The 576,716-nt window shown below is 39.2% G+C and overlaps 2 protein-coding genes and 1 pseudogene across 9 annotated transcripts; all 3 read right to left on the bottom strand.

Moving 5' to 3' along the window:
* Positions 1 to 13,349: 13,349 nt before the first annotated feature.
* On the bottom strand, positions 13,350 to 364,712 carry Ntng1 (netrin G1). Of its 8 annotated transcripts, XM_015998106.3 has the most exons (9): positions 363,679 to 364,711; positions 356,106 to 356,874; positions 165,793 to 166,433; positions 100,526 to 100,698; positions 86,699 to 86,725; positions 76,440 to 76,505; positions 73,874 to 73,933; positions 62,216 to 62,350; positions 13,350 to 15,182 (listed from the first exon to the last, which is right to left on the bottom strand). In XM_015998106.3, exons 2-9 carry the CDS (start codon positions 356,349 to 356,351, stop codon positions 14,953 to 14,955), a joined length of 1,578 nt encoding a protein of 525 aa, XP_015853592.1. In that variant the 5' UTR covers positions 356,352 to 356,874; positions 363,679 to 364,711; the 3' UTR covers positions 13,350 to 14,952. The 8 variants fall into 8 exon arrangements, with proteins under 8 accessions (XP_015853592.1, XP_015853591.1, XP_015853593.1 ...); XM_015998105.3 differs by lacking the exons at positions 73,874 to 73,933; positions 76,440 to 76,505 and adding an exon at positions 67,061 to 67,228 and having other exon boundaries at positions 363,679 to 364,712; XM_015998107.3 differs by lacking the exon at positions 73,874 to 73,933 and having other exon boundaries at positions 363,679 to 364,710.
* LOC121830679 (5S ribosomal RNA) lies at positions 312,922 to 313,040 on the bottom strand (annotated as a pseudogene).
* A 90,490-nt stretch (positions 364,713 to 455,202) lies between the features above and the next one.
* Prmt6 (protein arginine methyltransferase 6) lies at positions 455,203 to 459,732 on the bottom strand. The gene is made up of 2 exons (XM_006979439.4): positions 457,679 to 459,732; positions 455,203 to 455,720 (listed from the first exon to the last, which is right to left on the bottom strand). Exon 1 carries the CDS (start codon positions 458,960 to 458,962, stop codon positions 457,835 to 457,837), a length of 1,128 nt encoding a protein of 375 aa, XP_006979501.1. The 5' UTR covers positions 458,963 to 459,732; the 3' UTR covers positions 455,203 to 455,720; positions 457,679 to 457,834.
* Between the last annotated feature and the right edge of the window lie 116,984 nt (positions 459,733 to 576,716).

Genomic DNA, 576,716 nt, shown 5'->3' on the forward strand with positions numbered 1-576,716 from the left:
ATAAAATTACCCAACAACTGCAGCATTGTAAATGAGAGCTCTCGGTAAGCCAGCATTGTTTAGTGACGTGTCTGAATGGGTTCTTTTTCTTCCACCTGTTCCTGACACACAATAACTTTTGTCTCTGCTATGCTGTGACCAAAACTTAGTGTTCAGTATCTGCACAGTACTGAAACAGAGAGGCTGCCAAAAATAAGTTTATGTAGCCAATACTCACTCTTGCTAGTGGATATCAGAAAATGGTAAGGCATATGGATTTCATTAAATATTAAAATGGCTATCTCCAAAGGTCTTCCTAAAGGGGCAGGATCGGCATTCTCAGAGGATATATCCTACAGCTTCCCTGGCAGCAGGGGGAAGTGGTTAGGGAAATGCAGAGGCAGGAATTTGCAGCAGTTCAGGTGGTATGTAAAGAAGGTCTGACTTGAGTGAAATGGGGGAAGTAAGGATAAAGGAGAGGAAGTCTAAAGGAAAATATCCAGTGGAGATCATACCACGGGAATGTGCTGATCGAAAGTGCCTGGGCAGCTAACTGAGAGGGGTGGATATAGGCACTACTAGTCTTGGAATCCCTGTGCCCAAGAATGAACCAATTCCATTTTGTCACCCCCTCTGCCTCCTTTCTCCTTTCATGGTTCCCTATTATTTCACACTTACTTAGCTCATGAACTTCTTGCTTTTTAAATTGTATTTGGTATTGTCTCATATTTAAACCCAAAAGTGAAAATTTCAGAGAAACGTTGATTATTTGATTATGTATACTTACTCTTTGCCTATTTGTGCTCCAGATTATCAGAATTAGTTTTCTTGACCTGATTCCTGTAGAGCCATGGTCTCTGGCTCCTAATCAAATCTATCATTCCTGGCACCTCTCAGGAATAGGTTAAATAGACTAGAGAGATGGAAGAGTTGGCTGTGGAAGTAGAATTTAAAACAGGAGATGTAGGGACAGGAAAGATGGCTCAGAGATTAAGAATGTTTACTCCTTTTGTAGAGGACCTGGGTTCGGTTTCCATAACCCATAAGGCAGCTCATAACTGTCTGCCACTCCCATTTCAAGCGTTTAATGCCTTCTTTGGGCTTCTTAGTTCTCCAGGAATGCATGGGGTATAAAGACATACATGTAGACAAAAATACCCATACATACGAAACAAAAATTAAAAGATAGCAATATAAGTATATGTAGCCACTAAAGGAAGTTAATAGTAACAGCAACACTAATTAGAATGTCCAATATTTATTAAGTGCTTCTTCAGTGACATGTTCAATTCTTTTAAACAGTGGGAGTTAGATATTAATTAATTCATTTCACTATAAAGAAACAGAGGCACATTAAAGATAACTTAATACCAAGATCATATACCTGTAAGTAGAGAAACTGGGCCACAAAACCAGTGAGTTGGACCTTAATAACGTACATTCCCAACTACTTCTTAGGCAAGAAAAGAGGCTTGGGATCTTGATGGGTAGTGGAGGCCTACTGGAAGAGGGAAGGCCACTAAGTCATTTCCCAGCATGTTCTTTCTCTGAGCTCATCAATATCACGGCTCAGGTATACCCTGTGTAGTATATCTGGATAGAAAAAGAATTGGAAACATTAGAAGATGGAGATGAGTTCTACACTGGTCTTGCCATTGTGCTGTGGGCCATAGGAACAACACCAATCCTGAAATTCAACACCTAGCTTCTTGCTCCTTCAGCCACAGTTCTCTGCAAAGTGGGGTGGGCTGGGGACAGACGGGAATGAGGTGTGCAAATGTACCCAGCTCTGTGCCAGCTGCATAGCTGGTCCTGCATTCCTAGGGTAATGCTGGGACAGTCAGCCATTGTCCTGGACTTCCTCACAGTGATGATGTACACAGTGGGCCCCCTCTGAGAGTAGAAATCAGAGTGTGAAGGAAACTTCTTGCACTTGATATGCTCTATGATATATTATTACCTTTTATTCCTCTCATGTAATGTGCTGGTAATTTCATTGCATAAGTTGGTATTTCCAACCAGTGTAATTACATTTAGAAACTGTTGTAAGAGGCCATTACTAAAGAAATCAAATGTTTCTCCTCTTTATGTAAAGTGAGGATAATAATTCCTCCTAATGCCTACTTGGGGCCCTGAGAACCTTGGCTGAAAGAGGTTTTGCAAACACAGAGCTGGGTCCCTGTCCTCCCTGGTCTTTATTTAGTACTTATCCCATCAGTGCCATTGGAGCATGAGGCTCTTGGGACCTATCAGACTATCATGTCACCTGAATGACTGAGTGTTAATGTTAGAAGACAGCAAATGTCAATTGTAAATTAAGGGCTCTTGTCACAAGCATAAGCAAGACCACTACTTCCTCCAAGAGTCCTGTGTACAGGACAGTACAGGACAACATCTCCCCTCTCCCTGTAGTGAGGGAGAGATGCCAAGCCAGAATGAGTAGCCATATCCCCGTAGGTTATCCTGCTGGAGGAGATTGGGGTGGGGGCTCCTCTGGTGTAGCTAGTTAATGCTGAGACATTTCTTACCTTTCCTTCCAAACCCACAGAGGAACCACACAAGAGAGAGGTGAGAACAAGGAATATATTGGATGGAAATACTTCCAGAATTGACTCTAGTTACTATGCTGATGGCTAACTTCATACACCACAAGTCCCACAGCCTTTTCTACTTTTAAACTTTTCTACTGAGAACAGGCTGAGCAAAGACTTGCCATAGGGTAATTTGTCCCAGACTTTTATTAAGTCTTCAACTAAGGGCTCTGAAAATGCTCTCTATTATAAAAACAACGAAAACAAAAGCTTCCATAGTTTTGTCCAAAGATGGCATGCTGCTTTTATTTTCTCTGTTGTGATCGGCGATGGCCACTGGAACACGTCTCACACCAGCCTCAAGCGGACTCTCTTTCAGGTTCTGTAGGCAATTGCACTATCATCAATGTCTCCTGAGGCACCAGTTCATTTACTAATTCCACAACTATTTATTTTGTGTCTTCTATAACGCCGGATGCCATCCCAGGTGCTTGGAGCCCTTCTAGTGGAAAAGACAGACAATAAACAAACAAATACTATAATGTCAGCGGGGAGAAGGTGGCAGAGAAACAAAACAAAAGAAAAGAGCAAGACAAAGAAGGAGAAGGTGAGTGGTGGGGGAGACAGGCCTGTCTGATGAAGTGACATTTGAACGAATTCCTAAATGAATTAAGGAAATTGTCTAGAGACAAAGATTCCAGGAAACAAATGCACTGCTCTAATGCAGAGCGCGCTGGAGGAAAAGGCAGGGAATGTGTCTGGAGCCAGTGCCTGACGGCCAGTTCAGTAGCAGGATGCCCTGGGATATAGTGGAGGGCTATTCAAGGGCTCTTTGGACTCCACCTGTGAGGAGAAGGCCACTGGCACGTTGGAGAAGAGGAGAACGCAAGGCTTTCACACTTAAAAGGAAGAGTGAGTGAGTGGAGAAGAGATTGGAAGAAAGGAAGCTGGTCGGGCAGCTGCTCCAGCAGGTCCTGTGGGAGATGTAACTTCTAAGACTGGATATGTGCCAGCAGATTTCAAACCCGGGGCTGTGGCAAACAGGGGAATAGGAAGCCGTGACTTGGGATGGGAACAGAGGGAGGGAGGTTGGGGGAGCAGGCCCATGGTTTTGGTGTTAAACATACCTTCATTACTTTTATTGGCCTATAGGTAAATGTCACAGAGGCCTTCACACAAAAGAGACTGTATTCTACAGAAAGGTCAAATGAAGCCAGGGGAGGTCCAGGGAGACTGCCAGTGACTCTCACAGCCCTGGTGAAGGCTTGGGGTTCTATTTCATGAACATGTACACATTTCCTCAGACTTCTTTTTTTTTTTTTTTTTTTGAGACAGAGTTTCTCTGTGTAGCATTGTGCCTTTCCTGGAACTCACTCTGTAACCCAGGCTGGCCTTGAACTCACAGAGATCCTCTTGACTCTCCCTCCTGAGTGCTGGGTTTAAAGGCGTGCACCACGACCGTGCGGCCATTCCTCAGACATTTCTATGATTTGTATCGTCTCCTTTAATTTTGGAATAATATTTATTGGCCATGTTTTCTCAATCAAATCCTGGTATAGGTTGATAGATACCTATTATTTACAATGAGATGGCTCTGGGCAGAGTATCTGGACACAACTGTTGAGCAGTTGGCTTGTTCATGCATTAGTGAGTTCAATCACTCTAGAAACATTTATTGAACACTTGACTACTTTTAGCATAATGTGACACAGAAACAAGACTACAGAAGACAGACTCTTGTAAAGGGGTCACTGTACTCATTTTTCCCAGAAACCTTCACTGTAATATGTACATAAATTCCCATACCACTGAAAGGATGATGTGAACTCCTACTATGTCTCCCCAATTTGCTGGTCTTTCCTTTGTTCATCCCCTTCGGCTACATATCCTTCATGCTCTTCCTAAAGCACATTCTTGCATTCTGAATCCCGTCTTTGCTGTACCTTCCAACTGTGATGGTCCCCACCCCCACCAGATATTGGTAATACCAATATCTTCATACAATTTGTATGCCCTCTGAAATGCCATTTGTCACCAAATAATCTCAACTCCATCTCAGGTGGCATCATTACCCCCTCTCACCAGATTCCATGTCACTTTCCACCTGTTGTTTCAGTGCTGTGTCCATGTTGGCCACTCACAGGTGTGCTTGAGCTATGAACTCCAGAAAAGGAGCCTTTCATTGTCTTTTGTTGGGTCTTGGCACTAGGTTCTAGATCATACTGAACATATAAGTCCTCCCCTAGTTGGAAGGGGCTTTGGATAAAGGAATGCACAGTGCCAGGAGATAAGAGAGTCTTTCATTCCTTGCAATGGACCTCATCAACCTTATAGTTCAATGTATGCGAATCCAAACCAGATGCTGTCCCCATGCTTCCTGTTGACTTTTTTATCCTCTGATGACTTCTGAATGAAATGATTGTTGGGCAATGCTCAAGATGCTGTCTGCATTATGGAAACTATAAAAGCTCTTTGGTTTCTATGTCACTGACCACAGACATTCAACTTCAGTTCATTACAATCAGGAGAATAAGCAGATAGTCTACCCATGTATAATATATTTGTCCCCCAAAGAAAGAAAGGTATTGCCCTGCTGTCTAGAGGACAGATATGATTGCCCTATCATATATGTGTGCACATGTGCACAAGTGTGTGTGCATATGTGTTCATGGGTGTGTGGTATGTGGTGAGTGTGTGTGTATATGTGTGCATGTGTGTGTACCTCTGTATGTGTGATACGGTGTGTGTGTGTGTGTGTGTGTGTGTGTGTGTGTGTGTGTGTGTGTGTGTGTGTTGGGGGCTTGTGGACTCCAGAAGACAACTTTAAACATCATTTCTCATGTGCTATCTACCTATTTTCATTGGGATAGAGTCTCTCACTGGTCTGGAGCTCACTAAGTAATCTAGGCTGTCTGGCCAGCCAAGCATCAGGGATCTGCCAGTTTCTTTGTCCTTAGACCTGAGGTTACAAGCTCACATCACCATGATTCTGGGGCACATCCGACTTGGGCTTTCGAGCTTTCAAGGCAGGCCCTTTACTGACTGAGTTATTCTCCTAGCCCCACATTAGTTTTCCTAAGCTTACCATTTCCTTTCACTTCTTACAAGAACAAAAGCCCTTTCCCTCCCTGGGAAAGAGGGCTCCAATTCCGAGTTCTTGTTGAGGTGATTTTAGAACCACCGTGCTCAGTGCCACAGGATATTGTAGTAACTTTTCACAACACTCTTAAAGGCTCACTTCCTAAAATTGTCATGTCTGGAGAGCCCTAGATAAGTCAGCAAGGACAGAGACATGATCACTTTCTCCTGCCCCTACTATTCCAGGCAGCTATCAATTCTAGCTTATTTAGGCTGATCTATTCCCAGTACCCAAATCCATTTCCATATTATTACACCAAACTGGAAATTACAGAGGCTGTGTATTTCTCTGAAAAGTCTCCAATTTGGGCTTGTGACTTAGCACTGGGTTATTAGTGACATGCATCATTATTCTCAAGATACATTCTTGCAGTAGAATTTTGTCCTCAGATCCTCTGGAAGGCCACAGCTCTGCACATCAGCCTCTCCACAAGGCAGGATGTTCAGTTCATGTTAATGTGCCTTTACGACAGGCTTAAAATTAATTTTTGATCATTGATTCCTTGCATTAGCAGCCCCCTGAGCCTTTCTAGTGGGTAGAGAAACTTCACAGGGTGAGGCCACAGAGTGAGTCAGTGGGCAAGCTGGAGTTAGAATGAACCAGGCTTTAATTAAGTAGGATCTCACAGGGCCTCAGAGAATCTGTGTTGAAGCTACAGCCATGAGCTGACAGGAAAAATGAGAATTTGATTTCTTTTTTTCTTCCCCCCCTCTCTGATATAGTTTGTTTCAGTCAAATAATTCAATTTAGGAAAAGTCAAAAATTCAAGTTGGGGAATGATACATGAAACCTGTTCAATTTTTTTGATTGCTTTATTGAATCAAAAAAGTAAACAAAAAGACTTGACTATTTACCTATTCCAAAACATGAAACTTCTCCCTCCAGGAACTCTCTAAGGCTTTGGCCAAGTGTATCATTCTATTCATTGCTTTGCCACTGAATATAGTTGAAAATTTAGAGACTGGAATTCCTAACAGGGAGCTGGAATTGCCTGAGTGGGAGACTCCAAGAGCAATGAATGGTGTAGCCACTTAGGACTGAATGGACCTTGTCTGATTGTACTGATATTTCCCAAATGTGAAAATTGGATTGGGGAGTTTCATGTAAATTATCCCAATTTAATTGTTACCTTTTCCTGTGGGGTAAGAATTGTGATACCCATTTTAATCCCAGGCAACTGAGCTGGGGGTTGGGGGGGTTGCATTAAATTGCAGTGAGGTTTTTAATTGGCTTATATTTCAGAGTTTTATTCTACATTTTCATATTCTAACAAGTTATCAACCTGAGGTCTCACTACAGTGTCTGAAGGCACCCACAGGAGTATGTATGTGAGCAATGTTTTTAAAGTTGTGAATGATACAGGTGGCTTGGACATGAAACTCATATTAGTATCTGTGACTGATTCCACAAAGAAAAGTGGCAATGATACAAAAAAATAATAACAGAAAAAGCAAAGACACAACTAATGTTAACTTAGGTCTTAGGATGTGTGCTATGTCAAGTATTCCCCCACTATACAATTCACCAAGTGTTCAGGTTTGTTACCTCATTATTGTTTTCATATCAATTCGGGAGAATGAATGCTATAATCTCATTTTACAGTTGGGAAAATTTGATGTTTAGAGCAATGATGTTCAAGAGAAATATAACGTTAGCCACTTGTATAATTTAAAAGCCCCTAGGATCCACATTGGAGAAGGAGATAGGAAAAATTAAAATCAATTATGATAATGCATTTTATTCAATCCAGTGTATCCAAAATATTATTACTCTAACATGAGATCGATATAAAAATTATTTTTTAAATGATTCACAAAATTCCTTGTATGTTTCGTACTAAGACTCTGAAATCTGATGTTCTTACGGGACTAGCCGGCTTGGACTAATCACGTTCAGGGGCTCAGTAGCTGTAGATAGGTAGCTCTCACTGATGGTTCGTGCAGGTCTAGAGACTCCAGTGTGAATTAAGAGCCCTGTAGACTCAGAGCGCTGTCCACACGCAGGGAAGCATCAAGATAATTAGGGAGACCTTTGCTCCTAATCTTACACGTGTGAGCTAGACTAACAATACAAATGGGACAAATAGGTGGACGAGAAAATGGCTTTGTGCCGTTCCATCCAAGTGTGCTCGTGCATTTTATTTTATTTTTCATACATTTTATGTGCAAGGTGGAAAAGGTATTGTTGAAGATCTTGCTAGTAAAATGTCTGGAATGGAGAAACCAGAGCAGGTTGTGATTCTTAGAGCCCCAAGAACTGAATTTGAACACACATTATTTCAGAACTTTTTTGAGCCTGTTGACATTTCCAGTGTCAAATTATGACCTAGAGAAAGGTTGTTAAGTCTGCATAGTATGTTAGCATTCATTAAGATAAGCTGAATGTTGTCTGCCTTTCAATAGAGGTAACCCTTAACACACATATGTACATATGCCATATGCATTAAGGTGAGGATTTAACATGGACATACACTTCTATTTTGATTGCCTCAAGAATCTGATCACTAGTATTTCATTATAGTAAGAGATATGAGGGTTAGTATAGATTGTCAACCTCACAGACTCTGCAGTTACCTAGGAGACACAGCTCTAGAAATACTTGTGAGGGATCACTTAGATTAAGTGAGCGTTGGACAAACCTGTAAGGGATTATTTTAAGTAGTACAATTGAGGTGTGAAGACGTACTTTAAGGGAGGGTGGCATCATTCCTTGGGTCTGGATCCTGGACTGTGTGCAAGGACAAATCTGTCTGAACATGGGCATTCATTGTTTCCTATCCTGGCAGCAGAAGTCATGTGACCATCTCCTTCAGGTTCCTGCCACCGGACTCCCCTGCTCTGATGGCCTCTATCATTGAACTGTGATCCAAAACAGCTTTTCTCTTCTAAGTTGCTTTTGTTATTTTATAACAGTAACAGGAAATGTAACTAAGACAAGTGGCGTGAGGACTTTGTGACCAAAATGTTAATGAGATAGAGCATCTCCTCAGAGCTTTATCTGAGACCTCTTGCTGGAACACAGGCCATTCAAAAGCAGGAAGGAGGTTGTTAAAGGGAACCAGAGGATGGCCTTCTCCATGGCCCCTCCATGTTCCTGTGAAAAGTGTAGATAGCAAAGCTGTCAAGTTATTAAGATAGTGTGGTTAGTTGGCCTCATATTACAGTCCTTACCTAGGGCATTTTTCATTTTTAATTTATGTGAAATAAATATAAATACATGTGAAAGGGAGCTGAGCAGAGGTAATCTGAAATGAAAGTTGTTGTTGGACAGTAGGTTTTCATACATCTGTGTGCCTTTATCGTGCTCCCATGACAACCATGTATTATTTGATGATACTTTCAAAAGTTGGGATAAATGGTAGCTCTCATGCCAGTCCTAGTTACATTTTATAAAATTTTTCATGTTTAAAGAAGTATACTGTTTTTCATGTCCAGAAAAAAAGATCATCGTATTTACATACAATCTAATTCACAATTTAAAACATTTCACTGTTAAGCTTCCTCTCTCACCCTTCTTGAATTGATTTGGATTTTGTTTTAAAAAACACTCACTGTGTTATGTTGTGCTGGGTCTGTCCGGCAGCCTGAGAACCATTGATCAGAATGTGTTTAGATTTGACGGCTTTCCCAATTATGAATTGTAATTATACAGGATGTAAACACAAGTTTAAGTGGTTGTAAAACTGCTCCAATATTTGTTACACTATTAATTTAATAAACTGAATATTTTAGTGGGTCTTCATAATTACATATCAGTGAACAGAAATGTTTTTCACAAACCTTGTCACACTAGATTGGAAGGGACCCCCTACCCCCACCCCAACACCTTTCTAAAGGGAGAGAAAAAGAGATGGAGAGTGGTGACACTAATCTCTTTGCCTCTAGGTGTTTATCACACCAAGAAAGCCAAAACAATTACTCAGGGCTTCATGGGGTAAATAGCAGGATGCTATTTCCTTGGAGGATACTTTCCTGCAGTCTTTCTCACAGGCAGAGGGAAGCTGGTTCCCCAACAGGAGCAGCCCTCCTTAGGAGTGCAAATACAAACAAATAAAAATGACATTATATTGCCTGCCTGGGGGCAAAAAAAAATCACCTACACTTAACAGGTCTTCAGACTTGTGCTTCTCTGTCATTTTCTTTTATTCGAGTATGGTGGCTGCCTTGTGTAACAGACAGGTAGAGAAACAGACTATGTTAGCTCTACCATAGTACTGTCAGCAAGGAATCAGAGTACAACTTTGGCATGTGATGTCTTTAAGGGACTTGACACATGCTTGCCATACAGAAATTTCCATTTCTATTCACAGAGAGGTAAGATATGTAATAATTATTTTTTACTCTCTCCAGTGAGTTTTTTTTCCAATGTGGAATTTCTAATTCTAATTAAATAATAGTTAAAATGACACCTCTGGAAAAAAAATGGGACTATGTTAAGAAAATGGGGGTTATTTTTACTTAGAATCCTCTGCAGTTTGCCTCAGCCAGCTGAGCTAAATCTTTAGTGCTAACATAATTGGGTTTTGTAGAATCATAATGACCCATTTTAGCAGGTATCATTTTTGGTTAATGAAAACATCATATAATTTTAAATGTTACTACTCCATTTTAATTCATCAATCAATTAAAGGCAGCTTTTGGGTGATGGGAACAGACTGAAGGGAGTGGGATTCCAGCAGTTACTAAAGGCTCACGTGCTTTAAAACAGCCTTTAAAATTATTTAAATCTTCTTGTAGAATTATTTCAGAACTCTCTCCAAAAATGTAGTAAGGGCACTGTTTTTTTTTTTTTTGTTTGTTTGTTTGTTTTTTCTGTAATAGAGCTTAAGTAACTGCATATTAGTCAATATTAACTTGTTTTTCCCAGATGTTATTTTTCCATTTCTAGTTAAATGCAATAGTGTGGTTTATGCAAGGGCCAAGCCTGTGTCTTCTTTCCTGGTTCTGCAGAAGCATAATGAAGATGGTCGTCTGTGAGTCACACCACACCAGGTGTTGAGAAGAGAAGAATTTCTCTGTGTTCCCAAGACTGTTCGGGGAAAATTCAAAATATGGAAGTTGGCATGCTTATTTTTCTTTTCTGACATCATCTTGTGTTTGTGTGCAGTTTATGTGAGGAGTTTGTTGGCATCCATTTTAGATAACTGAAGGGGATAAAACAGCTGCTTATAATGTAAGAAAGTAAAACTATAATTTAAATAAAAAACATTCTATATGGAAATTCCTCAAATGAGTGTTTGATGTTGCCTAAAAATATCAGTGAGAGGCTGAAGAGCATTGATTACTTTTGCAGAGGACCTGGGTTCAATTCCCAGCATCATAACTATCTCTAACTCTGGTTCTAGGGGATCGAATTCCCTCTCCTGATCTCTGAGGCACCAGTGCGCATGTGCACAGACACAGGCAAGCAAAACATCCATATATAAGAAACAAATCAACAAATAACATTAATTACAATAAGTGCTGATTTCCTGAGACAAAAAGAATTGTTCATAGTTAGACTTGTGTCAAAATCCCTGGGGTGTCACTTATTTGCTTTTTATTCTCATATATAATAAAAACTCTGGTTGGGGTTTCTTTGAAAAGCCTTCCTTTTTTAAACCTGGTTGCTCATGTTGTTCCAGTTCACGGGTAAGTGGATATCAAACCCTCCTTATCAGGCTGGGAGTCAAAGTGGTAAGGAAAAAACTCACTTTCAGATTTCTGAAGCTGAAATTTTAAATCATACTGACTGTCAAATACACACAGACAGTTTAATATGTTATGATAACACCATGTAACCCCAGGCTCCCTAGTGTCCTGTTCAATCCTATGAGCACTGAAACTGTTAAATAGATATTTTGCCTAGAAATATACTATAGGTGAAGTACAAAAGACCATTTCAACACAACATCACCCTTCATAATATAGGGTTTTTATAGTCCCATATTACTGGATTATTCATGGTGGGAGTATGTGTGAAGGAAATGAAAGTAAAGACTTGACTTCAGGGTTTCTATCTAAAGACTCTTAAGACTCCGGTGAAGTCACAGGTCCAGGAAAGGGTGAATGAGACACACCAGAAACTCCCCAACTGTGGAGTCCATGTGTTCTTCCAACCCTGTGCTCAAGGGTGTGCACTACCTTTGTGCTGCCTGCCTCCAGGAGTTCACACCATCCCGTGGGGACATCCAACTAGACTGGATCGGTGGGGCAAACCCAAGGGAGGTGAAAGTGGCCCTTAGGCTGGGTGATAAGTCAACCCCACTTCACAGTAGGTAAGACAGATGACTGAACCTGCTGTGAACAGCAACATTTCTGTATAGTTGCCATTTTGCCTCTGCCAGCCCTTTTGAGTTTTATACACATCGATAGTGGGAAGAATGATGTTCCTACTTTGTCGACAGTGGACAGGTGAACTCATGGAATAGCTGGTTACCCCACTCTAAGGAACCTTCCGGGAAACAAAGCAAGAGCTGGGTCCTCAAATGTGGGCATGACTTCGGACCCCCCGTTTGCTTCAGCCCTGTCTCAGGACAGAATATTACAACTTGGAAGAATTCTAGAAAGCAGAGAAAATCCCATAGGCTGACATTTCTTTAAAAAAAATTGACTTTTTAAAGAACTCAAGAATCCAGATTAAAAAGAACATTTCATTTACGTCTGTTATATACCTAAAAGTGAATTTTTATTAAAAGTAGATCACATCACTCCAAGAAATTCAGAGAACTATATCTAAATACACTGAATGCAAGATATTCCTCATCAATTTAGATTCTTATAGCCTTATAAAGATAAAATGCAGATGAATTGATTTAAATCAGGCCTTCATTAAATTTCAGAATTAGCTTTTGGAATCCCATGGATTGAATTGTGCAGCTTCTGATTCCTGATCACTGTGACAAAGCTGTGAGTGCATAATGATAAAGTGCACCGTCGCCAGAAACCACACAGTCTGCCTTTGGTTTGTGCTAATAAACTATAAGACAACTTAAACTCCATCTTAATATAAGAAATCCATCTCATTAGAAGTAATCTCACACTCTGTATGCTATCAGAATTTTCATGTGTATTCTTTGGTGAGCTGGAAATATAATTTTCTATTTATGCTTCTAATGTAAATCTGCCATTTCTGGTTGGCCACTCTGGCACGAAGCCAAAGTGCTAATTTATTTCCATCTTTCCCTATTTCTTATATCAAAAGAGGCTGTTGGTTTGAATAACAAACATTCAATCGACTTGGACGTGGGGTGGCAGGCAGAACAGGCATTACCTGCTTACCTTTTATTGCCTTCTTTGAATTGGCTTTTCTGGGAACAAAACCAATAAGACATGCTGTTCCTTCATCTAGTTTTGACTCGGGTTATTTATCAGGAGACATTTCCTCCCCCTCGGTTCAGCACAGACTGGCAGTAGGGTGAAGAATTCAGCCTGGAACGAGGCTTCTGACCTAATACTGTCATAGGTTACTGTCCCGCCCAGGCACGTAGGACTTCATTGTCCTTAAGCTTCTGGCTCGGCCTCATAATTGTTTCTGATTCTGAGAGATGCTGCTGCTGACACATTCCTCACCTGTGGGGTGGCAGATGCTGGGGTAGAACATACTGTTTCAGCCCCTCCCCAGCTTTGTGGTGTTTCTCTCCCGCCCAGCTCCCTTTGCTGTCTTGTACAGTAATTGGCCTAATAAAAGGCAGAAACAAGAATTTATTACACCTTGGGCAGTACTTGAAACAGACTTTATTCTCAGGAGCAGCAGTTATGTCTACTTGCTGCTGTATATTTTGATATTTCATTTAAATACTTAGAATATATTCAAAGTCAAATTGCTAATCACTCAATTTCCCTGCTGCTGTCCTGGTTCCCCAGGTGGCCTCTTATGATACTCCATGTAAACACTGTATTTGGAAGGATACATAGATCAGCATCCCTAGAGTCACATGATCACCATAAATCTGTGAAAATAGCATGACTTAAAAATAAAAGTCTCTTAGTACTCCGCCAACAGGCTTTGGCATAATCTTGGCAATCACTTAGATATTTCTTTCTGTTCTTGCAGTTATAATTTTTTCCCAGGTGGAAAATAGTCTCATGTTTTGCAGACGTTGTCCAAGCTAGTGACCATCAATCCATCTTCCTGGGCTACTAGAGACGTCAGCTGACTGTGTTCCGTCCACACAACATCAGTGAAGCGAGTGTGAAACTATTGGAAGGTTGCTCCTTTCATCTAAGAAACGGCAATACAAATTCCTGATACCATTTATGCGGGAATTTTTATTCTTGAAATCTTCCATGTTAAAGCAACAAGAAAACATTTAGAATGTCCTTTGGTGGAATCTTATTACACTTGCTATATATGTAAACTGATATTCTTTGATGCCAGCACGCTCGTTGCCCATACAGAGAAATCTCTGCACAATGAAACAAAACCAAAACCAAAGAGGACACAAATCAAATGTCAGTCTTTGCTGATTCGAATTAGATACATCAACAGATTGTCTGGTAACATAAATTGGCAATAATACAAAAAATCTACATCTTACAGTATTTCAAGAAAAATAACTTCATTTGAATACAAAAGGATAGATACACTTTCTCTTTCCTCTAACCACTCTTGTGAAGTGGGTGTGAGCTGGCACTGGGGGTCTCAGTGCTGCTAAAATGTACAGGGGTATGACTGGCTTGCGCTTTGGGAGGGGGTCTGTTACACATGTGTATCACTAACATCAGACAAAGAAATCTTTCAACCAACAAGGGTTACAGAGCAACTTTCACTAAAGCACAGGTTGGAAGGGATTCAGGGTGGGGTCTGGGGTGGGGGCTGAAGCAGGCCAATATGGCAGCTTGTAACAGATTTCCTTATACCCACAATGCACCTGACAGCAAAGAATGCTTCTATTTGGTTGGTCCACACACTGGGCAGAGCGGTACTAGGGTGCACCACGGTAGAGTAGCGAATGTTTTTTTGTTTGTTTGTTTGTTTTTTTGTTTTCTTTTTTTGTTTTTTAGGTTGGTTGATCAGTTTGTTTTTGTCTTTCCTTTCTGGGGGCGCTCTCACAGCCTTCCCAATCCGCAATCGGCTCTGCAGCTGGCAATGAGATTTGCAGTGACAGTAGCAACAGCTGCCAGTTCCTCTGGAGTCAGTGATGAACAGTCTTGACTCCGATGTGCTGTCCAGGTCTGAGAGATATGGCTTACTTCAGTTAGGCCCTCTTCGTTTGTACACTGTGTTGGAGTGGGCGTGCGTGTTTTCTATGTTAGTAGCAATCGCTTGGGTGGACTTTGCTTCCCCTACAGCACAGGCCTGTTGGAGGGCTGGTGTGACCCCCTAGAACACCAGGGGACTGGCTGTCCCCAGCAGCGCGGTCAGCAGCAGCAGAGCTGGGGAGCCCCGCGGGGGGACTCCCTGGCCGGAGTCGGAGCCACAGCTGCCTGCCTCTTCGCACCGCAGCTTCTCACAGAGGATGCCAGTGTAGGCGGCCGGACACAGGCAGCGCACGTTGTTGTGACAGGTCCCTCCATTCTGGCAGTGCAAGAGCTCATTGTCGCAGACATTAGCTGCAGAACGAGGGGAGGGAGGGGGAGGGGAGGAAAAGCAGAATCAATTTAAGTTCATCTGGAACATCATGTTTTCAGCTTTAAAAAAGAAATTCTCTATCGATCTTGTGTTCCCCCCTTCCCTCCACAAACTAAGCATGTGACTCCAATTTCCAAACAAATGTAGTTGGCTGCCTTTGTTTTCATCATATTAGGCCTTTTCATATAGTTTTTTTTCCCCCCCTGCAATCTTGGTGATTCTCCAGTTCAGGCTATCTAATACTGAGTAATGCAATGCTCCTGGTTTGGAAATTCTTATGTACCTGGGACCTTTTGTGACCTCCTAGTTTTTAAAGGACGAGTGCCTGATACAAGAATGCAGAACCTTGAAGTCAGATGAGTGCTCTTTAAAATGCAAAGCAGTGTTGCTAAAATGACCAACAACCTCTAAGGTCAGGACATCCATCGCCCCTGCACCAATTCCAGTCTTTTCGTGCATGCAAAGAGGCCACAGGGAAGCAAGGGAATGCAGGGCTGGGATGTGAAAAAAGTAGCATGCTCCGCAGGCGACAGCCAGATGGGGAGAGGGAAAGCTTGTTTCATGGGAGGCATGTGAGGAAGAGCAGTCACATTCGTCCCTGACAGCCCATTAGGATTTTTATTGCTTTGTAAATATGGGAAGTAGAGCCCAAGGTTACCTTGATTTGGGAACAGTAATAAATGCAACGGTGAAACCCTGATTACCAAAATTTCATTACATCCATCAAGGAACAGAATCAGGCTGGAAAATCAAGCTGCAGCTCCTGACTAAAATTCATTCACAGCCTCTGTCACACAACTTTCACCTCTAATAATTTCTCATACCTTCAAAATTCCCGTTATCCTCATTAATTCAATGTCTTGTATTCTCTTAGATAATCAAGGTTTCACTGATTTAGCAGAATGTTAAATAGAACCCAGGGAAATTAACACAACAACAAAGAGTAAGAGAGCCAAGAGCAGAGCGAACGGTTTCCAGCAACATATGCTGCTTAAGCACTTAACACATAGACCACTCTGGACAGAGGGCGGGACACAGAGCAGAAAAAGGAGGTCTTTTTGTAAAGGATAGCAGATTTCATTCAAAGAAAATGTCATGGCCCAGTTTCTCCAAGGATGTCACATGGATTCACACACACACACACACACACACACACACACACACACACACACACACACCACAATGGTGCTATTAAATATAAACCATTTTTACCAAATAATTTCCTCCTTCCAAATAGTAACTCAGTAGATAGCAATTGCTTTGTCCATTAATCATACTCAGTACTCACATAGTCTTCAAGAGGGGCTTCGTCCACATACATAAACATATGAATGCTCTTGTGTATGAATGGGTTGAGGAAAGGTGGTTCTGGGCATCCACAGAGCTAATAATAAGGTGCCTAAACAGGGTCCAGTGTGACTACATTCCTCAACATTCCAGGGAGATGTAGAAGACAGGTGCATAATACATTGGTATAAATAGCACTAGTAAATTATTCATGTTTGAAATACTGATACACGAGGCAGTGTCGCATGGATTATAAGCATCAAGCATACAAGTTGCCCCTCAGTGGGTGGCTTAGATTGAACCCAAATTGTGGTATTTTGTCAGTCATTTTTTTTTTTTTTTGACATGTCAAGATCTGTACCTATGAACCTATGGTTCTCAAGCACAGGATGATTAGCTGCTTGGACAAAACAGATAAAAGTCTTGTTTTATTTTTTTTCCATTTGGAAAGTATACAGAGGTACTTGGGGTTTCATTTTGCTTACACATCAAGAAATATCTGTTTAATTGGGCAACATGGAATAAACAGATCCAAGTAACCATTTCCATTTAAAGTTAAAGATTCTGATCATTTCCTGTTCTAGGCAGCAGATTGCAGAATGGGATATTTCCTTTCATTTGGGCACTAGACATAGGGAAATATCTGTTCCATCAATATCGATAATTGCTTGCCTTGAATAATTGAGAAGAAATCAATAGTTAATTAAATATCACTCCCCTCTTTTTTGTGAAGCTATTTTTCTTCCTCTTGGACTTGAATGTAAAGCAGCTGTTGAGCAGAGGCTTTTTTTTTTGTCTGAGAAGCCAATGATTAAGTTAAAATTCAATACCTTCCCTACATGTAAATAATCTGCTAGTTGTTTTGGATGGTTGTAAGAAATTTAATAAATACACAAGGAACAGATGTAGCCCAGGATTAGCCATCTCATGGACTGGGGGAATGTATCTTGGGTAATATATAAACAGGGGAAAAAATGGAACCTAGCATACATTTGATTATTTTAGAATTCACTATAAAGCACGTTACATTTGGGTTCTTGATGGTGCCTATCCTATTAAAATTCAACAAGAACAGGATTTTACTGTGCATACAGTACCATCTCATGGCTGGAATCACATGCTAGAAATATGCTTAAATCTAACTACAGTTCTTACCTGATGCTTATAACCTCATGCTCCATCTTCATGTCATTTAGTACCCAAATTCTGTTGGTTAATGAACAAACTAGATGGTTAAGTATCAATGAGCTCTTCTTCAGCACGTAAAACCTTGTACTAAACACCATGGAGACAATAAAAACAAATACAAAGCAAGGTCTTTGTTCTCATAGAGTTCTAATTTACTTAGGGAGATGAAATACATTCTAGAAGTGATCTAGCATTGATTTCATTAAAACGTCCTTATTAGTTGCATCCACCGAAGTCATTTGCCAGTGCCTAGCATCCTGTCATGTTTTATGGGTATTACTCTAACTGCCATAAAAGAGTTCACAATTAGGTGGAAAATCAACAAACACAATCAGAGATATAGAAAAAGACCACAAAGTAAGTATTTGCAAAGTGTTAGGTGAACACAAACGATGGTGTCCATGTTTTGTAGATTAGAAAAAAAAATTATAGAAAAGGAGTTGTATTTGAACAAAGATTTACACAAGGCAGATATTGGTAAAAAAACCACCATGGATGGGGAGACTTCATGAGTTAAAGCAAAGAGAGGCAAAGGGGCCATGTAGGTTATTAAACTATTTTTGATCACTGATTCCCCTTCTGGTTTTACAATAAAAACCCTACAGGTTGTCTGCTAGATTCCACCAACAATGGACCCCAGAGGGAACAGAGAAGGAAGGAGGGTGTGTGTGAAGCTATTTCCCTCTTCCCACTTAAGGGTTTGTTATAACAGTACTGCCCAGGAATGGCTCTTCATCTCAGCTTTGACATTTGGTTCCCATTCTATCTTTACTCAGAACCAGATTCTCACTGAGCCTTGGAGATTCTTGCACCATCCTGGTAGCATCCCTCCAAGGGACTACTACAGGTGTAGGCAGACATCATCTCCCTTCAGAGATGTAGTACTAAAGTGTATGAAGTCTCCTATTTACACTATCAATTTCTGGAAAGTACTCTTCTTTTCTTGTAATTTCCCAATCCCTTAATGATAGCTACTACCTGTATGAGCAGTTGCTTTCCACGAGTTACTTTGGTGCCACGTTCTCATTTTTTAGTCTTCAAATACTTATTGTCCCATTTCCTTTAATAATGTTTCTCTGTTGAAATACCTAGAATAGCTTGTTTTCTGACAGTAACTAGACTAAGAGACACAAAGATTATCTCACTGAATGATGAGTGGGCTGCACTTGGAAGAGGCTGGATGCATATAGAAGAAAGGAGATTAGGAGATTAGAAGGAGATTAGAATGCTAGGGGCATTCTGGCTGATATATATATATATATATATATATATATATATATATATATATATATATATATATATTGAAGCTGTCAAAGGCAAATGAGTCATCTAGAGTTTTGAAAGAAAGAGAAAGATGGAATTAGACAAAGATAGACTGGTGAAAAGGAGACCAGACACTCAAAAGAATGGGCTTGGGCTAGGTTGGAGCAATGGAGAGAAGGAAGGGTGCATCTGAAGGCAGTTTGCATAGCAAGTGTGACTGATGTTAAGGTCTCATTTCAGTATGTGGATAAGTCACAAAGAAATTTATTAAGAAAGGCCACTAAGAAAGGAGTTTAGTTAGAGAAGCCAATGAATATTTTTGAACTTCTCGACTTTGAGGAGTCTGTAAATTCTTCTAAAATATTTTGTTATTACTTGGAAAAAACGACTTGGAGGTTCAGGAGACAGTTCATTATGGAGATGGAGATGAGAACATGGGTGGTGAAGGTCATTGTCATCAAACACAAAGTACACGATCTCATGGCGGGAGGATATTAATCATGTCAAAAAGAGGAGTGTCAGAGTCTCAGCCATATGCAGAGAAAGCAGCACCATGAAGAATGGTTGGGAGAAAAATGTCAACAAAACGCAGTGGTCACATGACTATGAGAATAATCATAAAAAATACTTTCCTGTTATGGAAGACCATCTATGAATTAACATGTGAAGTGGAAGAGTAGGAGAAGTAGGGCACTTTGAGTTGGGCAGAGCAAATGTGTAATGTATGTCTCAACTGATTAAATCAGCCAGAAAAGGTTTGGGGATGAGTAGAAAAAGTACAGGGAAAATTGGAGGAAATAACTAATTATGGAAGTTTTTGTACATCAGCTGCCAGGAGTAGGTCTCAATATTTTGGAGATTATGACTCCAAGAGGATCTTGGGAAGTGACTAGAGTTTACATATTTACTTATTTTTTATTGTCACAACTGGATACAGATAGCATGCCATGGATGGGCAGAGGCATGGATGCTACTAAATGTCATGTCCTGTAATGGCTAGGGCAGCTTCTTCTTCCACCAACAAGGAATTATTCCTCAATTAATGCAAAGGGTAAAATAAAGATGTTCTGGGTCAGAGTACAGTCATATCAACGAAATTAAACAGCTGTCCTTGATGTACACTGGGAAGAAGAGCAGGAAGCAGGCTTGTTAGTTCTAGATCAAAACAACATCGAGTTTTCAGAGCACAGCCATTAGAATTAAAGGAATTGCAAGTGGGTAGGTCAGAAATGCTAGTGTGGATTGCCTTCTTAACACTGTATAGAGTGAAAGGAAAAGAGGACCCACAGGCATACTTGTCATGTGATTTGTTCTTTATTCCCATTGAAGCAATTATATCAGCACTCATGGCCACTTTGCAAACCATCTAGACAATATCTAGATGAGGAGACTCTATCAGTTTAAGGTAGAGCTTGAATGACAATCCTTGCAAATTGCATGTCATATGGAATGGAAGATTCGGGAGAAACACAGTGAATGGTTTCAGACAGCGCAGTAGTTTGTACTCATAAACATGGCTGATTCCAGGTCTAGGAGTTATGGAATCACTCCTTAGATGATAAATGTCACACTACATCTCCTCGCTATTGTAGTTGCAGACCACACTGATGGGGCAGAGGTATCTGTTAATCGCATTTCTGAATTGCTCCGACTGACATAATGAGTTCTACTGACACAATGGAAGTCTAGATTCAAATCATCTCAGAAAAACAAAAGTAGAAATGCCAAAGGTCTAGGCTGAGAGCGAGAGACTTGTTGACATCTAGAGTGCCAACTTTGTCTTCCCAAGCATAGGAGACCGCTATGGTTTCAAAGTTTGGCTCCTTCAAAATTCATTTTAGTTGACATTGTAACATTCTTAAGAAGTGGGACCCTTTAGAAGTAGTATCATCAGTGAACTAAAGCCCACGTGACGGGATAAAGGGGCATCTTTCTTTCTACCGTGTGATGCCTCCCAGCATGTTATGAGAAAATACTAGAACTTTATGATAAAAAACAGAATGTTAGATATTAAATAGTTGTTATTATAAATTAGTCTGTGACATTCTGTTATGGTAACATAAAATGAACTAAAATGAAATGTTGCTATTTAATCATGGCACTCTTTTTCACTGAACTCTAGAATTCTTTTTATCACAAAGTTCTAAGCATCCATCAACTTGTGGAGCTAGCATGAGAATGAAGACCCCAGTACCGTGTTCATGTTCTTTCTATTCTGTACTGCATGAAGTTGTTAAAGAGATAATAGGAGAATTTCACCTAACATGTACCATTTCATTATAGCTCTATTTGGTGTTCTTCTATATGGATCAACTTCAAACTGAATTTAGTTGGTGACATTTATTTTAAGTTTATCTAAACTTTTTTTATTGTTATTGACTGTAAAGGGGTGTCTAATCTCAGTAAACAGGAGGCTTCATTTTTAAATCCCTCATATAACTTTTGACCTAGGATTGATGTGAATAGTTAGTTGATATATACAATTCCTTTTGTTATGGTAAATTCTGAGTCAGATACAGAAAAAGCTGATACTCTTTTGGTAATAGCCTGACTTTTTTTTTAGGGTTCCCTTTTACTATATTTTCCTTTTACTATTGATAAGAATAATTTATTTATGGAATGACCAATCATAATGCCACGTAACCTGATACCTTCTGATGCTCCAGTATTGGGGATGCTTTCAAAATTGTGCCCAAGAGAATCAGAGGACATTGGCAGCTAAGGTTGTATTAATGTGAGACTGAAACAGAGTTGTGTGGCCAGTTGAAGTGTGGAGTCTTGGTGGAAAGGCTGAAGCCGTCAGGATATTAGGATAGCTCTGCTCACAGCATTGGTCAGCAAGCCACAAAGGAGATAAGCAAGCTCTCAGAATTGCCATGATTTATAAATCCATTCTGAATTTAATAGGGAGAAAGTAGGAGTGAACGCTACTTTTTCTGTTACTCCTGTTTTTCCTGTATCTTGGATGAGGAAAGCCAGAAGGATGTCATTAAATTATTCAAAGCTTCAAGTTTTTTTTCTTATTTTTGTGGGGAAGTTTTGGTGTGTGTGTGAGAAAGGCATGTAGTTATACATTGTGTGTGAGTGTATGTGTGTGCAAGTGTGTGTGTATGTGAATGTGTAAGAGCATGTGATGTGTCTGTGTGTGCATATGTATGTGTGTATAAGTGCATGTGATATGTGTCTATGTGTGCACATGTATGCATATATAAGTATGTGTATGTGTGTGTCTATATATATATATATATATATATATATATATATATACAGGCATTTATGTATATAGGTATGTGGGGTTCTTGAACATTTTATACAACTGTTCTTTCCAAACAGCAAACTATCTTCAAAATATGAATTACAAAATCTTGATTTCTTTCCCTTCTGTTGGTCTTTCTAGAACGTGTCAAAAAGCAGACCTAGAAATTGCTCCTGTACATTGTTCAAAGAGGGCAGCGGCAAGGACTTAGTGTCATTCCTTGTTCTATTCATTTTTCCTTTAGAAACTGAAAGGGTCACTTATTCCCTTATGGTCACAATGATCCATCGCATTACTAAAGAGACATTTTCTTTCTCTGTTTGTGTTTGGTTCAAAGCTATACGTTTAGGCTGGCCCTGTCCGTGAGCTGCCGCTATGCTTGAGCAATGCTGGGTCTGTATTTATAGACTTGAAAGTGTCTCTTTTTGGCTTTGCCTCCTGTACTTCAAGGAATCGATGCAATGCGTTGCCATGACAGCTTTCCTTGATGGCTGTATTAATAAAGTGACCTCTACCTTCACCACCTGAACCGAGCCCAGGATCGCTGAGGGAAAGATGTTCCAAATTGTTCCCATCCTTTGCAAAGAAACGTCAAAGAGTGAATAACCTCCACCAAACGGGGTAATAACAAAGGCATGCGTACTGCACTGAGGACTCATTCAGGCAGCGGGGAGCTGAAGAGCTGTGATTATGACCCATTTACACAGCCTTTGTGGCTGTTTTACTAAATTGTGAGCAAGACATAAAATAGAACACGCAGGTTAGATCCCGAGGCATGGAAGAAACTTTAGAGACTGCAGTGGAGTTTGGGGGCAAGTTCTAGGCACAGCAGCTCTATTCCCCATCTTTTACTCACATGTGTCCACAAGAGGTGGTGTATCATGGTAGGAAAACTGGCTAGGGACCATTAATCCTGAATTCTCTTTTTGAGTAGTCACACTCTACTTGGAAACATTGACCCTATCATGGACTGGCCAGTGACATCTGTCCAACTATTTTTAACCAGATACTTTTCTGGTATTGAACATATAGTGGGCCAGACCAACATGCTGATATGTATGTATGCATGTGGCTTGTCATTTTGATTACAACTATAACATTAGGGAAAATTAGCTTTTCCGAACTCTCTTGGGTTTTATTTGCATGATTAATTTTTAGGTGTGTGTGTGTGTGTGTGTGTGTGTGTGTGTGTGTGTGTACACGCACATGTGTGTAGAGGCCAGAGGACAATCATGGGTGTTGTGACTCAGGCATTATTCACTGCTGTGGGATGTTCTGTATGTTAAATGTGTTGCTCTGATTGGTTAATAAATAAAACACTGATTGGCCAGTAGCCAGGCAGGAACTATAGGTGGGACAAGGAGAGAGGAGAATTCTGGGAAGTGGAAGGCTGAGGCAGAGAGACGCTGCCAGCCTCCGCCATAAGGCGATGTTAAGATACTGGTAAGCCACGAGCCATGTGGCAAGGTATGGATTTATAGAAATGGGTTAATTTAAGAGATAAGAACTAGATAACAAGAAGCCTGCTACAGCCATATAGTTTGTAAGCAATATAAGTCTCTGTGTGTTTACTCGGTTGGGTCTAAGCAGCTGCAGGACTGGTGGGTGAGAGAGATTTGTCCTGACTGTGGGCCAGGCAGGACTGGAGAAAACTCCAGCTACAACCCACCTTTCTTTTTGTGAGACATATTTTCTCACTCTCCTGGAACTTTCCAAGTATGCACTGCTAACTGGCCAGGTAACTCAGGGTTCTGCTTGACTCTGCCTCCCCAGCAGAGGATTAATAAGCATATACCACCATGCCTGGCTTTTTTTGGGGGGGCGGGTTGATTTGGGGGTGGACTCTGGGGGTCAAGTTCAGGTCATCAGGCTTACAAAGCAAGTGCTCTGTTAACATATCTGTCTCCCTAGCCCTGCATGACTATTATTAATAGGAAGCGAAGCCTATCACTACAAAAGAATACAATTAGGAATTTCTCCCCCATTTCATGAGATGTCTGAGGACAGCTAGACTTGTGTAATTATGTGTGTTTTGATGATAGATTTGGTGTCTACCTTCATTTAATTTGTTTTGCCTGTCAGTCTAAGTTGGCATCCCATGGGAATAAGATAGTGTTTGTCTCTCACATGTACTAACAGGATAAGGTAGGTGAGGAAAATTAAATGCTGGATTCAAGTCTCATCTCTGTGGTTAATGTGGTGGGTGAACTTGTGGAAATCACTTAACCTCTGGGTGCTCTCTCTCCTCACTTCTAAAGCAGAGATAATAGCACTTGTCCTATTTCCCCATCCCAAGTTGTTGGGAAGCTGGAGATGGATTATATAGAAGTGTTCTACAAAGAACAAAGGATAACCCAAGTCGGCTTTGTTAGTGCTCAGTTCCCTTTCCAGCCTCCCTAATGCAAGAAATTCAGGGTAGATGAGCAAAGTGCTAATTCTTCAGGGTGATGAATTTCTCACATCTCCAATCCAAGAAACCTGAAGCGAGAAGGATAGAGAATGGCCTCCCTCAAAGCAGCATCTGCACATGTTGTGTGGATATGAATCTTGAGAGAGCCTGGAGTCCAAGCATGTGGTTGGTAAACATTTGTATTCAATTGCTGTGTACTCCACAGTCTTGCAAGGTCACTTTGGAATGGCAGTGCCCATTCTCTCAGATGTGAAATTTATACTCATTTAATGTGTGTTCACCTGTGTCAGTCAGTATACAGAAATGTGGTCTGTTTCCTGAGGAGTAAGGTTGTGTGGGGGTGGGGTGGGGGGGTGAGTAGAGAACCCAACCTGCTTCTCCCGCTCCCCAGCTCACCTTTGCCTGTTTAATGATGAAGGTTAGAAAGAATCAGGCACAGACTCAAATAACAGACTGAAATCTGGAAGCCATCATGGGCAAAGACCCCTTATCGCTTGCTTTCCACCTGTGTTTCTGTCTGTGTCTGTACCCTTCACGAACATAGGTGGTGCAAGCATGGCCCTTATGTGACAGCATCCAGTCTGCTTGATTTCCAAGCAACAAACCCAAGGAACAGGGCTCAAGGGTCTGTCAGGAACAGCGTGGAGGCTGTCAGCTCAGTGGTCAGATATGCCTCATCTTCTTAATCAGGGACAGCAGGTTCTGACCTGAGGGAGCAGCCATCCTATTGTTGTTCATCTATTATCAGAGCACTTGTTAGAGGAGTGATGTTTTCTCTTGTTCAGCCAAGGAAAACACTGCTTACAACATCATAAAAAAGCCCCATTTATTTTAAAGAAGACATATCTGCAGGCTGTAGTATCCCAGTAGGTGTGAAAGGGATGACAAGTAACTCCAATTCGGGAGGAAGAAGCACCATCTAAATACCTTAAAGGCTTTGGCTTTATACCATGCAAAAAGCCCCAATTGATGTCGAGAAAGAATTAATTCACTGCAAATCCTACAAACCTAAGGCTGGGCACCTTTCCAAAAGTGATCTTTAATGATGTATTGAAATCCTATTTAGGTCAACACCTTCAGACACAGATATAGGCAAGGTGCTCATGAAGACAGTACTGAGAAATCACAGATTTTCTCCTTTGGTATCAGAAAGATACTTTTCTCATTTAATGAAAAGGTGCAACCTCTAGTCTGGGCTCAAGGTGAAAGATGGCTGTTATGGGAAGCATATTCACACACAAGGGCAACACACATCCAGGAATAGATCATCTTTCCCAGGGACAAGTCATTATGTCAGGAGAAAAGCAGATGCAGGCTGTTTATTCTTGATGAGATGTTCATCCATGGTCTGCTCTGTAAATGCAGATCTGCACCTTCCACGTCTTATATAATGAAAGCCCTAGCTAAGAATTTGGGAAAACTTATAACCAAATATGACCCACATTTATCTGTGGCTGTGGAGAGTGGAATTGATTTTTATCAGTTTAAATTCTATCTTCATACTATTTTATTCTGTCCAAATTTCCCAGAAGATATATACAGTATTTTGAACATATAAAGGTACATATATCTATACATACATATGTGTGTTTCTTACCTCTTTACATATCTGAAAGAATTTACTGTTTTTGAGAAATGTATAATTTACTGAAAAGATAAAAAGCAACTCAGAAGTGAATCCTGATATCACATTCTACAAAATTTAGAATTTGTGTTATCAATACATATTTCTAGTAATGTTGTCAATTATCTTAAATGTCTCAAAATATCTTAGAAAATGAATGAGTTCCTACATGATCCAATACTCATAGCAAGTGTCCTGGCTCCTTCTTTTACCAAGGATTCCAGAGTCCCTGGCAAGAGGGCAACCAGCAGAACTTCCTGAAGCCAATGGCATCTGAGGACAGACATCCATTTTTATTAGTGACTAGTGATGATGGCAGCAAATGGTTAGACATGGTTGATTTTGAAGACCGAGCCACAGAAACCACTGAGATGGAATGTCCTATCCCTTTTCCAGGTAGAAGAAGTCATAGTTGAATTTAAAGCAACCTGAAGAAAACAAACCTCTTTTACAAAGCTTGAGTTTTGAAGACTTTGATGTTCTACCTTTATAAATGTCTTTATCACAGGCACTCTCTTCTTCTTACATTTCCTGTTCACTGGCTATACCACGACACAGAGTTGTCTCAGGCACTAACTCAGGCTCAATAAATATTTATTGGGTAAATACATAAATCTGCTCTAGCTTTTCCTCTACCCCTTTATGAATGGCTCATGCCTATCTGTTACTGGTAAGCAGACAGCATGCTAGCTAACTCTTAGGACAGACAAGCAAGGAAGTGGACAGACAGAGCTTCCTGGATATGGAAAGCTTAAAGGTCAGAGGGCAAGAAATGGAACGAAGTTTTCCTTGATGACTTCATTTCAGTCCCCTGGGGTAGGAGCTGGGTGATTGCAAAAGCAAGAGTGGGAAGGCAGTCACGGGTGGTGTTTGGAAGGGAGGGGCAAGGGGAGGATTGGCAGAGGATGGGAGAAGCAAACCAGGAACACATGGGAAAGTCACTTGGAGGTGTCTATCACTCCAACTCAGGCTGCATACCATGATGTGTTAAAGGTTGCCATGTTTGTTTTTGTTTGTTTGTTTGTGCATCAACAATAGGGGGACAGGCATGTGTATTAAGGTTTCTTCCTTTGAAGATCCAAAATATACCTGGGAATGGGGTGGAGGTGAGGAGAATCAGCAAGGGTGGTCAGTGTTTGGAGATGTGGGACAACAGGCCTTCCTTTCACGTTCCATTAAGCAACACACATTAGTTTCTATTATGCTTAGAGCACTCAGAGCATTGTGAGTAAGATGATGGGGGGGGGGGGAGAGGTGTCTCTGAGGCCTTGAAAGAACTTGGCAACTTTTTTTTTGCTTGTTTGTTTTCCAACTGGGAAAGAGGTTAGTTAAATTTTGAGCTCCGGCTGAAAGTCTGTATAGAGCTGGGTTATGTTAGGGTAGGAGAGAGGTATGGACCTGTTATGGGGGCATTGCAAACACGGGCAAGAAGATTTTGTATTGAAACAATGTAGGAATTATGATGAATAATCTATATAGACCCATGCTGTGCTGATACAAGTTTGTAAGTTATTGTACATCCTGAGAAGGAGGCAGAGGACCTACCATGAGCCTTGGATATGCAGCATTAGAAAACACAAGTGTCTAGGGCTGAAAGGAGATAATTGTGTCATTAGTTCTCATGTGTGTGTGTGTGTGTGTGTGTGAGAGAGAGAGAGAGAGAGAGAGAGAGAGAGAGAGAGAGAGAGAGAGAGAGAAAGAGAGACAGAGAGACAGACAGAGAGAGACCATGTGTGTATGTGGTGTTGTTGTGTTTTAAAGACAGAATTTCAGTGCCTTGGAGTATTTTATAAATATAATTTGAGGTTCCTTTTTGTCAAGCTATAGTCAAATGTCTCCTTAGAGACTCAATTTTTCCAATGTATACTTGGCAAGAGAGTTCTAAATATGGTCTAAGCCCTCTTAGGATTTTTAAACAGCAGGGATATTTAAGCATGAAAAATAACTACAGAAATCACACAGCAGTAACTTTTCTTAATGATTTTTTTCCTCTAGGAATCACTGTAATTCACTCTTGTCTGCTGCGGCCTCCCCATCACCATAACCACCTCCCGACAATGTCAAACTAAGTCTTGAGAGGTGATTTCATAATGTCGGGATGAAACAAAGCCATTTCCTTGTTAATGCCAATGTCAAAGCAAAATGAATTGGTGTCAATAAATTCAAGGTGAGGAAAACAGCATTATGGAATCAAGAAAATGTATGTGCAAAATGATGACAGCACTCATTTAGGGATGCCTGACTCTGAGTGAAAATGATCATTAATTTTCAAAAATGCATTTGCTACTGCACTGGAGCCCAAACATTTAATTTTTCTAAAATACGTTACCGAGGTTAAAAAAAGGACAAAGAGGTGACAATTATGAACAAGTTGTGTGCAAATCTTTCCAGTAAAGTTAGTGTTGATCTCATCAACTCATATCGTCCTTTCACATCTGTAAATTCCAGAGAGATTCAAAATTTGAAACATAATACTTAATTGCTTATGGTGGTGGCATCCAAAGATATAGGTTTAAATGTGGACATCATTACTTGGGACTCTCCATTTGGGATTACTGCCATTTTGTATGGCTGTTGTGAACAGGAAGAATTACTTAAATTGTGATTATCTTAAATTGCTTTGTAACTGCCAGGCATCATTGGAAGTCCTACAATAAAAAGAGAGACCCTGCTGGGCAGTGGTGGCGCATGCCTTTAATCTCAGCACTTGGGATTCAAGTCCAGCCTGGTCTACAGAGTGAGATCCAGGACAGGCACAAAACTACACAGAGAAACCCTGTCTTGAGAACAAAACAAAACAAAAGAAAAGACACACACACACACACACACACACACACACACACAGAGAGAGAGAGAGAGAGAGAGAGAGAGAGAGAGAGAGAGAGACAGAGACAGAGAGAGAGAGACAGAGACAGAGAGAGACAGAGAGAGCCATAGAAACAGTATGTGTGTGTTATGATCAGTGTGGGTCCTTCTGACTGAGTAGGTAAAGCAGCTTCATGGAATGCGGACTTGGTGTCTTCCAGTTCATTTTTATCATTAGTAAATTCTAGCTTCCATGATGCCTGATAAGTTCTTGCCAACTTGAAAACAGAAAGAAAAGAAAATTGCTGTTCACTCCTACAATTCCTTCAGTGACAGAAGAACTGTTTACACACTGAAGATTGTTCGTTTTTCTTTAAGTGAGAGAAAACCTGACAAAAACCCTCACTTAAGAAAAAAGTTTCGAGCCGGGCGGTGGTGGCGCACGCCTTTAATCCCAGCACTCGGGAGGCAGAGCCAGGTGGATCTCTGTGAGTTCGAGGCCAGCCTGGGCTACCAAGTGAGCTCCAGGAAAGGCGCAAAACTACGCAGAGAAACCCTGTCTCGAAAAACCAAAAAAAAAAAAAAAAAAAAAAAAAAAAGAAAAAAGTTTCATGGGATGCTAAACAAGCTAGTGAGTCATGTTAAAACTTCCTCACTTCATGCAATAGAACTTACAAAAACTGACCTTCAGGCAGGAGGTTCAAGAGTATGCAGAATCCTCTCCTAATAGCTACAGGAGCTCTTTCCCTGCTGGTTAAGCAAAAGGTGTGTAAAGCATGACCTCAAAGGGGGCAGCGGTGTCTCTGAAGGATCCAGAGCGACGTTTGACAGCTCTTTCTAAGACGAGCAAAGTTGTGGGGGGCCAGGAGTTGGGGGAGATACTTCAAAGAGTAAAACGTGAGTGGCAAGAAGTGTTTGAAAGCTGTGCCTTTGGGGACATCAGATTCTGACGTGGAAAGAGAAAGATCATGGATTGGTTTGGATATAGTTGAGAGGCTGTGTGTATTATTTAAAGCACAGAGAACAGATGTTAGAGTTTCTGTCTAAAGCAGATGAAGCCTTACCAAGGTTAGGTTAAGCACAAATGAATGAGATTTGGGTGGAGTTGGGGAAGAGCCATCACAGGACATGTTTAAAATACCTTGTTCTACACCTTTTGCTTTCTTCCACACTTATTTTTCTTATGTTTTGAATTTATTCCCCTAATAAAACTAATGAGATTTTCTAAAATGTAAACGGCATGAAGATAAGGAATCTGCTTGTTTTGGTTTTTGGTAGGCAATGCCCAGAACAGCACTTTGTAACAGACTGTGCTCAATGAATATCTGAGTATTTTTGAGTGAATGAATAAATGAAATATATAGAAAAATTCATATATTACATATCTATTGCTTCCTTTTTGCTTCTAAAATAGCTTCCCAACTGTGTCTGTTCTTTCGCCCCTAAATTAAGTTGCGCAGAAGTGCTACAGCCAGATTGTGTTGCTTCAGAAAGTGTTTTCACAGTACTCTCCACTCATTCTCTCACTTGCAACCTCCAGTGGCCCCCCACTGCTAATTGGATCACAGTGTAGCCAGGGTCCCCCAGGACATGATTAGAATCTTTCTTTCATCTGCTTTGGCTCTATGAAACAGTCTTTCTTCTGCTAGCAAACACACATGTACACAGGCTCACACTGGTGTGCATGTAATTAAAATTAAAGTACTAGAGATTTTAATATGTCATATGTGTCATTTTACTGAATATTCCAGTAACTTGGCATAATAGGCATTATTAGTATTAGTATGATTTCCAGTTTATGGCAACCTATGTATCTTACCCAAGGACCCTTGTGGTAGACCAGAAGGTGTAAGGCCAGGAGTGACACCTCTTTGACTCTTAAGCACTGTCTACGCTACTCTCCTGACCCTTTGGTGTCCCCAGCTCACCCTGACTGAGTGACTCTGCTATGGGTGTGTCCTTACCTAAACTCTTCACCCATTCTTCAAGGTTCAGTTTTTAGACAAGTTCCACCAAGAAGACTTCTCTGATTGTCCTGACCCACATGTATCATCTCACCTTTGAAGCACAGGGCAGATGGTCTACATAGTGAGACATTCATGGATGTGAATGAAGATAGAGTTTATACAGCTTGGATTTAAACTTTGTATTGGTTCCATCAAACAAGAGCTGATTGTGTATGTCACTCAATCAATTATCATTTAATCAATAAAATGGTTAATTTTACACCTGATATCTTACCCCAAAACTGTTATGTAAATTAAATGAGTTAATATGTATAACTAAAATAGAACAAGTCCTGACATATAAACAGTTCATCCATAAGTACCATGTATTACTGGGCTTTACTAAGCCTATGACAAATGTTCCTTCTCCATATGCATTTCTTGTCTTCTCAAGTATAGTACAAGCTATTAGAAATAGGCCATTGCTTTCTGACTTCCATTGTCCACACTGATCAAATGCTTGTCACCAGGGAGACATTTGCTGGCGTTTTTTCAGTGAGAGTAGTAGACATCTTTTATTTCTGTAACCTCAGGCATATCTTTTATCTTTGATCCTAAGCATCTGTGGTTTTGTCTGGAATGTAGTAAGAAATTCTCAGTAACTTTTTGCTTTTCAAATCATGTTTTGTCAGACAATCTCTGCATTTCCAGGGCTGTGGGGGGAAGAAATCATTTCTGGAGCACAATTGAAAGTAATCTGAGTTTTCATCCCTGCCTTCAAGTGGTGGCTTCAGGTAAGTCCCTCCCCTCAGTGACATTCTACAAATTTTGCTTCTATTTCTTGACTTGTGGGAAGGAGAGTAGCCTGGAGTAAAGAGTAAAGAAAACAGAATGACTGGGGCACCAGGTTTGGGCTGAGTGACAGGGAATTACACACATGAAGCTGCCTGGAGGGTGGTGCCTGTCTTACTTGGTGGGTGTCCCTGCTCCGTTGTCTGTAGCTAGGGATCATGTTTACATGTTTACAGACGTTAAGGTCTTACACTGAACTGTATCTTGTATTTAGCTCCTATCTAGGCCACTTTACTCCAGGAATTAAAACCATGATTGACAGTCACAGGATTCCCATGTAAAGGTACAGGGGAAAGAGAGGCAAACTCTGGCTTACTTTGGCAGTAGAGTCAAAGACACTACTGCGTTAGACACTTTCCTTGCCACCGATGTGCTGTTTCATATTTAGTGATCCCACTCAGGTTGGCTGATCTGATTTTCTCTTCTAGGGTTCTGATTATGTTTCTACAGAGCCAGTGAGTGTAGGCCCCTTAGTTCATCTAAAGTCCTCTGGTGTTACTCATCCCACATTCCCAGGGTATCTGCCTTCACCGCTGTGTCTGATTATTCCTATGGATCCAGTTCACAGCAATCTGGACAGTGGTGCCTTTTACATCAGGTGCTCCTAACTTGTCAAAGTTTTTGAACATTTTTACATTCTGTTTAGTATCTATTTCAGGTGTAAACCAAGGTTTAATCAGGTTAATGATGTTGCAGGTTACAACTCTTTTTTTTTTTTTTTAATGCTTGCCAAGTCTACCTACAAAGCAAATGCTCTGGTCAATAATCTAAGCAATGGCTGGCTTGGCCAGCTAGTTAATCCACTGATTGCAGAAAAAGAAAAGACTCATATGAACCTGAAAACTGTTAGACTAGATTAGAACATGGCATACCTATTTTCCAAAGACAGAGGATGTTGTGAAGCTATTTTCTTAGGATTGGAACATTCCCTTGTTGAGAGAAGGGAATGGGTTTATGAAACTCATGAGAGAGTTACAAGACACATTCCTAAGGTGTAAGCAATGTGCAATTGCTGTTGTGGAGACTTTTCAGTGGAAGTGTATGCAAATTGGGCAGGGAGCTCCAAGGATGCAGGTTTTGTGAAAAGTCACCTGTGCTGGTGGAGTTTTCAATGATGTTGCCTGAGTCACTGAAGCTTGTGAAAGCAACCCCCTTCTCATGCTCCTGTAAGTAACCTTGGTAAATCCACTGGTTTATTAAACTAGACTGAAATGGAATCATAGATTGGTCTGTTGTTGGTGTTCTACCTGTGTCTAATAGACAGTTGTTTCTATCACCCTTTGGGAAAGTCATGCAAGAGAAGTCATGGTTAGGGAGGTTACTTGTCAGCTGAGCATCCTGAGGAGCCAAGATGTGTCTCTAGCTCTGTGACAATCCAGCCTTCACAAGTTCTCTGAAAAGCTACGTAAGAGTTTTTACGGAACACAAAGCTGATGTTTCTGCTTGTGTTAAGAAGGGAGAAAGAACAACATACCTCAAAAGGTACTGAGTTGAGAGCAAGGCACCCGTGTAAACAAACATGGAAGCTCCACTTGTTGTCACTAATTTTGGTTTTTGGAAAACATGTTTTAGAAGCCTTCTGCTTTATAGTCTATAACACAGTGTTTCTCAATCCGTGGGTCACAACTCCTAGTGTGTGTGTGTGTGTGTGTGTGTGTGTGTGTGTGTGTTAGAATGACCCTTTCACAAGGGTCACCTAAGGCCATTGGAAAACACAGAGATATTTACATTATGATCCATAACAGTAGCAAAATTACAGCTATGAAGTAACAATGGAAATTAATTTTATGGTTGGGCATCAACATAGGATAAAGGTCACATTAAAGGGTCACAGCATTAGGAAGGTCGAGAACCACCAGTCTAACAAGAAAGTCTGTAATTTTAAGACTACCCCAAATCTTCTAAACCTACACCACACATTTCATTCCACCTATATTATAGGAATTATTGAATTTTAGTAAGTGATATGAATAATGACTAAGGACACCAACTTGATAAACATGTGGCATTGACTCCCAACATTATCACCCGGACCCTTGCCTGACATGGACCAGGCAGCAAAGTGTTTGAAAATCAAGTCTTGCAAAACACAGATATATTTTTTGACAACTTTCTGCTGAGAACCCTTGGATTTTGTTAGCTGTAATGCTTACACAGCTAAAACCCTATAATTAATATTATGGTTATTCACTTGCTATTTTAAATTCATCGTCTTATTTGGAGGAATAAACAGGAAGAAAAGAAATCATAAATTGACATTGTATCTTGTTCTTTCTAGAACTACATAACTCACACAACAAAACTTTATGACAAAGAATTCAGTCAGTAAAGAAGAATCATGCCCAAATTTCAAGATAAATGAATTTTTATGGCCAAGTGATAAAGCATATAATATAGATTTAGCTTACAATGCTAACATCAATAGAGCCTAAACTACATTGCCAAGAGCAACAAAGTGAGAATAATGGGAAAAGATTGAATGACCATATTAAAAAAAAAAGGTTTTCAGAGATTTCCAACCCTTTTCATTTTATTTCTTGAGAAGCCCATAATGAATTCATATTGATGTTGGTGGCTTGACTAATGACATCAAAATGCATGATCAATACATGCTAACTAGGCTAAGAATTTAGTTCAGAACATTCTTAATTGGGAACTAGTCAAGGCACATTGAAAACCCGAGCTGGCACAGGGCAAGGAGTAGGGAGGTCTAATTTCCTAATTGCTTTAATGATGGCTTTGATAGTTGGAGGTAGCCTTGTTCAGTCTATTACCCATGATTTAAGAAAATTGGGAAGGATTGTGAGTCATACAGACCAAGAGTCACATCCTAGATCACAAACTCACTGGCTTTGGACCTTTTTGAGTTTTGGCTCTCAGGTTGTGAAATGGGTACAGCAGGTTATTACCTGGTATGAGAGATTTGGAGATGAAAACAGATACCCATCTATAAAAAGATTGCCCACAGATGGTAATTATTTTGATTATAGAGAGGTTTAAAAGAGATAGAATTGACTATGATACATATAGCAAGTAACAAATTTTAGTTCTTCTTTTATTTAGAAGAGATATTTAAACATGATTTCTTTATATAGTACTTCTTAGGTTTAGTGATGAAAAGGAATCATGTTGATATATCCTTACAAGCAGCACAATTCTGTCAAATGATAAAAAAGAATGTGAAAGCTGCCATTTGTTTTTTGAGCACTTGGTCTGTAGTAAACTTTATTCTAAGCACTTTTTGTCTTTGACTTAGTTAATTCTGTTAATCTTATAAGGTAGGCGCTGTCATCCAGAGGCCTGAAAAATCCAAGGTTCAAGGAAGGCATCTGAGCTATCCAGGCTCACATAGGTAATGGATGGCAATGGTTGGGATCAACCTGATGCAAGGACATGACCACTAGGCTCTTTTATCTGACTGACCATCATACTGGACATCAACAAGCATTCACAACTTGTGTTCCATTTCTCTATCCACTAAGTAGAATCAGGCAGGAGCTGTCAGGACAAGATATCTACATGACAGAGTAAATATAAAGAAACTAAGGCACATCTTGGTTCTAAACTATCTAGAAATTTAGATTTAGAACCAAGTGCAAAGGCTGGTATGGGACTCCAGCAGTTCCTGGCTCCTTCCACTTTCATTATCTGCTTTACCCTAAACACAGCACAAGCTGCCCATACCTCTCACGTAAAAAAACTGTGATCTCACTTCCTCTTATCTGGCCTCCCCATTGCCACATGAAATCCATTGTCCACAGTGCTATAATACTCAGAGTTACTCTTTTTGAAATGAAAAGACCCCAGACATACCACTATCCTCTATGCCCACTGGGCTCAGAATAGAATCCACACCGCTTACTTTTCCTGGCTTTACAGATAGTGAATGATGTGATGCCTGTCCCCCTCCATCTCATCTCTGCCTCCCCTTCACCACTCTCCAGCTGTATTTTCTGCCTTCTATTCCACGAGAGAAAAGGCCTTTGCTGAGGACACCGACTGGCTCCCCATCTCCTAACACTGTCATATGAGTGCAGAGAAGAACGCATCTCTATGAGCTCAAGGTCTGTGTCTGTCCTTCTTACCTCGCTAACCCCAGGATCCAGAACAGCGGCTGACACAGTTCGTGCTGCAATACATATTTATTGAATAAACTGAAGGTTATCCAATGCAGCACACATCCTTTAAGGGCCCCAAATAGCACAGAGATAATGGGCTTTGGTGAGGCTTTTCTGATGGGTTTTAATTGCACTTCTACCTCACGCTAAATGAAACCAGCTAAACTTCCCTGACCTTCTGACTTTAAGAGCTGCTAGTAACTGTATGACATGATTACCACTGGTGCATGGGCCTGCCGGGCCCTCTAGAGTTAAACATCACAGAATGTGTCACAGTGGGGTTCCTGTGTGCAGTCTTGCTCCAGGGGAATATTATGCACTTGGCAATCCATCAGAAAATTCTCCTCAGAGAAGGAATCATTCCTTGGTGATGGATGAACAGTTTTCCTCATCCATTTCCACAGCCAGGCTACCTCTTAATTTCTAGTTTGGCATTAAAGTGGGGCTAAAGGGTATGTGCTGTGGGGCGCTATCCAATAATCACAGCTATTCTTTCCACAGGGGGCTGAGTCTTCTCTCTTAGGCCATACAGCTAAGATGCCAATATATAAATAATTGTAAGAAGTCAATATTATACCACTAGGAATGGAGGAAATAATTTCATAGTCCAAACAGGAAACTATTGGATTTCTTTGTGTCCATCTAATTGCCAAGCTTATTCCAAAGTGCAAAATTGGTCCTGCCTGATGAAATATTATCTCTTGGAAAGCAGATGTGAAGTCAGCTTGCTCTTCCTGAGATAAGAGCAGAGTAGCCGTGTCATGGTAAACAAAGCCACTAATGACCCAAGTAGTCTAGGGGACTAAGAGTGAGGTATTGGGAGCAAGGACATCTCAGTCACTGGGCACCAGACCACTCCTGCAGTCATGAAGCTTGTGGCAAGAAACAAAACTGGCCATCTGTAATCTTGCAACTGCTTCCGCTGCCCACACCTGCCCTCACGCACTTTGCACTGCGTACTGAAGCTTCTGTCTGCACCTGCCCGCACCTGCCCGCACGCTCTTGGCACTGAGTACTACTTTTAAAGGGTTTGGTCCCTTGACCTAGGGAAGTGTCTTCTGCTCTCAGTGCTCTAAAGAAATAGGAAGGAGCAGAGTAAAATGAGTGCAGAGGTGAGTGTGGGTGTGGGTGTGCACACGGGTGGTTGTGAGGGAGTCACACTTGTTCTTCCCAGCACTGACTTCATTTCTACTTCCCAACTGCCCATTTGGATAGGTGGCGGTGGGGCAGGTGTCTGATTTTTTTTTTAATTTTTTTTACCACCCCCAGGAGAAAATCTGTAAGTAAATTATTTACTCTGCAAGTAGTACCCAGCTCTTCATCGCTGTCTTAAAATGCCACCTCCCCCTCCCCTGCCCCGGAACAGCTCCTCTGTGACATGTTGGTAGCTTGCAGCCTCTATTCCAGTGATGTTTCAACACCCACTTCCATGTGAGAGTCACTGCATAATGGATTTTGTCAGGAGCAATTGCTGGGGATGTTGCTGAACCCCTCCCTCCACCTGTATGGAATCATTAATCTTGACTGTGAATCATTCCTAACCGCTTGACTGAATAGAAATGACCTCGCACTGAAAATACAGGTTTCTGTTTTCCTCTTGGCAACTTATTTTCTACTCTGCTTTGCTCCAACTCCAGCTCCCTCTCTCTTGTTTTTAGGCTGACATCTCTGTTCAACAGCAAGGGTATTTTGAAAGCCTGTCCGACAACCATGGACTCAGAAAAGGAGACCTTCATAAAGTGTGTGTTCTATTTTGAGGCTGAATGAATAGCATAACCTGAAGCGAGTGGCCTCTGTGTTAGGAAAGCAGAACACAACACAACAAACCTGGATTTTTACAAAGGATATGTGTATAAAAGCCATTCTAAAGTAAAAGACTCAAATCAAATTAAATGCATCTCTCTCGCTCTCTTTGAACAATATGCTTATGTCTTTGAAAAGTTGCAAAGGAAGACAAAGCAAAGAAATGTAACTTTTTCTCCTTTGATATGCTCCAGCAATAAGAGGTAGCAGCAACATGTATGCAAAAATCCAGTAATGACATTCTCGGATGTAGAAGGAAATAATAAAATAGGCATTATGCATTGAAAAGGATTTTAAAGAGCATCCACCAAATTTCCTGTGTTGTTTTGATCCCTTCTAAGGTGACAGACAATAGAGCAAAATTAGGCAAAAATTAAATCCTATTTCTTACTAGGGAGTAATGTTTCTAGCTTGAAAATAAAGTTGAAGATTCCACATACAAAGACCACAGAAATTGGAATGATAAATCAGGTCTGCTATTTTTTTTGGCATGCAATAGTGTTATGCAATGAACTATCATATGAAAAACAGTAACTATGGAAATGTGGCAATGATAATTAATGGTAAGACATGACATATTTTGTTCCTTCCCCCCTTCTCCCACTCCCCCGAGTTTTTCAGCTTCTAAAAGACCACTAAGTCATTTTTTCCTTCCAGTAATTGCTTTATGAAGATTGTTAATATGTGAATTAACTGAATTTACAGGACTTTAAAAAGGAAGCAATGGACACTGCTCATTTCTGTCCACATCGCAAATGATACCTATCTTTTAGTCCTAAACCAGATGGTCAATGAAGGCAGTGACCTCAATAATAGCCAACATAATTACCTACTTTATTTTCACTGAAATTGAAACTTCATTGAAAATAATTTTGTCTCTCGGTTTATTTATGGTGAAAAATGCTTTTTACCTTTTGAACTTCCAGACTACTGGGCTGAATACAGTGGCTAGAAATCTCCTTTAATCACTTCTAACAGCTCCCAAGTAGACTGAAGTTAAATTTAAAATGATATAAAGTTCTTCTGCTCCCCCTAGACTGGCAGTCCCTAATTTTAGAAGATTGCCACTGTGGTGATATAACAGGAGAACCAATGTGTCATCCCCATTAACCTAAATAATAGATTGAAAGTAAGGGGATTCTGAAACAGCTCTCTATTGTTCTAGGTGTCTCACTCGTTGACAGTAACATATGGTGAATAAGGCTCCCAAACTATAGACAAGAATATGTTGCAGTTGTGTATATCTGCACTTGGAATATGTGAGAAAATGTGTTCTACTGTTAATGGGATAGAACATACCACCATGAGAGTACAACCTTTAAAGATAAGGATTCTCTGATACAAAATGAAACAAATGTCTTGAGAGAAATTTCTTCATAATACTTGTAACATACAACTGACTGGAAATTAATGTTCTGCTTTTTGAGATAATATGGCCAAGTATGAGACCTGTAATTTTCGAATACATTAAGCAGAGAAAATATCCTTATACATAAGTATTCCAACATAAATAATTTATTCTGGCAGCTTATGGAAGATTTGAGCTGTAATAATTTTAAAAGAATGTTGTGATTTTTCTTGTTACAAAAATTTTAAGAAAAAATAAATTATTACAAGTGGAAAAATGAATAGTGTTTTCTAGATCTCTCAAAACAAGGAAACTAATTCAAGACAAATCTATTTTTATCAGATTATTACATGAATATCCAAGATAATATATGTATCTTATAGTTGATCATGATATTAAAAAATGTTCCCAGATTTTGTATGTATTGAGCTCAATGGGTTATCAAATGTCAGGCATATACTCATACAGTTAGATGTAGCAATTCTATGAAAGAATCATGTATTTTTGCACTGATTCTTATGGTACAATGCCGTGTGTAATTACATACACACTTAACACTATTACAGAAAAATCACACAGAGACACTTTTTATAGTGGACCTCTCAGAGCCAATAACCCATCAAAACATGAATGCTATCCAAACTGGGGTCTGGTGTCTTGCATGATGATAAGTAAGCAACTTTGTACATTGCATAGCCAAATCAACTCTTTCACAGACTGACATGAACCCTAATGGAGTCACTAACCCTGGATTAGAAGGGTCCCTTTAGCTTCAATTCTCATTGAAGACGACAGACTAGATGAGGTGCAGTGTAATATTCAAATGATATCCCCAATTTCAGCCAGTATTCCCAGTAAACAAACTGACTGAGCCTTTTGCTGGGTCCATTTTCTTTTCTTGAAAGCGAAGAAGTTTGACTCATTTTCCTGAGCAAGTGATCCATTTTTTTTCAGAATCCCCAGAATTAGACATGTATCTACGAGAAGACTGGCACTCCACATGTCCGAATTCCATTCTTCAACCCAAAGTTCCATATTAGGGGCAGAGAAACCTGCTTGCTATGTAAGGGATTTTAATTTTGCTAAACAAAGTAGTGTTCAGGCATGTAACCCGTGGCTTATCCAACCAGCCCGTTCAGTGTGTCAGAAATTCCTGTGGGTCATCCTGTCATCTTAGCCTTTTATCTTAAGCAGGAGCCACTCACTCAAGTCAAAGTCACACATAGTTCCAGGATGCTTTCTGCTGTCCCATTTCATAGCCCTGTCTCTCATTAGTCACCCACTTCACATGAAGATGAAATGACCTATCTCCCATCAGAATGAGTCATTGTATCTCAGTCGGAAGAAACTCCTATCCCTTCCCCAAGTGGACACATCTTTCTAAACTTGACTGAGGGCTAGTCCTTATGCACAAAGATCCTGTTCTCAGTATTTGCTGTCAGCATATCAAACCACCTCTACGTCTCTTCACACACCCTTCTAGAACAGATGACAAGCAGAGCATAGGACATAGAGCTGAGACAGTGTGTCTGTGCCCAGCAGCTAATGATTCGATGATGAAGAGAATTCTTGCCTTTCCTTGTCTCCAGGGCAACAGAGGGAGCCTGACCATGTAAGATGGACATGGCACTGTGAAAGCTGCTACTAGAATAAAGGCTCTCCCACATATTGTTCCTACCATGCTATTCAGGGCTGTCACCTCATTTCACAGAAAAGGCTGTCGTGCAACAGCAGTTAATGTCCATGTCACCACAGAGCTGCATCCTAGAGTCACTTTGCAGCTGCCCTGCCTGTCTGAGAATATTGGACCCTCAAAGTGGATCAGGAATTTATTGCTTTCCACAAGCTCTACCTTAGCTGTTGATAAAGGACAAGCCCATTGTTTTGGAAGAGAAGGGCATCTTCCTGTCCAGCATCAAGTATTCAGTTCTATAGTCCTGAGAATCTCCACACTAGGCTATTGGGCAATTGTGGATACTGACAATTCATTCCTTCTAAAAATGACCATGAGAGTGTCTGATGTTCATCGGTCTTTCTCATCTCCCCTACAAAGCTTACCATATTCACCATAACACAGTCCTCTGTACACAGAACTTGAGGGATGAGTGTACTCGGTGTGGAATAGAAAGGGAGAGAACTGATTTCCGAGGATTATTCCTTGCTGTTGACATCTCATGACTTTGAACATATTTTTATACCTCGCCAAGCCTTAGTTTTTTTCATCTATAAATTGCTGAACATGATATCCTATTTTAGGGACTTAGTGAAAATGAAATAAGATGATAAAACATATTTCTAACCCCAATGGTGGTAGTAGATAGGGGTATCATTATTCCTTACATCTGAATCTGTGATTATATACACGTAACTATTACATGTGCTCTATTTTGTTTTTCCTTTGGGGTGCTGATTTCTGAAGGTCACTGTTGTAGGGTCTGCCAAATGGACTGTTTAATATTTGTTTATCTGAATTTTTGACAGATGTGAGTGATTGGTTAGAACACTCAAGTCATGTTTTCATGTGAAAAGATGTGTGGGGCTGGAACTTACATAGTCTCAGTGATATGGTGGTACCTCATTGTTTTACCTGCTAGGCCTACATGAAACTATTGACTGCTTCTCAGTGGTAAGCATCATTACAGTATCTCTTCTCTTTACACACCTGAGCATTTCCTTTGAGAGCTGATCTGAGCATAACCAGTGTGTCCTGTGTGTGCAAGTGTGCATTTCATTAGTTGATGAGCCAGATTAAAAAAAGTTCACTGCATATAAGGCAGCAAATAAACATTTACTATTATTGGTAGAAGATAAAGTGATAAGATAGAAAGACACACACACTGGGGGTGGGGGGAGAGGAAAAGGAGAGAAAGAGAGGGAGAGTGTGCCCATGATAGACAGGCAGAAGGAGGGAGAGAGAGAGAGAGAGGGGAAAGGGAGGGGGAGGGGAGGGGAGGGGGAGGGGGAGGAAGAGGGAGGGAGAGAGAGAGAGAGAGAGAGAGAGAGAGAGAGAGAGAGAGAGAGAGAGAGAGAGAGAGAGAATCCTTTGTTAGCCATTGTCATTAATACTTATTTTACGCCAGAGTTCTTTTTCTCTTAGGTGGTGCTTCTCATGTTCACGGACACTAACACTAATGAACACCTCACTGAAAGTAAACCAATGGTATAGCTGGACTGTGGTCAGAACATTGTTTCTGCTTGGTCCCCTCTCAGCAGTGAAGGACAGTTGTTTGACATGGGTCTAGTTTGTAACTCCTGTATTGAATTTTCTTAGCATATGAGGCAAAGAGCCTTAGCATATAAGGCAAAGAGTAAGAGTTATAGTTTGGCTTTACAATGTCTCTAACACCTACTAGTTTGGACAAATTAATCTCTCTAAACATTATATTTCTCATCTATAAAATAGATATGTTAGAATATCCTTGCAGGGTTATTTGAAGAATAAATGAAATATATGTGGGCACGTCCAAGCCAACCAAGGACCCAGATACACTTGTTACTGGAATGTTTTTAGTGTAATTTAATTTATAAGATGGTTATAACATGAGTGGTTTGTTTTTTTAAGAGCAACATTTTCCTGCATGGCATATTTCTTTGCTATTTATTAGAATCATGGCAGTTTGAAAAGAAAGACACGGTCAGCAGGAAGATCTTAAGTACACTGAAGGGGAAAATAGGACTTTTCTGTACTGACTTCTCCCTGGGGGAGCTTTGGTCATGATCTCTGCCGGTGTTTTCAAATACGCTCTTCAGTGAGTAATGATATTCTGTGGCTGGAAACTAGGACCATGCTGAGGGACAGAAAAGATCCCCAGTGAACTCCTGTCTTCTCATGAAAGCAAACATGTTTGCAGTGTCCTTTTTGACTGTCGGTTTCTGGTTGAAGTTTTAGACAGAAATCTATGCTCTAAAGGAACATTTTTTTTTTTTTGGTACTGGTGTTAAATTTGGAGCTAAGACCAGGTGGTAGCTGTCTTCCTGATGGTGTGGGGGGAAACAACAGACTACTTTTAACTTCCATTAGATTAACAAACACAGTTGACTGCGGTGTTTCACAAAATAAAATTTGAATCTAAAATGGGACACAGATGCAGACTTTCTTTCACCGTGTAGATGGTTAGTGCTAAGTGTTGTTTTAAGATATGCAATTACACTCAGAGACATGAGTCATAGTGAATGGAAGCTTCATTCTCTCGCTTCAGGGACCCAGGGGAAGGACTCACCAATCCAGAGTGGGGCCCAGTGTTCAAGTACTCTGTAGAACTTCGTTAAACTTCCTGGGGATAGAATTGCAAATCAGTGATGCCTGCTACCTCATGAGGGAAGGAAAATCAGTGAAATCCTTATATCTATGACACTTCCACTTTAAGGAAGCCGTGTTGAGGACACTGTCCATGAGCAGCAACCTCTTACATTCCTACAATGGACATTCACAGTTAACTATCTTGAAAATTGGCTTAAATACCAACACTTATGATTGGTATCTGCATGTACAGGTACAACAATGCTCATTGACAATTGCAGATCTTTCCTAGTTCTTCATTAAGCTTATCTACTGGCATCTGCTTATAGCAGATATTACCAACAATGTTTATTGTGGAGATGATTACATACCAAAAATTAGTCAGGCAGTGGTGGCACATGCCTTTAATCCCAGCATCTGGGAGACAGAGGCAGGAGGATCTCTATGAGCTCTAGGCCAGCTTGGTCTTCAGAGCAAGTTCCAGGACAGTCAGGGCTACATGGAGAAACCCTGTCTTGAAAAACCAATTAAAAACAAACAAACAAACAAAAAAACAAACCATACCAGGAATTATTCTCAGTAGTGTTTAGGCATTTGATATAAAATCGATAACAGCCCTGTGGGGTATAATTATAATTTTTGAGAAGTGAATTCTTAGGATGGATAAGTCATAATTTTTCTCTACTATATTCATTAAAAACGGGAATGGACAGGATTCCAAGCACTCTGTAAGAAAGCTGTACAGCTAGAGTAAACCCAGCATAGTGCCTTGTTTCCTTGTAGTATTATAGGGCAAGTATGATAGCCCATGCACCAGGAGCAGGACATTTGTGCTTTACTCTATGGCTTCATGTGTGTCACTCCAGTCTCCTCTGGTTTAAGAATCTCTCAGAAAGATCTGTGCTAAACTGACTTTTCTTCTTATATAGTATTTCTGGTAGTGCAAAGTTCAAAGGGTCAATAAACACTTGTCTCTTGATTGGCTTATCCCTCCTACTTTGCTCTTACAGAGTCCTGCTCTTAGTATTGTTTCTCTCTCCTTTGATGATTCTTCACTTGGCATGTATTTTCAGTGACTAGTACATTCATTCTGCTGTGGTTCAAATGAGAATGCCCCCAATAGACTCACATCTTTGGATACTTAGACCCCAGTTGGTAGAACTATTAAAGAAGAATTAGGAGGTGTGGCCTTGTGGAAGAAGGTCTGTCAATATAGGTAGGCTTTAAGGTTTCAAAAGACTCACTCCGTCTTGCTCCAGTGCCATGCCTACTTGTCTTCTTCCATGCTCTCTTCCCCATGATGGTCATGAATTCTAACCCTCTGAAACTGTAAGTCCCAAATTAATTGCTTTATTTTGCAAGTTTCCTTGGCCATGGTGCTTTATCACAGTAACAGAAAAAAATAATCAAGTCAATGTCAAAGCATAGAATGATATGACAATAGTGAAGAATACAGGAAGAGAACATTTTAATGTCAACACAGTTGGCTGATCCCTGACAGTGTGACCAGTATACGTATGCTGAAGGTGACAGCAACATAACCACACTGTCATCCTCCCTCCTTTGTAGAATTTATGCTTCCATTTCGCTTTTACATTCTGTGGTAAGAGTGGCATTGTTAAAGCTAGAGTAATTATTAACTTATTCTCCGTTACTAATGCTTTTTGATTCACTATGAAAATTCAACTTCACTTCAAGGACAGCATGACATGTGGTTAAATTGTTACTCATACTATTTTTAAAGATCTATAAGAATAAACAACCTTATTCTCTTCAAAGTAGGAGTCTCAATTTGAGGATTTTTTCTAGTGAAAGATGAGAAACCTTAACTCTGCTGAAAAATAGCATATAGCGTGAACTTGCTAAGAATAGCCAAATAACCCTGCCGAACGTCTCCCGAGGAGTTCTGAAAAAAAGAAGAGACTGAATATATTTCTGACATACAAATCCTGAAGAGTGTCAATAGTCACCAAGCTGAAAATAGCATGTATTCAATAGGTCTGATGGTGGCTCAAAGGATTGCAATTGTCCCACAATCACTCCTGAGAAATTGGTTTATGTCCCAGAGGAGAACTGAGTCTAGTTTTAGTATGCTTAGGAATCATATAATTCAAGACATGTCTAGCAGGGAGTCATTTTAGCATTACAGAATGATTTCTAAGATTCAGGATGATGCTAAAATTGATAAAGAATTACTGCTAAGGTTAGGGTACATTTTAGTGAATGAAAATTTATTAAATTTATTAAAAAGGGTTTTATTTACTAATTTGATACTAAAAGAAACTGAAAGACACTTGTTTTAGACAAAGTATTAGATAAAATGCTGCATTTATAGGTAGCAATGACAGCTCAAACTAATAACAAATAAGGCACAATAGTTGTTAATCTCACACATTGTTTAGACTTTCATTTCTCAGAAGCAAATATGACTAACATATATTTCATTTTGTTTTTATTTTTTGAAACTTGATTGCTTATTTAAGTGTGTTAATTCAAACAATTGTAGATGAACCTGCAGAGGTGGATATCATTTCCTACAGTTAGATTGTCTTACTAAATGTTCTTACTGTGTGTCAGAAACCAGGCTAAGCATTTGAATGCATTGTATTATTTAGCTGTCACAGACATGCAGTAGATTCCATTTTTATCTTCATTTTACATGAACAAATTTATCATAAATGAGGCCTCAATTTTCTTCATCATGAAGTGCTATGGAATAATGCTTTTGCACACTGGTTTAATAAAATGCTGATTGGCCAGTAGTCGGGCAGGAAATATAGGTGGGATAAGCAGACAAGGAGAATTCTGGGAAGAGGAAGGCTAAATCAGGAGACGCCAGCACATCGTCCAGGGAACAGCATGTAATGGCACACAGGTAAAGCCATGAAACTTATAGATTAACAGAAATTGGCTGAGTTTAAGTGTAAGAGCTAGTCAGTAGTTAGCCTGAGATAATGGCCAAACAATTTTAATTAATATAAGCCATTGTGTGTTTACTTGGGTCTGAGCAGCTGTGGACCAGGCAGGATACAGGAAAACTTCAGCTACAATGAAGTATTCAAGTCTGCAGCAATAACGGATTATGATGTTCCTTTATGGTGTAAGAATTTTAGCTTATTAATCAAAGTTGGAAATACTGTATTTTATTTATCACCTTTAAAATTCTGCCATAGTCTTTATAAAGTCCTTATTTCTTTATTTAAAAAAAACAAGTGTGAATGCATTTTAATAACTCCATTTATTTAAAGAACAAATTGAGAATAAACAGAAATTTGTGAAGAACAGAAGATAGTTGTTAGCAGGGATGAAGGAGTTATCAAAATAAATACCCAAGATGTTGATTTTTTAAATGATAATTAGGAGTCTGGTAACATACATTTTAGAGTAATAGTCATCATATATGTTAAGGTAAAGTAAATTTGGTAGTTTAAGTTTTCAGTTCCCTTCAGAAAAATCAATTAAAAAGCAGTTAAATGATTTTCCTGGGAAAGGGAAATAGATGAGATCTTCTGGGCAAACTGGGGACGGGGCTGGGGGTTCCGGTGCGGATGGGGATGTGTAGAGGGGAGGAGATGGGGGTGGGGACATGAGGGATTAGGGTGGCCGAGTTGGGGAAGGGACAGAGAGGAACAGCAACAAAAGAGATATCTTGTTAGAGGAGGTCATTGTGGGGTTAGGGAGAAGCCTGGTGGAGGAAAACTCCCAGAAATCCACAAGAATGACCCCAGCTAAGACTCCTAGCAATAGTGGAGAGTGTGCCTGAACTGGCCATCTCCTGTAATCAGATTGGCGACTATCTTAATTGTCATCACAGAGCCTTTATCCAGTAACTGATGGAAACAGATGCAGAGATCCACAAGCAAGCACTTAGCAGACCACCAAGAATCCAGTTGAAGAGAGGGAGGAGGGACTATATAAGCAAGGGGCTTCAAGATCATGACAGGGAAACCTACAGAGACAGCTGACCCAAGCTCTTGGGAGCTCACAGACTTTAGACCTACAGCTAGGGAGCCTGCATTGGACCGACCTAGGCCCTCTGCATGTGGGTGACAGTTGTGTAGCTCGGTTTGTTTGTGGGAGCCCTAGCAATGGGACCAGGACCTGTCCCTGGAGCACAAGCTGGCTTTTTGGAACCTATTCCCAAGGGTTTGGTCCTGCCTCAACTTGATATGCCATGCTTTGTTGGCTCCCATGGGAGGCCTTACCCTTTCTGAGGAGTGGATGGGGGTGGTAGCAAGGAGGTGGGAGGAGGGAACGGGAGGAGAGGAGGGAGGGGAAACTGTGGTTGGTATGTAAAATAAATTTTAAAAAATTAATAAAAAATAAAATAAGAAAAATATCAGTTATAGCAGTTATGATGTTGACACTAAGTAATACATTCCTGAATTTAGTGAAAGAAAACATCTTCTAGTTTTGAAGGATTTTTTTCTTTGTTTTGTTCTGTTTTGTGTTTATACCACAGAATAAATATGTAGCAATGATGTTTGAGAAAGAAGAGAGTGTTTGAATTAGATGCTTTAAAATAAAAGCATGTTCTGCATCTTAGCCTGCTTTGCTGACCATCTAGGGAAAACACTGGCCTGTCGGATGACATTGGCATCCATTGTGCTGTGGATCTTCTTATCTCCAGCTCTAACTGGGCTGGCAAGTTGCAGCTCACCTTGCATTTCACTTTGGGTTCTCTTATGAGTTGATTCAAGGCTGGAGGAAGTCTTTCTGAGAATGTATAGATATTAAAGTATGCAGTCTTCCATCCCGACTGCAGTATTACAACCAACTGGGGAGTGTGGTAGAATGCAGATGCCCGGGCTGCCCCCAGAGAGTTGTACTTACGTATGCTGGAGTGGGGCCAGCAATAACTACTTCATTTCAGTCTGGATTAACCTTTGCCTAGTTACTGAGATGTTCAGTGTCTTGTCACTTTCTAGTTTGGTAGAAGGGGAATCGTGCTGTCATTCTTTTCTCCTTTGTTCTCATAAAACCAGTGACATAAAGGTTAAAGCCACCGAGAAAGAGAGATTTTCAACAACTACAGTCCTGCTCATCGCTTTTCAAGTGAGCAATTAATAATTCATAACAATTAACTGAGTTATGTGTTTCTCTTTCAATATGTTTCTAAACATGAATAGATTAAATGATAATTGCCATCAAATTTTATGTTCTATTTCATGTTCCCAATAAAAGTATATCTTTGGTAGCTCACTTTGTATTTTCTTTTGATCTATTCATAACCAAATGCAATATACTATATTAAAATATTTATTATTAACCTATCAAATATTAAACACTCTTAAATTATATGGATGAAAGAAAACAAATAGGCTACTTGTTTAAGTTTTCATGATTTTTCTTATTTTAATATGGTTCGGATTTGTAAAACACATTCTGATAATAGCTGATGAGGAGAGGAGTAGATGAGCCCTTGACCTTTATGGAAAGTTTTCTAAGCATGTATATCCTCTCAGTTTTTAAACTCTCATTATTCTGTGAACATGAAGTGATAAAAGAAATATACAAAACAACAGCAGTGACAGCAAAAAAAAATGTTAGGCTTAAGAGTCTGTCTACTTGAGGTTAAAATACCTACTTGTCTACTTCTCAAAATTTAATATCACCCACTTATCTTTTTTATTCTTTCTTTATTTTTTGCATTTTTGTGGTTAAGGCTGAGGTTCTGAGCTTCTAAATATTTCACCAGCAATGTTCATGCTACTGGTTGAAAGATTATACTTTTATTTTTTCATTATTTATTATGCATGTGTGTGCACACCCGAGTAAATGTATATGCACCTGAGTATATGTATATGTGTGTATGTATATGTATATGGAGGGACATAGGGAAGCCAGAATATGCCACCAAGTCCCTTGAAACTATAGTTATAGGTGGTTGTAAGCAGCTGGATCAGGGGGTTAGGAACCAAACCTGTGTCCTCTGTAAGATCAGTCAGTGCTCTTACATTCTGATTCATCTTTCCAGCCCAAGAATCATATGAAATACCAAGGTGGGATTGACTCAAGTAAGAAAGTTATGTAGCTTCACTGAGACTCTTGTCATCAGGTTGACTACTAATAGTGTTTTACATACCTTACACAAGACTATAAATGTCTGACATAGAAAGCAATGGAAAAACATTGGTCATCATCAGTGTTATTGCATACTAATAAGGAGAATTAATGTATGACTTAAAAAGAATGGCTAAAATGAACTCTGTAAGGTTCCAGTCCAGATGAACTTTTAAGTATGTATGTCAGAACTGTCTATGACCAGAAAGCCAGCTAGAAAGACTATAGGAACAGAGGTTGGAGAGGACTGGGGTGAACAGAGACAGGACCATTGTTCTCATGAATGCATGGCAACTGAGGTTGCACACATGGCATTAGGCCAGTCAACCTTCCAGCGTGGATGGAAAGGAGGCACGTGAGTCTCCACTCCTAGATGAGCCTCAGTTGACAGATGATGACTGCTGGTAAAGAGAGAGTCAGTTTTCTCTTGGGATGTGGGCTCTGGTAGGTTGACTATGTTCCAGTGGATGACCCCCACAACCATGTATATATGAGAAGCACTAACTGAACAATCATCTATCATATTATTAAAAAAAGGAGAAATGGAGTTGGGATGGGTACATTGGGGATCTGGGAGGAGTTTGAGAAGGTAAATATGACTAAAATGTGTATGTATGTATGTATATGTGTGTGTATCCATATATATGTGCATATATGTATGCATACATATATGTTTATATATGAAGTTCTCAAAGAATGAATTCACAGTATATTAAATATTTTCAAAGTTTCATATAATTAAATAGAATCTTATTTTATATAGATACATAGCTGAGCATCCTTTAGAAATCTTTTAATTTTTATTTTTGTTAGAAAGGACATAAGTGTAATATTTTAAGAAATACTTCCACGTGGTCCAGAAGAGCTGAGTCAGCAGCAGCGTGGAGCATAGAGTGACAGTGGCCTCATTCACTAGGTTACTTTGGGACAGATACTCCACAAAACTGTTTTTTTTTTTTTTTTTTTAACAAACCCAATGTGGACAATAGAATGGTCCATGTTATCCATTTCATGATGACACAGACACATGAACTAAGTTCATAAAGTTAACAGTACTATTTTAAAATATTTAATTGTAATTCTTAAAAATAATTACTTCAACATTTCACCATTTTGTGGTGTTTCATGCCTCATTATTATTTTTTTTGAAGTAAGTGCACAGTACAGTGTTCACCCTACAATGCTATAGAATAGGGGAAGTCTTAAAATATAACATAGAAATTATTCATAATTTGCTATGAAAACATAAGTGAACTTTTGGCCATCTGAATGACACCTACTGCTATAACTCAACAAAGGCTAACTAAATATTTACCATACTTCTTAAAAACAGAAAATGTGCAAAAGGTAGGATGAAAATCATCTGTGCATTTGAATATGGGTGAGTCGTGACATCGTTCCTGTGGGCAATATGAAAGGTCTTGGGTTTAATAGGCTCAGTCACACTCAAAAAGGAATCTAAGCCGAAGGAGTATGGGTTCACAGCACTGACACGCACCAAATTAAGGGTAATTACTGGCAACATTAAAGGTGATGGTAAAAAAAAAATCTTACATCCTTTACATGTTGTAAATGTATTTTTTCCTGTGCCATTGGCATTGGAGCCTTGTCTTATTAGTGTAATTCTCTTAGCAGTCCTTTCTGCTGATATTCAAGGTGATGGGCTCTTCCTGCAGTATGCAGCAGAATAATTCTTCCTCGGACATGAGCAGTACTGATTATATTATGGCCACCCTGACTTCTCTTTCATTAGTTGCTGATTGTACTAAATTGATGCTAAATTGGCTTGGCTGGCTCTTAAGGCCTTTAAACAGTTGGTATCGACCATGTCTGTGATCTCATCCTGGAAATTAAATGGTCAAAGCTTTCATGTTTCTGGGAATCCTAACATTTTTTTTTCTTAAGGTCAATTAGGGCTTTGTAAATATGAACCTGTTAGATCACCCCCCCCCCATAGCCATGTCAATATTTTAATGAAAAGTCTTTCTTTTTATGACATCTCCCAACTCTTGCTTCACATTCTCTCCAAATTATTTGCTAGCACATCTGTTTCTTTGCAATTGTTGTGTTGAGTTTGAAATAAATCAAGCTGTGGTTGTAAGGCCAAGCACAGTCTGCCTTCTTTTTTTACTGATTAAGCAAAAAAATGTTTTTATACTTTTAAAATAATTGAAACAAAATTAAGAGAAATAGTATTTTTGACATGTCAAATTCCGGTGCAATGAATAACATTTATTTGGGGCATCATCACCTTCTAAATGTGAGTGTTGCTGAGATGTATGTTGATATCAAGGTTAGTGGTTGGGACCCAGATGTATGAGCCATAGTTTATCATGGGGATTATTTAGGTCTTTAGAGCAAAATTTTGCTGATCTATGGAAGAACTCATCAAAGGTTCTCTCTCAATCTGTGAAGTAAAAAAGCCAAAATAAACATAACCACCAACAGTCATTAGTAGCTGCTGTGCTACTTAAGTGTTTCTGTTGGGAAATGACCTTTTTAATTTTCAGCTTTGCCATCTACAAAACGATGAAAATACTTACCTCCCTTATAGAAGGGGATAATGTATAAGTGCTCCCTATACACAGAAATGGCTTTATACAATTTTATTATCTTAAAATAATCATAGTTCTTATCAGAAACTGATGTGTGTGCACACAGTGCAGACCCATTGTGAGATTTCATGATTATGCAATTTCGGACCTGGAAGGTGCTTTGACTATTCAAGCCTTTGTGAGAGTGTCATGGGTGGCCCTGAGAGAGGTGAGGGGCATAAGGGCATATTCTGTTGAGAAGTAGCAACAGTTACACCCAGAAGCAAGAGTCTCGACTCCAGGGTTTGGCATGCAAGCAGAATTACTTCAGTTCAAATCTCCGGAGCCCACTTAGACCAGGCTGTCATTGCACAGGACTCCAATCTCAGTACTCCCACCCACTCCTACTGCAATGTGGGAGGCAGAGACAGGAAACCCTTCAGAAACCCTCTAGGTAGCTAGGCTGGCCTCTGGCCATAAACAAGGAGACCCTGTCTCAAATAAGGCTGAAGGCAAGGACTGGCACCTAAGGTGGCCCTTGGATCTCTGAACACAAGCAACTCATGTAGTGTGTGCTCTCCCCACCTCTCTCTCCCCACCTCTCTCTCCCCCCATCCTTCTTTGTTCCCCTACTCCCTCCATGCCACACACACCACACCACACAGCTTTTTAAAAAGCCCCTGACTTCAGGTGTAAGCCTTATTTCCATGAATTGTATTAACTCTTGCAATCTGAGTAGCAAGAACCCATCTACCACATATGGTCTCTAACAAACTTCAGTTCTGCACTTATGAGTGCTGAGGGCTGACTCTACTTCAATGGCGATTTTCTTCTTCAGGTTTCTAGTTGGGACCATGTTGCTGTTGGGCTTATTTTTTACACTTCTTAGACCTTATCTTTGAATATACAGCCTTATAAGATTTTGGTACTTTCTGTTTCTCTCATCATTCACACACACACACACACACACACACACACACACACACACACACACACATTCAAACATGCATTCACTAGTGAGTAAAAAAAAATGGACAATGGTGAAACCCTATATTTGTTCTACCTAAAGTAAAAGGCAGTGCTACACTTTTCATTTTCACTTGGCCTTCTGATTACCTATCAGACAGGACCTGGCTGCTGTATTTCTTTCCAAGCAACTGAACCTGCACTTGATGAGGAGTATTGGCAGCTCACAGAGCTTTTATTGTTAAATTTAGATAGTTTGGTGGTATAGAATGCTTGTTTGGGCATCCTTTGCATTATTAATATTCTCTTCCAACAAAGATGAAGAAAACCAACATGATTTTCCAAATAGTAGGCTAAGGTCTGCCCTGTAGATGAGAACTGAAGATGCTTTTTGATTTGATAACAAGGTAGCAGAGGCACTGGCTAGTTGGGCTGTCTTACAATACTGAACATGCTTGAAATTGCTCTCTATCCGTATTTGTCACATGTGGAGCTTTCAGAATTCAAGAATTGCAGGTTTTGAATCCATTTAGTTTAGAATCCTATACTGAGTACATTCTGAACCACTTGCTCCCACTAAGGTGCCCATGCCAGTATTTGCCTCTTGTGGCTCCTCTGAATGGACCCATTAGTATGTGGAGGGATCCAGCACTTTCCCCAGCATAATTCTGGACACCGTAGCCCCATCCCTCAGGGTTTGCACCGGGTCTCTGATAGGGTAGAGGTAGGTGGGCTTTGTCTAACAACTCCAAATCAAAAGGAAGTATCGGGGAAACAAGAACCGCAACTGGAAAGCAACAGCTCTTAGCATGACTGCTGAATCAGGAGAAATCTCCCAACTGGGGGCAGCCCTGAACTTTCTCTTCTAGCTGATAAAATGAGCCTTGGTCCCTGGGAGGATGACCCAGCATATTTGTAATGCTTAGACATTGCCACTTTCTATCTCTGTTTTCCTAATATTTACTCTTTGCAATGACCTCTGAGAGGCTCTGAATGGCTGTTTAAAGAGCACTGTTTTCTACCCAGAGAGGTTGGACAGCAGGAGCACCAGGAGTTCTCTCAGAGTACTTACTGTTCATTGTTCTTATGCATGTGGGGCTCAGCTAGGGAAAGGATGCTGGTGTTTAAGTTAGTGGGAAGGAAATTAAAAGTTTAGATCCAATGAGCCATACACTTTATTGGCAAAATGAAACTTTTGGTAATGATGATGAAAGAGTTAAATAAGTAGAATTTCGTGTTTAGGACTGTGAGTGCTCTCAAGCATGACAGACACCTTCTCGTTTAGGTGACATGCTGCCTGTCAACAGATTCAATGCGCGAGGTCATCTGGTGAAATGTGAACTGGACATTTTAATGTAACACAGCAAATAGGAAGAGGCATCAACTAGAGGCAATTGAAAAATTACAAGTTAGGTTCAAGGTATTTGTCTTGGGAGGTATAATCTTCATCTCACAGAAGCAATTGGAAACATCGTCTTAATATCTCTGTGATCACAAGTTGTCAGGCCTACAGAAGTTAGTCTCCATGAAATAAAAAAGAATGAAAAGAAAAGAAGAAAACCTCCTGAATTATAATAGCAGATTTGTGATCAGAAGCTATCAGAAAATAATGGAGTAAATTCTTAGTTACTGACTTTCCAAGGATTAAAAATAATTTATGATGTTTCTGTTTGTTTTTATTTTCATTTTTGTTTTTGAGGAAGAGAGTGAAAACATGAAGTTGGGCATGTAGGGAGATATGGAAGATCTGGGAAGAGTTTGGGGGAGGGAAAGTAATAAGATCAAAATATATTGTGTGAAAAAAATTAATAGAAAACAACATGAGTCATGTGAGAGAAAATTCTGGGGAATGTAAGTGAGGAATGACTAGAGTGTGGAAGATGATGGAGTGGCCCAACATGGTGCCTGATATTCTTAGCATACCTGCCCTCTGCCCCATGGACTTGGTCTGAAATCAAAGCTGGAAAATTTGAGGCATCATCACTAGAATCTCTATTGACATAAGACTGTCCAGAACCATCACTAGAAAGGGCACATTCATCATTTGTCTTAACTTTCCCACGGACCAGGGGATCTGTCATTTCTCAGTGTACCTCTCTGTCTTCTCAGGCAGTTAGAGATAAGTGCCGTTGGGAAATGCCATGTTGACAGCAGTCTCTTTAATTTTACCCACATTCCTTGTCCTGTTCTCATTAATCAGCTGGTCTACTTAATTCATCACAGCCTCAAGGTACTGAGTTGTGGTTTGAATGTGAAATGTTCCACATAGGCTCATGCATTTGAATACTAACAGCTGGTGGCACTGTTTGGGAAGGTTGTGGAACCTTTAGGAGGCAGAGCCTAACTGGAGAGAAGTGACTCAGTGGTGTGAGCCTTGAAGTTCTATAGCTCGGTCACACTTCCTGTTGGCTCTCTGCTTGCTGAATGCAGCAGATGTATTGGGACTGGCTGGCCTCCTGTCCCTGCTGCGTGTCTCCCCTATGATGAGGAAATGCTTTCCCTTGGACTACAAACCCAAATAAACCTTTCTTTGCTTAGATCACTTCTTGTCCTGTATTTTGTCATAGCAGTGAGAAAAGTTATAAATACTGGCTGACATCTGTAATCTGCCAAGTTATATGTTTACTCATATGCTTCAACTTTTCCTGTGAAAAACATCAAGGGATCAGCTCTCCTGTATCCTGACCTTGCTATGCTCAGAGTATTATAAAGACTAGATTTTTGGAGTATGCTTTAGTGGGATCATGACCTTTGGCCTTTGTTCAGCTAAAGCTGTGTTGTCCCCCTTTGGCATACATAATATTCTAGGGTAAATCCAGACATTATCTGGGACCTTGGCATCTCTGCCACCTAAATGATTGTTCAAAACAGTTCCCTAACATCTGGGTTTTTACAATTTATTTTCTAGCCTAAGTGTGCAGCAGAGTGTCAACATACAGTCAGGACTAAATGAACACTCACTGGAAACATGTGAGTGAGATGCTTGATTATGAAGCTTCCTCTTTCCATACATGCACATTTTAAAAGGGTTTATCAATTTTGTCAAAAATATTATGAATTTTTTTTTCACTATTGTGGACATCAGTTCAAGAGATTTGAGAAGCCTTTAGTCCTTTGTGTGACTCTGGCATCTCCATACTCTCATCTCCTAACCTTGTATGTTACTCTGAGTTCTGACTCGGGGAACTAACTGAACTTCAACCACAGTGTAGTCCAGTTTGCCTGCAGGGATAGGGTTCCTGTAGGTCAGAAGTTCCTTTTCAGGTGCATTGGATCCAACATGGCTGCCAGTAGTCCAGACATTCCTTTGCTTCCTTATAATTTGAATGATAAATGACATATTCCCCAGTGTCTTGATAATTGACAGTTGTCAGGGTGACAACTGGAAAGAACCAAGTAAGAAGCAGAAGAGAGGCAATATCTGAATTCCTAGAAAACCTTGGCCCATTCTCTAAAAAGATGTACATATGTCTTCCTTTTATTGGCCTTTTCCTCCTTCATTATTTTGCTCTATTTGGATAACCTGACAGACCTACAATGTCAAGAAGTTGATTTGTATGTTTGTTTCTTACTTTTGCTATTCTTGGCCACAAAAAAGAATCCTTCATGGCGTTTACCACTTAATTGGCTTTATCCTGATACCAGCTCTACAGTTCTGGATGGAGGGCTCAGCTTAATTAGGACAAACCAATCAAACAAAACCAACCAAACAAACAAAACCAACCAACCAACTACCCAATCAACTAACCAACCAAATAAACAAAGAACTGGTAACAGGGACATGGTAGTCTTTATAATGCTAGTAGTTGGACAATGAGGCAGAAGGATTATTCTGAATTTGAGAGCAGTCTGAGCTACATGCTTATGTCTAGGCTAGCCTGGGCTACAACTTAAGATCCCTATCTCAAAATAAACATAACAAAATAAAATAAAGAAAGAAAAAACCCACAAAACAATAGCAACAGAACCCACATAACTTCTTTCACTGTTTTTGGTGAAAACTGCATCGATATATGTCAACAATTTCAGCAGAATACTTTTTTTTTTTTTAATCAGATAGCTTGACATTTTAACTCACATGTATTGGAAAGTAAAAGAACATTTAAAAGTTCTAAATTTACATAAGACAGTACACACTCTTAAATGCTTAAATGATCTTTCATTGATAATACACTCTCACTTTCACAATGCCTTTTCCATACAGTCTTTTGTCTTGATTAAAGAATATCTCACTGTCTGGTCTTTCTAATTTATACTCCAAGTCTACATATTCTTGCAATATACCTCTTCTTTCTAATCCAAGTATTTCCTTGAAGTAAGCCTTATCCTTGTGTATCCCTATTCCAAACAAAAGCTGGATTCCATCTCCAAGATACCCTCCTATTCAGTATTTGCATTGAAAGCTAATGGTCCTGATGGTTATTACATCAGGACCTCTAAAATGGGTCTTCCCCCATTGCCCATACCTTCCCAGAACCTATTTTCTTATATGGCGTGTGATTTCACATAACATAAGCTATGTAAAAATGAGTATTTGTAACTTAAATAAACAATGTGCGGTTTTAACAAATCTTGTATGTGTCCTCCTGGAACATGACATATCTCTTACTAGAGTTACTCATTCTAATGTGGAGACTTACATTCTCCTTAACTGAAACACATTGCAGACTTATACCCAATCTTTTTGGTGCTAGGACTGAATTAACTCTTCATATGTTATAGGAAGCATTATTCTGCTTGTTTTCTGTGACTTAGCTGAGACTTTTGGTTTCAAAACATTATTATTTAGAGTTGTTTCTTTATTCTCAAACTCCTTTCCTTCCTTCCTTCCTTCCTTCCTTCCTTCCTTCCTTCCTTCCTTCCTTCCTTCCTTCCTTCCTTCCTTCTTTCCTTCCTTTCTTTTTCTTTTCTTTTGGACAACTTTCACACTAATCTTTATCCTACTAAACCCCAAATGTCTTTTCTCCTCCTCTACTCTGTTTTTTTTTTAAGTTAATGAGTTTATGTAGCCAAGAATATCTTTGAACTCTCTATGAACCTTGGATGATATTGAATTCTTTATCCTCCTGCATCTACTTCCCAAGTACTGGAATCACAGGTGTGTGCCACCATACTTGGCTGAAATCTTCCTGCTTATATTTTGGTTTTGGATGATTTGTTTTACTCTCTAAAGGCAATTCAGGATTGTGATTTCCAAATTTTTCATATTTTTCCAATAGAGAATACATACAAACTGCAGCACAGAAATGATGGACAGTTCTTTGACAGAAAGTTTACAGGTGAAACTGGAGTTCACAGATGACACACACAGACTTTTAGAATAAGTTTTGCTTCAGTCTCTTGTATCAGCCCTAAATCTAACTAAGGGGCTTTTAGAAGTCCCTACACCATTATTGTAATCCATTAGTAGTGGCCAGTCTGTCTGTAAGATGTACACTGTGCTTTTTGAATATGAAGTTTTATCTAGTTCTTTTTGATCAACATGTGATGGGAACTAAACAATAACATTTTAATTCCTTGTTGTGTATCATGAGGGCCACAGCCACCATTTCCCTTGAATTATCACAGTTGCCTCGCATGTGTGGTCTGATTACTAACCCTGCTGTAACATGCAGATCCAGGCTTCAGAAATCTAAGTAGTTTCTAGGGAATTCAAAGCAGTCTGTAGGATTCAAGAAATCACCCACGGAGTACATTTTGCTTCATTCACAGGATATAGGTGACATTGTCATGATTTCATTCCTTTCTTGTTTTTTCATGGTTATTTCTGTTTTAAAGTTTGATTCCTTTATACTTTATACTAGGACTTCAGCTCCATGTTGAACCTTCTACAAGATTTCTGGGTGTTAAGAGAACTATAGCCATGTGCCTGAGCCTCTCAGACTCTAGTACCTACAATATTTATTCTCAGCCCATCACTGAGACAAGTTTCATGGACAGCCCTACTCTATTTCCTTCTTGGTATTGTTTTCTTGTTGTCAGGTTAATTTCTCTGCTAGCAATACTGTTTCAAATACTGGGTTTGGTAAAAAGCTTTCAAAGTAAGTTTAAAAAAATCTAAAAAGCAAAAAACTTGTGTGTTCAAAGGTAAATTTGAAATATATTAAATATATGTCAAATCTAGTCTTGAGATATTCCAATCCTTCCTTTAATGAGGTGCAATAACAGTGTTTCCAAAAATAAATCTCACCCTTACAAACCTTTCATTAAAAGCATGTGTTGAGTCCCCTACCTCTCCTATATGATACTTTCAGTTCTTTTCCACGATGACATGTAACTTCTTGACTAGAATTTAAGAAATCACATAATCTACTTTCTACTTTTCTTTTCTTTCTTTAAAAATATTTTCTGTCATACACAGACATGTTCATGTGAAAACATACACACGAGAGAGAGGGAGAGAGAGAGAGAGAGAGAGAGAGAGAGAGAGAGAGAGAGAGAGAGAGAGAAACAGGCATACTAGGAGGATACACACACACACACACACACACACACACACACACACACACTTCCCACGTCACATGAAGACTGTTTGATATTTCTCAGACAATACATTGGCTCATGCATTTCTGTTCACTTGCTACCATGGACAGCACCTGTTAGTTCTTTAGTAGTTAACTCACCGGTCTCTTATTTCAGGGGCCTCATTCCCCTTTGGGCATCAGTAATAAGTTTCCATGTGTACATCTCCTTTAGTTCTGATTTCATTCTATCATAATTGTTACTCAGCACCATGACCTATGTCATCCTTGAAGTTTCTAACATTAACCCAATGCCCATACTTCAGGGGTTACTCAATACCTACTCCAATATTTTCATAGCCAGTGATGCACATAAAAGCATTAGAGTTGATGGGGGCTGAGGCACAGATAGTTTTGTTAATTGTATATCAGAGACTCAAATCCAGCCTTCTGTTTCCAGAAGGAACTCTCAGGTGACAGGACTTCTTATGGTTCTTCTTCTTCTTCTTTTTTTTTTTTTTTTTTTTTTTTTTTTTTTTTTTTTTGGTTTTTTGAGACAGGGTTTCTCTGTGTAGCTTTGCGCCTTTCCTGGAACTTGCTTTGGAGACCAGGCTGGCCTTGAACTCACAGAGATCCACCTGCCTCAGCCTCCAGAGTGCTGTGATTAAAGGCTTGCGCCACCACCGCCCCGCGTAATGGTACTTCTTACGGTACTCCAATCACTAGTGAAGAGTAGCTGAATGAGGGGTGATATGGCTTTATGGCAATATTAATTTGTATCCTCATCCAAGTCTTACCCTTACTACATCCCAGAACCTATTCTTCCTCTTTTTTTTTTTTTTTTTTTTTTTTTTTTTTTTTTTTTTGGCTCATCAGATTTTACATTAGGCACCAGGCATAGTGGCACATGTTTCTAATACCTGCATTCAGGACGCTAAGGCAGGAACATGATGAGTTCAAAACCAGTCTGGGCTACTTAGTGAGGCCCTGACCCAAACAAACATAAACAAATATTTTCCATTATACTTTCTCTCTGAGGAGTTTATCTCAACTACAATCTCTCTACTCTTTTTATGTTGAATCTTGGTACTGGTTTCTACCTTGGCATCTGTCTCTTCTTTCTTGCTTTTGACTGATGGTCAGCTCTGAGACTCATGTTCATCTGCTTTAGGACTGATGGCCTGTCTTCTGAGTCCTGCTTCTTCATGTGGTTTTTAGGAACCACTCTTAAGGATAAGTGCTTTCTGGAAAATTACAGCAGACAGGACTTTCAATCCTTGGCCTTATCTTGAGCTGCTGTGAAAGTATGTTGCTTGACTGGTGGCTATTTGAGTGCCTTTCAGTGTTCCTCTTGTTGCCCAGCTCTTGATACCCATTCTAACACTGACCTACACAATGGCGAATGTCTCTGCTTATTGCCACAGTCCCTCTTCTCATAGCATCTCATTTTATGTTACTTATAAATATAGCTGCCAGAAACCTAGACACTCCATGAGTGGCAGACAGAAAATTAGATTAGTGTCTGAACATAGTTCTAGTAATATCTGATGCTAGTAGTTATTGTGATAGTATTTACCACCTTTAATTTTATATAGAAAATAAAATGATTGTATTGTAGAAATAACATAACTTCTCGTAGAAATTGTCTCTAGATAGTTCCTGCATGGTGCCATCTCATTCAAAAGAGAAATAAGCACACAGAATTATAACTGTGCTGTCTAATAGGGTAGACACAGGGCTGTTAAGTCTTATCAGATAGGTAGTGTGGATTGAGATGTTCTGTAACTAAGAATACCCAGCTCCTTCCAAAGACCATAAAAATTGGAGTATACCTCCTTAGTAATTTTGATATTAACTATATGTTCAAATGATAATATCCTTCACATTTAAGGTTAAATAAAAATCACCTGCTGAAATATCTTTTACATATTTCTTTATCATTTTTTTTTATGTGACAGCAATACAATTGAAATGACCTCTGTGGCTTGCTCTGTTTTTTTTTTTTTTTTTTTTTTTTTTTTTTTTTTTTTTTTTTTTTTTTTATCAGTCATCTCTGCTTCAGAGGACATGGTTTGTGGGTGTTTCATTCTCGTAAGTTTATATACATGGAAAGGGAAGTAAATGCAGAATTATAAGGAAGAAAAAGTTACAATGAGGGCAGGAAGTGTCTGCTCTGATTTAAACATTTCCATTCCATGTACACACCCACATGTCACCTGGTTGATGAGCTCCTTAGAAGACATGATAGTCTCCCGAGGGGTGAGGCTGAACCAAATGGCAACTGTCTAAGGCTCACTGTGTGGAACCTAAGCCCAACATCCTCAAATCAATATTGATTCCTGTCATTTCTTTTACTGTAGCACTTCAATATGCCTTAGATTTATTGCCTCCAGGATCCAGGTTAAGATTCAGTGATGGGCATGATAGCAAGTGTGGTTATAAGTTATGTAGATACTGTTGGATTTATGAACTCTGCAGTTCCAGGGTAGCCTTCAGTTCAGGAAATATATTAACCACATACACATCGCACTTCATTTTGTGGTGAGGATTTCCAAGCTGGGTTCCCTATTGTGCAACTTAATTTATGGTCTGACCAGGTATATGCATTGCCATACAATATTTCAATGTAAGTTTGCACTAGCCAACAGAGGAGATGAAGGCAAGCTTCAGGGAAGCCAGCTGGACAGCTGACAGATCACTCTCCTGCACGCGGGCTGGGCCACTAAGTAGCCTTTGGAGCTTGTCAGCTGGTTGGGTCTTTTTCTGCTCTGAGATGCTGCACACACCAGCCTAGACAAGCAGAATCAGCCATGCTGCAGCAGGCAGAGGGCAGCTCCCACAGTTACTTACGTTGACAGCCGTAGTGCCAGGAATTTCCCGGCAGACACTCATCACACTTAGGCCCTGTCGTTCCAGTTTTACACTCACAAAATCCTGAGCCATTACAACGATCATGGATTGAGCCCAAAGGGTTACAATAACACTCTGTAGAAACAAGACAACACACAGGCTGGAGACACTTCGCATGGCTTAGAGGTTATCAACACAGGAGCTTCACTTAACTTAGATGCATTCACTTACTTAGCGGAAGATGTCCATTAATGAAAAGCTTTGGCAAATATGCCTATTTCAGGGCCATTTATTTACTTGCTCAGCCTTCCATGGCCTCGTTTTTACGATATGGGAGGAAAACATCTGAACTCTTCCAAGGAAATAAGACAACATGCTTTCACCAGTAACAGATCATAATGGAGATTCCATTTGTTAGGGCATTTTTTAGATGGTTTAATGAATGCCATGAGAAGCGTGTATATCAAGGATAAATCAATATTCCATCAGTGTAAAATCTCTTTTAAATTATTCAAATGGGTTTATCTGCTACACTCAATATCTGAGAATGGCTGAGCATCTTAAAGTGCAATATGGATGCACTTTACTCATTTAAAGGTAGTTTTGCTTTATGATTTGGGATGGTGCCTTAACTTATTTATGTATATATATCCTGCTTTGAGATGAGTCCTTAAACTTTGTATTTGCTGGGCATGATCACATAGCTTTTATGTATGGTAGATGAACAACCATGAAAGAAAAATAAATTTCACACTCCCAAATAAATCTCCACAAAGATACACTTTGAGATGTATATTGGTCATTGCAACTTTGTTGGCAGGTCAAGGTAACCTTTGCATAGTGAGAAGCCAATAGAACATTTCACGGGGTCCTCACACACTCTTAGACAGGATGTTTTCATCTCTGAAGCTCTACTGGTGTGCAAAGCTTAAGCTGGAGTTGGGAGACCTGTTTTCCCCCAGCTGGAGGCACACAGGTGGTTTGGGGCAAGCGATTTCAGAGCTGCTGTTCTTTTCCCTGTTCCCATGCTGTGAGATCTTGGCTGGGTTGTATCACTTTCTGTTTCTCAATTTTCTTTGTTTTAAAATAGAGCCATTGTAAGGTTCTCTTGCTAAAAATTCAAATAAAATCATATGACCAACCAATTGACTGAATTATATTATTGGCAATATGGATTCTGGGTTATCATTATGAAGAGACCTCAAACTTTGTCATTGAGACAAATGAAAATTTCTTTAAATATTGTGGAGTAACTACCTTAGAATTATGATTTATTTTGTGTTAAGTCAGGTTTTTGAGCTCTACATTCTCATGAAACAAACACTGACAAAAGCTAATGGTTGTGTGTGTGTATGTGTGTGTGTGTGTGTGTGTGTGTGTGTGTGTGTGTGTATGAAGCTAAAACACAGTTCCAAAACATTTCTTCTTTTCTTGGCTTGGTTTGTATTTAATAACCAGGTTTTAAAGTGGCATCTTCTAATGTGTGTCTAGGAGCAGTTTAAAAACTTTTTTGTGGGTTCTTAATTTTTGTTTGTTTGTACATTTGTAGTCACTAAGCTTGTACCTAGATCATACTGGAATGTTTCTCACTTCACAAAGTGTACACATTGATAATGAGGGATCGATATTTTGTAAGTCAGTTAGTAGAGTTGCATTTGGGCAGCATGAATTCACATGCTGTTCCAGTTAGTTCACATTGATCAATGAGATAGGTTTTAAACAAAATTTAAAAATACACTCCCTGCACCTAACCCATAGTGTGTCCCATGTTTGTTATAAGAAATATGGCAAATGTAATCTTAGTCATGAAAATAAATTGTAAGGAGAAATACGTAAGCTTCTCCCTCCTCCAACTTGCACACAAATAATTCAGTTTTTCAGACTTATGAAGCTCTATTCAATGGTTGATGGAGTAATGAGGATGGCCATGGAGATTATATTTTATCACATAAAATAATAAATAAAATGCAGGGCTGTCAGATTGCAAAACAGCATGAAATACTTTGCACAGCTCAATTAAAACATTATACTACAATTTATTTATGGGCATTAAAATCATCTTGAGTTTCCCTTGTTCTGTGTAAGGTACCTCTGATCCTGTGTTTGAAGGAGAATTAAAAATAATGCATCATAAATTTGAGACATGTTTTGTGGCAACTGCTGAGCCTCGTGTTTCTTTCTGATGCAAAACTTGTTAGGGAAATTATTACCAGTGATTACTCAAGGTCAGAAACCATGCATCCTCTAGCTTCCCATTTAATGCTCAGGTTTGTAGAAAGTAGAAGCAAGCAAAGATGCCATTTTCATGTAATTGTTGCATTACCATGGGGAAATGTCACGTATCCCTGAAGAAGACATGACTGTGTTTGGAATTTGTGTAAAAATTGGGCAAATTCAACAGTAGCCACAACGCAGGGATCACCGTGGCAGCATGAACTAACCTGCTGCACTGCCTATTTGCCATAGTTTCCAGTGACTTTAAAACATCTTCACAGACCCTAGGTGGATCAGAGATGTGAGCTATTCCCTCAAAGCTGGAATAGTGAATTTCATTGCCAATTGTTAAAGAATTTGCAAGGCATCTTTTGGAAAAGTTTTTTTTTTTTTTTAATTTAAAGATGATGTAGATAGAGGTCAAAGTGTCTGAGATTAGTACCCAATGAGTGAGAATGTGTTAAGCAAATATCCATTCAATTTCATTAGTTCTTTCTGTACTAATAGCATTAAAATTAGTACTCAATTGCTATAGTGGGGCCTCACAAATTAAATATTCAATCTTTCCCTGTATGGTCTTTTTGCTTAGCTTTATTTAAAGCATTTAAATGTGAAACACTTTAATTTCATGTATTTTATATTTTTTTAAAAAACGGGTTATGGTTTATTCTAGTGTTCTTATTAACTTTACCTCTTCCATTCTTTCTCTATATTTATAGCATGATATTTATATATTCTCACAAGTGGAATTCAGCAGAATATATTCTGTCTTCAAAATACAGGCAGCTGTGCATCTTTTGGTTTTTATTAATGCCCTCTGGTCTTTGTAATCCAAGCATTAGGAAGGCCTTGGACTTCTGTTCACAGTTAGCATTGGAACGGCTGCTGTCATGCTTCAACAAGCACACTAGAGGTAAAATCTAGGCATCTCCAGTTTTGCCGGCTGCGCCAGAGTGCTTAGGAGGGAGTGTACAATCTATGGAGTCGGGTTGCTCTTTGCAAAGAGTGTGCAAGTTGGGTCAATCTATCTTATTTCTTTTCCAAGTATGAAAGAGGAAAAAATCATTACTGTAATACTTACCCTACTGCTTTGTTAATAAGAATTAGATTTTTTTTTAAAGTTGCAGGTCAGTGCATACTTTACCCAGTGTTTCCTGTCCTCTTGCTTACAAAGAAGCCAGGAGGTTTAAAGAACTTACCTAAGGCATACAGCTAGGGAATAGCAAGTTGGGACTTGAACCCAGCTCTCCAGCATCTAACTCCAGTGCTTTCTCCACTAATTCACAGATAATAAATAAGGAAGCACTTTGAAAAATGGAAAATACTGCAGACATAAACAGTATTGTGCATACCTGGTCCAAATAAATTCACAATAACCATACAGCTAATTAATCCTTGGCAAGAATCTCTGTGACTGTCACACCCCAGGCAGAAAACAGGGATCCTAGACACACAGTTGAGTTGAAAAACTGTTTCTTTTTTTCCTTCTTGATAAAAAGATCACTTGTCGGTTTCCATCTTGTATGCTCTAATTTTCCAACTTACAAACTCTACTGAACTTAGTCTCTGGGGAAAACTTGGTCTTTAAGAATAGTGGCCTGTAAACTTTCTGGTGTGGTAACAGACATCACACTTCAAACATTTTGCATATTTTAGAGGAAATTATAGCATGAAATTCCATTTACTGTTTTTCTACCAGACTTTCACTCCACTGTTTTGAGATAGGCTGGTCTCCATTCACTATGTAGCCAAGGCCTGCCTTAAAAATCCTGATTTTTTATTTTTATTTTTATATTTTGCATTCACTTGCCACTTGCACGGATTACAAGTGTGCCCATCATGCCTGCCTCCAGACTCCTTTCCTCAGAGTCAGGTCCCTCTATAGAAACTTTTCTGAAAGGAAGCAACACCTGGTCCTTTCCAGGTGAGAAGAATTAGTCATGGAGGAGGGATCTTCCATCCCAGGACCCTATTTTCTAGGGCTAATCTATTTTATAATCTAGCAATTTATAACCTGAAGAAGTTTTGAGAAATTACTCTCCCTTTGGGGAACAATAGAAAAATCCAGTAAATGGAATTTCATTACTGTAGATGGAAAAGGTAGGCAAACTTCTGCATTAGAACTTGCTAGTAGCTTTCAGTTCTTAATGGCAACATTTTTATGTACCAATACTTGTAGATCATCAATTATGCGTGGGTCTCAATACAAAGTTTCATATCTAAAATAGTTACTTATCATTTCAAAGGCTGAATGTACAATTTGAGGCAATTAAATCAGGTCAAAATTTATCAGATTTTAAGATTTCATGCAAAAAAGAAAAAGAAAAAAGGAAGAAAGAAAAAGTAAAGAATGGAAAAAGAAAATTCGAATATTCTTCATCTCCTAAATATGATTTCTCATGACATCATCTTTAATGTAACAATATTAGGATTCAAATTCTAACCCCTCCTCCCACCAAATATGACTTTATCCAAATGCAAATGAATTTTCAGTTTACTTCAAGGATATTTGCTCCATTGATGATATTCATTCTGGCTCAGCTCTTTGCAGATCACCAGCTTCTCCACCCTAACCAGATCCCCAAAGCTCCAAAGGCACAGAACAAAAGCTGAAATTGTAATGGAACTGACCTATGCACACATTCTCATCGTCCAGCTGTGCAGAAGCATTTCTGAAGTAGCCCAGCCTGCATAACTCACAGTGCTGCCCTCTAGTGTTGTGTTTACAGCTCACGCAAATGACTGTGTTTAGCAGATCGATATAACTGCACCGATTGGAGTGGCCGAAGCATTCACAGTCTTGCAAGGAAGAACAGAAATGTATACAGAATGTATACAGCAGCAGAGAAATAGCACGCTACATGCTTGAGTGAAATGAGGGATGGAGAAAGGATGGCAGAATGGTATTACATATATGGGAACCAACACAACACATGGTGACAGCAGGTGGTTGTGACCGGCATGGAAGTAGTAGTTGTTTCAAGCAGGATAGAAAGGTCAGACAAACACCACTAAAGATTGTTAATTCTTGGCAGACAAGATGAACAGAAGCATTTGCAGGTGTACACCTTTTAAAATTTGGGAAGGTTCAGTTTCAACTGATGCAAAAGTCTAATTTTGCACATGAACTGACTTTGCATCATTTTTCCTTCCATCTTTGCAGTCCTAAAAAGGGGGAGGGAAGCATATGAGCGGCAGGTGTGTGGATCTGCTGATTCCCATGGCTCTTCTGTCTCACTACTTTCTTTCTTTTTCTTTCTTTCTCTCTCTCTTTCTTATTTTCTTCATTCCTTCATTTCTTTTGTTTAAGACTTAGGTGGGGCTTTATAGACATCATGGCAAGTTCATAAGGATTGAGGCAACTACATAATTCTTAATTTTGTTTTTCTCCAGTGCTAAGAGGATATGCCTTTCTTGTCTCTTTCATGTCAAATACACATGATTAAGTGTTATAGAAAACACAAAATACAGGGAGATTATTCCTATGGAAAAACACTTAAAATTTCCTTCACTCAAGTTTCTTACTATGTCTAGTACCAAAGAGGAGTCAAAGACCGACTGTACCTCGAATTTATTTTCCCTTTTCTCTATAGAATGTCAGAAATGCCCATGAGGCTATAGGAGTGATTGCAGGATGAGCTATAGAGACATGAAGAGGATGGGAGCCAGTGGGGAATGGAGAGTCATTGGATTTTTCTCTCTTGCATCTCAACAAACACAAGAAATTACTTCAATCTAATTCAACCTTTAAAAAGAAATGGTAAAGACAATGCCTTCATTGGCATAAATAACTATTTAATAACTCATAAAATTGGGAGGGACAGTTCTGTGGGAATCAAAATATGAGGATTTGCCCAGCTGACATTTATAAGGAAAGTGAGCTATGATTTTGCAAATGGTGGTTGTCTATCAATACTCATCTCATTATTGTCTTATCTTTTATTTTACCCAATAAAGAAGCTGAATAAAGTTACTATTTGAACCCATTCATTCATTCTTTCATTCATTCAGTATTTTATTGAAACAGCCTCAGAATTCTTATAGGTGCTAATTTATTTTTTAATTTACATAAATCTTTTAAAGAAATATAACACTTTAATGATCAGAGTAAAAATGAATATATAAATTAAGATAGAATAAGGAGAGGTGACATATAAATACATATGCATATATCATTATATACTATATTTACTGTGCTTCCACTTATCAGAACAGTGTAGATTCATTGATATGAGATTTGCTTACTCCAATAGACATTGGGATCAAGGTCAAGATCCTGATGGAAAGAAATCCAGTTTGGCTAGAAGCAGAGGAGGACACAACATGGGAGGTGATGGGAAGTAGAAGGGAGCCATGACAACGTCAGTAACTCGTTGGATCTAGTTGCTTAAAAAAGAAGCAAGAACAAGGCAGGAATCTGGAAGCCACGTGGCTTCCTTTACTAGAGATTATTTATATAGATGTGTACAGAATAGGGCTGTGGATGAAAACAGGGAAGGACCAGGAGGAAGAAAAAGACCGAGAGAAAAAGGCTTTCGAACTTCAGCCTGAGAATGAAAGGATAGAAGTCTATTGTGTAGGTAAGAAATGCCCCATCAGTTACAATAGTACCAATAGCAGTCAAGTTACACATCTTGAAGTGAATTACTTTGGAAACAAGTTACCCAACCCACAGTAACAAATTACCCATCACAATATGTGATGGCACTATTTGAGAGTTCTGTTTGAAAATCAAATTATTAATTTCATAGGAGATCTGATATCAGTTATTCAAGAAACTATAATCTGCTACACATGTACTATTATAAACATGTTTCCAAAGGTAAATAGATATTAAAAATAAAAGATATTCTAGGAAGTAAACTAATGATAACTTTTCTAGACTGGTTCGAGGATCTTGATAAAGCTGCCTTCTCCGGCTATGATATATTTGAGAACATAAAATTAAAAGAGAGTTTCAAAGTGACTTGGGAGACACTGGAATAATATGTAGATAAAATACTTCATATACATATATCATTTATAATTGTATGTGAGTTCATTAAGTTGTATAGAATTTGGGTCTTGTTAATTTTGGTGTGTGATATTTTAATTTATTTGTAAATATTTTTAAAATAAAGTTTATAAAATTATACAAAAAGAATAACTCATACATTATTATTATATTGTCCTATTGTTTTTCATGGATCTATGAATTTACCATCCTTTACTATCTTTTCCTACTCAAGCAGAGTCCATGAATAATCTCTAATGATACAATTTGAGTTGTACTGTTGTATTACGAGTCCCAAGACATGATATTAACTGTTTCATAATTCCTTAGTTCTTCAAGTCACTGACCTACCACATCTTCTTGTTTTTTTTTCTTGTGAATCATAGAATATATGGTACCTTCTTAGAATCTCACTTTCTTCTATAAAGCCTTTCTCCTACTCAATCTCCTGGGAAAACATCTTAATGATTAAATCAAATTATCTACCTTACCATGCTGAATTTCAGTCACACATGGCTGGGAATATATTTCCCAACTGTTTTGAAATAAGTTTCATTGAAGTTTATACTCGTTAACTACAGTTGGGTCCTCTGGGTTACCACTCTATGTTGGATCTCCTCCTTCTACACCCATTGTTTTTGTGGTTATTTTATACATTTGCTTTTTTCTTCACACTTTAAATGTCTCAGAGTTGAAGTCCTTGGAGCTTTATGATCTTTAGAGGCACTATTGGTATTTTTAAGAGTTTGAAATCTATCTATATGTAGACTTTAAAACCATCTATTTGTAGAACACTCCAAAACACTATTTTCCATCCTGAATCGACTCCTTAGTGAGTGAGACTCCATTCAGATACACATCTTGTACTCAACAGCCTTTCATCATCTCCACTAGGTACTTAACTAACATCTTAACTTGAAGATGTTTGAAACTGAGCCGTTGGTGTCCCTTCCTAACCCTGCTGCTCAGCAGATGGCTCCATCTTAAGAAGTAACAACTACATCCTTCCAACTACATCCATGCTTAGGTTGAAATCCCAGGGTTGTCCTTGGTACTTCCTTTTTTTTCTTTCCCTACAACCAGTCAATGAATTGATCCATCTGGCTATGCTTTTATATTTGTGATAAAGCTGACCTCTTATCACCATCTCTGCCATCTCATCACCCATCTCAGATAACATCACCCTCATTATTGTCATCGTCTCTAAGGTGCTCTTTCAGGCAGTGAGAATGACCCAATGAAAACTCATATTAGACCAGGCTACTCCACTTCTCACAGTCCTAATGGTTTCCTGTTTCATTCATAAAAGAAAGTTCCCTGATTCTCAAATTTACTGGCCCTTGACTTCCTTCCTCTTTCCATTTCCTTCCTCACTTGTTGCAGGACCCCTCCTCAGGGCTTTTAAAACACACCAAGCACATCTCAGTGACTGTATTGTCTGTCGGCTAGGTTAGACAGATTCCTCTCCAGACATCTCTTCAAACATTATTCAGTACTTATTTTCCCACCTTTGTCAAATCCCAGGTGAAAGAAAATTCTCTTAGCACTTTATCTGAAATAAGAGCCCCTCTATTTAGACACTCTCATCTTCCAATTTCTTAATCCTTTTTGATGTTTTTAGCGTTTATAACATCTGAAAATTGCATTTTAGAAAGGTCTTACTATATATTCAGCACAAGCATGTATATAGACCATGTCTGTTTTGTTCCCAGATAGAACCACAGAACTTAAAGCATTGCCTGGCATATGCTAATCACTCAGTAATTCTATTGAATGAGAAAATAAATGAGTGAATGATGATCCCAAAGCACCCTCCCTTGGGAGACAGAGAAAACACAGAGGAAAGTTATCTTTAAATTTATTCTTCTACCATTCAAATCCCAAGAGAGTCTGACTATATCCTGAACATTAAGCAGTTTAGAAAAACAGCACCACACAATAAGATGTAACTGAGTTAGTGATTATATTAGCTGAGTGAATACATCTATGTACAGACCAGTTTAGCAGAAAAAAAGCAGGTTTCTGCAAATTGTTGTGCCTTTATGTTTTTAAATTTCAAATCACATTATAATGTATAATATAACAGGCATGTGTTATTACTTCTGTAAACAGCACTGAAGTTTTTAAAGCACACATACATGAATACATGATGTGAGGGGGCAAGCACAGGCAACAAATTTATCAAGATTCTCCTGTACCAGGCACCTTATATGAGGAGGTAAAGTGAAAGAGGTCAAGTCATGCATGAGTGTGATTGACACTCAGAGCCAAATACTTTGTTGAGTTGGTCCCACCTTGCATTGTAGGAAAGTCAGAAGCATCCCTAGCCTTAGAAACAGTAGAAAACCCCAATGTGCAACAATCAAATATGTCTTCCACCATGGACTAGTGATCTACTAGGAAGATATTTACATTTACATTTACAATTATGTCTAGATCTATAACATATATGGTATATGTTTCATCATGCAATGTGCTTATGATAATGAGGTACTTATTTGTGGCCAGTTAGGACTTGGGCAGGCTAGAGATGCTTCAGAGAAGGAGAGAGTTCATAGTTGGTTTTCCATGGCAAATGAGGCCCACACCCCTCTGAAGTTTTCCACAAGGTTTCTTCTGACTGAAACTGGCTGTGGAAGACCTCAGCAGATAAGAATCACAGGAAAGCAAAAAGTTGGAGACAAAGTGAACTGAAGAAAAATAATGTCAGGAAAAAGAGCAGATTACATTTTCCTTCTATGTCTTCTTTTCCCTTATTATCTTCATAATTATAATATTACATCACCCATATGACTGTAACAATGACAACAAAATACACTCTATGTGTATTTTTTTTCAAACAAGGAAAGCCTATTCAAATCCAAAGCTGCTGAAAATTCATTTCAGTCATTCACATGGAAAGGAATTGGGAAAGTCACTTTAGAAAAAAGGCAATGGAATAACAATTGTGGGAATTCTTTTCCCTTCATTGAACTAACAGTGTGACACTTCCTCTGAGATCTTTCCCAAGGTGACAATAAAGAAACTCTAGAATTCTCTTCATTTTTCTTCACTCCACTCTGTCTTGCCTCCTTATATAGCTACTGAGCATCTTCTGCCCATTTTAAATGATACATCTCTATTAGTTGGCTTCTTCATGCTTCTGGAATGTATTTGCCACTAATTAGTGCTCTGACCTCAACAAACTAGATACAGAGTTGAACTCATGTCAAGAGGCCTTTTGTATGTTAAGTGTAAAAGTGAATAAAAGGGCATCAGTTCCCTCTGTCTCCTTTCTTCTTTATTTCTTTGGTTCTAGTCCATAGATTTGCATATCATGGATGGGGATGCTTTCTATTATACCTGTAATGACTCCTGTCTTATAAATCATGAGCCCAGATCAACTTCTGATATTCTGAACCTACAGCAGGTTGGTTCCTACTTATTTTCTCAAATTCTCAGTCTGGATGGATTTCCGTCCAAAGAGTATCCTCAATATTCCCAATTCAAAGTACATCTTGAGGCATGAAGATAATAGTTTAAACACTATCATTTTCCCTTTCCCATTTGCTGACCAACTTTCTCCTTTTCCCTGTATGCTTCAAATATAAATTCAGCATTGACTACAACTTTAAAAACAGTAGAAGAAAGCTCTCCTGGTATTTTATCAAGAAGATTAAACCAAGTTCAGATTTTGTCAAGAGATGTTTCATGGAAAATAAAATAAGAAACAAGGAAGAAGACATATGCCCAACAGCAAAGACTGGAAAACAAGACACACCTGTTACAGAGGACATTTAAAGAAAATTGGTGAAGAAATTAAAAAAAGGTCTTCATGTTTCCTGAAAAATCTTCATTCTGTGAATGACAGATGCTAGCTGAAGTGGGCCATTCATGACTTACAGATGAGCTACTGCCCATTTTAATTTAAAGAAAGTGATAGGACTATTACTTTAGAACATGATCAATACTTAATCAAGACCAGATCTTCATGGATATTTTTTCACATTCACTAGAAACCACGTTTGGAATCATAAACTCTAAGGCATTTCTTTTGTCAAAAAATGAAATGGGCACCATATAAAGAGTCTGCCCTTCTGGCTTCATAAGAAGCACCATTGAGACCCACTGCCAGTGACTTTTCTTGTTTTCAACACCAAGGAGCATAAGTGAAGTGTTATGCTCAAATTCCTGATCTACCCAAGAAACTAAACTATTGTAGTTCCTACTCATACATTAGTTTTTCAGAAAACAAAATTTGCAGCATCTTTAAGTGCAGTTGAATCTCTGAGTGAAACCATTTTTCATATATATAACATTCTCAGTCCTCACTGATGCATTGGCTGGTATCAGTCAACATGCCTCACTGATAAGCTGATGGGTACACTTCACAGATATTCCAGATTCATACAGTGCAATGTTTCACAACACATAACACCATGAGATCACTGTATGAATCCAAGAATTCCTACCTCGCTTGTGGTTTGCAACTTGAACAGAAGAAACTGTTGACAAAGCTAATTTGGGAGCAACTGCATAGGTTTAAAAAAATGAACAGTAAATTAGAAACAGTGAAACGTTCAAACTGTAATTAATACCTTATTACCAACCCATTCTGTGGAGCCCTAAGTGAAGAGACTATTCATATATTTTCTTCCTGGGAATCTGTTGCAATTACAAGGAAGGCATCTATTTGTCTGAAAATGGTTCAACATTGTCTTTAGTAATAAAGTCTAGAAGCTTACTTTTTTAGGGGGAAGGAGAAATAGTATTTAAATCAAGAGTTCAGTGAGCAAAGCTTGTCCTCATCACAATATGGATGTTAGGATCCCTGAATGTCCGGCATCATAAGTAGCTGTTGTATTGTTGGGGTAATGAACAATATCAATGCCTCAGTTTATCATGTCTCTCTGTCTCTCTACATATGAGCCAGCTAAACCATTTGTTGTTGTTGAACTCTCTAGATGTCAGTTCAGATTCAAGTGGTCAATTATTCAGCTGTATTTGATCTCAGAGGCACCTTGAACATGGATCCCTTTAAAAACTGTGGGTTTTTCCCCCTCAGTGTGTATTGCATCTGTGCTGTGTACTTTGTTAATGACAGGGTTGTCTTCCTAAGGAAACCCGTTGTTTCTTTTCCAATTATTGATGATGAGCTGCTTGGGTAAATAACAAGATACAGAATAGAGGCTGAGGGTCTTTGTAGATGTTGGCAAGAAAAATTACAGTTCCACAAAACTGGCCTCTGCTAGACAGAGTGCCTTTCACTAGTATTTCAAGTTTAAGCTCTTAATCCAGCTGCGTTACATTTTAAAGCAGATTCATTTGAGCTCCTTGTCCAAATCCAAAAAGTACAATTGGCCTTCTCTAATGACAGTTCTGAAAGTTTTGGTCCCAAGACACCAAAAGCATAGCAAAATGATCAAATGGGTCCATTTCAGGATTTGAACAAAGCATAGTCTCACTCGGATCAAAACTCAGTGCGGAGAAGTACCAAGCCTTAGGTCCTTTCCTGCATATTTGTTGGACTTCTGAATTCAGTGGTAAAATACTGTGTGCCATTTCAAAAATATTCTCAGGGAACATGCCAAGGAAAAAACCCACTACCCCCACCCTTTCCTCAGAGAATTATATTAACAGGGAGGGGCTTGATCTGTATTTCTTTTTCCACATATGTACCCAGAAACTTGAAGAAATTCATTTAGAGCAGATGATTAAGGTAATTCTATTTGCTAGTAATATATGTATCTAGGACAGTCTCAATTTCATCACTGATAGTGGACTGAAAATGCAGCCCTTCCAATTTGACTCCTCAACAAATTGCTAATATATTTTGTTTTGTTTAGTAGCTATTTCCTGGTTCCTCCTTTTGCTCATTTCCTCCTCCATCTGTATTCATTAGAGTTCAAAAGGAACATCCTGTCTATAACTAAGGAAGGCAGAAGTCAGTGATGAGTGTTTTATTTTTGGAGAAAGAAGGCAAAAGAACACTGCTTTCTATTTGAGATAAGCGCCTATTTATATACAAACGCATGCACATACAGGCGAGATGTCAGTGTGAATCTAACATTACCCTGCAACTTAAGGAGTTCATCATCCATCTGAAAAGTTCTATTTCTACATAATCCTACTCTGTTTCCTCTGTCCCATTTTCCTGCTTCCCCTTCTTTCTACTCTCCCTCCCTCCTTTCTCTCCTTCCTTCCTTTCTTCCCTTCCCCTCTCTTCTCTCCTTCTTCCTTCCTTCCTTCCTTCCTTCCTTCCTTCCTTCCTTCCTTCCTTCCTTCCTTCCTTCCTTCCTTCCTTCCATCCTTATGATGTTATTAACCATAAAATAATTACTGTTCTTAGAACAGACAGAAACCAGGTATGTTTTTTTTTTAAAGCCAATAATAAAAAAATGAATGTTCATTGGTAAAGGAGATGGAGGGATAATCCCAACAAGAAAATTTATTAGAATGTGTATGTATGCATCATCGTAGATACGTGAGAGAGGAGAGAGAAGAGAGGTAGAGAGAGGGAGGGAGGTGAGGGAGGGAAGGAGGGAGGGAGGAAGGGAGAAAGAGAGAGAGAGAACACTAAAGTTTTCAAAGTCAATATAGAGCAATAGTAAAAGAAAGCAGACCTGCTGGGAGATTCAGTGCTGCCTTAATCTATTTATCCTGACCCTCAAAACAATGGAAGCACCTGTGGGTTACTTAAGAAAAGTGAAAGGGAAGGAAGGAGTTCATGGTGCCCATTAATTTTTAAGATTTACACCCACGCTGTGATGACAACTAAACTCTAGGCTTTTCTTGGGAGCCTGTCAATATAAATTTGTTCAAGACTTATAAATTCTGTGCCATCTCCTCCTGCCCACCCCACCTTTACCGCAACATTGGCTGGACAATCTTCGTATTAGGAAAAAAAGATCCAAATTATGATTTGTTCAAAGACAAGGTATTCATGGTAATGCTCTATTTAGTATTAAGATGGTATGTAGGATTTTTTTTCCCCAAACGTGGGATTTTTCTATCAGTAGGAATTTTAGATGCTCCTACCTTGTTTTGGGTTAGAAACCTCAAGGGAAGAAATATTCGGCCATATCCTATTAAACTTTGGAGGAGCTGCATGCATCGGGAAAAATCAGGGCATGTTATTTTCAACTATGATGTCATTTGGTCCAAACAAAAATATATCTCTATGGACAAAGACACGAACCACACACCTGTTTTTTAAACTTGGCTGTGATGCACTTAAACAAAACATGACTTCCACACCAAACAAGAGCAAGCAAATGACGACTCCAAAAACATTGAATGGACATTATTTATATAGCTACTTCTTTAACAAAGCATCTACTTTGGAAATAAGTAGAATGTTCTTACACAAATAACCAAATAGGGACTTCAGCAATCCAAACTGATATGTAAAGTTGGAGCCTGAAGCTAGAAGATAACACTGAAGAAATCATTTCTCACTTGAAGTTTCCATTCTACTCAATTTATATTTACAGATATGAACTGGTTGCATTAGTCTTTCATGAGAGATTCTCTGTGGTATGTTTTAAGTGTGAGCCATTATCTCTGACAGGAAGTGGATCTATTTCCTGTTTTTATGCATGCAATTTCTCAGAGAAAGAGAGAAGAGATTACTGATGGTTCTTGCTAAAGAACAGCACAAGGGTCTTCCAATCACATCTAAACCTTGTATGTATACCAATACAATATTTTCATGACGTTTTTGCCTTGAAATACATTTCTAAAGTACTTGTTATAAACCAGAAGTAATCAAGGACATATTTTTTGTTTTTGTTTTTGTTGTTGCTTGTTTGTTTGTTTTTTAAGACAGGGTTTCTCTGTGTAGCTTTGCACCTTTTCTGGAACTCACTTTGTAGCCCAGGCTGACCTTGAACTCACAGAGATCCCCCTGCCTCTGCCTTCCAAGTGCTGGGATTAAAGGTGTGCACCACCACCGCCCGGCTATGACATGGTTTTATTTAATAATATCAATTCCGTTTTAAGTCCAGAAGGGAAGGGAAGAAACCCTCCACATTTAAGAGTTGATGTTCTGAATCTGGCAGTTTTGTTAAGTAAAGAAGCTATTTCATGACTGAATCTCATTCATTAAAGCCAGCTCAGAAACACATCTTGTGTCTCATCCTTTGGGGTCACCCAGTCCTCAGGGCAACTGTGACTCTGTCCTGCCTCAGCACATTACTGAGGGTGATCCTGACTTCTCCTTGGTAATGTGGACTGGAATGAGTTTTAATAATGCTAGTTAAAATTTTATAGATCTACTTTTTGTTTCCCTGATTAGATTGGATCTCTTCAAAGAAGGACAAAGCCTTTGAGAGACCTGCAGTAAGCATCTGATAATTGAGAAATTGATATCAAGCGGCTGGGCTACTGTAAACAGGTATTATCAGATTGTTTCCTCTATCATTAGATTATAGCAAATATAACGTTCTAGCAAGACATGGAACTTTCATATTCCTCTGAATAACTTGTTGGGGAAGCTGATCTCATAGACCCATTGGTGCCACTGCCCCACCCTCCTCCGCTTTCATGTATGTGGATGCCCAAGCAAAGAAAACCGTAATTAAGATTACTACATCTATTAAAGTTTATGACCAGAGAAAGAACATTATTTTTCTGTCTTTGTATCTGGGCATTGTTAAAAACCAAACACTTGGTAACATGTATGCTAAAAACATGGGTGATCCATCGGATGCTGATTTTCATGTCACCATTTTGACATTGGGTAGGTACTGAATTAGTGGAAGAAGTCTAATGGCTTTTGATGATCAGCTTTGGGAAGTTGTACATTTACATTTTGAGAGAATTAGGCCAAAATTGTTTTTTTAAATACTTCAGTTAACTAGCTGGATTTTAGTTAGTCATATTATTAGCACCAGATTTAGTTATAAGTTTAGTGAGAGGCAAATAAAGGCCATCGGTGGGGAACTATTGATAACTGTAATGGTTAGTATTTAATGGCTTTGTCTTGATGAAATGAACACAACCATCTAGTTTATTAATCTGTCAAAAAACTTTTATTAAATATTTCAAGCATTTTTTTCAGACATGATAGTGCATGCCTATATTCTGAGCACCTGGGAAATAAAGACAGGAAAGTTTTCGTGAGTTAAATCTGAGCCTAGACTGCCCAGTCAATCCTAGGCCAGCTGCAAGTCATGAAGTGGAAGTCTGTCTTAAGGAATGAAAGAAATTTAAGCAATTTTATATGTTTATAAATAAATTTTAGCAGTTAATTTCATGAATTAAATTTTATTCCCTATTCAAATATATTAAACATCTACTATGTTTTAGATTAGGTCTTTCCTTAGCTTTTGTGATTTTTTTTTCTGGGAATTTGAGGTTGCAGTTTATTGGTCTTTCTTCAACTTAACAAAAATGGTGTGGATCATTTATCTGCCCTGCATGGGATTCTCGCGGTGGACATAGTTATTTTGTTCTCTACATATATTTCTGCACAGAGCATCATTTCCTCTGTATTGTGTCACTAAGATAGTTTCCTGGGCAAGGGAAACAATCGTTGTTGCCTGATAATGTAATTAGAGAAATTTTCCTAATAGATGTTGTTATGTAGGGTCGCTAACCTTCCTGAATGATGAACAAGTTCTTATCCAATCTTCCAATGGGGCAAATAGTATATGCTATTTTTTTTTAAGGAGTAAAAACATCCTGAGAAATCAGTATTAATATATGTGGCTTCCAAACTTTAATATGTGGTTACTGTCTATTCATATATGCTTAGATATTTGGCCAAACATGAGATTTTTAAAGAAAACTTGATATCTTATCTTATATTTTAGAAAATATTTTGTTTTATAATTGCAAGGCCAACTTAGAAAGCAATAAAAATGATTATATTACTCTCTCATTCTTTTGCTTCTCTTAAGATCCTGGCATTAAGCTAAATATTCAATAAATACTAACAAATATTTAATCCCTGAAGGAAATTAGCCTCATTGGAAAGTATACAGATACTATAATTGAGACGAGTTCCATCTTATCAAATTCAAATGTAATGATGCCTCTGAGAATTCTTAGCCATTGGGCTACTTGCTACAAGCAGATAAACAGTGCAGATAGCACAATCTTATACTACACCAAAAGACCTTGTATTGTATTAAGAAAACTACTGCAAATTTATTGATTTCATTTTATTCCCCAATCAGATAGGAGAATCTCCAAGTCTCAGAGTGGTGCTTCATTACGAGGCAAATGGCCCAGAGAGTCATATGATGAGGAATTCGGTCTTAGCTGTACCACTTAGGAACTATCTGGCTGTTAATTTGCCTGAATTCCATTTTTCTTATACTTAGGACAAATATGCTGGAGAAGTGGTCTCCAAGATTTCTTTTAGCTGACCAGTTCTGTCACTCCAGTGGCTTCCTCATGGCTTAACAAGATCATCCTGAAGTTTACGGAAGCATGAAGCCTATTGGGATGACACGTTTGCCCTTTATAGTTCCCTCCCTAAGAGGGAATGACTGCTGCACGCTTTGGTTATGAGCCTTTTCACTACCACAGTAACTCCTTCATCTGAGTTTAAAATGCACTACTGGGGAGAGAGAACCATTTGCAGATGGTCAAACACTCAGGAATAAACTTCTGTGACACTGGCCATATGGGACAAGAGACTGATGTCTTGCTATGATGTCTCCTTAGCTGGACTTCATAGACTACCTATGTATACGATAAGGAGAATATAACATATATACCACAAAAGGCATATTTAAAGATAAGCAATATAATATCTGCAATATCCATAGGTTACAATTATCCTATTAGTATTTTTTATTTCAAATTTTATTTTTAAGAGCCTAGAAAATAACTATTTAAGGGAAATTTATATAAAATATGGTACACATAAACAGATCTCAGACTGGAACTCAAATTCTACCACTTTACAAGTTCTTAACTTCTCTAAGCCTAAGTTTTCTCATTGGTAAGATCGAGAAGATGGAGTTATGTGTTATGGAAACTGCATTGCAGTGATCATCCAGTAGCTATCAACTCTTTTCTATTTGTGATTACCGTGTAATGGAGATCAATAATATAGTATAAATGTTCTTCCAGACTCAAAGTATAAAGAAGAATGTGCTCCCCTATTCTTTTTTTTTTCTTCATTTTTCCCAAAGCAAATTATTCTGACCTGCCTAAAGCTCAGTAAGATGTAGCTTGCTCTAGAGAATAATCTGGTTCTAGACTGTATCAATGGTTCTATACTAGTTCTATACTGTTTAGAATGAAGCAAATTATCTCCCAAACTATGATAAATACTAGATTTCAACCTTTCACAATGTAAGGATGGTAATTTGCACATTTCTGTTTGGAAACTCATTAACTTAGCACATGCTTCAGATAAGTAGTTTTTCTGAATTCTTTTTGTTAACAAAACTCTTGTGGAAAATTGTAAAACAATTTAGTTGTAACACTTGAAATCTATTTTCATGAATTGGAAACAAAATATAAAACTCAGAATCTGGAAGAACATTTTTTTCTTGACTTTGTGCCCCAAGGGAAGGTCTCTGCACTGTAAATTGAAAAGAACTATGCTAGAACTGCTAAAGCTGACCATCTAGTTCCAACACCATAGGGAATCAAGCTGGAAAGAAGTCTTGAAACAGAAACTAAGGAGTTTTGATTTATAGAATCATGTTTTGAAGGTAAGATTGCCTTAGATTATTATATCCCATGACATTCACTAAGCAGAAATCGAAAGTGAGTTTCATTTTACTTGTGGACAGTCTTTAAGGACCGAGTAAACTGACTGTCCTTTCCAATCAAGGAAAAAATTTACTGACTTTTTCTAGAATATTCATAGCATACTGTCTTGTACTATGGTGTTTTAAATAACCGGGACGCTATTTCTAAGGCCATGGTGAAGGTTTAAGGTAGGAATTGGAAACTAGACATCAGTTGACTCATGTGTAAGATGAAGTTAGATGAGTTGGGCTTCAAATATATTAACAGTACTAATGTTAATATAATATTTTGATTCTGAAACATCACCATAATATAAGCTGGTACTTGAAAGATGCTGGCGAACCATTATGAAACACATGTCCAAGGTAATATGGAAAATTGGGTGGAAATTTTATCACAGGCCCTTTTTGTATTTATATAATAATCATTGCTAGTGTTCCTTGGGAAATCTTGAAATAGTACTATCGATGTCCCTTAAAAGTGTCTATAGAAGGCTCCAAGGCTCTTCAGGAGAAATTCTCTGAGATGTTATCTTGCCATCTTCACAGATACCAGCCTGCTTCTGAGAAATGCAGCATCATTTGATGGGAAAGATGAATTTAATGTCATAGTAGGAGGACTATCCTTGAGATGACACAGTTACCTGTATTTTACTGTAAGCAACTATTTCAACAGATAAAAAGATTGTTTTATTCTCTCAGAGTCTATGTAAGCATCTTACGTAATTTGCATAACTCTCATACTGCTTTGTACTCTACAACAGCCCAACATTTATATACTTGCACTCTGCTGTGTGTGCTGGGGAGTTGTATGATGGTAGAAGAAGCACATGCTTTGAAGGGGTTAGAGCTGGTGATCCTTTTTCCTCATTCACCAAGCTTATATGTTCTGCTGACAGCACGGTGAAGTGCCAGCAAAATAACTTCCATTCTTCTCCAAACTCTGTGTTTCTTTGTGCAGAAATGGGTTAATTCAGGAATCAAGGGGTCTCTTAACTACATAGAAATAGTCTTAGCAGGAGTCAATAAATCCAGATTTCTTTTCCTTTATGTAATTGTTTCCACTTCATTTAATGCTGTGACATTAGATAGACAGTCCTGCTCACAGTACATTGAGAAAGTGACTTAGCCACTCTGAGTCTCAGATTTACCATTTGTAGGACTGCCGTCTATAGAAACTTGGGGGACATAGCCCTATAATTCAAATCGCATATCTATGTATAACTTATCCAAAGAGGTGGAATGGTCAGTTGGTTGGCTACCCATTGGTACTCCAAGAAGACTTATGATCCGAGAAAACTTCAATTGGCATACTCTGAAAGGGGATACTGCAGGATAAGGATTCACAGTAATCAGTTTGAGGGTTCATTATAGAAACCTTGGTATATCTTCCATTTAGAAAACATCCTATCCTACAAAGACAACTAGCAAAGGTAGAGATTTTAGCTCACACTTAAAAAATGGATTGATATTCTAAAATTGAGTAAGTGAAAGTTAAAACATAAAAAAAGTCAATTTGCTCAAGATGGGCAATTGTTGTCAATTAAAATTGGTAAACCTCTCAAATTCTTCTTGTAAGTGGAAGATTCTTACCCTCTTGCTGGAATATTTGATTTTTTTTTTCAGGATTAAAAAGGCAGCTATGTCCTAATAATGTTCATTCAATTTTAGGATAACAACAAAGGTTTCATGAATATGAAATGCTAGTTACACAAATATGAAATGGATCTGTGATGAGGATACTGGGTACATGATAAACAGTCCCAAAAGGCATTACACCTGAGACCTTAGCTTTCTTTCTAGAACATCAGCAAACAGTTCAAAATTAATGTAGCGCACCATGCAATTTGCCATGTTGCTACACTAGCCTGATGATTTTTCCCTCATTATATAAAATCTAATTAGTTAAAGGGCAATTCAATGGAACTTTTATTTGGGGATTTAGAAGTATTAAAACAAGGGGGAAAATCAAACAGACACTGCAGCTCTCTGAGTAGAGTGAACATGATTATTAATAACCCTTGGGTGGGCAAATGATTAACCTTGTTATTTTTCCTTCTCACCATTCAAATTTATACAACAAATTATCACTGCACAAAAATATTTGGATGCTGTACGGAAAACAACTTTTACAAGGTCTCCAACTGGCATCAAATGTTCTCAAGTATGAAAACATCTCTGGGCTTTCTCAACAGGCTGATGGATCCCTGCAGGTAGCATTTCCCTTGTTTAATAGTCCTGCCAATTAAATCAAATTAGAGATGAATTTTCAACTCTGTGATGAAGGCAATGCTCATTATAAGAGAAAACAGGAGAATAAGATATTTCCCTTAAGTGAATTGCTGTTTCAAATTTAATAAATGGGCCATGGGGGAAGGGGATGTCAAACAGCTTCATCACTGTTATATGCTTTGTATACCATCGCATCAGTCAAATGAAAGTTATTTAGGAGAATAATCTGTAGTCCGAGTTGCAAACCATCTATTTCCCTATTTTTCTTTTGTGTGTTTTCTTTTGTATTTATCTAAAAATTCCAAGTATTTTTAAAATGCATTTTCTTGATGTCATATTTCATTCTCTGGAGGATTTACCTTTTATATTTGACTAATCTATCATCTGCCTTTGTACGAAATAATAATCACCCCCACAAAGCTATTAAACATTAGGACAATTCTTGCCAGCCTAATTGTACTCTTTATAATATATTATTTAACATGATTAGTTCAACTCTTTGTGTTGCTGGACTGAGAATTAGATAATATATGTTAGAAGGTAATGATTAAGTTCTCACTATAAACAAAAAACACCCACAGTAAACCATCTATTAATTTGGATCATCAGCATCAACAAATGTTCACTTGAATAAAATTGTAAATTATATGTATATGAACTGCTGTCATATGAGGTTAAATAGAAACAGTGGTCACAAAGCTCAAATGGCTATGGATCGATTTGGGGATTCATTAATTGCTGACAATATCATTAGTTTTTTTTTTTGTTTTTTGTTTTTTGTTTTTTGTTTTTGCCATGGATCAAAGCACATCAAAAAGCAAAAAGACTGAGTTTTAGATCAAGTGCTCTTGGAATGTTTGAGGAGCCTATCTCCTAGTAGATAAACAGCAGCAAGTACAAATAACCTTAATGGCAAATTTGTTTTTAAAATATTTTTAGCAGATGATCAGAATGGATAGCCACTCTGTCCATGTATTTGAATCTTAATGCTGATGGTGACAATATGAAATCTATATTGAAGTCTATTAGAGCTGAATGCTCCAGTCATTATAAAATATAGCATATGCATATGAACTTATGGTTACAAGCATCAATATTTTACATCAATAATATACATGATTTATTTTCCACAAAAAATACTTTGATGGTCAGAGCCTCATGGGTATTACATTTGTTACAATGGGATCTTCCTAGGTAGCCATTAGGATTGTGTTCATTGGTTCCTTCTTTGCCATGAAGAGAGAAGCCCTGGAAAATGCCAAGACTTAGCTAAATATCCAAGAGCTTCCTCTTCTCTATCTTGTATCTTGAATCCAACTGCCCATACCCTCTGCACCTTCTAGGCCTGGCAATGAACCATCAACTTGTGAATTCTTTCCCTGTGGAGAAGAAAAGAATCCACCAGTGCACACAAGAAGCACTGTGCAAGGCCACAAAGAAGGAACTTGCTAATGCCATTAAAGACACCTGGGAGATAATGTGGTGTTTTACGGTGTTATCATAAATCTCTTTACCTTAAAAGTCAGGCAACAGGCTAGCTAGTCGTGTGTGATACTGGATAATCCCTGAATACTCTTCCATCTTGCTTATTAGAAATTAAAAAAAAAAAACACCCATTGTGCTCTAAGGTGCATATCCAGAGGTATTCAGACTACAGACTATTGTTTTGAGTCATAGAGTTTTTGTCACAGATATTAGCAGTAACATTTTCTCAGGTTCCTGGTAATAAGGATTAGTACATTTTCCAAAGGAACAACACAGCGTCCTTTCAGGTCACCGCTGATTTCAAAAACAAAATTGTGCAAAACAAAATTGGAATTTCTTGATTCACTGTGTAAAAGGTCAACATCTGCTGATGCTCAAAGATGGGGAATGGGGTGGAGGCGGCCAAATGAGATGTGGAGTGAGCAGGTACAGTCAGAGGTCCATGCAACACACAACTGGCTCCCAGAACAGAAACACACCCCAGCACCAAAGAGCTGCTTTTCTACTCATCCATTTCTGACACTCTGGCCATGCCAGATCACAAGAGCCCCTCTGGTTCCCTCTGCTTTAAAGTTGCTCAAGGACAGTTGTCAAGGCCTGAAAGGAGCACATTGGGCTACACACATAGACAAGTGCCAAGCACCGAAGCAGAAATGTTAGAGCTGAACATGCTCCTTAGAAAGGTGGCCCCAAGACCACTTTTGTAAGATCACAAAGACAGTGCTGCCATTGTGGGTTTGTGTCAAAATGGATGTCAATTCTGCTTCTGATTGTAGAGCAGCTGATTTTCATGGCATTCAACATGTCTAATGCAAAAATATCCTTTTGATGAGTGACCATCATAAGGACCAGTCTTCTTTCCATTTACAGTCCTAACTGAGGTTTCCTTAGTATTTTATTTTTAAACCAGTGAGTTAGTAGTGGCTCTAGGGTTTTTGCCATTGAATATAAAGGGCATGCTGTTAAAAAAAAACTGTGTGAAATTATGTTCTGAAACAGTATCATACATGTTTGGAATGACCATTTCCAACATTGGGTAAGGCTGCACTAATTGAGACAGGAAGAAGAGTTGCAGCCTTAGCCTCTTGCGGTAGCTGGAGATGTTCAAAGCAGTGATGTTAGAAAGGGTTGTCCAGAGAGTGGAGGGAAGATTTCTCTCTTCAATTGCTTGGATTTCTACTGAGAGATTTCTTTAGGAAGCTTTGGTCCCATATATATGTATATACATATATATCCCTTTCTTACCAAAGAAACAAAGGACTCCAGAATGAATAGACCACTGTAATTCTGGAGAAAGGAGTGGGTGGTGTGCAAACTGATTGCCTTTAATTTCTCAGGATGATTAATGATCATAAACCCACCTCTTTCAGGCCTTCACAAAACCTACATTTTAATGCATTAAAAGATTTCTTCCCTGGCTCCATGGTGTTTTCCTTGAATTTTAATGAACATACTTAGGACGTTCATGGACTCTCATTCTCTGCTTCTCTCAGTTACATTAGAAATTCAAGCTCGGTCCTACAGAGAGAGTGCAATCTGTTGTTGGTTACTAAATATGAAATAAGACTGTATCTAAGATGAGATGTATTTATCTAAGTAGTTGCTTCTCCGTTCAGGTCTCTGTTCAGGTGCCCTTCATGTATCCAAAGTCATTAGGGAAGTTGGCATGGCACATCTACAGAAGAGCTGTGCACCGGTCACTACTTTATCTGTGTTCCCAGTCACGTGTACCTAATACCAGAAGGAAATCAAATTCCCCTAGAAAATGCTATATTGCATCAGAAATGGACGTAAGAAAAGAGCTCTGAGGAGCTGCACAACAAAGCAAAGCTCGCCTAGGTTGGGTTTGGTGATTGTTTTACTTACTACCAATACTGGAAATGCTGGGGATACCTGCAGAGACAAAACAAAACAAAACAGTGAAGAACTGTTAGCTACATATCCGGTGACATCTTTAACTTACTGTAAAAGTCTTAGAAATGTGACACTTGGTGACTCAGATGATCAGAAATTAGTATAGAAAATTTACATAAACTATACGTGTGTATGTATGTACACACACACTGCCATCTTTGGCATTGATTCTCGAACTCTTCAGCTCATCAGAATTGAAAAGTTCATGTTCACCTTCAATGATGAGTGCAAGGACGCCTAGGGACATCAAAGATTTTGTGCTTATTTGTAAGGTTAATGAATTAATTCTATGTGGTTCGGAGCAGATATGAAGCTAGGGTTTTGATCCGACCACACTACTGAATATAAGCCATGTGCACTGGGTCTCTTTAAATCTGTTACCAGGTACATACATTAGCTGCTGAAAATCATTTGACAGTTTATTTGATTAATTTGACATAGTCATCCCTTTTATTCTTCTTTTACTTGTCAGATATGTGGATTAAACTCTGTAATAGAAACTTAATTGAGCAGAATAATTCAAGAATACATTACATTGTTCATATTGATCATGGACCTCACCGATTATTCAGCCGCTCTTTGATTCACAAGTCATGCTAAGTTAGTGAAACTATTTCCAAGTTTGGCTTGATATCTTAGAAATGTGGACACACCTTAAGTCTGCATCCACATTATGACTCCTACCAACCAGTATAGTATTTCTGCCAAGTCTGAGCAGCCAGGACATCTAAATCTGAAGGGTGGATCCAACTCCTAAATCTTTATGAACCTTGTAATCTTGGGCAAGTTTCCTATAATCTCAATGTTCCCTTAGTTTCCTATCTCTCTATTTGTTGTGGAAATTATATAAACTGATAGGTGGAAAGCATCTATACCATTATTTCGTACGTAGTGTTCTTGCAATAGTTACACTTACTGTCTTAGCTTGCTCATAAAGCAGGTCTGTGGTAAATATTGCTGATTAAATATCAGGGATTTACCTCCTGACACCCAGTTTATAGTTTCTGTATGGGTGACAAGGAGATGTAGATCAGGCAGTCCTGAGTGAGGGGCCTGCATTGCTACTACTGACTAGTAAGGTGATTTTTAGCTGATCCAAGCCTGTTTGCTCATCTGCAAAGTGGCCAGTCATATCAAATGCATCCGGCTACTGTGAGGATTGAACAAGATAATCCTGAAGCATGTCTGACCCAAGGTATGCAACCATTAAGTAATATCTGTTAATGAGTTGGTAAGTCATGTTCTTCACATCACTGAAATGTTCTCACAGGTGGAAACTGTAAGAACTGTTAAGCTTCTATTTTAGCACCCATTTCCTAACAACTGCCCTCTTCATAACTGAACTGATCACTGTACCCTTTTTTTCCCCTGAGACCTCTAGCTTTGTAGCCTTTAAAAATAAAGCTTTGTTTTTCTGTGGTAATGTGAGAAATGGAAGACTATAGAATAAAGAGTTATTATTATGTATTTAAAACCCTGGAAAGAGGAAAGGATAGAGTCTTTTCAGTTATCAGGTACACAAAAGATCTTATTTTATTTATTTTAGATGCGTGGAGTTTACTTACTTTGTTATTCTGATTTTTGCATTGTTTGTACATGTTTTTGTGTGTAGAGGAGGCACTTACACCGGCCTTCACATGTAGAAGGTCAGTGTTCGGTGTCTTCTTCTAATCCTTCCTATTATATATTTTTTTAATACAGGGTTTCACATTCAGCTTGAATCTCACAATTTTGGCTAGACAGATTTGCCAGTCGGGCCTGTGGTATGTCTGTCTTGCACCTGTCCTCAGTGCTAAGTTTACAAGCATGTGTCACTGGGTCAATCTTTTATGTGGGTACTGGGGATCTGAACTCACATTCTCAGGCTTGTACAGCGAGCACTTTGCCCGCTGAGCCATGTCCTCGGCCCCTAAATACTTGGAGTTTATAGTAAGTACTTCAGCTTAATTACTTATTTCTGTTCAATCACAATTGGAAAACTAAATGTCCATATTTCAACTGTCTCCGATGAACTGAATTTAAACTGAATGTGATTTCTGCAAAGGATAGCTAGGCTCTGAGCCCGACACTTTAGTCAACTATGTCTACTGCAGTGTGACATTGACTTGGTACTGAACCTTTTTTTCCCCCCATTTTTGCAAATTCCCCACTGAGTGAGGTGTGATGGCAGCATCATAATTTTAGTCTCAATTGCAGAAGCTCAGAATTTCCTCATGATTGAAAACTCTTCTCTCGTGCAAGGCACTGCTTGCTTGTTGCAATCCATCAAAGAGAATGGAAGCTGAGATAGCAGGGAGAGACTCTTCATGCGTCTTCAAACTTCCACGGAGGCAGAGGGCCATGCATAAATGCAAGGTGAACTGCTCTGGGAGTTCCACCAGACACAATAATAAACAAGCTTGCGAGGCAGCTTACCGCAGCCCTTGCTTCTGTAGAATGCTTCAGAAAGATGCAGAAGTGTTTTTGGTTTTGTTCCTTTGGGGCCACAAGTGCAGGAGAACCCTATTCATCTCAAGTTTCCACACAGTGCCAACCATGACTATTCTGAGAGTTCGTTTCCCTCATGAAGATGCTATTACCTAATGCTGGATGCTTAGAATTCAGGCTCTTCTTCATTCTGTGCCTTATTTTTTTTTTTTTTAGGTATTGCCCAATGAGTCATTCTTCATTCCATGTCTGTAAAAATGGTAATTACTCAGAAAAGATTTTGAAACTGCTCATTTGAATAAAAAGTTTTGAAATTGAATATATCTGAACAGTAAGGGATGTCCATTAATTTATTTCCAAGTACTATTTTCTCCTAATGGTTCTTACTTTAATGTCAAAAGCTCCTTACTTTTTGTCTGTGGGCAGCTGAAGAACTTAGTAAACCCAGTGCATCAACTAGAAAGACCACATATAAGCTGTGAGAAATGCTTTAAGAACTCAAGAAAAGAATGCAGGAAGGCCTAGAAGTGGAAAGCTTGTGTTTTCAGGCTCCATAAACTCGAACCCAAGGATTTGATCCCATCTTACAATGGCCAATGCAATCATAAGTGATAGTATGACTCAGATTGTGTTGGAAAAAATTGTCTAGGCACATACATGTTGGCAGTTTTCTTTTTCTTTGTAATGTTCCCTATAATGCGGTAACTTTTGTGTAAAGCATGTTTTACCTTTGAAACTGAGCTCATAAATGTTTTCTTCCATTCTTTCTCCATATCCTCATGTTGGCTGCTCTCTCTACGATCTCATAATTCTTTGTTCAGCCTTCCATGATGGATTTATCCACTGTTCTGCAATTCAATTGTGTTTCTCTGAGAGCACTGATGAAGCAAGTCCACTTCCTTTTCCTTTTGGTGTCCCTCATATTGTCTTGGGACAAAGTATGATGCAGAAAAGTTTCACAAGACATCAGTGTATTGGTTCTGGGGACTGGAAATGTGGTTTCATCAGGCTTGGCAAGTGCTTACCACAGGGCTGTTTTACAGCCTTCTTTCTACTTTATGTTTTGTGATAAGGTCTCACTGAGTTGTTCAGTCCGATTCACTCCATGCTCCTTGAAGACTGTGGTGATATTTTATTTGTGCACCCCAATAAAGCTTATCTGAGGATCAGAGGAAAAAGCCAGCCACTATATTAAACATAGAAGTCAGGCAATGATAGCACATGCCTTTAGACGTCGCATTTGGGAGACAGAGATTCATCCGGATCTCTGTGAGTTCAAGGGCACACTTGGAAGAGAGCCAGACATGGTAGCACACACCTTCAATTCCCAGCACTAGTTAACCATAGAGGTCTGGAGGTCTGTACAGACAGACAGGAAGTGATAGAGCTAGGTGGAAAGAGAAAAGTGATGTAGCTGGGTGAAGAGAGGAAATGAGATGGCAGGCACAGAAAGGATATAGGTATGAGTATACAGGAAGTGGATCTCTTTTGGGCTGAGGATTTCAAGTGGTAAGAACATGGCTGGCTTCTTTCTGCTTCTCTGATCTTTCAGTTTCTCCCCAATATCTAGCTCCAGGCTTTTTATTAATAAGACCATTTAGCAATTCATCTTACAGAAGACTTTTATTGGAGAACCAATATTGTGACACCCCCCCCCCCGTTTCAGGATTCCAAGTGGTTGTGATCAAAGATGTAATAGGAAGAAGTATTAAATGTACTGATTCCTCTCACCACTTTGCCATTCATGAAACTCACTGAGTCAAGTCCAACGTTGTGCTCAACTGAAGAATTTGCCTGACATTGAATGTCTGGCCTATTTTCTTTCTAGTTTTTTGTCCGTCTCTTTTATTTTAATTACCATTTTGATGCTTTCATTTATATTTCCCCCTAAATTACCTATGGGCAAATACAGGTTTTTTTTTTTTTAAGGACACATTAGGAAATTTAAGAATTCTTCTTAATAATAAGCATATCACCTTAACGTTTAAAGTTAGATATGAAATTGAACTTCTTTATTTGAAGAACTTGAAATTTAGATGTCATTAGCTTTAATGATGCTCCAGAAAAATAAATCAATGTGGTACATAATAAAAATACACTAACAAAGAAGGAAGTGGGGAACCAGCACAAGCTAATTCTCAAAGGTTGGTAAAGGTTTGAGATCTTACAGGTATTTAACAAATCATCATATTCAGCCTTTCATTCCACAGAAGTGTCCTAAGGAGCTGCAGGCACCGAAGCTGACCCCTTCATATGCAGCACTAGAGCATGTGACACCCAGTCTCTATCTGAGCAGTGTAAATGTATCCTGGGAAAAGAAAATGCAGTTGTTCATCCCTTCCTATTCCCAAATGTCTGTTAATCTTTATTGCTGTGGGATGGTCTGTATGTCAAATAAAACACTGATTGGCCAGTGGCCAGGCAGGAAGTAGGTGGGACAAGGAGAGAGGAGAATTCTGGGAAGCGGAAGGCTGAGGCAGGGAGACACTGCCAGCTGCCGCCATGACCAGCAGCATGTGAAGATACCGGTAAGCCACCAGCCATGTGGCAAGGTATAGATTTATAGAAATGGATTAATTTAAGCTAAAAGAACAGTTAGCAAGAAGCCTGCCACAGCCATACAGTTTGTAAGCAATATAAGTCTCTGTGTTTACTTGGTTGGGTCTGAGCGGCTGTGGGACTGGCGGGTGACAAAGATTTGTCCTGACTGTGGGCAAGGCAGGAAAACTCTAGCTACACTTTATTATAATGGAATTCTGCTGAAAACCGAGACAAGAACGTAATAGAATTATATAATGTTATAAAGTGATATTTTCTTCATTTTCAAACTGTTTTATTTGGCTAGCTCTTTCTCCATCAAGCAAATAGCTAAAGGGTATGTAACTAAGCTTAGAGAAGTCAACATGGTGGAGATCTCAAAAAAATAAATACCCAATCTGCAAAAGCAGAGTAAGGCAGTGCTAAAGCTATAACTCCTGTGAGAACCAATGGCAGGCTTGCAGCTTTCCATCATGAGGGAAGCAACATGATAGCTGTGCTTCAGAATGCAAGTAAAAATTACCACTGTTGTGATAGATGATTTGAAAAACCCATAGAGTAGGGGAGTAGATCATCCCCCAGTCACACTGCAGCCACTGGGAACACTTAGTCCTAAAATGCCATAAAGAAGAGGTCAGGAATGGTACAAAAATATTCTGTAGACTCATTCATATGCTAGAGTAATTGCTTCAGTGTCTTCCAGTCTGAATTGCTAGTCCAAGCTGTTGTTACTAGGAAGTGTGGGGTGTTGTCTCCTAGGAACTTAAAAGTGAGGGAAATTGCATTGCCATCACAAAATGACACTCTAGAATTCTCGTGTAAATTATCCAAATTGAGAGTCAATGTCACCTTCCTGTCACAGGAGGGCTCTGGGAATAAAGTATACAGGGCAGGCGTGACAGAAGTGATATTAACCTGACTTCCTGTATTAATGTATCTGAAAAATGGGAGAATAAACTCATCAAAGGTGGGAAACCTAGGAAAACGGATCCCCCGAAAGGCAGGGTGGCATTATGGTGTCATTGCTGCCTCAGGAAGAAAGGTGGCAACCTGGACACCCTCCGACTCCCCTTCCTCTTTGAAGGAAGACGGACTCTGGTGGGATGTGGATGTCAGGATGCTGCAGCCATTTAACGTTCCTGCTCCTGAGCTTACAGAGCAGACTTTGGAATATTATCTGATGCAACATGCAGCCTTAAGTGCAGGAAGGAGGATATAAGGCTTTGAGTATTTTTACCGGTCATAAGATTTTGAGTATTTTTAATGCCATAGTAGTTATTTTGTAGTATGGGTAACAACTTGGTATTTGACCACAATTTATATTTCCATATAGCTATCTCCAAGGGGAACCTACTGATCCTGTGCTAGCTCCCAGTGTGAATATATTCATTAATTTAATTTTTATGTCAGCTCTATGAATAGTCAAGATAATTTTATGGATGGAGAAAATATAAATAGAAGAGGATGTGTCACTTGCCCAAGATCAACCTAGTTAACTGGCAAGAAAACTGAATTTTGAACTCAGAACTAGTTTTGTAATTCTAGACCATAACCATCACATTATAGTCATTCTATTTATTACAGACTGAAATCTCTTGTCTACCATTCTCAAATTTAAACAGAAAATGTGAAAGTGGAAAGCTTTCCCCCAAAGTACTCCTGAAGCACGAGTAATGTGATATAAAGTAATTTGGAGGGAAAGCCAGTAACTATTATGTATTGTCTTCTCTTATTCCCTTGGTGAGAATAATCATATAAAATGCTTGATTGAGTAAGGCTGTTGATATTCTTCCTTGAGTACTATAACAACATAATGTATGGGTACTGTCTTATCATTCAAAATTCCTGAAAGTGTTACATTCAAAACCACAACTGTCCCCATGAGCTTCAGATAAGAGCATACAGGCTGGGGCTTGTGAACAGTTTGGAATTCTGCTTGTATATTTGGGTTTAGAAGTTTGTTGCGTGCATAGTTGGCCCTGAACATTTTGTACCCTGGTGATTAAATAGGGATTCTCAGCTTCAAGGGCTGGAGGTCAATGTCTAGAAGTGGTCCAGTAACCCAGACATGGAATTCTGCTCAGGGAGGCTTGTGAAAGTCAGCCTGCCAGCATGCTATTTCTAGACGGTTTCATGGGTAGTGAGAACCAAAGAGCCTGTTTTACTACTGGATTTTCTCCAAGATCTCAGATGGTCTCTCTCTGCTGGAAACTGAAGACTCTGGTGTTAGAGCTGATGGACTGTGAAGGCTACATATTCCAGAAGACATAAGAAGATAGATGCAAAGCCAATCTAGCCATGCATACATTATAGGATTATTTAGGATTACTCAATCATTTACCAAAATAACTGTTCCATAAACACTTAAAAGGACCAAGAATAAAGCATGGCCATGCTATCAAATGGCTAATGTTTCAGCTCCTGTAGCTAGACAGAGCTGAGTTTAAATCTGGCTTTTACATACATTAGCTGTGATATCTTAGGAAATCTTGCTCATTCTCTGTACCTGTGTTTCCCCATATTTCAAATGGGATAATCGTAGTTCACACCAAATGGAGATATTGTGGGGATTTAAGTCTGTAATATATGTAAAGTTTTTAATGAAGTGCAAAAGCCTAAGAAAGCAGCAATAGCTCTTGTTTTAACAGTTTTTGTTAGAGAAAATCAAGCAGTTCCATTAAGTCTAGACACACTATCAAAAATTAGAGTGAGGGAGAAAGAAAGGAATAGATAGTTTGCACAGGAGAATTTAGGCAGGCTTCATTGATGAGATAGCTTGAGGCAGAGTCTCGAAGAAATGAATAGAATTTCAATAAAGAGAGAAGAGAAAGTACTCTTGGAGAAAGACATGAATTTTCTATGGTGTTGTGATCTGTACAGACTACTGGTAATATTGTTCTGTACTCACTAAAAAGACTGGAATTAGAATTGGTTGATGACTGCTAAACCAAGAACTAAAATCATGGGATAGATTGGGATGCTAAAGGGGGCAGGCTACAGAGGGATAATAGACAGGGCTTGGGAATGATGAACAGGTTCAGGGGAGACAGTTTCAAGAACAGGAAATAATGATTAGAGTTCTGAAGAGCCACAAGACTTAGAGAAAAGTCTCTTGTTTGAATGGATATCAAAGGGGAGCTCAAATCCAAGTGGAGACAGAGATGGCCACTCGGATAACCTGAGGAGCAAACATGTGAAATGTATAGTCATTAAAGGAAAGATAAACCCTGGTTTAAGTTTTCCTCCCACCTGCACAGTGTGTAAAACCTGAATTATAAGAATCATAACCATACGCTTCCATACTTGAAAATTTAAAACCACAGCATCAACTTACAAGATTGGTGTGAGTCTAGAAGGGACTAATGCATTTTAAATGCTTAGGAAACTAACTGGATAATGATGCATCCATGTGTACATCTGGGACTATAGAAACTGGTCAATGCAAATTTAATATCAGGGAAAATAATAGAATAGTCATCAAATTACTTCTCATTACTCATAGGAGCAGGCAATATTGTACAACAATTCAAGTTGGATATCTAAACACACAAATAATGCCAACGTCAGATCAATTTAATTTTCCTTCCTTGAAGAATATTAGGCCAGGTCTTTTAGAGAAAGGTAAAAATATAGAATACAACTGAATTGACTGTGCTTTCATCTGTGTCCATGGTGTTCTTAAGCCCACACTGCAAGAAATTGTTCAGATCAGTATGCCCTATAAGAGTAGAAAGCTATTGGATATTCAACCAAATAAAAAGTTTGGGAAATACTGAGTCAAATAGAGTACTTTGTGGCAGAACTTCGTAAATATTTCAAATAATGGGATGTGAATATGCAAAAGTTAGCATAATGTAATTTTCTAATTCTTTTGTCATAGAATTTAAAAAGATTGTGTGTGTTTTTGTGTGTGGTGTGTGTAGGCAGGTGTTCACATGCATAAATTGGATAGATACTTGCCATGTTGCATGTGTAGAGGTCAGAAGGCAGCCTTAGGTGTCAGTAGTTGCCTCCCACCTTGTTTGAGAGAGGATTTCTTGTTGTTTGCTGCTTCACATCCTTGGCTATCTGGTTCATGAGCTTTTACAGCAGTGGTTCTCAACCTTCCTAATGCTACAAACCTTTAATAGAGTTCTTCATGTTGTGGTGATGCCCAACCATAAAATTATTTTTATTGCTACTTCATAACAGTAATTTTGCTAGTCTTATGAATAGTAATGTGTGTTCTGATGGTCTCAGGTGATCCCTGTGGAAAAGTCCATTGACCCTAGAAGGGTTGCAACCCATAGGTCAAGAACCACCATTCTACAGTCTTCTATCTCCACCTCTCATCTCCACATAGGAGTTCTGGGATTATAGATGTTCACTACTATATCTGGCTTTCAGTTGTAATACAAATTACTTAACAGTCTTATTAATAAAAAAAAATAGCCTGATATTGGGGTGAAAGCTGAGAGATCAGAAGAACAGAACAAGCCACAGCCACAAATTCTTACCCTAGGAAATCCTCAGCCTAAGAGAGAGCCACTTCCTGTATACTCATGCCTATATCTAATCTGTCCCTACCATCTCACTTCCTCTCTCTGCCTGGCTATATCATTTACTCTTTCTGCCCAGCTCTATCACTTCCTGTCTGTCTGTGCAGCCCTCCAGAACTTTATGGTTAACTAGTGTTGAAATAAAGGTGTGTGTCACCATGCCTGGCTCTGTTACCAGTGTGGTCTTGAACTCACAGAGATCTGGATGGATCTCTGCCTCCTGAATGCTAGGATTAGAGGCATGTGCTACCATTACCTGACTTCTATGTTTAATATAATGGCTGGCTTTTCCCTCTGATCTCCATGCAAGCTTTATTTATTAGAGCACAAGTGAAATATTACCACATTCAGTGGGTTCTGTATATCATAACTCAGGTCCTCATACTTGCATATAAATTGCTTTACCCATTGAGCCATCTATTAGGTCTGTTATAGAGTTTTTCTAAGGGCAGAAGAACACAGTTTGAGAAACAGATGTTGAGACATTACATTTTGTTGTAAATACAGCTTTTACAGGGAGATTATTAAGTTGCATGTAGAAAAATATCATGCTTATGTTGCATATACCACAGGAGTAAGAGTTTGGGGATTGCTACTGAATACCTTTAATCATGATCTGGACAATAGGAATCAAGAGAATCACGGTTAGGCATTATGTTGGACAGAGTATCTCTCTACTTGGAAAATAAAAATGAAATTCAAAGGGTATTCTATTTATTAAAAATAGGATAAAGATCATTAGAGAGACAAAAAGATGCTTTTTCTATAAAACAAGTTTTTTAGGAGAAAAGATAAAGATCCTTATGAACATGCACATGACTTTAAAAACACTGGATCTTAAATACACGCACAATGGAAAAAATATCATCAGAGAAGTCCTTACTTGGCATTGTTCAAGTTTATCATAGTAAAAAAGCTCAGAGTAGTATGATATATCCAGAAGACTAGGGTGATTTTATTTTTTAATGTTGGTATTCTATACACTTCTTCCTTAGGGCTGTATGTATCATGAGAAAGAGGCTTTGAGTTGCTCTAAAATGCAATAACTTCAAAGCTCAGGAACTTGAAGCAAGGTCCCAGTTTGAGTTGTTCCTAAATGGTAATGCAAGTGTCTTTGAAGTGGATCTTATAATGAAAATCTCCTGCCTTTCTAGCTCAAGCTTGTGCAGGCATACAGAATCTGACATTTTTCCTACCTATTTGTGATTCTAAGTGTAGAGATTATGCATGATTGGTGGCATCTCCAGGCCACCAAAGTGGATGCTGAAGGTTTCAATCTCTTCTTTTTCATTCCAATGACTTGAAGTTTGTTATGGAGATGTGACCTCCTAAGAGTGCCTCTTAGACATTTGACTCACAATGCATGGAATAAAGTCATGTGAGGGTGTGTGTATATGTGTAAGCACATGTGCTAACATATGAATGCATGTGAGAACAAGCAATATGTATGGAGAACCATGAAAGTACAGGAGGTTCTGGAAAACAAAATGAAATTCAATGAACCTGTTTTAAAAATAATATTTTATAAAAAATAGAATGGAGATCATTAAGGAGACAAGAAAGATTCCTTTTTTATAAGCTTTCTATAAGAAGAGAAGAGCTTGGGACTTGGTTGAAGAACCATAGTCATTAACTGGAGTACTTCTAAGACAGGTATCCAAGTAAATGACATGGAAACATTTTCACATGAAGATGTTATATGTGTTGGAAGATTGTTAACCTGGAATAAATAAACCCAAGATAAATGGAGTTGTTATAACATTTAGAAAGATATGAAGGGTTAAGATTAGGAGACATCCAACATTGAAGTTAAGAAATAAATTACATTAACAAAGCTATCTTACATAGGGCAAAACTGTCTTCTACAAAAGAATCTTAAATAAAATTATTTTGTACATTTTGTGAAGGTGTTATGCAAAGCATATTTTGTGAATTAGCTTCTTAATCTTCTGAAAATTGCTGTGAAAGAAGAACCATTATCTTCACACCAAGAATAGGAAACAGGATGTTGGAGAGGGCAGATTATTAGAAAATAGAGGAATGTGGATTTGGTCTTGTAACACACTGCCAAACTGTGAAAGTGTTTATTACCATTGTTGGGTGGGGTTTTTTGTTGTTGTTGTTTTTGAGACAGGATTTCTCTGTGTAGCTTTGTACCTTTCCTGGAACTCACTCTGTAGCCCAGGCTGGCCTCGAACTCATAGAGATCCACCTACCTCTGCCTCCCGAGTGCTGGGATTAAAGGCATGTGCCACCACCACCACCACCCCAGTGGGTATTTTAATTACAGCCTGAAATGTTAGGAAATATTTTGATTTCAAGAATTTTTGGTATAATTTCTAAAGTCTTTTGTGAAGATTTTGCTCTACTGATGGAAAATTGAATTGACCCCTTAACCACTGTTAGCCATTTGGTCTATATGTCATTTTGCTGCTTAAACACAGATGTGAAAGAATTCCAGTAGTCCATAGAAGGCCAATTAAAAACAGGAGAGGGTATAGTTGAACAACCAGGGCTATAGGGTAACTCAAAGGAAGTTATGGTCACTTGGCCAGGCTTAACGTGGTGGTATTTAATATGCAAAGGGATAAGGGAGTTAAAAAAAATGATCCCCTGGAGAATATAGCGAGAAACTCATTTCAGGGAGGGAGCTTCTCAGAATCAAAACCTTCTTAGAGAAAATATTATGGAAAACCAATTATTTGAGGCACAGGGAGTGGAACAGGTAGAATGGGGTAGTGTAGGGTGAAGCTAATGTCTTTAATAGTAGACATTTTACCCACTGCCCTCCCAGTGACTTTGGCAAGGTTCAGACCCTAAGCATGAACCAGAATGCTAGAAAGTATGTGTGGACTTGGCCCTTTTCATACTCTCCCATTAAAGAATCATTAGGACCTAAAGGTAAAATCTGAGCCATTTTCACTTAGGGAGAGCCTTAAGCTAAGTTTGACACCTATGATGATAGGCGTTCACAGGTAGCCAGACATACAAGACTGCAACAGATAACCTCAGGAGATCCCTTCCAAAGTCAGGAGTCCATTGCTTTCAATGACCACAGAATGCTCAGAGTCCCCATTAATAAATCACCTAGAAAAAAACCTAACATTTCTGATTAACAGAGCTTTGATATATTAATTTTAGTAGTGAGAAGTCAGTTTCTCCTTTAACACAGAGAGAACTGAACATTCTTACAAAGGGATTCTTTTTAACCTCTGGGAGGACTCTTCTGCTGCATAGAAATTTATCCTAATTTCCTGTCCCCACACTTCATAGCTTGTTACCTGGTCCATTACTCTGACATGTAACTCGATAAAGCTTGGGTTCTTGTGATATTGAATTTCATCTCCGGCTTCTCCCAGCTGCTGCTTTGAAGTACCAGATAACATTCTTTGCCTTGCATGGAGTCCGTGGCTTGCTGTTCAACTTCTCATTGTCCTGTGGCTCTTCTGACTTCTTGCTGTGTGGTTCTATGCTAACCATGCCCTTTCTCTGCTTTTTGAAGAGGGCAAACCTTAGGCTTTTCCAGGTGGCTAATCTGTCCATCCACAGAATCGTGCAGATTATTCAGGGAATAGTTCCTTTTCACCTTAAGCATGTTAAGTTTTGGTCTTTACATATCTAGGGATGTCTTAATGGTGCATCTCATGTGGCCTCTGTGAATACAGATACTGCCTATGCTCTTTCACAGACAAAAGCCTCTTTTCTTCATGTGGCACCCTGAGGTTTACAGTTATGCTTTTCAATCCAAAGGCATCCCTTCCTGAAAGAATCCAAAGCAGTCATGGCTCAGTGTCTGGCATTTGGGAAAACCCACCTATCTCACTAGACAACATTATGGGCTACCTAGAATTGGAGGGTCCAACCTTCACTGGACAAAGCAACTTTTGGCTTGCTCACTGTGAGAAATAGAAATGGAACTGTCAATACCCAAAGATTTCTGGAACTTGTTTATGTCTAGTCAGTATTGAGAATTTTCATGGCCTATGCTATTTTAATAGGCTATTAATTTGGGAAGGAAAAAAAAACCAACTCCTGTTTCACCTATTTAGAACAAAATTACCTCTGTGATTTTAAAGAACTATTTTGTAACACAATGGGAAGGTTAGGTGACGCAGGTGATTACTGTGTTAACACATGCTTACAAATGGTGAAATCAGGAGTGACTCTTCTGCTGCATTTTGAAGAGGAAAGAAGCAAAATCATAATTGTAAGTGGAACCAAGGAAGAAACAGTTCATCATGCAAGGAACATGTTGCAACAGAGCAAAGTTACTCACAGGTGTTTGCTGTGCCTTTAGGGATAGGGAGGTATGAGCCTGGACTCCAAGGCCGGCCCTGATAATTCTTCTTGCATTTCCCACAGTCTGGACCTGTCGTGTTGTGCTCACATTCACATGTCAGTTTACTGTTGTCATACACACACACAGTGGCATGCAGGTTGCACTTGCACCTAGGCAGAGGAGAGACAAAGAGTTCTCTGTCAGTCAAGTTGGTCTTAGCAGTCTAGCTAGTAGGGGTCATGGGTAGCTCTCAAACCATGCAGCATTTTTTGTGCTATACAGAAACAAGTGGTGAAACACATGGAGATTCAGGCTTAACCCTAAGGATCTCTTCAGCAAAGGTCTTTTGGAGAAGGGTCTGTTGAGATGTACTCATCTTCCCTCTCCATTCTGAGGAAGCCTAATACTAGTCTGTTCTACATGGGCCTGAAGCTCTCCCTGGACAGCAGCGCTCCTAAAGACTTTCTTCCAAAGCCATCCAAAATACTGTCTCCAGTGGATGGCTAATCTGTGATAGCAGAAGTCTGACAATGTCACCAATTTCTCTGACTTTAAAGAAAGATGCTGTCTTTTTTCATATCATTATGACACTTCTCATTTGTTGTAAAAAACCATGACAACCATTAAAACAATTTGCTACTCAGTATTTTTCTAAGGACTCAGCAGCTTATGATCAGGCTTTCTCATTCCGGGACTAAATAATCACAGGAACTTTTGCCTCAAGTCCTCACCCTGGCCCTAGGGGAGGTGAGAGAGCAATCTTTATACTTCCCATTCTCAACATATAGCAAGAGGTGCTTAGAATCCTAGAAAATACAGAACGAACAAACAAACAAACATGTATGTATGTGACAGTGATTTAAGGCCATTAACTGTGACATTTGAACAGTGACATATTAGAGGCAACAATGGAACACATGATTTCCCTAACCCATGCTTAGATTCAAAGGCTTTGACTGAAACTGTGAAGGCTAACTTGCTATTTGCCAAGGCAGCAGGTAATAAAGTGTTTCACATCCTTTTCAGGCCATGTCCTCTGGAAAGGTAAAACCTACATTGACAGAATGACCATGAATAGGAATGTGCCCACACAGAGCAGAATGACCATGAATAGAGACGTGTGCCCACACAGACAGGGCCAGGGATAAAATACCAACATACGTCAGACTCAGAAACTGAAATGTCACCTGTGTGTAGGTGTGTTAAAATGAGAATCTTCTGTGAACTAGGTAAGAATAACCAAACCCAAGTTTCATAATAAAAAATACTGTGGTGTTTTGTGTATTTTCTTTGGAGGAAGATGTCATAAACCGGAAAAAAAATAACAGAACACTTTTTCATAGGTGGGAAATAGAACTGTTTAACTATTGTTATTTCTACAGTGTCTGCATGGCAATGGCTATTCTCGCTTGATGCAAATGGGCTCATATTCATGACAAGGAAGAAAACAAATGGGTAAGGCTATGACCTAGAGATCCTTGGCTCTCTTCTAAGAAGGTGTGGTTCCTGAAGCATTGGCCATTCAGTCAAATCTCTCTGGGAAGCGCAGGCCTCAGCTTCCTAATGGCTTTCCTAGAATGAATAATAGTTCTAGCTACACTTCTTCCCCTGTGTACCTATTATTTATAATAAGATGGAATGGTCACATTAAAATAATAGAAATCAAACTTAAATATATAAATAACATCTTTAGAGACTTGTATTTTCACCATCTGCCTAAAGGGAAGGAGAAAAATAATTTCTTTAAACAGATAGTGTTTAATTGTGAACTAGGCCCTAGAACAATCTCCAATGTGCAGGCAGTTATGTGTACAAGTGTATTTTATTAAGAGATCTTCTTCTTTCCTGCCATTAGCACCTTTATTTATGGACGTGTTTATACATATGGAGGATGTTTGAAACCCAAGCGAGAGAAGCAGCAGATCCTCCTGATTTAACATCCTATCTGGTGTTAAAAATTTCAAATGAGGAAATGAACAGTGTGACCCCAAAGAATATGCTTGCTTCACATTTGAAGACTGAGAATGCAAACACTCAGTGGGAACTGGATTATCTATCCAGCAACTTTCAGTGTGTGCATCCTCGTCGTTCTTCTTTGAGGTCCAGGCAATTTCCATTCTAAAGACATTATGTTAGCTGAGAAAGATATTCTCTGAATAACAAAAGGAGGTAAAAGGAGAATAGATAAATTGTTGCTACTATTTTTCTTAGATTTCTGGCAGTAAAAGACTCACTCTCACCCATCTAAAAGCTTTTTATTGAGGGTTCAACTCAGTACATAACCCTTAACCAAAACTCATATACATCCCCAGTATTACTTTTCTGATTAATTAAGTTACTTCCATGTGTTGGCTTGAAAACTATTACTTAAGGTTTTAGTATTTTTTTTTAATTATTAACTGAATATATGATCCTTTTATCCTCTGGAAAGAGTAGTGTCTACCTTGTACCTGGCCTTCTCCATCTACTTCCCTGTCTTAGTTACGAGTTTCTGTTGCTGTGAGAAAACACCATGACAAAAAAAAAAAAAAAAAAAAAAAAAAAAAAAAAAAAAAAAAAAAAAAAAAAAAAAAAACCAACCAAACAAAAAAAAAAAAAACAAAACAAAAAAAACAACTTAGGGAAGAATGGGTTTATTTCATTTTACAGCTTATAGTCCATTATCCAGAGAACTCAAGGCAGGAACTTTAGCAGGGAAGAAATCTGAATGTAAAAACTGAAGTAGAAGCCATGGAGGATCTCTGCTGACTGGTTTTGCTCCTCCTAACTTCTCCAGTTTGCTTTTATACATACCCCAAGGCCACCTGCTCAGGAGTGGCATCACTGACAGTGACCTAGGTCCTCCCACATCAATCATTACTCAAGAAAATGCCTCATAGACTTGCCTACAAGACAATTTCATGGAGATATTTTCTCAATTGGGATTCCCTCTTTCTAGAAAACTAACTAGCTTGTGCCAAGTGGGTAAAAACAAAACAAAACAATGAACCTAACCAGGACACTTCTTCACTGTCTGTGATGTTTGTTTACTTGTATTTTTATTAACTCACCTCCTGCTCACTCCTTCTAAGGAGCTAGCCTCTCTTGTTAAAATTACCCATGTCTTCTTTACTGAAAACCCAATGGCTATTCTCAACTTACCTTGACTTCTTCAGATGTGTTGACTATGACCACTTATTTTACTTGCTAGCTGTCCCTACTGTGTGCCTAAGCTCATTTTCAGGACTCTGTTTGCTCTGGACAGGCTGTTCCTTTGGGTTCTAACTTAACATCATTAGCCTTGGACACTCTTGTCTAATTTTTTTTCCTTCATTTTCTTCTGTGTTCCTAAGTTTTCTTGAGTTACAGACTTTAATGGCCAATTTACATTATCATCCTCATTAACCCTCAAATGTAAAAGTTACCTTGAAAATATGAAAACATTTCAGGAGACTTGGATTCTCTATGTCCTATGGTGGGAGGGTCTACAGAAGCCCCATGCTCTATTATCAGCAGGTAAGAATTTGTGATAAATATGTTGAGAAGCCCTCCATTTGTATCCTCATCACAGGTCTCTCTCCCTCTGGCCTCAGACTTATTTATCAAAATGCCTTGTGGACATAAGTTTGAAAGGTCCCAAACCAATCTTCTTGACTTTCCTCACCTGCCCACACCTCTTTCTGAGTTTTTTTTCTCCCTCAGGAAGTATTGTTTTTTGTTTTTGTTTTTTTCAACTGGACCTCCTTCATCTCAGTTAACCAAAGTATTCTTCTCTATTGCTTTCATGCTCCACCTAGCTGGTCATCATTCCATATACCACCAAGTCTTCAGATTAATGCTCCTTCAGTATCACTCCATCCATAGCTTTAGCAGAGATTATGTCCTTGGTGATGGCTGTCACTGTATGTGACGTAGACATTTATAAAAACTTCTAAACAGAAGTGAACGCTGCAGTTACACTTCTCTCTGCCCAACTCCAATACTAAATTTCAACCAGTCTCTTACTCAAATATCTTCAGGTCATTTCTGGCTTAGAACTTTTGTAAGATTTTGTATTATTATCAGAGCAGAGTCTAAGCTCTATGGTATGCCTTCAACTACCTCTGCAATTTACCTCTTTTCTCTTTTCCAGCTTTGTTGTTAAAACTTCTCTTTCCTTGGGTTTTTGAACTTACACTCATGTACTCCTAGAAGTTATTTTTTCTTCCTTCAACATTTCATTCTCCATCCCATATCTCTTCCATCTGAATAATTCTTCCTTTTAGGTGTGAACTTTGGAAGCTCAGGGCCTGGTTCTTTGTTGATATTCAAATACCATTTGTCAGTCAACTAACTAAATGCCTTTTCTATCCTGTAAAATGCTGATCTTCTGTTTATCTATATGAAGCCCGTGATCTCTCTGCAACAGATACAGGTTGTATTTCTGTTGCTTTTCTGTTCGTGCCCTCACTGAGAGGCAGCACTCATGTCTGCCTATTTATTGTAAGAAGTTCAGCATATAGCAAGTTGCTTGACACATCGTAGGTGCCCAAATGTATTAGATGATTAAACAAGTAACTAGAAAATGAATAACCTCCCTAAAGGCAGGAACTCCACATGCATGTCATACTGTGTATAGCATAGCAATGGATTAATAGTAGAGTTAGTAGGCACTGGACCCAATCAAGCACTCTATGATGTATGTTAAAAACTGCCACATACTTTGTTATAAGTTTTCACAAAACACACTCCCTATTTGGCAAAGAGAATTCTATCAAATTGGTGAGATCTTACTAACTCAATTTAATTTAATTTAAACTATTGAGGATTTGCCAGATGACTGAAACTGAACCTAGGAGCTCTCCTATAATGATCCCTAAAGATCTAGGAAAATGACACAGCTCAAGGAAGAGGAAAAACAGCATGGTATATAGCATTCTCATTGTAGAGCCTGCATTTCTTTTTATCTTCAAGTCCTTGTGCTGAGATGGCTACCCCAGTTTAGCTGGAGCTTGATGGAGCCTTGTTTTGACACTGGATAACATTTATATGTCCCCAGAAGTAAATCTGCTGACCCTGGGTGGATTTCTAGCTGTCCTTCCCAGTCCTTGAAATGGTGACATGCAAGGGCCAAGTATTGAAAGTGCACACTGTGGCACCATGGCTTTGCCTTGTATTTGGAAATAGCTCCCTTTCCCTTTCCAGAGCTCACTTTATTCTCATCACTCCCATTCCAATCAGAAGCTAAAATCCTTTATTTAGAGCCCTTGCCAACCAGACTGACTTTTCCTCTAATGGTAAATAAATAAATAAAAGTGCATTTTAGTGTTGAGAGATTGCTCTCAATGCTTGGTGTCACGACTTCTGGCCTTATTATAGATGGAGGGCAAATTTCTGAATCCACCCCACTTGTCTCTGACAAACTCGTTGTTCATTTTCATGGTCATCCAGCTCCCACATCTACTGTCACAGGCAGGAGAGGAACTGTACATGTGGAGATCTGTCTTTGATAATAGTCACGTATCTGATGCTCCAAATGTGCTATTCACTGGAGTTGCTTACATATAGAGAGTGCATATAAACATGCTGTAGATAGAACTAATTGACTTGCATTTACCTTGAAGATCTGTTTGTGTGCAGTGACAAGTACTAGCCATTGTCAAATGAGAGCTACTCTTTCTGACTTTTAAACAAAAATAACCTCTATTCTGTGCTCCAAACTTAATGAACACCAGCGTGTTCTCACTTTCAACCAGGTCTGTACTTCCTGTATTTTAGTGACCAGCTGTCATGAGTCAATTTAATCTTGCTTATAAAATCGCTCCAATGTTTAGTTCTGTGCCACCTGCCAGTAGGTATGAAAAACCCATGCAGTCTGCCCGGTTTTTCTTTATAACTTAATATATCTATTCTGGGCCAGAATTTCCTGCCAGCCAGAGGTCTGTATAGTCTATTAGAAATGTTTCCAGTGGCGACACCAGGACTAGGGGAAGCTTTCTATCTAAAAAGTAACACAGAAAGGAGGACTATGCTTTGTCTTGCAGGTCTTGGGTTTAATCTACTTTTTATCCAGGAAGGATTTGTTACTAAGTAAAAGAACTTTAAGCTTTACAGACATTTCAGACACAGAGTAGGACCTTAGCAGTGAAGCCTCATGGTCATATGCCTTTGTATAATTTCCACATGTAAGACATTATTTATGTGTAAATCAGCTCTTAGTGAGCTAAGTCTCAACTCCCCTCTCTAATAGCTATTCAAAGGTATGTTTTAACCATGACCAGACCTGACCTAGATCTATCCTTCATTACAATTCCCACTTTGGATCACCCTTGATTATATAAATTGTTTTTAGAAAATGTGTCAGCATGGAGATTGGAGCACTGCAAATATCTTTTAAAATAGGTGAACAATTATATACAATGAGTATATCTTGCTTTTCTGCCTCTGCAGCCCCTTATCTCTTTTACCACTGACACATGAATTCCAGGCTCTCGCCTCAATATATTATTTGAAATGAGGTTTGTAACAAAGGACCTTCCAGATTCCATGTTCTGGTGCAAGCGTTTGAAAACATGAATCCAAATGCTGACTTTGCCACTTACTTGTTATGAACCCACAGATGAATTGATAGAAAATTTTGATTATTAACTCAATGGGAGTTAAGATCACCATGAAAATGAGCCCTTGACCTTGTTCAGTGAGGGAGTTTCTAGACCAGAAGATCCACTCTAACTGTGGGTGGCAGCCCTCCAAGGGCTGAGGACTTGGACTGACTCTAAAGGAGGAATGGAGCTGAGTAGCAACATTCCGAACCCTCTGCTTCCTGACTGTGGTTGTGATGTGACCAGCTGCCTCATACTCTTCCTGCCGTGCCTTTCCCACCATGATGGGCTGTGCTTTCAAATTGTGACCCCAAATAAACCCTCTTTCCTTAAGTTGCTTTCATTTGGTGTTGTATCACAGCAAACAAGAAAATAACTAATACAGATGACTAACTTAACAAATACACAATGACACAGAGCTAATGGGGACTAAATACTCCCAAGCACCTGGCATTGTACAAAGGTGCAAACTTCATAATAATCCCAAGATGTTGGCACTAATAACTACACATGATGCAACTGAATACTAAGGGGTTACAGAAACCTGAACAGTAATTCTGAGCATGGACAGCCTGCTTCCAGAGCTAAGAGGGCTTCTCTCTTCCAAAGTTTCATTCTGCCTCTGTTATTTCATCAGTAAATCAGAGACAACAAATGGATGTGTTTCAAAGGACTCCAGTGGAGACTGAACAAAATAATGCATGCCAGCTGTTACTATCTACCACAAAAGCCTTAATAAGTATCTTTTAAACATTACTATTTCTATAATTGCTATATCTACTACCAGTTGGACTATCGATTCATTCTGTAAGTATTATGACATGTATGTAGCAACCTAAAAAGCCTTACAGGTATTCAAAAAGAACATATAATCTATTGAGTAGGGAAAAGGAGACATAATAGAACACAGACCATAAATAGTAAAAGTTGGTCTTTTTAACCATGATGGAATAGGGACTTAGGCTAATGACACCATACTCTCTCTATGTTATAGATGATGAATTCACCTTTACCCATCAGAGGGCAAAACTCTACTTTTTTATTATTAAGAAATTTTCTATTCATTTTACATATCAACCACACATCACCCTCTCTTCCCTCCTCCCACTCCCCACCTTTCCCCCCAAATCCATCCCCCATTCTCACCTCCTCCAAGGCAAGGCTTCCCAAGGGGAGTCAGCAGAGCCTGGTACACTCAACTGAGGCAGGTTCAAGCCCCTCCCCCTGTACCAAGTCTGTGTAAGGTGTCCCACCATAGGCACTGGGCTCCAAAAAGACCACTCATGCATCAGGGATGCATCCTGATCCCACTGCCAGGGGGCCCCTTAAACAGTTCAACCTAAACAACTGTCTCGCCTATGCAGAGGGCCTAGTCCAGTGTCATGGGGGCTCCACAGCTATTGGTCCACACAGTTCATGAGTTCCCACTAGTTTGGTTTGGTTGTCTCTGTATGTTTCCCCAAACTCTACTATTAAAGTAATGTGGAAGAATAAAATCTACTGTGGTTTGCCTAAGCGACTTGAGGGTAGCATATCACCAAATGTACTTTTTCCAGTATAAAATACGCAAAGTGCAAGTTGAAGTAGAATGTGGCTAACACTGAACTTTTTGAAATCAACTGCATGTGAGTGGAACAGCAGAAGAGACTGGATCAGAGGATTTGTGTCTAGACAGCTGCACAGTAGGGGAAGGCACCAGGAATGTAGGAATTGCCTCTGCAAGTCACAAGGGCTGCTTTCCATCCAGTTCTAAAGGTTCTTCTGGCGGAACAGTTTGCCATCCTAACCAGAGTGATGGCTGCTGGGCTCTCTCTTATTCTGAGCTCTGTTCTTTAGAGAATAAGTTTTGCAAAATGATACTCACAGACTTGCTTTAGAGGCCCAAGTAATGGCAGCTATAGTTTTCTTTGAGGATGTAAAACGAAGATCAAAATCTTGATCACTTCTTCACCAATAGCATGATCTTTTGATATAAGGTTATTTGCTTGCCTCCAGAGTGACAGAACAAGGACCAGAAAGTCTTTTCTACACTTACTAAGTAAAGTGACTTAAATACCTGCATCTTAAAAACCTTTTACAAGTTTTCTTTAATCCTTGCTTGAGACACTAAACTTGCTTACAGTGAATTATCTGATTACATGAGTCACTAAGCTGTTGGTTATTTTAAGTGATATTAAAATAGTCTTTTTCTTTTTCTATTTCTAAGCTAGCTACCAAGGGTAAAGTGCCATGACTGTAAAATAAAAATAGCAGCTTATACATTTCAGATAATGCACTGTCTGAGATCGGTGCACAGAAATGATGGTGCCATGTGACCTGTTACTAAACTCATGAACATCTAGCTAAATGTTCTCAAAGAAATATCTCATAATATCTCTAAATATCTCAAAGAAAAAAGACAATACAAAATGAATCCTGTGGCCCAGGTTGCCACTCTTCTCTGTTCTGAAGACTGGCAAGTAAAGAACATGTTAAATTAAAATTAAGATAACCCAAGGCCAAATTGTAATTAATAGATGATTCCTGATGCTTGTTTTATTCACAGAGATGGTATATAATATTGGGGTCTCCAGTCTCAGATATACAGATTCCAGATATTCAAGCAGCTCTAGGCTTTGTAAGAGATACTGCAGTGTAGTGCTAGGTGCTTGGACTCTGAAGAAAGGGGTATGAACTCACATTTTTGTTCTACTATGAGTCTGTTGGCTACCCCATGGGACTACTTACAGCATGTAACACAGGTTTGCTAATGAAGACTGCACTCAACAGGCTTACCAGTTAGAAGGACTTTTAATGCATTCGGGGTGTTTTTACACATACTCATCTATTCTGTGGCTCATACTAATCAGCTTCTACATCTCTATTTTCTTTTCATAGAATCACACAAGGGAACACTTTCTGTCACCTAGGTTTGGGCAGCTCTTAAATATGCATATTTGTTCTCTTAAAACAGGTCTTATCTGAGTACTTGTATGAGAGTTACATTATACGTAGCAGGCTAGACTAATAGCTCTATGAAAAGAAGTCTGAACAGCAAAACCTGTGTGAAAAACTAGAACCCACTTCATCAGCCTTATTCCACACTTTAGTTTTCATGAAAAATTTTGAGAGGAAATTGAATTAGATTCCCAAGGGTGGTATGGAAAATTGGGGGAAATGGGTTTCTTTTAATTCTTCTTCGCTGAAAAATAAGATAATATCCACTAGAAAAGTATGGACGTGACAGAACCTTTTTTTATTCCCTGTATTTGGTGGCCTAGTTTTATTAACCTCTAGAAAAGAAGAAGTTTTAAAGCCAAAAACAATTACCAAACAAAAGATAAGAACAAACAAAAGTCAAAGGCAAAGAGGAGGGGGGACCTGTATCAATAAGAACATGACCCTACTTTGTGACTGATGACCCAAGATGCAGCTACAGTCAGACCCTCATCCTACTTCATGACCTAAACTGTGCCAAATGAAGAACTAATGATTGTAAAGCAAAGAAACAAAAGCTCTTGTGAAAAAATTAACAACAATGAACTATGAAATGGTCCAAAAGAAAGAGCATCATGAAAAAAAGCAACTAGACTATGTCCACTGGGTTTATCAAGACCACTGTTATCAGTCAGCACACAATTTTCTTTCATGGTTAAACAAACTAGATGCATGAGAAGGTTTTAGTATAATGGAAAATTTTAACTAATTTAACATGGGTCAAAATCAGACTTTAGCTTCAAATGAAATATGACCAAGAAACCTGGTTCAGTTGGTAACACTGGCTGATTCTGTTTGGGTAAGTCTACTTGAGTGATGCCTACAGGCTCATGTAAGACTTCTCTCTAGAGTATGAGTGTTGGGAAGGGGTGTATTCTTTAGGAAGACACTATCAGCAACATACCTTCAAAAAGAATAGAGGGCCATTGGCTCTTTCTTTTCTTTCTTTCCTTCCTTCCTCCCTTCCTACCATTCTTTTTTTCTTCCTTTTTTTGTAATAGACAAGAGGTTAAGAAGTCTGTTTTTATTTATACTCATCCATGATGAGCTACTTCATCATAGGCCTGAAATAATAGAGTCAACTGATCTAGGACAGCAAAGTCTAAAACTACAAATAAAAATAAAGCTGGGCAGTGGTGGTGCATGCCTTTAATCCAAGAACTCAGGATGCAGAAGCAGGCAGATTTCTGAGTTCAAGGTCAGCCTGGTCTACAGAGTGAGTTCCAGGACAGCCAGGGCTACACAGAGAAACCCTGTCTTGAACCCTGCTCCCCACCCAAGGGAAAAAAAAGAAATATTTTCTCTTTTAAAGTTAACTTGACCAATATTTGTTATAATGATAGAAATCTGGTTAAAAGAGTAGGCCAGGCAAACTTTCTGGGAATAATTTCTCTGCAGTGTGAAGGATTACTCCAAGTTTGACAAATGTCCTGCATTGACTACTTTACTGACCTCACCTTCTAGCAATATCTTAGCCATAATGCATATACAAACTACATGTAGGTCTTCAATTCCTTCTTTGTAACAGAAGTTTGGGCTCATCTTCCTTATTATCATGGTAAATTTAGGTAGAAAATTCCAACTTAGGGATCTAGAGGTCAGCAGAAAAGCCAGGTTTATCCAATTGTCCTGTTTCATCTCCTGCAAAATGATTGGTTCAAGTATGAGAACATGACCCAATTGCTGTTGAAACTGACCTTGGGGTCAATTTAAAGGACAGTTTCCTAATGATAGTCCATTTCAAAACTACAGCAGCTTTATCAAAGACAGACAGGCAGGAATCACTGCCTCTCTGTTTCATAGGTAAACAGAAAAACAACAATTGAATAGCCCCAAACCCAAAACCTCAGTCCTAAAGAGCCTGCATGTTGTGTTAATGCAAAGCTGGACTCTGTTTCCTATGGAGGCTTGCTGCTCAGCTCAATCCCCCCTATCCCCTGCCCTTCTCTTCCATTAACTGTTTTAAAGTAAGACAACTTTTTTTCGCTCCAAGAACATAAAAACTGAGTTTATTTCAATTTTGTTTTTAGTTGCTAAACATTTCTATTCTGGTTCTAAAGGGCTATCAAAGCCATTTAGTGGAAGAGAAGGAGAGAGATAAGGTGATTTTTTTTTTTTTTTTTTTTGCTTGAAAAAATAAAAAGTGTTCTGCAGAATCACGATTTTCCTTTCAATGTTGCTCCACTGCTTGGACCTCTGTTTCCTTATCTGCAAAACTGGTCAATAATAGTAGCTATCTCATAAGCTTATAATGCAGAACAATTATTCTCTTTGAATCATTGACAAACAAGGTCTGCCATCCTCGGCATCCCTACCATTAAATTGATCTTCACTGTTCTTAGCAGTATTTTTGATTATGAGATGAAAAGCTAATGAAGCACTATGAAATATCAAGGCTTCCCAAATCTTGGAGTGCAGTTTTGTATAACACCCTTGTTTTCAGAGGGACAGTTTCCTGATGCAAAAGCTTCAGATTGATCTTCCAACAACACTAATACTTCTGTTGTCCACAAACTGTAGGTCAGATATGACATTAAAATTCCAGGTTCTTGAACCAAAACTGTTAAACTCAGATCCCTGGAAGTGAAAATAAGTCATCTGAAACTAAGGCAGAAGGTTCCAGAAGTCCAAAAGACCCACAGTCTTTAGCCCACTAACATGACCATAGAAAGGAAATGACCTGTGCTTTTCCTAATAAAAGTTGTATGATGGTGGCAATCATGGTCACAATGCAGTCCTGGGCCATGAGGCTTGCCTTCACTCGAGGGCCCTCCAGAAGAGCAGCCTACAACAAAAGCAAATGGAAATTGCCTCTCCTGCAGGACTGGAAATATCAAATGCAGAGCGTGGTGTAGCCTTTTAATCCACAGGGTAGCAAAGTAAAGGTCAATTACCTCACTTAGAGAAATGAAAGGCATGTAGTAAAAGTCAAATAGATACGGCTGTTAGATAATGTATTTCAAGCATGAAAATGAGGATTTTTCTATTGCTGGGTTATATTTAATGCCCTGGTAAACACAAGAGCTGTATGACAAAGAGGGAGATGCACGGCTGGCCGGGAATCTGCCTGACGGAGTGCCCTCTGCTCCGTGTGAGGGTCAGTGTAGCCATCATTGATTGGTGTCAGGACCCTGCCAGGAAGCAGGAAGACTGGTCCCACCACCATCAGCCAGAGCCTGAGGAACAGATGCTGCTGTGGGCAGCACCCGGGATTTAAAGCTCTCAAGAAACTCTGCACAGTTCTATTCCTGTCTCTCTGTCTCGGAGTCACCTGACCTATGACCCTTGTCACTTGGGCTTTACTCTCTTATGACACTCTTTCTGTGTCTCTGACACTGGCTGAGGCCCCGCTCTGCTCCCCTAGATGGCTGAATAAAGTTTAAAGATCTTATGTAACTGCTTCTCCCCAACCCCCAGTGGTGACTCGAGTCCAAGGTTGTTCCTCCACCCTTTCTACTCTAGAATTGAATTTTCCCTCCAAACAGTATTAATGTGTAGCCTTCTTGGTTTCTGCAAATGTGGATAATCATATTTGGATTATTAGGTTTTTCATTCTGATCACCCCTCTAGGAAGGACTCTTTCCCTTAAAGCGATCACCTGAATAAATTTCTGGATATATCTCCTTCCTGATTTTTTTTTTTAACCTCATCAGAAACCTTCCCCAGGGTCACAGACCGTGTACTGGACTTGGATTGAGATATGTTTCTGCTCTTAATTCATGTTATTTTACCTGAAGAAGCATCATCAGTTTCTTGGCCACTACATTAGATGCCATAGCACTTTAGGCTTGGTGTTCCATTTCCTTCGGCTGCACCTGCCCTTGTCTCAGACAGGATAAGTCTGCAAAATGATTCACTTTCTGTTTATTTTTTCAAAAGAAGCATTGACATTCAATGAGTATATTCATTAAGAAGTTATTTTAATATTAATTAATGCTATGAAATTCACTTGGTGGCTCTGTCAGAAATATCAAGAGTGAGTCTTCTATAAATGATACTTTGGTGAGCTTCTCATCCATGTGATAATACAAAAAAATTATTCCTTCTTCTCAGGAAAGCGCTGCATATGGAATAACCCAAAGGCTGATGAAATCTTTCTGTCTGAGTTAATAAGCTTTCTGGTTGCTCATGTAAACTGTGTGTGTGTGTGTGTGTGTGTGTGTGTGTGTGTGTGTGTGTTGCAGATGTGAATTTCTCAAGAGTCTAAACATTCCTACCCCCTATGGGAAATGAATACATCATTTTCCCAAAGTACTCACTCATAGGTAATTAGGAGAGTCCATGACAAAGAAAGAGTGTGGACTCTTTACCTCTTCCTCTTATTGGAGAAAATGTTCAGAAGAAGTGTCAGGCTAAGTTTAGTGCCTACCACCTGTCCTAGATTTTGTAACTATAAACATGATGTGATAGAGGGAGGGAAAGAGTTGAGGAAATATTCTATTGGATAGAGCAATTCTTTTCAGATGAGAATGCCTGATCATAATCTATATTAGGAGGGAAAATATTCTTTGCAGAAACACAATTTTCCTAGACAATCATCTTGATTCTGGGCATTAAATGGACATTCAAGATATCATATAGGTTTTAGTCTATCTCTATAGCTAAAGAATAAGGAAGTCATTGTGTGTGTGGTGGTGGTGACCGCATGACTCCCCCAGGTGTTGATGAAGAAGCACCTCCACATTGATAGTTGATAAAGCCTCATGGGAAATTTTCATTATATAATCATGCTCATCCTTTATTCTCTGTGTAGTTCTTCAATGTCCCTAACACTTTCCATCAAGTGTTGCTAAATTTAATGACCTATTTTTAGGGAAGTATTTGTTCACATTTGGGGGAACAAACTAAAGCCTGATTAGCCCCATGTAAGACAGAAGACTGGGCTGGGGGATCAGGTGCCACATATCTCCAGTCTAGGTCCTTCAGGATGGCCTGATAGAAACACAGATTCAGTTCTCCTGGCCTCTATGTTCTTCTGATTGAGGATCTGCTAAACTTAAGTAAATGGGTAGAGGCCGTAATCACTTGAGGAGAAACATTTCGCAGATAGTTTAGGATGGATTAACCTGTGATCCTGAAGAAAGAGTAGGGAACATTCTTCATATGTGCTCAGGGTAGAATCTGGGGACTAGCAAGAGAGGATGGGAGGTGTCCAGGACAAAGAAAACCCAGAAATTATTTAGCATATTTCACTCTAGGTATTACGCCTATAACCACAAAAAAAGTTCCCATGTAGGGACAGATGTAGTGGCACATGCTTACTTCTGGCATGTGGGAGGCAGAGGCAGGCAGATATCTGTCAGTTCAGACAGTTGGGTCTACATATTGAATTCTAGGCCATCCAGGGATACACAGAGAGGCCCTGTCTAAAACAGAAAAGTCCCAAGGTACATAAATTGAAAATCAAAATAAAGACTTAAAAGAAAAAAAAAAGAATTCAAGATATGAAAAATTCACTAGAAAGAACTAAAATAAAATAATACTGAATTTATATGTATTGCAATAGAAACCCTTAAAGTAGAAATGTGGAAGGCATCAATAAAGTGTAAGCCATCATCATGTGACCCATGGTGCATAGTGAGAAAAGCCTGTAGGGACAAAGAGAACAACAGGCAGAACATCTGGGAGAAATTGCCAAAAATATTCTAATTTTTACAAAGTGAAAGAAATGCCAAATGTGATAAGCTCCAAACATTTAAAAAAAATTGTATCAAAACTTCAGAAACAAACTGCCCCAAGTCTATGGAAGAGAACTCTCCAAATGCAAGAAGAGAAGAAAAGACACATCACATTCAGATATCTCCTTGGAAACTTTATAGCTGAGAAGGCAGCAAAGCAAAGGAAAATTAAGGAAGGAAAGAAAGTAAACATGTCAACTTGCTGCCCTTTACTCAATAAATTGTCTTTAAAAAATGAGGCAAGATAAAAAAAAAAAACATGTTCAAAGACTCAAAAGCTTCAATATTTCATTCCATACTTGGAAAGGTTAATGGACGTTCTCTAAGAGCTGATGTAGAAAAAACAGGAGCAGTAGAAAGTGAGATGGACACACATAAATAAGGGCAACTGCATGTGTAAACCATGCTGATTAACATGTGCTGTGAAAACATAGAGATAGGAGAAACTCTATGGTGGATGACTTGCTAGCCTGCACTGGGAGTGTGATGGCAGCGCCTGAGGTCAGACTAGGATGTGACAGGTTCTGTGACACACTTTAAAGTGATCCCCAACTAGCAACACACAAAGAAAGCAGGTCGAGCACATAGAAAGGAGTCCTAAAGATTTCGTTCATCTGCAGGATGCAGAATGGAATGGAGAGCGCAAGTGGAATGGATAGAAATAAAATAACGAGATGTCAGCTAGAAACCTAATCATAGTAATAATCATATTAAATGTAAATTATATGAATTCTCTAGTTAAAGGCACATATCAAAAAGGAAGACTGATGTATATTGTCTAAAGAGTCAGGTCCTGTTCACACTAAAAGGAAGCTGAAATGGAATGGTGAATCATACACAGCAGGTTTTGCCTCAAAAAAAGATAACTGGGGGAAAGTGGGTAATTTAGCAATGATAAAGGATTTAACAGATCAAGGAAACAAAATAATTATGATCATTTATGACGCTGAAGATGGAGCTTCAATGCATTTTTTAAAACTCTGGTTTTCTTTTCTTTAGAAATTGACAATCATCCTAGAATTCTAACATCCACATGGATATATGAGGCCTAAAATGGCCAAAGCAATTCTGCAAAAAGAGCAAAGATTGGAGACTAACACTCTGTAGTTCCATGACTCACAAAGCTGCATTAGTTAAAACAGTGTGATATTGGTGTAAAGATAGATGAGAGAACAGAAGTATCTAGAAATAGACACATACATATATATGGACAACTGATTTTTTTCCCACAAAAATGCAAAGGCATTTCAGTAGATAAAGGGTACTTTTTTTTCCCCAACACTAACTGGGTCTACAACAGTTGGTAACATAAAAATGAACTTCTATCTATGCCATTCGAAAAATGAACTAAAAGTTGATCATACAATTAAACATGAAAACCCAAAAGCATTAACTTATCAGAAGAAAACATATGAGAAAATCCAGATGACATTGAATTAAGAAATATTTTGCCAATATTGATTATATCAATAATGTAATCAATCCATAAGGAAGACAATGAAAACATTCTTTTCTCCAGAAGAAGATCGTGTTCCATATATGTGCCAAACATATCCAAATACACACACACACACATCCAAATACACACACACACACACACACACACACACACACACACACACACAGGAAAATGGGACAAGGATGGCAAAGGACCATGTTAACAGGCAGAAATGACAAATTACAGTCTGGAAGGAAGTGTTTGAAAGATATATTATTGACAAAGAAAGTCTATTTAGAATACATGCCTCAATCACAAGAAGACAAACAATCTAAGTTACATAATTTTTTTTGCATGTGTATTTGTTGTGAATGTATGTGCATGTTCATATGTGTGAGTACATGTGTGAACAGGTGTGTGTGTGTGTGTGTGTGTGTGTGTGTGTGTGTGTGTGTGAATGTGTAGGCCTGAAGTTGACATCAGGAACTTTCCTCAATTGCTTTCCCCCTTCTATTGAGGCAGAGTCTCTCAGTTGAACCCAGAGCTTGCCTAGATGTCTTTCTAATCATACTTTCCAGTGTGCTGGAATTACAGGTAAGTCTCCACATCCACTCAGCAATTAAGTCAGTTCTGGAGATGTCAACTTCAGTCTTCACACTTGCAAGAGTTTTAGCCACTGAGCCATCTCCCTAGCCCTAATTTACCCAATTTACTTAAAATTAAAGGGAAAAACCTGGTTTCAAAAAATTGTTGAAGATTTTAAATAATAATCAGGAAGTTACATGGAAGCTCAGTCAATAGAACTCTCAATGCCATCAATCATTTATAAAGTACTAGTAATTACAGTGTGGGACCAGCAAGATAGCTAAATAGGAAAAGACATTGCCAAGCCTGATGCCTTGAGTTCAATCCCTGAGACCCATATGGTGGAATGAGAGAACTTACTTTGGGAAGTTATCTTCTGATCTTCTATGGCATGTACATGTATGTCCATGTATGTGCTCACATGACCAAACACAAAAATAAAAATATGATTTTTTTATGAAACCACAGTGAGATGCATTTAAACACATATGTTGGTGGGAGCATGATTTATTATAGTTAATTTAGTTGATAATTTTGGTTAGTCTCCAGAACTTGACAGTAAGACTATTGCTGAAGCTGAAGACACCAAATGCCTGAGTCTTACAACAGAGAACTCATGCTAGTATTAACCTTGAACCTTCATTCTACCTTTCATAGTACTGGAAAATAAAATTGGGGCTACCAGAGGATAAAACCATCATAAATCTTACCCAATGTTACTGGCTTCAAATCTTTCTACCTGTGAGCTTTAACAAGGACCAGCCTGCCAGGATTATGCCCACCAGTACAATAGTGTAATGAACATTATAGGTGTAACCAACCACTTTCTGATTGGACTGATGGCTCTCTCCACAAGATGGAGCCCATTCCTGGCACTGTTATTGGGCAAATAACACGTGGCTGGACAGGTCAAAAGCCCTAGGAGAGAATCTACTGCTATTATTCTAGTAAATAGACATAGTATTAAACCAATTCATAATGACTTATCACTATATGCATAAATTAATTAATAAACCTTTCAACTCTTATTAGAGAAGATAATTTTTGCAGTAGATAATGATTAACATGTAGACCCATAACTGGTTAAGTTGAAGAGAATAAGAGACTGTTGAATATTCAGCCTTAAAGGCCTTTAAAGCCTTAAAAAGTTGTAGGACATCTATATCACACCTCCTCTGCCAAAGTTCAGTGATCAGTGCAGAAGATGGGGTAGAAAATGTGTTAAGAGCCAGAGTAGATGGATGACCACAAGGAAAGAATGTTTTTCAGATACAATAGGACACTTGCACATATACATTCACAGCTGTTGTGACAACATACACAAGCTCAAGTCATACAAAGTCCCAGAATAGAGGGAGAAGTTGGTCACCTGTTGGAAACTGCTAGATGCTGGGAGAGGGAGAGATGGGGTTGTTGGTTTTGTTTTTAAGTTTTGTTTTTTTCAGCAAGGTGAAGCCTTGGTAGGTCCATACCGATTCAGTGGGCAGCTCCACACTCAGAAATAAATGAGCAGCACAAATTTAATGTTGTATATTAGTTTTGAAAGGGTGAAAATGGAGGACATGAAGGAAGGATTGGGGAGGAGGGGGTAGATCTGGGAGGAGTTAAAGGGAGGAATAGGAATGTGATCAAAATACATTGTATGAAATTCTCAAAGATTCAATGAGATATTTTTTTTAAATAAAGGAACAAAAAGTTAAACTTTCATAAAACTGTAGAAATTTTAAAGTAAACTAGGGAGCTGATCAGGAATATGAAGCTACTCAAATGATAATTTCACTGAAGTGTACATAAGTCAGAAACTTCAAATTGTAGAGTGCAAACATGCAATTTTCTTTCTGTCAATTACGTCTCAATAAACTGTTTATGCATGTTTCCAGACTGCCTGGAACTGAATTCTGACATGGCTGTACACCAGCTGTTTGACTGTGGGCAATTTGCTTAACCTTTTGGATCACAATTTTCTCATTCATCTGGCTGGGATGATAATCATACAAGTCTCCTGAATAGTGCTGAACAAAACAAATACAGAACAGAAGAATATCAATCTATTGATGTAAACCCTCAGTGAATTTCACCATTACACAGCCATTTCTGTATCCTTGGGGAGATTGATTTGAGAATCTGTTTAGATATCCAATCATCAGCTATCAACACATATGTTCAATAGAGACACAGCAAATTTTACTCTATGCCAAAAAGTCACCAGTCTATGTTTCATGTCTATCTCCATTTATTTATTATTGTTACTTTTACTTTTTTTGTGTGTGTATGTGTGTGTGTGTGTGTGTGTGTGAGTGTGTGTGAGTGTGTGTGTGTGTGTGTGTGTGTGTGTGTGTGTTTGTGTGTGTGTTCTTCTGGAGGCCAGAAGAGGGCTTTTGATCCCTGGAGTCTGAGTTTACAGGCAGTTGTAGGTCACTTGACAACTGGACATGAGTGCTAGGAACTGACTCTGGTCCTCTGCCAAAGCATCAAGCACTTAGAAATGGTAAGCCATCTCTCCTGCTCTCTGCTTCCATTTCTTAAGGCTCTTTAAAAAAAATCAATGTGAGGCGGTTAAGATGTATGCTTCCTGCTTGGAACAGGAACCAGGTCTAGAATTGCCAAGTCTCCATTCGGTGTGCAGCCCTTTTGTCCATTATGTCTGTGTGACAGGGCTGATCTATCACAGGGGCTTGCTGGTATCAAAAGTTTCAAGCACCTATAGTGTGCTAGACACAGAGAAAATGGAGAAAAGTTCATGATTTCTGCTTAGCAGCCCTTTGTAAAAGAAGACTAATGAATATATATGTATATATATATATACATATATATTCAATAGATCAAGAGAACAACATTTTAAGAAATTTATAAATATTTAATCAAGATTTTGTACAGTAACTGACAGAGAAACAGACTTCTTGGAATATTAAATTTGAAATCTAAATGACTGAAAAATTACAGGTTCACAACTTTCATGGGCAAATGAAGTGAAGGGTCTTGAAATGGAAACTTCATTCTTACGCTATATTATTTCTTGGAATAAAGGTTTAAAGATCAGAAAGCATTCCTGAGAGACGGTGGGTTGATTTTTATCATTTCGAACTCTATATAAAATGTGGAAGCATTTCATTTTATCCTAGTAGCTTTTGTGTCAATATTTTGGGAAGGATTTGAAGTATGAATTCATCCTTTTATTTTAAGTACTTTTATATATAACATTTCTTTCTCCTCTCTCTCTCTCTCTCTCTCTCTCTCTCTCTCTCTCTCTCACACACACACACACACACACAGAGAGAGAGAGAGAGAGAGAGAGAGAGAGAGAGAGAGAGAGAGAGAGAGAGAGAGAGAGAGAGAGAGAGAATATTTTGTACGAAGAGAAGCAGAGAATCTGTATCTACAGACCTATGACCCTATCATGTTAACATTTGGTCTTTCAAAACATCATCCTTGACTCCATACCCCTTTGTTCTTAAGTTAATTTTAGCTCTGAATTCCCAGTCTCTGGAGAGAATATGTGACAGCAAACTTTGCAATAGATGTTTGAGTCTGTGTTTAATTAAAAGTGCCCTTACATCTGCTAGGATGCCATCTGAAAACTGTCTTCTGAGATATGAGTGATGACCTACAACTTCAAGTCCATTTCTGTAGGTAGTGTTCCATAGCAACAGCTGCCAGCTGGTACCCTGCACGTGCCTCCCTACTGTGCCTCTAAAAGGGGACCGATTTGTCCTGTGGGAGGTCTAAAATACTGGGGATTAAATTACCATCTGAGTGGACGTGGTTTCAATACCATTCAAAAACATTACTTAACTCCCTGCTACATTTCTGTTCCCCCCCCTCCACTAACAGAATTATCCAGGTGAGTTACAAAAGATCTTGTGTCAACTGCTTTTGTTACACAGAACTGACAAGGATAGCAGAATCTTTTTCTGTCATCAGCTTACTGGGGAGAAAAACTAGAAGGTATTTTGACACAGTGGGGAACACAATACATTTGTGAACTGAAGGAAAATTGAGTTTCTGTTGAATTGTTTATGGATGCTGGAGAAAGAAGTGAGGTTAATTTCACATTGGTTAATTCTTTGGAAGGATGCAAAATAAAATAATATTTAAACATAACTGCAATATGCTAAAAAACCTACCCTCCCCCAATCAAAATAAACTGAATGTAGTTTTAGACCTTTAAAATAGATTTTAAATTCCTATGAATTCAGATCCTGAAGGATTATGTTAAGTAGTTGTTACAAATTATATCCCATGCCAAGTGACATATACAAAAATATGCAAAAATATGATAGTTCATTGAAGATTCTGTCTATCCCATATTATGGCTAAATTTGAATTTGTATATTTAAGCATCATTATAGCACATATGGTAATTGACTGTAAAAGATGCATATGTAAAAATTATATTGGTTTACCTATATGCAAATGAATATATATACATACATATATATATATATATTCTATGTGCATTTTAAAATTATCTCTCAAGTGCTAGAAAATTCCAGAATCCAGCTGTTTCTCATGGGCCCTGCTGCAAAAAAATAATGTACATTATCAATACTCCATTTCCTGATTTGTAATTCTTTAGCTATATTTTATTGCAAGGGACCATTCATTTTCTTTTGTTGTAGGAAGCATAGATCCTGGGATTGGCTTAGACCATTCTTAATAATTTCATAGAAGAACTCTGCTCTAGGGGTCCAGACAGCACAAGTAGTCTCAGTGGTCTTTCATGTGAGCACTTTGTAGTAGAAATGTAATTCATGCCACAGATCCAACCCACACCATGTAGATAAGTTTAAATGTTCTAGCTATCTCCATTAAAAATCAGTAGGTACAATTAATTTTAACAATGCATTTAATCTATCTAAAGCAAATGTCATTTCAATATTTGTTCTAATGCTTCTTTACAAGCATGTACAGCTGTGCATGGAATAAAGTTAGTTCAACTCCCACTTAAACTATAGGTGCTGTATTTGAGAAACTGCTTTTCTAAAGATGGGCAGAAGACTTACCACTCTAAGCCACTCTGTTCTTGAAAGGGAAATTAATGATACCTGCTAGATTCAATAAGCATTCAAAACTGTTAGCACATTGCCTGGTGTGGTACAATGGCTCAATCAATGTTAAGAGGAAGGAGGGATGCTTGGGACGAAAGCAGGGGTAAGTTTTGCCCAGCTCTCTAAGCTCACTTGAGAGTTGATATACACCATGTTAGAGACATGGCAAATGGCCGTTGACTTCCCTTACAAAAGTGTAGGTGAAACTTAGTGAGGTGATGAAATGTAGTCTCAACACGGTAACTTACTTCTTCAACACATCTTAGTGAAATATTTCAAATGAAAGAAAAAAGACTTTGTCATTGAAGGTTTTCACTGCAATGCCACCTATGATGGAAGTGGGAAATGACCAAAAGTTGAATGATTTGAGAAGAGATGAAGTAAGTGCAGTAAATGAAAATTCAGAATACAAAATGGTAAGTGTGCTACAATAACAATATTGTAACATATGTATTGATGTAATGAAAATGTGAAAGGTAATTTGCAAAAATAAAAGTAAAAATAGGATTAATTTAAGGTGAGTTAAGTCATGCTTTAATGTTACATACTATTTTGAATAAAATAAGCGGAAACACTTTGCTCCAGAAACATTCATAGATTCCTCTTGTTCGGTTAATCAAATGTTTAGGATCTTTTTTTTTTTTTTTTGTTATTTCTCTTCATTGGACACTGCCACAAGGCGAAAACAAGGGAAGGGCTATACTTTTCTTTCCCCAAGGTATTGCTAACAACACAAAATATTGGTGCGCAAAAGTGTTACTAATTATTATTGCGTCTTATTTGATAATAAAAGGCATGTGATGTCCCAGGATACATGTATGTGTAACTTTACAGGATGATAGAATGCTGTGTGGAATTGGGCTCAGGTAAGAGGCAAGAGGGAAAATAATGATCGCCATGGAATGGTGCCTCGTGGTGGAGATTAGCTTTTCACTTTGAAGGACGGGCAATTTTGTATAAATGGCAAGAGAGGATCTATATTTCAGAAAGTGGAAGAGTGAATGAAAGTGTGGGGTGAATGGAATGAATCATGAAAGAGACTGGGATCATTAGCAAGTTTCCTTTTTGGAGGGAAAAGATAGTGGGATAATTATTCTTCGTGCTTGATTACCATTTATTAGGTGCTAACTGCAGTTGAGTAAGGAGATGAAATTTAGCACAGTGTTGCAAAGAGCATCCATTGCGAGTCACATCTCGCATGTCCTGAATGAGGACCGGAGTGGGCTGGATGCGGGTCCTTCTGACAGTCCACCTCTCACAGCTCTCTCACCCTAACACAGCAGCAACGCTCTCTCCCCTTCACACACCGAGGTGCACGTCTATGTATCGGTGCTTGCAGTGGGAGCTCTCCACTCTTTCAGAAAACAACACTAACCTTAAACCTTTCCTTTACCCCTATTTTGTTGAAATTAAAATTCATTAAATGTCAGTTTGAAAGGCTTTGTTCTATTCATTTGTATTGACAAAATAAATAGAAAGTGTTATTCGAATCATTGGGCAAGTCTAAAGAAGCAGCAGTGTGGGATTCTCACAATGGATCTGACTAATATCCCTCCAGGAAACCAAACAAGAGAAAACACCAGAGAAGCTCAGAGACAGAGTAGAAAGAGTAGAAGATGCCCTAAGACCAACCCAGACCCAGAAAGTTCTGAGCTCATCCTCAGGAAACCAACACCAATCAAAACGGATAGCTCAAAAAAAAAAAAAAAATACAAAAACAAACAAATCTAAAAGGCCTTGAAATTTCATCTGCCCTTATTCTATTTTTGCTCCAAATGTAAATAGCATCATTTGCCTTGTGATTTACAGTTTACAAAGTGCTTTAACATAGTCCCTATGTTTAAGCTTCATAGCAACTCCGCGATTTTTAAAAATATATTTTTGTTAATTATTTGAGAATTCCATACAGTGCATTTTGATCATTCTATAAATGATGTAAGGCTCTCAGAGGCAGAGGGACCTGCTCATATATTTTACCCCTAAGTAGCACAGAGGATGACTCAGGTCACCAGGTTCAAATCTCTTGTTAGTTTTCCTCCTCTTGTTGGGATACACACCATGATATCATCTGGAAACAGTTTGTTTCAGCCTATGCATCCTGACCACCGTCCATCATGGAGGGAAGTCAGTACAGGAACTCAAGCAGGAGCAGAAACAGGAACCTCCGAAGGGAACTGCTTTCGAGGTTGCTCCTCATGGCTCAGCCTGCTCCCTTATACAGCCCAGGTCCACCTGCCCAGGGATGGCAGTGCCCATAGTGGTTGGGTCCTCCCACATCAATTATTATTTAAGAAACTGTCCCACATGCTTTTGTATTTGTATTGACAGGCCAAACTGATAACTGTTTTCTGGGCTGGAGAGTCCACTTCCCAGAGTCTCCAACTTGTATCAAGTTGACAAACAACAAACAACCTAACCAACACAGTTCCTTCTCTTTCCACTGCACAGCATCATGTACCTGGCTTTAAGTGTTCAAAAATAACATTCATGCAGATTTATTTTTCTACTTAGGTCCATCAGTGAAGTAGTGGTGGCAGATGAGGAGTAATTGGCAAGCATCCAGCCTTCTTGTCATGAAGCCACTAAAACAATTCTGCATGCATTCAGGGTTTCAGGCAACAATGTGTGCCCCACAACTCTATGTTTGGTCAGCCTTAGTTGGAGAGTTGGTATTCCAAAGGGTACATAGGCCTCTTCTCCAAAACTTTTCAGATTACCTGCCAGTCCATCTAGACTCTCCACCACTCCAGTTATTCCTTCAATAAGACAGTAGCTTTTTCTGTAAAGGCAATCACATTACTAATGTAGAACTATGGCACACAGACTTGGTGAAAACTTAGGAGAGAATAAGAGAGAAAGGGAGAGGAGGAGAAGGAAAGCAGAGAAAGGAAGAAAGAGACAGGAAAACGAGGGGTAAAGAGGTGGAGAGTGCTCTGAGGGAAATGGAGAGAAGTCACTGAGAGTCCAAAGAGCGGGCTTTGTGGGCTATCCACAGTCTTTGTGGTGATCACGCAAGAGTCCCGAGTGAGTGAACGGTGGAGGTGAGATGACGTTTCATCTTCCTGAAACTGTGCTTAGGGCTCTCTCCCTTTCTGTGTCCATGTCATTATCATATTCAAACCAGCCTGATCTTGTCGAATGCTCTGTAGACCCATCCTCTAAGGCCCACACTCTAGGATTCTACAAATTAGCTTTTACAGAAGGCAAGATGCTAACTTGATATGGCTCCACAATTGTTAAAATAGTAATCTTTCATGGGGTCATTATAGCCAGATGGTGCCTGGATTTTTTTTTCCTCCCATACAAACTTTGTATCCTGACTATCAAAATTAATATCAGTTTTCAGCAGAGTGAGGAGCTGTTGGTAAGGACTAAAATATTTGATTTTTCATACCCAATTCCCAGATCATTCACTCTTTCCTATGTACTCTTATAATGCAGCATAAGAATTTAATTATCCTTAAAAATGATGTAATGAATAAAAGAGTTGAAGAAGTGAACTAGAACTTCCACTAACAGTAGACATATGCACAATGCATATTAATTTCTCACATTGCTAATGTTCTTAGGCCTTTTGTCAAACATGGCAAGAAAAACTAACATTTGCTGGTGATCAGATCTTAAGAGAAATGTCTAAATTCCTGGAGTGAAAACTCATGTTACTTGATCCTTCTACCCTAAACAAATTAGCACAGGACTTTATATATAGCACATACACAGTAAGTGTTTCCTAGCCTATACTGATGATCTGAGTGATTAGGAATGTAAATTAAGCTTCAGTAGCATTATTATTTTTTCAAATATTTTAAAAAATTAAAATATTTATGCATTGCTTATGAATTAGAAATTACCTGTCTATTATCATAGAAATTAAATTACTTGATTTCCTTGCCCTAAATCTTCCAGTGGATTTTCAATCTCTCAAATTAGCCTGTAAGATGTAATTAATACACCATCTATCCAACTCCTTACCTCAATTTCTACTCAGCCCACTTTTAGATCTTCTCACTGTGTTTCTTGCTTACCTTCTGGGTCATGACCCTTGCTATTTCTCCCTTAGAAACATTTCCTCCTAGGTATTTGCACATTTTATTCATATCCATCATGTGCATGCTCTGATATTCTACCCTTGGAATAACGCTTTCTGACTACCCCTTCTAAAGTGGCTATATTCTTGATCTTTTTCTCTAAACCTACTTTGCTTTTATTTATGGTATCACTGGTAAAAAAAATATGTTTATTGTTTTGGTTGTGTCAAGTTTAGTATCTGAAATGTTGTATACCCAGCAAAACATCTGAGAAATCCCACAGAGAATTGGTGTTTTCTTATCAGTCTTCTGGGCAAGGCAGTCCAAGAAGTTACAACTAAGACACCTTCAGTGCCAAGCAGTTAAAAATAAGACAAGTATGATGTGATCCACATCCATGTGGACAGTTCAGGCTCCACAAGAACGTATTTAGTTAGATGATGAGGCATTTGGCTACCTTAAGAGAATCATAGTTACTCCCGCCGTTTACCTGCGCTTCATTGAATTTCTTCACTTTGACATTCAGAGCACTGGGCAGAAATCACATCACATCAACATCCGCCGAGAGCCTTCGCTGTGCTTTGTTTTAATTAAACAGTCGGATTCCCTTGGTCTGCACCAGTTCTAAGTCTGTCGGTGGGCTTCTAGGCCCTGGCCAGGCTCCAAAAAGCCCCCTCACAGAGGGCCTAGTCCAGTCCCATGCAGGCTCCACAGCCATTGATCCAACTTTCATGAGTTCCCACTAATTTGATTTGGTTGTCTCTGCAGGTTTCCCCATCATGATCCTGATGCTCTTGCTCATAGAATCCCTCCTCTCTCTCTCTCCTACTGGACTCCTGGAGCTCTGCCTGGTGTTTGGCTGTGGATCTCTGCATCTGCCTCCATCAGCCATTGGAGAAAAGTTCTGTGATGACAGTTAGGGTATTCACCGACCTGATCATTGGGGCAAGCCACTTCAGTTCAGGGACCCTCTCCACAATTTCTAGTAGTCCAAACTGGGGCAGGGAAGGGCTTAGACTTGCCTCTACTGGATGTGCCTCCCCATGGGAGGCCTTGCCTTCTTGTCGGGGGTGGGGGGCTTGGGGGGGAGTAGGGGCATTGGAGAAGGGAGGCTGGGGTTGGCAGGAGGAGGGAAGAGGGGGATCTTTGATTGGTGTCTAAAATAAATGAAAAATTTTTCTTAATAAAAAAGAAAGTATTTAAATAAAACTATAATTAAAACATAATGTTGACCAATTAAAATGCATCTAAGAACCAAAGCACACTCAACTGCTTCTGATTTGGATGAATGGTCTCGATGGCGATGGTCATCTGAGGAGAATTTTGGAGCAAGTACTGTTTCCAGTCATTATTGATTACCATTTCTTTCCATCCCTTTCTTCGATCCTTGCATCCTCAAAATTTCTAAGATCCCAAGGTGAATTAACCCACATGTTAATTAACTCTTTAGCTCCTTAATGATGGGAATAGTGATTATTAAAAGAAGAGAAAAATCATAGAAAATGCCACCTTCCTTCTGGTTCTCATTGAAGTCTGCAGAGGGGAGAATTCCAGAGGTACTCATCCTATGACTTCACAAGGTGAATAAGGACATAAAACCTTTACTTGCTCATTGTACCTGCCCACTCTGCTTTCTTCCTGGGAAGCTGAGGCTTATCCTATGCCATTCTCTAACCCCAGTGGCCCAACATCTGTGACAGGTTCAGAGTCAGTCAATGTATCACCACCCACTATTTATATTTCTGTGCAATCAATGTCCATGTAATGTTGCCTCAGGCTGTGATTCATAGTCATAAACTGTAGTTTATATTTATCAATTTCAGTTATGAGAAAAATTGGGCAGGCAGGATGTAATTACATTGTCATGAGTTACTAGGAAACAAACACCGAGCCTCACACATCAGTGACCACAGAAGTCAGGAACACTCTCCCCAGTGACTTCCTTTGTGTTTTCAACTCTCAGGCTGTAGGTTTTTTTTTTTTTTTTTTTTTTAATTTTATTTTCTTGGTTACCTTATTTAGATTTCTGCTAAATTGCAGGAACATTTTGTGATAGAGATGTCAGCACTTTCGACAGAACTTTATTAGACAATGATCATCCTTGAAGAAGAATCTTGCCATAATTTAGACTAATTTATGGTTGAGCTGTCAAGCCTAGAATTAACAGAGAAAACCTAGCAAACACTCATCTGTCAGTTCAAGGCAGAGATTTGAATCCTTTAATCACAGCTAAACTTTTTTACTTCTGGGGCAACAAAGCTGTCCTCACAGCGGGGTGCTATGACATGTTTGTAATGTCTAAAGGGTAGAAATATGCTCAAATTGCAGTTCAAATGGTGTGTTCTTAAGCAATAGCAGCTTGTAGAGGCTGTTGAATTCTCTGCCTCCTCTCCACCCCATGCTGGGATGATTTGACTAGTGCCTTAAGGTGTTCATGGAATTGATTACTTTCAAAACAGATATCATAATTTAGGCTTAGAAAAATAAAATACCAGTTTAAGAAAACTGGCCCAAATATTCAGTGGGGTAGACCAGAGCTGGAACGCAGCCAACAAATTCATGACTGAAAAATGTTATCTGAGACTCATCCAGAAAAATAAAGCAAAACAAAACAAAGCAGAAAACCCCTCTGTGGCAGGATATTTGATCACACTGTGAACCCCGAGATTGTGTTATTTACTGGAAAAAGCTATTTCCAGCTGTGGCATGGTTCAACCCTATCACACCCCTTTAAAAGATTAAATAAAATCAACCATAGATCCAGAAGTGGGGCAAGCAACCAGTTGACAGAAAAAAAAAGGTCATCGAGAGTGGAAAGAAGTCAGAGCGAGTGTGGCCATGCCTTTTGGTTTGGGACAGCTGAAGAGAAGCTCTCTCTCTGCAAGAGAGCGGTGAAGGAGGAAGCAGCTGTGTGCCTTCTCTGCCTCTGAGCTGGAAGGTTTTCATCCCAGCATCTGGCTCCTGCGTCTTTATTGGTAAAATAGAATAATAGAGACTTGGTTAAAAGCGACATTTGGTAGCAGCCGCAGAGGCACTGGAGGCAAGGGGCAGAAGTCCCCCTGGGGCTCAGGCTGAGCAGTAGGTTGGACACTGGAGCCACAGTCCGCAGCTGAGGCAGCTGTAGATTCGGGTGCAGCCACTGTTCCACTGGTAAAACAATACCCCTCCCTTGTGGCCAAACTTATGTGTAAGTGGTCATGTACTGTTGATTGATTCTATGATCTTCAAATGGAGAATCACCAGTGTGAATGGCAAAAGACCTGCATGCCATCTCCCCACAGAGGTCTGTTTCCTGGGCTCAGCTTTGGAGTGTCATCTGTATCAAGACTTGAGGAACAAAACCTTAGAAAAGACCCCAACACAATGCTGTCAAACAGCTCTCAGGGAGGAGGAGGAGATTTTCTTCCAATCACATTTTTAATGCAAAAAAAAAAATCTACGACTTTGATATTTACTTCCAGATTTTCCATATTGTTCTTATATAAAGCATCTCCCCATTCCATTCATAGGACACTTGAACATTTTCTCACAGTGTCTTAGTCTTAAATTACATTATAAAGTCAAGCATGAGCATTCATGCCTGTAATCTTAACATTTAGGAGGTTAAAGTAGGAGGAATACTTGAGTTCAGGGCCAGCCTCAGCTACATGGTGGCATCTAGGCCAGCCTAGGCTATTGGAGTGAGACCATATTTCTAAAAATTATGGTATAATGAAAGTATTGTGGAATTTAAGGCATTTCAACATCTTAATAATATATTTGAGTAGAATAATCAATTATTTAAGAGTATTTAGAAATTTTAAGGAAGTAATTTGACTCATGCAGTCAAACATGATGGACTGCTGTAAATCCTGCTAGAGTTTCTAAATGATCCTTGACTGTCCAAAACACAGTGAAACTCCATCTGATTTTCTAATGTTCCTAATTAGTATCTTTCTTCATTTAGCAGCCAGCCATTGCAACCAACGTAACCAGCCATTGTAACTGAAAAGCAAATACCATAGAACCCATTATAAATAACTTAGAACTGTCATTGAAAAAGGAGCTGTTAAATAGTGTTCATGTTTTTATGTTTAAAAATTGGTTTTATCCCAGCTTCTCTCCTACTTTCTTAACCTGATCATCCATCTCATATTCCTCCTCTGCTAATTTTATAATCCATAATTTATGGTCAGTCAAGTCAAGGATGAAATTATGCCCACTTTAAAAGGAATTATGAGCCATCTTTGAAAGAAACGAACTAGTTAAAATTAAAACTGGGGCTTCACATGTCTGTGAGAGATTCAGGGCCCATGCCTTTAACAGAGATGTTAGGGTAAAGGAATCCAGAAGAGGTGATTTCCCCCTGATTTAACCTGTTCAGCCTCTCTTTCTTTCCTCATTCTTTTTGGAATGCTGTTTCTTTTTCTCCAACTCATTGAATTATAAATTTAGGTATTTGTTTTAGTTGAGATCATTACTCAATAGAAACAACATCAAGCCCTGAATCGGGCATGTAGAAAAGTTTTTTAAAATAACATTTATACACTATAAGCTGTCTCTGTTGTGACCAGGGGACACACTCCTTGTACCTAATTGTTTGATCAAGGGTGTCTGGAAGACAGTATGTCTACAGATCATATTTAGTGATTCACAGAGTGTTGTCTCTTTAAGAACTACTGATTATACCCCAATGGAGAGCTTCATAGAATCTTCCTACCTCATATTGGACTTTTATAACAATACACAAAGGACAAACACATCTTTCCAGTGACATGACTCCCTTCAAGAAATGGCCCATTCATCCTTAAAATAATTTTATTTTTTAAAAGGTCATTACATCATTCAATAATATTTGTTGAACATATTTTGTCTACCCAGGATGTTGTAGGTCAACATCTATTTCAGTCTCAGTTATTCACTAAATTTTCCTAAAGAGCTTTTAAAATATACCTATGTTGTACTGCATGCCAGCTGCACAGTTGTTGAATGTGATCCTGGTATGAGCGGAAGAGCAAAGCTCTTCACAGACAGTGGAGACGTTCAACATCTATGGCACTCATATTTTGGTGAAAGAAACAACCTAAACATAGAAGCACTTCTTTCTGCCTTTATAGCAGTCTAGAACACATAAAACCTCCTACAGCACATTATTTAGTGAACATTTTTAGGCTACAGAAGCATGGAACATTCACTGAGGTCAGGAAGAAACTACGAAGCCAGAGAAGTGGGTGAATAGGGAAGACACTGATTATCCAATGTCTGTGACTCACAGACTGAAGTAGAGGTAGCTGAACTGACACTGGACTAAAGAGAGATTTCAGAAAGGGTTGAAGGCAAAGGTTAACCTAATGTGGGTGCGCGTGCGTGCGTGCGTGCGCGAGTGCGTGCACACAAACACACACACACACACACACACACACACACACACACACATATACACACATTCATCACCACATCCTCACTGCCTGTAAGTGCTCTAGGGGTGCTTGGCAGCTGACAAGGTTATTTATACAGGCTGAGGTCCAAGTAGTGGTCAGAATAAACAAATATATATATATATGTATGTATGTATATTTTATTGTTTGTGGCTACTGCTTAGTCTCCATGGGCTCCAAAGTCTAATAATATACCTGTTACTTTTATGTTACTTAATACTACAGTCTTTGAGTTATCATTTTAAGTAGAATCAATTTATGTTGCCCTGAGATAGCAGAAAGAAGAAAATTTAATATGCACCATTGTTTAAAAAGTTGGTACAAGGAAAGTACAATCATGTTGGCTAAGAATTAAAAAAAAAAAACTCATCAATCAAATAGTAAATTGCATTTGAGAATCCAGTGGGGAAAAAAGTAAAAGGAATAGTGTGAATTGAAGGAACTAAGTTGCCAATTACACAAACAAAGTGAAAAAGAATCCGAATGCAAAGATTTCAGAAAGAGAAATAACCAGGACAAGTATAAATACATATTTTGAAGGCTGGTGAGATGGCGTAGTGGGTAAAGGTGCTTGTTGCCAAGCCTGATGATCTGAGTTCCATCCTTGAGACTCACATGATAGAGGAAGAGAACCAGCTCTCACAAGTTGCTCTACACCTTGGAGCATGTGTGTCCTCAAGGTAATTAAAAAAAATGTAATATAAAAGTGCATGTATTGGTAGCCTTAAGAAATGAACTGAAAACATAGTAAGTCCTTGTCTAAAGTGTGTGGTGTCTTCAGCAATAGGAACTTGCCTTCAAATTCTGGAAGGTAACCAAAAACAACAGCAACACCCTAAAATTGTTTTCGAAGATGCTTGGAATCCCCTGAACAATAGCTCAAAAGGAGTGTCTTTGTGGACCTGTATGTGTGTATGAGTGGTAAAGAGTCACAATTACTCTCCTCATAATTTTATGTTTAAATACAGTGTTCCCCCTAGTTGTACATTAGATCCTCAGACCCTACTCAATCTGAGTAACTGAGATTGCACCTTTTGAGTGCCCTTCTTGCTTCTCCACTTTCTGGCAACCACTGTGTCACCCTCTGCTTCTGATATGAGATTATGTAGTACTTATCAGAGCAGCACCGCTTAATATGGTAAAGGGCTGTGCTATGTACAGGGGACAGTGTTACACACTGATAAGTACCCAGCAAGGCTACGCCTGATGGCATTGCCTCATAGAAGGAGAGGTGTGTGGAGAATGATAGCTGGTCACCTGAGATTCTGGCCATGCACTCTCTCAGATACCCTCTTTTGTATGTAATTCCACCCCTGTTGCACATGCTCTCTAGAGGTGCTAGTGATTGAGAGGGGAACACCATCTCTGTAGCTTTTTGCAGGTTGTCATCCAATCTCACCTGAAATTTTGGTGATTAAAAATATTCTGGAGATACACACTTTCTTATAGGTAACATCTCATCAATGCCCTCTAAGTAAGTTCAGTAAACTTGTTGGTTTACCAAGACAGACTGAGCTAGAATAATATATTTGTTCTGTTATTGGCATCCTATATGGAATAAGTGGTCATTTGTTCACATCTCCCCAGGACCTACTTTTACTAAGAAAAAAATGTTCTATGGGCTTATCTATGTTTGTGTAGATGACAGAATTTTGTATTTTTAAGGCAGAATAATATTCTCTGTGTGTAGTATGATATACATGTGTTTATGTATATGTGTGTATTTTCTTTGTTCATTCATTTGCTGTTGGACATCATGATTAAATCTGTCTGTCTATCTATCTATCTATCTATCTATCTATCTATCTATCTATCTATCTATCATCTTTCACCTATCTATCTACCTATCTGAATCTATATCTATATATTGGTTCTTTGAGACAGGGTTTCTCTGTGTAGCACTATCTATCTATCTATCTATCTATCTATCTATCTATCTATCTATCTATCATCTACCACCTATCTATCTACCTATCTGAATCTATATCTATATATTGGTTCTTTGAGACAGGGTTTCTCTGTGTAGCACTATCTATCTATCTATCTATCTATCTATCTATCATCTACCACCTATCTATCTACCTATCTGAATCTATATCTATATATTGGTTCTTTGAGACAGGATTTCTCTGTGTAGCACTGGCTGTCCTGGAACTTGCTCTGTAGACCAGGTAGGCCTTGAACTCAAAGATCTGCTTGCCTCTGCCTCCTGAATGCTGGGATTAAAGACATGTGTCATCACTGCCAGACACAATATTTTAAAAATATATAATGCCTCAACAAACAGTGAAGTGTTGTTTATTGAAATACTGGTTTCACTTATTTGGACTGCATTCTTGTAAGTGATAATGCTTGGCCATATGAAAGTTAAACAAAGATTGAATTTCTTAAGTGAAATGCAAAAGTGTGCCACTTATAAAGGAAACTATTTGATGTATTTGATGCATTAAAATTTATGAACATGTGATCATTAAAAGTCACCATAAAAGGAATGAAAGTTCAAGCCTTAAATTAGGGCAGAGGAGACAAAATTGAGGGAAGATTAAAATCATGATTATATGTTCCCATGAGTCAATTAAAAATGAAAGAAAATTACTTCATAGAAAAATGGACAAAACACAGCAAAAGGCATATCCCCAAATACATGTGAGTGATGAACATTCGAGGTGATGCCTATCTTCATTAGTAAAGAAACTGTTAATTAAAAGCACAACTTACAATTAGCATTCAAGGGACTGAAAAAAATCAGTAGGTTTAAAAATAGCAGGTGTTTATGAGGCTGTAAAACTTTTAGCCTGCTAGGGGAAATATAAAGTAGAGTAACTATTCAGGGCAAAATAGAAGTTGTCTTATTCTATTGACTCTGGACTACATACCTGATGGTAAATTATTCCCTTCCAAGGCAGTCCCTAGATACTTCTTGCATCCTTGTACCAGAATGTTCCTAACAGGAGCATCAATAAACACAGAAGTTGAAAATAATCCAGGGTCCATTGACAGAAGAGTGGACAGAATAGCAGTGGTGGCTGCATACAGTAGAATATGATTTCATTGTTTATAAATTCCAGGAGCAAATACTGAGTGAAAAAAAAGTATCTCAGAAGTATGTAGTCAGATATGGCACCTGCAACCCACTGAACCTGACACAGTTGGGGATACATATCTATGTCCCAAAATACAGACCAAAGGAGGAGAATGAGAAAGTAGTATTTCAAGATAACTATTGCTTCAGAATTGAGAGTAGGAACTGGAAATAGTCAAGACACAGTCACTTTCTTATTGCTGTTGGAAGGCCAAGATGAAGAATTGTAGCACGCATCTTAAATGGTCTTATTAATAAAATCAAACCTGAAGCCAGGTATTGGGGTGAATGCTTGAAGGTCAGAGAAACAGAAAAACCACAGCTTCCTCACCTGGACAGTTCCTCCGCTGATCCTGTTTCCTCAGACTGGAAGCCTCTGAGTCCTCATCCAGAATGAATCTTAGCTGAACTGCTGCTCAAAAGCCTAAACACTTAACTAGGCTTTAGTTCCTCATCCTCATGCCTTAAGTACTTTTCTGCTTCCTGCCATCACTTCCTGGGATTAAAGGCTCTTGTCACCACACCTGGTTGTTTCCAGTGTGGCCTTGAACTCAGAGATCCATCAGAGATCTGGATGGATCTCTGCTTCTGGAATACTAGTATTAAAGGTGTGTGAGCCACCATTTTCTGGCCTCTATATCTAGTGGCTGTTCTGTTCTCTGACCCCAGATAAGTTTATTAGGGTGCACAATATTTTGGGGAACATAATATCATCACAAAGAATGCAAGCAATATTGCTAATGTTTGATCTCCCAGATTTTGTGGAAGCTTCACAGGTGACTAATTTTCTAATGCACCGCCCCCCACCCCGCCCCAACTTAGTTGCATTTTGTATGTATTCTCTGTGTGTGGCCATTCTCGAGCATTTTCTATGTATTTTCAGTTCCATAAAGACATAACATCTTGAATAGACGTCACTGTGACTCTGTCAGTCAATGAATAGACATTTCCCTAAAGCACAGTAGATAAAAGAATACAATTTCACTTGCCATTTGTAACTGTATTATTGGATTCTGTACTCTCTCTACACAAAGCATGCATGTACCAGTACAGTAGTTTAAGATCACATTTCACTCAGGTAGGGTGGTTCACATCTGTAATTGCAGTGACTTAGGTGGCTGAGACAGCAGCATCTCAAGTTCAAGGCTTTTCTGAACAACTTAAGGAGACTCTGTCCCAAAACAAAAAGAGAGCCAGGGTGGAGTGGGGAGTGGGGAGTTCAGTGGTAGAGTCCTCATCAAACAAGTGGGAGACCCCAAATTTGTCCTCAGACTGAAAACAAACACTGACACACACACACACTTGATATAGGAAAATGGTAATGAGTATTTTATAGAGAAAATCACAAGGAATGCTTAGTATATTTCTTTACTGACTGATAATAGTTTCATTAAATATTTGCATATATGACTGATCAATATCCACTAATTAAGCTTTCAATTTTTTAAGAGTTGGTATTATTGATAAAAATGATGTTTTATGCATTGAGTTGAGTCACATTTTCATACAGGGGTTAAAATCAACTCAAATAAAAAGAAAACCAGTAAGGAAAATCCTTGACTACATAGAGCTAAGCGTTCTGAAGTAGCAGCCTGAGCATGGAGCTGCTGCTGGGGGTGTGTCTCTGCTGTGGTGGTGTCTAATCAGTGGGAGGATTCTGTGAGTGCTGGGAAGCTAGAGGCTTGAGAAGAAATCCTGAAGAAGAGCAAGCATGGCATTTGAGGAACAGAGATAAGCTTCTGTGACATAGCTAAGAAATCAGAGGGAAAATGCCATTGGATGAGGCCAGAAATGAGAGACAGAGGCTCAGTGCTAGATGCCAGAGATCAATGCATGTTATCTCAGACACTGGGGTGCCACTGGATGGTGTTCAGCATGACCATGGTATGATTTAAGTTTCTGAAAGAGAACTCTGGCTGCATAGTAGAAAACCAATTCTAGTGAGATCTAAGCCCTGCTGACAATGACAACAGCAGCATCCAGGTTTCCCTGCAAGCTTTCTGTGCCCTGGACATACCACATTTCCCCAAATTTCTTCAAGTGAAGCAAAGTTGGTCCTCGTCACTGTGATGGAAACTGATGTGTGAATTAAGTCATTCGATTATTGTCACCTGTTGCCATCAGCAGGAGCTATGAGGGTTATTCGAGGACAGTGAACAGAGGTGGAAGGAGAGAGGTCATTTGGATGGGAGGAGGCACAACAGTACACAGCCCTTGGTAATAAGAACATGGCCCCCCATAGGACCTGGGGAAATTGAGCTATTAATAAGACATTTAATAGGAGTCCCAGTTAAGGGATAGAAGATGTTGGGGGAACCCGAGGGCCAGCATGACTCAGCCACAGATGAACAGTAACAGATTTCAGCTGCATGCCATGCATGTGCCTGGCACCCCCCTGAAGCCTTCTAAGCTAGGTATTAGCTCTCCCATATGAGAAATAAAGACATCTTTCCATGATACACAGATAGTATATGATGGAAAGACAGATGAAGGGCATGCTGTCTGATCACAAAGGTTCCTGGCAGAGATCCAGATGCCCTGGTGGGACCACTCTGCTCTCACTGCAGGTCTGTATTCCCTGCTTCCCCTTCCTTGTTCCTCTTCATCATCCTGTCTTCTGTCTCTACATCATGCGACAACCGCTCTTTCTGCTCTCCCTTTCTAGGTTCAGCCGCCCCCTCCCCAAAACAAAACTAATTTTTCCAGGATAAGAAGGAGATTATGTCTGGGGAGACAGGGACCTAAAATGAAACTGACTTTAAAAAATTATTGATTTTTATTTTTTGGTTTGTCGAGACAGTGTTTCTCTGTGTAGTTTTGGAGCCTCTCTTGGATCTCACTCTGTAGACCAGGCTGGCGTCGAACTCACAGAGGTACTCCTGGCTATGCCTCCCAAGTGCTAAGATTAAAGGCATGCACCACCACCACCTGGCTAAAAACTTATTAATTTTTTTATATTCTGACTATGTTTTGGTTCTTTATAAATGAACATACAATATAAAACGCTAGCTATCATATAGCAATTTTAAAGTGATTTTAAAGCAATTTTGAGGAAATGTGTAAAAGTAAGGGGTGCTTTGCGATCAACCCCCAAATGCTATTCTAGTTCCATAAGCAGATCAGCTGCTTTTTAAACCTGCTACTGAACATTTATCTTGGATATAAATATTTCACTTGTTTTGACATATCTGAAGAGCCTTTTTTAACTCACCAAAGGGGGAAAATCTAAATATACATAAAACACATTTGTGAGACTACCTTGAAAGAAAAGTGTTAGAGATCCAGATCAGACTCCACAGCCGGTGCAGTCAGGATGTCAATCAGGAAAAGAGCCACAGGCCATGTCTGGGCCACTGCCTGGGACATTTCTTCCTGCGAAAACTCTCATTTGGCCTCCGGGCTCACTCTCAAATGAATGGGTCTTTTCCTCCAGCTTACCTGGCGCCCACCTATCTTACAAAGTCACCTTTGTGCCCTGGCTAGTCCCTTCTATCAAACTTTCTAGGTAAAAGGAGGGTTTCCTTAGAAGACTGAAGCGTCCCGTGTCCAGGAAGCAATCTTCCTCCAGGGCCACATTCTCCATGGAGAAAAAGTCTTTCTTCATCTCTGGCTGACTGTAGGTCCCTATTGTGAAGTCTCATATATTTTTTCCAAGACCCCGACAAATCAGGGTGGTGTTCCGTCTGTGGTCGGTCACACCAGCAGAGGCACTGGAGACTGCAGCCACAGACAAGGCTTTGTGGTTTGTTATTGGTGTTACAGCTGCACTCTCATAGGTATTGGGAGCATTATGAAGACCCAGGAGACCCATTTTCAGAAAACAGATCCACAACTTTCACAAGGCTGACTAGTGAACTCTGACCAGGCCCTATTCTGAAAAGACTCTACTCTCAATCTTAATAACCAATACATAGTGAGGAATGAAAAGTTTCCTGAATGTTTTTAGAGTAAAAGAAAGAATAGCACAAATCCAAAGCAGGCAGTTCACTTTTCATGTGGGGTTTCGCTGGGGACCAAGGGCTCTCTAGGGCACCCTGAAGGTTGCATATAAAGCAGAGTGGATGACATTCAGGATAAGGACGTTATCAGTCTGCAGGAGGGTTTTCTAGAACAATAGATCGGGACTGATGGGCTGCACTCATGAATAATATGAAATACCACCTGATTCCCTGCCCCAGGGAAAGCAATGCCTTTTCCAAGAAGAAAGGCGAACAAGCACGCTTCCCTGAGATGCAGAAACTTCCGCACCACACACAGCAGCTCACAGCTGTCTATGGGCCGCTGAGCACTCTGCCTTCCAGCACATTCTACAGACTTTGAAAGTCATCCTCTGGGTTCTTCAGAGTTGCACAAAGAACAATAAACACAAGCTGGTTATTCTGAGCATTTGCTAGTGAGTGGTTCCAGCCTATAGTCTGCTTCAAAAATATTAACTCCTTTCCATTTTAATAATGTATTGTGGCACCTAGCAATACAGGCATAAGATATCTGGTACCATGCCGGATTTTCATACAACTCTTGAACATTAGGTTTTGGTTCTCAGGCAAATACAAGAGGCTAACACAACACATGTGGAGGGATTTTCCTCATGAGACTCATAACACAATGGCATCCCTATTCTCTCTTGGAATTATTGAGTCTTTTCCTTCTTAGAAAGACAGAGCCATTAAATATGTTTTTAAATAGCATTTTGAAACTACTCCAACAGTGTCAATGCTTGATTAGGTGGGGAAGTTTTCCCTGATAGTAAATAAAATACAACCTTTTTCATTTCTGTTAAAAAATGGTATTTTATCCACAGGACAAACTTTCTCTTATGCTTTAAAGTGTTTCCTAGAAGGAGCAAAAAAAAATCTAAAAAAAAAAAATTATCCTTATCTTTAAGCTGGGGATGTAGCTCAATGATTTTCTCAACATTAGTGTTTTCTCAATACCCAGCAGTAAATATATATATTTCTTGTTTTTTTTTTTTTTTTTTTTTTGTGTGTGTGTGTGTGTGTGTGTATTTATGGTGTATATATGTTTGTATTGTGTCTAGTGTCTTTCTCAGCTGGTCTCCATGCTGTTTTTTGGAACAAGGTATCTCACTGGACATGGAGCTTCCCAGTTCAACCAGACTACTAGACTAACTGGCCCACAAGCCCCAGGGCTCCTCCTATCTCTGTCCCTCCAGCACTGGGATTACAGGTGTATACCACCACACCTAGATTTTACAAAATGCCTTCTGGGCAACTGAACTCTGGTCCTGGTGCTTGTATGGCAAGCATTTCACCAACTAAGCTGCCTCAGCACCTCCCTCTAATTGTTCTTATATTTGTCAACAAATAAATGCCTGCCTTTGTTCAACGATCCAGCTGGCACTCTGCAAAGCAGAGAAGTTTCAGAACAAAGATGAGAAAGTGTTTTGCAATCAAGACCACTGATTAATCCCAGAATTTGGGAGGCAGAGGCAGGTGGATTTCAGGGTTTGAGGCCAGCCTGTTCTACAGAGCTAGTATCTGGACAGCCAGGGCTACACAGAGAAACCCTGTCTCAGAAAACAAACAAACAAAATAAAACAAAACGGAAAAAGCACAAATATTAAAGAGGAGGCTTGGCATTCTCCTTTGCTTCTCCTGTACTGTCACTGGGCCTAAGACAATTGTCCAATCCTCAAAAAGGTAGCAGCCTGACGATTTTGCTGTCGAGGAACTCATCAAATGGATTTGAAACAAAAGACATCAACAGATGGGATATGTTTAAATGTTCTCCCCTGGGGTTGTGTGTGTCACTATCAGCAGAGTGCACCAAAGACGCCCCACAAGATCCTTCCATGACCACAGTGGACCCCATACACTGCCCTCTGCAGAGGACTGAGGTTGGTCATACAGCCGGCTTTTGTCGCCTTTTCATACCTTTCTAGGTGGTCTGTCCTATTCTTAAAAGAGAAAAAGAAACTGAACCATAATTTTAGATCAAAGAAACTGTCCATTTATATTTTGATAAATACTTTGAATAGATTCTATGAATATTCTCCCCTTCCTTGTAATTAAGTGGGGAAAATGAATTAGTGAATGTTTCCAAACATAAACATTAAAAACAATAAATATGCCTCTATGGTAAAGTTTTACTTTTGGAGGGGAAGAAGTAACAAAATCTAAATTAAATTAAAGTGGTGTTACGGGAACCAGAGTGGCAATACAACTCAATAAAGGAATGTAATTAGACAATGTAAGTTTTTTTTTTTTCCAAGCTGCAGTCTAAAACATGGGCTCTATCCCTGCTCAGGATCACTGTTAGAAGCCAATTCAATATTGGTGCTTCTCAAATTCACAGCTAGCATGCGCTGCCTTTTAGGTATTGCTTGTCTGATTATGCCGCCAGTCTCTCCATCTCCGAAAGGTTTTGTGTAACTTTCAAGTGAAGCAGCCCCGTTTGGAAACAGACAAGTGTTCCATTTTGAAATGGAGTCATCAAATGCTTGCAGCCTTCAGGAGGCTCCTCTTTTCATGAGAACAAACAAAGGGAAATGTTTTTAGTACAAAACCCCCTTTTTAACAAATACAGAGCTTGTATTGCACTGCGGGGCTGCCCACCTCCACAAAGCCCTGGCTCCTTTTTGGTGGCCCTCAGAAGCAGCTTTTCATTGTATAATTCGTCCAGGGATAGAGCATCTGCAGGGCTAATGAGCTCTCCTGCAGCCTCTTCTCCCGCAGGCGAATCCCCAAAAGCACAGTCTTAAATCAGATACTATAAAAGCAAAAGAACAAAAAAAGGGGAGGGGGGTGATGAAAGAGAAAAAAGCAAGGTCAAGAAAGCCAAGTTAGCAGTGCGCCAAGAATCATACCTGTGTCTGGCTTCGGAGAAGTTGTGTGAGTGAAGATTTTCATCCACATAGTTAATTTCTGAGCTTGTTCTTTCATGGCCAAGATTCTGTTTCATGATTGCATCATTTGAGTACACTTCCAATGGGGATTAATATAATAGATCATCGTGGCATCTTGCTCTTAAATATCTGGATAGCAACCTTGACCAAGAGCTGATTAGAAAGGGCAGGACTGAGGTTTGCTTCCTTATGCAGCAAAGCAGAGCTTGACATTGGGAACCCGAAGGCTTTGATTCCTGTCCTATCACTAATATTCCCATGTTTTACGGTGTCACTGGTGAGTCCGATGGACATTATTAGGATGCTCTGTGACAGCATCTAATAAAGCATGTTGGGAGAGAAATCATTGCTCCCCTTTGCACTGATGATCTTTTGGAGAAATACAGTATTGTAGATTACAGGAGGTGGAGGTTGCAAACACTGATGATACCCATGGTAATTCATCATCAGGCAGCAACATGCCAGTGATCTACAGCTTTAAATGAGTAGCTTCCAGGAGGGACAGGGATGGAAAGCCTCTGTTATTCATAGTAGCAGAGATGCTTTGGAGATGACAGTTCGATTATTTATTGGTTGTTCTAAATTTCTGAGCACAATTTTAAGGCATTGCAAGTGTCTGTGCCGTGTGATACATTGGTGAAGTATTCTGCCTTTAGAAGTAGCCTGTGGGGTTGCTTTAAACAGCACAGGCGGTGAGGAGTTGTTTTGGGATGCATTTGTAGAACTTGAAAGGCCAGGAGAGTATTAGTAATGTTGGGGTTAACAGAGGCAGCTCATTTTAGAAATTTGATATTTGAGTTTTTCAACATTATCCAAAGTAGGCTCGCCACATTCTTTTGAACAAACTCTCCAGCACAGAGCAGATGGTTCCTCTATTAACAGCCATTTGCATTTAACATATTGCAATGATTTATGTACCACATGCCACCGAGCAAAGCAAAAACATTCAGTAGCAACTAATTAGTTGAGTGTAAAGACACATATCTCAATGTGCAGAGCCCTCCTCTAACTATGTTTTACAGTTTTTATAGTTTAGCATTTTATTTGTGCAAAGTAGTTAAATCTGAACTGTGACATTCCTCTTATGATTATGGTAATGCCTCTGCAATTATGGTTCTATTAATGCTTCAGCCAACCTTGTTCCTTTATTCATCCAGGAAGTGAGCACTGGCATGTTAGCATTTTCCAGACACTGATAGGTCAGCCACGTTTAGTTTTCAATGGCCAGATTGCTTGTAAGTTATCCCCAAGCCCTCCCCAATGCTCGTTTATAAGCAGTCTACTGCACCTGTAAAATGGGCTGCCCTCTACACAATATGGATCTGAAGTAAGACTGCTAACAAAAAAGTAATTTAAAAGAATGGCTCCTTTTAATTTGGTTTTTGAATGTCACATTTATCAATAGCATAATTCCTTTTTAATGTCATCAACTGTACACTTTAATGGACCCATATAATTGTACCTTTTCACCTGCTCAAACTCTGTTCCAGTTCTCTCATACCTCATGGATTCCCCTCTATTTTGGATGTGCTCCTCAAGCTAATAACCTCTGAGTCTCCCTTGGACACTGGAATTTTGCTGCCTTTTACAAGCATCTTTCCTAAAGCCAAGGGAGAAACAACTAAGAATTGCCTTAGCTGTTGCATCCTATGAAAAAGCAGTCTCAGACTCTTTTTCTCTCTTAGAGGGATCCTGAGACATTTCCCCCTCCTTTGAAATGACCATCAGGGTCAATGCATATCATGATACTGTCACTGTGAGTCAAGGTGACAATGTAAGGACTGTAGAATGAACCAATGAATCTTTTATAAGTATGATTTTCATTCTCAAGAGCCATCCATGCAAAATGTCAAAGGAGCCCATCCATCATCCGTAAGGATGAATGCATGCCTGTGACCCGGAGGACAGGGGATATGTCTTAACCGCATTTACCCAGGACTCCAGGAGCCATCTCACAAAAATGACTGATATTCTCTCTTTTTACCTGCAATTTTTAATTTCATAAGAATGTCTACAAATTGAGTAATCCATAAAGTCAGTAGTGATTAACCTGAAGGTACATAAAATGGTATTAATGAAGATTTAATAGAATATGATTGATTATAGATTAGTATAGTTTTTTTTTTTTTGGTTTTTTATTATTATTATTATTATTATTTTACAACACCATTCAGTTCAACATAATAGCCACAGAATCCCCTGTTCTCCCCCTCTCGCCCACCCCTCCCCCCAGCCCACCCCCCATTCCCACCTCCTCCAGATCAAGGTCTCCCCCGAGGACCGGGGTTGACCTGGTAGACTCAGTCCAGGCAGGTCCATTCCCCCCTCCCAGACCGAGCCAACTGTCCCTGCATAAGTCCCAGGATTCAAACAGCCAACTCATGCAACGAGTCCAGGACCTGGCACCAATGCACAGCTGCCTCCCAAACAGATCAAGCCAACTGACTGTCTCACCCGTTCAGGTGGCCTGATCCAGTTGGGGGCCCCTCAGCCTTTGGTTCATAGATCCTGTGCTTCCATTCATTTGGTTATTTGTCCCGGTGCTTTATCCAACCTTGGCTTCAACAATTCTCGCTCATATAAATCCTCTTCTTACTCACTAATTAGACTCCCAGTGCTCCACCAGGGGCCCAGCCGTGGATGTCTGCCTTCAGATTCCTCAGTCCTTGGATGGGGTTTATGGCACCACTATTTGGGTGTCTGGCCATCCCATCACCAGAGTAGGTCAGTTCCTGCCGTCTCGCGACCATTGCCAGCAGTCTTTTGAGGGGGTATCTTTGTGGATCTCCGTGGGCCTCCCTAGCTCTCTGCTTCCTCCCCTTCTCACCTTCTCATGTGGTCTTCATTTACCATGGTCTCCTATTCCTTGTTCTCCCTCTCTTTTCTTGATCCAGCTAGGATCTCCCACTCTTTCGCTCGACTGTCGCCCTTCATTGTTCCCACTCATGACCAGGCTATTCATGTAGATCTTGTCCATTTCTCCGTGTCGTTTTTTGGGGTCCCGTTTTCCAGGTAGCCTCACTGGTGATGTGAGTAGCAGTCTAGTCATCCTTGTTCCACATCTAGCATCTTCCTATGAGTGAGTACATACCATATTTGTCTTTCTGAGTCTGGGTTACCTCACTCAGGATGATTTTTTCTAGATCCATCCATTTGCCTGCAAACCGTGTGATGTTGTTTTTCTCTGCTGAGTAGTATTCCATTGTGTATATGTGCCACAATTTATTTATCCATTCTTCAGTTGAAGGGCATCTAGGTTGTTTCCAGGTTTTGGCTATTACAAACAATGCTGATATGAACATAGCTGAGCAAGTGCTCTTGTGGTATGATTGAGCATTTCTTGGGTATATGCCCAGGAGTGGTATAGCTGGATCTTGGGGGAGATTGATTCCCAATTTTCTAAGAAAGCGCCATATTGATTTCCAAAGTGGTTGTACAAGCTTGCATTCCCACCAGCAGTGGAGGAGAGTTCCCCTAGTTCCACATCCTCTCCAGCATAAAGTGTCTTCAGTGTTTTTGATCTTAGCCACTCTGACAGGCGTAAGGTGGTATCTCAGAGTTGTCTTGATTTGCATTTCCCTGATGATTAGGGAAGTTGAGCAATTCCTTAAATGTCTTTCAGCCATTTGGGATTCCTCTGTTGAGAATTCTCTGTTTAGTTCTAAAGCCCATTTCTCAATTGGACTGTTGGTCCTTTTGATGTCTAATTTCTTGAGTTCCTTATATATTCTGGATATCAGTCCTCTGTCAGATGTGGGGTTGGTGAAGATCTTTTCCCATTCTGTAGGCTGTCGCTTTGCCTTGTTGACCGTATCCTTTGCTCTACAAAAGCTTCTCAGTTTCAAGAGGTCCCATTGATTGATTGTTTGTCTCAGTGTCTGCGCTACTGGTGTTATATTTAGGAAGTGATCTCCTATGCCAAGGCGTTCAAGACTATTTCCTACTTTTTCTTCTAGCAGGTTCAGAGTAGCTGGATTTATGTTGAGGTCTTTGATCCACTTGGACTTAAGTTTTGTGCACGGTGACAGATATGGATCTATTTGCAGCCTTCTACACGCTGATATCCAGTTATGCCAGCACCATTTGTTGAAGATGCTTTCTTTTTTCCATTGTACACTTTTGGCTTCTTTGTCAAAAATTATATGTCCATAGGTGTGTGGGTTAATGTCAGGGTCTTCAATTCGATTCCATTGGTCCACATGTCGGTTTTTATGCCAATACCAGGCTGTTTTTATTACTGTAGCTCTATAGTAGAGCTTGAAGTCGGGGATTGTGATGCCTCCAGAAGTTGTTTTATTGTACAGGTTTCTTTTAGCTATCCTGGGTTTTTTGTTTTTCCATATGAAGTTGAGTATTGTTCTTTCCAGATCTGTGAAGAATTGTGTTGGTATTTTGATGGGGATTGCATTGAATCTGTAAATTGCTTTTGGTAAGATTGCCATTTTTACTATGTTAACCCTGCCTATCCATGAGCATGGAAGATCTTTCCATTTTCTGAGATCTTCTTCAATTTCTTTTTTCAGGGACTTAAAGTTCTTGTCATATAGGTCCTTCACTTGCTTGGTTAGTGTTACCCCAAGGTATTTTATGTCATTTTTGGCTATTGTAAAGGGTGATGTATCTCTAATTGCCTTCTCAGCTTCTTTGTCCATTGTATATAGGAGGGCTACTGATTTTTTTGAGTTGATTTTGTATCCTGCTATGTTGCTGAAGGTGTTTATAAGCTTTATCAATTCCTGGGTGGAATCTTTGGGGTCACTCAAGTATACTATCATGTCGTCTGCAAATAGGGAAAGCTTGACTTCTTCCTTTCCAATTTGAATCCCCTTAATCTCCTTATGTTGTCTTACTGCTCTGGCTAGAACTTCAAGTACTATATTGAATAAGTATGGGGAGAGTGGACAGCCTTGTCTTGTTCCTGATTTTAGTGGAATTGCTTTGAGTTTCTCTCCATTTAATTTGATGTTGGCTGTTGGTTTGCTATATATTGCCTTTATTATGTTTAGGTATGTTCCCTGTATTCCTGATCGCTCCAAGACTTTTATCATGAAGGGGTGTTGGATTTTGTCAAATGCCTTTTCTGCATCTAGTGAGATGATCATGTGGTTTTTTTCTTTGAGTTTGTTTATATGGTGTATTACATTAATGGACTTTCGTATGTTGAACCACCCTTGCATCCCTGGGATGAAGCCTACTTGATCATGGTGGATAATTGTTCTGATGTGTTCTTGGAGTCTGTTTGCCAGTATTTTATTGAGTATTTTTGCATCAATGTTCATGAGGGAGATCGGTCTGTAGTTCTCTTTCTTTGTTGCATCCTTGTTTGGTTTAGGAATCAGGGTAATTGTAGCCTCGTAGAAGGAGTTTGGTAATGTTCCTTCTGTTTCTATTATGTGGAACAATTTAGAGAGTATTGGTATTAACTCTTCTTTGAAGATCTGGTAGAATTCTGCGCTGAAACCATCTGGTCCTGGGCTTTTTTTGGTTGGGAGACCTTTAATGACTGTTTCTATTTCCTTAGGGGTTATTGGACTATTTAAATAGTTTATCTGGTCTTGATTAAACTTAGGTATGTGGTATCTATCCAGAAAAATGTCCATTTCTTTTAGGTTTTCCAGTTTTGTGGAGTAGAGGTTTTTGAAATATGACCTTATAATTCTCTGGATTTCCTCAATGTCTGTTGTTATGTCCCCCTTTTCATTTCTGATTTTGTTGATTTGGATTCTCTCTCTCTGTCTTTTGGTTAGTTTGGATAAGGGCTTGTCTATCTTGTTGATTTTCTCAAAGAACCAACTCTTTGTTTCATTAATTTTTTGTATTATTCTCTTAGTTTCTAATTTATTAATTTCACCTCTCACTTTGATAATTTCCTGGCGTCTATTCTTCCTGGGAGACTTTGCTTCTTCTTGTTCTAGAGCTTTCAGATGTGCTGTTAATTCACTAGTGTGCGATTTCTCCAACTTCTTTATGTGGGCATTTAGTGCTATGAATTTCCCTCTTAGCACTGCTTTCATAGTGTCCCATAAGTTTGGGTATGTGGTGTCTTCATTTTCATTGATCTCTAGGAAGTCTTTAATTTCTTTCTTTATTTCTTCCTTAACCCATTGGTGATTCAGTTGAGCATTATTCAGTTTCCATGAGGTTGTAGGTTTTCTGTAGTTTTTGTTGTTGTTGAAATCTAGCTTTAAACCATGGTGATCTGATAGAACACAGGAGGTTATTCTGATTGTTTTGTATCTGTTGAGATTTGCTTTGTGGCCAAGTATGTGGTCGATTTTAGAGAAAGTTCCATGGGGTGCTGAGAAGAAAGTATATTCTTTCTTGTTAGGATGGAATGTTCTGTAGATATCTATTAGGTCCAATTGGGTCATGACATCGGTTAAGTCCTTTATTTCTCTGTTAAGTTTCGATTTGGGAGATCTGTCCAGTGGTGAAAGTGGGGTGTTGAGATCTCCCACTATTAATGTGTGGGGTTTTATATGTGGTTTAAGCTTTAGTAATGTTTCTTTTACATATGTGGGTGCCCTTATGTTTGGGGCATATATGTTCAGAATTGAAACTTCATCTTGGTCGATCTTTCCTGTGACGAGGATGTAATGTCCTTCTTGATCTCTTTTGATTGATTTTAGTTTGAAGTCTATTTTGTTGGATATCAGGATGGCTACCCCTGCTTGTTTCTTAAGACCATTTGATTGAAAAGTCTTTTCCCAGCCTTTTATTCTTAGGTAGTGTCTATCTTTGAATTTGAGATGTGTTTCTTGTATGCAGCAGAAGGATGGGTCCTGCTTTCGTATCCATTCTGTAAGTCTATGTCTTTTTATAGGTGAATTAAGTCCGTTGATATTAAGGGATATTAATGACCAGTGATTCTTCATCTCTGTTATTTTTGGTGGTAGTGTGTGTGTACTTCTCTTCTTTGGGGTTTACTGTTGTGGCTTTATCTATTGCCTGTGTTTTCAAGTGTGTATCTGACTTCCCTCGGTTGGAATTTTCCTTCTAGTGCTTTCTGTAGGGCTGGGTTTGTGGATAGGTATTGTTTAAATCTGGCTTTGTCTTCGAATGTCTTGTTCCTTCCGTCTATGATGATTGAAAGTTTTGCTGGGTATATTAGTCTGGGCTGACGTCCATGGTCTCTTAGTGTCTGCATTACATCTGTCCAGGTCCTTCTGGCTTTCAAAGTCTCCATTGAGAAATCGGGTGTTATTCTGATGGGCTTACCTTTATAGGTCACTTGGCCTTTTTCCTTGGCTGCTCTTAATATTCTTTCTTTATTCTGTACATTTAGTTGTTTAATTATTATGTGTCGAGGGGACTTTTTTTGGGGGTCTAGTCTGTTTGGTGTTCTATAGGCTTCTTGTATCTTCATAGGCATTTCCTTCTTTAAGTTGGGAAAGTTTTCTTCTATAATTTTGTTGAATATATTTTCTGTGCCTTTGAGTTGGTATTCTTCACCTTCTTCTATCCCTATAATTCGTAAGTTTGGTCTTTTTATGGTGTCCCAGATTTCTTGGACATTTTGGTTCATGACTTTGTTGGCTTTAGTGTTTCCTTCGACTGATGGAACTATTTCTTCTACTGTATCTTCAATGCCAGAAATCCTCTCTTCCATCTCTTGCATTCTGTTGGTTATACTTGCATCCGAAGTTCCTGATCTTTTACTCAGGTTTTCTATTTCCAGCATTCCCTCTGTTTGTGTCTTTTTCATTTTTTCAATTTCCCTTTTCAGATCTTGGACTGTTTCCTTTGTTTGTTTCATTGCTTTTTCATGATTTTCTTTCAGTGCTTTATTGTTTTCTTCCAGGATTTTAATGTTTTCTTCCAGGACTTTATTGTTTTCTTGGAGGGCTTTATTGTTTTCTTCTAATTTGTTTGCCCTTTCCTCTAGTTGTTTACAGCGTTCTTCCAATTTTCTTGTCTTTTCCTCTACACAAGCCTCTACCTTCTTCATGAAGTTACTCATAAGGCTACTTTCTTCTGCTTCTTCCAATTTTTGGTGTTCAGGTCTAGATGTTGGAGGCGAGCTAGGTTCTGGTGATGCTGTATTGCTCTTCATTTTGCTGTATGTACTTCTGCTTTGACGTCTGCCCATCTCCTTGTGATTCCTTCTTGGTCTTATCAGTGGACTTGTTTCACAAAGATCTGACAGACTCAGGAAGACTCTCTCTCTTGTCCAAAAGGGAGTTCTCTTGTCCAACTCTTTGGTCCAGAAGGGAAGTCAGGGGCAAGCTCTGGTCCAGAATGGCAGTCGGGGACAGGCTGGGAGCTGGGGGCCGGTCTCTAAGTCTCAGGAAGTGGGTGGGGTCTTGGGCAGATGGGCGTGGGGGCAGGGCGCGGAGACTGCAGGGGCTGCCGGGGGCTTGGAAATGGGGATCCCTCCCGGTGGGGCTAGAAGGGGAGCTGCCCGGTGGCCAGAACCTGGTGCCAAGTTGGGCAGGCCTCTCAGGAGTGGCTGGTGGCCAGGGATGGGGTCCTGGCTGGACCCAGGCACTCACCTCTGGTCCAGAAGGGAAGTCGTCAGGGGCAGGCTGGGAGCTGGGGGCCGGTCTCTAAGTCTCAGGAAGTGGGTGGGGTCTTGGGCAGATGGGCGTGGGGGCAGGGCGCGGAGACTGCAGGGGCTGCCGGGGGCTTGGAAATGGGGATCCCTCCCGGTGGGGCTAGAAGGGGAGCTGCCCGGTGGCCAGAACCCGGCGCCAAGCTGGGCAGGTCCTCCCGGGGTGGCTGGTGGCCAGGGATGGGGTCCGGGCTGGACCCAGGCACTCACCTCTGGTCCAGAAGGGAAGTTGTCGGGGGCAGGCTGGGAGCTGGGGGTCGGTCTCTAAGTCTCAGGAAGTGGGTGGGGTCTTGGGCAGATGGGCGTGGGGGCAGGGCGCGGAGACTGCAGGGGCTGCCGGGGGCTTGGAAATGGGGATCCCTCCCGGTGGGGCTAGAAGGGGAGCTGCCCGGTGGCCAGAACCTGGTGCCAAGTTGGGCAGGCCTCTCAGGAGTGGTTGGTGGCCAGGGATGGGGTCCGGGCTGGACCCAGGCACTCACCTCTGGTCCAGAAGGGAAGTCGTCGGGGGCAGGCTGGGAGCTGGGGGCCGGTCTCTAAGTCTCAGGAAGTGGGTGGGGTCTTGGGCAGATGGGCGTGGGGGCAGGGCGCGGAGACTGCAGGGGCTGCCGGGGGCTTGGAAATGGGGATCCCTCCCGGTGGGGCTAGAAGGGGAGCTGCCCAGTGGCCAGAACCCGGCGCCAAGCTGGGCAGGTCCTCCCGGGGTGGCTGGTGGCCAGGGATGGGGTCCGGGCTGGACCCAGGCACTCACCTCTGGTCCAGAAGGGCAGATTAGTATAGTTTTAAGCTCAGCCCATCATGATAGAAAGGTGGAAATAGCGGAAAGGTAGAAATAGCGGTGAAAAACTAATCATCAGGTTGAGATAAAGACAATGTGCTGTGAGATGAATGGAAGAAATAATATTAAAAACAAACCACAGCGTTTTTCAAAGTGATGACAGTACATTCTGGCTGCATCCATGAGTGTTTTAGTAAAATAAAGTGTGTATTTATATAGTTCCATTTCCCTTATATTAATAAGCTTTAGCCCATCAGCTTGGGAAGCCTTTGTCCATCTTACAGTTGAAGGGACTAAGACACTAAGATAGAACTTAAGTTCTGTGATTTTCTACATCCCATCTAGCAGCCAGTGGAGGGTCTGGCTGGCAAAAAGTCACCCACTGCGGCCTTTTCATTAGAACCAGAGCTGGTTAACAAATAAAGGACACTGTGTGATATTTTCTTACTCTACTATGTGTAAAAAACATCCCTGTGGCATGTAATTTCCCTTGGCATCTCAATTTGGAAGTAAAAATACAGGAATCTTTGCCTTTGCTGTTGTTTGTAGGAAAAGGTAATAGAATAGTCAATATCAAGAACAGGAGGAAGCAGCCAAATTGAAAAGAAGCTTCTTGTTTAAAACGCATTGATTTTAAACAAAGATACAGCGTGTAACCCTGAGAGAGATCCCTCTGCTTTTTCAGGATTCTTGTTTCCCACAAAGAACATTTATATTTAATGAAAACAGGATTAACTTTGTATTGAAAATTGAGCCTATTGTTCACTGTGATTAAATAGCATGTAGGTTTGCCAATCCACACTTTACTCAATGCTTTCCTATATCTGAGATAACCATACCATGAGCTAATTTTTTTTGGATATGCTTATATTAAGGGAATGGGAACAAAAATGTATCTAAGTTTGTGTATTTATCTCACACAAAAATAAAACAATAGGTATTTTTAATCACTCTATAACATTTTTTTTTTACTTATTAATCATGGTAATTTCATATAACTTCACTTCATTGTAGTAGTAGTTTACAGTGATAGCCTTGATGAGGATGAGAATATCAGCTCGTCTTTTGGCCAGCATCTCTCATCCCAGAGGTATTGGTTGGCACCCCTCATTCTGTTCACTGTTGCCACAGAAACCTTATTATGGCACAGGCCATGTTGCTTTATAATTTTCCTGTTGAAGTATCTGTCAGTCCATGCAGATGGTAGCATCTTGAAGACAGGAACTGTGGCCATTCATCTTTCTCTGTAGGAAATGGCACATTGCCACAAACTAGCAAGAATAAAATATGCAAGTGCTTATATCTGTGTTTTTTTTTTTACATTTACATTTAAAGAAAATTCATCAAAGGGACATAGGGAAGATGTTATGTAGCCAGAATGTTACTTTCCGTATTCCAGTTCTGGGATGAGATGCCATGGAGTCTGAGTCCCAGCTAAAGGACATTTTACTCCTTTGTAAACCACCAACTGCTGTGTTCTCACATAATGTACAATATCATTTCAAGTAAACTAAATGTAATGGGTTACTTTTTGCTTCTTAACCCAAGACCAAGCTACTCTCTTTTGTATGTATATGTGTTGTACATGTATGTATGTAGGTGTGTTTGAATGCATGTGAGTCCATATGTGTGTCAGTACATTTCACAAAAGGCCCAAAGTTGACTGCAAGTGTTCTCTTCAATCCATCTCTACATGATACACTGATATAGGGTCTCTCACTGAATCCTGTGGCTATTCATAGCCAGCTTGATGTTGGGACTCTGTGTCCTCCACCAGAGAACTGGATTACATGCAGGCTACCACACTTACGTGCTTTTTATATAGGTTCTGGGGATCTAAACTGGACTTCCAGCTTGTAGTATAAGTGCTTTACCCTCTGAGCCATCTCTCCTTTCTCCCAAAAAGTTATAAAGATAGAAAAAAAAGTCTATAATAGCTTTAATCAAATGGTTATTATAATGTCCCCATTCTTTTTATACTTATAGACATTTCAGACTTCGCATCCGTGTGTGTGTGTGTGTGTGTGTGTGTGTGTGTGTGTGTGAGAGAGAGAGAGAGAGAGAGAGAGAGAGAGAGAGAGAGAGAGAGAGAGAGATTGATTGATTCTGTTACACATTTCAACATTTCAGGATTTTATATATTTTACATCCTCTTAGTGATGAGATAAAGAATCTGCTAATTAAATTGTTCTTTGATACCAGCTCTACACACAGTTTAGGAGGTTTGATACTGTGAGTCTTCCTGGGGTACAGAAAAGCCCCATCTCAAAGTCTTTGACCTGGTGACTCCCCAAATCTCCAGTAACTGAAGAAATAGGCAGAACTCTGCAAACTAGAGAGTATCTGAGGAGCCCTGGTGGAGCTGGAGACCCATTCTGCAGCAAGACATTACAGCTCATCCCCTCTGAAGACTGCAGTATACTGCTTTAGAGTCCTCCTGTATCTTTAATCTTCACAAAAACCATTTCTTCCTTCCCCCTCCCTCTGTCCCTCTTCCACTTCTCTCTTTGCTTCCCTCCCTTCCTTTCTCACACTTCTCTCATCCCAAAACACCTTTATTTCAGAAGAATAAAACATCACAAGTTTATTTTTATAGTGTATTCTCTACTCCAAGTCCTATTCTTTCAGCTTATACTATTGGTGTGATTTCCAACATTTTAACTCTTTCCGTGGGCTGACTTTCTACTCGGTTCATAATGACCTTTGAGACATGCAGATTTTTGATTTGACAAAATTCAAACGAATTTTTTCTTTAGTCAACTCTTTAGTGTCCTATCCAAGACATTTTTGCTGGATTCAGTGTTGTAAAATTTTGCCATGTTTTCCTCTAAATGCTTATTAGTTTTAGGACTCACTTCTAGATCTTTGATTCATTTTAAGTTAATTTTGGGGTGTGGTGTAAGACTGAGGAATAATACTCTTCTCTTCCTCTTCTTCCTCCTCCCATTTCTTTTTCCTCCCCTTCCCCCTTCTCTTCTTCATATTCTTGTCTTCTTACTTGTTAATGTCTAGTTTTTGGAAAATCATTTGCTGAAGCCTACCCCATCCTCACTGGATAGTCCGGAAAGGACCAGAAACAAAAATGGTGTGTCATGGTATTCATTTACGCACTTGTTTGGACATTTACATTGATATCTGAGGTAATTAAATTATATTCCTTAAATTTGAACAGTGGATTGAGATCTGAAGTTCTAGATGTCTGGTGGAGTTGGATGAAATAGCACTAGACAAAAATATGTTTTTCTCTTGTTCACTTGGTCACAGGTGTGAAATATGCAATGGTGGCCATAGGATGCCAAAAGGGCAGAGTGCCAATATGCCAAATGACTATTCATGTGTCTTCTTGCAGAAGAATGTCTTAGAAAAATTCACTCAGACCTTTAATACTCGTCTACAGAGTTTCTAATATGTGTAGGTACATACTTAACAGTTTTAGGTACAGACCAACTAGTAGAGCATGAGTCCATTTGGGGCCTAGATTCTAGTTACACAATAATATTATTCTAGGCCAATTCATTTAAGTATATTCTGCTTCAGTCTGAAAAGGGAGTTAGATGAAATTATTTCTGTGATTTCTTTCAGTTCTAAAATAAATGATTCTTGTGATGTTATGACTCCCTATTTGGCACACACACTGCCTATATAAATCCAGTACAGGAGTTCACCATGCTGGCTTTTCCTAACCTGCCAAATCTCTGACCTCTTAGACTCCCCCTCCTACCCTTTCTTGGCCCACCCTCCCCCCATCTGTTCCCTGTTCCCAGCAGCCCTGCAGGATCTATAATTATACATGGATGGCACCAATATGTTGTAACAGAGCTGCTTCCCTGGTATTCTGGTCGTCTCAAACAAGTAGAAGCAAATAGGACAGCAACATGTTTCCAAGACAAGATGAGACCCTTAGCTTTGCCTCCCCGGGCTCAAATGTGTGTGTTTAACTAAAATAAGCTTGTGAGTTTAATAATATCACCCAAATCAAATGGAAGTGTGTATTAATTACTAGTTCATCTCAATTTCCTTTAAAAACACAATTTTAACTTACTGCAGTAGAGTGTGAGGAGCTCACATCTAGAGAGATCAAAAGCCTTTACCATCTCTATTTATCTCAGAATGCACCAGATTGCACCACTTGGTAGTTTATATTTTACAACTATGATGAGGCCCCCATCATAATTTCTCTAGCCTAAACCAAAACAACAAAACAAAAAAACTCCTTCCTATCTACTCCAATTTGGTACTTTTTTTCTTATGCTTTTTAAAAGATATCTGGTACTTTGCGATGTAAAAATAAAAGGCAGCAAAAATTGATGAAAGTCCATATCAAAGCTAGCCTTTCATTTAATGTAGTGACATTGTAGAGAGGATGTAAGTTAAAATTAGTTTGTGCTGAAAAAAATCAATCTGTTCTTAGCACTATTTAAACACTTAGACAAATGCATATGCACATACACATATGTATACATACACATGCATGAACAGTCTCTAGATGTTTTCTTTTATTTTCTTTTATCACAATAAAAGTCCAATAATCTAGTTTTTTAAGGAACTGTATTACCCAACATGATTTCTGTGAATACTAGTTCTCAGGGTGTATTAGTATACACATATATGCGCACATACACAAGGGCATGTGCACACACACACAGACACACACACACCCACACACCCCCACACACACAGAGAGAGAGAGAGAGAGAGAGAGAGAGAAAGAAAGAGAGAGAGAGAGAGATATCAGCTATGTGTGTTTTGAAGGCTTAGGTTTAAATAGAATGGTAATGTTTACTGTGGTAATATACTCAGCATTATGATTTTCATTGAAAGAGATAAGTGTGAGGACTTTCAAATGCATTGAGAATTAGGGTATTTGTAGACTAATTCTTTGGAATATAGGAAGATAGTCTCATTTTTAGAAGGGAGACACTGCTTCTGTTTCTTTTGACAGAACCTGCATTCTCCAGGAGTTATGAGTACAAGACCTACTTCTACTTTTGATTCATAACCAATGATTCATTGAGATAAATAATTATTTTGAAAACTCAATAGTTTATATCATTTACTCTCTTTGTATTTCCAGCTCAATGCTTATTTTTCTAGGTACAACCACAGTATCATAAAGGACCATCAGCGTACCTATCTCAGTTTTAATGCTTTGGGTCAGGATCTTTGGGTAATATGATTTTTTTGAGGTTGTCATACCATATATTTTAAGACTGTCTCTCTATATAACAACTATTTTCCAAATTAGAAATAAATTCAACAAAAGCCAACACAACAATTTCTAAATCACCCCCTCTTTGTCACTTACTGTTAACTTCGTTTGGGTGAAGTTTCCCTGTCTATAAAATGAAGGCAGAAACCAGCAACAGCAAGGTTGTCTGCACTGGGGCAACTCCCGATTAAACTAACATATTTAGTTCTAAGAGCGACTTGGTGACTTAACATATATTAACCCCCACAATCAAATTGCAGCAATAAATTTCTATTCTTCCATTTGGAGGCTAATGGGAAAGGTCTTCTTACTGAGGCATTGCATATAGATCTACAAAACTATACTAGTAAATATTAGATCATGACCAACATTTCTAAATGCATCTGGAAATGCTTCTAATCTTCTTCACCCCACCTCTCTCTTTCTGCAAGACTGTTGGGGGAAATGACCACCACTAAATTCGGAAATCGGATATAGAATATGGCTCAGAGTTCTAAGTCCATCCCCAGGTGTTTTTTAGGCCTGCCCATGTGGTTGTATTATTTTATACAAATGCTAAGTTAAGTGAGATAGGAAATTCTTTTTTTGTTTGTTTGGGATTTTTTTTTTGGAGACAGGGTTTCTCTGTGTAGCTTTGCACCTTTCTTGGAACTCACTCAGTAGCTCAGGCTGGCCTCGAACTCACAGAGATCCACTTGCCTCTGCCTCCTGAGTGCTGGGATTAAAGGCTTGTGCCACCACTGTGTGGGAGCCCATTTTCTGGTTCCTAGTGGCTTTACTCAGCAGGTCTGCATAGAGAGAATGATTAGGACCACAGGCCTGAGTGCAGGTGTCTGAGATGGTCTTTACTTGGCTGTGCCAGGGGGACGTCTTTTGCTCCACCCCTTGGCATTTCTATAAATACCTCGGGGCAGAGACAGTCGGGGCCTCTATTCCCAGGGTTTATAGTTTAAATGAAGGCATTATTAAATACATCCTCTGCTTTTAATGTCAGAAAACTCAAAGAAAAATGACATACTTATGAATAGATTCTCTTTATAATTCAAAATTTTCAAAGATATAAAAAATATGTTTGAAGTTAGAATGGCCACCAGTTGTCTTCCAAAATGAGTTTTTGTAACCAACTTTGTCCCTAGTGGTCCCACTGCCTAAGTAACAGCCAGGTGCAGTGCTGCTTTTTATTTTTAATATGTGGTCATCAAATCTTTATTTTGAATATTCTTAGTTATGGGACTTCATTCTTCTTTTAAAACAAGAGCAATGAAAGTTTTGATAATGGAATAGTTAGAAATCCATTTAACTTGAAAAAAGAGACTTGTGTGACAGGATCACCTAATATACATTTATGAAATTGCATGTTACAAAATAGGCAGTGCATTTAGTCAGTGATCTTCTAGAAGGCAGAATGAGTAAATGATACACAATGTCAAAAGGAAAACCAGAGGTCCTCATGTGAAGGATGAGCTGCCTTTGAAAAAGGCTAGCACCACTCACCATTTCCAAGTTCCTCCAATAATATCAGTTACCTGTTGTGTTTTTTTTTGATGATTTATTTTAATGAAATGCAGTGGGAGGTATTCAAATTTTCAGAGATGTATGGGAGAAAATATTCAGAAAATTCATTTCTTCTCTCAGAAAATAGCACAGTATTACCATAATTGGACTTTGGCAGTAAAGTTCCTGTATCTAATACAGTAAAGCAATTTAGCTCACTCCCAACTTTAAAGTTGCTGAAGGTAAAATTAAGAAGTTAGAGAGCAAATAGCAGAGAACAGACAGACCGTGTGGTGAAAGAGTAAGCAGAAAAACTCAAGGAGCCCATGACTCCTGAACACACCGTGAATGGCAAAGATCTAAGAGGTAATGGTTTGCTTTGCTGTTTACAAGGAGATCCTTTAGGGTTGTTCTGAGTCTCCTATGTTTATCAAGCTCCATTCAGGCTACCGTGGCTGTAGACTTGGACTACAGACCACTCCAGTCAGGAGGTTGACTTTGACTCTTGATGATGTGAGTGATGTCAGATAAAAGAAATCATGAAACATCACTGGCCCTCTCTTTTCTCACCTGTAAAACAATTTAAATCCACCTGTCTAGCAAGTCCCATTGAGCATCAACAGAAGTTAAATAGTCAACAAGAATCTTGGAAGCTGCAGGTTACACAAAAGCTAAGGTTATTACTCCCGTATTGATGAGGACGAGCACGTTGGCCTCTAGCTTGGTTTTCTCAAATTATTTCTCAATTTCCTTGTATTTCCCAGTATTCTATGGGGTTCAGGAATAATTTATAAATGAACTTTTTTCATAAATAGATGTGTCCTTTGCCCAAGTTTTACCCACTCCACATAATGTGAGAATTAATCATTCAAACCTCTTTGAAATAGTAGAGTGCCCACTTAAGTGTCTGAACTGAAATCTCACCTTGGATTCCTGCTATCACACAAGGAATGGTACAACACAAATAGCTAGCTAAGCCACTAATGGCTTCAAACCCTGCTTCAGTATTTATTCCCTATGTTAAAGCCACCATCCACCAGCCCTGCCGTCCCTTCAATGGACTAAGGAATCTCTTCTCAGTCCTTGCTCAGATTGTAATTGGTTCTCAGGCCCTTGTTGGCTTTACGAGAGAATCACCTTGTGCTGGCTTCCGAGGATTTGAAGAGCTTTTTTTGACTTTCAACTTGAGCACCATGTCTGGGAGTCATAATTGCTCCTAAGTTAAGAAATATTACAGCTTTCAGTATTCACACAATGGAATATTTTCTACTACTGTCTTAAAATGTTTCTCCTCAGTAGTCAACTCACATGTGAAAATTTATAAATTTAGATGAAATATAACATGAGCAACTGCAAAAGGAAGATGTAGAAATCCTTTAACACTTCTTAAAGATGATGACGGTCCATTGGGAAAAGATGGGAAGGAATCTCTCAGGATTCTACACTTCCTTTTTTATTTGGAATTCCTTAACAAGCCCTGCTGTTTTGTGCATGATTCGTCTGCCCAGAATTCCAGTTTGTCCTGGCTGCCTGGCACACTACACCACACATTTCAAGATACCATACAAATGTTAGATCTTATCAAACTTTTTACTAGTCTTCTCTCATTAAATTAATAGTTCTTTTATTTCCTAAGAATTCATGTAGTGCTATGGATTAGATATGGTTTGAATGTGTCTCCTGGGACTTCATGTACTGAACTTTAATCCACTGTGCAGTATTAAGAGGATAGAAATAACTTAATGATGGCTTTCAGAGATGAGGCTTTGGAAGTGGTTAGGATTAGATAAGGGGATCAGCAAGAATGCCCTCAATTGAATACCAGTGGCTTTACAGAATAGCAAGACCAGAAGAAATGCACTCACTCCCCAAGTTTCATGCCATTCAATGTCCTAGGCTGCCTTGGGACCATGCCCACAAGAGGAAGTCATCATATGCAGCTCCATAAACTCCCACAATTGAAATATAAGTAAGCCTGTTTTCTTCCAAAGTTACCCACTTTCAAATTTGTTATAATAATGAGAAACATAAAAAGCACATAATAAGAGCACTTAGTCCATATTGCCTATGCCCTTCCAGGTTCTGAGCTCTCTGAAGGCAGAGACTATGCCTTGTGCACTGCCATATGTCTACAGATAAACCCAGCATTTGCCCCATGATGGAAGATCAATGTGAATTGATAACAGAGTAAAAGGAAGAGGCTAAAAGAGCAGAATTTGCTAAGCAGTTGCAAAGCCCAACTTCAGTAATTAGGACTGACTGAGGAGAAGACAAAGACACACACACTTGTGTGTTGCACTATGCTTCCTACATGAACCGTGAAACATAAATTGGTAAGTTTATCCTAGTTGTGGCTAAGAATGACAGTTAGAGAACCCACACAAAAACTGACACCCCTTTTGTCGCTGGTGAATCAATTTTGCATGACACTATGTTTTCCAAATATTTTTTAAAGTTCAAAATTGTCTACACACTTTAAAAGTTTCACAAATGCTCCTTTTTTAAATGGGTGGTTTGGCTGCATGTATGTCCGTGCACCGTGTGTGTGCCTGGTGCCCATAGAGGTCAGAAGAGGGGACATGGATCCCCTTGAAGTGGAATTATAGATGGTTGTGAGCTGTCTTGAAGGTGCTAGGAATCAAATCTCATGTCCTCTGGAGAAGCAGCCAGTGCTCTTACCTGCCGACTCATCTCTCCAGCTCCCTTCACAAATGTTCTTGCTTACTCAAGGTTACATACTTTGGTATTAATTTCTTCACCTTGTCCTAGTTACAGAAAAACCCAAGGTGTTGACATTTGAACAGTCGGGGTTTATGGCTGTTAAGTTTGACTCCAGAAAGTGAGAATGTAGGGAGTCTTGCTCTCTCTATCGCCCTGGTGAAGAGGCTCTGTCATCGGTCTCTTATGCCCTGCATTCTGGAAAAGGAGACTGGGTGGGGCAGTTAAGAATGCTCAGAAAAGCATGTTGAAGTAGAGCTTCTGTGCTAATTTCCTCAGACTCTTTTCTTAGGGGAAATCAATGGAATGAGGAAAGACAAATATGTAAACAAACATAAATTTCAATTGATTTCCGTAATTAGGACACGGTTATATTTCAAAACCCCCAAGGGTGTCTAAAATGAAAGAGAGCACTGAGTCCCATACATACTATGTTTGTTTCTTATGTGTACATACCTATAAAGTTTAAGTTAAAAATGTCACACAGTGTTTAACAATTATAATCCATAGTAAATATAATTATAACCATATTCTATAACAAAATTCAATTAAACTTATTAATTACTCATTTCTGGAATTTTCTATCTAACATCTTTGCACTTGAATCAAAGAAAGCCTCAGAAATCTATGCTATGGATAAGCTTAACTGTAGACTATTTGTTATTTTGACAGCCAGCCTGTGAAGGAAGCAGTGTAGACACTGAATGGGATGAGAAATGAATAAATACCACTGAAAAGGTATGAATTGCCTTTAAGAATGTATTGTAAAAGACAAGCAATTGAGATGTTGATCAGATTTGAATATTTCTTTCCATTCTACCTTCCTGTTTATGTTGTTAAAGGAGAAATTCTATTATCCAATGTCCAAAGCCAGTAGTTTGATACATTGCTGATAATACATCTCAAAAACAAATGGGCTTATTACCAAATGCTCATTTATCTTTTAGAGTTAAAAAAAACTATTATAATAAATCACACTACTTTCTCAGTCTTACCTCAAAGAAACAAAAAGGAATGGTGAGTTTATATTCTGATAAAACCTGTGCATCTGACAAGTATTCCGTTTTAATTAACTTAATTGAGGAAAGAAAGCTTAGAAAGAAACATGGTACTTGAAAATTTAAACCTCCCACTGCGTAGCTAAGGAACCTTTTGGACATTATATATTTAATGACTTTTGGATTTAACCCCCTGTCTGTATGAAAAAAAAAATGTTCCGAACAAACATGTACTCTTCATTTCTCCTCTCACCTTTCATCTGGGTACGTTTTATTTATGCACTAGACGAACTTTTGGCCATTAGAACCATCTTGCTTCAGCAGTTAATTAACACAAGTACCATAATTTAATACAGTTAATGCTACTTGATGCCCTTTAATGTACCTTCCATTAGTGATATTATTGTAGTATTACCCTGTAAATTAAAATGAGATCAAGACTAAGAGAGTGGCTCTTTAATTAAGGTACTGGCACACGGCACTTCTCTATTATTCACTAGAGAAAATCACCCTGATTTACTGAAGCAGGACAGCCATAAGTCAGAATTAGCCCATGAAGATTATTAGGTTTATTGAACAATGTAAGTGCTATGGAGTTACTGAGATTGCCAACAGCATAGCTTCCTCTTTTTCCTCCATTATCTTGATAAATACTCAAGAGGAAAATGAAAGCAAAATAAGCATGTAGCAAAAGAGAAATACATTTTATGATAATATTAGAATTTTTGTCACCAGCTCAGTAGATACTGGATATATCCCATGTTAAAAAGGTCCTAAACCAGTGGTTCTCAACTTCCCTAATGCTGCGACCCTTTACTATAGTTACTCATGATGTGGTGACCCCTCCGCTGCCATAACATTATTTTGTTGCTACTTCATCACTGTAGTTTTGCTGCTGTTATGAATTATAATGTAAATATCTGATATCCAGGATATCTGATATGTGAAATCCTGTGTAGATCACAAGCCACAGGTTGAGAACCACTGTCCTAAATGATCCATTAATCTAATGACAGTCAAAATGTTGCTTTTATGTTAAATAAACTAGTCATTATAAAATCTACATATATATATATATATATATATATATATATTTACATTATATCTTCAACTATTTCCATTTCATAGTTTAATATTTCAAGATGGAAAAATATACTTTCTGTGGGCTGTGTTGCAAATATTTATATCTGTTCTCTATACAAAATTTATATAACAATTGACATAAATTCCTACATTTTTGCTTGGATGGTATTGAAAGTGACAAACAGAAAAATGTCATTATTATTCCTGGAAAAAGACCTGTACAGGCATATAAGATTGTGTGATTGTGAGACCATGGGATGGAAAGTCAAGATGCAGGAAATAATGCCCTTGCTTACAGTTTGGAAAATTTAGAACTTTCCCACAGAGACCATCAACTGATAGTCAATCTAATCTTTCTCTAGATGATTTGTTGTTTCAAGGAAAGACAGCCAAGGGCATGGATCCTGAATTTTTCAATGGTAAAATAATCAGTTTCTAGGCTGAAAGGCCTAATAAAGCACTGTTGCTCAGTTTTCCATTTAGTGACTCCATCATGAGCAAATATTCCTTACATAACTTGAAAGCTGGAGACATGCCAGAGCCATCAGGCCTTGCTTCTTTAGTCCCTCCCCCAGGACTAAAAATACTCCAGCCATCTGGTGCCTAGTGCAGTACATGCCAGCATCGGTTTGCCCCGAAGGATTTGGACAGAGTGTGGAGGTGACGGAGCAGCACCGTATGGACCTGCCTCACCTCCACTGGCCCTTTCTCTTGTGCCCAGCTGCTTCTCACCAGCTTGCAGCTAACTGGTGAACAGGAATGACAGTGGAGGTGAGATTCAGGGGCTTGATGAAATCTGGGTCCTGCTAACTCCTCAAGCCAGTGAAAAGCAGCTGGAGGTCATGGCCAAGGTGAGACTTAAGAGAAAGGTGAGAAGTCTGGAGGGATTCAATGTTCTTGGCATGCCATCCTTAAGAGGTGGCCTGTCTAACTCCAATGGAGCATGCATAAAGCTGTCCTTAGTTTGAAAATGTGTTTTATACTTTTTCAAAGAATCACAGGAAGGAGAAATGAATTTCCAATAGCAAAACTAAGCTCCTGCTGTGGTTATTTCATAACTGGAAACCTCCAAAAGGTTGCCTTTTTGACAGAGCCAAATTCTAGTATTTGGGGCAGTGGTCTACAGAAACTCAATATCAGATTAAGGAGTCCTCAGACTGCCGGAAACTGACCTACCTGAATTTAACATTGCAAAAGCACACAAATCTCAGGCTATTAATTTAAAGCTTAATTCTTTCAGCCATATTGAATATTTGTCATTTGATGTTGTTATGCTATCATTAAAAATATCAAATATTTTCATATTGTATATGCACTTGAGATTGGAAAAGACGACATTTTAAATTGATAGTCTTTTACTAAGGTGTTTCTGAACATAATGGGCATTTTGGTACAACACATATTCAAGTCTGATAAGACAACTTCCCATTGCCCATTCATAGACTCCTGCTAATCCATGCACTCTTCTTTAAACACAAATAGACCCAAGCTCAGTGTGGGTATCGACACATTAGGACACAAATCTCTAAAATATTAATTTGTTTTCAAGATGTTGTCATCATCTATCACTAAGACCTTAGTTAAACGCGGACAATAGGGTCTGTAGCTAAAGATTCTTCACTGGTCACAAGGAACACAGGAATAAGCAGAGGAGATGGCCACAGACTCAGGTTCTCTCTCCATTGTTAGCAACCTGTAACCTTGGATGCCAGGCTTAGCAGGAAAGCTTACCACCCTTTCTTTATCCTCACTATGACCCTCATCTTAACAGCAGCAAACACTTATTTCCTCATAGGTGGCAGGCAACTCTCTAAAGGATCAGAGTTCCAGCACCTCCAGTTTCTGAGGACTGGGCAGACCCAGAAGAATCTGAAAGCCCATTAATTGAATGAACCCCTGATTTTTCTGTTTAAATTTATGTTTACCTAGATCAATATGCCAGATGTACCATTTACATGCTTATTCTCATATATTTTTGCACTTTAAGAATGATTATCTCTTTGCTTATATTTTCTTTTTTTGTCTGCCCACTATCTCATGCTTCCACTCCCATCATGCCTTGCTGAATGAAAATCTCTTATGCTGGTAGTTTTTGTTCTCATTGAAATTTTTCATTCAAACATCTTCAAAATTCTTGGTAACACAATTGTAGTTCTAGTATACTATTAAATCAAGGTATCCCTCATTAGAACCACCGATGTTACAACTCTTATCCCTCTGTCCTTGACCTACAAAGTGAAGGGTTCCCCAGCCCATATGTTATATGTGAAATGTTGTTTTAATACAAAAGTGTCCAAGACCTTAAAAAAACAAGGAAGCTTAGCACTCTTACAGAAACACATCTTATTTCTCAGATGTTTTTGATTCTAACAATCATTAGATCATTGCATGGTGACTCTTGCTTGCATTGGGAAATGCAAGGCATACTCTCATTTCCCCTCCCCCCTCTAACAAAGCAACCAGCTTCAAGGCCTTGATGACTTGAGCCTCATCTCACCAGGGAGTTCCTGTACTTCAGTCAAGATACTTACCTTGTTTCCTTTTGTTTAAATTCTAAAGATGCCTGAAGACTGACAGAGACTATGGGTTTACAAATCTTTGCTGGACCAAAAGGTCTCAAACACCTTTAGAACCTACTTGCATGTTTGTGCCCCTCCGAAAATAATAAAATAAAAATTGACCAACGTCACCAACCGTGGGTATTTTTTTTTTTTTTGGACACAGTTATTTCCATTCAAGATAGACAGGGGTTCTCTTACCTTCCTCGCACCTTTATGTCTGAGATAGCATAAAAGTAACGTGCCAAATGGAGCTCATCTACAAATATTTCCCCAACGGCAGGTCTCAGTAGCCTGATCCTCAGGTCCGTGACTGTGAAGAAATCTCTGAGTTTCTTGGTTGTATCCAGCTGTCCATAGAGGGAAGCCATATTTCGTAGTCGAGGCCCAGCAAAGAATGCAAACCTGTCTTTGATCTCGAAGTGAATTATTTTGCTATTGGTGGAGTACCCGGTGGAGTACTCTTCTGTACAAATGATCTCCAAGACCGAGTGCTGGGATAAATCCTTCACCGACTTCGGGTCCATGTGAAAAGCATCGAGGCAGTCCGTGGCGTAATACTGATAGGGCTGCCACGTTCGTCCGTAATCGAGAGATTTCTCCAGGATCATTTGGTCTGGTCGCCCCGATTCAAAGGTAATAACTATGTTGTCTGTGAGCTCAATGGTTTTGCTCCAAGACAGAGTGATGTTAACCTGGAGAGGTTTGGGGTACTCCTTCCAAGTAGCAGACTGCCAAAATGTGGAGGGATGTCTTCCTTCGAAATCAAACATCAGCTCGGGAGGGTGTGCCAGTTCAGGAGTCGTTGCGTCACACTCGTTATTGCACATGTAAGGGTTGCCCTGGGGAAGAGGAATAAAGGAGGGCTCATGAAAACGTTGGCTCAACACAGTCTTACCTTATTGCTGTTTGTTAACAAGTGAAGACAGAAAACAGCAACAATAACACAATCATTAAACATTTCACTTTTCCCAACTGGATTCTCTATAATAGCCCTAAAAAAAAATGACTACGGGGAGCTGGAAAGGTGACTCGGCAATTGGGAACATGGACTGCTCTTCCAGAAGACCCAGGCTCAATTCCTCAGCACCTACACGGAAGCTCACAGCTAACTGTCTGTAACTCTAGTTCTAGGGCATCAGATGCTCTCTTCTGACCTCCATGGGCACCAGACATGCAAATGGTGCGCAGACATGCAAAACACTTAGACACATAACATATAAAAATTAAATTTGTAAAACTAATCTAGTAGCTTTCTTGTCTTTCCATGGGCTTCCAAGTATAAGAAAAGTTTATTTATCTGTGTGTATTAGACCCATAATGTGATCCCAGTGGCACAAAGACTCAGAACTGCCTAATAGCTCAGTCCTTCTACTTCCTTCTAGAATGGTCTTGCATTGAAGCAACGAAGGCAGGGGGAATCCCTCCCTGACTTGACTTTTCTTAGAACATGGCTCCTTTTTATTATGACTTTTTGAAATTAAAATATGATTATATGATTTCTACCTTTCCATTTGCTTCCTCCTACTCCTCCCATGCATTGCACCCTTGTTCTCCCAAATTTACAGCTTAAGAAAAAAAAAAAGCCAACTCTCTCTCTCCGTGTGTGTGTGTGTGTGTGTGTGTGTGTGTGTGTGTGTGTGTGTTTATTCCTAAATCTATAAATACAATCTGCTCAGTATATAATGTTACTTGTATGTGTGTTTTCAGGGCTGATCACTTGGTACTGGATAATCTGTTGGCATGCTCTTCCCTGGGAAGATTATTTTTCCCACTCTCAGGATTGCTTAGTTGCCTGGAGTTCTTTGTCTACGGTTGAGGTTTCCTGAAACTCCCCCTTCCACTGAGCATGTCTACTGATGTCATCCTTATTCAAGTCTTATTTAGGGATGGCTCTTTAACAATTCACTTTTCAAGCAGGGCTTTAGAATTAGCCATGAATGATAGATGCTCACCCTTGTCCGCTCTAGCCAAGGATATCCTCATCAGCATTCAGCTTTCTCTTGGCTTGGCCCCCAGTCCATCATACTTAACTGGGTCCCTGCTCCATAAAACCTGGTTTAAAAAACGTTTACTTTATTCACCACAAATCATTAAAATGTGGTACACTGTGGTCTCTGGGGCTTGGTCCAAACATCTGGCATCCTAATAGCCAGATATGAGATGAGTGCGCAGGAATGTCTTGGGCTGAGGATGTGTTCCAAGTGATGGAACACAGAAGCCCACTGTAGTTATGCCTCAGTATCCTCGAGGCATTGGTTCCAGGTCCCCCATGGATACCCAAATCTGCCTAATTTTAAATGGCATAACATTTGCATATACCCTCCACACACTTCAAATCATCTGGAGATGATTTACATGTAAATGTTATGTAAATAGTTACTATACTGCATTCTTTGGGGAACACGGACAAGGAATAATATGTACGTTTGCAGTGCAGATGCAACCATCCCTGGACTTGTCTACACAGCACCTGAATACCATCAAATGAGGAGCATTGAAAGGGGAATGAGAACCTGCGGGTGGCAGGAGGCTGCAGCATTGTACCTGCATGCCACTTATTCTAATGAATTGAACACTGTGCTCTACACGTGGCGGAGTCATGTTCTGCCACTGGCAACTTTCTGCATCCGCCTCCCCGCTGTATCTTCCCTCCGTGGTTGGTTGACGGCAGATGTGGAGTCTTCAGATTGTGGAGGACCAGCTCCAGGCAGTGAAGAAGGTGCTGTACACCAAACCAGACACTTGTGTGTTTGTGATTTTGCATCTGCCCATAGGCAGCTCTCAGTGGATGTTAATTATTATTCTCCTTACAAATGCTACTTCCTTCCAACCCACTCAAACAAGAAGCTGGAAATAAACCTCCCTGTCATGTCACAAGTTGTAATGCTGCTTCTGCTACACTAACTGCCTCTTCTCAGCTTTCCCTGGTAGAATCTGGAGAGAATGACTTGGTGGTTCTTAAATCTTTCTTTAAAAAGAAAAGCAAATAATAGCACCCAAAGTCACTATTCAGGTTTAGTAAATGGTTATAGTTTCTCCTTATTTTCAGGGAACATATTACAAGACCCTCAGGGAATACTTAAAGCCTCTGGTCACACTAAGCCCAGTATATATGTTCTTTTTTCCCTACACCTACTTAATCTATGAAAATAGTCATTTATAATTTTGTACAATAAGGACTTAAGAATGACTCCTAATAGAACAATGTGTTATAATGAAAACTATGTGAATGAGGTCACTCTCAAAATATCTTTGTATACTCTTCTTCTGAGACTGATATAGACTGTACAGTGAATAGGTGATGAAATGATGTAAATGGGTGATTCGGTGGCTGTTCTTGATATAGTGCTAGTGGAATATGAATACTGTGATGCTGAGATTGCTGACCTGAGAGCCAAGACTGCTGGTCAGTGACTAATGAGTGAGTAATAGCTACAGTGCTAATACAAAGATAAAGCACTATTCATCCTCACAACTGGTGGAATAGAGTCAAGAGTCAAGAGATCTTATCACATTACTTATAACAGTGAACAATGTAAAACTTAAACTGTTTATTTCTAGGTTTTTCCATCTAATATTTTAGATGCCAGTTGACCACCAGTAGCTGGCACTATGCAGAATGAAACTATAGATAAGAGGGGATTGTTACATTCCCTCACCCTGTTCTAGGCATTTGTGAACATGATTGTTGAAAGAAACCACCTTCTCTGACTGTCCTCAGTCTTTCTTTTGGAATTGCACTTACAACTCTTTTCCTATTCTTTTCATGAACTGTGAGCTTTTGATCAAATCATCTGAGATGGATCTCAAGTAATTAATTTACACTGTAGATATAGACACTCGGTTACCTGCTGACTCCTATGAAATACAAGATGAGCACTGAAGAATTGCTTTGTCCTCCCTAGAGGCACCTTGCTCCTACCTAGTCAGCTAATACTCTCTTTCCCCCTTTCCCATTAAAGCAATTGAATCTGAACATTGGCAACAGGTTTGAGAGACTCAGGTATAATTGAGATGAGGCAGGAGAAAGGAGAGAAGGGATATCATGTGAGGAACAGAACTGTTTTAAAAATATACTCAAGAAATCAGTGATAATGGAAATGTTGCTGTACTTCTCTCTCAAATTTCAATTCCCTATTCCTGATCCCAGCGTCTGTGGCACTATTTATAGGCATCCCCTTCAAAATGAGCTGGGGCGGGGGTGAGGTGGGGGGGCGGATAACTTTCTGTTCCAGGTGGAATAAATCACCAAATTTATTATTATTTAAACTCTCTTAAGCATACCAGAGCGTCAAATGCAAAGCTCTGCAAACTGGCAAAGGCTTTTTATGGAGGGCTATAAATATTGTGGAATCTGTCAGGATTTATAAATTCCAAATATATGTAAATGCACATTCTACCGGAAGGGGTCAGATTTACACAGATCATACCTTCATTTGAAATTACTTTTAGAATATGGTCACTTTCAAGCCTGTCAGCATGCAGCCATGTGCACCACCATGAACTTGGATGCTAGCACCTTTGTCCTGACAGAAGCGTCTTCATCTGTGGACAGGAGTGTGGGGACAAAGGAAGCTGGCCTTGTTGTATACAGTAAAGGGAGTTGCCGTACATTTGTGTTAACTCTCGGTGGAACACAATATTTGTTCACCTTCAGCCTAGGTGTGCGAAGATTCTCAGATGGGGAAAAGGTACTGGGACCAAAGGAAGAAGAGGAACATCAGGCTAATCCTGGGGATGCATCAGTAAAAATAAACTCTTCCCCATAAACAATGCTGAAGAAATCTGTCTGAAAGGTATTCATCCCTTTATGGAATAATGGTGATGTCCATGCCCACCCCAGCCCCCATTCAGTTTGCACTTAGGCACTTTACATACCCTGGGCAATCTGTCATTCCTCCTTCAGAGAAGAGAGAATCAAGCATAGAAAAGTGTTAAGAAACTTGCCAAAGTCACTTAAAGTATGTAAGAAGTGGAGCTGGCAAGCCCCGCTGATATGTTCCACACCCAAGCCAGTGGTGGTGCCTGTATCACAGCCTTGTCTTAGAAGCAGCACTGGCTGGTCAAGAGAAAATGTCTAAGAGTCAATGAGTTGTTTTTAATTTTGAAAAACAGCTTAAGATTTTGTTTAAACCCTCATGAGCATCATGAGCATCTGAGAAACCTTGAAATAGGAAACCTCACTTAGCTTCACAGGATATACCTACACTCACTCACTCAAGCCCCTCTTAAATTTGTAAGCTCTGTTTATATCCTACAGAATTGTTGCCATGGACAGCATTCTTTGAGATCCTCCACTTGATGTTATTCTTAGGATTGTAAACATGTGATGTTTGGAGGACACCTCACGCCTCTATATTCATCCTTTCATAAAGGACCACAGGAAACCTGGGTCTCTGATTCAGCCTTTGGGAAGAAGCACCCTTTCCCTGGTCCTCAGCAGGACAGGCAGCTCTGTGTGAAGGCTCACAAAACGTGTATTTTCTCACAGCTTCACACAGACCCGAAAGATGAAAGTTTCATACATTCAACAGTTCCTATTGATCGCCCTCAATATGACTGTATGAGACGGGCTTGTCTTGGCTCCTAGGATATGGCATGGAACAAATTCTGGCCCTTGCTTCCCGTGGAACTTCCATCCCAGGTGGAGGAGATGCACTAAGCAAATAAGTACACAAGGCCGCATTATGCTGTGTGATGATAGGTGCTGCGGCGAAAATAAAGCCAACTGACGGAGAGCAGCCTTGGTTGAGCGGTGCTGATTGTAATTTTATACTGGGAGGTCAGGGAAGGTCTTGCTGATAACATGACATTTGAGCAGATTAAGAACAATTTGTAATTTACACAGGGGATCATCAGAGGAGGTGACCAGAATGACAGGTTTGTCCTTCATCTGACTCTTCTCTTAGGGGGTATTTTCAGCAGCACAGCAATTTATTGCAATCGATGGGTAAACAAATCATTTGAAATGAGAATCTACACCAAATGACTGCTGATACCAAAAAAAAAAAAAAAAAAAAATCAATCCCCTGTTTCCCTTATTTCATGGCAGTCATACTCTTTTAGGAGATTGATGATTTGATAGCCATTAACATAATTTACCAAGAGACAGTGACACTGGGAGAGAATCAGCAGAGGAGGAGATAAAAGGGAGGTAGGAGAGTATTTCATTCCTGTCCTATATATAGGTGAGAGAGAAGGAAAACAAAGAGAGCTAAGGAATTGAAAATCTTACCATTCCCAATAGAGCTGAAGGGGAGATTATATGCTAAAATATTTAGTGTAAATATTTCACGTGGGTATGATCTATAATACTGTTGTTACAAAGAATTATCAGTATGAAAACAATTCTTGTTAAAGGGATTAGGTTAATTAAATTTTAGACTACTTCAACTCCACCCTAATCCCTCCTAATAACATCAAGAATGAAATTTATGTAAGAAAAATGCAACTTTTCCCTCCTTATGAAAACAAAGAGCATTTTCTTGCTATTAAATCTCACAGATGCAGGCATCAGCATTGTAAGACTAGCCTGGCAAGCAGTCTGGAATAGTCCTTAATTTAAGATCCTTTGTCTATGGGAAAGCAGAAAGTATGTATAACTATGTAGATAGTATTTACACCACTATGAGATGCTTACATAATTAAACCAATATCACTATTAAATATTTTATAACAATTAGAACATCACATGTGATGCTTACTTTCATTTAAAAAATATTAATATTTTACTTCTGGGAGAATCGAAATTACTTATTAATTAGCAATGTGTTGGCACAGTGCACTGCTGTTATTCTTTCTTAATGTGCTTTCAGAATTCAAAGGATAAGTACAGTTGACGACATGTGTTCCCTGTTTCAGTGGATGAAGGCCTTTCCCTTCTGCTGATTGGTACTTTGAAAGAACATCCTTTCACCTAAACTCTGTGAGGCCTCTTCAGAGTTAAAGAGAAATCCTGTGTGCTCAGTATTGCTGTAAAACTTGAAGACCTATCAGTTTGACCTGACTTACCTATTCTCAAACAAAAAGCTTCCAAAGGTTTCCCTATTATCAAACGAGTGGGAATTACAATTGGAAATGGAAAGAGTACTCAGGGCAGATTTGTTGGTTTATGTTACCATAAGTTACACAGCACATGTCAGCAGGAGGCTCTGAGAAACATTTGGGTTCACACTCACACCCATCCTGGGAAACAGAGAAAGCTGCTGACATTTGTATCTGGCTAATCCTTACTCCTATTGATCAGTGAAAGTCAAACACACAAAGGCAAGCAACAGCACTGGAGGAGGGGCCTCCCACCCCGTTGCTGTTGTATTTCAGAAATAGACATCACTAGGGATTTGCCAGTTCAAGGCCTTTAGAAGGATCCCAGAACTGGCAGATCCAGGGAGGAACCACCATCGTAGAGTGTGCTCCCCAGGCTGTGGCACCGTCTTCGACGGATGACTCTCCTACTTCCACTCATCTCCCTGGGAGCTCACTAGACATCCAAGTTTCATAGAGGCTGGTGATAGGCATTTTTATGTGGGAGTTATAATCACAATCTTTTCCAGCCCTTTCTTAGAACTTCCCTATCTCAACATTCTTCTACCTCAGATTCTTTCGCAACTCATACATGGAGGACCCAGGCTTTATGGCTTTTCTGAAGATACTAGGATGTCGCTGAAATGGGAGACAGGACTCAGAGGCTGTTCTGAACTTCCCTCTTTTGGCCCAGCAGTTTTGCTACCATCACTGGGAAGAAGCAGAAGGAAGTAGGAACCAGAGTAATCTTTTCCAGAAGTCTGAAGGATGCGTATCAGTACCACCAGCATGGACATGCTTGCAAGCCCTGGTGAGCCCAGATATAAAGAGGCTCTGTCCTCAGAGGGGAAAGGCCCACAAGGAAGCATGTTCCCTTTGCTCCAAGGTTTTTAAGAAATAAAGTGCTATGATCACTACAAACAGCAGTACAATCTCAATTAGTAAAACTTGTGGAGTTAGTACACTGGATCTTAATACAGGGCATTTTTATGGTGACAGTATAGTCTATTAAAGTATTAGACTTCCCAACAGTGGATATGAAAATCCCATCAAACAAAATTATCTATGCATTTGTAAGTGCATCTCAAATTTTAGTTTGAAAAATATAGCACTCCAAGAATAGTAGGAGACAAATGGGGTTAATAACTTCATTTGTCGAGAAAGGGCCTTACTATGTAGCATAGGCTATCCTGTAAGTCTCTGTGTAGCTTAGGCTGGCCTCAAACTCATGATCTTTCTGCCTCAGCCTCCCAAATCCCTGGTTTTATAACTTTGGAGTTAAAAAGTGATTGCTCCATTTTCGAAGGAAACCCTCTGTTCACCGTGGAGTTTTCTCTCCAGGGCAGGCACAGGCTTAACATCTGATTGAAGTTACAGCTTGTTTCAATCTGTTCTCTGACAGTACTAACACCTTGTGGACATTTTCACTCAAAAAAATAAAGTCAGGATAGCTTAACCTTTCCACAGTGAGCATACTGGAAGCCATATCACAGAGTGTGGACCACAATAGACAGCTGCACAAATCCCCACAGAAGATTATGTGCAGGACTTTCAAACTGGTGAGGGCCACAGAGGTCAAGAAGACACATTTCTAAAAAGGAGCTAAAGGTGCTCCCTAGTCACAAGCCACGTAAATGGATTCCTGTATGGCAGTCTACACCAATGCTTCCTATGTTCTGGGGAGGAGATAAATATAAATAGAACCAAGGCAAATGGAAAAGGGATTTCTATAGATAAACATTGAACTAAGGCAACATGATATATGGGATCGGGAAATGGCTTTTTAAAAATTACTGTCTTAAAAATGCACAAATATTGGATGAAATATTTTGCTGTATACATAACCAGAACACAGATACAAAATAGTAATAACTCAAACTGAAGAGGGTAGTGAACATTTAAGTTAAAGCAGTTTGAGGAAAACAGGGGTGTATGATATCACAAAATGGGAGCTCCTGTGCTGAAGGCATTGGGAGAGGCAGCTTGAGCTGAAAGCTCCAATGTGATGCTCGAAATCATGTTCTTTCTTTTCTCACATGAGGGGAAGGGTCCAAGCCGACCTGAAACTTATTTCCTGGAGGCCTCCAGGTGTGAGACAATTTGGAAGGACAAGTACTATCCTTTGCTGAAGGTCTCACTTGATCATAAGAAGAGGGAACAGATTACTAATTATGGGCTTCCAAAAGGATTAACTTCTAGAGCCTGAAATCACCACACTCCTTATTTATTTCAATCTCTTCCAAACTCATCCTTTGCTTACTGGATACTAATAAAATAAGGATGATTTCTTTTAAAGGGGTATTGTGAAGAACATGGAGATAAGAACATGGCAAGAGGGTAAGAAATATAGATTTCACAAGCAGCAAACACTATTCATATTCTGAGAAACAGCACTGTGTGTCCCTGTAGGTAAATAAGTTATGGACACCATGGTGTAATTCCCGGGAGTATCTGTTTCACCTCCCAGCAGACAATTAAGTATAGTTTTACATAACAAAGGGTATTTTCTTCAGTAACATACAAAAAATAACTTCAAACACTCTCAGGAAAAAACACAAAGAAATTTCATGCTTGGGGCAATTTGGAGGTTAGTGTTAAAACCCACCTGACAAGAATACTGAGGAGGACTCTAAGGCTCCATAACAACATGCTCCTTTTCATCAAGCTTCTGATTCTGTTACTTTATCCAGTTACCTTCAGAATTGTGAGTTTATCTATCCCACCATCAAATCATTAGTCAGCAAAAAACTGCTGCACTTGACCCTTCCACAATCCTGGTAAGTCTCCAGAGAAGGTATGGACCCGGAGCCCAACCATGGCTGGAAATGAACCCAGAGCCCAGCCATGGCTGGACTTGGACTTTCTCTCTCCAGTGTTTATCCTCATGGTAATAGGACTTGATGTCATAATCATAATATGAATTCCCACACTGTAGCGCCAGGGCCTCTGAATATTTTTTGTTTCTGAGGATAAGCATTGGCATTTTAAAGACAGATATTAGAGAAACCTGTTAATTAAAAAAATCTTTATTTCAGTGGCCTTCTCAAAAAGAGTATTTCTGTGATGATATATTGTGTACCCCAATAAAGTTTACCTGGGAATCAGAGGACATAGCCAGCCACTGGATTAGATATAGAGGCCAGATGATGGTGGCACACACCCTTAATCCTATCACTCGGGAGGCTGAGATTCGTCTGGATCTCTGTGAGTTCAAGGTCACACTGGGCTAATGAGAGAAACCGAACCAGGCAGTGGTGACACATGCCTTTAATTTCAGGAAGTGGTGTCTGGGCACAGAGAGGTATATAAGGCATAAGGAAACAGGAGCTCACTCTCTCGAGGCTGAGGATTTTATAGAGGTAAGAACGTGGCTGGCTGTTCTGTTTCTCTGATCTTTCAGCTTTCACCCCAGTATCTGGCTCTGGGTTTTTTATTATAAGACCTTTTAAGATTCGTGTTACATTTTTGATCCTTAGCCTCCCAGGAATCTTTAAAGATCCCAAAGCAGTTGCTCTTCTATATGTCTTTTATTCACTCAATCATTCATTTGGTAATTATATATGTTTGTATGTGTCAAATACTGTGCTGTATACTGATACAGAAACACAGTCCCTATTTCAACCAGGCTTCCAGATTAGTTGGAAAGGCAGACCCCAAAACAAAACAAAACAAAAACAACTATATAATTATAAATGAAACTAATCACTTCAAAAGGGAATAATACAGTTTCTCAGAAGAAAACAGGTACAAGGTCACTTGAACAAGGTGGGATGGGAAGAGTTCTTTTCGAGTAATGGTTCTCAATCTTCCTAATGATGTGTCCCTTTAATACAGTTCCTCATGTTGTAGTGACTCCCTAACCATAAAACTATTTTTGTTAATACTTCATAACTATAACTTTGCTACTGTTATAAGTCATAATGTAAATATCTGATATACAGAATATCTGATATGCAACCACTGTGGGAGTTGTGACCCCTAAATTGAGAACTAATGCTTTAGGGGACCACACTTAACCCAAAACTTAAGAGAACAAACTTGAGAGAGAGAACTTTATAGACAAGAGATAGCAAATGCCAAAAATAGCCTGAGCTTGGATGGAACATGGGGATCTGTAGCAACCAACCTGAAATGCTTGTTGTAACTAGATATTTGGTGGTAGTTTTTACTGAGCTGTGAAATAAAAGCTTTGAAGTTGTAAGGTGATCAGGAGGTCTAAATTCAGAAATGCTGGATATGATATTCTCATTGGACAAATGACAGAGTTAAGCTTACACATTGCTTGCAGTGTGTCCAACACTTTTCTAAATGCATATTCACATTAACACACTGGGATCTTCATAACAGTAATTTGAGGTAGATACTTGGTTTACCTTTTGTAGATACTGAAACTAAAGCACAAATCATTTAAATAGCTTGCTCAGAATCACATAACTGCTAAGCTTCAAAATCATTTATAACCCAGTCAATTTGTCAATAGAGTCAAACATGCTCAGCTGCCGTGTTGTGGGCTGTCTCCATCTTTCTCTGTCTTCATGATCTTGTGTCAATATAAGCTTGGACCCTCAGGGCAGAGATGATCAATGCATGAGACATTAGCTTGCGAAGATATTTAAAACTGAGGACGGACGAGAACACTGGAAGTGGAAGGTTTAGGATGATGGCTGTGTCCCAGTTAGACAAATAGCCAATGCTTGCTTGTTAGGTTCAAGGAACGATTTACCTCTTCCTGGAAAATCATCTCCTAAACAAATGCATATAGCTCTGTCTTTAATTTTTAAGTAGATTTAAGTGGAATGATCCTAGATTATATGAGATTTTAAAAAATGAAAAAGGTAAATTTTAATTTTAAAACAATTGGTTTTTTTCTTTTATATTGGGAGAAAATAAACTCTCTATCAGACCACTAATGATCCAGGCTGCCACTGGCTGTTATGGGCAAGGAAGCTACTCTTGCAGTGGTATTGATGACTGCAGACTCACAGCTGAGAATGAGAGACATTGAAGGCTTCTGTGACAACCTCTTCCCCCACCTCTCCCCAAATAAACAGTCTAAACAGGAAGCCACTGAAGAGAGCCCTTAACAATTGGGACAGGGGTGCTGGAGTGTAGCTCTTCAGCCTTGATGGCTTCTAGTGAGTAGGGGTGGTGGTGGAGAAGGACTGTTTTCTTTAAGGGGCTGGCAACTGGCAGTTTGACCATGTTCCAATGAGTATATGGGCAACACAAATTGGACTTGGTGTATTTATTTTCTTTATTCCTGTTTTTTGGGGAAGGACACAAGGGTGGGAGGTGGGCCTGGGAGGACTGGGAAGCCAGTGTGATCATCAGGGTGCACTGTGTGAAATTCTCAAATAATCAATAACAGTATCATGCTGGAAAAAAGAAACAATGTTACAGTGCCTGCTGTGGGGAAAAAAATCTTCAAAGATAAACTGTCTACAAATGTATTTTTTTAAATTAGGTTATTTATAACAATGAGAAAAGAAGCAATTTTCTGTCCCAAAGAATCTGTATTTATTTATTTATTTATTTATTTATTTATTTATTTATTTATTTGTTTGTTTATTTTGCTTTTTTGAGATAGGGTTTCTCTGTGTAACTTTGGTGCCTATCCTGGATCTCGATCTGTAGACCAGGCCAGCTTTGAACTCACAGAGATCCACCTGGCTCTGCCTCCCGAGTGCTGGGATTAAAGGCATGCGCCATCACCGTCCTGCCTTTATCATCATTTAAAGTGGAATTACAGCTCTGGGTTAATGTGGAAGGGTGGTTCTGAGAAATGTCAATGGGAATTCTGCTGGGGACGAAACTTTCATACTGATTTGTTTTCCTGATCATGTCTTACTGTTTTTAGTTTCCTAGCATTCTTCTTCTTTGCTTCCTTTACATGTTCTTCCTTCTTCAGGTCCTTAAAATGAATATTTACCCATGGCCGTATCTTTTGATGTTTTCACTTCAGTCTCATGAAGTTTCATAGATAATTCATGCCGCAGCTTCAACTATCACTTATACTTCAATAAGCCAGAAATTCTGTCTCTAGTTCTTATTTCCCAGATGAATTTCAACTACCTCCTTGAATATCATCTAAATGATGATTCATAGGAATTCCTAACATAACACATTGAAGAGTTAACTTTCCTCTTTCCTTTTCTTCTCTTTCCTAGAAAATCACTCCTAAACCTAGTGGTTTAGGATGGATGTTGTGGCTTGGATGTAAAATATTTACCAAAGGCTCCTGTGTTTGAACTTGATGCTGCTTTGGGAGGTCATGGAACAATTAGCTGGAGTCAGTGGGCTTAGGCATGATGTTTTATAACCTGGTTCTTCTTTTTCTACACCCTCAGTTTCTTGACTACACATGTAGAATGACCAGCCAATTAACCATTCTTAGCATGATGAACTCTTTCCCTTAACTTATAAGCCAAAATAAACCCTTTCTTCATTAAGTGGCTTCTGGTTAGGTATTTATCACAACAGTGATAAAAGTGACTAACACAGTTGTTCTAAGCAAGGATGGTTTGACTTCTATAGTATTCCCACTAAAGATATGCCATCTGAACCCAAGAATGAGAAATTACCAGACAAACTGAAGATGAGGAGGTATTCTACAGATAAACTGCTCTTATGAAAAATAAGTTCTCATGAAAAATAAAGGCGTGTTGCCAGATGCCATATTTACAGAGACTAAACAAGTCTCACTGATAATGCCATGAAAACCAACTGGTCTGCTATCAAAACCATTATTGAGACAACTGATAAAACCAGAATAGTGGTTAAACAATATATGACTACAGAGGATCCATATTAATTTTCCAATTTTGATGGTGTAATTGCAATTATATAAGAGAGTGTCTCCATTTCTGTGAGGTTACGAAGACATTAGGTTGACAACTCATAGACAAATGATTCTGTTAAAAATAGCTGTTTATTCTCCTGGCCTGCAGAATAGAACTGGCTGGTTGGCAGGGACACGGTTGCGACTGTCCTGTGGGTGGAGAGCAGGAGAGCTGCCCCCTCCCTCTCCCTCATATGCCACATGGTGACAAGGGTGAGGGAGATATCCCCACTCCCTACCCCTCACCACCTGCATCAGGTGGGAGAGCTGGCCTTAGGGCATGAGAACAGAAGAGCTGGACCTGCCTCTCACCAAGTGCAGCAATTGGGAGAGCGGGCCCTGCACCTCATCTGGATAAAACAGTAGAGCTGGTCCTGGTGGTGTGGGTGCAGGTGAACAGGACCAAAGGCTGGAGAACAGGAGAACTGGCCCCACTCCTTGCTGCCTGCTACATTGGGTGACCTACCTGGAGAGCTTGTCTGGGTGGTGATGATGAGGGAAAGCTGACCAACCCAGCTGCCACCCCTGCCCAGAACCAGGTCTATGAGTTAGCCTGCCCCAACATTCATCTCATCTATGAACTACTGGAACGTGTAAAGGGGCCGGAACTGCAGATACAAAGCTGCAGGATCTCCACGACACAAGACAACACTATGATATCCAAAAGGAGTCCTGGCGAGGGCCCAGTGTTTGTAGTGCAGCAGACGTGCTCAAATCAGACCAATGACTTATTTCGAGGAACACTTACAAGTAAAGATGTATGGACTAAAGGGTATACTGTGTGACTCACTGGACTACACTATATATAGCTTCCAAGCCAAGATTTTTTTCTTTCTTTTTTTTTATGTATTTGTTTTTTGGGGGTTGTTTTTGGTTTTACTCTTAAATTTTGTTTTGTTTAGGGGGGATTGCAAGGACAGAGGACAGAAGCTAGGGGACTGGGAGATGAGTAGAATCTGGATACACGACATGAAATCCACAAATGAATCGATTTAAAAAGTTAAAAAATAACTGTTTATATCATGTGTACAACTCTGTAAGTCTGAGACTTAAACAAACACAATGACAGTTACTATGTATCAAGCAAGGGAAGAAAATTCTTAATTTTAAAAATAAATATTAGTATTAAAAAGATTTTCCCCGCCAGCCTGGGCTACAGAGTGAGTTCCAGGAAAGGTGTAAAGTTACACATAGAAACCCTGTCTCGGAAAAAAAAAAAAAAAAAAAAAAAAAAAAAAAAAAGATTTTCCCCAAAAACCAGAAGTACAAATTTCAAAAGGCATAAGAGAGAAATGCTTGATGAGTTCAGTCCCTACATTTCAGGAATTGAGATGGATTCAAGCACACATATTTGGAAGTTCTTAGACAACACTCATTCAGGCGGCTTCTGGACCTGTTAACACTGGGATACTACCTAATGAAAACTAAGGTTCTGTGTCTGGTTGGCTTCTGTTTAAATTCAGCTTTAGCACTTTTCTGCCATGTAATGTTTCACAAGCTAGTTTTTCAAACCCCAATTTTGTCCTTGTTAAAGTGAGTGACACGATATGTACTTTATGATACCAACTTGACATAACAGTACATAGCACATGTTAAAAGCTTAATGTCTCCTTGGCATATAGTTGTGCTCAATAAACAGTACTTAGCATTAACATGTTCTACCTGTTTCCCTTGACTCACAGAATAACACCCGTCTGCTGGACAGTTTCCAAAGGCACAGTCCACTGTTACAGCTCTGTTCAGACCTCCACTGCCTTCTTCTGTTTTAAGAAATATTTTTCTCCTAAATTACTGACAATAGCCTTAGAAATTATCTCCCGAGGTAGAGCTTTGGCATTTTATAATCTGTTATCTGCAGAGCTGCTAGACAGATCTTTTAAAAACACAAACCTACTTGTATCATGTTCCCTCCTAAAGCTATTTAGTAGATTTCTCATCACTTTGAAAGGAACAGTTTAAATTCCTCAGCTACATGTAAAATCTTTCTGGGTGTGCCCTCTGAAAGCCGATGAAAGACCTTTCATCTTGCTCGCTCTTGTTTGTATTCCATGCTGTGAGTCATACCAACCCTGGGAACGTGTACTATGGACCATATACCTGAGAACACAGATTATACAAAGTTGCAATTAGCTTTTATGTCTCCTCCCACATAGAGTATTTAGCACATGTATGCTCAGCAAAATATTTACTCATTTAAAAGCAAAGTAAGAAAGACAAACAGGAAAGCAGAACGAAAATAGGATAAACCATGTAAATTTGACAGAGAGGGACGAAATGGATGGCTGTGAAGAACTAAAGAAATAGCCAAGTTTAAAGAAATAATGGATCTCCCTAAGTTGTATATGGAATTTATGTGATGGAACAGACATTGTAAATAGAAAAGGAGTTCCACTCAAAGTGCAGAGTGTCTATGTGTGATTGATATAGTCACTCAGGCTCCTTGTGAGGTTATGGGACAATGACAAATTATACGAGCTGCAGCTGTCTCCCAAGTCCTTTCCTGGTGTTCATTTTATCCTCATTCTTCTCCATCACCAGGTGCAGTGTGTGTTTCCCCTATTGCTCTTAGAGTAGAATGTCTCTTTTCCTAATCCCATCTCCCTGTACCTACCCCACCTGCTCCTGTCTTCCGGACTTATAGAAGACGCTCAACACCAAAGACTTGATTTGTTCTTGAGTGGTTGTAGAGTAAACTGTGGTGAAACAGCAATGAATGGGGTGGTTGTAGCTTTCTGATGCCCAATAATGAAATAGCTCAGTGGCGGAGAATCCTATGTGAAGCCCTGTATTAAATGGGTATTATGGTGATATTTTATTTGTACTGAAATGTGATTTTATTTGTATGTTAATAAAGTTCCTGGGGCGGGGGGGTCAGAGCTATTAGAGCCATAGCGAAAGCTGGGTGGTGGTGGTGCACTACTTTAATCCCAGCACTTGGTAGGCAGAGCTAGGTAGATCTCTGTGTGTTCAAGGATACAGCCAGCATTGGAGACACATGCCTTTAATCTCAATACCAACCATAGAAGACCTGGAGGTCTGTACAGACAGGTAGTGACGAGGCGGTGATGTAGTTGGGTTTACGACCAATGAGAAGGCAGAACAGAAAGTCTATATAAAGACAAACACACAGGAAGTAGGTCTCTCTTTTGCTGAAGAGGCTAGCTGCTGTAGATGGGTAAGGCTCTTAGCTCTGATCTCTTGGCTTTCTTCTTCGCATTGGTTCTGTGTTTCTTATTTAATAAGACGGTTGGTTACATCTACAGGGTATATTGGGAAAAACCAGGCATGCTTTGCTGCATAAGAGAAAGGTGGTCTTTGTTTCCTATGGCTATTTAGAGGGGTCTTAAAAGTTCTACCTAGGCCCACAATTTGGTTCTTCATGAGTTAATTAAATTTAACTTCAGGACCACTAAACAACATGAACTACTTTCCAGGCTTGTATGTGGGATTCTACATATGATTTTGCAATTCCATTTTATAAAAAAAAAAAAGGGGTCTTGAGAACTGTATAGGATCAAGACCTATACATCTTTGTCTTTCCACTACCTGGGACATAGACAGCATATTCCAGGGATTCCCAAGTTTGAAAACCCTTCCTCCACCATAGACCCTCATTTCCTCCCCTTCTTTTCACTACTTTTTTGTTTGTTCAGTTTTTGAGACAGAGCCCCACTATGTAACCCAGTCTCACTTCCAGCTCACACCAGTCATCATGCTTCAGTCTCCTGAGTGTGGAAATTACAGGTGTGAACCACCAACCAAACCTGTTCATTCTTTTCTACTGTAGCCATGACTCCCCTACCCTAAATACTTCATTCTTAACATTTCTGACAGTGAGATACATTCTCTAAATCCACTATATTCTCTAAATCCACTTTTCAGAATTTTACTTTCCCACATTTATTCATAGTTCATAATATGTTAATATGTCCTTAAAATATGAGTATATTTTATATAGCTCAAGAGACAGATAGTTATCCTGGTGCATTAACAGCAATAAATACCACATTCACTTATTTGTAAAGGCAAGTTGGCTGTTATTCTACCAGGGCCACCATCATAAACCAGATTTGAATTAAATGACTGGTAGTATTAAGCAACTGACAAGTGCTAGACATGCTCAACGTTATAGATTAAGTCAAGATAAAGTTAATACATCCTTAGCACTTGTGATGTAGTATGACAAGATGGAGAGAATGCGCCATCTTGAAAACAGGAAAACAGGTATAAGAGAACATTGGGTCATATGGAAATAAAATAATAATGCAATTCCTGTTAGCAGACCATATGTTCAAATGTCTACTGTTAAATAAAAAATTAAAAGTTAGCCATTATGAAGTATTTAGATGAGGTTAAGCATGGGTTTTGTGAAATGTCTGTGTTTTGTTTAGGTGAAGAGAGCACATTCTTTACTGGGAAAAGATAGGGGATCCAGGGTCACCCAACACCACTTTATTGTGAGGAATTTGGGAGGGATGTTATGTTTGTCAGTTTGATATGATTCCATAAAATTCCAGTATGAATTTTACTGAAGAAAAGAGCTGAAGTTCATAGTGTTATGAAATATAGCCAAGAATCAGGAATATTTTATTTTGAAGGGTCATAATGAGCTGTAATGAAATGAGGAATCAGTTTAAATATACAATGGAAGCTGGTTTTAGACAGCATAGAAAGCTAGGCAGAAATTCTTGAGTTCATTGAGCTAGAGTAAATAAGATCAACAGTGCTTTTAGTAGCAGGCATATCACATATGGTTAGCCTTTTTTAAAGAGTAGTTTCCCAGGTTTTCTAGAGAGAGAGAGAGAGACAGAGAGAGAGAGAGAGACAGAGAGAGAGAGAGAGAGAGAGAGAGAGAGAGAGAGAGAGAGAGAGAGAGAAAATTCATTCAAATTGAATTGAATTTTACAAATCACCCCAATCAAGCTATTGAGAATTATTGGAAGTGAGATTCTAATAGAATTTTGGTTGTGGACATACAAATAATTCAAGATGTCATCGTATCTATCCAAATTTCTACCATAAAAATATACAACAAATGTTGAATAAATGAATGAATGCAAGCTATTTTATGACTAACTTTTCTATTTAATAAAACACAAAAATTCCACAATATTGAAGAAGCGATTAAATGTCTTTGACACTTAATTATCAATCTGCTGTGTTAATTGGTTCTGCAGTGTTATGCAAATATGAAGCATGAATCTTGTTGTCTCTTCTTTGGTAGTCTTCAAATGTTAGTTTACCAAATTCAAATCACGTGTATATCAATTACACATCAAGAGATATTGGCATGTGCTAAGAATGGGTAGAAAAAACTGACCTAGAGCCGGTAACTAGTCCTTCCAAAGTCCAAGACAGGGACTGGGGCATTTTTATAACAGCAGAGTGGCATGGCAATTGCTTCCCATCAAAGGGGTAGACTGAAGGTAGGAAGGCTAACTAGGAATTAGTTTGAACTAACTAGGTATCAGAACACGTGGCTGAGCTATGTTCATTAACAAGGTGATAGACAGTCCAGCAGGAAGTAGATTGATTGGAAGTAGAAACTAAAGTAAAAGCAAGAATCAATGATGCCTAGAAGATGTGATGCCTGAAAAGCATCAAAAATAGTGGTGATGAAGCTTCTGTTTGAGCCTAGTGGAAAGCTGGGACTCACTGCTCCATCCCAGCAGTTCAATTTGAGAAACATTAGTTTGACATCAGTGTAATTGAAAATCAAGAAAATGCCACAGAGATCCAATTTATAATGCACAACAAAGCAGTTTAAAATTCTCCATCCTCTTTTTCTCTCTAAATATCCCATATGCATAATTACTGACCTGTAAATCTTCCCTTCCTCACTCAAAGCTCCCATTAGCTCAGTCCCAGGCTCAGCTTGCACAGGCTCACTTCTGTCTCTTGCTTTCTCCGTCCTCCTCTTTTTATCTCCTCTTAGTCTGTTCAGCTATTTTATTACAAATCCTAATGGCCCCCTCTGTTTCTTCAGATAGTCTCAGTACACATTACTCTAGTTTATTAAAATATGGCTCAGGAGCCCAAGAGGCAAATCAAAGCCTCCAGAAATTAGTGCAAGCCGCTGTAAACATTTTGAGGAAATAAGTGGCTACAGTGATGTTTTGAAGGTGAGGCACTGAAGTCCAAGGAGGTGACAAGGTGTGTGTCCTTCCCTAAAGTAGCACAGGAAGGTAGAAGGCAAAGAACAAATAGCGAGTGTGAAGCGCTAGAGTGGGAACACGTGTGAACAGGGCCAAGCGGTAAAAGGCAAATAGTAACCATTGAAGACAGAGGCAGACTAAAATGAAGCTAAGCAGGAGCCTTGTTAGGAGGAAACTAGTAATGCTGGTGCATGGAGAATCGCTCTGGGCACAGGTGGAACGATTGTGTCTGAGCCTGGTCAGCTGCAGCACATTAGGACTCTAATAAGTATTATAATTCTCACCGTTACTGAACGCACAGAAGGTTTACATTCCTGCTCTGTATTAATCCTTGTGCCTCAGTTTTCTCACCATGTGATAGGCCCAGTAAAGGTTCAGATTTCCTAGAAGGTTTGATGGAACTAAAAGAATTAACCAGTTGCTTGAGACATGATGCCTCACACATGATAAAACCCCGAGTGCCTGCCTACTACTACGATCAGTGTCACTGCTGTCATTTATGTTTGTGAATCTATGGCTTTTCCAAATTGTCACCTCCTGACAGTCTTCCTTTTAGGGGACAATGTACCACTTAATAGCTTAGAACGTGCTTCTTCAGATTGGAGGAGTGAAATGGATGGGCGACAACAACAGCTGATGAAAATAAAGACAAATGTGAGAGACAGAAAGAGAAGGAGTCTATTAAGATACCTGAGTACTATGATTTTCATGGCTGGAAGTAGTTAAAAAATAATCAAACTCAAAAACCAAAATTTCAGATAATATCAACAGAATGGATAGGAATCAGGCTATTATGGGGAGGGATCTTATCTATGTTCAAAAAATTAATTGGAAATTCCTCAACCATGATACTAATGAACTTGAGTAGAAAAGGGCCATCCTAAATGTACCTCTCTTAGATCCATTATACAGAGTTGGTCATGATCTTCCTAGAAGAAGGAGTCCATGTACCTGTCCATAAATGAGAAAATGCCAAACTTGGTCATAGCTGACTTTATTGGCAGCTAACAGCCAATATTTGAGCAACTGTACATAATTTAGGGCCCTCTAGATAGTCAAAAGTCTGTACACAAAGAGAAATAAAAATTTAATCTGACCTCTAAAAGAATGAAAAGGCAATTCGTATCCTAGAGAATAGAGGAGAAAAATTCTTTTGAAATGTCAGAAGGGAAAAAAGTATGTGTGTGATCAATAGGGCTAGATATTTGAGAGCAGATAAGGAGTAAGAAAAATCTCTCTATTTGTCTTGAAAGTGGCTGTCAGCGTCCTGGAAGTGTGTGTTATAATAGGGTGCCGAGGCAAAAGCCATTTTACTAGAGAATGGTGTAATGATATCTTTTTAAAAGGGAAGCAGGGGCTCAAAACACTCATTAGAGAGACCCAAAAATGAAGGCAGGGGGAAACGGGATGGTAAGTTTCAGTTGGGGACTAGATGAAGTGATGCACTTATCAGACAGATCAATGCCTGATGGCAGTGCAAAGAAATGCCAAGAGAAAGGAAAAGGGAAGTGTGTTCATGACAGAAGGGTTAAGCGGGCGGTTAAGTTGCTAGGATCTACATTGTAACTGGAAACGCGGGATGCATTTCTAATACAAAAACCTCTCTTATTTGCTGGCTAAATCATTTTAGTTAGGAGCCAGAATGCTCTATGGCTAAAATTATTGGGTAAATGTCCCCTGTTTCCTCACCTTCTAATCCCATTAATCTGCTCTGGTTAACTCTCACTAACAGGAACCAATATAAGGATTGATTTTAGGCAATTTTAAATCTTCCTCAATATTAGTTCAGGTCCATACCAGGAGAAAATCCACTTGTCCTGAATGGATTGCACGAGGCTACTCAAGTGATTTCAAAAGTGGGAAATCAGAAGATATTGAATTTTAAATATTAGATTATTTTATATTGGACTTTGGATCTAATATTAGATATTAAAGTGTAAAATCACATTGCCCTTATTGCTAGCCTTCTTCTTTATCTTGCAGCAGGATCAGTATTGTTTTAGTACAGTATTTGACGGCTCATGAGCCTACAGCACAAGGGAAAATATTTGCACCACTTATTGAATGGTGGACAGTCCAAGCTTTAAAACAAATGTTGCCAAACTTTAAATGCTATCATTTATTAACATGTGACGGCAACGTCATGGTTTATTATGGTAGCAACAGAAATCTACAGCAAAACAAAAATCAAGTGAAATCCAAAGCTCATCTACAAAGAAGTGAGGAATTCTGTTTGTGAGTTGTCTGCAATCGTGCCTTCAAAGGAAACAGTCCTCCAAGGAGGGTGCCTCTGCACTTTGGGGTAAGCTCACACCACAACAAAGACAACATTGAACAAAGCAAACAAAGAGGAAAATTCTGGGGACTCATGCCCACTGGCTCATCACTGATTTTCAACTACACTGTTTTTATATGTTATTTTAGTCATTATTTGATAATGCTTTGAAAACTCTTTAAAATCAGAAACAATATATATGCCCTTGAGCCCTTCAATAAAACCCGCATTTGCCCTCATAGCTCCCTGTGCTATTTCTACACCACATGTTCTATCATCCACTCATGTTTCCTTGAACTTGAATTGCGAGATGATCGTTCTCACGTAGCTGCTCTCTATATACACTTCCCTTTGTTGAAGCCTTCTCCTGCCTCTCCATTCCATCAGCCCTACCACTTCACTACCTGTTTGAACAATTCTACCACCAGGATACCCCCCCTTCTCTACTTTCATTACACCTAAATTTCTCTACCCTCCCCCAAATGCATCCTGACCACTAGTGGCCTGTTTCTAGTTTCCAAGCTTCCATATGTATTTCATGCTAAACACATAAAACATGAGATTTAAAGCTAAGACCCTCGTATGAGAGAGACCATGTGGCATTTGTCTTTAGGGGGCCTTATTAAGTATGCTGTTTTCCAGTTCTAGCTATTTATCTGACAATTTCATTTTTCTTTACCTCTCAGTAACACTGCATTTGCTATAGATACCACATTTCTACTCAATAGTTGATGGACATCTAGGTTCATTCCATTTACTAGGTACTGTGAATAAAGCAGCAATGAATGGATGTGTAAGTATCTCTGTACTAAGATAGGTTTCTTTGGGTATATGCCCAGAAGTGGTATAGCTACATCATATGTTAGACCTATTTATAGTTTTTTTTTTTTTTTTTTTTTTTTTTTTTAAGAAAACTTCAGACCAATTTCCAGAGTGGATTCACTACTTTACACTCTCACCAATAGTATAGATAGAAGTGTTTCTTTCCCTTTCCATACATCCAGACATGTATTCAAATGTCTTTTTGTAATCCTAAAGATGGCCATTCTGGTAAGGGTATTATGGAGTACTAATACAGTTTTAATATGCATTTCACTGAAGACCAAAGATAATGAACATTTTAAAAGTATTTGCTAATCATTTGTGTTTCTTCTTTTGAGAAATTTCTCTTCAGTTTCATATCCCATTAAAAGTGGATTTCCTTGTTAACTTCATTTTCTTAATTCTTTAAATATTCTAGATACTAATCCTCTGTTAGATGTTGTCTATGTTAGAGAGACTATTGCTATGATGAAACACCATGACTAAGTCATCAAGGAAAGGGTTTATTCAGCTTACACTTCCACATCATAGTCTATCACTGAAAGAAGTCAGGACAAAAACTCAAACAGGGCAGGAATCTAGAGGCAGGAGCTGATGCAGAGGCTGTGGAGGGGTGTTACTTAGTGGCTTATACTTCATGGCTTGCACAGCCTGCTTTCGTATAGAACCCAGGACCACCAACCTAGGGGTGGCCCCACACACAGTCAACTGAGAACTCATAAATCAGTCATTAATTAAGAAAATGCTCCACAAGTGTAGTGGGTAGCCATTCCAGCTTGGTTCTGGAAGTTCCAACCCCCATTGAGACTCTGGCAACTGTCACGCCTACGAGGCAGGGCGAGGGGAGGCGCCTGGGGACCGGAGAGCTGGATGGGCCAGCGCTCGCTCTGGGCGCTCGGACCAGGGGCTAGAGAGATGGCTCAGTGACTAAGAACATTGACTGCTCTTCCAGAAGTCCTAAGTTCAATTCTCAGCAACCACATAGTGCCCCACGTTGGGCGCCAGATATTGGAGAAATTATTTTGGCCACTCCACGTAGTTAAAAGGATATTTATTAAATGGCGTAACTCACAAATTAAGTAATGAGTAAGTCGCAGGGTCTGGGGAAGGTGTAATGCAGTCTAGCGGTGTTCTCCGGAGCTCTGCACAGTCAATCTGCACCGGTCAGCGTTCCGGCACCGAGCGAGCGCCCAGAGCGAGCGCTGGCCCATCCAGCTCTCGGGTCCCCAGGCGCCTCCCCTGGCCCCGCCTCGTAGGCGTGACAGTTGCCAGAGTCTCAATGGGGGTTGGAACTTCCAGAACCAAGCTGGAATGGCTACCCACTACACACAAGCTTGTCTACAGCCCAATCTTAAAGAAGTATTTTCTCAATTGAGGCTCCCTCCTCTCTGAAGACTCTAGCTTGTGTCAAGTTGACATAAAACCAATCAGGACAGATGTATAACTAGCAAACATTTTTTCCCATTACATGGCTGCTTCTTCACTTTATTGCTTCCTTTTCTGTACAGATACTTTTTAGTTTCATGATATCTAATTGTTTGATTCTTGGTCTTACTCTCTGAAATCCCAAAGACTAGAAAATCTCTTACATGTGTTTATACATTGAAGTGTACTCTGTACTTTATCTACAGTTTTAAGGTATTATTTGGCTTTAGGTTGAGGCCCTTAATCCAGGTGAAGTTGAGTTTTATTCAAGGTAAGAGGTAAGAATCTAGTTTTACTTTCGTGAATGTTAAAATCCAACTTTTCCAGCACCATTTGTTGAAGATACTGCTTTGTCTCCAGTGTATAAGATGGGATTGAGGGTAGGGAAATGAGGCATAGGGATAATTAAAGCTAAGGCTCTATGTTATGAAGGAACCTTATAAAACCCCACTAGATTATAAGCTAATTAAAAATGTAACTTAAAAAATTGAACAGAATTACTGCACATTAGTGAAAAATGTCACTCCAGAAGACATGGGATGTTAAATGAATATCTCACTGCTCGGCACAGATACCTCCATGTAAATTGTTGGAAAAAGAGGACCCAGAAACCTCACAAACATCATTGACTGTTGCCGTTGCTCTTGATTACACACTATAACTAGATATAAGATCCTATTGCTGAAGATATCACACAATTTTGTTGCAGGACACAGAGAAATTAATCTTGAACTAACCAGCTCCCTGCTGGATAGCTTTCATGGTGCTGGAAGATACTAAAGAGAATATCGGAAGAGAAAAATCCATCAATGGTCCTATCCAGAGCTGGACCTTGCCTACTATAATCATGAAACTAAATACTAAGCTCATCTAAAATGAAGTGAGGAATTCTGTTTGTGAGTCATCTGCCATCCTACCTTCAAAAGAAACAGTCCTCCAAGGAGGGCTCCTGTGTGCAGTTAGTTGTGCTGACATCACAACAAAGGCAGTGTGAAAAAAAATCCAATATAAAAGGGGATTAGGGGACTCATACTCATTGGCTTACTTGTCAGGCAAGACAAGTCAACTGGTCCAATAGTAACAAGACTATTTATAGGAATAACCAACTATGCCAGTGATTGCATTGGAAGGAAGTAAAGTTATGTCTAGTACTATAAAGATGGTCAAAAGTCATGGCTAGGAAAATCATAGGTCATAGGGGAGAATCTGTTTATTTTCTCTAGAAGGTCATTTTTTTTTTCAAACTGTCTTGTAAATATCCACCACCACCACCACCACCCAAAGGCTCTTGGAACATTGTGAAAGAAGGTACCAAAAGTATGAAGGAGATGGAAGGTGAGGGAGGGTGCTGTGAGATATTGTCCTGTGGATAAGACATTGCTGTCATACACAGGAACTCACAGCAACTGTGGTCATCAAGACAAGGTATGCAGAAGATTGAGTCAACTAATTTGTCCAAATGAACAGAGCCCAAGCTGAGAAGCTATTAGCAGTTGATGACTACTGAGAGAAAGGGTCACTATTTATGAGTATGGCCACTGGTGCATTCCCTATTCTCAGTGAATGACACCACACCCATGTGCATATGGCCATCACTAATTGGGCACAAAGAGTTAAAAATAATCAATTAATTATAAATGGAAAAAAGCACACATTTAATTTCATTGATTTATAAAATAGGTCCAACTTTCTTTAGAAAAAGACCTAGGGCATTTATTTAAAACAGTAACATTAATAACTATAAGAACAACAGTAAAATAATATTTACTTTTTTTTAACCTCCTATGTATTGAGGCTATTCTAGGTCCTTTACCCCCAAGTACTTGTTCATATATTAAGTGATTTAAGTCTTGTAACAAACAGAAAACAGAATGAGGGATATACTGTGAGGAAAGCTGAATTAAATTGACAGCCAAGGCCTCAAGGTTTATAAGCTACAAGATATAGAATTTGAAATCAGACTAGTTCACTACATCAGACAGGCACAGAACCTAGATGGCACTTTAATATGCATATTCTTTGAACAACAGACATTTAAGATGTCCTTGGAGTGGTCAGATGTAAGGTAGGTGATTAATAATTTGGTCACAAACAACCAAATATGAACTGCAGACTGTTTTCCTAGGAATGGACAATTATTGGAATTAGGGTTTTAATACATGATCAAAATGAAACAGGAAGAGTGATTTTCTGTTGCATTCCACATTAGAAACTACCTGAGTCCATTTAATATCAGGCTGGTATTTATTCTAAAAACTGTAGCAAAAGCAATTGGACAGGTTTTATCTAATTTCTAGATACCCTGGTTACATGTGCAAAGAATAAAGGTTTAGATAGAACTTATCCATCAAGATTGTAGGTTCTGGATGCAGAGGAATGAACATAGGTCCGAAGAAAGGAAAGAAATGCCAGTGAGCTCCAAGCTGTAATACAGCAAGGGTGAAGACTGCTGGGGCAGGTCTTCCCTGGGGTGACAAGGATACTCCCTGGAAAGAAGTGATAAGGAAGAAAAGATGACCTTCAGAGCAATTGGGTGGAGCAGGATTTGCCAAATTTATCTCAGAGAAATATTAGTCACAAGGGTCTTCTCCCTTAAAGGGATTCACAACAGGATTCTGGATTTAAAATGATGAGGCACATGGTGAGGACACTTGCCTCATTATAGCCTAGTATTTCTCAAACTCACTTGACAAATTGAACCCTTTGTGGAGCAGTGTTTATTTAAATGGTATTGGTCTGACAGTCATTGCCCAGAATAAACCCTGGGAAACAGCTGGGAAAGAAACAATGAAAAAGAACCACAAAGAAACCCACTGGGGGAAGTGAAGCAAAACATCTATTTCTGTTTTTGTTAAGTCATCTTTTAAGATGCATTATTTCAATACTTTTACAAGAATGTATCGGCACACAGTAACACTTCTACAAGTCGATGGGCGCATACAGATAAACTGCACACCAAACACATTTGGAAATAAATCAAGGTAGAAAGATGACCATTTTGAGTGTTAGACATTCCCAGACAGAATGCAGCCCCAAGCTTTACAAACCTGGAGGCTGTTTCTTAGTTCTCCTCTACGTTAGTTTCTTTTGATATTTTTCCAAGATTAATTTTAGCTCCTGTAGTATCATGCTAGCAGCCACCAAGAGCCGTTCATTGTAAGCACCAGCAACAGTTGGAACAACGGCATATGAAGATTTTCAAAGTTAATCTAAGTGCTTTCCACTTTAGAGTAAACAGGAAAACAAATCTAGGTACTATAGGGTATTTTTATTGCTATCAGAAAATTTCAAAAACATATACAGCAATTCAACTATAGGTCTTTGAACTGTAAATCAACAATTACTTTCTTTCTAATATTGATATTTATGTGGTGACCAATAGAGGATTTTTATAAGCCCCCCCCCAGCTACCATCCCCCAAAGGACTGATCATAAAAAGCCCTCGGCTTTTAGGTAGAAAAAAAAAATTAGAAAAGAAAAGAAGAGAAAATCCTTTCAGTCACTGTACTTATTTGGATTTATAAAATCCCTTTCCTCCAAAGCCCTTAAAATTCTCTCTAAATAAGTTTGCTGACGTGCGTTTAAAAATACAATCTGGATTTGCCAAAATATTATTAACCTTGAAATATCCAATCATGCTTAAGTTCCTAAGTCTAACAATTTTAACACGGTAGGGTTTTAATAAGATATGAAGGACTGGGAGACATCTTGGTTAATAAAATGCCTGCTGTGAAAGCATCAGGAGCTGAGTTCACATCCACAGTACCCAGATCAAAAGCCACGTGTGGTGTCTTGTGTCTGTGATACCAATGCTGGGGAGATAGAAACGAAAGGATCCTTGGGCCTTGCTGGTCCTGCCAGTCTAGTTAAAACCATGAACTATAGGTTAATTGAAAGACTATTTCTCAAAATAAGTTGGAGACATGATTGAGGAGGACATTCCAGTGTCAACTTAGATCTACCACATCCTTCATAGGTGAGCACACATATACAAATATAAAGTAAAATGTAAAATTGGTTAACTTTTGAGGCACACAAATATGACTCCCAAATCTAGGAAGTAAAGAGGCCATTTCTTGACATAAATTCTCTTCTAACAGGCAATAAAATTTAATTCTGGTCACAAAACAGATCAACAGCTCCTCCTAACTGTAAAATTATCATAGTTGTCTATAAGGATCACACTAACTCTTCTTGAATGGTTATCTTAATAATAACACTCATTTAAGAACTGAAGCCATAGACTTAAATGAATCAGGCAGCCAGAGGTATTCTGTGTATTAAAGGGATGGACAGGGGTGTCTAGAAGAATCCCTGAGTTCCGGCAGCAGATAAGGAAGCAAGAGACACTCAATGGACGTTTCCATTCAGTTCTGATAAATTCTCTGTTTGTGTTTTCAAGAGAAAACATGAAGCACTATGTTTGGGTGACCTCTCAGTTCTTGAAAAGTGACACAATTTTTAGAGAAGCCACTGTGTGGCTCACAGACTCTATCTAAGGGCACAGTCTAGCTGTAATTGACAGTTGAACTTGTGCTGTGGTAACAAGCTTCCTTCCAGTGATTAGTAGTTGTGTTTAAATGTCTTTGGAAAGATCAGAGTCTAGGCTTCCCAGGAAAATCTACCTTTGCTTTTGACTCTTGTCCTCAAAGAAGTCTAGAACTTGGCACAAATTACTTTCCTTCCTTTTCTTCACTGTGACACAGATGACAATGGCTACAGTAACCTTGAAGCATTATTGTGATGGTTAGATGACAGAAGGAGACAGGAGCCCCTCCAAAAACACACTGCATGCTTTCTTTACTTTTTGTTGCCAATGATGGAAACAAAAGAAATTGTGTAAAGCTGGAGCCTTGTCTCTAGGCTTTGCATGTCATTATAGAATGCTTTTGTTGACATTTTGTGACAGCTATAAGATGGAAAGGAAAGGCTACATAATGTCACCGACTTCCTGCATGCTTCTTTTGATAGTTGTTAACTTCTCCAGTCCAGGTTCCTAAAGTTACTTTAAGAAACTGATAGAGTGGTTAGAGTTGAGCCAGACTGGGCTGGAATACTGAGGCTCTTGGGAGGCATGGGACACATAACATCTTAATGAAGTTAAGATAATAAGACCTGCCTTATAGGGCCCTAATAATAAATAAATGACACAAAACCCTTAAAGTTATGCATTCAACAAATGTATACTAAACAACAGCTATTTCAGTACCCCAAGCCTGATAAATTTATTATAGGAAGCGCCATTTTGTGTTATGCCCAGGAGAAAAAAACTACTTCAAGTTACAATGCTTTGTAGAAAGTTTATTTATGAATATTAAGAAGTCTCTAGGCCTATGTATTTAATTGCATTAGAAACCATTTGTGTACATATATAAAAGGAACAATGCATCTTTCACTTGTTATATTATTTTTGCTGAATCTCTTTGCAACTTTGAACTATCTATACCACCACTTTTCTATCCAATATGAGCCAGTCAGGAGAGTCAGAAATACAGTATGTTGTTTTTCTCTTCTTCTCTTGCTCCTCGTCCCTCTTTCAGTTAAAAAAGAACATTTAATTTAAAATTTTTACAAGACACATACTAATATTGAGAGTAATACAATATTCCCATAACCCAAAGTGACCCTTTCCATGAATACACAAAATCTAGGGCAGCAATCTTCATAAAGGGCTTCTTTGCCATCTGCAGGATCTTTCTTCCAAGCTGCTAACAGCATTTTGTAAGTTTTGATGCTTACATTTTCTTTAACACAGTACAAAACCTTCAAAGGAAGGTTTTCGGGCAAGAATCTGGATTTCTCTTTTCTCCCAATCACCCTTATATGATTTGGTTTTCAGACATCAAGGAGCTGTCCTTGTTCAGTTGTGTCCACAGGCATTCCAGCCAGGCTGGGGCACGTGTAGATAATGACAAAGAACCACTCACGCAACTGCCAAACAGCAACCACAGGACACCAGGGATGGGAAGGGGCAGCTCGCCTTAGTAATGTAGAAATAAGGGGCACTGCTGTGCCTTCAATTTGATGCAGTAGAACAACATCATTAAACAACCCAGGAGACTTAAGACCTTGATATCTCTTTCAATGCTTTAGCTGTATTTATGAATGACTTTGCCAAAACAAACTCTTGAATGACATACACTCTATGATGTAATATATCAGGATGCCTTCTCATATCAACAGCAATTTATAATTCCCCATCCCATCTCAAGATACTTTCATTGTCTTTGAGCCTAGAACAATGCAAATGAGAACTAAGGGAAAAAGTTAACCAGTAGAGACACGGTACTACTGAAGAGAGCAGATTTTTCTCCTCTGAAAGCTGGACTTCATCATGACTGTTTTCTATAATTTAGAAATAATAACAAAGTGCATTCTGTGCCACAGACTGATAACTAATGTTACCTGGCATGATAAACATAATGCAATGTGTGGTCTTTCTATTCTCTTAATTTAAATTTTATTTTATTGTATCTTTACTGAGTAATTAAAAACAATTTATTGAGTCTATTGTTTTGATCTTCATGACTAACCTCTCAGCTCCTTATATTGGGAATACTTTTTAATCCATGGTTTCATTGTCTTGGTATCCTGGGTATGGGTGATTTGATTAGTTGCAATGTCAGGCCTGTTTTTTTTCTTAATATTTTCAAACGAGATTTCTATTTCAGCATTGTAATTTTTATTAGGCAGCATGTTCTTCTTCTCCAGATCTGCTTTTTCTCAATGAAGGCACTGACCTCCCTTATTTCATTAGGAGTCAAACACAGGTGTTTCTGAAAGCATGCCTTCTATCTCACAAGATAGACAGACATATTTCTAAGAACCTGTAAGCTGACTCTGTGGTGATACAGAATTGTGGCTATTGTTTCCATCTCTGAGACTGATATCTTGATATTTTTGGCCTTGGAGTTAAGTTTTTCATGGACACCTTAAACAGTAGCAGTTGCTATTTTGGGGAGAGAGAATTATTTGGGAATTATTAGAGAACTGATCCTGCCACTTTAAATCTCAACTGGTAGTACTCAAATTTCAGAACAGATAAGAAATAACTGGGGAAATGTAAGAAATACCTGGAAGAATGTAGACTCAAGGAACTTGTGGTGATATTTTATCTGTGTACTCCATAAAGCTTATCTGAAGATCAGAAGAAAAAGCCAACTACTATATTAAACATAGAGGTCAGGCAGTGGTAGCACATGCTTTTGTCCTAGTATTTGGGAGGCAGAGATCCACTCAGATCTCCCTGAGTTCAAGGCCACACTGGGGAACAGAGTCAAGCATGGTGGCACATGCCTTTAATCCTAGCACTAACCATAAAGGTCTGGAGGTCTGTATAAACAGACAGGAAGTGATGCAGCTGGACAGAGAGAGGAAGTGAAATTGCAGAACAGAAAGGCATATAGGCATGGGTATACAGGAAGTAGGTCTCTTTGGAGACAGGGCTGATAAGGTGAAGTTAGCTGTGGCTTTTCCTATTCCCTGATCTCTCAGTTTTTTACCCCAATATTGGGCTCTAGGTGTTTTTTTTTTTTTTTAATTAACAAGACTGTTTAGCAATTCATCTACAGGACCTATTCCCCTTTGCCCATAACTCAGTGTAATGTTAATCATACATCCAGAATCATCATTTGTTATGGGCTTCATATGAAAATTTCAGTCATACACAAAATTAAAACGATAATATAGGGAACCATTATGCCCCTATCACTGTTTCAGAAAACATCTACATTTTGCTCATCTGGATTCTTCCTTCATCATAGCCCCTGTTTTCCTTTATTTTTATAAAAAATATTTTGATGTAGTATTGTAAAATATATCTCACATGCTGTATCATTCATCTTTAAATGTGTAAAACATCCCCCATCTGATGAGAACTTTTTCTTTAGACAATAAACTTAATAGTGATTTCTAATATCTCACAAGGAACAATCCCTTTAGTAATCCAAGAGTTCTGCAGTCTGACTGTCAAGTCAGTCCTACACATTATCCATGTGGATGGCTGAATACAGTCATGTTGTTCATCTGTATACAGTTCCGTTGCTTATGTCAGAGCAGCTTTTTAAAGAGGGTCTTGAATTTCCATAAGGTCTAAAAGAGTTTAAAAAGGGCTTATAAACACACAATAATGGAGCCAAAATAGCTTTCTACTTCATGTTTCATGCAGGCTGAGATACAGAGATGCCAAGGTACAGAGACCCTTGGTGTGTGGACTTAAGCTACAGTATGGCAGGTTCTCCATGTGCAGGCTGAAACACAGCATGGTGGATTTAGCTTTTGCTAGTCCAAAAAAAAAAAAAAATAAGAGGTGTCTGGGCTCCGCGCTGCTGGGTGGAGGCATGGACCCCAGAGTCAGCAGAGAGCATGGTGTCCAGGGCTGGTTGTAAACATACCACTGCCACCATATTGGGAAGCTGAGGTGGGTGGAGTCAGCAGCCAAGGCTGCCACTTTTTGTACTAGCCATGCAGTTTAACATTTTAAAATCTTTCCTGGTCAGAGAAAGATTATAGATTCACAATAAAACAGATTCAGATAAAATAAAAATATAAACTGTTTACAATATGTGTAAAATTGTATGGAGGTTTTGAAGAGAAAAGAAAATGAATATAGACAGCTATATAAAAAATAGTTTAAAAAAAATAAAATCTTTAGCTGGGCAGTGGTGGTACACACCTTTATTCCCAGCACTTGGGAGGCAGAGTCAGGCAGATCTCTGTGAGTTTGAGGCCAGCCTGGTCTACAGAGCGAGTTCCAGGACAGGCACCAAAACTACACAGAGAAACCCTGTCTTGAAAAACAAAAAACAAACAAACAAATAAATAAAAAAAGTCTTTAAAGAGACAGTAAAGGCAGTATAAAAAATAAACTTTGTAAAGATGGATATCATACAGAGAGTCTGGATTATATTGTCTTTGGGATTTTTAACTAAAGAGAGACATTTGATTATAAAAGCTGCTGAGTTAAATCAATATGTATATTTAAAGATATCTTGATTTCAAAATTTATGTCTAAGGATATGTTACTTTGGAAAAAGAGGTTCTGCTTTTGTTTCAACAAAAGATGAAAACCTGTGGATTGCTTCCAGGCTAATATGGTTTGATCAAGGAAGACCCCCTAAGAGGTCTCCAGAGATCCAACATCCAGAACAACTCCAAGACAGCTGGCTCAGAGAATAGAGCATTACAGACTATTCCAGTCAGGACTTGACTATAATTCTTTATTTTTTCAGGATCCCCATAAGACTATCAGTGCTCCCTATCAGCAGGAAGTAGCCAAGAACACTACACCCACATTCCCCAAAAATAGATTATGGATATTTGTCTTTGTTTAGAGATTGGTTACAAATTGTTATTGGTCATAGTCAATATCTTTCTAAAAGAAAAACATGGGATAACATATAGACATAATAGGGTGAAATGGTAGATTATTGAATCTACTTTTAAAAAGCAACAACTTGTTTAAAATGTTTTACATTGCAATAGGTTTTAGTTTATTACAAAATTAAAGTTAATTTTGTTATATTTTATGTGTATTTCTACTCGTTTAAGGTATTATGTTTGTGCAGCTCATCTGAAATTGTAATGTATAATTAATAAATGCATATTAATAATTGGTCTTCTATGATAGTCAAACTTATTGTCATGTTAAGTTTTCTATGTATACATAGATATAATTTAGTTAGGTAGGTAATCTTCAAACACTTCAAAGACCTACAGAATATGGCATTAAAATGTTTTACAAACATAGACTTTTTGGACAGTGAGACATGTCTGCTCCTGGCAGCACTGATTTATTTCAAAGATAAAGATGGGCATCGAAGACGCTCCATATGGAATTTATCTTCTTCTTAGAAAAAATTAGCCATTTGGGCAAGAAACCGTTCTTGCTTGGACTGCTTGACAAAATGTATTGACTGGACATGCAGGACCCATAGGAAGGTGACCACTGAACTTTGCAAGGTGAGATGGCCCTTCAGGTTCCTGCTTTGCAGAAGAAACTGTCAGGCATTCTACAGGACACAGAGTGAAGTGACTGAGAGACTCTAGGCCTGTGGGCTGAAGAATGGATGCCCCAGTGTTACAGAGGAACTTTGGGTAACTATTCAGGCAGCCAGCTGTCTCTGTCATTCTAGATTTTTGGAAGTTGCTTACAATGTTCTTCCTGTTTACTTAGGTAATATTATATCCTTCTGGGGTCTTTGATGTAGTTGAAGACTAGATACTTATAATTTTCCTTGGTTATGATAAAAGATAAGTTAGATATGAAGCCTTAGACTCACAAATATAGGATAGATAGAATATTTTCTTTGAATTGGCAAAATACAAATAGACTAGATATTATAACTGTAATTCTTGTTTGATAACTGTTCTATTATATGTAATTTGACTATGTTAGAATTATAACCTTCCTTTTTGTTTAGACATAAAAGAGGAAATGTTGTGGAATAATGCTCTTTTACACTGGTTTAATAAAATGCTGATTGGCCAGTAGCCAGGCAGGAAGTATATGTGGGGTGAGCACATGAGCAGAATTTTGGGAAGAGGAAGGCTGAGTCAGGAGTCACCAGCCAGACACAGAGGAAGCAAGATGACAAGGCAGAACTGAGAAAAGATACCAAGCCACATGGCTAAACATAGATAAGAATTATGGATTTAATTTAAGTATAAGAGCTAGTCAGTAATAAGCCTGAGCTAATGGCTGAGCAGTTATAAATAATATTAAGCCTCTATATGCTTATTTGAATCTAAGCAGCTGCAGGGCCAGGCAGGAGAGATTCTTCCCAACCACAGGCCAGGTGGGACACAGGAAATCTTCCAACTACAGAGACTTGTTCTCTAGGTTCTAGATTAGATTTGAGCTTCTGATCCTTTCCAGATGAAGCTGTCTTACACCCCACACTGAAACAGTTCTTATCTTCTAGCACTGATGGAAATGGACATAGATTATCTACAAAATATGAGCCAGAAAACATAATATAGAAATAAAAAGAAATCCACAGTACAGTTTTGGTCTATAACACCAAAGATACTGACTGTATAACACTCATACAATTAAATGTATAGTATATAAGTGCCTAAGGAAAGCTGACATAAAATAACCTGTCATCAAGTACAAGGCCTTGTTATAGTTATTTGGTCATACAGAGTCTTATTTGGAGACCCAGTCAATGATTGAAAGCAGTAAAAACAAAAGCAACTAGAATTTATGCATGTTTTGTGATACAGTGCAGAATTTTGTGGCAGGTTAACAAAGGAGAAATGCAAAAGACAGAGCTGAATGGGTAAATAAAATATAGGCAGTATAGCAAAAAACAGTGATGGGCCAGACAGGACAATACGCATGGTGCTGTCCACCCTCTCTGGTGATCATAGTTGATGTAGTTGTATTGCAGACATAGTAGAGTTCAAACTTTGTTCCCATTTAATTGTTCAATTCTTTTTCCACATATCTTATGCTGTGGAATAATCCTTTTGTACACTGTGTGAATATAGTCTCTATTATTTGTTTAATAAACAAGCTGACTGGCCAGTAGCTGAACAGAATAAAATTAGGTGGGAAAGCCAAACTGAGAAGGGTGGAGTCAGAGGAGCTAGTTGTTGAGGAATGACATGTAGAAAATGAGGTAACAAGCCATGAACTATGTGGCAAAGCATAGATAAGAAATATGGGTTAATATAAATGTAAGACTTAGATAGTAACAAGCCTGAGATATTGTCCAGGAATTTATAATTTATGTTAAATCTCTGAGTCAGTTATTTGGGAAGTGGCTGACTATTACTTAGGAGCAGTTGGTTGGGACAGGAAAATTCTTCCTACAATCTTACTTACCTTACAAAGGATAAAATACAATAAGTATAATGTAACTAACACCTAGATCTTCATACTTTCTCAGCACTGTGTTAGAAATGAATTGTGGGAAGACAAATAAGGTTAAATTCATGTTTTCCAAGCTCTGTGAGAGACTTGGAGGAGTACTAATTTGTGAAATAATGAACATTAAAAATTATGAGATATAAAGTAGATGTGGGATGGAGAGTACTATAGACACTGAAGATAGGGAACTCCCCACTTGGCCTGGGAACAAGTGAGAGGACTATGAAACATTATCCAATCCTTTGAGAATGGAAGAGGTTATTCCTAACACTTAGAGAAAGGCAGTGTGTATGAGGTATTCAAGGCAAACTAGGATGCATGGGCAACTAGGTAATGCCAAGGAACATCTCTCTAACTCAGGTGACATATTAATTCTGCAGAAAAAGGTTGCATCTGTCAGGAAAGAACAAGTTTTCAAAGAGAGGGAAATCTAGATAAGGCCAGAGAGGTGTCAAAGCCCTGAGAATATATGGCTACAGTAAAAGGTTTAGAAATAGACTACTATAGAACAAGGAGCATAAGAAAGACAATGTTGACAGATGAATACAAATAGACTCATGAGAGATCTGCTGTGCTAAACACAGTTTTATAGAAATGTTGTATAGAAAGTAATAACAAGTAATTTAATTGAAATTCTTTTCTAGCATATACATTTTCAAATCAAATGTTTCTAACAATGTGGCATGCATAAGTGTTATCTGCATTTTGTAGTAATCTAAGAGTTAAGTAGCTTGACCATAAGAGATAGAAATGGTACTTAAACATGGGTATATCTTGTTTTAACTCTTGCTGTACTATTCTGTAGCAACAATATTGAGAACAGTTTAGCACAGACACAGGGCTGAGAGGAAAGACTATGGAAACCCATAGAGAAATTATGGAAATAACAGAAGAGGCAGGTGATAATCAAGAAAAAAATAGTCATACCATATCATGAGAAATAACTAAATCCTTGGACTTGATTGACTTAATGAATGATAAAAGCAGATATACAGATTATAGGAATATAAATGTGTTGTTTATGCATAAGAGTAAATGGTGATGCATCATCAATAGAGATAGCTGAAATTTTATGAAAACTCAATGATTTCTCCTTGGGAATATTCAGATACAGTTGGGCTATAACAATGTGCTATATGGTATTGATGTAACCAACAGTCTTATTAAATAAGAAACACAGAAACAATGTAAAAGAGAAAGCCGAGAGGTCAGATCTCAGAGCTAAAATCTCACCCTTCTGCCTGCGGTGTCCCAGCTTCCCGAAAGAGACCTATTTCCTGTCTGTTCGTCTATTTATAGTATTTTGTTCTGCCTTCTCATTGGTTGTAAACCCAAACACGTGACTGCCTCGTCACTGTCTGAATGTACAGCCCGCTAGGTCTTAAAGGCATATGTCTCCAATGCTGGCTGTATCCCTGAACACACAGAGATCTATGGGATTAAAGGCGTGTGCCACTACCACCACACTCTTGCTATGGCTCTAATAGCTCTGACTCCTGGGCAACTTTATTTATTAACATACAATCAAAATCACATTTCAGTACAATTAGATTACCACCACAATACGGTTCCTGTGTTTATCAATGAATTATAGCCAAAAACATGAAAGATTCTAGGAAAAGGCAGATCAGCTGGATATGGATGGAGCCTAAAGAATATCACCACTAAAAGGGTAAATATGCTATAAAAAAAAAAAGACATAGAAATGGATGGGCCAAAAGAAGTGAGAGGCAAACGAAGAGTGGATGAAGGGAGAAGAAAGTTCCAACAAGGACCAATACATAATAGCACATCCCAGTGAAACAAGGATGTTAGGTAGACTATCTACTGAAGTCAGTGATTAATCACCTGCTTATAGAGCCTAAGTTGAATATTTGTTAAATATTATAGTTTTTGAAAGTTATGAATCTTTTCTGTGTTAATTTGTATGTTTCTGGAAATTGAACCCAAGGCCTTTCACAAGTTATGCAGGAACTTGACAGTATGCTCCACCCTCAGCCTGCTTTTTGCTTTGTGATTTGAAACAAGGTCTAAGCAAGTGACTCAAGATGGCCTCATACTTACTTCGTAGCCCATGTGGGCCTTGAACTTGTATTCCTTCTTCTTAGTCTCCTAAAAAACTAGGATCACAGGCCATCTTTATTCTTTCCTGTCTTACATTAGCTAATGTTTCCTGCTTACACCATCTGTATAATTTATACGTGTATTTATTTTGCTTGCCTTTATAGCAGTAACTATAAATGACAACCCTGAGTTTTACATACATTGTATACATAAATCATCAATTTACAAACCTGTAAAATCCACATGATAGCTTTTATTTTAAAAATGGAGAAACAGTATTTCTATAGTTTCTGCAGTTGTAGTGAAGTAGGGATCTGTGGCTAAATCTGGAAGATGCTAAAGTCCCATTCACTTTTTTCTAATACCACAAATACAAAGTGGAAGCGGGGATCTGTAGCAAAATTCAGGGATGTAACTCCCTCCACTGGGCTCAAATTCACAAAGCAAGAACACAAACAATGCTTCCCATACTTCCCAATCAACCCTAGTGTAATTACACAACCACTTTCTGACACCGAGAACTGAACACAGTGTAAAATCCTGGGGATGATTTTTAATTAAAAAGTATTTTCAAAAGCAAACATGAATGGAATTTGCAAAAGGGCCAGTGAAAATTAAATGTATGAATGTTGCAAAGATTGCATCCTGGGTGCTCTTAAGTTGATTGCGTTGGGTAGAAAGACTTTCAACTTTTATCTGGTCAATTGATCTTCTGTGTTGGGATGTTCTGGACTTCAGATGAATTCAGAATTCAAAATACACAATACATTTAAGGCAATGTTATACATAATGTATAACTAGATGGAACCAACATAAAGGAAATGCTGAAGGAGGTTATGTGCAAGCACTAAGTGTCTGTGGACTCTCACCAATACCAATACGTCTAAAAATCAAAGCTACTCTGCTCCCTCAAATATCAATCCCACCACACGGACCAGCCTTTCAGACCATCTGCTTTCAAGCCATGTCTCCTTAAGGCCTGGCAAAGACACTGATTCGCTGACAGCAGCCCTTACTTTTTGAGTTATTGATTTAGTAGAATCAAGATATGGAGATGAGGAGGATAGTCGCCATCCTATTCATGCACTAACCTGGCTCTGGCGTGATGAGACATATGACAGTAAACAGGCCTGCAGCCTGCAGGCACTCAAACATGCTCCCTGTGGAAGTCCCTCAAGGATGCAACATGGGACTTTGGCTGCATTCATACCATACTGTAGCCTGGGGCTGGGGGGGCGGGGTTCAAATTTTGGTATGAGTTAGAATCACAGGTGGAAGTGTTATTAAAAATTAAAGCTCTTGCATTCCACTTTAGTCCCACCATATGAAAAATCTCTGGAGGTGAGCCCCTGGCATTCCGGCTCCCCTCAGCTCTGCTCTTGGTCCTGATACTAAGCACGACTGCAGAACCACTGCTCTGGCCATCAGACCCATCCCCTAGCCAGGACTGTAATCATTTGTTGTGTGGCAGATGGTGCTGATGATGGAGGCCCTGGCCCGGTAGTCCAGGTGCTGGCAGTGACTGCTGCCTGTTGCATTTACTCTTTCTTCTTGAAACCCCTTGTCTCTATTCCACTTGGAAACAAAGCAAAACTAAAGCCAAACCTACATACTGTAAAAAACACAGAAGTAGAAAAAGCTGGGAAATGTCCGCAAGAAAACTAGTCACTGTTTGTTGCCCCAGTCTATGGCAGCTACTGTTGGTTTTGTAGTGTATTATTTGCATTGTGTTTTTAAACAGTTGTAACAACCCATTGTGGACTCATGTACCCCATAAAAATAACAGTTAATTCTTATTGAATATGTGCCTATGGAATAATTAACGATCTTATGTAATCCTTACATTACAGCATCCTTGTCTGGAATAAATAATTATGTACTATTGTTGTGGCTTATGAAGCTGGAGCTTAAGGAAGCCATTGAGATAATAACTGAGTGCTAGTTGGTCACAGGAATAGCATCTTATCATCTTTCTTGATTTCTCTGATGCTCCACATATGTATATTTTCAAGATACTAAAAACCATTATAGTTAACACATATAGGCGGTCACTTATTCTTGTATTTGAGGCTGTATCATTTGCTCACCAAATGCTCATAATCCAACAATGGATTATGAATCATTTTAACATTTGGATAAATATCTAGATGAATTATCTTTCTATGTATTCCTAACTACCTCCTTGGGAGAAAGTCCTAGAAAATGAATCAATATACCAAAAAATATAAATATATTTAAAATGTAATTATTTTTATTTTTAATGTAATTCTTGATGTACGCTGCCAAATTACTTTTTAAAAAAGATTATAGAAATTATTTCAAATGTTTAGGTAGCCAAATTTTATTTTTCCTAATTATCAGTAAATAACAGATGACCATATCTTTTCAAGCATCTGTGGTAACAGTTCTGATTGTTTCTTGAGGGTAATTCCTAGAGGAATTGCTGGATCAATGGGCATACACATTTTCAAAGTGTTAATATTTAAGAATCCTTCTAAACTGTTAGGAAGGTCACCTTTCTACTCCCACCAGCAGAAGCTATGAATTACTGTTTCTTTAAACCTTTGTCAACAGGAAACATCTTGTTTCTGTCTACATCTTTAAGAGCTAACTGATAGATTAGTTTTTCATGTTTGTTAGCCCATCACTTTTTATTTTCATTTTTCAAATTTCTGGTGGTATTTTACCATTATTTAAAATATATTTTAGGTATATTTTTCTCATTAATTCAAAGGAGTTATTTAAAATAAGATCATTAACTTATACATGTTGTTAAATGTCTCTAGTTTGCCATCTATATGCTTATGGATAGCTTTGAGGTAGCTAAGCTCAAATTTTAATATAGTTATGTCTGTAAGTATTTTCCTTTTGGCTTCTAACTTTAGTTTTAGATAGAATTTAGAAAATTTATTCTCATTCTGCTAAATATAAATATTCATATATATTTTTCTTTTCAATATCATTTATATATTTGGCATCACTATCTTTGGTACATTTGAAGCTTAACTTGGGATAGACAATAATAAAAAATATTTTATATGTCTGCTCTATTTCACACAGTCAACTAAGTCAGCAATATTTCTTGAATAATTCAGTTTTTTACTCTGTGAAAGGATGCCCTTGAATACATGTATGTGTGTACCTCTGAAAGATTTTAAAATATGATTTCAAGTGCAATCAATAAACAATCTAATTTACTGATTGATCCATCTGGTCTCATTCTTTCCATCTATGCATATTCATGAGCACTGTAGCAGATGAGGCACATCGTTGGAATTTTTCTCAGTTTTATTATTGTATATATAAGCAAGAAATCCCACCATTTAATGTCAAATTCTACTTTGATCTTAACTCCAGAGCATGGATGGACTCTTTTCTTTGTTAGGCACTTACTCACCTCATATACAACAGCAGGTTTTTACGTAATTTTAGGGCTCATTTGTTTGTGTCCATATAAAGAACATAAAGTGTTGACGTGTAGGGAGGGATTGTGCCCGTTTTAGCAATATCTTTTAAATACTTAACTAGTATATATACAAGTCATACAACAAATTAGTGACTGTGTTAGGATCATGTCCAGGATAGCCCCATCATCATTTCAAGGCTCTTACTATCATCACATTTTTTTTAAGTGTTTTCATTTGAATCTGCTACCAAGGCTGTTCTGCCACGCATCTTGATATGAAGGTGAGTCCTTAGGGCACTTGAGTCAAAGTTGTGTAAACTAGGAAATCATAGACAAACTCACTTTGAAAAACACTTCTCTATACATTTATTTAACATTATCTGTCTGGCTGAATGAATAATTAATGGTATAAGAGGACTGCATGCAGAAAATGAAAAATCAAACACATATGGCAAAGAGATAATGCTCACTGAAGTAAATACACAAATGTTAAGGATTGTTTTTACCAAATGTTGAGGTCAACACTTTTTCAGTGGAGACATATTTGCAGTTATAATTGTTTTCCATGGGGATGTGATTTCATATAAAAATAATTCCTTGCTTTACTGTTAAATCAATGTATGAAACTCAATGTAAAAATCAATTGAATATAAATCTATTTTTAGGCAAATTAGATCATAATATATGAGCTAGAGAACCTATCTACTAATAAGATTGTGCAATGAACATTCACCAAAACCTTTATAAGAAGTTAGTCTCTGCTAGGCTATATATAGCACTCATTACATAGGAATAAGTAAGAAAAGGAAAGAGGCCGTAAGCAGGAAAGAGGATAACAGAACACATGTGATATGAAAGTGGAGTGGGACAATACTGATGAGGGTGGAAAGGTTTAAGCAGGCCTAGGGCAGAGAAAGAGGGTTGAGAGAAGCTGGGGGAAAGGCTTAATAAAAACTGACAATGTCATGGGCTCTGAAGAGCTGGCCCAGCCCCTTGCCAGGCTGCAGCCAGGCTGCATTGGGACCCATGTTGACTAACTCAGCTACCAGCCAGGCCTAGGTCCAGGGCTTTGAGTTGGTCCACCCCAACATCTACTACTAATATATAAACTTCTAGAGCTCATGAAGGGGTCAGTCCTATAGAACCATAGACACAGGATCTCCAGGACTCTGGGCAACAGCAGGATATCCAAGAGGAATCCCAGTGAGGGTCCTGTGTTAATGGTGTAGCAGAAGCCAGAGAGGCCTTGAACCAGATGAATGAGACACATCAATGAACATTTCCAGATGAAGCTGTTTGGGCAAAAGGGTGTACTGTGTGACATATTGCACCTTCTGATACCACTACAATGAATGAATATGTGATGGAGAGTCAAGATTGACGGAGAAGAGGAGTGCTACTTGCAGGGCAGAACTGGAGATGAGACAGTGTGATGTGTGTGTGAGAGAAGGCTGTGGTTGATGGAGGAGTGGGTCATTGCCCAGAGGGGTCAATGAGATTTTTTTTTGTCTTTTTGTTGTTGTTGTTGTTGTTAATTATTTTCTAATCTTCTTTGGGAGTGAGACAGATATGGAAAAACTGGGAAATAAGTAGGACTGAGATGCATGATATGAAATTTCCAAAGAATCAATAGAAAAAATTATGTTGGAAAAAAAAAACCTGACAATGTTTGAAAAGTATTTAAAAAAAAACCCTACTATTTTGTAAATACACACACACACACACACACACACACACACTTGAAGGAGTTGAATATGAATATCCTGCATGGGTGAGGAATGTGACTTTCGAAAACTCTGATGGGTTATTAAATAAAAGTCATAGTGCCAGGCATGAAATATCCCCTTAAGAGTGTTGGTCGTAAAGGTATCATAAGGTTCTCTCCCCAAACAGTGCAGGGCACTGCCATTGCTCTTGGTTACCCACCAGAACTAGATGGTAAGACCACTACTGCTGATTCCTTGGTTACTGGATATAGACAAACTTCTTCCCTGCTACTTTTCATATGTTCTAGGGGGGACATACTACTATTGTTTTGTCAAATGGGCATGTTGTCAAGCTGTCTTCTAACTATTTATGCTTATAACCATAGATTAGTGCCACTCTCAGTCTTAGGGAAGCTTACATTTGCATTGGGCAATGGTTAATGCAGAAACTCATGACAGATCAAAGTGCTGGGAATAAGTGACTGTTGAGTGTTCAGCACTAAATAAACATCTATAAACTCCTACCACCACCAGGGCTCAATGAACATCATGGAAGGGGACAGAAAGAACTCAAGAACCAAAGGATGTGGAAAGTGCTGCAAAACACTGCTTTCTGGACATGATATACTCATCATGGCTGAGAAAACCTGCACAAGACCTGCATAAGAACAAGCCCCTCAATATCTCAGCATGAGTGTGGGAGGAGGATAAGAAATCTCACCCCTAGCTAAGGAACTTTCAGCATTAATAGAGAGAATCTTTTTTTTTTCAGGGATATAGCAATTTATAAGTTACTCATTACCCAGCAAATTACATTGCATTCATGCATGTGCAAACAAGCTTAATCTAACTACATGGATTTTTTTTAAGACCTGAAAAATAGGAAAAGAATATGTTGAGGAGAAAAAGAGTTCCAAGGAAAGTTGGAATACATTATACATTATACATAATACACCATATCTATCTATCTGTCTATCTATCTGTCTATCTATCTGTCTATCTATCTATCTATCTATCTATCTATCTATCTATCTATCTATCTATCTATCTGTCTGTCTGTAGGCACATATATATGTATTCATATACAATATGAAAATATCAAAGAAAAATAAAAATTATCTTATAAAGAAAATAAGAAAGAGACATCATCTCTCTACTGAGGAGTTTTGCTGTTTTTTAGTTAACAAATACAAAATGTAATCCAAAGTGTGGCAGACATAACACAAAAAAAGAGCCCCATGAGGAAAGTTATTCTACAGAAGTGATATCTAATTGGGGCTGAAAAGATGAGGGGAGCTTAAGGGGGAAGAGGCATATGAAATAGAACAGTCAACATATAGGATCTTGCAAATACAAAAGGCAAGGAGAGATTTGTGTGTCAAAAATTGGCCCAAATCTATGAAGGAATGGAATTAACATCTTCATTGTAAAAGGAGATGAGAGTAGAAAGGTCATGGGGGGCATTTCAAAAGTTTGGCAGAAGGTTGTGTCTACTTAATTATTGATAAAAGAAGTCCAGTAAAACACAAAAGAGTAAAAATGAGGAGAGGAGTGATAGTACAGGGTTCTGTGAAGAGACAGGAGAAGCCAACGGTAGCAGGCAAAGAGATTGGCCCCCTCCACTGTGAAAGAACATGAAAAACACGGCACCTCCAGACCACGCACATTTTTAGACCCATGATACAAAGATGGAAGAATCATCACCTCTGGTGATTTGTGTTTTCTTACTGAGTAGATTGATGGGAATAAAAACATCAAAGAGTTGTTAGGAGGAATTTGATATTTTTGAAATTGTCATTGAAGACAGTGGAAGAAACAACTGACACTTTATTAATAAAACCAAGACTCTTATGTACACATATAAACCTCATCTTAACTTTTGTACGTGAAGTCGCTTGAGAAATTAGAGAGGAGGGAAGCTAAGACAAAGAAAATCATTGAAGCTCGATTCAAATAAGACTTCAATTAAAACAATTAGTCGAATAAGATTGAATATTTAACCTTCCAATGCAAGAAACTAATTAAACACTCTCAGAAAATGAAGCTTTCTTGATGTCTATTCAGCACTAAATTTCTTAGTTTCACACTAGGTTCCTGCCAATCATCAATTTATTCTTCAGTTCCTGGCAAAGGAAACTGAGGTTTCTGAGAATTAATATTTCATCGCAAATTTATTAGCTTCATCTTATTGTGGTGATATTGTGTACCCCAATACTTTGTGCACCCCAATATATTGTGCACCCTAATAAACTTATCTGGGGTCAGAGAAAAGAACAGCCACTAGATAGACATAGAGGCCAGAAAATGGTGGCACACACCTTTAAACCTATCTCATGGGAGGCAGCGATCCATTCAAAGCCACACTGGAAACTGCCAGGCATGATGACACACACCTTTAATCTCATGAAGTGATGGCAGGAAGCAGAAAGGCATATAAGGGGTGAGGACAAGAAACTAGGGTCTTTTTAGCTTTTAGGCTTTTAGCAGCAGTTCAGCTGAGATTCCTTCCAGGTGAGGACTCAGATGCTTCCAATCTGAGGAAACAGCATCAGCTGAGTAGTTGGCAAGGAGAGATTGGCTGTGGCTTGTTCTGTCTCTCTGATCTTTCAGAATTTACCCCAATAACTGCCTCCTGAGTTTTTTTTTTTTAAATAAGACCATTTAAGATTCATGTTACATCTTATTTCACCTTTTCTCTGAATGTGACATCTTTGAATCTCCTTCCTCCTGCCTTCTTGAAATGCTTCCAATGACTCTTTGGACGATTTCTATTTCTTAATTTCCTTCTTGCTCCACCACAAATGTTGACATATTTCCATGTTGTGATTTGGGGATTTGTCTTTCTCTCGTACAATTTCAAGTACTCATGTTATACATTCGGTATTTTATCATAGATCCCTCCCAAATAGACAACTCAAAAAGTGAGCTTGTCAATGGCCCTCAGGTCTTTGTTTCTTAATGGCCCTTCTAGAAAGCCTGCTGTGGCTGTGTCTATGACATTTCCAAGCCCTGCTTTTCACTTTTCATTTGACTTTGTTAATTTGTGTCAACATTCTTCTGATTCCTTATATTTTATCTTTTCCCTGACAGGCATCTCTATGATCCAACCTTAACGGATCCTTTGCTTTTTCTAACACATCTGTTTGTGCACTGTTTCTGTAGTCTTTCAAAAACAATTGATTGAATAATTGCAGCGGCATTTATACTTCTGTTTTTTCTTCCGTCAAACTCCTTCCACTCTCTCCTCTATGTTATTGTCAGGGTGATCTTCCTAAAATATAGATATGATTGTTTTTTTCATGCTTAAGATTCTTCCATGTGTAAGAGCTGTCGGTTATTAAGTTCTTCACAAGTGCCTGGCTGATTATATACCCTTACACGATGTATCCTTTTCTCATTGCCATAATCTAAGACAGGAACATTGTCTCTGCTGTCTTCATTTCACAAGTGAGTAATGCAGGTTTCAGAGATCAACTACTGGTACAGCCCTGACTCAGAGTATCTGTTTAACTTAACCAGACAGTGCCTTGTAATGGGTAGCTTCTCCAGCTTTGACCTGGAAGTACTACCCCCAGTGAGGCTTCCAGTAACTGTCACATCTATGAGGCGGGGCCAAGACAGGAGCCCCTAAGACCCAAGATCCGTATGTGCTGGCTCTCTTGGTTCCTGGATCCTGGATGTAGACCGAGCAGAGTTCTCCAGAGGACACTGCTGGATTGCACTTCACCTCTCCCAGACCCTGTAACCTATCCCTTTACTTGTAAGTAAAACCCCCAAATAAACCTCCCTTTTAACTACGTGGAGTTGCCTTAATACTTCCACCAACAGTGCCTGTTCTCCTTACCATCACCTTCCCAGCTAGACAGGCAAGGTCAGATCCTCTGACTTCACATCCAGTGTCTTTAAGATGTATCCCAAATATCCATCTATACAATTTTGTCTTACCACCACTACTCCAAGTTAGAATGAGAGTCACTACATTTCTGAAAACAATGATAAGCAGCTGAAAGTCTTGGAGGCACCAACACTCCAGAGAATATGACCTTAGTTTCCCAAGGGCCTTATGTGGCTTTTATGGTCTGTGTAGCATCTGATTAGCTAAGTAGTAATAGATTGACAACAGAGTACATTGTTTAATAATTTAAAAAATTATTTTATGTGTTCGGGTATTTTGCCTGTGGAATGCAGAAAAGGGCATCAGATCCCCTCAAACTGGCATATGGTTGTGAGCTGTCATGTGAGTGTTGGGACTCAAGCCTGTCTGTAAGAGCAATCAGAGGATCAACCAATTTACATGATGAGATTTACACTCTCTTAGGAGAATCTTTGGAGTTGGAGTAAAGGAGATCATAGACGTCATAGGACTTTACGACGACGAAGCACATCAAATGTGAAGAAATGATAAGTATTTGTAAGTTTCCCTACCCAGAGAAACTTATTAGCAGACAAATGTTAGTGTATTTACAAAGATGCATATTTTGTTGAAGTGTGCTTAAGAGGTGAGTTTCAACTCATTTCTCTTCTTACTTCCACCTGTTTATTAAATAACCCTATTTGCTTCCCTAAAGATATAGCTACTACAAATATTCATACAGCGCCTCTCTCTGTATAATGTTTTGAAAACCAGGCATAAATTACAGATACACAATGACTAGGGAGCCTGAGCTTCTCCATGCTATTCATTAATTGCTGTTTGTGACAAGATACTGTCAGCTTCAGTTTACTAATTTTTCCTTGAACGGCTCCAGTTTTCTCTGCAGAAGGCTTAGGGATCACTAGGAGATCTCACCACTGGAATCAACAGTGAAGTGATTTGCTTGTCAGACATGCTGCAAAGCAGAGGGTTGTGGCTGGAAAATACAAATGAGGCCCTCAGGTTTAATCATTTAGTGAGGACATGAAACTCACCACCCCGAATTAGATGACCCCCCCCTTTACACCTTCAACTGCTTCTCTACCATTGAGGGTTTGCCATTTTCCCATGGCATCTGGATAATTAAGGAATTAAGTGTTTGGGGGTGGCTTCTAGATGAATTTAGAGATGGAAGCTAAAATATAAATAGCTCTCTCAACCTTATACACCTGCTTGAGGGAATTTGCAGCAAACACCTTCATAAATGACAAAGTGACTGCAGGTCTCCTGCAGCTGCTTCAGAGCCTCTTTGATGTGTTCCTTCTTTGCAGAGGGAGGGCTGACATTTATTCTTTATTTTTAATTCTATTGCTAATTCCATAGGGTGGGGTGAGGAGCCACACATCCAGATGAAAAAGAGAACAAAGGCAAAACCAACAAATGAAGACTCCTTTCTCATTTGGGATCCCTGGGAGCTACGGCCAGGAGTGCCCACAGTTGTGAGCATTATTCATCAGCTATCGATTAGACACCTGTGGGTTCCACGCAAAAGAGAAGATTTCTACAGCAATCACAATGTCAAGGTTGATCATAATGCTTTCATTGTGTTTGGCAGCTTCTGACCGGCTTCTATGCAGCCGATGTGACTGCTGCCATTTTTAATAAGCTTGAGAGTTAGTGGATTAACTGAACGTCAAGCACTATGATTAGAATTTCTGACTGTATGGGGAGATGCTGTATTCTACACTAAAAACATGCCTTATTCCTACCATAAAATTCCACCCTTGGATCTGTTGTATTCCATCATTCTTTCATGTACCTTTTAGCCATCAGTCCTTGTGAGCAAGAGCCTTTGAAAGACAGAAGGTTAACATGAATACAAATGACAATTTTAAGTGAGACCTAACTTCTTGCTTTTGTAAGAGATGCATTCAGCTGTTTGTTTATTGCAGTGATACATAATCAGCAATTACAAGATCCCAGACTTATGACAAAGGAAGTTAAGAGTCTGGACACAGCAGAGTGAAAGCTTTGAGTTGATGTTGGGCTTTTTTGTGTTCTCAAATTATAAAGCAAAATCCTTAGGAAGACACTGTCTTATCATCTGCTCTCCTTTGTATTATACTGAATAGTTATGAAGAATCATGTCTGAATTTAGTTTGTGTTTTCTTACAGGATCAAGTAGCAGAAACTAAATTTTGAAATAAGTCAGTACTTCCCAAATAGCCCACAAAAGTGGAAGATATGCCAAAATATTTTTTGTATATGTGAGTAGCAATCAATGAGATACAAATGACTCATTGAGATGTATCTATGACTAACACAATTAAAATTACATGCCATGAAGAATCCTCTGCTACTCCTAGAAGTACATTATTTCCTATTCTTCATTCCAAGCCAAAGGGCCAATGAGCCATCAAGAATTACTAATGAGTTAGATTTCATTCTAGTAAGTGTTTTTATTTCCAATTTTAATTCATTCTTTTGCATACTGATCTACTGTATTCATCAAATAAAATGCAAAATGTGTAAAATACAATTACAGAGAAACTGGCACCCATAGTTATAGCAGAGTAACTATGGTCCTCTACCATTCTACAGCTGATTCAATTAGTCACTCAATTCTTACCATATACGTATTATTTTTAAAACTGCAGGCTGCCAGCAGAGAAACCTGGACAACAACCGAGCCACAAAACCCTTGGTGGTGGGGCAATGGTGATACAGAACTTGTGGGAGTGGCCAACCAATATCTGGTTTAAATTGAGACCCACACCAGGAGAGGGAGCCAATGCCTTACACTGCCTAGATGGCCAGGAACCAGAGACTGGATAGCCCAGAGACCTAGGGTAGAACCAAACATGACTGGAAAAAAAAATTCAATGAAATGACTCCTAATGATATTCTGCAATACTCATGGATTGGTTCCTTGCCCAGTCATCATCAGAGTCTTCCTCTTGAAGCAGATGGAAGCAGGTACATAGACCCATAGCCAGACATTATGCACACAGAGAGAGTCTAAATTGGAAGTCTCTAGGGTCTCCCCTAGGAGCTCAGGGAACCCCATAGAAGAGAGGAGGAAAGATTGTGGGAGTCGGAGGGGGTGGAGGACACCAGGAGAACATGGCCCACTGAATCAGATAAGCAGGGCTCACATGGGCTCACAGAGACTGAAGCAGCAAGCATGGGCCGGCATGGGTCTGTACCAACAGCTTGGTGTTTTTGTGGGACTCCTAACAGTGGGTGTGTCACTGACTCTTTTGCCTGATCTTGGGAATCTTTTCCACCTATTGGGTTGTCCTGTCCAGCCTTGGTATGAGGGGTTTTGTCCTGTCTTTTTGTATCTTGTTTGGTTGTGTTTGGTTGCTGTTTCTTGGAGAATTGCTCTTTTCTCAAGGGAAATGGAGAGGGAGTGGATGTGGAGGAGAGAGGAGGTAGCAGGAAGCTGGGAGTAGTGGAGGGAGGGGAAACTGTTGTTAGGATATATTGTATGGAAGAAGAATCTATTTTCAAAAAAAAAAAAAACTTCGTTACTTTATAGTACTCAGAGAAGTTTTTTAACCTGGTATTATGTATTTTACATGTTACTACAAACTGAAGTATAAATTCTTTTAATTATTTTTATGAATTTTGTTGTGTTTGTGCCATGGCATACCTGTGGAGGTAAGGAGTCAACTTGCAGGAATCCATTATTCCTTCCACATGTGGATTCCAGGAGTCAACTTAGGTTGTCAAGCTTCATGGCAGCTGCCTTTTACCTACTGAGATGTCTCACTGGCCCAAAGTAAAATTGTTCATAAAGTGACTCAGGCATGAAGCCGATTTTCTTTAAATGTATTTAATGAAAATTTATGAACAAAGCAGAAAAGTTCCTACTCTGCTATTAGCATATTGCAAAGAGTATTTCTATAGGTATCTATGACTCAATCAATATGCTAAGATATACTACTGGAGAGATGTCCAAGTTTTTTTTTTTTTTAAGTGTCATGAGGATTAGGTTTAATTCACCAAAAGGAGTTTCATTTTTCCTTGCCACAGTTCTTCCAACACTTTCATAAATCAGTGTCTTGAAGCAATCACTATATGCTTTCTTGGCCCTTCTTTAATACATAATAATAATTTGTTTGATGTTTGTTATCTGCCATATGAAAACTTTGTTTTAATATCTATGATATCACATCAATTGATAAGGGAGCAACATTTATTTTCAGATAGCTAATATCAAGAATTTGAGAGCAAAATAGTAAATAAAATAGAAGTTCAAAAGAATGAATGTAACATTTGGCCACAATAATTAAGTTGTCTCAAAGAAAAAGCACATTATTTGGGTTTTAGAAGATAAAAATTGAAAGAACAGAATACAATAAGGCAAATCTAACAATCAGACCAAAATCAAATACAACAATTAAAGATATATGACAGGATAATTGAAAGACAGCTAAGTGGCTTACTTTATGACATGGCTTAATCACCAGAAGGTAGTTCTTAGATAATATCTGTTTTTGCTGTAAGAGGTCATTATAGATGCTTCAATACAAATATGAGAATTTATGCAGAAAATTAAAGAACCAAATTATAACATTTTAAGAATCGAACTGGCTGAGAATGAGTAACAAAATATCTGGGTCAGAGCTAGTGAAATGGTCTAGCCCAGACAAGGATAACTCATTGAAAATGGCAATATAACAATGAATTTGATATGTTCATTCCAAGGCATCATTGCATACATAAAATTAATATTGATGCATTGGGATTACCTAACTAACATGAGCCAGGACGATTGGTGGCTCATTGTCTCAGGGCTTGAGCAGAGTGATGTTTGCAGGGAAAGCCCAGCAGAGCTTTAACAGCCTCCCAAGAAATCCTAACACCAGACCACCCAAGGAAGGAAGATCAAGTGCCTCCTAAGAGAGAACAGAACTGTGGTGGGAGTGGACAGCTATGGAGAGCATAGCCAAGCTGTTACTGGAATATCTTCTCTAGTGAAAAGGTTATCTCTATGAAGGAAGATTGGGTGCTGTTCTTGGAGTGTGAAACCAAGCAGGTCACAGCCTTGCTATGGTCTACATGTTTGTGCTCCCCAAAATTACGATGTTCAAACAACTTCCTCTCTGACGGCTTTTGGATGTGGAGGCTTTGGGAAGTGAGGGAGGAGACCTCAGTAACAGGATCAAAATATTTAAAAAGAAGGCCGGGAAACAGTTGCCTCCACTACCCACCTCAGAAACTTACAAGGAAAGAATGTCATGGAAGAACCCAACAGTGGCCCCTCACCAGATCCCAAATCTGCTGGCAGGTAGATTGGGGATTTTTCAACTTTCAGAAGTGTAAAATATGTTTCTGTTGTTTTTAAGACACTCAGTTTTTGTTTTTGTTTTGTTTTGTTTATAGTAGACTGAAGAGACTAAAGCAAAATTTATCCAGAAACTCAGTCTATTATATAAGGGAGTTGTTCTACTTGTTCTAAAGGAGATTGAAGAACAAAGCTATAACATGCCCTATGGAATCTGGAGCTAGCTAGAACCAATGGTGAACTGGCACCAGACACCGAGCTAGGATCAGGGCCTCATCCTGAGGCAGAATACTAACCCAAAGAACTGAGAATATCTAGAAAAGGGTGCTGACCTATGGCTACATACGCCACAGTGCAGGGTCAGGAGATACCATTTCAGACCTTTACACCAACATGGTGCTTTGCACCAGAAAATGGGTGAAGACATCATTTACAAATTGGGAGGGGGGCAAATGTTGATATACTTATTTATTACCTATCTCAATAGCAAAAATACACCTGTTCCCAGGCTCCAGGATATTAATTGGAATCAGCTGGCATGAAGTCCGATGATGACGACTCTCAAGAAAAAAGCTAGAATAGACAGGCGAGGGTTGGCAAGGAGAAGGCATTTGAAACAGTTCTGGCTGTTGTTTCCTTGGCAACTGAGATTGTTTGCTATTGAATAAACCAAGAGAGTTTCTGGGATTTTTTTTTTTTAACCACATTAAAAAACAGAAAAACAAATACTCTACCATGGGAAAATAGTCAAACTTCTTTTACTGTCTTAGTGAAAAGACCTATAAGCTACCATCCTGTGTTTTTGAATGGTCGTTTCAAATTTAATATCAGAATAACACGTGTCTGACTCAACTAACATTTTATCCAATGCTTTCTCTGACATTTCTCATGCTAAGTCATATCTTCCAGTGTTCTCAAAGTGTACTATAAAGGCTGTACAGATCTGCACACCATTACATATCTCCAGTATGGTATGTAACTTTTGTCAAAATGTTAATCAATTCACTATTTCTTTTATTGTGAGGGTTTTACTAGGAAAAAAATGTCAGCCAACAACAGAGTGTGCTTAATTGCTTAACCTGATTTGCAAGTTACTTATCTTGTGAATGAAACAGCTTGATATATGCAGAATGTACTGATCACATTTTAGGAAAAAAAGACTTTTACATACTCTCTGAGCAGGTACAGAAGTCAAAACTGACATGTAGCTGAGGAAACTAGGAAAAAGCAGCTATTTAATTTAAGATTAGCTCATTACCACATAATCCTATATTAGCAACCTGAAAAATTATACAACTTTACAACATTTGTGAAATCTCTCAAAATCCTTGCCTTGAAAGTTCTTGATCAAAGCTATCAAGATGTATGGAGGATAGACAGGAGAAATAAATGCATTTTTCTTTTGTTTGAGAAACTCATTCATGAGTACTTAGTGCATACGTGTGCAAATATACACATCTATATGTAAATATGTGCACATGTATTTTATTTTGATTTTTATCGTTGCTCAATATAAATTTCAAAGGCACCAAATGGACTCATGAGACAAGAAGGCAGGCTGAGAATAGTCATTTATCTCTAATTTCCACCGGGGAACCTAAACCAACGGTGTTTTATTCATTTATAGTTTATGATAGAAAGAAAATTGTCTACCACTATGCCGCATTCCTAGCCCAATGGTATTTTACATGTATGGAACTGCAAAAATAGGATACATACCAACACAGGTACAGGGTTTCAGCACCATTAAGGAAGACAATAAAAGGAAACTGTAAGAGGTAAGAAAAGAAGGGAAGGCAACATTTCAAGGGAGTTGAGGGGGTGAGAAAGTCGGAAGTACAATGGCTCCGGGAGCAGGGTTTGAGAATTACATGAAAGTAAAGGTAGGAACTGGGACTTCAAAGAGGGAAAGGAAGAAAAGGCTTCATACAGAACAACTGGACTCTATTACCTAGCACGGTGGGCAGCCTGGCATTGGTCCCTAGTCACCTTTTAAAAGTAATATTATAAATAAACAAAATAAAAGACTCATTTTTAATTAAATAAACCATCTAGGGATACGCGTGTTAACACTCAAATGTCAATCCTTTCTTGTGTTGGCATTTATGGTCCTGAGGTTTGCAGCCGTTATTCTTGATTCTTTATCAAGTTAGCCTAAACAAAAGGCTACCAGTTGGGAATACCTGTCCAACAATAGAGAGAGCTCCAAATTAGACGTCTTAAGAAATATATAGGGTATTATACTCATCAAGTAGCCACAGGAAGTGATGATAACTTCTCAAATCTTAGTTCTTATATAAGAATGAACAACCAAAAATCAGGAGACATTAAAGAAAAACATTAGAGAATTCATGACAAACAAAAGAAAATTGACCTTTAAGGAAACAGAAATAATCAGGAAGCAGAGAATGGGATAAAAATTGTAATTAATGTACCCACAGAGTAAAAGAACACACACACACACACACACACACACACACACACACACACACACACACACAGAGGTGAGGCAGTAATACAGAGATCAGACCTAAGACATACAGAGTAAAGATAATAGACTTTCTAAGGAAAAGAACAGAGTATGTAAAATAAGAAATGATCATAAATTTTAATGGTAATTTTAAATATAAAGAATGAAATTATTATGAATCTTTAGTTTCAAAGGCCTTAGAGAATAAGAATAATTACATTTTTTTTGTGTTTTTTTAAGAGCCCAAGCCATTATTCATCTTTAGCAAGTCAAAGAAAACATTGTAGAAGAGGCAATGGAAAGATTGGAAGAGCCCAGAGATCACAGAGCTTGCCTTGAGACTGTGTCTCCTAGGGATATGAGGAGCCACACCCATAAAGCCTCACCAACATAACTGAACAACAAACATGAGCTGAACAAAGATAACAATAACAGACATGCCAATGTAGACAGGGGAAAGACCATGATACCTCAGTCCCACACAAAGAACAGGCCACTGAGGAACGCTGAGAGGGAGACAAACAGTCTTCCCAGGGTTGGTTATCTAACACAACATGGTCAGCCCTGACAACATACATTCAAGTAACGTTATAGACATAAGCAGGTTTCATTTAGGCATGTAGCAACAATTAATGAAAAAAACCACAACATGGAGTAGAGCAAGGATGGATAAGAGGATTTAGAGGGAGGAAATGGAATGGTAGATGATGCAATCATAGTATAATCTCCAAATTAAAAATAAAGGGGATGGGGACCCAAGCCACTACTCATATTTAGCAAGTGGAAAATACAGACTATTATCCAGAAAGGTAAGTAAAATAAGTACACAGAAACAGATAGACACAAATACATGTCTATTGAGGAGCAGACATTCAGAAAGCATACTAGAAATCAAAAGTTAATGAAACAATGCTTTAAAATACTAAACTAATACTGTTTTGAACCCAGAATTCCATTTCCAGCCAATTATCAACTAGAAGGGAGGTAATGACTTTTCATTCTTATAAGATTAAAGTTCCATTTTACCTTCCAAGGAAGCTGAAGAGGTATTCCAGAAAAATTAAGGAGAAAACAGAGCACAAGAGAGTCAGGAAATTATTAAATCAGCCACAATGAACAGGAAGGAGGAATGCCAGAGTTATGTTTCAGTAACTGGCGTGGCTCTAGCTGGCACACTGAGGGAGCAAAGGGATGCTGGTCAAATACCTACGATGCCTCCATTGGCATTCCTGATCGTAAGTGAACTTTGCCTTGATTGGTAAGCAATGATGTCCTGCTTATTGTTTAGGTTTCTACTTCAGTTGAATGCAACAGGGCAGTCAACATAAAAAAAATGAAAAGAATAACAATGTTCAATAGATTTTATAATTGAATAGACAAAACTTCAGATTATGGTGAAAACACATCCATTATGAATAAGAAAACAAAGAAAGACACAAAGCTGTATTTTAAAAAGTAGAATTTTATATAAAGTAGATATGGACAAAAATACATTATTTTAATCTGTTAGAGGTTATATTAGAATAATTAATTTGACCTTAGTGATTTTGAATGATTGAAGAGCCATGACATTGGTAGTATAGATAATAAAATGTAATCTTAATATTAAATTATACCTTAATACCAAAGTCGACTTTGTTAGAGTGAAACGGATGAGGGTGAATTACCACTTCCTGGGGCATATGGAAGGCATTAAATATTGTTACTAAAACACCACAAAATCCCCTTAAATCACTTATTGTTTGCGGGAGCTCCTTAAGTTTTTACTGTAGGTATTTTTCATGTTCATTTCGTGTAAATAAACAAAAGTCCTGGGATACAGCACAATTTGAGTCCCTAATCGGCAGCTGTAGGTCTCTGCCTGATTGACCTAGGACTCTCAAACACCAAGGCGGACTACCAACAATCATCATGACAAACACTTCTGGGGACACAGTCAGAAAACTATCCAATGACCCCAGCGAACTGTTCCACCTCCTAAGGCACACCTTCGATTAGGACTATTTTAAAGATCCCCCCTTGGTGAAGTCTAGATAACCCTGCAACCCCTTCCACCTCAGTCAGAGGTAGAACACTGCCCCTGGTGGCGTAGCCGAGGGACTGCTGGTGCCCGTGCTGAAGAGACAATGGTGTGATTGGTGGAAACACAAACCCTTACAAATATCTCTTCTCTGGCTGTATTAAGAGGCTGCTTCCTCTCTTGCCAGAAAGCTGGGAGACCCTTTTACTATGCCTTTTCCCCTAGTATTGGAACATTAGGCCCAATTAAAGGCTTCTCTGGAGTTGGCTCTTCCTGCCTGTTTCTAGCTGTGCCTCTCAAGCTGAACGGAGAAGCTGTAGAAACAGCAAAGTGGCGGCTGGGGCAAGTAGCAGCAGGCAGTAGTGACAGTATGCCAAGATGAGGACGCTGTGGGCAGGCTGGCTGTTTGGAAGCTGAAGACGAGGTGACGCTGAACAGATGGCAGGCCACGCTGCGTAAGTGTCAGAGTGGCTAACTACACAGACAGCTGCAAAAGAGGTCAAGCTAGAAGAAAGTACAGGAACAATACCAAAAAAAAAAAAAAAGGTGGCAGTCGCTGCCTCTCAGCGGCAGCAACGGTGGCAGAGGCTGTCGCACGGAACAGTTAAAGAAGTTAGAGCAGGGACGAGGAGAGGTAAGCAGGAGTAGAGAGAAGACAAGGAGCTGAGGCCTAGAAAGCAGAGGCGGGGCTACAAAGAGCCAGAGAAGGAAAAGCTACAAGACTTGGTCCCAAGAATTTCAGCCAGACATTCAGAGTCAAGGTGCTCAGACACCCCAGGCCGGAGAGCTGCGACAATCTCCATCCACTACCCAGGGCTGAGGATCCTGGTTAGCTAGGCCTTCCCAGAGAAAGCTGCAATACCAGCTGCTGTCAGGGCTAAGGAATCTTGTCACCCCAGGTCTGCATCAGTGCGGTAACACATGGATTTAGGGCCTCACTGCCAGAGTCCTGAAAGAGAGCTGTAACACTCCAGGGAGCTACCAGCAGCTGCCCCTTCAAACTTGCTGCTGTCAATCACCAGAGGTCACAAAAAGCTGCCAAATCAGCAACAGAAGAACTTCTCCTTGCCTACCCATGAGTGCTATCTGTATAGAGCAAAGGGTAAACCTTGGATGCTTAAGCGGTAGATAAGACATGAACTGTAAAAAACAGCTAGTCTTGACAACGTAAGAGTCATTGAGAAGCTGGTCAGTGGAATGAAGAAAGGGAAAAGAAAATGTGTGGGTTGGAGAGTTTTTCGATAAGGAGATCACATTCACTGAAATTTGTAGAGCAAAAAAATTGGGGAGAATTTCTCTTAATGCTATATAAACTATGAGTAGAGCACTTAACATCAGTAATGATCAAATAGTGGGGGAAAGAGAATTGGTCAGAATAATAGCATGTTCTTATTTTTTACTCATATTTCATAGTGGAGAGCCAACCAATATTACGTAAAATTTCTAATGAAGAAAGTAAAATTTCTAAATGCACATTAGGATGGAAATGCCATAAAATCAAAGCCCCAAAATGATTAAGAGGTTGTCTCTGGGCGGTGAGAACGAATAAATAAAGCATTCCCCAACCTTGTGTTGTCTTTTCTTGAGCACTTACTTGGATTTTTAAAGAGGTAATAAAACAAGCAGAAAGGCGAAGCTCTTGCTGTCAACCACCGCCTGCATGAGAATGAAGTAGAGGGAAAAAAGTCATCAATTTCCCCCAAAATAGTCCCTCTCCAACTCTAGGAGAAGGTAACAAGTGAACCTGGACCCAGCACAGTGTACTCAAGGCACCTGTGAGGGGCCTGGGAGAACGGGGAAAGCACTATCTCATCCTGTTTCTACAACCGCTGAGAGAAAATTGGAAAATAGTTTATCAAGAAAGAGGGTAGTCTTTTCCAGCTCAAGGGATCCTTAAGGCAATAATGAATTCACAGGGGAGGGGGAAAGAAATGGAAAGGTTTTGGTCAACAAGGTGAAACTCATGAGAAAATATCCAAAGGGGCTTCATAACGTGGTCAAGTGCAGGGGATGGCAGGCTTCGTGGATACTGAGCAGAGAAACCACGCTACACAGCTTTTCTTCACCCAGCTACCTTCTAGAAGTTATACCATGTATTATCTTGAATCATTTCTTTCTGGCATGAAAGTCACTATATGAAATAACTGTTGGGTTTTATTTATTTATTAGACTTAAGGTTGCTTCTAAGAGAGACTGGTTTATTCATAAGAATGCAAATTCAAAAAGCCTCCTGGAATTTAGAGAAGGCTTGTCATTTAAACCCCCTATAAATTAGATATGCTCTGCCCCACACAACAAACTTCTACATGTCCTTTATCACAAGGCATGCAGCATCCACAGTTTGTTAAATGTGCTCCTTTTGAAGAAGTCATTTGAATTTAACCTCTAAGATCCAAAAATACATGACCTCAGTCAAATTCTACTCAGAAGAAAGTGAATTTTAAAACAGAAGCCCTTGATTTTTTTCCCTGACAGTTATCCATGCTCAAGCTACCCTGCAGTATTTTAATTTTATTCAATATTGTATTTCTTTTCTAAAATGTCAGAATTAGCTAATAGCTAAAGCGTACCTAGAACTCCAGGTGCTTTCAAGTGGATTTAGTACCCCAATCCAAACCACTTAACCTGTCTCGTGCATTTGGGAAATGTTTCAGCGCTCCTTTGTAGTGGTTAAAAAAGGACCATTCCTGTCTCAAGACATTCAAGTTATTGTGGCCCTGTGATAACTTGAACTCATATCTCTAGCTACAGAGATTGTCACCAGCCAGGTACTTCGGGCACCAGAGGGGTGGTCAGGATGCTTCCTGACCGAGTCTCTAAAGTGACAGGGTGCTAAGGAGCTGAGGCTTCACAGTCCTTCCCTGCCCATATAGAGCCAAGTGTTGGTATGTTAGTTGGCACTTACGAGCCCTCAGCAGGCTGCTGGCCACAGAACACAACTTGTTTCCAGTGCTTTCCTGCCCACTGGTTGGAGTGGAAGGCCATCCAGCCAGCACATTGTGCTTGGTTCTTCGTAGAGCTCCTAACACACCTCTTTCTGCAGCTAGACATGGTGTGCCCACTCTGTGCTCTGGCTGACTTTCAGCAGCAGCGCAGCCCAGGCAGGTATCTGACCACTCACCGTCCTCATCTGTAAAATGAAAAGATGATCAGCACCTCCCTCGTGTGCCTGTTTTGTGGTGCCCACGACTGAGTTGTGGACAAATGGTCGCAGCACAGGCTAAATGCTTCTCAAGCGTTTGTGATCATTTCCCTGCTCTTATTCAAACTCCGGTTCTACCCATTCTGCCAATTCTTCCAGACAGCACCCTTGTACAAGTCCTTCAGGTTCCCACTCCAAACTTTCTGTGGGTCCTTAGCACAGAATCTCTTGCCATTCTCCTAGCTGTTGTCCCAGAATGGCCTCCAAGGAAAGCCCACCTGTGGACTTGGAGAAAATTGATCCCCAGATTCTAACCTGGTTGATATTGTGATTAAATACTATCTGTCTTTGTGGGTTCTTTTTTTAAATTTTTCTTCTTTAATCTTTTTTAAAATTTTATATAAGAGATTTTTCTAGTCGTTTTACATACTCACCATGGATTCCCCTGTTCTCCCTCCTCCCACCCCCAAGCCTTTCTCCCCAATTCATCCCCCATTCCCACCTCCTCCAAGGCAAGGTCTCCCCAGAACTCTCATCCAGTGACTGATGGTAGCAGATGCAGACCCAGGTGCAGCTCCAGGAGTCCAATTGATGAGAGGAGGGATTATATGAGCAAGAGGTATCAAGACCATGATTGGAAAAAACAGAGACAAATAGCCAAACTAGCAGAAACACATGAACTATGAACCAATAGCTGAGGAGCCCCTGCTGTGGGATGGTCTGTATGTCAAATCTGTTGCTCTGATTGGTCAATAAATAAAACACTGATTGGCCAGTGGCCAGGCAGGAAGTAGGTGGGACAAGGAGAGAGGAGAATTCTGGGAAGCGGAAGGCTGAGGCAGGGAGACACTGCCAGCCGCTGCCGCCATGACCAGCAGCATGTGAAGTCGCCGGTAAGCCACCAGCCACGTGGCAAGGTATAGATTTATGGAAATGGATTAATTTAAGCTATAAGAACAGTTAACAAGAAGCCTGCCACGGCCATACAGTTTGTAAGCAATATAAGTCTCTGTGTTTACTTGGTTGGGTCTGAGCCGCTGTGGGATTGGCGGGTGACAAAGATTTGTCCTGACTGTGGGCAAGGCCGGAAAACTCTAGCAACAAGCCCCCATGGAACTGGACCAGGCCCCCTGGATAAGTGAGACAGTTGATGAGCCTGAACTGTTTAGGAGGCCCCCAGGCAGTGAAACCGGGACCTGTCCTTGGTGCATGAGCTGGCTTTTTGGAACCTAGGGCCTATGCTGAGACACTTTGTGAGTTCTTATACAACCTCACTTAACAACTGCTTACTAAATGTTTGATATTGGTAAGTTTTAAGCTTCTAGAGCACAAACAGAACTTTCTCATACTCATAGCATGTAATCCAGTTACTAGACCCTAATGCTAAAACACTGTAGAACTGTGTAAGAGAAGAAAATGCCGGGAAATAAAATATTACTGCAGGGTAAATCTACAAAGCTCATACTACAAATCTACAAATTTACACTGCCTGTACTCAGTTTGCTGGATGCACACCCATGGAGCGGTAACTGGATACTGTAGTCTACATGACTGTAGCTGGCATGAAGTTACCAAGAAGGCCACAAACAGGAGCAGCAACAGATGCAGCACAACCATGATGAGCAAGTATGGAGCTCATAGTGCCAGATCCAGAGGTGGGAGGACATTTTTCTTCGTTCTTCAGATATCATTGCCTAACTTTCAGGCATCAAATCGTGAGTTAAGCCATTCTGTGCAAGCTCCGGGAGAAAGCTAGAGAGGGGACCAGAAGAATAACCCTTCTGCATGCAACAACAAACAGATGTTGCTTTCCGTTATGCACTTTCTGAGGGATCTCATCCAGTTCTCAAGGGCTGACGTGGTGTGTGTGTGTGTGTGTGTGTGTGTGTGTGTGTGTGTGTGTGTGTGTGTCTGTGTGTGTGTGTGTATATACTTACGCATGTATGGAGGAGTATGTATATGCATGCATGTGTAGAGATAATGTTCTTAAGAAGACATCATCTTGGCTTTTGATATAGGATCTCTCACTAGCCAGGAGCTCCCTTAGTAGGCTAAGCTGGGTATCCAGTGATCCCCAGCATCCACCTGTGTCTCCCTTCCCAGGGCTGTGATTACAAGCACACACCACCACATTCCAATACTGGAGACTGTAGTATGTCCTCTTGTTGTGTGTGTGTCAAGCACTTTACAGATTCAACTAGCTCCTTATTCTGAGAGGCTGAAATTTTGACTATTCACTTCAATTCACAAACTGCCAAATTCAACCACCAGGATTTAAACAAATGTTTAAATCCTGGGTTTTGTTTTGTTTTTTTCTTTTTTTCACTTACAGTTCCATTCCCTTTCTGCCACACAGCTCAGCTGTTTCCTTCTCCTGCTTCTCTCCCTGCTGGGCCACACCTTGCTATGGCTGTCAGAAATTCCTCACTTTCACATGGGCTTCTGAGTTACCCATAGCATGTAGCAAGGCTTCACACTGTTCAGTAAATGAGTGCATACCATAAACAAAACCAGTAGCCTTCACTGAGGAGGAAAATACATTCACATTAGATTTTATTTACCAATAAAGAGGAAAACCACTGATCTGTGCAGAAATGATTGTTCGTGCAAAAGAAAAGTATTTGAAAACAATGCTAGGGAGAATATGCAAAGTAATTGTTAATTATTTATGATGCTTCAGATTAGTTTGTAGGATGGACAAGTTTAACAGGACTTCTAAGTGCATCTGCCTTTAGTGCTTTAAACTACTTAAGCTTTTATACTTAATGGTTGTACCATGATAAAGCCTGCTTTTTTAATACATCAGCACTGGAAGCCAAATTTATACACTACACATGATTTTAAGTTTTTTTTTTCTCCTTTCCCCAGATGACTTACTGAACACTAACGAATCTCAGGACTGTCCCTCAGTTACTTTCTCTTAAATCCATATTACATTATAGCTGCTCAACTATATAGATATACATATAAGAGCATTGGTTCATTGAGGGTTGATAGCTGCCTCTGGTGGTTTTCAGCAATTCTCTCCAGCTAGGCGGAAGCACATAAATAACCTTCCCAAGGGAGAGCCCCAAGGGAGCTGTTTCATCATTGAGCTCCACATACCTGGGGAACTCACTGGAACAAAATGCCCTGGAGGTCTAATTTGAGCATCATTTTCATAGTGGATTTTTTTCCCTAAAATGCTCATTTATTAACTGCGAAAGATTTTGATGCTTGAATCAGCCCAGTAGAGAGCTAAAAAAGTCATTGCTTACATGCGAAGAATCACTAATTTAGAAGATAAACTCAGAGGAGAAACACAGCTTATTAGTCTATGTTCTTAGACACTTTGACACACACAAAAGAAATGCTAGCTAAAAGGACTGAGTGAGCCCCTTGTAATCCCTTCAACAATGTTATTAGTTATGTTGTTAATGACATTATTTGAAACTACATAGTACTGCTGTAATTGAGTCATTTGGAAAGCAGAACACTGATCTGAGACAGTGCTCATTAAGTATTTGTCAGATAGTCACTGAGAAAACCCAAAGATACTTTGGCAAAGCTGACTTCCACTTGACTTTTAAATGTTCTTTACATCGCTGTTTGGTCAGAAGAAAGTCTTAACTGGAAGAGACTGCTTTAGTTTCAAATTCTGAATCATTGTTTTTAAAAGAGCTACTAAACTTGACAGAACAAGGTCTTACCTCCCCATAATTCCCTCTTTTCATTAATATCAGGTTTTTCAATGTATTTAAAAGACAGTGCGTGCCCCAGATTCTAGAGTCACTAATATATATTCATGAGGTAAACAGGATTGGGACTGCTATCCACAGTGCTCCGTGCCTTGGCTTATTCTTGTCATAGATTAGCACCACTTTGACCTAAAGATGAGGATAGATCTAGCTAACAAAATCTGAAAGCCAACAACCTTTCTCTGTGTGGTAACTTATATATAAGCTTATCTCTGTTATCTCCTTTTATTTAAGTATCAATGCACAGAAAAAAACTTGTGATACAGTGTATCACTTTGGTATTACATTCAGTTGTTTAGAATGCTCACCCACATGCTCACTGGATTTATTTGAGGTGTTTCATGTCTGCCAGTTAGCAACAAGCTTTTGTTGTTTAAAATACTACTTCTGAGTATATAATGTTAAATATTCATTAGCTGGATCTGGAATACAGTGGGAAACAAAAACACAGGAGTCATAAACAAACAAACAAATAAGTGCTTGAAGAGGATATAGTTGTTGAAGCTGGATTTATTGACCCAAATTAAAATGAATTTGGGACTGATTATATTAACTGGAATTTAAAAATCACAGCCTCTATAGAATTTTAGATTGACTTTTAGTACTAGGAAGTTCAAATTTTCAACAGATTTTTTGACAAAGCTGTTGTAATTAAATTTCCTTTGCCTTACAGTTTGTGTCTAAATATTTTTGCCTACTTTTTGTGGTAATGTGACCTGCTTTCCATGTCTTTGGGTTGGGCATGTTTATATTTGCTGTTGAAAGTTTCATACTAATTTCCTCAGTTTTAGGAAATATATATATATATATATATATATATATATATATATATATATATAATATTATTGCGAACAAATGGCGTTTGAGCAATAAGAGTGTTATTTCCTAAAATTCATATGATGTCGCCGGGCGGTGGTGGCGCACGCCTTTAATCTCAGCACTTGGATTCGAGGCCAGCCTGGGCTAGAGAGTGAGTTCCAGGAAAGGCGCAAAGCTACACCGAGAAACCCTGTCTCGAAGAACCAAAAAAAAAAAAAAGTCCATATGATGTTAAGGGCTGTTAAGGGCTGGTTTTTAGCTCAGTGGTAGAGCTCTTGCCTGCCATGCTCAAGGTTCTACATTCAGTTCCAGTACAGTAAACTTAATACTAATATATGTTAAACACTGCATCATGCTAACTTGTGTTCTTTCTATAATGTGCTAACACGAACAAAAATCAAATTTTAGTACAGAGAAATATGCCAGACCTCCACTAGGAGAAAGTAGCAAACATTTGCATTTTGGGAAGTAATTCTACATACTCATAGTCATAGTGTGTAGAATCACATTTACAAAGTGAATGGGACATTTATGTCCTGCAGACGAATCCAGCCCCCAATTAAGGCCAACAGAGAATAGCTCTAATTACAGTATAATAGAACCATTAATAACAACAGAAATGCTACTAAATACTAAATGCATATTGAATGGTAAATGTGATTTGCTTATTTCAATCACCACAAAACATTATTATTCCTATTTCCCAAAGCTTAAATTTTGAAATTGCAGTAATAAATGAATAAGTAAGCCTGGGGATACAGTTTTATGGTAAGGCCCTGGGTTCAATCATCAGCCAGTGAAGGAGAGGAGAGGAGAAGAGAGGAAAGGAGAGGAGAGGAGGGGAGAGGAAAGGAGAGGAGGGGAGGGGAGGGGAGGGGAGAGAAGAGGAGAGAGGAGAGGAAGCACCCAAAACATCCATGACTATCTAAAATGAACTTACAATATTTTTCAGAAATTATAACACAATTTTGACTATATTATCAGAATCCCAACCCAATCAGAAAATACCCAGAAGACACTAGAGTAATATGGGGCTCCCATTGCTGAACACATTGTTTTCTGTTTTAAAAAAAAGTCAGTGTTTTGCATCCGTCTTTCTGCTTAAGGTGACTTGGATTCACTCTTCACAAAATTTGGAACAGTCTGCTGTGCAGAAGCCCAGTTTGAAATGAAATGGCAGTCGATGATATTTCTCACACTGGCATACTTTGTGTAATATTCATTGGCTTTTCAATGGCATTTGGAGCATAAATAGAAATTCCCGAGCTGGCTATACTAAAAGCAAAACAACTGCTTAGGCCACCATTGTGAGACCATCAGGATGCAACCATGTTAGAGCTGCAGATGTCATGTGTTTGACTAAGTGTGTGATACTTAAAGGCAAGGTTTGAATATGAAAGAAATGCCAAAAAGTAAGTCAGAAAGACTGTATTCTAAAAACAAAGTACAGTGCAACATACATAGTTCACAGGCATATCTTTCTCTAAGTTGATACCCTTGAGCTGCAGTAATACCCTGTCTTAGCTTTCCATGGCCAACTAGGGGACTCATTCATTCATTTGTTGACACAACACATTTTCTTTTCAAGCATGTTCCATGTCAAGATACGTCGTGGCAGAGAGGCCTGTGGTGTCTGTGCTAGCCCAGAGCTACTGTCATGCAGGTAATTATAGCCAAATAAACAAACAAATTTACTATATTAAAGAACAACAAATGCTACAATGGTGTGTGGGGGACCACCCCTCACCACTACATTTCCCCAGAGTACTCTTGAGTAAGAGCAACAGGAAATCTTAGTTAGAAGGATAGAGGGGAGAGAAACAGATAGAAAATACAGGATAGCCTCGAGAGGACCTGGACCCTAATCCATCAGGCCCCAACTGTCTCTGCCCTAGGGTATTTAAAGGAACGCCCAGGAGTGGAGCAAAAGATTTCCTCCCAGCACCGCTAAGTGCAGACCATCCCAGACACCTGTACTCAGGCCCATGGTCCAATCATCCTCTTTACACAGACCTGCTAGGTAAAGCCACTAGGAAAAATGGGCTCCAACACAGTAAGGAACATATAGCAGAGCAAGCAGAATTGGAAATGACAGTGTTGGGTGGAGGTACTCTAAAAGTCTGCTAAAGGAGGTGGGCGATGGCGGCACACGCCTTAATCCTAGCACTTGGAAAGCAGAGCCAGGCAGATTTCTATGAGTTTGAGGCCAGCCTGGTCTACAGAATGAGATCCAGGACAGGCACCAAAACTATACAGAGAAACCCTGTCTTGAAAAACTTGCTAAAGCAAAGTTTCATTGAAATGGTGGGAGACAGCAGAGAATTGGGGAAAATATATAAGAAACAAGAGAAGAAATGGAAACTGGCTCTTTCTGAACATACTCAAATGGGAGATTATGGTAGCTTGGATGGCTGGATTTTATAATATGTTGGATGAGATAAAGAGGAGATGCCAAGCCACTATTGTGGGTGTAATGGATGTAATAATGATCAGGGCGAGGGCTGTAGTTCAACAGTAGAGCACTTGCCTAGCCTGCACAAGGGTCTGGGTTTCATCACACACACACACACACACACACACACACACACACACACACACACACACACACACACACACACACAGAGAGAGAGAGAGAGAGAGAGAGAGAGAGAGAGAGAGAGAGAGAGAGAGAGAGACTCCAAGAATTTTGTTCTAAGCAGCAAGCAGAATGGAATGAGATGGGCATGGGATTGTCAGTGAATGCAATGATTTAGGGTAAGAGATGAGAATTATTTTGCTTTTGGGTAAGTTTAGTCTTGAAATGGTTAATACTTATTGAGCAATATGAAGTAGGCAGTGACTCCAGAGTTCAGTAGTAAGAAGTCAGAAAGAATTATCAACCAACAGTTCACTGTTAAAGCCAGGTAACTAGTTTGCTAAATATATGAAGAGTAAAGAGAAAACAATGTTTCTTAAGGGCCTCAGAGATACAGTGATGTAACACACAGTGATGTCAGTAAAAGATGGCAAAAAAAAAAAAAAAAAAAAAGAGTCCCTGGGAAGAAGATAGGGGGCAACAAACGACCAGTGAAGAGAACTCCAGCAATGAAAGATAAATCATCGTACAGTGTGTCAATCAACAAAAAGATGAAATCTTAATTCTCACCATTGCCTTCGGTTTTGGCAAGAATTGTTTTCTTATAGTTTGGGGAAAAAACATAATTAAATTGGTGTGAGAGAGAGAGGTCTGAAATAAAGGTAGCAGAGAAAGCAGGTGTGGGTAATGCCCTCCAGGATTTTATTCTGACTACTAAGAAGTGGGGTGCTGGCGAGAAGATGGGAAGGGAAGGGAAGTTCTGCATTTTCTCTTACCTTTGAAGGGTTTTATCTTTTGCCTTTTGCATAAATGGTATATTTAAGGAGAAGGATGATGGTAGGAGAAAAGAGAGAAGATGTCTGCACTTTGGTGAGGTGGTCCCTGGATAGAAAACAAACAGGCAATGCAAGATTGAGACAGGCGATGCAAGGCCAGGAAAGGGGGCTAAGGGTTAACACGAATGTGCTTGGTGTGCACTGGGAGAGGAAAGGACAGCCAGTCAGTCAGCGGCACGGTGCCGCATGCTAACTGTTCAATATGTTCAAACCCCTCAGGGCAAGACAGTGACGAGTCTAGGGAGAGAGAGTTGCTGGAGGGATCATGGCGGGAGAGGAGCACTGGGAATGGAGAAGTGCAGCGAGGGTCGAATAATTCATGCAGGTCTGAAACACATTTGCAAGTCACGGTTGATAGAACTGGGCTGTAAAAATGAAAGGGAAGGGTAAATATCAGACTAAGGAACAACCTACAGTTGATGGCAGCTTCTGGTGTGAGTGAGTGGATTTATGCTGTTTGCATGGAGTCTTGACTCATTATTGATCTCAGTGTAAGTTGACATCTTTATTCTTCTTTTCATGTGTATACACACACGGCGTGTATGCACGTGTTGGGGAGTTACGCAGGTTCGCATGTGTAAGCGTGTGCAATGTGGAAGCCTATGGTTGATGTCGTGAACTCTCCTCAAAGACTCATTCACTGTATTCTTTCAGGGAGCATGTCTTAGTGAACCCTGAGCTCTCCAATACCGGTGGATTGGCTAGCTGTCTTGCTCAGGATATTCCATTTTCTCCTTCTGAAGCAGGAATTACTAGGGGCTTGCCACACCCCAGCCTTTATATGGAATCTGGTGGCCTGAATTCCTGTTCTCTTGCTTGAAGGCAGTGTTTTAACCCTTCAGCCATCTCTCTGTGGGCAAACACAACTTGAACACTCACATCTGATCCATTCCCTCTCCCAGAGTCACCCCCTGGTACTCTCACAGGCCACACTTATCTCTCTCTTCCTATAGTAATAGTCCAATTTGTTGGAAGTCTTCTGACAACCAGGTGATTTGTTTATGATGTTTAAAATGTATCATCTTACTGATCTCCAACAGTCTCCAAAATAGGTAAGGTCTTACCTCTTTATTTTTTTTTAAAACAGGAGAAAACTGGAGGCTCAGTGCAGACGTTTTACATGTCTATGCACACTTGATAATGCAACCGAGAGACAGTTTCTGAGCTCCTCTCTACTGTCTTTCCTGTACATTGTGCCATTGGGTGCTGTGATCTAGTGATACTGTAATTTCTAATGGTAAAGTCAATAGCTTTTTAACTAGTTAATCCTTTGATGCTTTAGACACCAGAAGAAAAACAACTAATGTTAACATGAAGTGAAAGAAAGCTGCAGATGAGACCCAACATTTGAAACGAGGTTAAACAGTGGTTTTCACTAGACATGCTCAGGGAGAGGAGGGAGACCAAGGAGTCCTCCCATAAGCTAAAATGCCAACATAGTAAAAAGTGGTGGAACAGCCCTTTACAGACCACAGGCAGCCCACACACCATCTTCATTTGATTTTTCCTTGTGACTTTTCTCATCATCTTATGAATAAGAAACTAGGTCAGAGGGCTAAATAACTTCATCAAAGTCACCCACTTGGAACACCGACTCTAAAAGAAGGGGAAAGAAAGAAAGTCTAGCCTGTTCTCTTGATATTGCTGTTAAAGAGAGTGATTCTCACGGTCCCCATTTCTGCTCACACACTCAGGAAGTTTCATTAGTTGTTTAGGAAAAGAAGATGAATGAGGCAGGTGGCTCCCGGGCCTCATAAAAAGAGGAAGACAACCAAGCAAAGGATGCTGTGGAATGTGACCCGTGTGTGATTAGAGCTGGAAGGACAATGCTGAGGGAGCTTGGGGGCTGGAATGATTAATTTTCAGCAAGGTGAGAGCAGAGAAATTAAAAAAAAAAGATTTCAATATTTAAATTCAAAGTATGCTTCTCAAATATGTTAGTCACTGCTGGATGTAAAATTAAGTAGAAGTACCCAATCAAAATACCAGTAGAGTGCTCTGTCTGTGTCCTTGCTGTGTTCTCAAAGGTCTGCTTAATTCCTTATATTTCTTAAGTAACTCATTTCTTATACTTCTCACAAAAAAAGGAGTATAACTCAAGTGTTATATGTGAATGCCTGGACCCATAATTCTTGGTCCTAATATTTAAAATTTATTAGAGCACTCTATGATGTAGAGTAAATAAGGCAAACATGTGGTTTTAATAATTAGTCAAGACAAAAAACTCATTGCTTTTCAGACATCTCAAGGTAACATCGATCTCCTTGTCTAGGCTTTCTGAACTTGCAAATCTTAATTCTGGATGTAAAAATTTCAGCACCTATAATTATCCTACTAATCATAGTTGACTATTACTTGATTTCCTTTTGGTGAGTTTTCCCACTTCCACCACTTCTCACCATTGCATCCTGTTGCCTGACCAACATTATCAAAGATGAAGTAGTATCATTGTCGAATTTTATTAATGGAAATCCTTTCTCTCCTAGAAAAGTACCAGAAAGGATGAATTTATTATAAAGGCGTGCCAAAGAACCTAGGTAGAACTTCCTGGATTTCCTTCCTTACTCTGCCATGCATTTATTATGAATTTTCCTATTTCCACTGTTGTATAATTCTTGAGGGAAGTGAAGAATCCATTTTTTTTTCAAGAGAACCTACTGAATTAGAATAGCGGTGCAAGGGGGAAAACAAGACAGGATCGCCATGCCATGATTCATCTTCAAGCATCACTCATCTGTTTACACATTGGCTTACTCAGCAAATATGTGCTGGTGTCTGCTACAAAAAGTGCTAGAGATGGAACAGTGACTAAAGACACAAACAAGATCAACATCAGGCATGGAAGACAAACAGGCAAAATCCCTTACCGTACCCAAGGCCTAGAAAACATTCTGCCTGCATGTTGATTAAAACTCACAGTGGGGAAAAGTGCCCCCAAAGACTGGGTTCAGCTTCTGCCTTAACTCTGGCTAATCAGAGGTGGAGTCCAACATCCAGTCCAAACAGAAAAGCAAAGAGAAAGAAAGTGGTTCAAATGTATGTCGACCTGATGTAAATATATAAAATGTTGATATCTGTTGAAGATCTTTAAAAAAATGTTTTCTTTGCTTCAAATTGCCAATGAACAGTGGTATAGGAACAAGGAGATATAACCAAGGATTCTCTTCAGAGATACGTGGCCATATAAAAATTGTCTAAGAAACACAAAAATCAAAGAAAAATCTATATGTAGGCTTTTAACGTCATAGGGAGGGATGGAAAAATATCAGTTGTCATTAGCTTGCAAAGGATCTGACATTGAGGCTGAATAGCTTAATTCACTAGAAGTTTGGAGTGGCTTTTTTTTTTTTAAATGAAACAATATCTATAATGAATGGGCCCTTTAGCCTCCACAAAGGAAAAAAATGGCAGAGTGTGTCAAGCTTCAATAAATTGTGTGGGAGATAAGCTGATCAATAAAAAGTCTCCCTGACTGTCACTTTAAGGAGTGACCACTTCAGAAATGTGCAGTAGAGTGAAAAGATGTGGTGGTGGAGGAGAAAGTGTTAAGAATTCTGAAAAAGAGGAGAGAGAGAGAGAGAGAGAGAGAGAGAGAGAGAGAGAGAGAGAGAGAGAGAGAGAGGCAGCGAGGGAGGGAGGGAGAGAGATCTACACGCAGTGAGGAAAGACAGTAACATGAATATGTTTAAGTAAATTCTAAGCGAGCTCAGAAAATCTTTTGTCAACTACTGACAGCTATCAATTTCAAGGCAGCCTATAATTCTTCTGGATGTGGCAATGAATTATGATATTCTTTTCCCTAAGATATATAACTTATTTGAGAAGACTTAATCAAAGTTAATCAAAATACATATGGGTCATGATTTGTGGCCTTACCCTTTATACTTGTAAAATAAAATGCAACAAAATTTAAATCCAAACAGACAACGTCTTGACTATCAAAACATAAAAATAAATGTTAAAGTTGAGGGGATTTTCCCCCCATAAAATTAATAAAGGCAAGTGCCGTAAGCATAGCTTTCAAATACATCTTTCCCACGGGGAGTAGCTTGGATTGCCTCAGGTTATACGGCTTGTAAAGAGACAAGAAATGCTAAGTGGGAAGTTACACTGTACAAGACTTGGAAAGATTTTTTTTTAAACTTGCCTTGTTAAGGCTAATTACCATGGATGAAAGGAGCTGGATAACTTAGAGTATTCATTAGCTCTTTCCCTCCACTAAGCAGCTGTCCCCAACGTGCTAATATCTTTCCTGTTACATTCGTAAAATGCTTCATATTCACTATTCATGATTCACACTTCTAAAAGACCAACTTCCTGATTAATGCCTAAATGGAAAGAGTACAAAATGTATCCTGAAAACTAGCACATGCCTTAGGATTTCAGCTTGCCTGTCTTAAGACTTCAGGAGGCATGGAAGGGAGGAAGAAGGGAAGGGACAGAGGCAAAGAAAGGGGTGGGGGAAAAGGGGGAGGGGAGGGAGGGGGAAATGAGGGGCAGAGGGCTGGGGGTAAGGGCCTGAAGGTGCCAGACCCAGAATTTTAAGGAGCTTCCCCCCCCCCATGTTCATTCTCATCATTCATCCTTTCTGTAAAGAGCTGTTACAGTTCAGTCACACATTCTGAGTGAGCACATGGGAATTTGCCTTGTTTGTCATCATTGGGGTTCTACACACTACCATTTCCCTTCTCAACAAAGACAAGAGCGAGTCTATTGCTCTCCTCATATTTCACCAGTGTTATTTGCACAGTGACCCACACATGTACAAGCAGCCAAGACTGCCTCATTTTATGGTAAAGAATGAGCTCATTCCTTTACCACTAGACCCCTCAAGTTTCTCACTTCAGTTCTTAATACAACAGTGGTTCTAATGATAAGCATTCATCGTTATAGTTAAAGTTGTGCACCAGTAAACAAAACAATGTTTTAACTTTGCTGACATAGCAACCAATAGACCACAAATGACCCTCTTCATTCATCTCCCTTTCCTGCATTTGGTGGGTGAAAGAAGGCATACTTTTTGTTTTCAATAGAAGGGAAATACCAGGAAGTGGGTATACCATTGTCACAATCCAACAACGTAAGTGATTGCAATATCTACTTCATATATTTATTTTCTCAATTGCCAGACACTACTTTAGTAGCTTACTGTCACCATTGTGTGGCCAGACTGGTTTCTACTTTGATCTACCACTCAGCTGGCCTCCAAGCCTTCACTGCTACAAACTAACAAATAAAGTCTAAATCCCATAGCTGGGCATTCAAAACCCACACGGCTCTTACTGCAATTTCTTTACAATAAATGATATCTCCATTTAGTCAAATGACTTCTATTTGCTTTCCACACACACCTTATTCTTTTGTATTTAAAATACCTGTTGGGGTGCCTTTTTTCTCTCTGAGATGACCTCATCATGTCATACCTACCATGATGCTCCATTTTGGTCTTCCAGCCCTGTCTCCTTCCCAGTCTGCTTTCATTTGCTGTGAACATTCTGAAAACGCTCAGATTTCAGTTGGCTTGCTAATTGTATTAAAACATATATAGTAGTTTTTGAAAATAGATTTTTAAATCCTTCTTGGAAATTTATAGTTCAGAATACATCAATCCATTAGTTATAATTTTCTACCTTAAATAGGAAAACAGCACTTGGGTAGGTTGACTTCCATGTACTTCACCTTGTGTTCTTGTTTGATGACATTTTGACTGGATACCCATTTCTCCTCCATGCTCTTAAATGCCTAGGATGAAATTTGTATGTAGTTCACTCTGTCCTGGCAGCAGACTAATTAAAAGCTTGCTCTTACCTTACAGTTTTGAATGCTGAATTATAAGTGATACATTGTTATCCAGTTGTTATTAAATGACTTAGATGATTGATAATAAATATGACATCTAAAATCAACAATGGAGAAGAACATTTTACTAATTTTATTATTTATTTGAACTTCTATGGAGAAGAATTTTAACTGCCACCATTTTTTTTCTGATTCTACCATTTTCATTTCTTGCTATCAAGCTGACTCCTGAGAGTCATCTAATTACTTTAAGAAAGTCTTACATGCATACATAGCATTTACCACTTGTATAATTAAATAATCATTTTATATCCATCTTATGTCTTTGTTTCCCATTAGATTGTCAGTTTCCTGAGGGCAGAAACTTGCTCTATGTTGGTCATCTTCATAATTTCATGGACTAAATAAATGTCTGTCATGTAGCAGGAGTTTGGCAAATATTTGTGGGATCAATGAATTAAAGGATTAATAACATAAATAAATGAATTAAAAACAACCAAGATCACTTCCTCTCCTTCTTTTGCCTCCAACCCATCATAACTGTGCAAAGCTTTGGATATGGTTACCTGGGCTGAGGCTCTAATTCTCCAAAGAGGTCTCTAGCACCCTTCCTTGATTTTCCTTAACTCATGAATCAAGCATTGTATTAGTAGTTAGGATCTCCTTTCTCTATGCAAAGGACTATCTTTGAATCATTGGCTTCCATCTGTCAGTCCTGTCAACAGAAGAAACAGAAATGGGTCCAGGAGAAATGAGTGTGTGTGTTTGTGTGTGTGTGTGTGTGTGTGTGTGTGTGTGTGTGTGTGTGTGTGTGTATGTGTGTGTGTCTGCAAAGGGAATAATTGATTCCTTGTGGTACTGACCATCAGTGTTGTGATAACAATGGTGGTAATGTTGGAGGATCTGCTGTTGACCCAGAGCTCATAGGTAGGGGTGTCAAACAAGAGCTTGCAGCCCTAAAATTCTTGGAAGTAATATGTTCTGAAAAAAGAAAAGAAAAAGTTTGCAGTGACTGCTGTGAAAGACCCTGGTGGAAAGCCACAGGCCAACTCTGCCACACATCAAGGCTCCAGCTGCATTTGCTTCTGCCTCATCCCTGATGTGAAAACGGAACTTCATGCTGCAACAGCCATCATTCCTGCTATCATTGGTGTTGGAGGGAGGGCATGCCTTTTCCCTGCTGAAGAAGGCTGGCTATCAACTCATTTAGCTTCTGAGATAGGTATGAAATGGGAATACAAAGAAGCATCAGAAAATAGCCAGCAAAAAAGAGAATCAGCCTCTTTATGGTCTATATTAGCAGAAATCACTTGGGGCCAGTTCAAATAGGGTGTCTGCAAATCTGAGAGACCAAGGAGCTAACTGGTTTTTATATGATGTGGCCATAGAAAACTACAATTTAAAGAGACCAAATGAGTGTTTTCACTTTTCAATCATTGTTTACTATACTGGAGGCAGAGACAACATGCTAATCTCCAGTGTGCATCTCCTTGTTCATCCTAGAGTCCTTTTATACAGAACCTATAATTTGCATTCAAAAGGAGAGAATGAAATGACTGAACAATCATAGTTCTGTGGTGTCCCTTTCACCTAGCTCAGTATTTATAGTGAATTTCTGACCTAAATAACAAATTTCCATTATTCTGGAGTGTGAATCAACAGGATGATATTAAAATGACAAAATGCTGAGTTACATTTATGATTCAAGATATAAATAAAACTATAAAGATATAGAAGCTCAGTTAAAGATGAAAATAGATACCCAATAAAAAACATCTCTGTAGCCCTAGACCTTTGTTAGTTGTAAGACACACCTCCCACACTCTAGAGAGAAGTAGTTAATGAGTGAATGAAGTAAATAGGAAGTCCGGACTTTTATCTCATGGAAAAGAACATATAATAATGTTAAGACAAAAGTACAATGTGTAAATTATTTATGACACACAGAATACTATTTTGGAGAGGAAAAACAGAATATAGCTTGAGGGAAGCAATCTAGAAAGGAGTTCCAATAGGTTTTATATCTTTGAAAGTTATCCAAAACAAGTTCAGAGTTGAACTCAATAACTTCTAAGGCATTTTGTACATCTGCTTCTGGCTGTTATGTGGGATATTAACTCTAATCTATCCACATTTCGTTCCTTCCATAGCCTGTTTTTCCTACTACTAATGACTACTCAGAGCCTTGCTAGTGTGTTCCTGTTATTTATGGTACTGAACTTTACCCAGTGAACATGCTTTCTAGACAGTGAGTAAGGGTCAGGAAAACAAATGGGAAGAACTTAAAGAGGTAAGTTTCAGAATGTCTTAGAACTTTGGATGCATTTAAAAAAAATCTACCAAAAAAAAAAAAATGGAAAGAAAAAGGAAGAAGGAAAATGAAACAATGAAATTAATAGAATATTGCTCCACAGAATAGGAGCTAGACATGATTAGTCATTGAATACATATATTGCATTGGTCCTCTTAGAAAAATGATTTACAGTTTTGTATTGTGGGTAGGGCTTTTTATTTTTGTTTATTTATTTTGTTATAGGATTTCACATATATGACCTGAAATTTTTCTGTTTTTTTCTTGCACTTAAGACACAATTAAATCATAATATACTTAGCAACACATACACAAACATAAAATTTAGAGTGAATTATTGCTACATAAAACAAAGTATGCTTTTTAAATAAAATAAATAAATAAAATTATTAAAATGTATAGAAACTAGTGCTTGCAATCTTGATGGTTTTCTGATTTTCACACAGCCATTTCAAAGGTCCATTTGTTTTAGATCAATCTTTAAGTGCTTTCAGATCCATTAAATTAGGACTCCTTTCAAGTATTATATTACTTAGTTTGTTTCCTGTTTTCCTTATGGACTTTGTACATAAAATCCATTGTATTCTTTGTTATCCTAATTTTCCTTCTTCCAAGAATTAAAATCAGTAACAATAAAAATGCTATATTCTAGGCATACTTCAGTACTGAAGTCTCTGCCTTGTATGCCTGGGCTGTCAAAGTGCACCAACTAAGAGGAATTTCAAACCCTCTTTATGAAAAGGCATTCTGTATGGCTACCAATCAGACCCTATGGAGATGGGCAACAGATTGTGTGGACGTTTTTAGAATTAGAAAATCAGGTGGTGACTTTATTTCCATGCCTCATTTTTCTTAGTTTGGAAAAGAAGACAGAAGTAGCATCCTTAAAGAGCAAACACACAGACAAGTGCTTGCCACACTAAATTTACCTTCAGAGTGTTAGTCATATTTATGAACCACACCTGGACCCTAAGTTCTAATATGCAGGTCTAAGTTGGTGCTGGAGAGATTCTGAGTGCTTGAGTCTGTTTGGCTCTCCACAGGACCAAAATCTGGTTTCCAATAACCATGTTGCCTAGCTCACAACTGCTCATAACTTCACCTCCTGGGAACCCAGCACCCTCTTCAGGACTCTGTGGGTACTTGCTCTGATGATGTGCATATACATTCACAGAGACACACATGCTTAAACATAAAACATAAACAAGTTTTTAAATATCAAAATTGATATTCCAATTTAGTTTCCTTTCTTTCCAACAAAATGCATTATACACAGCCTGTTATGCAGCGAAGTTTTATTTTTTTCTTTCAGTTTCATCTGGCTTGAGTACGAATTGTTAATTCAGAGAGAGACCCTGCATTGTTTAAATGTAATGACAGTTTCCCCAGCAATACCATGTGATTTTCTTCTCCCCTCAACCTCTATTAAAGTGAAACAAGAATGTTTGCTGACCATTAAAGTGCTTATTAAGAATAACCCTGGGCAAAACATTAAATAAAAGAACTCATAATCCCAGCAAGAGCATTCAACTTAATGAAATTCATCCTATAAGCTCAATTGTAGATGATCCTTCTACATAGGCTAAGACTGCCAGTGTCATGGTAGGGTAAGGGATTAACCTAAGAGTCTCGTTTCCATAATGTTAATCTCATTTGTTTGAAAAAAAATTAAATGAGATAAGGGATCCTGCTATCACCGACAATGTTCTAAGTAATAAAACGATACTGAATGAAGAAGGTTTCCTGGGTCACTCTAGGCCTGAGGCTACCGAAGCAGAGAGAAAGCATGGGAAGGGAATCGCACGGATTGATGTGGGAATCTAAAATTCTTGCTCACTGCTTAGGTTACAGGGAAAAGAAACTTTGGTTCCCTACCTGTCATGCATCCACAGCTATCTTCTCAATTCCAGGTTCATGCAAAGAGGGCTCTAAACCTCCTTACATTGTGCCCACCCTTCGACCAGGTTCCAAAAGGATCAAATTGGTCGGACAAAGTCAAGCTGGTATTTTTGGATACATTCTCAATTGATTCCAAACTAAGTTACTAGAAAAGCTGTGGAGCAATTCAAGCCATGTATTAATCATCAAAAATGGTCACATTCTCAGCTTTTGATTTTTTTGGCAAGGGTTGGTGAGATGGCTGCCAGGCAAGTGTCTGCTGGGCAAGCATGAGGACCTGAGATTGAATCTCCCAAATCCACATGATTATCTAGGTATGGTAGCTGGTCTCTATAACTCCAGTGATGGCAAGCTGTAGAGGAGGTGAGGGACATAGGCAGATCACTGAGGCTCACTGTTTGGTCTTCCTATCCTAACTGTTAAAACTTCAGGTTCATTGAGACACCTGTATTAAAATAAAATAAAATAAATTAAATGTAGACAATGATAACAGAAAGACATCTGATGTCTATCTCTGGCCTCCATATTTGTGTACCTTTACATACACTGACACTAAGAAGCACTTATACAATACATCATATACATACTTCTAAGGACTGAAACACATTCTCTACCTCTGGGAAGCTGATAGGTAGATGGAAACAAAACATTATATGGTTAGGAGAGATTCCCTATTTGTTTATCATACTGAACACAAAATGAATATTTGACACAGGCAGTGTCTTAGCTGGCTTTAACTGTCCATTTGACACAGCCTAGAGCGATGTAAGAAGGGGGTGTAAGTTGAGGAATTTCATCGATCAGATTGGCTTGTGGGTATATCTCATGGAAATTGTCTCATTGTCTTGATTATTAATTAATGTAGGTTGGCCCAGTCCACTGTGGGCAGAAGCACCATCCCTTGGAGGTGATTCTGTGATGTAACAGAGAGTTAGCTAAGCCTGAGAGCAAGTCAACAGTGTTCTGTGATTTTTGCTTCAAGTTCCTGCCCTGACTTCCCTCAATAATGGACAATGAAATCTTAAGGCAAAAAAATATTCTTTTCTCCCATAAGTTGCTTTGGATCAGAGTGTTTTATCACAACAGTAGAAAGGAAACCAGAGCAGACATACATTGCAAGCAAGATGTCTAAGTCTTCTAACTATGTCTCCAGCATTGGACTTAGCCCCTTCTCTTTGTTTCCTGACTGCCATGGAGTGAGCAGCTTTGACACAGCACAAGCTCTCAAGGAGGAGGTTCTGCTTTGCTATAGATGAAAGAAACTATCAACTTCTGTGGGATGGTATGTATGTCAAATGCTCTGATTGGTCAATAAATAAAACACTGATTGGCCAGTGGCCAGGCAGGAAGTATAGGCGGGACTAACAGAGAGGAGAATTGAGAGAACAGGAAGGTGGGAGGGACACTGCCAGCCACCGCCATGACAAGTAGCATGTGAAGATGTCGGTAAGCCATGAGCCACGTGGCAAGGTACAGATTTATAGAAATGGATTAATTTAAGATATAAGTACAGTTAGCAAGAAGCCTGCCATGGCCATACAGTTTGTAAATAATATAAGCATCTGTGTGTTTATTTTATAATTGGGCTGTCAGACTGCCAGGGCTCAGCTGGACCCAGAGAGAAGCTCTTTAGCTACCATCAACTGAAAGTTCTTAAACTGTAAACCAATATAAACCTTTCCTCCTTTTGGAATTGATCTATTCAGGTGTTTTATCATAGTGACAGAAAGCTAACTAATACAATGGATTTCAAATGTGTTCTCACAGTGAATTTATAAAATTTGTTCTAGTTTTGATGTGGTAAACTATAACCTAAACTTGCTTCTACACTACCTCTTTGATCCATATAGCAGATGTTATATGAATAGTGTTTTATCTCATTTTAACTAATGTACAATTACATTTCAAGGCATATTTACCTTTCTAATTCAGCATGGAAAATAGATGTCTAACAGGTAGTTCCAGAAGGAAAACAGAAGTCAGAAATTCAGACCAGAGAGGCAAATCTCTGGGTCTTTCTGATGATCCAAAACGTTTCAAAGTCAAACCTGTCAGAAATGGAAGCTATCTCAGAGTAGACAATGAAGAAAATAACAGTTTAGACATGTTGACAGGTATAGAGAAGGCATAAAGTGTAGCTGATTATTTCTGTTAGAACATGACACTAATTAGACAGAAGCCATTCTCTTGATTAAACCCTTCATTTATACTCCAGTTCTTTGCAAGGAAAAACCACAAGGATGGCTTGCACAGCCTATCCAAGGGCCTCTCTGCCCAGGCTTCCTTTCTCATCTCTACTCACTCTCTTTGTCCTCTCTATGCTTAAGGAAATATTTGAACAGGGGCCTCTCTGTAGATGCCTGCCAATACAGCTGTTCCAGTATGGATATTCCCTCAGCCTTCTGACTTCTTGCTTAGTGTCCCCTGAGACAGGCTTCTAACCTATCTCAGATACTTTAGTTAGCTTTAGATATTATTTTCTAATTTATTTATTATTTGTATGTGTGTTTGGTGTGGTGGTGGTGGTGGTGTGTGTGTGTGTGTGGTGTGGTGTATATGTGGTGTGCTGTGTGTGTGTGTGTGTGTGTGTGTGTGTGTGTGTGTGGTATGTATGCTCTGTGTGCAAGTGTAGTGCGGTGTTTGGTTGTGGAGTGTGTGTGTGTGTGTGTGTGTGTGTGTGTGTGTGTGTGTGTGTGTATTTGTAGGTATTGAACCCTGAGCCTTGCAAGTATTGGATGAGTGTTTGATGACTGAGCTACATCCCCTGGTTTCAAGCATTCTCAGTGTTATTATTTGTTTCTTTACAGGCTTTCTCACAAAACCCTAATATTTTGGAGATTTTGGAGAGACTAAGCCTTTCCTTCATACTAATAAATAAAAATAAAAACTTGAGATGTAGAGTCTAGTAAGAGTCAATAGAGCAAATTACATTTATTCTTTGAGTTAGAACGAATGAGAAAATTTAGCAACTTGTGGCTCTAGAAAATACCCAGAATCGCTCACCCAAAGCACATCTTTGGTTACATGATGAAACTGATGACAGGCCAGTGGAAAAGAAAAGGTACTTAATCTAAGTTTGAGTTGGGAGTGACAACAGATCAACAAGCTTTTTCATTTATGAAGGACAGCTACATTGTGCTATGAAATACAGGACCTTTAGATGTTTGAGGTATAAAATCATGAAAAGACGTTAATAAACAACACATGAAAGATAGTTTCATTAACTTTTAGTCACACTATCACAGATTTAGTATGCTGCTTTTACAAGTAAGACAATAATAGCTTATGAACAAGTCAATGACTTCCCAAATGTATGTTTTTATTTTCTCAAAAATTAGTTATATTTCAGGAGCAGAGTTATAGGTTATTTATTTTTTATCAAAAACTATCTATTTTGGTAGAACAGGTTTTACTCCAAAATGACACAATCATGTATGGAAAGGCCAAGGAAAGTAAGAATCCCAGATATTTTGACAAACTGAGTTAATTTCTACAGGTTCCACGTTGTTTCTAAATATGCTGACCGTGAACTTTCAAACCACAGAAAACTTGTTTCATAGGCAACTTTATTGTCACACTAGTCTTAACTCAGCTTCCCCTGACAATAGTATGTTATGATGGAGAGGTGTCTGGGGTAATTGCTTAAAAACTTGAGTGACTAGAACTGCCTATTGGTGTTGATCTCAGATCAGTGGCCTCAACAAGACAATGGCACAGTTAATGAGAAAGGAAGCCATTTAGAGAATTCTTCCCAGGCCAGTTCTAGCTTTCCAGTCACAGAGGAAAAGAAGAATTTAATCAAAAAGGCCCTAAATATTTTTTCAGCTAGGCTAATGCATTTTCTTTTATTTCTGCTCTTTGCACAACCGTAGAAAAGAAGCTAGCTCAGAAACAAATGTCACATCTCTGTCATTCTCTCCTTCTTCACTGTCCCGATGCCAATGATCTGAGCTGTTTTCTCTTGGGCAATACACGTATTGTTATAGCATGGTGGTCATTCATATTTAATAATCGAAATTCAAAGTTATTTTAAATACTATTGTGATTCTGTGTCTGTAAATGGTTTTCCTTTCTGACATCTCTGTCTAGACAGGGAAGACCAACTGAAAAAGGCAAGTTATTTCAGTTTCAACATGCTTATTTTGGGGGTTATTTTCTTGTGTTGGTTGGGAAGAATATTAGTTAAAATGCTCTGTTAGTTTAATCTATTATATTAAAAGCCTCACTGTTTCCACTGGCCTATTTCTAAATATCTGCCGCCTCTGTTGTCATTTATGACTATGATTAATGGGCCTAAATGACGATGAGTCAAATGTCTGGGAACACAGAAATAATCTTCAGTCTTTCTCTTCTGGGCAGAGGCATAATATATTTTCCTAGGGATATATGAAGCTTCTCGGAGTCCCCAAATTATTCCTCTGATATAATGACATATATTCAGAGTCACAGGTAAATGTTAGCACACAATTTTGCTTAAGCAGTCAATTTTTGTGGCCCATCATTGAGTGCTTGGTCTGGCTTTTCTCAAAACAAATGGCACCTCTATTTTTAATCCATAACTCATTTATTTCTTTCAAAGGTGTTCTTCATTTAAATTTGCAAGATTCCTAACAGCATAAACCTTTCCCCACCACTGGCAGTGAGCCCTTGGACACAACAGATAATGCATATTTTTGTATGTGACATGACCCTTACCGGGCTGTCCTGTGAGCTCTGCAGAAGAACACTGTGGCTCTTAAGCCCCTTCACAGAACATCCTGGGAGAACAGTAGCAGCATCAATCCTTTGGTGGCTGACTGCCACCAGGAAGTGGGTACCCAGCAGTGAAAATGTTAAAAAAAAAAAAAAGTCTCTGTAGGTTTGCTATTTTTACCCTCTTGTATACTGAGACAATCCCACATGCTCATTCACCTCGGCCTCACAATCCGAATGCTGTGCTGGGTGCTCAAATTGCTCAGTTCACATTAACTCAATTTTATCATCGATTGTTTCTCCTGATGTTAAACAGATGTGATGGCTACTCTCGCCACCACTGTAGGTGTTTATTTAAAGAACTCGTTTCCCACAGCCAGTTTCCCCATTTTACAGCTCCACCGCAGCATTCTCATGTCAACCAAGCCCCCTGGGCTTTTAGAAGTGATGAATCCTTAAAAAGATGTTTTCCCCACAGAAACCACAAGGTAAATGTAACAAGTAATCAGTCTTCCAGGCAGCAATCAGGCAACCACTTAACAAACATACCACACAAACAAAATAATTAATCTAAGCACTGTCCTGAAAAGTAATTAATCTAATCTGTTCCAAGTGATGTGTTTGTTCACTGTACACTATTTTGTTTCATAGTTGTCATAGTTAAGGGTGTCAGAGAAGGTACAAATGTGTTAACCAGCTTAAAAGAATACTAATTTCAAGAGGGAAGTGCGACACAAATGTTTATGCAGTGTGGGGTGTTTGTTCCTTTGTTTGCAGAGGGGAACAGCACAGATCAATGTCAGAGTAAAACAAAAAGGGAAATACTGTGCAGTGAGAGAGGAACACGGGAGAGCATCGGCATGACGTTCCAAGCCTGAGAAAAGCATGCGATCTAGACCAGTGTTTGCCTGCTGAGGAAGGGCAGGTGAAATTAGTCCCAAATATCCCCCACGAACGAAACTCAAATGAGGAGCAGAGTCCAAAGACAATGAATGCCTCCCTGAGACCTTGCCATGCAAGCTGAGGAGAGGCAGCTATCTCTCTGGAGAAAGGGCACAATAAAGAAGCTAATTCTGATCACTTCCAATCATCCCTCTCAGCTATTTCTGTTTGGGGATCACGAGTTCAGTAATTCCAGATGCTATCAGTTACATATCATCAATAAACTTCACATCACAAAGGCCAGATCTCTATACTGTGACTACAAACGGAAAGACTGGATTGCTCTTAAATCTGAAGTATGGTTCATGAGTATCACAGGCAGTGATTGTCAGCATCATCCTAGGTCAGACCTACTGCTAAATGATCGCTTTTTCAGACTGTTTTTAATATATGGAAACTGAGTGAGATGCCTTTTGTTTGGAGGAATGACCTTGAAATTGATCATGAAACATTTTTATTCTTGGTTGGGAAAAGGTTATAAGCAAAACAAACATGCTCTAGAAGGAAAAAATAAGATATATTTGATATGTCTTTTGACAACAGTGACTGTGACAGTATGCATGGCTCTTCTGTCTGCACTTGACCTACCTATGTGTCCTTCCACACACACCAGCTTTGCTGAAGGGCTTTCCTAGGTGGTCACATTGATAACCAAATATAGATATATCTTTGATGATAGCTTATCAAAAGTGGAGTGGGTACATGAGCCAGGAGATTAAAGAGCCCATAAGATGCCTTTTGTATAAGTCTAGAAGTCAGTCACTGAGACTGTGGTTTGCAAGTTAGGGGCCACTGATGCAAAGTCAAATGTAGTCAATGCAGGAATTATAACTGGACAAGTCAAGTTCATTTCCCATGTGCAAGAAGAATACACAAACATAGCACACCTGAGTACAGAGTATGGATTTTCTAAGGCATCTAGGATAAAGACTCAAAGGTAGGTCAGTGCATCACGAAATGGTCTAGAACTCAGCCTCACCTTTGTCACGTATACTCAGTTTCCTTTTTCAGGCTGCTAGCATGATTGCCTCTTGGCTCTAGCTGAATTCATTAAACATGGTGTTGACAGGTGTGGGTCTCTGTGACTTTGAATACAACACAGTTACAATGGGAAAGAATCCTTTTTTTTTTTTTTTCTTTTTGGTGATTTTTCCATTCAAAAAGGCAGGGACCAAACACGGAACAGCCAAGTAGCAAATTATTACGGGGCTTAAAACAGTCCACTGGCCAGGTGTGGTAGTGTAGGCCTATAATTCCAAAGGCAGGAGGATTACAAATTTTAGTGAATCTGGTCTGTTTAGGAAGTTCCAGACGAGCCAGGATTACACAGTAGGACCCTGTCTCAAATGACATAAACAAAAATAGAACAGACCAAATCCAAAACAATGTGTCAATGTAATATGAAGTTTTCTTTTTTTCTTTCTTTCTTTTTTTTTTTTTTTTTTTTTTTTTTTTGGTTTTTCGAGACAGGGTTTCTCTGCATAGCTTTGCGCCTTTCCTGGAGCTCACTTGGTAGCCCAGGCTGGCCTCGAACTCACAGAGATCCGCCTGGCTCTGCCTCCCGAGTGCTGGGATTAAAGGCGTGCGCCACCACCGCCCGGCTAATATGAAGTTTCCTTAAAAAGTTCATACTAAAAGGCAACAAAGGATTAGTGCTGTAGTTTGGGCCTTGAATATCCCTTAATGTTTTATGTGTTTAGTCACCAGCCTGTGGTTCTAATGGTCAAGCTATGTGAAGGTGAGGCTTACTTGATTGAGGGTGTATCTTTGATGGGATGTTAAGGTTCTCTCTTTTCACTTGCTGGTTGCACTAGGAGCAGTTCCTCTGCCAGGCACTCTCCAGGGGGCACTGTGCCACCAAAGCCCACAGCAACTGTGCCAAGTAGCCAATTCTGTCAGCCTCTAGTACTAGTATTTTCTCTTTTGAAGCTGTCTACCTCAGGTACTAGTCACAGCAGTGGGAAGCTGCTTTGACACACTTACTATGGGGCCATTGGTACTTCAACCTTTAAACCATTTTATTTTGGAACCATTCAATTTCCATTTATCTTCTCTTCAGTGCCAATGATATTAGTCCAACTTTGCAAACAAGCAACTGATGGACAACCAAGTTAATTAGTCACACATCTAAGCAATAAGCAAAATATGGAAGCTGTTCCCAGGGTTGCCTTCCCAAACAAAACACGTTCCTGTCCTTGGGATTTTAGTGTGTGGACTTTGAGGAGCACAGGTCACAGAGCCAACAAAGGTGGGAAGGTGTAAGCTGTGTTTAAGAAATAATACAGAGAGGAAACTTTAGGATGAGCAGAGAGAGGGAACGGCCTTTTGTGTCAGGCTAAGGATTCTGAGCAGTAGAGGGACAAGATCAGGTTTGAATTACTGGAGAGGTTGATTTGTGGAGACAGTCTCAACTACCTATGCTAATTTTGATACCAGTTAACTAGTCTGCACAGAGTTTTAATGGTATTTCATTGAAACCAGGGAGTAGATAAAAAATACAGATCTTAGAGACAGTGAAACTACAGAATCTATGGGATTATTGAACAATTTGGTTACTAAAGGGAAGAGGCCTTCAGGGAATCTAAATTCCCTCACTGATTAAAGCCTGTGGAACTTTGCAAATGGAGAGACTAATAAAAAGACTAAAAACTAAAGGCTTGTTTTGGGTGGAAAACACATGGGCAGAGAAAGAAGAGGTTGTAGCAGGGGTCATGTGATGAAATGAGTGTTCACATTTTGTTTGAGGATCCAAACCAATGGGAACATTTGTCTATCAATGGAATGTTCTATTTTGCACAATTCCATTTTTATTAAAATGTATATTTATGAGAAATATTTTAGTAACAGTCCCATTAAAATAGTTTTTAAGTTTTGGCACTTCCAGAGATAAAAATCATCTACTAGAAAGATCTATCATGCAGAACATACTCTTTCCTGTGATTTTATGTGATTTGAAGCAAGACTACATAAATCTCTTTTTTTTTGTATTCTTTAAACATTATATATATATAAATACACACACACACATATATATATCTTGAATGACTGAAGACATTAAAATATGGAGACCTGCATAAAGATAACCACTTATTAAGGTATGTTTCTTAATATAGACATTTCATTTTAATGAAAAAAAATTTTGCCAGTTGAAGTGAAGTCTCTGGAAGGTTGTAAGGTGATGTTACCCAAATACCCTCTTCAGGACTAAGATGCACATTTCACCAACTGCCTGGAAGTTGGCCTGGTGATGTGATCAGTGTCTCTCTACCTCTCAGAGCAGCTCTCATCCACTGAAGGGCAGGGATCTTAACACCTACTGGCCCTCTTGCTTGGATTCTGACATGTCCAGAGGACCCAGGGTGTTAGGTCAAAATCAGTCTTACAAAAGTACTGCAATTGACATTTCCAGTTCTCTTTTCTTCTTTTTACTTGCCAGTGCCTATCTGTCTTCCTTCCTTGCTTGCTTCTTTTCTTCCTTCCTTCTTTGTGTCTTTCTTTCAATTTTTCCTCCTTTCATTTTCTAATTTTACTTATTTTTGTTTGTTTGTTTATTTATAGAGACAAGGTCTTACTCTGAAGTCCAGGATAAAGTAGAACTATTTATCCCAGGGTGGTTACAGACTCATGGCAAATTTCCTATTTCAGTCTCCTAAGTACTGGGATTATGGATGGAAGTCACCATGCCCTTCAGAGGGTATCTTCTTAAGAAGATTCCACATCTCCTTTGTGTATCATACTCTGATCACTACTGCTTCCATCCCTACCAGCACTAATAACCATCCTCAGTTTGGTGTTTAAAGCTCACATACAGTCCATTATGCTTTTATCAGAAGAAGTTTCTGTTTTCTGTATTACTTTTAGAGCCAACATACTCAACATGTCATCAATCTGAAAATTCCCTATGTTAAAATAATTGTTTAATTAAGTCCAAAGAGCAAGCAACAATCTGAGCATAGGTCTCAAAGTATAAACTGAGCCAATGAACATTTACTCAAAGATGAAGGAGAAGTGAATTTCTTGACTTCATATCCAATTAAATAGCATTTCTCATACCTCCCTGTCACCAGAGCTTCTCACTGTAAGAAAAGACTATTGGAATGAATTGACCTTTGAAAGAAATCTCTTGGGCTTGTTCTCCTATAAAGACACAGGGCACTTATGGTTGAAAATGGGTGATAAAAAGAAAATACCATAGGAGATAATACCATAGTAAGTAACATTTCCCAAAGTGTATCTCATGGAATATTAGTTCCCAGAGGATGGCCATGATTTTTATTTTATAGCTCTTGACAGTCAGATATATTTGTAAAATTCTAGGTCAAACAATGTAGAATAAGCCCAGTTTCTCCATATTATACAAAGTCTTTCATATGCTAATATACAGCATAGATTTTCAAGAGGAAGTGTTTTAATATAAAACATTTGGATTGGGTTCTCTCAATCCAATTTGAATGTAGGAGCCTTTTCAAGATATCCCCATTAAAATAACCATCTCCTCTTGGATATAGGATGTAATCAGAATAAGATAACTGAATAATAATTAACAGGTCAATAAAATTATGATATTGTCATTGTTATTATAAATCCAATGAACTCAGCTTCATGGCCAAAAGTTTGAAAACATTTCCTATAAGTCATGGACTTGAGGATGGTGAGTAGGGAGGGTATCCATAGTGAAGGATGGAGTATGACTACACATAACCCCGCTTCCCTGGGGAAGTTAACTCTGTTGCTTTCCATATCTACTGTACTGACAAACCTATAACCACAGCTGAGAATTCCAGACTTTTCAAAAACAAAAACTGGCTTCTCCATCTGTTCTGAAACTCAACAATGAAAGAAAACACAGTATTCTAAAGTCAGTTCCTCACTTAGCATATGACGCAGTCATTGACTATGACTGAAGTAATCATGAATGAATTCTCACCATTCTTACTCTGCGGTCAACAACTCTCATTAACAAAGTCAAAATCACAGACAAAGTCTGTGACTGCCAAGAGTCCTTGGAAACTCTTATTTATTTTCCTTAACTCCTTGTACACAAAGACAAGGTACTATATTCCCATTACACTATACAGTGTTTCTCTTTAAATGGAAAGTCACACTGTAGCAAAGTACTGTGGTCACAGTACTTGGAAGGTAAAAGCAAGAGAATCAAGAGTTCAAAACCAGTCTAGGCTACACAGTGAGTTTGAGGATATTCTATATTATATGGGATCCTGTCTCAGAGGTGGGGAGAGAGAGAGAGAGACAGAGAGACAGAGAGACAGACAGAGACAGAGACAGAGAGAGTCAGAGATAAAGAGAGAGAAAGATATTAGTTGTTGATAGAGAAAGTAGTATACCTAAAGAAGACAATAGTCCACATTAGTTAGAAGATGTGACTTTGATTGACAACCCCTCATTTGGTGGAAATTATAAAACTGAGTGAAATAAAGAAATATCTAGATAGTTAATGTTGTTGAGGTTATGTTTTCACTCAAGACCTCCCCTGTGAAACATTCATCTTTGACCTTGTTGATTGTGCCATACTTGAGAAGGTTGTGTTAGACACATCTACCCTGAGCAGAGGACAGCAATGCTTCTTGAGATCTGGAGGACGAATGGAGCTCCAGGGATGACCCTCGCTCACTTGCTTCTCTTGTGGGAGGAGTTGTTTTTCAGTAGTAAGATCCTCTCCCTGAAAATGCTTCTATTGCCACCTCGACACCCCATAACTTAAGGAAGAACTCCTGACTATAAATTCAAATTCACAATTTCTAGGCAGACATGAGAAGACACAGTTCATGTTTCTTGTGTAGAGCAATCTAGGAGTCACCAATATACACAGAAAACTGTATATAGTAGGGCACCAGCTAGTATAGAAGACCACAAAGTGTTTCACATAACCCTTCTAGCAGCCAGAGGGGAGTATCATTTAACCCATTCCACAGAAGAAGAAATGATAGTTTGGTATTTCTTAGAGATCATGAGCTATGGAGGACCCTGGCCTGTCTGACTTTAAACTCTGTGTTGGTCATGATGTGATCCATTTTCCTTGTTTCCACAGCACTCTTGGATGGCTTTGTGACACCACTTTTAACACAGGACTGGAAATGATGGGGAGAGAACAAAAGATCAGCAAATGAAGTGGTGGTTGTCTCTCACTCTCAGGATGCGATGTGCTATCTAAGCCTGAGTAATGGCTTGGAATCTCCTACTTGGCATTCAGGAAATGAGCAGGCTCATGTGCAGATGGGAAGACTCAGAGTCACAGGAAAGTCACCATTTGGCTTTCTTTATCAATGCCTCCCTCCCCGCTCTCCTGAAATGTACCTCAGTGAATAGGTGAGCAGAAAGCCAGTCTCGTTTCTGAATTTACCAGGTTTCTAGGGTGACAGGCACATCAATAAAGCCAGAGAGAGGTGGCAAGGAATGAGACATGCCTTTCTGGGAACCACCCTGTGCCTGGCTGAAAGCTGTAATTCTCACCAAAAGAAGCATGGGATGGATTTTACAATTTACCCCTGGGTGCTCTGTGATATGAAAACAGTAGACTCAACTATAGAGATATGTTTACCTCTGTTACAAAAAGATAAGAGATCTGATCAAATTTACCAAAGGCCTGCAAGTAACCAATTCACTGTATTTAAATGCATTTATAATATTAACCAGTGCTTTGATACTAGGAAACTCTGAGATATTAGCATTTACTGAAATCAAATTTCAGTAAAAATAAAAATGCTTTTAAATTGTAATATCTTATAGAAAATGGAGTAGATAAGGATATCAAATTTAAACTCCGCCTCTTAAGATTATGTTTGCTACATTAATAGAAGTCTATATATGTTTCCCCATTTGTGAAACAGAGATTAATGAATTTGAAATACTAGGCTTTTTATGAACAATTACACTTACACTTTCATTTCCCAGAAGGGCCTGGCTTTTTTCCTCAAACAAAGAGAATAGAACTGTGACAGACTATGAGCTGAGAGAGTTGACAGATCTAAGAGCACTCCTAGGCTACCTCCCTACACATGAACATGTACATGTCATCTTAGGCTACCTCCCTACACATGAACATGTACATGTCAAAGAATCACAGGCAAAAATCTCATGAAAACTGTGTTTCCGGATGCTCTGGGCTCAGGGGCCAGGAAGTGAATACATTTGCATATCACAATAAGTATGCTGAAGTATCAGCTCAAATGCTTAGAATTTGTTACTAAGGTGTACAAAATAAATTCTACCTTAAATAAAACAGTTACAAAACGTGTATTGTTTATTGTTCACGTAGTGTTGCCCACCTCTAAATTAGATTTTATTTTCATACTCATCTGAAGTGTATGAGATGTGAAATATAGCTGTTATGGGATAGGATTATTATTCTCTGTTTATAAATTGGAAAATAGGGACTTCATACTACTAGCTCATTTATCCAAAGCACATTGGTGTTAACATGTGACAAGGCTTTCAAAACCTGGCGTCCTTCTGTAACAATTATTCCCTACTTGCGTGCTTCTCACCTCTTTCCTCGTAAAACAACCACAATGAAAGTATTGGCCTAGATTAATATTCCACTAATCATTTAAACTAGAACAAAGAGACGGTATTGACTACACACAATTGTAAAAATCAACACAATAAATGTTAATGAAAATAAATACATACAGATGGCAAAAAGCAAATTAAACTTGAAAAATCATTTCAATTTAAAAATTGAGCAGTGGTGGTAAATATGGGGATTTTTTTTCTCTCTCTCTCCCATAATAGCCAGATAGGCTGATGGCTCATTTCACTGTGCAGCAATATTCTGACTTTTCTCCTAGAGCTGAAAATGCCTATTTACCAGAATGAGAAAAATACTTACATTCATGTAAACTGCAGTGGTAAATTATGCATGCTCAATTAATCCACAAGTACAGCCTTGGGTTTGCTTAAAGTTCCTGAGGCATAAGATGCAGATGCTATGATGATAATTTATCAACCCCTGGATTTTTAGGCGTCTGTTCAGGTCAGGCCGATTGTGTAGGAAATGTTCACTGTTTAAAAGGAATTGTGGAGATGAATTCCTCCGCTTCCCCTCCCCCTAACATGCTATTCATTACAGAGCTCCCCGGATTTGAAAGACGAACACTTCTGGGCCTTTTTTGATATAGTTCTGAGAAAGTACTGTTAGCTAACAAATCCAGCCCATAGTAAATTTTCTTTATTTACTGCCCACCTGGCTGCAGCTCTATCAGGATCAGCAGGAGAAAAGGATAAAATCTTATCAGTGAACCGCACTGACACCACATGCAATTTCCTTTTCAGGACTTGGGGGACGTGAATTGCACACTAGTTCTTTCGGACTCACAAGTGACAGCCGCGTTTTCCAGGCAGAGGTGCGCTGTCCAGCATGTGCAGTTTCACTAAGGCCTTAGTGTCCTCCCCTCACTCTTTACCTGATTCAGAAAAGCTTGAGTGATGTGTAAGAAAGTTCAAGACCGGGAGGGGGACAGAGAGACAGAAAAAGAACACCTTGACTCGAAGGGGAAGGGACAGAGTAAGAAACTTCAGAAATATCACGATGTCCAGAACCACCAAAACAATGGATTGTTTATTCCATATGAGAAACTGAAAACAAAGAGCGGAGAAACTCCACATTCTAACTCAAGCTCCCATAATGGCAGTCTGCAGGAAAGAATAAAAGAGAGCCTGTTATTACCAAGACAGCAGCACTGGTGTGTATAGAGGAGCAGATGTGGGAACACAATACAAGACGCATCACGAGACCCGTGGCTGGGCGTTCACTTGGGAAACCAAATTGTCAAGCTTTCACATCTTCCAAAAACGTGGGCTTTGAAGTCACAGCAACACAAGGGAGGTAGACTAGTCCTTTTAAGTTTGATCTATCTGGATAAGACTTTTGTCTCCACAGGATAAACAAATGGATATGGTGCTGAAGCTTTTCTTTGTTGATTTGTGCTTTATAAACAATAAGTAATTCATACACGAAGTTATTAACCTGAACTTAAGTTGCAATAGTAGGTTAGTTTGCAAGTTTACTTTTGGACCAAACTGTTTTCAGTCTTTTAGTCATTGTGGACATGAGTTCAGAGATGGCCAATTGGTAAATGTTTAGCTTACCTCTAAGTCTGTTAGTAAATACAAAAAGTTTATATCAAAATAAAGTCAAGACAATAACCTGTTATACATTCTCCTTACACTTCACTGATCAAAATGTATAGTTTAGGTAGCAAATAAGATGTAAGTAACACATTCAAAGGACTTCAGGACTTCAATGGCTCTTTCATTTGGTCTCTTATCTAGCCTGGTAGTGAGATGATTTAAGTAGAAAGGATCATATAGATGAAAACAAATCTCTCCTCATTCTCTTCACAAAGTTTCCCTTATACAAAAGCGAGATCGCCAACTGTGTTAATTACTGTCTCATTGCTATGATGGGACAGCTGTAAAAACAACCAAAGGAAAGATGTTTGGCCTTGTCTCATGGTTTGATGAGATAGAGACCATCATAGCAGGAAAGCCACAGTAGAGTCCATGGTGCCAGGCACATGCTGCTCATGTCTGTGTAGACTGGGAAGCAGACAGGAGGCTATGGGCAGAGTGCTGACACTCAGGCGGCCTCTCTTTTCCTGGTTTATTCTGTCAGGGGTCTCAACCATTGGGACATCCATCCACTTTTAGGATGGCTCTTTCCTCCTCCACTAAATCTCTTGGGCCTGCCTTAAAGATACTCTCAGAAGTGTATCTCTAGGGGATTCCAAATCCAGTGAGGCCCATGATACCAACTGATCACTGCTCTCCTAGGCTACATAATTCTTTGAAACATTTTCTTTGTGTGGGGACATGAAAATAATGTAACCAATGTACTTAACTCTAAGAGCTCTTGGTTTTGAAAGGTTTCCCCCCAATCTATCTTGACTGTGATCTTATAAATGGGTAACTAGAATTCCATTTTATGGTTGTGCCGTGCTCCGGTTGAATAGTTCTTATTCTTGCTTGTTTAGGTTATTCATACTCATTTTCAAGCTTTAAACATTTCTAGAGCCAACTTTCAAGGTCTCTTTCCCAAAACGTATTGCTTTTTCAGGAATGCCCAAATTCAATTCAGCTCCTGATATTATGCACATAAAGCCTTCACAGGAGTAACTACAAAGGCCAGAGGTAGGGAAGTGGTATACCGAATATAAATGTGGGCAAAAAATATTTTGGATAATTTTTCAAAAGAATAAAAGTCAAGATCCCTTGATGCAGTGATCAAACTGTAGAAATTTAAATCAGAAGCCCTCTGGCAACCTTCCCTCTGAGTAATCAAAGGCTCCCTTTCTCTGTCTATGACATATTGACACATAGTAGCCCCTTATTCCAAAGAGTTATTTCTTCTCAAATAAGGTTTTTCATTATTTCATTCCCTGGCTGCATTTAATCCTTCAATATAAAATCCACCTCCTCTCCTTTCATTTGGAAGTTTCTAAAACAAAGGTAATTTGAAGCAAAGTCACTAGAAACTCTGAGATCCACCTCTGAGGAGAGGTGGGCAAGAGAAATGATCTTTTGGAAATTGCAGCAAACTAGCCATTTTTCTGTTTATTTTTTTTACTGAAAATTTTTTACTTTACTAAAATTTTTCATTTATTTTACAACCCAACTACAGTTCCCCTCCCTCCTCTCCTCCTGTTCAATCTCCACTCCCGCCTCCCCTCTACTGTCCTGTCCACTCCTCCTCCATCTCCCTTTCAGAGAGGGACAGGCCTCCCATGGGTGTCAACGAAGCATGGCATATCAAATTGAGGAAGGACCAAGCTCTCCACCCTGCATCAAGGCAAAGTGAGGCAACCCAGCATGGGGAATAGGTTCCCAAAGCCAGCTCAAGTGCCAGGGACAGGTCCTGATCCCACTGCTAGGAGCCCCACAAACAGAACAAGCTACACAACTGTCACACACGTGCAGAGGGCCTAGGTTGGTACCATGCATGCTCCCTAACTGTGGTTCCAGAGTCTATGAGCTCAGGTCAGTTATCTCTGTGGGTTCCCCTGTCATGACCTAGGAAAAGAAACAAACAAAAAAATTGGAAGAAATCAATAAATCCCCTTTCTGTTCACTTTTAATAGAAAAGTACAACAACCACTTTATGGGTATAGGGTAACAATTCTCAACCTGTGGGTCATGACCACCACAAGGATTGCATATCAGATATTCTGCATATCAGGTATTTACATTACAATTCACAATAGTAGCAAAATTACAGTTATGAAGTATCAATGAAATAATTTTATGGTTGAGGGTCACCACAACATGAGAAATTGTATTAAAGGGTTGCAGCATTAGAAATTTTGAGAACCACTGGTATAGATGAATTTTAGAATCAGAGAGAATCTTGAATTTTAGGTACGTTCATTTTGTAGCCTACAAACAAAGGTACATGGGCTATCTTGCTGTTTTATTCACTATAGCTCACATGATTGTATCTGGCATTCTGATAATAGTAATAATCTACAGTGGCTGATTAGCATTTATTATTCTATTTACTACAACCATGTCAGAAAAAGTGTTCCTCTTAACGCTAATTTTTAGCATCTTTAAATCTTAGCACTTGCAAATTCTTCAAGGAATGTGGTGATATTTTGTTTGTGCTCTGACAAATAAAGCTTGCCTGAGAATCAGAATGTGGAGCTAGCCACTAGTTAACTGTATAGGCCAAGCAGTGGTGGCACACACCTTTAATCCCAGCACTTGCCGGGAGGAGCAGGAAGATCAGAAGTTCAAGACCACTGAGCTACATGAGATTGATCCAATCTAGAGGAGAAACAGAGTCAGGTGGTGGAAGCTCATACCTTTAATTCCAGCAATAGAGAGTTGGAGATAGTAATATAAGGCAGGAGGAGACAGGTGCTCAGTCCTTTTTCCAACTACGGAGTTGGAGAGGTAGGAGGTGACTGTGGCTAGTTCTTTTACTTCTCTGATCTTTCAGCATTTACCTTGATATCTGACTCCAGGTTTTTAATTATTAAGACCAGTTGAAATTTGTGCTACAATAGAAGGCTTCTTTTGTCATACATGCATATGCATATTAATGTCAGTGGCCATTTGAATGAGATTAGCCCCTCACAGACTCATACAGTTGAGTGTTTGGCTCCCAGTTGGTAGAAATGTTTAGGAAGGATTAAGAAGTGTGGCCTTCTTGGAAACTATGTGTCACTGGGGGTGGGCTTTGAAGTTTCAAAAGTCCATCCTAAGCCCAGTCTCTCTCTGCCTCCTGCTTGTGGATCAGATAGATGTAAGGTCTCAGTTACTGCCTGCCTCCTGCCCTGCTTCCCACCACAATGGTCAAGGACTCACCATCTGAAACTGTAAGCAAGTCCCCAACTAAATGTTTTGTTTTATAAGTTACCTTGGTCTTGATGTCTCTTCACAGTGATGGGATAGTAACTAAGATAATGTCAAATGTGTTCATAGATGTACAGATATAATAAAAGTTTCACTGACAAGCCAATGGGCATTATTATAAGGACTACCTCCATGTTTCCTCTAACATACATTCATGGCATTATGCTAAGCCCCAAATCAAGTGAGCAGTCAAGTTTTTTTAGATGTGGTACAGTAGTGGTGTCTTTCAAAATTTCTTGAGTAAACAGTGTGGGTGTCCAAGGGAGCATTAGGTAAAATACAGTATTTACCAGTTCATTTGGCTTAGACCACTGCATCCTGGGGTTTGTGTGAGTTAACTTAACTAACTGAGTGTGAGAGTTGACATTGGGTCATCCAACCAAATTTTCATGGTTCTAAGGAGATGGATTGAAGTTCGTTTTTGGCCTCTACTAATGTCCTTTCACAAGTGCAATTCAGTTGTATTTTGACATACTTTGCGTAGAACATTAACTGGAGACTTTGTTATTCTGTTCTGTAAATATCATGGCTTCCTCCTTTCCATTTATACCCAGATTCATCGTTTCCAGGCGGCCTCTTGTCCAAGAACCCATTAGTAATTTATCAAAAGAGCAAATGTCATTATGCAGGAAGCCAAGGGAACTATTTTGCATTTGATTTCTGGTTCTGATAGCATTACTATTGATTTAGTATTCTCCAGCATGACATGACTAGACACAACAGATCATTGTACTTTTGAACTGTCAATCACAAATGATCCAAGATTCCCCATGATATTTGAGCTCATGACAGTAGAAGGACCATCCTAGAGCCTGAAATTTTCCCTGAGATGCTCTTACCTCAAAATATTCAGTAGGAAATGGCTGTTTTGTCACTAAATAGGAAGATTTTTAAATGAAGAAATTTCAGTAGTTATTTCTAAAAAAAAAAACCAAAAAACCCTTTAAATTATGAGCAAGGTGGGAAAGCTGTGAGAAATCATATAATGTAATTAACACTTTAAAAAATAAAATCCTAAGTGACTTTAAAAGAGGTTTTTTTTTTTTTGATCAGTCACCTAAGAAAAGAAGAAAGCTAGAACACAGAGGGTAGAGATAGTGTGGCCCATTAAGTCATCTCAAAATCACTGAGAAAATTAGAGATGTTACAAGAAATCTTTTAATTGCTTAAAATCATCAGTTTCCATTATGTAGTATGTTGAGAGTTTGTAAAATTAAATTTACTCATCTATTTTCACTATCTGATTCAAAGAAATCAAGTGGACGAATGAAAACCAAATAATTGTCTGATTATTAATGAAAAGCACCGAAAGCACATGATGTTTTGCCAAAATGCTTGATGGCACACACCTAGCAAATTATAGCTCTGAAGCCTCCCTGAGAAACTCAGTGAAAACCCATCTCAAAAGAAAGTCATAAAGGGTTAGGCTATTTGCTTAGTGAAAGAGTGCTTGCCTAGGACAAGCAAGGCCCTGAGTTCAATTCCAAGTGCAAGAGAAGCAGAAGACATAGATGTTTGGGCTGAAGCCATATCACACAAACATCCTACAACTGCAGGACACCTTCACACACAGTCAGGCCAAACTCACTACAGATAGTCAGAGGTCCCCACTACCAAGCCCTCTGGGGGCCTCTTAGTCCTAGGTATGGCCTTCTGGGATGCACAGCACGTAACGTTAAGTAGCTGTGCTTGGAGATAAGCACCTGACTTTACTAGTCTTAAATACTGGTGTAAAGTGTGTGACAAAACCCAAATGTCCTCATCTATATAAATGAGGATATTTTATTCTATCAGGAAGGGTAGAGGAACCCCACTTCCCATCATTGCTGGCAAAGTTGAGGCATAAGGTTGCAAGAGGCTTACTTGAGTCAAATAATTTGCCAAAGCTGATTTGTGGTTGTTTCTGGAAGAGATGAACTGTATTTCTCTACTATATAATCATAACCCATACACTATGGAGCATAAATACCTTACAGAACTCTCTGCATTGATGGGCCTCTTCTATTTCTGTGACATCGAGTATGGTGGGCACCAGCTATGTGGACTATTGATGGGTAATGGAATGTCTAGTGTCACTGAAGACTGGAGTTTTTGCATTTGTGTAATTTAATTAAGTCAAATGTAAATTTAGGTATTATGTTCTGGGCAAGCATTTCCTTGACATTTTATAGCATTAATGTCTAGCTTTGCATGTTCTGGACTCAGTTTTCCTTAAAAGGCATCTCCTATTGAGCCCCACCTCCACTGTAAAGCATCTGGTCTATTTCTTTTCTTTTTTACATTAATCTCCAGTTAGTTTCAAGCTATTGTCTTAAGCTCTTGTGCTCCACACACTGCAACTTTAACCCTACCTCACCAGCAGCATGCCATTGGTGGCCTCAGGTTCTGTCTTCAGTATCACTGCAAAGTCCTGTTCTAGTGGTTTCACAAAGCCTACATCAGTATCTGGTCTGATGGGCTTAATAACACGTATTGAGCACTCATTGGTAGGGTTCTATTCTATGTATCTCAGAAATCATTTTTCTATAAATCACTGTAGTTTCAGGGGAATGGGGGCCAACTCCCTGGATAAGCATTATCGCTTTTCCTGAACTGAACTTCTTACTCTTGGATTAAGGAAATTAATGGGCTGAGGATGTAACTCACTTGGTAGAGTACCTGACTAGCATGCATGAGGAACTGGATTTGATACCTAGTACAACATCGACTGGGTAGTGGAGCGTCACTATAATACAAACACTCAGGAGGTGCAGGCAGGAACATTAGAACTTCAAGATCTTCAGGGCAGATATTTAACCTCCAAATGAAATGCCAGATACTGGCCAACTCTTTAACCCTATTACAACATCGTATTTAACAGTCTCATCTGCTCCTGGGCCTTGAGTTACGTGATCCATGTGACTGAACTGAGACAAAGGAGGTAGTATTTCATTAAAGATCCAATTCTGTTTGAACATGTTAGGGCTTCCTGTCTGATGTTCAGATTCCTTCCTTCTTCCAGCTGGGGTTGCTGGCTGGTTTTCAATCTGGTATATTCTGTTCTTTCTACATCTGACTCTCCTGTTACTCAACACTGGTAGCTTTTCTTCACAAACCTAGATGCTGTTATTTGCTCTCTTACTTATAGATTTGTATTTTCCCTCTTTCCTTTTGAAATATGTACATTGCTTTCTCTAAGATGTTCAATAAGTACATACTCAATACACAGATGAGCTGGATTATTGTAGGTTATTGTTTATGCCATATGGATTACAACTTATGTATCCTTTTTTACCACTAATCTAAGTACAGGAAGCATTAAAAATGATCTCTTCTCATAGAAGGCATGCCGAGGCTTTCAGCACTTCTTGTTTTCTGTCCACACCTTGACTAGACTTCTCAAATTCTGGGTATCTAGTTTATCAACTTTATCTCTGCCTTATTATTCTCTGTGCTTCTAACCCTTGGCCCTAAACAATAACTTGCAGTATGTCAGCTTTTCGGACCTCTGACCTGTTGGGGTTGTTTGAACAGGAATGGCTCCCATACACTCATGTGTTTAAATGCTTGGCCTATAGAAAGTGGCACTAGTGGGAGGTGTGGCCTTGTTAGAGTAAGTATGACCTTGTTGGAGGAGGTGTATTACTGTTGGAGGTGGGCTTTGAGGTCTCTTATGCTCATGCTATGCCCAGTGTGGGACACAGTTCACTTCCTGTTGCCTGTAGGTCAAGATGTAGAACTCTCAGCTATATTTCTAGCACCATGTCTGCCTGCATGTTGCCTTGCTTCCTGCCATGATGATAATGGTCTATACCTCTGAAACTGTAAGCCAGTCCTAATTAAATGTTTTCCTTTATGACAGTTGTGGTAATCATGGTATCTTTTCACAGCCATAGAAACCGTAAGAAAGACAGAAATTGGTGCCAGGGACTGGGGTCTTGCTGTTATAGGCTGGACCATATTTGTTTGGAGGAATATGGACTTTGGAGCTTTGGGTTAGAAAAATCAGTTGAATGCTTTAAGCACTGCTTAATGGATCATCGTAGTAGGAGCACAGAAGACAGTGATAAGGGTGATTTGAATTGTGGGGATCTGGCTCAAGAGGTTTCAGAGGAGAAGAATTTTAGTGTGTTTCCTAGAGATTATTCTTGGGATATTTTGGTGAGGAATGTGGCTTCTTTTTGCCCTTGTGCAAAAAGTCTGCCTGAGGCTAAAGTAAAGAATTTTGGATTAATTGCATTGGCAAAGGAAATCTCAAATCAGCCTAGTATAGACGCTATCATGTGCTTATTAGTGTTAACTCTAAAAGATTTTTAATGAGGAGGAGCAGGCTGAGCAAGTAAAAATATAAAATGTACAGATTGAGGGTTAAAGGGTCACCAGGATGTAGAATGAAGCTAAACTCCAGTGTTCAAGGAGAAAAATAGATTAAGAAATGGAATAAAGGGAGTAGTGACCTCAGGGCAAGACCCCACCCAGCTAAGCTTCAACCTTGTGAAAAGGAATTAAAGAACAGTTTAGGTCCAAGCATGGTGGTGCATGCCTTTAATCCCAGTACTCAGAGGCAAAGGCTGGCAGATATAGTTTCAGGACAGCCAAGCTTAGGCAGTGAAGGAAACCATCAAAAATAGAAAGTTGGTGAAGATATAACTGAATGAGGGGGGATGTTCCAGTCCCAGCAAGCAGCAGAACTTAGCAGCTTAGCACATGGGCCATGTGATTCCAGCTTTAGAGTCAAGGATAGAAGAAAAAGGTTATGGAATCTCCATGACTAAAGAAAGCTGCTGAGGCCAGGTTTATGGCATGTGTGTCCCATAATGGAGGCTCAGAGAGTATATTGTGTGAAGCTGTGAAGGCAAAGCTGGATTGCCTTGGAGGCCCAAAATGTTGGAGATGCTAGAGTCATGGGAGACTTGTCAAGGAAAACTGCTAACAGGGAGTGGAAACAGCCCAAGAGAAAGAAGTGTGTTGCAGTTAACAAAGCTGAAAAGAGTTGGGGATCTGAAGAGAATTTTGACATCAGACATGGAGATGCAGAGTTTGGAGTTTGCCCAACTGGTTTTCAGTCTTGCTTTGGTCCAATATTTCCTTACTATGCTCCCTTTAATCCATTTTGGAACAGTAAAGTATATTCAGTGCCATTATATTTTGGAAGTATGTGATTTGCTTTTTGATTTTGATTTTATAGGGGAATTACACTTAAGAGATTGCATAAATTTCAGAGGAGACTTTGAACTTTGGACTTTTAAACATTGTTGATACTGTGCTAGACTATGGCACTTTTGAAGCTGCACTAAATGCATTTTTGAATTATAGTGTGGTTACAAGCCTATGGGGATCAGGGAGTAGAATGTAGTGGTTTGAATAGGAATGGCCACCTTAGACTCATGTGTTTGAATGCTTGACCTATAGGAAGTGGCACTGTCAGTCACTGGATGAGTCCTCTATGATGACAGTTAGGGTATTCAGCTATCTGATCACTAGAGTAGGCCAGTTCAGGCACCCTGTCAACTATTGCCAGTAGTCTATGGTGGGGTCATCCTTGTGAATTCCTGGGAACTTCCCTAGCACTCTGTTTCTCCCTATTCCCATGATGTCTTCATTTATCATGAAGCCCTCATCCAGTGACTGATAGAAGCAGATGCAGAGATCCACGAATGAGTGCCAGGCTGAGCTCCAGGAGTCCAATCGATGAGAGAGAAGAGATTCTTGGAGCAAGGGGCATCAAAACCATGATGGAAAAAAGTACAGAAATGTCTAGCCAAACTATTGGAAACACATGATCTGTTGACCAATAGCTGAAGAGCCCCCATGGTAGTAGACTAGGCCCTCTGGATAGGTGAGACGTTGTTTGGTTGTTTAGCTTGAACTATTTAGGTGGCCCCCAGGCAGTGGGATTGGGACCAGTCCCTAGTGCATGAGCCATCTTTTTGGAGCCTAGTGCCTATGGCAAGACACTTTGCACAGCCTTGGTGCAGGGAGGAGGGGCTTGGACCTGCCTCAACTGAATGTACCAGGCTCTGCTGACTCCCCATGGGAGACTTTGACTTGGAGGAAGTGGGAATGGGGAGTAAATTGGGGGGGAAGGCTGGGGGGCAGGAGGAGGGAGGTCAGGGGAATCTGTGGTTGGTATGTAAAATGAATAGAAAATCTCTTAATAATAATAATAATAAAAGAAAGTGGGGGAAAAAGTGGCACTAGTAGGAGGTGTGGCCTTGTTGGAGGAGGTGTGGCCTTGTTGGAGGAGGTGTGGCCTTGTTGGAGGAGGTGTGGCCTTGTTGGAGGAGGTGTGGCCTTGTGAATGTGGGCTTTCAGGTCTCATGTGCTCATGCTATGCCCAGTGTGGGATAGAGTTCACTTCCTGTTGCCTGTGGATCAAGAGGCAGAACTCTCAGCTACATCTCCAGCACCATGTCTGCCTGCATGCTGCCTTGCTTCCTGCCATGATGATAATGGACTAACCTTCTGAAACTGTAAGTCAGCCCCAATTAAATGTTTTCTGTGGTGATATTGTGTTCCCCAAAATATTGGGCACTCTAACAAACTTATCTGGGCTCAGAGAACAGAATAGCCACTAGATATAAAGGCCAGAAAATGGTGGTACACACGCCTTTAATCCTAGCATTCCAGAGGCAGAGATCCATCTGGATCTCTGTGAGTTCAAGGCCACACTGGAAACAGCCAGGCATGGTAACAAGAGCCTTTAATCCCAGGGAGTGATGGCAGAAAGCAGAAAGGTATATAAGGGGTGAGGACTAGGAACTAGGCTGGTTAAGCTTTTAGGCTTTTGAGCAGCAGTTTGGCTGAGATTCATTTTGAATAAGGACTCAGAAGCTTCCACTCTGAGGAAACAGGATCAGCTGAGGAACTGGAGAGGTGAGGAAGCTGTGGCTTGTTCTGCTTCTCTGATCTTCTAGCTTAAACCAATACCTGGCTCCAGGTTTGTTTTTATTAATAAGAACTTTCAAGATTCCTGCTACAGTTTTCCTTTATAAGAGTTGTGGTGATCATGGTGTCTCTTCATAGCAATAGAAACCCTAACTAAGACACAACTAAGACACCTGTCATGTGACATAATTAAAAAGTATTTTTATTTTAGCATCATTTAAATAAACTCATATTTTTAATATCATATAATAATTGTGCCTATTTATGGGCTGCATTGTAGTTTTTAACACATGTATATGATATATTAGCATTTCTCTTTATTATTGTCTACTTTAAATTTATTTTTTTCTGTCTTTATAAATGTGTGGTAGGCTTTTGTGAACTGCAGACACCCACCGTTTTCATACTCATTACCCCATCCTACTCTGCCTTCCCTTTCCTCCACCCTTTCTGCTTTTCTCTACCACTTCAGTGAGTCTACCTATTAATTACTTATCAATTTGTATACTTATGCATTGTTCTCAGGACTGGAACTAGGGCCTCCCCATGCCAGGCAAGCACTCTACTATGAGCTATGTTGTCTTTGAACTTCCTTAGTAGCCCAGACTGACCTTGAACTTGTAATCCTACTGCCTCAACATTTCATATAGTGGGGACGACAGGCCTCTGCCACCAGGTGAAACTCAACAAATATTCACGAAGCACCTGCCTTATGCCAGTCACATGCTTGGCATTGGCTCATAAACAGATCAACCTGTTTATCACAGATACTTTAACCAGCAAGTGTTTAAAAGTATGATACTTCTGTTCAGACTTTGTTGAATGATTTTTATGGTTGATTTAATTTGGTATCCTGGCTCTGTCTTAATTTTGAGTTTCTGGGTAAATAAAATAGAGAGTAAGTACTCCTGTGATGAGGCCTGTGTCCTCTGCTCCTGCCTGACCCTCCTTCCTTTTACCCATTTTTTTCCTGCTTTCTCTGTCCTTAATGGAAACTTTTTGTATGATCATATGTTCTATCCATTCAGCATATTAATTATGCATCTTTTAAATGAATTTAATGATTGTGATGGACATAAGGATGCTCATGTTGAAGTGATCTATCTTTAAACCAAACTACCTAGCTTCACACACAGTCTTATCACATGGCTCACTTCTATACCTGTTCACACTGCTGTCAATCACCTCATTGATCCATGTGCTGCAGTCACCTCATACACAGCTAACACTGTGGCCTTAAACCGTTACCCCACAGTAGGAATAAGAAAAATAATTTTTAAAATGTTTAAAATATTTACCTTCTCTCTTAGCTAGGGTTACTATTGCTGTGATGAAACACCGTGATCAAAAGCAACTTGGGAAGGAAAGGGTATATTTCATGCACAGTTTGAAAGCAGTGAGGACAGGGACTCACACAGGGCAGGACCTTGGAGGCAGGAGTTGATGAAAAGACCATGGAGGGGTGCTGCTTACTGCCTTATTCTCCATGGCTTGCTCAGCCTGCTTTCCTATAAAACTGAAGACCACTCCCCCCACCCCCCACCCCCGGGATGGTACCACCCATAATGGGTTGGATCCTCCCCCATTGATCACTAATTAAGAAAATGCCTTACAACTGGACTTTATGGAAACATTTTCTCAACTAAAACTCCGTCCTCTCTGATAACTCTAGCTTCATCAAGCTGACATAACACTAGCCAGTACATCTTATTTTGTTTTGTTGTAGTGATGCCCTTCCTGTATGTATATCCACATTTCTACTCTCATCCTCCTCCTTCTGCCTAGAGAATTTACATCTTTACTTTGGAAGAATAGTGTTGAACATCGAATTCTAGCCTGGTTTCCTTTTCACACAACACTTTGAATATTTCACTCTATGATTTTCATGATTGATCCTAATCAGACGCTCACTATTGTTATTATATGTTTCTCTGTGAATAAGGCTTATCCCCCTTCTGGGTGTTTTCAATATTATGCCTGTCAATGTTTTCTAAAATTTGAATGCCGCATGCCTTGAGCTTTCAGTTTGTGAGTGAGTGTGTGTGTGTGTGTGTGTGTGTGTGTGTGTGTCCGTCCTCTGAAGCTGTTCCTCAGAATTTCTTTCACATGTGCAATACTAGGTGAGCAGATGACTAGAAAACTGATGTGTTTCTACCAGATCACATCTGACAGCATGATCTCCATGTAGACAGATATTGGCTGCTTCTCTAATAGTGTCTGTCTCGGCAGAACTTCGGTTGGGGTTTTGCCCTCTAATCTCATCTCTGAAAGGCCCAGAGAAAGCCACTGGTTTTCAGTTTGTCCAGGTTTTCCTTCTAATAAGGACAGGACCAATGACTTCAGAGCTTTTCCCACATTAGAACTGAAACTGGAAGGCCTAGAGCAGGCCCTGTGCATTCAACAGAGTTGGAATTCTGCTGTTGTCGGTAGCAGCCATGTAACCCTGGGAAAATTACCTAACCTTTTAAACCCCAGCTGCACACTGGTAAACTTGGAATAATTATAAGAAGCTTAAATTAAACAAGGTATTGCCTTGCATCAGATCTAGCACACATGAAGTGCTCGAACAAAAGTTAGCTGATGTTATTTCCCAAAGGTCATTTTCATTTCTGCTTATGCTTGGTCCTCAGCTGGAGGCTTGCCCGGATCTCCATGCCTTCCCTTGTGCTGTGCCTGTCCCACATCTGAGCGTGGTACTGTAAGAGAAGTTCTAATATTGAGGCGTTGGAAGCCATAGGTGTAACCTGTCCGTTTAATAACTGGCTTTTCTCCAGTGGAAGATAGGAACTTTTGGAGTGCCAGTGTTTTGCACATGGGATCAGCTAAAGTTGCACTTGTATGGGAGTTAGAGTGCAAGAAGACTTGGTCGAAGAGAACTCTGATGTTTCTTTCATTTCTCAGCTGTACAACCTCAGGTACATTACTTTTCCTGCCTGTGCAACAGTTTTCTTATCTGCACAGGAACTGTAGAATGTTTCCCACTTTGTGAAAAAGCTGTGCAGATCAAAAGAGGGACCATGTTCACAACTGAGGACAGTGACTAGTACAGAAGCACTCACTCGAGTTAGGCAGGATTACCATTGATCACACAGATCTGGAAACAGGTGTAAAGCTTTCTTTGACCATTTCAACAATGACAATGTTGCTTTGAGAATAAAAGTTATTCTTTCTCTAACAGAAAATTTTAATCCATGGAAATACAAAAATATTTCATTGGGCAAAGTGCCTGCCTCAAAAGTATGAAGTCACAGAACAACACACATCACTCTCTGTCTTCCTTTCCTTCTGGTATACCTCATGCTTAAAAGCAAATACTCTGTCCTGTTTTTGTTTTAAAGCAGGAATTAGAGAAGACAGCCATTTGAGAGGAGGAATTCATGTATATTCCAGCGAGACAAAACTAGGACATAGGAGAAAACATTATAAGATAAAATATTAAAAACCAATGGCTGCTAAATATGTATAAAAGTCAACAAACAAATAAACAATAGTTGAAATCTACAAAGGAGATTCCATTCCTAAGCGTACTGCTGATTGCCTTATCTACATAGGAAATCTGGCTTCCAGGTACAGAGGATGGTAAAGAACATGGTTGTCAGGGAATTTACTAAAAGAACCTGACCACTATCCTGAATATTTTCCAAAATGCCATGAGTACATTTCTTTCCCAGTAGAGGATACAATCCATCAATTGTTAAGATTGATTTTCTAAGCAGAGTGCTTCTGGACAGGTTTTGAAATTGTGCACATTGCATTTCCTTTTTAGAGCCACAATCAAGGATGCTTACTTAAGGACCTCAAAGTGTGAGCATCCTTGAATGATTCAAAAGATCTCAAAGGTACCCTAGTGAGATGCTAATGCTTAACAGATTTCCCTAGAAAACACCATCATTTTGGAAATATTTAAGTCCAATAAAATTATTTCATGAGAAATACAAATGCCTAAAAATAGTTAAGAATGTGTGTCTATATGTGTGAGTGGTGTATCTCTCTCTCTCTCTCTCTCTCTCTCTCTCTCTCTCTCTCTCTCTCTCTCTCTCTCTCTCTCTCTCTTTGTGTGTGTGTGTGTGTGTGTGTGTGTGTGTAGCCCAGGCTTGCCTTCACCAACTCTAGATCTTCATGGGTTGGTTTGCTGAGTGCTGCTGTTACAGATCTTTACCACCATGCTTAGTTTTAGCTGGTAGTATTTTATTTTATTTTTTCAAGACTCCAAGGCCTTTCTGATTTATGTAGAGCTGAAGTTATAAACTGTTATTCTCAGCACAGGTCTATGCTCTCATAGTGATGAACTTTAGGCAATACATTAGTCATATTAGAGAGAAGCTTGAAACAAATGTAAACCAATGTTCATGGGCTCTGAAAGGGAAAACAATTAAAATGATAAAAAAGTTAATAAAATTATATGATTATCCATAAAACAATAAAAACATTCTATGATATTTGGCAATAAAGCCTATCCTACATAAAGTCCAAAATTTAAGTTTCCAGCTTTATTCTTCTCATTGTAGTCTGAACTGTACATGCTATCATTACCAGATAATGTTTATGGACCTGAATCCTCCGTTTTGACTAGACTCATATTATAAAACATGAGATCAGACAATTTTACATCTACTCCTTTTATTGATTCTAACTAGTAACTAGGCAATCAATGGTGATTACAGGATGCAAGAATTCTAGAGCAGAATGAAAATTAAATTTGGCTCATCACTCTCTTAACTATATAAATATAATAACCTCAAGATGAACAGCAGACAGGATTTAATATAAATAAATATACCATTTATGATCTCAAATCAGCAACCAAATTTATGAGGCCACTTCACAGTGATGATTCATTTAAAAGGAGATTGTATTTTCAAAGCAACTCCTCTACGTATACTGTTAGCAATATAAGTACATGGTGACACTAATTATTGGGTGAATGTACATGGAATATTTATTAGTAGCAAATGAAGAAAATACAGAAGGCACAATGTGGAGAACTTCTGGTTTCTATGGAAGTAGGGAAAGATACCCAGAGAACCTGGTGTAGCAACTGTCATTCTGTGCTTTCTCTAAGCATGGGGGAGAGCCAGTATTTTGTAAGATATTTTTCACCTACAAAGAACTCTATTCTCTGTTAAGTGTCCTTTACACATTGTTATTCTTGATTTGTATTTGCCTGTTCTTGAATAAATACTATTATAGTAAAAATGGACCTGATCTTGAAATGTTTTATTTGCTAGGAAAAGAAGGTTGCACATTGGATTCTTTATTTCATTCATCTTGACTTAAGGCTAAAAAGACAAAATGGCATTAACCTTGGAATTTTAAGTCATATAACACTAGGCCACTATTTAGAGTTTTTGATATGCAAGTATTCACTATCCTTTACCTCTGGGAAACAAAGCAAAGCAAAAGAACACCCACTACTATCCAAAGTATGAATTCCCATACTTTGGGGCTACTCAAAACTGCTTGTAGATCCAATTGCCAGGGATCTGATATCCTCTTCTGGTATCTACAGGCACCCACTCATATCACACACACACACACACACACACACACACACACACACACACAGGAAATACAATCTTTACAGGTACATTAGAAATGCCTAGTGAATTTCCAGTCTAGTTTTATTTGAGACTTACTAATTAGATTGATCAAGATATGGATGATGTTTGTTTTCCCATCACAACCATATTATAATTTCATCCTGTCCTCTGAGCTTAGTCTTCCAGAGCCTAACATTGTTCACGATAGTGAAAAAGGACTAGCTGTCACTGTGGACCAACTTACAAATACTGAGATTTTGCCCGATTTAATCTGAAGTACCTATTGAGCTGAACTTGACAGTTACAATTCCAAATTCATTATTTGCCCTTTTGTGTAACACTATGTTGTTTAAGGAATGAAGTTTTTCAGAAAGAAATAAAACTTAGGGATGGAGAAATGGCTCAGCTGTTAAGATCATGTACTGTTTTTCCAGAGGAGCCGAGTTCAATTCCCATTTCTCACATAAGGAAGCTCACAACCACCTGTAATTCCAGAACCAGGTGGATGTGACTCCTCGGCCTTCTATGGGTACTTGAATGCATGTGGACATACTCCCCATTTCTATACACACATAATTTAAGTAATAACAATAATGATAATAATAAAAAGAAGAAAGACCTAAGGCTAACAATAAAAAGGAGAAGAAGATCAGAACTCAGAGTTTTTTTTTTTTTTTTTTTTTTTTTTTTTTGGTTTTTCGAGACAGGGTTTCTCTGTGTAGCTTTGCGCCTTTCCTGGGACTCACTTGGTAGTCCAGGCTGGCCTCGAACTCACAGAGATCCGCCTGGCTCTGCCTCCCGAGTGCTGAACTCAGAGTTTTAAGATATTTGGTTAACTAACACTTTGATAATAAATAATCAAAATCTACTTTATTGACCAACCAGAATCAATTCTAAAGAATCCCTCTTGGGTCCAGCTTCTAGATGTCAAGTACAACGTCTTCTCTTCTCTAGAGCCCTCTGAGAACAAATTCTTCCAGGAGTGCAAATAGTCTAGTGATGCCATTCAGCTGTTAGACTGACAAGAATCTGTAGTAAAGGGTACCACAAGTGTCCTTTCCTTCACCCAGTCATGGTAATATCCAGGGATCCTAGGACAAATCATATGCTATGACATCCCGGTTTCTTAGAGATATAATTTCAAAGTTATTTTAAATACTTGTAAAATTAATACAATCAGCATACAAAACAATGCAGCAAACAATGAAGCGCTCCTATGTTTAGGGAGAGAACCATGCTTTCATTTACTGGTGTCACACTTAGTTTCCTCGAGTTATATTTTATGCTTTATCTCAGTGATGAATCCTAAGATCAGTCTTCTCCATCCTTAAAAGCAAAAGAAATCCCAGAGACCTTAGACTACTGTATCTAGGGAAACAAATTCCATTTTCAGAGTCATTAGCATATTTCCATAGGTCTACAGAGCAGAGCCACTGTGAGGCGAGATGCATTTGTTTGTTTGTTTGTTTGTTTTTTCCGGGGAGAAACCGCCAAATATTTTTTCTCTGCCCCCTCCCATAGGATCATCATCATTACCAATAGAACTCACAGTAAATGTAGAAGAGCTCAGCAATGGGACTTGAGTAAAAGAATCACTTGGGACTCTGGGAAGAATATTTCAAGCCAAACAAGCATCCCCCAAAGTTTCTACAAACTGTCATGACATAGCAAACTTCTTAGAAGTGAGAAGGGAGAATAAGGCATTACTGAGTTTGACTTGCCAAGTCCCCATAGGGCAACCTGACACATCAGTATGTCTGCCCCTAAGTCTTTTTCCAAATTGTATCTTTTCCATAGCAAATTTTCCTTAGAAATGTTCAGTTAAAATGTGTAAAAACAACTTGAAGAAACACTAAACACATTATAAATTCTTGTGATGTAAATGAGGTGCTCTGGACAGATGGGAGTTAGGAGCCTGGAAGGATGTTAGTGAAGTCTTCTCATGGTGACTTTGCATTGTATTCTGTATCTTTCAGCAAAACCATTCTTAATGTGAAAATGACAGCAAATGTGTGTTTTAAAGGCTGATGCCAGCCAACTAAGGACATGTATGTAGTAAACAAAGAACTGAATGTCCTTCAGTTGATTAGTATGTAAGATTACCATCCAAAGAGTCTCCTCCTTATGACATTCTGAATCTCCAGTATTTGCAGTATCTCAAGTATGTGTTCCATATGAGTAGTTTTAACCTGTTCATTTATATGCTAGGCTGGGCCTCTGGTTATGCTTCCTTGACAGGTATCTATAGGGAAGCCACTCTGGAGTTCTAATCATGCATACTCAGGACATTCTTATCCATTTCCTGTTTGAGAGGAAGGTCATTGGTCCACTGAGATAAACTATGCCAATGACCCTAATCATAATCAGAGCAACAGAGACAGGAGGAGCAGTGATACCACTCTCAGTAGGAGAACCAAAGCACATGGCTTCATTCATTACAATCTTGCCTTGTTTACAAACACAGTACTGGTTTTTACAAGATGCAGACTGGGATGCCTGGCAGGCTGACTGGTGAGTGTGTGTGTGTGTGTGTATGTGCACGCATGTATTATTGATTCATGTTTTATAGTCTCATCCGAGTGGGAGAACACTATTAATTCTGGACATGAATCCACATCGGTGCTATATTTAATTTCCCCAAATTTCAATTTTCTTATTTTTAAAAGTGTAATAACAGCATTCATTTGTAGTTCCAACACCTCATTCAGAGGTTGCCATTCTGTCATCACTTGGCCAGTATGAATGACTGGGAGCTTAATTTTTCAGCTTCTCTAAAGATGTGCTGACCTGATGCCTCTGAGTTATCTTAACATGGAAGTGATTGATGCATAATCAGGAGGGAACATCTGGCTGTTGTAAACATAAAAGACATTTACTTTAACCTAGACTAGGAATTTCCCCATGAATTAGATCAAAAATGAACATATGTATGCATTTTAGAATCCTCAACCTTTTAGTTGAGTCTGACATTGTAGGTTTAAAATTCCCTGCCATGTAACAAGTAAGTTCTGAGAACCTTTTCAATATTGAGAGAAATCAAGAAAGAGAGAAGAATAACAAATAGATATTTCATTCTATATGAGTTATGAGTGAAAAGATAATGCATTTGTTTCTATCTTGGGGGTGTTCTTTCAATTTTTCCTTTCTAAAGGAATCCTAGTGATTGATTGTACAGCTAGGAAAATAAAGTATATATCTTAAAGTTGATAAAGGAACAGGTTCATGTGGATTTCTTGGTGCTTCTGTAGTGGCTGAGGGAGTGCAGAAAAAGCATAGATGATTCTGTGTGAGGAGCTAACAGAGGTAGATACTCTTTTTTTTGGGGGCGGGGTTCGAGACAGGGTTTCTCTGTGTAGTTTTGGTGCCTGTCCTGGATCTCACTTTGTAGACCAGGCTGGCCTTGAACTCACAGAGATCTGCCTGGCTCTGCCTCCGGAGTGCTGGGATTAAAGGTGTGTGCCACCACTGCCCCGTGATATTCTTTAATAAACAACCCAAGTGAATATTTTCACTAGGAAACATTTTGGAATTCAGTCAATAATTGAAAAAGAAACAATTAATATTATGGAAAGACTGGGAAGTTTCATGTAAAATACCAACATCTCATAGTAATGCTTTGTTGAAGCTTCAGTAACAAAAATATCTTGGAATGAGATTTAATAAGAAATCAAGACTATCTAAGTTGATATAACAGTAATTGTACCGGCAATGGCAGTGGGGCTTTCAAGTGCTGAAATATGAATTTGTGTATGAAAGAGAGGGGGATGGGGGGTGGAGGAAGAGGGATGGAGAGGAAGAGAGGTGGGGCAGGGATCTGAATGCTTATTTCCACCTTGAGTTAAAAATCAATTTAGCCAGGAATTCTAACATCAGATATCTTGGTGTTTTGGATGCTCTGGGATACTTGTTAGCCAGTTCCAATGAGAATGATTGGCAAGAGTGAATCCCAAGGAAGGAATGAATCATTAAACACACAAATGTGATTTAAGGGTAGAGCTGAGAAGTTGGAGATAGGCTATTTCTGAAAATATCCAAATAGTACTACACACACACACACACACACACACACACACACACACACACACACACACACACACACACTCTTTGTTGGTGGTGAGTGTCAGGGACAATAGCTTTAAATACAAATCCAAAGAGTAGAAGAGCAAGCCATCTCTCTATGTTCTCCTAAAGGTCAGAGTCAGAGTGTTCTAGATTCCCATGCAATACTGAGAGTGGCCAACACAGGCCAAGCTTCACTTTTTGTTTGTTTGTTTGTTTGTTTTTTGAGACACAGTTTCTCTGTGTAGCCCTAGCTGTCCTGAAATTCACTTTGTAGACCAGGCTGGTCTTGAACTCACAGAGATCTGCCTGCCTCTGCCTCAGGAGTGCTGGGATTAAAAGTGTGTACCATCAAGCCTCACTCTTAACTAGGTCCAACTCCCTAAGGGCAATACTTTCATTAATCCCAGGTCAGAAACCAATCGATGAGGAAAGAGAAATTAAGAGTTGTCTGAAGTTACACTGCAACCAGAAAGATTGAGACACAGACTCACGAAAGAGGGCGCTTGACTTTATATCCTTACACTGACCCACAGCTGTTTATGAAGTACAATATTCAGGTAGGGAAATTGATTTTCTATCAAAATTTGAAGCATGTGGGAAAGGAGTTAATGTTTAAAAAATTCCAGAGAACGCCGAAAGCTATTGATGGACCATGAATTTTCCTGGAGACTTTATTCATTTATGTATTTATTTATTTGTTTGTTTAAAGGCACTTGGAGTAGAGAACAAATCAAAGATCTCATAGGTCCACAGTTTGGAAATTAGCATGTGCCAGAAAGAACAGCTGTTACGTCTGGGAAGATTCTGTGTGTGAACAAATCTCCCTGGAATAGCTGAGGAAATCTTTACATAAGGATGGGTTGAGCTCACTAAGTAAGAAGTGGGCAATCAAAGAGACATTGCTTGTTACTACCATCCTATCAGTCTGTCACCCCAGGCTGATGTAGCTTGAGGAAACCTCCTGAGGTTCTAAGGAAACTAGACTACGGCAAATTGAAGTTGGATAGGGACCTGCCATTTAGGTACCTGCTGGGTGCTAAGCTGTGCACCTGCACACAATTGCCCTGGAGGCATGTAGATCTACACGTGTTTTATTTCTGAGAAATAAAACTTCTGTCACATTAATCCCCAAAATCTTCTCTTACACAATGGGAAAGTGGTGAAAAGTAACAGGAACACAGCATTTATCTCAGATGAAGCATTTTCTTTCTGACTGTGTGAATGGCTGTGCGTGTGAATGGCAGGGAGGGAGAGAGACAAAGACCCAAAGCAGTGCCTCCCATTTAGCATCTAACATCTGGGATCAATTCAGTCAAGTTAAGATTCCCGAGACTGCACCAGTGCATGGCGGGAGTTCTGCTGTTGTTCTGCAGCAGTCGTACAATATAACATTTCTGCATACTACACAAATGACATTGGATGCAAAGTTTCTTTAAAGAGAGTAGACCAGAATCCAGGTCTTGCCTCCTCTCACTAGCTGGGAAAGTATGGGAAAGATGCATTCAGCTTTCTGAATCCTGTTGTATTTGTCTATGAGTGCAGATGATTGACAGCTGCCTGTTCAGAACACTAAAACAAGGTTTGCAACACATTATTTTCTGGATACCTGCTGGATACTCAGAGCTTGTGCTTCCAGAGTTCTGGCCCACCCACTTCTTTAGTATTTAGAGTTCAGTCTCTAGTGGCCATTTCAACAACTAAGGTGCTAGTTATTTGGAAAAGGTCTACAGAAAAAAATTTTTTAAACTCTTGATTATTTCAGTTTCTATATTAATAGTGTAAGTGAGGGCTGTAAAACAAGTTCTCCACTTCATCTTTACTCACATGAGAATTTTCTCATTATAAAAAGGTTTTGTCTGCCTAGATACACTCCAAGGTCATGTTCTCATATATAGCAAATATAACATGTATCGATTACTTAGCTCATGGTATGCTCTCTGTTAATTGGCTCTCAGTCTCAAAATTAATTCCTGCAAAAGGAAGAAGATATGTTTGCAGAAAGTTCTATATCTTGCTTATGTGCCCATAGCTATAAAGTGACTTATCTGTGATTCAAACCCAAATCTATCTAATCCCAAAGCAACATTCAAACCGCCAATTCATGTTGTCTTAACTACACAGAAAACTTGCAGGCAGCAATCACCATTGAAGATAGGCAAGATTGGTTTTAATGTGCACCCCAATTTCCTTTGTCCTATGAATAGGTGCTTCTTGCCCACCTTAACATATTAAAGAGACATACACAGCATTGATTGTGTCAACCCCAGAGAGCATCTTTCCAAAGTCAAGTTTTTATCCTTGGTTTCTGAGCACCAGAAGGAAACTGCAAATTCTTCCACTCCCATCCCACCTAATTCTTATGCTCTGGTTGAATAGTACATTCATACTCTCCCTTGAGACAAACTTTTATTTCTTTGGAGCTGTGGTGTGTGTGTGTGTGTGTGTGTGTGTGTGTGTGTGTGTGTGTGTGTGTGTGTGTGTGCTAAGAGCACCAGCAGTAACTAGTAATCACTAACATTTATTAAGTTTTATATGCTAGATATCAGATTAAGTAGCAAATGTGCTGTTTCATTTGCGGCTCACCGTGGCCTTACAAAGAAAATAGTGGAGATGCCGATGGTCTGCAGGGTAGATTTGAAACTAGGCTCTGTTATACCAGCATACATACATTTAATGCATGTGTGTATATTTGTGTGTGTGTGTGTTCATGTGTTTGTGCATTTTGTATTTATGCTTGCATGTGTGTGTACATGTGAAGTCCAGAAGACAAACCACTGATGTCATTCTTAGAAATGCATACTACTTTCTTTGAGGCAGAGTCTCCATTGGCTTAGAGGTCATCAATTAGGCTAGACTGGTTGGCTAGAACTCCACAGATCCTCCCACCTCCACCTCTGAAACACTGGAATCACAAATGCACCAGATCTGGCACTGCTTCATGGGTTCTGGGGCTCAAAATTGGGTCCGTATGCTTATTAAGTCAAGCACTGTACAAAAGGAGCCATAACCCCCAGTTGACCAAAGTTTATGTATTTAAGCACTATAGATTCTGCCTCAGTAATAAAATAAGAATTCAGATGTAATTTAATTTTTTTATTAGTCCTACATAAATAAATGAATAGACTGAAATCCTACTGCTTCTGTTAAATACCATGCAATGTCTCAGAATAAAAGAAGACAGTAATCCAGGAGGGAGCACTTTGAACAGCAGCATCCCATGTAGGAATACTGAATCAAATCCATTTAGCAAAATCTTATGAGACCACGAATTGTCTAACCACAGAGTGTTTCCTGATAGCTTCTTCAAGGGGGTGTGTACTCAGCAATCCTCTTGGGGAGTTTGCATTGAGGATATAGACAAAGTAAAATAGCCTGGATACACAGAAAAACTGGGGCTCATTACGTGACAGATTGTGTCATAAATCATCAGTCTTACAGTTCAGTGACCAGTGCACTTAAATGTCACAGAAGCATGCATTTTCCTGAAAATGTGTTTCTTAGATCTCCATGGGCAAATATTTTTACTGCAATCCCTTCCAGTAAAAGAAACTTCCAGAATGTGGACCTTGGTTTATGATTTTGTATCCCCAAACTTCAATCTTCAGGTAAATCTAAAATTCTTCCCTATCAATGGACACCATGATTGTTTTCATTGCACACTGCCAATAAGCTTGGAGTGACCCATGTATCCTTTCATAGAGGTGTTGTTTATGGCCCTTGCATTTTTCTGCAAAACAGGTGTATTATTATTTAATCTGAAATATCCCCCAAAGGTTCATGTATTAAAAGGCTTAATTGCAAGCTTAAAGGCTTTAGGGAAGTCACTGGATCATTAGAGATCTTGCATTAATCAGTGGTTTAACGCATTGATGAATTCATCAATGGATGACATCTCTGGCAAGTCAGGTAAACCAGGCACTAGAGAGTGTTTGGCAGAAGTTGGTCACTGAAGACCTGCCATGTGTGGAACTATCTTGTCCAGGGGGTCTTCTCTCTCAATCTGTTTCTTGTTTATCATGAGGTGGGTAGCCACTACACGCTTTCCATCATGAGGGTCTACCTTAGCACAAGCCCACAGCGATGGGGCCAAATGACCAAGACAAGAGCTTCTGAAATTGTGAGAAAAAGTAAATCTGTTCTTTGTTAAACTGATTTTATCAGGTATTTCATCATAGTGATAGAAAAGAGACTGATAGGAGGTATGGTTCCTTAGGGTGAGTTATATTGCCTACAAAAATGACAAGTCATTTGGCCCAGGTTAGGAAATCAAATCTATGATTTCTCTCTCTAATAAAAACCTCTTAAAATAACATTTCAGTCTAACATTTTCAAAAATTCCCAATAAGGGGATAATATCATTTATTCCTCAAACTATTGATAGTTCCTATCATCAAGTCTTTATCCAAAGCTTTATAAAATCTCTCCTTCCACAATCTAAGGTCCACTCCTCAATCTGACAAAATTACAGATTTATTTTTCCAGGATGCTACACTCATTTCATCTGCCTCCTTATATAACAACCCGGCAGAAATTTTCTCTGGCAAAACAAACAAACAAACAAACAAAGAGCCCCCCCCCAAAAAAAACCCAACAAACAAAAAATAAAGCAGAATTTCCAGGCTTATGCTATCTCCTTCCTTTCTCTCAGAGAATTCATATTCTAAAGCCGATAAAGAAAATTTGACAAACACAATTGAACAAATTAAGAAAATTAAGTCACCTATGATGCAACAAAAATAGGGTCATTGTAATATTATACTTTAATTTAAAACATTATTAAAGTTTTTCTCTGTTATTATACATTCTCCTTTTCTATAATACTAAGGAACAAATGTTTCTGGCCCCAGCCTTTTTGTGCCCTAAAGTCTTTCCATGGATATAGTTTACTCCTCTGTAACTTCTCCTTAGACTCTTTAGCATATTTCATCCCTTCTTTTCTCTTTCTTTTGAGAACATGATACCCCATGGAATAGTATATGATGACCATATATTCTTCCAGAAATTCTTCACTCACTCAACTCACCCTCCACACACACATGCTCACACACATACATATACAATAAACAAATAAAATGGAATAAAAAATCTGAAAGAAAATACAAGATTTTACTGCTTTCTTAAGCTCTGAAACAGAATGGTGATCTTTCTATTGGACCTATAACTTTGGATGCTCCCATGTGACCCTGAGTTAACCCTCTCTCTTCACCCCATCTGTCCCTATTCTAAAAGTCTCTATTCCAAAAGTCACCTCCTGCTTCATGGTCTCAGGTCTTACCCTATCTTGTTTGCCAACACTTTAAATTAGGTAAGTTTTTGAGTTTCATGGGCTTTCATTAGTAAAGCGTTTTTCACATCAACATCTTCATTGCACAAGCAGTTTTCCATTCATCTGTCAATATCTGGCATAAGTTACATGCCTTGTAAGTAGTGCATGGCTTTGAAGCTCACTAGGATACAATTATGTGACAATCAGCAACCATGTTTTAATGAGTGCTTACAGTGTTTTAGTTGTATTTCACATACTGTCCGAGGAATTTGTCTGTGCTACCACATTTAATTCTAACATCAACTTTAGACATTAAGTCCTGGTGTTATCCCTACAGTACACGTGAGCATCAGCTACACCAAGACTTTCAAGTACCTGACGGCAGAATCAAGACACACACCCAGGTTTCTATATCTATATTGCCCAAATCTTGCTTACACTATTGTATTTTATACTGTGTATGAATATAGGTGTATATAAATGTTTATATGTGTGCACATGTATCTCTCTCTCCCCCCCCCCTCTGTGTGTGTGTGTGTGTGTGTGTGTGTGTGTGTGTGTGTGTGTGTGCGCATATGGAATTTAAAGGACAACCTTGGCTGTCATTTCTCAAATGCTGTCCACCTTTAAGGGGTCATTTCATTGTGCTTATGTGTTTGAGAGTGTATGCACACCTAAGTATATGAGTGCATGTACCTGTGCATGCATGGAGACCAGAAGAGAGCATTGGATCCAGTTACACTTATTTGCAGGCACCCAGCTTTTTTTTTTTTTTTTTTTGAGACAGAATCCCTCACTGGACATTAAGTCACCAAGTAGGCTAGGATGGCTGTGACTGCCCAGTGAACCCCAAGGGATCTGCCTGTCTCTGTTTCTCCAGTACCTCAGAATGCATGGCTGCATCCTCTACTTTTGTTGTTGTTGTTTCTACATTAGTACTCCAGGATAAAACTGAGGTCCTCATGCACTCATGGAAATCAAAATCTGTGCTATCTCTCAATTCTCATTTTAAAATAGGGTATGTAGTGCAGAGTATGACAAAGCTTGTAGTCTGTAGTAGTCAGGAGATAGGTATAGGGTCACAGAAGTTCAAATTACATGTGTAAAATTAAGCATGTAGAAGTATAGAGTGCAATCGAAGAAGGATACAATTTAAAATTGTCATGTCATGGGTCTTCTGTAGAAAGTGATTGAATCAATGAGAGGAGGCACATGGACTCAGGTCAGAGGCAACAGTATCTGTGAAGGTTTAAATTAAGAAATTCAGCAGAAAAATCTCATTGCACATGGAAAAGTTGGGCTTATGTGTAATTAGGCCTTCACCTTTACTGAATAGTGTTCATGGTATTGGAAGGTACTCTGCATGATACAAGAGGAAAAGGGCAAACACCAACACAGCTACAAACCCTCTGATCTACCATGGTGGTCTGCCTACATGATCAACTGCTCCAATAGTGGCACAAAAGTTGGGAGTAACCAATCACTATCTGATTTAATTTAAGGTTCACTCCATGAGAAGGAACTCTAAGAGCCTAACATTGCTCTAGGGGCTAAGAATCTGAGACTAGAGAGGCCATGGGCGGAGGGAAAGCCAAATACTATTGTTCTGCTAAAGAAATGCAGCGATAGAATAACTAACTCCTAATGACATTCTGCTATCTTCACAGATCAGCGTCTTGTTCAACCCTCTGAGGAGCTTCCACCTGAGTAGATGGGAACAAACATGGAGACTCACAACTGGACAATGCACAGAAGGTGAGAGATCTTAGAATGCTCAGTCCTAAATGAATGTCTTCATCAAACCTTTCCCCTCACGTCTCAGGGAATTCTTCAGAAGACAGGACAGAAAGATTTTTAAGAGCCAGTAGGCATGGAAGACACCAAGGGAAAAAAAGGCCTTCTATATACAACAGCATTGAAGTACATATGAACTCACAGAGATGGTGGCAGCATGCACAGGTTCTGCATAGGTACCAGCTAGATGGGATCCCATCACTGAGTGGTAGGAGTGGACATGCCCTCCCATCCCTAACTAAGAAGCTATCTCCAACTGACAATCACTTACAGAGAAAACATTAGTTTTCTCCAATGGAGTCTCTTTGGGTATATAAACCACACTTATGGGCTCCTACCCCATACCCAGCAGTAGACAGCTGATACAAAACAAACTCAATAGTGTTTTTGGACTTGTGTGTGTGTGTGTGTGTGTGTGTGTGTGTGTGTGTGTGTGTGTGTGTGTCTCATAGTGCTTTGTCTGGGAATTTTTTAGTTTACTGGTCTTTTCTTATACATTATGATTTCCTATTTTGTGTCTTTATAGGTTCTCTGTGTGTTTCCTGCTTTTTTGTTGTGTCCCCTTCCCCATTTGTTTGTTTTATTCTATTCCAGTTTGTTTGCCTATTGACTTTTTAAAGAGAGAAAGAGGTCTGCAATTGGGTGGATGGGAATAGGGGGAGGATCTGGGAGGAGATGGGGAGGGGAAACCTTGATAAAAATATATTGTATGAAAAAGAACCTATTTTCAAGTTTGTTTTGTTTTGTTTTTGTTTTTGAAGATCAGCACCATAAAGGGAATAAGCAGAGTTAAACTTTAGGTCAGGGAGGAGTTAGAAAGGGAGAAAATGAAGGGCTGGAGATGAGGCTGAATTGAAGAGGTCTGTTGTCAGGAGTTTCACTGATAGCTTCTACTGAGGCATCCACATTCTGTCAACTCAACTTTCCAAAGAACAGCACTAATAATTTCACATACTTAGTAAAAGATACCCCAATGTCTTTGCTTATTGAGCAGATCCCACATCTCTTAGTATGCACTGGGTGGAGCATCACCAGAGCCAGGTCCTGTGCTGAGTGGTGACATTCGCTCAAAAGTGGACATCATCAGTGAATTTGGGAGAAGAGAGTCCTGAGAAGATAGGACTCTTGTTTGTATAGACTGATAAGTTATAGGAAAACTCTTATTCCAGGGTACAGATGGCCTTTACCTTGAGCAGCAGCACATCCTAATTCACAGACAGCTAGGATATTAGTCCCTAGCCCTAAAGCCATCTCTTAAAGACAGTAGATATGGGGTAACCAACAAAACTGCAGGTATGACTTGGTAGTTATATCTCCTGGTGGCCAGGATGCTTTTTATGACATTATGTGCTCGAGGCTGCAGACAAATTGTTCCTTCTATGTCAGAAACTAAGACACCATGATGTTTTCCCACATGTGCACTCATGAAGGGTCTGTATCCTCCAAGGACCTCAGCTTGACTATGTGATTTACATTGTGGTTTTGGCCCTTCTTTCTAGAGAATTATGGGAGGAAATACCCTAAAAGGATATCCACTTCATCATGATTTAGGAAAAAATACAGGTCACCTTACTCCATGAATATGGCTTGTAATTCATAAAAACACCTTTCAAATCCACAACATAAAACTCACTGTGTTCCTGCTTTCCCCACCTCTAACCCTCTCTAGGACAGTGCATTTCATTTTCATTCGGAGTGCTTACTCAGTTGTGTTAAATAAACTTCTGCTGACACTGCCTGTGCCCCTTAACTGACTCCTTTTCTGAAGAAGACAAGAACACAGAAGCTCCAGCCACCGCAACCCATATGGACTTTGACTTCATTCCTGTCTTCACGTACCCTATGTTATAACCAAATACATTCTCTGCTTGTCTGTGGCATTTTCTTTTCTTTGAATATTGCCTGATCCCAGGCATCCCTTTTGCAAGGTATGTCTCAGAGTCAGGTCCAAATGACAATCTGTTACAGGCATCCCTGTTCCTAGTCCTTCCTGATAGTGATCATCTACATTCCTTGGAATGTTCTGACACTTAACTTTTACCATTGTTACAATGTCAGTTTTGTCTTTTAGGCTTTTAAGGACTGAGGACCCAAGCCAACTCCCTCTCTACCGTCACAGTCCTGCATCATCTTATCCTAAAATACACGGAGCATTGGCAATTCCATGTGGCCTATCCTAAATATATATGCCAACTGTGGGGCTAGGAACTTAAAAGGGATATCTCAGTCTTTGCAATAGCCCTATGATGTAAGTGCTGTAATTAAATTCATGTTATAGACACACTGACTAAAGCTTGAAGAAGTTAAGTAATTTGTTCAAGATTCCATTGATCAAGAGTGGAGGTATATGAGTTTTAAGAAATGATTGAAGTGAAATACATCAAAATGTAATATAAATTGCCTCTTAGTAGTAAAATTAAGGAAACAATTATCTTAACTAGTAGTTTTTTTCTCTATTTTTCTATTTTTAGCAGTGGACGTGCCATGCCCAGTTGTGAATAAAATATGCTATTAAAATCACTGAAATGCATAATATATTAGGAATAAAGACTTATCAGGGACTTACCTTTGATCAACATTGTTCTGACTCCTTCAGATGATTTAGTGCTCACAGAAGTTAATGAAATATATCCCTGACAAACAGAGAGACTGAGGCAAAGAGAGCTGAAAAGCATCGCTTATGACTGACTGTGCAGCCCTGAACCAAGTCCCGGAGCCAGGACTCAGCAAGTAGCTTCACTGCAGACCCTTCTCTCTGCTTTCACACCATATATATTCACAAGAGCTGATACTACATATGAAGGATGTATTTTAAATGGTGAGAAATACACACATATGTTAATCTAAATCAGAGTTAAGAACACATGCAAAAATGTGAATGAATTTGGTACCTCAATTCCCACTTGTTCTGACTGCCATAAAAATCACAGGCTGGCTCTTTTTAAAATGTTGTGTTTTCAAAGGCAGTTGTTTACAAGCTTGTTCAAAGAATAATGATTAGGAAAGCACGGGCTTAGAGCCCTACAGATGCACATGTGATGCTTCAGAAGAAGAAAGGTATCTTGAGTCTGTCACACAAATTGTTAGCTAGATCTAATTAGCTTCAAAATATCACTGAGGAACAACTTGCAGCTAATTCAGTACTAGCCTCAGAAAGAAAAACAGTCACGGGGGTGGGGAGCAGCAAGGCATAGGTACCAAGAGAAAAACGTATTTTGAGAAAAAGCTATTCCCAAGTAGTGTTCCCTTCTGCGCATGCTCCACCCCTGTGGCTGCTCCCATAGGAGGAGAACGCAGAAGCAGAGGCAGCCCGACAGGAGCTGTAATGCCAGTGGTTAGCCAAGTCTTAATAATGAGTCCTCGTGCAGTATTTCTTGTGACAGTCTCTTTAGACAGGCTGCTTTGCTTTTCATCGCTTCCAGATGCTAAAGCCATGATGCAAAAAATTGAAACACGTGTACTGGGCTTGATTGCACAAAATCAGATCAATTCAGATTAGTTTACGAGCACACTAAACGTTAGAATTCAATGAGTTTACAAGAGATTAAAACCAAAACCAGCACTAACTACCGTATTTCATGACAAAATGAGGAATTTTTATTGAAAATAGTTTTTTTTTCATTCAATAAATTCTGATTATGGTTTCCCCTCCTCTACTCCTCCCAGTTCCTCCCCATCTCCCCTCCCATCCAGATCCACTCCCTTTTTGTCTCTCCCTAGAAAACAAACAGGCATCTAAGAAATAATAATAAGATAAAACAAAAAACAAACAAATCAGAAAATGGCAAAACAGAAGAAAAATAGCCAAAGAAAAAGTACAAGAAACGTACAGAGACATACATTTTCACAGACAGGAGTCCCTTATAAACAAAAAAAAAACAGAAGCCATAATATATACACAAAAGACTTGTAAAATTAAGGGGAAATTATGTCCTGATTCAACATTATGAGAAAAAGACCCCCCCCCCAAGAGATGCTGTTGAGTTCCTTTTGTGTTGGCTACGAGAATGAAGAGTTTAACTGCAAAAGTGAAAACATTTCATTTCATGTTGTTCTAGTAGTCATTTTCAAATCTCCTTGGAATATGTTCAGCAAGAATCATGGCAGACACCACTGTTTCTTTAAAGCAAAATACCAAGAGAATGAGTAGTGCTGTCCTGAGGTGTTCCTAGTGGGCATTGTCCGATAACATGTCTGGCTTCTAAATGATCACTTCCATTATCATAAAGCTTGTCCAAGTGAGTCAAGATATACTCAAGGCTGAACATCAAGGGCACACAGTAGGTATTTATTATGTGACACTCTCCATCTATTTCCTAAGTCACAAGACATAAAGAATGTTGTGCCTTGATTACTGTAGGCTCAAGTGGACACAACAAAAAATACTTTAGGTGAAAAGGTCTTGGGCACAGCTGGAGTATAATGTGGTTCTGGAGACGACATATCAGCTGCATCCAGAAGTCTCCATGAATAATTCACTATAGAAAACTCAATAATGTCAAGATTCTCTTAAGAAAACAAGTTATGTCTTGTGCTTCTCATATGTTTGGCAACAAAGATCTAACAAGTAGAAAAACAGATTGACGTTTCTGTGCATGCAACAAAATTAAATGAGCAGAGATATTAGAGCCAATGGCCTGGATTTGAATCCTAGTTTCAATATTTCCTAGCTCTGCAACCTTGAATAAATCCCTTAATCTCACTGGGAATCATTTCAAATGAAGCATTACTTGCTTAAGAGTGCTGTAATTGGGATTCAAGGTAAAATGTATCAAGTGCAGGTACCATCCCTGGAAAAATAGCATGCCCTCACTAAATGATATAGAAGTATTTCAATGGATATGCAAGTACATGTGCTCATCGTGATTATAGTTTATTTAAAAAAAACAGTAATATTGTTGGTGGAAAGATTTGTGGCAGAATGTGTGGTCATGTTGCTGCAATCGAGAGCAAATAAGTTTCTTGCTTCACAGATTTGATTGATTCCCATAAGCCTTTGAGTTCCCATATAGTGCTCTCCTCCAGGAAAACAATAATATCTAGTTCTGAGTTCCCCTCAGAGATTTATGAGTATTAAATACATTTTAATATATCTATAAAGAGATTTAAGCTCTTTCTGGAAATAAAGCTGAAGGATCATTGATCAGAATTTGACATGGGAATAATTCCACTGCTGGGCTACACTTCTCCAAACACATTTCTTCCCACAAACTGATGAGAAATTTGGTATTTCATTTTCTGACTATTACCCCCAATGAATTGCGGAAGTCCAGCATAAAGTGCTGATTGTACTTTCATTAGACTTCTTTTCCTTCAGGCCATACAGGTGCGATGAATGAAGAAAGAAAATTAATTAAATTTATGGGCATGTTTATACCCTCCAGGTGTCATAAAATGTACTGGCTCAGACATTTTTCAAGTAATTAAGCAGACATCTCTGTGTTTCCTAATGAGTTGCTGCCCTTACCTTTTTAATCTGGTGAGAGATCTCATCACCTGCTTCTGTCAGGTGACGGGCATAATCCCTTATGAGCTCGCCCTGTTCCTCCTGCTGCGGTATGCTAATGGGACTCTGTGGATACAGATGTGAACTCCTCTTCCCCACAAAATCTTTCCAAGAGTTGACTAATAATTACACAGGGCATGCTGGGAACTTAGGGATATTAAAGTGACCTGCTTGCTTCCTTATAAGCATCACTGGAGATGCATCATTTTATAATTTGAGAAATGTTATGACTTGGTATACCCAAATATTCAAATACATGATAAATATAAACACATGCATATACACCTATAGAAAAAGAAGAGGATAGAGAGGCAACAGGAGCAGGAGGGAGAGAAGAGGGGAAACTAATTCAGTGTGGAGCTAAGCTTCACAGACAAGATAAAATTCAAACTGCTTTTTAAAGGATGCATCAATGAAATTTCCTCTGGATAAAACAGGACTGAGGGAAGGACCCAAGTAGAGGGGAAGACTGCCTGTAACCAGTCTATATGATGCGACTAGAATCCAGCCACCACTATTCCAGACACCAAAGACTTCTATGGGGCACTAGCTTCAACAGAGAAGCAAACTAACATGTGAAATTATCAGGGCCTTACATTACAGGGATAAGAAAACTGGATTGTATTCTATAGAAGTTTAGTGCGGATGGATGCCCAGATAGGATGAATGAAGCCTACAGTCCACAGCCAACTGTACATAAAGAAGTGATCCCAAAGGAAGGGAGGTTCCCTAGAGGATGAAGAGACGAAAGGGAGAAGGGATTTCAGGTGAGTTAATGAACTCAGCCTCTACAGGATCTCAGAGGAACTGCCTTGTCTAGAGCAGAGGGTGTAGCGTGGGAATCATCCATAAACAAGATTAGAGAGGTACAGGGAGGCCAAATTAAAATGGAAAGGGGCTTAAAAATCAGCAAGAAAGGTTGGAATTTGAACCTGTGGGCAGATTCCTTGGCAGTGACATATAATCAATTCTTTTTTTAAAATCACTTTAATTCTTAAAGAGACACTAACCTAAACCACCCTCCCTAATAGTCTTTTCATAGACGAAGAACCACATTAAAAATGGTATTTTATTAAGATCCATCTAGTGATGAAATCAAGATAGCGTAAGCTAGTGACACTCTGGGAAAATATCCCACTTTCCTTCAGACACACTCCTCCTCCCGCATTCCTTCTCAGGGAAATGAAACCCCATCTCCAAGGGGCTGCTCTGCCTATGTTGCCATTGCGTTCTTTCCTAAAACTGCCCCTGTCTTCTGTCTCCAGGGCCATGGTCTTAACTCAGGACTGCATCATTTCTTGGTGGACAAATGCAGGAGTTCTTTAGTTTTTCTTCTTCATTTTTATCTCATTCCAGGTCAATGTTCAAAGTAACCCAAGCAAAAAACAGATTACAGTGTCAAGGTCACCTTTCTAAAATACAGTATTTTATTTTTGTCTTCAGGGCAAACCCTCAATGTCCTCTGCATGATCTTGCCACGAAAAGGTTTTACTGCATTCTTGCAAAATTCAGGCTCCTTTCCCACTCCATGGATGCCATCACCATTTGGATTTCCACGTCATTTATATAATTTACAAATTATTTACATGTCACTACAGACTTTGTTCAATGTGGTCTTCATTTATGTAATACTTTTCTTCTCCAGCACTCAACTTTTGCATTATCTCCTTTTGGGCATATTTAGATTATATCTCTTACTTGCAGTTGACTGAAATCCCAAACATTGAACTTGAACCAAATTAATCAAAAGAGGGTCGTGTTGATGGGAAGAACAGTGATGGAGTTGGGCTCAGACACTGCCTGATCTAGGGATACCATGTGTTTTCAGGTCTCTTTTTCTATATCCTCTTCTCCTCCCCACCCCACATTTTAATGCCTTGATTTCTTCCTACAGCAGACACGCTCTCTTTGTGTGCAGACAATTGACTCTATAACATGGGAAAGGGCATTCATAGGAATATTCCATAAGGATGATTTTAGCTGGCCAACTTGAAGTCATATGTCTTTATGTGGCTCTATCATTATGAAAAGCACAACATAATCAGTGTTATATGCCAGGAGCTGTGATTGGGATAAGGCAGGGAATGAATGAATGTCCTTCAGCCAAGTGGCTTAAAACAGTAGCTGATTGAGGATGACTTTTCTTACCTGTGAACATTATCACACCTCATGGATGCTGCTGCACTGGGACTTATTACATTGCTGTCTGAAATCAGAACCACATCGTCATCTCCTTGGCTTTTGTCTTCCTCAAGGACATATTCTGAGGCATGTTACCATGCTTACAGTGCTTGACAGAGATGGTGATATTATGAAAACATTCAATGAACAAACCACCCAAAGTCTTAACCTATGACTGTCCAAAAGTGAATAGAGCAATTACCAAGAGTGGTAATCAAAACAGTGGGTAGCTTTTCAAATGGGAGTAAGGCAGACTATCAGAGCAAGAACTCAGCACTAATGTCATGAGGGTCTCTGCAGTTGGACAGTGAACAAGGTACACATGAAGCCAGGGATGAAAACAACCAGAAGGGTGAGAAACTATCAAAGGCATTTGGAAACTTGAAAAACAAATAGTTTTGTGTACATAAAATACGAACTTTATATTGGGTAGATACTGAGAACAGGGGATGCTGGGGAATATTATTTTAAGGTGTATTATTTTTGTTTATGTTATATTTGTTTAACTCCATGTAGCTGTGTTACTGTGCCTGTCTAAAACACCCGATGGTCTAATAAAGAGCTGAATGGCCAATAGTGAGGTAGAAAAAAGGGAGAAAGATAGGTGGGGCTAACAGGCAGAGAGAATATATAGAAGGAGAAATCTGGGAGAAAAAAAGAAGTAGCCAGAGAAGAATGAAGACTCTAGGGGCCAGCCACACAGCTACACAGCCAGCCAAGGAGTAATAGTAAGATTTATGGAAGTAAAAGAACAGGAAAAGACCAGAGGCAAAAGATACACGAGATAATTTAAGATAAGGAAAGCTGGCAAGAAACTAAGACAAGCTAAGGCCAGGCATTCATAATTAAGAATAAGCTTTTGTGAGTGATTTATTTGGGAGCTGGGTAGTGGGCCCCCAAAAGAGCCAAAAACAAACAACCACAAGGGGATATTCTCTGTTTTTAAATAAATGTATTTCCTGCCAGTGATAGGAATCTACAAGTAAATGTCATGCCATGTGGGCACGTCTAGGTATTATTGGTTTGGGTGTGTGTACAGAGTCCCAGCAAAAGCCTGAGGCACTGTGAACATGGTTAATAGCAAATTTGTCCATCAGATGAATTGGAGGGTAAGGGCTCTGATAGACAGGATTGACACTTTAACTATTAAAAAAGATAGATGAGTGTAGCATGGCATTGGTCACCTGTATGTGTCTCAAATCAGTGGTCTAAGGATAGAAACAACTATGGTGATATCTTATTTTTTACTGAAATGTAATTTTATTTGTATGTTAATAAATAAAGTTGCCTGGGGGTCAGAGATAATAGCAAGCCATAGCAGAAGCTGGGTGGTGGTGGTGCATGCCTTTAATCCTAGCTCTTGGGAGGCAGAGCTAGGCGGATCTCTGTGTGTTCAAGAATACAGGCAGCATGGAGATACATGCCTTTAATCTCAATACCAACCATAGAAGACCTGGAGGTCTGTACAGACAGGCAGTGACAAGGCAGTCATGTGGTTGGGTTTACAATCAATGAGAAGGCAGAACAGAAAGTCTATATAAAGACAAACACACAGGAAGTAGGTCTCTTGGCTGAAGAGGATAGCCGCAGCAGTGAAGGGTAAGGCTCTTAGCTCTGACCTCTTGGGCTTTCATCTCTGCATTGGCTCTGTGTTTCTTATTTAACAAGATGGTTACTTCTACAGACAACAGATGAGAATGCAAGTTTCCCCATCAGGCCTTTAATGGTAGTCATGTTTGGCAGTACATGTTTGTAATCCCACACCTGAGGGAGTGAGGTAAGAGGACCTGAGTTTGAGATTTGCTTAGGTTACAGAGGAAGATCTCAAGACAAAGAAAAAAAAATAGTGTGCAATGAGAGTTCTCTAAGCAACTTGTAAACTGAGCTTTAAATGTTGTTAACTATATTTCTCTGTGTGTGCATGCATGTGTGTATGTTTGTGTGCATGTATATGTGTATGTGTATGTAAGTGTGTGTGTATGTGTGTGTGCATACCACACAGCATTCAGGAGGAAGTCAGAGAACAACCTGAGGGAATTGGTTCACTCTTTCTGTCGTGCATACCCTGGGGTTAGAACTCAGGTCATCAGCCTTGGCAGGAAATGACTTCACCCACTGAGCCATCTCACTGGCCCCAAAACTTGGCTCTGTGCTGGCACCATTTCAGTAAGTCTTCTTCCTTGGGGAAGTGGTTTTGTGATGTCTGAAAGACTATTGTTTTCCAATCTGAATACCTTCTGGATAAAGTCTACAATTCCAAAGAGGAGCTTTTCACAGATAAAGGAAGAAGATTGGGGAGGTGTCAGAAGCAAAGTGGCGTCTCAGAGTGTCACAATAGACTCCAATAAGAGTGCCTCTTCAAGGTGGGGGCCTCAGCCCAGATGGTACAGAGGCTGACAAAGCTGTCCCCGACAAGGACCGAAATTCTCAATGAAGCCCACATGGGCACTGGAGACTGGCTAAGGTTTGTGAGGAATTAGGAACCAAGTAATTGGGTGTTTTCATTACCTAAACATATTTCATACTACTTTTTTTTAAAAAAAAGTCACTAAAGAATCTTTTTTTCCTCCTTGAAAATTACTAGGCAGACATTTCTCAAGACCAAATTTCAAAGTAATCTCCGTGTTCATGTCCTTAAAACACCATATATCAGTTTCTGCCTATTCAATTGCACAAGAAGGCTGAAAGAATAGACACTGAATTTCTACATTAAAGGAGGGTCATTAAAAACCAGCACTCAATCTAGGCTGCCAGAGAATCTAGATACTTCCTGAGAAAATGCATAGTTTCTGATTCACCTCAAACTCCTCTTCACATGTAGCCTCATATAGTCATCAATAAATATTTATTACCACTTTAGTTCTTAAAAATTAAGATGTGCATACTTGATTCTCTAGGAATACCCTCTGTAGCTCATGATATCAGAGGTGAAACACCCTACCTGTTATATATGCTTTTTCCATTAAGTAGGCACCTATGCAGCACTCGCTGAAAGCTACATTAAGAGAAGGAATCTGTGGCATACTTGGAGATATTCAAAGGTGAATGCTATCAGCCTGGTCTATAGAGAATTCTCAGACAACCTAGGAAGATGGGCTTGGTTAAAAATTCATCATAAAAAAGTGGTATGTTCAAATAGCCAGTAAGCCTGAAAAGATGCCCAACCTCACTATTTGCCAGGGGAAAGAAAATTAAAAACATAATGAAATCTCAGTCTAAATTCCGGGACAGCAAAGGAGAAAAATGAATAATGTCAAATGTTGAAAAAGATGTGGAATACCCAGAAATTTGTCATGCTCTCAGTGGTGTTGTGAGACACTGAATGAGAGAGTTCAGGGAGTGAGGGAAGACAGTAGGCCAATTCAGAAAAGCTCTTTTCATCATTATGATAAAATAAGCAGGTATTATTATCCAATAATTAGAATCCTCTCAGGTATAAACCTAACAGAAAAACACGTGTGCACAAGCAAAAACAAAGCTGCCTGATATTAGCTGGAAGTTCTGGAAACTGTACAAATCTTCATCTATTTTAAGATAGACAAATTGTCACAGTGTGCAATAGGATGGAATGTTCTATACCTGCATATAATGCAGCTTAATTAAAAAATAACATTAAAGAAGCAAGTTAGAGGTAGAGAGCATATCCTACATGACTTCATTTATATAGAGTACAAAAAGAAATCAATCCAAACTATGCAGCAAAAATGCCAGAAGACGCCGGGCGGTGGTGGCTCACGCCTTTAATCCCAGCACTCGGGAGGCAGAGGCAGGCGGATCTCTGTGAGTTCGAGGCCAGCCTGGACTACCAAGTGAGTTCCAGGAAAAGGCGCAAAGCTACACAGAGAAACCCTGTCTCGAAAAACCAAAAAAAAAAAAAAATGCCAGAAGACTAGCTGTATTTGGGGGATTGGAATCAGTTAGTGAAGCTGAAATAGTATACGAATGGCGTGACAGCTACTTCCGGTACTTAATATTCCTAATGTGGATACTAGCTGTACAGGTGACTTTCAGTTTATGAAAAATTCCTCTTCTGTGCACTCATGATTGGGATACATTTCTGTGTGCATAGCAGAGCCATTGAACTGTCTAACAAAAAGATGGATTCACATAATGAAAGAGAATTTATGAAGAAACTGTTTTCAAGATGTGTAGACAAGAGGCCACGAGCACTTCAGACTTTGAGGTTCTGTTCCAAAATGTGACAATAATAGATATGTCACAAAAATTACCATAGCATCTTAAAATTCAAAAGGACGTGACCGACATCTAGCAGGTGCTCTGCCATGCAAGGAGCCTGCAGTCACCACTACCATCATTGCAAGGAAATCCTAAGTATATTGACCTTTTTCTAAATAAATATTTTTTATTTTATGATTAATTTAATTTTACATATCAGCCACAGAATCCCCTGTCCTCCCTTCTCCCACCCCCAGCCTTTCCCTTCATTCTACCCCCCCATTCCCACCTCCTCCAGGGCAAGGTCTCCCCTGGGGAGTCAGCCCAGCCTGGTAGATTCAGTTGAGGCAGGTCCAGTCCCCTCCTCCCTGCAGCAAGGCTGGGCAAAGTGTCTCAGCATAGACCCTAGGTTCCAAAAAAGACCAGGACCCTTTTTTTTTTTTTTTTTAATGTATCAGAGTTTCATGCTGCTATGGTTTGGATGTGAAATGGTCTCCACAAGCAAGTGGTCCCAAGTTGGTGTCACTATTTTGAGATGTGATGGAAACTTTGGGTAGTATGGCCTAGCTGGAGGAAGCAGGCCCATGAGCACTTGCCGCCCATGAGCACTTGCCTGGGGAGGGCTTACTTTGCCCCTGACTCAGTCCTATCTCTTTTTCTGTTATCTAGCTGCCACGTGACCAGCAGGCTCCTCCTCCCTTGCATGTCCCCAACACCAAGGCGTCTGCCTCATCTTAGACCTGAAGCAACAGAGCCAGTTGCACAAAGAAACCTCTGAAACTGTGAGCTAAAATAAATCTCTCCTCCCTTCAGTCCCCTTAGGTTGTTACAATGAAAAGCTACCTAGCACCCAGGACAAACCACCATTCTTAAATTTAGAGAAACAGGCACATCCAAAGAGAAGCATCTGGGCTCTCCTTATCTAAAAGAGAAGCTTCTGGAGGCACAAATCAGTCATAGCATGTAAATAGGGTTTGTGATGAATTTCTGGGCACTCAGTGTTGATGAGTTTGAACCTGAGACACTCTTGGGAGATGAAAATCTTAGTGGAGCTCCAACTTCATGGAATTTACTTCCAGAAATCCCACAGGTTCTTGCTAGAGTGATTCTTAATGTCTTTGGCAGGGCAAAGGACAATAGTGGTGATACCACATAGAAGCCAAGACTGCGTCATGCTGCTTTTCACTCAGAGACTCCAGGCTGCACTGTCGGTAGGATCACCTAAAGACAGATTTATGGTTTGTGTCAGGACAGGAGGATCTCAAAATCAGCAGTGAGGAGGGGTATATGTTATGATTGTGGGGAAGTAGGTAGGGTGCAGGAAAACAGACAAGATGCTCTAGTGCTGTGTAGGAAAGCACTCTAAAATGCTAGTTACTTAAAGCAATGATTAGTTCATTGTGTCTCTGAGCAGATCAGAAGTTGGTTATTCTTTTGCTTCACCTGATGTGAATGAATAATAGTCAAATGGTGGCTGGGTTGAATATATTACCTGATTCCTTAGACTCTAAGTGGTTCTAAACCTTTCTAATGCTGCAACCCTTTAATCCAATTCCTCATGTTGTGGTGACCCCCAGCCATAAAATCATTTCATTGATACTCCCTAACTGTAATTTTGCTATGGTTATGAATCATAATGTAAATAGCTGATATGCAACCCCAAATGGGCCATGACCCATAGGTTGAGAAACTCTGAGGCTGAGGCTTGGTGGAATGGTGGCAAAGCTGGGATCAGCTAGAATTACTACCCCGTCTCCATGGAGTATCAGGCTTTGCCATGTGGTCATAAGTGTGACAATCAGACTAATCACAGGATAGTTCAGGGCTTTCAGGTGTTTGATACAGGAGATAAGGACGAATCATTTCCATTCAAGTCTTTCTCTCAGAACTTTACAGATGAAAGAGGAAATACAGATCCACACTCAGTGGAAGTATGGGCAAATAACTTTTGACAACCTTTAATCTACAATAGTCCTAAAATCAAATCTCCAAAAATAGTGATAAAAATTTATGCAGAAAATTACCCCTCCTCCAGACTGATGATTGGGGAATAAATGTATTCCAGATGAAATGAAATGTTACAATTTCAACATAAAAATGCTAAGAATATTGAAAGATACGAGAGAGCAATGATAAAAATGTTTGTAACAAATTGTAAAATACAAATAAGTAACTGAGAAGACTAAGTGTATTAGAAATTATGGATATTAAAAATAGAGACTAAAATTTAATGAAGCCCATTATTTTGTACGATTAATATACACTATTAAACAATGGTAAACCACAATCTTCAGACCAACTAATATACACTAATTAAAAAATAAAGAGACTGCATCACATTTAATGGAATAAACTTTAAATCGGTTATACACAATGACAACTATTAGTAAATGAACATATGACACTGAGAAGCACAACTAAAATACAATGAAGAAACACATTTTTTTTAAATATACACAAAAACAGTTAAGAGATATAGGTCAGTTGAAACTAATTTTAAAAATCTAAAGCATAGAGTAAAGAGAATGGATAAAAGTTTCTAAAACCATGTTAGCATATGTATTGGTATTGTATTTGTTCCGATCGTTTTTTTAGGCAGCCATATAGTTAAAGTATCATTCGTGAAGCTTCCTTGTCAATTCTAGGAGACACAGCTCACCATCAGTCAGCCCTGAAGCCCTATGCATACAAGTAACACCACTAAATGAACGGAGCAAGTTTTATGTATGTGTGTGTGTTTGTATATATGTGTACGAACATGTGTACGTGCACATGTGTGTATAACAATAAAAAAGAAAAAAAGACCATGAATTTGAAAGGGAGAAAAAAAATTTCTACAACCAAATAAAAATATATATTGACAGGTACAAAGTATAAAGCAAAGCCAAACTGCAAAACCAAAAACTAAACATAGAAATTAAAAAAAAAAGAACTAAACAGTTTAATGAGAGTACAAGAAAGAATGAGTACATGTATATGTGTGTGTACATATGAATATGTGTGTACAAATAAATATGAAAATATCCCAGAAATAAGCTATTTTATATTAGTAAAAAGTGAATAAAAATATTGTAATTTTTAACAATAAGTTCAAATAAAATAGAAAATACCTAGCAAACGTTCAGTGGAAATGAATATCCATCTGGAATTCTGTCTGTGGTTATTATAGATCAAAGACAGAGGGGAAATATAGACTGACAGTGGAGGTGACACGGGCCTATAACCCCAGATCCTTAGGAGCTGAGTCAGGATGCTCACATGAAGCCACAAGTTTGAAATCAGTCAGGGGAATTTCATGAGGTCATCTGTAATGAAAAGTTTATACCAGCCCCTTTAAGGTTCAGGGTACAGTGTAGCAAAGGGGTAGGGCATTAGAAAAAGATCTGTGAAACATCATTCTCTAGACCAAAAACCATTACAATAATTAACCCATAACAACTCCGGTTAGCTGCGTTGAGCTCACACAAGACCTCTACCAACAATCAGGCGAAGAAGCAGGACGGGCTCCTGGCCACCCCTCATCTCTGCACTATTGGAAAGTCACTGTCTTTAGCTGTGTCCCCGCTACTGAGCCCTGCAGGCTCCAATGGATCGCAGCAAATCCACAATCATGTGGATGGCCCTGGTTCCCCTTGCTGGGTCATAAAACAAAATGAATAGATAGGCACAGGAGGGTGAGATTTGTGGGAAGGAGAAAGGTAGTCAGTAGGCATTGGGCACATGTGCAAAAAAATATCTAAGAACAAATTTAATTAGTCGAATAATTTAAAAAAAATAAATAGGTAAATAAATAAATATGATACAGAAGTGTAGGGGATCCAAGAATAGGAGATGCAAAAGGATTGGAAAATGTTCTTGTTAAATATAATTCCATCCACAAAATGTAATATTATATTTTTAAAATATAGGTATCAGGAACAAAATCAGGAAGAAGATGAAGGTACTATGTTAACGCCTGAACTGTTATTTTTTTAAAAGAGTGTAGCAAAACTAAATAACATTTAATTTGGATTGAATTGTCATTACTAGTATTTAGTATATTGAGGTCCAAATAAAGTAATGTCAAATAACTTATTCTATATGAAAGAAATTAATCTTACAAGAAATAATATAGAAGAAAAGAAAAATATTTTTGTTTTGGTTTTGTTGTTGTTGCTGAGACAGAGTCTTGCTACGTAGCTGAATCTGGTGGGAGCTCACAGCCTGCTGCCTCAGCTTCCTGTGTGTTGGGAGTATAGGTGTGTACTGCTATACCTGGCTCCAAAACCAAAATATTTTGAATGGAAAATATCTGTAATTGCCAGAGGTTAGTGGTACAAAGAGAGTCTGCCTATGGAGATCACTACAAGAAAGATCTGTGAAATACTGGGAACTCCAGAATTCTGATGGCCATGGCTATAATAGTCTATGTGTGCACTAAAACTAAGCACCGAATAGCCAACCACTATTGTAAGTAAATAAAGTATAGAAAACCAAGAATAATTACAATAAAAACATAACAAATAAAAACTACAGTGTCAAATTAGCAGAGGGGTAAAAAATAATTAAACAGCTAATTCAAGGAGAGACAAGTGTAGTTGAGCCTGACCACTCCCTGTCTGTGGGCCTTGTCCATGCATGCTTGACTGCAGAGATGTGCATTTAAAAGGAAAAGGAGTCACAGTGGTCTTTCCAAGCAGTGGAGGTAGGAATGGTTTTACATTTTTTATCTTGCTCTTTTAAGGTTCTTCTTTAACGCATATATGTTACATTTCTACTCATTGATGGGCTGTGGACAGTTGATAACTTCTGGGAGAAGGAGAGAGAGAGAGTCGGTTATCTTTAAGGGTAAGCCCCCTGGTAGATCGATCACACTCTAGTAGAGGACCACATATTCAAACCTATATGGACACCACAAATTGGGCTTGATGTGTAGAAGAAGAAGAGAGGAGGAAGAGAAGGAGGAAGGGGGAAGGAGGCAGAGGAAGCAGGGAGAAGTACACAAATTTGTGTGGGTAGGCAAGCAGGATATTGATCTGGGAGGAGTTGGAGGAAGAGAGTAACATGGTCAAAGACACTGTGCAAAAAAATTGAAATTAAATAACAATAAAGTTAAGGGGTCTTATGAAACAGAAGACACAGTAGCAGTAGCATTGTTCATAGTAACAGTGTTCATTAGGTACTTACTGTGCACTACTTATGCATTTTACATGTTCAGAGCAATGTCAGCTTCATAATAAGGAAGGTATTGTTATTATTATTACAAATATTTTCCAGATAACAAAGTAAGGTATATGTGGGCCAGTCACCAAGACCAAGTTACATGGTCTGTAAAGATCAGAAATGAGATTTGAATATAGGGGAGGGGTGAAATGACTATACCAGAAGTAACAAAAAATTAAAATTGATTAAATACCTCTCTGAGGCTGGACTTCACAAGAAAGAAGACCATTTAAGAGGAAAATTTGCATGGAAAGGCAGAACAAAGAAAACAGAACACATAGCCGGGCAGTGGTGGCGCACACCTTTAATCCCAGCACTCGGGAGGCAGAGCTAGGCAGATCTCTGTGAGTTCGAGGCCAGCCTGTGAGTTCCAGGAAAGGTGCAAAGCTACACAGAGAAACCCTGTCTGGAAAAAACAAAAACAAAAAAAAAGAAAGAAAGAAAACAGAACACAGAACTAACACACTATTGATTGCAAAATATGAAGTAAGAAAATCAAAGTGCAATTGCACTAATAAGGAAAATGAAAAACCAAGGCCTGTCAGTCTTTGTTGGCCTTGGTCCAAGAGGAAACTGCCAGCTCCTTTAACACTAGACAAGAGGACCTTCTGAAGGAGGCTGACAAAAGCGTTACAACTAAGAGCAGGAGGGCTTCTAGATGAGACCACACAAGGGTGGAAGTAGAGTGAGCTTGGAAGATTGAGCTGACAGTAAGTTGAAGGACAATGTAGAATGTAGTCCAGAGATGTATTTGTAGTGTCTAGAAAGATGAAACTGGAAAGAAACCCAGTCACACATGTGTCCATGAAGAAAAATGATAGCTGCCCCAGAGGAAAGCCTAGCCCATCAGTGTCTGAAGAAATGAGAGAAGAGTAAAGAAAGCTAAAAATGTTTTTAAAAAATGAGCAAACATACATGTTCATCATAACAAGAAGGATATAATGAATACGTGAATCATTAGTTTTATTATAATGAACAAAATAGTAGAATGATTTGCACTACCCAAATTAACCTCTTTCCTTTAGAAGAGACAGATAGAAATACTGTGTTTAGTACACATATGCAAACTGAGAACATACCAACAACAAAAAAACTACTTGTCAGAAGAAAATGAGTGAGACTTTTTAAGAAAAATAATCTGACTCATTTTTATATCAGCAGTGCTGTCACCCATGAGTATTTGATAGATATTTGCTGGATGAGTGAATAAGAGTCAGTTTAGATGATAGCCAGGAAGAACCCAGGGAAGAGAGGTAATTGGTTTTTGAAATTAGAAATGAAGTCCTCTTCTCATGAACAAGTTATGTGAATGTTTAGAGAGCTATGCTGACCAGTGATTTTAAGTATTTTTAACTTAAAAAAAGGTGGAGGTTCTTTGAGCTGTTCCTCACTACAGATTATTAAAAAAAGACTATGAAAGAAAATAATCACCAAAGAATTGGCCAGAAAGAGGCAATGGTTTGGTCAAAACTCTTTCTGCATCCTAATGTTCTCCTGTAGCTTGATGGGAATTCTGGTCAAAAATGTCAAAGACTCAAATGGAGAATAAGGTGCTACAAGTAGGGTGTTTAACCCAACCATAAGGCATATAATTAGTTAATAATACATCAAATTATGATAAAGAAAAACATGATGTGTCATGTGGTGGGGACTGCTGAGGCCATTTTCGCCATATTTCCTAATTTATCTAACACAGAGAGGGTGCTCAAAAATACTATTGAACAGAAGAATGGATGAATGTTAATAGCTCACAATGAGGGTGCATCAGTTAGAAATTACATGATAAAAAGAAGCAAACAGAACACAGTTAAGAATGTGACATAGTTATTGAAACATAGCTAAAGATTGGCTAAAGAAGACATAGGGCATATTACTTGCTGGGCCCAATACCTATAAACAGTTGATAGAGAATTCTAAGTCTTTATGAAAGCAAACAGAATTTACCTTTGAAAGACTTTGAAAAAAAAAAAAAAGAAAGAAAGCATCACCACTTCTGTTACTTGACAGAAACAACTTAAGGAGCCATGAGAACTTGCAGCATGGCTTGTTCACATCTAGATGGACCAGAGTTCATATGGAAACTGGGGCCAGGCTGTATCCATAAAACCCATCTCTAAACAACCTACTTCCACCAGTCAGTTGCACCTCCCAAAGTTTCCATAATCTTGCAAAATAGCAACAACAGCTGGGCAGAAAATGCTCAAATACATGAACCTGTGGGGAGCAGTTCATATTTTAATAATAATATTCCACTCCTAGCATCCACAAGTTCATGGACACTTCACAAAATAAAACAGATCAGTCCAACCCTAATAGTGTCCATAGTTTGTGTCAGTCCCAGTAGTGTTCGAAAGTCCAAAACCTAAAGTCTCTTCTAAGATTCACGATCTCTTGTAATATTTTAAAAAGGTAAGGTACACACTTTCAATTATGTGGCACAGACTAAACATTCCCATTCTGTAAGGAAAGAGTGGAGAAAGATTTGACCAAATAAAGACTGAAGCTCAGGAGGACAAACACCAATCCATATAGCTTTGTGTCTAGCATCTGGAGTTTATGGTAACATCATAAGGCCTCCAACATACTTGAGTAACCCCATCCCCAAAGTTCTGTTTCAGAAGCATATGTGGACTCTCTCTTGGATCAGCTCCAATGAATGTCTACAGTTTTCACACCTTCACCTCCCCCCGCCCCCCCCGCCTCAGTGTAAATCCCACATTCTTGACATCTCCAACATCCTGGTATCTCCACTACAACTTAGTTTTTACCTTTGCAATCCCATGCACAGTGTACTCAGTAGCTCTGTGCTGGGATTCTGAGCCTGCTGCCCATGGTTCAGCCTAGACGAATTTCTGGAGTCTTAGTGCAAGTCTGTAAGACTCAATAACTTTTTCATCTTATGAAATCACCGCTATGTGAATGACGATGCCAAAGCATATTACAAACTCACGATGTAGCTTAGGCCATGAGGAGCACATTGGTAGCACCTTCTGCAGGTCCTCATCAGCCTTGTTTGTCTGAGTTACCAGGTCAATGCGCCTTTCCTCACAAAGCTATACATTTTTCACATCTTTTGGCCCCACATCCTGACTTCTGTCATTGTGAACTTAGCTAAAAGCATTGAGCACTAACCATGCCAAAGGTAACTGTTATGCTGTCTCAAAATTTTCTCTTCTGATCAAATAAGTCCATTAGTTTTTAATTCAGCCTCATTCATAATTTCAGAAAAAAGAATGTAGGCAGAATCTTTGCAGGAATACAACACAAATGGCCTCAGGCCCAATTCCTGAGAGAGTCCCTGCTCCCCTCTAAACCTTTGTGAACATGGTGTTTTAATTATTTTTTAAAAAATTTTTATTTTACTTTTTAGATTACATTTATATGTGTGTGGCAGGAATGGGTGTTGCAGAATATTTTAAGGTATGTTACTTTTGTTTATGTTGCATTTGTTTAACTCTGTGAACCTGTGTTACTGTGCCTGTCTAAAACACCTGATGGTCTAATAAAGAGCTGAACAGCCAATAGCGAGGCAGGAGAAAGGATAGGTGTGGTTGGCAGGCAGAGAATTAATAGAAGGATAAATCTGTGAGGAGAAGAAGGAGCAAGAGAACAAGGAGAGGAAGATGGTAGGGGCCAGCTACCCAGTCACCCAGCCAGCCACAGAGTAAGAGTAAAAGTAAGAATCACAGAAGTAAGAGAAAGGTAAAAGCCCAGAGGCAAAAGGTACAAGAGATAATTTAAGAAAAGCTGGCTAGCAACAAGCCAAGCTAAGGTTGGGCATTTATAAGTAATACTAAGCCTCCCTGTGTGATTTATTTGGGAGTTGGATATCAGGCCCCCAAAGAGTAAAGAGAAAAGACCAAAAACAACCAACAAGTGGGGATATGTGCACATGAGTGTAGGTGCCCACAGAAGCCAGAAGAGAGCAACAAATTCCCTAGAGCTGGCCTATACACTACATGGTCAGTTTCGTCACAGTAACAAACCTACACCAAGTACAAAATTTTTCTGCATTGACTCACTTCTTATCATGGTGACATAATGTCTAACAGAAACAACTTAAGGGACAAAGTATTTGGGCTCATGTTTTAAGAGGGGACAATCTATCATGATAGGGAAGGCAGGGTGGCAGGTAGTACCATCTGTGGTGGCAGAAGTTTACAGCATGACTTACTCACATCCTGGAAGGCCAGAAAGGAAAAAAACAAAAACAAAAACAAACAACAAACAAAAACCCAAAACCAAAAAAAAACAAAACAAAAAAAAAAAAAAAAAAAAAAAAACCTGGAACAGTACCATGGCCAGGTTGTAATGTGTAATGCCAGCAATCTGCTTTGTGAAGCTAGGTCCCACCTCTGAAAACCCACACAACGTTTGAAAACAATGCAACCAGCTAGTTCAAATACATGAGCCTGTGATAGATGTTCTGTATCTAAACCATAATAATCATTACACAGAGAACAAAGAAACAAATCCATGCCCAGAAGGTTATTGATTAAAAGAAAAAAGAATTATCAGAATGATACTGAGTATGCAGAGATCTGTTTTGAAAACAGTTGATAAAAAGTTTCTTGAGGGTACTATTTCATCATGGCTTCCACTAAAATAGTCACTTCACTTTATGAGGGCCAGAGTTGGGACTGTGAATGAATTATGGTAATTTTGAAGTATTTATGCAAAAGGAGGCCTATGTGTATGAATAAGTAAGTGGCTCTTAGTAACATTTTCTGATGAATAAATCAATTTAAAATTGGAAATCTGTGTCCTCTGGTAATTTCTTCTAAGCCTTCTTTACTGTGAAATCCCCTTTCAAAATTAACACACCTAGAAGATATTCATTAAACATTTGTTGAATGGATGAATTTTGATGTGACATTGAGATAATACTGTCAGTTTATTATTACTATGAAGTAGTGCCCATTTGCTTAGTTTTCATAAGCAAATGTTTTTCAATGATTACAGAACTGCAAAGAAACCTAATTCTCAGGAAGAAGTTACAAAGACACGGGCCTGTTGTGAGTTAGGATCGGGTTTCACAATTCCCAAGTTCTACCTGTTTCTCAAAATGACATAACTACAACCTGCATTGTATGTGCTAAACTACAGAAGTGTGAATGAAGACAATCTTCCATTAGATGAGAAATGTGCAGTAATTAATTTAAAAGGCTAGTGATGCATAAAATGGTAAATACTGGATAAATATACTACTATGAAGATAAGCTTGGAATAATAAGTACCAAAATACTCTTTGAATTTGAAAATAATTTATTCTATCATCACATCAAAAAATGCTAGTGTTTCAAAGGGATAATTTCTATAGTTCATTGCTCAGTAGACAATATCAGTAAATGATATCAACCAATTTGAGGTGATTAAGTAATACATTCATGTACATGAACTCTACAGGAAGCCAACAGTATTGTGGTGTTTCATTCCCAGTATCTTTAAGTCAAATCAGCTGCTCCCAGACTGCAGCTCATTGCTGCTATAATGGAACAGAATACAAGACCAAACACACAGAGAGCCAGTTGTACAGTGGAACTTTAACACTCTAGTGTGACGGCAAATTAAGTAATTTTAGAGCTGAATCTCTGTGCAACCACATAATATGATGTTCTCATTTTACATAATGAGAAGACTGAGGCCCAAAGATATTATCTGGCTTAAGGTTTGCACAGTCAACAAGGAACGGAAAGCTGCCCCTACCCAGACACTGTATCACAGCTTCTAAGTTCCTTTTGTTGCACACTGACTCTCACAAAGATGAGGAAAGGAGGAAACAAGTACAGGGACAAAAACTGTTTCTATCCTTTAAATATGAACATTAAAATCTTGTATTTCTTATGCCAAACTTTATTAAAGCTTTGTTTAAACAGACTAAAGTTTGGAGATCAGAGTTCAGTTTTAACTGTTGTAGAAATTTTTAAGCATTTGCAAAAGCAGATATAATAATATAACAGAACTGTCATGTATCTGCTATATATAATTTTGAATCAAATTAAAAAATTTCATTTATAAATATATTAGCATGTATCCATAAGTATAATCACATGCCTTTAACACACCTAAAGAATTAATATTTTTAATGTTGCTGTCAATGTTCAAATTCTGACTTATCCAATAAATATCACAACTTTTAGACTTTTAAAGAAGAAAAACAATTTAAATTCAACTGTATTATTGAAAAATACAGGAAAACAAAATATTCTGAGTCATGATAGTCACATTAGACTCTACTTTGGATATTGCCTCATGAAAAATGGTGAGAAATCTGAGACATGATGAAGACCTGGGCATATAATCATTACTATTGGATAATCATATGAAGTGGCCCAATTTCAATGAGTACTTTAAAAGACATGAGTTTGTAATGAAAATGTGTTGGCTAGGTAGACAGCAGTGCTTATCAAATTATCAATTACATGCACACACCCAACTGATCTTAGATACAGGACAATATGGAGATTCTACAGGAAGCAGTGGGGGATAAACTGGGGAATCATCTGCTGGACTGGAGTCAGCGGTTCCAAGTCTAGTGTTGGCTCAGCCAGTGTTGTGCACAAACCTGCTGGACTCTTGAGTGTCAGTGTCCTCATGGCTTCAAAAAACAGAATGGGCAAGATGACCTCTGAAGTCCTTTCTATATTTAATAGTCAGTGGTTATAAATATTGATTGAAATTCAAAGGCAGCCTTTCATTGTGTTATTAAATGTTGATGTCTCACCTGCCACATATTTTCTGTAGACTTTGTCTGATGGTGACTCTCTGTGACTGTGTAGGTTGTACTGCAGAGGGCAGCATATAGGGGTGAGCCGAAGCAGAAGCCTAGCAGGCTGCCTAACCCATCATTTTCTGTATCACTTGGAGATACACTAGTGCCCCCTGTTGGTTGGTCAGATTTAGCATGCTTAAATTTGACTTTCAAGTAATGGGTAATTTTGTACTTAAACATTTTAAATGGCTATACTTATTATTTATGTAAAATGCAATATTAACTAGATGTCCTCTATAGCAATCCTAATCTTCTGACTTCAGCAGGTATACACACACACACACACACACACACACACACACATACACGTGCATTGTCAATTTGCATTGAGATAAAAAGGGTTGGGGAGAAAGACAGGAGCAGGAAAATCACAGAGGAATCTCCTTCTGGAATGCAGGTGATGGTGGTGCTGATTGGGATAGAGAAAGAGAAATTGTATTCTGTATATATTTGATGATAGGGAATATATGTCTTACTAATAGAGCTGATGCAGAATGTGTGAAGACTGATTCTTCATTTTAAAGATGAACAACCTGAGATTCAGGAGGCTTCCATGAAGAATCACACACACATACAAATAGTGCCATGGGAATCCAAATCCAGATAACCGTAAGTAAAAGACTTACATTTTTCATTTCATTCTCATTATTCTCTAAACACATTTGGGAAACCCATTTAAATTTTCTTTAAATATACAATGAAACTTCAAAAATTTGAATGTTAGAAGACCACAGCATCTAGAAGGGTTATGTCCCAAAGTAAGACAGCTATTTCAGTTTTGGATACCAAATTTCTCCTGCCTCCAAAACATGCTTAAAATGTTTCATTAGTTTCCCAGTCAATCTATAAATGCTTGTGTAGCCCATATTCTAGCTGAACCTTGAAAAGAGATTTGAATAAATTGTAGTAGAAACCAAGCACACTGCCATGTTGATGATCAACCAACACTAAAAAATAAATAAATAAAAGTAAAAATAAAAAATTTTTAAAAAGTCAGGAAATATATTTATCTCTTTTTTCATGGGGTTATGGGAGATAAAGCTAACAATACCAAGAGAGGTCAAAAGTTAACAAATAATTAACACATTCTTCTAGAAAGTTTGAAGACACTGGAAAGGTGTGCTACTGGTCTACTGTGCTCCTGGCTCTTATAATATTTGTTTGTTTGTTTTCCCCTCAGGTAGGCTGTCAACTTGCCTATGCAGACCTTGTCTTGGATTGCTTCTAAGGAAAGACTCGATGTACATAATGAAAAGAAAGCAAAAAGTATGTATCTACGTGGCTGAGTCAATTGGAAATGGCTTTAAAAGGAAAGGGGAAACATGTATTTTGATTTCTGTGAGAAACTACTAATTAAAGATGTAATGAAGTAATGATAAAGAAAAATCCAGTAAAGATAAGGAAAAAATGCTGCTATAAGTGGCAGAACAAACGAGATTTCAATCTGGAGAATTATTTGCAATGGTTATCATCTGGCATAGCCATCCAAAAGCATTGTTAAATGTCCCTCCACAGTGCTGAGGTCCTAAGCTGGAATGTCACTGCAATACTGTGGCCTGGAAAGTGGAGAATGAGCAATGTAAGAGGCTGAGTTAGGGAGAAGGATGGGGGTTGACCAGGAGAAGAGAAGTTCCTTAGCAGACGAGAAAGTATATTTGAGGACACAGATACCAACCAGCATGCAGGGCCAATCAACAACCTGAAGCCACTTGGCGTACATGGTAGTGACCAATAAAGAAAGCAACGGGTCCTGGGGAGTCAGAATCCTGAGCAAGGATTTCAGAAATGGAACAGAAAGGGTTACAGAATAAAGTTTTGACTACAAAAGAAAGGTGGAGGCTTTCAAAAGTTTAGGCAAGAAAGAGAAATGATTGATTTTTGTTTTGTGATTATTCAAAAGGAAGAAGAATGAGGATGGAAGAAAAGGTGGAGAGAGAGAAAAGAGGGAAGAAAGAGAGGGAGGGGAGGAGGGCAGTAAGTTCAATAATATTAGTTACTATATTGCTACTAGTTCAGTAAAGAGGGCCTCAGGACTAGAGCTTGTAGGATATCTCAAGAATAGGCAACATGGTGGAAAGAACCAGGCTCTGGTGAAATCACTAAAATGTCAATTTATTATGATATGGAAATGTTCAGGTGGCATCTAGGAATGCAGCTTTGGTGACCATAAAAAAGGTTGATGTTGAAGGAAAGACAGTAGTTAGATGAAACAGATAATCGTATTAGGAAGACTACAACAGATGAGAAGAACAGTGAGAAAAGCTACAACATCGAGAATGAAGACATTGTAGAAGGCTTTCCACGAGAGGTAAGAAGACAGAAAAGCATTATGGGAGAAAGTTCTACCATTTCAAGGGGAGGCTATAAGCCCCCCATCCAGGCACTTTTGCTCTAGGAATTTACCCAATATTTGGAAGGTATGTGTTCAAGGGCATTTAGTTCACTTTCTTTTTTTTTTTTTTTTTTTTTTTTTTTTTTTGGTTTTTCGAGACAGGGTTTCTCTGTGTAGCTTTTGCGCCTTTCCTGGAACTCACTTGGTAGCCCAGGCTGGCCTTGAACTCACAGAGATCCACCTACCTCTGCCTCCCGAGTGCTGGGATTAAAGGCTTGTGCCACCACTGCCCGGCTTAGTTCACTTTCATACATTAGTGTATTTTGAATTATATTTCTTCTGTAGCTTATCACATATTACCTATTTGTCTCTGTTTACATTGTTTATGAAATACATGAAATTTAAAAGAAAGAAAATGTAATTATTTCCAACATTAGTCAATGAGTCTCTCTCTTTTTTTCCCTTTGGGAAAGCAGGCGTTTAACTTCTATCATTACTCAGAATCAGTCAGGTTTTTATTGTATAATGTGAGCCAACTGAATTAAAACGAACATTAGAATCCAATCCCATGGCATCTCTAGTAATTTCCAAGCATGCCCAAGGTACACACACATATGGAATGGTAATTGTAGCAAAGTCTGCTGCACCTGCACAGGCAAAGCATTGTATCTTAAAGTTTTTAGCAAGACAGGGAAAGATAGGTTCAAAACAGAGAAAATATATGAAAAGAGAAGAAGATCCCAGGACAGTATATAATGCATGTGTCTCTAGCGTTTGGTGACTTGGAAAGAGGAAGGTAAGGACCACACTGGTAACAAAACAATAGCAAAAATGGCCAGACTATGACAGTTTAGATCAGCAATTGGGATGCTGGGGACATCAGGATATGAGAAGACTCTTGTTAGCTTAGCTGTTGGGATAAAGATTGTAAAAAGAATCCCCTCAGTTTCTCATAAGAAGCACTCTAAGCAAGTGTGTCCATCCAGGATGGTTATGTTCAGGGGAAGCCAGTAGCACACAGGAGAAGTCAGACATACAAAGTACTACATGACACACAAAAATGCTCCTGGATGCTTGGCTCCTTCCAAGACATTTTGCCTTTGTTGCTCTTATTTTGTATTGCTTTTCTTTGTTGTAAAGTGTATATAACACAAATGCTTAAGTATATAGCCTAGTAGAATTAAGTACAGTTGTACTATTATATAATCATCACCAAAAATCTCTCTCAAAATTTAATTTTTAAATCTTTTACTTTTCTTTTCTTTTTTTTTCTTTTTTTAAGCCTACAGCACCCAGTATTCCTAGGCAGTCTCCCATCCAAGTACTAACCAGGCCTGACCCTGCTTAGCTTCCGAGATCAGACAAGATCGGGCATGTTCAGGGTGGTATGGCCATAGACAAATATTTACTTTTCTAAACTGGACTCTATACCCATTTAACAATAACTCCTTCTGCCAGAGAGATGACTCAGTGGATAAAGATGTTTTCTACCAAGCCAGATGACCTGAATTCAATCCTGGATGGAACCCACATGGTGCAAGAACAGTAGTAACTTCTGCAAGTCGTCCTCTGACCACACATGTGTACATATGCCTACATATGTACACATACATACATATTACATAAATAAATGTAAAAATTTAAAAATAACTTTAAAATATCACCTTAATTTACTTTTTCTCCAACTGAAAGCTCTCACTCAACTTGCTGTCCTTATGTATTCGATGACTGTAGAGTTTGTTCACACAAGTAGCAACCACACATTATTTATTTGTGGCCAGCTCATTTGGCACAGCACACCATCTTTAAGACTTGGATATGTCGCAAATCTGTATCTGAATTTCATTCCTTTTAAGAATAAATCATGCTCCATTCTGTGCACACATCACATTTCTCCATTCATCTTCAGGTGGACTTTTTTGGCTATCCCTATCTTTAACTTTTTTGAACAATGCTGCCCTGAGCATTGGTAACTGTTCATGGAAGCTGCACTGAAATGCAACTAAGTCATTTTTAACTTTTGACTTGTTGGGCATACCTGTTTATTCCTTCCTTCACAGAACATGTAGAACATCTCATTGTCAGGTATATTTAAGATAAAACCATCTGTTGTCCAGACTGATCTACAGGGTTCTGATACAATAGATAATGACCAACTAACTAATTGTACCCTTTGAATAGTTTTGAGTGTAGATTATTTAAAAAAAAACACAGCGAAATATTATGAGCCTACCCCATACTATAATCTACTATGCTCAAAGGCTAGAGAACAAAACTGAGTGAAGAGTAAAGAATGATTTGACAGGACTGGTCATTTGATTCACACTTCTGTTATAAAGAATACCAGTTGCTTGTGCTCCTCTAAAAAAAGTGGGCTTTTGTTCTTTTGTTTTGTTTTTGTTGTTGTTGGAAACACCCTCTTTCAATGCCCCCAAATATGACCAGAAACCAATACCCACTTTTTCATATGTTGATAAGAAGCCCCTCAAATGAGATAGAGTTAATACTCTTGCAAATTCAATTGATTTCTATGCCACTATTTAAAATGAGATCACTAGGAAGGGCGATTTTAAATTTAAATGAAGGCTGCCTTGGGTGGAATAACTTCCTCTTGATCCTCACGTTGTAATCAATAGGGAACTCTGGCTGAATCTGATTTTTTTGCGTTTTTCAGCAACGTCAGGAATGTGAATGCAAAAATCTGCTCTGTTATGTGGATTTGTGAACTGTCTGGAGGGTTCTCGGTCCATTAACCAAAGGATAGATTACCCAGAGACACAAATGTAATGTTTTTGTCTCCCACTGAGACAGTCTTACTCCAATATTATTCATGTGATTTCAGGAAAAGTGGTTTCTGTTTTCTTTAGGCTCACACCTGAACATTTATAAACAGCAAGGCATTCTCTTGGTGTTAATTTAAAATTCTCCAGCAAAATTAATTGCACATGCAATTTAAAAACCCTGGATTTCAGAGCTAGCAATGAGGACATTTTAGAATTTATTCATTCAAGCTCCCAAGTGAATGACCATCATACAACATGTTACTTATGCATAATGTGAAGGGCTGCAGTACCTGTGGCCAAGGAACAAACCTGTCAATAAAAAGAAAGACACGATACACCCTGTCCATGACTGGGATAAGACATCTAAATATTAGCCTTGAACCTATCATCCTGATGCTATAGCTGGCTAACATTTGCCTGACTTTCATAACCAGTCTAATAGAGACAAACCTACTTATGATGCTTCAATTTCTTATTTATGCACTATGCATGTGTGTGTTCATATGTGTCTAGGTATATATGTGTATGTAGGTACCATGGGTTTGCAAATGTGTTTGTGTATTTGTAGAGGCAAAAGGACAATATTGGGTTTGATCCTCAGGAATTCGGTCCAACTCCTTAGAGACAGAACCTCTCATTGGCCCGTAGCTAACCAATTACATAAGACTGGCTGGTCAGTGAGCTCCAGGGATCCTCCCCAGCGCTGAAATTATAAGTGCATGCCACCACATATGGCATTTTTGTAGGGGTCCTGGGAATTGAACTCCAGTCTTCATGCTTTAAGCCAAGCACTTTATTAATTCACCAGTCTCTCCATCCCCTGAATGATTTTTTGATTTATATTTTAGTGGTACTGGGAATTGAACTCATGGCTCTGCACATGCTAGGCATACACTCTATCACTGAGCTACATTCTTGTGTTGGTTAATTTCAATTTCCAGCAAGAATGGATTAAGAAATGCCAGAGGGTATTAGTGCAGCATACCTTTAGGTGTGTCTATGAGTTAAACCTAGAGAGGTTTAACTGAGAAAGAAAGTCATCCTGAATGTGGGTGTTACCATCCCATGGGCAGGAGTCCCAGACTGAACAAGGAAAGTAAAGAGAGAAAGTGAGCTGAGCATTGAGATTTCTTTTCCTTGATTTTTGCTTGGTAAAGCAAGCCTCTCCTACCTCCCTGCCCTCACCACTGTGATGGACTGTCTACCTCTCAACTGTGAGCCAGAATTGCTTTTGTCAAGTATTTGACTACCGAGATGAGAAAAGTAACTAACACACCCACCAAGCTCCTGAAGTTCATTCAGATCTATTGCTAGACTCACACCAATCAGAACTACAGGTCTGTGGAAAAAGAAAATGAACCTATACTTTCATAAGTTAGAATTATCAAATAAGATATTGTCAAGAATGCTAAGTAGCAAATGCTTTTTTAAAAAATGCTTCTACCATTCCCTATTATGCACAGAGGTAAACAATCAGAGCACTTATAAATCAGTCCTTTGTCTGGACATGCAATAAAAATCTAATATTCTCAAGGAAATTTCTTCTCCTAGCCAGAGCTATAATCACGCATTTTAAGCATAATATGAAATATTAATGGCTTTTCTTTTCCTTACTCTCTTTTCATTCTTTTCTGCTCCAATCCTGTCCATCTTTTCTCTTTAAAGGGTAAAACAAAGTCATTCTGCCCTTGCTTCTGAATCGCGTGTCCTTGCCAACACCTGAGGCAGTGAAAAAAAGATGAAGAAGTGACAGTATCTGGTCTCGCTGACTCTCACTACAATCCTGGAGATATTTAGTAACTCAGACACAGTGTTAACTCTTCCTTGTCCCTGGGCAGCCCTGGTGATAGCTATGCTCTGGTTTCTCTCATCAGTGTATATGGTTTGTTTAGAGTTAAAATTATAAGGACCAGTGGAGTAAGGGAAGTAGCCCTCCCTTCTTGGAAACCAGTTAGTGAAGGTGAGCTGCATTCATTCATTCATTTGTTCAGAGATATGTTAATATTTGATTCAGGAATCCTGTAATCTTGTTCAGTTGATTCTAACTTAAAAGTAGCTGGAGGTAAGGGTGTAAAAATTCAAAGAAGGCTTAAATTTTCCTCCAATCCTCATTCTCCCAATATTTATTGAATGCCTCCTGCATGCCACATACTATGCTGGGTGTTAGGATGTAAAACAACATTCACCTTAATCTAGTGAAAAGTACAGGTAATAAATAAGTAATGCTTTTTCCCCCTCAGAAGATAATGACACAAACTGAAAAACAAAGTGGAGGAAAGAAACAGATGTTGCAACAGGATAACACAAGAGACAAGTTTCTCTCTTTTTTCCTTATTTCATAATTTAATCTAATTTTACATATCAGCCACGGATTCACTTGTTCTCCCCCACCCCCACCTTCCCCCCAGCCCACCCCTCATTCCCATCTCCTAATCGGCTGTCTCACTTATTCAGAGGCCCTGATCCAGTTGGGGGCTCCTCAGCCTTTGGTTCATAGTTCATGTGTTTCCATTCGTTTGGCTATTTGTCCCTGTGCTTTATCCAACCTTGGAGACAAGCTTTTCTTAAAGGGCTGCTGACTACAGTGGTTTAGAGGGCAGTCTCCAGAGTAAGACAGTCTAGGGTGTAAATACTGAACTCTATGGCACATGATATATGGTACTTAGTCTATGTGCTAGTGATTTGCCTCTGAGAACATGGTTTAACATCCTTAAACCTCTCCAAATAGGATGTCTAACTCCAGGATCTCACATTTATTTTGAACTAATTCAAAAGAATCGTTATTACTTTTAAATATAGAAGTAACATTTAAAACGAAACCTCGAGTATACCAAGTATAATATTCATGGAGAAGCAAGAAAAGAGTTTTCTAGGCAAAAGACAATGTCTTTGAGTAACAAACATACTTGGGTCAAGAACTATTAGGAGGTCTGACTGGCCAAAGAAGCCAAGCATAAGGAAGGGAAGGCTTTCTTAAAATAAGATAAAAGGAAAGAGCTATGGAGAGATCATGCGGTTGACACTAAGGGTACTGGACTATATCTGGATTTCATTCTATAAGCAACTGGAAGCCCCCTGAGGGATTCAAACAGAGGAATGAAAGTAACCGATTCAATTCATAGTGTTAACAGCTCTCTCCTTTCAGTGTGGTGGTGAATGGTCAGAATAGTCAAATAAAAGGGGTCGGAAAGATGGAGAGACTGCTCAGTGGTTAAGAACACTGACTACTCTTGCAGAACACCTGTATTCAATTGCCAGCTCCTCTATGGTGACTCAAAACTGTGGGTTACTCTAGTTCCAGGACTCTGACACCCTCTGTAGCCTCCATGGTTACCAGAAATGCATATAAGGCATTGACATCATGCAGGCAAAACACTCATATACGTAAAAAAAAATAACAATTTTAAAACTCAAAAGCAGACGTAGAAAGATCAAGCGCAGTCGTTCTCATGAAAGATGGTGTTATTTTGCATGCCTAAGGTGACAAGGAAAACAAGTGAACAGATTTCATATATATTTTCAAAGTAAAGTCAATTGATTTTGATCATGAACTAGATAAAGATATGGTAAACTGCCTTCTTCAAAGATGACCATAATACTTCATGTTCCCTAAATATGATGCTGGAAATCTCCCATCTCTGAGTTCAGTCAGATTCTCCTCCCTCTAACAGTTAGTGTCATTGAGACTGCACCAGCCTTACACAAACTATGCTATGCAAATCTTCAAAATTCTGGTTATGGGCATCTGACCTTGGACAGACAAGAAAAATGTTCCACAGGAAAAAAATCCCTAAATCTCACAATGAAGTCTTATTTAAAAATAAGCTTTCTGCAGATGTGAATAGTTAATAATAATGCACTGGATTAGGACACATGGTAATTATAATCTGTCTGTCTGATTACAAGATGAGGAAAGGACAGGAAGACACAGATACACCCAGAGGGAGGAAGCTCATGTGATAAGAAAGGCTGACATTGAAGGCATGAAGCTGCAAATCAAAGAATTTTGAAGATTACCAGGAAACCAGCGGATGCTAGGAACTTCAAGAAAGGATTTGTCTATGAAGCCTTTAGAAGGATTACAGTTTTGAACTTGACATTGCCATATAGAGGCAAAATATTTAAGAACCTCACTGGTGTCATTGATATGAAAAATTGAACATAAGCTGGTGGAGATATTTTCAATTGTGTGTATTGGGGCAGGGGTGCTAAATGAATGTGTGTCCTAGTGTCCATGGATGTCAAAAGGGTCCACCCTATTTGGATGTTAGGAGAGCCAAATTAGTATCTTCAGCAAGAGCAGTATATGCTCTTAATAGCTGAGCCATCTCTCTAGACACAAGCTAGTGAAGTTTGTGTAAGTACAGTTCTCAAAAGGGCCAACCTGTTTCCTTTAACACTTATACGTCACAGAAAGACAGACGGAAAAAAACAGAATTGTTCATCTTTTAGTCAAAATGTAAAGGAGCATTGAAAATCTTTGATGGATTTGGAAAAACAAAACGAAGAATAAAAGTAAATGAACATTGGTTCATTACATGTTCTGTGCCCTGAAACAGAAGAGTCTCAAGAGAGATGCAAAATTCTAATGTGAGACTTGTTAGGAAACTGTCTCGATGCCAGGACGAAAACAGGAGGGTAACTGTAAAACCCACCACTAAAGCACCAAAAAGATTTAAGGTGGTACCTCATAAACCCTTCAGACATACACAGAGCCATCAGGATTTAAGAGTCTGCCTTTTAAATCAATAAGCAACTAAGCTTCTTAAGGGTTGATGCCCACAGCAACACACAGGAAGCCTATGATAGAAAAAAGGACTCACTAAAAATATCTATGGGGTGTCTTTTGTCTAATAGAGTAGACTTATAAATAGATACATATGAAGTCCCAAGCTTTCTAAAGGAATTTCGTGAACTTGGGCAGAAAGGAACAGGTAAATCACACAACGAAGAGAGCAGGGTCTCTGATTACATGAACTACTTTGGACATGAAGCAGAATAAAAAACTTACCCAACTGCAAACCTGAACCACTTGTGGAAAAGGAGCCAGGAAGTACAAAGACTGGGAAAAGCAGAGTCCACTGGTCTGGAAAATCATCCTCTAGGGAGTAGTTCTGAGCATTTAATGAAGAATGGCCAACAACTGGATTTCAAAAGTGTGGTTTGACCATAACTGTTGTGTCTTTAATGTCTTCCATTTTTTTAATGAGAATGTGGTTACTCTGGACAGCACTCCATTGCATGCTGGGTGAACAGGAGACAGGTAATTAGAATATTTTGGTCACAACTCTTGAAAAATTAAGAAGAATCATGCTGAAGGTCTGGAGACAAGAGTGTAAAAGGAGGAGAGTAGATATCCTAGTTATCTTTGGCCAAGTTAACTGTGAAATGTACATAAGAATTTCAAAAGCAATCTCCTCAGTTCATTCAGGATCCTAACGTCACAGCATGTCTTCCACCAATGACATTTTTATGAAGTATGGTCCTAGAAGCCACTGTGGCCTTAACAAAAGCAGATTGTTGGTCTTCAAATGACATAACATATAATACCAGCACAATTCAGCATAGGCTAACCAAATATTTTAATGCTCATATTTGTTACTTTGAAAGAACCCTGACCTCATAAAAGTAAGTTAAAGACAACTTTATTCATTGAAAATGTATGAGTGTTTAAAGTTAAAAAAAAAAAAGATATATTACCCTTCAGACACATTACCCTTTCAGGAAATAAAAACAAAACAGAGAATTTGAATTTGATCTGATCACTTGCCAACAGTGAAATCTTGGTAGAGATTCCAGTTGCAGTCCAATGCAAATGAGGACTATTTCAAAATGGTGTTCCTATGGGAATGCCAAGAGACCTTAAACACCTCAGTGTGCCAGATACAGCCAGGAAAAGAGGTAGTCATTTTTCAAAACTGTTAGTTATGGGAACCAGCAGGAACAAGCAGCACTTGGGTGAAAGATGACCGTGCAATAAATTTCTACTGCGACTCCCTCTACCTCTGAATTAAAGGCTTGGGGAAGCCAGACAAAGCAGAGGGAAAGATCCAGCTCACCCCTCAGTAACCTGTGCCCGTGAAAGCAGTGTGCTGGTTGCAGGAAATCTCTCCTAAAAACAAACCGTTCCAGCATGCCAGAAAGTGTGACTCTGGGTTAAATGCCATCTCTGTGTCATTGGAATCCTTTCAGTTTGGAATGTTGTGGCTTCAATAGAATACCATTACATATTTAAGAAGCAACTGGGCAGCACCCAGAAAGGAGCAGTCTCTGCCTCCTCTGCCCCATCTCTCCCGAAAAGGATAAAGAAGGGCACCATCAATGCTGCAACCTGCTTCGTTTTGTGAACAAGCCAATGGTTCCAACTGAAAGTGTAATTATGGATCAGAGTCTTCTGTGTGGCTTCTCAAAAACCCAGCCACCTGCTAGAAGACATTTAATAAATCCCTATGGGCCAGGAAATGCTAAGTACTCAGATGTTGATAGGACCATGGGAAATTGAAACTATAAAGCATAAAATAAATCAAGCTTTCAATTATTGTTTCATCCTCAGCACGAGAACTCTAGGGGGCAGTACAGAGTCCCACATACAACAGAACACCAATGATTGTATTTTTATAGGCTACAGGTTATGAGGCTACAGGTTACAAGAAATAACCTTAATCTGCAAAGCAATTAATAAAATAAGATTCAACACTTGGATATGGCCATCAGCAAGGGTTTATTACTGGTAGTACCTTCTAAACTGTGGCAAAATTCTGCTGCTAGGAATCTCGCTCAAATGAGATTTAGGGACTCATAAATGCTGTACTTGGGACTATACTTGTTTTTCCCACTTCCTCCCCCTTCCAGTTCCTAATGTTAGATACATATCATAAATGTCTCATTTTGCATTTCAATAAAATATATTTATACATTCAGATCTATCATCAAATGTTAAAGCTTCAAATATCTTAAACACAAAGAAGGAAATGCACATTGGTTTAGGAGTTTAAAATGTTTAAAGTTATAGATTTTTTGTTTGTTTGCTTGTTTGTATTTAGAGGAACTGCAAATGTACTGGACAAAATCTAAGACAACAGTCATGGCTAAGTCCCTTAATAATTATTACTAACATGAAACACTGGGGAGACATGGAGAATTCTCTGGCACTTTTTCACCTAAAGAGGAAAACCAGAATGAGATGCAAATCAGTACTCTTATCTAATGAATAATGTAAATGAATGTTCTGCATATAGCAAGTCAGTCTGCAGGAATTCTTTCTGCCTCACCTCACATTTCTTGGGGGTTTAAGCACTGTGTGTCACAAGAAATTAGAGGAAGGGATTGCCAAGTAATGGCAGAATCCTTGAGCCCAAAGTTAGTGTAGACAGTAAAGACATTAGGGTGCACAGAGTGCAAGGCAAGGAGGAAGCTGACATTTAAAACAAAAATATTGCTATTTTTCCTTTGCTTAGTTAATGGAGTTATACAGCACTGTAACCTGTAATTATTTGTGCATCTATTAAAGGGATTAAGCAATACCTTTTTGCAAGGACTAAGACTAACTATGAAAACTCATCTTTCTCCCAACCCCTAATGCATGGAAAAATGTTACTAAGAGTATTTTGCTTTCTCTTTCATATATCCTAACACTTAAGACTTTTTTTCAGTTAGCATGACAGAATCCATTTAAAACTGTAGTTTGTGCAGCTTTCTAGCTCTATGAGAGGTACTCAATTCTTCAGACAATAGCTGCAAACAAGTCCTCATTTATGCAACACATAATCAATTGATATTAACCATGGTGTGCTCAGAGTTACCCTTCAGTCATATATTTTATTTAGAATTCATTGCCACTGTGTCTAGTTTTGTTAAAAAAAAAAAACAACTTTAAATACATGATTATTTTTCTTGTGTTTAAAAACTGCACATGCCTTGGTTTTTGTTGTTGTTTTTAGTCATTGTCGATGTTAAATGCTTTTATCTTCTATGCCCAATGGAACCAGTGTCCAACTAACCTTACAACAGTGTAGCAGAATCTATTTTTCATCAGATATTTAGCAGATTTGTTACTGCTCTTGATGCCATGAAAAACTACCTAACAAAACCACCTGAAGGAGGAAACTTGGCGCTCATCGTGATGGGGATGGCATGGCAGCCAAAGGCTGAGGTGACGGTCACATTGCCTCTTCAGTCAGGAAGCAGGGAAAAATGAATACTAATACTCTGCTCACTTTCTCCTATTTATCCAGGCCAGGACCCAAAGCCATGGGATTGTAACACCCACATCTAGGGTGGGTTTTCCTGTATCAATGAGCCTAATCTCTAATGTTCCTCACAGAGATGCCCAGTGGTTTTTTACCATAGTGAGGCTTTTGGCATAGCTAAGCATCAGCTATCTCCCTGGATTGTTGTCTTGAAGCTGTCTACAGCCATCTTTAGAGAGATCTCTGAATACAGGGTGGATGAAATTGAGCTGTAAAGGTTAAATTATTTAATGGAAGGTCTTTGAAATATGTTTGAAATTTAATGCCAAAAAATGATGATACTGACCACACAATATCCAAATGAGAATAACAGACAACACAGACTTATTACTATACTAAAGGATTACTGGATCAGTTAAGCAGTTTAACTTTTGTGTTTTTTTTCCCCTAAGTTTTCATTTTGGAGACAACAAACCTTGCTAAGATTTATGTTAAATACCCATACGTAGGCTCTTATTTTTAAAAAGTAATGCTGAAAGTAAAGTTAATGCCTTTAGCATAAGGGGTTGGTGACATTTATTTGAAAACCCAGAGCACATTCTTATTCCCTTCTCAAGACCAGGCTCTGCAGCACCTTTTATACTATAAAATTATCAGTAAATCATAAGATCAGTGGAGTAAGACTTGATCAGAATTTAAAATCTGAAATGGGAATATATAGATATAGTTATACATAAAATCCTTGGGTAAGGTGTTTTGTGAGCTGTGCTCCAGTTAAGTACATATTTCTGTTTATATATGTTTACTCAGTCTTCAAACTACCTTTAATTTTCAATTAAAAAGGCTTAGCAATCTGAGCTCTAGGGTCCTTCATCAGCTCTAGGATCCTTATTTAACATTCATAATGACATTGGAAAGGAGCATAGAGAAGCTAGACCAACTTGATTATTATGTTTACTAAATAAAGGCTTGTCTGGGACTTCTTTTCCAATAGGAAACAGAAGCTTTGTAAAATTTACAGCCTTACAGAAATGCAAATACATTTTCATTTCCTAATGGGCTCTAGAAAGAGAGGCATAGATTTTATTACAGTTCCTAGGTTATTGCCACAGGTGGGTATCAATCCACAATTACGTCTTCAGACAGGAAAACATAAAGCACTCTCCATCACATAGCTGGTCCTTGGCAAAGGTAAGACTCTCATGAATACAACAGAATTTCAAAGTGCAGCCTTTGCATTCTTGCAGGTCAGACAGCCGTCACCTGACATGTTACTCTCTGTAGCAAAGCTAGACTGTTCCCTCACAGTACTTTTCCTCAGTAACTCCTGGGGACTGGAGAGATGCATCACTAGTTGAGAATGTTTATTGCTCTTGTAGAGGAGCAGAGTTTGGATCTCAACTTGGATCTACCCACATGGCAGCTCACAACCAACTTTAACTCCAGTCCTGGGTCATCAGTGCCCCCTTCAGGTTTCCACTAGTTCCTGTATATATGTAGTACCTATAAATACACTCAGGCACACACACACATACACATAAAATAAAATAACAACTACTTTAAAAAACATTTTTTTTCTTTCACTTTCTTTCCCCCTTTTTTGTTCTTTCTGGCTGAGGAGTAAACTCAGGGCCTTGTGTATGCTAAGCATGGTCTTTACCAGTGATATACAGACTGAGTCCAAAAGGCAGGATTTATTTAAAGCAATGCTAAGAATTGAACCCACTAATTGAGCACACACTAAACAAACACAATACTATCATACCACATCCCTATTCTAGTCAGAAACTCTTATGATGAGAACCAAGATAAACAAACAGAAATGTTCATTTTGAGGGAAACAGACAACTCAAAAACAGAAAACAACTTTCGAACAATCCAACTCCTCAGGCTGGGAATGTGGCTCAGTGGTTAAGTGGAGGCTTTGAATATATAAGTCCCTGGGTCCAATCCCCAATATAAAGATTTTTTGGGGGGTGGTGTAGAGGATAGAATCTTAGAACTTGAAGAAGAGGGCAGTAAGGACTATTTCCTACTCCATTTGTGTTAAGCTAGAACATGTGACTGGTATACTCAATGTCCAAGCAGCTTTAGATGTCATTGTACACTAGTGCCCTATATTCCTTTCTCTTTTTAAGACTTAAACATCACCAGGACAACTACCCCTTTAGTCTAGACAAAGACTTCAAAAGACACAACTTGACCAAGTGATGGTCAACCCACAGCTAATAATACATTGCAAGCTGCTAAGATTAAGGGGTTGTATGTCATCACGACCTGACTTAGTAAAACCTAATACAAAAGAATAAAAATTATTACCTAGAAAAGAAAAAAAGAGGCATAAATTTTCCTCAGCAGTATCAAGTCTAATTATGCCTTTGGAAATGTGAACAGAAACACTTTTCTTAAAACTTAGAATTCTAGGACAAACTGCCAGTCACGGTGGGGGTGTAATAGAGAGGGCTTTCATTATACAAGGACCTATGAGAAGTTCATTTCCATTATATTTTGCTAGTTACTTGAACCTATACCTTAGGAAAATGAAGATAAAACCAAAATTACAAAGATATAGAATCCAGGGAACTGTGGGTCCTATCCAGAACAATGAAGAGAAGTTCTATGTTGGGGGAGAGTTGGAATCTTAGGAAAGAGATTAACAGGATACATGTGAGTCTATAAAGAAGAAACATAGTCAAGTAGGGCAAGACAGGGTGCATAGAAGCTCACAGGAAGCTGCATACTGTGAATCAGTGGAAAGTACCATGTGATGTTTCACAGCCAATGACAAGTGTGGAAGACAGAAGGCTTTCTCTGACACTGACCTTGATGGCACTCCCTCAGCTCCTGCAAGGATAGTGAATGGCCTTGGACCTGGAAATAGAATTGCAGCTCTCTCCTAGACCTGGCCATGAAAAATGCCTTCATAGTTAGAATAATGAAGATTTAGTGTAACATGTTTTAACTAACAATAGAGCTAATGGAACTTGGTTGTATTTGTCAGGCAGAATGAAAATCTCAATACACTACAAATAAAAAAAAACACGATTGAGAGGAATCAGATATAGAGGAAAGGGTAAAAGGGAAAGTTTTCAACTTACTAGGGAGGAAGACTTAACGATTATCTCCTGAATCTCTAGTAGCACACTTCAGGTGTGTAAAATTGTCATCTGGAAAGTCAATTGATCAATAATGACTTATTTTTTAAATATTCCCCCAGGGAACTAAAGATCACCTAAACATCAAAAACTGGAGAGGCAGAAAGGCAAATTACACAATTGTGTTACAATATCTCTCAAACAGAACAAGAATCAATACTGTCTAGATGTCACCTAGTGTTGGTAGGTCAGATAAATAAGTATAAACATTCCTGTGTTTTGGTAGATCAAATAAACATAGTAGATTTATGGAGAAACTGCTAGAGGTAAGTTAAAAGCATTCTGTTAGATGAGAGTAGAGAAGTGGAGGAGACACCTTGTTTTCAAAGTTCTTCTGCATGGCTTTGTTAGCTTGTGCATGTTAGTACTTGCTGAAAAAAACAAAAAACACAGAAAAGACAAAGTGAAGCCAATAGGGGGCCTGGAATGTTAAGGGGAGTAGTCAGTGAGCATCTGTGGATATAGCAGTGGCAAAGGGAGTTCACTGAAGTGATGTCTTCAAATCATCTACACAGAACCTGTGAAGAAGAGGGGAGGTTGGTGAACAATGCCGAGGAAGCTGACTGAGGCAATTTTTCTGAACAGGAGATATTTGGCAGTATCTTCAGATATTGTTACTTTGTCAAAACTGGATACCCAGGCTACCGGCTTCTCACTGGGAGAGGCCAAGGCCACTGTTCCACAGCCTATGATGTACACGACAGCTCCCTACAAGGATTCTTCAACTTGGACCAGCCACTGTGCCAAGGTGTGGTGGTATTGTGTTCCCCAAAATATTGTGTACCTTAATAAATTTATCTGGGGTCAGAGAACAGACAGCCACTAGATACAAAGGCTAGAAAATGGTGGCACTCACACCTTTAATCCTAGCATTCCAGAGATAGAAATCCCTCTGGATCTCTGTGAGTTCAAGGCCACATTGGAAACAGCCAAGCATGGTGACACGCCTTTAATCCCAGAAAGCCAGCCTTTAATCCCAGGGAGTGGTGGTAGAAAGTAGAAAGATATATAAGGCGTGAGGACCAGAAACTAGAGGCATTTGGCTGGTTAAGATTTTGGCTGGTTAAGCATTCAGGCTTTTGAGCAGTAATTCAGCTGAGACCCATTCCGGATGAGGACTCAGAGGCCTCCAGTCTGAGGAGACAAGACCAGCTGAGGATCCGGCGAGGTGAGATAGGTGTGGCTTGTTGTGTCTCTCTGATCTACCAGCATGGACCCCAATAACTCGCCTCAGGTTTGATTTTATTAATAAGAACTTTTAAGAATCCTGCTACACCAAGGTTCAGAATCTTTGCCTTATACTGTTGATGAGAGATCAAAGGAAACAAACGGGCAGCTGTGGAAAGGACTGAATGAAAGATTAGAGGGAGTGAATGAAAGAGCAAAAGATGATTGGGAAGAAATTCAAGGAGCAAAAAAGATATGGTAAATAAAACTAAAAAAAAAAAAAAAGCAAACACCTTTGAAACTATGGTTTATGAAGAATTATATTGTTTACCTAGACCAGTGAATTCCCCAATGTGGTACAACAATGCATTTAACAGGTCAGTTTTCAAGGCACTCCATTTCGGAAAAGCAACACAGCATCCTGCAGCCCAATGTGAGTGCATCTGCGATTCATTCTTGCCAGCGCATGCACTTAACACTGATGTTAATATTTGTGCTTTACTAAACAAATGGGCCTCGGCAATCCTTGAACTCCTTAGCTGGTGATCGATACAGCTGACTTATTTATAAGGGTTAATGCAATGAATTTTGCCTAAGCATCTTGGATTCAGAAAGAGTGGAACTTTTTCTTCATGTCTATAGAAATGGACAGCAATTTTCACTAATTCCAGGGACAAATAATGGACACACATTTTTCCCAAGCTTCTTTTTTCAAATGAGCTACTGCGACTGGGACTATACGGAAAGGGGAAAAGAATATTCAAATAAGTTAGAACACAACTTTCTCCCCAATATTGTCTAAAATTGTGCTACTCTAGACACTTGTTTTCCTTTTAACAAACCTTTCCTTTTCTAGTCGAAAGCTGCAGGACTTTTACAGAACAGTAAGTTCCTTGAAGGTAGGAACCTTGTCTTGTTCAAGTTCCTTCCATGCTAAATGCCCAGTTCTTAAAATAAGAGCCTCCAACAAGTAAGCAGCTATTAATTTGATTTCAGAGAGCCCCCAGCAAGAATCAGTACTTGTCAACACTAAAAGCTCTTAGGATCTCATATAGACACGAACCCAACTGACCAATTAATAAGTTGTCACCATAATAGCCTTAAAAACCACTCCATTTCCTGCTGTGTCTATGCTACATGAAATATGGTCTTAGGTAAATGTTTTCTCCTGGACCTTAACATTCCACTGTTAGGAGAGACTGACCTTTTGTTGCAAATTTTGTAACAGCTTTTAATGACACCTATCGTACAATTTGCCTAACTATCCTAGGAAAAAAACACAAAACAAAAAACAAACAAACAAACAAACAAAAAACAGAAAGCAAGTGGAAAACAATATCCTGGTAGCACTAATTATACCAAAGTGTCTCCCAGTACTTTGAAAGGAGGACTCTGAGCATCAACTGCCATTAAAAATCTACCTGGATATTTGACAGTCCTAAAAACCCGGCTCACTATTCTTAGGGAGCTAAGAAATCTAGTAATATCTTGGCAGCTACCTAGGGAAAGAATCGATCTCTCCTATGAAGTTGCCCAAGGCCATAGCCTGCTGTGCAGATGCCAGGATGTCTTCACAGGGTGTTGCATTCGAGCATGCCTCTTATTTTCTGATACTAAATTTGACCATGATACAATATACCAGGAAGCAAAAGTCCTTCACATCTCAGATAAACACACAAGGAAATCTCATTCTGGTTGTATATGTACATTAATTGTGTTTCTTCTCAATAAATTGTTTTTTCTTGAATTTGGGGACTTCTTAGGAGTCATTATGTGTCATGGCCGTGTCAAGCTCCAGTAGACAAATACAGCTTGGTTGTATGAATCATAAATTAAATTAGTATTATAACTACTTTTCAATATTTGATGATAATCTGCCACTTATACATTCATTGACTACATATTGATCAGATAAATGAGTAAAATATTTGGTTGCAAATATATATGGCAAATTGGTGTCTTATAGTTTTGGTTGTGAGCCTAGCCTTTAATGGCTGAGCCATCTCTCTAGCATCAAATAATATCACTTTACTTTGATGTTAAAATTGGTATTTTAAAAAATCATTCATTCACTTATCAATTATTTATTATTCACTTATTATATATTATAGATTAATCAAAGTTCTGAAAACATGACTGAATTATCCTTGTCCCTCATGAATTAATGAACTAAATTCTTGGTTTTGAACATTTTGTAATCACTTAGATGATTACAAAAAATTATGACAACTTTGTCCCTGAAGGTAGGTCCCAAATATTGACATTTCCTTAAAACATCCTAGGAGGCTCTTACGTAGATCTAGAAATAAAAGTCCTTGTTCTAACTGGTGAACTGCATAACCAAACCAGAAAACACAAAAGTGTGATCAAATGTCACTGCAAGAATAGATGTAATTTAAATACTTTGGAAGGACATAAAACTCAATCTTTGCAGGACATTGGTTAGGGAAAGTGTTATTAATAAAAATAGTCCTATGGGTTCCATAAAGGAACAAAAGGGCGTCAGGGAAAAAGGATGAAGAAAAGAACATAATATTGACATGAGCAAGAATATGCTGATATTTGAGCACCATGAAGTACTTGGCAAGCATCTACCCAGAATGCTGCATTCCACAGTGGAAAGAAAAGAGGACTGGGTTCAGACATCTGTGCTGCGTCCCTGGGAAGGCGACTGACCTTCCTTGACTTTATCTCCACTTACACATTGGGGATAATTAATACCTCATAGAGTGTTTATAAAGAACAGGAATAAAATGTGATGTGAGCTAGAGTATTCATGGCCATCACTCAGGTTGTTTGATTCTACCCCAGAAATGACTTAAATAAAAGTCTGGAGTAGTGGCTGGATGAGGTTGAGTGCTGAAGTTTAATGCCAACAGTAGTGACATGGTTTTCTGCTGTGGGATGGAGCTTACATTCCTTTATGTGGCACATTCACCCACTCCCAGTAGTGATATTGACTAGTTTGGTGTGCTCATTAATCGATACCAGGAAATCAAGATGAAATTTAAATTCATTTAGAAAAGGAAATCCCAAAACTCAAATCTTTCTCCCAGGAGAGAAAAGACATTCTCACAATGTCTTTTCTACATGAAGTCTTGTGATGCTTAAGTTTTGCTTATCTGTTTTTAAATTATGGCCAAGAAAACAAAAAGCAACATTTTTTTTCTCCTCACCTCATTTTACTGTTCCAACTAAGCTCCTAAAAGCACCTCACTATTCTCCAGGTTGAGTTCAGTCTTTTGTAAGAACAGAGAGCTGTAAAACTTCTCTTGCAAGATGGCAAGTATGATGGGCCTTGTTGAAGCAAAATGGCTTTAGCATACAGATTGTCAGGCAAATCACAGAGATTCTGTTCGGGCTCATAACTTGTTGTCAGAGGAAATTCAGCTCAACTTTTGTCCCTTCTCTGCTTCGAGTGGGAAGAAATACATGGGGTTGTTCAATTGATCTATCGTTGAAACAGAGGAATACCAACCCATTTCAATCAGAACTTTAAAATGCTATTTCCAAAGATGTGCCAGTCTTTCTGCATCCTAGGTTAGAGTGCATTTGACCGCGAGTGGGTAAAAATAGAGCACAAAGGGATGAAAGAACTCAAAATGGAAAAGAGCACGAAAACAATGAACTGGGAGAGAACATATTAAGGTGCACTGAGCAAAGTAAAGAGAAAAAAAGGTCAGTACCTTGTCTGTGTGTATCTCAATTAATCCCTGAAATAGTGCTCTTAGACTCATATCACATAACGGCTTGGAAGTGAAGTATAATTTCAATCTCTTCTAGAAAGCCATTATGCTGCTCTCGTGGACTGGTTAATTCATTACTGGGCTCTCCTGCATCAATCTCATACCAATTTGAAACAGAAAAGCCATCTGTCCTGAAGGGTGTGATTTCTCTAGAAATGGTAGCTATTCTTAAGAGTTCAAGTTCAGGACTTGATAATCACAGGAGGATACTCCTAAATCCTCTATTCTAGAGTTTACTTGGAAAACTATTTTCTTCTATCGAAGATGTTATCGAGTGTTTTAAAATGCCAGATTGCTTTATTTTTCAGTACAGCTCAATGAATTTATGTTCATTGGAATTCCACTTTGGAGCCCCCACAAAAAGAACCCAGTGACTTCATCCACCAAACATCTGAAAGGGAAACCCTGAATTTTAAGTTGGAAAGCTCTGTCTGTGCCTTCTGCCATTCGATTCCAGAAGAGGCTGCAAGGCTGAGGGGAGGGGCAGACAAACGCCCAGAAGCCATGACATCTGGACAAGCAATCTGTAATCAAGGCAAATTCTTAATCAGGTTGATTTCCTAAAATTTTCACTTCCTTTTCAGACAACAACATTTTAAAGGCAAAGACAGTGTCTGCCACCTTCTAAGAATGCCTTAACCAAACCACACTTATTTGCTTTGTTCCTTGTGACAGTGTGAAGACAATTTTAAAATCTTAAGTTTTGAAACTTGACTTCACACATTATGGCATAGAGGTTAAATGTGAAGATTCTGAAACATATTGCCAAGAATTTTGCTAATTGTGTGACTTTGGACAGATTCCATAGCTTTTTTTAGTGTGTGTGTGTGTGTGTGTGTGTGTGTGTGTGTGTGTGTGTGTGTGTGTGTGCATATGTGTGTGTTTGATAGTAGAGGTAATAATTGTACCCATATATTGAGGCCATTACGAATAAACTCATGAAGGTTTTACAGTATCTCCTGACACTGTGTGTTCAGCTATCAGTCTGTTACTGTAGAGTTCCCAAGAGTTCCCTCAACACAGTAAGCTTTGGAATTGGACACGGATCCTTCAGCAGCTTTTTATATGCTGTGTGTTTGAACCATTTCATCTCTCTGAGCTTCAGTGTTTTTAAATGCAAAACAAGAACACAAATGCCAACATCTTACAGCTGATGAAAACAAGCAAAGAGCAGAATGCTTGGCATGTGCGTTCTAGTGGACATACCATATACTCTAACTCAAACAGGAAATTGGATGTTAATATTTCATTCTAAAAGAAGATAGATCTGTCAATTGTCACCCCCCCCAAAAAAAAAAACAACAACAAATAACAGCGAAAACAAAACTACAGACTGTGCTTAGAACTATCTCTATATGTCAGTATAAATGTGAGATTAGAAAATTGGTGATGACAATGACTGGTATATGATTAACAATTGTCACCTCAGTTTCAAGGCATACTGTGAGTTCTTAGTGAGTGGATGAGCAGTTCTGCCTCCAAGGGGCAGGAAATTGGAGTTTAGAGCAATAAACAGGGCGGGTACACAGCACCTGCATTGAGAATGGCTTCAGTGGCAGAATCCCTGCAGTTCACTGGGCACAGGGCAGCCAGGAAGCCTGTTAAGCCCCTGCTGGGGCACACAATGGCAGACCATTGCCACCTAGGGGACCAAAAAAGGAACCCAGTGTTTTTAACCTGAATCCCAAGTCTGATGCCTCTCTTTCTCAGTACCTTCTGCCACTGGCTTCCAAAAATGCAGAAAAGGTAGAGAGAAGAACAAAAGCTGTTTGCTGGGAGGTGCAGACTCCAAACTATTATATGTGTATGTATGCATATATGTCAAAAGCAAAAACACATACATACATATATACATATATATATAGAAAGATAGAAGAAAAGAAAACTATTGTGCATTTGCAAACATGAAGAACTCAGGCATTAGTATATTAAAGCAATAAAGACACACAGTGTTATTTTATATTGTTTCAAAATATAAAAAAACATTTAAAATATATATCTCATATTGACTAAATATAGTCAGACTAGATGATCCAATTTCAAACTATACTAGGGCCAGGTTCAATACCGGGACATTTTGTCCTATGAACACAGTTTGAAGCACTAAGTATCTGTGAGCTATGAGTAAAGGGATGGTCGCCATTTTAAGACACAGAGAATGTGTTGCCATGATCTCCCATTCTTATTGAAGAGTTTCAAAGCAGAAAATTGAAGTTGGAGAATATTCTTTAATATTAAAAATGGCTGACTATATTTAAGTATCAGGCCAGCATTGATAAATATAAATTATAATGTGTTTTCAGAACCTGACCCATAGTAGCTGCTGTTAAAACATTTAAATAAAACCAAATAATTCATTCAATTGTTTAATTTCTAAATGTTTTAAACAATCAGCATCAATAATTATGCTCAGTTTGCATCTGCTTATTAATCTTACTAGTAATGAATCTAGCATTTAAATAATAATTTTTATCAGTGTCACCAGTAATAATATTTTCCTTGTTACTAGTTGATTTATGATTTACAAAGACAGTTAATCAATTTTGAACCTTGTTCCTTAAACTTACTAAATCATCATATATAAGATGCTTAAAGAAATTAAATTATTAAATAAATATTGAGTGGATACTGAAGATTCTCTCTTGCTTGACTAACGGGACAAGGATGTAACCCAAGACAAAAAGAAGTGTCTCAGTTATTTTTCTTAAACTTGAATTTTGTTTTACCTCAGTTCATTTCTTTAAGGTCTAAAGAGTATTTTAAGCAAGAATCCTAAATAGTTAATTGAATGGGAAAAATGGCTCAGTCAGCAAAGTGCTTTCTTTCCAAGCATGGGATCCATTTTTAGAAGTCCAGGACTCGTATAAAAATTGGGGGATGATGGCATATGCCTATAATCTTAACACTAGTGAGGCAGAGACAAGAGGACCTCTGGGGCTTGCTGGCCAGTTAATCTAGCTGCCTTGGTGAACTTGAGATTTGTTAAGAGACCCTGTTGGAGAAATTGAGGAAGATGCCCGATGTTGATTCTTGGCCTATATACACCAAAACACATCCATGAACACACACACACACACATGCACACTGAAGAAAAAAGAAGAGTAGTTAATCTATTTTGAAAATAGTTATTTTAGTATTCCTACAAACAGATGTGATGGTCTATTTGATGTATCAGTTCTCCTAGGCTACCACTTATTTATTTAAACACAAATCTAGGGATGTCTGTGATAGCATCTTGTAGAAGGGATTAAAGTCTCTTGTCTGATGACTTTAAGTAACTGACATTATTTCAGGTTATGCAATGTTTGGTTCATTTAAAGACTTAAGAGCAAAACTGAAGCTTCCATGAGTAGGAGGAAATTCCAGCCATGGATAGCAACTTGAACCATCACATCTACCCTTTCTGACAGCCTTTCATCAGATTTGGACCAGTCTATCTGATTACTTGCAAAGAATCTCAATCTCTCTCTCTCTCTCTCTCTCTCTCTCTCTCTATATATATATATATATATATATATATATATATATATATATATATATATGTGTGTGTGTGTGTGTGTGTGTGTGTGTGTGTGTGTGTGTGTATGAAAAACTAGTTCTGCTTCTCTGGTTGCAGAGAAAATAATCAGTTGAATGCATGAGGGGTTGTCAATTGTCAGAGAATATAGAAAGCAGAAATGTATTTCTTGGATTAAAATATACACCATAGCATTTTAAATTTCATTATTGACTGTTCAGTTACTTTCTATGAGTACCTATAAAATGGAGATTTTCTAGATAGAGCAAAAGCATTAAATAATCCTGTGGAGACCTTCATTATTAAAGGTAATAAGAATAAGAAGAGTGGAACCCATGAAGAAGAAAGTCTAGGCCAGGCAAAAAGGAGGCACCAAAAAAAGCTTCATTTTTGCTCTTAAACTCTATTAGGCTCTCTTCATTTTCTCTAGAACAAATACTAGCCCAGTCAGAAACAATATTTCTCCATCCAAATGTCATTAGAATCCTGCTTATTATAATCTTGCCTTCACTCAAGAGTTCAGACTTGACCAGAATGTGCACCTCATAGGATTTCATTATGAAAAGGACAGCTTACATCACATCTCAAGAGGCTCTACAGTGACCTTCCATCCTTTGTAAAGTCTACAAACTCAAGCAAGCAGAATTTGGATGAAATGACTGGTTTTATTTTTACCATTCCAATAAATGTATACACAAATGCGGCTTATGAAAGAGAATATGGGAAAAAGCTAGTCTACATATGAAGTTGATCTCTACACATTTCAGCCCATCAAAAGCAAGCATGGTATATAATTTAATTTGGTCACCAATTCAATCAAATTTTCAGATTCCCAGGAGATCTCCAAATAGAATCAATAATTTCCAGGTGTCTCTCTAGATTCTGTTGCTTTATTGTTTCTATAAGTCAGTCTTCTATGGCTGAGAAACAGATAAATACATTCTGAGCAGAAAAGAAAAACGAGATAAACAGCCATTGGGTCATTGATATCATCCCATATATGAAAACACTATAAAATGATCTTGCCCTCCTGTTCATCCAGGAGGCCCCTCAAGTTATAATTATGTAAGAACTGATTCTGCCTGCAAGATATGCTGAGGCAATGGCGGCACAAAACTGGTGGGAATAATCAACTAATATATGATGCTGAGCATAAAAAACAACTGATCCACTACTGGGTTTATTTTGTTGTTATTAAATGTCTCCTCAAAGTAGATGCAATCCTATTTTCAAGGAGATGATTGGAGAGGCTCACGAGCAGAAATAGAAGCATGTCATCAGTCTTAAGATACTGGAAATTTCTACTTAGAGAGAAATACTACTGCCTAGCATATTAAAAAGAAATTGGATTTACCTATCAGAAAAATAATCTTATGGATATAGTACCTTATTATATAGGTTAATAACTATTTAATTATAAACATGGATGTGCAGATTCCTGACATTATTTTTATTTGAATCTTGGGCTAAAGTCTATTCTTGCCTGGGTTATTATAAAATGAATTGAGGATGTTGCCAGTGACATCCTATGTGTATAATAAAAAGAGTGGGGATGAAAGGGTGCTTAGTAGAGTCACATTTGAGAACTGCCTTGTTCATTTCAGAGTATGGCTGCTTGAGTCATCTCCTGGTTGCACAGTAAAGTTCCCATTAGTTATACTGTAAAATTACACAGCACTTTACCTCTAGAGATCTCAAAGTTCTTTTCTGGTATCCATTTGTCAGTAGCCCAATGCTTCTGATCCTGTGGTACCCAGAGGAGTCTGTTCTAGCATTATTTCTGTAGAAGCCTTTCATAAGCTTTATGACAACCCAAGGTAAAAAGCATCGATAATGACTGCAATGTTCTTTTGCCAAGTGCTTTCTTAGCTAACAAGCAACATGTACATGAAAAGAACAAAGAATGACTTTGAAGGAAATTGCAAACTCAGGGGTAATATATTTACATCCTTCTGAAATCTACACAAGCTTTCATTCAAAGGCTAAGTTAATCATGCTGGGCGGGCACTTAGTGCCTTTTACAATATACTCAATAAAGGTTAAGTATAAACTAAAGTACATATGGTAACCCAACAACTCCTTTTATTAGTTATTGTGACTTAGAACAAATCATTTATCTTCTCAACTCTTGGTTTTTCTATTTTTTTAAAAAAGAGGGTATTTTCCACCTCTATATGGTAGGTTTAATGAGTCAAGATTCATGAAAGCATTTTAAAATTGTGTTTATTCAAATACAAATTATTATTTTAAAAAGTATCACCTTTGGCTTTAGAACTTAATAATGCAAAGGATGATAACTATTAATCATATATTTTTCCTAGCTATTTTAATAAAATAGGTAAAAGTAATATTGATGTCCTATAAGTTATGGTTAGATTCTTCTGGAGTAAAGTTTTAGTAATAGTCCATTATTGAAGGCAGACTCATAGTTAGGAAGTTCCAGTTTTGAATAGTGTCCTAGGTTCTTTCATCTTGCTATGATGAACATTCACCGAAACCGAGCTGGGAAGTAAAGGGTATATTTTAGCTTACAAGTTACAGTCCATAATCAAGGGAAACAGAGTCAGGAACTCAAGACAGGAACCTGGAGGCAGTGCAGAGGAGACCACAAAGGACAGTAAGTTACTGGCTTACTCAGCTACTTTTCTTATATAGCTCAGGCATGTGTGCCCTGGGATGGCACTATCCACAGTGGGATGTCCCCTCCTATATCAGTCAGCAATCAAGAAAATGCCTCCAAAGCCACGCCCACAAGCTATCTGGTGAGGCAATGCCTCAACTAAGATTCTCTTTTCCTAGAAATGTCTAGGTTTGTGTTCAGATGACAAAAACTAATCAGTACAAACACAATGGGGCAAATCAAGGGGAAAGGCTTTTAGGTAATTTTATTAGAAAACAATAGAGAAACCAACAATCCTGTATCATTTCATTATGTGTCACTATTCTGGGAGAAAGAGGGAGAGGAGGCTAGGGTTATAGAGGACACTCTGCCAGAGGTTGTGGATTTAGGCGAGATCAGCTTGTTTATATCTTAATTCTGTTGCTTGCTTTGACTATGTTAACTCTTCCTGTTTCTAAGTACTGGGCACTTACACCCATTGCATTTAATAACAGTACCAGTGACTTTGATATTTGCTCACTTATTTGTGCATTGTTATATAACCATAATTATGTAAATCTCATCTCTGCAGCAAAATTTTTGGTAGACAAAGGCTTGGTCAAACCAAGAATTTGTTATGTATTAAGAATGGCTATTGGCACCAGGGACTGAACCCAATACTGCTGCCGGGTGGGTGGGTGGGGGTTCAACAGATCAAGCTACACAACTGTCCTGCTTATGCAGAGGGCCTAGTCCAGTCCCATGGATGCTCCACAGCTGTTGGTCTAAAGTTCATGAATTCCTACTAGTTTGGTTTGGTTGTCTCTGTAGGTTTCCCCATCATGATCTTGGTGCACCTTGCTCATAGAATCTCTCTTCTCTCTCCTCGACTGGACTCCTGGAGCTCAGCCTGGTGCCTGGCCATGGATCTCTGCATCTACATCTATCAGTCACTGAATGAAAGCTCCATGATGGGGGGATAACTTGCACAGCCTTGGTGCAGGGGGAGGGGTTTGGACCTGCCTCTGCTGAATGTACCAGGCTCTGCTGACTCCCCATGAGAGAGGCTTTGCCTTGTTGGAGAAGGGGATGGGGGGGGGGTTGAAAGGGGAAGGCTGGGGTTGGCGGAAGCTGGAGGAGGGAGGAGAGGGGGATCTGTGATTGGTATGTAAATGAATAAAAAATTCCTTAATAAAAATAAATAAATAAGAGAAAAATAAAACCGTCAAATCTTCCTGCTTACAGTTGAAAATGTACTTAAAAGTAGGTGTGCTTTCCTGGAATATATTTTCTACAGTGAAAAGCTTTTCAGAAGGAAATGGCAGATTTGGAGAACCAGCTCAGGTGTTCTCCCTTGGTGTGTGTTTAGGGATTTGTGCCCTTTCAGTGTTCCGAACATAACATTATTTTTTTCTATCGCAGTGTCAAAGCATGTGGAACATTCCAGTCTAGACATTATTAACTCCCCCAGACCTATTCCTATCTTCATGTCACTAAACACAACACCTGAGGTGCTCCAGACGTTCGTATGTTTTCTGTCTTTCATAAGCTGTTGAAAAAAAAAAGCAAAGTGCTACCTCACAGTACATGAAAGACCAAGATTCAGAATAATTAACATTCAAATCTCATCCAAATTAAATTAAGATAATTTAAAAAAAGAATGGCTATTTGGAGGAATTTTGCATTTCAACATTAATTATTCAGTCAATTGTCACAAAACAATCAAGCAAAAGAAGCATAAAATGTATAATTACTTTGCCCAAAGCTAGAAGCTAGGCTACTGTAACTTTGGACTAGATAGAATCTTTCTATTTTCTGTAATAAACCTGTAGCTTGTGGTTCCTGAATTCAAGAATAAGAGTATAACACAGTTAGCTTCAACTGTCAACTCTACAGAATTATCTGAGGAAATCTCAGTTGAGGAAATAAGTCAGACTGGATAGTGGGCATGTCTATGGAACGTTTCCTTGAGTATTAATTGTTGTAGGATGGCCCAGCCTGCTTAAAGCAGTGCCATCCCTAGGCAGGTGGACCTGGATTGTATAAGAAAGGTTCCAGAACGTGAACTAGGGAGCAAGCCAGCAAGCAGTATGTTGGTCTCTGTGTTTTTTTGTTTGTTTGTTTGTTTTGTTGTTGTTGTTGAAGCTTCCTGCCCTAGCTTCCTTTGATAGTGGAAGGTAACCCATAAGATAAAATAAATCCTTTCCTCCACGAGTTGCTTTGGGTCATGATATTTGTTACAGCAACAAAGATCAAACTCAAACATAATTTAAAAGCTCAGTGCCATGTAGAATTTACCTCTTTTCAAGCTGTTGGTCAGTGAGGTACCAAATACCAGTCCCCCAAAATGTTATAGGCTATTGTTATTGTTCTTTGTTACCCTTCTTCCAAAGTTTGATAGTAAGGGCCTATTGCTGAACATGTCACACACCTGAGTCATAGGTCATAAAAGAAAAATACCAAACTTGTACCAAGCAAAGATTTCCATCCCTAATGGCTAGAATTCATAGAGCTAGAAGGTTCTATGTAAGTTATGGTGGAGTAGTCATCAACAATCTTATCCAGCTGTGAACTCTGTAGTCTATAATAATGACTGATCTGATAAGATATGGTTACTGGTATAATAATGGCATGGATGTTATAGAAGTAAGCCATTTTGTTATTGCATTTAAAGCTTATACTACACAATGTAAACCATGCCTGGTACCATTAATCGGGCCAAAACTCATGGCTTGCTAGGTAATAGGACTTAGGATAGAACCTATTATTATTACTCTGTTAAATGGACATAGCAATAAACTGCCCCTAGACTTTTTATCTTTCTCTCCATTGATTTGTGCATCTTTCAACCCTCATAGGAGAAACTGATTTACGAAGTAGATGGTGATTAATACAGAGACCTACTGTGAGTCAGCATGCAGGAAACAAGAGGCTGTGGGTGCTCAATTGAACTGGGACGTCTATATTACAAACCCTTCCCATAGGGCTCAATAATCATTGCAGGAAAGGGGTCAGAGAGATTGTAAGAGCCAGAAGGGATAGATGTCTGAAGCAAAAAGATATTTGCAAGATATGATCGCACAGTTACACACATGAACTCACAGTGACTTGCACGAGATCAAGCTAACCTAAATACTAGCATGAACAGGAGAGAGTTTTATGAAGTCCCACCCCTTTCTATAGGCAATTGATGGCTGCTAGGGAAGGGAAAGTTAGCTTCCTCTAGGGATACAGGCCAGGAAGAGCTAGCTATTCATGCTCCTGTAGGTGATTCCACACCCATGCACCTGTGGACAATGCTAAACAGACTTAGAGGGTGAAGGGGGATGGTGTTAGATGGGAAAAGTAGGAGGCATGGGGAAATAATTGGACATGAGAGAATAGGTGGCATATAAGGAGTAGATTTGATGCAAACACTTATGCATCTGTGGATATTAAGCAGAATATTTTCAAAGGAACATACAAATTACAGTAATCTAACTTTATGTACCATTTCCCCATATTTTATGTAGTGCTCTGCAGTTTGGATAGTTTCTTCATTTACATTATTGTGGATAACAATTAATAGATAATAAAGTGAAAGAAGATGCCAAGCCTGAGGAATGATGTTACTGCATTTATATACTGGAAAACCTGAGGATGATAGAGCATGATTTGATAAATTGATGGATGGCAAGGTCATAACATTTGTTCTTGTTAAGATAGATGCAGAAAGGGTTTTTGTTTTTTGTTTTTTGTTTGTTTGTTTGTTTTTTTGGTTTTTTGAAACAGGATTTCTCTGTGCAGCTTTGGTGCCTGTCCTGGATTTCACTCTGTAGACCAGGCTGGTTTCGAACTTACAGAAATATGCCTGGCTCTACCTTTGAGTGCTGGGATTAAAGGCGTGAGCCATCACCACCCGTCAGGAAATAATTTTTAAAATAAAGTAAGAGACAAGTCCTTGCAGCTTCCTTGAACTGAAACATTCTGTGGTGTCTTCCATCTTTGAAAACACTAGCTTTTCCTCAAGGCCCAACTCAAAGATCTTTGACTCTGTCATTGTTCCCCTAAAGCTTGCAGCAAACGCAGCTTTCTGGGCTCCTGTAGCACTGTGGCTCCTTTCCTCGTCATTCTAAATACTTCCTTTACTAAGGTTCTTGAAGGCAGAGCCTGGCCTCTCACTACTATCTCCCATCATGCCCAGCACAGAGCTCCACAGAACAAAAAATTTCATAAGTGCATGCAGAACTGGACTAACCTGTGGTGGGAACACCATTAAGCAAAAAAAGAGGCAATTAAGGGGGAAGTGTAAGTACATCCACCAACATTCTGTTAGCATAATGAAATACCTCAGGGCTTCATAATGAAGAAAATAAGTTTTATTTAACCCCATTAATCAAAATCCCACAAGAAAACACTTCATTGCTTTCAAGGGCAAGGCCATAAGGATCTTGAAGACTTCCCTACATTCCCCACACCATCTTCCAGTATTGTCACAATATGGAACAAATGTCCAACACATGAATGATTGGGAACATCCACACCATGTCTACACTAGGACATCACACACACACACACACACACACACACACACACACACACACACACACACACACAATTCCTGAGTCCCCTTCTGTAAGAGTCTTCTTGAGTCTTTATATTAAAAATGACAACAAGATAACAGGAAAAAATTCAAATGAAAATAAAAAAAATTGAAAATGAAAGAATAAAACTTGGTAGAGCAGAAGTTTTGGGAAGCAAGCTGGTAGGATTCTTTATTTCATAGTCATAGATTAATGCCCACCTATGTCCCAGACACTATATTAATAACACAACAGAGAAAATACTCCAGTGTTATTGTCCTCATGGACATTATAATATGCTGTGGGAGGCAGACTAGAAACAAAAAATTACAAAATGAGGTGGTGGCAGATGCATTACTAAGGAAAACTTCTTACTACATCAGGGAAGTTTCGTCAATAAGAAACTTGCTATTAAATTGCTGGGAAAGTATAGTTCACAAAGGAACAGAAGATAGTGGATATATTTCTACTCCTGAGAGCAAAGCTATTATTTGTGGAAATTTCAATTATAAAACTGTACATGCTAATAGCTTTAAGAATAAAAAGTGAAAAATCAAAAGCACTTCTGAGCAAATTTAGCATTTGACAACATGCAGACCTCCCTGAAGGTGAACAGTCTCTCCTTAGTGAATAGTGTCCCTCAGTGTTACGTTATATACTCCTCTAGGCATTTCTATTTCTCCTCTATCATTGTATCTCTAGCTCAATACATTGGTCATAGCAGGTGTTCAATGCAGAAAATTATGAACACTTATTATTTGTCACCCAATGTTGTAACAATAAAGTTTCTCTATAGCCTGCCAGAGAATTTTCTCCTTGTATGATAGTCATTCCAAAAGACAGTGTAAGTCCCGCTAAAGATACAGTCTTAACTGAGAAGTCCTCATAATACACAGGACCATTAAGCACAGTTGGATAGGTTTTGTCCAACCCAAGGCTATCCAGCTGGGCTGCAGGTGGGATCTGAGGTCTATACTATCTGCCTTTTGAATGCATACTGCAAGGTACAGTTTTTAAATAAACAGCACCTCTTCTCAACCACATAGTCATCTTCGTAGTACAACTTGGAGGTGTCTCTAATGGAATGCATTATGTTTAAATAAGAAGAACAATAAAAACAAATAAAATGGGGCTAAGTAGAAATTTCAGAGACAAGGTTTCAATCAACAGTGTTTAATGGGAATGTCTGTAGAGATCTGTGGATGCTTTGGATAAAAGGGAGGTGAATAATATGGTATCCCAAAATAATCAATTTGAGATCAAGCATTTCCATCTACCATCTGGAATTTCTTGGACTTGCTAAGCTTCTGACTTCATCCCAAACTGCCATTAACAAAATGAGCTTTTATTTATTTGCACAGTAGTTTATTTTGATAGCATTCTTGTATTTAGAAGTAGTGGTGTTTGTAGGCATGCTTAGTGCAGTTGCTAACACAAGAAACCATTATAATCTCAGTGCAAATGCCACTGCATCCATGAATGATTATTTTAATACTGTGTTATTTAGAATACATTTCATTTACTTTAAAACCACAGTTCTGAAATTATTCTGATTTTAAAATGCTGGCTTGGAGCCTGAATCTCATAAGCAGTTAGTTATTAAATGCCATTAGCAACATCAGGAGAAGCCAGGCAGTTCATAGAAAGGGGAGCTACAGGAAAACACTCAGAAGTCACCTCCAAAGCAGAATGGAGGTTCCAAATAATCTGAAACTTTGAGCAAAAGTAGTGGTCATTACAATGATAAAGACAATTACTGTGCACTGAACATTTAGAGATTCCCAGAAACACTTACTAAGCATGCAGTCGTCTTACTCTTCAGAACAAAAAACAAATAAATAAATGACTTCATTCAGGTTTAATTTAAATCTTCATGGCTATTTTAATCCAAGTAAAATATCCTTGAAGGCATGAATACACATTCTCGTGTTAGCTCCCCTATTTATGAAACCTATTTCTAAGGAATCAAAACTCAACAAGTGTAGAAAGGCAATTGGCTTTTCTTAGGTGAGCACAGAGAAAGATTAAAACAAAAAACAAAACAATGCTTCTATCATACTTCCAATACCCCCTCTGCCCTTGCGTCCAAAACAAACCAGAAAATATAAAAAATGCATGCTGGTCTACCTCCCTGTCAGGCTAAACGGAAACTTCCTGGCTGTGGTTTTAATTGAAAATAGAACCTTTCCCTTGCTGTCTAAATTTATTACAGTTACACATCACCCTCAGATTTTCATCTAGGAGGCAAGTCATTCCAGTGATGGATGAGGCAATGTTTGTATATCATCTTGCAAAGTAAGCAATGGGATTTCCAGTTAAAAAGCACTATAAAGCTAATGTTAGACTCCAGTAATGAAGGCAGTGGATATGGAAAAATAATTACCTATGGATAGCCACAAAACATGATTTAAAAACTGTAATTTAAATTTTAAATTTAATTTAATTTAAAATTTAAAAATAAGAAATATATATATGTCATATATATATATATATATATATATATATATATATATATATGTCAGAGCAAGCACCTTTCTAGTCAGATGGTTTGATCCAAAGATACACTCTTAAAATTTGTTTTCCTATATGAAGACTTAGTTAAAGTTTGCATGTGTTTGTGCTAGATGTTTAGCCCAAATATATACCCTTCTTGCCTGTTGGATTGCCATGATGAATATTTATTAGTGATGCTCATACAACCTCCAAATGATTTACTGTTAAATAATTTAAACACATAAAGATCAATAGACACGGTCCATATAGTTTTATCAAGAATTCTGAGTCAATTGTATATTCTATGATAGTTCATAAACCCTGGCTATGAGTTCCCTCACAGCTAAGGAAATAAGAGAAACATAATTTCTTAAATATATTGAATGACATAATAAGAAGCAGCATATAAGTAATGAGTGTAGAACAAAGCTTAGAATATTTTGTTAAGGAATATACAACATCACATCATACACATGTGATGAAAACACACATAGTCTCCAACCCAACACACTGGGCTCAGGGTACATACTTTAGCAAAGTCAAAGAAAACTAAACTCTTTCTAATATGCACCACAAGACTGGTGAGGGTCTGTTTGTGAATGTGGGGTGGCTGGTAACAGATGGGGGAAAGTAACTAAGAATTAAAAATGCAAATTTCTTAAACTCCTACTGAGAAGTATATTTGTAAAAAAAATGTTAGAAATTTGTAAAATATATTTATATGTATATGTATACTACTTTTCTACAGTAGTGTTAATGTTAATAATAAATATTACCACATTAATATGTTAATAACAAATGTTAATATGAACAAACTAGATTATATAGATATCATGCACAATTTAGAACATAATGCTGAATGACAAAAAGCAAATTACTAAATAAATTTTTAAAACACAATATTAAAACTATATATTATTTTTAATATAAACTCTGTACAAAAAGCATAAAATCAGCTGGGCGGTGGTGGCACACACCTTTAATTCCAGGAGTCAGGAAGCAGAGGCAGGTGGATCTCTGTGAGTTTGGGACCAGCCTGGTCTACATAGTGAGTTCCAGACCAGCCAAGACTACACAAAGAAACCCTGCCTCAAAAAAACAAAGTAAACAAACAAAATACAAAAACCAAAACAAAAAGTATAAAATCATGGATTTTTAAAGCAAGACATGGGTTTTCTCTGGATGGAGAGGGGAAGGAATGGATCAAGGTTAGGGGCTAAGACCTTAATTCTAACATTTCTATATTTTTAATAAAATACAAAAACAACCAACCAACCAACCAAACAAACAAACAAACAAACAAACAAAAAAACAGAGAACATGTTATCAATGCTAATTCTAAGTGGTGTTTAGACATACACTGATTATATTGCTTACTTATTTTTAATTTAAAAATAAAATGTTCATGATTTTTTTCTTTTTTAAGAAATTTCTTATTCAATCCCCTCCTCCGAAATGATAAGTACTCCCATGGGGAGGGGGGAGCAACAAAGTCTGGTACATTCAGTAGAGGCAGGTTCAAGCCCCTCCCCCTGCATCAAGGCTGTGCAAAGTGTCCCACCATAGGTAATAGGCTCCAAAACACCAGCTCCTGCACCAGGGATGAATCCTGATCCTACCGCCAGGGGGCCCCTTAAGCAGGTCAAGCTACATAACTGTGTTGCTTATGCAGAGGGCCTAGTCCAGTCCTGTGGAGGCTCCATAGTTGTTGGTCTAAAGTTCATGAGTTCCCACTAGCTTGGTTTGGTTGTCTCTGTAGGTTTCAAGTACCTTCAAATTTTAACAGCTGGCAGCACAGCCATTTCTGTCCCAGCGAGCAGGTGTGTATGGAATAATAATCTTAGATATGATTAAATTACTAAACCTGTGTTTTAAGTTACTTCATTCCCTCAAGAAATGTTTATTAAAGCCACCATGGACATACATTCCTGTCTGTAGGAAAGGAATGGAAAATATGTGAACAAGTTGGTCAATACACGACATAGTAAGCAGTAGATTACTATTGCTGGACTAACATCAGTCAGAAGGGAAAAAATAAAGGATAGCCCCTAATGACACGACTCTTCTGATTGACTGTGCTGTCCTGACTAATAAATGTTTTTAATCATACCCTGCAAGAAATATAATGAAACACACACACACACACACACACACACACACACACACACACACACACACACATACACACACACACATACACACACACACACATACACACACACACACACACACACACACACACACATACACACACACACACACATACACACACACACACACACACACACACACACACACACACACACACTTGGCAACAGGTAAGGATGAGAAGAATGTTAGATATGAGTGTCAGACAGACTTCTTCAAGAGGCTTCTTAAAGAAGTGACTTGAATGAATGGTGCGAACCAGCTACAGGAAGCTGCTTAGAATGCAGAACCCCTGAACACACCTTATCTCCAGAGATCATGAAAACCATGCAGGCAATTGGTTCTAGGATGAAAGAATATCCTCTTTAGAGACCTGATGTTCTTGAACCACTTGGACTGAATAAGATCCCATGATATAGTCTGGGGTGCAGGGTGTCCCCAGCTCCCACCCCCACCAGAGAGCCAGTGATAAACTGTTAGGAGGGACTCGAGAAAACAACCTAGTGAGGAGGGAATAGCACTGGAGAGGTCCAAGTCCTACGTGGTTATGCAGAGCCTTTCAGGCAGTAGAAAGAGGTTGGGTTTCATTTCGAATGAACAGTGTTACAGGATAAAATTGAATAAGGAAAGGATGAAAGGAATCAAGTTTTTAAAGTTGCAGTCATCCGTCTACATCCATGGGAACTAGTTCTAGGATTCCTTGTGGGTCCCAGAATCTATGGATGTTTACATCCACTATATGAAATGTTGTAATGTTGCGTGTAGCTATTCACAGTTCTCTGCATATTTAAATCAGCTTTAGACTAGCTCCATGTGAATACTTGGTAGGCAGTTGCTCCACACTATTAAATATCTGTACATGCTTAGGACAAAATGACCTTTGAAAAAGGACAACCAACTTGGTTGATTACTTATATATACAACCTTCAGATGTGAATAGCTGAATATATATAAAAGTACACATTTATATATTATATTACATATCACGGTATATTACAAAATGTATGTAATTTTGTTAATAGAACAAGAGTTGAAAAAGGGAGGCCAATTAAGAGATACTATAGAGTTCAGCTTAGAGAGCTGGTTGAGATCAGTTCCTGGCACCAGGGATGGCAAAATATGGTCAGATTTACAATATGTCGTGAAGCTTTCACTAACAGAACTTGCTAGTATGTGTTATTACAGAGGAATTGAAGGGAATTTCTAGACTGTTTACTCTGAGCAATAGATAGATGAATATAAGCTGCCATTTACAGACATGGAACAAATGAGAGCAAAATCGATTTGGGAAGGAAAATAAACAAGACTGCTATAATAAACCTGTTAGATTTTAAATAGTAGACATCCAAATAGAGAAACTATGTAGGCAGTCTGCTCTAGGACACCAGTTTTTATTGAGACTGTAAAACAAACAGAAGCATCAGGCCAACTACTTTCCTCAACACCTCACCCACTATGATATGTTGTTGCTAACTAGTCAACAATTGCTGACTTATTATTCAGGAGTGGGACAGTGTGAGTACAGTATGTCCTCAGCTCTCCGTGTTTCCTAGCAGCCGATTTCCATTTTTATGAACACGTTAATGGGAAAGAAAGAATAGAAACCAACACTGTTGATTGGCTCCCTTACCCCTGAATGAAGACTCCCATCACATTATATGCATTTCCAACATTCTGTGCACTCTGTTTACAGAATCCAATTTTCTGAGTTTATTTCAGATAAAAAGGCTTTCTAAATAACAAAATCATAGCATTGTAACTCACAGTCCACATCACAAATATAATTTTTAAAATGGTGTTCACCATGGCTTTCTTGAATATACTACAAATAAAATTAAGAGGGAATAGAACAGTTTAAGAGAAGGACATGGGTGTCAGCATGCCCGCATTTATTGCATTCCCACTCCCTAGATGGAAAAATTACTTAGCTTCATGCTTCAATTACTTTACCTGGTACACAAGGATAATGATAGGATTAAAGATTATAGGAGCAAACCATCTTAAGTGTTTAATACAAAGCAGGGCACCAATAAGTTCTTTATCAAATCAGTAACAGCTACAAGTCAAATCTGTGAAGTGTAGTACAAACTCAGTTCAAAAAGCATGCAGTAAGCTCTACTCTACATATTATACTGCATCAGCCATTTAAAAAGCACCAAGCCCTATGATGGCTAAACACAGCATTATTGTGATCCAGATAATATTCAGATTAATGGAAACACTCCCTAACACCTCATATAAGAGAATCTGCCAAAACTTTAGAATAATAATCCATCTGGCACAGTCTTTGCATACATAAACACCTTGGATTAACATATCGGCCATGAGCTCATTTTCTCTATATTATGTATATATCTGTTTCTGTGACATGTATAGATATCAACTGTATTCTTTTCTACTCATACAGAGACTTCAAATGGTCCATAATTTATCAAGCAGTTCACAACTTTTGAATTTACTCTAAAAGAATAAGGAACACTACTATAAACTTCATGTGACCTACAGACCTCAGCCCTCCATGTCAGTCAGACAACTTTTAGTTTTATGCATCCCACATTCATGTCATCTGGCACCTATACACACACTAAAATATCTTTCTTTGAAATACAGAATTCGTTCTCTAGGATGGTCTTCTATCTTCTCAGCTGGCTTCACATCTCTCACACTTGTTCAGTTTTTTTCAACCTACATATTAATTCCTCCCTCATACAAATCAACACAAGAACCACAGCAAAGCTGAAACATGAGATTAATTTCTAGGACATGCTTGGAAGTGTATTTGATTTCTCTATTTTATCATTTCCAAAAAGGAACAAGATCAACAGCAAAGGAACAAGAAGTTACACATGGTGGTGGAAAATCATTGGCAGACATGACCTGATGATAATGTCAGCACCTGGACCTCTCCATGGACATCGACCTTCTGGAACAAAAGGGCTCTTTCTTTGTACTGGAGCAATACCCAGCTCAACTCTTCATTTAATATTTTAGAAGTCAGCTTCAAAGTAGGTCAAAGAGTGAAAACCAATTCTTGTTTCTTTCTCAGCTCACACCTTTAATTTCCATGGAACAGATACTATGTGAATCTATCTCTTCCCAGCATGATGAGAAGAAACTGACCACCTGCCAACCTCAGTAACTTGTTTTCAAACATGATGCTTATAAAACAACTTTCAGCATCTTTCCCCCAAATGTAAGAAAAGGAATTCTGAAAACTTAAAAGGAAAAATGTCACTTTAAACAAAAATCTGTATTCCCATTGGTCTGGCAAATTAAAACCTAAGCAAATTTCACAACAACAGCTTTATACAAAGAACATGCTATTGCTTGCAATTGTTTTCAACAACACAGATTCTAAGAGAAAATAAACTTTCTGCTTAAGGAAAATATCAACCTTGGGAAGTTTTTACATCATGAACAGAAGAGACACAGATGTGAACTCTCTGAAGGATCTTTGCTAGCTCAGGACTGTGGAAGCCTGCCATCAAAATCCAGGGCAGAAATTCAGGGTGTTTATAGGCTGAAAGGCTTGGGAAAATCCCTGAAGCAAGCTCTTGTCTTTAGGCAAAAAGGATGCTCACTCTTGGAACCGATTAACAAAACAGAAGCTTGTGTGGAAAGGCTCACATTTACATATATATGCACACACACATATATTTCTTTTTAAATTGGTGGCGTCTATAGAAAAAAAAGGTAGAATTACAAGCAACAAAACTACTATAGTTAGAAATAAAAGCATGCAAATGGACAAGAAACTCAGGCATCAGCCTTCACAATAAGGAAATAAATGCACTAGATGCATGATTAATAAAATTAAGTGCCACTTGCACTCCAAAATATGTCCTTATCTCAATGTGAAATTTTAAATATTCCAACCATAGCTGAAAGAGTGGAAGGAATTGGATAATTTGACCCTCATTTTCTTGGCTAATTGTATCTCCTCTTTTATCTGCTAAAGCCTTGTAATAAGAGAATTTAAGAACATTTTCAAATATTTATAAAGACCTGAATATGCTGATGATATTGAATATGGTCCTTAAATAACTTTCTGGTGGACAATTTAGCAACATTTGTCAAGTGTCTTCAGGTATAATAACCAAACCACCTAAATGCCTATGTATGGAAGTATAAGTGAAAAAAATCCACAGAATAAAAATACTACACAAAGGCATATGTAAAATATATAACGTTGAGTTAAAATAAGGAATTATGCAATGGTATATACAATATTTTTTGTAAAAGTTTAAACCCTTAAGAAAGTTCTGAAGACCAATACCACACATAATATGTGGTTCAGAGTCAGGAAAAGAGATAGCATAGCACATGGAAATGGTAAATTCTGTAAAACTTCCGTTCTGGCTATGATATGGATAATGTATATTTACTGATCTAATATAAAATGAAGTTATCATTGTGGGTCTGTTTAAAGCTTCAGACACACAGTATACATCACATAGTTTGTATTCAGCATTTTGTTTGGAAAGAGGGCTCCTGATTTCATTCTTGACCATGTATGCGAGGTCATCACTTCTACCTCTGTAGGATCTTGAAGTCCAACAAAAGAGAGCAAAGCTCAGAGACAAGGACTTGTCTGATTCCCAAGAACCCTCTTTCTCACTGATATGTAGATGGGTTCTCCAGTGAGTGACCATTCCATCCTTGAGGACATAAGAAGACGGCCCTTCCACTTGATTTCTACTCAATAACACGCACTTTCTTTCAACCCTGAAATCTTGGTATGTGGGAGACAAGTCTTTTAAGTTAAATCATACTGTTCTGATGAGCGTAGAAACAATAATTTTTCTAGGTAGGGAGATACACTATGGCAAAATCTATAGTAGCTATTACAATCACATTCTAGAGACTACTTCCTTTGAGGAACGGCTCCATGTACTGCTTGGTGTAATTCTCACCACTACCACTAGGGTCGCATGGGCTATTTATACTTCCTCACTCTGCACCCAATGATCTGGCATAATACCCCGTAAAGCATTAACATAACAAAGAGCACTTATGCACCTAGAAAATACTAACAGAGCACTGGCCAGATGGCTCAGTGTCTCAGTGGGTAAAACCACTTGCTAAGTAAGTCTGAAGACCTTTTGTTTAGTCCTAGGGACCCATGGTGGAAGAAAAGACACAACTCTCAAAAGTTGTCCTCAGACCTCCATATGTGTGCCCAGGTGTCCCCCCACACACACTATAATATTATTAATAATAAACAAATCCAATTTTCTGAAAAGGAAATGCAACTACGTAACAATAAATAACATGAGATTATGTTAATTTTGCGACCCTGGCCATAATTGTTGCCATCTCCCGATCATGATCTCCTCCATTTCTGTAAACCATTTCCAGCTATACCAAACCAATACAGCTTCAGCTCAACTGCAGAGTTCCTTTCTTATCCGGTTTCTACCCTTAAGCCCGACAGAGGTACAGTAAGGACCTAACTTGAGAGGTACTGATAAACTGTATTTAGCAGTTACGAGGCAGGTAGAGTCCTTTAGACTTGATGCCCTAGATAAAAAGGAGCTGTTGTGAGCTCCTCAACAAGAGGCTCCTTGATGAAGTGATAAATCAGAAAGATTGATCTCCGTGCAACTTAATCATTTCAATGTAAATTAGTCATCTCTGAGAAATAAGCCTAAATAATGAACTAATAACAAAGAAGTGTTAATAATGAAAAAAAAACAGAAGTTTTCTTAAAAGTCCATTCTGCCCTAATTTAAGAGGTAAATCAGTTCAAATGAAAGATGTCACTGTTATTTAAACTCCATTCACTTATCAAATTATGATTCATGTGAAGAGAGTGCATTTTTTAAGGCTATTCAATTATTGTATAAGTCAACGTCACTTCCAGTTTTTGGAAAATTGATATTAATCCCTTGTCACTGCAAAAAATATAATCAAGTTTATCAAATTAACTTCTCAAAGGCCACCTGATAGCCACCAGATGGGAACCCAGGACTCTGTCAAATAAGAGCTATGAGCTAAATGTAGTCCTGAAGACTCTGCATTGCCAACTACCTGCCCCACGGGTTCCTTTGAAATCACAAAATGTAAAAGTTTCCTAGTACTTTTATAAATTTCATTTGACTCTAATGAAACATGTCCTATCCACAATGCTTACAATAACTATTTTCTTCTTAATAGAAACCACACAATATGGAATCATCATTAACAGACCTGGTAAGGTCCTTGAGTAAATGCCTATTGAGAGCACAGGCACACATTAGTAAATTTTCTCAAGAAAATCCATTTCCATTTCAAGGTCTGACATTTTATTTAGAAAAATTATGCCCTTTCTTTTAATTATTCCAGTAAACATAATGAGGGTGTCACTAAATACACCTCAGAGGACTTGATTTTCTCCATTTTTTAGTCATACGAGTGTATTTGTAATTAAAGGCACGCTGCATTAATGATGCTGGAAGTCTCCATGGTAAACATTTAATGTCCACCTCATAACATTATGCCAAAATTACATGCACAAAAGACTTTTTAATAATCTTTGTTTTCTCATTTCGTTTTGATTGGCTCTGAAATGCGTGGCAGCACTGGAGGGCTCCTATTTCCACAGCCATCAGCACTTCTGCCCCATAAATTGTACAAATGTACATGGCGCCTTTCGTCTGGAGGCTTCTTTTCCATGCTTCTGTTTAAGTGATACAGAAAATTGGCTGCAAGCTGGAGATAATTGCCGATAATTTTTTCCATTGTTAAGCCACTGGGGTGTTGCCTGGGGGCCATGACAGCTCTGTGTATCTAAACACAAAGACCAAGCCACAGCTCTGGGTTGTCACCTGGCTTTCCACACAGGATCAGATCATCCTATCTGCTCCTTATGCAAATGAAACCGTTGTCACTAGATGACCTGTGTCTTCTGACAGAGGCATGCTACCTGAAGCTTGTATTATGGCTGAGAGGACAGGATCGACATAAAGAGGTTACTTGCGCTGTAAAAGCAAAAGCAGTCAATTCCTGCACATTTCTCCCCACTAACAAAAACAGTGCTTGTTTTTAGGCACTCCCAATTTGGATGGGAATGTAATAAATTAAAAAGAAAACAAATAAATCACACACACATACATACTCACACACGTATATGCTCTGTATTCATTTGTAGTCTCTATTACACTATCATAGACAGACAAATTTTTTCCAATAAACTATTGTTCATAAGTGTTTCTATAATTAATACATTATCATGTCAAATTACTTGACATAGAAGATTTGACATAGATAGGACATCCAGGTTAGCAAGCAGAGATCTATCATTAAACGGAAACCTAAGCTGTTTTTTCCCCCTTCAAATTCACTCTGCATTAAAATAAGTGCAATATTCATGGGTGGTCACGGGCATATACTGACAGAGAAAATACAGAAGGCAGCACCATGGGTTTTCAGTGCAATACCTATGAACCTCCACTTTATATTAACGACATTAACCCTGCGAATTACAGACTATTTCTATGACTGAATGTATTCTCAGTGTTCAGAATCCCTGGAGTCATTACTAATAAGAGTGTTACGAGCTGAGGAGGCAAAGCCATTTCACAGTAAACATTTACATATAGGGGCTAAGTAGTGGTTGTGTCTATTTGGCAGCTCCTGTGATGTAATAGGCCATAACGACTCTGGAGGAGCTGGAATGGAAGCGAGTGTCAGGGAGTGGAGGACCCATAAGTCCCAGCATAAGTGACTTTATGGATTCCCATTAGACTGGGCTAAGGAGCTCCTGAGCAGACCTGATATGACAGCATCCCGAGATGCTTTTACAGCCTGTGTCAAGAACTCTTACACTGAGGCACTTTACAGAAAATCTACAACTACGGAAGGGAAGCCGGGCTGTATTTGGGCCATTATCATTGTCGTGGCATATGATATGCATACTAACAGCTCCAAAGTCCATTTAAAGGAGATTATTAAATCTGCTATGCCAATCATATGCACATTAAGGGATACAAATTAATGACTGATAGGTAGCTCAGAAATCTCACCCCCTGCCCAGTGACATGCTTAAGTCTATCAGCACTTCCAAGTGCCTGCATTGTATTCCAGTGCAACCTGGGTGGGGTTTCCCGTGAACAGATATGTATAACACAGGTGTACTTAGGGCCAACCTAGGAATATTCTTTTAGTTGTCTTTTCTCATGGTACCTTTACCATAATTTAGCCACTAGCTTAGTAGGAATTAACTTACTTAAGGACCTTAGACCATATCCCTGTGAAAAGCCAGTCCAGAAGGTTGTGCAAATGTGTCCTTTCCCGCTTCTACTGGGAGAAGCAGGTGTGCTGAACATGGAAATTCTTTACATGTTGGGCAGGAAAGATGCTGAGCAAGTGTCCTCTGGCCAAAAGTGAGTTCAGGGAAGCAATACACACAAATCCTACCTTGAACACATCCTACAGCACTTGTGTGAGTAGAAACCGGACCTTGGCAAAGGACATTAAGTACTTCCCTTAGATCTGCACATTATTAACAGTTCCAAAAGAGGCACATTGTTCAGAGCGTCTCAGAAACCAACAGATAGGGCTAGAGTGCTCTTGATGAGAAAATCTGGCCAGAATGTAGGCTCTTGGAGCTTGTATAACCTATAGCCAAACAGTAATTTCATACCACATTTGCAACGAAATTTTAAAGTTGACCTTTCATAAGAAATTACTACTAAAGACTTCATATAAGGCCGACAAATGTCCCTGCTCTTTCACAGATTTATTGGAGGTTTAGTGATACGTTTGAAAAAACTCCACTGGAAGCCTGTGGTTTCCAAAATGCAACTTCTTTCAGAAGCACATACCTGTTATCCAGAGAGACGGGCCCTCTCTTTGAAATATTTAGTCATTTAGGGCACTTTAGGCATAGTGACACCTAATAGCCAAGATCTTTTTCTCACTCTCCACAAAATCAGGTTTAGACTATAATTCAAAGCAGTCCCCAAAGGCACTTCTGAAAAATGGCAAGCCCTTAGCTTTTAGGTGAAAACACTCTTTATTGCTCAAAATTGTTTCCTGCTACAAAACCTTTTCTATAGTGCTCCGCCTGAGACAATCTTATGTTAATTTAACTCACTGGGGACTGTGAGCAGATGCTACTTTGATTAATAGTTTCACTATCCTGAAAATGCCAGGCCAACTTCAAGATAATAAAGTCAGGTAATATACTATTAAAATCTGCCGCATGGTTATATCTGTTATGTGGATTAAAATGGGGTCACGGTTCTTATATCAAATAAAGACTGTCTATAATAATAAAAACCAACAACATAAACCAAATGGACATACTGTCTTGATTCCTTACCACTTTAACTGACACCATATTAATACCTATCTCTTTAATAACACTTTACAGGTGTATTTTCTGCTATAATTTTAGTTGGAAATGCAACATGTTCCTCCAATACTACCTTTCTCCTAGTAGATGTTCCACCTGGAACAGGTCTTAAATACACCCCAAGAATAAAGAATGTTATAACTCCTCTTATTGTTGTGTGAACTTACATGCCCCCAGGTCATTGTTTTCAGCAAATGTGTTTTCAGCATTTCAGCATCCACCCTCAAAATTCCCACAGAAATGTCATCCTTGGTAGTAAGGATATGCACGGGTTGGTAAATAGGATCTCTGGAAAAGTCCCTCAAGAAAGCTTACTGTCCCCCCCTTCTTCTTTTCTTCTTGCTGGTCCCTTATCTGATGAAACCCTATTACAGATCCTGTCTGGTAAAGGAAACAGGAGATCTCAACTAATCTTGATTTACTAACTGATTTTCACCATTAATGTCACCCAGCTGACCTAATGCTCCAGTTTCTAAAATTTAGCCATCAATTTGGCTTTTTGATTTTTAATATATACACACTCCATCTGTCTCACTGAACCCTTTGGCTTGCCGGCAAGCAGGAAGTTCCTGCACATCAATCACATCATATATATTGTAATCCCAGACAGGACAAGCCTCCACTGAGAACGAAGCCAGCCTCTCAACACGCATCTGCCACCTGCAGATTTGCCTCTGCCAAACTGAGCCTTCACACTCCCCACACGGGTCTGCCTAGGAGATTCAATGCCATTTATGTGAAATACTCTGCTCAAAAGTAGTGCCTCACCATTGCACAGAACGACTCAGGAGGGTCTCCACAGGTAATATCCGGAGGGTCCAGTTTCACCTTCAGATATTTTGTCATGTCCGTGGATTCCGGCTGGCAGGCCATATAATCCCAAACTTTCCCTTCTTCTGTGTAAATCTGAGTTTTACATACATCGTAATGTCCCCACACCAAAGGGTAGGGCTGCATCACAGAGGACACTGTAACCCACAGGGCATGAATCGACAGGAATCTTGACAAATACATCTCTAAAATCTTGGCAATCTTCGTGTCTTATTCGCAGTCAATGTCTCCGTTACATACACATGAGTATAGTGTGTGTGTGTGTGTGTGTGTGTGTGTGTGTGTGTGTGTGTGTGTGTGTGTAGGTAGGTCTGTATATTTAAAAAAATATGTATGCTGAAGTCTCAAAGCAGATTCCAAAACCAAATGTGATAGACTGAAATACTGTGTGTGGTCAGGTACGTTGAGGACTTTGGTGGATGCCTAACGTGCTTCTGTGTTAGGCGTTAACAGCTTGCAGCCTTTTCTCCACGTAGAACATATCTATTAGACTTTTGTGAAAGATGTCCAGGAGAAGATAATAATTTAGCAAAGTGATGGCTCTCCTGTTGTACATCCAATAATCCTGAGTGATCCTCAGCGTTCAAGGCTCACGGGGGCTGCTCAGATGTGAAGATGGATCAGTATCTGAAGCGCGAGGATGAGTGTCTATGGTCCTGTGTCTGTTTCCCAGCAATCATTTTCCTTTGTCTTCTGGTACCAACACCTTTTTGGAAACAATAAGAGTAAGAGTTATTGCACCGGAATCAACGCATTAGGAAACGTATGGTACGTTGACATTTCAGAGGCTCCGTGTGATATAAAGCAAATTGGTGTAATGTGGATAAGTTTTAGATGACTTGCTAGAATGATCAGGGTACCTATCCATATTGGGGAGGATTTTGATATGGAAGACTCTTCCATAAGAAAGGTAGATGAATATGTTCTGGGAGAGTTAACAGGTTTTTGCTTCAAAAATTTTATTTCCATCTTAACTACTGAGAGCAAGCTTCTGGATTTAAACAGCTCTCAAAGCTAGCTAAAAAATCTTCCAAGAGAACAATGGGGATAAAGAGAGCCTTTATAATAATGACAACTACTTATGCCTTTTTTCTTTTGGCAAGGAGACCCTAAAATTCTCTAAATTCCTTGTACATTTCTTAGCTTTTGTTAGGGGCAGGTGAGTGAAAACTGGTCTTGTTGGCACAAGCCTGTCTCTGAATTTGCTCATTATACTGGAAGAATTTAACATCTTTTATTTAGTTGCATTTACTGAAAAAGATAATTAGGCTCTCTGAAAATACTCAGAAAATAGAACCAAAGGGGCAAATAGTCCTTTCATAAGAATCTTCTATTTTCTTACACCTTTTTATAGCTGTCACATCTGGATTTGTAGTTACTTTCTGTAACAGAAGAGAATTTGTCCCAAAGGTGGATATTATATGCTGCCTTTAAAAGTGAAAGCTCCATAGTAAAACATACAGTTTAAAATGCACATATAAAAATAGCTGAGGGTGAGCCAACAGGCCATGAAGCAGTATAATAGGGCACTAATTCTAAGAGAAAATAAAAATTTCCATTTCAATGTACTTTGGGTAAACTGATAATACAGCCTATATAACTTACAGATGCAAGTCACTGATAAGTTCCACTAGCAACTTTTCAACTATTCAAATATTAACAAATGTTAACATTTGAAACCCAGATGTGAAAAATATACTTTCTTAGTAATTTATTCTACATTTCTAGTTCAAATTATTAAATACTTTTCAGTTTTAAAAGAACAACAACAAAAAAGAACCTATAGCCTTGGAAAATTCCATTATAGACTGTTCGATTCATATTAAACAGTTTAAATAAGGAAGTTCTCTATCTTCAAGTAATCTTATAAAGGGAATGCACTATATTTAAATAATGCACCATCTTAAAATGAACGAAGCCACAGAGACTATGAAATGCCAACAGATGGTTGAATTGTGTTTCCATAGCAAAGTAATTTATAATAATTGCTTTATGGATGCAAGTGCAATTTTCATTATATTCAATTCATAAAATGTTATCATACAGCTGCAATTTGTGATATTTTCTATTAGGAAAAGTGTTGAATATTTGAGTTCCCATGAAGCAATAATTAGCAATGTGTCTAAACATGTGTAAACTACAGATTTAAATTTGCTTCTTTGTGACTTTGACACTGTTCAGTGGCATGCATTTGGAAATCTTAAACTAAAAAGAATAGAAAAATAAAACATTACAGGAGCATGTGTTGTGGCTACTCGAGCTTGTCTGATTTTTTTGTTTGTTTGTTTTTAGATTCATTAAGTTGGTATTTTCAGAAACACCCAACACATTGATGATTAATAATCTGAAAAGGCATTGAGATGAAAGAAATGTACATTTTCCAGACTAAATTTTCAACTATGTTTACTACATCCTTAAAAGGAAGCAGATACTTTGGAAAGTGAAGAAAAAGAGCATTACAGGTGAGGTAGTATAAAATCAACCAGTTCCAAAATTATTAACATCACTTTTTTAGTTTCAAAACCCAGCAATTTGTAATTCAGGAACAATATAATCTTAAAGACTTGGAACCAATGGCTTTGAGTTTGAATTGAGTGAATATTTGGTTAATTTGTAATATTATTTTTAAAAGACCTTTTCAAGCATATAGACTTAAATGACCCTCGAGATTACTCTTCATTCTTTTTAACCAGTCCTGTTCCCTCAACCATCTATTCTTTGTTACTCTGTCTTTGTGCCTAGTTTACCTCAATGACCTCATCTGGTATATTTCTACATGAAAATGTGGGCTCGAAGGAAATACATGTAACTGTCATCACGTCCTGATGACAGCACTTCCAATGCAGCGGCTTCTCATTAAAGTCTACCAGACTGTAATGATGGCCATTACACAGAATTATGGACTACATCATTGATCGAAGTTAGAGAACTGACAGGGAAAAATGCAGAGGGGTGCAAGATATTTGAATACGAGGCTGTTGCAGGACTGTGCGACAGACATTCTTGACAAGAGGCAGCCAATTATAGCTTAAATTTCTGGCACCTAACCAGTTGTGATTAATAGTTTTCCATTACATTACAGACATATTATTAATGTATTAAAAATGTCAAGCTTTGGCAAGCACTAATATGGTGTGGCTCAGTTGGTCTGCAGAATTTACATTTAATGAGCTCCCATTGACACGGAAAAAGGTATTGACCACAGTGTAATGCAAATCAGAGTACAGTCATAAACTATTCTTTAACATAATTATATTTCCCCTTCTAACTTTTAAGTCTGTAGCACCCTCTCTTTTAGACCCTTCATATCAAAGTCTCCTTCCTTCCCACTATCATACAGGCTATCAAATAAATCCTTCTACTTCATATTAGAAGAAATTAAATCTATGAACTTTAGTGACAAAGAGGCCTTATAAGAATCAGGAATTGGTTGTAAAAGTATAATTATGGGATTTTCAAAGAAAATAAATTTATACAAAGAGAATATTATTTACACCACCGCCTCCAACACTTAATGCTGCTGGTTTCCAGCTGGCTCTCCTCTGAACCAGGTTAAAAATATCAATATCTTCTTAAAAGCTAGGCCATGGCTGCAAATGGCTAGACAAACTGATTAGAGGATGGGCAGCCAATGACATATTAGGGGACTTAGTATCCTAAATGCATCCCTTCCTTCCGGCACATAACTGAACTAAATGCCAAATACTGTGAATTTGTCTCAAGGTCTGGATCATCTAGGTAAGGGCAACTTCAGAAGAGCTCTGGGCAGTTCCAGGTCTGAATCTGTGCTTTCTCCACCTGGGAACTCAGAGCAATCAAAGACTGCCATCATCTCTACCTATGAGCTGAAGCAGTAAGTTATCACTACTAATGCTTTGTGTTTAAAATTTTTCCCCATTAATACGCTACAAGCCCACAGATCTCTGGCATATGAATTTGCAGAGCCAATGGAAAAAAATACAAAACTACATGGATTTCAGGTTGATAGGTATTATTGATCAGGGCTAAAATAGACGGCAAAATGGCTTTGCATCCATGGAACACACATTTTTTTCCAGGATTCGATAACTAATTCCCTTCCACCTTGAATTAACTTTGCAGAAGGAATTTCAAAAACCCTTCTCGTCATCAGAAAAAGAGAAAAAAAATGGCTCCGAAGATATTACACAAAACTAATAATGATTAAAAGGATAAGCTGTTATAGTTCCAAAGAATTACCAGGGTCATCAACTGAGAAGAAAATATTGCCAGTAAATCTACCAACTCTCACTAGATTTTAGCATTCTCTTCATTATATAATCCCACTAGGAAGTGGGGGTGTGGTAATAGGCTAAATATTCCATAAATATGCAGCTCATCGGGACACCTGAAATAGACAGCTATTGACTCATTCTATGCAGACATTTAGATTTTTATAAAGCTACACGTTTCTGAATGGATATGAACAGAAGGAAATTTGAAGATAATCATATTTCATTGACTGAAGCAAATAAAGGGGAAACAATATGCAAACTCTATAACCTGTCAAGACTAGCAGCTGTGAACACAGTCACAATGAGATCACACGTTAGCATACATTTAATGCCCTTTGCACATGTCCATTTGTTGTGAAAAGAGAATCTTCTGATTTCTTCATGAGGGACAGAGGCTCAGGCCTTTTGGCTAACTACCTCAAAAACATAAGGAATCTAACATGTAATGCAACAATTTTGACATGTCTTACTCATATTTGGCTGAGTTTTATAAAGAACAATCATGGAAGTCTTAATAAAAAAACAATTATCATACATTGGTATTTCAAAGGTTTCTATTTTTATCAAAAGATAAAAATGATGGAAGCAGGTACATATTTTCCAGGATGTCTGTGGAGGGGTAATACATAAAATTACTTCAGAATCAACTAAGCCTAAAAGAAACCTGGCATTCAGATGTCATATGAAGGATAGAGCCTTCTTTCTAATATAGGGAAGTTCAGAAATACAACCTTCCACATACACAGCTGAAAAATTCTACACCCACTTGAAGTTGGAAACAGAACTCTAGATTCTAAAATTAAAATTACTTTCTGGAAGTATGTTGAATTGCTTACTTCCCATAACACAACATAATTCACACATACACAGGTGTACACGTTTAAATACTAACATATACTTGTTGTCCTAAGTCGTATGAAATTTTGTTCCCTTGCCAATGACTTGGTACTTTTGTTACTCACAAATTATCTTCAAACCCTTATTTACAATATCTCCCAGCTAAATGCACAATGGTTTAATTGTTTAAAGGCATTGTCTGATGCTTTGCAGACAAAAGACAGAAGCAAAGACAGGTATTTGCTCCCCCTGGTAAACACATGAAGAAAACTTCGACATGCGTTAGCTGCCTCCTAAAAACAACAAAACAAAACAAAGCTAGCCTGAACCATTTGAACCCACATGCCCAACTGACAAAACTCCCAATGGGAACACAGTTGTATGTCCAAAAAATAGTTCCTTTTAAAATAAGTATGGAGATTCCTCTTAAATAAAACTATAGGAAATACCAGCAAATTAAAAGCCAAATACATGAAACATTGAATGCCTCCAAGTTGGTACTTAGCGATGAAAGATTTCTCATGTCATGGTATCTAGAAGGAAAAAAAAACATCCCCCTTATAATATGTAAGTGGGACAGCGTGGCATGTGAAATGTCTGATGCATTTCTTCTTTGCACCCTGGTTCCCCTTGCAAGGATCCAGGTTTTAATGAAAGATTGAAAGTTTCTTAGGTTTAAAAATATTCTTGGACAATTATTGCGCTGATTTCCCTCTGCCAAAGAGAAGAGCTTGTGGGTAAGGCATTCAGAAAGACAAAGTACAAAATACTTGCAGACCTACTGGCAGTTTAGAGGTACTTTCTTCTCCAAGAGCCACACAAATCAGGAGATCCTTGCCCTCATCAGATGTCGATGCAAAACTTTCTAGCAAGCTTAATCACTATGCATGTTTGAACAAATGATTTTGAGGGAAACGTCTTTGCTTTCTTTTTTTTTTCTTCTGTTAAGATAGGAAAACTTTTAGTGTTTTCAGTCATAAACCGAGGCCTGATTTCCAGAGCAAAGCTGCTGCCAGATTCACCATATGTTTAGTGGAGTTCTGAGTCTTGCTCAGAATTTTCCACTCGGAAGAGTGACAAAGTGTTGTGCTGGGAAGTTAGTTGCTTGCTTACTCCTTTGTGAGGAAACGGGCACTAAAGAGGGGACAGCTAGAGGACCTGTAGTCTGCAAACCTACACCTGGTGCAACTGTAAGAACTCTGCCTGCCACTGTTGCAAATAGAGTCGCTTTAAAATCCCCCTCCCTTCTCCCCAAGGCTTTTTCCTACCAGGCCCTGTAAAATGACAGCTACTCTTAGAGAGATGGGGGGGCGGGGGGGGGGGGGGAGGAGAAGAGTCCCTGGATGAGGTTACCAAAATAAACAGCAGAGGGCGCAGTTTCTGTTTTTAAATCCAAGTTTTCTCTCCTATGAATCACTTAATTGGTTATTTTGGGCCCAATAATATTCGGTATTATTTGTATTATATATAGATATTCACAGATCCATAGCAGAGAGAAACTCCATGTCCCTAGCCGAATCCATCAACTGATAATGCGAAACCAGTAGGGGAGGAAAGGCTCCCCCACCAGCTTTCCAATGCTGTCTTTCCCTCCTTCCACGTTTTTCTCTCCCCAGCTGCACAATGTGTGGTAGTAACGCTTTAATCTCGCACCAATAAAGGAGATTAAAAGAGGGGACTTCAAAAGCTCTCCACAGGGCGAGCAACAAGGCAAGTTTTTATTTATTTTTTTCCCTGATGAAAAAACTGAAAAAAAGGAAAATTAAATTATTAAAAAAAAAAAAAAAAGCCTGTGCGATGCGTGTGGTCAGGTGTGTGTGTGGGAGACTGAGAGCGCGGCGCGTTGCGGGTGGGTGGATGGAGGCTCCGGATGCAACAGCCAGCGACCCGGTGCAGGGCGCACGCCAGGGATGTAGTGTGGGTGTGAGCGGTACGGGCTCCGGAGTGCGCACAGGCTCCGCGCTGCCTCCTTAAGGCGCTTTCCAAAGTTCCTCGCCCACCCGGATCTCCCCTCCCGCCCTCGGCGGGCACCCGGGGTTGACAGAGAGAGGGATGGCAGGAGGGAAGGAACTGATGCAGAGGGGCCACCCAGAGAGGCGCGGGTCGCTGGAGGAGAGGGGAGTCAGCTAGCACTTACCCGAGCCCCCCTCTGGCCCAGTGCCGGGCGGGAGCTGAGCCGTCGGCGCGGGGCGGCGGCCCTACCCAGCTTGGTCCCGCGTGGGGCGGCGACCGCAGCTGCGGGGACCCGCTGGCGGCGCACGGGGAGCGGGTGGAATGGGAACGCGGCGGGTGTGGACCCGAGTCGCCACCACCGCAGCCCCGGGGTCCGTATCCCACCCTGCAAGCGCCCTGCGGGCGGAGGGGAGGAGGAGTCCACGGCCCCAGACCCCACGGCGCCCGGCTCCTCCCGTCCCGGTTACCTTGGCCTCGCGCCCCTGGGGCAGCCTCGTCGCGCGTCGCCCCCTCTCGGAGCCGGGACCCGGACAGGGGGAATTCCTTCCCGTTGACGTCCTCTTCCAAAATGCAAAAGATCAGTGACTTTGACAGGTAGATGAGGGGGAGGGAGAGGGGTGGGCGGAGAGGAAGGGAGGATGAGAAAGGTGCCTCTCCCTCCAAAAATACAGTGGGATTAGGAACCAAATCGCCGCCTTCCAAGGTCTCGCCAGCCGTCTCTGCTCGCAGCCTCCCCGCGCCGCCGCCACCGCCACTTCTCGCCTTAAACTTTTACTGTGGGTTTTCTCTCCCTCTTCTCTATTTCTATTCCTTTCTTCTTTCTTTTCTTTTAAGCCGCAGAACGATTTTTTTCCCCCCGATCCCGGGGGATCAGAACCAGCGGCCGGGCGGTTCTATCCCGCTTGGCACCGCTTTCATTTTATTTCAGATGAAGATGTTGGGTCTTTTTTTTTCTTTTTTGTCAGAAGCGACATAAATCAGGACAATTAGCCTTGGCGCCAAGAAGAGCCTCTCGAAGCAATTTTGCCCCGGTTTCCTTCGCGCATTCCTCCACTCAAGTCAGAAATGTCACTGCACATAGCGTTGATGGCTGCGAGACGCGACGCACCCAAAGTCCGTTTGATGAAATATACATGGCCCCAAGATGCTTCTGGATTGCGGTTCGCGGCTTCCCAGCCCCCGCCCGCGGCGCCCGGCCGGGACCCTGCTCCCAGCCCGCAGCCAGCTCTCGGCAAACTTAGGGGCGCGGACGAATTAGAGAGTGAGCGCCAGGGGCCGGCAAAGCGACTAGCGACGAAACAGCCCCGGGAAGCCGCAGCCCTCGGAGGGGTGGCGTGTTCTTCTCACTTAAAAAGCAGATCTTCTGCAACTGCCAGCGAGTGGAAGGATTGCAAAAACCTTATACTACCTCGAGACCTGGGCGCTCCGAGCGGTCCTAACTCCGTCCCGCTCGGTGATTGTACGGCTGCTGCTCTGGCCACCGCCGCCAAGGCTGCCACCGCCGTATAGACACCTCGGGGTACTGGGGCAACAAGACCACCCACATCCTTATCTCCCACCTTTGTTGATCCACAGCAGCGCAGTTTCTACTGGCTCCCTCTTCTTCCCCTACTTCTGCCCCCTCCCCTTGCTCCTGGCTTACCTCCCTACAGGGTTCCCAAGCACACCCCCTTCTAGCTAACTGGGAGCACGATATTTTTTTAACTTGCAATTAGTTTGCCTAGCCAGAGCCCCCAGGCTCCTTGGTGTGAAAGTCTTCCCACTTTAGAAAGTTGAAGTTCAAGTAGGAGCTCTGCATCACAGGCGTCCTTGGTTTTCCCTGATGACATACAAAAGCCACCTGGCCCCAAGGCTTTCTTTGCTACTAATGTGTCTCAGACTCTCCTAGGAGACCCCTTAGCTTCTTGCTAATGTTACATGCAAAGCAATCCGACTTACAGGAAGAGGTAGGGAGAGATTTTAATTGGAAAAAAAAAAGACATTGCGATAGGGAAAACATTGATCTCACAAACGCACAATCATCTCAATGACAGCCCCCCAAACCGGACCTTTCCTATACTGTAAAGGAAACAAGCCACGTAAGAAAGCGGGCATGCAAGGGCTGGTAAGCTGGTGTTTTGACTAACGTGATTTGATTTGACAAGTAACCTGTCTCTGTGGTTCAAGGCTTTGAGGGAGACACTGACAAGAAGGTGCTTGCTCAGGCTGGTGGGGGTAGGAGGTGCTGCTTCTTAGGGAGTCTGGAGTAGGGATGTTCACTCATTGTAAAACAACAGGTCAGAAATGGGTACCTGTGAGCATCAGGTCACTAGCAACATGCTCCATAATGAAGGCAGGGCACTAAGCTTGGCAGGGACGTTTTTCAGCCATGGCTGAGAATGGTGTTGGCAGAGAGGGTATGTGGTGAGAAGGCTACTGAATTGAGGCCTGGACAGGAAGGAGGCTGGGATTCCACACACCAGGACCTGTTTAGCACATTGGCCTCCCCTTAACACTGAAAAAGACAGGGAATACCCACTCTGTTCCACTCAGAGCTAGAGTCTGGAATTTCTCTTCTCTGTGGCTTTTTCTTTGTTCTTTGACCCTGAAATTTCAAGAAGGGAGTCTCACCCTTGGGGGATGATCCTGCTGGCAAGCCCTCAGCCTTTGTTAGTTAGCTCTGCCTCCAGCCTGTCTCCTCCAGGTTCAAAGCACATTGATGTTGTAGGAAGGTTGCCTACCCTTCCAGTCACCAATCAACTCTCCCTCTCTGGCTCCAGAGCCCAGTCTTTTCTTGAGGTGCCTCTGTTGGGCAGGACTGATACAACATCCACAGTGGCCTTCTCACTGGCAACTGGCCTGGACCCTGGACCACTGATAGCTATCAATCAGCCTCTCTTCTCCTCACTGCCCTTTGCAATCAGGCCAAAGGAGCCCCTTGTGAGTTCTCAGTCTCAGCACCAACTGATGCTTCCACGTGTTTCTCCAGTAAAAAGCAGATTTAGACAATAAGAGAATTTCCACCAGAGATATATTGGGGTCCACAGCTAACCCTTCCCACCGTTCGGATACCTGTCCTCGTGCCTAGGATTCTGGGTTCTGTTGAGTCTTCTGTGAGTTATTAGACTTGACATCTTACTACTTCTTGAAGCCAGCAACAGCCCCCACGTAGATCTGCTGGGGAGATGGGACCATTTCATGTCTCCCATGGAAACAGTCGATCTTCTAGAGCTGAGTTTTCTCTCACCTGTGTGCCTGACCTCTGCAGAGACTTAGAATACCAGGAACTGCACACTTGGGTCTGAACTCTGGGGGGCACATCAGGCTCCTCGGGGACTGACTTTTCAGCACCTAATTCAGTTCTGGGCAGTCTGGTTTCCTTCTGTCCTTCAATGGGAGCAGAGAGGGGAGAGGTTTGGCTGTCAGCTGTGGTATCCTGTTGTGTTTCTCCCAAGCAGAACTTTGAGTGGATGTGGCAAACCCAAACTGAGCATCCATGAACTAATACATGTATGTATTAAAATTGATTTCCTGAATATATCTTTTCATATTTGTATGTAGTAAGAGTCAATCAGAAACTTACTTCAGGTATCTCATTGACACCCTGGAAAATAGTATAGGACATACTTTATTTTTTGTCTTTAGTAAGTACACACACACACACACACACACACACACACACACACACACATCTATATATTTAGCTTTCTTTGGACAGAATGGTTTTCTGTTTTGATTCAACCTTTCAGCTTTACTTTTCTCTCTTCTTTTAGAGGTGAACAGTTTGATCTTTTATCTGTCTATAGCTTCAGGTCTCTGGCTAGTCTCCATGCACTTCTCATTCTTCTTCTATTTAGATATCCATTTATTTGTAATCCTGTTAGATCTCTAACTGTTGCTCATTTTTCTAGGTTGGTAGCTTCTAAAAATCACTTTAGAGAGTTGGCAGGGTTGTCTGAATACTTGTAACTCTGGTGTGCCAAACTGCTAATGATGGCAGACTTGCAACTAACCTGGTCCAAGAAGACATGAGTCTTCTTATAACTACTATATAGCACCAGATATAAAGTGGGTATAAGATAAATGTTTGTTGCTGGTGTGAATAAATTTTGACCATTCTCAGATTCTAATGAAGTCTATCAGGTAATGGGAACTAACCCCCGCCTATTAAATTAAGACTTTTAGAAACATTCAAATCAGGTATGTCAGGGATTTGTGGTGGCTGTAAAAGAAATTCCACAAAGTGAATGGCTTATAATAATAATAGTAATAATAATAATAATAAAATAACAATAACAATAATAATAAATACATGTTTTGCACTGGTCTGGAGGACAAGAGATTGGCGTGCCAAAACAGTTGGGTTCTAGTTAGAGGCCTCATGTGTGTTTAGGTACCTAAGTCTGAATTCTCACATGGCGAGAGGAGGGCTGGTGTGCTCTGGAGTCCCTTTAAGAAATGAACTAATCTTATTACTAAGGGCTCCACTCTTGTGACCTAGTTACCTCCTCGATTCTCCACCTCCAAAGAGCATCAAACCACCAGGGTGGGGATTAGAATTTAAACATATCATGTGAGAGTGGACAGCAACACCGAGTGGGTGGCCAGGGGCAATGCAAGCGCTCCTTGAGTCATTATGGACTGTGCCGTAAGTGCTGTCTACAGGTACTGCCTGTATCCAATAACAATATCCAGCCGGCTGTTATCGAGTCTATTGCACTCGCCCACCTTCTCCCATGTGCTAAGGGCATGTTTGTTACAGAGCCGTCACCGGTCTCATTTTGACAGATTTTGAGGTTCCTTTACCTGAAGCTTTACATGCTTAAATCTTTTGGCATTTAAACCTCAAACAAGCTCTAAACATTTGATCGGGGCTCTATCATCAGGGTATGCTGGCATTTCCCTTCTACAGTATTGTAGATGTACCCAGAAAGCTCTGTTTTAATGTTGTAAGTTTAGAAGACCGTCTCACTTAGCTTCTCTCAGGGCCGATGGCAGGCCAAAGGAAGAATTACATGATGTAAGATAAACTTCACACACTTACAGGGTACTGATACTGGAACACAAAGACAAAACTAATGGTGTAAGCCATTTGGTGTTAATGATTGATGCAAGGAACATGACCCCCAGGAAGCATGTGCTTTTTAATATATGGCACTGCAAATTAAAGTTGGGAAATAATAAACTTTGTAATTTCACAAAATACAGCTTTGGGTTTCTTTTAAGAGAAAGCACACTAACTAAAAAAGATGGGTGTTAGTCAAATATTTTACCAGTCATTTCTAGTCTAACCTGAGGATGCCAAAAGTGTTTTTATAGTATTCTTATTTTGTTTGCCCTTTCTCATCCATACAAAGCCAGTAGTAATCATCTGTTAATTAATATGTGACCTTAGACATTTTAATTCAACCAGTTAATTCATTGAAACCAGGACACACTGAGACCCCACTGCCCAGTTTTTATTCTTTGTTTCTTTTTTGCTCCCTCCAGAAATTCTTTCTTTCTTATACTCATTTTTTTTTCCGACAGGTTATTGTTCTTCTACGTATCTAAGACAAGCATGCCACCATTAGATTTGGGTTATGCTATGATCTATACAAACTAAGTAAGATTGTGGGAACTGTTTCATTATGTTTAGTTTGCCTGCCTAAGGCCATTAACCTATTTCTTAAAAAAGATGAGATCACATCATTCATTGGGTACAATGGCTGAAAACATTCACTATCAAAAGTCAGCAGCTGTGACCATTTTCTCAAATGAAATTCTCATGTTTTCAGTTACTCTACAATAACAAACAACAGAAAAACAGCTTTATAAAATTGAGAAGGACAGTGCACGGGTGATGGCTGAGTAGCTCCCATCAGCTACCTAGGAGATCCTTCTATCAACCCCATCCCAATAGTCATTCTATTCAGTGAACCTTGGAGGAACTCACAGTCATTTCTGGGACATTCCTGGGTACTGAGGTAAATACCAAACTCAAGCACAGTGCTCACAAATCACCTTGAAAGGGGAGCTGGGCAACTCCCAGTGATGTGCAGTGTTAGTGTGGTTAGATTTAACTTAAAGGAAGAAACATTGCAACAGTGAAACCTAGAGACTCATTTCCTATCCAAAGTGGGATAAAAGTACACACGCCACTCTGCCTGATCAGCGATCCAGAAAAGAATGAAATGTGGCATCATGCCTTTGTGAGATGTCATGGAAATATAGAACAGAATGCAATTATGGACCAACTCCACTTCAGCAAACCACCGCAGCGAGAGTATTCATGATACGAACTAACCCAACCGGGAGTAAAGCAGGTGCAGAGGGAGAGCTGGGATCACAGGGCACCATTTGGTTTGAGGTGTACTTTATCCAGATCTGTGTCCCTTCTTTTCTTGAGTTTAGTTTGAGGCTTACCATTCTCCAGCCAGGACTCTCACTGCCGTTGGTGCATCTCTACTGCTCCGTCCTTCAACCTGAATGCAGGCAGTGGGTGGGAGCTGGCTGCTGGCTTCTGGTGAGTAAGGCCGATTCATGCCAAGTGGCCTTTACTTCCTAGTGGGCTGCCTTCTTTTGCAATAAGGTTCCCACTGCTGAGAAAATGACTAAGTCTCTTAAATCCTGTCTCCATTTGTAGGGCAAAGGAAGGAAAGCAGAGGCATTATGAAGCCTTCTTACTTCAATAAGCCAGCATGACACCCAATTGTCAGTTTTCTGAACTCTGAAATCCCACAGAAAATAACATAATGGTCAGATTCCTATGATCTCGCAGAATTTATTTCCTGCTCTCTCCCCCTATTCGTATTCTTCTTCCTCAGACATGAATTTCATGCCTACTCTGTATTAGAGACTGTGGTGGAAATAAGATTACTATGATAGCCTCTTGTGTGGCTTATAATATGTTTAGGAAAACAAACTTGTGAACAGACCATGGCATACTGACACAGGAACTGAATAAGAAGCCCACGAGAAACGAAGGAGCTCCAAAGGGAAAGGTATGTGATCCCTCTTGGGGATCCCAGACAAAGCTGGGTCGACTGGGTGATTCATGCAGCATACCTCAAAGGATAAATAGCTACCAACTAAACACACAGAGGAATGCAAGGCTTCATTCTGACCAAGAACTAAGGAAAGTCATGAATGTAATCTGACAGGAAATATTCTAGGATATCCAAACAGTTTGTAATGACTGAAGCTTACAATACATAATGATAGCCTTTGTGATGAACACTTGTAACCATTTTACCAACAAAAACCTGGAACAAGAACTGAAAGGAAGAGAGGCAAATAGCAAGGAAACAAGTTATCTTAGGCTATTTACATCAAAGCCTATGATATGAATATGGATATCATTTTCCATTAATGACCTAAAATTGACAAATTCTTATGTCTCAACCTAATATGATTAAACACTTCCCACTCAGTTCTTAGTAATTTATATTGAAAACCAAATGACTTAAAGCCATAAATAACCTTATTTATCTTATATTTGCTTTTGGAGTAGATCGTGTTTTTTTTTTTTTTTTTTTTTTTTTTTTTGAAGCAGGCAATATGGCTTCCTAATGAGGTTTTGCACTTAGATTGGTATTAAAAGTAGTTGGATTTTTCTGAAAGATCAGCAGCAGCACAACAACGTGGCCGAAGAGCAGACTAGGGACTAGAAAACTCAGGTCCCGACATAAGCACAGTAGATAACGGAGAGTTGGATAAGTCATAGTCCCAGTCCCAGTGAAGCCACAGGCAAAATGACCAGGCCCTGCTCACTCTCTCAGCCTGTGCATGTGTGCCATCTTAAGTCAGTGTGCTTCATCTCAAGTCCATCTTTAAAAACTCCATTAGCTGGGCATGGTGGTGCACACTTCAAATCCCAGCACTCAGAAGGCAGAGTCATGTAGATCTCTGAGATTTTGAGTCCAGCCTGACCTACGTAGAGAACCCCAGACTATCCAGGAATGCATAGTGAGACCCTGTCTCCAAAAAAAAAAAATCAAGAAATGATAATTCTTAAATTTTAAAAACCTGTTTGTTGAAACAAAAGAAGAAAGTAATATAATATAGGAAATGGTTCTGAAAACAAAATAAAATTAGAAGTCATTTGTAGTGGAAAGGGTAGTAATGTATTGATAACAACACTAACCAATGTTTCTTTAAATCAAAACAGAATTCAAAGTTCTTTTTGTCTTTTGTGGCAGCAAGTTAATTAGGCTCTTGCACAGTTTCTGACCAAAAGGTTGAGAACTGTACATACTGGCAATGTGGATGAAAACTGAATCATCTTTTATATTTTTTTCCTGCCCTGCTTCCACACTCCCACTGCCTTCTGCATTTACAAACTTCAGTTTTTTTTGATAGCTGTGGAAAACGAGACTTTGGAATCACCCATTTCATCAGCCTGAAATTATATCTACCCGTATTACCATGAAGGCTGAATCTGCAATACAGAGAGAATGCTAGGTAGTCAGTTATGGTACAGCACCACACACACACACACACACACACACACACACACACACACACACACACACACCTGTATTGCTGCTAGTGTCTCACAATAAGCCTTTGGTTAAGAACCGATAGGCAAAGAAAGCTGCATGTTCAAGGCTCCTTAAAATATTTCAAAGTAAGCTGTGTGGTAAGGCATACACCTCTGATCCCAGCACTCTAGACAAAGAGGCAGGCGGATCTTTGTGAGTCTGAGGCCATCCTTGTCTACAGAATGAGTTCTAGGACAGCTAGAGTTACACAGAGAAACCTTGTCTTGAAAAACAAAAACTAAAATAAAATATTTATAAATATAACCTTTTACTTTCAAGAGAAAATAACAGTTTGACATAAGAACACGTTTAGCTTAAAATCTATAAGACAGACAGACAGAGGAAGAGGTAGATACATTTCAAGGATTTTTTTTTCCCAGAAATTACATGATACAAGAAACAGAACTGAACAAGGGACTTTGAGCCCCAGTCTGTGTTATAAAACTTCCTCCCTGTGTGAATTTACATGTCATTTCACTTCTTCACTTTCTCAATGACAAAAGTAGGAGTTGAATTTGATGAATCAAAGGCAGTCCATAGGCTTCCTGCATCAGGAGGACCTTGGAAGTCTATTACAATACAGGTTGCTGGGCCCTTCGCACACCAACTGAGTCAGCATCCATCTGAATGACTCCTATTTAATCACAATAAAATTTGTACATCACAAGCCTTAACTATGCTTCACATTTTTATATTTTTAGTCTAGCTTTGAGGTTGAGATTAATTTAAATGAAAGCTAAGATAAAAAGAAATCTAGCCTCCACATTCTTGGATAATGGATAGAATCTCTGATTGTTAAAAAGTTGTATATAAATTTCTATATATTAGAATTAGGTTGGATATAAGTTTGATTCCCTGAAAGATTAGATGAAATAAAGGCCAAGGACTTTGAGATCATATTTTTTAACGCAGAGAGAAATCAGGCATTTGCCACATAATACAGTTAATTTGTAACCCTGCTCGCTGAGGCCCAGTTTCTAGAATATATGTATTAGCTATAAGCTGCCATAATCTCTCGTAGAAATTTATTCCTACACTAGTAAATACCAGCTCCCTGAAAGCTACCCTGAGTTCCAGTCAGGAGATGCTGAAAGCTTTTTGAACATTTCATTCTGGTGGAGTTTTTCAAAACCAGTCTGTGATTACAGACCTCCTTTACTAGTATTAAATAAAACTTGTATGTAAAATGCCCTTGAAAATTACCGCTGCCAGGCTTCCAGCCTCAGGTCTGAGCCTCAGAAACACTGCAGAATAAAAAGTCAGGAAACTATGGACATGTATATTTAATATATTATGTGTACATTTGTGAATAAACTATGGACGTGTGTATTTAATATATTATGCGTACACTTATGAATATAATACACAGGCAAGTGTCCAAGGCCAGAGGTCAAGCACCAGGCATGAGACTTTGCCAAGGTACAGCTGGCTTAACCTTTGTCAGCCTCGTTTTCTCAGCTGCAAACCAGAAATCATGGGAATAAAGTGGAGCAGTCTGTGGGACTGTTGTGAGGATTAAATGTGATATTTGGTATTAAAAAAAAAAAAAGATGCTTCGCAATTATTTGCTATGGTTTATTTGACACATTATGCTACCAAACTTTCCATTAATGCTGACATTAATCTTGACATTTATTAATTTTCTTAACAAACATTTTGGGTCATCTATTATGCAAACACTGTATCAATTACTCTGAAAAACAGATTCAGTGCTATCAGAAGCAATTATTGTACTAAAGAACTCACATTTTACTCAAGGACTCTATAAGGGTATCACATAGTGTAAAGGTGAAATTCACCAAGCATAAATACCATTCCTGTTCAAAGATAGGGATTCCTTCCCTGAAGCAGGTGGGACAAGGGGTTAGCTGTCCTAGGGTTGAAAGATAAATCATGGAGGGAGTTTAGCAGGAAACGGCAGATTCAGAGGAGCTGGTGATGGGAAGCAATTCTCAGGAGACTGTAGGCGAACTTCAGAGCGTCTGTAATTAAAAACTATGTTAGAGTATGCACGGCACATGTTTGAAAACAGTACACAAACACATAGATTCATGCTCCTTGAATTTCCCAGCGAAGAGTTTGAAATGTATCCAGGAGACAATACAGGTCAAACAAAGTTTCAAGTGAGATTCCCATTATTCTTGTTAGAGCTGAAGACAGGGGCCTGAGAAAGGCTGAGCCGGTGAAGCACCGGTATACCTCTGTAAAACCTTGGGCCAAGAACTTGAATTCTGGTCCTTGACACCTTCTGGTACATTGGATCACATTTCACAATAATTTTGAATTAAGCACATGGAAATATATTTATAAGTGTGCAATAAAAATTATCACAAGTCACATGATACATTTTATAATTTTATTGAGAATTAATATTCATAAAGAATCAAAGTAAAGAAATATTAGATGCAAGAACACTAAGATGATGCTGAGATTTCTCACAAAATTTGTTACAGAAAAAATATTTTTAAGCTAAATATTCTTTTTGAATTAGATGACAATAAAAATAGTCTCACAGAAGCCTTTATATTTTCACTTTCATTAAACTGTTCGAGATGCACAAAATTGTCATCAACTTAATGAAATGTGAATTGAATGCATCATATGTGAGCTATTTTAGGACCTTAAAGCTTACTGATGCATTCAGCTAAGGCCGCTCATACTCCAGTTGGGAAGCAAAGGGTGGAAACAACAAACATAATAAGTAAGTAATCTATTACATTTCCAAAAGAAATAAATATGCAAGTGAGAAAAAGCAGGATCGGATATGAGGGATTTGGAGTGATATATTTAGGGTGGGTTGTAAGATGAAATGAGGCTTCAGTGTAGACATCTCAAGAAGGAGGCACTGGGCAAATCTTTAAGGCAGAAAAAGAGCTGGGGCCATGGAGGGAGAAAGGGTGAATGCTCTGGACTGAGGAAAGAAAGAACACAAACACCCACCTAGGACTCACTGGCGGCATGGCAGAAGAAACCAGTATGGACAGAGATTAAGGAATGTGTATTGAAATTTGTTGAAAATTTATAGAAAATCACTTTTCAGATTCATGTTTTTATAAATCTTAAGGCATAATCAAATTTGGGCCTTGGGACATGTTATACAGCCATCCAGAGGGCAGGTTTTAGGATTTAGGGAAAAAAGTATATATAATACTGTGTTCAGTGTTTTACTCATAATGTTGGCTTATATTACTGAGTTTATTAGGATCGATCATTAATTTTGGGGGGCTGGCGAGATGGATCTTCCTGAGCACCTAGATTCGACTCCCAGCACCCACATGGCAACGGTCTGTAACTCCAGTTCTAGATGACCTGATGCTTTCAAACAAACACACATGAATGTAAAACAGCAAGGCACATAAATATAAATAAATAAATAAATAAATCATTAAACATATAAAATTTAAAAAATCACTATTTTTATCTGGAGATCTCATTTTCTTATTTTTCTTTTTTTTTTAATCTCTTTTTAGTTTTTTAACTTGTCCCACCATCATTAGCTATAATGGATTTTTTTAGTCACTTATAAAATATATATAAACTATGACTCCTCCCAAAAAAGGAGGAGGGATGAGGTTGAATTGGGAATAAAGGTTAAAATATGCAGCATTGTGTTCATGTACCACCAACTTTCCCCAGTGGATTAAAAAAAAAAAGAGTGATCATGTGAGATAATTGATAACCTCTATTAGACAGAAAAAAAATCCTAGGTCTTTGAAAATAATACAGCTAAGCACAGAGGCTCATCCTTGAAGTCTCAGTGCTGAGGTGAGAAGATCGAGAGTTCAAGGCTGACCTGGTCTTATAGTGAGGTCCTGTCTAAAGCAACCAAGTTTAATTCTCACTTTGATACGACTGTAAGCAAACTTGTCCTGGACTCCTTCAAAAGTAAATATGGCAAGGTGAAGCAGCATTTTTTAAAAACATTCTTGCAATAGACATGAATATAAGAAAAACTTTCGTGGGGATGACAGTTCAATGTATGACTTACCTTGAGTGCCTTGAGTACCTCTGGGAAAGGCATGGTGTGCACATGAAGTGTCTGTATGAGCAAAAAAAGAACCACATTTTCTTATTTACAGTATCATAGAAGTATACATTTACAAGTTCAATAAATTACAACTCTGCTCCTTGTTCCACAATTAGGGAAAAGTCCAAACCGAGGGAACTTGGGTATGATGTCTCATTTTATTATTTGTCCTTACAAGGATACCTGAGAAGAAGTCTACAGTTTGGAGCCCAGAAACTTCTGAGCTTCTGAGCTTCTGCTCAGTGTGTTCTAGGGAACAATCAATAATAACTGAACTTTCAGTTTTGAGTGTGTGAGTTAATTAAGTATATAGCAAGCAAAGCAAAAGACTAGGTAGAATAGCAGGCAGCTACCAAAACATCATCAGATCGGCTGCTGATACACTCACTTGCCTCTGCCTCCTGAGTGATGGAGTTAAAGGCATGTGCCACCATGCCTGGCCTTTTTTTTTTTTTTTTAATTTTCAAAGACAAGGTGTCACGTAGCACAGGCTAGTCTAGAACTTGCTCTGTACCAAAGGATGACCTTGGACTACTGATCCTCCCTCTTTTATATCTCAAGTGCTGGAATTATGGATGTACGCTATCATAATTAGGTTTAGGCTGTGTCAGGAATGGAACCCAGGGCCTCATGCTTGCTAGGAAAGCTTGACATTGGTATTGGGTTTCTTCCTGGATTGCTCTCCATCTTATATATAGGGGCAAGGGCTCTTATTTGAACCCAAAGCTCACCGATTTATCTAATCTTGCCTTCAGTCTCTACTTCCCACATGCAGGGATTGTAGGTGGGTCACCATCTCCACTTGGCATTTATGTAACTGCTAAGAACCCAAACTTTTGTCCCCATGCTTAGATGTTAATCAATTTGATCACTGTGCCATCTCCCCAGCCCCATGATTGATTTCCATATATATAAAGATAATTGCTACTAACTAATTATTTCAGTAATGCTGAAAGGATAGTTTAAAAAAAATACTATCTGTGGGCTGGAGAGATGGCTCAATGGTTTAGAGCATTTACTGAGACACAGGTTTATTTTCCAGTACCCAAATTGGGTGGCTCACACCTGTAGCTCCAGTGCTGGAAGAATCCAAAACCTAGTGCCTCTATCTCCATAGGCACCTGCAAATAAGAAAATCAAAACAGTTTTCATCCTTTGCCAGAGTTTCTGATAAAATTAATTTGTCATCAAAGCATACTTAAAGGTGTGGGAAAAAAGATGTTGATCACAAGTGATTAAAATAGTTAAGAGATGTCCTCATCTATCATGGTATCTTTCTCCCTGCCCTACCACTCTGTCCCTGTTCCAGCTTGACCCTCCCATTTCCCTATGTTCTCTTCCCCTACTCCTTGCCCTCTGCCACCCGCCCCCCAGTTCACTCATGTAGATCTCATCCACTTCTCCTTCACAGGATCATCCATGTGTCCCTCCTAGATGAGGACATCATGGGAATAGGAAGAAGCAGGGTGCTGGAGAGGCTCTCAGGAATCCACAAGGTTGACCCCACCTTGGTCTGCTGGCAGTGGTCCAGAGGGTGCCTGGACTGGTCTACTCTGGTGACCAGCCTAGCAAATAACCTAGCTGTCATCATAGAGCCTTTGTCCAGTGACAGGTGGAGGCAGATACAGAGATCCACAGCCAGGCACCAGACTGAACTCCGGGAATCCAATTGATGAGAGAGAGGAGAGATACTGCAGGCAAGGGACATCAAGATCATGATGGGAGGATGGGCAGAGATGACCAGCCACACTAGTGGAAGCCCATGAACTGTGGATTGGTGGCTGTGGAGCCCCCACTGGACTGGACTAGGCCCTCTGGATACGGGAACACGGTTGTTTGGCTCAAACTGATTGGGGGCACCAAGGCAGGGGTATCAGGATCTGTCCATGGTCTATGGGCAGGCTTCTGGAATCCAGTGCCTGTGGTGTGACACCTTGCACAGTCTTGGTGCAGTGGGAAGGGGCTTGGATCTGCCTAGGCTCAGTGTGCTGGGCTCTGCTGACTCCCCATGGGAGACCTCTATTTGGGGGACGTGGGGTTGCGGGGTGGCTTGGGAAAGAGGGCTGGCGAATGGGAGGAGGGAGGTGGGGGGTTGTGGATAGTATGTGGAGTGAGTAAAAAATTTCTTAATAAAGAAAAATGAAAAAAAATAGTTAAGAGAGGGGAAGAGCATGGGTGTGACAGCTTCACACTTGGAATCACATCTTACATTCTCTTCCTTTCACAGGCCACATGCATGTTGTAAGGATTATAATGGCCTTAAAATATGGTAGAGTTGCTGCTGAGAAAGGGGTCTAACTGTTGAGACTTCTTATAGGTAACATAAGTCTCCAGAGGCATAATGCCTTGCTATGACTTCCAAGTTTCTTAAAATCCATAATAACTGACTTCAGTCTCCCAAAAGCTGAGTAGATTATTCACAATTTTGGTAGTGTAAAATTCACACATTTACTAGAAGGGTTAATTAAATGTAATGCCTAGGTGGCAGAGACAGTTCTCCTCAACAGGGTCTTTGGTAACTCTCTGGATTTTATCCCAGGCAAGAGAATGGCTTAGAACATTTGGAGGATCTACACTCCACTTGATATCTTCCTGAGTAAACCCTGTCTTATTCCATTCGGTCCAGGAATAGGTTATGGAAATATCTATAGGGTTCCCTCTGTTTGACACCTGAGGTGCTCATTAAATAGTGTGTGGGTCTCTGGCCAGAAAACAAAAGAATAGAGAGATGAAGAAAACACAACCAGTAGCGTAAGAGTAAGCAGGTAAGTGGTCGTCCAGTAAACCTTTCCCACATTGCTTCAGAGAAATCCCAGAGAAGCCCCCCAAAAAGTTGTTATCAGACACCATAACACAGCCATTAAAAGCTTGAGGATTCCTCTTTCTCCTTAGCCACCTCCACTCAAGTGAAGCTAGATCCTTGAATATGCTACTGAAATGGTTTCAGGATAAGACAGAGGGAAGTAAAATCAGTGAGTTTATTAAGTATTTAGATAGAATTATATAGAAAAAGACAGTACACGATTCCAAGACATGAGTGTAAGCTTCTTGAGAATCATTCTTGAGTGTCTTTACTCAGTGCATGAGTGTGTACATGAGTGTACACACACACACACACAGAGAGAGAGAGAGAGAGAGAGAGAGAGAGAGAGAGAGAGAGAGAGAGAGAGAGAGAGAGAGATTTCCAAGTTACATTCTCAGAAGAAGGTTCAAAGATTGAGGAAAGCTTAATTTTTTAATTTAATTTTTAAATGGCAAGTGCCTGTAAAAACGTTATTTCATATGAACATACAAGGCAAAGAAATAATAGTCTCCTTACTTATGTGATATATCACTTTGTATTGTTAAAAAAACATGTGGTGCATATATGACCCTATAAATGCATTAAATATCTAGTCACACAAGCACTACATTTAATTATAATATTAGAATTAAAATTTGCCATATACTATTTTTCTATTTTTAAAAGGAGGATCACTGAATTTTCTTTTAAATTGGCAATCTTGGAACTGAAGAAATGTCTCAGTAGTTAAGAGCACCAATATTCTTCCAGTGTACCAGAGTTTAGTTCCCAACATCCATGTGTTGGCTAAGAACATATTGTAACTCCTATTCCAGAGGAGCCAACACCTTTTTCTGGCCTCCATGAGCACTGCATGCACATGGTGCTCAGACATACATGCAGACAGAACACTCATACACTTAATAAAACATAAATACATATTTTTTTAAAATGGCAATCTTATTTGAGGTGATTGATCTTTATAGGCTTTCAGTTGTAGCAGCTTCCTGAAAGCGGAGCCTGATGCCTCAACTCTTTTGCAAAGATGCATGAGGGTCATCTAGCTGCGCTGGTCTTGCCTTGCTTTATAACAATTTTCACTTGGGGTGGATGCCAGGAATATGTCCTGCTCAGTAGCACATGGTAAAGTTTTTACAGTCTGCAATAGCTCCTGACAGAGTGATTTTCAACTTGTGCCATTAGGATCCAGACCCCAATGGGCATTCTGCTTCTGTCATAGGTGTCCCCATCACCCTTTTCTGTCCTACCAACAGAGTTTTCACTGAGAATGTTCACTGGCCTTAAAAAAAACGTATATAAACTTTCCAGAAAATATCCTTAAGGGAAGGAATCTGCTTTCTTCATCCCTATCCTCCTTCCCTTTAAATGCAGGCATGAAATCAGGAGCTAGAGCAACCATCTTGAATTATCTTAGAAGCCAGATGTGGAAAGCTACAAAGCAGAAAATAAACAACCCTGTCTTCCTGGTGTAAAAGGCCACTATAGAAGCCCTGGACTGTTGTGCTCAGGCACTTACATGAGGTTATTTGAGGACTTGTTGTAGTTGGACAAATGTAGCTTAAAATATACAAAGTTCTCTGACTTCGTTCCCAAATTTGAATAAATCACAGTCAACCAGATCAATCATCTCCCACCTTAATTATGCCATATCATGTCTCCACTACTGATAGTAAAAAATGATGATAATTTGGGAGCTGAGAGGTGATTTAGAGGTGAATGTGTAAACTTCAGTGCTGGAGTTTGGATCTTTTTACATATATGCTGGGAGGAGACTTTCCTAGAACTCCTCAGAAGACAGAAACGGGATCCCTAGAGCAGGTTGACTGGCTAGACCAGCTGAAATAGTGAGGCCTGATTTCAACAGAGAGGTGCTGCCTCAATTTAGTCTAGAGCAAGTTGACTCCAAAGTCAACCTTTAGCCTTCACTCACATGCACACACAAATAGAAGCACAGCTACACACAAATGTGTGCCCACCCATGTGAGCATGTATACACACATACGACATACACAAGAAGAAAACAATAGAAATAATAATTACACTCAAAATTACGGTTTGATTTTGGTGTTTGGATTTTCTAATACACATTGCAGTACAATGTATTCTTTTTACTCTCCAAACTCTCTTAAATTAATTTCTGTCTAGCTCTTACTCTTTAATCAAGTTATATGATAATGAAAGGAAAAACTAATAATAGCTTTTTGTAGGGATTTAATTCTAGATTTTGAGTTATGAATTTACAAAGCTGATTAAAGGGGTAGTTTAGTCAGTAAAGTGCTTGTGATGCAAGCATGAGGCCCCAAGTTCAATGGACTCCCCAGAACTCAAAAAGCCAGACATGATGACATACACTTTTTAATCTAGTGACAGGAGATTTGCTGGGGCTTGCTCTCCAGCCAGCCTAGACTCCTTTTCAAGCTCCAGGACAAAATAAAGAATTAAGATGGGTCATGACTAAGTCACAATATTCAAGGTTGACCTCTGACTTCCATATGCATAGTGCATGATCACCTGCATACACATGTACAGATAAATATGCAAACATGCATGAACACATGTACATGCACATTGAAAACACTAATCAGTGTTACTGGACATTTTCTCTCCAGGTCCCACCAAGCCCCACAGTCCCACAACCCACATATAAAATAATCACTCAGACGCTTATATTACTTATAAACTGTATGGCCGTGGCAGGCTTCTTGCTAACTGTTCTTATATCTTAAATTAGCCCATTTCTATAAATCTATACCTTGCCACATGGCTCGTGGTTTACTGGCACCTTTACATGCTGCTTGTCCTGGTGGTGGCTGGCAGTGTCTCTCTCTCCTTTCTGTTCCCCCAATTCTCCTCTCTCCTTGTCCCGCCTATACTTCCTGCCTGGTCACTGGCCAATCAGTGTTTTATTTATATAGAGCAATATCCACAACAAATCAGAAAGTATTCACCTATAAAACATAACAATGAGCTACTTCTGGAGCCTTGTTCATTGTTCATTTCATGCTTTCCTACAGACATCTTCTCATTGAAGTTGTACCTATGTGGTAGGTAGATTGTGGAGTAGAGTTGTACAGAATGTCATTAACCACAGTGGCCACTGTCAATGACCAGATTTCTCTTACTCTACTTTCTCATAGTAAGGGCTTCACTGGAGCAGATTTATCCAGCCTATGTTGAAGAGAAATTCTGGGATGCTGTGAGTGCAGAGAAGTCAGCTAAAGCAGAAGCTCCAAAGACAGCTATGTCCATCTTTAAATTCTGCCAGTGACACGTCCCTCATTCTTCTGGGTTATGTCTTTGGTTCTCTTCAGCCCATATCTGTGAATTAGGGTAACAACATCTTGTTCACAAGCCACAGCTCTTGTGCTTCATTCCTAGTAGGCACTTGATAAATGTTGACTACTAGTTGCTCCTAGAATGTTTTGATGTAAGATCACAAGTCCATGAAACTTTTGCCTCCTGATAGTGAATAGTTAGCTGTTGTCAAAACTGGGGCTGTTACTGGCCTTGTTAACAGAAATTAAAGCAGTCATACTTTTGAGTTACGCTTAGTTGGCCCTTCATGGAGCCGACCAATTATATAGCAAGAAATATTTAGAAAAAAATGTATTTGCATGTGAGTTGTTTTGATATTATTATCAGCCGAACAACACAACAACATAATGCCAATTATTTACATACTATTTACATTGTATTAACAATTATCAGGCTTTGAGAGATGATATAAAGTATATGGAAGCATGTTTTCAGGGCCTTAAGTAAATACTAAACTATTTTATATAAGGAACTTCAGCATCTGTGATTTTTTGTGTCTGTAGGGGCATCTACAACCTGATTATACAGACACCCAGAGTCAACTGAACAACGCGATTTCTGGGGAACAAGGTAATGGCCTTCAGCACTCAGAGGCTGCAGTACCAGCAGCAGGCTGTCTTCTGTTCTCTGTCCCTTCTCTCCGCTGAGTCATCCAGAAGTCCTTTGGCTGCTTGTGCTCCTTTGACAAGAATGACTTTGAGTTAGCTAGGTGTAGTGTCACAAGTCGGCAATCCTGACTCATGGGAGGCAGAGGCAGGAGGATTGATGCAAGTTCCTCACCAGCTTGGTCTACATGTGAGTTCCAGATTAGCTAGGGATACATAATAAGACCTTATCAAAAACAACAACAAAACAAAAAATACAGAGAAAAGCCACAGCTCAGCCTTTTAGACACTAAGTAAGGATCAAAAGCCTTGATGATCCTTTCCATTTCTGATTAGAGGTATAGACAAGGAAAAGAGGCTAAATGGTCTACACTAAAGGTTCCCTATGTACCTTGTCAACATCAGACAGTGGTGGCATTATGCAATACCATATTTGCACCTTCATATTTGACACAAAAAGGCTCTCCCATACTAAGTCACCTTCCCTTGTCCCACCCTGCCCTGCCCTCCTGTGCAGTGAATAATGAAGTCACACCTCACTTAATCTGGCCCTGACCATCTGCAAATCTCTGGTTTTATGGTTCAATGAATGCTACCATTTTTACCCTCAGTCTTCCTTCTGCAAAACACTCTGGGATGGTTATGCTCTAAGACTCCTCATAATTGCAAATCCTATAATTCCACCCTCTTTAAGTGTCTGGATATAAAACTTACTAAGCTTTTTAAAGGCATAATAAGTCATTCTCCAAAAAAAAAAAAATGTTCACACTGTGTTTGACTCATCATTGTAGGTTCTTTCAAAAGTGGAAGATACACAAAGAGTAAATACGTATATAATTTGGGCTAAGAAGTGAGGAATTAGGTACTTACCATTTTCTGTATGTAGTGTTATTTTTTTTTCCACTAAATGACTGCTTAAAATCTAAATACTCGTCGGTTTATTATTTTTTTAAAATTCTGATTATGCAACAGAACACAAATGAAACCATTCAGAATGCATGCTGTGTTGAAAGAAGAGAGAGATTCAACAAGCACAATTGAGCCCCACAGGAGACATAGTTAGAGACATGCCAGCAGTGAAGGAACCTTGAGTACAAAACATTATTAACTTAACTCCATTTTAGTCTTCCCGGGCTGGCTGGGCAATCAACACAGCAATATCTAACACTTATCGTCCTTCATTTGTAACACACATTTTAAGTTCAAAGACGCGAGTCTCACACTGATTTGGAGGAAGAGAGAGAAGGGCAGGAGAGAGAGAGAAGGATGGGAGAGAGAGGGGGAGAGAGAGATTTCCTTGCTATCTTTGGTACCATAGTTTTCCACTTCCTTTCTCTCTTGAGAGATGTCAGTTCAGGCAGACTTTATGTGATCGTGCTGAGGCTCAAACAGAGTAAACTTCAAGTGCCAAACTGCATTCCAGTTAGCACACACCATTGCCTTAGTCAGAATCGGAAGACCTCCTTCTGGGTCACCAAGAAATGTTGCGTTTGGTTGGGATTTATTATGTTTTTATTTTTGCTCTTTGTGTATGTATTTGAACAATGGAATAAAGGGAGTAGTGACCTCAGGGCAAGATCCCACCTAGCTAAGTTTCCAGCTTGTGGAAAGGAATTAAAGAAAAGCTTAGAGCCAGGTGTGGTGATGTACACTTTTAATCCCAGCACTCCAGAAGCAAAGGAAGGCAGATCTCTGAGTATGAGGCCAGCATGGTCTACTGGTCTACTCAGTTTCAGGACAGCAGTGAAGGATACTGCCAAAAAAAAAAAAAAAAAAAAAAAACAGAAATATGGTGAAGATATAATTGAATGAGGGGGTCAATTTCCAGTCCCAGCAAGCAGCAGAACTTGGCAGCTTCAGCAACATGGTTCTGGCTTTAAAGTTAAGGATAGAAGAAAGCAGTTATGGAATTAGCCTTCGTGACTAAGGAAAGATGCTGAGGCTAGGCATGTATCAGGGGTGTGAAGTTGAAGTCTGGCTTTTCTTGGCCACCCAAAGATGTTAGAGATGCCAGAGTCATGGGATACCTGCTGAGGGAAGCTGCTAACAGGGAATTGAACCAGCCCAAGAGAAAGAAGTATGCTATAGTCAATAAAGCTGAAAGGAGTTGGAGATGTGGAGAGTGTTTTGACATCAAACATGGAGATGCAGAGATTGGAGTTCATTCAGCTGACTTTTGGTCTTGCTTTGGTTCAATATTTCCTCACTATGGTCCCTTCCCTATGTTTCAGAATGGTAATATATATCTTGTGCCATTTTATGTTGGAAGTATGTGATCTGCTTTTTGATTTTGATTTTACAGGGGATTACAGTTAAGAGATAGCATGAATCTCAGAAGAGACTTTGAACTTCAGACTTTTAAATAAGTTTGAGATTGTTATAGACTACGGGGACATTTTGTATTATGATATGACTACTAACCTTTGATAGCCAGGGAGTGGAATGTGGTAGTTTGAAAGAAAATAGCCCCCAAAGGGAGTGGCACTATTAGCAGATGTGATGGTTGGAGTAAGTGTGGCCTCAGAGGAACTGTGCCACTGTGGGGGTAAGCTTTGAGGCCATCTATGCTCGATCTATATCCAGTATGACAGTTCACTTCCTGTAGCCCGAGGATCAAGATGTAGCTATCTCAGCTTCTTCTCCAGCACTATGTCTGCCTACTGCCATAGCCTTCCCTGAGGATAATAGACTAAACCTCTGAAACCATAAGCTACACCCAGTTAAGAGTTTTCCTTTATAAGAGTTGCTGTGGTCATGGTGTCTCCTCACAGCAATAGACACCCTAACTAAGGCAATCGTTTTCATGCATGTGAGGCTTCCAGTTAGCCTCTCATGTGTTATGAATTTCAGGCAAGAACAGATGACCCAACGATCCATATAAATAAAATTGTGGGGCCCTTACCTCCTTTCCATGTTTTGCAACAAATCAGTTCCACAAGTGTGCTTTGGGTGTATTCTTTGTGCAAGGGCACAAACACTATAGAATGGTTTCTGAGGTCACTTGATTTATTAGCAACTAATTTCAATTCTTCCTAGCTTTCTCTCGAGTTTTGTTTTAATTACAAGTGTTTGAACACCTGGTGTGTTTATGGGTGGGGGAGGATGACTTGAAGATGTAAATGCAAACAGAAAGGTAAAAATGACAGTCACATTTCCTTCTGCTAATCTTCCTGCTCGTGCTATGGAAGGTTCCTACACACCACTCACTCAACAGTTCCATATGGAGGCAGGAGTTCACACTGGTGCTAGCATTTTATAGTTATTAGTTTCATTTTTAATGATGAAGTCAAAGAATTACAGAATTCTGCTTTAAGCTTATCTTAACAACCACCATCACCAGCAACACTGAGTGAGGCTTAGAATTATACTAGCATAGTTATACTAGCATAGTATAATTCTAAGCCTTTTAATTAATATCCTCATGCTTAATTCTTCTAGAAGCCCACACAGGGAAAGGCTGAGTGTGAGACAGCTTGAGTGTGGTCTTACTGCCCTGCTGTGTACAAGGGTCCATTGACCTAATAGCTACTACAAGTGGCAATTGTCATTTGTCCCTCTTACAACTGTGGAAATGGAGTCAGAGATGCTACAATGGAAGTCGAGATTTTAGTTGTCTTCTGAAAGAAAATCTCATGATTTCCCTCCAGCTCCCCTTTTCTGCCACCACAACCACATTAGTTATATCTTTCACCAAATCACTGAAATAGCCATCACTGTTCTCCCTCACATGATATTTTGTCCAAGCTCCTCCCATTCTGACAGGCAGGGTGATCTTATGAGCAAGCACACCTAACTGTAGATGAGGTTTTACTTAACTCTTGGGGCTCCATCTTGCTCTGTATGTGAAAATAGAATCTTGAACATGTTCTAGTCAGGAAGGGAATACCCTAGTACCTGCCTTCCCAGTCAGGCTGACCTCTTAACACTTGGCCTCTTGGTTTATCTAATAAGTAAAGAAAGGAAAGAAATGGGGCATCACTTTCCAAAGAGAAGCCAAATATAGATAATAGCAGATATAATTGACTCTTTGGTTCTGATCACACACTGTCTGATTCAGACTGTCCTTTTTAAATGTGTGTGTTTACCCCAACTGCTATAAATTGATGTCTTGAGACAGGAAATGTGGTTTTCCAGAGCCTTTGTATTATAAAAGTCAGTTAAGTTCCAAGTCCACAAAAGCCTATTTTGGCTACAAATTAGCAAAGAAATTATGTAGAAGCACCATACCTGCTCATTTGAGAAAATAAAAGTATGTGGCTTAACAGTATTTGATAAAATAATAATGATGGATATTTACACTTACTTACTTCCTAAGCATCAGGTATATAGTCAACATTTGGTGTATCCTATTTACTGATAGATTCATTAAGTAATTACTTTTAAAACTCCCATTGTATAAATTAAAATATAAGTCACATGTTGATTCCAGTGAGGAAAAATAATTCCAGTTATGGTAGGTATAATCCTAGCTTCTGTAAGGAAAACCATGTTCTCATGCCTTGTACATTTTCTTTAACAAGAGTAGACTACTCACCCAAGTTTCAATAACCTCTAGGACTTTGGGACTTTCCTTTTTCCCTATTTCATACTTTGAAAAAAACAAGCAAAAAAGAATCACTTTCTAATTAAAGATCTGACATTTGTTGTCAGCCTTTGAAAACTGTCCCATGATAATATAACAGTCCCAGCTTTTAACTGAGTTACAGTTGGCAGTGTGGAGTCAAATCTCTGGGAGCCACTGCTCTGATCTACTTGTTCAATACTTTCTGTTAATGTTTGAATAGCTGATCTTAAAAGAAAAGCATCTACATGGTCAAAAAATCCACAAGTCCTGGAGTTCTTGTGCACTGTGGTCACCTAGGACATAGTTTCTTGAAGTTCACACAAGTGACAGTTGTGCATCCTATGACATCCTTGTTTCTTCTCCTGCCTTACATTGTGTGGCTAAATCTCTGCTTAGCTTCTTTTGTTGTTAAAGGTTTAAGTAGATTCTACACGTTTAGAAAGATCAGAACTTGGGTGATTAATATTTGAGCAACTGCAAAAAATTAAGCTAAAATTTCAGACATCATCATTGATTCATTTTCATCTAGTGCCTTTGTTGTTTCACACTTTGGGGAATATCCGGCTGGGATCTGTTTGAGGTGGAAGAATTATTAAAAGTGTTTTATTGTCTACAATGGTTTTCAATATTAGGTCAGCAAATGGAGGGATTTAAATACATGTTTTATTGAAAGTATAAAGCATTTTAGATTCAATGGGATCCTTGAATATAAATGGAAACCTGTTAAAGATGCAGAACTTTTGGACTATGAATTAATATAAGCAAGGTGTATAATTACATATTGTTTATATACTACATATTCTCAGTGTGGATTTTAACCAGGGAAACATACCGTCTCAGCTCTTCATTCCACCTGTTGTCCTGTTTCTCTCTTCACACCATTACTGCCATGCTGTCCTTCAAATAAATAGTATAAAACATGTAAATTATCACACTGCAAAGAAATGTTTGCTGTGTGCACTTAAAAATAGAGCTAATATATATCAGTATGTGTAATTTGCCATAATCAATAATTAAGTATAAGTTTGCTTTTTATGTTTGTTTTATTTTATACTGTTTGTGTATTTGTTTATTTACATTATTTTTGAGGCACATTCACTATGCAAATCTGGCTGGTCTGGAACTCACTATGTAGATCAGGCTGGCCTGAAACTCACAGAGATCTGCCTGCCTCTACTCCTGAATGATGGGATTAAAGGCATGGACCACCCATATGGTCTAATCTTCACAGTTTTTTCAGTGAATTTAATAGATTAAGATTTTTCAAAATGTTAAACAACTAGTACAGCCTAACTTGACCCACCAAAACCAGCTTGGTGGGCTCCTATTTGATGCTGTGCCTTTAATTGGGACAATGGGACATAAGCAATTGGATGTGCAGATGCTCATTAATCAGGTATGCCCAGTCTTTAGATAGTACAACATGACCTCATTATCTACAAGTTTCACACTCAAGAACCATGCAATTGAATCACAAAACAACAAACAAACAAACAAACAAAAAACTGAACCAAAAACTTACAAAAAATATAATATCTTAATTAAGTTTGCAGTTTTGTGTTGAGCTGTATTTGGTGCATTTGGCAGGCCACAGATTGGATACACTTGACGGCATCTATGTAAATATTCTGACAATTTAATCACCAAATGTCTTTAAAATGTATAATGGCAATGATTGGAATGAAGGCAGCTGTCAATATTCAGCCTAGGAACCCAAGCACTTCACCCCTGCCATCTTAATTTCTGTCTTTGTATTGCTAGGAGGTCAGCTTTCTGTGACATTACTCTCAGCCCTGACTTGGAGGGAACACATCCAGTGAGCTACACACGATGGCAACGGCCTTCTCACCAGATCTGTCCTTGCTGCCTGGGTAAATGGAATGTTTCAGATGGTGGGCAGACTTTCAGGCTTTAGGCAATGCATTGCCTTCTGTTTGCTCCCTCATTAAGTACCTTGCTTCCTTCTATTTTCTGCCATAACTGCTCTGATCTTGTTCTGATGTATGTAGTATGGGCCACTCCTAAACCTTTTCACTTCCCAGTGGGCTAAGCCAAGACACAGACTTGTACCTTTAGGCCATATCTCATGACACACATCAGAGCATACCTCTAGGCAGTACTTTCTGGCACAGAGTTAAGAGGCTGCCAGGTGGTGGTGGTGCACGCCTTTAATCCCAGCACTCGTGAGGCAGAGTCAGGTGGATCTCTGTGAGTTCAAGGCCAGTCTTGTCTACAGAGCAAGTTCCAGAAAGGCTCCAAAGCTACACAGAGAAACCTTGTCTAGAAAAAAACTGAAGGAAAAAAAAAAAAAAAGAAAAAGAAGCTGTCTGTCCTGTGACCCTGACTATAATCCTAGCCTGCACCAATTCCTCCATGTTCTTTGTCACGTACTCTCTGTTGAGTATTATGTACATTATGTAATATGAAGCTTCCCACCACTCCTAAAAGGTTATAAGAAGTCAGGCCTTTCCTTTGTTCTAGAGATTGGCCTGAAGCTCATCGGAGGGACTGTTGAGCTCACTCTGAATGGGCTCCTCTGGCTCCCCTGTCATCCCTCTCATGACAGCTCTCCTCCTTCCTCCCTACCTCTCTCTCAATAAAGCTCCTCTCTAGGGTTTAAAGGCTTCTCCTTCCCTTTAAGGCTCCATCACGTTTAGATTTCCACATATCCTATTATTTCTTCCAAATGCTCTCCACTCCTCCTGGAGGCTCAATCACTGCCTCGAGGGCCTTTCATTATAGCAAGCTTCATTGAAGTAAATTGTGTCTGCTTCTGCGCCTGGCTGACTGTTGTCTCTCTTGTTTCATTATGATAGAATTTACATTACACATCCAACAAAAATCAACATATACTTTCTTATGTAGCCCTGTCTTTTGTCCCTCTTGACCCAGTACACTCAACATCACAGTCTCATTACTTCTAATGTTAAAAATGTCCTATATTTCACTTTCCTATATTTTTGGGCTTCACACTTTCCTAGCCAGGTTCATGATGTGATTTTAGCTCCAATGGTTACTCTGGATGCTGATGCCTGAACATATTTATAGATAGCATGATGGCTCATGATGCTTAGGCTTCTGTGTCACCTTACACTAAAGGAGAAGTGCTAGCTTTGGAGAGAGAGGAGAGAACAATTTATGCAGATTCAGAAGGTTACATGAATACCCATGGTTCCATATTTTCTCTTTTTGTTTAATTATATTTTATTTGGAGAGAGAGAGAGAGAGAGAGAGAGAGGGAGGGAGGGAGGGAGGGAGGGAGGGAGGGAGGGAGGGAGGGAGGGAGACTGTGTGCACTAATGAAACAGAATGTGTGGAGGTCAGAGAACAATTTATGGTTGTCAGTTGATGAAACTCTCCTGTAGGCTTCTAGATACTGCTTCCTCCTCAGCTGCATGTGATCTTGGGATACTCTTGAGTATATAAGTAATAAAATGTTGGTAAAAAGCAGGACTCCATGTTACAGTTTCCATGAGGTGGTCATCCATGATGGGGCAGGACTTTGAGAGCTGGACTTCATTGAAATCATATTCTGATCTGTCACTGATGCCCATCTAGGGTGGCTGAATGTTCATTTGTGTCCCACAAGAAAAAGTGAGCACAATGCTGTGCCTTGGCTGCTGATGCCATCAGGATGGTGTCATCTAGGATTGTAGGCACAGCTTCTTCTTGGACAATGCAAAGACCAAAAATCAAGATCTCAACACTCAGCAAGAATTTGGTGAAAGTGAAATGAGACACACACACACACACACACACACACACACACACACACACACACACCACATACATACACAGAGAGACAGAGACAGAGAGACAGAGAGACAGGGAGACACAGACAGAAAGGGACTTCCTAGGTCAGAAGGAAACCCAGTGCTGGTGTCCAAGGAAGCTTAGAGGAACAGATTTTCATACATGCTTTGGGATTGGCATGAGTTCCCTTTCATCTTCAGATTTGTCTGCCTTGGGCTATTGTAGGAGATTAGTTAACCAAGACAAAAATGGAAAGCTGGTTGGACCCTGCATAGGAGGCCTCCAGTGGGAAATTTGAAAGTCCCCCTAAAACAGTTGCTTGAAGAGCCCACCAAGACTTTATCTTAGGGAGGAAGAAGAACCAGAAAGTCACCCATTTTACATGTTTAAATGAGAAGCACATTAATCTGCCTAGAGCCTCTTTTTCCTTGTCCATCTGCCTACCAGGGATCTGCCTGACTCCTGGTCCATCAGTCTTGCCAGCCCCACCAGAGCAGATTTTATTGGGTAAAGAATTCAACCTTGGAGATTGGATCTATGCCTTAGTGTTTAAGAGTGCTATTCTTCCAGAGTTGAATTCTTAACACTGACATCAGGGACAGACTAACACACCAGACCAAGGATAGTATGTCACACCCTTTCCTGGGTCCCACAAAGCTTGAACACCTAAAAATACCCCACACCAACCTACTCTCTGAAAACTGATGTGTTTGTCAAAGACTGAGGAGGACTTAACTTGTCTTGGTCCTCTGCTGTTGACCACATGTCTATCTGCCTGTTTGTGCATCTGTACGTGGACCTGACCCTCTTTTAACTGCTCCAGACCTAGTTGAGTTTACCTCACAGCTGGGCTCAGGATCTTCTCTCTCAAACCTGACATCAGCAGTTCCAGCAACAGACCCTTCCTAGCACTGGTCTGGGTAATCCTATTGAGGCAAACTCTTTCTCAGCCCACTTCTGAAACCTCTTGAACTCTGCTACAGCTGTTCTAATTAGCATTCATTCTATATATGCATACATGCATATAGAGATATTTACTGTTTGCAGTGTGACGTACAATATGACGGTGTATATTAGCCATTAAGATGGGACTAAAAGACCTTGTATTCACCTCAACCAAAGTAGGCAGGTTTTATATATAAAAAAATTTGCTGTCATTGAATGTGCTCAATCTAGTTAATGCATTGTTATTTAAAAATTCTAAAATTGTGGAAAAATACAAACATATTCATCTTCTGGCATAGTGTGCTCATCAAATGCATACATACACTCAGATACACAAAAATAAATCTTAAAAAGAATTCAACCTTCTTTGAAGTTCTAGCACTTAAAAAATGTTAAATTTGGTGTTTTGCTTTTAGCATTTTTTCTTGACATCAGGTTCTGAGGTATATGAATCTGTTTATGTTGCCAAAGCGGACATAATGCTTTGATATTTACAATAAAGTTGCTGATGAACTACTCTTAGCCTTTTATTGCTCTTCCAAAAGTATCAGCTTTCACCATCAATTACCAAATAATTCCATTTTCCTTTAAGTCACCCCATATTTCTCAGACAGCTACTGTGTTATACCGTGTAGTATATCTCTTTTCGTGGTTACATCAATCCCACTTACTACCAGTGAATGGAACAGCTTCACTTCTGCCTTTATCAGGAGTCCATGCATCTCCAGTGAGGGGTTGTCACTGCCAGAAGACTGACAGCTGATCAACCTCCAATGCCCCCCATAGCTCTGCCTTCTCTATCCACTTCTTTTCTGATCTGGGCCTAGTTCAGCCTTTTACCCCACAACTCAGCTCTGCAGCTTCACTTTCACCCCGACTCCTGTAGCTCTAGCAACAAACCCAGCACCAGTCTGGTTTGTTATCTTACCAATATAAATGTCACCCGTGGCAAAAATCTGAGGCAGAGCTTAGTTCTCAGGGCAAATATCTATGAAAAGGAAAGCAGGCACAACCAAGAAGTTAGTCTATCATCCAGTCTTCAAAAACGCCTTGGTTGGCCCGTAAGCAGTGCTCAAACTGAGTCCTTTCAGGACATTAAAGGTCTGGGTGAAAAGATGAAGAAGTAAGCCTTTGGTCAAGGCAGTTGTTATTAGTTGAGGCCACTGATTCTCAGACTGAGCATATGTCACAACTGGCTTTCAAGAGCACTTCATAAAATCTAGATCCCCTTGCCAGCATTTCCAATTGAGCTATGAGGTGGCCAGTGAACCTGTCTTTTCAATAATTTCTCAAATGATGCTCATACCAGTATCCAGGGATTTCCCTCTCAGAATCACTTCTACAGGTCATTTCAAGAAGGGCTTTCCAGCTGATATCACTTTTAGCAGCTGAGAAAATAGGTTCCTCTATCTTAATGGGTGTCTGGAAAGCATCTCATGGCATCTGCTGCCAGCAGAGGGTTTGGGTGAGTTGCCGATACAATCCCATAGATTTCATCCCACTTATCAGATTTGTTTGCCTCATAACGCTGTTTTACTTTTCTGATCTCATTTCTGAAATGATCATAATGAAACCTAATTTTGGGGCTATTATGTGAAAAAGTTACTTGGTGACTTTTTTTAAGGAACACCTCATTTGTTCCCTAACTTGGTGATTGACAGTACTATCTGATCAGTTGCCTAAGAGAATGTGGGAAGTCATTGTTCTGACATCTTGTTACTACACCAAAGCTTGGCAAATCTACCATCTTAAAATCTCTGGATCTGTCTATTCCCTGTTAAGGCCATTATATATGTCTTGTGAATGCCCTAATCGTTTCCTACCTATGAACACTCCCTTCTGTCTCCATTGTTTCCTTTCATGTTATGTTGTGTAGGTATCTCCCGTGATTTTCCTAAAAATGTTAGCTTGATCAGGCCCCCTTACACTCAGCAACCTTCAAGCCTCCCTGTTGTTTTAGGATACAGGGCACTCATGCACGGCTCTGCCTAAATGTCCTTGCTTTACTTTCTCTCCCCAAGCATCGATCTGCATTGTGTTTGCTTGTCTACTTAGAGCTTCTTTCAAAATTGTTTTTATTTTTCCTCTTCTAGAATGCCTTTCTCTTCATCACGCCCAACTCAAACCTACCATTCAGATCTTCCTTCCACTGAAAACATCTCCTCGAACCCACTGTGCTTGACTGCACATCAATGATTCTGGGGCTACCTCTTCCTCTTGAATCCACATCAATGCTTCTGTGGCTATGTTTTCCTCTTGATTGCACATCAATGCTTCTGGAGCTACCTCTTCCTCTTGATGTTGCTGTGTTCCTCACATCTCTGTGTTTCTCCTCGTTACTCTACCTGTCCATGGGTTTGGGTGGTCTATGAAACCAATCTTTGCTGTGGTACCAGAGAAAGAGCTACTCATACACCTCCTCAGTTCCAATTACTAGCAAGGCAATGTGCTTAACACATGAAAATTACTCATTAGAAAGTGGTTATTTCTCTTGGAGTTGGAGAAAGATAATTTTGAGTGAATGTGAGAAGAAAAAAAATGGGATATGCAAGCAGCTGCTTGTAAGTGAAAAATTAATAACTGAGACAGTATCAATCAAGCTTACCTACCAAATATAAAAGTGGTTTAACCTTTTCTAATATCCTCTTTAACATTAATGTTGTTTGTAAAGATATTAGTAGCATAAACTTAATTTCTTATAATTTATAATGGAAATGAAAATAATAAATAATATTAAAGAACAGTAATAACTTTCTTCCTTATTTCCTCTTTCTCTTTCTCTGTCTCTCTCTGTCATCTCTCTCATTGTAGTTCTGAGGATTGAACCCAAGGCCCTGTATGTGCCACACAAAAGCTATACTACCAAGTTCTATAAGCAGACTATATTTCATAATTAATTTATCTATTAAGTATTGACATTATCTTTTACAAAATTCTATATTTAGCAAGCTCTCAGAAATGATATGTACTTAATCCTATTACTGTTTTTAAATGAAGAAGTATTTATTTAGGGATACCTCATAAGAACGAAGGAGGCAGAGATCAAAGTCTGACGTTTTAATCACAGAATTCACATAACTCACCGACAACTGACTTCCTTGAGGGAAAATCTTTAAAAGAATCTGTGAGAAATAAACATGTAGTATCATTTAGTTGAGATATCAATAGAGGGAATTAGAAGTCAATGTAGTGCAATATGATAAAGTGAATTAATTTGTGTTTTGGTTCACAGAGCCCTTTATTCAGCCTGTGTTCGCTAGTAAAGATATTTGCTATTTGCTTCTCAGTCCTTTTAGCCTCAGAGAACTTCCTCCCCATTGTCAAAAATCTTTTCAACAGTTCCTCAGAGGCTAGGCCAGTTACAAAGATGGCAAGTTAAGTGCCAGTCTGGGAAACATAGCCAGACACCCTCAGAAAATTCCTACCATAATATTCAGGCACACGAGGCTTTGAAAAATGATAAAGTGTCCCAAAAAATCAGCTGAATTCAGTTTCCCTAAGGTTTTTCTCCTTTGTTTTTGATTGCTAGTCAACCAAAAGAAGGATGGCTGCTTCTCTGAGAACTGGAAGATGGCAATGAAAATGGCAGCCATGCTGGAGTACATGCCCATCACTCATCTGCTAATATGCAGTGTTGACATGAGAAAGAGGTAGGGCTCCTGGATCATCCTGGTGCTTCACTGAATCCTGGGGTGGGTTGAGGCCAAACTCCTTGAAGACGGTTCTGACTTGTACAGGGTGCTCATCAGTCAACCAGAAGCAATGAGAAATTAAGGCAGATCTGATACCTGTGAACTCTGGCTCACTTTTGTGGATTCCAATTTTTTTTGTGGGTCCTAACTTCTTATACTTCTACATTTCAAATCTGTATTCTCCATGACACCGTCTGCCCTGTAGACCTAAGGACCAATCATCAAATGTGGAAAATAAAGCCTCATAGAGTCTGCTTACACAACTTCAACTTTCACAATTGGAGGGATCAAATCCTTATAATCTATCTATCCATTCATCTGTGAGCTATCTATCCATTTATCTATATATAAGTTATTTGTTAATGGTCCACTATGTTCAAACTTGATTGACTCTGACCTAATCAACAGTGCTATCCATGGATGGGTTCAAATTTTAAATGTGCTATTGGGAAGCAGCGAAACTGTGGAAGGGAAATAGATTGTTTAGAAGACTTTGGTCATTGTGTCTTCCATGGGAATACTGTCCTAGCCAGTCCATGTGTCCTTCTCTTTGCTTCATGGCTGCCATGAGACACATGTTCACACTCCCTGCCTTGTTGTCAGATTAAAGCAATGACTCCAGTCAATCTTGGATGGAAACCTTTTAAATTATTAGCCAAAGCAGATCTATTCTCTTTTAAATTGTTGATCAATTATTGATATCATTAATTAACGTAGTATCTATATATCTACTGATGGTTTGATTTCTCCTATTAAATCCTGAGGAATAACCATTTCTTAGTGATGAAAATGGGTTAAGTTTTGAGCAGCAAAATCTCAAGAATGAGTTATTTATATTGGTTCAGGGATGTTGAAATTGGTTTTCTGCTATGGTTAAGTTTAAAGGCATTGATGATAATGTATTCCATTTCCAAAAGGACACTGGTAATCTATGGCATTCATGAAAAATGTTGTTGTTCAATCTATGACCTGTGAAATCAAGTGTGTTTAGAAGGCAAGGCAGGACTAGGTATCCAAAGGCTCAAAATAGGTTAGTGAAAATATATAGTATAATAGTGTTTGCTGGCTGCGTCTAACTATGCTAGAAAATATGAATCAAGAAAACAAGCTTAGTGACTTAAATTCCCACCTTAAGGTCTATATAAAGGATTTGAAAACTTCATGAATGTTCTGAGAGAAATTCATTTACCTGTCATGGTTGGGACATGATTTCCTAAAGAACAAATACTACAGATAAGTGAACTATTCTATAAATGAAATTTCTCAACACTACGGAGTTTCTCTCTTATGGTTCCAAATTGACATGAGCTACGTGATTAATTATGATGAGTTGATATAAAAAAAACCTTCCTTTCTTTGTCAATTATAGTAACCTCTTCACTCCCATTTGGTTATACCACTTTTTCTTTTTCCAAAGAAACAGAGCTGACTTCCCCTGGTATATAGTTACCTTTCAGAGCATTGCTGTGCAGTCTCAGACTCCAGCTTGCTCTTGCCATCTCCCCAGTCTGTAACCAGACTCAAGACTCAGCAAGCACAAAAGGAAAGCTATAAATTATAACTTGCAATAGGCAGAATATTCACGAAGACACATGATTGACCTATTTATTTTGAAGAAACTTGGAGTTCATGAAAAGCATCTTAAGGATGTGAGAACAGAGTGGAAGAAATAGTTATGTTAGAACTCATATACTGCCAGAGACCAACTAATTCAAGACTGCAGATTTAATATTTTAAGTACAATAGCTGGAAATGGCTCTAATTGGTTTTGTAGGGCTGGTTGATACATGGATTCAAAATATCCCAAAGCAAAAAAGTTAAAATGCTAGAGGTTGGTAGAATACTATAAAGAAAGGCATCCAAATATTTAGATTGATTGGCAGTTTTCTCATTTAATGTACCCTATGTACCACAGATGTATATAGAGGGTGCTCCACCAACTTGTAAGAAATAACTTGTGAATAGATTTGTGAAATTCTTCATAAGTTAAAAAAATAAATGGTGGCAACTGTTATGTACAAATGAATCCCTAAAGGCAGTGAGCATCCCAGAGAATAAGATGAAGCACTCAATGTCCAAAGTAAAAATGGTGGTGGCAAGATCACTGAAAGAGATTTTTGGAAGAGTTGTACTGATCAAACTGGAGACCTTTGTTGTGGTACACTTTACTTCAGTACCCCTCAAACTAAATAAAGGGGTATTCAACTAAAATAGTTGATCATTACAACCAGACAAATTCTAGATGTAGTCAGCAGGATCCCTCAGGTAGATCACAAACCTTCTCCCAGTGTCCAGTCTCCAACTAGTTTATATACCGAGTACCTCATCCACTTCAAGTGAAAGAAAATCTGTCCCCCTTAAGAAGACACCTTGCTACCTTATGAATATTTATTTGGCATAGTCAGTGGAAAATAACAACTAACTAAATAGGTTGGTAAGACACTTGCAAGTCAGAGACCAGGGAACAAGCTCCACATAAATACATGGGAGCTTGGTATGGTGCCTTGAGACACAGCTAGCAGTCCATATAAAGTGAAGGAAACATAATTGTGTAAGGCCAGTAAGAAAGCTGCACATCACTTAGTGAAATGCTTCCAATCAGGAAGAATATATACTTGATTTGAATATGTCTCTCTGACTCTTAAATGATCCAAAAAACTACCAATTTTGAGTCTTTTTCAGAACAGGAGCATACTCTGTGATAGGTCCAGCATGTTGTGGCAGCTCTCTGTTGCTTAGATTACACACCTTAAAAGATACAGCAGTAACAGGGATGGTATTCAAATCATTTTTCAAACCCTCCCACAGTATTTATTTTTAGGATGTTGAGATACACCCATGTCATACTGTATCGGCAACTTTTTATGGCAATCTCATATTTTCATTTTTAATTTATTAATATTATTTCAAATTTATTGAGAATGTAACAAATGTATGCAATTAAATATGATCATATCCATCCCATTTCCATTCTCCAAATCTCACACCCTTCCAACACATCTTTGTTCTTATTTTTTCATAATCTGTTAGTTTAATCAGTGCTGCCTGCCCATTTCTACATGGATGTGGCACATCCATGGAACATGCGCAAACCATCAGGAACCACATCACTCTAAAAGATTTTCCCTCTTCTGGAAGCTATCAACTGCTAAAACCTCCTCAGTTAGGGATGGATTCTCATGAACCTCTCGCTTCCATGCTGGACATTTGAGTAGATTGATCTTGTGTAGGTTTTGGGCATGTAACCGTAGCTGATGTGAGTTCATGTAGATGTAACCAACCGTCTTATTAAATAAGAAACACAGAGACAATGTAAAAGAGAGAGCCGAGAAGTCAGAGGTCAGAGCTAAAATCTCACCCTTCCTCCTGCTGTCTCAGCTTCGCGAAAAGAGACCTACTTCCTGTCGGTTCGTTTTTTTAAAGTATGTTGTTCTGCCTTCTCATTGGTTGTAAACCCAAACACATGACTGCCTCGTCACTGTCTGAATGTACAGCCCCCTAGGTCTTAAAGGCATATGTCTCCAATGCTGGCTGTATCCCTGAACACACAGAGATCTTATGGGATTAAAGGCGTGTGCCACCACCGCCACACTCTTGCTATGGCTCTAATAGCTCTGACCCTGAACACACAGATATCTATGGGATTAAAGGCGTGTGCCACCACCGCCACACTCTTGCTATGGCTCTAATAGCTCTGACTCCCAGACAACTTTATTTATTAACATACAATCAAAATAATAATTCAGTACAATTAGATTATCACCACAAGTTCATGAGTGCAACATTCTAACTTCTCTTTAAAGATGAAAAAAAAAAACCAAAAGAACAAAAAAAAAAAACTTTCTGGCTCACCCAGGTGTATAATCTATGATAACGCTTGATTAATGATCATCAGATTATCATATAATCAGAACTCTGAATCACCTATCATAAACTACATGTGACCCTCAGCCACCAAGTATAAAGTTGGATATATATATATATAAAACAGTATCCCATTATCAAGTGAAAAAATATGTATGGTCATATTCAGGTACTGAAAACAAAGTAAACTATATGAGGAAATAGCCAAACACAATTCCATCCTCCCATCCTATTACTTTCTTCCTTTTTCTTTAAACTTATTTATTCTTTGAGATTATAATATAATTACAACATTTCCTTTTTTGCTTTCCTCTCTCCAAACTTTATCCCCTTGTGCTCCTTCAAATTCATGGTCTACCCCTCCCCAAATACATAAATATAATACTTCTCAGTCTATGTAATGTTACTTACATGTATATTTTCAAGGCTGACCATTTGATGTTGGGTAACCAGCTGGTGTGCTCTTCCCTAGGGAAGACATTTCTTTTTCCTTCTTTCAGCACTCCTTATTTTTCATAAGTCATGCATCTGTACCCTCAGAGGGAATTCTGATAAACTTCTGATGGAGGAAGAAAAATCTTGCACTTGTCTTACATATGGTTCCTCGATTGCATTATTACCATCTCACTTGGAGGATCCTGAAAGACTGTAGGTGACAGGGAGACTTCCCAGCAGTTGGAACTATAGCATTACCAATGGCTGTTCATTTTTCCTGCATGCAGAGTTAACATATGTGGGCCCATAACAATTTATGAACTGGGGCTTCTAGTTTGGCTAGATGGTTAGTGATGTCAGATGAACATATTTGGAAACTCACATGTTAGCAGATTTGGGGACTATGTAAATGGCTGACTTTTATAAACAAGCAGAGGTTGAAACTTTGTGTTCTTTGTGAATACTCAACAAAGGATGACCTCAGTAGGGAATGGTTTTCATAATCATAGCAGAGAAGAAGTTATCCTGCTGGCAGAATTAACTAAATGCTTTGGCCATTTTTGTTACCCAGAGCACTCATGAGCAAGAGACCAGGGTGGTAGAAATATAGGTATGATGTGAACTTGGCTTTGTGGACTTCTTTTCAAGGCTAATCTGGCTACACTTGCTGTGTGTTATCAAGTGGAGCAAAGAACAGATGCCAAGACCAACATAGAGCTATCAAATTCTTGATAGGGCTCTATTCCCACAGGGTGCTGTGCCATAGTATTTACATTCACCCATTCCCATCACAATAGGGGTAGATACAGAGTTGTCTTAACCAATTTAAGGGAAAAAATTATTGCTATTACATGATATTCCATTAACAGATACAGGAACAAAAGCTTTAGAGAGACTTCATGACTAATTTAAGTAGGCATATTATGTAAGGCCACATTATCTATCTATCTATCTATCTATCTATCTATCTATCTATCTATCTATCTATCTATCTATCATCTGTCTGTCTATCATCTATCTATCTATCATCACTCTGCCATTATCTATCCATGTATATAGTTACCTAGTTGTATCTATCATCTGTTTTCATAAAATCTATGTGGGTATCTCTTATTGAATCTTAACTGATGGAGTTTATAAACATAAATGAGTTTAAATAAGTTAACTTTCTTATAGGGATTGAATCCTTAAGCAAAGTGAGAAATATTTTGGAAGGAAACTTTGGGTTAAATTACTGCTAAGGTCAGATTATCAAAAAGAACAGCTGTTTCCCCAGGAGCAGCCCGCACGTGCTCTCCAGTGAAACACTGTACATTAACTTAACAGCCCCGCAACTTTTTTTCTTAAACAGATACTGTATGCTGCAAAGTCAGTAACTCTCATTAGTCTGATAGTACTAACTCTTAGGAAAATGTGTTCTGAGTCTTAAAACACGTCTACTTTAGGACCTCTAATATGTTTAATTTCACACCGAGGATTGTTTTTCTTGAAGTAATTTATGTTAAGAGCCAGGTGACTGTTCAATAGAATGGATAAAATAAAAATGAATTTTTGAGGAAAAATTAACCTGCATGTTACTATACTTTGCACCAAGTGAGGCTGTTCATGTATATTAGTTTTTTTAGGTATGTAAATGATAAGGATGTGGTCAATTAGAATTACTTGGTAAGACAGACCTCAAAATCCTACTTATATAAACACCTTTATAACCTTCCCCATGTGTGAGTGCAGGTCCATACCCACATGAGAAGGCTGGAAGACAAACTCATGTGTCATTCTCAGGAATACTGTCCATCTCCTTTAAGATACAGTCTTTTCATTGGCTTTGATATCACCAACCAAGGTAGACTGCCTGGCCAGAAAGCCTCTTCTGTCTCTATCTTCCCAGCTCTGAAATTACAAATATATACCATCAAACCCTGTATGTTTATATGAGTTCTGAGGATCAACCTCAGGTATTTATGCTAAGGGAAGTACTTACTGACAGACCAACCCCCATATCCCTTTGTAAGGAGTTTTATTCTACATTTTGTAGTGTCAATGAGCTCTGAGAGGCATGCATGCAGTTATTCTAGCAAAAGTCATGTGACCATTCAAACATTACTTAAGGGATGTTCAATAGCCCCAGAGCCCTCAATTCAGGATGCTCTTGATTATAATAAATAAACAAGGACATCTAATTTCATCTCAGCTTCACAGTCACTTTACAGATCTAATTATTTTAGCTGAAAATTCACAAAAACTACTTATTTTTGTCATTTAGCACATTAATGTTCAATTTTCAGACACCTAGTTTTATGGGTTTCTAGGGCATGTCTGCTCAAAAACAGGAGCAAAGTTGTATATATTATATTCAGCCTTTCTCTTTGGCAAGAGGACCTTCCAATCAACCAGCCATGTCTGTAATTTGTGTCATGTGGTGAATTACAAATGTGTGTAAGAGCTAAGAAGCAGGAACCTTCAGAAACATCAACACTTCTGATCACAAAATAAACTAAATATATTTCGCCCTCTTCTTTTCACAGGATCTGTGGATCAATGAAACTGCTGAAGCTCAATAGCACCCGGAAGATGCAGTCAACAGGTATTCATTGTCAAAAGATGCCTGAATGGCCTCCAACCTGAAGGAATTTCAACCCCAGAACTCTATTTCCAATAAGAGTTACAGCATTATTATTTTTTTTCAAACCTCCTTACCATCTGCCTTTGAATACTGTATCCCCAGGTATTTTGCTTTCCACTTCAATTCTGAGGAACAAATATATTTTTTTTATTTGGTTGGTTGGTTTTTACTCTAAGTTATTTTCACAGCAGTGAGCTGCTTTGGTTGTTGACAAAAGTAGTTGCTGCTCTGAGAGAGTCATGAAAGCCCTATTTGCTGAAGGAGAAAGCAAGAGTGTGTATAGACTTAGCAACAACGCTTGAGTGATTTGATATGAAGGAAATTTAGCTGTAAATTGCAGGAGCTGTAGTTCCTGAGGCAGCCATAATCTGTTTCTCTAACATCTGCCTCCTACTGACCATCTTCTCTCCCTTTTCCTGACTCGGGTATAAAAATCCACTTATGAGGCCAGAGAAATTAAGCTCTGCATACACACAAATGCAGACAGAGTCTAAAGATCTGAAGCCTTTCTCAGTTTGAAGATTTATGAATCCACTTAAGGTGAACTCCAAGCTTGGCTCACATTTGCATTTTTTAATTACTTACTTACTTTTTAAAATGTGTATTAGTGTTTTGTCTACATGTATGTCTGTGTACCGTAAGTGTGCAATGCCCATGGTAAGGCAGGAGTTATAGATGGTTTGTGAAATGTCATGTGGATGCTGGAAATTAAACCCAGGTTCTCTGAAAGAGAAACTAGTACTCTTAAGAGTGGAGTTATCTCTCCATCTCCTCCTCTGCATTTTTAAGAACTTGGAGAGTGGCTTTCTCAGCGTGAAGAATCTAAAACACATTTTGAAATAAAATCATTGAAATTATTGTTTTCTAATATATTTCATAGCTTATCCATGCTGAGCAATTAAAAAATATTAGAATGGAGAGAAAATACAACAAAATGATCCCCCCCCCCGAGACTATATTGGTAATTAGAATATCATGAGACTAGTGAATGACTTGAAGGGGAGTTGCCAGTTTCACTGTGGTCTGGCACATTACTGAGCAGTGAGGTACTATTGTGTTTATTTAAGTTACTAATTAGAACTGCAACTACTGCCAGAAAAAAAATACCCATCACATGACAGCTTAATGACCAAAGTCATTCTATGGGGCAATCTAAGAGGGAATTTTAAAGACATACTTTTGAGTTGTCTTTTCTCACCACTGGAATATGAATGTAATATAGCATGAAAAATGAGTAAAGACAAGATGATTTTGCTGTGAAGGGAACAAAAAGATATTTCTGCCTCATTGGAACCCATTTGTCTGTTTGGAATCACAGTGATCTTCCGGGAATTCACCAAATCAAAGACTTTTCTGAGTGGCAAACATCCTCTTTTCTGTTCTATATTGCAATTTAAAAGATTGCTTGCCTCTGAATTTTCCCAGTTCAAGTATTTCATAAATGAATTGTGAAACTGTGCTAAAAGTCTTCTTTTTGTGGCCAAGAGTAATTAATGGTGTTTGGTGTTTTTCTTCAGAACACAGGCCTTGATGAAATCTCAACTATCAGCCTTTACTGTGCTACTTGTCAGTTAGACAATCCTGGGCAAATGTTTTGGCCCCTTTGTTCTTACCTTCTTTGTCTGAATTATTAAACTAATGCAACGATGCCTATTCATAAAGTTGCACAAAAGTTAAGTGATGTAATACATAAAATGCTTAGCACAAATGTCTGGCACATAATAAAAGCTCAATAAATATTTGCTATTTTTAAAGTTGCAAGCTTTTACAACCTTGCAATATTTGTAGTGAGCTTCTCAGATTTAAATCTCTATTAGGTTGGTTTTTATCTAGAGCAAAGATCCACAAAGGTACACCATGACTATGTGAAGGAATTTCAGACAGGGTCAAATGAGATAGAAGGGGACTTCCAGAACTATGCAGAAAGGTAGATCTGCTGACAATCTGAAGCTATGTGGAGACAGTGGATATGTAGCTAAGCAGGAATTCCGTTTAAGGACAAGCAAGGAGTTTGAGAGACTGAAATTGAGAATGCCCAGAATCTACAAGGGCATTATAAAGAAGAATGCTATGCTGAGCTACATGAATATTAAATCAGGGTCTGTAAGAATTCTGATGGCTAATCTCAATTGTCAACTTGATAGGAATTAGAATCACCTAAGAGACAGCCCTTTGAGCATGTCTGTGATGATATTTCCAGGGAGGCCTGCCTGAAGTTAAAGACCCACCCTGGGTATGGGAGCACCACTCCTTGGGCTGGGGTGCGGGACTGAATTAGATGATAGAACAAGTGAAGCACCAGCATTCACCTCTTATTGCCCTATGGTTGGGCATGCGATGCAAACAGCTCCCACATCCTCTTGCCACCATATTGTTCATGCCATGATGGACTGTTTCTTCCAATGGTGAGCCAAAATAAACCTGTCCTGTCTGAAATTACTTCATATGAGGTATTTTGTCATGGTAATTGTGTTGATATATTGCTTGTAATCTAATAAATAAAAGCTTGCCTGCAGATCAGAGGACAAAGCTAGCCACAGAGTTAGCCATAGAGGTCAGGCACATTCTAGCACTCGAGAGGCAGAGGCAGAGGCAGAGGGATCTGTCTGGATCTATATGAGTTCAAGGCCACACTGGGCTACAGAAGATTAATCCTGTCTAAAAGAGAAACAGCCAGACAGTGGTGGTGCACTTAACTCCAGCACTTGGGATCATAGACCTTTAATCCCAGCACTGGGAAGGTTGAGATAGGAAGTGATATGGCTAGGCAGAGAAAGGAATATAAGGTGGGAAGAGACAGGAACTCAGGTCTCTTCAGGCTCTTGCAGGCTGAGGAGCTGGTGAGTTAAGAATTGGCTTGCTTTGCTTCTCTGATTTTTCAACTTTCACCCTGATGACTGTAAACACATATCAGATCCCATACAGGTCTGCCAGGACCTCTAGCACAAGGTAATGATGAGATTGATCACTTACTAATAAGTAATGTGCTAGAAGCCTCAGAATTTCATAAGAAATACCATGTACATAGCAAAGGTTTGAAGGAGGATTTCTCCATCACTTGGCAACAAGCTAAGGATATTGTGAAAAAATGTCCTACTTGTTCCATCTGTAACCAAACTCCATTACCTGCAAGGAGCAATCCAAAAGGTATACAAAGGAATGAAATTTGGCAGATGGATGTGTTTCATTTTGCAGAATTTGGAAGATTAAAGTATGTACATCATACCATTGACACCTATTCAGGATTTCAATGGGCAACTTCTGTGAGTTCTGAAAAGGCTGATTTTGTGATTACACACCTATTAGAAGTTATGGCCATCAACCGGATACCTGTACAAATTAAGACAGACAATGCCCCAGCATATGTCTCCCAATAAAATGAGACAGTTCTTTGCTTATTACAATATAAAGCATGTTACAGGTATATCACACAATCCCACAGGCCAAGCAGTCATAGAGAGATCCAATTGAACTTTAAAGAATATGCTAAATAAATAACAACGGATAACAATGACTCCTAGAAATAGATTGCATAGTGCTTTATTAACCTTGAATTTTCTTAATGCTGATGAGAAAAGAACAACAGCTGTGGAGAGACATTGGATGACAGACAAAACTCCTGAGCTAAACCAACTGGTTTATTTCAAGGATGTGCTGACCTCAGAATGGAAGCCTGGATATGTTCTACATTGGGGAAGGGGTTCTGCTTTTGTTTCTGCAGGAGAAGAAAAGCTATGGATACCAACAAAATTAATAAAAAAATTTGATTTGAACAGGAAAAACCCCTTGATGGGGAGAAGTAAAAGATCATCCACCAATGTGACATCTCTACAAGTTATAAGAAAAATTTAACAATCAAAGGTTGGGGTAGGGTTCTGTTTTTGTTTTTCCAGGATAATGGAAATACCCATCTTCCAGAAATCATAAGGCCTTGGATATCCGGATGTTTACAACAGAAAGAAAGAAGCTATTGGTACCAATCTACACAGGGTAAAATCTCACTGTCTAACATCTATATCTCTATCAATCTAGAAAAGTTGTGATTCCAATTCAATTATAAACCAAGCTGGCTTTGGAGATGGAATCAGCTCACTCCTTCTCTAAACCCAAGCATATTGCTAAAAAAAAGAGGTTCAGAGGTTTTTCAGTCCCATATCAGAAGAGCCTCTGGTGTGGGACAGAAGGAAACCAATAAAAAGGGACCATTGTCTTCAATATTCTAATTCTCTCCATGCTCACTCACTCCTGATTTCTCGGAATCCTTTCTTACATGTTATGTCCTCTTTAAATCCAAACTTTCCATTATGATAAAAAAAATAAGTTTTCCCAATAGCAATCTCTAAAGTCTCCAAAAGGAAGATGGGGCCCCAACAACAACTCTGCCCAATTCAGAATGATACCATGGTAATCATCATTATACTATACTTTTTGCTAGAATTTCAGACAATTTTACCCATTACTCTAAGACTTGCTACAGAATCTATAGTTAGTCTAACTGAGATTTAACTATCTGAGCTTTCTCACAATACCCAACAGAGATACCATCACCCCCAAAACAGCAAGAAGCAATTCTAAGAAAATGACACCCCTTCTCCCTAAGGTTTCATATTTCTCAGGGTTATGGATGATGGTTATAGGGTTGGGGGTAGAAGAAAATATTAAACTCAGTATTCTCCTAAAAAAAAGAAAGGAAAAGAAAAAATAAAATGGATAGGTATAAGATATTATGGTAGATTATTGTATATACTAGTAAACAAATTTAGTAAAATAGCAGCCTTAGATATTTTGTACTGTAATTTGCACTATTATGAATCCTTATATGCTGATACAAATGTAAACTATTTTTATATTCCTGTTTAAGATAATTTGTATATTGATACAAATACAGAACTATATTTGTTATAATGTACATACATTTCTACTCTTATTTAAAATATTTGTATATTGATACAAATGTAAATTTGTATCTGTCATACTGTATGTATGTTCTACTTCTGTTTAGTATACTCTGTATATTGATATATATTTAAGATTATTGTCATATTGTGTATCACACTATACATTCCTACCTCAGTTATAAATATCTTGTGTATTGTCACAATTTTGAAGTCATTGTCCTTTACCATATATTTGCTTATAGACTGTTTACCTTGTTTACATGAAGCCTTGGTCCTTAGGTTATTTAGATAGATGAGACTTATAGATTTATAGTCACCTATGTTTGTCATCTCTATAGTTACGTTAGTTAGGTTATCCAGATTTACAGATATATAGGTCAGATGGACAGGTAATTTTCAAACACTTCATAGACCTAGAGAATATGGTACTTAAATAACTTAGAATTCTGTTGATGTGAGACACAATTGCTCCTGGCAGCACCAATTTGATCCCGAGAGAATGTTGGGCTTCTAAGACATTTCCATTTGGAAGTTTGTTTTCTTGGCACAAAATGGCCTATTGGGCAAAGAACTGTCCTTGTGTCAACTGCTGACAATATGAGTGCTGTCCTTCTGAACAAGCGGGGCACACGGAAAAGTGGTTTCTGAACTCTGCCAAGACAGGGTAAGATGGTCTTTCAGAATTCCTGCTTCTGAAAATGGTCTGTTAGATACTCTAGGCCTGTTTGAATGCACCAACAATGCTGAGAAACATTAGGTGACTGTCCAGCTGTCTCTGTCTACTCTTGCAAGATTCCCGAAAGTTGTTTACATCCATCTTCCATTTCTCAGGTACCATTATATTCCTTCTCAGGTCTTTGATGGGACCAAAGACTAGCAGTTATAGTTATAACTTAGTATATATATACTATATATATATATATACTAAGATATATATATATATATACACTAAGATAATATATATTATCTTAGATAGAACATATTAAGTATTAGATTCAGGTTCTTTAGGATAGGACACCTTTTGGAATGATCTTTGTAACATGCCATTTATTTATGCTCTAGACTTCTCTGGATTTTAGTATGTGTTTCTTGCTTGATGTTGTTTGCATTGGTTGTAGTTCCATCTTATCTAGGTCATTATCCCTCATTACTCCTGGACAATATTTGATAACCTTTCCTTATATATAGTCTTGTATTAGGTTAGAACCTTCTTATTTAGATAAAAGGGGGAGATGTAGTGGGTAGCCATTCCAACCTTGATCTGGAAGTTCCAACCCCCACTGAGGCTTCGGTAACTGGTCCGCATACAAGGCGGGGCCAAGAGAAGACCTTGAAGAACTGAGATCCGGATGTGCCACTTCTTTTGGTTCCTGGACTCTGGACGCTGGAGGCAGACTGAGCAGAGTTCTCCAGAGAACACTGCCGGACTGTGCTGCGTCTTTCCCAGATCCTGCAACCTACCTCTCCCTTCATTTGTAAGTTACGCCACTAAATAAATCTTCCTTTTAACTATGTGGAGTGGCCTTAATAATTTCACCAATATAACTGGCTCTGGGTTGTAGCTAGAGTTTTCCTGCCTGGCCCACAGTCAGGACAAATCTTTGTCACCCGCCAGTCCCACAGCTGCTCAGACCCAACCAACTAAACACAGAAACTTATATTGCTTACAAACTGTATAGCCATGGCAGGCTTCTTTCTAACTGTTCTTACAGCTTAAAGTAATCCATTTCCACGAATCTATAGCTTGCCATGTGGTTCGTGGCTTACCAGCATCTTCACATGCTGCTTGTCCTGGAGACTGCTGGCAGTGACTCCTTCCGCCTTCCTTTTTTTTTTTTTCTCCTCTCTGTTAGTCCCGCCTATACTTCTTGCCTGGCCACTGGCCAATCAGTGTTTTATTTATTGACCAATCAGAGCAATTCAACACACAGACCATCCCACAGCACTGGGTTTTTATTATAAGACCATTAGGATTCGTGCAACAGGCAATGATTAAAGTAACAAAAGGAAGTCAGTCATCATATACTTTTTGAAGAATGCAAATAAATGGAAGTAGATTAAAAGTTAGTTGAGCCATACCAAGAACTAAGGGGCATATGGAAGGTAAACTTTACCAGTTCACATGCTGTGTGCCAGAAAGTGAGTCATGATGATTAAATAGTTTGTTCACAAACTAGGGAGTAGGCAGAGAGAATGAACTAGAACTCAGAAGCGTTCTCCTTTCTGATTATCCATTCATTGCTCAAAAATGTTTAGCACTTATATTGTGCAAAGCTATACTCTAAGCAAAGCTGTCTATTGCCACAGGGCTTACGTTCTATGATATTAAGATAGTCAAAGAGACCAACAGTCTACAACCAAGCCAGGCAGTAATCATGGGTATGGGGCCAGAAACCTGAGTGATAGTGTCAGCTAGGCTAGTATTTCGCTAGCCATTTAGCCTTATATACCCTGCCTAGTCCACAGAAAAGCTCTGAAAATCCTCTTCTAACTCTGAATCTAACCACTTGACCAGACTACTTTAGGAAAAATAGTACAAAAATGAACCTAAATCAACAAATATCTTTATCTAAGAAAATCTGCACCCCACAAAAGTCATCCCATGTCAAATTATGTAAATTGTGTCTGAGTGTTATTATATGATTATTAAATGCCTCTTATTAGTCTTTGATATTTCCCATGTAGTGATGCTATTTTGGGAGGCTGTGGAACCTTTGAGCCTGTGGCCTAACTAGCAGAAGTAGGTCACTGAGGGTGAGTCTGGATGACACCTGTGTCTGGTTCTGGGTTGGTTTCTCATCTTCCTGGTTCTCCAAGGTATAAAGAGTATCTAACTCATGATCTTCTTGCCATTGCCTGACCAGCTCCCATTGCTTCGCCTTTCACACCAAGATGGACATAGGTCCTTTGACAGTATCTATTGACATCACCAAAGAAAAAAATATAGGGATGTGTTTCTTTAACTGCCACATTATAAAATAGATATAAATGGATGGTTGTTCACATTTTTGTGAGTTTGTTTTAATTGTCTTTGTTTTTCTTTCCCATTAGCACTTTTTAATTTGACTACGTTTTTCTGTTCTTGCTCCAAAATGATTTTGAAAATGAGATATTCTAACAGTAGGTGCAAATAACAAATATTACTTTGTCCATCCATTACTTTCTTCTATTCTTCTGAGAAACATAACCTCCCTGATTTCTGGTGATGTTATTCCATTAGAAGCTTCTATAGAGGTGATTAACATAATTCTAAAATACTATTGAGAAAGTTAATATTTTCAACCTGACTATGTGTGGAGTCACCTACAAGACAAACTTCTGGGTATTTCTGCTTTGGGATGTCTTTCTGTATGCTGTGAATATGTGTGGTTCCCATTGGATAATAAATAAAGCTTTTTGGCCTATGGCAAGAAAGCTTACAGCCAGGCCAGAAATCCAAGCAGAGATACCGAGAGAAGAAAGGCAGAGTGGGGAGAGAAGCCAGCCAAAGGAGCAATAAGATCCCAGCAGACCGGTAATGCCACGGCCACGTGGCAACATATAGATGAATAGGAATGGGTTAATTTAAGATGAAAGAGCTAGCTAGCAAGAAGCTGAAGCCATAGGCCACACAATTTGTTTTTAATATATGCCTTTGAATGATTATTTTATAAATGGCTGCAGGACTGTGGGGCTGGGCAGGACCGAGAAACTTCCGGATATATGTTTATGTAAGGGAATTTCTAAGTTGGATTAACCAAGGTGAGAAGACGCAGCACAAATGTAGGTGTTCCCACTCCTTGGGCTGGAGTTCTGAACGAATCAAAGGGAGACAGTGACCTGAGCACCAGCATGAATCTCTCTGCTTCCTGATTGCAGATGCAATGTGACCAACTGCCTCTTGTTCCTGTTGCTGTGACGTTTTTGCCATGACGAACTGTGCACTCAAGCCACACGCCAAAATAATCCTTTCCTTCCTCAAATCACTTCTCACATATTTGGTCACAATAACAAAAATGTAATTGATAATTTTTTGAATATTTAATTGAGAATTTAAATATGTAATCTGACTCTGCACTGATCATATTATGTCCAATAATCCAGTAGTAACAAAATCCCTGCAAATTGGGAACTAGAAGTCTTTCTTATAGGTAGGGCAAGAGAGACATAGTTTCTAGACATAAGTTCTTGTACCATGTTCTCTCCTAGTCTATAGTGGTCATGAGAAAAACAGGTATAGTGATATTTCCTTTCTTCCAGCTCTCAGTTAACTGTTCTAATGGAGAACAAATGGTTGAAGCCACCAACTTGTCATTTTTAAAAATGGAGCTGGAAGTAAGATTCTGAAGTACAACAGGAGGAAGAAGGATAGAAGTTGTTAACTGAGAATTTTAGATATAGCTGAGGTTACCATCACATACAAAGACTTAGATCAAGAGAGTGGAGCCATGACGAACAATTTAGAGATTCTAGTCAGATTCTATCCTTCTGTCTTGGGTTTCTTCCTGTCCATGAACTTAATAGCATCCCTAATTTATACTATACAGTCCAAGTTGGCTTTATGTCCTGTCTTAGTTCGTTTTTGGTTATTTTGACAAAAACACTCTGCTCAAGAGCAACTTGGGCAAGAAAAGGGTTTACTTCAGTTTACACTTCAGGCATCAGTTCATCACTAAAGAAAGTAAAGGCAGCAACTCAGGATAGAAACCTAGAACAGAAGCCATGGAGGAAGCCTGCTTACTGTCTTTGTATTGACTCATGCTTAGCTAGCTTTCTTGAAAAGTCCAGTGTAACGTGAATTGCTAAATGTTCTCATTAATTAAAAAAAAAAATACCGGAATCAGGTATTGGAGTAAATTCTGAAAGATCAGAGACACAGAATAAGCCACAGCCAACCTCACCTTGCCAACTCCTCAGCTGATCCTGTTTCCACAAATCCCCAGACTGAAAGCCTCTAGTTTTCACCCAAATGGATCTCAGCTGAACTGCTGCTAAAAGCCTAAAAGCTTAAAAGCCTCAAGGTTCTGGTCCTTATGTCTTATATACCTTTCAGCTTCCTGCCATCACTTCCTAGAATTAAAGGTGTGTGTCTTTCCCAAGCAAGATGTGAGATCTCAAGTCCTGGGATTAAAGGTGTGTGCCACCACTGCCTGGCTGTTTCCAGTGTGGCCTTGAACTCACGGAGATCCAGACGGATCTCTGCCTCCAGAGTGATAGGATTAAAGGTGTGTGTGCCACCATTTTCTGGCCTCTATATCTAATCTAGTAGTTGTTCTGTTCTCTGACCCCAGATAACTTTTTATTAGGGTACACAATATATTGGGGGGGGGCACAGTCCAGACCTACTTGCCTAGGAATAATGCCATCCACAATGGGCTAGGCCCTCCAACACAGATGATCAGTGAAGACAGGCTCTTACAGACATGGGTGTGGTGGTATTGTGTTCCCCAAAATATTGTGTACTCTAATAAATTTATCTGGCGCCAGAGAACAGACAGCCACTAGATACAAAGGCTAGAAAATGGTGGCACTCACACCTTTAATCCTAGCATTCCAGAGATAGAAATCCCTCTGGATCTCTGTGAGTTCAAGGCCACATTGGAAATAGCCAAGCATGGTGACACACGCCTTTAATCCCAGAAAGCCAGCCTTTAATCCCAGGGAGTGGTGGTAGAAAGCAGAAAGATATATAAGGCAAGGCGTGAGGACCAGAAACTAGAAGTTTTTGGCTGGTTAAGCATTTGGCTGGTTAAGCATTCAGGCTTTTGAGCAGCAATTCAGCTGAGAGCCATTGGGATGAGGACTCAGAAGCCTCCAGTCTGAGGAGACAAGACCAGTTGAGGATCCGGCGAGGTGAGATAGCTGTGGCTTGTTCTGTCTCTTTGATCTACCAGCATTGACCCCGATGACTGGCCTCAGGTTTGATTTTATTAATAAGAACTTTTAAGATTCCTGCTACACATGGCTACATGCCAATCTAATTGAGATAATTACTCAACTGAGATTCCCTCTTTCCAGATGATGCTAGGTTCAGTCCAGCTGACAAGAAAAAAAGAACCAGCACACACTCCTTGCCATTCAAAATCCTCATGAAATATCAAGCAATAAGTGGAGAGAGTACCTGAATTGGTCTTCCCCTGTAATCAGATTGATGACTACGCTAATTGTCATCATAGAATATTCATCCAGTAACTGATGGAAGCAGATTCAGAGATCCATAGCTAAGCACTGGGTGGAGGTCCTGTAGCCCAGTCAAAGAGAGGGAGGAAGGATTATATGAGCAAAGAGGTTAAGATCATGATGGGGAAACCCACAGAGACAGCTGACCTGAGCTAGTTGGAACTCACTGTCTCTGGACTGACATCTGGTGAACATGTATGGGGCCAAACTAGGCCCTCTCAATGTGGGTGACGGTTGTGTGGCTTGGGCAATAAGTGGGGCCATTGACAGTGGGACCAGGATTTATCCCTAGTACATGAACTGGCTTTTTGGAGCCCATTCCCTATGGAGGAATACCTAGCTTAGCCTTGACATAGGCAGGATAGGCTTGGTCCTGCCTCAACTTGATATGCCAGACGTTGTTGACTCCCCTTGGGAGAGGTCTTACCCTCTCTGAGGAGTGGGTGGGGGTGGAGTTGGAGGGAGGGGAGGGATGAGAGAGAGGAGGGGAGGGGCAATTGTGGTTGGTATGTAAAATGGGAAAAAAACCCACTTTTAAATAAAAATAAAAAGAGCTAAGATGTTAAATGGCCTCTTCTGTGACTGTAACAACTGACAACGGTGAGCCAAGGACTTCAGGATTTCAGATTTTGGGCTTTTAACACTAAGGTATGTTTCAAGCTTTTCACTATTTCTAGTAGTAGCAGTGTTTCTTCAGTTAGCGCTTAGTGGTCAAGATTTATGTTACTATTTTATGAAATCATAGAATTTGAAGTGACAGAAAGAACATTTTTCTCTACCTCAATCCACAGAAAATAACCCATCCTTCAAGGTATAACACAAAAATGCTTTCGATGAAATAATTTTATCTATGCTCTATAATTAATTACTTCTCTTTCTCACCTTAACACTTTTTTTGTATTGTTAATATAGTACTTACTAGATGGGCATTTGGATAGATGTATAAAATATACTTTGTAGTTGTCTTTGCTTTTCAACATTTAGTATATAGTTAACATTCTTTATACACTTAAAGTGCATTTATCAACCTAATTAGATAACAATTACATTTAATTTAGGAAAGGAAACAGATAAAAATGGAAAGGACAAAGAGCCTTCAACATCATCCAATATGAATTTCTTAGATTACAAAATTTTAAACTGAGTCTCTTGGGCATTGAAGAATCACCCCTTCCTCTCCCAAAGTCTCATACCTAATTAGTAGCAAAGTTGGACTTAAATCTTAGATATATAATTAAGTTTAGAGGGTAGTAAATGCTAAGGTGTTTCCTCAAGTTAAATTGTGTGTTTGGGTGTGGGTGTGGGTGTGGGTGTGCGCGCGCGCTCATATGCATGTGCGTGTGCACACACAGGTGTTTGGAGGTCCAGTGTTGTTATTCAGTCTTGTTCCACCATGTTATAAAACAGGGTCTCTCATTCACGTGGAGCTAATGAATTAAACTAGGCTAGCTGGACAGCGAGACTCAGGAATCCGGCCGCCTCTAACTCTCCAGTTATAAGAATTATAACTGTTGTGTCTCCATTCTATCTCCATTATAAGCATTCAGATATTTGTCTTGCTTTGTTTTTGTTTTGTTGGTTTTGTTTTAAAACATGAGTTCTGGGGATTGAGTTCAGGTACTTGTCTGGCTTTTTGTGTGGTTTCTGGTGATTGGACTGAGGTCCTCATGCTTGTGTGACATGCCTTTTATCCACTGAGCCATCTCCCAGGCCCTTTCAATTCAATTCCTCGTTTTGAAAAATAATCATTTATTATTGGGAATTTCATACATGTATACAATGAAATATTATCTACCTTCTGCTCTCCCCCAAACTCTCCCATAATATCTCCAACATATACCCTCCTAACCCCATGTCTTTTTTTAAAAAGACACCCTCTTCTGAAAGAGGAGAGTTCTCATGAACCAGAGAATGTTCCCATCCATCTTCTATAGAGTGTCACCAATGAAAGAGTCATGTTCTCTTCTCATCCTATGTGGGGAAAACTGCTTTGGTCTTTTAACCTTGGTAGGTGAATTTCATTCTCTGCATCTATCATCAAATAATGTTCTTTTTTATATACCCAGCTATTTATATTAATGTACATGAAATTCTTATATATTGGAGTTGTTTAAGGCCTATGTATTTAAATGGAAATTTTGGATTAGTTTTAGATATTTCAAATATACTCTAGTTTTGATCAGCTTTCCTGGTGAGAGTTAGCATTTCCTTTTATTTCAGAGCACTGAGTATTTACAGTTAAGGATAGTGGCAGCACAGATCCTGCTTTGTGTGCTATGTTGGATCCCTGAGATCTTAGTATTCTCATATGTAAAATGATGCTGTATCCTTAGGAGACTTTTGGTGCTAAATAAGCATTCTGATAATGAGGTCCATTGTGCGGGACCCCAGTGGAGATGGGCAAGTATTCACTGCTTGCTACTCTATATTAGAAGGTACCCAGGGCCTTTAGGAGGAATTAAATGTATTTCTAATGTTCAACACCTCTAAATTGGTAAAGTCTCTCAAGAACAGATTGAATTATCATGAAATGTGGGTTTGAGTGCAGGGTAGATGAGAAGTCTAATATGAGTGTGAATTAGGAATAAGGTGGCAATGTGTGGAAAGCCTTTGCCTGCATGAACTTTCATGTAAACTTTCTCTTTTGAACTAGAGTTGAGGCAAGCATCATAACTACCACATAGCTGTATCTAGGGTATCTAAATTGGGATAGGGGGCTTTTGGAAATCTCATGGAGTCTACATTTGCTGCAGGAGATGATGAAAGTTGTGGTACAAATCATGTGCTACAGTCAATTTAGCTACTAGACACCCTGTGGATACTGACAGACACACTTGTCCCTCTGTGTTGTCTGTGGCCTCTACGACATTCAAAAAAAAGCTAAATTCTCAAAATTATACCACAACTACTCAAGCCCAAAATTTGTTATAGAATTTCCTTTGTCTCTTTTTCGAATGTTTTGCCATGTTATTTCAATGTATTAAAATATTTCTGCTCATGTATCAGCAATATATTCCTAGTATAGCTCTTATTATTAAATATTTATAAAATATTTATAAAATCCCAAGCACTCTATTTTTCTATACATAGTTATTAGATATCTCCTTGATATAAATAAATGTATATATATACAATTAAATGATAAGCATTTTTTAAGTTATGAGAGTATAGACCTAAACTTATGCTAATGTTCCTGAAGGAGAGAGATTAAAACTCATATTCCAACTATGTTTGAGAAGACTGACATATTTTATGTTTCTTAATTATCTTTAAAGTTCCCAATTGCATTACTGTTGAAAAGACTCAATTTACTATGTGCTGATGAAAGAATAAAAGAACCTCCCCGACAACTGCTATTTCAGATGAGAAAGTATTTCACTCCTCTGTGCTGTCAGAATATAAAACTTTCATGTGAAGGGCGCTTTTGACCTTCTTTTGTTCTGTTCAAAGTCATAGTATCATCAGGTCAAGATTGACATTCAATACAAGTATAAAATATTAATTTAGTAAAAAAAATCAGTGTAAAGATTGTCTGTATTTATTAATTGGCAATGTCTTTATGTCTCTGTCTCTTAAAAATATTTTACAATATATGAATGAAGTCTCTTGAGGTTTTTATTAGACCCCTGAGATTTTTATTTTAACCTTTCTCCCAAATTTCCTGTTCTTTTTCCGAAGGGTGACTTTATTCAAAATCTTATTTTGTACCCTTTATGACCTTTTTGACTGTGTGACTTTTGGAACTACCGTGGAGAGGCTGGTCAATCGATAGTAGCCTGGAGGAAAGATTGTTGCATGCTTTGTACACTTGAACAGGATCAGGAGCAGACAGCCTGCTCCACCTTACATTACATGTGCATGGTATTCAGTCTTCCACAATCATAGTTTTCATAACCTATTTACTTATCACATGTAATTCTTGTGTGTGTCTGTATATGTGTGTGTGCATGTGTCAGAGCATGCAGGTGTATTTGTGGAAGAATGTAGGTGCGTGTGTGGGAGAACATAGGTGCAGGTGTAAGGTCACATGGGTGCACATATTTATGGAAGCCAGAGGTGAAGCTCAAATCTTGCTCCTCAGATAGTGTCTAACTTGTTTTTTTGAGATAAGGTGAAATATCACTATATAATTTTTTTTTTTTTTTGGTTTTTTGAGACAGAGTTTCTCTGTGTAGCTTTGCGCCTTTCCTGGAACTCACTTGGTAGCCCAGGCTGGCCTCGAACTCACTATATAATTTTTAATAATTGCTTATCATTTTCTTAATGTCATTTAAATGGTAGTACCTAGATCTGTGTCAATCACTGGTTTAATTGATGATACATTATCATACACCAGTCCTCACTACTTCATTTAACCATCCTTTTATCAGCAGCCACTTGGACATACTTTGCTTCCCCTCTTGTCTCACCAGGATATTCTAAGTATTGAAATGCATCCATTTGTATATCCTAAGCTTATAAAATATTATTTTGGTTGTTCTTTAAAATTTGCATGCAAATCTTTTATTATGTATCAGACTACTTTTGTTTCTTTGTATATTTAAAAATTTCAAATTCATTCTTTAAGAATTTCATTCATTGGCCGGGCGTTGGTGGCGCACGCCTTTAATCCCAGCACTTGGGAGGCAGAGCCAGGCGGATCTCTGTGAGTTCGAGGCCAGCCTGGGCTACCAAGTGAGCTCCAGGAAAGGCGCAAAGCTACACAGAGAAACCCTGTCTCGAAAAACCAAAAAAAAAAAAAATAAAAAATAAAAAAAATAAAAAAAAATTTCAAATTCATTCTTTAAGAATTTCATTCATTGGCCGGGCGTTGGTGGCGCACGCCTTTAATCCCAGCACTTGGGAGGCAGAGCCAGGCGGATCTCTGTGAGTTCGAGGCCAGCCTGGGCTACCAAGTGAGCTCCAGGAAAGGCGCAAAGCTACACAGAGAAACCCTGTCTCAAAAAACCAAAAAAAAAAAAAAAAAAGAAAAGAAAAAAAAGAAAGAATTTCATTCACGTAAATAATGTGATTTGATCATATCACCCCCCCACACACACACACACTCCTCTCCAACTACTCAGACCATCCCTATCATGTTCCCTTATCAACATCATGCTCTTTTTTTTTTTATAACCTACTGAGTTCAGTAAGTGCTGTTCATAAATGTATGGGCATAGAACCATCCACACATTTTTAAACTTAAGGAATATATCAACCTCCATCTATGTCATGCCGTGGTGGTTTGAATGAGAATGGCCCGCGTAGGCTCATATATTCAAATACTTAGTCCCCAGTTGGGGGTGTATTTGGTTAAGGATTAAGAGTTATGGCCTTTTTAGGGGAGATGTGTCATTGTGGACTGGCTATGAGGTTTCAAAAGTCCACATAAGGCCAAGTCTCTCTGTTTCTCTGGTTCCAACTTGTAAGTTGGCAACAAACATAACCTCCGAGTCACTGCTCCATTACAATGCCCGCCAGCCCACTGCCATGCTCCCCACCATGATGGTTATGAACTAACCCCATGAAAGTGTTAGCAAGCCTCCAATTAAATGCTTTCTTTTAAAGTGCTTTGATCATGGTGTCCTTCACTGCAACATAAAAGTAACTTAGACAAATACTTATCTAATTTACTCCCCTAATTGTTCACAGAATGCCCACCATTATTCCGTGATATACTGGGTGGATTCAGTATATCCATTCTCTCATCCATGTAGTCTTATGTGTGTGCTATAACTTCTCAGTTTTTTTTTCAGAAGTAAGAGAAAGCCGTGTATAAGAATATTTTAGGTGCTAACCTGCCTGTCTGCATGTATTGTTGTGTTCTTTCTAGCTTATGCGTTTCAATGTTTCTGTTTCAGCTCTACTATCCTGTCCCCTTTTCATAATATATATATAAAGAAAACAGGGAGGGGAGAAACCAGGATCTCTCCAGTGGTACCTTCTAATCATTAATTTTCCAGTAAGGAATTTTTATTTCACTCCTATGGCATATTAAGCATTAGATTTCAAAAAAGACATGTAGCAACCTGTGTTAATTTTATTTTCAAGAGCTGAGAATCTAGAGCTATTTTTAGAGATACACTCTTGTTTCTGTGGAAAGATGATGTTGGACATCTGGGAAATGCAAGCATGAGATCACACTTTCACTGGGCACATTTAACATACGTAATGCTGAACTGCTATCTATGCTAAATAAATATTTGGGCTATTAACCACATTAAGAGCCACAAACCTCACAGGAAAGAATTAATGGCTCTACAAATGACCAAAGATTTATTTGAAATTCTGAGGAAAAATTTACTCTGTGAGAAAGATTTATCCACATTATTTCACCAATATGTTTTCTGGTCATGTTCTCACCTTCCAAGCCAAGTTTGATCTTTGTGATTTCTTTTTTTCCCTTTGATCTCATTCCTTAAAATACCTCCTTCTGCTTGATGTAGGGAGAGGGATTTGACATAGAAGCTCATCTTTCTCTGCCTGGTGAACCCTCCCAAACCAATGAAACATGACTCAGAAGCTTCCACTGCACAACAAGAATAAAAACATACAAACAAAACCAATACAGAATAAACAACTTTCCTTGACCCTCTACCTCACCTCAGTTAATATCTTACATCTTCTCAACAAGATTTTTGCAAAGAAGTTTTACCTTCCCAGTACAACCCACCCACCCTTAACATTGCATTGGAGGTAATGCTGTCCCGGGGGCTAAATTCAATCTTATTTTTTTGTTCTACTTTTCCTCCTGTCAGCAAAATGACATGTAAACAACACCTTCCATCACTTCTTAGCCTTTTGGCTGAGATCAAGTGTAAACAACCTGTTCCACCTCAAAATCTTCTGTATGGCTGTCTTGCTCTATTTTAATTTCTCTCTAAGAAACACTTTTGTTCCTTTGCTCATAACATGCCAACTCTGAAGTGTCCTTTAACTCTATTAAAAATGTGCTCTCTCTCTCTCTCTCTCTCTCTCTCTCTCTCTCTCTCTCTCTCTCTCTCTCTCTCTCTCTCGCTCTCTCTCTCTCTCTCATTCTCTTGCACTTCTTTGCTAGGTAGTCGCATTGCTTCATTTACCTCATCAATGTATCAGAGACTATATAATATCTTTATTACAGATGTTTTTCCTAACTCCATCATAATCCCCACCTCGAACACCTTAGGAAGCCTGTGGATACCTGAAATTAATTGTGTTCCAGCTGAACTTATGATTCTCCAATCTTTCAGTCTCACTTGGACTATCCCCCTACTTCTATTTCATTTGGTTTGGTTTCTTTTTATTTATTTATCTTACAGGTTGACAATTTCATGCACGTATGTGTAGGTGGAATTTTCCTGTTCTGGCAGACACTCCAAAATAATCACTAAGAAACTTAATGTTAACTGTAAATGCTCAGCCAATAGCTCAGGTGTGTTACTAGCTACCTGTTACAATTAAATTAGCCCATATTTCTTATCTATGCTTTGCCACATGGCTTGCTACCTTTTTTCAGCATGGCATGCATGCCCATCTTGCTTCTGTGTCTGGTGGTGACTCCCCATCTCTGCCTTTCTCTCTCCCAGCATTCTCAGTTAGCTCTCCTGCCTAACCTAATTTTGTTCAGCTATTGGCCAGTCAGCTTCTTCATTAAATCAATCCAAGTGACAAATCTTCACAGTGTACAAAAGGGTTATTTCACAGCATGTATGTAATCAATTTTGGCCATTTTCACCTCTGCCATTTTCCTTCTTCCACTCTTCCATCTCTGCCTGAAACCCTTCTTCAAAACATGTCTCTCTTTTACTTTCATGGGTGTTTGATTGTTTGTTTGTTTTGCTTTGTGCATGCGCATGTTTGTGTGTTGGAGGGACCAACTGAATTTAATAAACTTGCTGTATGTGCATGGATAGGACATTAATTATTGGAGTGTGGATAACTAATCAGTGGCTATATTGCTGAAGAAAACAACACCCTTTTCCTTAGTAACCATTAACTGAAAGTAGTTCGATTAGGACTTGGGTTTTATGAGCCCCTTTCCTATCCTTGGTGGAATGTTGATAGGCCAAGTTTTAAGCTGGTCTTGTGCAGGTGGCCACATCTGCAGTGCATTCATGAGTGTCGTGGTCACACCATGTCCAGAAGACAATGTTTTGTTGCAGTTCTCATCCACCAGTTGTCACATTTTTTTTCCTGCCTCCTCTTCTACCATGTTCTCTGGGCCTTAGAGGGCATGATGTAGATGTCAGATTTAGGGCGGAGTACTCAGCAGGCACTGAGACTCCTTACTTTGACCAATTACTACTCTTGAATTTATCATGGTCCTTCAAAAAAAAAAAAAAAGAAGAAGAAGCTCTAAAAAACCTGAGAACTGCCCTAATCTATGGGGATAAACATGCATGTTTATAAGGTAGTTTAACAGAAAACCCATTTAGCATCTCAACAATAGTAGAATAACCCCTAGGTCCCAAGCCCTCTCCAGCCATGAGTGCCTATGAAGCAGGCCTCAAATCTGCTCATAAGACAATTGGCTATCCCAGTAACATCCATGCCACCATTGTCCCAATGGGTGCATCCAGCCTAGAGGTTTAGTGTTATAATAAGCAGGGTCCACTGTCAGGTCAATCTTCTGTTTACCTTCCTCCCCAAGCAGCCTGCATAGCACCTTCTACCACTGTGAAAGCTGGTAAACATGGAGGGAAACTGCTAGGTCAGGATAGAGTGTTCTGCAACCCAAGTGGATGGTAACTTTAGCAGGTAGATCTGGTGAGAAACCAAGAGCAATAGCCACATGTAGCATGAATATTAAAAGATCTTATTAATACAAACAAACCCAGGGCCGGGCATTGGGGTGCAAGATCAGAGAGACAGAACAGGCCACAGCTAACCTCACCTTGATAACTTCTCAGCTGATCCTGTTTCCTCAGACTGGAAGCCGCTGAGTCCTCATCCAGATGGATCTCAGCTGAACTGCTGCTCAAAGCCTAAAAGTATAACCAGCTCTAGTTCCTGGTTTTCATGCCTTATTTACCTTTCTGCTTCCTGCCATCACTTCCTGGGATTAAAGGCATGTGCCACCATGCCTGGCTGTTTCCAGTGTGGCTTTGGACTCACAGAGATCCAGATGGATCTCAGCCTTCAGAAGGCTAGGATTAAAGGTGTGAGTGCCACCATTTTCTGACCTCTATGTCTATCTAGTGACTGTTCTGTTCTCTGACATCAGACAAGTTTATTAGGGTGCACAATATATTGGGGAACACATTATCACCACAGCCACATTATTTAGAAGGCCTCTAGGACCTCCCTGACCAAAAATTCCTAGTTTGATTTGATATAACCATTTACTCATTCACTCAATCTAGGAAGGGATAAACTGACTTCAGTTTGCTCTTTACTTTCTCAATACTAATATGTAATTAATTATCAAATCTTAATCATATCTCAAAAATATATTTAAAGCTCTATTATCCCACTGTTAAATCTCTTCTAATCTGGCCCAGCAGCCACAGTGAACTTTTGAAATCCCAAATGAGACTTTGAAAGTCTTCAACTGATTCCATGAGCCTAGGCAATGCCATTAACCTTCTCATTGGTTATTCCTGTCCACCACATGGGTAATTCTGCTTCTTACCCCTTGTTTTTGTTAGACTCAGTGAGTTTCAGTTTTTGTGCCCATTCATCTCTCTGCCAGTATCTTACTCTGTGGCTAGAATGTGTTTCTTATACCACATTCCCTCACAACTATAAATTTTAGCCATTAGTGCATGGTTTAAACTTTACCTTCCTAGACATATTCCTTTTGGAAGACATAATATAGAAGCATGTAATTTTCTTTTCCCACTGTTATTTAATCTTGTAATTATTGTTATTATTAATTCTACATGATACAAGATAAGTTTCAAACAGATCAAAACACAACATCCTTTCTTTTGACACTGTGCTTTATATCTTGGGAATTAAAAAAAATTGGGTGAATGAATGAATGCTTCAAGGAAGAAATTCACCCTTTGAGACTCATTCATATATTATCTCAAGAAATAGCTTCTCATCTTAAGACAAGAAATAGCTCATTATCTCAAGATAAATAGCTTCACCAAGCTTTCTATTTTGACCTAGCATTTCTTCTCTTCATACTCCAGACATTCTCCCATTTTTCAATGTTAACCTTATAGAATGAGTTAATCTAGCACTGCTGAAGTCTCTGCCGGAACTCACAGCACTGACTCCAACTGGCCTGGGAGAGCTGGAATTCCAGATCTGCCACCAAATAACTACATAATTTTTCATGGTCTCTGTTTCAAATCCCCATTATATAAAAAAAGAACAGGAGTGATTTTCACAATGTAGTTTGTTATGAAGATTCGATGACAAAAACATACAGTAGGCTTAATAAATGTTACCACTATTCCTAACTGTGTAGACTATTTTGTATATTCTAAAATACACCGTTTGGCAATGAATGATAAGGCAAATTACCTAAGGCAGTAGAGGAGGAGAATGAGAAATGAAATTACAATTTAAATTAATCCATTTATTCTTTCATATAAAATATATATTTATGTACCTATTTCTAGGTTCATTCCAATTCATCTTCCACACTGGAAGTAAAATTGTATTGTAAAAATGCAAGCTTTCTTTCTATTTCCCTAGTGAAAATTTCTCCAGTGATTCCTCATCATCTATAGAAAAAAAAATTTCATAAAAGCTGTAGCATTGGAAGAGATGTTCCATGCAAGCCTTCCTGAATTTCCTTCTTGGACTCTTTTCCCCACCCTATTACTTCCATGCTTCAGCCATGCTTTGCACAACCAAAAATAATGTCCATAAGTAATGAACCAACATCTGAAGCCTAACAAGACAAAGAAAATTATTTTGTTAATTGACTGTTGTGGCCCATACTCATTGAAAACATGATCATTCCATTATTGGCATACACTGGTTACTGACATTTTCTTTAGATTCTGGAATGCCTTTCTGAGCTTTGGAGAAGCCACAACTCTAAATTCAAGGTTTTCTTTCTCCACTAAAGTGGAGATTCACATTTATTAAAGTCCAACAGTGCTTGTGGGATGGACAGAGAGGAACAATATACATTGAATTTTAGTGTGATGACTAGATTCTATGATGTGTCCAAAACTAGGAGAAGCACAGGGAATGATGCTCTGTAGTGTCCATTCAAGCAGATGCAGGGTAAAGAAAGACAATTCTGTTGTACAAACTTCAATGTTATGATTTGTTTAGTTGTTTGTTTACAGTGTAATTGGTTTTTGTATCACTTAAACTTAATATTGTTGGAAGCACACATGTTCAGTTTTCTTATTGATTGTATCTGGTTATTTAAATATAAATGAGCACAAATAATCCCTATATAAAATGTATGAAAACTTTATAAATAGAAATATTACCTGGATGAGAGGTAATTTAACATTCCTGAGGTCTTGCCTGTATGGAGGTAGTTATAGCACTTCAGTAAGGATTTTTAAGCAATTCAAGAGGATATTTGCTTAGTAGATGTATTAGCTATGTGCTAAGTATAGGAGAAAGTCATATTTCTATTTATATGTCATTTAATTTTCTCCCAGAATCAGCTGATACATGTGTGCAATCCCTAGTCTCCCATGCAATCAGTCAAATACAAGATAGCTCATCTGTTACACATTTTATCATCTCTGAAGACCAGTTGGTACTTGTTTGATCTCAAAACAAATTTAAAACAAAGAAATAAAGAAAGCTCTCCAAACTTCTGTGGTTTTGTTGTTCTTTTGTAAGTTCTTCACAAGTCTTGGGTTTACCTGAAACTTACAAAGGCTCATTGATTAATGCACTAATTCTCATTTAGCAGTGAATTCAGAAACAGCATCTACTGTGTGCCTGGGACCTTTGTAATTACAATCATAACTCCAAGTGTGAAATTAACAGACCATAGACATGATCCCTGAAAGTATAGTCTTCTGAGTGAGTATTTAAAACAAACCCCATTATATTTAGCTTACACTGGAGAGATAACAGTGATAGACAAATTGTATCATGTTGAGTATAATCAGTGTACAACACAAACAGAAGTACATGTGTAATGCCATGGAAACTTAGGAGGAACAGACACCCACTTTTCTCTTGAAGATTTTTGAATATCTTAGTGACAGAATTTGAGCTAGGAGGTTTTAGGGAAAGAAGAATCAGAATATGTTTTGACTTTATTATTTATAACTTTGTCTTTATTCTACATCATATATTTGTATATATACATATACACAAATGGAAATGTTCTCCAGGTCTCTATAATTATCATTATTATTACTATTATTATTATTTGAAGAACTAATATTAGGGAGGCTAAATTGATAATTCAGTTAAAAGGACATGAGTTTGCTTCCCAGCACCTTTGTTAGGCAGCTCCAACCCCAGGAGCTGATGACCTCTTCTGATGACAGTAGGCATTCCAATACATGCACACATACCCCTCACGCCGCTATACACGCACACATATAGTTGTGATATATATACATGTATGTATATACTGTAACATATATATCATGTTTATATAGACTCATTCATATATAGACTGTTTATATATCATATATATATCATATATATTTATATATATATGATATATAAACAGTCTATATATGAATGAGTCTATATAAATATATATATTTATTTATTTATATATATTTATTTATCATATATATTTATATATATGATATATAAACAGTCTATATATGAATGAGTCTATATAAACATGATATATATGTTACAGTATATACATACATGCACACACACACACACACACACACACATATATATATATATATATTTTTTTTTTGCCCAAAGTTAACATTAAGGCTAGTGGAGTGATTAAGTGAGTAAAAACACTTGCCAGTGGCCTCTGTTTGATTCCTTGGACTCAAATGGCAAAAGAAAAGATCTGACTCCTGAGTTATTTTTTGACCTCTAGGCACATACCATGGCACATGTACTTACCTCCTAAATAAATAAATGAATGTAATAAAAAAATTTTCAGAATTTAACATTAGAGTACAAACTCTTTGCCACTCAAATGCAATCATCTGTTTATAGTTCTTCTTCTGAATTGTTATCAAAATACCCTTGAAAAACAACCTTTAGCTTCTGTCATGCTTGAAGGTGCTACATAGCCTGCTGGGAAGGAAGACACTAATGATCTTATCAACTGGTACTATTGATGGTAGACAAACAACCAAAGCCAGTGTAGGAAATAGTTCACCTGTAAAGTACTTGCCTTGCAACTTGGAGGGCCTGAGCTGGGTTCCCAGCACATATGTAAAAAGCTGGACATGGTGGTACATACTTGTAATCCCAGAACTGGAAAGGATGCACAGGCAGATCTCTGGGGCTCACTGGCCACCCTGCTTAGCCTATTTGGTAAGTTCCAGACTTGATGAGAGAGTCTGTATTATAAAGCAAAATAGACAATGCCAAAGGAGTGACACCTGGGATGAAACTCTGGCCTCTGCATGGATGTACACACATTTTTAAAAAAAAAACAAAAAACACTATATACATCCACAATGAAAAAACAACAACAAAAAAAAAAACAGTTAAAAGCATTTTAGTAAAAGCAGCAAGGACTTTTCAAATTCACTTCTAGTTCTTGATCCTGACAGTATTCTAATTATCTGTTAGTCTTTTGTGATTAGCAGTAAAAATACTAAAAGAAAAACTGAGTAAAAGAAAGCACTCTTAAGATCAAGTCGCTTCAAAGCTTGTCTTAAGGAAAGCAGAGGTTCTTAGACTTCAATTCTAGAAAAGAGAAGACAACGTCTGTGCTCTCCAGAACTAGGTGAGCCCCAGAGGCTATGAACCTACCCCTATCTCTTCATTGTTGAATTAAGCACCCAGATGGATGACGTCATTGTGAACTTCCTTTGAAACCTCTCCTCTTCTTCACTGATTCAAATATGAAGCAAGTTCACAGCAAGCTTCCAGTAATTTGAGTTGTGTAGATTTTTCTGATCATGTCTTTGGAGGCCAGAATTGTTGGTTATTTTGCCTCCCATCAACTTCTTAATATAAAACTATAACAGGTTATCAAATTGTTATTAATTGTTACACTTTCAAAATGTTTGAGCAAATAGAAAGAAATAAAATGTGGAAACCTTTATGTTGTTAATACACCTCAGGGCTAAGACTATCTTGAAAATAGAAGATTAACATTTTCTGGTGCATTATGTGCTTATTGTGTTTAGAACGTTTTAAAGACATAAAATTGACATTGACATTGTATCACCTCTTTACAAAAAAACTACATATAGGCAATTACCACAAATTAAATGGCTAAAACTAACACACATTCATCTCTTATGGCTGCCTAGTTCTAAAGTGTAGGATGAGTCTCAATAGATCAAAATTATGATACCATCAGGATTGTGTTCTTTTTAGCTAACTGGGGGACTTTCTGTTTGCCTGTTTTTTTTTTCTTCTGTTTATCAGAGGATGCCCAAGCTCATTAGTTTGTACCCCTAACTTTACCTATATAGCCTGTAATAACCACTTTACTCCACCCTAAGTAAAACCACCACAAGACTCACTTTCTTGCCTCACTTTGCCATGGTAAGCACCCTTATGAATATATTGAGTCTGTTCACATAATCCAGAATGTTCTCATTGCAAGGTCAATTGATCAGAAATCTTACTAACATTGGCATTTAATTTCCTTTTTCTATGTAACCAAATATATCACAGATTCATAGAAGTGGGATTCAGGCTTCTTTGTGGGATCCTTACACTTTCTAACAGAAACAACACAATTAAAAGTATTCTTCTATAGTCCTTTCAGTAACTCATTGCCATTCATTATCTTGTCTACTTCATGTGAAATATTTAGAGTTGGAATCATATGGAAATGAGCTTCAGAACCAGACTTGAATCTCTTAGTTTTCTAGCTTTGGCCAAGACAGCTAGTCTTTCTCAGTGTCATGTGCATCTTCGAAACAACTTGCATTTTAAGACTTCAATAAGAACAAAGAACATCCAGTTAAAGGCCTACTTAAATTATTAATTTATACTCACTGTCTTTAAATGATGGAAAAAACAGAAGAGGAGGTTAGTTGTGTTTGGTCTTACTTCTTTTGTGCCAATGAGGATGATTAATAATCATTCTAAAGGTCTATCTGAGATTATCTTAAAACTTTTGTTAGGAAAGGAGATGAGAACATGCAGGGAAAGGAGAAAATAAAACAAATCATCTGAGATGATGGATGTGGCCTAGCTTTCTTTGATCTTAGAAATACATAATTATTGCTATGCCAACAGAAGAATTATGTTTTCCATTTGTACCAGCATGCTAAGACCAAATGTGGACTCAAGTAGTGATAGCTGTTTGTGTATATACTTTGGAAGCAAATATTCTGCATGAAGATTCCTAATCTCAGCAGTAAAACTTGTGAATTATCTGATAATCCCACAAGATCCAGATATGGAAAGCAGCAGAGAACTTCGTACGCTTTTGGGCTCCTGTATGAGATGAATGGAATTATGGATGTAGAGATGGATGGAAAATTTTTTATTTTCCAAAGTAAGAGTGTTTGGCATTTTCCCCCCACTTTAAGGTCTAAAATATAAGGAGCCGAAAATTATAATAGTTGTTATTCAACTTTCAATGTGAGTAATGTTAATTGATTATAAACACAATATATGCTGAATACAAGGTAACAAATCTCCTTATTAATTTGCATAGTTTGTTTTAATGTCCTAAGTAAATAAAGATGCATGAGAACCAAATGGCTATAGGTTTCAGATTTTTTGCTCCTTGTGGATGTAGTAAAGTAACATTCTCTATTCATTGGAGAATGTTTCCACAGTTTCAGGCTCTGGGTATTTCCAAAGTACTATTTTTCTGCTTGTAATAAAATGCAAAAACAACTTTTCTAAAAGGCTCACTTGATATAATGAGAAATGTATTTGAATGACCCAAAATATACTTATTCCATTTAACCAAAGTGCATATGCATTCGATATTATTTGTTTTAATTTTTCAATGTGTCTCATAGAGCCAACCAATTTGAACTATTCTAGGATGCATTCACTTATGAATGCTTTTACAATTCCAAATGGCTCATAATAGCATATTTGGAACTATGAGAGTTGATACTCTAAATGGATGTTAAGACTCATAATACAAATGAAAAGCTGTTATTGCACAAAACTCAAGTCATTTCCTAGAGCATAATACCTCCGCAATTTAAAAGACTTACTCAAAATACGAAGAGAAATTAGACAATATGGTGACAATTCCTGTGCAAACTTAGATTGCTGAAATCATTTTGGAATTAACCTTCTTGAAAAGATCAGCCAACTAAACACACAAGCAACTATTTGTGTGGCAATAAATAAACTTTTGAATATGAAATAAAAATACCAATTACCAGTAATCAGAGAAAAGAGCCTTCCAATAACAAAATGAACCTCCTCACATATATTTTTACAAATTTATTTTGATTTTATTAAGGAGGGGATAAAAATATTTTCTATGGACTTAAGGAAGTCAGTCAGCGTTAATATGGATTATATGGTTAATAACAGTTAATATGGAACATGCTGGTGTAGACCATGACATAGTTTTTGGAGCATCATATATTTTGTTGGCTTTGTTCTACACAGAAAATACCTCATTTGTCAATATGAATATTGTGTAAAGAAGTTTATTTAATTTCTTTACTGTGTACTATTTTTAATTTTTTCTGGAATTTATAAGTAATTTATGAGTAGCTGAGACTTTTTTGTGCACATCCTTCATCCTAAATATTGGATGCACTCCTTCTCTCAAACTGTGTACATTCCATTTTTCCTACCCCACTCTCTGACCTCTGGCAGTGTCTGGAGACACTGTTGATTATAAACCTGAATTAATGAGCTGCAATTGGGATTAAGTGTGTAGAAATAAGAAGCTTTGCTGAGTAGCCTGTGAGACACATAGACTGCCCTCTGCAGTAAGGAAATATCTAGACTAAGCCAAGTATGGGAGCACACACTTATCATCCCAATACTCAGGAGGCAGAGGCAGGTGAATCTCTGTGAGTCTGAGGTCAGCCTGGTCTATATAATGAGATCCCATTTTTGTTTTTTGTTTAGAAAAAATAATACCCAGAAAAATGCATACCAATAGTGCCAATGCTGAGAAGGCTTATCCTAAATTAAACAATAATATTAAAGCCCACACATATTATTGTTTTTTTCTAGTAAAAATATTTGTTTGGTTAGTAAATACTTATAGAATATCTCTTGGTTAGAAGACATTTTGAAACGTAAGTTTCCTTTTCCCTTGAATATTGTAGAGTTTCAACAAGATTGGTGACTTAAAATTTGGTCAATAAATATAAGTCACACACACGCACACACACACACACACACACACACAGAGAGAGAGAGAGAGAGAGAGAGAGAGAGAGAGAGAGAGAGAGAGAGAGAGAGAGAGAATCCAAACATCTCACCACATCAGTGCGCATTTATCTAATAAAGTTTATTCAACATCCATTCCATTCTTAGCAGGATCAAAGTAAATATGAACTCATGAAATTGAGGAATTTGTATTTTAGTAAAAGAAAACTGAATGGTTTTTTGTTGTTGTTTGTTTGTTTGGGACAGGGTTTCTCTTTGTAGCTTTGCACCTTTCCTGGAATTCACTCTGTAGCCCAGGTTGGCCTCAAATTTACAGAGATCTGCCTAGCTCTGCCTCCCAAGTGCTGGTATTAAAGGCATGCCACTGCCTAGCAGAAAAGTGAACATTTAACACACACATAAAATTTGAAGAGTGACAAGACTGGAAAAGGAATAAGGGCTGAGCCAGGATGTGAATTTCCCTGTGAGATGCAGAAACTGGGGTTTTATTTTGGAGACAATCACACGAGAACTATTAAGGTAAGGGTGTAGAATGCTGGGTACACTTAAGGTTTAACAGTGAGGAGGAAGTGTTTGTCTCTCAAGTTAAGAGTAGTGTGATTAGAGAGGAGAGTAGGCAGATAGTACACTACCAATAAGATCTAGTTACATGGACTCGGCGATAGCCAGAAGTGGGATTAGAACATAAAAGAGAAAGAACAAATATCTAGGATGTCATGGCTTGCATATGTTCCTTTATAATTCACGTTGAAATAGTGGCCAATGTGATGGAATTCAGAGATAAGGCCTTCAGAAAGTGATACAATCTTAATGGCTTCTCCCTTGTGGATGGGATCAGGGCTTTTGTAGAAGAGGTTTCACACAAAATTTGGCTGTTTTCTCATCTACCTTCTTTCATGGGAGGACACAGGTTTTTCTACCCTCTAGAGAGATTGTAACAACATGGCACCACCTTGGCTTGTTGTGGAAATCTTCTGTTGGAATTGTTCTTGAGTAATATGACACCAATAAAAGCAGAAGAGAAGAAAGGTACCTGAGGACCAAAGCCAGAACAGTTCCTGAAAGGCTTTGATATTGAGACCAGTTTCCCTTCTCATTTTATACTTGAAAATCACTAGGTGGGGTGGGCAAGCAAGCAAGATTTCGTATAAACAGGTGGCAGTCAGCAGGTTGTTAAGGGCAACGACCAATTGTTTCAGCTGTATCTCCAAGACATTCTGTTCCAGGTAGCAAGTGAAGCCACTCTGGATAAATAAATCAATAAATCAGTATCTAGTAATTGGTCTTTTCTACCTTATTCTACTTCAGCATCAGAGAGCAGAACTCACCAGATGCTGACATTGTAAGTCCTTGACTTAGGTTTGTACAGTGGTCACAGTCACTTATCTCTGTGATAGGCAGCTGACACACATTTTCTGAGCAGCTTGATCAAGGGCTGTGAGACCTGAGGTTGAGGAAATGGACCTGGCTACCAAATACTGGGCATCTATGCCCTAATATCTAACTGCTGCTCTTAAAGCAGAAACAAACCTAAAACATTCAGAACTCAGAGGAAACTAAATAGACAATGAGAAGAAACAAAAGGGCATCTATAAATGCTCACAGATGAGTAAAAATAAAAATACTATGTACCAGAACTACAGACACAGCAGAAATATTCACAAATGGAAATACATTAAAAACAAGAAAGTTATCAAATGAAAAACTTCAAAAAAATAATTGATACAAAGTAACAACAAAAGATAAGGCTTTTAACTAGGTGGCCTAAGAAAAGAGAGAGAATACTCAAATTACTGAAGTTGGTAGTAAAAGCTTAAAACATCACTTCTATAGGGGAAAAAAAAGTAACTGTACAAGAGGAAAATGAAAAGTTGCATAATTATCCCCCAAAATATTTTACAACTATTTTATATAAATGGACAACTGTCTAGAAGCAGCCTACTGAGACCAAATGACAAAGGAAAAAATTGAATAGACCTAGAGTATGTAACCACTTGTCAAGATAACTTTTATTGAAAAAAACAAAATAAAAGTATCTTTTAGCAAGGGAGAGTCGCATATTTTGATAACTACAATGGTAAATTCTACCAACATTTGTAGAAGCAATACAAACTATTCTCAAACTTCCCTTCAAAATTAAAAAGGAATGGACCTCTTTTAGTTAATTCTGCAAAACCAACATTTCCCTGAAACCATGTGGAAGACATAATGCTGTGGGTTGTCTTTCTGGATGCTGTGAATATGTGTGGCTCCCATTGGATAATAAATAAAGCTCTTTTGGCCTATGGCAAGAAAGCTTACAGCCAGGCGGGAAGTTCAAGCAGAGATACAGAGAGAAGAAGGGTGGAGTCGCACAAGCCCACTGCCAAAGGATCAACAAGATGCCAGCAGACCAGTAACGCCACGGCGACGAGACAACATACAGATTATTAGAAATGGGTTAATTTAAGATGAAAGAGCAAGCTAGCAAGAAGCTGAAGCCATAGGCCATACAATCTGTAATTAATATTAAGCCTCTGATTGATTAATTTCATAAGTGGCTGCAGGATCGAGGGTGGGAAAGATTCGTCCAGACTGTGGGGCTAGGCGTGACCTAGAAACTTCCCCCCACAACATAGTAAGAAGTCCATGTGTCTGTGATCAAGGAGTGTTTGGCATGTTTCCTTTTTCTGGTGCAACAATTTAAAAGTGAAAAAGTGATGTCATGGCTTTAAAAACATGTCTGTTCCCTCACTGTTGCGTTGAACTTCTGTCTTGGAATTGCCTGATGCATTCTCTGCTCTACATCTCACAAAACTCAAGTAAAGGTGCTGGAGGAGTTGTCTTTCCTCTGGAAAGCTATTGGGAAGAATTGGTATCCAAACCTTAGTATGGTGCTTCCTGTTCTGAATTTCTGTTGCTTGAGTATTTAGTATCTTGCTGGCCCCAGGGCTGACCAATTCCTAGAGACAGTAAATGAGGTTCCTTGAGTGCATCAGGTCAACAGATCCAGAGCCAACACATCAGCAATTCCTTCATCAGATTCTTGCATTCTTGGCCACAGTTACTGGCCCTTATCACAGGAAGGCCAGTTATAAAGCAATCAAGGACAATCCTTATCCTCAGAATCCCTGAAAGTATTCAAACTAGCCAAATTTAAATCTACTTACGCTGTCTCACCTGTATTTCATTTTGGACACCACAACAAAGTGTCATATCTCCTAAACAAAAAAACAAACAAACAAAAGACAAAAAAGGAAGAAAGAAAGAAGTGAAAAGAAATTCAAGTATTGATATTCCTTATTGATTAGGATGTTGAGAAATCACAACAAAATATAAGTAAAATTAATTCAACAGTGTACTGAATCACACATCAAACCAACATGCCATCTGTGGTGGTCAGTCTTGACTTGATTACATCTGGAATCAACTGAAAAATCCAAGCAGCTGGGCACACCTGTGAGGGTTTTCTTGACTCAGTCATTTGAGGTGCCCTAAAGATGGGCCACATCTTCTGGTGGCAGCCCATGCCAAAGGACGTGCAAGAAGGAAGCTTGTTTTTTGCCTGCCTTCCCTTGCTCTCACTGGCAAGTTCATTTATTCATTTATTGTTATTCTGCTGCTGAGACTTTCTTTTACTGCTCTTGGAACCAACTTCTTCAGGATTCCAACACAGACTGAAGACCAGTTCTTTAGGAATCTTATTTGGAACTGCTGAGTCATCCAGTTCAGTGGACTGAACAACTACCAGATTGTTGATCTTTCTGTTAGGAGACAGCCATTGTTGGACCACTCACTCCCCAGAATCTGTAAGCCATTCTAATAAATCCCCTGTAATGATTGTGTGTGTGTGTGTGTGTGTGTGTGTGTGTGTGTGTGTGTGTGTGTGTGTGTTTATTATATCAATTCTGTTCCTTTAGAATGCCCAGACTAATATACCACCCATGCACATTTATAAATGTTTATTCTATTTTCATTTCTGTTGCTGTGACAAATACACTGATCAAAAGCAACTTTGGGGAAAAGGGGTTTATTTGACTTAGAGTTAGAAGTTATGGTACATCACTGAGGGAAAACAAGGCAGGAACTTGGTGGCAGGCTTGTTTTCTATTCTACAAGCATTATCTCTGACTATGAAACTCACTTCATAGCCAAAGGAATGTAGCAGAATCCATGGAGGACACTGATGATTGGCGGGCAGTCAGGCTTATGTTTAGCTAGCTGTCTTATACAGTTCAGAACCATCTGCCTAATGAATGTTTCTGTCCACATTGGCATGGGTCCTCTTACATCAATTAACAGTCTAGACATACACATACACACACATGTAGCCATGCCCAGAGGCCAATCTGATCTAGCAATTTCTAAATTGAGATTGTCTTCCCAAATAATCCTTAGGTTATCAGGTAAACAGTTAAAGCTAACCAAGACAGTTGAAAAAAATCTTATTATCTAACAAATGTCATTCAACCTGTTTGAAAATAATTATGAGAATTATCAAAATGTTCAAAATGAATGCAAATTTTATGTTTCACTTTACTTTTATTTTTGAAACAGAGTCTCAATTGGTAGCCCTGGCTGGCCTAGAAATCACTGTATAGACTAGACTCATCTCAAAAATCACAGAGCATGTTCTGTTTCTGTCTCTTGGAGTGCCAGAATTAAAGGCATGCATTACTATGCCTGGGTAACACACTTCTAAAAGTGCCTGATTTGCTGATTTGTAAATTAAGGGGGGAAGAAAAGGGAAAACATACCTAAGCTTAGTAATAGTGAACACCAGCCAAGCGTTCATATTACTAGTACATCTATAAGTTGTGTTTTTGTATTTTTATTAATTCTTTAAGATTTTATACATTTTATTTTTTATTGTAATGTGCCCCTCCCAAATTCCTCCCAGATACACTTCCCATTCTTATACCCACCCTATTTAATGTCTTCTTTTCTTTCTAACATTGGGTCTAATTTGTGCTGCCTATAAACTCTAAAGTGTATGGTCAGCCTATCAGTGGTCACACCATTAAAGAAAATTAACTCCTTCTTCTGGTATCTATCAATTACTAATTCTCCTCACCTAGGGATGAGACTTTCTGCCTATCTCCCCCTTCTGTACTAGGATTTTGTCTGGCTTGAGCTAATTCCCTTATTTAGTTCATTTCTTTGAACTAAATTCCCTTATTTAGTCAACATATTATGCATGTAGTTTATCCTTGAAATGAACCTATCTTGATGTTAAAAAATATCCCTGTTATCATAATGTTATACTAAGATATTTAATGAACCATGTAGATTGTATAATATGCATAGCAATCATTAAGTGATGGTGTTTCCAGGAATGATGCAGGAATAAATGTGGCTTTATAATTCATTCATCACTAAAATCTCCCAATGTAGGAAAGACATTTGAAACTAGGGGATAGTTTCACATCTCTACCAGAAACTTCATACAGCATCTTTTAGGAACCGTACAAACTGAACAAAATTGAAATTAAACACTACAGTTTTCATTGAATAGTTTTTGTAAGAGTAGTCATTCAGTAGTTTATTACTGAGTCAGTTTGCAGAATCTTCACTAATGTTTCCCATTTTAGAATGGTGTCAAGGAGCAAGTTACAGAAGGGTTAAAACAGCCTTTTCATTATGACTTGCAACTTGTGGGATTTTAATATTTATGTTCTAGAAAGAAAGTACTTCCATTCAGGCAAAGTAACTTTTCTTTGCAACAGAAGATAGGAAAAAAAAAAAAGCAATGTCTAATGCCAGTTAACTGTTGGGAATGTGATCTATACCTTATAAAGGAGGTCTGGCCTATAGATGGAGATGCCTGCTGTTTATTTCCACCAGACTGCTGTCAAGAGGAAATCTAGGCCAGTTCTGCCAGGTCAGCCATGTTTTAAGATAAATTAAAATGCCACATTTTCAGTGAAATCTTTTGATTCTTAACTATTTGAATTTAAATCTATCTAAATTGTAAAAGAAAATATTTGAAGAATGGCATATGGTAGACTCAAATAAAGCATGCGGGTGATCGTCTGAATACTGTAGCAGAATGAAAAGGAATGGAAGACCCCAATTTAGTCTCAGTGAATGCTGTCAGGTTTCTCACAACATACCAGGATAAGCTAAATTATACTGACAATTGACAAAATAAATGCCAACACTATGAAAATAGGATAATGATACTTGATCTACTTGAATTATGAAATTCACAATAAAACACTGTAAATATTCTTCCTCTCATAAATTAATAAAAATATCAATATTTATTACTCTTATGGGAGATATATGAAAAGAAGGAAATTTATATTTCCTATGAGGAATGTAAGTTGAGTTTCCATTCAGAATAAAAACTTGGGATTCTATCAACAGTCATTAAAACTATGCACACTTAATAGTTTTTGTAACAAATTAGTTTAAGAAGTTAGACAAATAAATGAAATTAAATAAGGATTTTATTTATAAAGCTGAATACAATAATCCCAAATAACAAAATAGTTCCCTTTTATATTTATTCATGTATTCACTCAATACATATTTAGTTAGGGAATGTTATGTGTAGTTATTATTAGTAAACCAGATGCCTCTGTTGTCCTGATGGTCGTGTTGTGATGTGGGAGAAAACAATAAAAATATGACTACTATATCCAATATTATATCAGGCAAAGTACCTTGAACACTCAGTGGAACCATAATTTCCATTAAAATGCACTGAATGACTCTACCAAACTTTATATTAAAATTGTGTGTGTACAAATATGTACTTAGCAAATGAAAACAAAGATTCCCCAAGCCTCAAAGTCATTATCTCAGTTTTACATAAACTTAGTATTCTTAGGCAGCCCAGACATTCAAAATATGTAATTGATGCTATATCACTTTCTCCTTGTCTTGGGTTCTGGGCTCAATCTTAGATCTTGCCCGAACTCAATGTATGGCATCCCTGGAATGACCTGGAGAACATCTCTCTGGACCATCCTTAGATTGTCATCTTTTGTCTTCAGTGTCACTATCTAACTGGTTATTTGGTCAATGATTTTGATTATTTTGGACTTCTGAGAAGCATTTCTTTTGGGTAGTAAAGCTTGCATTATAGATCAACTCAAATGAACAGCCTGCTCTGATATTGCAAGGCTGCTAAGAGCAGCCAGTTGGTTTCTTTCTTCTTTTTGCTTCAATTATCTTGCCCTTAAAATCACTTCCAACCTGCAGTTGCTCTTTTATGTGTGTCTGTATGTGTATATGTGTGCATATATGTGCGGGTGCTAGTGCACATGTGAGCCCATGCATGGGGAGGCCAGAAGCCAGTGTGGGTTGGGTATCTTCCTGTATTGCTGTCAACTTTAATTTTTGAGACTAGGTCTTTTGCTGATATCCGTGTCTCACTGATTTGTCTACTGCTCCTTACCAGCTACACACATTGCCACACCTAGAAATTTTGTGAATGCCAAGAATCAGAGTCGAGTTCTCAAGCTTGTCAGGCAGGCATTTGCCCACATAGCCACCTCTCCAGTTCTCTGTTGGCTCATTAAATGGTTTGATTGCCCACTCAATCATCCAGATTCTTGCCTCTTACATAATTCTTATGTAATTTAGAAATGTTAGAATTAAATAACTTCTTTTTTTTTCTTTGTAGACCAGGCTGGCCTTGAACTCACAGAGATCTGCTTGCCTCTGCCTTCCAAGTGCTGAGATTAAAGGCGTGTGCCATCACCACCTGGCTAATAACTTCTAATGCATTGGTATTTATTGAGCACTTAGTACATCTAAGAAGTTGTCATAATTAGGCAATACAGAAATGAAAGAATAATCATTAATCTGTAATTTCACACTATTAATTGAACATGTGTCAATAAAAAAATACAGCTTCCATCAGAAAAGGAGTAAGAGAAACTCTGGAAACTGGAAATTCAGATTTAGGGTCATCCCAAATTTGATGTTCTAACATGGAAGCAGTTCCATGAAGTTTTTATAGTTTTTCAGAACAAAGAGAGTAATAAATCAAGACAAGTTTAAAATACACTGCTAGGTACACCAGAAAGGCAAGTAGAGAGAGATGGGGGAAGCTTTTCTATGGCCTCAAGATATTATCTGAGCATTTGGTTTGGTGGAAGCAAGTGGGCTGCTAAGTTAATAGATTCCAAACTTTTATTTTTAAATCTATTAGGCACAGGATGTTCTGACACAGAGGTGGGCAAGGAATGACTGTTCCAGGTGACTGCACCTAGCCCAGCATAAGCTAACCAGCCTTTGGATCTGCAACATTCCAATCCACAGTGTTGAAATTCTAATTAGCCAATCAGTCTTTGCAGACACAGATTCTTTCCAGGAATTTTTTGTTTGTTTGTTTTTGTTTGTTTGTTTTTTAACTTATTTTTCAAGACAGGGTTTCTCTGTGTAGCTTTGCACCTTTCTTGGAACTAACTCTGTAGCCCATGCAGGCCTCAAACTCACAGAGATCCACCTGCCTCTGCCTTCTGACTGCTGGGATTAAAGGCATGCACCACCACCACCTAGCTCCATTCCAGGAGTTTTTGTTCACACAAGCAAATAGGACTAGTCATCAAGTGGTCCAGGAAAGATGCTATCCACAGGAATGATGGGTAATGATTGCCCTTTTCATGATGAAATGTAAAGCATGCCATTTAAATTGCTTGCATTTTTATGTTGTTGCGTTTGCTAGAATTGGACAGGAAATTTGACTAATTCCACCTGTTGCAAGGAAAATTAGTAAACTAAATCCGTCTTATTGTATTCACAAAAGTACAGTAGGAGCAGCAACAAAAACTGTTAAGATTAATAGCATCAAGAAAAGCAGGCCCTGTCATCTTCAATTCTGGAAAAAAATGACTCATTGAATGAAAATAATATTTTGGACTATTGAATTAAAAGCCATTGAGTGATTTTTTTTCTCATCCTAACAAAATTCTAGATACTTTATACATACTACATAGCATATTTTTAGGCTATAATGGTTGTGCTCAATTCAATCTACGGGAGGTAAATTAAGAGACAAAGCAGGTAGAAATAGAATTTCATTTCTGTGACCTCCAAAATACTTCACTTTTTTGATAGTTTCATATTTATAATACAAATTTGATAGCATTAAAAACTGATTTTTAAAAATATAGCCTAATCAATTAACTGATAAATGTAAGCATATTATTATTATTATCACTATTAATATTGGGTCAAAATACCTTTAATGATGGCAGGAAAGACATTAATATCTCCTCTTACCGTTTCACTGTATTGTAAAGCTCTGGAAAAAGCTGAGATCAAAGACTGGGGCATTTGAAGAAGAAAGTGGTTGAGAGAGAGTTTTAAGTACTAGGGGCCAGGGAATGGAGGTGGGAGTCATCTAAACTGGAAGCACACCAGTGCTAGGAAAGCCTCTGTGATCCCTGGTGCTCTGCTCCACAGCCAAGGGCATCAGTGACACCTAATAGCCTACCCAGTACCTTCCCTAAACTGCTATATTTAGGCAACAGCCTCAAGGTAGGCAGGGATGATAGGACAGGCTTCCTAAAGCCCAACCTTATATCCTATCTAGTACTGTCTCCAAGCCTTTAAACTCAGAGACTCCTCCCCTCTGAGCTCTGATATCCCTATCTTTAAAATCTATAAAATATGAGGAATTTCCTTTGTTCTGGTTACCCAAAACCCATTCCAGGTACCTTTCTACTAAACCTGGAAGCAATTTTCATTATCTTTTTAATTTATATTGTACATTTCACTGTGTGTGTGTGTGTGTGTGTGTGTGTGTGTGTTAAGGGCAGTACTGCACCCACGTGGGGAGGCTCACAGCAGCCTATAGCTCCAGCTCCAGGGCATCTCATTACTCTCTTCTGGCCTCCACAGTGGTATCCCCCAACACACACAGGGTCACACACACACACACACACACACACACACAGAGAGAGAGAGAGAGAGAGAGAGAGAGAGAGAGAGAGAGAGAGAGAGAGAGAGAGAAACACACAGACAGTGGAATGTACAATATAAATTAAAAAGAAAAACTGAAACACCATGCTCCTATCAGTTCAAAGGCACGTTCATGATTCATAGTTAGAAGAACTGAGTACCACTCCCTTACAGCATGTCATCCAGGTCCCAGCAATACCTGTGCTTTAGAGACACTCCATCTCTTCATCAGTACTTCATTAACTGCTGTGACCAACAGTATTCTTCAAAAATGGGAACTTTGTATTTCCAAAATAACCCCTAGGGCAGGCTAGTGGGATGGCTCAGCAGTTAGAAGCGCTTATTACTCCTGCAGAGGATCAGGGTTCAGGTCCCAGCACTCACACCAGGTGCCTAATAACTGCTTGTTAATCTAGTTCCAGGGACCTTTTTCTTGAACAGGGTCCCTTTGTGCAGCCCTGGCTGACCTGGAGCTTGCTAGGTTGGCCTCAAAAAAGGCAAAGAGATCCTCCAATTTCTGCCTCCCAAATGCTGGGGTTAAAAGTATGCGCAACCATCCCAACTCCTATATTATTTCTTAATTCCTGTGCATTAGCTTATTTTTTATTGAAATTATTAAATTTATTTCTTTTAACAAACAGGTTATAAGAATAATTTCTTAAAAAGAGTGTTGCATTGTTCAGAAGTTAAACATTAAATGTTATTACTTGTGATACACAGACGATCACAATAGAGAATATCAAGAATGAAGAGATACAATCAGGTGTTACCCAATTAAAACAAAATTAGTAAAAAACCATCCTGCAGGTGATGATATTAATTACTTCTTGATATAATCCTCAGTATGCATTAGAGGGTACTTTATTAACCTTCTTGGATCAATTTATTTCCTGGATTAAGATCACAGCCCAAATTATGTCTGGGAATGTAACCAAAAATGTTCCTTAAAAAACCTGCGACCTGTGTACATTTTACTAGACAATTGCACTGTGCTTTCCCAGTGAACTGTTTTTTTTTTAAATAAAATAACTATCCATACTTCTTACTGCCAAATAAAAACACTGGATATGCACATCCCTTCTAGGAGGAAATGTAATTCTGGCCTGTACATTAAGAAATAATACCTGAGGCTTATATTCCTGACTCTTCGTTGTAGGCAGTTGCAATACCAATGCCCTGATTCTCAGGATGGCAGTGAAGAATCTGAGCTCAGACCAATACAACTTTCTTTTTGCTGATGCTCAGGGAGGCAGAGAAGGGTATACACACATGCAGGAGTCCTGTGCTTTCAGAGCCTAGGATTCAGCTTCAGAAAGAATGGGCAAAAATGCTATCCAGTGTGGGGATCAAGAATGTGATGATAAATGCTGTTTTCATGAGGGTCAGCTCTCTTACAAGGCAGGGGAACTAATATTTAGCATGAAAGCCCAGTGCAAGAGTACAACACTTCGGTTGTTTGTATGTACTTCTAAGCCTACTTAACAGTTCATTTACAGATGAGTATGTGATACAGAGGCAAGAGCATCATTAGTTGAAGGGTAGTCTCAACTACATAATGAGACTGTGTCTCAATAAACAAACAAAAAAAATGTTTAAATTGGACTGCACAGTGAATTTCAGCCAAGGGAACATTTGCTTTCCCAGCTCACCGATGCACCATCATTTAGCCATTGCTTGAAAACATGTTCCAGATATCTCCAGATGGAATTAATCTCTCAGACACATCTAGTCACAAGTGAAGTGTGGGTCTCCTTTTCCTCAGGGTCGTTGGCCACCTGCCCATGAGAGCAAAGGGAGAAGAAGCAGCTAGTAGGGTTCAGAAGACTGTGAGCATGATGGAAAGAACTTCTGCCAGTCAGCTTCAGAGAGACAGTTCATTTTATTGTTCCAAGGGTAAGGTATATAAGGGTTCTTAGGGTTGTGGGCAGAAAGGGTTGATTGGTCATAACACAGAACATAATTATCATATGGGTGGGAGGAAAGAGTGGGACTTACGTACTGAGTAATACAGCATTTTCAGGGAGCTCTGTGCAAGGTCATCCTCCAAATAAGGTCAGGCATCTGAGTTTAGAGGCATTCTCTAAATAAGATTAGACAGGGAAGAGGAAGCCCCTCTGAGAAAGGGAGTCCTCCATTTTGCATGGAGCTCAGATAGCTCTCCACCCATGGTGGACTACAACCTTAATAGCAGGGTTCTTAAAACAGTGAAGGCTTCCCTTTTCCCTGAAGCCATCCCCCACGTTCTGTTTTTGGAGACAGGCTCTCACTATGTATCCTTGGCTGGCCTGGTACTCTCAATGTAGAGCAGGCTACTCTCAGATTTATAGAGAGATTCATAGTCAGACCTGTCAGAGCGAGTCCATTACTAAAGGCACTCACCTATCACACCAGAGAGTAAAAATTAAAGGATTTAGACCAGAAGCAGATACAATGGTAATTGACACACAGCAAATACTCAGCAAATATTGCCATTATTAATCATTGTTTCATGCAATCATCCTTGTAAAAATGTGTTTATCAAACATCTTGTTAGACAAAAATAAATACATTGTGAAGAAAATAAACATGGTTTCTGTAGGCATTGCCCCTGGGATGGAAAGGGATCCTGGCAGTTGGGAGACAAGAAATACCACAAAGTCACTGTAAGCATAGCAGTTTACAGCTCTGCTCCAGGAAAAGGCATCCCCAATGTAACCACTCTGCTCCATCAGGGGAGGGAGGGTTTCCCCAGCCAAGTTCTTCGAGTTCTGCTCAGGTCCCTGGGAATGTAACAAGTCTGCTCTGCTACGTGTAGGTTTCCTCAGCTAAAGTGTTCTAGTTTTGCTTGGCTGGGCTCTGCTCCAGCTCCTGCCAAAAATTGTTACTGCTCTGCTCCACTCCACTCTGGTGAAAGAAGGTCTCACCCAAACCTCATTCAAGAGATTTATTGGGAGGGAAGAATCCAGAAGGGTTGCTCCTCCTGCCATGGTGGAAAAATGCAGTGAAGCCTGAACAGGCACAGGGCTTATATAGGGCTTCTTAGGGGGCGTTTTACCAGGGTGGAGATTTTCGGGGTGGGAATTGGTTGGACTTCAGTCCCTGACCTTGGACAAGCTCAGAGATTGGCTGGACTTCATGCTCAGGGATTGGTTGGTTTTCCTGCTCAGGGATTGGTTGGTTTTTGTACTGAGTTGGTCAGGGGCAGAGTGTGTTTTTGGCTCTGGTTTCTGGGCCAAAGCATGTTTCTTTCACTGGCCCTTTTAAGCCATTTGGCTTTGACTTCAGGGCCAGGGTGTATTTCTTTCACTGGCTCTGGTTTCAGGACCAAAGTGTGTTTCTTTGGCTCTGGTTTCAGGGTCAAAGTATGTTTCTTTCACGCCCTTGTTTCAGGGTCAGAGTGTGTTTCTTTGGCTGAAACAAGTGAACCGTTTGTGCTCAGGGAAATCTTTCTGTAAGCTATGAATGTATGTTGTTCCCATTGGTTCATAAATAAGCTGCTTTGGCCTATGGCAAGGTAGCTTAGAGGCAGGTGGGAAATCCAAAGAGAGAGACAGGAAAGAAAAAGGCAGAGTATGAGGAGACGCCAGCCTGACGCCCAAGGAGCAACACGCCAGCAGACCAGTAAAGCTACGAAACACATAGCTAAACATAGATTAGAAATGGGTTAATTTAAGGTACAAAAGCTAGCTAGCTAGAGGCCTGCCATAGACTATACAGTTTGTAAATAATATTAAGCCTCTGAGTGATTATTTTATGCGTGGCTGCTGGACCAAGGGTCCAGGCAGGGCCTGAGAAACTTCTAGCTACATGTTTGTTATTAAATAATATGAATTAAATGAATAGGGTCCTTAGAATGTATGGGCACGGAGGAAGTGTGTACACTTGTGTGGATAGAGCAGTCTCTCAAAACTAACATTGAAAACTTAGATCTAATGAAGGAAATCAGAGTGTTTTAAGTGAAAATAGGGGCGCCCAACGAGAGTGCTGTATTCTATGCACCTCTGGAAGACCATCAAGGCTTCTGTGTTCTGTGAAGTGCTGAGTTGATGAGGACTGATGGCAGAGGACCTGGGGATACAGATAGAGTAAGATATCACATATCATGAAATGAAAAAAGCAGACTTTTGCTTCAATCGAGGACGCTGTTGTGATGGACTTGACCAGAGGTCGTGGTGTTGTAGACACCATGAAGAAGCATGGTGATTTCAAAATACGTTTTGGCAGAAAAGCTCTTAGTATTTACAGTGGATCCTCTGTGAAGGAAGAAATAATGCTGGGAATTAAGACTGACATTTGGTTTGCTGACTTGAACAAAGAGGCACACCAGGGACCTGTTTAGACAGGAAAGCGCTGTGGGGAAAAAAATTGAGAGAGAGAGAGAGCATAGGACAACCGGGACCACAGAAAGAGAAGGAGAAGGAAGGGAAGGAGGGAGGGATAGACGAAAAGTGGGTAGGAAGGAGGGGAAGAAGAAAGGAGAGCCTTCATGCATGTTCTCCGCTGCAATGTTTGAGAGAGGAAAAGAGTTTGCAACCCACAAAATGGATTTTCTAGAAACTTAGAAACGCAGGGAGATGTTTCAGCATGTCTCCATCAGTATTATATCTGAAATAGCACATGTAGCCTCATAGTCGAGCTGCTACAGTGACTGCAGAGGCACCAGCGTGTTATTACAACAGCATATTCATTTTTTTCAAAGTTAAAGGTCTGTCAGTATTCCCATTATAAACTCCAATTTTCAGGGGGTTATAACATGGCTATTTTAAAATTACTTCACACTGAAACTTGCAGGCAATAAAACATTAAAAAATAGATTTAATGCATTTTTGTCAAGATCTAGTTAAAATGTTGCCTAATTTTTCTGAGATAAAGTGCCCTTTAGGTAATATATTGTGAGACAAATGTTTAATTAAAAATACTTTAAAGTTTCTGAAAACAATTACTCTGATAACAATGTCCCACTTCATGTGCAGATTAGAGATGAGGAGTCACAATGCTGTGCTACAATGTTAAGATTTCATAAAACTTGAAATATGCATCGTTGTTTTGGATTAATTTCTTTCCCATAAAACCTTCTGTAAATTGGCTATGATATTTCTGAGAAACAATAACATGTTCAATTTCCCTTTTCACATAGATATTTTATTACTTTACCAGACAGGATTCAACTTCAACATTATTGTTCAATTAACAAGAAACCACCTTTAGCTAGGGATACAATACTTTGAGACAAGGTCTTATGGAGCCCAGGCTTGCTCTTAACTCCCTATGTATCTGAACATGACCCTGGTCTTCTAATCTTCCTGCCCTGTACCTGCCAAGTCCTGAGATGACAGGCGTGCAACACCATGTTTCCTTTTGGAAATAAAATTAATTGGTCAATATGTGAATGCCAAATTCACCCAAGGCTTTCAATAAAATCAATTTACATAGTCCTATAATTTGACCCTTAGATTTGTCCCATGGTCTGTATGATAAAGTCCTGTTCCCCTGAATGGTGTTCTTGGGAGACTGTAGAAATTTTGTTTCTTTTAAATTTATTTTATGTGTATGGGCCTTTTGCCTGCACGTAAATCTGTGCACCATGTACCCATGCTGAGGCCAGAAGAGGATGTCAGATCTCCTGGGAGTGGAGTTACAGACAGCTGTGAGCTGCCCTGTAGGTTGTGGGAATAGAACCAGGGTCCTCTGTCAGAGTACCAAATGCTCTTAATTGCTGAACCATTTCTACAGCCCCACTGTAGAACTTTTAAGAGATGAGACCTACAGAGAGGTGTTTGGCCACTGAGAACATGCTCTTGAGTGGGGAGGTGAAACATCAGACCCTTCCTTTGTCTTTTTCTTCAAATCCCAGCCACAAGGTGAGCAGATTGGCTTGCCGTAAGCTGTGGCCATGATACAGCAATGCACCCAAAGTAAGAGGGTCGGATGGCCACAGACCAAATTTTCAACCTTGAGTGAAAATAAATTCTTCCTTTTGGTAAGTTGATTATCTCAGTTACTTCTCCTGTGAACAGAAGGTGACTAACTCAGCCAGGAAATCTGACTAAAGTTACAAAAACACTCTCTTCCCTTGTGAGGAACACGAAGAAACATGGAAAATGCTACAGAATAAAAACAATCGAGTAGTTCATGCCAGCGAAAATGGGGGATGCACTGATGAATAAGAATGTGCTCTTCCTTTTATCTAGTAACGGATGAAAGCAGATGCAGAGATTCACAGCCAAGCACTGGGCTGAGCTCTGGGAGTCCCGCGGAAGAGAGGGAGGAGGGATTGTATGAGCCAGGGTGGTCAAGATCATGACAGGGGAACTCACAGAGAGGGAGCTGACCTGAGCTCATGGGAGCTCACGGACTCTGAACTGTCAGCTAGGGAGCCAGCATAGGACCGACCTAGGCCCTCTGTGTGTGTGTAACAGTTGTGTAGCTTGATCTGTTTGTATGGCTCCTAGCAGTGGGATCAGGACCTATCCCGGGCACTTGAGCTGGATTTTGGGAATCCAATCCCTAAACTAGGTTTTGTTGCCCAACCTTGAAGCAGAGGAAGGAGGTTGGTGCTGCCTTAACTTGATGTGCCATGCTGTGTGGACTCCCATGGAAGGCCTGCCCCTTTCTGAAAGGAGACAGAAGAGGAGGAGTGGATTGGGGGAGTGGGTAGAAAGGAGGTGGGGTGAGGGAGTGGGAGGAGAGGAGGGAGGGGAAACTGTGGTCTGTATGTAAAGTAAATGGCAAACATTATTAAAAAAGATTTAAAAAGCAACAACAACAAACTGTGCTCTTCCTTGAACAGATGATAAAACCAAAGGAGGTAGAAACACACAAGGCCAAGGATTAGAGGTATATCCCTTCTAATCGGGGAGTTTGAGACTGTGAAGGACCTCCATAAAAGGTGAGGAGAAGCTTAACATGCAAGGTAACATTAAGTAAGCTCTTCAGTGGTTGGACACGGAGGGGAAGAAGAGCAGGATGGGTAATGGAGCAAGGCCAGAGGAGGCAGCACATGCACACAAAGGAAACATGGAGTTGCCTGACATTCATCAGGATGGCGTCAGCGTCGTTTTTAGGAACTGAGTCACAGTTGCTCTACAGATGACGAAGTCGTCTGGGCCTTTCTCAAGTGTTTCTTAGAAGTGTGCATGCTGTGCATGTGTGCACTTTTTACACGTGTGCATGTTTGACCAATGGGGTTAAATCCGTTGGTTGTAAAGCAAACTCTCCTGAATTGGCTCCCCGTTAAGTGAACTGAGTTCTAGGACGCCGTTTCCTAGTGGGAGGATTTGATCGCAGGGGCTTCTCGGCAGTGATACAAACATTTCAGTCTAATGTCAGAAACAAAAGAGCTGGTAATGAAAATGTGACTTTAAAAACAAGGGCAGCACAGGGAATATCAGCTAAGTGTCTTTTTATATCAATTGCCTCTCTCCTTTTCTTTGGATAATTCACTCTTGATTATAATCAGATTAAAGGAAAATTCCATATACATCTACATAGTCTCTAAGACCATGTCCAGCTTTATTTACATGGATTCCAGGGAATCCAAGCGCTCCTCCTTATGCTGGAGCAGTGAGTACTTCATCCACTGAGGTATTCCCCCAGTCCCATTAAAGGGAATATGAATTCTTGGAGCTTTTCAGAGAGCAAACTGCCAAGATTCATGAAAGCTGAAGGTGAGCAAATACTTAGGAAAAGCTAGCTGTATGATAGGGAAACACAGCAGTGCATGAGGTATGGAGGTTTGAATAAGAATGGCTTCCCTAGCCTCATATATTTAAATGTTTGGTTCCCAGTTGTACTGTCGCCAAGGGTTAGGAGGTGTGGTCTTGTTGCAGAAGGTGTGTCCCTATTGGAGGAGGTGCATCACTGAGGGTGGGATTTGAGGTTTCAAAAGGCCATGCCAGGCCCAGTGTCTCCCCCACCCCCGCCCTGCCTGCTGCTTCTCCACTCCACTGTCTACCTCTGCCTGCCTGCCCACTGCCCTGCTCCCTGCTATAATGCTGATGGACTAACCTTCTTAAATTGTAAGCAAGGCCCCAATTAAATATTTTTTTGTGTGTGTGAGTTGATTTGGTCATGGTGTTTCTTCCCAGCAATAGAACCCTAACTAACAAATGAGTTAACAGCAGCATGTGTTCACTAACTATTTTCTTGAATGCATAAGAGGACTGTGTTCTCTATATTTGAAGAAAGTCAATGGCAATATAAATAAATTATATAATTTCAGGAGATAATAGTTGTTGCTACTTGGAAAAGAGAAGTGGTGAGATGGTAAGTAAAGTTAGAGCTGGAGAACATGGTAGCACATGGTTTTATAAAATTCAGAAATAAACAGTCTAAAGATATTATGTATATGGTAACATTTTATATATAATTACATGTCCAGATTTATATTGGTATGGTATATACCATTATACTTCAGTACATAGTTTCTGTATGTCAAGGTTGAAATCCCTATTATATTCAAATGGTGATGACAATTGACACCTTACTATCACAGTAGGAATGTCAAGATAATATTATAAATTTGGGAGTCACTAGCACTTAAATGGTACACTAATAAATTATAAAACAAAGCTGGATGTGCTGATGCACACCTTCAATCTCAGCAGAGAGGCAGAGCAGATGGAGCTCTATGAGTTCAGTACTAGCCGGGTCTACATATTTCCAGGCTACTAGAGTTACATAGTGAGACCTAGTCTCAAAACAAAAAACAAAAAATAAAGTTATAAGGCTCCATAAGATTCTCTAGGAGAAGACTGAGAGAGGAGGGTAAGTATACTTGGTGGTAGCAAGGATCACAAATACTACCAACAGAAACTGGGTTGAATATACGTATTATCAATTGCCATATTGCTTTCTGTAAGAATAAGCTATTTTTATATGTATTGATGTCTTGTGATATTTAGTATAAGTACCTTTACCTGAAACATATATACATATATATAGTAAAAATTACACACACACACACACACACACACACACACACACACACACACACACACAGTAGAAGATAAACCCTGAGTTGTATAGAACAGAGGATTATTAATGTTTGTCTTTTAGTTTTTTTTATAGTTTTTACTTTATTACTGCAGCTTTAAAAAATCATATGAGGTTCTAGGGAGATGGTTGAGTGAATTAAATTGTGTAGTGGATAATGTTGTACAAGTATGAGGACCTGAGTTTGTATCCCCAGATCCCATGTGAAAGCTGGGAAAGTATAGCAACTGTCTATAAGGGAGCTGAGGGATCATTGGAGCAAGCTGGCTAGCTAGACTAGCCTGAATTGCTAGTTCAGGGTTCTGTGAGATACTTCTGCCTAAATAAAATAAGCTGGAGAGTTATTGAAGATGATGCTTGACATCAATTTTAGGCCTTCCACGAACACATGTGTAGAAATGTGAAATTGCATATATAAACACATGCACACCACACATACAAATACATTCAAAAATTAGATTAAAAAATTAAATATATAATAAGATTTAACAAAGCCCAGATTTGATATAAAATAATGAAAATGAACCCAAAACTTAAAAAAAGTGATGTCCCATTAATAATGATGGCACATATATTATCTCTGAATAATGCCACTTTAATATCTTGAAAGCACTGTTTACAGGGATGGGTCCAATTTTACTTTGTTTAGCAGAATTCAGCCACTTTATCTGCATAAAGATTTACCCTTTGGCAGCTGTATCATGTTTTTCTTGGACCCAGTACCATGGGATGAATTTTTATATGACCCTAACTTATCAGAATGACCGGACTGCAAAATCACCTTGGCTGAAGATCCAAGGAAAAAGAGCTGATGATTTAATTCTATTACAAACAGCACGTATCCTGGTGGTTTCTAATTCATCTTGTATTCAAATCCCTCTGTTGTAATTGCTGTCATTCTCTCCCTGTTTTCCTCTAATTATTCTGACTAGAGAAAATTCTCAATTAATCATGGACTGTGTATTTAATCTTAGGATTTCCCAAATCCTTGTTTTAAAATTCTATCTTTTACTAAAAGATAGACTTTATGGTAGACTAAAAAGATCTCATTAAAATAGGCAGGTTGGCATTTTTATAAAATTCTTGATGAAAAATCTAAGGTTAATTAATGCAGTATATAGAATGAAGATTTTTTTTTAACCATTTGTAGATCTTAAACCTTTCTCCATCAACATTTTAACTTGAAGTAAAAATATCTATAGCTTGTTCTTATAACTTATAATTACTATGTTAATATTATGTATAATTACAATGTGTGTAATCTATGACAAGTCTTGTGTTTTAAATTAAAGCTTAGTCATTACATCACTCTATATCCCCCATTATTAATTTGCACATAGGGCTTGAAAGATTTCATTGGCAAGAGAAGATGAGTATTTCTGATATACAGGAGTCCTCAAATAGTCCTAGAAAGTAAGCTTAAAAAGAGGGCTTATAACTTCTAGGCCAACTTGGACTACATAGTATAATGAGATCTTATCTCAAAATAAAAAAAAAAGATAAAGAGTAAGTAATAGGCCACAAAGCTAAGTACAGCTATTTTATAAATACGTATTTTCAGAAAAAAACATGAGGTAACGGTAATTGGGGGAGGATGTGTAATGGGGCTACTTACTGATCTTAACTTTAAGTTTCTCTGCCCCAAGACGTTTTTATGTCACTGGAAAATTCTTGTCACTGACCTCAACTACCTCCTCAATTCAGGCATCTATACTCAGCTTTGGTCTCCTATGCTACATCCCTCAGAACTCGTACTCCTCCTTTCTTGTTCACTTTTCTGGAAAATAACGGAGTGTATGAATTTATAGACACCTATAGCTGGCTTTCCACTCTACTTCTCTTCAAAAAACTCATATTGAAAAGCTCCAGAAACCCAATAAAATTTCAAGCTACTTTAATTTCTGAAAATTGACAAAATCCACAATATTTGGGCATAATGTATGTTTATGTAAAAATAAATAAAATAAATTCATTGGTCATTAGAAACATCAGCAGATAACGTGGGAGCTTTTTGACTCAGTTGTGATTATCCCTGTCTTGAGCTTCTGTTGCTGTGAAGAGACACCTTGACCACCACGATGGCTCTTATAAAGGAAAACATTTCACTGAGGTGGTGGCTTACAGTTCCAGAGGTTTAGTTCATTACCATCACAGCTGGAAGCATGGAGGCTAGGAGTGTGGCAGCCTGTAGTGAGACATGGTGTTGGAGAATTCTAGATCTTGATTGAAAGGCCACAGGAAGTGAACTGTCTGACTGGGCGTGGCTTAATTATATATGAACCTTCAAAGCCCGCCTCCACAGTGACACACTTCCTCCAACAAGACTACACCTACTCCAAGTGCATACCTCCTAATAGTGCCATTCTCTTTGGGGGCCATTTTCTTTCAAACCACCACAATTTCCACCTTTAATAATTCAATGCTAAGAGGTGACAGCCACTAAACACAAAGCACCTTTGCAGGTGAATGCATCAAGCCTTAGAGGAAGGTGCACATGCTAGGTCCACAGATTCTTTCCACTGGGTCTCTTTGGCTACATGCTCATCTTAGAACTTCCCCCATCTTTGTGTATTTTGTTCTTAAAGTCTTCCTTAGTCCTTCCTATGAAGCTCTGTTTGCTTATGTTGACTTCATTGTGTTAGGCCCGGATCGCAGGGATCTCCAAAAGACCACCACGGAGACTGTATCCCACATGTAAAAGCAAAGAGCCTTTATTACCTTCAAGCTCCGGGGCTTTGTCTGTCTATCCCACACAGCAGTGAGAGCAGAGGGCCCTGAGCCCAGGTGGGGTAGAGTTTTTTTTTTGTTTTGTTTTGTTTTTCGAGACAGGGTTTCTCTGTGTAGCTTTGCGCTTTTCCTGGAACTCACTTGGTAACCCAGGCTGGCCTCGAACTCACAGAGATCCGCCTGCCTCTGCCTCCCAAGTGCTGGGATTAAAGGCGTGTGCCACCACCGCCCGGCCTAGAGTTTTATCATAGCAGTGGTTGGGGTGAAGGGATTTCCAGGGTTCAGGACCCTCATTGGCTGACAATTGTCTAGGAGTATCTGAAAAACAGAAACAGGTGTGTGCTAGACTCAGGGACATCTGGCCACCTTATCTAATGGCTGGAATGTTTGGGATGTCAGCTACTTCCCCTTGGATGTAGGCCCTCCCTGGGTGGGGTCAGCTTATGGCTTTCCCTGGGTCTGGGTGTTGCCTGCCAGTAGGCCTGTCAAGAAGCTGTGTCTGGGTCTCTGAGCCTGTCACGGCAGCTGTATGGTCAAGCTGTTTTGGGGCTCCTCCACACAGTGTTTATTAGGAATTTCTCTCTTAAACTAGTTTTTATTTGGATTTGTGGTTTTGTTAATAAACTCAGGGACCAAGTTCAGAAGGTTTTAATATCTCACTCATCTTGTTTCTTATTATACTGTTGCAGATCTCCTGGAACTGGAGTAAACATTGTTGTGAACCGAAATGTGGGCACTAGGAATTGATTCTGGGTCATCTGCAAGAGCAGATTCTGGGTCCTCTACAGTTTTTATGATGAATTTAATTATAAGTTTCCAATTATGTTACTGGTCATGTGCTAATATTAAAAATCATTTTAGTGTCGCCGGGCGGTGGTGGCGCACGCCTTTAATCCCAGCACTCGGGAGGCAGAGCCAGGTGGATCTTTGTGAGTTTGAGGCCAGCCTGGGCTACCAAGTGAGTTCCAGGAAAGGCGCGCAAAGCTACACAGAGAAACCCTGTCTCGAAAAACCAAAAAAAAAAAAAAAAAAAAAAAAATCATTTTAGTATTGAATTAAATTCAATTCCCCCCAACATCCTTAGATGTGGTTTAATTATACCACATCCTTTCTTCTCATCAAACTGTTTTGATGCATTTTGGAAAATGTTTAGAAATCTGTACCTCTCTTTACTATGATGTGTAAGATTCATCAGGTCTGGTCTAGGCTTAGGAAAAACAGTTGAACATTTTTCACATCTTTAGAAATTTTGATTCTTTAAAATGTCAGCATTGAAAAACTGGCTAGAAGGATGGTATCAAACCAGCTCCCCATCCAAATGGGAAACCTCAGACAATCACATTTTATTGGAAACAAAGGTGTCATGCATAAGAGTCTTCTGGTCCTTTATCAGAAACCTTTTCATCTCCAGAATTTCTTCTGAAGTTACTCCAGAAAGCCTGCTGTTTTCTGCAGAGCTGGGTTCAAATTCAGGGGCTTGCCTAGGCTCATCAAATATTCATCCAGTTACTCCAGTCCCCCAAGAGGATTTTAGAGCCCCAAAGAATAGACCAGGCTACATAAATTCCAAAAAATATGTGATATTTATTACAAGAGAAAGGATAAATCACAAACTGGAGCATGGAAATGAAATCACGTAGAAAGCTGGGGAAGGCACACTTACACAGAAACAGACAGACACACACACCACACCACACACACACACACACACACACACACACACACAGAGCTGGGTATAGACTTGGTTTAGATTTTTTTTGTTTGTTTGTTTTAGTAGCTTAGAAGGATCATCTATTTAATGTATTTTGTCTGTTATGGAGCAGACCAATATTTTGGAAAATATGGTCTAATTTGAGAACATCAGATGGGAAAGTTTTGCAGGCATTCACAATTTACCTGATGGTAGGAAGAGGATTTTTCAATCCTTGGAGAGGCTTAAAGGATGAGAGCTGCCTTTCCAACTTTGCTCGGCAGAGCTGAGAGCTAGCAAGGCTTTCCAGGCTTATGGATGCAAGCAAACAACTGATGCCATTTTATTGTCCCCATGCTATCCTACATCTTTGAGCAGAGATATACTAATTTATCATAGTGCTTAAATACTGTGTAGTTGTTGACGATTAAATTAACAGAGAAACATACATGGATGAGCATGTGTGGGGAGTGGGGCCTGTGTCTGTAAATGCTCCCTATCTTAGGTACTGGGTAGTGTAAACTGTGGGGTAACAGCAGGATTGGCAGCTGTTTGCAGCAGGCACCTTTCATATCTACCTTCTTGAACTCCTTATGCTACTTTCTATATCTTCTTTAGATCTATCAGATGGCCCTCTGCCCAAGGGAGCCCATGACCAAAATGACAAGGAGTTCACTTGCCTTTGCTGCTGTCATGGATTCAGTTTTCTGGGGACCCCAGAGTGTCACCTTTTATCCACTGTTAGGGAAATAAAAATAGGGGTTGTCCCAATGAGTGCCTACTGTGTCAAAATGAAGGAGTTATACACTGAAGGGAGGTCTGGGGTCACCTGTGAGGTTCCCTAGTACTAAACACTTTTCCTTTAGCATCAAATAATTAAGCCTTTGTTACCATTAAGGTGGTCTGTAGTGTTCCGTTCTCAACTGAAGTATGCAGTATTAATATAATGAAAGTGGAATTTTGGTTAGGTTTAGGAAGTCAAAGAGTTGTGCCTAAGATCTAACTGCCAAGCATTAGGCATGTGCGGGCACAGTGGCACAGAGCTGTTAACTCCAGCATCTGGAAGGTGGACTTAGAAACATCACGAGTCCAAGGTCATTCTCAGCTACACTGTGAGTTCCAGGACCGTGACGCACTACATGTGACCCCATTTCACAAAACAAACAACAAATGACAATTACATCTATGGAACTTAGAGAAACTTTTTACTTAATGTGTAAAATAAACAATTTATCCTTCCTGATACTAAAACCACCCTACTCTATCATCAGGCTTTTGGTTTCTGTAGTGGTAGTGATGGATTAGAGGGCAGAGTTCACACTCTTGTAGTTTGTTATCCCACATACCCGTCACAATGAGTTTTAGATTGTGTTTTTAGCAACTACATTCACCGGCTCAATAAATTAATGGAAAACAAATGGAAGATTCTACATGGATAAATAAATGTAAGCTGTGCAGGAGGTAGATGAACTTTACCACGGTGCTGTTTTGGGTCTGGTAATCCAGACCTGGAGTCTAAGGGCTCCACATTACCAGTCCTAATCTACATATTGCATCAACAGTGCCTGGGTGTCCACACACCTCAGGCTTTCATCCTGCCCAAGTGTGTTCATCCCAAAGGCCGTGGCGCTCCTCTGGATTCTTTGGTACTCAGCGGCAAATATTGCTCCTCTTGTATATCCATGCTGATACTGTGAACAGTACCTGTAAAAGAAAAAGAAAAAAACAACAAGGTGAGTATTTATTCTGCAGCACATTTTGTACGCAGCCTCAGACTGCTCTAGGTTTGCCTTTTACACAAATTCAGCCCCACGGTGCTGAGCTTCCTTCTAGGTTTCCTATATTAATTATTCTTATCCCCAGTTGTCTGTTACCTCCAGTTTGCATGAGCGCTTTGAAAGGAAAAAAGAACAAGTGTGTGTGGGGAGAGTGGTGGTGGTGGTGGAGGAGGTGGTGGTGGTGGTGGGGTGCCTGAAGACTCAGAGGAGTGTTTGAGTTTTCTGGCTCCAGGGACTTGGTTCTTAAGTACTCCACCATGACTCCTACCTTTCGTGTTGGCTTCAGCTCCATATCTGTCTAATTTCTTCTTCTTCTTTTTTTTTTTAAATTAAAATGTAACTAGAATTTTGAAACTTACTTTGCCCAATCAGGGAAATCTTGCCTTTTCTCACACCCTCCCAAGTTTTAACTGGATTTTCCTTTTTGTCCTTTTTTTTTTTTTTTTAATATAGCACTTGTATTTACAAAATATACAGAAAAGAGGGCTTCCACAGGACACTTCTAAATACGAAGGAAAATTGTTATAGAAAGGTCAAACAAAATCACCAGCAATCACTCTAAGTGAAAGCTTCATTAAAAACATAGATGATCCCAAAGGAACTACTTTTCAAATCTCTAAACTAAGCATTTATGTTAAGTATTTTGACATCAAAATTTTGAGATTTTACTGGAGTGCTTGACTGTTTTGTAAAACTGATGGTTTTATATTTGCATTTCAAATTAGAGCTCAGAAAATTAGCTTTAATAGTTTAGCAATTTAATATACAATAAAAAAGCCAAAAACAGAAACAAGGTTACAAAATCTAAAATTCAAGAGTGCTCAAGATCGCCCGTTTTTAGACCTGTTTTTTGGTTAAACCTTCCAAAGCTAGTAGAATTCAAAACCATGCTAATCATAACTTGAATTGTCCTCAAGCTGCATTTTGCAGGCACTGCAATACTTCAGAGCTGACACTATCAGAAAGGTAACAGCATTATAATAAACTCATAGATGGTACACAAAACGTCTTAAGACCTCAGCTATAAAAAGTGAGAATGCCATTTTATTTGCCACAGAAATGAGGGAAGAAACGTCAGTGAAATAAATTTGATAACATGACTCACACTTCATTATAGGCGATTTCCCCAAATTTACACCATTCACATTTGGCTGAACTAAAAAGAACTGAAGAAAGGAACTTGTAAGTAGGACACTTATGTTCCTTCAAATGAGTTTCAAGAAGCACACTAGATAAAACACACCCTTGGCTTAGGCTCAGCAATCTTCTTGGTCAGCCTGCTTTACAAGAATCATAAAATACTTCTTATAAAACATCTATAAAATTTTTTTGGCTCGGCCTTAAAAGTAAAAATTAGGATATTCAAACCCATACTTTTTCCTGTTCAGACTTTTCCTCCTGTTACATTTAGAATTGCCTAGACAATTAGTCTAGGGTGTACAATTAGTCATTTTACTAGGATTATTGTGTTCATCAAATTTAGCACCCCGTGGATTAAGAGTAATGAGAACAGGGCTAATTAAAGTATTTCACGTGTGCTCCAGTTCCTCACTAACGGGATGAATTTTATTTAGAACATAAGGAAGCACATGTACCACATCCTACAGGCACCTAGGACTTGAGTGAATTCAGAGACTAAAAAAAAAAAAAAAGCTCTAAAAATCATACTTGAAATTTCTAAAATCTAATTGAACCATTTTGCCTTTCTTCCCAGTTTCATATGGAGATAAGGGATGAGGTGTCAGATTAGCGCGTGGACCAATTATAAACTTACATATTTATCCCCCCCCACCCGCCCCCGCAGTGAAACAAATACAAGTTTGACACTACATGCTTTCCAGGCTTAAAAGCACACCGCACCAGTCCTTGGTCAGGGAGGCTCACTTTTTAAATAAACACTGCCAGAAGAATGTCCTCAGATGAAGACTGAAGTCACTCTCCCTTTCCCAGAAACGGTGAGGAAAGGAGACAAATATGTCTCCGACTTGCACAGATCTCCTTTTCTCTTCCGAAGAAGGTGGATGGGCGAAAAGGCAACGCTCAGTCCTCCATGGCAAAGTCTTTGGTCTTTTCCTCCTGGTCCCCCACTTTGTAGCGCAGAAGCACGCGCAGGCGTCGGGGGTTGTCCCGGGAGGGCAGCAGAGTGATCTCCCCTGAAATGTCCGTATCTTGTTCCACCGGCACCGGCTCATTCAGGTAGAGGAGCGCCTGCTTCCAGTGAGTGGCCGGGTGAAAGGGCGAGGTGGACAGCACCAGGGGCTTCTCCGAGTCCCCTCCAGGGAAGGTCACCTGAAACCAGATGGCAAAACCATGCAGAGGCGCGGAGCCATAGCAGCTGCAGCGGAAGCGCCCGCCTACACCGGCCTCCAGCTCTTGCTCCAGGCCGGCGCGGGCCAGCTCGAGCTGGGCAAAACGCTGCGGCCGGGCCAGCACGTCCTCGCCGGACAGACCCTGCACCACGATCTCCGAGTGGCCCATGAGGCAGCGCGTGGCGAAGCTTTCCAGGCAGCTCATGTCCACGCCGTAGTGCTGTTTCACCTGGCTCCAGAAACCCAGGCGCCATTCCAGCATCTGGTCGCTAATCGGGGCCACGAAAAGCTCCGCGGAGGCTGGCAGGAGGAGACCGCCCTCCTTCAGCCACTTGGTCCGCGCGTGCAGCACGGAGCTCAGCATGGACTCGTGCAGAAGTCCGTAGCCCATCCATTCGCTCACGATGGCGTCCACCTGCTCCGGCAGCTCCACCGTCTCCACCGGGCCCGGCAGGACGTGCACGCGGTCCTCCAACCCGTTGAGCCGCACGACCTCCCGGGCCTGTTGCCAGATGGCGCTGGCCTCCACCGCATACACGCGCCGGGCACCGGCCTGGGCGCAGAAGATGCTCAGAATGCCGGTGCCCGCGCCCACGTCCAGCACGGTCTTGCCTCGCAGCGCGGCCCAGTTCCGCAGGATGCCCAGGCGGTAGGCGTCGGTGCGGACGCGGTCGGCGATCATCTCCTCGTGGACCGATACGTCGGAGTAGCACTCGTAGTACAGCTGGTCTCGCTCGCGCTTAGTCCTCCGGGGTCGTGGCGGGGCTGCCTCCTGCTCCCCGCCATCTTTCTCCCCGGCTCCCTCCCCTCCAGCGCCGCCACCCCCCGACTCCAGCTTTCTTTTCTTGATCAGCGACATCTTGGCCGCGGCAACCGGCCCCCAGCAGGCTTTGCGCGGTGTGTGGCGAGCGGGCTCCGCGTCCCGGGGCCTGCCGGGATTTGTAGTCCCCGCTGGTCGTCCCGCCTCCTTCGGGCGGAGGCGTGCAAAGAGTTTCTTTTGCCTACAGGTCACTTTTGTTCCGCCTCTCCAAACCCTTTACTTACTGTTTCCCTATGACCACACTATTATCCCGGGATTCTTTCCGTTCTCACTCTTTCCTTCCGTCCCTCAGCCTCTTTCGGTTTCACCCATTCTTGAAGTAGACACACCCACTTACAGCTATGTGTTTCTGCTCCCCTTGTCGGATCCCCGCCTCCGCTACTGAATTTTGGTGGCAAGGTTCCTGTCCCTTCCCCGACACTTGTAACTCATCAAGCTCTCTATTCTAACTGGAGTTAGGAAACAAAGAATGTGTAAGTGGGGCAAAGTGAAAACCTTAACACGAGATTTTGGTTCTGAGTCCAAAGTGATCCCCCAATGGACTGAAAGATCCAGGTCAAAAAGTAGAGTTGCTGTGGCCATCAGATGACCTTACACCCTCCATTGTGTTTCCGGAGAATTGTTCACTTTAACTTGAGTCCTGTTCTGAGAATTCTATGGTTCAAACTAAAGAACAATTATCAGTCATATGATACTCTAAAACCCATTACCAGGAAGTGTATCTGTAGATGTAACCAACCCTCTTATTAAATAAGAAACACAGAAACAATGTAAAAGAGAAAGCCAAGAGGTCAGAGCTCAGAGCTAAAATCTCACCCTTCCGCCTGCGGTGTCCCAGCTTCCCGAAAGAGACCTATTTCCTGTCTGTTCGTCTATTTATAGTATTTTGTTCTGCCTTCTCATTGGTTGTAAACCCAAACACGTGACTGCCTCGTCACTGTCTGAATGTACAGCCCCCTAGGTCTTAAAGGCATATGTCTCCAATGCTGGCTGTATCCCTGAACACACAGAGATCTATGGGATTAAAGGCGTGTGCCACCACCACACTCTTGTTATGGCTCTAATAGCTCTGACCCCCGGGCAACTTTATTTATTAACATACAATCAAAATCACATTTCAGTACAATTAGATTACCACCACATGTATCTGCTAACTAGTTTATATATGAACATATACAAACACACATAAATCTATGTATCCATACATAAATATTTTCTCAAGGAAATGATGGAATTCTTATCTTTTGACTACTTTTCCAATGCAGCTCACTTTTCAAACCCTGGTCTGTCTCCTTGTAAAGGCAGACTTGATACCCACATCCTCAGTTATTTTATTTTTTTCTGTCATTCAAGCAGGAGCTATTAATCTGTTTTCATTGTCCATAACAGAAATACAATAATTTAAAAAATATGTGCTGCCTGGAGCTGGAGAGACGGCTCAGTAATTTAGAGCACTGGCTGCTCTTCCTGAAGACCCGAGTTAGACAGCCAACACCCACATGAAGGCTCACAACTGGCTTTAACCCCAATCCCAGGGAATCTGTTGCCCTCCTCTGGCCCCCAGGAGCTCCAAGTAGGAGTGTGATGCACAGAGAAACACGCAGACAAAATACACATAAGTATGCAATTCATAATTTTGTTTGTTTTTGTTTTTCGAGACAGGGTTTCTCTATGTAGCTTTGTGCCTTTCCTGGAACTCGCTTTGGAGACCAGACTGGTCTCAAACTCACAAAGATCCACCTGGCTCTGTCTCCCGAGTGCTGGGATTAAAGGCGTGCACCGCCACCGCCCGGTCATAAATTTTTAAGGTGTGTGCCACTACCGCCCGGCTCATAAAATTTTTTGTTTTGTTTTGTTTTGTTTTGTTTTTCGAGACAGGGTTTCTCTGTGTAGCTTTGCACCTTTCCTAGAACTCACTTGGTAGCCCAGGCTGGCCTAGAACTCACAGAGATCCGCCTGCCTCTGCCTCCCGAGTGCTGGGATTAAAAACGTGCGCCACCACCGCCCGGCCATAAATTTTTTTTAAATGATTAAGTACTTCCTTAACAAGAGTAACATTTTCCCAAACTTAAGAACTGATCCCACAAAAGAAAATGGGTTTTTATTTTCTTGTGTTAAGATATTGTTTACCCACACTAAACTTCTTGGTGATAGAATTTCTTCATCCTTTCTCTCCACTAATGCCATTAATGAAATAGCTTTATTGATGGGACATCCTCAGCTTTACTTTTAAACTCAGGACTCAGTCCTGGTGGCTCATTAGAATCTTCAAGGAACTTCATGAAAATACCTATGGCAGAGTCTACTTCAGCCCAGTTAAAAGAGACTCACTCAGGGGAACTTAGACATGGAGACTGTAAAGCTCTCCAGGGAATCCTAATTTGAAACCAGGTGATTATTGCTGTTTTTGATTTAGTTATCTTAGTTAAATCTTTTATAACTATTTTCAATAGGGCTCACCAACTGAAAATTCTTAAAGCAGGTATTCTTCCTTTTCACTCTTGGTTTAATATCTTATTTTAACAAATAATGCCCAGAATAGAACATGAGATTAGTTATAAATGTGAGAATTTTATAGCACACCTTAGGCTTTCACTTAGCGAATACATCTCCCACTCTGTCTTCAAACTATCATTTTTCCTTTGGGATGTGTTAAGTGTCTGGTTTTTTAAAGTTATTTAATTAATTAAATAAGTGAGTTGTTATGCATGCGTGCATACACATAAATGCCATGGCATGCTTATGGAGGTCAAAGGACAACTGAGGAAGTTGGCACTTTCCTTGTCGTGTACTTGGGATCCAACTCCAGTCTCCAGGCTTGGCTATGAGTATTCTCCTACTGAGCCATCTCCTGGACTTAGAACGTGTTCATTATTAACCCAATTTTCAGTTCACTTCTTTGTGGTTTCTTGTAAAACTATGCTAAACAAAATTTTGCTGGTTCATCTGCTTTTCTTCATTTTTTATTAGCAAAGCCCAATTCTACTGAAGATGAAAGTGTCTTTCTATCCTGGCAATCAGTCTCCAAAGAATCTCATTGCAGCTAGCCACACCCCTAACTAATCCCTTCTTCTTCTGGCTTACAAATAGGGGCTTTACAAAAATCTATAAGATAACATCACTTGAGGGATTTCCCATTCTCTGATTAGGAGAATCAAGTAACTTCAGGTCATTTCCATTTCATCTCATGCAGCATTCCAAACTCCTCAGTGGGATTAAGACATACTGTCCTTCTGACACCAATAGTTCTTTCTTGGATGACATATTTATTTACGTGTGTAGTGGGTAGCTGTTCTAGTTTTGACCTGGAAGTATGTCGATGTAATTCTGAACAGTGTTATTAAATAAGAAACACAGAGCCAAATGCAGAGTTAAAAGCCCAGAGATCGAGCAGCAGCCAAGAGCTAAGACCAAGACCTCCTTCTTACCCCTTGCTGTCACTGTTGTTTTTCCCCTCAGAAAGACATTTACTTGCTGTGTGTCTGTCTTTTTATTGACTTTCAGTTCTGCCTTCTCATTGGTTGTAAACCCAACCACATGGCCTTCTTGTCACTGCCTGTCTATACAGACCTCCAGGTCTCTATGGTTGGTATTGAGATTAAAGGCGTGTGTCTCTCCGGGCGATGGTGGTGCACGCCTTTAATACCAGCACTTAGGAGGCAGAGGCAGGTGGATCTCTGTGAGTTCAAGGCCAGCCTGGACTACAGAGTGAGTTCCAGGAAAGGTGCAAAGAAACCCTGTCTCGGGGAAAAAAAAAAAAAAAGGCGTGTGTCATGTGTTTCCCTGCTGGCTGTGTCCTTGAACACACAGAGATCTGCCTGTCATGTGATTGGGATTAAGAGCGTGTGCTACCACTGCCAGACTTCTGCTAAAGGGCTTGCTATTAGCTCTGACCCCCGGGCAACTTTATTTATTAACATACAAATAAAATCATATTTCAGCACAAATAAAATATCACCACAGAAGTACTACCCCAAGTGAGGCTACCTATGACCTGCCCTGAGTCGGAGCAGAGATGGGAGCCCTTAAGACCCGAGATCTGGATGTGCTGGCTTTCTTTGTTCCTGGTGATCCTGGATGCTGAATGGTAGACCAAGCAGAGTTCTCCAGAGAACCCAGCTGGACTACACCCCACCTCTCCCAGATCCTGTAACCAATCCCTTTACCATCTGTAAGTTACCCCCCAAAATAAACCTCCTTTTTAACTACATGGAGTTGCCTTAATAAATCCTCCAACAGATGTGTGGCCAAAGTGTGGAAAAGAACTCCCTCTTTATCATTCCACATCAATGGCCTGACTGAGAATGGCCTTCCTTGTCTAATATTTTCCAGTCTAAGATGCTGGTGTTTTCCTTCATAGATTTTGTTATTAACTGTTTTTATTTAATTTATTTGTTTTCTAAGGAAGCCCATGAGACTTGGACTTCTGGTGTCGTCTCTAGCAGGAGAACAAGGGCACCTGGGAATGACTCAGTGAGCAATCTTGACTGAACTGTTGTGGATAAACAATCATGTTTTCATCTAGACAAAGAACCCAAATTTTGTTAAGTATGATGATGTCACGCTGGAAAACTCAGAAACATTCAAGTATGGACTGAATTCAAGATCTCAGAAATGAGAATAGTTTCATTTTACCTTCTCTCGCAGGTAGAATAAAGATAAGGCCACAAGTGCAAATTGTAGAGAAGAAAAGGCCTGTGACACTTCCCTTTGCTATAGCTTGGCTTGCCATAGAGAGGAATTTATTGCTTATTCTACCACATGGAGTAGTTTTTAGTGGGAAAGGGATCTAGATCAAAGCTGTCTCAGCACTGAAGATCAGTAGGAACTCTTGCACTACTCCCTCCTCAGGACAGGAGAGTTGTGGCTGTGCTGGATGAATATTCTCTCTGTTTCCTTTGTAGTGGGATACCTTCACATCCATCGGGTGGTGAAACCCAATGCTTTTCAAACGAATGGACCTTGAAGCAATACATTTTGGCTAGCAATTAAATAAAGATGAAGTAGATTAGAAAATATTAAAACTATGAGATGATAAAGGCTAGCTATTGTTTAAACTTTTTTTAGTTGAGTACACTATATATATATATATATATATATATATATATATATATATATATTTCTTGCTTTATGTTAAAGAGTTTAACATTCATAGCTTACTGTTGTCCCTAACCTTTGAATTTTAATATGTCCACATCTCTTTGGGGTTGTGTGATGGCTAGTCTTGGTTGTCAACTTGACTATATCTGGGATTAACTAAAACCCAAGCAACTGAACACACCTGTGAGGAATATTTCTAAATTGGATCATTGAGAAGACCTACCCTATTCTGGATTGTTTAAGGTTGGAAGACATACCCTAAAATCCAGGCAATACTTGGTGGCATCCCACATAAAGGGTATGGAAAATAGAATGTTTTGCTCTCTGCCTGTTGTTCTCAATCTGGATACCAAATTCATCTATCCCATTGTTAGTGTTCCTTCACTGACACTAGAATCTACTTTCTTAGGACTTCAACATAGATCAAAGACAAGTTGAGACATCCAGGCTCATGGCATAAAAAACTACTGGATTCTAGGCAATTCAGGAAGACAGCCATTATTGGACTACCCAGACCATAGCCTCTGGGCTACTTTAATAAATTTTGTATGTGTGCATGCATGTGTGAATTCTGTCAGTTATGTTCCTCTAGAGAACCCTGAGCAATACAGGTTACTATTCAATTATCTCCACCTTTGTAGTTTTAGATGATACTCAAACAGTATATGTTTGTAGGCTATTCAATTGGTCTGTAGTTCTACAGTGCTTTTCCATATCACATTAGAGCATTTTACATATATTTTTCCCATGTCATATTGTAGCCATCTGAATATCAAGATTTTGTATTTTCATTTTTTTATGTTGAGAACTTGGTACATTGTTTGGGAATCCCAGCCAATTCCATACTGCAGATTGTTGATTCTGGAATCACAGGATCATTGCTGTGTTCATTTTATATGACTGGGAAAGTCTTGATCGATCTTTGGCATCACACAATTAATGGGCTTGTTCGGTCATCCGTTTATTCAACAAGTATCCTGGGTGTCAATTCTGCATTAAATATTATTCTAAAATCAGGTGACATCCCCATAAACAGAAAGAGCGAAACCCTCTGCTGGAGGAGCTTGTATTCTACTGCGAGTCTTCATATGCAAATTAGCATGCCGCTTGCATGTCAGTCTTCTCCCCTGTACTAGTGTGTATTTCTTACTTCTCCCCGATGAAGGGACTATAGTTTAAAATGTATGTTGAAACCTACTGGAGAGACTGGAGAGACTTCCTCTAGTGTCTCAAGAATTCATTGTAATTCTCAGAGTGTGTGCTGAAGAAGGGTTAAAGAGCAGTGACATGAAAAATGTTATCAACACCGATTTGATATGAATATTCATTAAGTGGTGTAGTTCTTGCCACTCTGCAGTTACTACAAAACTGCCAGCGTCAAAAGAGGCACTTCTGTCAAGAGAAGGAAACTCCTTTGTAGAAATAACAATAAAAGGTGGTGATTTTTGTGTTTGAATAGGAATGTCAAACATAAAAACCTAAGCATATTTTGTATTCTTGGTGTATGTAGTGTCTTTTAGAGCCATGATGTGTTGACCCAGCTATTAAACTCAATACTACACAGATGAATGACAACATCCCATGATGCTATTATGAGTGGATGTGTTTCATTTCTTAAAAAATATTAATGAATTTTATTTAGGTAGCAGCAACAGGGATATTATGAACTTACCCCACATTTTCAATTAAGTTCAGATTTATTGACTTCTTAGAGAATAGAATATAGCACCTTAACAATTTCAAGTATCCATATTGGATAGGATATTCTTACTGTTTCTATTGTGAATCAGAGCACCCAAATGGATACAGTAGGAACATGGGGATTCACTTTACAACATGGGAAGAAGCAATGTGCCTGTGCCTGCATGAAATGAGCAGTATGCTCAAGAGCTCTAGGCATAGTAAGGATGAGGCAGCTTAATGAAAATCAGGTATTAGGACTAATAAGTATCACTTAATGAGATCTTTCCCTCTCTTGTGAAAATCTTTGCTATGAAAGAAAATAATCATTAGCTTCTATCAGATGTATATGCTCTCACTGTATTTTAGATTGTTGCTGAGGGCATTTAAAGAGCCTAGGAGTAATGTTTCAGATGGGATACAGTAGTAGGGTGCTTGCTTATAAAAAACAAGACGGTTCTATCCACAACCCTGGAGAGAAAAGAAATGGAAAGTGTAACAATGATGAAACAGTGGTTCTCAGTGTGTAGTCTGTGGTCTCTAGATCAATGGCAGCATTGTCACACATTTGCTTATGAATTAGTCTCAGGGATGGGATTGTTAGTCAACAGACAATCTCAGGTGGCATAATACAAACTCAACTTCAAGAACCACTACCTAGACGATTTGAAAAGGACCAGAAATGATGCTGTGGGGCAGGTTACTACAAATTTAGCAGCCACCACCATCAGCAATGACAATACAATACATAGAAGTCAAGAGCTGAGACACAGAAGATTTTCACTCCACTGGAAGACTGCAATCAATTGATTTCTATAGCAGACAATTTTCTCCTAATTCTCATGAGATTTTTGGAAGAATTCAGTTCTTTGAAGTTGGGTATCTGAGGTTCCCCTTTCATTTTTACTGTCAGATGGGGACATCTTTCATAACCAGTGTTCTGCTGTGACTTTCTCATCATGTGATACTCTGCCAGGCTTTCTCAGAATGACTAACTTATTTCTTCAAGGTCCCCCTAGAGAGACTTTCTGATATCAGGAAAGTTCTAGTTCCCCCTAACTAAGGATAATCTCACTTTTGATGAACTCAAAAGCACCTGGGTTAGATACTCGATTGTATCTGTAAAATAAATGTTCATCTGGAGAAAATGGCTCAGGTTGAAAGGACTGAAGGTTTGTTACCACTGAAGGTGACAAACACAAAATGTCTGCACAGCGTTCGTTTGCAGCAGCTCATGGCATGTGGGAAAGTCTAGATCAAATACATGAAAATCAAACTCAGATTTGAACAACCTGTGCAGTACCTTGGACCAGAAAATTGTTGTACAGCTAGCTGCTTAGTTCCCTCTGCCATCTTTGAATTTCTGAACCCTGCTAATGTGGAAAACATGTCCCCAATAGTGATTATTTTTCTTGCTTGAGTCCCAGAAGAGAGGATTCCTGGAATGAAGAAAGACTGAGCTGAGGCCAAATTAACCCAGGAGAACATAACAGGCCAAACCTCTCATGTAATAGAAGCGAGAAACAGAAAAATGGTCATTATTTGAGCATTGAGATGTTGAGGTGGTTATCATAGCAAAAATAAAGCTAATTAATGCCAGGCTGCATGCACCATGAATTATTAGAGAGCCATGCCTGGGTCCAGACAAAATATATCTCGCATCAGTATCTTTGTTCTTCCAACCCGAAACTCTTAATCTTTTTTGGAGGTAAGCACCTCAAGAATAGCATAAAACAATCAGTGACCTGGTTTATGAACTTTACATACATAGAGACATATAGTGTGTTCCCCTGGGTCTCATTTCTTTTTCTCACCATTATAGTTGTGTGGTTTATTCATGTGATTATGTAGAGTAATAACTTCCACTTATAGTGCTTTGTTGTATTCTACATTGTGAAAATGTCAGCTTAATTAGGCATGTTTCTACTTCACAGATCCTCTTAGATGGAAGTGATTGTTCCTGACAGGAATTTCTTTTCCTCTTGGTATTTTTTTTTCTGCATAGTTCTTTAACTTTTAACATTTGATAATATAGTTATAAAAAACTTAATTCTGTCACCATACTATATGCTGTCTATTCTCTGTGTGAAGCGTTGCATGAATTTTTTTTTTTCACGTACAAAACTCACAAATATTTGCTGAGTATCTGATACTACATAGCTTTCCAAAGAATAAGAGTAGAGACGATAGATAAAAATCCTTGCTTCTTTGGAGATGATATTTTTTGAGAATCCTGTCAGTTACTTTTTTGTTGCTCTGATGAAATGTCATGAGCAAGGCAACTTCTAGAAGAGTTTGTTTTGGGTTACAGTTCTAGGGAGAGAGTTTACACTTGTGGGGGAAGGCATAGTAACAGGTAATAAGAGCAGGATCCTGAGTGAGGTAACCTAGACTCAGAAAGACAAACATGGTATGTACTCACTCATAGGAGGATATTAGATGCAAAACAAAGACGACTAGACTGCTACTCACAACTAAAGGGAGGCTACCTAGAAAACAGGAGCCTAAGAAAGACACGGGGATCGCCCAATGAGAGAAATGGATGAGATCTACATGAACAACCTGGACGTGATTGGGGGTAATGAAGGGCAAGGTTTGAGGGAAAGAGAGCTTAGGGGAGTGGGAGATCCCAGCTAGATCAAGAACAGAGAGGGAGAACAAGGAAGAGGAGACCATGGTAAATGAAGACCACATGAGAATAGGAAGAAGCAAAGTGCTAGAGAGGTCCCCAGAAATCCACAAAGATACCTCCACAATAGACTACTGGCAATGGTCGAGAGAAAGCCTGAACTGACCTACTCTAGTGATAGGATGGCCAAACACCCCAACTGTCATGCTAGAAATCTCATCCAATGACTGAGGGAAGCGGATGCAAAGACCCACGGCCAGGCCCCAGGTGGAGCTCCAGGAGTCTGATTGGCAAGAAAGAGGAGGGTTTGTTTGAGCAAGAATTGTTGAGACCAAGACTGGAAAAAGCACAGGGACAAATAGCCAAACTAGTAGAAACACATGAACTATGAACAAATAGCTGAGGAGCCCCCAACTGGATCAGGCCCTCTGGATAAGTGACACAGTTGATTAGCTTGAACTGTTTGGGAGGCACCCAGGCAGTGGGACTGGGACTTGTCCTTAGTGCATGAACTGGCTGTTTGGAACCTGGGGCTTATGGAGGGACACTTGGCTCAGCCTGGGAGGAGGGGACTGGACCTGCCTGGACTGAATCTACCAGGTTGAGCTGAATCCCCAGGGAAGTCTTTGCCCTGGAGGAGATGGGAATGAGGGGTGGGCTGGGGGGAAGGCGGAGGAGGGGGTGCAAGAGGATGGAGGACAGGGGAATCCATGGCTATGTAAAATTAAATTAAATTATAAAATAAAATAAAATAAAAAAAGAGCAGGAAGCTAGTTCATCCCATCCATCCACATACAGGAGGCAGAGAATGAGAGAAGGATGTGGCCTGAGACTATAAACTCCTAAAGCCCGGCCCCAGTGATATGCTTCCTTCAGCAAGGCTGCACGACCTAAAGATTCCATAACCTCAGACAGCACAATAACTACGAATCAAATGTTAAAATACATGAGCCTATGGGGACATTTTTCATATAAACTGCTACAGGAATAATCTTGATCTATTCAGAGTTGTTTTTAAATCTAGAGCTAGTAGGGTATAAACATGAGTCCAACTTGCTATGGTGTGATTAATGCTTTTCAGCTTCATGGTGATCATGTAATAACTCTTTAGTAGAAACTCTACTAAGAATTGGGATGTTGGTGTTTTTCTCTCCTATAATGTACAGTGTGATGCCCTCCTGACATGCTGGGTCATGACAGCCATCTCTAGCTCTTAGTGGGCCACATGATCTTGAAAGTATACAGCAATTGTCGGCTGTACAATGTTCCTAAGCTGTGCTAGTCAGTACATTAAGTGTATTAAATGCTTGTTTGAATTATGACGCTTTCAGCTAGCTTGTGTATTTTTTCCAGGACATAACCCTATTTTAAGTCAAAAGAGAATCTGGATGGATACATAAGTGCAAGGGAATTTACTAGGGCATTTGACTCACATGATTATGGAAGCTGAGAAGTTCTATCACAAGTTAATACCAAGAATCCAGAAACCATCAGTTCATGAGCCTTAAGACCAGGAAAGTTGACAGTTTTATTCTCAGTTTGAAACAAAAGACTGAGAACTGAGGGGATTGATAACGTAAGACCTTAGGATCTGTTGTCCAAAGGCAAGAGGAATAATGGGTCCCAGCTCCAGGAGAGAGAAGACAAGTCATTTCTCTCTTTTATTCTATCTGTGTCCCCAAATGATTGGATGACAACTGCCTATGTTGTGGGTGATCTATCTCACCAAGTCACCTAACTCACAAGCCAATCCTCCTGGGAGACATTCTCAGGGACACAACCATAAACAATTCATTTCTAGCTCTCTAGGTGCAGCTGAGTTGACACCTAAACCCCATCACAAAGCTTCTCTGGGTACCTGTTTGGTACTCCACTTGCCTTCACAAGCACCTCAGTTATTTCGGCATTTTATTTAGTGTGATGACCCCATAGTATTGTTCCTACAGGGTGTGAGCCATTCATAATCCTGCCTGACTTGAATTGTTATAGTTTCACTGACTACAATCACAGAGCATGCTAAACCTGAGAGATGCCTTAATAAATCTGCAATTCTTTGTGGAGTAGTAGTCCATTTTTTTGCCATGGTGATTTGTTATGGTCATGCAATTCACCACTGCCGTGCTCATTTCCCCTGGTGACTCAGAGGCCGTGTGGTGAGATGGCAGTTCTTAACTTCTGGTTCAGTGGAATCATTATTGTTTTTTCTGATAGCAACATTCCTGCCCCTGGAAGAGAATTTCATTGAAGGACTGTCTACATTGATTTGGCCTGTGGGTATACCAGTGAGGGATTGTCTTAATTAAATTAATTGCTGTGGGAAGACTCTATCTAGTGTGGGCAATGCCATTCCCTAGGTAGGAAATCATGAACTGTATACGAGTAGAGAAATGAGGCTGAGCAAACAAGCAAGTAGTGAGTGCATTCCTTCCAAACTGAGGATAATTCTTTTTTTTTTTTTTTTGGTTTTTCGAGACAGGGTTTCTCTGTGTAGCTTTGCGCCTTTCCTGGAACTCACTTAGTAGCCCAGGCTGGCCTCGAACTCACAAAGATCCACCTGCCTCTGCCTCCCGAGTGCTGGGATTAAAGGCGTGTGCCACCACCGCCCGGCTGATAATTCTTATACTATAAAAATACCATTTCTACTCAGTCTTACAGATATTTAATTTATATCAAATTTTACACTGCTTTGAAGAAATCTCTGTTAGTTTTCCAGTGAACACTTGTATGTTTTCTGTTTAGTTTTCTAAATGATAGGCCTCAGGGTATTATTGGATAGTGTAATGACTATAATTAAGAATTCAATTAATTTTCAATTTCATGTATATAAAGCCATTGTAAAGTGCTGTGAAATGAGGGTACAATTATTATTGTTATTTGGGGCTTCTGTTTTGTCAGTGTAGGCAACACAGGGGGATACCTGGATGACTGAATCCCCTGCACTGTTCTTCTCTCTCATGTTCACAGAGTTGAGAGCTTTCTCCAGGAATGGGAAGCAGGTTTGGCACCTGCCTCTTTATATTCTAAACTATGGTTTACAGCCCCCAGTGTTGGTGTTTTTAACTGACAGAATTATCTTTTTATCTTCTTTTTACAGGGAATACACCATTGGCTTTACATCTCTGTTGTAGGCTTTGGAATTGGGTTAAAGCTTTTGTGGTGCATTATTTACTATTCAACTACATTTAAAAGATACAACAGACACCCCGAAATTCATAACTCTGGAAGACTGCAGATTGATAGTCTTCATACCCAGTTAGTGACATGGTCCATTATATTAACATAGAAGAGATACTATTTAAGTGCTATATACTGAACAAAGGTAACATGGCAGGCTAACAGAATTTTAGCCTTTAAGTCAAGAGAAAAGGCGATAAATGGCTAGAAGGCACGGTTAATAGCACAAAGCATATCCTATAAGCCCTTATTTCAGTGTCAACTCTTAGCAAAGGCAGATGAACTTGAATATCTATTTGATTAACTAGCTTTAAGATGTAAAATTAGCTTTTATAGGCTTTGGAAAGAATTTCTGGTGAGAGGGATAAGAGGGTAGTTTTTAATGGAGGTAATCCCTTAAGAAATTACTCCTTAGCAGTTAAAAATGTAGAAAAGCAAGATAAACTTGAAGTAAGCCTGATAAATCCTGTTTTATTCATTGTCTTCAATTGAATACATACCTCAGATCTAGATAAAAGCATGTTCAGCAGTCACCCTGAGAAATTTGAATCTTTATGTAGTTTTCTTCACCCCTCTTCTCACAAGACTTATGACTGATCTCCTTACCTGTCATATGTTAACAAAGCTGCTAAATAGAAGTATTGGACAGAGCCCCAGCTTGTGAACTAAGATACTAACCATGAGTGAGACTTCATGTGCTCTATAAATGGTGACTGTCAGGCTTGACCAGACACTCAAGTAGCTTGATAGACAAGAAGACTGTTAGCAAACCTGGGACTCTCTCCTACTGACTTTGAGTTTATAGATGTGGGAAGAGTTAGGGGTCACACTAGCCAGTGAATATAGTAAATAAGGAAAGTTGAGAACTCTGTATCATTGACAACTCCAAGTGCATTTCATATATAGGTGGGGTATCTACATCAAAAATTAAGTTTGTTTCAATATTAATTTCAATTCATACTGTTTTATACAATTATTATTTCTTTAAATTTCCTAAATAACACCTGTGATTTATAACAAAAATCTCAAACCATATAAATAAAAAGGAAATAAGTTCAGATATAATCTGAAATTAAAGCTTAACCATAGTCACATATTACTAGACTTAATAAATTGGACACAGAATTTTATAGTTACTTTGAAAACTTGTTTTTCTTTTAAATAAGTACATTTTATTGTTAAATGGCTTTATTTACCAAAGAGCAGTTCTATCCTTTCATTTCTGCCCTACTGAAACCTTTTTTTCCCCCTCTCTGGTGAAGCTGTGTTAGAGGGATCAGAATGTTGATAATGGGCTTTGAGGTTACCTCTTCTGGGAACACATCTAAGTAGTATATCAGCATTTCACATGTGCATCCAGTTCAGTCATTCCACAGACAGTTTTTGCGTGTCTACTAATAAGCCAGGCACCATGCTGTGTGTTGATGATACACGGCCATTTTTTCTGAGCAGCTTTACACACTAATACGGGAGACAGACAAACACACAAAAATAGTACACTGTATGGACTGTACACAGATAAAAGCCTTCAATCCTCTCTGCCTTCTGAGGATGGAATTACAGGCAGGCTGCCACACCCATCAAGCATCTTATAGTATTTTCAAAGCAGATAGTGTGATTTTGAAGATCTCATCTGTTTGCATTGTTTCTATTTATGTTGAGAAGCTTTTGTCTTTTTGTTTTACTCTCTAGACATTAGACTGAAAACCCTTCTGACCTCTTGTCTGAGGGATATAGGCTGAGTTTTCAAACTCTCTTGAGTGCAAGAGCTAAGAAGGTAGGAACTAAATGTTTAATAGGGTGAATCACCCAGCTCATCGGCTGACACTATGGTAGGCTGACCTGTTCTTTAACCTTTCTCCAGCTCTTCCCACACTGGCTTTGTTGTCATCCATACATCGGGAGGAGAGCAGTTATACACTCCAAGCAGGGCTGCTATTGGTTGCCACAATACCAGATTTGCCAATTGCCTTTATGTGGGTGCTGCCAGTTAACACCACTCAGTTGTCATTTGCCTACTGATTTGCAAGTGGTACTTGTTTCTTTCTACTCTTCTGTTCTCTTTGTTCTTGTGACTTGTGCCTTGAAACAAACAAACAAAATGAATCAAACAAAATAAAAGTAATCCCTACCTGGAATGGTTTCAAGGAGAGAAAATGAATGCTTGAATTGAGTCAGCTATCTTGAGTTACCTGCACTCAAGTCTACACAGTTGTAGGACACTGTGCCAAAAGCTTAATTCATAATGATTCTAGGCTACAGACCTTACTAACACTGTACTACCTTTCAGATCAATGAATTTCAAGCATGTTCAGTGGCCCCAGAGCTGAAGTGCTCAGACTGTAGCTTTAGAATCTGTAGGTTGGCTCACATAGGGTTTGAGGTCTATGGGGTTAATGTTGCTAGGAAAATGCATTCCCTGTTTCTCTGCCTTTGTCACAGCCAGAGCTTATCAGAAACTAACCTTGGTGATGTCTGCCATGAGTGGCAACAAAAGGAAAACCGTCCATGGAGCTTGATCCTGCCAGCAGCACAGTCTGAAGAGCGGGACTTGCAAACTCTGTCTGGATTGGGCTGTACTCTGATATAAATCCCTTCTTTTAGGGATTTATATCCTGAAACACTTGCATTTGATCTATTTTTGGTATTTTGTTAATTTTAAAATGTGAGCCACCTGCTTTCAAAGGAAGGTACTAGAATAGAGAATAATAAAGATGTAAATATGGTGACTTTAACGGGCAAAAGCAGACTTTTAGCAGCACATTTGAAAACTTAAGTATTTGACAGCTGCTTTACAAAATAGGTAACATGCCCCCACCCTGTCAAGGAAGGCTCACAGGTAAATAACTTCAATATGAGACTTGGGAAAGTATCCAAGTGCACATTGAGTGACTAAGTTATCTAATTTTGTTATTGGCCAGTTCTAAATCTGTACTTTCTAAAGTATTATTTTCTATAAAAACTAGGTGTAAATTACCATGCCCAATTTTCTTATGTAGTTTGTGGAATTGACTTCATAGCTTTATGCATAATTTTTCTAAGCAACAAATAAGATAAGACAGGGTAAAAAGTAAGATCTCTGCGGGAGAATTAATATTTGTAAAGCTGAGGGTTAAGAATAAGTGGCCAAAGGTTATTAACTACACTGAATTTGAAATATAAGAGCAGTATGAAATAACTGGAAAAAAAAAAACCCACACATCTCTGCCAACAAGATTTTCATTAATATGTAAATCTGTGACCCAGCAAGCAGTTTAACAAAGCTGCTTGTTATAGAGGGAATGTTTGTGTTTCCCTCAGATTTATGTGATGAAATCCTGAACCCCAGTGTGATAGAGAACTCATTAGAGAGAGGTTGTGCCCAGAAAGTTCAGTTCTCATGCTCGAATTAGGATCTGTGTAAGAAAAATGAGAGAGAGAAAGGGAAAGGGAGATGGAAGGAGGGAGGGAGAGAAAGGAAGGAGGGAGAAAGGGAGAGAGAGAGAGAGAGAGAGAGAGAGAGAGAGAGAGAGAGAGAGAGAGAGAGAGAGAGAGAAAGACCATCCTGTCATGGGAGGACTCAGTTAGCTGGAGGCAAGGCAGAGATGGTACTTACAACCTGGTCTTTGAATTATGAGAAGGATCTTTTAACGGTGTGAGGCACGTTAACCGCGTGTTACAGTCCCCCAAACTGAAAATACACCTCCATATTGTACTTCATCTTGCTCCTAACTTAGACCACAAAACATGCCTTAGTTCTTCTCACCTGGTTTTTCCATTTTCTTCATTGTAAAATCATCTCTTTGATCTCATTGATACATGAGCATAGGTGCCTCTATGCACTGTGCAATCCGTTCTTCCTACTTTGTAAAGTTAAGCTGAACATGCAGACTTGCCCAATAGTCTTAATAGTGATATAGTGTGGTATATATATATATATATATATATATATATATATATATATATATATATATATATATATTGTCTGATACACCTCAAAGCGAATAGGACCAGACTACAACCTTTATTGTAATGTATATGTCCTATTTCCCAAGCTCCCGGAAGGTAGGGTTTGTGTTCTGTTTTCTAAAGCCTGGACAGGTTGATAATCAAATGATATTTGTTCTTGTTGATTCTCGTTCAAGCCATTATTTTTCTTACCAGCCTCTTTTAGGTAAACCATCCCCGAGTCTATTTATTCTTATGGTCTTCTAATTTTAGCTTACTAATTTGCCTTTTCTTGATCTTAAATTTATGCAACTATCTGTTCAAGAGACACAGTGGAGAAATTTGTTTCTGTTGCATTAATTTATAGCAACTTAAAAAAATGCTCCACATTTTATTTTGCTTTCTGACTCTGGGCTTCAACCTTCATTACTTTCACAATGACTTCCCGCTTTTTCAGTAAGGAATGTAGGTTGGATCCCGTCATGGACACATTCCAGAGCTTGTGGAAATACCACAGGCCCCACTGACATGGTTTTTCATTTTAGATAATCTCATAAGGACTTTAGGTCTCACAGCATGGACCCCTTGAAGTCAGCTTGAGTACATACCACATACAGGTATTGGTGCATAGATATCCAGAGATACAATTCTATTACTGCCAGTTAAGAACAGCCTAGTTTTGTTAGAGATTGTATTGTAGAAAAGCTTAAAATAGAATGTCAAATGCTGGACCATTGTGATTGCCTCTAAATTCTGTTTCTATTCACTACCTTATAAAGGTGGGGACAATGGAGGTGTTGGCCTTGAACTGTTTATGGAAAGAAATCTTCAGGCACTAAATGTAAGTAGGTTTTCCTGGCTGTTCCCATTTTCTTTCTGTTTCTGTCACCCACTATCCTGATTGTTATTTCAACAATAGTGCTGTCTTTCTGCTCGGTGGTCCGTTTGTATTTGGTCTCAGCAGGAAAACTTCCCTTGCACGTATCTCTTTGCTCCTAGTTTGGGGAAATTATGGTTAAAGCGGCTGTACATCTGTTTACTAATCCTGAAAGTAACATTACTTATAGTCAGTGGTTGTTTTCGATGCTAGCAGTGCTGTTTGCCTTGTTTTATTTGGAATCCTCACCATTGGTATCCAGTAAATAAGAGTAATAAATTTTCACTAGTTCCCATCCCTCTTGTACCAACTCTTCCCTGAGTAAAAATGGGGAAAATTCTTATTTTCCTTCTGGTTTCATATTTCTTTCTTTTTTAAAAATTTTTCTTTCTTTCTTTCTTTCTTTCTTTCTTTCTTTCTCTCTCTCTCTCTCTCTCTCTCTCTCTCTCTCTCTCTCTCTCTCTCTCTCTCTCTCTCCCTCCCTCCCTCCCTCCCTCTCTCCCTTCCTTCCTTCCTTCCTTGACTACATTTGACCTCAGTTCCCCTCCCTCCTCTCCTCCCAGCCCCCTCCCCCAACTCTGCTCTTTCCCCCCCTCCCCACGCACTCCTCCTGCATTTCTGTTCAGAAAAGATCAGGTCTCCCATGGATATAACAAAACATGGTGTATCAAGTTGCATAAGAGTTAGCAACCCCTCCTCATATTAAGGCTGGACAAGGCAACACAGTATGAGGCACAGGGTTCCAAAAGCCAGCAAAAGGGTCAAGGGCAGCCTCTGCTCCCACTGTTAGGAGTCCCACAAGTAGACTAAGCAACACAACTGTAACATATATGCAGAGGGCCTAGGTCAGTCTCATACAGGCTTCCTGGCTTATGGTTCAGTCCTTGTGAGCCGCTCTGAACCCAGGTGATTCTGTGGGTTTTCTTGTGGTATCTTTGACCGCTCTGACTCCTACAATCCTTCCTCCCCCTCTTCTGCAGGATTCCCTGGTCTCAGCCTTATTGAGTATAGCAGAATATCATTAGGAATCATTGGAATCATTTCATTTACTTTTCTTCCTTCCTTTCTTTTTCTCCCCACTGCCCAGTCATGTTTGGTTCTATCTTAGGTTTCTGGGCTATCCAGCCTCTCAATCCTGACACTCCAGGTGGTGTCAGGGATGGGCTCCCTTTCTCGGTATGGGTCTCCAGCTTGACCGGTCATTGGTTGTCCACTGCCATAATTTCTGTGCCACCTTTACTCCAGCATGTCTTGTAGGCAGGACAAATTGCAGGTCAAAGGTTTTGTGGCTGGTTTTGTGTCCCAGTCCCTCTACTGGAAGTCTTGCCTGGTGACAGGAGATGGCCAGTTCAGGCTCCGTATCCCCTATTGCTAAGAGTCTTAGCTAGGATCACCCTCATAGATTCCTGCAAGTTTTCCTTGCAGCTTTTAATATTTTTCTTTGTTCTGTATGTTTAGTGTTTTGATTATTATGTGGTGAAGGAATCTTCTTTTCTGGTCCAATCTATTTGGTGTTCCGTAAACTTCTGTACCTTTATACGCATCTCTTTCTTTGGGTGAGGAAAGTTTTCAGCTGTAATTTTATTGAAGATATTTTCTGGGCCTTTGAGCTGAGTATCTTCTCGTTCTTCTATTCCTATTATTCTTAGGTTTGGTCTTTTCATATTGTACCAGATTTCCTGGGTGTTTTGTGTCAGGAAATTTTTAGATTTAACATTTTCTTTGACCACTATATCAATTTCTTCTATTGTATCTTCTACATCTGAGATTCTTCTCTTCCATCTCTTATATTCCGTTGGTGATCTTGTGTCTATAGTTTCTGTTCACTTAACTATATTTTCCATCTCCAGGATTCCTTCAGTTTGTGTTTTCTTTATTGCTTCTATTTCCATTTTTCAGGTCTTAAATGGTTCTATTCATTTCCTGAAGCTATTTGGTTGTGTTTTCCTGGATTTCTTTAAGGGATGTTTTCATTTTCTCTTTAAGAGCCTCTATCATCTTCACAAGATTGGATTTAAGGTCATTTTCTTGTGCTTCTGCTGTGTTGGAATATACAGGGTTTGCTGTAGTAGGACAGGTGGGCTCTGGTGGTGCCATATTGCCCTGGGTGATGTTGTGCTCTTATGCTGACTTCTAGTCATGTGGGTTTGGAGTTATTATCAGTTTACATGCTGGATTCTGAGTTTATCTTTGTTGGGTGGATGCTTTTTGGATGTTTTTTCCCCCTTGCTTTCTGCTTTTCCTCTGGTCTTCTGGGCTGAGCAGCCTGTGTTCCTGGTGACCAGAATGTCCCCAGATTCAGTATAGTGTCTCTGCTGGGGTTTTGGGTATTCATTTTGTTTCTGAGGTTCTGGGGTTCTGGGAGCTGGCATGGCCTCTGGGATTCCAGTTACCCAGGGTTCCTAAGGTTCTTAATACCTGAGTGGCCTCCAGAGTGGATGTATTCTGGGCTTCCTAGTATGTGTGTGTCCTTCAGTAGAGCAGGGGTCATTTGCTGAGTTGTGGGCCAGGATATAGAGCCCAGGGAAGGGGGTGTTCTGGTTTCATACTTCTTATATATAAACTATTCAATGAAGGAGCCTAAATAACATTAATTGCATTTTAGGAACACAGAACTGATGTGATTGAACTATTTTCCTATATTTTAGTTGGTCCTTTAAGTTTTTGGATTGGTGGTTGTCTTTTTGAACTTTAGGAATAATATAAAAACGTACAGTAATACTCAGTGAAGCCTCTCATTTTCACATTTCCTCTTCTTTGCTTGGTTATCATTACTCAACTCCATGGATAACTGCTCTGATTATTTCTGAATATATCATCTCAGCATTTTTTATGTATGTGTTATGTAATCTGAATGTTTGTGTTCCCAAAGTAGAAATCAGTTATACAAGGTGGTGGTATTAGGATCCATGCTTTTAGACTATGATTAGGCTAGGCCTATAGAACACTTATCAACATGATTAAACCCCCTCCCCCAAATTACTAATTCCACATAGTAGTGGACAAAAATTATAATGACCTAGACCATCTTCCAGAGAAAGTATTAAAAAGGATGGTTACCAGAGATATTCAGGCCCGGCGGCAGCCGGCAGAGACATTCAGTCCCAGCGGCGGCCCACAGAGGTAGACAGGCCCGGCGGCAGAGACAAGCAGACGCAGGTAGGCCTGCGGCGGGGGCCGGTGGAGGTAGACGGGCCCAGCGGCGGCAGCTGACAGGGATATTCAGACCCAGTGGCAGCCGGCAGAGACATTCAGGCCCAGCGGCAGCCCACAGAAGTAGACGGGCCCAGCGGCGGCCCGCTGAGGTAAACGGGCCTGGCGGCAGCGGCCGACAGGGACATTCAGGCCCGGCAGCAGCCGGCAGAGACATTCAGGCCCAGCGGCGGCCCACAGAGGTAGACAGGCCCGGCGGCAGAGACAAGCAGACGCAGGTAGGCCTGCGGCGGCGGCCCGCGGAGGTAGACGGGCCCAGCAGCAGCCCGCTGAGGTAGACGGGCCCAGCGGCGACAGCCTACAGGGATATTCAGGCCCGGAGGCAGCCGGCAGAGACATTCAGGCCCAGCGGCGGCCCACAGAGGTAGACAGGCCCGGCGGCAGAGACAAGCAGACGCAGGTAGGCCTGCGGCGGCGGCCCGCGGAGGTAGACGGGCCCAGCAGCAGCCCGCTGAGGTAGACGGGCCCAGCGGCAGCAGCCGACAGGGATATTCAGACCCAGCGGCAGCCGGCAGAGACATTCAGGCCCAGCGGCGGCCCACAGAAGTAGACGGGCCCAGCGGCGGCCCGCTGAGGTAAACGGGCCCGGCGGCAGCGGCCGACAGGGACATTCAGGCCCGGCAGCAGCCGGCAGAGACATTCAGGCCCAGCGGCGGCCCACAGAGGTAGACAGGCCCGGCGGCAGAGACAAGCAGACGCAGGTAGGCCTGCGGCGGCGGCCCGCGGAGGTAGACGGGCCCAGCAGCAGCCCGCTGAGGTAGACGGGCCCAGCGGCGGCAGCCGACAGAGATATTCAGGCCCGGTGGCAGCCGGCAGAGACATTCAGGCCCAGCGGCGGTCCACAGAGGTAGACAGGCCCGGCGGCAGAGACAAGCAGACGCAGGTAGGCCTGTGGCGGCGGCCTGTGGAGGAAGACGGGCCCAGCGGCAGCCCGCTGAGGTAGACGTGCAGCGGCCGACAGGGACATTCAGGCCCGGTGGAGGCCCCCAGAGGCAGACAGACCCAGCGGCAGCTGACAGGGACATACAGGCCCGGCGGCGGACCGCAGAGGTAAACAGGCCCAGGGACGGAGACAAGCAGACACAGCTTGGAACAGGGACGCCCCTAACCCCAACATCTGGGGAAGAAGCTATCTCCGTGGGTCAGAACCAGAACGAATCTGAACACTCCGTCTGAGGACAACCCAGGGCCCAGCTGCTGATCCTGTGAAACCCAACAACTTGGAGGTGTTGGTGAGACTACCCTGCTCAGCTGAAACCCATCTGGGAGAGAATTCAGATGCCTACAGTTTAAAGTCTGAAGAAACAAGATCAGCTGAGGAGTTGACAAATGAACAAAAAGTGACCTGAGAACACAGAAGAAGGCGCTACCCAGACACCAAACCAGATCACCAGAATCATAAGTATATAATTCACCGATCGAAATCAGCTGCCCCTGAAGAAATAGCCCAAAAGCACCAATTTAACCAAGAACCCCTACTAAACCAAGACTAAAAATTAGAACAAGAGAGGCACTCTCAGGCACAGACACCACCTGCACCTCACAGAGGAAGAGATGAGTAGGCACCAGTGCAAAAATACAGGCAACAACATAAAGACCTATATGGCAACATCAGAACCTAGTGATTCTACACCTGCAAGACCTAAACATACCATGACAGAAGAAACAGAAGAAATCAACCCTAAAAATGACATTAAGAAGATGATAGAGGCCCTTAAAGAAGAAATAAAACATTCCCTCAATGAGGAAATAAAAACTTTCCTTAAAGAGGAATTAAAAAACTACCTTAAAGAGGAAATAAAAACTTTCCTTAAAGAGGAAATAAAAAACTCCCTTAAAGAGGAAATAAAAACTTCCCTTAAAGAGGAAATGAAAAACTCCATTAAAGAGGAAATAAAAAACTCCCTTAAAGAAATGGAAGAAAAAACGAACAAAAAATGGGAAGAAATCAAAGAAAGCCAAGAAAAAGCAATTAAACAGATGAAAGAAACATTCCAAGATCTGAAAAATGAATTTGAGACAATAAAGAAAACACATGCTGAGGGAATGCTGGAAATAGAAATCCTGACAAAACGAACAGGAACTACAGAAACAAGCATAACCAACCGATTGCAAGAGATGGAACAGAGAATCTCTGACACTGAAGACACGATAGAGAAAATAGATTCGTCAGTCAAAGAAAACAATAAAGACAAAAAAGTCCTAACACAAAACGTCCAGGAAATTTGGGACACCATGAAAAGACCAAACCTAAGAATAATAGGGATAGAAGAAGGAGAAGAATACCAACTCAAAGGCACAGAAAATATATTCAACAAAATCATAGAAGAAAACTTTCCTAACCTAAAGAAAGAAATACCTATGAAGATACAAGAAGCTTACAGAACACCGAATAGGCTGGATCCAAAAAAAAAGTCCCCTCGCCACATAATAATCAAAACACTAAACACACAGAATAAAGAAAAAATATTAAGAGCTGCAAAGGAAAAGGACCAAGTAACATATAAAGGCAAACCCATCAGAATAACACCAGACTACTCAATAGAGACTATGAAAGATAGAAGATCATGGACAAACCTCATGCAGACACTAAGAGACCATGGATGCCAACCCAGACTATTATACCCAGCAAAACTCTTAATCACCATAGGCGGAGTAAACAAAATATTCCAGGATAAAACCAGATTTAATCAGTACCTGTCCACAAACCCAGCCCTACAGAAAGCACTAGAAGGGAAAATTCAACCCAAAGAAGCTAAACACATCCATGAAAAATCAAGCAATAGATAATCCTACACCAACATACACCACAGAAGGACAACACAACACAACCAAAAAAATAACAGGAATTAACAATCACTGGTCATTAATATCCATAAATATCAATGGTCTCAACTCACCTATAAAAAGACACAGACTAACAGAATGGATTAGAAAACAGGACCCATCCATATGCTGCATACAAGAAACACACCTTAACTCCAAAGACAGACACTACCTCCGAGTAAAGGGCTGGGAAAAGGTTTTCCAAGCAAATGGTCCTAAGAAACAAGCTGGTGTAGCTATCCTAATATCTAATAAAATAGACTTCAAACTAAAATCAATCAAAAGAGACCAGGATGGACATTACATATTCATCACAGGAAAAATCCACCAAGATTCTAAACATTTATGCTCCAAATACAAAAGCACCCACATTCATAAAAGAAACACTACTAAAGTTTAAAACGCTCTGATTTTTGTACAAAAGCATTCAATCATTCTGTCAGACCAAACCAGGAAAAGTAAGCTATAGTTCAGAGCTGTTCTATTCCATTTACTATGCAAAGCCATTCTTGGCGTTTGCAACTCTCAGCCCTTTTGAGTATTCTTGCAGTGTTCACCTTTTCCTCCACCACTTTTTTTTTCTTCTTTTTTTTCTGGTTTATTCCTATCTATTACAAATGTATATAAAAATGTATAAAAAATAGCTATCAAATACTGGAGAGAAATATAACGTGGCTTATTCATACAATAGAATATTATTAAGACATAAAAATGAATGAGAAACTAACAGATTAAATGACTTTGGTGAACCTTCATAATTTCATTTGTAGATCTTTCCATTTCTAATTTATAAATACATTTGGGGTTATAAATTATAAATGTACTGCCTCCTGTCAACATTGTATACTTCTATTTGATGATTTCTGTGTCAAACATTATATGGAAATGTTTCCAAGTATTTTCTGTATTAACTGTGAATGAATAGAACAAAATAAAATGCCTGTGATGGAAAAAAAAAAAAAAAGTTTAAAACGCACATCAAACCCCACACATTAGTAGTGGGAGATTTTAACACACCACTCTCACCAAAAAATAGATCTACCAGACTGAAACTTAACAAAGAAATAAAGGACCTAACAGATGTTATGACTCAAATGGACCTAATAGATATATACAGAATATTCCATCCTAACACAAAAGAATATACCTTCTTCTCAGCACCCCATGGAACCTTCTCAAAAATTGACCACATGCTTGGACACAAAACAAATCTCAACAGATACAAAAAAATTGGAATAACCTCCTGTATTTTATCAGACCACCAAGCCTTAAAGTTAGAACTCAATAACAACAAAAATTATAGAAAACCCACAAACTCATGGAAACTGAATAATACCCACCTGAAACATCAATGGGTCAAGGAAGAAATAAAGACAGAAATTAAAGAGTTCCTAGAATTCAATGAAAATGAAAGTACAACATACCCAAACTTATGGGACACTATGAAAGCAGTGCTAAGAGGAAAATTCATAGCTCTAAATGCACACATAAAGAAGATGGAGCAATCCCATACCAATGAATTAACAGCACAACTGAAAGCTCTAGAACAAAAAGAAACAAACTCACCCAGGAGAAATAGACGCCAGGAAATAATCAAATTGAGGGCTGAAATCAACGAAATAGAAAACAAGAGAACAATACAAAAAATCAATGAAACAAAGAGTTGGTTCTTTGAAAAAATCAACAAGATAGACAAACCACTAGCCAAATTAACCAAAAGGCAAAGAGAGAACACCCAAATTCACAAAATCAGAAATGAAAAGGGAGACATAACAACAGACAATGAGGAAATCCAGAGAATCATCAGATCATACTTCAAAAACCTGTACTCCACAAAAATGGAAAACCAGGAAGAAATGGACAATTTTCTGGATAAATACCAAATACCAAAATTAAATCAAGACCAGATAAACCATTTAAATAGACCAATAACCCCTAAAGAAATAGAAACAGTCATCAAAAGTCTCCCAACTAAAAAAAGCCCAGGACCAGATGGTTTCAGTGCAGAATTCTACCTGACTTTCAAAGAAGAACTAATACCAATCCTCTTCAAAGTGTTCCACACAATAGAAACAGAAGGAACACTACCAAACTCTTTTTATGAGGCTACAATTACCCTGATACCCAAACCACACAAAGATGCAACAAAGAAAGAGAACTACAGACCAATCTCCCTCATGAACATTGATGCAAAAATACTCAACAAAATATTGGCAAACCGAATCCAAGAATACATCAAAACAATCATCCATCACGACCAAGTAGGATTCATCCCAGGGATGCAAGGATGGTTCAACATACGGAAATCAGTCAATGTAATACACCATATAAACAAACTGAAAGAAAAAAACCACATGATCATCTCCCTAGATGCTGAAAAAGCCTTTGACAAAATCCAACACCCCTTCATGATAAAGGTCTTAGAAAGAATAGGAATACAAGGAACATTTCTAAACATAATAAAAGCAATTTATAGCAAGCCAACAGCAAACATCAAATTAAATGGAGAGAAACTCAAAGCGATAACACTAAATTCAGGAACAAGACAAGGCTGTCCACTCTCCCCATATTTATTCAATATAGTACTAGAAGTTCTAGCTAGAGCAATAAGACAACAAAAGGAGATCAAAGGGATACAAATTGGCAAGGAAGAAGTCAAACTTTCACTATTTGCAGATGATATGATAGTATACATAAGTGACCCCAAAAACTCTACCAGGGAACTTCTACAGCTGATAAACTCCTTCAGTAAAGTGGCAGGATACAAGATCAACTCAAAAAAATCAGTAGCCCTCCTATACACAAATGATAAAAGGGCTGAGAAAGAAGTCAGAGAAACATCACCCTTTACAATAGCCACAAATAATATAAAATACCTTGGGATAACACTAACTAAACAAGTGAAAGACCTTTTTGATAAGAACTTTAAATCTCTAAAGAAAGAAATTGAAGAAGATATCAGAAAATGGAAGGATCTCCCATGCTCATGGATAGGTAGGATTAACATAGTAAAAATGGCAATCTTACCAAAAGCAATCTACAGATTCAATGCAATCCCCATCAAAATCCCAACACAATTCTTCACAGACTTGGAAAGAAAAATACTCAACTTTATATGGAAAAACAAAAGACCCAGGATAGCTAAAAGAATCCTATACGATAAAGCAACCCTTGGAGGCATCACCATCCCGGACCTCAAACTCTACTATAGAGCTATAGTAATAAAAACAGCTTGGTACTGGTATAAAAACCGACATACGGACCAATGGAATCGAATTGAAGGCCCTGACATTAATCCATGCACATATGAACACCTGGTTTTTGACAAAGGAGCCAAAACTATACAATGGAACAAAGAAAGTATCTTCAACAAATGGTGCTGGCATAACTGGATGTCAATATGTAAAAGATTACAAATAGATCCATATCTGTCACCATGCACAAAACTCAAGTCCAAGTGGATCAAAGACCTAAACATAAATCCAGTTACACTAAACTTAATAGAAAAGAAGATAGGAAGCACTCTTGAACGCATTGGCACTGGAGACCATTTCCTAAATAAAACACCGACAGCACAGACCCTGAGCACAACCATTAATAAATGGGACCTCTCAAAACTGAGAAGCTTTTGCAGGGCAAAAGACACAGTCAATAAGACAAAAAGACAGCCAACAGATTGGGAAAAGATCTTCACCAACCCCACATCTGACAGAGGATTGATCTCCACAATATATAAAGAACTCAAGAAACTAGACATCAAAGCACTGAACAGTCCAATTAAAAAATGGGCTAAAGAGCTAAACAGAGAATTCACAAAACAAGAACTACAAATGGCTGAAAGACATTTAAAGAAATGCTCAACATCCTTAATCATCAGAGAAATGCAAATCAAAACGACTCTGAGATACCACCTTACACCTGTTAGAATGGCTAAGATCAAAAACACCAATGACAACCAATGTTGGAGAGGATGTGGAGCAAAGGGAACACTCCTCCACTGTTGGTGGGAATGTAAACTTGTACAACCACTATGGAGATCAGTATGGCGGTTTCTCAGAAAATTAGGAATCAAACTACCCCAAGACCCAGCCATCCCACTCTTGGGCATATACCCAAAGAATGCTGATACATACCATAAAGATACATGCTCAGCTATGTTCATAGCAGCACTATTTGTAATAGCCAGAACCTGGAAACAACCTAGATGCCCATCAACGGAAGAATGGATGAAAAAAATGTGGTACATATACACAATGGAGTACTACTCAGCAGAGAAAAACAATGAAAGCATGAAATTTGCAGGCGAATGGATGGAACTAGAAAATATCATCCTGAGTGAGGTAACCCAAACCCAGAAAGACAGTTATGGTATGTACTCACTCATTGGTGGATTCTAGATATAAAATGAACAATCAGACCACAACCCATAGAACCATAGAGGCTATATATATATAGCATGGAGGTCCGTAGGACGACTGTGGCATATAATAAATTTCAGTTTTACTCAATTATTGAAAAAAAAATAGCCAAATGAATGGAAACACATGAACTATGAACCAAAGACTGAGGGGCTCCCAGCTGGATCAGGCCCTCTGAATAGGTGAGACAGTTGATTGGCTTGATCAGTTTGGGAGGCATTTAGGCAGTGGGACCAAGTCCTGTGCTCATTCCATGAGTTGGCTGTTTGAAACCAGGAACTTATGCAGGGACACTTGGCTCAGTCTGGGAGGAGGGGACTGGACCTCCCTGGACTGAGTCTACCGGGTCGATCACAGTCCTCGGGGGAGGACTTGTCCTGGAGGAGATGGGAATGGAGGGTGGGCTGGGGGTGGGAAGAGGGCGTGGGAGGGGGGAGAATAGGGGAACCCATGGCTGATATGTAGAACTGAATGGTATTGTAAAATAAAAAATATATATCACAAAAAAAAGGATGGTTATAACTATGTCCCAATAGCTCAAAGAAGATCAAAACCAAAGGGATGAGATAAAGAAGACAATCTAATAGATGGAATTGCTGAGGAAAAGTCATATTGAAATGATGTTGGAAACAAAAAAACAATAAGAAGAAAAAACAAAAACTAAAATCCCTCAGTGGAAAGCCTTGCAAGCAGAATCATTTGAAAACAGGGACTTGGAGATAAAAGACAAGGTATAGGAACTAGATCCTTCAGTGAAAGAGATATTTCAAAGTAGATATGTGATCAGAACATGGGAGAGTTTTAAGAGGCACAGAAAGATCTAACCTTTAAGTTGAAGATATCAAAGAAAAAGAATGCCAAAGGGCTTTAAGAAATCACAGAAAAAATTCTAAACCTAGAGAAAGAGATGCTTATCTTGGTTCTGGCAGCCCACACAACAACAATTAGACAGAACCAGAAAAGAAATCCACCATGATATATTGTTGATAAAATATTAAAAAAGAACAAAAAATGTTGCTGAGGGTCTGAAGAGATGACTCACAGTTAGAGCACTGGTTGATTTTCTGTAGAACTCTGGTTCAATTCCTATTAATCACATAGTAGCTCACAAACCTCTCTAACTCCACTTCCAGAGGATTTGTCACCCTCTTCTGACCTCCACATAGCACCAGGAATATGCATTGTGCACAGACACACATACAGGCAAAATAATCACATGCATAAAATAAAGTAAAACAAAGAACAATGCAAACAAACATTAAAAACTCAGAAAGTATGCTGAAAGATGTGTGGGAGACAAATGTCAAATCATCTGTAGGCAGGCCCACTGAAAAATCGAAAGCCAAAAGGGCCTGGAAAGATGTATTCCAAACTCTCAAAGATCACAACTGTTAATCAAAACTATTACTTCCATCAAAAAGATTTATTAAAACTGAAAGAGAAATGAAAATTTTCCATGACAAAAACATATTAAAGGCATTTATGGCCATTAAGTCAGATCTACAAAACATACTAGAAAGAATACTTAAGCCTGAAGGGAAGAATAAACACAGTCAAGAGGTCACAGGAAAGAAATAAACAATATCGGAATAGTTCATCAAAACAAGTCAAACAAAACAACAGACTCTCAAGGAGGAACTAATGCCAATACTCCTCAAATTACTCTGTAACCTAGAAAAAGGAAGGTGTTCTAATTAAGGTTTCTATTTTTGTGATGAAACACCAGGAACAAAAGAAGTTTGGGAGGAAAGGATTTATTTCAGCTTACAATTACAAATCACAGTCCATCATCAAAGAACATCAGGGGAGGAGTTCATGGCAGGAACTTGGAGGCAGAAGCTGATGCAGAGGCAATGGAGGATGTTGCTCACTGATTTGCTCTTCATTGCTTCCTCAGCCTGCTTTCTTATACAGCTCAAGACCACCTGCCCAGAGTGGCACCACCCACAGTGAATTAGGTCTTTGTTGTGGTTTGAATGAAAATGCCCCCCTTAGGCTCATAAGGAGTGGCACTATAAGGAGGTGTGGCCTTGTTGAAGTAGGTATGGTCTTATTGGATGAAGTGTATCAGTGGGAGTGGACTGAGATTTTAGATGCTCAAAACCAGGCACAATGTGTCTCTCTCTTCCTCTTGGCTGCTGATCAGTATGTATAACTCTGAGCTACCTCTTCAGCATCATGTGTGCCCACATGCTGACATGCTTCCTGCTGTGAAAACATGGACTAAAACTCTGAACTGCAAGCCAGCACCAATTAAATGTTTTCCTTTATAAGAGTTGCCATGGTAATGGTGTTTCTTCACAACAATAGAAATCCTAACTAAAACCGACTCCCTAATAATAACTAATTAAGATGATATCACTACAGATTTGGCTATGGGCAAATCTTATAGAGGCATTTTCTCAGTTGAGATACCTTTTCAGATAGGTCTATGTCTGTGTCAGTTGACAAAACTAATAATGATCATGGAAGAAATATTTCTGAATTCTTATTTATAAAGCCAGTATTACCTTGATACCCAAACCAGACAAAGACTCATCAAAAAAGAGAATGATAGGCTAATCTCTCCCCAAAGACACAAAAATTCTCAATAAAGTGCTTGCAAAATAAATTCAATAGCACAACAAAAGAATCATCCACCGCTGGGCGGTGGTGGCACATGCCTTTAATCCCAGCACTCGGGAGGTAGAGGAGGCAGGTGTATCTCTGTGAGTTCGAGGCCAGCCTGGTCTCCAAAGTGAGTTTCAGGAAAGGCACAAAGCTACACAGAGAAACCCTGTCTCAAAAAACAAGACAAAACAAAACAAAAAAGAATCATCCACTATAATCAAGCTTGCATCGCATCACCACAAAAATGAAGGGAAGGTTTCACATACATAAATCATTGCATGTAATCTACCACATAAATAGACTCAAAGACATGATCACCTCATTAGATGTAGTCTTTTGACAAAATTCAATAATCCTTCACTATAAAAGTCCTGGAGAATCTAAGGATACAGAGGATTTTGAAGGATGTATCCTTCAAAATAATAAAGGCAATAAACAGCAAGTTTACTGACAACATAGTGCTAAACAGAGAAAACTTTAAGCATTTCCACTAAAATGAAACATGACAAAGATGTCCACTCTCTTCACTCCTATTCAGTATAGTATTTGAAGTCATAGCTACAGCTACAAAAGAAGATAAGAAAATAAAAAGATACATATAGAAAAAAAGTAGTTAAACTATATTTATTTGTAGATGACACTAAAGACTCTATCAGAAAACTCCTATTGCTGGGGGAAAAACATTCAACCAAGTACCAGGTTACAAGATTAACACAAAGTTCAGTAGCTTTCTTATGTACCAACCAATAATTATAATGAAAAAGAAATCAAGAAAACAATCTCATTCACCATAGCATGAAAAAAAATCTTGTGATAAATCTAACCAAGGAAGTGATAGGTTTGTGCAATGAAAAAGTTTTTAACAGGCAGAAGAAAGAAATTGAAGAATATATTAGAAGATACAAAAACCTTCCTGCTCATGGATTGGTAGAATTAATATTGTGAAAATGGCTATCCTACCAAAATCAATTTGCAGATCCAATCCCATATCCATCAAAATCCCAGTGCAATCATCCACAGAAATTAAAAACCATAATCTCAAGATTCATATGAAAATACAAGAGACCCAGGATCATAAAAACAGTCCTGAACAACAGAAAATATCAGCAGATGTATCACCATTCTTGATTTCAAGTTATAGCAACGAGCTTTAGTAGTAAAACAAACAAACGAACATGGTATTGGCATAAAAAGAGACATTTTGATTGTTAGAATAGATTTGAGGACCCAGATAAAATTCCATGCCCTACTCTCCTATTGCTACCCATTCTTTAACAAAGATGGCAAAGTGCTGCTTACTGGCTTGCACATCATTGCTTGCTCAGCCTGCTTTCTTATAGAATCCAGGACCAGTAGTCCAGGGAAGGCACCACCTACAATGGGCTGGGCCCTCCCCCATCAATCACTAACAAGAAAATGCCCTATAGCTGAATCTTATGGAGACATAACTTATGGAGAGATTCACTCCAAAAGTTCTGTGACTCTAGAGAATCCTGACTAATACAGGTTTTGGTACCATAAGTATGTCTAGAGAAATGGAAGTATGAGATTTTTACATATCTGGAATAGGATTTTCAATTCTCTAGCACCTTTAGCTACTGAAGCCTCTCTAGTCACTCCTTCTTCTGGGAGCTTGGAGAGCACTTAAAGTCCATCGTGTGAACTACATTATGAGTATGGGAGGTATAACTAGCACTAAAGATCTTGAAAACAATGTGGAAGTCTACTACCAGAGTAACAGACTATGGAGTGCTCAACTTTCAATGGGATGGCTATATTATGCTCCTTTCCAGAAAGTGTTGGATCATCACAGAAGAGGGACAGAAAGATTATAAGAGCCAGAAGCAGCAGACACCTGTAGTGAAATAACTTTTTTTTAGAAATGACAACACCATTGCATACATAAACTCAAAGCAGCTATGAGTGCATGCACAAGACCTGGACAAGATCAAGCCAGCCAAAATCAGCATGGATGCTCCTGTATGGATATGTAAATATAGGAAGCGTTAGTGGGACTCAGTGGATTTTTACAAAAACTATTTAAATTTGGGAGAGAAAAGTAGTGGGGAATATTAAGGAAGAAATTGGAGGGAATGGGAAATGTGTTTGATCACAACTTTATATGTATGTATAAAATTCTCAAACAACAAAGTCTTAAATTTTTAGAATTCATTAGTTAGGTGGGACAGAGGAGAGTAGAGCTACTATTTCCTGGAGAGAATAATGTCTGTCACCGAAATTTCTTCTTGTCATAAAAAAGATACACCAAGTTATGAAAACAGCTTCATATTTTCTTTCCCAAGGACTGCACTTCTGTAGATACTGGCCATTATTTGTTCAGTGCTAAAGTGGCTTTCCCCATCAAACATACAGCTACACGATAGAACTCCCAGGAGTAACACTATCTCAAATTGCCATCTGCTGTAGGGTAAATTAGTAATGCAAGGTAAGCTCAACTTACTCTAAAGCAGCCAGTGCAGCCTGTCCGTGTCGCATCTTACCATTTCATCTGGGCACAGGCTGCCATAGGGCATGTTGCTGCCAATGACTGGAGCTTTGATATTATAAATAGTATCAATTATGATTAAAAAACCGTACTGACAGTAACTAATAAACAGTTGTTAAGTTTGTGCATCTTACCCAATGCCTGGTACTATGACTAAGATTTTGATAGTATATGCATAGAAACAGTAAGAAATTATTGTGTTAGTTTTATAGAAGATCATACCAAGGCTCAGGGAAGTTGAGAAAGTTGCTATTGTCATACAGTAAGTGGAGAACCCTTTTTTTTGAAGTAAAAGACCATTTTACATGATCATAAAACCAATTAATCTATTGTCTCTCCACTATCATCTATCTATCTTGATATTGATATTATTTTTATAAAATCCTATGTAATAAAATGTTATCTTTTCAATAATTTTAATAATAATTTTCAGTCATCTTCATGCTTTACTTAATTTGTGAAAGTATACGAAAACATTCATTAAAAGCCCTAAGGAGAATATTGCTTCATAGTAATCACATGTATTCTATGAGTTACTGGAGTACTGATCATATGTTAGCATCAAAAACTCTGTGTAACACTTTTTGTTACTTTTCATGAATAAAAAATTATTTTCACTTAGTATTTTAACTACCATTACTTAGAAAATGTTTTTGAAAACCAACAATAGACATTTTATCTTTTTTTAGTGATGCACATTCACTCTTAAAATATTCAATCCCAAATCATGAAAATTGATGTTCTTAAGGCATTTGAAATCATACACTTAATACAGCTAATTTGATTGCAATTGATAGGAACTCATCACTAAATATTTATACTAGAATCAAGGGGAGAAGTATTCTGAGAGAAGTAGTCTTTTTATTGATATGTAGCCTGCCTCTACTGGGATATGGTCTTCATGAAAAGTCATTTAGACCATTTAACAAGAGAGCAAACCCATTAAAAATATGCAAGCTCTCGGAAAACAAAATCCTGTATACTAATTAAGCCTATTAAGGCAATTACAGAGCACTGTAAATGATGCAAAAGTTGTATGGGGCTTCTCCTAGTACAGACGACAGAAAGCTGAGGAGTTCCTATTTTTCTCAACAGAGATAAAAGAGTATGGGTGATTAATTTTAGCACTATTGAGTTAATTTGCAGTGAGTTAATGGCAGAAAACATTTCCATGGGCACAGAGTAATGGTAGAAGATGGCTGTTTTACCACTCTGTGGTAATATAGCTGTTTGTCATTGCACATTTCAGTCATCCAGGGAGAACAAAAGCCACCTGTTGGCAAGAAAATTGAAAGAGAAAAAGTTTTGTGAAATAATTTGTAATCTTCAACTGTAGTTGAATCTCTGAGGTTTTCCCTGTCTAGCCTGTAAAATTGGGAAGTTTCTTAACTGCTGCCTTAGTACCTTTTGATGGGTGATCACAACATTTTGACTTGTGTTTCAAAAGACAACTGGAGGCTTTCTAGCTGGTAATAGGAATGTCAAATCTACACTCTGAAAGGCACTGATTATTGTGAGGTCCTATTGGAAACCATTCCATTTAGGAAAAATGGAAAAACCAGGTGGAGGGCGATGAAACCTTGAAGAAAATGTTGTATATATGGATTTCTGAGAGTCTCTTTTTTATATACTTAACAATTTCTTAATGTTTATAACCACTCAACACAAAAGCTTCAATAGAAACAGCCATGTCCCACTCTTAGATAAGTGATTGAGATAGAAAACTTAAGAAATTCTCCTAAGAGCATCCAGAAACAGAGGTATTAGATCAGAACTCAGGTTTCCGATACCCCAGTTTGATGCAATTACAATAAAGTAATCCATGACCCAATGCCATTTCCTCCCCAATCTAGTCTGTCCAATGATGTTTTAATTGTGTGTGATTTACAGTATCATGCATTGTAGAAAACAGATTTAATATTATTTACCAAATTAGAACAGATGTGCAAAGTCAGCTAGGGCAGCATAGGCGTGAAGGAAGGGCAATGTACAGCATATGTGGTGATCTATTAGCATCTTCCTTTGCTGTTTTGCTGGGGATGGAAGCTATCAACAGAACTGCTGGAGGCTGCAGATTCTGATGCACTGTTCACCTCCAGAGCTCATCACGGCAGAATGACTTACTTGCTTTGGTATTGCATTAGTGATTGTCACCCCTATTTAATGTGTTCATATAGAAGTGTATATGTTTTAATTGGCATAAGTCCCATTACAGAATGATGTGGTATATAAAGATGAAAAAAAAAACTAAACAAATTTAATTGCCTATTTTAACGTCAAAAACTCAGAGCTTCATGCATTTTACTTGCAAAGGCATAGCTAAATGAATTACTTTTTAAAAAAAAATTTTAAATTGAGACTTTCTATTCATTTTACATATCAACCATGGATTCCCCTCCTCCTCCCTCCTCCCACCCCCCCAGCCTTCCCCCCTCCAACCCACCCCCTTTCCTACCTCCTCCAAGGCAGTGAGACTGGGACCTGTCCTTAGTGCATGTGCCAGCTTTTTGGAACCTAGTGCCTATGCTGAGACATTTTGCTCAGCCTTGGTGCAGGGAGGAGGGGCTTGGACCAGCCTCAGCTGAATGTACCAGGCTCTGCTGACTCCCCAGGGGAGACCTTGCCTGAGTTACTTTTTACCCAATTGTTGCAACATATTTCTTGAAAGGGGGTATTTATTATTGGAGGCCTTATTAAAAGTAACCAATATTCCATCTGACAATGGATAGTTTATAAAATGTGAAGTAAATTCTTCATGGATTCCATTGTTTGTGGACTAAGCATTTCCATTCTTATCTGTCTTCAGATTGTCTTTCCTATTGAGTTAAATTTTATTTTTCATTGAAAATAATTTTTTATGTAGTATATTCTCATCACACCCCTTTCCTTTCTCATTTCCTTCCAGATCCTCCTCACTCATCCTAACCCATACCTTCTTTCTCTATAGCTTTAGAAAACAAACAGTCCAATTAAAGTAAAACCAACAAAACAGAATCAAACAAACAAAGAAAAAACAAAACACAAAGAGAAAGCACAAGAAACATACACATGTAGAAATGCAAGCACACAAGCACACACACACACAAAACTCATAAAAATAAAAATCAGAAGCCATAAAAGATAAACAAAAGACAAATAAGGTAAAAATGCTCAAACAAAGCACGGTGAGACAAAACACATCCAAAAATTCTGTTGAGTTCTTTGTGTGGCTGCCCATATACTTCTGGGCATGGAGCCTCCCTTAAGAGTGGTTTGTATACCCAGTGAGACTCCATAGGAGAAAAACATTTCCTTTGGATGTGTTTGTCAGTTGAAGATAGCTTCTGGATTAGAGATGGGAATTTGTGTCTGCTTACCTTCTATGTGCTGGAACCCCATTTGACCAGTTATCAGTAAAGGATGATTGAAAAAACTCTCTTGAGGAAATGAAGTCTTTTCAGCCTTCCTAGGGGCATGTCAGATATGTTCACTAGTTGACTTCTTGAGGCTGATCCTTCAACTGATGATTGGCAAGAGTTTTTGCAGGATGGCCATAGCCCCTTGGTCCTATAAAGAGTACTCTGTGTGGCTTCTAATGTCTTTTAGCAGTCTGAACTACTGAAATATCTTGATTCAGGCAATCTGTATTATGAGAAACAAAAGTTTAGAATGATACCACTAAATTGTCAGAAATATGTAAGAATAGGTAGAATATTTTAAATAAGCACAAAGATATTTTATTCAGGAAGCAAAGTTCCTTTAATGTAGCTAGGAAAGGTTCTAATATGAATTATAAAATAATAGTTTATGAATATTTAAAAAATAAAATCAAAGAACTAAAGAGATGACTCAGTAGTTAAGAGCAGTTGCTTCTCTTAAAGGTCTTGATTTCAATTTCCAGAACCCACACTGGGTGCCTTAAAATATTTGTGACTCCAGTTCCATGATATTTGATGCTTGACACACATGTGGCAATCACTCATAGTCACACATGCATAAAAATAAAAATAAATATAAAATAAAATAAAATTGAAATCATCTGGAGTCTTTATGAGGTCTTTTCCTAGTATATCTGTGAGTATACAGTGTTAGAAACAAAAACAAAGGCAATGTTCTTCCCATACAATGTCAGAGAGTTTAGTTACAGTAGTCAAGTCTCTGACAGTTACAGTTTCTCAGTGATACTATGATGGTTGCATATACTTAGTATTTTTACCTGCCTTTGAAAACTTTCACAGCAGAATTGCAGCATGAGTATTAATTAGATGAGTGAGGCCAAATACAAAATGAACAAACAAAACAAAACAAAACAAAAACAAACAGAAGAACTGAAAAGTGCTGGAGTGTGGTTCCCTGGCGAATGTGTAAGTGTCTCATGCCTCAGGCTCTGGGTTAAATGTTAACACTGTGTCCTACAAATAAAAACTCAAATCAACCAAACAACAAGGGAGCCCTCCAAACAATTAAGAAGTTCATTTGAAACAGCTTCATTTCATTGCTCCCTATTGATTAGATACAGCTTGCTGTGGTCTACATGGCCAAATACAATGACTGAAGAAGTCTATGCGCATTATTACATTTATTTGGAATTATTTCCCTGTTGTTAGGTATGTTAACTTTAAGATACAAATATGAGGTTGTTGAAGCCCTGTGTGGTAGTTTGAATGTAATTAGTTACCATAAGCTCATAAGCTCATACAAGGAGGTGTGGCCTTGTTGAAGTCGGTATGGCCTTGTTGGAGGAAACACATCGCTGTGTGGGTGAGCTTTGAGGTTTCTTTTGCTCAAGATTCCCTCAGTGTGACATGGAGACCATTTTCTATTTCCTGCAAGATGTAGGACTCTCAGCTACTTCTTCAGCACCATGTCTGCCTGTATGCTGCCATGTCCCACCATGATGGTAATGGACTGAACCTCTGAACTGTGAGAGAGCCACCCCAATTAAATGTTTTCCTTTATAACAGTTACCATGGCCATGGTGTCTCTTCATAGTAGTATAAACCCTAACTAAAATACCCTGTAATTGTAGGATTGTGATTAATATTTCCACTATATTAATGATTGACAGGTCTTGTGGCAGAAATCATGGACAAAAAGTATTTTATCCTATTTTTATTTTTGTGTTGATTTTAAACCCAGTTTAGACAAATTCATATTTTATTGAGTTATAAGGAAGTTTCTGTGAATAATTGTAGTATAGACTCTAAAGTGCATATAAGTCCCCTTTTAATATTAAAATACTAATCTATTCTTTAAAATGACATGCAGTTCTCACATCTATTCAGATATATCCCAAAACAGCAGATCCAGTGGGGGAAATACATGATTCTTATGAGTACTTTCTATATTATTTATGGCTTAGATCTGTTGACTCATCCTAAAGCCTATATTCTTAGTATTTTAATGTGGTGGTAGTGGTAGTGGCTATGGAAAATGAGACCCTGAAACCTGGTGCACATGGAGACATTTGCATCTATTACTAAAGTGTTGGCAATGAAAACATTTGGGCAGAGTAAATTAAGGATGTATGTCATAAAGATTGCTTAGATAATATACATCTCATCGACACAAGCCTGTGCCAGTATCAGGACTATCAAAGTCTCTATTAGCTGGAAACTGTCATCTTATACATGCCTACAAACAAGCATGGAAGTGCTTCCTTGCTCTTCAGGCTTCAGAGACAGAGCATATGCATGCATTAGAACCCGACAGTAAGCAGCCCAGCAATTTCACTCTCTCAGCCAGGGTTTTGGAGCATATTCCTCTGGGGAGAAATTGTTGAGCCATCAGGAGGGTCTTACTCTATCAACACATTTCAGCTAATTAAATGTTTGTATGCCTAGTAGACAAATTAAACAGTGTGTGGGTCAGTTGTTTTCTGTTTCACATTCATAACTTTTGTCACAGCTCATTCTCTAATCAGCTTGTAGCAGTCTTCTCACATACACAGAGGACTGCTGGCTACTTGAAAGTGTGAGAAAGTGGGGTGCTCTGCTCAAAGATGTGACTAGCTAAAGGCAATTAGCACAAATATCAATTCAAAAGTAACACAAACCATTGAATATGGCTTCATTTTATTAATTCAATGCTGAAGTTTAAAAATTTTTATCAAATGTGTAGATATGCCAGCTTTTTAAAAAAAATTATTTATTTTACACCCTGACTGCAGCCTCTTCTCCCTCTGCTCCTTCCACTCCCTCCCCTCTCATCCCCTCTGCCTCCCCCATGCACTCTGCCTCCTTAGCAGCTCAGAAAGGGGCAGGCCTCCCATGGTCTTCAGCACAGCATGGCATATCAAGCTGCCTTAAAACCAAGTACCTCCCCCTGTATTTAGGCTGGGCAAGGAAATCCAGCATGAGCAATGGGTTCCCAAGAGCCAGCCAAAGCACCAGGGACAGCTCCTATTTCTGTTGCCAGGAGGGCCACAAATAGACCAAGCTACACAACTGTCACATATATGCAGAGGGCCTAGGTTGGTCCCATGCTGGCTCCCTCATTGTTGGTTCAGATTCTGTGAGTTTCCATGAGCCAGGCTAGTGATTTGTGTGTTGTCCTCCAATGTCTTTGATCCCTCTTGACTCCTATAATTCCTCATCTTTCTCCTTAGCGGGACTCTAGGGAGCTCAGCCCAATGTTTGACCCTAGGTCTCTGAATCTGCCTCCATCGGCCATTGGATGAAGGCTCTCTGATGACAACCAGGGTAGACACCAAACTGATCACAGGGGATGGCCAGTCCAGGCTATCCACTGCTGTCAGGAGTCTTAGCTGGGGCCATACTTTTAGATTTATGGAGGTTTCCCTTCCATCAGGCTTCTACCTAACTCCATAAAGCCCCCCTTTTCAGTCATTTCTCCCAAACCTGTCCTCCTTCATCCATCCCCAGCCTGATCAATAAAGTTCCCATGCCCATCCCCAGTTCACCTAGGAGATCTCTATTTCCACTTCCCAGGGAAATCTATGCATTCTCCCTTTGGCTCTCCTTATTACTTGGCCTCTCTGGGTCTGTGAATTATAGCTTTGTTATCCTCTACAGTTAATATCCACTTATGAGTGAGTATATACCATGTTTGTCTTTCTGGGTCTGGTTTACCTCACTCAGGATGGTCTTGTTCTAGTCCCATCTATTTGCCTTCAAATTTATTCATGTCATTTTTTTTACCAGCTGAGTAATACTCCATTGTATAAATGTACCACACTTTCTTTATCCTTTTTTTTTTTTTGGTTGAGAGACATCTAGGTTGTTTTCAGGTTCTGGCTATTACAAACAAAGCTGCTATGAACATAGTCAAGCAAGTGTCCTTATAGTATGATTGTGTATCCTTTGGATATATGCCCAAGAGTGGTATTTCTGGGTCTTGAGGTAGATTGATTCCCAATTTTCTGAGATACTGTCACATTGATTTCTAAAGTGCCTGTACAGGTTTGCACTCCCACCAGCAATGGAGGAGTGTTCCCCTTGCTCCACATCCTCTCCCACATAAACTGTCATTTGTATTTTGATCTTAGCCATTTTGACAGGTGTAAAATAGAATATCAGAGTCATTTTGATTTGCATTTCCCTTATAGCTAAGGATGATGAGCATTTCTTTAAGTGTTCCTCTACCATTTGAGATCATTCTGCTGAGAATTCTCTGTTTAGGTCAGTTCCCCATTTTTAAATTGGATTATTAGGTTTTAGATATAGTTTCTTGAGTTCTTTATATATTTTAGAGATCAGCTCTTTGTCAGATGTGGGGTTGGTGAAGATCTTTTGCCATTCTGTAGGATGCCTTTTGTCTTATTGACAGTGTCCTTTGCCTTACAGAAGTTTCTCAGTTTCAGGAGATCTCATTTATTAATTGTTGATCTTAGTGTCTGTTCACTAGTTTTCTACTCAGAAAGCTGTTTCCTGTGCCAATGCATTCAAGGCTACTTTCCACTTTCTCTTCTATCAGGTTCAGTGTAATTGGATTTATGTTGAGGTCTGTGATCTACTTGGACTTGAGTTTTGTGCAGGGTGATAGATATGGATCTATTTGCATTCTTCTACATGCTGGCATCCAGTTATACCAAAATCATTTGCTGAAGATGCTTTCTTTTCTCCATTATATATTTTTGGCTTTTTTGTTGAAAATCAAATGTTCATAGGTGTGTAGATTTATGTTTGGGTCTTCCATTAGATTCTATTTATCCACCTGTCTGTTTTCATGCTAATACCATGCTGTTTTTATTCTATAGCTTTGTAGTAGAGTTTGAGATCAGGGATCTTTTATTGTACAGGATAGATTTAGCTATCATGTTTTTTTTATACTAAGTTGAATATTGTTCTTTCAAGATCTGTAAAGAATTGTGTTAGAATTTTGATGAGGATTGAGTTAAATCTGTAGATCGTTTCTGGTCAGGTGGCCATTTTTACTGTATTAATTCTATCTTCTCCAGTTACTTTCTCCAAAGCCTTGAAGTTCTTGTCATACAGGTCTTTCACTTGTTTGGTTAGAGTTACTCAAAGACATTTTGTATTGTTTGTGGGCACACCAGATTTTTAAAAATCAAGTTATTTATTTATTTATTATTAAAAAAATTAATCATTTTACACATACCAACCACAGATCCCCCCTCATCCATCCTCCTACTCCCACCCAACCTCCCTCACCCACCGACCCCTGTGGTGATATTTTAATTGTGCTGAAATGTGATTTTTGTTTGTATGTTAATAAATAAAGTTTACCTGGAGATCAGAGGTCATTAGCAAGCCAGGAATAGAAGTCAGATGGTGGTAGCCATGCCCTTAATCTGATCACATGGCAGGCAGAGTCTCTGTGTGGTCAAGGACACAGCCAAGCGTGGTGACCCGAGTCTTTAATCCCAGTACCAACCATAGAGACCAGGAGGTCTGTATAGACAGGCAGTTACAAGGAAGTCATGTGGCCAAGACACACCAGAAGAAGGTCTCTCTCAGGGGAAGGACGGCAGTGAGTGGTAAGCTAAAGGTAGTCTTGGCTCTTTGCTAGTGCTCTCATCTCTTGGGCTTTTAACTCTGTATTTGGCTTTGTGTTTCTTATTTAATAAGACCATTTAGAATTTTGTCTTCACACTGCCATCCCCTCCTCCAAAAGGATAAGTCAGCAAAGCCTGGTATATTCAGTTGAGGAAGGACCAAGCCGGCTCCCCCCCCTCTCCCTGCCCCGCATCAAGGCTGAGCAAGGAATCCCACATTAGGTAATGGGCTACAAAAAGCCAGCTCATGCACCAAGGATGGATTCTGATCCCACTGCCAGGGGCTCCTGAAACAGACCAAGCTACACAACTGTCTCCCTTATGCAGAAGGCCTGGCCCAGTCACATGCAGATTCCACAGTTGTCAGTCCAAAGTTCTTGAGTTTCCATGAGCTTAGTTTAGTTGTCTCTGTAGATTTCCTCATCATGATCTTGACCACTCTTGCTTATATTATCTCTCTTTATTCTCTTTTACTGGACTCCCAGAGCTCAGCTTGGTGCTTGGTTGTGGATCTCTGCATCTGCTTTCATCAGTTACTGGATGAAGGCTCTATGATGACAGTTAGGGCATTTACCAGTCTGATTACCAGGATAGGCCAGTTCAGGTACCCTATTCACTATTGCTAGTAGTCTAATCTGGGGTCACCCTTGTGGATTCTTGGGAATTTCCCTAGCAACTCTTACCCCATAATGTCTTCCTCTATCAAGATATCCCTTTCATTGCTCTCCCACTGCCTGCCCCCAGCTAGACCATTCCATTCTTTCATGTTTTCATCTCCCATCCCTTCCCCTCTATTGCCTACTTCCCATCCCCAGTTTACACATGGGGATCTCCTCTGTTTTCCCTTCCCAAGGTGATCCGAGCATCCCTTTTAAGGTCCTCTTTGTTTCCTAGCTTTTCTGGAGCTGTGAGTTGTAGTCTGAAAATCAAGTTATTTATTAAGATTGTTAAATCTTAATTAACTTGAGAGTGGAGGGCAGTAAAGGAAGGGTTCAGAGGAGGGTAACTGGGAGGGACTGGAAGGAGAAAAGGAAGCTGAGAAAGTGCTGTAATTCTATTTCAGTGAAAAACATTAAAGAAGAATCAACTAAATCAGCATTTGTATAATACAGCAATAATTTTTCCTCGTTTCCTTTTTCTTCCTTGCCATGTACTCACTGACATGATACTGGGCTTCTTAAGGGATTTTTATACACGTATAAAATACATGCATATTTCTTGTTATTTTATTCAGTTTTCTTTTTTCAGACAAAACACTTATCTCTTTTAAACATTTATCTTGTATCTAGCCATCTAATCTATATATCATCTATCAACTGATCTTTCTAAGTTTCTATCTTTATGTGTACCATGTATTATATGTATTGTGATTCTAAATAATAAGTTTATTACCTTAAAATTGATTTTATTTTGAACTGAGAACTAAAAGCCAAATTGTCCATACTTATGATGTCTTGAGATATTGTGTTATAAATATAAATTATATAATATTTAAATCAGGTTAGAAATATTTAATTCTCGGAACATTTCACTTGTATATTGTGAAAACACCTAAAATCCTTTCTCTTGGCTCTTTGAAGTATGCAGTCCACTGTCTTTACTATAGTCATCCAGTTGCACATGGGTACCTCAGAATTTCTAATTTATGTGTAATTACAGCTTGTTACTTAGCTTTTCTCCACCCGATCCTCTGTTTTACTCATTCCAGCCTCTTGTAACCATACTCTACTCTCAGATTCTATTTATGAGTGCTCTCATGTGGCTCCCACCTCTCTGTGTCTGGCTGATTTTATTTCACATGGTTCCACCCACGTTATCACAAATCATTTCATTCTTTGCCATGGCTGAGGGACTTTTTTTTTTTGGTGTAAGTGGAACATATTTTCTTTATTCATCCTTGATAAGCATTTGGGTTGTTCTTATTTTTGAATGTTTGCGAAGAGGTCTGCAATTAATAAGAAGTACAGATGTCGCTTTGCCATAGCAATTTTACTTATTTCAGACATACACACAGTAGTAAAATATCCCAACCAATAATAGTTCTATCTTTACTTTTCTGAAGTATGTTATTGCAGTAGTAAGTTTTCCTGTGTCCCACCCAGTCCCACAGCCACTCAGACCCAAGTAAACACACAGAGGCTTATATTACTTACAAACTGTGTGACCTAATGGCTCAGGCTTCTCACTAGCTAGCTCCTATAACTTAACCCATTTCTATTAATCTATAAGTTCCTGCATGGCTGTGGCTTACTGGGACTTTCACATCTTGCTTCTCCTTACGGCAGCTGGCATCTCTTCTCTGCCTCTCCTTTCTTCTTCCTGTCTATCTCCTTGAATTTTCTGCCTGCCTCTAGGCCAATACAGCTTTATTCATCAACCAATCAGAGGAATACATATTCACAGAATACAGAAAGACATCTCACAGCATATGATGGCTGGTGTTGTCAATGTAACAGAATCTAGAGTCATCTGGGAGACAATCTTCTGGCTATACCTGTGGGGAAATTACCTAGATCACTTTAATTAAGGTGGGAAGACTCATGTTGATCATGGATAGACTATTGATTGGACTATATACAATAGAGAAAGGTAGCTGTGGGCTAGAAGCATTCATCACTCTCTGTTTCTTCTCAGTAGATGCAGTGTGGCCACCTGCTTCAAGTTCCTGATGCCTCAACTTCTCTGTCATGATGGCAGACAAACCTGTAAGTCCCTTTTCTCCCTTCAGTTGCTTTTGTCTAGGTATCTTATCCCAGCAATAGCAGAAGAAGCTAAGTCAAGGATCCTCCACACTCTTCCCCATAATGACTCATCCAAAGTACATCTCACTAAACAGCTTGCAAGGATCTTCTTTTCTGGACATACTTATAAGAACTTGCTATGTTTTGGTTTTTGATAGTAGCTATTCTTCACCAGAGTAAACTATTGTCTTACTATAGTTTTGATTGCTCTAATTATTCATGATGACAATGATTTTCTTTTTCATATGCTTCCCTGGTCATTTATATGTCTATCTATGTGAAATACCTGTTTTAGATTTTTACTTTCTTTTGTTTTTCAGTTTGAATATTTATATTTATGCCCCCTTCTAGAGAGAATGCAAACTTAGCTCTGTCTTCTTTAGTTCCTGTGATCAACACACACACACACACACACACACACACACACACACACACACACATTTCTACTTAACAACATTCTCTGAGTGTACTTAAATACAGCTCTCTTTGTTTTGGATGGAGCAGACACCAACGGTCACATTATTAAGAGTTCAGAATTGTGTTTAAGGCTGTGCTGTACAGGAAACTGAATTATGAGAATGATGTTGGTGTAAGATCCTGTGTTACTGTAGCACCTGTTTCTCTGTGTATGAGTCTCCACTTCTCATTTCCATCAAGTTTCGGGATCTTTGTCCTTTGTTTTTGGAAATGCCAGAATGATGATGTTTTCTGCTATGACTGGACCTTGGAAATTGGATCATCTGATAGATCCTTATTTTAAAACCTTTAGCCGGGCGGTGGTGGCGCACGCCTTTAATCCCAGCACTCGGGAGGCAGAGCCAGGCGGATCTCTGTGAGTTCGAGGCCAGCCTGGGCTACCAAGTGAGCTCCAGGAAAGGCGCAAAGCTACGCAGAAAAACCCTGTCTCGAAAAACCAAAAAAAAAAAAAAAAAAAAAAAACAACAAAAAAAAAAACCTTTATTTTTGTTCCTATTTGCCACTTTTCTCCCTGACATCTAGTAGATGAACTCAGCATTACCATTTGGCTATTGTGTAATTTCATTTTTTTACTTCAAAAAGGAGATTTTTTTTTTGGTTATTGTTGTTCCAAAACTGCTTCTAAAAAAATTAATTGCTGAGATGAAGCCATATATACACAGCCAAGAAGAATGGACAGCTGAATTAAAAAACTGTCAACAATTTCCAGAATTTAAAATCCTGAATCATGACAGGACACTAGTGGAATTCAGGTGTTTCTGGTACGTGGACTGCTCTCACCCAATGTGAGGTTGAACTGTTGACCTTGTGTACATCCTACTTCACAAATGAGTCTGTCAGATACACTAAGCCTATAGGCTGAAGATGATGCCCCTACACTGCGGAGAAACCTCAGGTGACTGCCCAGGCAGCTGGCTATTTCTGTCAACTCACAAAATTTTTTGGAAGTTGCTTGCATGCACTTCCTGTTTTTATTTTTGTTAGCTAATATTATTCCCTTCTTGGGTCTCTGAGGGAGTTGAAGATTAGTTAGTTATGGTTGAAGATTAGTTAGTTATAGTTGAAAATTAATTAGGATAGAAAGTACATTAGATACATCTTGGGATTACCAAAATAGGATAGATAATGGAATTATTTTCTCTGATTTGTCAAATACCTGTTTAGGTATTTATTACTTGTATATATTGTATATAGTTATTGTACTTTTGTATATAGTTTTTCTTTTGTTAGTTATAACCTTTTGCTTTCTTTTTCTTTTTATTAAAATAGAAAAGGGGAAATGTGGTGATAATCTAATTGTACTGAATTATTATTTTGATTGTATGTTAATAAATAAAGTTGTCTGGGAGTCAGAGCTATTAGAGCCATAGCAAGAGTGTGGCGGTGGTGGCACACGCCTTTAATCCCATAAGATCTCTGTGTGTTCAGGGATACAGCCAGCATTGGAGACATATGCCTTTAAGACCTAGGGGGCTGTACATTCAGACAGTGACGAGGCAGTCATGTGTTTGGGTTTACAACCAATGAGAAGGCAGAACAATATACTTTAAAAAAAACAAACCGACAGGAAGTAGGTCTCTTTTCGAGAAGCTGGGACAGCAGGAGGAAGGGTGAGATTTTAGCTCTGAGCTCTGACTTCTCGGCTTTCTCTTTTACATTGTTTCTGTGTTTCTTATTTAATAAGACGGTTGGTTACATCTACAATTAATTCTTCTTTTATAGATAAAAGAGCTTTCTTTGTATTTCTAAGGACCAAATACTTTTACTCTATTATTTGATTAAATTTTTGCATGCTCTACAGAGTAATGGGTTTCATTATAATATTTACATATATAATCCTCGTACTTTTAAAAATATATTTTTAAAAGTTCTCTTCATTACAGTTGGCCACCAGATTTCTCTCCCTGTTTAATGATTTTTACCTCAGTTTATATTAGATATTTTCCTTAGATGTTAGGGATTACTCATTTGTCTCACATTCAAAATTAGTGAAAGAAACTCTGACTAGAGTGTAGGGACCTTGAGGGGAATTCCTCTTTTGGAATTCTCATGAACTCTCATCTTCATGACTTTCATCTTGGAATAGTTACATTCTGCATAGAAGGATGCCCCAGCCACACGCTGGAGGTGATGGAGGATTGTTAGTCCTATAGTCAAACAGCTTTCCATCCTCAGACTCTGAAAATAGGACTGTTTTGTGGATCCGCCTATTTCATTTATAACTGGTATATAATTCATGTCTCTTCCTGCTTTCCAATTTTCAAGCCTATTGCCTGTGTCTTTCCTCCCTGACTCCTCATCACTGTGAAATGGTGGCTGAAAGAAGTCTACTAGCCATTGTTTAGGTGAGGTGTTTGGAAAAGAGAAAGTAATTAGATATGTGCAACTTGAGGCCTCTGTTTGATATCTTAATCTTCCTTGATTTATTTTTCAGAGACCAAAGAAGGAAATCCTGTGATTATCCACAGTGTGTTCAGACTTAACAGGGAAGCTGCTGCTCTATTCATTCAGTCTGATAGACATTTCTTAAGATACAAATGTAGTCAAAGGGCAAAGCAAAATAGGCCTTGTGAAATTAGATAATGACCACATTGACTTCATGCCATGTACATGCTATTGTAGATAGTTGAAATTTCTTCTAATTAAAAATATTTTAAAGAAGCCACTGTACAATTCAATGCAAGCATTTTTAAATCTGAAGATCAAAGATTTTCTTTAAAGTTCAATAACATTCCATCACACTTTGTCTTCAAGGGGATTTAAATTATATGTGTTGGAAAACTATGGAATTAAGTCAAAACATTGTAAGTCTTTTAGAATTAAAAACCACATCAATTTCCCAATAACGGAGGGTGCTGTTGATACTTGCTTAGCTAACCACTAAATAGGTTAACAGACTACTTTTAAAGTTTGCTTTTATTTTTCTTCTGCTTACAATTTTATCTTAAGATAATCTTCTCCCTAATGTTTGGCTGTGGGTCTACATCTGTTTCCATCAGTTGCTAGATGAAGCCTCTTTGATGACAACTGGGCTAGGCACCAATCTATGAGCATAGCAGAATACTGTTAGGTACCATTACATTGACATTTTTTTCTCCATTGTATCATGCAGAAAAGGGAGAGAAAGAATTGTAGGAGTCAGAGGGGTCAAATACACTACAAGAAAATCCACAGAATCACCTAACCTGGCCTCATAGGGGCTCACAGAGACTGAACTGACAACCAGGGAGCCTGCATGGGACTGACCTAGGCACTCTGTGTATGTGTTACAGTTGTGCAGCTTGGTCTTCTTGTAGGACTCATAACAGTGGGAGGAGGGGCTGTCTCTGATGCTTTTGCTAGCTTTTGGGACCCTATTCCCGATACTGGATCACCTTGCTCAGCTTCTTCTTCTTCTTCTTTCGGTTTTTTTCAAGATAGGGTTTCTCTGTGTACCTTTGCACCTTTCCTGGAACTCACTTGGTAGCTCAGGCTGGCCTCGAACTCACAGAGATCCACCTGGCTCTGCCTCCCAAGTGCTGGGATTAAAGGCGTGCGCCACCACCGCCCAGCTTGCTCAGCCTTAATACACAGGGAGGTACTTACTCTTACTGCAACTTGATATGCTATGTTTTATTGATATCTAAATGTGGCCTACCCTTTCCTGAACTGAAACTGAGGAGGAGTGACTTGGGGAGTGGAGACAGAGGGGGAGTTGGAGTGGGAAGGAACTGGAGAGAAGAAGGTGGAAACTGTAGTTGGAATGTAAAATAAATAAACAACAACAACAAAAACCCAAATAAAATCATCTTCTCCTAATGCAGTTCAATGTACCTGTGGTACCTTCCTCTAGTTGCCCATATTTCCTTTGCTCTTTGACAGTTTTCCTCCTTGTCATGTGACATATGAATAAAAGGATGTACCTAAAAAGAATTTTAAGTAGTACAAACACTTAGTTCTTATTATACACTAATGTCTCCAAAGGTAACTCTGGGTAATACAGCTGGCCAAATGTGTGAAAGTATTTCATAAAGATTAGGATATTTTGGATATTTGGATAGGGGATTTTGGATATTCATAATATTTACTTTAGAACCCAGAGATTAGAAGCAATCAAGCAGAAATTGAAGAGAGTAACCCAAGAGAGAAATGTCAAATCTCTGAAAATGTTCTTCACACTAAGTCAACATTTATTAAAAAACATTCAGTCCCCTGGCTGCACCCCGAGCTTTGTTATCATCTATTGTTCTGGTTTTTAAATTTGCTTGGTTTATCAAAACGTAAGTTACCTATAAAATGACATCCCTTCAAAATTAGATATCCCGGAATTTGATGTCTCTTTTTGAGAAAAATATAAGACAGTCTTTTTTCTTCTTTTTTTCTTTCTTTGCTCCTTTCCTTTCTTCTTTGGGGTGAGGGGTCAGAATTGTAGATTAAACAGTCATAAGATTAGCAAAAGGCCATCTTGCTAAGTGATTCTCTGCTATGGTTTGTATAGCTGCTATACAAGGGGTGTTTGGAAATGTATTTTGGTCTTTCTTTTTCATTGCTGCCTGAGTAAACAAGGAAGGCTTGGTTGGCATTTAGTCCATGGGGTCAGGAAAAGACACAAGAACCACTTTGGGAGGGTCTAAGATAACATGTAGCCATCTTCTCCATTTCCCAATCTGTCATTCCAGTTACAACCAGATGCCTTGACCCATTACAGGTATTGGTTCTAATGTGGGAATTAAAAGCAGGACATTAAGTTTCAGTTCACAAAGTGAACTTCTGAGAAGATGTGATGGTGGACATCACATAAATTCATTGGCACTGAGAGACAACATGATAGAAACACTCACTTATCTGCATAACACACTTTCCCATATTGTTTGATGAGAACTTCTCCAACTCTTCATTTAAATCTATTCAAATGTGGAAAAATAGGTATTTTTGGTCAAATAGAATTTCTTCTATTCTTGGTTAACAAAACAAAACAAAAAATACCTATTTGGCCAGATACGTTGAATTACACCGATTTTCCCAGCATTTCCTGTCTGAAGCAGGAATATTAATGACCACATGTGTAAAACAGCTTGGGGTAATAGTGAGTGAGTTCCAGGCTTGACCTAGCCATAGAGCAAGACCATGTTTTAATGAATGATAAATAAAGGTTTAATTTTTTGATAAAAAGTACAGACTATGTAAGATCATTCTACTGGTTACTCTTTCTGGTGTTGTGATCATTACTTGACAATAAATAACTTAAGGGAGGAAGCATTTATTGTGGGTCACTGTTTAAGAAGGGTGCAGTCCATCATAGTGAGGAAGGCTCAGTGATGGGAGCACAAGGCATCTGGCTACACCACATTGACAGTCAGGAGGCTGTGTGGACACAGAAAGGGGCTGGCTTACAGAACCTCAAGGCTCATCTCCAGCAGCATACTTCCTCCAGCAAGACTTAACATCCCCAAAGCACCCCAACCTACAAAACTGTGTCACAAGCTAGGAATAAGTTGCTCCAACACATTTGAGTCCATGCAACTATATTTCACATTCAAGCCACAATAGCAGTTATTCTCAATTCCTTTATGCTGAGAAATTGTCATTATGGTTCAGATAAAGGGTTCTCAGGAATGATCTGAGAACATTTGTTGTACAATTGGTTGGGAGGGAACTTCTTGTGCACAGGATACCTACCTACCAGCATTTCTGGCCTCAACATAATAGATGCTAAAAGAAGTAATAAATTTTGCAAAAAGAATTCTCCAGAGATTGTCAAGTGTTCCTCCGAGGCAAAAACAAAAATCAGGCCTTATTGAGAACTACTGGTTTAGAGGTGTGTGTGTGTGTGTGTGTGTGTGTGTGTGTGTGTGTGTGTGTGTGTTTAAATATGCTGTCATCTTGGGTGGCTTCATGAATTTTAACATTTAACTCAGCTAACTAGCTGGATACCATGATATTTTAAAATGTTTTTCACAGTTGTTATTTCCTAGGATTCCTGGTGTTTAGTGTCTGTATGACTTTCTCTGCATATGCTAGCAAGAGGATCTAAGCTGATCATATTCTTGATCACTTTGCTCATTTTAGATATGGACCAAAACTGAAGGATAGGATGATGATGTATGCATGTAAGTCACTTCGCCTCATCTGCTTGAAGAATATCTTGGCTTCACATTGTAGTCAGTTGCTGGGTTGGTAGTGTGTCTTTGCCTTTGTATCTCTCCATTCTCAGCTAGCATCTGTTTATTATTCTGGTTGGATATCATTCATTGGTGGATCTTTGTGCAATGTGAGTGATATAAAGACATGTTTAAATACAGTGACATATATTTTCTCCTGTGCTGCTTTGACAATTGCTAGTTCATTGTTGCTGAAATTGGTCACTAGGATGCCTGATGAGAATTCATTCTTTGAAAGAATATCATGACTTTTTTTTACTTCTTCCAAGTGAATTATCCTATAGATGCTGTTTTGTGGTTTATTAAACCATGAGAAATATGCATTGGGAAGTAACAACATACAGTATATTTACACTGCAACATTTCAAACACACCAGTGTTGCTAGAGTTTTCCTGCCTTGCCCACAGTCAGGACAAATCTTTGTCACACGCCAGTCCCACAGCCGCTCAGACCCAACCAAGTAAACACAGAGACTTATATTGCTTACAAACTGTATGGCCGTGGCAGGCTTCTTGCTAACTGTGCTTATAGCGTAAATTAGTCCATTTCCATAAATCTATACCTTGCCACGTGGCTGGTGGCCCACCGGCATCTTCACATGCTGCTGGTCATGGCGGCGGCTGGCAGTCAGTCCTTCTGCCTTCCTGTCCTTTTATTTCTCCTCTCTGTTAGTCCTGCCTATCCTTCCTGCCTAGCCACAGCCGATCAGGTTTTATTTATTGATCAATCAGAACAACTTGACATACAGACCATCCCCCAGCACAGCCAAGTGCAGACCATCTCAGACACCTGCACTCAGGCCCATGGTCCTAATCATCCTCTATGCGGACCTGCTGGGTAACGCCACAAAGAACCCAAGAAGGGCTCCCACAGGACATACAGAACATCCCACAGCACTAAGAAAAGAAAAAGACAATTACTAATACTTTACATTGGATTGAATTGTTTTAAGCTTCCAGTCTGAGGAAACAGGACCAGCTGAGGAACTGGTGAGGTGAGATAGCTGTGGCTTGTTCTGTCTCTTTAAATAGACTAACAGACAGGAAATAGAGCCCTGATTCGGGAAGCTGGGACACCGCAGGCGGAAGGGTGAGATTTCAGCTCTGAGCTCTGACCTCTCGGCTTTCTCTTTTGCATTGTTTCTGTGTTTCTTATTTAATAAGACGGTTGGTTACATCTATATCTGTCTATATCTGGCGCCCAACATGACAAGAATCCATTGAAAACCGCTTGGCTTGGCGGCAGGTCCGCTTGGTTACATCTATACACCAGGACTTTGTTCTCTTTGCATGCGTGGGAACGATAACACGTGACGGTTTTTAGATAAATGAAGAGCACTCCTCCCAGTACTGGCTCTCACATCTCATTTCCCTTTTCCATAATAAAAAATGGTAGCTAGCCTTCTACTATTTATCTCTCTGCTTTCAGTTTTACTTGACGACTGCTGAAGAGTGAATATTTACTCAAAATTGTGCTACCTAGTTTCCAGGAAACACAAAAAACTCCTAGAGCAGGAATTGCTAATATTGTAATAAGGCTTCAAAAATGCCCTAAAAAAATCTGGGCTTTGTGGCACATGCTTATAATTCTAGGACTCAGGAGAGATGTAGAGTAGGAAGATCAGAAGTTTAATGTAACCCTTGGGTAAATAATGAGTTTGAGCCTAGCCTAGCTACATGAAATACTGTGTCATAGTTAGGGTTTCTATTGCTGGGACAAAACTTCATGACCAAAAAGCAAGTTGGAGAAGAAGGGTTTATTTGGATTACACTTCTACATTGCTGTTCATCATTTAACAAAGTCAGGACAGGAACTCAAACAAGACAGGAACCTGGAGGCAGGAGCTGATGCAGCAGCCATGGAAGGATTCTGCTCACTCTCTTGCTGATGATGGCTTGTTCAGCCTGATTCCTTATAGAACCAAGAATGGCACCACCCATCAATCACTAATTAAGAAAATGCCAGATTTTATGGGTGCATTTTCTCAATTGAGATTCTGTCTTTTCAGATAACTCCTGCTGTGTCAAGATGGCATAAACTAGCCAACACATTCCATGCAAAAAAAGGGCAAAACTTGTTCTTCAATGTTAAACATATCTGTAGCATCAGAAAAATCTCAGAGAAGGGGAGAAAATATGAACACTCAATTGCTTGCATAGAGTGGAATAGTGCTCATTAACTACCCATGTGTTCTGCACTTTACAGCCTTCCTTCTGTTTTATGGTTCTAGATAGTAAAATCTAGGTGTGTCCACTATAGGCTAAAGAAGTTAATTAAGCACCACCAGGCTGCCCCACATAGCTTTTCCTGTCATAGTGATTTCAGAACCTTCCTGTTCTAGTTGACATGAATATGCAATGGGGCAGACTGGATATCAGAATCACCAAATGAAGAACGCTGTAACCCCTGACCTGAACCCTAATAAAGATGTGTTAATACATCAGCACTTCCCTTAAGCCCAAGACAAAAGCTGTAAATGACTGGAAAAGGTGGTAGAAGTGTGAATTTAGATACAGACAAATAACTGTAGTGGGGAAGAGATGCAATTAGTTCAATTTACAGGGACATTTAAACAATGTTTACTTGGACCAAACAAAATATGACTGCTGCTTGGCTATAATTTGTGTGAGGAGAACATAATTGCACTGATATTTTTTCCTAATATAAATTCTTAGTTGGAGATCTTTTAGGTCTTCATTGCTGCATTTAAATCTCAGGTAAATGTAGGCAATTGGTAAACTGAGAGCTCATTTTGTGAACCACTTTACTGGAGAATTGATTGCTCTTATAGTAGCTGATCCTAAATAATTACAGAGACAATAAAAATTTGGAAGAAATTCATAGATTCAAATCTTTCATCTGAAAACAAAACAAAACAAAAATATTTACAACATTTCTACAGTAACAGGAAGAGGGATTCCCTTATTTTGTCCTTTTCAAATGATGGGGAGAATTGGCGAATGAAATGTGTCTGGGAAGAGGGCCACCTGGCTTTTGTATACCAGACAAGAAGGAACAAGTCAAGCCAAAGGGTTTCCCCATTAAGGAGCCAGAGGGAGGGAGGAGGATTCTTGAGCGGTGGGAAGAGACAGGGAGTCTGACTCTGGAATCCAGCCTAGATCCACACATGATTTGGAAAGCTTGATTTCACACTAAATTGAGCCAAGGTTTAGTGAAAGCTTTAGACTTCAGCAAATGTCAGTTGAGCTTCAGACATTAGAAAAGAACCTAAAAGAAGAAAAAACAGAGCTTTGGTAGTGATGATAGCTGATTGGTGACCACTGCTGCTGTGTACTACACAGCATCACCTTCCTGTAACTCAGCACTGACTTAGTTCAGACATTCAGGATCAATCTTCCATTTGTGAAAGTTTATATCTCTTTACATATTTTTCCTGTTGAAAATGGAAACAAGACTGTTAACAATTTAAAAAATATAGGGAAATGGAGCTTTTGGTATCTTGGTGGCTAATTTTACATGTTAAATTTGCCTAGAGTAAAGGTATCTAGATAGCTGGTAAAACATTACTTCAGAGTATCTTCATAAGAATATCTCAAGGGAAGATTATTATTTGAATAATTTGGTTCTGTAAACAGGATCAGCCCTCACCCCTGTGCGCAGTTATTATTCAATCTTTCCAATGCTGGAATGCAACAAAAATGCGGAGAAAGGGTAAAATTTCTTTCATCTGAAGGTTGAACATCCATCTTCTCCTATCCTTGGACCATGGAGCTGTTGGTCTCCAGACTCAGGACTCTCCAGTTTGCCAGAGTGGTCTTTCTGGTATTCAGGCTTTGGAACACACAGTGATTTCTATCACTGGATTTTCTGGTTCTCCACCATGCAGGTAGCATGGTGGGTCTTAGAAGCATCTGAGATCATTTAAGCCAATAACCACAAAAGAAAACTTCCTCTCATCCATTCTATTGGTTCAATTTCTCTGAATAATCATGTTAATTCATATAACTTATCATTTACTGTATTCAATATCTTATAGTCCACATTTATGCAAGTAATTAAAATATGAACATATCCCATTATTGAGCATTGCCTATGATATCTTTCCCAACAATAACTTCATTAGAACTGGATATATTGGCTAGTTAAAAACCAGTCTAGGAACTATGGGCCTGATGATTTAGTTCAATAGGTAGAGTGATTATCTAGTGTACATAATGTCTTCATTCTTTAACACCACATAAACTGTGGCAGTAGCACATGCCTGTGCTACTAATTTGAGGACTTGAGGGGTAAAGAGAGGAGACTCAGAAGTTTAAGGTCAACTTCAGCTGCACAGTGGCTTTGCCTCCTAGCCTGGGACACAGGAAACACTGTCTCAAATGAAACAATGTAAAGCAACATAAAACAAAAACCCATTTTTGGTAATTTCTGAGATGTCTTTTGGAACTAAGAAATCAAAGAGTAGAGTAAAGGCCAAACAAGGCCCGAATACAGGGCAGGAAGCCTGAGAGGGTCCTGGGCAAATGATGGGAGGCAATACTTACAGGCACTCACTTCTTTCTAGAGTCACATGAGAAAGTGAACAAACTCAATATTTTTATCTGCGTAATAATGGATATTTAAACTTCAAAATCTTAGTAGGACAAAGAGAAAAGAAACAAGGAATGAGGTGCTGCTCTGGAATGTAAATCTTACATCAACACTTTTTACCTTTAGTATTAGGTGTTTACACTCCAGTATTTAATTAGATGTTGAGTTTTAAAAATAGTGTGTGTGTGTGTGTGTGCACCTGAGCGTGCTCAGGCACTATGCCATGGCACAGGTGCGGAGGTCCGAGGGCAACTCTGTGCAGTTTGTTTTTTCCTTCTACCTTCACATGGATTCTGGAGATCAAACTCAAGTCATCAGGTTTGCATCGTCTGGCAGCAAGCTGCTCTTAATCCCAACACCACAGGTTAAAGCCAAATTTGAAGCAAGCTTCATTAAATGTTGGCCAGGTGGGTGGGCTCTTGCCAGGTTCGTCTCTGGGTTTCCAGAAGATGGCCCAGAATCAAGCATTGCAGCAGCTTAAGTATTTCCCACCAGGTCCGGTTGGGGCAAGCATACGTCCTGATGTATTTCCTGCTTGTGAACCTTCTGCCCACATGTGATCAAGCACATCCAGTGCAGAGGAGTTAAACAAACTTGTTTAGGGGAGTGGAAGCACAGTGCCTTGTTATCTCCCATAAACAATAGCCTTCAGCATGTCAGGAACTGTCTGTTTTTGGGCAAGGGGCTTGCAGATCAGAGGCATTTTTGTTTCATGGAACTTTAAGGCATAATAATTAAAAGTTGAAATGTAATTTTGGCTCTCACACTGCCTTACCTGCTGGGCCATCTCCCTCTCCTTTGCTGAGTCTTTGGTGCACTAGACGAGTAAATGTTGACTCTTCCTAAAGTAACCATCTGGCTGGTTCTCTTCTGTAGGGGTCCAGGCTAAGGCTCTGGCTAGCAGTGAAACAAACCACTAGAGGAAGGAGACTCTTCTAAGTTCAGTACAACTTAGCCAGGCTGGCTCAAACTTCTGGAATTTGACAACAGGCCAGTTTATTGTAGACATGTTGAAGCAAGCACAATTTTTGAAAACAATTTGTCAATGACAATTACACTAATCTGATGTGTGCAGTAAAGTTTAAGGTGTGACTATATCAAAACTATTTTGAAAAGTACATGTAACTTCTACCATGAAGATGGGTTCTCTGGCTTAAGGGCACAGGATCTGGTGTGTCTCTGACTGAGACAGAGTAGAGGTCAGCAGGCTATAAAGTACATGTGACATCTCCCTCAAGGATGGGTTTTAGTGACCAAGAAACAAAGCTGAAGTTGAAGGTCTAGGGAGGGTCCGAAATAAACATTCTGTCGGATTTGGGGGAAGCCTGGCGATACAGATAGCAAAGGTCACTAGGTTATTAACAATATCCATACCCAGGCTTCTGGGCAGAAAACTGGTATACATTCTCTTCATTTAGGAGAAAACTCTGTGTGATTAGCATTCTTGGTTTCTCTAGGGCTTATCTGTGAGCACCAGTGTCCTCTATACTCTTCCGCCATCCAGATAGTTCTCTCTCTTTCCTTGGTGAAACACATATTCCATTATCCTCTTCCCCTGCTTGAGATCTGTTAGTCCCCTGTCATAGTCCCTTTCTTGTTTCATGACCACACACACACACACACGCACGCACGCACGCACGCACGCACACACACACGCACTCACATATTTTAATATTTTTTTCCAATCTGACTTTTTTTTAATATAATGATACTCCATTTTACCTGTTTTTTTCCTTTGTGCAAATATCATGATTTTATCTTCATAGTTGAATAAAGTTTCATCGCGTATATGTACCACAATTTCTTTATCCATTAATTTCTCAATAAACATTTAGGATTGGTTGTATTTCCTGGTTATTGAAGACAGTGTAGCATAAACATGTTCAAGTATCACTGTATTATGTTGAATTAGAGTTTCTTGGTTATATGGTTTCATGCCTAAGAGCATAGCGAGATCATGTGGTCATTCTAGGGTTTTCATTCTTGTTTTGAGAAAGAGTCTTACTATGTAGTTATGGTTGGCCTGAAAATCACAGTGTACACAAGACTGGCTGACAACTCACAGAAATATGCCTGCTTCTGCCTTCCAAATGCTGAGATTAAAGGTGTGCATCACCATGCCAGGCTATATTTTAGTGTGGTGATATATTGTGTCCCCCAATATATTATGCACCCTAATAAACCTGTCTGGGGATCAGAGAACAGAGCCAGCCACTAAATTAGACATAGAGGCCAGGCAGTGGTGGCACACACCCTTAATCCTGTCACTGGGGAGGCAGAGATCCTTGAGTGGGATCTCTGTGAGTTCAAGGCCACACTGGAAACAGAGCCAGCCGTGGTGGCACACACCTTTAATCACAGGAAGTGATGGCAGGAAGCAGAAATGTATGTGAGGCATGAGGATCAGGAACTAGAAGGTTTTTAGCAGCAGTTCAGCGGAGACACATTTGAGTAAGTACTCAGAGGCTTCCAGTCTGAGGACACAGGATCAGCTGAGGAGCTGGCAAGGTGAGGTTGGCTGTGGCTCATTTTGTTTCTCTGATCTTTCAGCTTTCATCCCAATATCTGGCTCTGTTTTTTTTATTATTAATAATAAGACCATTTAGCAATTCATCTTACATTTTAGTTTTTTGAGAAACCTCCACAGGGATTTGCATAGTGGATGCATTCTAATCATCACAGTGTAAGGATTCTTCTTCCCACACATTGCCAGCTTTTGCTGTCATTAGACACAGAAGATTTTAAGGCAAAAAATGAATAATACTACTTCATTACTGAGAATTCTTTGTGTGGAAGTAAAGGAAACAGAATGGAAATCATGGAACCAGAATCAGTAACTTGATAAATGACAGTATTTTTTTAAAATATAGTTTATCACTTTTAAAAGATGATGCTTGTCTTAGGGTTTCTATTGCTGTGAAGAGACGCCATCACCCCAGCAACTCTTACAAAGGAAACTATTTAATTGGGGTGGCTCACTTCAATTCAAAGGTTCAGTCCATTATCATCACGGTGGGGAACATGGTGATGTTCAGGCAGACATGGTAGCTGAGAGTCCTAGATTTTACAGGCAACAGAATATGGTCTAAAAGTCACACTGAGGGAAGCTTGAGCAAAAGAGACTTCCAAGTCCTTCTCCACAATGACACACTTCCTCCAACAAAGCCACACCTATTTCAACAGGGCCACAACTCTTAATACAGTCATTCTCTATGAGCTTATGGGGGCCAATTACATTCAAACTACCACAATGCCCAAGCAGTGGTTCACTCATAAAGGATAGACCATATATTTGATTCTTACCTTTTATCTACTTTAAAGTTAATAATGCAAAATAACTTTTTAGGACTTTTAGAAATTTTAAAAATTAGAAAACGTCTTTTAATATATCTACAAGGAGAATATAAAATAGGCTCAAAATCACATAAATTAAAATGATAATATTTAATTAAATACAAATATCAATATATGTGATAAAGCGATTTCTATAAGTAACAGTAGGAAGGTAAGTGTATGAGCTATAGACTAGTAGATCATTTTACTACATACAATGGGAGAGGACTAGAATATGGAATTTACAAGGAAGCATTAAGAAGTACTATTGTAAAGATTAAAACCCAGTCAAAGAACACAAACAAGCTATTTAACCCTTTGAGGAAGTTTAAAACACCCCAAAACCAAATAAAAATAGCTTCATCTTAACTGATTATCAAAATTCAGTTTCAAAACAAAAACCATATAGTTTCAAACTTATTAGATTTATAGAAATGAAGGAAATTGTAAGGTTATGGGCAATGGGATCCCTCATAGATGAGGCATCAAAAGACATATTGGTAAATCCTTCTTCAGCATCTGTCTTATACTGTATGATCAAGTTTGAGAGGCATGGTGGATATGAAGAAGAGCATTTATTTTCCAATATATATAAATATCATGAATTTCCTTATCTGTTTCTGTGATATCATGTCCTATTAATGCTTAAAAGTAAAAAACAAACAAACAAACAAACCCAACATCCATGAATTTACAGCTCTAGCAGCAAATGAGTTCTGTCAACCAGAGGTGTGTGATAGAGCAGAGCAGGCAAAGATCTCATAGCTGCTTCCCTGTGGCTATCAGGGACAGCAATGGAAAAGACCATTTTCTCTTATCCTGCCTTCATGGGGAGGAAGGAATAGAGCACAATTGTTCAGAGCTGTCATTTCCTGATCCTGGAATCACAGCCACAGAACTTGGTGATCATGTGTGAGAAGTAGCTTAAGCTAAGCAAAGACAGGTATAATGTCTCCTGTATCTGTGCTTTATTATCACTTTTAACTTACAGAGATAGTATGATTTAACTTCTTAAAAATCTATTCTCCTGTTATGTTTGCTGTTAATGCCACCTCTCTGTGAGAATTCAACAACGTGTTGTTTATGTATTTGTGCAGTGATCTCCTTAACATGTGCTTCTACAAACATGAACTCCTCAGGGCTCAGTAGTAAAACAAAACAAAACAAAACGCCACACCTAATCTATTTCAAACAGAGAAGTATCCTATACAATGTAAGATGCTTGCAAAATCATTGAAAAGACTCAAGATCTGTTCTCCAGACACCAGGAATGGTTCATAATGACACCACCAAATGAACTCCACAAAGGACTTTCAACTTGGCTCCAATCAGAAATACAGGAAGTTAGAGATCAACAGTGGCTATATTGATTTGTAGTGATTCCCTAAATGTGGGGCAATGCAGAACAAGGAAGTGGTAGAACTTGAAAGAATGATATCGTTGGTCAACTTTAAAAAACATAGATGGATCTTTATTACAATCCATCTGGAGGTCTCATTGATAAACTGTTGTACTGTGGTAATATTCTGTTTGTGATCTAACAAATAAAGCTTGCGCAAAGATCAGAGTGCAGGGCTTAGCCACTAGTTAGCCACAGAGGCCAGGCAATGGTAGCATATACCTTTAATTCCAGCACTCAGGAGGCAAAGGCAGAGGGATCTTTTTGAGTTCAAGGCCACTCTGGGACACACAAGATTGATCCACCCTAAAAGAGAAACAGCTCTAGGCAATGGTGGCACAGACCTATAATCCTAGCACTAGGGAGGTGGAGATAGAAAGTGATATGACTGGGTGGAGAGAAGAATATAAATCGGGAGGACACAGGAGCTCAGGCCCCTTTTGGCTGAGAAGTTCTGGAGGTAAGAAGTCTCTCTAGTGGCTGGTTCCTTTACTGATCTTTTATCATTTACCCTGATATATGGCTCCAGGCTTTTATTATTAAGAGCAATTAGAATTTGTGCTACACCGCACTTCATTGATTTAGAGTCTGTGAGCTGTTATGAAAAGTTACAAGGCCACGGCATACTGACCACACTGGGTCTTATTATTCATTCTTGAACTTGAAATGTCTCTAAATTTATATATTTCTTTGATTGTTTTTGTCAGATTTTGCCTTTGTTTTGCCTCAATAAAATGAGGACAGTGTAATACTTAAATTAGACATTTTCAAGATTCAGCTAAGTAGTAAATACATACTATTTAGAACTATCTTGCCATATGGTGACTAGATAAGATTGCAACAGATTATTAGTATCAATCCTGCATAATACCTTTAAAAAAGAATGCAATTTTCAATAGTAAATGATAAATACAAGTTTATTTATTAAACCAACTGATTTGTTAGTGTTTGGTCCTAAACAAAATAAAGAGGCCTAGCAAGATAGTGCTACATAGTGAGACATTCACACTCAGAACACACACACACACACACACACACACACACACACACACACACACACACACACGAAAGAAAGGAAGAAGGAAGGAAGGAAGGAAGATTTGAATTGCAGGTTTAGAGACTGATAGATTTAACCACTCTCTTATCTAGATTTTATCATGAATCAAAAATTTTCTATAAAGGCTCTGGTTTCCCATGGCACAGGGGACTCTTATCCTAGGACTTGCTCCTGTCCACAATGGACACATCTCACCATTCTTGGAGCTCCATTGGGCTATCAGGTTTGTGCTGGTGGTGTCTCAGCTGACAGCTGTGTCCACCTTAGCTGTGCCTTCAGGCCTGGAAGTGAGAAATCTCTGGGTTGTAGATACTGCTAGACCAGGCCATGCCTTCCAGGCTGCAGTGTGTGGGATGGATGTCACACCCACCTAGACAATTCCAGGTCGCAGGAGTCGTTTTCTCACGGAGAGTGGAAGTGGCTCCGTCAAAGCCACAGGGTGTCCAGACACCAGACAGCCTTTGGGAGGCGTTTCAGGAATCACACCACACACTTCACCAGGGTGTGCTGGGTTCAGTGTCTCTTTAGAATCAGCTCTTCCAGGCAAGTTTATAATCCCAGTAACCTAGAGGTAGAGAGACAAGGCAAACTCGTTCCAGGGCAGCCCAGGTTACCCAGCTTGACACAAGCCACGTGAGAACCCATTTATTTATCTATCAATATTTTAGACTAGCATAAAGAATAACTAGTTTCACAGGATGTTTTCATATGTAGGCTTCATACTTTTTCTCATTTTTTCCTCCTTCCCATCCCCTTCTCTTCCCATCCAGCTGGCTCTCTTTGCTCTCCCTGTTAGCCTCAACTTCTGCTTCCATCCTTTTTTTTATTGAAAAATATCTCTCTCTCTCTCTCTCTCTCTCTCTCTCTCTCTCTCTCTCTCTTTCTCTCTCTCTCTCGTGTGTGTGTGTGTGTGTGTGTGTGTGTGTGTGTGTGTGTGTGTGTGTGTGTGTATGTGCAGGTGCATGTATACCACAGCATAAGTGTGGAGGTCAGAAGATGATCATCAATGTTCGTCCTCATCTTCTATCTTGCTCAGGACAGGGTCTCTGTTATTCACTGCTGTTGGCCTACAAGTTTCTGAAGATTCCACTGGCTCCACTTCTCATTTTACAGTAGAGGTCTGGGATTACAGATATGGACTACTGGGTCAGGCTCTGCTTGGATTCTAGGGATTCAAACCCAAGTCCACACGACTGTGCAACAAGAGGTTTACCCACTGGATCATAAATGCAGCCTGACTTCTGCCTTCTTACTGCATGTCTTCTGTTACCTCCTGTGTTCCTTACCTCCCTTATGATCTCTCCTCAAAATCTCCTGTGGAGTCCCTGACAGTTGACTTTTCTATTGTCCTCTGAGAACCCCGGCTAGTACAAGCTAACTTCCTCCTGAGGTTATATGATTTGTTATGGAACAGTCCTGTGCAGCAGGACAGGCCCCCAGACGGCATTATTCAAACTTGCCTTTTCTCTTTCACAGGTAGTTCTTGGAAGGACTGCAGAATGTACTGGGAATGTATCATTTTTATCCAGACAGAAGAATGTGTTTCGAATAACCTGGGCCATGTCCTTTTCTTTGTGAGAACACAGTGTCCTGAGATGCTTGTGCTCAGCGAGTCAGGGTGCACCCAGAATTCATAAACCTGGGGTGCAGTGCTTTCAGCTGTGGTGCGAGGACTGTCGTGAGCAGATGTGAATCCACATACTTTGGGGAGATTTCCTGAGTCTTAAGGGACCAGCTCACTGGGGAGTTAGGCTTGAACATTCATTCTCGCTCCTGTCAGCTATAAACCTACTTTGGATGATATATTGTGTGCATGCTCTGTCTCACCTGCTCGTCAACAAATCTTAGAGACACTGAGTTTTGCTTTGGTCCTTACATTCCTCCTGATGATGGCTGGACTGTGACAGCTGGGTCTACGGTATGAAGTGTCCACCCTTTGTCCTGCTCTGACAAGTTCCTCTACTGTCATCAACTTTTGTATGTTTCATAAATTCATTAAAATTGAACAATTTAGAATAATTTTAGATTTTTAGAAAAATTATAAAGACAGTGTAGAGATCTCCTGTGTTCCCTTTCCTTCCTTGTGGACATTCCTGCTGTGGTTTGCTTTTAGTGTTGTCTTTCTCTTGGGAATGATGTTCATAAGCTCTGACCCAAAGAAAGCATGTGGAGATGTGTCAGCCAATTCATGTACAATAAAAAAAAAACACACACAAATTTGTAAAACAGAAGGAGTGCATTACTCATGGGTCCTTGAAAGGTTAGGGCTGGTAAGAGGTCTGTAGAAAGCATAAAGATGTTGGAGCTTGAGCTCTGAGTTTGGACTGAAGGAGAGAAGTGGGCACCTGAAGACTGTACCTTTGTTAGAAAGTGTACATGTTATCCCTAGGCCTCCCTTTTGGGCTATGTCACTGTGACAAAAATATCCAGAGAAAAGCTACATAAAGAAAGAAGACTTTATTTTGGTTATGTTCCACAGTTCAGTCCATCATCATGGATGAAGTTACAGCAGCCAGAGATTGAGGCAGTTAGTTGTTCACACTGTATCCACCACCAGGAAGCAAGAGGAGGTCACTGTAGGTACTCAGTTCATTTTCTCTTCTCACTAAACCCAAGATATCTGTCCACAGAACGGATCTATCCATATTCAGAGTGGGCTTTCCCACCTCAAAAATCCTAAACTAGAAACTCACTTAGAGATAAACCCAGAGAGGTGCAGTTCCATGGTGATTTCAAATCCCATCAAGTTGACAATTGGAATTAATCATCGCACTGCTTCTCATCAACTTGATAATCACATAGATTTTTAAACCTTAACATTCCTTCATGTTTTAATGAATATGAATTCAATTTATTTTTTAAAGTCCCTATAGTCTAACAATTCCAGCATTGCTTTAATGTTCAAAGTCTGAGTTTCTTCGGAGACTCAAAACTTTTAACTGTGATCTATGAAATAAAAATCAAGTGACACAGTTCTAATATACAATGTCACAGAGTAAACATCTCCATTCCCAAAGACAGGAATAAGGATATAGGAGAGAACTACTGGTCTAAAGTAAGACTCAAACCCATTAGGGCACACACCAAATCCTATAGCTCTATGTCTGGCATCGGGAGCTCCTGGTCAAATCATCTGGACTCCAAAGGGCTTAGTTCTTCTCCCCAATTTTGTTGCTGTAACAAAATAGCCTTTCTTGTGGCTACCTTCATTCCATTCCTGTAGCTTTTATCAGTGGGTATCACATGATCTTGGCATCTTAAACATTCTGGTGCTCCCTCTGTGACTTAGGATTCATCTTCAGAGCTTTATGTAGTGGTTTCTTAGGGTTTTTGCTAAATATTGCCTTGTCTGAGCCACTGTCTGAACCTTTACAGAAAGACTCCAGGACTCCATCCATCCATCCATCTATCTATCTATCTATCTATCCATCCATCCATCCATCCATCCATCCATCCATCCATCCATCCATCCATCCATCCATCCATCTATCTATCTATCTATCTATCTATCTATCTATCTATCTATCTATCTATCTATCTATCTATCTATCTATCTATCTATCTATCCATCCATCCATCCATCCATCCATCCATCCATCCATCCATCTATCTATCTATCTATCTATCTATCTATCAATCAAATCTCCATTCTTCCAAGATCTCATCAGAATGGCCCATTAAGTTCTGCTTACAGTATTTAAGGGCTTTTCTAGCCTGCAGCTGCAAACTCTTCTACATTCCTCCTACAATCCACCTGAAAAGGCATAGGAACCGCATGTTCCAATTTATAACAGGAAATATTTCTTGGTATCACTTTCCTGTATTAATTACTTTACTTAATGTTGGGGAAATATTTTGAATAAGGAAACTTAGGGAAGAAAGGATTCACTTTGGCTTACAGTTTGTATGGAACTCAGTCAAACTACATGTACTATTAGTAAGTGGAGGGAAAGAAAGTGGATACTCAGTTACAACCCACAATGGGTGAATCTTCCCAACTTGGTTAAACTAATGCATAAATTCCCTGACAGACAAACCCATAGATTCATTCCAAAGCGATTCCAAATCTCACTAACTTGACAGTTGTGATTCACTACCGTGCTGGTTAAAAAGTTCATTGTCACCCCCAGGCTGGGGACTATGCTGGTTTTCTGGCCAGTGGATTGAGGAATAAGTGGATTGTAATGCAAAGGATGAGAGTTAACAAGACCAAGGTGATATTATTATGATTGTGTTTCAAATAATTTATGTCAGGCCTAATTATATTAAACAAATTCACAGTAAAAATCCCTTTATAATTTCCACCATTACTGGTATCTCACATTAATAGTTCCTAAGTAAAGCTTGTTGATACATTCTTTTCTTATTTTATATTTTTTAACACATTTTAATTTATTCTTTGTTAATTTTACATCATGCACCCTAATCCCACTCATTTCCCAGTCCTTCCATGTCTGCCTTCTACTCTTGTAGCCCCTGAAAAGAATTAAAAAATATATATAAAAAAAACAAGACAAAGAAACAAAAATACTTGCTCTTACTTCTTTCCTGCCTCTCCATCACATATTCATTTGTCATAATGGCCTTGGGAGCTGTGGTGTATCATGCAGTATACCCCTTTGCCCAAACAGGTTTACTTGCAAATGCTCATTACAATGAGTTGTTGGTCTGGTTCAAGGGCTCTAACTCCTGGTGCACCATCAATTCTGGACCCTCACTGAAACTTCTCTCAGATATACTACTGTTGCCCTGAGTCATGGAGATCCTGAGGCTATGGTTTTGCAGGTCCCGTCCCTTCACGTGCTCCATGAAGTCATAGATGGGGTACGTGTTGGGGTGGGCCAACTCAAAGCCCTGGATGTAGGCCTGAGTGGTAGCTGAGTTGGTCAGTCCAGGCTTTCACCAGGACCACTCACTGCAGGTGAGGGTAAGGGCCAACTCTCCAGTACCCACCTCATCTCCTGTGTGCATGGTAAGGGTCAAAGCCAACTCTCCTGTTGCTGGGGCGGGGAGGTAAGGAATGGGAGGGGAGCAGTTCTCCCAGGGCTGTCTAGGGTCAGGGCAACTCTCCCCATGCTCATGCCACTCGACCAGCTCTCCCACTGAGGCAGCCAGCAAGGGGCAGGAAAAGCTCTCTGGTGCCCAGGCCATGTGGACAGCTCTCCCATGGCCTCTCCTCACAACACAGACCATCATCAGCAATACAGACCCTGGTTGCAGTAGGATGCAGACATGACACTCAGCTGTAGCTAGCCTGGATATGACCATGGCCCTGCGTGTCAGCACAGGCCATTCACATCAGTATGGCCCCAGCAACAGTGTGGCTCTCAGACACCAACAGGGCCTCAGGTCGTGGCCCAGACCACAGGTGTCGCATGGCCTTTGGTGGTAACACAGGCCACAGACATCATCACACACCATGGCTGCAGTAGAGCAATGGATCCAGACATGGTCCTTAACTGTAGCTCAGGACCAGGATGTCACCATGATCTCAGGTGGTAGTGCAGGCCACCCAGATCAATATAGTCCCAGTGGCAGCATGGCCTCAGGAGGCACCATAGGCCACTCACATCAGCCTTTCCCTCACTGCTGCAGTTCTGCTCCTCTTCACAGTGTGTGAACTACTGTCTTTTTCCTTCTCTCCCATTTCTCCACCATGTACCTGTTCATCACAGTGGCACCTGCCTGGCGGGCCTCCTTCTGCCCACCCAGGATGCAGCAAAGCCTCCATACATTCTAATTAACTAAACCTCAGCATTTTTATTCAGATACTTTTTCTTTCCTTTTTTGTCTTTATTAAGAAATTTTGTATTCATTTTACATACCAACCACAGATCCCCCTCTCTTCCCTCCTCTCACTCCCCCAGCCTTTCCCCCCACCCTCCAAGCCATCCCCCATTTCTTCCTCCAAAAAGATAAGGCCTCCCAAGGGGAGTCAGCAAAGCCTGGTACCTTTAGTGGAGGTAAGTCCAAGCCCTTCTCCCCAGATATTTTTTTCTTAGCATTTTTCTGTACTAAGATCTCCAGGATAACTTCACCTTGGATTGTCGGGTCGGGCCTCTTTTGATAGTTTCTTAGACTTTCCTTATTTTTGACTATATATATATAATGTGTGTGTGTGTATGTGTGTATGTGTGTGTGTGTATGCTTACTGAACAGGGTATAGTATAGAATGCCACTCCTTTACAAATACTTGATTCACACTCCCATGATTAGACTGGTTTATTAGACTGTGGCTTAAAAATACTTTAATGTGTTTTTTTTTTATTTTTACTTTCCCCAGTTCTCTCCCTTGCAATCTCTCTCCTATCTCCTCCATCACATTTTCCTCCCACACTCATGCTTTCTTCCACAGAAGCCATCGTTGAGATCACTTAGTGCTACATATATGCACAAAGATATTGGACCATCTCTACAGCACGAATAGTCTCAAAGAGTCTGAATCCTTAAAGAAAACCAACTTTTCACAAGAAGTCATCAACTGGCAGGAATTGCTCTGTTAGGGGTGGAATTTTATAAACCCCTTCCCCGTCCATATTGGGGTTTTGACAGGATATGACTTGCAATAGCTTCAGCATAAATTGTGGATCCAGGTTGGTGACCATATATGACTCTGAATAGGATCCTGAGGTATGTGCAGAGTCCCACAGCTCACAGTGAAAGCTGAAGATCCATGCAGAAACCAAGTTGAAAAAAGACAATACCTGGCCCCCAGAAAAAGACTTGAGTAAGAGCCGTTGGCCATAAAAAAAAGTCCCACAGAGGGAAACAATACCTCAACCCTACTACTACTTACTACCGACCATTTTAATGCATCACTGAAAGAAAAATGGGGACTTGATTAAAAATAAAAATGTATAAAAAGAAAAAAAAAATTAACAACCTGAAGATGTATAAGCTCCAGCACAGTAACAGAAAGAACATCAAAAACCAGACATGTCTCCTCTACAAATCAGTAATTCCATAAAAATGACACCCAACAAAAATGACTTGGAAGAACTTACAGATAAACAATTTGAAATAATGAGTCTAAGTATGTTCAACAAAAACAAAAACAAAAAGTGATGGATGAAATAAGGAAGTCAATGCAAGATATAAAAACAGAATTTGGTAAAGAAAGTTACCGAGGAAAAGCAAAACTTAAATGATTCTGGAAATGAAATGCCTATTTGTCAAATAAAATTTGAGTGAAAAGCTTTACTAATAGAGGAAACAATGTGGAAAACAGGGCATCAGGGCTGAAAAATGAAGTAGAAGAACGATATCACTCAACAAAAGTCAATTATAGATGTATAAGAATCCATGAATGAAATATGGGTAAACTTTGAAAGAAGATGAAAAGAACTAACCCTTAGACTAGGGCATACAAAAAGAAGAATAACATACCCCAGGGCATAGAAATATGGGTAAACTTTGAGAGAAGATGAAAAGAACTAACCCTCAGACTAGGGCATACAAAAAGAAGAATAACATACCCCAAGGCATAGAGTGTATTTTCAAGAAAATCATAGAAGAAAAATATCTACATTTAGAAAAATAGATGCCAATCTAGATACAAGAGACCCTCAGAACTCTAGACCCAAAAAAGAAACTGTCCATAACATATTATGGTTAAAATATTAAAAAAAATAAAGAAAATGTTTTGAAAGCTGCAAAAGAAAAAGGTCAAGTCACTTATAAAGGTAGGTTTACAAGAATAGCATCTGATTATTTAATAGAATCTTTTAAAGCTTGATGGGCCTGGTAAAATGTATTCTAATGTCTGAAAGATCAAAGGTCACTCATGCTATTATACCCAGCAAAACTATCTTTTAAAAATCAAGAGAGAAATGAGAATTTCACAGGAAATAAATGAGCAACACCAGGGTAATTGATCAAAAGAAATAAAACAAAACAGTACAAAATTACCAAATTGACAATAATTAACAAACATGTTTCAATTTTAACACTGAATATTGATTATCTCAACTCCCCAGTAAAAAGACATAGATTGGAAATTATTTCCTTTTTCAACTATCTATTTTGAAATATTTTTTCTTCAGTATAGTTATTCATTCTGCCATTGTCATGCTTTTAATTTTGCTTAATGTACTTTTTTATAATTTTATAATTAATTTAATTTTACGTATCAGCCACGGATTCCCCTGTCCTCCCTCCTTCCACCCAAGTCAAGGATTTATACATGAGTTTTAAGAACTGCTTTTATCTTTGTCAAGTTTCACTGATAGAGTGTTGGGTCACTTTTCTGAAATTCATTAAATGTCTTCAAGACAGTTATTCTAAATTCTTCCAGAGAGCATACATGAGCCTCCATGTATAGCTTTTTCCTTATTCTACTGTTGAGCTAGTTTTGCTGCTTCAGCAATAGAGGGTGATCCCCGTCCAGGCTTTATGTTTTGCTGACAAGTTTAGCACAAACTTGGAGAGTATCAAGAGAAAATAGTTGTTTCTCATTTGCTGAGTAGGCTCAGGCACTGTGCCTACAGCTCTTGGTCTGTGTTTAGGTATTGGGAGACCAATTCCTAGGCTGTATTTCTGGGCACCAATATCACAATGCATAATCCCATGACCTGTTAAGACAGATCATATAATACTGAGTAGTACTAAGGATTATACTTCTATGGAATTCCTAATTCTGATTTGGTTTGATTCATGGCCCATGACAATTATAACTACCTTATGAGTTGTTGGCCAGAACCAGTCTGATAGCGTTGTTTGAACATGTCTGATTGGGACTAAGTATGTTCCCAAGGCTCTTTCACAGATATAGGGTTATGGGATATAGGCCCAAGAGATCCATTCCATGCTAGATTTAACCAGCCTGCTGCTTGATTTAGAGCAAAGTTTTACATTACTGTCCCATCCTGTCTCAAGCCAATATAGCCTTACTCCATGCTATGTTGCCCACCAATGGGACATATGTTGGTGAAGACACTTCCTTGGAAGCCAAGTTGGATGCTGAGATTTGCCACACCTCAGTTTCACAGCTAGAAGTCCATGAACAGTGTCCGGAGAGCATTCAAGCTGGTGGAAATGCACGGTGAAACCTGAGTTTATCCCACAGGAATACAGGTGTTTTTTTTTTTTTTTGTTTGTTTGTTTGTTTGTTTTTGTTTTGTTTTTGATGCTGTGGCAGGTATAAAGTCTGTCTGTGAATGTTGTCCTCACAATAGTGGTGATACCCGAGAATGAGGGAGGGATGTGGGGATAGTCCCTTAGCCACCAAGGTTGTTATGAAAATGGGTTGCACCTGAATTTCCTTGCATCAGGAACTGTACTGTCTGAGAAAGATTAAAGTGGTATGCTTCTGTACGACCCTGCGTCAGGGCTGTAACAGTGATTTGTCCCACCAGAACATGGCATTTTCCATGATACCATCAAGTTCACTACTGGATTTCATCAAGGCACGTGTGTTTTACACAGCTCTCCAAGACAAAGCCCAGAGAGAAAAATCTTCAAAATCCTGTTGCATGAGGTCAAAGAATGTGTAGTGGAGGCTGTTCTTTGACTATCTGGCTAAAGCAGTTCCAGAGATGGGTCAACTGGGTACTGGCCTTGGGAAAGGAGTTGTGAGGCTTTGCCCAGTACTAGGTTCCACCTTGGGAACAGGTGACACAGGCAGCCTATTCCTTCCTTTTTCGGTGCATCTTTTCTTACTATTATATGAAACCCAGGCACTATGACTTGTCACATGCCTACTGTAGCCCTTGAGAACATTGCTCACATTGTTCTGTTCAAATTGCAACCATGTGGAGATGACATCTATTGGATTGGGCCCAGATGCTATGTTATTCCACCTCTATTTTAAAATGCTAATGTTTTCTAGATTCTATCTTCAGTGATTTTTACTCACTCTTATCCTTCTTGGTTGACTTCCTCTGACCTACTTACTTTAATTACACTGCAATAATTTCTTTTGGGCATGGAGGCATCTGCTTGTTGATCCTATCACTTGGGATGTGGTAGTAGGAAGCCCAGAACTGTCAAGTGCAACTTTGACTGTGTAGTGAGTTTGAGTTTGAGGCCAGCCGGGCTGCAGGAACCCTGTCTACATAAAAAAGGAACAAGGAAAAACAAAACAAACTTGCCTTGGAGGAGGTGGGAATGGGAGGTGGGTTTTGGGGGGGGAAGGCTGGGGAGCAGGAGGAGGGAGAAGAGGGGGATCTGTGGTTGGTACGTAAAATGAATAAAAAAATTCTTAATTAAGAAAAAAAACACTTTGACCTTGTGGTGATTGATTTTAAGCATTAACTTGATTGGATTAGGAATGTCTAAAATCTGTAGAATTCTAAAATCCGTGAAAATTTTATTGTGGGTATGCCTGTGAGGTTGCTTTCAGATGTAATCACATGCATCTGAGTGTACTGGGTGGGGAAGACCAGCTTTCCATGCACTCCTGCACCATCCAAGTGGCTGGGTTCCTGTGACAATAAATGCTGGTTAGTTTGTATCACTCTGAGAGCTAGACTGTTCCATGATCTACCATGAACATTAAGATTCCAGGCTTCCTGGTCTTTAGACTCCAGGACACAGACCAGTGGCTTGTTCTCTGTATTTCACCCTTGAACTGTGTTCTCCGTTCTGCATTTTTGACTTCCATCGCCTCTAAGTTGTTCATACTTAAACTCAGCTGTGGTACTGACATCTCAGAATCTCTAGCCTGAAGGTGACACAGTGTCAGACCTTTCAGTTGCTATAATCATGTGAACTGATTTTGCTCATAAATATTCAGTCATCTATTTAGATACATAGTCCATTAATTTTGCTATTACATACTTTAATCTTCTTCTTGTGTTGTGGTGTCTCTATTCAACTGTTGTTATGAACATCTTTGATTGTATATCGAACACATTTCTATATAAAATTAACACATTTTCTAGCTAACCCCACTAAACCTGATGCAATTTGTATCTTTATATCTATTAAATACTACACGAGGCATGATTCTCGCAAATCATAGACATCAAACTGTATTTAATGTTTTCTTTGTCATGGAAGCCATTATCATCTCTCCTACTTCCAGAACACCTGGAAATGCCTTCTGTTCTGCAAACCCACTGCTGCGACTCTTGTCCCTCACCAGTGCTCTTCTAAGTTAGTGCTTCATAGACGATCACGTGTGCCTTAGCTGTTGTGTGAAAGATTGCTAAAGTGAAAGTCGGTTTGATAGAGCCTACAGTTTGTGATTTGGTAGGTCTGAAAAGGTACGTGAAATCTTGCATTTCAGATAAATGTCTAGATGATTCTGATTTTGTTTTTTAAAGACCAAACTTTGAGAATCACTATCCTAGCTTATTCCAAGAGCTATCTAATGGGTCTGCCTGATTCAGTTTGGGATTTCTTCCAAGCCACATTTCATGCTATTGTCTCAGTTCTAAAGCACAAGTCTACTTAAAACCCATGATTGCTTTTTGATGCATTTGGGCCAACCAAGTGCCTGGCACGTGCTTCGTGTTCAGTGTTTGTAAAAACTCGTTAGGCTTTGAAGAACGAGTAGGATTTATATAGGAAGAGTTGTTCTCACATGTGGGTGAAGAGACATGGGGGAGCAAAGGAGTGGGTGAACTATTAGTTGAAATGATGTTATAAGGAAACAAAGCCTTTGGTGGATGACTGTTGCTAAATAACACAAACACACCACACACACACACACACACACACACACACACACACACACACACACACCTATACATAGTTAGGAAATCACCTTAGTTGGAAAAAATGAGATTTTTTAATCTCTACAAGAGTAGACAGAAGCTCAGTATTTCAAACAGTGTGTGTGTGTGTGTGTGTGTGTGTGTGTGTGTGTGTGTGTGTGTGTGTAATACAAGTGTGCACATGTGTTTGTATACATGTGGAGTTCAGAGGTTTGTGTTTATTTTCTTCCTGGATTGCTCCTTATCTTTTGAGTCAATGTCTCTCAACATTGAACCTGACTTTAGCTGATCCCCTTGACTGACTGTCCGGTAAGCTTAAAGGACCCACCTATGTCTGCTCTCCCATGCCAGTTTTACATATAAGTGTGGTCATTTCTATTTCATTATGTGGGTGCTGAGGTTTTCAAACACAAGTCCTCATGTTTCAGTGGTATGCACTTTATCAAGTAAACCACCTCCTTATGCCAATATCTTGAACATTTTAAAGAGGTATGTCTTTGCTTTTACATACTCATCCATTTCGTATAGTTTGAATATTAGTTTTTGCATTTCTCCACATAGCTTTTGAGAACACAAGGAGTATATATTTATAGATTATGCCTACTTGCTTGGTTTGTGTATAGAAACTTTTCTATTAAAATTAGCTAAAGGATTTTATTTAGCTTTGCACTGTAGTCAAGAATATATTTGTTATATCCTCAGAGACTGAATATTATGATTTCTTCATGAAAAGAACTGTCATTTGCTTGAAGTTTCTCCTTCAAAGATCTTTTTTATGTGGAGCACAGAAACTTGTCTCCTGAAATATTATTCATCTTATTTTGGAAAATCCATTATAAACTACTTCTCTCCTGTCCACAAAGGTGAATAAATTCAAGAAAAATATACAAGAAAAAAAAAAAGAGTTGGGTCTTGCAAGGATGATGGTTGATTGTTCCCTGTAGAGAGCAGTGGCTGTCAATTAAGGTCTACAGTAGATTCTTGTTTTATCATATACATCTGCTTTCTTTCTGTCTGTATTTCTTCTTGAGAGCTCATAATGCAGAATAGGGCCAGTATTTATCTTGCAACTGCTTCAACCCCCTGGAAACGAACTGACAAATTGCTGAATCTCAGACTTTTGTTTTTGGAGGACAGAGCATTTTTCTTTTCTGTGTGGGGGACAGTGTGGAAATGCTGACCTTTAATGTGATCAGTAAGAGCAAGGAACCACAAATAAAAAGCAACAAAGAAGGATCATATATTATCACCATTTCTTACAAAGAGAGGGTCTTTTAAGGAAAGAATACACAGACAAAACACACTACCAGAATAAAAAAAATTCTTTAAATCGAATAAATTAAGCTTAATGGAAAAAGTCATCACTTTGTCCTCACTTTGCAGGGGACTATTAAAAGTGACTGGACCAGTGCCTTTCCCAGCATCCCGTGCTATTGCCCTAGATAAGGTAGCAGCCTCTAGGAAAGAAAGTTTAAAAAAAATCACCTTCACTTTCTTCACTCCTGGTTTTAATTTGCCATTTGAAAGCTTTGATTTTCATGTATGTCATAGCAACCTATTTTGGTTCAATTAAGCATTTCCTTTTCTGTTTCCCTCTGTTCTGCTCCAGGGGAGCCGTCGTAACAGCTAAGGATCCACTACACCAGATCAGATGGCCCTTTCTTTCTGTCCTTCATTAACCCAGCGGAAGGTTTAAAAGCCTTTGATGATTCAGCTCTATAATATTTAAAGTTCTGTTTCAAACCCTTCATACTTAGGTTTTTAGGAAAGAGCTAGCTGTGTGGGCAGAACAGAGAGGAGTCTATTAAAGTCTGCAATCCTCTTAGTGACCCAGCCACTCAGTTTCTCAACAAATCTGTTCAAGTTCTTTCCACTGCCGAAAACAAAGAGAAAGTGAACGGCTAACAAAAGCTCTACCAAGAAAAATCCAAGGAGAGACCCCCAGCCCTCCCAAAATAAGCCTTTGAAAGAGGGATGCTTTAAGGGCTTCAGCACCAGAATCTCAAATCCAATGGATGAATGGAGTCTAGTCAGTTCAATCAATAATTCTCCCCTATAATACCTGAAGGGATGCTTTCATTTAGGATTCTATCTATGAATATAAAAATCAACCAACACTGCAGTCTATAGTGAGAGCTCTCTGCTCTTTACAAACATACAGCAAACTTTCAAGGCTATATAGGTTTGGAGATTACATTTTCTTTCCCTCTTCAGTCATTGGTTTTTGAAGGGTTTGACCAGGGCCACCCAAGGTTATACTTGTATTCTAGTGAATTTCTCTTGTAACACTGATTTTATTCATTTATGTTGCCCAGGACTACTTCATTCACTTTCAGTTCTTTTTAATGCACTTACTCTAATTATTAGGAATGGCTGACATGTATGTGTGTTTATCAGTATGAGTGTATGTTATGTATATGCATGTACCAGAGGAGGCCAGGAGAGGATGTTGGGTCTTCTGGAGCTAGAATTATAGGGAATTGGGAGCCTCCTGGTGTAGCTACTAGGAACTGAACTCCTCTGGAAAAAACAGCAAACATTCTTACTCATAAAGTGTTTTGCCAGCTCAGGCATTGGCATTTTAATTACTGATTTCTACTGAGGACATTGCTCCCATTAAGTATTTTTGCTTACTGTTAGTTATCTATATTTGTCTGCATTTCCAACTTGAGAAATTTAAATGTTTCTTCTTATGAGTTCAATGTCCAGAATTCTATACACTAAAGCATTAATTTTTGAGAAAGGATACTGACTTCCTGTAGTTAAGAAGAGTGACTACATTTGAATGAAAGCTGCCAATAGATTTACAACTATTGTAAGACCATGATTATATTGATGTGGCATCATTACATATTTCTCTTTCAATCCTTCTCCAAACCTCCTAGGTATCATCATCATCACCATCATCACCATCACCACCACCACCACCATCATCATCATCACCATCACCACCAGCAGCAGTAGTGACAATATACAAGAATATTTCTATGGAACTTCCTATGTCCCAGTGCTTTATTTTTACTAATTTATTTAACACTTAAATAATCCTCTGAGTTAGATGCTAATATGCTTATTTACAGAAGATACAACTGAGGCATGAAATGATTGAGCCCAGGTCAGCCACATGGCAGTCTTGCTAATACTATGATCACAGACAGTCTGATTCTTTAACTGATGCTCTTTGTAGGATGAAAGAAAAAAAACACAGGGATCAGTTTCCAATTGCTTTTTGTCAAAAAAAATCAGGATTATTACATAATCTTACACAATATGTGCTTATGACTTATAGGATTAAGAGTAAGGTAATAAAAGAGCTGCAAGATCATCAGTGATCTCAGAGAATTGGAGATCAGAAATCATAGATCTGAAAACAGACATAGAAGAAAGTAAAATAAGTAGTGGGAGTCTCATGGTGAGAATTTATTTTCCCATGACCACTTCTGTAGCTAAAGTTAGAAGAGCAAATGAGGAAGGCAGAAACACCAAATTTTTCCCATACTGAAACTCCTGAATTGCCCTATGTAATATGTATTTATTTAATAAATGTATGGATCACACTTCCTGTTCTGTGTTATTTTACACACACACACACACACACACACACACACACACACACACACACACACACACACACACACCACTACCACCACCACCACCACCACCACCAACAACAACAACAACAACAACTGTGTGAAAAATTACCATTATTATCAAGCTTATTTTACAGAAGAAGTGGGGCGCAGAGTGGTTAAATTGCTTGCCCAGGGTCACACAAAGCCGGGATTAGCAGAGCTGCGAATCAAATCCAAGCACACTGATACCAGCCTGTGTTTTTAATTGCGATGCCATTCTGCTTAATCCTAGTTAAGCCAGGGAATGAGAGGGCTGTCTGGCATTTTAGCTCATGATTTTGTATAAAGAGGAGTCAGGACTGCCACCACAGGCTTCTCAGCCATCTCTTGGCATACACAAAATGGCACATCTGGACCTAGACATGCTCTCTTACCCACGCACAGCTTTTTTGTTGCTGTTTGCAGTCACAACGATCGTAACTTTGGGACTTAACATAGCATTGATTAAGCAGGAATTTTGGGCTTCCTCAGAAAATTCAGGAGCTAGGTTCAGCATGACCATCCCACACTGAAGTAAGTAACCATGCCACTCCTTCTGTACATTGATGAATAAGCTAGTTCACATTGCATTACACTCGTTAGGCAGAGAGAGCAAAGCAATGTGGAAGACTGAAATGGAATTTTCTACTTGGTTTGTTAATGAAATATCTAAAAGCAGTTCCCACAACAACAAAGTGCTCCAGTACCAGTAACACAAATTCCAGCTGAGTGATCAAATTCCACCCAATTAAAAATTCCTTCTCTAATTTCAGATTCTCTTTGTTTATTATCCCCTCTACCTTCTGTTCTAAATTGTTGTTCACTGTGTTTTCCGGCTGCTAAGTTCTTTATTGCATTTCTCCCTGGAGGTAGCTATATACTGATAATGGTTAAAATAATTCTGTATGTAATTATGCATGGAATATGTAAATATTTGTACATTAACTCCTGAATAAATCTAAATTAAAATGTATAAATACATTCTTCTCAGGATTTCTCTGAACATGTCTTATATAATCACTACTCTTTTTGAATGTGAGCTGGAGATTGGACACAGAGTTGTGATTATTTATTAATCATATGTTTAATATTCCCCATGCTGCTGTAAACCGTCTGGGGAGACATGCTGCTAAGAATAAACTCTCTCAGCATTGCAGTATGGTGCAGACTGTTTTCTACAGGGAAAAGAAAGAAAGAGACATATCCGTTCACCTATTTTGAAGTAAATCACTAATGATTTTGCCCATTTGAGCTGAGAAGTAATTAGCGGTATGGGATAGAGGCCAAGCATATCAAGAACTTGAAAATGTGTTCTACTCGGGTATTGAAATGCTCATTTTGGATTTTGCTGTGATTTCTGTATATTTTGCAAATTTCCTTTCCTCTGGCCACAAATTGAATACTGGAAACTGGATTTTCTGAACACAGTAATTTAAAAGCAATAGCCTAATTTTATAAAGATGTAAGTTAAAACTGTATGACTTAAAAACAATCACTTAAGCCAGTTAGGTGCATTTGTTGAGATTGGTTTATTCTTTGGATGGTGGCTTAAGGTGCCTCTTCTTTCCTCCACAGTGGCTAAGCCAGAGGCAGCACAGACATTCATAGCTTTGAGGATGGGCCGTTAGTAGAAAGTGGCCTTGCCTCATAGATTAATCATTGCTTTCAAAGGCCAAGCATTTTTGCAAAGACTTAAGTAGCTTCAAGGTCATCTGATTTCTTTCCTGTCATAACGTACAAAAATTCCAATGATGACATTATTTCATCTTTCAAATCTTCAAGACAGACTACTATATAGGCTGTTTAGGAAAGCTTTCTGCAGTTGAAAACACTTGGAAATTAGAGTAAGTCTATAATCCAGTGTCATCTCATGGCAGACACTGGCCATGTAGCCATCCCACAGTTTGGGAATTGGGACTAGAGATTAGTGATTCTGGATAGCTGCGAGGTGGTTAGTGAGTCTGATGGCAGTGACTCAGGAATGTGATGGAATTCCTCTTCAGGATCTCGTCAGTCAGTATTGCTGTTAGGTGCTGGTGCTGGCTAGTTTTATGTCAACTTGACACAAGCTAGAGTCATCTGAAAGGAGGGAACTTCAGCTGAGAAAATGCCTCCATAAGATCTGGCTGCCAGCATTCTTTTAGGGCACTTTCTTAATTGATGATTGATCGGGGCAGGCAGCCTTAGGCTGCTGATCCTGGTCTGTATAAGAAAGCAGGCTGAACAAGCCATGATGAGCAAGCCAGTAAGCAGTACCCTTCCATGGTCCCTGCATCAGCTCCTGCTTCCAGGTGCCTGCTTGGTTGGAGTTCCTGCATTTACTTTCCTCATTGGAGTGTGACTTGGGGCATATAAGCTATGCAAACCCTTTCCTCACCAAATTGTTCTTGATCATGGTTCTTTATCACAGCAATGGTAATCCAATTCAAGACAGAGTTATAATTGCTTCTTCTTGGTTCAGTTTGTTGCTAATGGTGAGGCATCCTTGTAAGAAAACAAAAGGAACTACATATATTATAAAATACATCACACTAAATCTATGAGTTCATTATCTGTTATTTTATTGCTGTATCTGAGGCATGTTTAGGTATGAACATTTTGACAGATGCAGATCAACAGACAGAGATCATTACAGATACCACAAGTGGCAAAAATGCAGAGATCATCTAACCTTAAGGTCCCCACTCTGAGTTAATAAATTTATAATACAACCCTACACTCAGAGAACACCACAGAAGCGGCAGCAGAAAATTCTAAGATCTGAGACATCTGCCTTGAGATAGTGCCATCTAAAAAGAAAAATAAAACATGAGGTGGTGGGGGATAGGGAGGCAGGGCTGGACCTGGGAGGAGTTTGGGGGAGGAGTGGAGAGTGAGTATGATCAAGATAACATTGTATGAAATTCTCAAAGAATTAATAAAATATGATATTAATTAAAAAGTATACAGCCACTTTTTCTCATTGGCATCCTTCTCTTTGACAAATCTAAGTTGTAAGAATAAATATATTTAAGTCTATATAAAATTTATTTTCTGTTTGAATTCTAAAGCTTGCCTTTTTTTTTTAAATCATGTTCTTTATTGTGTTGTGTGTGTGTCATCTATGGGCGATACGCATATGTGCCATGTCACATGTTTATGTGGATATCTGAGGACAACTTGTGGGGGCAGGTTCTCTCCTTCTACCCTGTGTGTTCTAGAGATCAAACTCAGGTCACCAAGCCTGGCCACAAAGACTCACTGAGCCATCACACTGGCCTCACAAACATCTTTTAAAAATTTCTTTCTAGGGTGGCTTTCATGCAAACATGCCAACTCAGTGCTGAGACAGAAGTGTGGTGGCTGCTAATTAGGCACAGTGGTTCACACTTGCAATCCTACCCTCTGGAGGGAGAGTGAAGCAGGGGGAATCACATCTCACTTTCAAGGTGACTCAAGGTCAACGTGATATCCCATTTTAAAATAACGAAACAAACCAACCGAATAAGACGGCATCATGTTCCAAGGACCAGTAGACAACGGCTTTGAGGGTACTGTCCTCACTTCTGTATTTTGTTTCATTTTTGCTCTGTTGAGGCAAGTCCTCCCTATGTAGCCTGGGTTGGCCTTGAACTGGAACTCTTCCTGTCTTTGTCTCCTAAGTGCTGGGATTATCAGAGTGTACCATTGTGCACACCTTGGCTTTTTACTATTTCCAGTAAGAAAGACATTTTTAGGTTTATGACTTCCAGAAACTTCCTTATTACTTACTTATTCCTTATATGATAGATATCTTTTTGTCAGGGTGAAAGATATTCCAAATTTGTTTTAATTTGTTTAAAAATATAATTTTAAATATGAACACATGTTAGCTGGGCTCAAGTCTATGAAGGGACTAACTTTCCTACATTAATAGTGCTATTTTCCTGATGAACATCCAGTTTCCCAAAGTATACATTCAACCGACACTTTGCCATGAACTTTAACTACTGTCTTGTACACACATGTACATACACATGGTCCTCCATCTAGCCAACACCCTTTTTCATCTCAGCCTTAGATGTAAGAGTTATCTTAGCCATAGTGATGTCCTTGTCCTCTAAACAGAGTAATAGCACGGTGGGGGCATTGAGAAGACATTTATAACAGGATAGCCATCTCGTAGAAAGAGTCTTACCAAATGTCTACTACTTGATTGGGTGTCTTAATAATTTCTTCTCTTTTCCAGTACAACAAAAAAATATTGCACAGGTGGTAACTGTCTTTTGTTGCTCTGAGATTAAGGTAGTCATTTTCTATGACTAATAACTACATATATACACAGCAATCAAACACTTGTGGAAATTGACATGTTATCTGTAAATCTATAGTGAATTTAATGAGTTTTTTAAACACACATATAAACATTTGTTTTTTTAAATTTTTATTGTTTTTTCTTCCTTTTTTAATTAAGAGATTTTCTATTCATTTTACATACCAACCACAGATTCCCCTGACCTCCCTCCTCCTGCCCCCCAGCAGTCCCCCCAATCTACTCCCCATTCCCACTTCCTCCAAGTCAAGGTCTCCCATGGGGAGTCAGCAGAGCCTGGTAAATTCAGTTGAGGCAGGTCCAAGCCCCTTCTCCCTGCACCAAGGCTGTGCAAAGTGTCTTGCCATAGGCACTAGGCTCCAAAAAGCTGGCTCATGTACTAGGGACAGGTTCCAGTCCCACTGCCTGGGGGCCCCCCAAAAGTTCAAGCTAAACAACTGTCTCAATAATGCTCAACTATGTTCATAGCAGCATTATTTGTAATAGCCAGAACCTGGAAACAACCTAGATGCCCCTCAACTGAAGAATGGATAAAGAAAATGTAGAACATATACATAATGGAGTATTACTCAGAAGAGAAAAAAATTTGCAATATTTTTCTTTCTCTATTCTAATCTCAGATCTGGGTGGTTTATTATATTTTCAGAAAATATAAGACAGCTATTCATAAATACTGGGAGAGATACTTGATGAGTATTAAATAAGCCATTCTTTGAATAATACTACATGTCATTCCCCCACATATTACCTCATTTAATTCTGACAATACCTCTTGAGAAACACGTGGTGTCATTATGATCATGTTGGTATTGCACATGACAAATAAAGATACAGAGAATTTAGGAACTCCAGTCACAAATAACAAAGTAAGTCGAAACAGCAGGCTGTTATCACAGGACCCCTTTCAAATTTGGTTTTTGTTCTTCCTTTCCAAGTACAGAAAAGCAAAGTTGGCAAGTTATAACAGTGAAATGAAGTGGAAATGGTGAGATAGAAGCTAAAAGCTGGGGATACTGGTAGGTGCTTTGGAAACTGCTTTGGAAGACTTCGTCCTTCATACACAACACAGGACCGTGATTTAAAATGTGTTTGCCATCCTCGTGCCGGGTCCCTGCTTTTGTTGTTACATACAGAATTTTTGGAATAAGATTTTTTAAATATAATATCATGCATAGCACATTATGAAGTAAGCTTATTGTGATGGTTGACCTTGATTGTCAAGTTAATGGGATTTAGAATCACCATGGAAACCAATCTCTGGACCTGTCTGTAGCTGGAAGTCCCAGCCTGCTGGTGGTCGGGACAAATCTCTCTGACTCGTGTCTCCCAAGGAAACACACAGAGGCTTTTATTAATTATAACTGCATGGCCATGGCTCAAGCCTTTTGCTAGCCAGCTCTTATATCTTAAATTACCTTCTAACGATTCATCTATGTATCGGCACATGTTCTGCAGCTTTACCTGCGTCCTATTACATGTTGCTAATTGGGCAGCTCCTGGCATCTCTCTCTTTGAATTTCTCACCCATCTCTAAGCTGCCTTGCCATAGGCCAAATGCCTTTATTTATCAACCAATCAGAGAACACATATTCACAGGGTACAGAAAGACATTCCCCATCACCTGTCAGTGAGGAATTTTTTTTTTTAGATTAAATTAACTGAGGCAAGAAGACCCATCACATATGTGGGAGACTCTATTCTGTGTGCTGGGGTCCAGGACAGAATCAGGAGGAGAGAAGAAGCTGAGCTGCAGTATTCCTTGATTTCTAATTCCTGACTGTGGAAGCAATGTGACCAGCTGTCTCCTGCTCCTGCCCTGGTACTTTCCCCACCATGAGGGACTGTAGGTCCAAATAAGCCCTACCCCCACCAGCAATACACATATGATGGAAGAAAGGAAATTAGAATGCAGAACTTTCACACTAAAATAATACCCTCCATTGAAAACATGATGCCACTAGTAAGATACTCTTCTCACCAGAGGAATCATGCTTCAGTTTGTTGTATGACATGTGTGATGTACATAGTTAGTAAAACTGATAGTATTAATAAAAATCTTAATAGGCTTCCTGATTAGAATAAAATGATATTTTGAGCCAAATCCCTAATTAGAACAGCACATTTACCAACTGTTCTCATGGGAAATGGAGCCAGGATTCATCATTTAAAGTAATACCTAATTAATCCTTCTCTGTAACAGATGTCAGCCTTATTTTCAAATTTTGTATAGACTATGACTTGCAGTATTCATCCTTTAATTGTCTATCCTAGGTTATTTATATTTTAGCACCATTATTACATGGGTAAATAAAGACAATATAGATAATTTTGCTAAGGTTTCCATCTGTTAGCTGCAACAGTGGAGATTGTGGAAGGCTACAGACCACAAACACACTCAGAATTACATCAGAAATGGTTTACAGTAAAGTGCAGAGGTGAATCTGTTAACTGTGTACACTGGGCTACGAGAAGAGCTGGATTTTAGACACTATTATATATAGCTGTTCCAGCTTATGAAGTTCAGAACACCACCTTGGGCCACAGATATACTGAATGAGGTTTAGGAAGCACTGATCTGTGTACTATTTTCCATTTGACTTCATTCTTATGTATGCATGTGTATATGTTTGTAAACATACTGAACTCTGTTTCTAACTCTCCTTAATACTTAGACTTCATTACACAGTGTCTTATTATAGAAGCAAGGAAGCAAGATAATGAAAGCTGGTATCTCAGTTATTTTCTAATTGCTGTAGTAAAACACACCAACAAAAGTAACTTAAGGGAGAAAGGGCTTACTTCAGGGTATCATTCAAGGTTCTAGTCCTTCATGGTAGGAGAGTCTTTGCTGTTGAATAGTTGTTTAATTCTGCAAAAATATGTTGCTGTGGGATGGTCTGTATGTCAAATTGCTCTGATTGGTCAATAAATAAAACACTGATTGGCCAGTGGCTAGGCAGGAAGTAGGTGGAACAAGGAGAGAGGAGAATTCTGGGAAGCAGAGGGCTGAGGCAGAGAGACACTGCCAGCCGCCGCCATGACAAGAAGCATGTGAAGACACCGGTAAGCCACCAGCCACGTGGCAAGGTATAGATTTATGGAAATGGATAATTTAAGATATAAGAACAGTTAGCAAGAAGCTTGCCACGGCCATACAGTTTGTAAGCAATATAAGTCTCTGTGTTTACTTGGTCTGGTCTGAGCGGCTGTGGGACTGGCGGGTGACAGAGTTGTCCTGACTGTGGGCAAGGCAGGAAAACTCTAGCAACAATATGTTGCATTTGTTTAACTATGTAAAGATGTGTTGCATTCATTTAATTATGTAAAGATGTGTTGTATCTGTTTATGTTGTGGAATATTGGTTTAACTCTGTGGAGACTGTTGCATTTGTTTAATTATGTAAAGATGTGTTGCTGTTTTATCTTGCTTATCTAAAGCGCTTGATTGGTCTAATAAAAAGCTGAAAAGCCAATAGCAAGGGAAAAGGTATAGATAGGACTTCTGGGCAGGGCTAGTAAGTAGGAAGAGGAATTTAGGCTAGGGAAGGAAAGAAAAAGGGGGTGACAGGGAGATGCTAGGGTTCAGCCAACCAGACACAGAGGAAGCAGGAAAGTAGGACACACAGAATGAAAGAAAGGTAACCATCCCTGAGGCAAAAATGTACATAAATAGAAACAGGCTAAATTAAGTTAAAAGACCTAGTGGGGCAAGCCTAAGCTAAGGCCAAGCATTCATAATTAATAAAAAGTTTTTGTGTCTTTATTTGGGAGCTGGTTGGTGGCCCAAAGAAAGTTCCAAGTACAAGTCTCAGCAACAGGGAATTTGATCCTGTGGCCTATATTGTATTGACAGTGGAGAAGCATCCTGTAATGGATGTTTGTACTCAGCTCACTTTCTCATTGTTAGACAGTCCAAGATACCATTCCAGGCAATGATGCCACCCACGGTGAGTGAGGCTCAAGTAATAGAATCAAGAAGATTCCTTACAGGAATGCCCAGAGGCCAGTCTCTTGGGTGATTCTACAACTCATCAAGATTGAGATTAACCAACCTTGGTTTCAACAATTCTGGATCAGGCCCTCTGAATAGGTGAGACAGCTGATTGGCTTGATCTGTTTGGGAGGCATCTAGGCAGGGTACCAGGTCCTGTGCTCATTGCATGAGTTAAATGTTTGAAACCTGGGACTTATGCAGGGACGCTTGGCTCAATCTGGGAGGAGGGGACTGGACCTGCCTGGACTGAATCTACCAGGTCGATCTCAGTCCTGGGGGAGGCTTTGCCCTGGAGGAGGTGGGGATGGGGGATGGCCTGGGGGGAATGGAAGGGGGCAGGAAGGGGGAGAACAAGGGAATCTGTGGCTGTTATGTAGAACTGAATGGTATTATAAAATAAAATAAAAGGAAAAAAAAGAAAAAAAAGATTAAGATTAACAATCATAGCTGCTAAAGTTGCTTATGTTTGAAGACATGTAGTATGTGTTATCAGGTAAAAGGGAGCATGATTTGATGGTTGATTCCAACATATACCTGGATGCTTTGTGTGCCATTTCATTGGTTAGTTAGAAAAATACTCATGACAAATAGTGGGTATATATCGAATTCCCATCACTACTTTGGGTACATTGTATTAGGTAACTGATTGTCAAAAATGACTGAAGCAAAATATGAACAACAGAAAAAAATATGGAGTTGATATGTAAAAAAGAATGGTGCCAGTATTTGCTGTAGCAATTAAAGGCAGCTGCTTAAAAATTGAAACCACATGCAATCGTAATTTAGAGGCAGGTGGCTGTAGTCTAACCTGTGAGTGTGTTGGATTCGAATGATTTGTGTACCGTTTAACAAACACCCATGGGTTTTGTGGTTTTTAAATGCTAAAATGGTTAATAAGAATTGGTGATAACTAACATTTTATTAAAGGTATGGCCTACACAGGCTATGTTTTTTTTTTTTTGGTTTTTTCGAGACAGGGTTTCTCTGTGTAGCTTTGCGCCTTTCCTGGAGCTCACTTGGTAGCCCAGGCTGGCCTCGAACTCACAAAGATCCGCCTGGCTCTGCCTCCCGAGTGCTGGGATTAAAGGCGTGCGCCACCACGCCCGGCTACACAGGCTATGTTAATAAATATTATTGCTCTTCTGTATCATCTTCACAAGAATTCTGTATCTAGATACTTTTATGAACTTTACATTTGGACGTGAAAACTCAGACCTGGAGTTGTCTAATATCTCGGCAGAGACATCTTAAAAAGAGTCGAACTGAGTCTGGATTCCAACTCAAGTAGATTGAATACAGAGTCATATTGATACACAGTGATGGTAAAACCTACCACGTTAACAATAGTAGTGGAGATCATTCCTAAATAAACACCTTTAACCTTACCTTCAGACTACAATTCCAGCTGCCTTCTGGACTTACCCAGAATTTACTGCGATTCATGTAGCTAAACATGCCACCTGTACAATGAACCTTCTTTCCCCAGTGAATTTGCTGCTTTGGCAACCACTCCTCTGCTTATCTAAAGCTCAAGCTTAAGTATTACGTGGTCTCACCTCTCCTCACTTGGTATATGTAATTATTCATTTAATCAATTCAGTTCTGTCACTTAAACATTTGTAAAGTCAAATTGGTCTTCTCTATTGCCAAGATACTACCTTGGCCCAGCACGTTGTCATTTCTCTCATGGACGACAGTGAAACTTTTGAATAATGGTTCCTGTCGCCCAGGAGCACTCAACCTCTTCTTCACACTTTAGCTTTAGTGATGCTTTAAAATGATATCGCTCATGTCTAGGTTATTTATGTAGATCTCCGCCATTTCTCCATCATTGGGCAATCCTCGTGTCTTTCTTGGGGTCCCGTTTTCCAGGTAGCCTCACTGGTGATGTGAGTAGCAGTCCAGTCATCCTTGTTCCACATCTAGTACCCCCTATGAGTGAGTACATACCATATTTGTCTTTTTGAGTCTGGGTTACCTCACTCAGGATGATTTTTTCTAGATCCATCCATTTGCCTGCAAACCTCATGATGTCATTGTTTTTCTCTGCTGAGTAGCATTCCATTGTGTATATGTGCCACAATTTATTTATCCATTCTTCAGTTGAAAGGCAAAGGGCAAGGGTCAAGGGAAAGAGAGCGGGAGATCCCAGCTGGATCAAGAAAAGAGAGGGAGAACAAGGAATAGGAGACCATGGTAAATGAAGACCACATGAGAAAAGGAAGAAACAAAGTGCTAAAGAGGCCCACAGAAACCCACAAAGATACCCCCACAAAAGACTGCTGGCAATGGCCGAGGGACAGCTGGGACTGACCTACTCTGGTGATGGAATGGCCAAACACCCTAATAGTTGTGCCAGAAACCCCATCCAAGGACTGAGGGATCTGGATGCAGACATCCACGGCTAGGCCCCGGGTGGAGCGCCGGGAGTCTAATTAGCGAGAAAGAGGAGGGTTTATAATTGTTGAAACCAAGGTTGGATAAAGCACAGAGACAAATAGCCAAACGAATGGAAACACATGAACTATGAACCAAAGGCTGAGGGGCCCCCAACTGGATCAGGCCCTCTGAATAGGTGAGACAGCTGATTGCCTTGATCTGTTTGGGAGGCATCTAGGCCATGGTACCAGGTCCTGTGCTCATTGCATGAGTTAGCTGTTTGAAACCTGGGACTTATGCAGGGACGCTTGGCTCAATCTGGGAGGAGGAGACTGGACCTGCCTGGACTGAGTCTATCAGGTCAATCTCAGTCCTTAGGGGAGGCCTTGCTCTGGAGGAGGTGGGAATGGGGGGAAGGGGGAGAACAAGGGAATCTGTGGCTGTTATGTAGAACTGAATACTATTGTAAAATAAAATAAAGTAATAAAAAAAATCTAAAAAAAAAAGCACAAAAAATGATATCGCTCAATCACATGACACAGGTGCTTGAACTTAGTAACTTCTGGGTGCAGTACAACTTCCTTCACACATCTTCTGGTCCTGCTCTCTGCTCATCTAAATCAGACTGTTATTCAAACCCACAAGAGTCTGTTAAAGGATCTCAAGTATTTATTAAGATATAAAACAGGGATAATACACTCATGCATACAGAACAAAATAAACACTGCTCCTTGTCCAGCCGTCATTGTCCTCCATTCCACCCAAGGGTACCGGGAACCAAGTACAAGCTGCTCCACGCTGCCTGACCAGGTCCTTGCTGCCAGGGAGAGAGCAAGTGCACCCCCGCCTCAGTTTTAACTCACCCATAACTTCCATATCTTGCAGTGCTTACATTTATAGTAATGTTTATCAAAATCACCTAAGTAAATAAAATAACATTATTTATTTACAAAATTAACATTGATATTTAATTATACATACTTCACAAAAAAAGTGATTACTTTTTACCTTTACAATTGAAGAGTGATCTCTTATTTCTAAAATTTTAGGAATGTCTTTCCTAAGGAAGTCAGGCTGCAGCTTATGGCTTAGTTTATTTCCTGTTGCTATAACTAAATACTAATGATTGGGCAGTTTCTAAAGAATAGGAGGTAATTTCACAGTTGTGGTGGTAGAAAATCGAAGAGGGTGGTGCTTGCGTGTAGCAGGGGCCTTCCTGCTACATCATAACACGGAGGCTATCACACTGTGAGATAAAGCATGCTTGCTAGCTCTGGTTGCACTTTCTAATAAAGTCAGCAAGTTCATATGAGTCTAGACACTATCTAATCCCAGCGGACTCCCAAAGGCCCATCCTCAGTTTTCCATTAATATATGAATGAATAAGTTTCCAACACAGGAACTTGAGTTAGGGAAAAGATGATCTGACTTGGAGAGATGGATAAATTTATCAGCACAGCACAGAAGGTGTTTTTAGCCATTGCAAGGAACAGGGCCTTTATTCTAAGTGTATTTATTGAGAAAACTTGAGAGAGTCATGCCAGTAGAGAGGCATGGCACAGCTGCTTTATCCGTTAAGGTTACGCTGGCTCTTATATAAAGAAGGAATTTTAGCAAGAGGGAAGGAAAGTCAAGAGACCATAAATTAACATAGTAATTCATGACTGAAACAATTCAAATGAAGGATCTGAAAGTAATTTGTGCATTCTGTCACAGGAATTATCTTCTATGGGAATAAGGAGTAAGGCGCACTGGAAAGACTTAGGAGATAGACAAACTTTTATTTAAACCCAACCTAGTGAGGGGACAGTAAAAAATATTTATAAGGATGATAATCTATCTCCCAAGGTCATTGATACTTATAGATGAGGAGGGTCAATAGGCATGATTCTCTGGCTGCTCTTTAATTCACAAATATTTCATGTAGGTAGTACTACCTTAAGTTGCCATTGATCATCAGTGATGAACATTACCACCTACCCTGCACCATGCCACAGGAAGATACTACATCAAGTTCTCTTTCCTAGACTACTTACAGGGACGTTGGAAAGATAAATAGCAGGCACAATTAATTTTAGTCACAATTACACAGTTATATAACAATTTTTAAATGTAAGTCCTGCTGAGGACAAAGTTTTTCAAATTAAGACACCGTTCAATCTGAAGTTTCAGACAAGGCTTATCTGGAATGTCATTTAGTTAGAGACCCAAAGGGCAAACTTAAACTACACTATTATTTGCTTGGCCAGCCTTTTCAAAGGTAATAGCTTGAGGAATAATTTCTGTAAGGGCTGTCAAAAGAGGCCAAGGCAAAGAACCAAGTTAGAGGGGGTCCAGAGATATCTCAGTGCCTTAGAGCACTTGTTGCTCTTGCAGAGAACTCAGGTTGAATTCCCAGCACTCATACGGTGACTCACAACCATTCCTAATTCCAGTTCCAGGAAATCTGATCCTCTTTTTGCCACCAGAAGCACCAGGCACACATGTGGTACATAAATAAATCTAAGGGGGATAAAACACCCAGAATCTTGTTGGAGCTGAGGAGTGCTTTTCTGTTAGTCAGAGTAAAGTGTGGAGTTGTGTTATCTTTGATGGCGAAGAGGTTTGCAGGTTCAAAGCTCAGTTAGACAATAACCAGCACACATTGAGAAGGTAGAAGGAAGTATTACACTGACTGTGCAGTTATCCTCCTGCCTCTGTGATGTTGAATGCAAATGTGGAGGAGGGTTCGGTTTAGGGAAGTTCAGTTAGTAGATGGCTAACGAACCTAGGCAGATCTTATAGGAAGAACGGACTGAGCAGTTCCAGACTTAAATAAGTAGATGAGTTTCTTTTCTTGTTGTGACTCAGAAGTTATTCAATATCTCTTTAGGACCTATCTACAATTTTCTTAATTATGCTGTAAACATCAGACTATAAATCATGAACACCAATCTGCATTTGTTCTGAATAAAAGACCTAAAATGATACGTGCAGTATTTTACCTATGTTTTACACACACACACACACACACACACACACACACACACACACACACACACACACGGTACTCAAAAAACATGGAAGTTCAAGGATGATGGATATCATCTCTACAATGCATGGAGGCCAGATGTATGCCCCCATTCTGTTGTTATTATTATTATTATTGCAAATATTTATATTGAAATTAATTTAGAAAGTGCTCAAAATACAGCCTGTGTCTAAGTACTTTTATGTCTTAGCAAAATAATATTAAAAGGAAATCACAAAGTCTGTACATTCACTTATAATCCATGTGAATGCATTAAAAAATACAAAAGTCAGGACAGGCCAAAATCTAATCTTAATATATATATTTGTATTTAAAAGCTGTTCACTGGGAAGGATTTTTTTTACTAAGTACATTCACTTTTTGTCCCTGCCCATTGCATTTAGAGTTGGGTAGGTTGACAGTGTTCTTTCCTGTGTGTGCTGATGAGGCTGAAAGTCCCAGCGGCCAATCAGCAGTTTCTGTACTCTGATTTCCAGTGCAGTGTCCTTTGAGCAAGGATTCTAAGCACAGGCTGCCAGGCAGGCTCTGTGGGTGGTCTTGGCCTCAAAGTCAGAGCCATGTCACACTGAATTGCTTCACCTCTGATCACAGAACTCCTCCTGTCCTACGGCTGCTGTGCCTTTTCTGTGCCCTGCAAGGTTATGGTCTTTTAAATTGGGTCATTGGAAACATTTTTTTTTTTTTTTTGCCTGCTGTAACACAAGCCAAATCTCCTTAAGTGTCTTCTAGCTCTCTTTCTGATCACCTGGAATATTCCATTCTTTTTTAAAATGGGCAACCAGATGGAGCTGTGCCATCTGAAGAGGCTGGGCTTCAACAGGGAGCCAGCTGTGAGAGCACTTTCCTTCACTGAGGCAACACTCCTCATTGGGGGTTATAAATCACTGCAAAGTTATGGCTTGCTTGACTCAGCAAATGGCTCCTCCTCCCCATGCTCTTTCCTAGGAGGGCAATTTTAGGCCCTCTGCCTGTGGACGTGGTGCACACATCTGTGAACTCACAAAATAAGCAAGGGTGTTTTCCAGAGGCAATATTGAGCTTTACTCTAATATAGGATTTTTTCCTTTATTCCTCTCTTACCCTCATCCAGATTCCTGGGACATCAGATTCAACTGGAAAATTTTCCTTAAGTGCAGGACATGAACATAAATTGCTTATAAAGCTTCTTGACTTGTAAAGATGTTAATTAAATAGTGACTTTACTTCTTCTGATTCACTTGCTTTTTAAAATAATTAAGATTTGCTTCTCTTTATGGTCCCCATATTATGCTCTTTACTTTTTTCCTTATTTTAAATTAGTGAATTAAAGTAGCATCCTCAATCCCTTGCATGTATACAGCATCGAGATCAGTCTCTCTGATAGAAGTCAAATATGAAGCAGACTTCTTGTTAAGGAAAGATCTAGAGTTTATCAGAGATGGAATTTGGTTTGGATTTTTGATACAGTTTTTACAAGGATAGTGATCTAGTATGAGTTTCTGCTGCTGTGATAAAACACCATAAACAATAGCAACTTAGGAAGGAATGGGTTTATTTCTGGTTCCATGTGCCAATCACAGTCTATTATGAAAGGAGGTCAGATCAAGAACTCAAGGCAGGAACCTGAAGGCAGGACACTGAAGTAGAGGCCATGGAGTATCACTGCTTACTGTCTTACTCTTCATAGCTTGCTTGCTCGGCCTATTTTGTTATGGTACCTAGGACCATCAGTTCAGGGATGGCACTGCCCACAGTGAGCTAGGCTCTCTCATATCAATCATCAATAAAGAAAATGCACCATGGATGTGTCTATAGACTAGTCTGGTAGGGGAATTTTGTCACTTGATGCCCCCTCTTCTAAAATGACTCCAGCTTCTATCAAGTTGACATAAATCTAGCCAGCACAGATAGAAAAAGAAGTATCTATCAGAATTGATCCATCTCTTATTTTTCTTTAGTAAGTTCATTTATTTATTTTTACATCCTAACCACAATTTCCCTCCCTTCTCTCCTCACAGTCCCTATTCCCATCCCCTCTGTTCCCACCCCACAATCCACTCCTCCTCCGTTTCTGTTTAAGAAAGAGCAGGTCTCCCATGAATATTAACAAAACATGGCATATTGAGTTGCAGTAAGACTATGTACTTCCCCATCTATTAAGGGTGGGCAAGGCAACCCGATATGAGGAATAGGGTCCCAAAAACTTCTAAAAGATTTGGAGACAGCCCCTGTCCTCACTCTTAAGAGTCCCACCAAGGACCAGGCTACACAATTGTCATATATATGCAGAGGGCCTAGCTCAGTCCCTTGTAGGCTCCCTTATTGTCAGTTCAATCTCAATGAGCCCCTATGAGGCCAAGTTGGTTGATTCTGTGAATTTTCTTATTGTGTCCTTGACCCCGCTGGCTCCTTTCTTCCCTCTTCTGCAGGATTCTCTGAACTCTGCCTAATGGTTGCCTGTGGATCTGCATCTGTTTCCATCAGTTGCTGAATGAAGCCTCTCTGATGACAATTGGGCTAGGCACCAATCTGGTCACAGGAGATGGCCAGTTCAGACTACATATATGCTACTGCTAGGAGTCTTAGGTGGGGTCATCCTTATGTATTCTTGGGAGACTTCCTTGCACCAGGTTTTTACTTGACCCAGAAATGAAAGACTACTGGAAGGAGGGCGGGGTCATTCTTTGTTTTTAAGAATAATAATTGGAGCTGGAGAAGTGGCTCAGAGTTTAAAGATCACTGCTCTTCCAGAGGACCTGAGTTTGATTCTCAACATTATGTCAGGCAGCTAACAACTGTCTGATACTCCAGTTCCAGGGGGAATCTAACATGTCTGGACTTGGCAGGCACTTAGGTGTACACACCCTTTCCCAATCAGGCACACATATTAAAATATTAAAAATAACATAATTAAAATAAAAAAGGAATATTTGTTTATTGTTTATGGTCTGGAGTTTTGAGTGTCATTCCCATATATTTTAAGGCCTTTTAAAAATTGACGATGGTGTGTGTGTGTGTGTGTGTGTGTGTGTCCGTGCGCATGTGTATGCAGGCTTATGTGTGCCAAGGCGCCCATGTAGAGGTCAGAGGACAGTTTTGGAGTTACTTCTATCCTTCTAACATGGGTTCCCTGAATAAAACCTAGATTCTCAGGCTTGTGCAGCAAATGTCCTTATCCTGTGTGTCATCTCTTTGACCCCCACTCTATGGGCTTCTTGAAGTGACACATCACACACAGCAATAAATAAACTCCAGTAAGAAATGGTTCGCATTTGCTGGGAATCTACCCATTTCTCTGATCCCAGTGCTTCAGGACTGCATCCTTCAAGGAGGAATGCTTTTGACCCCTGGGGATGGTTGAACAGATTCTTTGGATCAGCGGTTTTAGGCACCAACTACTTTGCCCTCCTTTCCATAGATTCTTTTATACATGCTTTAAAAGAAGAGACCAAATTATCTTATTTTTAGCTGGTATAGATGTCACACTTCCCCTGGAAATGTTGCAGAGTTTAGGAAGAATTCCTGAGAAACCTAAGGAATAAATGAGTTTTAATGTATCAGGAATGTACAGAGCAAGTCTGGGAAACAAGAAGGCTCAGGCCCAGTGTGATGGTGGTGCAAGCCCATCTGTAGTGCCAGTGACTCATGATGTAGAAGGAGGAGAAATGCTAGCCTGGGCTATGTATTGCATTGATGGCCAGCATGAGCAACTTAGTGAGACCTCAACACAGAACAAACAAACAAACAAACAGACAAACAAACAAAATAATGAAAATAAAACCCAAACTAGCAAGCACTGGGGGTATACCTCAGTGGTAGAGCACTTGCCTAATATGTGGGAGGCCTGAAAGAAAGCAAGAAAGAAAGAAAGAAAGAAAGAAGGAAAGGAAAGGAAGGAAGGAAGGAAGGAAGAGAGAAAAAAGGAAGAAAGGAAAGGAAAGATGTCCTTTTGTGGTTTATTGTCGTCCAAACTTACCAGCATCCCCTCCTGCTGCATCAAAGGCATGTATTCAAAAGACGGGAGGAATATAAAAATAATGCTTTAGAGCTTTCAACATCACAGATTATTGAAATTCAATACACCCATAGAAAATTTGTATATATAAAGCAGATTTATTTTCTTTGTGAGCATGAAGAAGAAAAAAATTCTATAATCCTAAAAAAGCTGAAATGATTTTGTTCTATAAAAAGTGTGTTCTCAAGTTTCATTGCCTTGTGCCAGTTTTCAGCCTCAAGTGATTCTGTGTTACGATTGAGTCATAAGCCTCTAAAAATCATACCAGTGGTTTCTAGAGGGAGGCTGACACCACTATAATTACAGTGTGGCCAGGGCTGTGGCCATAGGCATGGGTTAACTCTCTTTCATTCATGTCAAGCTTCACTGGCTGATATGGTAGCTCAAATTCTGAAAACGTTTAACTCAAAGTCATCAGATTCGCACATGGTTTTGTCGTACTTAAATTTCTTGTCCCCTTCCAAAAAAAAAATCTCTTTAGTCTTAGAGCAAATACTTTCATTCCTCAGATTGAGGTCAAAACCATCTGCCATCTGTGAACAAATCAACTTTCTCAGGCTCCTGTGTGTGAGTGTGTGACCTGAGTGTATGAGGTGGGCTTGAGGACTGATCTTGTGGGAATCTGCATTTGGCTGACAGATTAAAGTGGGAGAGAGGGCCTCCTAATTTGAAATTGAGAAATGACTTAGAGATTCATCTGCTACAACAGGGAAACCCAGGGCTTCTGGCTAGAAATGCCTCTTTGGCAACCTTGTCCATGTTTTGACGAACAAGGAAATGATGAAGCAACTGTTTAAGAGGATCAATGAACCATAAGTGGCTGAAAACAACTGACTCATGAAGGCAGCAAAGCCTTTCACAGGCATCTTAGGGATCTCAGAGATGGAGGCTGTTCTGTATCCACCAGTAGAGCATATTTAGAATAGAAACTGCTGAGGAATTGCAACTACGTGTTCTAGAGTATTCAGGACATTGTGAACCCCTTGAAAAGCATGAATCAATTATAATGACATGTCGGGAAGGGGGGAGAGAGAAAAGGAAGACAGACATTTTCTTTGTAGTTAGATACCTAGGAAATTTTATCCTAAAATGGCTGAGGGCATAGCTGTAATGAAATAAGTGAAGCTGGGACAGATCCATCAAGTCAATAACTACATTAGCAATTACATCCTTTTAGTGAAAAAGCAATCTGGGCCATGTCTCCACAGCTATTGAGGGGATGTCTCCTCCGTTGTGCCGTTGCTGGGAGAGTCCAATGACTTTGGCTGCCTCAGCTCTCTAGGGCTTTCAGTTTAAGAACTTGATGGATTAAGTTGGCAGATAACAAAGACCAGCTACCAGCATGTATTGGGACTGGGTCTGGAAACTTATGGAAAATTTCAAGACATCTTACATCCTATCGAAACATGAAAGAGAAGCATCTATTTCCTTTGAAGGTATAACATAGCATCCTGTTTTCTGCTGAGGAGTAGCAATGACAGTGTAAACACGGGCATGTTTCTGGAGTTGGAGATGCCAGTAAACTAAATTTTCAAGATGTTCTTCACAGAAGTAAAATCTGCTCATGATGAGAGAGATCTTAGAGAAAAGTTTTGATCAAAGTTACATTATTCAAGAACCGTCTCCACCATTGCTGTGAGTCTTAGCTGGGTAGAATCTTGTGAATTCTTGGTGTTTTCCCTAGCTGCAGATTTCTCCCTATCCCCTTAATGGTACACTCTGTCAAGATATCTCTTTCATTGCTCTTCCTCCGTCTCCCCCCCATGTTCCCACATTCCATCCCCTCCCCTCCCCTCCCCTCTATTCCCCTCCTCTCAGTTTGCCCAAGAGATCTTAACCCTTTCCCCTTCCTGGGGTGATTCATGTGTGTCTCTCTTAGTGTCCTCCTCTTTACCTAGCTTCTCTGGGTTGTAGATTGTAGCCCGATTATCCTTTGCTTTGCTTCTAACATTCACTTATGATTGAATACGTACTGTGTTTGTCTTTCTGGGTCTGGGTTACCTCACTCAGGATGATTTTTTCTATTTCCATCCATTTGCCTACAAATTTCATGATGACATTGTTTTTTACAGCTGCATAATACTCCATTGTGTAAATGTACCACATTTTCTTTATCCATTCTTCTGTTGAAGAACATCTAAGTTGTTTTTAGGTTCTGGCTATTACAAATAATACTGCTATGAACGTGGTTAAGCAAATGTCCTTGTGCTGTGGTTGAGCAACTTTTGTGTATATGCCCAGGAGTGGAATTATGAGGAGCGGATGGGGGTAGGTGGAGGAGCAGGAGAAGAGGAGGGATGGGGAATGGGTTGGTATGTAAAAGGAAAGAAAATCCTTTTTTAAACAAATTTATAAAAAAATGAAAAAAAGTTTGATATGGATTAAAAAAAAGTTACATTATTATTAGTTAGCAGAAGTTCTAAAGTGAGACCTACAAGGCTTTTAAGAAAGAGATTTTGCTTTTTCTGGTTTTATTCTTCTTTCCTTGTGTTTGGACAGTAGCCAGCAGCTGAATGTCTTCTAATTCCATATTGCTTACTTACTGTGGATGTTGTTTCCTCCACCCATTTCACCTCCACTCCCTTATCCTTTGTATTTCCTTCCTCTGCCCATCCACCCCCCCCACCCCCCCCCCACCCCCCCACCCCCCCCACCCCCCGCCCCCCGCACCACTTTCTTTCTCTTAAAACAACTATGTAATTTTCAAGGATCTTCTTGTATTTTACCAAGAGACACAACACTGTGGGAGATACATGATAGTAACGCCTATCAAAACAGTTTTAGTAATGGTCTTAAGGTTACATTGCAGTTGCTGTATTTCAGGATGGAATTCTTTAGGTATCTTATGGTAAACAATTCTTGTCTTCAATCCTCTGCATTTTTCCTTATGCCTCTTTTATGTGTGTGTGTGTGTGTGTGTGTGTGTGTGTGTGTGTGTGTGTGTTTATTAAGGGCTTGCAATGTACTATGTAATGTATAATACAAGGAAGGATGGTGAATGATCATATGGTATTGCAGAATGAACGTAATAGCAAGTTGTACATTTCATTATTACCCCTGGTCCTTTCTCAGTATGTAACACTGAGTTACTAAATTTTCAAATACTCTTTTTTTTTTTTTCCAGTTAGGCTCTCACTATGTGGCTCTGGCTGGCCTCAAACTCTTAAGTCTCATAGGAAAACAAGATGTAATGCTGGTGACTAGGCAATGGAAAGAGAAGAGGCTGCAGTGTAGCTCAGTGGCAGAGCATTTGCTCAGCTTCAGCAAGAAGACCAGCCCTATAAAAACAGCAACAACAATAAGAACAACAGATTTAGTAACAACAACAACAACAAAAATATAGAGGATTATAATTCTGTTTTCTTTTTCTTCTTTCTTTTTTTTTATCGTGATAAGTAATTAAAAAGAATCAGTATTTCAAAAGAAGTAGAAATGAAGCATACAGAATTTCCAGCACAAAATGATTACTGCTTGAACGGGTAGCTATGCTTGTTACTCTGATGTGATTATTACACATTGCATTTGTGTATCAATCAAATTACAGAATTACCCTGTAAAAATGTACAAATATTATGTCTTAGTAGAAAAGGATAAAAAACAAAAATAAAGCCAGTGCCATGAGTATGTTTGCCACTGTGCAACTTTTTAGCATTTTTTTTTTGTGTGGATGTATGTGTGTTTTACAATTCACCAGAATTAGGCCCAAAGTTTTAGTCAAGGTTTTTTATTTGAAGGAATTGTAATTTTTAAATCCCATTTGACTTCAAGTCAATATGAGCAGTGAATCACAAAAACATTTTGGCTGGTTGGTCCTATGAAAAACTAAATAAGTCTTGCCTAAAAGTAGATGCATCTAGTCTTTCCTAAAAGTAGATGCACCCAGTTCTTTTAAATGACTGAATTTCCAACCATTTAGTGTACAGGTTTCCCCACCCCTTTTCCTGCTGATCTACATGGGTCTATCTGAGGCTTTTATGCACTTATCCTTTCTCTGAACTGAAAGCCGTGAAGTAGAATTTTTTTTTTTGGGGGGGGGGGTTGGGCACCAGCTCACAATTAATGACATGGAGACTTCTTATTAATTATAAAAGCTCAACCTATAGCTTAGGCTTGCTCCTAATTTGCTCTTGTAACTTAAATTAATCCATTTATATTAATCTACATTCTACCACGTGGCATTACCTCTTTTCCATCTTGTACTTCCTGTTTTCTCTGTGACAATGTTTTCTGGATTATGTCATTTATAATTTACTACACATAGATTCCTCCTCTTCCTTTCTCCCCTTGGAAACCCCGCCTATACCTCCTTCCTAGTTATTGGCCATTTAGCTTTTTATTATACCAGTCACAGCATTACACCTTCACACAAATATCCCACAACAAAGCTGCTTTCACTTGGAGGTTCTAGAAGCATCCTAGAATTCCTTATGACCTTCCTTTTATAAAAACTAGCTCCTGGATGTCACAGAAATAGTGAAAGCATTAAGAACACTGCACAATGCAAAGGATTGATTTTGTCATTGCTTTATTTTAAGGAAATGATTGTATCATTTGGAAAAAATTGCTTTGGTGCAAAAATCTTGGCATAGAAAGGCTGTTCAGTCTTTGTTTTAGGACTCCCCCCTTTCTTTCTCCCTCCCTCCCTCCATGTTTTGGTCCCTCTCTTTCTCCTTATCTCCCTCTCCCCTCCATGCTTCCTTTCCTTCCTCCTTCCCTGCCTCTTTTAAGTACTTTTGGAGTTTTATTTTTCTATACCATTGAAGACCTAACGTTGTTTTTCTACTAACACAAGGAATAGACAAAGCAGCATTTGCATGACCCAGTGCATTGGAGAAAACAACCCACTGTCATCTGTGTACCTGTGGACAGAAACATTTCTGCTTACTCAGTTTTCAGTACTTGAGAGTTTATTTATGAAGTTCAGATGTAGGCACCTAGGCAGTGGCAATGCATCGGCCAAGATACTTCCTAGCAGGAGGTAGTGACAATGTTCTCTGGATTACACCATTTATAATTTACTACACATAGCAGCACACTCACAGATAGGAGCATCTTGTAGGGAAAATTAATTGAAATTTATATGACTTAATTTTACATTCCTGGCTCCTACATATTCCAAGTGCTCCCTTCAATGGTTTTATTCCACAGTCAAATGGCAAGAAATGCAAATTGCTTCTAATATAAATAACACACCCCAAAGATTCAAAGCTGGTTCCTAACAGGATGCTGTAACACTGGGTGAAATTGTAAAGGAAAAGGAAAGTGATTTAAAAAAATACACAGCAGAGAAAAGAGTAAGCAAGCCCCAAACCTCAGTTAACAGAGTTAATACCATGTTGGCTAATGCACCAACAACTTCAATTCCCTTTAATTAGTTCAGAGTTAGGTGACAACACATTTAATCAGTGAGCTAACAAGTGCAGTGGCTGATTGCTCTCACCGCCCTGTGTGCATGTGTTAACTGAAAAAGTAAATAAAATTACTTCCACTGCAATAATAAAGTGGCATCCTAATTTTATTATAGAAGCAACCCTTTGGAAGTACCATACAGCAGTGAAAATTAATTATTTCCTGGTCGTTTTTCAGCATGTCACTGTTGCTTAACCCTTCGAATGGCTCTATCAAAATCTGCCCATCAAAAATTTGGACTGGACCTTCCCCACACCCTATGTCTTTTTTTCAAGGTACTGAAGTAAGTCTGAGCTCCCTGCTTGGATTCACATTAGCAGCTATATTCCTAGGTGTCAAAATATGGCCTTCGGCAGGCACAGCTATCTATTCAATATTCAGTGTTGTTCCAATTAGCTAAACACACCTAGAAGCCAGCAGTGTTCCTGTTACTTTGTCTTTTTTTTTTTTTCTGTTAAGTGCCTTCATCAGTTAGATAGAGAATAGGTAACATTTTCTCATCCTTTCCATGACATATATGGCAATATCAATGAACTGACTTTATTAATTAGCTTGGATTATGCTATGGTTTTCTGAGGGTTACACAGAACTCTCAAAAGCAATGTTAGTCACTCAGAAAATGTTTCTTCATATGTTCCTGGCCCTTACGATGCCTCCATGTTTAGGCTACTCTGCTCATCAAGTAGTTGCTATTTGAATCACCTGCTCCTTTTTTTGTCATCACATACATAATGTAAAAGGATATCAATATTGTTAGATTCTCCTGTTGTGATTAGTAAATATTGACTGTCCACTTGACAAGATGTAGAATTTCTTAAGACACGAGGTTCTGGTCATGCCTGTGAGGGATTATCTAGAGTCTTTTATTTGAGATGGGAAGACCCACCCTTAACTTCTGGGTGACAGATGTTGTAGGCTAGAGTCCTGGATGGACCATAAGAGAGGAAATACGCTGAGCACTAGCATTCACTTTTCTCTGCTTCTTGATCATTGATTCTATGTTACCAGATGGCCAGAAGAGTCATATTCTACTGCCATGACTCCCCAGCCAGGATGGACTATACCCTGGAACTATGAGACAAAATTAATCCTCTGTCCCTTGATTTGTTTGTGCATTTTGCCACAGCAATAACATAACCAGTACATTTGCCTTTAGGTTTCACCTAAAACACTGAGGCAAAAAAAAAATTATACTGGAAAGCCTTATGTTTCCTACTACCCTGAATCTGTAGTAGCTAGAAGGGTTTTAATTGGAATAAGTCAATACCTACCAAAGTCATGCTTTGGAGTAGTTACCATGATCTGCAATACTATAATCTCCCAGCAGGCTTCATACAGAGATTCAAAGGTACTTTTGTTCATTTCAGCTACAGGAATGATTGGTTCCACCATTCTCTTCATGACTAACTGTGGTTTACATATAGATACCAGGCAACCTGGCTGCATTGTCTGTTAAATTCTCACAATATGAAGAGATGGAGACACAGACAAATGAATGCCACTGTGTGGTGTGAACCAGCAATTTGAACTAGTGACCTTCAGCATGTTTTTACTGGATTGCTGTACCTTTCCTGTTTTGCAGGCATTAGGGATGTGCTAGGTGACTCCAGGTGTTAGAGGAGAGCCCAACAATTCTCTTCTTCATTTGCCCACTTAGGCTACTTGTTTTTCTCAGAAGACAGATATGTGCAATGCTCCCTTACACAGACCAACTCCCTCTCAGCACCTGAGACTGACTTAGGGGTAAGTCTTACTGCTTTTCTTTTCTTTCTTTCTTTTTGCACTCATTCAAAAGACAATAGACAACCTCCAGATATGAGCATAGCCAGCAAAATGTTCTGTGATTGACATTTGCTCTCCATGTGTGTGGTTCACATGACTCAAAATAACCAGTATTCAGAAGAAACATATTGAGATGAAAAGGAGTTCATAATGATTGCATGCCCTGTAGCATAAATTACATCTGAGTACTCTGGCCTTTGAAAGTCCATCTTTGTCTCTACAGGGTCACTCAGATGGTGTCCATTTCTCTTAATTGTCCTCAGCTCTAGGTTTCTGTTTTTGTTAAATTTATCCAGGTGTGAATTCTCTTACCACCATAACTGTGTTTTCCAGTGACTCCCCACAACCAGGCAACAGTCTGAGTCCCTTGTGTTCCATGGTCTGAGATTCACACTCTGTGATCATCATTTACATTGGCTTCCAGTGTAACCCAGAGGCAAACATATTAAGGTTGAGATTTTACTCCATTCTTAGTTTCTAGGTTGTTCTCAGAGGCTGGCCCTGGAGAATAGCTGTCTTCATGCTTTGCTGAGCATGTCTCTCTTTCTCTGGAAACCCACCGACTTTGTCAATCCTCTCAAAACACACAATTCTGGACTTAACTATGAAGAGAATTTTATGTATGTTATTTATCTTGGAAGGTGTGTGTGTGTGTGTGTGTGTGTGTGTGTGTGTGTGTGTGTGTGTGTTCTTTCCCCCTTATGACTAAATGACTTATCAACACATTTGGAAAATTGTAGAGAGAATTTAAGCTAATCTTTCCAGAGACAGAAGATACTGGAGTAAATTTTAGTCTCACATTTATCTATATATTTCACATCCATTGAAATGGTCAGCAAATGAAAATGCCAATTATGGACAAAAGTTGTCGGAATATTTCTGTCCCTGAATTGCTTTGATCACATTACTCCCGAATATTAACAACTGTTGTGACGTTGGGAGATAGCTGTAGAATGAAAACCCAGATAACATTTTTGTTTCTACACAAGAAGACAGTTTCTAAGTCACTGACTTCACCATGCGAGAGCCAAGTGCTGCATTAGCTTTACTACTCTAGAGAACCAGGGAGGGATGCTTCAGTAGATGATAGGACACAGTTTAAGAAGAGATAGGTCTTGAGGGCTCAAGATAACCCGATAAAGAGGCCAGTAGCGTAGCTCAGGGATGGAGTACTCGTCCTTCATGCCAAAGAACCTGGATTCAGTGCCTGCCAACTCAAAGTAAGAATTAGATTCTGGATCAAGGCTTCTATTCTTGGTTTTCCTCTTGGATTCCCAAGTCCCTTTATGTTGCAATGTCTGTTTCACTCTTTATTCCCCTATAATATGTATGTAGAAGACATGAAGAAAAAAATCTCATAGGTGACTACTCATGACAGGAGTTTGGGAAAAAAAAAAGCTGATGACTATCCAAGTTTGATCTTCAAGTGGGAGTGAAACCTTGGGGCCTTTCCCATGCAGCACCCCAGGAGATTAAGTTGACAAGGTTTTCAGTAACCCAAATGACTTGTTCTTATATGGTTTACATTGAATTTCAAAAATCATGTGTTTTAGTGGCTTCAGTGGTTGAAATGAGCTATATCAAGGCATCAAAATGGACTGTTAAAATTAAACTGGATCCTCATCTGTGATGTTGCAAAAGCATGATTAATTTAGAAAGCTGACATATGTCCCAGGTGCCTACCTAAAATGATCTGTAAAATAATGCACAGTTTTCAGAACATGGCTTAATTGAGCTAAAAATGTTTCTTTTCTTTCTAATAATTCCAGCTAAAAAGTCACTTAGTTTTAGATAGAAATCAATTTTTATTCCCAGACCCTGTGGACCAGAGTATTTTATCATCTGTAGGAAAGCTGAGAAAGAATAATTATATTATAAAAAATCATTTTTGGTAGCTTTAAGATTTCTAATTACTATTTTTGCCCCTTGAAATGCCTGCTACTTAATAAACACAAAAACCCAGAGGCAGAGACTATTTTAAATAAATAAACAATAGATAACAAAGAGTATTACAGATTTCAGTTCAACATAAACAGGTTAATATAAAAAAGAAGCCTAGATTTCTTAAACTGGTTAAACAGAAAAACATAGTGTTAAGGTTCTCCCTAGGACTGTGAAATACTGTCCCCTCAGGAAAGATGAGTGGCCACAGAAATTGTAGTCAATGGTGACATTTCTGTGCTCTGTATTCATTCCACTACTCCTTGGTCAGGGCCTGGACACAGAGTAGAACCAGCTTAAACAGACAAGGGCATGGAGACATGCTTTCACAGCAACCTGCTTACATTTTCATAATTTTAGTACCAAGCAGGGCTTTGCCTTGCTTTCAAAACAGGCCTGTTTTTCATCCTAAAGAAAGCTGTGATTGTGTCCTGTCTTTTATACCACAGGAGGAGTGGAAGCTTTGCTTCTGATTAAAGTCAGTGACATGAGTGACATGAGTAAGAAATGCATCAGTTGTCTCCCAGGGAACAGACTTGTCACCAAGGGAACAGTTTTGGAGGAGCAATGGCCTGCAGGTGTATTTATAAGACATCGAGGTTGGCTGTTGCAGGATTCTTAATAGGTGAGGTTTCACATTGAGCCAATTCTAGGGTTGGAGAGTTGGTTGCCCTTTAAAAATGTAATTAAACATCATTCACTATTTGAATTCAAGCCAAAGCAGAGTGTATTTAATTTCCCTAGGAAACTTCACTGTTTCCTATTCTCTGGTGTGAATCCTGTCATACACACACACACACACACACACACACACACACACACACACACACACACACACACAGCTGTTTCTGTCATCCAAAACTGCTAGCATGCAAGGCTGCCAAGAAAAGAATGTAGTCTTAAAGACAGAGAAGGAGAAATCTTCTATGTTCCCATTAAAAACAAACTAGTAAACAGACTCAAACACCAGCAGACTGAAATTCATCCTTGCCTGTGGCTCATCCTATGCAAACTGGCACAGTGCCTCCTTTCTACATGGTGGAGAGAGACAAAAAGTCATCGGGAAGGACAAATCAGAGAGGACCTGCTTCATTGAGCTAAAGCAGAAATCATGGGCAGCTTATGTGATGGAGTTAGCAGAATGGGTATGCCTCTCTCCTGCCCAACCCCATGCAGTTCCATCCACGTCCTATGGGGGCAGTATAGGGAGCTTTTCAAGACTTGAAAGAATTATCTCAGATTTCAATTTTAGTAAATGTCATCATTAGTGGCAGAGTTTCCTTTGTCTGTCTGTCTGTCTGTCTGTCTGTCTATCTGTTTAGAGACAGTGTCTCATGTATCCCATCAACCACATAGTTGATGACTTTGAACCTCTGATTTCTTCTACTTTTCCTTCCTCAGTGCTGGGATGACAGGTCCTATCTACCACGTCATGTTTCTGTGGTACTGGGAATTGAATCCAGGACTTTATGCATGCTTAACAAGTACTCTTCCAACCGAGCTGTGTCAATAGATGCTTAGTGTCCTTATTTGTAAACTGGGGTGGTGATTATGACTCTATTGCATTGTAACATTGCCATAAAGAGCAGGTATGTGGAATGCTTGTCACAAAGCCTGGAATATAATAAATGATTTAAATAGCCATTGATTAGCAAAGAGGTACAGCTATGTGGAAATGTACCTGCCTGAATAAGGAGGAATAATAGGACTTGCCAGTGAATTATTTCCACAAAGTTGGTATTTGTGTTGAATATATCTTGTGGATAGAGTGGCAATGAAACAGAGCATTCACTGCCTTCATGTTGCTTAGTGTTGGGTGGTGAATAAAACACAGGTTAATAATCACAAAAAGCTATAGGATAGAAGTTTACAAGTACCTTAGAGTCAATATAATGATGTCATGAAAGAATATAACTGGGACCTGAAACCAGATGTGGGTCAGGGCCTTTTCCCTGAGAAGGACACACAAAAACCAGACCTAGAAGGATCGGAAACAGTCAGCGAGACACATGGGCTGGGACTGGAGGGGCAGAGAGTAAAGACACCAGAGCTGAGAAGTGGGTTGCAGAGTTCCAGGCAGGTTGAATGGATTCCAGCTCTGTTTAGAGAAGCTGTTGATGAACCACGGTGACTGAGACCAAGCAGGGGCAGGACGGCAGCCAAACTGACTCACCCATCTCTTGGATTGACACAGGTGCAATTTTTGATGATTCGGTCTAGTTAATAGCACTGTGCTAGATGGAGTTGTAGAACTCCATTAGGGATTGCTGTTTGATTATATAAATAGGATACTGCTATGTAGTGCCAGCGTTGTAAGTTTAAATTTAAGAATGCACAGTCAAAAATCCCATAATGACATTTTGCCATAACTTGCCAAAGAACTAGATCTGCACTGCAAGAGCTCTTTACTGTTATGCATTCCTGCTGCAATGTCTGTGTTTTTGATGATTTTATGCATACAAATATTTTTTATTACTTAAGGATTTTTCAGTTTTCCTCTTTCCTGTCTTTGTCTTCTCTCCCCCAATCTCTTACAGCATATTGGTACTATTTTTCATAACAGCCATTAGCAAGGCCAGTCAGTGAGTGGGGGATACTGAAAACATTAGACTGTCACCAGCGCCAGATCCTGACACATAAAGCTTAGCAAGAGAAGAGGTGCCCGCAGATTGGTTTTGTCAGGCTAGCGCAGTTGGAGAATGAATATTTCTGCAGAAGGTGGGAAATGCTGGTACTTTGCACTCAGCTCTAATTCCCATACTTAGAGGCAAATGTACAGATAAATGATGCCTTGCTCTCTTGCTTCAGTTCAGTGTACTTGGTGGTGATCATTCTGAGGTATTTTAAACTTTAAACTGGGGAATCATGGAACTGTATACTCTTGCAGTTTATTTTAGTGTCTCCTCTTCTCCATGATGTCACTGTTACAGTTTTTGAAACAAGATTTATTTTAAAACAGTGAAAATAGCCTAGTAATTTGACTCCACAAAGAAAACTTTGACTTTCTGAGTTTTAACATAAACTAAGGTTTATAGACATGTCTTTTGATATAAAATGCTAACAAAATACAACTCATATTATTAATAAATAAGCCTGAACACTTTACTATTTAAAATAAACTTACAATATTTTCAGATCTGTGGAACTAATGAGTGAGATATGTAGTTAGGAATAGTAACAGAGAATGGCTTCTACACTTTCCTACTTGCATGTTTCCTAGATCAAAGCAATTCTGACCATGTTAAAGCAAGACCTTTCCTTAGGTCAGACATGGGCTTCTTATATTGTTTGATGGATTCAGTACTTTAATTCAGTTTTATCTTTCAATTTCTGGACATTTTACCCATGTGTGTATGCATATGAGAATCAAGTAACAGACAACCAAAGGCAGAGACAGCTACAGAAAGAGAAACAAGGGAGGATACGGGGAAAATATTCTGTGATTTCTTGTTTTTTGCTGATCCATTCAAAAAGGAAATAAAGATATTTATTTATTGAGTCCTTACTACATGCCAGGTAACACATAGAACCCTTTCTTTACATGCTATCTTCTTGCTCTTTATAAGAATTTAATTTTATATAAGAAGAACCTGAGTCCCAATAAGGTTAAATACTTTAATCACACAGCAGGTGGAAGGCTGAATTATAACCCTAGGCTTGGATCTGAGTTTTAGATTCTAAGTTCCTTTCTGAATTTGCTGTCACCTCTTTGAGGATTTCTCATGTTTTCGCTGTTGTCAAGTGTGAATGTTGCAACAGAGATGACACATATATCCTGCCTGACTTGGTTAGGGAGACAGGAACTAGAAGCAACCAGAAGGCAAGCTGTCTGCATCACAGGTTGTATATAATGTAGACTCAAGGCACATCAGAGAGAAGAGTAGGATAATATGACTAGGATTGGCTAGGACTACCCTATGAAGAGATGCACAGACACACACAGATACACAACCATGCAGTATGCAGACATGCATGCTCACCACCCCGTATCACTTTAAGGTTCCAGAGTCTAGGGCATTTAGGGTGCCAAGGAACACGACTAATTACAAAGTGGTAGAACTTGTTGAGAAGTAGATAAGACAGAGACATGGTGTGGAGGACCTCAAGGCCAGACTGAAGGACTGAAAATATATCCTATTACAGTTCACTTTTCTGCACTTCTTAGTTCATCTTAGAATTTAAGTGTAGTCTGGGAGATGGTTACTCAAGTTCTCAATACTATATTATAGGGATGTGAAAAACAGAAGCTATTCACCCAGCTCTACAAAGATCATGTTTGACTCACTGCACAAATAGATCATATTTAAAGTTATTATTCTATTTTCTGGCTTGATTTGTCGAAACAAGAGCTCTGATTTATGCAAAGCTTATGATAAATTAAGCATGTTTTCTGTCACAAAATTTGACAAGATTAAATGCCCCATGATCATCACATTTGTGATTCTGGAAGGACTGTTAACAAGCAAACATCTGGCCATTACTCCTGATGAATCTGTTCCTTGATATCTCTTGACAAGGAGAGTGGGCGGGGTCAGTGCATTCAAGCTCAGATGAGCTGCATTGTGACGACCCTGGCCACTGACTCCAGTAGTTATTGTTAATGAAGGACTCTACATAATTGATTATCTGATACCTAAAGATGTAGTTATCATATTGTTCCATGCTGCATTGCATTGGCTCAGAAACAAAACAAAGAAACAAAAAATTACTTAGTAGATTTTATGTTTGGAACTCTGGCTGGTTACTCAGCCCACAGAGGAAAGTGGTATGTGAGGGCTGTTGTACAGCCTTGATTACCCATAGACTTTTGCCATAAAGTTTTGATGATGGGGTAAAAAGGACAAGGCCTTCTCAGAGAGCATCAAGTCAATGAGGTGCTTATGAACTGGAGACAATCCCCTGATTCACTTCCTGCCATGCAGCCTACAGCAGCTGACTCCTCAGTGACTTGCTGAGCACACTGACAAGAAGGACATGCATCGTGGCAGCCTCCTGCCTCTGGTATGCTGTTTTTTGGACCTTTCTGCATGGAAGTGTATTGCTAAATCACATCTTGTGGAGTCTCTTTTAGTACTTTCAAGGCCATGTGTTTATCTTCAGAGTTCAGGGAAGAACAGCCAAGCAGGTTTCTCTTTGAACTTAGGTGGGAGAACATCTTCTCTAAAACCATGCGTCTTCAACTCTGACGCTATGAGCATGAATCTTGTACCAGATCTAGGCTTCATTTTACATGCTAGTCTTTGGCCTCTGTTCTTCCTCTTATGCCATTGCCAAAAGAGCTAGAGAGGACCTTAGACATTATCCAGGCAATGCTTCCCAATTATATTATAGAACAAAGAGAAATTGGAGATTTCCAATAGATGCTATGAAGCAGTCAGATGCAGATCTGGACCAAGCAGTGTTCTTTCTCTTATATTCTGTTTTTTTTTTTTCCCCTGCATGGAAAATGGTGATGTCATCAGTATGATGAAGTATAATAATTAACACTATCTCTCTTCAGTGTTTTGCTCAGAAGAGGCTCTCAATAGGTATTTACAGAACCCTCTTGGGTCCTGTTTTCACATTTTATCTCTCAACTGTCATCTCCAGTCCTTATTTTGGTGATCTTTCTTTCTGTCCTATCCAGGCATCAAGCCCTACCCTGCTTCCAGGCAGGGTTGTCACAGCTCCATTTGTCCTACATGAACCCCTTCCTTGCTCAGCTCCGTTCTACAGCACTTTTAAATCAGATATCTGTACCCCTCACCATCATTTTCTGCTTTTCAAAGCTTTCAGTGTCAAATCACTTCTTATAGAGCAAAAGCAAGAATCTTAGTGCAGTATTCAATTACATCCACTATCTATCCCCAAATCTTAGGTAATGTAAAGTGATTCACCCTGGCAAGTTTGGGAGCTCAGGGCATCTCAGCTTGTACATTAGCTGTGTGAAATGGGATGGGTGCTTAATCTGCGTGGTTCAGTTTCCTTGTGCATGATGTGGGAGGTGGATATGGATGAACACTAATAGATTTTCAGGTCATTCTAATTTTAGCTTCAGCTCCCATGACTCTTAGTCACAATCCCTGTACTTTGGTCAACTATACCTCTTGCTATTTCCTAACAAGCCATTCTACTTATTATTTAATTTCATCATGGAGTGGACATTTCATCCCGTTGAAATCCTATCCATCCTTAAATAAGCAGCCAAAAAGCTACTTGGAGCCATTTATGATCATATTTCTGAAGCAATAGCAGTTTCTGACTGTGTTTTCTCATATCGGTTCTTAATGCGAAATGTTCTCATGATTCTGTCTTGTCTATAACACTTTTTATAATGTCTGTTTGTACACCTGCCTTTCTTTTCCTCACACATGAGAAATGAATCTGTATCCTTATCACTATTATTTGCTTCATAAGAACTGGATCCATTTTCACAAATACAATTCTAATAAATATTTATCAGATTAAAATTTTCCAGATGTGGCAAGAAAAGAAATGCATTATCTATCATTAGCAGGAAATTAGTGATGAGATTTAGATATGTGGCATGTGAATATTTATTTATTTACGAACTCACAGAGATCTGCCTGGCTCTGCCTCCCAAATGCTGGGATTAAAGGCATGCGCCACCACCACACGGCGTGAATATTTATATTGGCTCCTTTAGGTGATGTTGAACTATTTGGAAGTGAATGAATCTGTTCATTATTGGACATGTACTAACTGGTGATATCAATCTGATCTCTTAATATATATTCTCATTTCATGGGAGGCAGTCTTAGCCTATGCCTAGGCTCCTTCTATAATGAAACTGAGAACATCTGGGAATATCTGGCATAGGAAAGGGAAGAAATGCATATTCCGTTTGCATAAGGACATGAAGAGTGAGAGTAGGATAGAGAGAACAGGACAAAATGGTTAGTAATAAGCACTACACATTGGTCAGTGACAACATGTCCTGAGAAACCCCAACTGGTAACCTCTATTTAAATTTATCAGCACCTGTTCCATCTGAATGAAGACTGTAAAATCATCATTTGGATTTGTCTTCACTCTGTGTTGTTAAGATAGGACCTATTGTCTAGTTTTGAGAATGGAGGCAATTTAGACAATACTTATCTGCTAAATAGTGAGTAGCCTAGGGAAAATTGCTAATTTTCTGTAATTAATTAAGCCACCGCAAATATGTCTATTTGAATGAAAATGATCAAATGTTTCTTTTACTGAAAAGTGTTCTTTTGATGGACTGTTGTTGGAAAAATTAAACATATCAACAAAAGCAAATATTTGCTAAACTCTCAGCATGTGACAAGTTCTGAGTCAATTGGAACCAGAGCCTACAATTCCTTCCCTGCCTCTTCACTGTCTACTCTTCATAGTGAGTTATCAAGATGCTTTTGTAATGAGTGGCTCACCGGAAAATTGTTTTAGAATGGGGCATTTATCATGCATATCATACTGGACTAGTGTTAGAGCGGGAGATCACCATGCATAGCACACTGACTCCAAAAGGCCTCTTTTGTTCCTCATCTCTTACTGGCAAGACTTTCCACTAGCTGAAAGGAAGTGCAACTTGATAGAAACATGTTTCCTATTCACTCTGTGTGCCAGATCTTCTGTGGGCCATGGCAGATGGGTGCACTGGGTTATTCTTTATCCTTGTTTCTAGCCAAAGGAGAAGAAATGGTCTCTTATCAGTCACAGGGCTATCTCATTCTACAGACTTGAAGAGGAGAGGGCTTATTTTGCCTGTACTTCCAGGTAACAGTCCATCACTGAGAGAAGTCAGAGAAGGACCTCAAGCAGGGCAGGAACCTGGAAGCAGGAGCTGATGCAGAAGCCACAGAGGAGTGCTACTTACTGGCTTGCTCCTCGTGGCTTGTTCAGCCTGCTTTCTTATAGAACCAAGGGCTACTAGCCTAAGGATGGCTCTACCACACTAAATGGGGTGGGACCTCCCACATCAATCATTAATTAGAAAAATGTGATGCCTTAACAGCTGGATCTTATGGAGGCATTTTCTCAATAGAGGTTCCCTCCTTTCAGACGACTCTAGCTTGCGTCAAGTTGACATTAAAATTAGCCAGCAAATGGTTCTGCCCTTGGTCATAATGTTGTAATGGCTTTTGATGCTTTTAATATTTTTATAAATCACTTTTCTTATCTATACAATATGAGTCAGGGGGCAACTGTTCTCTTACTATGTAGGTTAAGTATATAAGAATTAGATTGGCAAATCCCTAAAGCAAGCACCAGCTACAGATATACCAATGACTAATAATACCCAACCACTCTGGATGATGAGTCTTATCAGCCTTGGCCTGCAGAAGATAAAAATAAAGGATGAAGAAGCAAAATGTCACACCTCTATTTTACAGGGCATAGACATCCATCCAGGCAGAAAGATAAGTAATATCTTCAATTTTTTTCTAGTTACTCTTGGAGTATTTATGATACTTATGATGAAACAATCCCTAGATATCTTATATGTGATGATTCATACCTCAAACTCTAGCTGGAAGAAGAACATACTGGAATGACATAATGGAGGAGAAAGTGTCAGAGTGTTATGTTAGACACAGTGATGTGTAGGGATAGAAAGATGAGAAAATAAGCATGCCAGCATGGTATGTTATTGTATGCCACCCATCTGATCTAGACTCAAGCCAAAACTGAAGTTGTGTTCCTTTTTCAAATGTTAGGTTTAGAGTAAATGTTTAAATCTTTGCATTTTGTGAACATAAGGTTATGGTGTTTATGTCATAAAATCCATCTATATTCTTTTTGATACTGAAAATCTCTCTGAAATAGATAAAGCAATGTTTTCAGCAGCAAGATCACCCACGTCTTCCTTTAGCCACCTGGGCCCAAAGACCAAGGAGTCTAAATGAAATAATAAGAAAAAAATAGGACCAACTTTTGCAAAATAATATTCATGTAGGCAGAGAAAATGACTTAAGGCATAACTTTTAAAAAAGAAACAGTTGGGAAAAGAAAAAAAGAGTGGCAAGTTAAAAAACAAAAGCGAGGTTTTTGTCAATCATTTTGACCCTATTTTCCTGTATCTAGAAATTTTCTGCATTTGTCTACATCAGCTATTGTGTCTGCCTCATCTCAGGGATGTCACTCATTCAAATGGAGTTCACACATTTCATGCTAAAGGATTAGGGAACACATTGCTTAGTTTAAAGAAGTGGTTTATAAAGAAAGTCCTAAATGTGCTTGTCTGTCTTTCTGAATTTGAAGGCTCACTATCTTTTCCCTTTTTTCCTTCTAGTTAGTCTTGTCACATGACTGACGTCTTCCTCCAGGAACAAGGATAAAGGCAATATCAACTACTTGAGTCTTGGCTTATGGAGGGAGTCCCTGGTGTGATTCTTTACCATTTCTTTCTCTTTCTGTGCATTAATGAAAAGAATGCTAAAGCCTCCTAGATAAAAGGAAGATAAATGAAATATAGAGAAAGATAAAAGAAAGATAACGGAAGCTACAGCTACAAGGACATTTTTTTTTTCCTGAAGGGATCAGAAGGTAAAGCAACCCTGGATGGCCAGCACTAATTTATATGTGGGGTAAAGAAACTTAGATTAAGTATAAAGACTTAGGCTTAGTACATTATTCATGCAGAAAGTGGGATAAACCTTATCTATGAAGGTCATTTATTAAAGTGAAGAACTCATTTTTAGGAGAGCAGTCAGGAGAGAACCCATTGGTTTTCAACCATGCTTGAGAATGACTAGACTGAATGATCTACATTTGTCTAAGGTCATCATCTTCCAGACTTGTCTTTCTTCCAGTAATTTATGAGCATGCTGTTGCCACTTTAAAGGCTAGAACCCTCCACTTCGATGGGGAGATCTCTAAGGAACGACTACAGTGGAAGAGCTCTCAATGCGGTAGACTGAGGACTTTGCCGATACTTTAGCATAGAACAATTTTTATGCCCAATCTTTCTTAACCTCATCTCTTTCTATGAGCATTGATACAAACAAACAACCTTATGAGGATATCTTATATCAAAATCCTCTCAGTGTTCAATGAGTTAAAGCAATTAAATAACAACCCTAACACAGTTTTTGCATGGGTCAGGGCCTTCTTCAGACAGCATCTTTCTGTGCAACATGAATTTTAACATTCATTTATTTAAGACTCAAATATTTGCTTATGCTTCAGTTTTAAAAGAAAAAAATGAAAATTAAATATTTTAAATTTTCACAGTTCTAAGTTAATTTCAACTAGAATCAGTATAGGTTTCAACTGAAATTTTAGACTCTCAGCAACTGGAAAGGGAATGTAGAGATCATGCCTAACTTCTTTGATCTTCAGTATGTTCATCTGTAAAATGGGATGATACCAATATTTGCCTAGAGTTATTGTGAGGAATAACACAGTATTATTTTTACACAAATCAGTATGGTACTTAAAACATGACGCACGATCAGTTATGATTGGCTGTTATCCTCTGACCTTAGTTTCTCTAAAGTCAAATCTGACTAACTTCCTTCCCATCTTCATAATTCTGTTTCCCTCATGTGGAGCAATTTTCTGCATATTTTCCTTCTCTATCATGGTCCACCACAGTAGTAACTTCTTCACAAATCATTGGCACCACCCACGCTGGTTTACTTTCTCTTCTCTTCATGTGTATAGAACCTCATTACTCTTCAGCTGTAAGCAGCTCAACATCGTCTCATGTCTGGTTTATTTTTAAATTCCCCCAAAGCTCTATAATGGTTCTTTGCCTAAAGTAGAAGATCAATAAATATTTATGGCAGAAGAAAGTCAGTCAGAGCAATAGGCTCACTTGAAATCTGCATATATGCAGTGGTGGGGTGAATGGAAATGGCTTCAGTGGGCTTATGTGTTTAGAAGTTTGTTCTCCAGTTGGTGGAACTCTATGGGGAGGATTGTAACTTGGGGGTGGGCTCTGAGGTGTCAGAGGTGCGGGCCATTCCAGTTGTCTTTTCATTCTACTTCATGGTTGTTGTCTCAGCATGTAACCTCTCAGCTTTTGCCCCAATGCCGTGGCTGCTGGACTCCTGCCATACTCCCTGCCATGTATTCTATTATACTCTGGAACTCTGAGTCTCAAATGAAATGATTTAAAAGTTTCCTTTGTCATGGTATCTCATCACAGCAGCCAAAAAGTAACTAAGACATAGGCAGAATGAAATTACAGACCATAATTTGTAAGAGGTCTCCTATAATAATTATCATATTTCATAGTTTCCAACAGAATATGTTCTTACAAAACAAATGTCAACAGATTATTATCATTTTCATAATAAATTAAAATGACACTAGAGTTAGAAGTAAGTAAATATGGCATAAAATATTAGCAAAATCACTTCTTTATCAAATTCTTCTATTTGCTTCAATTATGTGACAGATATTTTCTAATAACTTTATAAATATAAAATCATTTCGTCTTCATAGCAGCCCCGAGAAGTAGGTGGAATTGTTAGTTTCATTAAATAGATGAACAAGCAGGCTCAGCAATCTTAGCTAATTTGCTTTGAGTTAAAGAACCAGAGTCAGTGTTATTCATTGGTAATCTGCTATCCCCTTCCCCTTTGCAGATATTGCCATTCCACTTGACTGCAATTTTCCCACTGCTCTCTCTATTTGTGTCTTACACTAAAGTCATATTCTGTTGAGGTATTATATGTTAACCAATGTCATTGGGTTCTGGATAAGCATAGTTCATTCCCTCTGTGATTGGTTATTAAAAGATCTTGAAAATGATTAAAGCAGATATCTCGTATTTAAATCTTTGTACACATAGTAAGCAGATTAAAATAATACTTATTGAAGAAGCAACCTAGCCAAGAAGAGACTAGAAGACTATAAGTGAGCCATAAAGTAATCAAATACATAGAGTAATGTATTTGAGTAGTTAGCTGAAGACTCACATGCATGAAATTTTATGCCTTATTAAAAAATAAATCAATGGGCAATGTGCTTAGAGTTTAGCTGTATCCATTTAAAATGTTTCGATCTAAAAATATACTAATTTTTTCATTGTATGAGTGTTCAGAAATCTGAAAAGACCTAGACTACTCAGAGAGAAGGCGGCTGTCTCCTGAAATGATGATATCATCACAGCCCAATAGATCTTAACCATTCTTGAAGAACATTATAGTTTCTGGGAAAAAAGCAAAACCAAAACCAAAACCAAAATAAAAAACTAAAACCAAAACAGACATTGTCTGATTCTTTTTTATATAATGTCAGGGACAAGGTGTTCTCAGCAGAATAATGCACAATGTATCATATGTTTTCTACAGTTCAAAAGCATTTCTATATTGACATATGATGAAAAGAAACTAACAAAAGCATGCTAAATAAATTTAGTGTAACAGTCACTTTAGAAGGAGAGGTATAGAATAAGAAATACATATGTCATTGCTAAATTTTTATTCATAGGTGGGTTGATGAGTTAACAGAAATCAATTTAGTAAATTAGTGGAGAGGTAGACACAAGAAAAATAGAAAGGGCATTAATGACTAACAAATCCAATGTTTATAAACTAACTGTTGCAATTAATTATTTTCCTCTGTGCTCAATTTTAAAAAGTTATCAATGACTACCAATGATATTCCACTATATTCATAGACCAGTGCCTTATTCAGACACCACCAGAAAAGCTTCTTTCTGCAGTAGATGGGAACAAATACAGACACCCACAGTCAGACATTACAAACAGAGAAAGACCTTGGAACATAGAGCTCTAAATGAGTTGTCTCCATCAAATCCCTCCCCCTCTGAGCTCAGGGAACCCTAAAGAAGAAAGAGCCAGAGGGGAAGGAGGACACTGGGAACAGACTGTCTAAATCTACTGAGCAAAGCCCATATGAACTCACAAAGACTGGAGCAGCAAGGAGAGGACCTACATGCTTCTGCACCAGGTCCTCTGTGACTATGTTATAGCTCTCAGCTTAGTATTTTTATGTGACTCTTTAATGTGGGAATGGAATGAGTGGGTGTCTGATTCTTGTGCTTTCTTTTGAAGCTCTTTTCCTGTTGGTTTGCCTTGTCCAACTTCAGTGTGATGTTTTTGTTTTATCATATTGTATTTTATTTTGTTATGGTTTGTTGTTATGTGATGTTTTGTTTTATCATATTGTATTTTAATTTGTTATGGTTTATTGTTATCTCTTAGAACCCTTTTTTTCCTAATGAGGGACAGAAAGGGAGTGGATCCAGATGGGAGGGGAGGAACTGGAAGGAGAAGAGGGAGGAGAAATTGTAATTAGGATGTATTATATGAGAAAAGACTCTATTTTCAATAAAAGGGAAAATACAAAAAAAAAAAGATTAAGAAAGCAAAACAAAACAAAAAAATCTACTGGTACTTGGGAGGCTGAGGCCAAGAGATCAGAGTTTGAAGTTTGCCTGGCTTTCATAATAATATCTAAATAAAGTGCATTTTTTAAAAATAAAAATCGATCACAGAACATACTTGTAAATATATTTAAACAGTGCTTGACAAATATTTGAATATAAAAGAGGTCCATAAAATTAAGAGACTTCTAGTCAATTCATTATTAACTATAATTGCTAGTAACAAATTGAAATTGACAGGGAGTATATTTTATAAAACTTAGAGTATGAAGTGTAGAAGATTTTACTGACTATTTATATATCAAGAGCAGTTTATTGAGTATTACATGTTGCTGTGTGATAATTGTGGGTGCTGGATGAAGTGGAAGGCACTGAAAGTTGAATACAACTAATTCATTCAAACATTTTACTGTTTATTCCACACATCTTTAAGACATTCTGTTTCAATACATGGCCAAGAACTTGCTTAGGCAGAAAAAAATTGCCATATAATGATATAAAGTGACAGTATAGCATAATAGTTAAGGTCAATGCTGTAAAGGCAGATTGCCTGTTTAAATTCAGCTTCTACTATGTAACAGCAAGGGAGGTGATGGAAGGCACTCATCAATTTTGCCAGACTGAGAGTTGTCTGGAGCTAGTGGACAGCAACTCTGAGTGTGTCTATGGTAGGAATTCCAGTAAGGACTGGTGTGTGGAAGAGCAGCAGAGAGTAGGACATGCTCTGAATGTGGGTAGTGCCCTTCACTGACTGAAAGCAGAGACG

Source organism: Peromyscus maniculatus, chromosome 6 (assembly GCF_049852395.1).
Source record: "Peromyscus maniculatus bairdii isolate BWxNUB_F1_BW_parent chromosome 6, HU_Pman_BW_mat_3.1, whole genome shotgun sequence".
Taxonomy (NCBI): domain Eukaryota; kingdom Metazoa; phylum Chordata; class Mammalia; order Rodentia; family Cricetidae; genus Peromyscus; species Peromyscus maniculatus.

What these genes read in the sequence shown, in the direction of transcription:
- Ntng1 (XM_015998105.3), bottom strand. Translation starts at nt 356,351, where the DNA reads ATGTATTTGTCAAGATTCCTGTCGATTCATGCCCTGTGGGTTACAGTG. An exon ending in TAAAGGCACAGCAAACACCT is followed by an intron (nt 86,726 to 100,525) that starts GTGAGTAACTTT and finishes TTGTCTCTGCAG; the next exon opens with GTATCCCCAGCATTTCCAGT. An exon ending in CTGGCACTACGGCTGTCAAC is followed by an intron (nt 15,183 to 62,215) that starts GTAAGTAACTGT and finishes CTCGTTCTGCAG; the next exon opens with CTAATGTCTGCGACAATGAG.
- Prmt6 (XM_006979439.4), bottom strand. Translation starts at nt 458,962, where the DNA reads ATGTCGCTGATCAAGAAAAGAAAGCTGGAGTCGGGGGGTGGCGGCGCT.